Below are 576,716 nucleotides of genomic sequence, written 5' to 3' on the forward strand. Positions count from 1 at the left end.
ATTACTATCTGCTGGTATGTGTCTAGACACTAACGTGGAATATTGTAAGGTGTTTTATGATAAAAACCGTGTTAAGAATGTGGAAAAATCTAGTGGAAGCCATTGTCTCGATGAGAGTTAATCTGAGAATGCAAAGAGCATCTATACTTCTCTGCTAAAAGAAGGAGAGATCTGACTCTCTTGCTCGCATGACAACCTCTGACGCTAAGTGCAGTCGTGTATAACTGGAGTTGTAAGCTTACCACTACTTACAGAAATACAGTATGTTTGCAGTGTTTCGTTCCCAACTGGGTAATACCTGTGCCCACCTCCAACTGTTGTAATAAAGGACATGTTTGACTTGAAATCCTCCAGCTGTCGAAATTCTTTTCGAAATATATTCCCTGAACTGCTGATTCTTTTAGCATCAGCTGTATTAGATGTATCTGTACTACCCACAACTGATGTTAAAAGTATTCTCAACTCAGCGAATATATTTCGAAAAACATTTCGGCAGCTGTTGGGTCGTCAAATAGGATGCACTGATAAGCCAGAACATTACGACCACTGAACTGCTATCGATATAAACCCGTCCAGCGTCGTCTGGCGAGGAATGACTGCTAGTCAGACACACGCACGGTGCATGTAGTACCAGTGACCGTGCCGTCCGTGTATGGAAGGGGGAAGGCGCGCAATCTATCTCAGTTTGATTGAGGGCAGGTTATGATGGCCCGGAGGCTCGGCACGAGCATTTCGGAAACTGCACGACTTCTCGGGTATTCGAGGAGTGCTGTGGTGAGTGTCTTCAACAGGTGGTGAAACCACATCCAGACGTCGTAGGGTTGGGCGGCCACCACCCGTTACAGATGTCGGACGTCGCAGGTTGGGCAGACTGGTAAAGCACGACAGGCAGTGAACTGTGGTGGAACTAACATCAGACTTTAATGCTGGACAGAGTACAAGTGTATCTGAACACACAGTGCACTGAACATACCCCACGCACATGTCAATGATAACACCATGGCATTGGTAACTAGGACTGAAACGGGCAAGTGGCTACAGCACTGAACATTGACGTAGTGGCAGAGCGTTGAATGATCTGATGAATCCCGGTACCTTCTTCATCCGTCGTCTTCCAAGGGAACAGCTCCTTGACACCTGTACTGCAGGACAGAGACAAGCTGGCTGTGACTCCATTATGCTCTATGGAACATTCGCGTGGGCATTCATGAGAGCTCGTGCAAGGTACCATGATGGCCAAAGAGTACCGTACACTGGTTGCAGATCACGCACACTCCTTCATGACAATGATATTTTCCGACAGCAGCAGCATTTTTCAACAAGATAATGCGCAATGTCACAAAGCCAGGACTGTGATGGAGTGATTCAAGCAAAACAGTGGCGAGGTCCAATTGATGTGCTGGCCCCCAACTCGCCAGATCTGAACCTGATCGAAGCCATCTGGGATACGTCTTAGGTTGTTTGCAGATGATGCTGTCGTTTATCGACTAGTAACGTCATCAGAAGATCAAAATAAATTGCAAAACGATTTAGAGAAGATATGCATGGTGCAAAAATTGGCAGTTGACCCTAAATGACGATAAGTTTGAGGTCATCCATATGGGTACTAATAAAATGCGTTGAACTTCGGGTATACGATAAATCAGACAAATCTAAAGGTCGTAAATTCAACTAAATACCTAGAAATTACAATTATGAAGATGTAAGGTGTCAGGCAAATCCAACACCTTCCATGAAAACCCTGACATGATAAGCAAATCCGGCAGTATGTCACATAGCTCCGAATAAATCCTGACATTAAATTAACCAAAGTAATACGATCAACGAGTGAGCAAATGGAATACCACAGACTAACACAAGAACGCCTAAATCCATGTCATACCTTCCCACCGTGAAACAGACGCAGTTCCGAGGGAAGAAACGAGAACAGAAGCCGAGAGCAGAACCGTGTTAAGCTTGAAGGCCCTACGATAAGGGACGGACACCCACACCGCCTGCCGACCACCAGGACCACCCCCCAGCCCATGTTAAAAGATAGAGCCCTCCAGAAGAACAGTATAGATCTTACGATAGCACTAAAAGGGCCACACCAGCTGCAAGTTTTAGCGTGAGACTTTTCGCGTCTCTGTTACGTTGCAAACGTTAAAAACATTGCCCCACCACGAAAAGTATAACGATTCTCATTGGATAGACAGAATTTTGTAGACGGAGCTTAAGGTTAACATTGAGACCCTGATTGGTCTGTTGAAAACACAGCCAGATAGCTTTTTTTAAACCAAATTAGGTAAATTGTAGTAAGGAGAAGTTAGGAGACAGTTGCTTCCGAGACGGCGAGGTGCGTGGAGCTGTGCCGTCCGTTACCCCCTGACGCTGCCTAACCAACGACAAGGTAATGAACGCACGTGATGCCGCATAACAGCGCACATAGCTTCTCTCAGAACTGCACAAGTCTCATCTGTAACACCCCCTTTTTGCATAATACTAGTGTCGATCGTCAATTAAAGCTCATTGTGTTCACATTTGCTACTTGAAGTAAAAATCTGAAACATGATGATTTTTCTATTATATAATTATTGACAAGCCACATCAGCCATTGTAATTTACGACAAGTTAGATAAGTAATTAAAGATAATTGAGGGTCACTGTAGACCATTTTGATAGTTTTCGCATTTATGAAACTTAACTTAAATCTAGATTATAGATGTGATATGGCATAGTCATCCTTCGATCCATTGTAGAACTTGGAAACCTATTCAGGGAATATTCGTTCACATTTTGTTGAGCGAAGTTGGTTTTTATCATCCTGTATTAAAATATTTCCTTTTATCGATAGTGCAATTTATAAACAATTTTTTGTGAGTAGAATAAAATTTCCAATGGTAAACTTAACTGCTTTTTCGACGTTATTTTACAAGCTAACTAAAAATAGGAAAGCCTTGAACCCCTTCCACTAAATTTAGTTAGTATTAAGATTCTTTTACAGAGAGCGCAGTGAAGCTGACGCTGAAATCATTAAGTATTTGATTATATCATCGCTAGTCTCACAGAACTCTTCTGAACTCTACATGTCATGTGTGGTCTGGCGTCTCCTTACCAGCAACAGGTCCCAGGTAAAACTAGTCAATTCCCTAAAAAACACGCTCAGAGCGTCGTTGCGAGAAAGTGGTAGGGAGACACGACTTAGAACGAACAGACACCACGCAGAATGTTAGAAACGGCTTAAATTGGAAAGAACACATAAAAAAAGTTGTGGGGAAGGCAAACCAAAGACTGCGTTTTATTAGCAGGACGCTTAGAAAATGTAACAGATCTACCAAAGAGACTGACTGCACTACGCTTGTCCGTCCTGTTTTAGAATACTGCTGCGTGGTGTGGGATCCTTACCAGGTAGGACTGACCGAGTACATCGAGAAAGTTCAAAGAAGGTAAACAAGTTTTGTATTATTTAGAAATAGAGAAGAGAGTGTCACTGAAATGATAGAGGACTGGGGGTGGACATGATTAAAACGAAAGCGTTTCTCGTTACGGCGGAATTTTCTCAAGAAATTTCAAACACCAACTTTCTCGCCGGCCGAAGTGGCCGAGCGGTTAAAGGCGCTGCAGTCTGGAACCGCAAGACCGCTACGGTCGCAGGTTCGAATCCTGCCTCGGGCATGGATGTTTGTGATGTCCTTAGGTTAGTTAGGTTTAACTAGTTCTAAGTTCTAGGGGACTAATGACCTCAGCAGTTGAGTCCCATAGTGCTCAGAGCCATTTGAACCATTTGAACCAACTTTCTCCTCCGATTGCGAAAATATTTTCTTGACGCCGACCTACACAGGGAGAAACGATCATCATGATAAAATATGGGGAATCAGAGCTCGCACGGAAAGATACAGATGTTCGTTTTTTCCGCGTGCTGCTAGAGATTACATTAGAGAATTATTGTGAAGGTGGTTCGGTGAACACACTGCCAGGCACTTAAATGTGATTTGCAGAGTATCCATGTAGATGTAGATGAAAAACGTTAGGCTTCTGAATCTCGTTAAAAGTGAATGTGATATCGAGTTATATTTAGCGAAGAGAGGAGGGGAGTATCGGACACTATCATTCTCCGTGGAATCGAACCCTAAATCCACATCTACAGTGATCAGCAAGAACATTATAACCGCCTACCTAATAGCCAGTATGATTACGGATAACAGCGGCAACGTGTCGTGGCATGGGATCAATGAGGCCTTGGTAGGTCGCTGGAAGGAGTTGGCACCGTATCTGTACACTCAAGTCATCTAATTCCAGTAAATTTCTGTGAGGGGCCGATGAGTTCTGATGCCATGTTCAATCCCATACCTCATGCGTTCCATATGGTTCAGATATGGCGAGCTGAACGGGGGGAGGGGAGGGGGGGCGGGGGGCAGTACATCGATTGGATCTCGTCACCGTGTTCCTCAAACCACTCCACCAAACTCCTGGCCTTGTGACATGGCGCTTTATCTTGCTGAAAACTGCCACTGCTGTCAGGAAACACGATCATCATGTAGGGCTGTACGTGGTCTGTAACCAGTGCCCTTGACCGTTATGGTGTCTTGCACGAGCTCCACTGGAACCATGGAATGTTCCCGAGAGCTTAATGGAGCCGCGGCCAGCTTTTCTGCGTCCCGCAGTACAAGTTCCAAAAAGTTGTTCCGCTGAATTCATCAGACCGTACAACGCTCTGCCATTGCACCAATGTCCAGTACTGATGGTCACGTGCCAATGTCAGTCGGAGTTGCTGATGTTATGGCGTTGACATTGGCACATGTGTGGGTCGTCGGCAGCGGAGGCCCATCATTAGGAGTGTTCGACGCACTGTGTGTTCAGAAACACTTGTACCCTGCCCAGCATTAAAATCTGATGTTAGTTCCAACTCGTTCGCCGCCTGTCCTGTTTTACCAGTCTGCCCAGCCTACGACATCCGACATCTGTAATGAGGGGTGGCCGCCCAGCATTACGATTTATTGATGTGGTTTCACCTTGGTTTTACCACGTGTTGAAGACACCGCAGCACTCCTCGAACACACGACAAGTCGTGGCGTTTCCGAAATGCTCGTGCCGAGCCTCCGGACCATCACAACCTGCCCTCGGTCAAACTCAGATAGCTCGCGCGCCTTCCCCATTCTATAAACGGGCAGCCCGCTCACTGATACTACAGTGTGTTAACTGTAAGACGGCAGAGTTGTGAGGTGAGTGCGGGGAGAGGAGGAAGCAAGCATTGGCTGGCGAGGGGTGAGGAGCCGTTGGGGGGGACAAGGCACGCCTATAAGTTGCAGTGCTGGCACTACAAATTGCGCGTCATGCTGATACGAAAGCAGACGAAAGGCTAGGAAGTAAAACTCGCTTTAAATGTTGTTCGTAAACGAAACCGAAATCGTCATCTACATTAAAATCTATATATATATATAAATGAATGTATGTATGTTCGTCTACTATGCGCTCACAAACCATTCATCCGATAATTCTGCAAGCATCGCTACATAATACTGGTTTCCTTCTAACCGTAGGCCTACCGGTAGGGGTTGTTGGCGACTCCCGAGATGGGCCAGCAACTGCCTCTTCACTCATTTTGATAATGTTTAGCACAACTGCACAATAAAAACACGCAGAAGAGTACAGCGCAAAACAATAACGAAGCAGACGACAATATCTACGTTGTACAACAGAGTGAGCTACGTAATGTTGGCAGCAGTCGAAACTGCGTGCCTACCGAAGCCTCCCGACGTTTACCGACTTCTACCGATTCAGGACTAGGGAGAGGTCTGCCATCTAAAAGTTTACACACTGTATATGCACCGTGCGTCTGTCTGCCTAGTAGTCATTCCTTGCTAGATGATGCTGCTGTCCCCTGGACAGGCTCACATCAATAGTAGGTCGGTAGTCATAACGTTCTGGCTGATCAGTGTATATCCCGCTAGGCGCCTGAATGTGTGTGCCTGAGAGTATTTCTGGTACCACTATGTAATCCCCCCTTTCCTGTTCCATTCATGAATGGCGCTTGGGAGGAATGCTTGTCGGTAAATTTCCAAATTAGCTGTATTTGAACATGCATGCCTAAACCAGTTTCCTTGGTGCTTCAGTGTATTAAGTTTGGTTTATAATGGAGTGAAAAGATTTGAGCATTAGGGAACAAGCTGTAGAGAACGTTCTTTTGGGTATTAATAGCACCAGAGTGTAAGCAAACAACATTCATTCATTTCCAGTTCCTGTTCAAAGGCAGTCATGTTGTTCAATCAGTTGTTAGTCTTCCATCAAATCATTGAAAGAAGTTTGTGCATTTCACCTCAGCACTTGTCTTGATGCAGACATTACACAACGTTAGCTACAGCAATCAGTTTTTGTGTGCATGCATATTGTCATATTATGGTATTTATGAGCATTTTGTGAATGATGATTAATCAGAGGAAAAGGTTTCGGTAATAATCGTAGCATATTGGCATGAGCTGCGCTGCATGCAATATGACATAGCAGTTAGCACAGCTGGTGGGTGTGATGCAGGTCATCACTTCCCAACCATCACCAGTTATTTTTTTTTTACAGTCGTATTGACCAACTAGGATTATGTTAACAACTTCAGTTCCTCTTCTTCCTTTGTTGTTGTTTCCTGTTTTTTCCAGTATTACCTCATTTTCTCCCCATGAAGTCTCTTCCTTTCTTCTATCCATGTTGTTCCCGATTTTCTATTTCTTCTGCTTTGAAAGCTTTCCAAATTTAGTATTTTATTTTTAAAACGGCTTCTTTCTGCTGTTTCTGATTCTTTGATGTTGTTTCTTTCTAGATTTTTCCTTACTTCTGTAATCCAGGCTATTGTCGATTTCTTCTTGCAGAAATATAGAAGTATTTGCTTTGTTAGTCTATGTCCATCCATTCAGTTGAGGTGTCCGAAAAAGGCTAATCTTCGTTTGGCCGTTACTTCAGATGTTTTCTCTCTATTTTTTTTTTTTTTGTAGATTTCATTACTACTTATTTTCCAACCATCTGCAGTTTTTATTGCACCAATTATTTTTCTAATAATCCTTCTTTCCAGTACCTCTAGTCTGTCCATCTTATAGTTCATCGTTAGGCATTCAGATCTATTTTCAAACCATATGCTCTTTCCATTTTGTTAATTCTTACATCCATTAAAGAGTTGTATAGCCTCTCACAGATATTTAAATTTATTTACTCGCTCTATTTTATCTATTTGTGTTTCTATGAATTTTGGTGCATTTTTTTTTATTTTTCATGAAATTTGTTTTCAGCTGAAATATTGAGACCAGTTCTATTTGCTATTTTATTGTTTGCTTGTTATTTAGTATTTATCATTTCTAGAAAGTTTTCAAAATTTCTTATGTTTGTAATGTTTGTGTAGTCTGGAATATTTGATGTTTGTGTAAGCAGCAGCACATTCTGTTCAAAAGTTCAGTTCGGCTCTGTCTGTACATTGGTGTTCGTAACAAATGTGCTTTCGGTGCTAAGTGTTGCACTTCATTGACAGCCCTACTTTCAGATTTTGACTTTATTGTGGTTTCTCGTTGTGGTCATTTCGCGAGACGTATGTGGGAGGAAGTAATATGTTGTTAGACTCTTCCTGGAACGTACTCTCTCAGACAGTAAACTTCTCCGTGATGCACAGCGCTTCTCTTGAAGCGCCTGTCACTGGAGATTGTCGAACATCTTCGTAACAGTCTGGCGTCGACTAAAAAACGGTCCCGTGACGACACGTGCTGCTCTCAATGCGAGATGCTTTTAATAGTTTCCACAATGAAACATTGCCTCAAAATATGGTAGAAAACCCAAAGAGATTCTGGTCGTATGTAAACTACACCACATGGCAAAAAATAGTCAATCGCGATAGTGATGGAAATGTGACCGATGATGGTGCCACTAGAGCGGAGTTACTAAATACAGCTTTTCGTAATTCCTTCACGAAAGAAGACGAAGTAAATATTCCAGAATTCGAAACCAGAACACCTGTTAGCATGAGTGACATAAAAGTAGATATCTTAGGTGTTGTGAAACGCCGGCCGGGGTGGCCGAGCGGTTCTAGGCGCTTCAGTCTGGAACCGTGCGACCGCTACGGTCGCAGGTTCGAATCCTGCCTCGGGCATGGATGTGTGTGATGTCCTTAGGTTAGTTAGGTTTAAGTAGTTCTAAGTTCTAGGGGACTGATGACCTCAGATGTTAAGTCCCATAGTGCTCAGGGCCATTTGAACCATTTCTTTATGCCCATGAAGTAATGAGTGCTGTCGACAAGGGGTCTCAGGTCGATTCCATATTCCTAGATTTCCAGAAGGCTTTTGATACCGTTCCTCACAAGCGACTATTAATCAAATTGCGTGCATGTGGAGTATCGTCTCAGTTGTGTGGCCGTATTCGTGATTTCCTCTCAGAGAGATCACAGTTCGTAGTGATAGACGGTAAATCATCGAGTACAACAAAAGTAATATCTGGCGTTCTGCAAGGTAGTGTCATAGGTCCTCTGCTGTTCCTGATTTACATAAATTATCTAGGTGATAGTCTGAGCAGCCCCCTTAGATTGTTTGCAGATGACAATGTAATTTACCGTCTAGTAAAATCATCAGACGATCAATTCAAATTACAAAATGATCTAGAGAGAATTTCTGTATGGTGCGAAAAGTGGCAATTGGCACTGAACAAAGAAAAGTGCGAGCTCATCCACATGGGTACTAAAAGAAATCCGATAAATTTTGGGTATACGATAAATCGCACAAATCTAAGGGCTGTCAATTCGACTAAATACCTAGGAATTACAATTACGAGCAACTTAAATTGGAAAGACCACATAGATAATATTGTGGGGAAGGCGAGACAAAGACTGCGCTTTGCTGTCAGAACACTTAGAAGATGCGACAAACCCCCAAGAGACAGCCAGCATTACACTTGTCCGTCCTCTGCTGGAATACTGCTGCGCAGTGTGGGATCGTTACCAGGTAGAATTGTCGGAGGACATCGAAAAAGTGCAAAGAAGGGCACCCCGTTTCGTGTTATCGCGCAATAGGGGTGAGAGTGTCGCTGATATGATACGCAAGTTGGAGTGGCAGTCACTGAAACAAGGCGGTTTTCTTTGCGGCGAGATCTGTTTACGAAATTTCAACCACCAACTTTTCTTCCAAATGCGAAAATATTTTTTTGACACCCACCTACGTAGAGAGAAATGATCATCATAATAAAATAAGAGAAATCAGAGCTCGAACGGAAAGATTTAGGCGTTCCTTCTTCCCACGCGCCATTTGAGAGTGGAATGGTAGAGAAATAGTATGAAAATGGTTCGATGATCCCTCTGCCAGGCACTTAAGTGAGAATTGCAGAGTAACCATGTAGATGTAGATTTCTACGTTAGATCTTCTCCATCTCTTCTATTAATCCAACGTGGTAAGAGTCCCAGACTATTCAGCTGCACTCAAGAATTGGCAGAACAAGTGTTTTGTGCTCCGCTTCTGTAGGGGATAAATTACATTTCCTTAAGATTCTGCCTATGATCTCAGTTTTGCTGTTATTTGTTTGATCTGGTCATTCCACTTAAGGTCGCTCCAGCTGGTTACTCCTTGATATTTTACGGTAATTACTGGTTCCACCAATTTGCCACCAATGGTGTAAAGTACAGTAGTGGATATCCTCTATGTGTGCACAATACGCTGCAATTATTTATGTTCAGGGTCAACTACCAAGATCCGCACCATTCATCAGTCTTCTGCAATTCTTCCTGCAGTTCGGTACAGTATTCTGACGTTGCTACCTTTTTGCAGACAACCGCATCATGTGCAAACAGCCGTATGGAGGTTCCGACGTTACCCTCTAGATTATTTACAAAAGTTGCAAACAATAATTGTTGTATCACACTTCCTTGGACCACTCCTGGAATTACCGTTACATGTGTCGATTTTGTTCCGCTGAGAGCGTCGTTTTGAGTTCTGTCTGCAAGGAAGTAGTGAATCCAGTCACATATCTAGTCCGATGCCAGGTATTTTTTTCTTTTATCAAATGATTTCCTAAAGACAAGGAACAACGTGAGCGCCGATGTCTATGGACGGTCAGAGCGAGCTGGTAGCACACCGCTCCTGGTTGTGCACTGAGTTCTCGCTGTACACGGTCTGATGACATCGCTCTCATGCGACAGGTCGAACCATTCCATTCTCTTTGGTGACAGGATCTATTGCTACCGTAAAGTGAGTCTTGTTCTCGGTGCATGACTGTGCAGATATCATCAATAGATGGCGCTGTTACGCCAATTCTTTGTGTAGAACACTGCAATGGCGATTAAACATAAATGCTGTAAATCGACTTCTCCTATTATGCTGTAAATACTTTTCTTGGACCTCCTGAAGTAGTTTGAGGATGTGAGAATGTCCTGAGTCTTTAGACTAGTAGTTTCGAAAAATTTGAAGTTGTTTGGCGCGTAACTGAATGAAAATTAAACAGTATGTAGCGGAGTACAGAGCAAACGCTGTAGCTAGAAGCTGCACATCGGCATTTGTTTAACGTCGCGCGTAGTCGTTTAGCCAGGCGGTGCGGGCACTCACGTTGAGCGAAGACGTTAACACTTCACGACACGTGCGCGATCCCGCTACACGGCAAACGGTAACGTATCCGTGCAGGCGTAGCAGAACCAAGCTCTCCGTCCGTACTGCAGAGGGCTCTGACGAAAGTGTTGTCTGGCTCCAGGATGTACCGATGACTGAGATGCTCAAAACCGGAACTTCAAGGAACCGGTATCTATGTCCTCACGAACCGAAATGAGTCGAATACACTTTCGAGAACTTGGACGAGTCGTTTTCCACAGTTATTCTTAGTAATCCCTTTGTGACCCTTTACGCAGTTTTTCAGCCTCCAATCACCACAATTAAATGACGGTTTATGTATCTAACTGTGTAAGAAGATGAACGATATCTCAGAACGTAACACACTGGAAAAATTATGTCTTGCATTTCAGTTCCTTATAGAAGATTCTAAAGAGCTATGTTCTTCTTGTAAAGAATTCTGTGTTGCTCTACAGAGCTCTATACAATTAGCCTTTGAGGTAAACATTGTTAGGTGTATTATCAATTGGCGTAGCGATCTCGGAAGCTGTGGATGAAACCAGTATCGGTTGCTGTCGATATAAGTAACAATTTTTATTTTTATACCCTTTTCTTTTTACGTTGTTGTTGTGGTCTTCAGTCCAAAGACTGGTTTGATGCAGCTCTCCATGCTACTCTGTCCTGTGGAAGCTTCTTCATCTCCCAGTACCTAGTGCGACCTACATCCTTCTGAATCTGCTTAGTGTATTCATCTCTTGGTCTCCCTCTACGATTTTTACCCTCCACGCTGCCGTTCAATACTAAATTGGTGATCCGTTGATGCCTCAGAACATGTCCTACCTACCGATCGCTTCTTGTAGTCAAGTTGTGCCACAAATTTCTCTTCTCTCCAGTTCTATTCAATACCTCCTCATTAGTTATGTGATCTACCCATCTAATCTTCAGCATTCATCTGTAGCACCACATTTCAAAAGCTTCTATTCTCTTCTTGTCTAAACTATTTATCGTCCACGTTTCACTTCCGTACATGGTTACACTCCATACAAATACTTTCAGAAAGGACTTCCTGACACTTAAATCTCTACTCGATGTTAACATATTTCTCTTCTTCAGATACGTTTTCTTTGCCATTGCTGGTCTACATTTTATATCCTCTCTACTTCGACCATCATCAATTATTTTGCTCCCCAAATAGCAAAACTTATTTACTACTTTAAGTGTCTCAAAAAATGGTTCAAATGGCTCTGAGCACTATGGGACTTAACTTCTGTGGTCATCAGTCCCCTAGAACTTAGAACTACTTAAACCTAACTAACCTAAGGACATCACACACATCCATGCCCGAAGCAGGATTCGAACCTGCGACCGTAGCAGTCGCGCCGTTCCGGACTGAGCGCCTTAACCGCGAGACCACCGCGGCCGGCTAAGTGTCTCATTTCCAAATCTAATTCCCTCAGCATCACCCGATTTAATTCGACTACATTCCATTATCGTCGTTTTGGTTTTGTTGATGTTCATCTTATATCCTCCTTTCAAGACACTGTCCATTCCGTTCAACTGCTCTTCCAGGTCCTTTGCTGTCTCTGATAGAAATACAATGTCATCGGCGAACCTCAAAGTTTTTATTTCTTCTCCATGGATTTTAATTCCTACTCCAAATTATATCAATACATATTTTGGGACGGCTCCGCCTCAGAGCCTTTAATTACGAGCCGCGCCAGGAAGAGATAGAAAAGATACAACAAAGAGTGACGCATTTCGTCACGGCATCGATTAGTCAGCGCGAGAGTGTTACAGAGCTCAAAAAGAGCAGACGCTACAAGAGAAGCGTTTTGCATTACAGAGAGGTTTACTGTTGAAATTTCAAGAGAATTCTTTCCGGGAAGAGTCAGACAACATATTAATTCCTCCCACATACATGTGTGAGAGAAAAATATTCTTGTATTTTGTGTAATGCTTGCTTTATTTCTCATTATTAAATTAAGCTGATGTGCGTAACATCTACATCTACATCTACGTGATTACTCTGCTACGTACAATAAAGTGCTTGGCAGAGGGTTCAATGAACCACCTTCAGGCTGTCTCTCTACCGTTCCACCCGCGAACGGCTCGCGGGAAATTCACTTAAATTTTTCTGTGCGAGCCCTGATTTCTCTTATTTTATCGTGATGATCATTTCCTCCTACGTAGGTGGGTGCCAACAGAATGTTTTCGCAATCGGAGGAGAAAACTGATGAGTGAAATTTCATGAGGAGATCCCGTCGCAACGAAAAACGCCTTTGTTTTAATGATTGCCACTCCAATTCACATATAATGTATGTGACACAATGTCCCCTATTTCGCGATAATACAAAACGAGCTGACCTTCTTTGTACTTTTTCGATGTCATGCGTCAGTCCCACCTGATGCGGATCCCACACCGCAAAGCAATTCTCCAGAATAGGGCGGACAAGCGTGGTATAAGCAGTCTCTTTAGTAGACCTGTTGCACCTTCTAAGTGTTCTGCCAATGAATCGCAGTCTTTGGCTTGCTCTACCCTCAATATTATCTATGTGATCGTTCCAATTTAAGTTATTTGTGATTGTAATCCCTAAGTATTTAGCTGAATTTACAGCCTTCAGGTTTGTGTGACTTCTCGCGTAATCGAAATTTAGATGATTTCTTTTAGTACTCATGTGAATAACTTCACACTTCTCTTTATTCAGGGTCAATTGCCACTTTTCGCACCATACAGATATCTTATCTAAATCATTTTGATCGTCTGATGACTTTACAAGACGGTAAATGACAGCATCATCTGCAAACAATCTAAGACTGCTACTCATATTGTCTCCTATGACGTTGATATAGATCAGGGGGGAACGCCGATATTACTTCTGTTTTACTCGATGACTTTCCGTCTATTACTACGAACTGTGGCCTTTCTGACAGGAAATCACGAATCCAGTCGCACAGCTGAAGCGATTCTCCGTAGGCACGCAGTTTGGTTAGAAGACGCTTGTAAGGAACGGTGTCGAAAGCCTTCTGGAAATCTAAAAATATGGAATCAATTTGACATCCCCTGTCGATAGCACTTATTATTTAATGAGTATAAAGAACTAGTTGTGTTTCACAAGAACGATATTTTCTGAATTCGTGCTGACTATGTGTCATTAAACGTTTTCTTCATTGTACTTCATAATGTTCGAATACAGTATACGAGGTGCGACAATAAAGTAATGAGACATGTGAAAAAAGTGTTGCTTACCATTTTAGTCAAGTTTAATGTTCTCTCCTTAAAAGTAGCTCCTTTCTGATTGCGCACACTTTTTACAGCGCTTTTGCCATTGATGGTAACATTTCTGGAACTCATCTTTTGTAATATCCTCCAAGACCCTCGCCACAGCTTTTTGGACATCTTGTGTTCCTTGAAAATGGTGTCCCTTGACCGGCGTTTTGACTCTTGGAAATAGAAAAAAGTCGCACGGAGCGATATCTGGTTAATAAGGTGGCTGTGGTAGTACTGAAATTTGTTTTGAGGTTAAAAATTGCTGTACTGACAGAGCAGTATGGGATGGCACATTATCGTGATGCAGAATCCAATTATCAGCAATGTTGGCATTGACATGAAGAACTCTTTTAAGAAGTCTTTCTAAAATTTCTTTGTAGTAATGTTGGTTAACTGTTTGTCCAGGAAGCACCCACACTTTATCTAAAATTCTCTTGGAATCAAAGAAGCACACAAGCATGCATTTCACTTTTGACTTTGACATGCGAGATTTTTTTGGTCTGGGTGATCCCTTTGAGCACCATTGCAAACTTTGGCGTTTTCTCTCTTCCGTTTGCTCTAACAGATCGGCTGCCACATTTTTCCGTGTTTCTCGCTGTTGTGGTGTGAGATTTTTGGGGACCATTTTTGCACAAATCTTTCTCATACCAAGATATTCAGTTATTATTAGACAAACCGTTTCTCAATTGATGTTCAATTCTTCTGCAATCATTTTCACGGATAATCTTCCATCAGATCGTAAGAGTTCACAAACCTTGGCCAACTTGACATCTGTCCGTGTGGTTGATGGTCGTCCACTGCGGCCTACATCTTCAGTATTCGTTCTGCCTTCATTTAACATTTAATGCCAACGAAAAACTTGAGCTCTTGACATAACCTCCTCTCCAAAATCCTTCTGAAGCTTACTATAAGTTGTCGTCGCGTTTTCACCCAATTTAACGCAAAAAGAAATGGCATACTGTTGTGCAATATTATGCGGTTCCATTTCCGTGACGAGAGACACAGACACGTGTCAACTTATTACAGCACAACTCGTGACTGAGCAGTTGCATTGATGTGCTGCTTGGACTAGAAGCAGCTTATAGACCAAGGTCAAAGATATTGTGCCTACGCAAGCCTGCAGGGTTGCCACATCTTACAAAGGAAATCAGTCTCATTACTTTATTGTCGCACCTTGTATGTTCCAAAACCCTACTGCAAATCGACGTTAGTGATATAGGCCTGTAATTCAGCAGATTACTCCTACTTTCCTTCTTGGGTATTGGTGTGACTTGAGCAATTTTCCAGTCTTTAGGTACAGATCTTTCTGTGAACGAGTGATTGTATATAATTGCTAAATACAGAGCTATTTTATCAGCATACTCTGAGAGGAATACAATCTGGAATACCAGTATACAATCTGGAATGCGCATTACCATAAACAGTTTTTATTTTTGATTGACCTCTTCCTGTTTTGCCTTTCAAGATATTTGCACAATCAGATTTCTGTATTATCAATTTTTGATCATTTCCTAGAAGGATTATATCCAATTATTTTAAAATACATTTTGATATATCATCTGCATTTTGACTTTATGGAATAAAGAAATCCCAATAACGCTCAACTATTTCTCCATTCAATATGTAAGGCAGAAAAAGAACGAATGGAGTGTGTCTCGAAACATCTGTTGTGCCATCTGCTGTGAGAGCTACAAAGGAACCTTTTCCATTGTCTATCCTTATCTCCTTTGAAGCAGGCAGCAAATCATCTCATTCTGAATGCTCTCAGAAACACCTTTGAAGACAGCAATGATTTCTAAATTATTCTTCAAATAAGAATCTAATTTAGATACAAAAACTACTAACCCTCCAAATATCCCTGGATATACAGAATCGTCTTTTTCATCATATCCACGTAAGGGAGTTTCAAAGTTTCCATGAAAGAAAATTGCAGTCTATTATTTTGGGCCAAATTCCACAGTTGTAACCTTTATATTTAGCTCATTGACTGAATGTCTGTATACCTCATTACGTTTCTCCTTAATGAAAACGGTTCCTAAAGGTGTCAGCGGAGCTACACGATCAATGCATGCCTTTGACGCCTCATGGTTTTCAGTTTTTCCTTTCATTTTATTCATATTTCTAATGTCATCTTTTGTCCACGTTACATCACCTCCAAACAGCAAACACTGAAAACAACACAATGCATTTTTACTTCACAGCCAGAAAGCCATCTTTTCCGTATGAACCCTTCAGAATTAAACCTACGAGAATATTTTTTATTGTTGACTACGCTTGGCTGAGAAATTATAATTTCAGGTGTTGAACGACCTCTTTTCTCAACTGTCTACATCTACATCTACGTGATTACTCTGCTATTCGCAATAAAGTGCCTGGCAGAGGGTTCAATGAACCACCTTCAAGCTGTCTCTCCGCCGTTCCACTCTCTAACAGCACGCGGGAAAAACGTGCACTTAAATTTTTCTGTGCGAGCCCTGATTTCTCTTATTTTATCGTGATGATCATTTCTCCCTATGTAGGTGGATGGCAAAAGAATGTTTTCGCAATCGGAGGAGAAAACTGGTGACTGAAATTTCATGAGGAGATCCTGTCGCAACGAAAAACGCCTTTGTTTTAATGATTGCCACTCCAATTCACATATCATGTATGTGACACTATCTCCCCTATTTCGCGATAATACGAAACGAGCTGCCCTTCTTTGTACTTTTTCGATGTCATCCGTCAGTCCCACCTGACGCGGATCCCACACCGCACAGCAATACTCCAGAATAGGGCGGACAAGCGTGGTGTTAGCAGTCTCTTTAGTAGACCTGTTGCTCCTTCTAAGTGTTCTGCCAATGAATCGCAGTCTTTGGTTTGCTCTACCCACAATATTATCAGTGTGATCGTTCCAATTTAGGTTATTTGTAATTGTAATCCCTAAGTATTTAGCTGAATTTACAGCCTTCATGTTTGTGTGACTTCTCGCGTAATCGAAATTTAGCGCATTCTTGGAACTTCCTCACTGAGAGACGGCTGTGAAAATTTGAGCTGTTAAATTTCACTTGCAGTCACAGAACAAAATTCGTGGGGATGAAAGGCCATAATTTCAGTTCTCTATAAAATAAAAAAAACCGAAGAAATGAATCAAATAGAATAGCTGGAAGCAGAATAATAATCTAATTCCATACTTTAATCATTTCAGAAAATGGTACACTGTTAGGAACAACACATGAAGACAAAAAAAAACTGCCTTCCACGACAGCTACAGATTGCAACCTTGCGCGCAGCTCCTTATGTGCGCATGCACATAACAGTCAAACACAACGCCACCGGGACTGAGGAAGGTTACACCGGGACTGGGAAAGGTTACGGTTCCATACCAAGATCCTTGTATTTTTTTTCATAAATTGAGCGATGGCTACTGACATTAAGCTTAAGGAGTGCATATTGTGCAAATGTAAAGAAATAATTACAGTAAAAAAGACTCATTATATCAAATATTATCGATAATATCAAACGGAGATAGGGGATGGTGCAGTTCCAAAGTGCCTCTACATGAACCGTCACTGCAAATAATACTAACGCAAGTAACACTCACCGGCAGATTCTACGTAAATCTATGCACACTGTTCTACCGTGCTACAGGGGAGAGTGATTCTTAGTTACATTAAATGTATTTGCAGTTGTGAATATAGACAGCCATCAGCTCTATAACTGAATGACGACGATGGAAATTTGTGCCTGGCCAGGAAATGAACACGGATTTTCTGCTCCTAGTGAGAGGTCGCCTTACCATTTTTTTAAAGTAATCTTACCTCCCTGACGCCCACAGGAAAAAAATGGGGTCAAAGTGTGCAGGCGTGGCCACCATGTCCCGTTCCCACCGCCCAGGAACCAAGAAAACTGTAAGGAACATAGAGTAGAGGTACAAAGAACAACAATGATTGATTTATTTATTTCCATTTTTTGTGTAAATTATTATTAATACCACCGACAATACCAGGAAACTGGCGTCGCGAGAAGGAGGGAGTGGCAAGTTGCTAGATTTGGTGAGACTGTAGATGCATAGCCTTTTGGAGAAGCACATTTTGATGTACAGAGAATAACTGGTTCTAAGAGAGGAAAATGCGAGGATAACTCCTCATCACAATAACATCCCAACTCTTAAGTGGATTAAGAAAGATACTGCGAAGGAAACTGGAGAAAAATTTTCTTTAGTTTGGATTGTAAACAACTGCACAGGAAGCGCCAAAAATCAAGGATATTTTTATCGCCATCAGAAAACAAGTAGTGTACTGTGTGTGCATAAATCCACTTCACGGAGTTCACCTCTTCTTGTGGGAAGTATCCCATGTCAGGGAAGAGGAGTAGGTATCTGATGAGGAGTTGTACGGGTAATTGGGGCCAGCATATGTCGCACCGAGAACCAGACACCTCTCGCTGATCCACACTCCAGGAGATGGTAGTTGGTGTCCAAAAACATCAGAGGTGATGCATCAAAGGCGTCACACAATGGGTTGTCTGTGAGGTGAATCCCATGAAGGCCTGACTGGCATACTTGTTTCCCATTGACAACAAAGTGGACATCAGTGTCAAGATAAGGCACACACACCGACTGCTAAACGGCATGCCAGTCGACGTGGGGATGCTTCCCCTCAACCACATTCGGTGAGCTGTGTTGCAGAAGAAAGCCATAGATGACCTTCGTGGCTGGCCGGGGTGGCCGAGCGGCTCTAGGCGCTACAGTTTGGAACCGCGAGACCGCTACGGTCGCAGGTTCGAATCCTGCCTCGGGCATGGATGTGTGTGATGTCCTTAGGTTAGTTAGGTTTAATTAGTTCTAAGTTCTAGGGGACTAATGACCTGAGAAGTTGAGTCCCATAGTGCTCAGAGCCATTTGAACCAAGTTCAGTCCCATAGTCCTCAGAGCCATTTGAACCATTTTGACCTTCGTGGATGTCAAGCACGTCGGCAGTATGTCAGTAGGGAAGAAGCTCAGTTTGAGAAAAAAGTGGCGGAAGTAAAGAAAGGCAGTGGGACCTCTGAAAGCTGGATAGGAGCTGAGAGAGAGTGTGGTGCAAGGACCTCCAGTAACAGGCTAGTAAGGCATGTAGGACAACGGCGCTACAGCGCCATGTGAGAGCAGACGACAAGGTCTATCGCTCTGTCAGGCACATGATAGAGACCTAATCCACCCCTGCACTGCAAGACTGTGAAGGTCTCGTACCTTGTCTTGAACAGCAAACCATGGTAAACATATGAAACCCATGCCGCAAGCATGCGGTAGGCCATGAACGGCACAATAGGAAATGTTTGTGTCACATGGGGGATACATGACACCAAATATACATTTACATATTGTGTCCACTGCTGAGGATCAAGGGTTCATAACTGATGGTGTAGGAGCCCAGCTCGTATTTGGGACAGTAGGCGCTGGCAGTTGAGGGCAATTGTGCACTGCAGATCACTTGCGAAATCAAGTCCTAAGCATCGGATAGTAGCAACTACACACAACAGAGCAGCTCTGTTCTCGGGAAGCCCCACACCTGTAGCCATCACTCTCGGTTTTTGGGCATTAAGGCAGCTACCAGAAGCTTTGCCATAGGGGGAACCCATGCCACTGACTCCCTGACCTCAGCACTCCTACGAAGAACAATAACAAGATTGTCTGCATACGCAGTGCAGCTGAATACATGGCCGCTGAAAGACATCCCAGATAGGCGCTGATTGGGGCTGCAGAGCAGGTGTTCCATGGTGCAACCATACAACAGTGACAGAGCAGGCAGCCTTGACACACTGAATAATGGATAAAGATGGGAGGAGTGAGATAGTCATTGTAGAGCACATGGGATGTAGCTCCACAAAGGAGACACATTAAGATGTCAATGGTAGTATCAGGGAATCCCACATTGCAGAGCACCCATTCCAGGTAGCCATGATAGACCCAATCAAATGCCTGGCTTAAGTCAAGAACTGGCAAAAGCCCAGGCATATGAAGAGTGTGAGCAAGAGCGATTATGTCCCAATAGTGACAGAGGACAGTGCAGAAGTTATTGGCACCTCCCAACGAAGCTTGATCAGGGAAAAACACGTACCGGGCCGTCCGTTTAAGCTATACAGTATACAGCCAGGTAAAGATCTTTGTGTTACTGTTGAGCAACATCAAGGGGTGGTAATCGCATATCTGTGAGTTACCGTGTGGTTTGTGGATGAGATTGAGGAGATCATTGAGGCAACTATCTCGGAACCGCAAAAGAAGTGACATAAAGTCCCAACAAATTTCCATCCACACTGGCGCAAATAGGGACGAAATGTCTGATAAAACTCCAGTGGGACACGGTCAGAGGCGACTTGTTCGTAGAACCAAACTGACTGGCACCATAGACTTTGTTCCCCATGACATCGGCAAGCAGATCCACCATTTCATCTCCAGGAACCAAGCCACAGGAGAGTCTGGAGACCATTGTAATGTTGGCAAGTTGGTGACATTGTTCAGAATTCAGCGTAACATAATGTGTATGAAGGGCAGACCCTATTTTGCGTTGGCTATCTAAGCGCCACCCAGCATCCCTCATAAGAACATTAATCACAGTCCTCCAATGGTGGCACAAATCTGCTGTCGCATGATACATGGATGGACACTCCTGCTTTAATCCAGTGTGTGCGCACCCCGACCATAATTTCTTCAAGACGAGGGCGAGAGAGAGGTGTGAGCTGTGCCTTGGCACTATTCACTATCTCCTGATGCTCTGGCGAATACAGCATCATAGTATACTCCCAGAGAATGGTGAAATAGAAATCCTGGGTTCATCGTTGCCATGCTGCGGCCTCCCTTCTGTAACCATTCAAGGCCTTGCAGAGGGCAGGCTTTGTGAAGAGTACTCACCATGATAGGGCAGACTGATATGTATCACGGCATTGACGAAAAGCTATCCACGTCGTCTTGATGAGCTGCCAGCAGTCAGATAAAGTAAGTTGAATCATGTTCAGTTTCCATGGTTCGCGAATGTGCCACGACCTTTGGCAACAGAGATTGATGCCACAGATATATGTGTCATGGTCAGTGAACGCAATGGGCCAGACTTCAGTTGACAATATCACGGGAGAGGTAAACATGATCGAGGTAGTGGAAGAATGGCTAGTGAAACGCATAAACCCCGGATGATCACAATGAACATGCTCCCAAGAATCCACAAGGTTGAAGTGCTGGAAAATTGTCACTAGCACCACACATGGAAAGTGACGTGGTAGTTGGTCTTTGTGTGCCTGGGTGGAGTTGAAATCGCCTCTCATGATCAATGCATCCTGCCGACCCAAGAAAAGAGGTGTGTCTGTCACGAAGAAGAAAGTGGAACACTGGTGGCAGCCACACAAACCAGATGGCGCATAGACATTGATGATCCTGACGCCACTAAGTGTGCTAGCCATACTTATGGTATCAGGGAGATAGGCAATCGTATCAATGAGGATACTGCAGTGTAGGAGGATCACCACCCCACTACCAGTGGGGGAAGTATGGGAGACGTGCTGTAAAACCATGGATGAAGGGCAACGTCAGCATCCACAGCATACAGCATGCCATTGAGTAAAGCCAGTTTGTGGGATATGTGAATGGTATTGACATTGACTGTGGCTGTGTGATAATTCTGAAAAGCTGCCATCGCGAAGAGGATGTTCGATTCGAACACGTGGGAAGCACGGGGAGCTCCCTGGTTGGCCCCTGTGGAAGGGCACATCACTGTGACAGGTAGGGAGCCAACCCCACCAAGAGGGGTCCATCTTCAGCATTGATGTCGTCCGCCCAGGAGACAGACGTCTCGCCGGACCACTTTAGTGGAACAATATCAGAGGTGCACCCACAGGTAGTATCAGACACTGAAAGGGAGGCAACTGCATCAGACGCAGGCGGGGGAAGGCTGGTGTCCTTAGGTGGATGCTGACTGGAGACGGAGGTGGAGAAAGATGTCACATTATCAGCTGCTAGGACATCAGAGGATAGCACATCATCAGTACAAGGTTGTCATCCTGTGCACACATACAATGCAGGCAGTCATCAGCCTGGGTACAGCGCCATCTCTTCCATTTCCTCTGCGACCATTGCTTCCTAACATTTTATTCCATATCAGATGGCACATTGCTATCGTCTGACATGTGGCCAGATGGCAGAAAAGGGGTAGGGATGGACAGCTTGCGTCTGTTGATAGCCATCATCTGTTGGTACTGCCTCCGGCAGCAGTGTAGGACAAACAGGTAAAACGTCTACTGTGTTGTCCAGAGCAATCGACGCCAGTGTCAACTGATTCAAAGTGGGCGCAGCAGGCAGCCCTGCCAAAGATGCATAAGATAGTGGTAACACAGTGGACGCTGCAGGAAGAGCGATGTCTCCAATCGGCCTCTGAACCAGTATATGTCGGAGACATTCAGAACAGACATGGTCTTCCTGGCCTGAACAAGTGTGTGGCTGCCCACCATACATTACCACAGCTCTGCAGCTGGTAATTACCAAGTAGGAAGGTACGTGACTCCTCAGTTCAATTTTTATCTGCCGGACGCCATTGAGGACACGGTATGTTTTGAATGTCTTCCACTTTTTAGCAATTGACTGATGTAAGATCTAAAGGTGGTCACGACAACTTCTGACGGGACCTCAAATGGGAGTTCGAAAACCCCAACCTCCTATATGGCCGTCAGAATATCGGAACTTGAGACTGTTAGCATGGCGCCACACAACCTTGGCGCACAACTCTTCATTCACCAGCTTTATGTACACATTGGATATAAGGATCGGAAGATGAATTCCGAGAACGTCTTGCGGCGGGAGATACATTTCGTCCTGTATAAACTGTTCAACCTCATATGCTTTGGGTCGAGCATGATCCAATGGAAACTTTAATTTAATCGTGGCTTGGCGATAGGAAAACGCCATGATGGTTGATGAATTCGGAAATGAAGACAAGCCGCAACGTGGAAGTATAAAAAACGCGTGGTCGCTTGCAAGCAGCTCAACAGGCGAGATGCAAACAAGGTGTGCATGTGTGTATGAATTCCTAAGGGACCAGACTGCCGAGGTCATCGGTCCCTTACACACTACTTAAACTACATTAAACTAACTTATGCCAAAAACAACACACACACACACACACCACACACACACACACACACACACATGCCCGAGGGAGGACTCGAACCTCCGGTGGGAGGGGCCGCGCAATACGTGACGTGGCGCCTCAAACCGCGTGGCCACTCCGCGCAGCAAACAAGGTGTGCTCGCCTCACCACTGCTGAAGGCCGACTGACCAGTAGACTACCCCATGATGTCTGTCAGCCAAAACCAATCTTCCATATGTCGCCAACAACGTATCTGCAATCTGCACTCGTATATTCATTATGTACATTCCCATGCAGGGGAGAAATTTTAACCCTGGAATAGTCAGGCAAAAAATAGTTTCAAGAATAGTCAGGCTGTGTCTGTGGCGCTCAATAAATAAAACACTTATAACAAGTGACAAACAGAATGCTTACATCAAATATAGAGTTTTTATTTCGTTCATGTAGTCCCAAATACTACAGTGACGTTATTTTAACTTTTTGAATTATACAATAATTGTAAAAACACTGAAAATATACTTCTTTTTGTAAGGAATGTAAGTAAACTGGAAATACAAGAAAATTTAATTGAGATATTAATATGAATGAGAATACGTCGTAGAAATAAAATGTTGAATTTTCATTCATCCTCTAAAATCATCATTTTTTTCAAAACAGTAGCTGCAAACCATTTTAGCATATTGCAGGCATAACCGCACCTCGCAAACTTTCCAAAAGTATTTAGTTTTGCTGTCCTTACATTTGTAACACCGTCCCCTTTTTCCTGGTTGTGGATCTTCAGCTATTCTGTGTTCTTGGGTGCTGGAAAGATTAGAGGCAAGCCTGCGTATTTCACGTGAGAGGTTTGCTGGGTTGCACACATTGTCAAATATGGTGTTATGAGAGACTTTCCTAGGGTTTTGAGGTATTCTCATCTAGCTGAAACGTGTTTGTTTGCTTTGAATACAATGTAGCCATTGAGAGTTGCAATGTTCAACAGCTTAAAAGTTGACAGAGGGGCCACTGTCTTGTCGCTCTAGCTATGGTATATTCACCACACATAGTATCTACACCATCCTTTGTTTTGTGTATTATACTTGGATTTTCTTTTCACTGCTGTCACTGTCCATTTCATTGTCATGATGCAATGACGAAGTAAGCAGTACTGATGTGTTTCGTTTTGGTACATATGGAAGTAAAGTGAAGTCTTCCTGAAATGCTTGTATAAAAACACAGTTAGAATTTCAGGCTTATTTTTTAACGTACCAACAACAGTGATATTCTTTCCTTGTAACACTTTTTTGAGGACTGGGTAAAAAGTAAACCAATTGTCTATTGTCAGATGTATGTAATGTATGTGATTTAAGAACTGTCTACTTGCGATCGTTTACGGTAAAACTGTCGGTCATCAGAGGACTTCCATCTCATGTGTGATTAAACGTGACACATTCCTCTAAACGAACTTTGATTTATGCGATGTACTCCTTCCCTCTGTCGCATCTTGGGTGTAAAATCGAGACTTCACCGTCATAAATAAGTTCGTGATAGGTGCTTGTGAGGTTCTGCAATCCTCGTGTATTCATTTACCTAACAGATGTGGTGTTTACAGAGTTAGTGGCTGAATGACTTGTAATTTTCACATGTCGGACGCTGCTGCTATGAGTTTATCTGTTCCTTGTAAGAGGTATCCACCGTTCATAACCATCATTTTATATAGGGCTGATGCAGGCATAGTATAATTTCTAAACCGTGATCGGATGTGAACAGTGGACGCTACACGTCTCCGGAAAGCTATATTGTGCTCGTATCACGCAGAGCAAATGTTTTACGGAAGGAGATTTTTCGTTTTACGGTTCGATAACATAGTTTATCGTAGAGAAACCAGGTAGGAGGATGTATGTTGTCATGCACTGGAAATATATTCCTTGCATTGGAATATTAACAGCGCTACATCCCATATGTCTGATAGGTCGGAAACGCATGCAATCTAACATTATCTCTGGAAATTTGTGGTAAGGTCTTATGGGACGAAACTGCTGAGGTCATCGGTCCCTAAGCTTACACACTACTTAATCTAACTTAAACTGACTTACGCTAAGGACGACACACACACCCATGCCCAAGGGAGGACTCAAACCTCCGACGGGGGGAGCCGCGTGAACCGTGGTGAGATGCTACAGACCGCGCGGCTACACCATGCAGTGATATAACATTATAGCCCACTTTAAGTGCAAAACGTTGTAGCCTTAGGAGTGCATGTGTTTATGTTCTCTCTTACCAATACTTTCCAGGTACTGATCCTAGACTCCATAATAATAGTTAAAAATTGGTAGCTTGGTTGATTTACACAAAAATGCTTCGAATTCTGTCCATCTGGAGCTCCATCACGCATAAAAATCATCCATTTCTTATTCTCCTTAACCGTCTGCTATTACATCACGACACTTTCAAATCTGTTACTATATATCAATAAGGAGCACTAACCTCCTCGACATGGGTGCATCCCGAGAAACCTCGTGCACTTGGATGGGTGAGCTTGAATGGGCAAGCTCCATTCATTCACGAGACGTGGAATGTAGTGGTCTTGTTCTTGTCGGTTGCGTATTAAATCGGTAACGGTGCTGCAGGTTGGGTTGGTCAATGACAGTGTGAGGGGGTCTTTCACTCTCTAATTTTACCCTAAGACAGCGAGAATGCTCTGTGACTCCCATACGCAGAGAGATAGATCGTAAATTAAGCACTATGCTCGAGGTGTTATAAGTATGTAGAGCGCTGTCTGATATACTTTGATGGTGTAAGTGTTCGAGAATTAACAATGAATGGATATACTGCACAGTCATCTATCTACGTTCGCAATGATACTCGCAATGTGGGGAAGGGGTGGTTTAGCTATAATACCGAAATTGGGAAACATGCTGTCACAAAGTTGGGTGGTGTTGAAATTACCGTAAATTGCTAAAATTGTTCACACTATCAACTGTGATGCTTATTATTAGAGTACATCGATGGTGTCTTTTCCATCCCATCCGTGCACTGGCACACTGTTGGTTACCGCATAATGACTGACTGATATCGCTTGAGAAAGAGTTTTGGTGGATGGGCAGCACCTTCTGGGGTGGATAGTATCGAAACAGTGATCACGTACATGACAGCAATATGATGAATCAGTCGAAAGGGAATGTAGAGACATCAGCTATTCAGTCACTATGACAGATGAGTTTAGATGTAGTTTGGAAACCTACGCCAACGCCCTAAAACTCTTCCAGTTTCCTTATGTTGTAACTCTCTCTTATTTAAAACCATCCAGTGTGTGCGGCGTGTTATGGTAGGTGCAGTAAAAACTTGATTTTCACCATGCGATGCCTAGTTTTAAGTGAGAGGCAATGGATCAGATCTTGTTAATGTCAGTTTAGAACCTGACACAGACCTCGAAGTCATGGCGGAAAAACAAAATGTATGGCAGTGTACAAAGCGTGTTACAGCAGAAAAAACAATTTTTCAAACAATGACACAGGGTCACATGGAGCGTCCCTTGCGATTTACAGTATATTCCGTGGGATGCAATCATCCTCCTACAGTACAGGTGATGAAACTATAAAGTGGCCTCTGCAGTGGATGAAAAGCTGTATATTTAATACGATCGTCCCACACTGGCAGCAGTAGCAGTAGTTTGACGGGTAAATCCAGTGATGGATAGGGTGCCCCATTAGGATTGCCAGGAGGAGTGTACCCTGTGCTATTCTGGGAAGCATTGTGACATCTCTCTCTTAGCGCTGGACCTCCGTCGAAGCTATCATCTCACCAGCACCGGTGCCTATGTGAGTTCCACATCGGATAAAGTTAGTGGAGCTTTTATAGTTCGTAATTTTTCCCTGTAGGGTGGTACAGAATAATGATGATAGCATGTTGGGCTGATAGATGTGAATGAACGCGGATCTGCTTCAGACTGTAGCATCTGTATCTGGTTTGGAGACACACCACAATGCGCGCATTTCCACCGAATGGTCAAAACACGGTCCTGTTGCACTAACTCAGGTCGTTCTGTTTCTACATGGGTTGGAGCAGGTGGTGGATATGGCTTTCTCCGACTCCTGCTCAGTTCCGACTTAAAATGGAACGATCACATGCACAAAGCTGCAGAAATGGGGACAGTTGCAAGATGCTTAGGGACTGACTAAAACCACGTTGGATTTTTACTGTAGCAGATAGGTTCGAGAAAGGTGACTCGTTTCGAGATATGAGAGTGCCAGAAATATGAGTCACTTGTCGCTGTGATCCAACGCAGCTATGTGGTTGAATGGGAGGGCTTGACTCCAAATCATAGACGTCATTTCTAGCGGATACCGTAACACTAGATGTCTGAAAAACTAGTGTACATTTCTTACCACCTCAATCAGCACACCATGTACTACTGTTTGTGATCTACTCAATGAGTCGTCGCCTATAACTCATTGGATATATCGCAGAACCACTGACATGGTATCAAGGCAGAATACATTACACATGCCCGCATCTCGTGGTCGTGGGGTAGCGTTCTCGTTTCCCACGCCCGGGTTCCCGGGTTCGATTCCCGGCGGGGTCAGGGATTTTCTCTGCCTCGTGATGGCTGGGTGGTGTGTGCTGTCCTTAGGTTAGTTAGGTTTAAGTAGTTCTAAGTTCTAGGGGACTTATGACCACAGCAGTTGAGTCCCATAGTGCTCAGAGCCATTTGAACCATTTTACATTACACATACTGTAGAAGTATCTAATGGCGTGAGGGAGTTGCAAATACCGGTTGCATGCCACTTTCCTTAGCTGACTCACTTTCAAAATTCAGTGGTTTTATCGCGAGGTTGCATTTTGGGCTACGTGTAATTGGACTGCTGGTCTGATAATATACACTCCAGCGATCACCGTCTCGGTATTTGTCTAGATGGAAGAACCACCTCATTCAGAATTAATGTTGTACCTAGATTTATAAAGCAAGTACAGCTTTTAACATCGATACTAGTGTGCACCTGTAGAAACAAGACCGCTTGTGACAGTAACATGCAGTAGTTGTGATTGGGTTTTCTAACATCTGGCCGATTACGCCTATCTTTCTAAGACGGAGTGGTACCACTTGCAAGAAGAACTTATGAGACATGTCCACCCATCGCTGATTTTGTCTCAGCATTATTTCGTATTGTAGGCAATCATTTATTGGTGAAGTGTTATACTTAGTAGTAGTAGTGGATGTGTGATAGTTTACAAATTTTTAACATACTGCAGCGTGTCAGCAACCGGATGTACAGAAAATACACAATTTTTTCAGCCTTCAGTTGCAAGGTAATTTTTACTCGTTTACCTATGTTTCGATTCCAGTAATGGAATCTTCTTCAGAACCTATAAATTAAATCACATACGGACATATATTACTCACTGAAATGCATCATCAGTCTAATGATTGAATAATAAAGAATCGTGATACTTACAAAAAAATAAATTATTTTGAGAGTCAAACACAGACCATGTCACAGATTAAAAATTAAAACAATAAAGACGCATAATCATAAGATTATGTCTGTCAAAATTAAAACCATTAAGGCGAGCGTAGACGGAGCTACGCCGGCCAGAAATAATGACCACACGCGAGCGGCACGGAAACTAGGCGTCGCGGGCAGTTCCGCGGCGAGGCTCGGCCGCGGCCAAGCGCATGCGCGTTTAAAGAGCATCTGCCGACAAAAAGCGGTGATGGAACACGAGGATCTACATTCGCTGAACATCTGGTCCAAAAGACGCATGCTCCCGAGCCTCTAAAAGACGCAGAGCTTTTGCATAATGAAATCAAGGGATGTAGGCTAGACACCCTCGAAGAATTGCAAATTTTTAAACATCTTAATATTGATAGAGACAACTTACTCAATGATCAGCTGCAACTAAAAAATAGAAGTTTTTCGAAGGATTTTAACCTTTACTCCAGTGGAGTTGACCCACAATCCGCTTCGAATGGCCGATGCTGTTTCCCTATATGCTTTGTTCCTTTATTATAGTGCGATTGTACATGTGTGTCTTTGTATTTCGTAATATGCTTGGTAATGACACATAGTGGCTAAGGCGTTTTTATGTTATAGACATTGTATGCTTAGCATGCATGGTTTCGACATTAATTTTTTAGCTACTGTAGCGGGGCTTCGCCCTCTTACTATAATATTTAAATGTAAAAAAAAAAAATTGTATACCTTGGCTTTGTAGTTTGTTCTCAGGTAAATTGTTTAATGTTGCTATACCAATAGATAGGTTTGTCCATTTGTATGACGGCTTTCAGTCACAATTTGTTTAAAAGTATAATTGCTCTAAGTAATTTTGAGACGTTTGTCTCTTGCGCCTGCGCTTGCGCATGCGCTTGGCCGCGGCCGAGCCTCGCCGCGGAACTGCTCGTGACGCCTAGTTTCGGTGCCGCTCACGTGTGGTCATTATTTCTGGCCGGCGTAGCTCCGTCTACGTTCGCCTTAATGGTTTTAATTTTGACAGACATAATCTTATGATTATGCGTCTTTATTGTTTTAATTTTTAATCTGTGACATGGTCTGTGTTTGACTCTCAAAATAATTTATTTTTTTGTAAGTATCACGATTCTTTATTATTCAATCATTAGACTGATGATGCATTTCAGTGAGTAATATATGTCCGTATGTGATTTAATTTATAGGTTCTGAAGAAGATTCCATTACTGGAATCGAAACCTAGGTAAACAAAAAATGGTTCAAATGGCTCTGAGCACTATGGGACTGAACTGCTGTGGTCATAAGTCCCCTAGAACTTAGAACTACTTAAACCTAAGTAACCTAAGGACATCACACACATCCATGCCCGAGGCAGGATTCGAACCTGCGACCGTAGCGGTCGTGCGGTTCCAGACTGTAGCGCCTTTAACCGCTCGGCCACTCCGGCCGGCTCCTAGGTAAACGAGTAAAAATTACCTTGCAACTGAAGGCTGAAAAAATTGTTTATTTTCTGATGTGTGATAGGTTCATCTTGAGCATCGGGCTTATAAAGAATGTGTTTGTGGTCAGACATGTGCAAAAAGAAAGATATGGATTTGACGTGGGATATTGTGATAGCAAAGGGAAGAGTATCTAAAGTGATAACGATGGTACACATGTTTTTATTTCCAGGGCCTCAGCCATCAGCAGGGTGTATTTCCGATACTTCGTTCATTGTCGAATGTCATTCAACTGAGACCGCATTTGTAACATTTAATTGTAAGTATAGCGATCAACTACATAGATATGACCGGTTTTGTAGGATGATTCCGTCTATATGTGGCCTGTGGTGGGAATGATTCACATTTCCAGCTAATGGCAGAGGCCGCCTGAATGGAGACAGTTGAATAGCAGACTAATTCTTAGTATGTGCTGGATAGCTTTCGTGATCAAATGGAAATCTGACAAGATTCAATATGGACATGGGTTTGCACTGGGCCATTATCACCCCCCCCCCCCCCCCCAATGTAAATTGCTCGGTTGACCATTTCTTCACATTTCCTGTCTTTATGTAGTTGACAGAATATCAAATGGTTCAAATGGCTCTGAGCACTATGCGACTTAACTTCTGAGGTCATTAGTCGCCTAGAACTTAGAACTAATTAAACCTAACTAACTTAAGGACGTCACACACATCCATGCCCGAGGTAGGATTCGAACCTGCGACCGTAGCGGTCGCCCGGTTCCAGACTGTAGCGCCTAGAGCCGCACGGCCACTCCGACCGGCCTGAGAGAATATCGATTGTGGTGTTTGCGTCTAGCAGGTGGAGGACATGTTTGCTGGTTCTCTAGATATGAGAAACACCTTAGTTGACTTTGAGAATTATATGGATGGTTTGGAATCTGTTACATCACCGACTTCGGTATTCATGGTCATGTTTGCTGGTTCTCTAGATATGAGAAACACCTTAGTTGACTTTGAGAATTACACGGATGGTTTGGAATCTGTTACATCACCGACTTCGGTATTCATGAATGGAAATATCTATATTTCCTGTATTTGTTTCGAGTTCTCACGTAAATGTCTTCGCAGATGGGATAACATTCTAGTTACTCAGTGGTCTAGAGCATGCTCCACCTAGCTTAAGTTTCGGGTTTGTTGAGAAATAATTCCCAGTCTGCTACTTCGGAATTATGTTGCATGAGCGATCGGTAGGACACTGCTGTGTACAAACCATTCGAAAATATATTTTTTCTTGTAATCCCAGAGTCTAGAGATGGGCGTGGAAAAAAGCAAGCAGGGAAGCAAGTCTGGACCAGAAACAGTAACGCATTTGTGTGGAGGAGGAACGAGCCTGAATTTGTAGAACAGTTGTGAGAGTGACTTCGGCCCGCTGAGGGCGCTCTGGTCACCTGTCGGGAGTGGATGACCGCCGACCTCGCAGGGAAATATCTAGTGCCGTGAGTGTACCTATGGTGCTGTCTGTCTTCGCGGTGTATGTAGGGATGATGTAAAACGGGCGATTTTTGTATGGCGTAGGGTACGAATTGTGTGTTTACTACATCGACACGGTACGCGGTGATATATTGCTGGGTTGGAGGTCAGATTCACGCTGTAATATTCACTCTTCTGTCCTCAGTGGGAGAGCAGTGTAATTGAGTAAGAGTCTTTCCATATTTGACAATATGTAGGGCACATTGCGAGGTTTAGTTGTCGGTGCAATATGGCGATCAGTGTAAAATAGCTTTTGCCGCTGAAAGTCTCGTCTGCAGAAAACAATGGCAAATGGTGCTCCCACTGGACCCCCATCACAGCTATGTGTGATCGTGCCAGCAACAGTAAATTTTCACATGCCTTCGGCAGTGGTGTGAGGGTAATGGCTCGTGCTAGCTTGCGTCCGGCGTTGATGCGCTCTGCAAATAGGTCTACACTCCCATCTGGTCACGTCAGCAATGGTGCCTAGGTGAACACATGTTTTGAGAGGAATTTCTCAGGTACCAAGTATGAAAGCGATGTTGCTGCCTCATGCTTGAGGGAGCTGAATAGGCACCTGTGCATGGCATGGCAGCTGGCAGCTGTGTCACTTCGTGGGGGCTGTCTGTGGCGGGTGGTGCCTGTGTGTGTCTGTTGCATTATTTTGCGAGTAGGTCTGTAGGCTGTGCTATGTGTTAATTGGATAGTTTACGAGTACTGAGTGTGTCTACAAATCAGTGTACCGCAATAATTAGGAGGAGTTTGCATGTCTATGCTGAAATTATTTTGGTAATTTAGGAGTTGTTTGGGTGTCTGCAGAGCGATATCTAGGAGGAGTTTACTGGTCTGTGGGCTGTGTTGCGTGACCCCCAGCATGTGAGGGCATGTGTTTTGTATCAGTGTGATAAATATACTATCTCTCAAAATCCTTCCCTAAATAAATTGTTGCAAAACAAATAAAGTACACTCCTTCCGTCATCAGATGATGTCATGGCCGCCATCTTGGATGACGTCATCACCGCCATCTGGGATAATGGTACTTTGGGGAAGAAACCGCCTTGTCCCAATATTAGCCGGCCGGAGTGGCCGTGGGGTTCTAGGCGCTACAGTCTGGAACCGAGCGACCGCTACGGTCGCAGGTTTGAATACTGCCTCGGGCATGGATGTGTGTGATGTCCTTAGGTTAGTTAGGTTTAATTAGTTCTAAGTTCTAGGCGACTGATGATCTCAGAAGTTAAGTCGCATAGTGCTCAGAGCCATTTGAACCCAATATTAATGCCTGCATGAATTACTGAATTCACAATCCATATTCACTGTCTTACGACTTTTGATATGATCGCGAAGGATCGTCAGAAACTGCATCGCTATAATCATTCACTTTATACATGTCATTTGGGTCCACTAGAGATTGTTTCAGACTATTATAATTCTCTCTAATCTCGGAAAGGCTTGACTCAGGTAAACCATTCGCTGCATTATTTTCGATATTGTTCACCATATTACTATAAAAATATTTTTAAACTTGAGTTTGGCCGGCTGGAGTGGCCGAGCGGTTCTAGGCGCTACAGTCTGGAACCGCGCGACCGCTACGGTCGCAGGTTCGAATCCTGCCTCGGGCAGGGATGTGTGTGATGTCCTTTGGTTAGTTAGGTTTAAGTAGTTCTAAGTTCTAGGGGACTGATGACCTCAGAAGTTAAGTCCCATAGTGCTCAGAGCCGTTTGAACCATTTGAAACTTGAGCTCGAGCTGCAACTAGGTGGCTGTGTGTGATTTTTAAATAGCACATCGTTTGTTGCACTCTTTCTTACAATTTTCTCTTTCTTTATTGCCTTATCGTTCTCAATTTTCCGATATTGAGAACCACTTAATCTTCTTCGATTGTCACACTTTTTAGTTAGTACTGAAATATAAATCACAATCTAAAAACTAAGCAACTGCACTCTTTACAGTTTCAAACTAAACTGAACTACCAACCAAGTGGCCATCTGCTAGAACGACAAGAGTTTTTTTTTTTTAAATCTGAAGAGGCATTATTGTTCCTAACGTAAACCACATCAAAAGGCATGACAAAGGATAAAGTGAATTATGGTCACATTGTCACGACGTAACGTCGTTACTAAAACAAAACCTGTCCTTTTCTCGTTAGCTGACCAAAGTGTTCATGAAATCTGACTGATTGTTACCACTGTTAATCATATCCATTTAATTCTGAGTTAAGTTGGCATTTCCTTTTCAAGACTTATGAATAAAATGTTAAATAAAAAAAAACAGACAGCTTAAGGCTCGTCCACAGAGGACGCGCTGCTCCTCATGGCGCAGACGAGTGTAGAGCTGTTCAGGACGGAGTAGAGTGTTTGTAGGTACGCAACAGTGTTTCAGTGTGCATGCACGCCCGTCCATAAAAATGGGAAACGAGTAACGCCGTTCAAACAGAGCTGCGCACGAACGAACTATTTCCTTCGGTGTTCCGACAGTGCGCGGAACGTGTGAGTTGTTGCAAAGAGCGACGCCGTTTGACGTCCTCACCGGCCACGCCCAACGCCGATTCAATGATGTGGAGTCGTCGTTGCCACGCCTCGCTACGCCGAGCCTCATTTCTTGGTTTTGCGCAGCGCAGATGGTGTGAACACAGTCACCCCTTAAAATACGCCTCCCTAGGCAGCCGCCCAGTCTGCCTACACCTAAATACGCCCCTGGGGAGACTACACAAATCAATCCCATTCAGGAATACTGTTACTGCACTGCACTGAGTGAAGCCACTTGTCACACATCCAGCCATTATCTTGCAAGGGTGGTATAAATATGTCTGATGGAATGGGACTAATCATGTTCAAGTCTAGAACAGTAATCTGCTGTAATGCATTGTTTGACTTACGTTGAAATTTCTGAAGTTCCTTAACACCTAGGCTACCTATTCCTGTTGCAGAGACAGCCAATTTAAGCCTCTGGGTTTATCCAGATATTGGAAGATCTGAGGCATTTGATACCCTTTATGCTGTAAAAAGCATCCCAGCCATTAATAGTAGAGACAATGAATCGACATTGTCGACTGCGTATTATACAAGTTATACTTGTTATATACAAGTTATACTTGTGACAGGCTCTTCAGTGTGATAGGCAGTCGGCAGCTCCAGCTGTTGAGCATTTTTACTTCCTAGCTCACTTACCAACTGCAAATAAGTACCCACTTAATAAATTGAAAATAGCTTCACTATATAAAAACAAGCTCTCTGGATTCAAATAGTTTAAATGGCTCTGAGCACTATGGGACTTAACATCTATGGTCATCAGTCCCCTAGAACTTAGAACTACTTAAACCTAATTAACCTAAGGACATCACACAACACCCAGCCATCACGAGGCAGAGAAAATCCCTGACCCCGCCGGGAACCGAACCCGGGAACCCGGGCGTGGGAAGCGAGAACGCTGCGGACAAGCTCTGTGGAGTTAATTTGTCTACTCACATAAGAACATAAGAGAACTAGTCTGCCTGCATAGTTGAATGGTTGGCATACGTGGCTGCAATACAGAGAAGCTGGGTTTCATACGTGGTTCTGGTGAGGATTTTTCCTTGGGGAAGGACTAGTATGCTCAGCATCATGATACCAAATGAGAAGCTATTTATTTGAGAAGTAGCGGCTCTGAGGTCTGGAATGTAATAAAAACGGCCAGAAGAGCGGTATGTTGACTACGTGCCCCCATACCACACCCGCATGGCAGAGGATGACACTGCGGCCAGTCAACATCCCTTGCTCCTCCAGACTCTAGACGAAGAGCTCGTTGTATAAGAGAAAAGGACAGGAAATGCTGGGGACGTATAATCTGTCTGTAAACTGAAAAGCAAACAGCACTCGTTGTGGGGTAAGTTGCCTTCCCAGACAAACGCTACAGTTGTAGTACAGACTAAGAACGAATTTCCCATCCAGCAGTACAGAACAGCGTACATAGATTTACGTAAATTCTATCCATATGCATTTCTTGCTTTCATATTATTAGTAACTCATACCTGTACTCCGTCTAGTGTTAACGCACTTTTTGGAAAATGATCACACTTAGTGCCGGCCGGTGTAGCCGAGCGGTTATAGGCGCTTCAGTCTGGGACCGCGCGACCGCTACGGTCGCAGGTTCGAATCCTGCCTCGGGCATGGATGTGTGTGATGTCCATAGGTTAGTTAGGTTTAAGCAGTTCTAAGTTCTAGGGGACTGATGACCTCAGATGTTAAGTCCCATAGTGCTCAGAGCCATTTGAACCATCACACATAGTGTGTCATAAGGCGAGCTGTGGAAGGTTTGGTATAACTTTGTGAAACAACCTGTAGTTGTGACGTAGTAAGGTAGACAGAGTGGGGAATCACCTGCTCGCCCTTCAGTTTAGAGATCTATGAATGAGGAAAATAAATGAACAGAACTTGGTGAATCATTCACCCATCTACTCCACTCCCCCTTTTCAGCCTGTTACATCCCCAGATCACAATGTGTCCCTTACATGTCTCTACTACACTTAGATGTGGTACACATATTTAAAATTTGTTCTTAACCCATTCCATCAGAAACAAACAATAATTTTATACCATTAAAACTCAATTTTTGTCAATCTTCGATTTTTATATTCTCTGCAACATGGAAACTGTTAGTCCTAAAGGACATTTTTTGTAGGAAATTTAAAGTTGTGTAATTTTCTACTCGGAAACGTTCTCGCTAGATGTTTCAGTTGTAGATCTATTCAAGAAAACGTAAAAAAGGTCTTTAAAACCGCATCCCCCCTCCACCACTCTCACACCACAGAGGTCCGGATTTTCTGTATGTTGTTCATGGATCTCCCTCTGCCAATATACAAACACCCACAACTACAGGAATTTTTTCCCCTAATATTCTGTTAGATGACCCACGAATTGTCATGCGTGGAGAGTGAAATAAAACGTCAGAACAACAGTAGATTTTGAGAGACACACACATGCCTTGCTCATACTCTGGCGTCAAGCAGTCAGGCCTGCAAGATGAGTGGTCTGCCAAGCGAGTGGATTCATTCTTATTTCTCGCAAAAACATCAATGACTGATCATGATCTCTAGTAACCACAGTTAAGCTACAAATTATTCTCCTGTTTGAACATTACGATACGGGAACGGATAACGCACATCTGACTACCAAACATTTACACAACTCTGATTGTTCACTACGCACTGGCAATACCACATTTTCTTTCTCACCCAACGGCTTTGATCAACACGTGGCCATCGCACTGAATATGAATGGCGCACACGTTATAAATTCTGGATATCATGACTACACACTATTCGAAGAACAAGGCCATCAATCCTTTTCTTTTCACTATCTTTTTTATTCAAATAAATTCTGTTATGATTCACAGATAACCTAAACACACCATTACATTTTATACTACAATTACACATGAGAAACTCCGCCCAGTGGGCATGGCTTTACATTGGTGACTATCTTATGGCCTCGTAATGATCTAACGCTACAGTGCACTTTCTGGATAGGATGGTGGATCTTTTGCTATATCTCACACTTCGACTCTCACACCCATCATCAGGAAAATTTCCTCCAGACCGAGCGGTACAAAAAGGAACATGCATAACCCACTGCCTCTGAACCTATCTTGCTACTCTCCCATGCAAACCACACATACTTAAATTACATGAAATACATCACACTGGCAGCAAAGAACACAACACAAACAATAGTCAGAACGTTAGAATCACATCACTTTCAGCTTTCCCATTTCAATTAATATTCATCCCAGTTTCACACGACACTGCCCCACTTCGTAACTTTTCTTTCCTACTACGAACTCTGGTGGATATCTGCACGTCTTCCTGTGCAATGCAAGCCAAGTGGCGTTGCTGGATAGAAGGCTGACTCACCTTGCTTCTCTCTCAGAGTATTAGAGTTTGATTCTAGCGTCACACGGAAACGTAACACGCAAAGTAATATTAAGAACTTCGTCACACACGCGGGTCCTCAACTGATACCATGGACGAGTACTTCTCCTTAGCCTTTGCCTCATACACAGATTGAGACTCACACAGTACTCATCACGTGGAAGTACTCGTCCCTAATTTCAAGTCCTACACACGCCATTTCTTAAATATTTCCAACTTATAGTACACACGCCAGTAATTCAGCTTAACTTTAGCACTCGGAAGTATTTCAACTTATTGCTACACGTGGTTTCATTGTGAGACGGATGACCTCGCTGTCTGGTTTCCACCCCCACACAACCCCCAACTGAATGCACTCTGGGATAAGCAAAGAGTAGGACAGTTATAAATGGAGAGGTAGAACTGACGTGTTATTGCCATCTAGGGGTCAAGAAGCCAACCAGCTGATCGATCCATATTCATGGTTCATGGCACAGGGATGCTTCTCTAGGAGAGGCAAAAAACAATAAAACTCGGCATCTACAATGATCCAGCATGGAGCTGCATTGTGCTTGCTGTCCAGCCGACTGCCTGTGTGCATTGACTCAAAAGGTTACATACTGATGCATTTGTCTTTGCATGACACTAGATTTGGAGTCCTCGCAGACAGAGTATATGAGATTACCAGAAAATAGCCCCTTGCATCCACCATTCTCCATCACTGTGATGGGCCATATCTGTACTGAGCGCCCACACAGATGCCAGGCTGTCTTCCCTGTGTGTGCTTGTACTCCACACATCTGCAGCAGCAGGATATCCTTTCCCCTTCGGCTGCCTCTGTCACTTGGACAGGTGGGCAGTGGTGGTCACCTTACTTATGAACCCCTAGCCAGCCAGGTGCAAGTGAGCCTCGCCAGAATGTGGGATGGCTCTCCACCTACTCAGCTGAGCTGCTCCTTGTCCTTGACTGCCAGCCGGTACCATTGCTTGTTGTAGGCGATTTCCAAAACTGGTTCCTGCAAGTTCTGCTGCACCCCTCAACTCACCATCTGCACTTTACTAATGTGAACCCTGTCAGTTGTCATTTCCAAAGCGTCAAACGACATAACAATTGTTGAAGAAGACTATAACAAAAATTATCAGTACAAAGACATATGGAAGTTTCCCTTAACTTTATAACTCCCACTAGTTAGTATAAAAAATTAAAAGAAGAAATTATACATTCTCTCTGATATACTACATTTAGAATTGTTATACTATGACACATAGGATAGACATATATTTATAAATTATTAACCGTATTATAATCTACCTATGCTATACAACTACTCAAGGGCTGTTCTAGCTTATGATTTATGTGCATACAGACTTATGGAAGTTACAGTTTTACAATTACCACCACCAAACAGAAAGAAGAAAAGAAACTACATGGATATGATTGCGCTTTCTAAAAGGGAAGTTGATTATTGTGTCCATAAGTAGGGCCTACTTATTCTAACATGTGGACTAATTACCGAAAATTTTAGGAAGCTGTGCCCATCACCAAATCTTCTATCTAACTACTACAGTCAAATCTAATAGCTAATACTGTGCTCAATCCAGCCTTCATCGCGATGAGGTCCCTGAGGGTTTCCTGCACACCATCCTGTGAACATTTTGAAACCAAACACAAAACATAATGCAACAGCATTAGACAGAGAAAAAAAAATACTGGTGGTACCTACAGTCTTGGAAGGACCACATCAGTCGATAAATTTTACTATTCTCACTGCGCGCACTGATGTGCTAGTGAGGTGTTGTGCCACTGGCCTTGAGGCAGTTGTCAAACGGGTTATGGACTCTGGATCTTCCTCTCGCTTCCGAACAACAATTACTGAAACACGGATATATAGAGTGGACCATTTGAATCCATAATGCAGAATAACTCGGAATGGAGATGAGACACAGGAAAATGTTTTACAAACAAGTTGTAGGTAGTACAGGGGGTCACGCATTGCTACTAATGGCCGTGACCTTGAAAGTGATTTTCAAGGTGATTTGGAGGTTAAAATGATTTTTTAATTGGAACCGTAATGTTTTATTTGATATTTGAAAAGTTGGCAAATTTTACATATAAAGCGATACATTATTCAAGACCATGGGTTTGATTAAGGTCAAATAAGCAAACATATTTCTAGTTCAAGTAGGAATTATCTCAGAACAGAGGAGGGCTACAGCAAACTACAATGTTAGATACAATCTGGAAGGGGCATCCCAAGGAATGACAGGCGAGGGGACTCATTCAACGACTTGTAAATCAATGGCCTACGTTTATTTATGTTTGATGTGTCTTTCAAATGGCAAAATAACATTTATACCTTCTGATGTATTATTCTTGCCAATAAACACGTTAACCAAAACTTAAGGGGCTCCAGAAAGGCTCAAAATCATGAAAAGTTCAATTTTTACTTTTTTTCGTTTTCTGAATCTGCAGACTATTACCTTTTAATATATATATAATTTATTCAATTCCGAAGACTGCAACTATTTTTAAATTTTTTTTGAAATGTGTTCTACATGGGCGTGACCCACTGTGGCGCTGTTAAACTGGTGTCAAATGGTGTTATTATTAACGTCCGTGTTCATCAGGTACATTTTAGTAATGTGAGATAAAGTATGTGTTGTGGCTAACCTGTGATGGTTCAATGTATATCGCTGGTGTGATTGTTGATTGTTTCATGTTCATTTACTCTGTCGTTATCTCGAAAATATTCGTAATTAATTCTGTTTCTTGAGTCTCTGTTTTGTTGAAGTATAATAATGAGTAAAAGTAAAGTTATTAGAAATCCTCTGAAGGCTTTTAAGAAAAGAAGAAATGTTGGAAAGCCAAAGGTATGTGTTATTACTGTAAACAATAAAGACGATAACCAAGTGAGTGAACCTAACCTCTCAAGTACTCCTGCCCATAGCAGTCAAAGTGGGAAAGAAAATACTTCACAGAAGAAGCTTGGTTCAATGAGTGAAAACTATGAATGTTTTATGGGCGAATCTGATGTGAATGAAATATTTGATATGTCGGTTCTCAAAGGAATTTTTTCAAACTGTGTAAGATGTATTCATTGTAGTGAAGTTGGTATGGAACTCTCCATAATAAAGCACGTAGGACTTGCTAGTGAAATACAACTGAAATGGGATAAGTGTTCATACATGACCACTTTTTGGAACAGTGTTGCAGTAACTGCAACTGAAGAAAATGGTAGCAAAATCTATGAACACAACAACGAGCGATGCTTGCTTTAGACAAGGAACGCCTTCGGGCTGCAGACAGGGCTGTAAAGAGTCTAGAAATACAAGCAAGAGTAAACAGGAGGAGGAACAAGAGGAAGCTGGAGGAGGAGTTTGCAGAGGATGAAGATAATCCATCCTATGGACCTGGAATGCACTAAAAAGTTAATCCAATCTTTGTCGCTCGATTCCCAAAACTTTTATTTTCTCATACTAATTACATGTTTTCTGAGGATCTTCCAAACATATTTGTTTCAAACTTTCAGTAAATGTTACACAGTACCTTCTGCATAATTTAACACAGCCTTTTTCCAATAAACTGTATATTTTTGAATATATAAATAAAAACTTGCAAAAAAATGTTGTGAATTTTCATTACAATTAAAAAAAAATCATCTTTAATAACTGAACTAAAATTTTGTAAAATCCCTGTGTTAAGTTGTAGCCCATATTCCAATAAATAATCTGTAAAAAGTTCAACTTCCTACCTCAAATACTTTGTGAGGAAAGATGTAATTTATAAGCGTTATTTTAACATTGCAAGTATAGGGCGTTCCGGAGCCCCTTAAAGCTCAAATCCATCTTCGCTCTTTCCACATACGACGTCACGAATAGGGGTTTCCATCAAAAAGAACTCAACCTTCGAACGACTTTAGATAATTAACTTTAACATCGTGTTCCTTCCAATTTGTATCTAACATTGTATTTTACTGACTCCCTACTCTGTTCAGAGATAATCCCTACTAGAACTAAAAATGTATTTGCTTATTTGACCTTCAGTGAACCATGTTATGAAGTTGAATAATGTATCATTTTATACATAAAATTTGCCACTTTTTTCAAATTTTGAATGAAATATTGGGGTTCCTATTTAAAAAGATGACTTTAACCTCCAAATCACCTTAAAAATTTTGTTCAAGGTCATGGCCATTAGTAGCAATGGGTGACGTGCTTTGCCAAATACAACATTTACCTAAAACATTTTGCTGTACCTCATCTCTGGCTCGTGTTATTCCACATTTTGGATTAAAATGGTCCATTACACAAAATATCACATCTTCCCTTATTCACGTAGTGCCTTTGGAGCGAATTTACAGCAACATCATGTTTTGCAGGTGCCTCTTACACAGTCGGCCGTTATTCATGGAATTGACGAAGAGTTGCAGCTCACACAGCCCCACACTGGCTCCCCCATTCCCATACTATCGAATACACACGTCCGAAGATGTGGCACTTTTGCGAATAATTCGTGACTTGAACGAGGATGGAACAATGCTACAGTCACATCGGCGCAGTGGCCCCTTATCATTATACTCTCTCGAAATAGACGCGAAACGCTACTCAGGTGTGGCCATATTCATATGAAATTCGAGCGAAATTTGATGCATCGCAACTAAGGCGTGCCCAAACATTCTCTAAAAATGGAGCAATGCAACTGTGGCGTGCCCAAACTCTCTCGAAACTCTCTCAAAAAATGGCGAACGCAACTGAGGCGTGCCCAAACTGTCTCGAAAGAACAAGCTCCTCCTCGACGTCATAAATGAATTAAAGCCGTCCAAGATTCGATACACAGTAAAACGAGTCTGTATCCCTCACACTCTGATACGAATGCAGCCCACGTAACAGCAGGCCATTTGATGTGAGTTATAAGCATGTCACACGACTTTCATGACCAAGTTGGTCATGAAAGTCATGAATAACGATATACTAAGGATGGTCGTTACTGTCGGTCATCCAGACAACAAAAAAATGCCAAATACTTAGCTAATAACAAGAAAAAAAATAACTGTAGTACTACCTATACTTTAATATTATATACATGCACTACCAAAATTAGTCAACCTCAATCCTAACAAATTTGATCTAGCAAAAATAAAGTTCTTATTCTATGACATGTTTATATGTGATGTCTGGTGGGAACCAACTGAGTTCCTCGTCCTCAGCGACTTGGCTCATGGATATGACTTGATCTGACAGCCAGAATGCATGTTTCGTATGCCTCTTCCTTACTCGTGTCACACTAATATTGCCTAGAGAAACGACCAAAACATCGACCCACGTCATGTCCATCGGACATGTTTCAGTCTCGCCTCCTATCCGAGTTCCGTCTGCTATAATCTTGTCCTTCAGCAATGCGCCATATTGGTAAGATGGAACTGTGAGTGCACCCGCTGTCGGTCCTGCACCATGTGCCCTGCAGGTCGATTCTTTGCGGTGAATCCGTGTGCATCGATCCTCCTGGCTCTGACACAATTCTATGTGCGGCTCCAGTCACCTTTGATCATAACGGTGCCCTTTCGCAACTCGCCTTCTAACTGGGCTATTCGATACTTCATCTCGTCTAGCCACTGCGAGATCCTGGTAACTGCATTCTGACCTAGCATTTCAAGTGATGACAACGGTACAGTGTTCACATTTGCATGCCTAGCTTGTTTGGCACGACTATTTGCCACGTTAGCTAATTTATTAGCGCTTGCCGCTTCTACACTGGCCAAGCCAGCCTGTTTCTACGCCCTTAACGCACTTGGCTTAGCTTTTATACTAATCTTGCCTACTCCCGTTACATAGTCATCGATCTTGTTCCCTTTTCTGCTCTGCCTCCTCTCTCTTTCCTCCATACTCCTCTCGCTTCCTTTGTAATTCCTTTGCTTCTTGTTCTCTCTACTGACTTTTCTCGTTTCTCATCTAGTTCATTCATTTCCTTCAGTATTTGAAGGACTAATTTTGGTTCCTTCTCGCACTTCATCATGATTATAGGCGACGAGACTCGTGCTTCACCTTATCCACTGACCTGACCTAGCTGGATTGACCTCTATTCACTTTCAAACATGCCATTTCAGGTTGGTACTACTGCATCAATAATCCTTTTATCATTTACTCCAGTTTCTTCTTGTTCTAGGTTGGATGTCTTGAACCTTTCATCTTTTGCTATTGATCCTGATGACGATGCCACTGCACTCGCCACGCTGCTGTCCTTCTGTGTCTTGTGTGACCCATCATGAGTGCCAAATGTGTTCTTACTCTCAACACCGACAGCAACCATATGTCATAAAGATATTCCATCTTCAACTTGAGCATTTTTACATGCATCGTTTTCTGAGATGCTATGCATACAGGTCCTGTATGCCCCATGCCCAATGGACCTATCTTGCACGGTTTGCTTTGTATCTTCCTGTTAAACAGTTTCATCCAATTCCTGGTCTGTCCCCTGGCCACACTGCCGTTCCTGCTATTTTTCTATGCATGGCTCTCCCTCTTCATCTGTATTGACTGACTCCATGTCCATAATAAGGCTCATTCTCTTCGAAATTGTGATGGCATGTCCCCGATGGTTGGTTCCCTTATGAAAGATACCAACGTCAGAAATGCTTAATATTGCACATTAATGTCTATGTCGCAATTTGACCCAGTCAAATATGACATGCCATCCATATGGATTCACCCCATCATTTATCATTAGTGCCAGAGCAGCCTGGATGTTTGCTCTAAGGAAAACTGCTGCCCATCAATGGACAATATGACTTCAAACACTGGTCTAATTTTGGCAACAGGAAAGAGACAGTAAAGAAAAAGAACGAGCATTGTATCTCATGTCTGCCCCACTTCATTCAGTGAAAGTTTACTTTGTTTGCTACTTTCTTCTCCTAGCAATCCACCTGCATTTGGCACAGTTCCATGCCGTGTCACCAGGGGGTTTTGCAGGCGACACAGACTGTGTTCGCTGCTTAATTGCGTGGGGCTCTGTGTCCCAGCGTTGTGAGCATCAAACAACATACAGACTCATGTCAACTTCATGTAAAATTAATCTAAACTGAGTTCAGACTATTCCATCCTTCTTGACTCCACAGTGACTTTGAGCATAGGATAACTCAACATCATTCTTACAAGTATGACACACTTACTAGATTACCCCTTGTTCACTACACTTGATTAAGATCGTTAACCCACCAATTTCAGGCATTCAATCAACAGTGCATACATACATACACTCCTGGAAATTGAAATAAGAACACCGTGAATTCATTGTCCCAGGAAGGGGAAACTTTATTGACACATTCCTGGGGTCAGATACATCACATGATCACACTGACAGAACCACAGGCACATAGACACAGGCAACAGAGCATGCACAATGTCGGCACTAGTACAGTGTATATCCACCTTTCGCAGCAATGCAGGCTGCTATTCTCCCATGGAGACGATCGTAGAGATGCTGGATGTAGTCCTGTGGAACGCCTTGCCATGCCATTTCCACCTGGCGCCTCAGTTGGACCAGCGTTCGTGCTGGACGTGCAGACCGCGTGAGACGACGCTTCATCCAGTCCCAAACATGCTCAATGGGGGACAGATCCGGAGATCTTGCTGGCCAGGGTAGTTGACTTACACCTTCTAGAGCACGTTGGGTGGCACAGGATACATGCGGACGTGCATTGTCCTGTTGGAACAGCAAGTTCCCTTGCCGGTCTAGGAATGGTAGAACGATGGGTTCGATGACGGTTTGGATGTACCGTGCACTATTCAGTGTCCCCTCGACGATCACCAGTGGTGTACGGCCAGTGTAGGAGATCGCTCCCCACACCATGATGCCGGGTGTTGGCCCTGTGTGCCTCGGTCGTATGTAGTCCTGATTGTGGCGCTCACCTGCACGGCGCCAAACACGCATACGACCATCATTGGCACCAAGGCAGAAGTGACTCTCATCGCTGAAGACGACACGTCTCCATTCGTCCCTCCATTCACGCCTGTCGCGACACCACTGGAGGCGGGCTGCACGATGTTGGGGCGTGAGCGGAAGACGGCCTAACGGTGTGCGGGACCGTAGCCCAGCTTCATGGAGACGGTTGCGAATGGTCCTCGCCGATACCCCAGGAGCAACAGCGTCCCTAATTTGCTGGGAAGTGGCGGTGCGGTCCCCTACTGCACTGCGTAGGATCCTACGGTCTTGCCGTGCATCCGTGCGTCGCTGCGGTCCGGTCCCAGGTCGACGGGCACGTGCACCTTCCGCCTACCACTGGCGACAACATCGATGTACTGTGGAGACCTCACGCCCCACGTGTTGAGCAATTCGGCGGTACGTCCACCCGGCCTCCCGCATGCCCACTATACGCCCTCGCTCAAAGTCTGTCAACTGCACATACGGTTCACGTCCACGCTGTCGCGGCATGCTACCAGTGTTAAAGACTGCGATGGAGCTCCGTATGCCACGGCAAACTGGCTGACACTGACGGCGGCGGTGCACAAATGCTGCGCAGCTAGCGCCATTCGACGGCCAACACCGCGGTTCCTGGTGTGTCCGCTGTGCCGTGCGTGTGATCATTGCTTGTACAGTCCTCTCGCAGTGTCCGGAGCAAGTATGGTGGGTCTGACACACCGGTGTCAATGTGTTCTTTTTTCCATTTCCAGGACTGTATACCACTCATCCAAAATCACCAATAATGCTAGTTTTGATACCATTTATCAGCCACTAGATAGGTCATGGTGCAGAAACCACAAAACAGTTACATCTACAACAGATAACATCAGATAAATCAGAATGAAAGAAACACATGAATTAATAAATTCACACTTGCAGACTATTCTACTGCAGAATAGAGAAAAATAAAAAATTGTAAAATTAGAACTCATTACTGAATGCCTTTCAGCGTCTTCCTTGTAAAGTTCTTATCCTGGCAGGGTCGCCATTTTATGAAAGAGTGCCTGGTGGCAAGACGAAACTAGTCTCCTCATTTGAATACAACCCGTATCTCAATGTTGTGAAGATACACACCACCCCTAGGAACTATCACTCTCCCTATTCAGTGCAAGGATGTCTGAATGCAAAAGAATCTATTTTGCCCTGTGTTTAATGACAATTCATGGATTGACCCCTTTACATAATTTCCAATGCATTGAATAATCTCCCACCCCCCCCCCCCCCCCCCCCCAAAAAAAAACTGATTAAGTGCAAGGTATTCAAATGTGCTTATATAATTACTGACAGTAAAGAAAAAGAACGAGCACTGTATGTCATGTATGTAAACGTTTCCGAGAGAAAAACGAGCAATCTTTGGTGTGACGTCATAAGTGCATGACTGTGTTTGAGATCGCTCTCTAAGTTTTTATATATTTTTAGGTTTCAGATACATATTTTAACGGTTTTTGTGTATAATATTTACTATATAAGTGACTTATTAGTGGTTTCTTCATTCACCTCTGCCTTTCTTGTGTTATGAGCTGATATTTGTGAGTGTTTCGTATCGAGCAACTTAACCTCTTCCCTGTGTTTACATTCTGCGCTGACCAGTTGCAACTGTAGCGGCGCATCGAAAGCTAAGTACTAAATAATTATTTGTGTATAGTGGTTTATTTAGGAAATTTAGTAGTCTTCAACCGGTGTTCTTGGTGTTTTCTGGTGAAATAATTTCAGAAGAACTTTTTGGGATCTGTTTTCAGTTTCGTTACTGTGTCATTAGACGTTTGATTTTCTTTCTGTGTAAGTCTTTTGTTATATTGTCATTTGTTGTTGATTAATACTGTTAATAATAGTAGTTACTTCTCTTGTAGAGTAAGTTTGTGATTATCGTAGTCAGTTTTTAACATCTTCTTATTGTACTAGATTAACTTAGATAAAGTAGTTTTCTTGTTTCAATAACTGTAAAATTTTACCATGAGTGAGAAGTGTGGGCTTTGCAATAGGTTCGTGAGTAATGGATTGCGGTGTGAGACTTGTTCGAAGTATTTTCAGTGGGGGGAATGCAGTGGTGAAGCCAGCGGGCATTCTCGTGAGATCCTCTCCTGGAACTGCATGTTATGTAGCAAGAGTAAGTTGATAGAGGAGCGTAAGATCTGTGCCCTTCAGGTGCAGCTGAAAAACGCAAAGGAGGAGGTAGATAAGATGAGGAGGGAGAAGGGGGTTGGGGAATGGGAGCTGGCTGTTGGCAAGAGATCTGCTAGGAGAAGGAGATTTTCAGATAGTTTTACTATTGGTGTTTGCAATAGATATGACCAACTGTCAGAGTCTAGTGGAGAGGAATCTCTAGTAGCTGTAGATGTAGGAAGTATGCAGCAGACCTCAGTAGTTACGGTGGCTAGGACAGTTGCAAAGTCGAAGAGAAAGAAGAAGGTTCTGCTGTTAGGTAGTTCTCATGGCAGAGGTGTAAGCCAGTAGTTGCAGGAAGTGTTGGGGAGTGAGTACCAGGTCACCAGCATTGTGAAGCCTAATGCAGGATTGGCTCAGGTGACTGTTAACATAGGGGAGCTATGTACGGATTTTACTAAAGAGGATCAGGTATTGATTGTGGGGGGGGGGGGCTGGTAATAGTATTGATAGGGATGGGGAGTATGACATAGATGGTGACCTGGAAAAGATAGCCACTCAGACTGGCAACACAAATGTGCAGTTCGTGGAACTGTTTCAGCGTCACGATCGGCCTCATCCTAATACAGCCATCAGGCATAATAACATCAGACTTGGGGGTGCACTGATGACAGAAGGCATGGGTCATATTTCAGTGGTGTTGGTGGAGTCTATCAGCAGGACGGGTTTCACTAGACATGGCCTGCACCTCAACAGGTATGGGAAGGGGAGGTTGGCAAAGCTTTTAGGTGACAGCATAGGTGGGGGTGGTGGGATCACTCATGGAAAAATTCCTGTAGTAGTGGGTGTTAGAGCTGCACCTTGTTTAGACTGAAGTCAGCTGATAAGTATTCCTGCTTAAGGGAAGTCTCTCTAATAAAGGAACCACTTTTGACAAAGCTTAGGTATCTCAGTAAAGAGGGAATTAGTATATTTCATTAAAATATACAAGGTATTAGAGATAAAGTAAGTGAACTGCTTATAGATGTTGACTCTGAAAGTATTGGTATGTCTGAACACTTCTTAAATAAGGACATAATTCAGAGGCTTCCTTAACCTGGATACAGGTTGGCTGGCAGCTTTTCCTAGGAGCTCTTTGCGGTGTGGGGGAGTAGCCATGTACGTGAAAAACGGCATCCCATTTGAGTCAATTGATGTTTCAAAGTACTGCACTGAAAAGGTGTTTGAATGTTGTGCAGGTGTGGAGCTAAACATCTAACTGTTGTTATTTATACAATCCCCAGACTCCGATTTCACAACATTTTTGCTAAAGCTAGAGGAGGGTCTTGGTTCACTTTATAGGAAATACAAAAAGTTAGTTATATGTGGTGACTTCAATATTAATTCATATAATCTTATGCAAACTGTATTCTTTCCAACGAGAGTGCCAGGGAACAGTAGAACAACCATAGACAACATTTTTGTTCATTCCTCACTACTAGAAGGGCATTCTGTTAGCAAAAAGGTGAATGGCCTTTCGGACCATGATGCACAAATTTTAACTCTAAAACATTTTTGTGTTGCAAAACATGTTTAATATAGTTATCAACTTTTTAGGAAAGCTGATCCAGTTGCTGTAGAGACCTTTGTGAACCTTATCAAGGAACAAGAGTGGGAAGATGTTTATAGTGCTGATACAGTAGACGATAAATATAATGCTTTCCTCAAGACTTTTGTCGTGCTCTTTGAAAGTGGCTTTCCGTTAGAACGTTCATAACAGGGTACTAGCACAAACAGGCAGCCTAGGTGGCTGACTAAAGGGATAAGAATATCTTGTAGAACAAAGTGGCAATTATATCAAAACATTAGAAACAGTCAAAATCTAAATGCAGCAGCCCATTACAAACAGTACTGTAAGGTGTTTAAAAATGTTATTAGAAAGGCTAGAAGTACATGGTATGCAGATAGAATAGCTAAGTCTCAGGATAAAATTAAAACCATATGGTCAGCTGTAAAGGAAGTGGCTGGTCTGCAGAGACAGGTCGAGGATATAGAATCAGTGCGTAGTGGGAATGTCCGTGTTACTGATAAGTCGCTTATATGTACAGTATTTAATAATTACTTTCTGAATATAGCGGGTGAACTAAATAGAAACCAAGTCCCAACAGGGAATCATATCGCGCTCTTAGAAAAAAGTGTTCCAAGACTGTTACCTGAAATGCTCCTCCATGATACTGACAAGAGGGAGATTGGGTTAATAATTAAATCAGTAAAGACCAAGAACTCTCCTGGATATGACGGGGTATCTAGCAGAATACTGAAGTATTTTTCTATGTATGTTAGCCCAGTACTTAGCCATATCTGTAACTTTTCCTTTACGAGTGGTCGGTTTCCTGACCGATTAAAGAACTCGGTAGTGAAGCCACTTTATAAAAAAGGGAACAGGGATAATGTTGACAATTTTAGACCTATTTCTATGCCATCGGTGTTTGCTAAAGTTATCGAGAAGGTTGTGTATTCAAGGTTACAGGAGCATTTAAATTGAGATAATTTGCTGTCAAATGTACAGTTTGGTTTTAGAAATGGTTTAACAACTGCAAATGCTGTATTCTCTTGTCTCTGTGAGGTTCAGGATGGATTAAATGAAAGGTTGCGAACGCTAGGTGTTTTATTTGATTTAACGAAGGCTTTTGACTGTGTTGACCACAAAATATTACTGCAGAAGTTGGAGCATTATGGAGTAAGGGGAGTAGCTTACAACTGGTTCGCCTCTTGCTTTAAGAACAGAAAGCAGAAAGTAATTCTCCGCAATGTTGAGAGTGGTAGTGATGTTCAGTCCCGATGGGGCACTGTTAAGTGGGGCGTTCACCAAGGGTCGGTGCTGGGGCCACTGCTGTTTCTTATTTATATACATGATATGCCTTCTAGTATTACAGGTGATTCAAAAATATTTCTGTTTGCTGATGACACCAGCTTGATAGTGAAGGATCTTGTATGTAATATTGAAAAAGTATCAAATAATGTAGTTTATGAAATAAGTTCGTGGCTTGTGGGAAATAATTTGATGCTAAATCACAGTAAGACTCAGTTTTTACAGTTTCTAACTCACAATTCAACAAGAACCGATATTTTGATCAGACAGAATGGGCGTATTATGAGCGAGACGGAACAGTTCAAGTTCCTAGGCGTTCGGATAGATAGTAAGTTGTTGTGGAAAGCCCACGTCCTGGATCTTTTTCAGAAACTAAATGCTGCTTTATTTACCATTAGAACAGTATCTGAAATAAGTGACAGTTCAACACGAAAAGTAGTCTACTTCGCATATTTTCATATGCTTATGTCGTATGGTATTATTTTTTGGGGTAATTCTTCTGATTCAAAAAGGGTATTTTTGGCTCAAAAACGGGCTGTTCGAGCAATATGTGATGTGAGTTCGAGAACCTCTTGTCGACCCCTATTCAATAGTCTGGGAATTCTGACATTGCCCTCACAGTATATATTTTTTTTAATGTCGTTTGTTGTTAGCAATATTAGCTTATTCCCAAGAGTTTGCAGCTTTCACTCTGTTAATACTAGGCAGAAATCAAATCTGCATGTGGAATGCACTTCCTTAACTCTTGTGCAGAAAGGAATGCAGTATTCTGCTGCATCCATTTTCAATAAGCTACCACAAGAACTCAAAAATCTTAGCAGTAGCCCAAACGCTTTTAAGTCTAAACTGAAGAGTTTCCTCATGGCTCACTCCTTCTATTCTGTCGAGGAGCTCCTGGAAGAGCTGAAAAATTAAGCAAATTCCAGTGTTACGTTGTTGATTTTCTTTATTTAAACTTACGACTTGTCGCCTGAATATGTTTCTTATATTTCATTTTATCTGTTTCTACTATCATGTTATAATTTCATGTATTGACTCGTTCCATGACCATGGAGCCTTCTCCTTAATTTGGTCCTACAGAACAATAAATAAATAAGCACTATAGTGGGATGTAGTATCACAATGAGATTTATTGATTTAAAGAACTAATAAATCCTATATTCAAATATTATGACAACATGTAGCTATGCAAGTACATAACAAGTACATCAAGTTTCCATGAATAATTGGTTGACGAAGTTGGAGTGGCAGTCTATGAAATGATTGTAGTTCCCTTTCATCTACCGAATGTGGGTTGATTATCCTAACATACAGATAATTTGCTAACTTGTGGTACTGTGATTGAGCAACAGGACTCATCTATAGACTACCATATGTAAATCAGTTCTGATATGGGAACTGTCCAGGCAGGCATGGTGCCGGCAGTGTCAAAATAACTGACTGAGCTCCTACTTTACCAAATATTGTGTTCAATTTGTGTGGAGTCAGCTATCAGCGATGGACTGCATTGCAGGTTGCAGTTGGGCTGCTGTCCACCCTGTACTGATAAGTCATGAAATCAAACATGAGTTATGCTGACCGGTGGTTACGATCAGAACCTACAAAAACTGTCTGGGCTAATGAGACAGTGAATACCGTTAACTCAATGGATCTCCCATCTGTACTTCATATCTTCTCTCTCCAGTTCGAGAAATTTGGTGCTCTACACAAATTCCCAAAAAATTAAGGTGCGCCTACCCTATCAACCTGCATGGCTGCCAGTAGTTGCCAGTTGCGGATCTTAGCACCAGTCACAAGTGTACAAATCACTGGGAACAACCCCTCGATAGCACCATGAAAAAACTGACTCCAATTGAGAGGTTTGCCACCAAAGCTAGGGGCACAGTGTTATCTCAGCAAGCATCAACATCTGTCCGGCAATCAGCTTGCTCTTTTAAAACCCACGTGGGAAGACCTCGACATGCAAAGAGGAAGCAAGATACAACATTAATATGCAACGATCTGCTATTCTAAGAAAGCGACAATACACACCCCGACTGTCCTGGCCAAGGTGCCATGGCGTCACACTGACACATGCTATGCAATTGTCATTGTCTTCCCTCCTAACCGACATAGCAAAGTACGAAGTGCATTCAATTTTAAGTATTTAAAACAGTTCTCATTCTCGCCGCTGGCGGTAAAATTCCATCTGTCGTACGCTGCTGCCATCTCTGGGACGTATTGACAATGAACGCGGCCTCATTTTAAAACAATGCGCATGTTTCTATCTCTTTCCAGTCCGGAGAAAAAAATCGGAGGCCTTAGAACTTGAATGCACCTCGTACTGTGCCTACATGAGGCGCTGGCCTGGCAGGCAGCCCACTGTCACCGAGCAATGATTCTAAGAACGCTTCAATACAAAGACCAACTGCTCTGGCCCAGGCACCATGGTGTCACACTGGCTGATTCCACGCAATCCTCATTGACCTGCTTCTGGCTGAGAGAAAGCCAAGTGCTCCTTTGAAAGAGAGCCCCCACTGACCACTCTTGTCACCTGGGCCCAACCTTCCTGGAACCCAGTGGACGCGGCCGCACACCACTCACCTATGTTGCGCACCTCTCCCACACAGAAGTAGTAGAACAAACTGTGTACGAACGCGTTTCTTTAGTGCGGGTTGCCTACATCAGGAGCAGGTATGCGCTCAGGGGTAAACCTATTCTTCTCCTTTGATTGACAGCTACTTAAGCTATTGTTCTCCTTTGATTGACATGTACTTAACCTATTGTTCTGCTAAAAGAATCCCTCCATTTGACTGACAGGCACTTAACCTATTGTTCCCCACCCCTTCCCACTCCCCTCTTCCCCCAGGAAACCTTACCCCTCACTGCTACAGGTATACCTTCAGGTCTGAGTTATTGGAATAGCCCCTCTCACTCTTATCAATTTGATTGACTACTTAATTAAATTGATCAATTAACTAACCTAACATCCTTCCCCCTCCCCTCCACTCCACTCCTCCAGAAAATGGCGAGAAAATAGGTCACTTGGGCTACCTCCACTAACCTAAGTCATCCGACCGCCACCTCTTCCTAGGAATTGACGGGAAAAGAACTCAGCCTGTGCTGGATGGGATGGATGTAAGAGAGGGAGGGAGATGTTGGCACAGGTTATTGGACCATTTTTTCTGCTGATCTGTCAGAATGCATCAGTCGCATTACGTAGCCTCCATTCGACTCATATTCAACCATGTGTCCTGTATTTGACTTAGAGCACTGTCTACTTGCAATCGTTAACAGCAAACCTCTCCATCATCAGAGGACTTCCATCTCATGGGTGATGAAATGTGACCACCCTGTTTCGACACATTCCTCTAAACGAATGAAGATTTATGCGATGTACTCCATTCCCTTGTCGCATCTTAGGTATAAAATCGAGACTTTAGTTTCCTAACTTGGATGATTCTAAGTTAGCGATAGGTGTTTGTGAGATACTGCAATCCCCATGTATACATCTGCTTGAGAGGTGTCCTGTTACAGGCAACATGAGATGTAATTTCACATGTCGGTCGCCGCTGCTATGCGTTTATCTGTTTCCTTGCAGGAGGTATTCTCTGTTACTAACGATCATCTCATATAGCACTGATGCGTGCATAGTATAATTTCTGAACCGTGGTTAGATGTGAACAGTGAACGCTATACGTCTCTGGAGAGCTACATTGTGCAAGTATCACACTGAGCCACTGTTTTAAGGAAGTAGTTTTCTCGTTTTACACTTTGTTACCTTAGTTTATCGTAGAGAAAACTGCAAGAAGGATGTGTGTCAAGCACTAGATATATTTCTTACATTGGTATATTAGCAGCGCTACATTCCACATGACTGATAGGTCGGAAACTCGAGAGATCTAACATTATAGCCTGTTTTAAGTGAAGAACTGTGTAGCCTTAGGAGTGCGGGCGTTTATGTTCTCTCTTACCAATACCCTCCTGGTACTGATCCCAGACACTAGAACAATACTTTAGAATTGGTAGCATAGTTGATTTACGTAAAATTCTTTGAAGGCCATCTATCTGGAGCTCCATCACGCATAAAAATCACCCATTTCTTGTTCTTCTTAACCATCTGCTATCACATCACAACACATTCAAATCTGTTACTATACACCGATAATGGGTGCCAGCCTCCTTGAAGTGGGCACGTCTGGAGATATTTTGTGCACTTGGACGGGCAAGGACTCGGCAAGCTCCATTCATTCACGAGACGCGGAATGTAGCGGCCTTTCTGATATTAAATTGGTAACCGTGCTGCAGAGCGGGTTGGTCAATCAAAGACAGTGCGAGGGGGTCTTTCAGTCTCTAATTTTATCCTAAGACTGCGAGAATGCTCTGTGGCTCCCATCTACATAGAGATAGGTCGTAAATTAAGCACTATGCTCGAAGTGTAGACCGCTGTCTGGTATACTTTGATGATGTACACTCCTGGAAATTGAAATAAGAACACCGTGAATTCATTGTCCCAGGAAGGGGAAACGCCGGCCGAAGTGGCCGTGCGGTTAAAGGCGCTGCAGTCTGGAACCGCAAGACCGCTACGGTCGCAGGTTCGAATCCTGCCTCGGGCATGGATGTTTGTGATGTCCTTAGGTTAGTTAGGTTTAACTAGTTCTAAGTTCTAGGGGACTAATGACCTCAGCAGTTGAGTCCCATAGTGCTCAGAGCCATTTGAACCATTTGAAGGGGAAACTTTATTGACACATTCCTGGGGTCAGATACATCACATGATCACACTGACAGAACCACAGGCACATAGACACAGGCAACAGAGCATGCACAATGTCGGCACTAGTACAGTGTATATCCACCTTTCGCAGCAATGCAGGCTGCTATTCTCCCATGGAGACGATCGTAGAGATGCTGGATGTAGTCCTGTGGAACGGCTTGCCATGCCATTTCCACCTGGCGCCTCAGTTGGACCTGCGTTTGTGCTGGACGTGCAGGCCGCGTGAGACGACGCTTCATCCAGTCCCAAACATGCTCAATGGGGGACAGATCCGGAGATCTTGCTGGCCAGGGTAGTTGACTTACGCCTTCTAGAGCACGTTGGGTGGCACGGGATACATGCGGACGTGCATTGTCCTGTTGGAACAGCAAGTTCCCTTGCCGGTCTAGGAATGGTAGAACGATGGGTTCGATGACGGTTTGGATGTACCGTGCACTATTCAGTGTCCCCTCGACGATCACCAGTGGTGTACGGCCAGTGTAGGAGATCGCTCCCCACACCATGATGCCAGGTGTTGGCCCTGTGTGCCTCGGTCATATGCAGTCCTGATTGTGGCGCTCACCTGCACGGCACCAAACACGCATACGACCATCATTGGCACCAAGGCAGAAGCGACTGTCATCGCTGAAGACGACACGTCTCCATTCGTCCCTCCATTCACGCCTGTCGCGACACCACTGGAGGCGGGCTGCACGATGTTGGGGCGTGAGCGGAAGACGGCCTAACGGTGTGCGGGACCGTAGCCCAGCTCCATGGAGACGGTTGCGAATAGTCCTCGCCGATACCCCAGGAGCAACAGTGTCCCTAATTTGCTGGGAAGTGGCGGTGCGGTCCCCTACGGCACTGCGTAGGATCCTACGGTCTTGGCGTGCATCCGTGCGTCGCTGCGGTGTGGTCCCAGGTCGACGGGCACGTGCACCTTCCGGCGACCACTGGCGACAACATCGATGTACTGTGGAGACCTCACGCCCCACGTGTTGAGCAATTCGGTGGTACGTCCACCCGGCCTCCCGCATGCCCACTATACACCCTCGCTCAAAGTCCGTCAACTGCACATACGGTTCAGGTCCACGCTGTCGCGGCATGCTACCAGTGTTAAAGACTGCGATGGAGCTCTGTATGCCACGGCAAACTGGCTGACACTGACGGCGGCGGTGCACAAATGCTGCGCAGCTAGCGCCATTCGACGGCCAACACCGCGGTTCCTGGTGTGTCCGCTGTGCCGTGCGTGTGATCATTGCTTGTACAGCCCTCTCGCAGTGTCCGGAGCAAGTATGGTGGGTCTGACACACCGGTGTCAATGTGTTCTTTTTTCCATTTCCAGGAGTGTATGTGTTCGAGAATTAACAATGAACGGACGTACTGCACAGTCATCTATCAACATTCGCAATGATATTTGCAAAGTAGAGAAGGGGCGGTTTAACTATGATACTGAAATTGGGAAACATGCTGTCACATCGTTGGTCGGTGTAGAAATTACTGTAAACTTGCTAAAATTGTTCACACTATCAACTGTGATGCTTATTATTACAATAGATCGACGGTGTCTTTTCCATCCCATCTGTTGACTGGCATGCTGTTGGTTACCACATAATGATTGACTGACATCGCTTGTTTGAGTTGGAGAAGAGTTTTGGTGGAGAGGCAACACCAGCTGGGGATGGCTAGCACCGAAACAGTGATCACGTACATGACTGCAATATGAGGAATCAGTCGAAATGGAACAGGTGACTTTCGGACTGCAGTTTGGAAACTCTCCACAATGCCACCAAACTCTTCCAGTGTGTGTGGTGTGTTATGGTAGCAGCAGTAACAACATGATTTACACTATGCGACGTCTGGTTTTCTGCAAGAGGCAATGGATCAGAACGTGTTAATGTCAGTTTAGAACCTGGCACAGAATTCAAAGTCGTGGCGAGAAAAAACAATGTATGGAAGTGTACAAAGAGTGTTACAGCAGAAAAACCAATGTCTCTTGCAACTATAGTCTGTGGGATATGATCATCCTACAGTACAGGTGATGAAACTGTAAACTGGCCTGTGCGGTTGATCAATACCTATATATTCAATAGGATCGGATCGTCATATGTGCTCGAGGCCGGTATTTGTTTTCGATGTATGGGAGGAGAGAGATGCAGTAAAAATCTTATTGAGTTCTGTATTGGATGAAGTTAGTGGAGCTGTTATAGTTCGTAATTTTTCTTTGTTGAGTGGTACAGAATAACCAAGATAGTATTTTGGGGTGATAGACATAAATGGGCCCCGAGGGATGCGGATCTGTAGTACTTAAATGTAGTTTGGGGATATACCACAGTGCAGTAGCAAAATCTTCGTCCTTCTCCCAGTTCCCGTTTCCATCGAATGGTCAAAACACAGTCCTGTCGCAGTAACTCAGCTTAGACTGTTTCTTCATGGGTTTCAGAAGGTGGTAGATCGAGCTTTCTCGAACTTCTACTCAGTTCTGGCTTACATTGGAATGATCACATGCGCAAGGCTGCAGGGATGGTAGTGCAGAGTCTGAGGGGCAGTTGCAAGATGCATAGGAACTACCTAAAACCACGTTGGAATTTTACTGTAGCAGATAGGTTCGCTAAAGGTGACTTGTTTCGAGATACTAGAGTGCGAGAAATATGATTCACTAATGGCTGTAATCATTAAAGGACATCCCCATAGGATCAAATGGTTGAATGGGAGGACTTGATTCCAAATCCCAGACAGTATTTCTACTGAAAGCGTAGCACTAGAGATCTGAAAAGCTAGTGTATATTTCTTATAATCAGAATCAGAACACCATGTACTACTGTTTGTGATCCTTCTCAATCAGCCATTGCCTATAACCCAGTCGACATATCACCAAACCTCTGACATGTCATCGAGACAGAACGCTTTACAAATACTGGAGAAATATCTAGTGGTGGTGACGTGAGAGAATTTCAAGTACCGGTTTCATACCACACTCCCTACCCGAATCACTTTCAAAATTCGGTAATTTTATAATGAGGGTGCACCGTCGGTGACGTGTAACCATACTGCTGGTCTGATAAAATACACTCCAGCCATCACCGTCTATATTCAGTGTCATGGTATTTGTCTGAAAAAACCATGTCATTCGTAGGTAGTGCCATAAGTGGATTTATAAAGCCGGTATAGCTTTTAACATGAATACTTGTGTGCACCTGTAAAACCAAGACCACTTGTGGTGGTAATATGGTTGAGTTTTTTTTTAACATATAGCGGTTTGTTAGACGATTACCCCTCTATTTCTATTACAAGAAAAACTTGTGAGACATGTCCGCCCATAGTTGATTTTCGGTCAGTATTATTTTGTATCGCTGGCAATCAGTTATTGATGAAGTATTACACTTAGTAGTAGGAGGTGCGTGATAGGTTCACCTTGAGCATAAGGCTTATAAAGTATGTGTGTGTTCCGACATATGCAAAGGAAATGACTATGTCCAGTCGCAAGGAAGATATGGATTTGACGTGGAATACTGTGACAGCAAAGGAAACAGTATCTCAAGTCATAAGAATCGTACAGATATTTCTATTTTCAGAGCTACAGCCATTAGCAGGGTGTATTTCCGATACTTTGCTCATTGTCGAATGTCGTTCAATTTAGACAGTGATCATAATATTTAATTGTAAGTACAGGGATAAAATATATATGAGTCTGGTTTTTTTTCCTAGTACAATTGTATCTATGCGTGCTTGGCGTGCAGCGCCGGTGACTTGTGGTGGGAATGATTCACGTTTCTGGCTAGCGGTAGGATTTGTCTGAATGGATAGGCCTGTTGGGATGTAGGAATGTAGCTGACTTAATCGTATCGTTCTCTAGACGGCGGAAAAGCAAATTAATACTTAGTGTGTGTTGGAGAGCTTTCGTGATCGCGTGGAAATTTGAGAAGATTCAATATGGACGTGTGTTTGCTCTGGACCGTTATTCCCTCCCGTATAAATTGTTCGGTTGACTGATTCTGCACCTTTCGTGCATTTATTTAGTTGAGGGAACATCGATTGTGGTGTGTGCATCTAGCAGTTGACTTTGTAAATTATAGGGATATTTGTAACCTGTTATATCACCGACATCGGTATTTCCGAGTGGAAATATCAGTTTCCTCTATTTTTTTGTCGAGTTCTCACGTAAAGGTCTTTGCAGACAGGATAAGTTTCTAGTTACTCAGTGGTTTACAGCACGCTCCACCTCACTAATGTTTCGGATTTGTTGAGAAATAATTCACAATCTATATCTTCAGAATCATGTTGCTCGAGCAATCGGTTAGGTTACTGCTATGTGCCTGATATCGAAAAGTACCACGTAAATGGTATAATATTCTGGCAAACCATGTGAAAATACATGTGTTCTTGTAATCCCCAGTATCTGGAGATGGGTGTAGAAAAGCAAGCAAGCAAGTAGGTCAGGACCAGAAACAGTAACGTCTTTGTGTCGAGGGGAACCGACCCAGCCTATGTACAATAGTTCTGAGAGTGACTTTGTTCCACTGAGGGCGATCTAGTCACACGTCAGGAGTGGATAACCACTCGACCTCGCGGGAAATATCTAGTACAGTGAGGAGTTTATACGATGCTGTCTGGCTTTGCGGTATATGTACAAGTGTCTGGCAGTCGATAGCTATACAGATGATGTAAAAGGGGCGACTTTGTATGGCGCAGGATACGAATTGTATGTTTATTACATCGACATGGTATGTGGTGATATATTGCCAGGTTGGAGATCGGTTTCACGCTCTAATATTCAACCTTCCGTCCTCAGTGGAAGAGCAGTGTAATTGAGTAAGAGTCTTTCTGCATTTGACTATCTGTATGACACTTTTGCAGAGTTTAGCTGTCAGTGCAATATGGCGATCTGTACAAAGTACTTTTGCCGCTGAAAGTCTCGTCTGCAGAATACAATGTCAGATGATGCTCCCACACTGGCAGCAGCAGCAGTTTGACAGGGAAATTCAATAAGGGCTAATCAGAATGCTCCATTCAATCACAAGTCGTCCTTCATGCTGGGGCATAGGAGCATCTACAAACTGATTCGAACAAGATGGAGGCTAGGTATTTATGGAAAGTTCTGAGAAAGCAAGTGTTCAAAGACAAGTTGAAGCAGACTATCCATCTCTGGCGGGGATGCCATCACTCATCCGCCACTGTGGCATTAGGAACTCTCCAGACCAGTAGCTGTAGGATGCCGAAAATCCCCGCCATTTTTCTCTTTTGTAGGACAGTGCTTCAAATTCTGTTTGTGTAATTGTTCTGATTTCTCCCCATGTGTGCTTAGACAGTGCTCTCTTTCCAAAAACCAAGAATGCTTTTATGACTAATGGTATTTTCGCAAGTGTGCACAGACGTGATGAAAGCTTTTAGCAGTGAGAATGTTTAACTTTTCTGAGACGTATATAGACAGCAGGATGAACATTTCATGGTGATGCGTCAGCCACACTGAGCACACATGCATGTCCCATTAGGATCGCTAGGGGGAAACATTCATTGTTATTCTGGGAAGCATTGGAACAGATTTCTATAGCGAGACCTGTGACGTCAGTATCCATGGGTAGAGAGGTTTTGCGCCAGCAGCCCATAGGGTGAGATGGCGGTCATTTAGATATATATGTGATGTCAGTATAACACTGCGAACCTTTTAGCTGCTAAGCAGACATCTCTCGTGGTGCTGGACCCGCACCGCAGCTATGCGTCATCACACCAGCAATGGTGCCTAGGTGAACAAGTGTTTCGCCAGGTATTTCTCGGATGTCATGTATGAAAGAGATGCCACCACCTCATCCATGTGAGACCCGAACTGACACCTGTGCATGGTTTCGCAGCTGATGGCCTTGTCGTCACTTTGTGGGGTCCGCTGGTGCATCCTGACTCTTGGGGACGTATGTGGTAGTGTCCTGTACGGTTCAGTGGACAGGGGATGGCGGAATGTGTTTTTTATTAGTGATCTTTCGTTTAAACTATATTCCATCGATTTCGCCGACCAGTAGGATGCAGCGAATTAAGAAAAACTACCCCATACATGTGAAGAATATCGATTTAATTAATTTACATAAATTTTTTATGTCAACAGGTGTTAGCAGTACAGTAGTTAAGGGGAGGGTGTGCATGAGTGGGTGCCATGGAGCAGAACAGTGGGTTAAGTGCAGAACACTAGGTTAATTTGCATAATTTTTATGTAAAACGCAGTACAATAGTTTAAGGGGTGGGTGACAAAGAAGAATGTGCCAGAAATGGCTTTTAGAAGCATGTGAAATTCGAAAAGTGTACCAGAGGACAAAACTAATTACTTAATTTGGTATCAAAGGCGGTAAAATAGTTTAATGAAATGAAGGTGATGTGGAAAACCACTTAGCAGAACAACAGGTTAAGTATCCAGAATGAGATTTTTCACTCTGCAGCGGAGTGTGCGCTGATATGAACTTCCTGGCAGATTAAAACTGTGTGCCGGACTGAGACTCGAACTCGGGACATTTGCCTTTTGCAGGCAAGTGCTCTACCATATGAGCTACCCAAGCACGACTCACGCCCCGTCCTCACAGCTTTATTTCTCCCAGTATCTCGTCTCCAACCTTCCAAACTTTACAGAAGCTCTCCTGCAAACCTTCCAGAACTAGCACTCCAGAAAGAAAGGACGTTATGATATCAGCGCACACTCTGCTGCAGAGTGAAAATCTCATTCTGGAAACATCCCTCAGGCTGTGGCTAAGCCATGTCTCCACAATATCCTTTCTTTCAGGAGTGCTAGTTCTGCAAGGTTCACAGGAGAGCTTCTGTAAAGTTTGGAAGGTAGGAGAAGAGATACTGGCAGAAGTAAAGCTGTGAGGACAGGGCGTGAGTAGCTCAGATGGTAGAGTACTTGCCTGCGAAAGGCAAAGGTCTCGAGTTCGAGACTCGATGCGGCACACAGTTTTAATCTGCCAGGAAGTTTCAATAGGTTAATTGCTGACAAAGGGCTGAACATTAGATTAAGACACCCAGAGTACAGTGCTGAACATTGGGTTAAGCAACATGTTTCCCTCAGTTGTTTGTGTCTCTGCATGCGGTAGCGTTCTCGCTTCCCACGCCCGGGTTCCTGGGTTCGATTCCCGGCAGGGTCAGGGATTTTCTCTGCCTCGTGATGACTGGGTGTTGTGCGCTGTCCTTAGGTTAGTTAGGTTTAAGTAGTTCTAAGTTCTAGGGGACTGATGACCATAGATGTTAAGTCCCATAGTGCTCAGAGCCATTTGAACCATTTTTTTGTCTCTGCACATCAGTGTGCTGCATTATTTACGAGTAGATTGCAGGTCTGTAGACTATTTACTGCGACTTCAAGAACATCAGGGTGTGTTTTGTATCAGTGTAATAAATATACTATATCAAATCCGTCACTAAATAAATTGTTCTTAAATAAATAAAGTACACTCCTTCCTCTCTCCAACAGCCCAGAACAGGGTGAGTAATTTTCTGACTATTTTTCCCCATCCAGACCGCCATCGTGGATTACTTCATAGGGGGGATGACAGCACCCTCTGGTGACAGTACTGTGTACTATGTCACTTGGACTGTGGACCTCGTGGTGGACACACTGGAAGGCGGTACTGCCTCTAATTGTTTAAATAGAGACTGCCCGCAAAATAAAGACTTATGTCCATCCTATACAGCACAAGCTGAGGCCTTTTCCCACCAATTCCTAGGAAGAGGTGGCGGTCGGATGACTTAGGTTAGTGGGGGTAGCCCAAATGACCTATTTTCCTTAGATTAGTGGAGTTAGCCATGGTGTGTTGCATTGTCCTGATGGAATTTGAACTTCCTGCCATTTTCTGGTGGAGGGGATGGGAAGGGGGAGGCGAGGGGGTTAGGGTAATTAATTGAGCAATTTAATTAAGGAGGCAATCAAATTGATAAGGTGAGAGGGGCTATTCCAATAACTCAGACTTGAAAGTGTACCTATAGTAGCGAGGGGTGAGGTTTCCTGAGGGGTGAGGGGAGTGGGAAGGGGTGGGGGAACAATAGGTTAAGTGCCTGTCAATCAAATGGAGGGATTATTTTAGCAGAATATTAGGTTAAGTACATGCCAATCAAAGGAGAACAATAGGTTAAGTACCTTTCAATGAAAGGCGAACAATAGGTTTTCCCCTGAGTGCATACCTGCCCCTGATGTAGGCAAACTGCACTAACGAACTGTGCTCATACATATTTTTCTCTACTACTCACAGAATGACCACCAATAGATCTTAGAAAAAGTAGCAAATGAAGCAAGACCCAACATCTGATTTTATTTGAGCAGAGAGTAATTTACGACATAGATACCCCATCACCTTCCTGTCTTCATCCCCCCCAGAAGGAAATTAATGAAAATAAATAAGAGAGGACAAGACAAAAGGATTTGGTTTCTGTCAATCTAATGGGAGGATGACAGGAAGAAGGCCAAAATACTAATTTTCGGTTTCTGAAATTGTTCTACCGAGGAAGTCATACTACACTCTCTCTTTTCAATCGGCACACCAATACCAAAATGACAGATACCGAGATAACTGACTCCATGACACAAAATAATTAAAATTGTCAACAGAGGAAAGGCGTCAGATATGACAGAGGTACTATACAATTCGAAATTAAATACAGTACTGACACGTGACAAAATTTGCTCCTCTACTAGCAGCAGTCTATTTTACGCCAAATAGAAATGACATGATCAAAATTATCTGAAAAATGCGCAGGTCATTGCCATTTTCAGGAAAGGTCGTCTAACAAATGTAAACAACTATAAGCCTATATCGCTGACTCCAGTCATGTGTAGAATTTTAAAACACGTGTTATGCTGACTTATTATGGTGACTTTTCGAAGACCGAAAATCTGCTTTGTGACAATCAACATTAATGCCACAAACAACGATCTTACAAATATCCAGCTTGTTCTGTTCGTCCATGAGACCCAGAACCGGTGTTCAAGTTCACGCCATGTTCCTTAACTTCTGGAAGGCGTTCAGTACCTACACTGTTGCCTAATGAACAAAATACGAGCGTGCAGAGCTTCGTGATTGGATTGAAGAGTTGCTGGAGAATAGAACGCACGTCTCTTAATGGAGACAAATCATCAGACGTACAAGAAGCTTCGGGCATACTCATGGGAGTGTTAAGTGGGTATTACACGATGATCCACCACGAACGATACTGGTCTAGCGCGACAGCCATCTAGTGGTAGAATAGGTGAAACTACGAAAATTAGCAGACAATTATCCTCGCACCAGGACAGAGAGCAGTTCTAAACTGCAGTCAGTCCTCGCATGTGCAGTGGGCAGCGATAACTCGCGCATACGCAGAAGGGTGCTTTCTGCTTGTTCGCTTATTGTTAGATCACTAGAGGCTAATTTCAGATTTTCGTGTTAGGGATTTTCCACTTTTTTTAGTAGGTAGGTTTCATAAATGCAGAAAAAACATTTTTGCAGTAGACTCTTTTACACTAACTGTTTGTGAAAGCATTTTTTCTATTGATTGCTTCGTATTCTAGAAATGAATTGGAGCAAACAGGCATTAAGCGTCTAAATTCAGGCATATGGCGAGGAAATATATATATATATATTCCAAACTTCGAAAAATAATGCATGTGCACCTTAAGTGTTGGTGCTTTAAAGTGTTGCGAATTGCAGTGTATATTATATTCACAACTACTTTTGAAATGGTGGGCTGTGCTATTTTGTGGCTAAAAGCCAGACTCTTAAAAGATTCCCCAGTAGCCAGGAAACCTAATGTTACAACCAGCCTTCAACTGTAACAGGGCATTTACTAGGATCTTATTAGTGATCTAGTCTGGTATGGTCACAAAATGTATAAAAATATGATTTATTCTTACTTTCGACAATGTGCGACAGCCTCTCTCATGACTGTCACTCTTGCTAACTCCATCTTCTATCATAGACAGCAGCTTCTCGAAACAGGCCATATCCATCCTCACGAAGCGCCGAAATTCACGCGGATCTTTGAGTCTTAATTCGTTCCTAAACTGTTAATATAATCCACTGCCTTTGTTTGTTCTTTTCAACCAAGGTCTAAGTCAACAACGTCTGTTTTTTTTTCCCCGTCGTTCTGTTCTAATCCGAAGATTTACTGTCACAGCCAGGGCACTAGTTCCAAAAAGAAGTGGGTCCACAGTGTGCAAAATGCTGTATAAGTACATATACCTACGTAACCAAGTGTCATAATATAAAACTAACTGTTGAGTCTGTACTTCAGAACAGTACATAAGAGAATAACAATTACTTAACAACTAGTGATAAAAAACAATTTCTTATTAACAAGGAATCTTGACTCACATAAATATTTTGAACGAATGACGTACCAATACGTCACATGATCCCCCTTGTGTTTCGCTTGGTATAACGAACGACTTTACAAGAGATCAGACGGTTCTGTTTGCATTTCGCGCGTTATCACTGTCTATTGCGCATGTGCGCCAGGTATATCCCTCGTGGATGGTGTAATAGGTCTACGTGAACCAGCCTGTAGTTACAGATATGCACGCTTGAGGCGTTGGTGCATAGGTGTACTGTTTAGGCGCATCGTGTAATAGGGGCTTTACAGGGCTATTACTGTCGATAACATTTGTGTAAATAACCTAGTCGATAACGTCAGTGGCTCCATGGGGCAGGTTGTGGTTATGCTGTTGTATACAGAGAGGACGTAACACTAGAAAATTGTAACAAAATACAGGGAGATGTGCAGAGAATGAACGTTTGGTGAAGGGATTGTCGGTTGACACTCAACATAACGAATTGCGCATAGATAAGCGGAAATAACGGGTATCCTTTGATTAGGCCTACACGATTGCTGAACAACCATTGGACACAGTCACATACTTTAAATATCTGGGAATATATGGAGAGATTTAAAGTGCAACGACAACATAAAACCAATCGTAGGAAAGACAAGAGTTCGCACAGATTCAGTGTAGAGAGCCTCACGAAGTGTAGCCAGTTCACAAAGGAAGTCGCTTATAAAACCCTCATCTGAGCGATGATTGATTATTGCTCCTCAGACTGGGGCCCTTAGAAAAAAATGGTTCAAATGGCTCTGAGCACTATGGGACTTAACATCTATGGTCATCAGTCCCCTAGAACTTAGAACTAATTAAACCTAACTAACCTAAGGACAGCACACAACACCCAGCCATCACGAGGCAGAGAAAATCCCTGACCCCGCCGGGAATCGAACCCGGGAACCCGCGCGTGGGAAGCGAGAACGCTACCGCACGACCACGAGATGCGGGCGGCCCTTAGAAGATAGGAGTTATAGAGGAAATAGATAAACTCTAAAGAAGAGCAGCAAACTGTGCTATGGGTTCGTTTATAAGTGTGAACTCATCATAGAGCCACTCATTAACTTCCTGCGGCAGACATTGCAAGAGACATGTTCGGTATCATAGCGTTAAAACAGCGAAAGCATACATTCCCAGAAAATTCATCCAAAATAAAGCTTCTTCCTATATAAACGCTTGTGGCAAAAAAGTGAAGTATCCAGAGGACATGGTCGGGGTCAATATTAGTTTGTGCGCGCGCGCGCGCGCACACACACACACACACACACACACACACACACACACACATCATTGGCAGGTATGAAAATGATTAGAGCTGCAATTCTCTGTGACTGGTATTAGTCGGCCATGATAGAGGTCACTACATTCAGCTAATCACGAGTTTATATCACGACATTTCACGAGGGTATCCAGAAACAGATGATAGTATACGCACAACTGTTTTGAACTTATTGACAGCGCCATGCATTTCCGTTAGCCACCACTACACTTTTTCACTGTGAAGTCATCACTTGTTTCCGCTAATGGCCAATAGTGCATTACTGGTTTTTGCTTTTAATATTGTTACCAGGCCTGGTAGAGCATGCATGGGGGCACGAACAGTGTCACATGTTGAGCAATGACTGCAAAGGACACGGAGACGCCACATACTCATTTGAGGCAGTATTATCAACACCTGATAGCGTTTCAAAGGGGCCTTCTTATGGGTCTCCACTTGGCCTTATGATGGAATCATGCAATACCCAGATTTGTGGGGCATTCAGATGGGACAGAGGCCCGATGTTGGACTGCATGGGAACGTGAGGGTAGGAATACTTAATGTCGAGTTTCCAGTCAACCACATCGACCTCAACAAGGTAAGGTCGCCATGTTGTGCACCTAGCGCATTATAACTCACCACTTCTGCACCTGCATTGGCTGTAGGCCTATTTTAGAGCAGTGCTGTGACTGCTACTGAATGGCGTCACATTGTTTTCAGTGATGAATCGCTGTTACGCATTATCCTGAATGATCATCATTGGCGATTATGCTTGTGACATAGGGAGGGGTCCCATTTTTACAATGTTTAGGAGAGGAACAGCACTGTCACTCCTGGCGTCACAGTGTTGAAAGGCATCGGGTATGACTTCAGGTCGTGGCTGTTGGTAATGGCATAATGGTATGTCACAGACATTCTACATCCTCATGTGACAGAATCATGGTGCCATTTTCCAATAAGATAATCCTTGTTCACACACGACATGTGTCTCTATGAACTAGCAGTGTAATGTTGAGGTACTCTCCAGCAAAACCCCAGATCCCTCCAATATAGAACATATGTGGAACCAGCTCAGTCATCAACACCATCCAAGTGGCAGTATCCATGATATCAAGGACCAGTTACAACAGCTGTGGACGATCCTACCTCAGGAGAGGATACAACAGCTTTGTAACACCCTTCCCAACCGAATCCGCATATGCATCCAGGACAGAGAGAGTGCAATGTCATACTTCGAAGTTCTCTGTAAACACTGAAAAAAGCATTATGCTCCATGAAGGAATTATCCAAATGGGATGGAAATCAATAGATGTAATGTACATGTACAGACAAACAAATGATTGCAATTTCAAAAACTTGAATGACTTATCCAACAAAAGAGCTTCACAAATTGAGCATGTCAATAACGCATTGGTCGCCTCTGGCCCTTATGCTGTTATTCGGTTTGGTGTTTATACAGCTGTTGGATGCCATCCTGGGGGATATTATGCCAAATTCTGTCCAAATAGCACATTAGATTCTCAAATTCCTGTGTTGGTTGGAGGGCCCTCCCCATAATGCTCTAAATGTTCTCACAAGAAAATGGTCCAACCCAAAATGTCGAATCATACACTGAAATTTTCCGCACAGGAAGAATACAAGGAAAGAAATGCACTCTCAGAATTTAAGTTACTAAGGTGCACATAAAGTATTACAAAAAAAGGAAAAAGGTATGTAAAGCTACTCATCTTTGATGCACAACCACTTAACAGTGGTTTGTACAGCCCTTCCTGCCTAGTGCACAAGTAGGCGAATAAGCTGACGCAACCATGGTGGGAGGACGTAGCGCTGCGTACAGCGAAGTCCAAAGTGCACACACACGAATTTTAAACAGTTAAACCATACAAAAAAATGCAATTCATTAATTTTTTGAGTAAATTGCAGTTCATATCGACAGCTAAACTGCTGCATATGTAACTGTTACACAAGTGACTAGCAGAGGAGAGAAAATCAAGGCGGTTCATGATGTTACATTACAGACAACTGCCATCAATTAGGACTTTAATTTGTTGGCATTAAATATATTATACAAATTCCTGTACCACAGATCTTCTGATAATTTTTGAATAATGTATATTTTACTAACAATTAAACAGTTCCTTGTTTATTCCCAGTAGTCATCACAAGCAGGCAAAGTGTCTATGGCATAATGAAAACAAACAATTTTCTTACACCAGGCACACCTGGTAAAAGAAAAATTAACGCACTCAGATACTTCACGGTAATTACAAAAGTGGAATGTAGTAAGGAATGATCACGGCTACTGATCTGCATATTGTGCTCCATTACGTAATCCAATTTGCAAAATGTGGTGAAGCAAACTGATAATGCAGAAATGGCTGAAGTTCAACAATATTGTTCTGCTGATAAACCTAAAATGACAAAGATCTAATGGAAGTTATTTTCTAGAAAATGCTTTAGACTGTCGAAAATTTCTTTTATTATGAGGCTGAATCCCACTATTAGTCGCAGGTGGAATTTGAAATATATTTACAGCCTTTTTGTCGTCCTAAACACAGAGGTATTGTTAGGTCCAGGCCAAGAGTCCAACAAGAGCAATGAATTATTTTCTGCAAGTGGTAAGAAGACGTTACAGATATAACACTGAAAATGATTTTCTGTCTTTTTTCCATATTTTGCTACGGAAGTTACAAGATTTTTGCAAGTAAATAGTCTTCTCTTTTTTAATTTTTGATATTAATATGGCTTCTCCTGAAGACAGATATAAATCTGCAGGAACAGTAAGCTACTGTTACTTATAACTGACACTGTTGTACATGAATATGCCTTAGCACTCATCGACTGCATGAGCTAATCTGTCTTCTTTTCAAGCGAAATGATAAAGTGCTTTTGCACAAAACGTGACTGACTGGCTTTATACATGACTTTCTTTTCCATGTAATTTCCTGAATCCATTTACCAATACTGGAAATGCCTGGAAGTCAATAATGTTCATCTCACTTGCAAATCTGAGCATCCAGTCTCATAGATCTCCCTCAGTAATGGTGCACTGACTCTAATGATCAGTTCTAAATCTTTTGAATAGTTTTTATTATACGCTTTTGTGAGTTTCAGTTTGGCACATATTTCATACTTCGAGTAAATCTTTCTTCCATTTACATAATTCATGTTCAGATTTTACAAAACTAAACAAGCCTTGTACAGTGCTTAGACATAAATGTTCCTCCTTCATTCAACTAAAAAAATTAATAGCCTTTTCGTTCTCACTGGGAACTGATACTGTACATGTTTTCTGTGGGCTTGGGAGGTACTCTGTTTTTGTTCTGGACTTTAATTAGCACAACAGTCATTGTTTAAACCACAGTTCACAGAATCAACCGAGTTATTTCCTGTTTGCACTGTTTCCACAATTTCTAATGAAATGCCAGCATAATCCGAAATTAGCTAACAAATAAAACATTTTCAGTAGAAGTTTAAGTTTCTTAGCCCGACAATAAATATATTTGACTTGGGATGACACGTTTTGAAAATTTTCTTTGCACATCAATTCAGTTTTTGGGGCAGGACATTTTGGTGTACAGTACATTACATACTTGCTTGCCAGTTGCTGTAAAAAGTAATGCACTGTTGTAACAGCGACTCGAACAGTCGTGGGGTTGAAGTGACGGAAACACGGCGGGACCCGTGGAGTGGCCCACGAACAACAACACAACAGGAGAGGACGGACACGACCAACAAAGGACCTTACAATAGCAACAAGGACGGAACAACAGAGTCAAGAAAACCAACACAAGACAACCACGTCCACTCGTAAAGAAAACACGAAAGTAAATACGCTGTCTAATGCGAGGCGATGTGTCCTGAGACGTGCGCAAGGTTAGACTGGCAGGCTGAGCAACAGGCGCTTTAGTACTCTATCAGGGATGCCGGATTGGCCACTCCAACCACGTGTTCCACTGTGGTGCCCTCACTCTAAATGCGGGCCAGGAGGCGTGAGCCGCCACAGCTTACGGCACGATGGTGCAGAGACCTCTATGGGTCTTTGATGTACATTACATCTGGCGGGGATTCAAATTTTGCGGCATGTGGTACCAGATCCCTCCCTCCTCAAACTTGCGCGTAGGGGCAGAAACGCCCCTGACGGTGCCGAGGCGGGCGGCAGTGGGAAGAGGAGCTGGGCTCATCGACCGTTATTGGCGGGGAGGAAGGGATGGTATCCATGACAGCCGATCTAGAGTCTACGGTGGAGGAGGGAGCCGCCGATCCACCTGGAGGCGGAGAGAGCCGGCAGCAGGCCCTCAGGGAGATGGCAACCAGGGGCAGGGATGATGACTCGAGGACCAGGTCCGTACCCGAAAGAGATAGGGACAGAGGCGGCGACGTAAGTCCCTTGGTGGCACGCGGGCAGAGCTGATTATGATGGTGGCGCTTCAAGCCTTTCGATGTCTACACCGACGTCACACGCTGCCCATGGGTCGCGACGACCGTGGCGGGTGTCCAACCTGCCTTGTGCCCATACTCGTGGGCCCACAAGGCCATGCCAGGGGCGTACCGCTGCGAGGGCCGGGAGGAGGATGGCATCATCAAATGGAGCAGGATCCGTGGCTCTCACCCATGAAGGAGCATTGCCGGACTGCGTCCATCAATGGGCGTAGTGCGATAGGTGTGGGCCGACGTGGTTGGAGATGTGTCGACCGCCTTAGTCAACTGTTGTTTAAAAGTGCCGACAAGCCTTTCCACCATGCCGTTGGAGGAAGGGTGGAAAGGTGGGCTACATATACGTTTGATATCGTTGGCCTGACAGAAGTCATGGAAGGAGGACACCATGAATTGGGGACCATTATTGAAGACCAATGTGTGTGGCAGACCCTCGATGGCAAGAACCTGGGTGAGGGCCATGAGTGTAGCCTCCATGGTGGTGGATGCCATTCGGACAACATATGGGTATTTGGAGTAGGCATCAACGATGAGTAACCACACGGACCCCACAAACAAGCCCGCAAAATCGATATGGATGCAATCCCAGGGTCGATGAGGGACAGGCCAGGGTACAAATGACTCAAGGGGACTCGCCTGGTGATGTGCACAGACAGTGCACCCACAGACCAGGCTCTCAATATCGCCATTGATGCCGGGCCAATATACATGCCGCCAAGCCAAAACTTTCATACGGGACATACCCCAGTGCCCGAGGTGTAACAAACGGAGCACCCGAAGCTGCAATGCTGGAGGGATGACCACCCAATTGGCATCTGACTCCGTGGCCAACAGAAGGACATCATTGATCACAGAGAGCCTGTGGGACAGGTGGCGCCAGGGGCTGAAATCAGACTGCATCTGACGAGTGACGTAGGAAGGAAACCCATGGACCATGAAGTTGAGAACCTGCCACAAGACAGGGTCACGGCAGGTAGCCACAGCAATGTGAGGAGCCATAAGAGGCAGACCGTCCAGCGCATCCCAGTGGGCGGAATCAATGTGGAAGCAGAGGACCTCCTGTTGGTCAAAGGCAGGATCGGGACACGCTGGGAGACGTGACAAAGCATCCGCATTAGCATGGTGGGCTTATACTGGATGGTGTAAGTGTAATTACGTAAAAACGATGCCCAGTGCTGGAGACGTTGAGCCGTCCGCTCTGGAAGGTGAGAGTGGGGTCCGAAAAGTGTAACCAAGGGTTTATGGTCCGTCAGGAGGGTGAACTTTGCCCCAAAGAGATAGGTGTGAAATTTTTGGACAGCAAACACGATCGCCATAGCCCAGGGGCGCCCGCAGGTTTTTGTCTCAGTAGGGGCAAAAAATTTTCACCATATATATATATACTCGTATATATATATTCCCAGATTTTATGTTTCTGAACCGTATTCTGCCAATAAATTGTTTTCTTACCACTAATAATTGTTTAAGCACTTAAAAACACTGCTCATGCAGTGAACGCAGTTGGATTTAAATTAACAGTCCGGAAAAAAACGGTTCACTACACTCAACTGTGTGAACCTGGTCAAATTCACTTACATTACTGTGAAAGCTTCTTTTATGCACTTAACAATAGTGTTCTGCAGCTGTGTAGTGTACTAATTAAGGATGATTCTTTCATGTGATACAGCTCTATTTTGGAATAGGCCTACACATTCTAATATGCTTACTGAATTACTGTTGTTCTCTGAAGAGCATTTGTCTCGTTTCATGGTAAGCCAGATTTTTCCCCTTATATGCAATTTAGAAATGCTGATGCACTTTTAGTGCCATGCCAGAGTTATGAACATAAAAAACTAACATTATAACTATAGTAAAACCTGTTTTTACATTAGCAGACTGTACATTTTGCCGCCATTTTCGTTTGGTCCTGTCCTAAGCTTTTTCTCTCTGAACTACTCGTTTTCCTGCTATTAAAAATCGACATTCGGAAGTAATTGAAGGATATCTTGTCATCCTTTCCTTCAAACAACGTTTAGAAATATCCATCCCTCCCTCTTCTTAAATTAATTGGCTGATGATCCCAAATTATTCGGTTTTTCCTTCTCCTTTTCATTAGTCGAGACAATAACAATACTTAGATTTTACTGTCTGTTCATTTCGAACGAAACTGTACGTTCAAAAACAATGAATAATTTATGTAACACATTAAAATTAAATGAATCGGTTTGATGATGGATGTACATTGCCTTTAATCTGCTGACTCGGGTGGTGGTGACGGTGATTTTACCGCCGTGTGTGTAATCACTGGACTTCTGACAATGGCGATGGTCCATTGACCTGGTGGAAAATATCCGCTGTGAGTGTAAACGGCCTTAAAGACCTGGTCAGAAAGAGCTCGGCCTGGCAGTCCAACCTTTGGTCTTGAACAGCAATGGCAATGGCAATGGCCAGGCCGCATCGTTGTTGTACAAGGTGCATTCAAGTTCTAAGACCTCCGATTTTTTTTCTAATTAACTACTCACCCGAAATCGATGAAACTGGCGTTACTTCTCGACGTAATCGCCCTGCAGACGTACACATTTTTCACAATGCTGACGCCATGATTCCACGGCAGCGGCGAAGGCTTCTTTAGGAGTCTGTTTTGACCACTGGAAAATCGCTGAGGCAATAGCAGCACGGCTGGTGAATGTGCGGCCACGGAGAGTGTCTTTCATTGTTGGAAAAAGCCAAAAGTCACTAGGAGCCAGGTCAGGTGAGTAGGGAGCATGAGGAATCACTTCAAAGTTGTTATCACGAAGAAACTGTTGCGTAACGTTAGCTCAATGTGCAGGTGTGTTGTCTTGATGAAACAGCACACGCGCAGCCCTTCCTGGACGTTTTTGTTGCAGTGCAGGAAGGAATTTGTTCTTCAAAACATTTTCGTAGGATGCACCTGTTACCATAGTGCCCTTTGGAACGCAATGGGTAAGGATTACACCCTCGCTGTCCCAGAACATGGACACCATCATTTTTTCAGCACTGGCGGTTACCCGAAATTTTTTTGGTGGCGGTGAATCTGTGTGCTTCCATTGAGCTGACTGGCGCTTTCTTTCTGGATTGAAAAATGGCATCCATGTCTCATCCATTGTCACAACCGACGAAAAGAAAGTCCCATTCATGCTGTCGTTGCACGTCAACATTGCTTGGCAACATGCCACACGGGCAGCCATGTGGTCGTCCGTCAGCATTCGTGGCACCCACCTGGATGACACTTTTCGCATTTTCAGGTCGTCATGCAGAATTGTGTGCACAGAACCCACAGAAATGCCAACTCTGGAGGCGATCTGTTCAACAGTCATTCGGCGATCCCCCAAAACAATTCTCTCCACGTTCTGAATCATGTCGTCAGACCGGCTTGTGCGAGCCCGAGGTTGTTTTGGTTTGTTGTCACACAATGTTCTGCCTTCTTTAAACTGTCACTCCCACGAATGCACTTTCGACACATCCATAACTCCATCACCACATGTCTCCTTCAACTGTCGATGAATTTCAATTGGTTTCACACCACGCAAATTCAGAAGACGAATGATTGCACGCTGTTCAAGTAAGGAAAACGTCGCCATTTTAAGTATTTAAAACAGTTCTCATTCTCGCCGCTGGCGGTAAAATTCCATCTGCCGTACGGCGCTGCCATCTCTGGGACGTATTGACAATGAACGCGGCCTCATTTTAAAAACAATGCGCATGTTTCTACCTCTTTCCAGTCCGGAGAAAAAAATTGGAGGCCTTAGAACTTTAATGCACCTCGTATATAGGTGTCAGTCACACAGAGCGCCACTCTGGCCGGCTCGCCGCACTGGCTGACGTCTAGTTTCAACACAGACAGATTCGCAGCAGCCCGGAGCGCCTGTTTGCATTTGCTGGCGCATTTGACAGCAACGGCGCGAGGCAGATCTTTGATACCACGCTACACGTGCAGGCTGTTAATGTGATGAGGATCCATCCATTTCCACAGTGTGACAGCCTTTGCCTGTGCGGCGTTCCTTGCCCCGGTCATTCGCCTTGCCTGACCCGCACAGGCAGACTGTGGCGTTGTGTCTGACCAGACCTTTAAGACGCTGAAAATCAGTTTTAATCTTTCCTGTATGTTTGGAAACTGGCACATCCGGGATGTATCATAGGAACGAAGACTAAAAACACAGGTGGCCCTTGTGACTCCTAAGGGATTGAGACCACTCATTTCTAAATCATTATCAAACTATCACAAATAAGCCATCATTGTCTCATTAATCATCAGTCACTTATTAGTTACCATCTCTCTACAATATGCCGTATCGATCAAATGCCTGGATGGTTAATGGCGTACCCTCGCTTGCAATACTGAAGTAAATGGCAACTGGCAAATGTTTCAAACTTGGTCCCAGTGTGGCGACTCCACATGGTCATAGAAAGGAGACAAATAAAACTGGAAGCGCATTTCCGTATAAAATTTGGCATCTCTTTAAAGTTTAGATTCGTGTGTTATGCTGCATTCTTAAAGGCAGACGCCCTAGTGTCAGCCACATCGGTTTTAGATGAATTCGCTGTTTCTCACACATTTGCTGTTAAGGTGTCTCATTTTAAGAGTTAATGTTGTGGGAATATTTTGAATTACTCTCGTAAATGCACATTTTGAGGCACAACGCCATGTCAGTAAGTGCACCACTTCTGAGAGATGTTAATAGGTGCTTAAAATAAATAATAACAATTTCAGATTGTTAAATAGGTAGAAATAAATTATTTTCTCTTTTTAAGTAAGAATAAATCGTTCATTTTTCCTGCCTTAACACATTTTCTTGCTATTTACACTTTTCTCTGTTAGTCCCCCGAAAAGTGAAAGAAACAGGGCTTTACTTTCTATTTTGTAAAGTAAAAACTAAATGTGCACAGTAATTTCCACAACCCATAACAGATTCATGTCTTAACAAATTTTGTGAACTTTGGTTGTAAGGATCATGTGACTGTTTTATTGCTACAAACATATTAATGTAGTTTGAAATACTGTTGTAAATTTAATATTAAGCACAAAAGAAGGCATACGATTGTGGAAATCGGTTCTGTTACTAATAATGTGCAAAACTTGACTACTCACATACCTGCATTACTTAAACAGAAATTGAATTCGTCTCAGGTCCTTCCCTTAACTGTCTACCACTTTTTCGATAAAGGTCTCCTCCTCTGATTTCATCTTATCACGATGAACTGACACCAAACACAAACAACTGAGTCGATTATCTGCCATGGTAGTTCTTAGCCACGTTTTCACGCGCCTGAGAGTGCTGCAAAGAAACATGACGTAGGCCTATACTAATTCATACAGTGTAACCTTCTTTAATTACTCTACTGTGATAATATTTCAAACAAGATTTAAAAATAATTAGAAGAAATGTTTCATCTGACTTAAGAAATTGCTTCAAAGTCTTTCTAATTAAGTAACTACAATCAGAAAAATGTTACTGTGGTAATTAAGTACCTGAACGATCTTTCTGCAGAGCAGGTGGTTGCCGGTAAGCTAAGGGCTATCTTCAAAGCCGAAGCTACGGCGGTCAAGAATTTGGCTTTGTCCAGTAGATCAGTCAGGCTTAATTCAGCAATATCTCCTTCAGTTACTTTATCGCGTTTCCACATACTGATCCATGTCCATGCTTCTTCAGTTAAGTTATCTAAAAGATCACCATAAAATCTTTTGATATTTTCAATAATCCTTTTCATATCTATGTCGCTGTGGGATTTCATTACCTTTGGGTGCAAGCAGAAAATCTCAAAAGATGCCTTGTTTTCTTCTGAAAACCGTTCTTGTGAGGACTGGACTAGGGAATCCAAATATGGAATAGAGAGAGATTTTCTGTAGTATTCAGTGACAGAAACTGATGGATGATTTGAACGATACATTTGTCGTACAACAACTTACAGTTGTCGAATGCCAGTGACATCTATTCCTAGTGCACTATAGTTGCTTTCAGCACTTTTCATAATCATTTCAAATTCGGCTTCCGCATTTTCTCTGTCATCCAATAACATTTTTACAATTCCTTGAATGTGTTCTGAAACTTCGAACAAGTTAATGTTTACTGATTGTAGGATATTGGTGACACGTTCTAGTTTGGCTGAATATTTTGCTATGACTTTTAATGTAACAATAAATGTTGGAGAAGTAAGTGTGCAGTAAAGTTGCCAGGCTTTCTACCTAGTTTCACGATCTCCTTCTTTATGTAAAATTGCTAATGCTTCAACAATTTCTAAAAACTTATCATTAAATTTCCTTATAGACTTATGCTTCTCAGACCAGCGTGTCTCACACAGTTTTTGAAGGTTCACAACTAGGCTTTTCCTTTGCGTGCTCCCCCGGAAAAAAGAAATTCCTTCTTTGATAGTACCAATGGCATTTCTGACCTCTGGTAAGGTGCTCAAATCATTCACAACTAAATTAAGTCTATGGCTAGCACAATGATAGAAGCGAGCCTTGGGATATTTCTCACAAGGGAACCTCCCCATCACACCCCACTCAGATTTAGTTATAAGTTGTCACAGTAGATAGGCCTTGAGAAACTGAACACAGATCAATTGAGAAAACAGGAAGAAGTTGTATGGAACTATGAAAAAATAAGCAAAATATACAAACTGAGTAGTTCATGGGAAGATAGGCAACATCAAGTACACTGACAACGTAGGAGTGTTGTGGTCTCGTGGTAACGTGAGCAATTGCGGAACAAAAAGTCCTAGGTTCAAATCTTCCATCGAGTGAAAAGTTTAATTTTTTATTTTCAATTTATGTGACAAACTCTTATGTTTTCATCACTTTTTTTGGAAGTGATTATCACATCCACAAGAAAACCTAAATCGGGCAAGGTAGAAGAATCTTTTTACCTATTCGCCAAGTGTACAAGTTAGGTGGGTCGACAACATATTCCTGTCATGTGACACACATGCCGTCACCAGTGTCGTATAGAATATATCAGATGTGTTTTCCTGTGGAGGAATCGGTTGACCTATGACCTTGCGATCAAATGTTTTCGGTTCCCATTGGAGGGGCACGTCCTTTCGTCTACTAATCGCACGGTTTTGCGATGCGGTCGCAAAACACAGACACTAAACTTATTACAGTGAACAGAGACGTCAATGAACGAACAGACAGAAAATAACTATGCAAAAATAAAGTAAAATTTTCACTCGAGGGAAGACTTGAACCAAGGACCGCTCGTTCAGCAGCTGCTCAGGCTACCCCGGGACCACGGCGCTCCTGAGCTCCCACTGTCCATGATGTTGTTTATGTGACCCATGGACTACTCAGTTTGTATATTTTGCTTATTTTTTCATAGTTCCACACAACTTCTTCCTGTTTTCTCAATTGATCTGTGTTCAGTTTATCAAGGCCTATCCACTGTGCCAACTTGTAACTAAATCTGAGGGGGGTGCGATGGGGAGGTTCCCTTGTCAGCAATTATCTTCTGTACTCCGCCAATTTTACCGGTCATCATACTGCATCCGTCATAGCCTTGTCCTACCATTTTATCTAGACTTAAACTACAGGCAGATAAAGTAGATATTATTGTGTTGGAGATATGTTTTGCATCTAACCTTGCTAATGGTGTAAATCCAAGGAAGTCTTCTCTGACAACATTAGTTGCAAGGTCAAAATAACGTGCAGAAAGAGAAAGTTGTTCTGTGCCTGCAATATCCATTGTTTTATCTGCCAAAACTGAAAATGATTCGCTGTTATTGATGGTATTAATCAAATCATTTCTTAGTACTTCGGCGCATACATCAATTTAATCATTTTGGGTTCTATGAGAAACATAGGTAGCATTTTTAGGCGCACCCTCAAAATGTTTCCGTAATCTTTCGTCACGTGACTGTACTCTAAATTGTAACAAATCATTAAATACAGCATTTGAATTTGTTTTTCCTCTTAGAGGTAAGTCATGTAATGCACAAAACAATACACAAGAAACAAGTGATTTTAACTTTGCACGATTAGTTTGTACTAATTTCGCAAGATTCTCGTTGGCGAGTTCTTCCACACTTTTAGTTTTGCTTGACACAACACCAATGAAATTATTTGACTTTTCTATTACATCTTTATGCCACTCGGAATTCATATGCGTTTTTGCACAGTCATGGAACTTTTTGAAATTTGTGAATGGGCGGCTTATGAATGCACCATGATGACTGTCATGCGTTATGCGTGGGCGGAAAAGCACACAAAACTTGCAGAGGGCACCTTTAACTGCTTTAGAATAAGACCAGCCACGGATATAATGACAGCCAGTCTGGTCGAAATGTTCTTTTTGAGCTGTCTATGTCATTCTTAAAATTATAACTTTTTTCAGGTTGCCATGGATTCAATAAAATCTTATATTTTAGGCAATTGTCAATATCCTTTTTTTCAATATAATTTCCGACATCGGGAATACTGACCAGGATACTACTACCCTTTTCATCAACGCACTTGAAGCCAGCAGAGGTACTGGCTTTGTCTTTATTTTCTCCATCAGCACAACTACTGGAATTTTTAATAGTGATGGTTGCGTTGGACTCACCCTTTTCCTGTGATACCTCATCATAGACAGTATCTTCTTCGACACCTCCACTTTCATTTGTAGTTTTCATTCGCTTATTAGGTACAAAAAAATTACGTATATCGGTCATTTTGCCACTGTATACACTGCGCTTTTACATTCACAACGCACAAACGTCTATGCAAACCACAATCGTGCAACACTATCCACTTACAAGTCACAATGAATTTACACAACCCTTAACGCGATGCGATGCCGAACCGAGCTGATTGGTTGGTTGGTTGGTTGGTTTGGGGAAAGAGACCAGACAGCGAGGTCATCGGTCTCATCGGATTAGGGAAGGACGGGGAAGGAAGTCGGCCGTGCCCTTTGAAAGGAACCATCCCGGCATTTGCCTGGAGCGATTTAGGGAAATCACGGAAAACCTAAATCAGGGTGGCCGGACGCGGGATTGAACCGTCGTCCTCCCGAATGCGAGTCCAGTGTCTAACCACTGCGCCACCTCGCTCGGTTGAACCGAGCTGAGCGATGACTAAAGAATAGAAGCTGAAATCGTATCACAGTGCTGGGACGGAGGGAGGCGTTTTGGTTCAACAATGCGACAGCGCGATGTCTATTAGACTGCAAGCCAGCGACTTTGAGCTTCGCGCGATCGTTTGGAGCGGTTTCTTGTGATGGATGTGGAAATATTTATGCGATGTGTCCCTATTAGAACATAGCAAGACTCGTCTAGAACGTTCCGGAAATGAAGGTAGCTCACGCCACACCCTGCTAGATCACGTTCGTTGACAGTAGTTCCAATGACGAATATTGTCTACTTCTACAGACAAGTAGCGATATTAGTGGCCACACAGTACCCTCGAACACTTCTTCAGCAAACGAAAAGGAACATAATACAATACGCTAATTTAAATTAGCGTCTGACAATTGTTAACCATAATTTGAAATTTGAAAGAATAAAATTTTGCCGAGTGTGTTTTGTTGTGCAACTGTATTGTGTTGCCAGTTGAGGTTTATGAAGAGGTTTGTACCTAGTGAGGTGGGAACAGAGAGGGTGACATTTTAGTACCCTATAAGTCAACATTTTCGAGATGGAACTTTCACCATTCTTAATGGGACCACGTGCACATGTAGTAGTTTGTCGATCGGCAGATTTGCTTTATTTTATTATAGCTTATTAGTAATGCCCAGAGTTTGTTAACATGTAAACGGTCTTTCCTTATCAGATATGCATTGTTTACAGTTACTAAAATCTCGAATATTCCGGCTATAGGTATCTATCTTTAATTTTGTATTTTTCGTCATATAGATACTGTATCGTAGATTATTTTTCAAGGAAGATATCATGTTTTTACGTTTGTGTTTAGCGTCCCTTTATGACACAACTGATTCTTTTAATATGTAAAGAACGAACAATGGGCGTGCCTTCAGGAAAAACGCGTAAATGTTGCTCAAGAATGCGTTTGTAAAAGTTAACAATAAACTGCTGGTTCATCTGATTATTCCCATTGTTACCTCACTTGCTGCTGTTAATTTCTACCACGTGTGGGTGTAGAAATAAAAATAAAGATACTTCGTATGCAATAGCTGTAAGACGGATATATAACAATTTTGCACATCTTCAACGAACGAGATTTCGTAAAGAAAAACACACCATTTTTAAATTTATCAACATTTTTTAATTTTAGTGCGATTCTCCTTAAAAGTTTTTCATTGCTCTAGTTCATCCTGTAATTCTGTTTACATATGTTTTATATCATTTTATCGATTGTTCCGGTTATTTTAGTGGTAATTTTACAGGTATTTTAAATCATATATAACTGAGCCCTTAATTTACAGGTATTTTTTATATTCGTAAACTCCAGCACGCCAGCAGCCTGGAGCCGATCAAGTTCCTGCTTGACCGCTGGCCCTAACGCCACCGGAAGAGGCCGGGCCCGGAAAAAGAGAGGCTGTGCATCCGGCCGTAGGGTGATGTGCGACTGAAAGCCAGAAGCACATCAGAGATCCGGTGAAAACAACGACGCAAAAGCGGAGCACAGATCGACCAAGTCCTGAAAGGGAACAGCCGCGGAAACGACCTTAACTTCGTCGGAAATTGAAAAGCCAAACAGCTGAAACGCATCCCGGCCAAATATATTTGCAGCCGATGGATGGTCGACGACAAAGTGGGTAAGGAGCTGAGGAACACGCTTGTACGTCGCCTGGACACCGAACTGTCCACGAAGGGGAATGGAACCGTCTCCATAGGCGACCAAACGGCGAGAGGGAGGCGACAACGCAGGAGAGCCCAGCCAGGTATATGTCGCCATATTAATCAGGGAGACGGTGGCCCCAGTGTCGACCTGAAAACTGACATCCTCAGTGAAAATGCGGTGCGTGAGGAAAAGCTTCCGCACTGACGGGTCGTCCTGTGGGACGACCGATTGCAAAGCATGGACGGTATCTTGAGGCCCAGGAGGGGCAGGACTGGAGCGAGTCGAGCGACTACGACAAATGGATTGGATGTGGCCCTCCTTGTTACACAGCGTGCACATTTTCCAGCGGTGGAGCCAATCAGCCCGCAAATGTGCAGTAAAGCACTGTGGGCAAGATGGAAGTGTGCCACGCGACCGGCGACGAGGGGTGACCGAAGGCGCCGATGCCATAGAGATGTCGGACAACGAGGAGTCCCGACGGCGCTGGCTTCTGTCGGCCGGGCCACGTCAACGTCGCAACGGTGGAACCCGCCGTGACACCGCGATCGCCGCCACCTACGGTCGCGCCGTAAGATGCTCGTTAGCCGCTTGAGCAATTTCAAAGGAGTGGGCAATGCAGAGAATCTCTTCCAAGGAGGGGTTGCCGAGTTTCAACGCTGCAGGACTGACCTCAGGATCGGGAGCCAGCTGAACCACCACATACCGGATCAGGGAGTTTGCATACGAAGTCTTACATTGCTGACTGGTGCACGAAAAATCACACCGACGGATGAGACCCTGCAAGTCCATGACCCAGGAACGATACGATTGACCAGGCTGTTTATGGTACTGGTGGAACTCCAGCTGAGAGGCGAACACATGGTAACGTTAGGAATAATAGTTCGTCAGCAAAAGGCAGATCTCCTGGAAAGAGAGAGCCACAGGATCGGGCAACGGTGCCAATTTGCGGAGAAGAAAGAACATGTCCGGGGAGGCCCAAGACAAAGACTGCTGCAAGGAGTCGTCCGTGACTTGAAAAGCCGTGAAATGTTGTTTCAGCCGATGTAAGTAGGTTTCCCAGTCCTCATTAGCATAATTAAAGGGTGGAAATGATGGCAGATATGGGAAAGCATTGGACACACGAGGACTCTTAAGCTGTTGTGGTAACGTGTCCCGGGCATCGACTTTGTCTGTTAGCAACTGCAGTGACTTTTGTAAGATGTCTAACTGGAGCTGCTGCTGCTGCACGAGCTGCTGCTGCCGCTCTAGCAGACAGACCAACTTCGCTTCCATACCAACAATGACCACTGTTTACATCGTCGCCAAAATGTAACAGCAACCGGAACAGTCACAGGGTTGAAGTGACAGAAACGCGGCGGGACCCGCGAACAACAACACAATGGGAGAGGACAGACACGACCAAAGAAGGGCATTACAACAACAACACGGACGGAACAACAGAGTAAAGAAAACCAAACAAGACAACCATGTCCACTCGTAAAGGAAACACGAAAGTAAATACGCTGTCTAATGTGAGGCAACATGTCCTGAGACATACGCAAGGTTAGACTGGCAGGCTGAGTGACAGCCAGGCGCTTAAGTACTATATTGGGGACGCCGCTATTGGCCACTGCAACCACGTGTTCCACTGTGGCGCCCTCACTCTAAATGCGGGCCAGGAGGCGTGCGCCACCACAGCTTACGGCACGATGGTGCAGAGACCTCTATGGGTCTTCGACGTCCATGACGTCTGGCGGGGATTCAAATTCCGCAGCGCGCGGTACCAGATGCACCATCTTCAACTAGTCATGAACTGTAAAGAGTGGTACACTCCACCATGGACATATCACAGACAAATGTGTAGCCTTTTTATAGGTAGCACCAAAAATCAATGAAGCAAGCAGTTGTTTGTTATGAAACATTAGTAGTTTAGTATCAAATAACCCATACACTTTTCACGTTCAAGGCCTCAAACCAGCTAAAATATTTATTTTCAACCATTGGGTCCTTATCTCAAAATACTCAGCTTAGTATCCTCTTCATGGGTACAATTTTTCCCTGCAGATTTGGGACAACCTAGGCAGTGCAGCTGCCTCCAATGATCATCAAATCAGGAAGCAAACTCCATTTTCCTACAGGGTCATACAAATTCAGAAGTGTGCAACATGTGATAGGTTATCTGTCTTCACTCAAAGAGATTGTGCACCACATTGTCTATTGAAACCCAAAGCCACAGATTGGGTAAAAGTTTACTGTACAGCCGTGTTTTAACATTGGCACATTGCCTTGTGTTTTACGATCTTGCATCATCTCACATGCATTTACAAAGTCAGCCTCAGGTGGTACCTGATGAAGGTAGAGTCACATTTTCAAAAATATTGTGCATTAATGACACTGATATCTGGCAGAATATCAGACATCTCAAGATGTCAAAATCAGTTTGTTCTGGATAAGATGGCATCTTTCAATTGCAGGGATACCACTACCAATACTGGAACAACAATTATTGTTCTTGTACCCATTTTTTTATAGTCAGAAATTAAGTCTGTTTGCTAATAACACGAGAACCATAATCAAATCCATAAAAAATAAACTCACTGAGAGAAAAGTAAACAAAAATTTCATTAAAACAACAGATAGTGTTTCTGTAAATGGACTCTCAATCAGCATATGAAAAACACAGTTCATCCAATTCTATAAAATGCACAACGTAACAAAAAGGAGTGTGTTTGCTGAGGTAGTGCAGCAAATGTTAAGACAAGTTTATTTTGCATACTTACATTCATTAATATAACACAAAATAGTAATATGGAGCAAATGATGTAAAAAAGACTTGGTCCATAAAACTGTATATTAAGATTATGTGTGGTGTAAATCCTAAGGCTTATTAAAGATAAATGTTACTTCAACAAGGTAGGACCATTATCATTTCACAATATATTTATTCCATTGTAACCCTTTTCATTCACAAACATTTAGAATAGTTCAGATCCATCCATTTGTACTTAACTGAATGGTTGGACAACAGCCGATTAGTATGTTAAAAATGTCGAGACCATAGGCAACGGTAATTTCACCTCCTATTTATTGGCAACCAGTTTCAGAATTATAATACATCATCATCAGGCCCTCTATACCAGATAGCAGCTGAATTTACTTATAAGTGGTGTTGTGTGCAATTGTCGTGAGAGCAAGGGTTAGTGCAAAGGCTGGTTATTTTCAAATGTGGCATACATATAGTTGTCATTGAGGAAATTCTGCCACTATATGGTACAGAGGATCTGCTGATGGTCTGTCATAATGCTGAAACTGGTAACCAATAAACTGGGGATGAAATTACAGCTGACGTGTTCTTGACATGTTTAACATTCAGAATAGTAGTGTTCCCAAATACACTATGAATGAAAATGATTCCACTAATCAGATGTAACCTTGGATTGGTATACAAGCAAACTAGCACAGCATACAGGCAGACAAGACTAGCCATTATCTTTGATTCACCATATTTATAACATCTGCCACCACCCGTTGACTTATTAAGATTATAACAACAAATGAGTTCCTGGTATACACAAAGGTACCTCATTTTATATTTGCACCATACGTTAGGTAAGACTGTTTCAAGACATGCATCATCATTAGTTCTTTCAATGGTATAAGTCTCTGTACCAAGTTCCCTGAAAACACCTAGCACCGAATCACGTTATTCATGTTCCCACACCTGCTACAAATTTTCAAAACCGTCATCTCTTCAAATGAGTTTATTTTCTTGATGAATTATACTATGACAGGAAAGACAAATTGTTTTCATATAACACTTAAAATTTTATTTCAGTAGATGGTTACTATGAAATACAGTTCCAGTTTCATTTAGATAAAGTTTATATAAATTCACAAGGAAATACACACTATATTTAATCAAATTGTGTAAAATAAAGTTGATCCACTGAAATTATATGTAATTAACTGAAATACCTTATCATAACATGAAGAGCTACATAATTTCATGTTTAACAGGGAAAATCAACTAAAAGAAACTGCAAAATTCCACTCAAACCATCAATTATAACATACGATTTCAATGGTGTACAGTAACTCTCATAAAGACGACTTAGTCTGACAGCAATATTTCTTAGACAATAATTTATAACAGTAATATAGTCATGAACAGTTCTGCTCATTCAAATAACTCAGCTATGTACAACATAACATGATAAATAGACTTAGTATTTATGAACTCCATGTACTTCAGTATGACAGTTTTAAGTACATCTAGCAGTTTCTACAAGTGATACAACAATTTTGAAGAATATAAATTAAAATGGAAGTTAAGACACACAAAAATTGATTAATAACCACAGGTGACCGCAGAGTCAGTGTTTGACAGAAGGTCTGGAATGATTACAAAGTACAAAAAGAGGTTTAAAGAAATTTTCTACAAGTACTTGTTCCTGTCATCTGTAACTGGCAAGTTTACTTAGACTTTAACATAATAAGGAAATATATTTAATGATTAAGATACTTTCTCTGTCACTAATTAGTGCTTGTTGTTTACTAGAAAGGGCAAAAAGCAAACAAATGTCTTAAATACGGCAAGATAATAACAGAGAAAGGCAATGTATCTGTATGTAAAGTTAAAATAATTTTGTTGTTCACAACAGTAGTCATAAAATGTAAGTCGATCTATGATTATGAACAATGGCTTTCAGAAATTGCAAGAGTTGTAAGTATACTTAACAACACTGTTACTCCACTATAACAATTTATAGAGAGAGATGCAGTCTATATTATGAAATACAAGGAATTTTCCTATAGACAGTAGTATCTTCAACATTAAATCCTATTTTTTCTTGTGAGATGTATGAAGAAATTTTAATGGCATCAGTGTTGAAGTTTTCACTGCAGCACTCACACCCTTAAGCAGTTCCATATATACTCTGACACAGGTACATGTATAACAAAGAACTAAGATATTTACAAATCTGTATTACAAAGTATTTTGCACCTTTTGACTGCATTGTTCCTTACAAATATGGACTTTAGTAAGTCACTCAAAAATAGTCTACTCTTAAATCAAACTGGTATTAAAATTCATTGTGTACAAAAAATATCAAACTGATCAGTTGCAGTACTATTACCCAGATGATCATTTTATTTGCAGTGAGTGAATTATGATATACAAATACTGTGGAGTAATTATACAAACAGCACATCATTTTATGCTAATTACAAAATAATTTGTACAAGATATGTATTCAATAAACATTAATATTTTGATAAATTTGCTTTGGCACATTTTGTTACCTAAAAATTCACATATGTGTTTGAAATATCTGCAAATTGTTATATAACAGTCTTTCCAGTAGGACACTCTGAGTGCCTTTATGTTGTGTAGCATAACTTCAATCCCGTTTAAAAACAATATTTTGCATGAACTACAAGATTTTTAAGATAATGGGGCAATAAAGTGAAACAAATTTCCACCAGACCATAAATAACATGATATGTCATCGGTGTACGGGAACAGCTGCCACACATTCTCTACAAGCAATTATTAAGAAATTGAGTAAATTATTATAAAACTTCCTGCTGGCATAAATACAATAATTACTAATGCATGGAGGTAATTTTACCGCAGAATAAGCACAAAAATATATTTCCATGTGGCTTCTTTTCTGTAATGAACTATAAGGAAACGATTCTGAATTTGAATCTAGACTGCAAGTTTCACTATGAAGTGAAATGCATTATTCGAAAAAGCAAAATAAATCTATTTGCAGTAAGTCCTGTTAAGAGTGTCTAATGACTTCAAAAGGAGCATTTGATCCAGAGTATGCTTTTTACAAACATTAATTAACATGCAGAAAATTTCAGTACAACACATGACAGTAGCATATTTTGATTTTAGGTGTTTACAACCTATACTGGCAGAATGACTGTATTTAAAAGTAAATTCACCAAATACAAAGCTTATTTTAGCTATGTGCATCCTATTTTTCCAACAAAATTAGCAGATGCTAGAAAATATCCTGAATATATTATTAAAATAATGAGAAAGTGCAAACAATAAACATTTTTCACAATGATAAAATGTAACAGACAATTTCTAGAATGTGCTCCATGGTTATAAACCCTTGGCTGCATGACATTTATAATTTATGCACTTCTAATACTGGTGATAGAGGATTTGTCGGGTACAGCTGCCAAAAGAATGAATATTACATAGCATAGTCCAGATTCCAGACTCCATTCTGCAAGCATTATTTACCTAGATAACAGAACCAGTTGTTTCAGTCTTGAAACACTTAAGTGCATAATCACTGCATTTTGCCCATATTTTTATCAGCGAATGAAGGAAGTTCTTTGACATTCCATTTACTATAAAAATTCAAATCACAGTTTCTAAACTCTACATATGGCTTTATGGGCTAGGCACTTGTAAAAATAACAATGCAAAGAGAATTTATCCAACATGATCAGTAACAAACCAGACTTTGTGATGGGAGTTGTTTGCTTTTTTTCAATAACAGTTATGGTGAAATTTTGATTTCCATTCTACTGTATAAATGGAATGTGAAATTCAAGATTTGCTCAGAATGAATACAGACACATGTGTCAAAAATAATCTGGTTTTATAAGCACGTACTATAATTTGTGCTATTTGACCACATGATTGTGTGAGAGCACTGTACAACTCATAGTCCCATTGTTCAATTCTCAAACTACTATTCTTTTGAGAACTTCATTTTTACAACTATACCCACCCACAGGAAGGACTTTCAGACATAGTTTAGTGCATAGCATTCTATGTTACAAGAAGGGAGGTGAGCTGGACCAAGACTGAATTCATGTTGTAGATTAATGGCCATAGGTCCTGTGTTCCAATGGCCACCTTTAGTGCGGTTCTTAGGCAGTTTCCTACCATTATTTAAGCAAATGCAAGTCTGGTTAACAGTCTCCATCTCAGAAAACATGATACACAAACAGATCATATATGATAACACACTAAACAAAGGTCACATAAGGTGTAGATGGTGCACATGACCTTCCTCCCTTATTTTGAATGAAATGATCCACAGTGGCTGTAAAATACTTTTATTTAGAGTCACGACCAGTTTTACATCAAGTGAAGATGCTTCCTCAGGTGATAAGAGATTCTAATTAGCAACTTATAGCAGAACGGCAACTGCCTTAGACTCACTCCCCAGCATTCACATCAAGAGTGGCTCTAAGACAGTTACCTTTCCGCTATGAGTTGCTAAATAGAATATCTAGCACCTGAGGATGTGTCTTCACTTGAGCCAAAAGTATTTTGCACCCACTGTGGATCATTACACTCAGAATGTGGAGATATGGCTGCATCTCCCAGAAATTTAAAATAACTTCCTCCCTTAGCTTGGTTATTTGACAACTGTCTGGGTATCCGCCCATAAAATTTACCGACAAATCATGAAATGGCAGACTGTACTACAAGCAAAGCACATGGTGCTGGTGGAGCAGTTAGGAAGAAGTACATAATCCACTAATGGAATCATGCCATGGTGCGTACACACACACACACACACACACACACACACACACACACATACACACACACAGAGAGAGAGGGGTGAAGCAAGGGGAAGGGGGGAGGGAAGGAGGGGGGTTTGAGGGGGGGAGAGAGGGAGGGGGGAGAGAGAGAGAGAGAGAGAGAGAGAGAGAGAGAGAGAGAGAGAGAGAGAGAGAGAGTTACTGTGCGGTGTGACAAAATTACCTCCATTTCAGTATTGAAACTGATTGTAAAGTTACTATTTCAACCAGAATGTCCTTTCATAAACATAATGCAAGACAATAAACACATCTATTATTTACAAAGATTACACACGCTGCTGATATATTAGAGAGGCTTTAACACACACATTATAAAACTGTTACGAAACTGAAATAGGATGACAATATCGTGTAACTGCCAGAATATCAAATGGTACAATGCAAATAGCACTGCCATTCATTTAGAAATAACCACCAATCGTTCATCTATTTGCTTGAAACTATACCGTTTTATGTTTCTCAGTACTGAGACATTTAGCTAATAGTGTGGGCTGTTACTACATGTAGCATAGTATATTATTTCCTAGAAAATAATGTTGTTGAACAGAATGACATGAACTCCGTTATACTTATTGTAGTATTCCACAGATGTATCATATACAATGACAAAAATTATGGTATGTGTCAATCATAAAATTTTTCTTTGTGTCAAGATGGGACGGTGTAGATGTCACTTGGGAAGTTATGGGTCTTATTATGCTGTTGAAATACTAACTCTTACAAAGTAATGATCAACTTTTTGTACACATTACAGCTACAGACTATTTATTTTTATCACAGTCAGTGAAACATTGTCATTGATTAACCTTTTAATAATAACTTACTGACAATGGTTAACTCACTAGATACTAATGGATGGTAACAGTCAGATGGTCGGAAGCCGCAACTCTGCTTCAAATCTTCAGAAAGAGTGTACACAAATGTGTCAGAAAAGTCCAGCAAGAATAACTATTCTTTAACAACAGTGAATGAGAACATTATATGACAGTTAAAATGTTTAAAGTTATACCTCTTCATACATTTTAATTCTATCAACAGTTCTTCATATTTATTAAAAACCTATAAACTCCAACAATAACAATTTGATTACTCCAATAATAAGAATTTGATTAAGTCCAAAGTTCTGTGCAGAGTTACATGTGTTTCTTAAATAACTGTGAGGACAAAATTTATTATGTTGTATTTTTTACAACAATAAAAAAAGGATAAAGATCACTAGCAAGAAGGAAAAAAAGCCCTGATTGAAATGCCATTGTGAAAATACCACACAAAATTAATATAATGAGTAACTTCTGTTAGGTACTGAATGTTCAACTGTACTGCTTAAACTGATATTTTATCTTATGTAGTTACAATTACAAATCCAAGAAACATGTCAAGCTTAAGCATATGTACTTTTCCAACAGTAATAACCCTATTTACTTAAACTGAAATGGAAAGCCAAAATGTGAAAATGAATATCTAAAACTATTGAAAAAATCACTCTGAGACTACTTTTTACTTTAATTTCATTTCCAATTAGATAAATTTGCAGTATGCATATACTGCTAATTATTTCACAGATTTTCATTTTCATAGAAGAGTATCAGATTCAGAATATCATACAATATCAAAAATGCAATTATTAATTCGTTTACCTTCAATGTTTAGTGTTTGGTGGTTAAGAGCCTAGGCCGATTATTAGACTACATGATGGTAGGACACTGAACAACTTACAGCAAAATAGAAGTTTCTTTTATAATATAGCATTTTGTTTTAAAATTCATATCCATAATACATTCAAAACTTACACAAGTGCCACTGTAGTTCATGTCTCAACAAATTTAGAGGTATCATATAATAATGGAATTTCATTTATATGTAGTCAATGAACTGTTAAGGGTAACTGAAAGGAAGTACTAAACACTTAAGATACTTAAAATCAACACATTGGTGGGAGAAATATTTCATACATACTTAAAGATCTAAGTTGAAAAATTTATGACCATTATGTTACTCTCCCATGACACTCACCTCTAAAAACATACTGAGAGCATGCTAATCATGAGTACTTCTGATATATGATATTATAATTCTTCTTTGTTAAACTATGCAAGTGTAAACAAATGCTTTGTAGCCATAATCAGGTAATGAACATGACGGCTATCAGTCTCAAATAAATACACTATCAAAACCCTTTTTTTAAACACAATCCCAGTACATAGAGTAAAGCCTACACTGTCTGACAAATGAAGATATGGCAGTGCACACTGACATTATAAAGGAAATGGGAACAGCAAAAAATATAACCTCCAAGATTATTTTCTATTTTGAGGTTAAAACAAATGGAAGAGCCACGACACTATTTGGTGGGATATCCACTTATGTAATTGTAAAGAAATGAAGAACCAGTAAGGTGAAGAAACTGATCAGGAAAGTGGCAAGAACATTGTGACTGATGATTGAGTGAGTTGACAGAAAAGGATGTTGCACTGCATGATTTATGGTCACCCAAACTAAACAATGATGCAAAAGTGAAGATGCAGATATAGAAACATCAAGGATAAATAAAAATTAACTGTAGTACTGCCTAATTATAAGGTAATAGCACATATGTAGACCAGTTACGTAAATGTGAAATATCAGAAATATATCCCATACCAATACCACGTTAACAGATATGAAAACTGCCAAAAATGAAACTACAAGTAGTGGAAGAAGTAGACGTAACCTCTCATTATATAGTTGAGGTGAGGTGTTGAGCTGTCTAAATCATTGCTAACCCCCCCCCCCCCCCCCCCCCACACACACACACAGCCAGATGGTTACACATTGCTGATTCTGTAGCCCACCTGAGGTGAAAGGTTTTGTCAGGTAGAGTAAGAGGAACAAAGAGGGCAGAGGGGGGATTGGTGAAGGGAAAGGCCACAATTTCTCACCCACAGTGGGCTGCAATGCTCAGACAGCGTAGAAGTGTATGCGTGGGTGCATGTGCGCAGGTGTGTGTGTGTTTATATTCAGTAAGTTTCCCTCCCTCTCTCTCTCTCTCTCTAAAACACACACAGACAACACACATGCAGCACCAGATGGCTACAGAGCCCAGGTGAAGTGAGAACTACAAGGGGAGGGAAGGAGGGGGTGGAGAGAAGGGACACAATACATCATCAGGGTGGGCTTGCTTAAGAGCCTGTTTACCAATCAATGTCTTAAATTACGCAATGAGTGGTTACCTTTACTCCTTTCATAGTTTGTATTCCCCCTAGAACTATAAAATATTGTAAAGCTCAAACTACTATATTTAATCACAAGATGACCATATACAAGACTAAGATGCACAGAGAAAATCCTGGTAAAATTTATTTCTGAATAACAACATGTAAAACACATTTCTGATTACTGGTGCCAGTTTCATTGTTCCTGCATAAACAATCTGATGGATGGGACTTGATATGTGCACATTACAGACTAGGATTACAAATGGATGAATAGCCAGCATTCGAAAAGATAAAACCACAGGAGCTGAGATGAAATAATAATTTTAGAATGTTGTACTGAGCTTCATCAATCAGTACTGAGTGAATTTTAGGAGTGGGGATTGTGTACAAAGTTATCTGCTAGTGGAAGTAACCTAGTCAACAAATAATGCTCTAGTCTACAGTAAAATGTTTTTGAGTATAGTACTTACATAACTTGGAAAAAAGGGGACTTTCAATAATTTCCTCTTTCAACTTTTAGATGAAGTTCTATTCGAATAATGTATGCACACACTGATGATAAGTTTCCAATGAGTGTCTCATTTGCAGTACATTTTATTATAGGTGTTGGCAACTGGCAACATATTCAGCAACTATATAACACAGTAATCACTTGCATCTATTAACATCAGAGATAATCCAGTACAGAACAAAAATATGGCTTGGCTTGACTCCTGACACAAGTTAATCAAAATGAATGGACAACTTCCTTACGGCGTGTGCTTGCAAACACCTCCCATATCTCAGCAGGTGAGTGAGAGATCTCTTAACACATGTGCCAACAACAATTTTTTCAGTAATTTTCACTTTCAATGACCAACAAAAGTACGCTTTTGTTTAACTTAGCATTTCACAAAGACAGCTTCCCAATGGACATTTGATCTCATGTGGTTTGGAGCTCTTTTTAACTGTTATCTTACGGGTATCTTCAAATTTGAGTGATAAAGAAGGAATACATTGGAAAATGTAGATCATTTCCCTTTACAGTATTAACTTAAGAGTCATTTCTAGTATACTTTATGTTACATACAGCAGAACATAGCCAACATTTTAGTTTTAATGTCACATGTATACATTTCTGAAATGGTGAAAACATATTCACAAGAGTGGATCCATGTTTGGGAAGGATATAATAGAAAATAGAAATAGAAAAAAAGTCATACTTAAATAATGGCCTACTTATTCCATATAAGACATAGAAATATATCATAGCATAATCAGATATAAAAGGCTTAGAGTACCTGGCAAAATGGAAACAGTAAAGAGAGGTTCATTTGATTCAGAGGTTTTTTTTCCATTTGCAGTTATGTACAAGTCAGCACTAACACAAGGAACCAAAGAAACAACTGAGAATTATCAACAGCACACCTTAACAAAATGAAAATTCATGTCCACGCCCTTTATAACTGTGTGGCATCCACACTGTCTGTTCACTTCATTCACTAATATGAGTGTTTGCACACAACAGTAATATATCGAGCAAACTATCCAAGATACTAGGTAAAATACATCAACCATGCATTAAGATAATTAGAAATTTTAACATACACAAAAACGTGTTCATTTTTTCATTTGATAGTTATCAGTCATAGAATCAGCAGCTTAATTTTCAGCAGCTGTGGAACTTATGGACACTGTCCATCTACACATCAATCAACACACTTCCACACAGTTTTTGTTCCTAATGTTGCTACACACTTCCACACAATTCAGGTAATGGAATACTACAAATAGCAAACATATCCTCTCATATAATAAGCCATCCACACACAGACATTAAATATTGACCTGATGCAAAATCATTAAATGCTTTTGTTTTTTGTAAAATCATTAAATGCACCAAAGTAATACAAGCAAACATTAAATAGACCATACACGCATTCAATGCCTCAAAATTCTTGGTTTAAGAGATTCAATCTTTATATATATTCAACATTTTTACTCACAATCTTCAGTAGTTCCTAGTTTTTACTCACATTTACTCTACGCTCTATATTTTACACAAACTGATTACAACACACAAATGATTACAATACACAAATGATTACAACACACATATGTGTGTTTGTTGAATTATCTTTTTACTGCTGAGAAGAAGTTCATCTACATGAAATACTTGACACAGTATTTTAAATGAGTCACAGAATCCATCCTGATGGATGATATACTACCAAATAATACACAGTAGCCTGAAAACAGGTGGATAGTGCAAACCACCTTCTACCTCTATAATTTCTGCCTACCGTCCATATTCTGCAGCAATCCTAGTTAATGGAATGGAAAACAAACTGCCACCATTCATCAGAACTGGTTAAAGGAAAAAATCCTTTGAGAAAAATCAGCTGTCTCATGTAAAGTTATGGTTGTATGCATTTGGGAGTTCACGAACATAATTTTTTGGGAAGAAGCCAACCTGGAAACAAAGTGATTTTAATAAATTTTACATCTCATTTCATGGTTAATAGAAAACACATATGTAGGTTTAAAACTACAGTAGTGACAAGCAGAAAGCTATATAGGTCAAATACCATCTTTTGCGACTATAATTTATATTTTAATATTTGCAAAATTGGTTATATTCCCTCATTTTTGTAATAGTGAGGTAGTTTCAAAAATGTGGTTCAGTAGCTGTAACTGGTGAGGTAAGCTGATTTTCAAGTGGGGGAAAAGACAAAGACCCATTTTAGTCAAACACTTTGCATTTTGAACTTTAGGATGGATGACAGCTGTACTTTTATTCACTGAAGATACCACTGAAAACAAAAAAAATATTTAACAACCCTAGGAGCAGTGAACAATTTAAACTGATGTATTTGTTTTTTCTTGCTGGCTACATGCAATGAAAATGGACAGAATTAATATAATTTACTAATTTGAATACAATTTCTTTGGTTTGGTCCATAATCACAGAACATACAAATTATGTTTCCCCTTCAGTACATTACTTTCAGTGTAAATCACTGCTGGAAATTATTAATCTATTTAATTTGGAATTGATGTTGTGCAAGTAAAGTGCAACTGTAAAGTTTGGAAAGTGTTCTGAAAACTGGCAGTGCAGTGATATACTGTAAGGCAGGAGGACAAAACAAATTTTTTAACAGAACTTAAAAAACTGTTTGACCAATGTCACCTGAAAGAAAATCTCACCTAATAACTACAAAATAGGCAGCAGTGGGGATGAAGTGGGTGGCATTTTTGTATCACATCTGCTCTGGTGATAAATTTCTCCAGACAGAATTCTATCAGACACTGAATTACATGCATATTGAAGAATTTTATGTACATGTAAGTATATATAAATATTATCTGCCTGGATCTTTTGAACACATGCCTTATATGATAAGTCAAGACCAAACTAGTCTTCCTAAAAGCTTAAAAAAGAAATTATTAGTATGCAGATTGTATGAAGAATGGGTTTGCAAACAAATTGTCCTAAATATTGACCAACTCTCCCGTATCTCACTGTGCCATTCATTCTTTTTCAGGCATATCCATTCCAAACCTTTCCCTTAAATGATTCTCAATTTGTGACTATTTGCTGTCACTATTGTTCAATGTTAAATGCCTTATTTCGATATATTGATATGCCTACATTTTTAAAGTTAACATTCACTTTATCTTTCCTTATGAATTTCGCACTGTTAATTCATGATGCATAATTTTAAGGAAATGTGGTATGTGTATATTAACTTTGCCATGATTCCACTTCACAATTGACAGCTTTTATCAAAGGTAGTGTTTCTATCATATGTCCCAGCTTTTTGCATGAATCATGAAATCGTAAAAGTTCAAATCTAAAACAAAAGTCAATAGTTAAGTGCATCACGAAAATGTAGCTGTCTGCTGATCAAATACAATCTAGTCTTTCATCCTATCAGAATTTCAGAATTATGATTTTTAAAAGGAGTTATGGTGTCATTCTTTTAGCATTCCCAATATTTAAATATGGAAAAAAATAAGTTTTCTATATGCTCATCATTCTTCTGTATTTTAAATACTGAGATATAGTGAGTATAGTAAAAATCCAGGGGCGGATATTACTCAGAGGCAGAGAGAGACGAATCAGCCATTATAAATGACAGTATTTCTTTCAGCGAGGAAAGGAAATCATAAGCAATAGCTCACATATTTTTATTACTACTTTTTAAGTATGAGTAAAAAAAATTGTGCAATTAGTTAAAAAAAACAAAGAGTTCAAAACTCAATTTCCACAAAATTTTAGAGAACCTGACTTTTTTCTACAACTTCTTTTGAAATACGAAAAAACAAAAAAAGGATGACTACTGTTTAATGTAACATCAATGATAAAATCATTATTGATAGAGTACCTGCTTGGATGCGGTTGTAAGCTGGCCCTAGCATTTCAAGGAACCACCTCAGGATTCCCTTACAGCAATTTTTGAGGGACCACAAAGAAACCTAATGTAGTAATTATAAACTCAAAATCTCCAAAACTTGACTCTCATATTTAACAGTTCTGTCTAGCACCTCCTTTTTTGTTTATTATCAAGTCTTTAAAACATCAAAATCAAATGGATATGATCATATGTACAACATGGTGCTAAAAGTTGTGGGTCTACAGCATTGAATGTTCTAAGTGATCCAGTGCCATTAATCTGGGGAAATTTTCCTCAAGGCTTTACTGTAAGGAGAGTGATATGTGAAAAACTGCAAACTATACCGTGCCTGTAGATATTTTCCATCATAACCGGATGAGTGGATGCAATCAAAAGTGAAAGTAAGGTAATGGCATGTCATCTTACATTGGACTATACACAGAGGACCCTGTTGGTTTCCAAACTGATGTTCAGGGTAATGGAGGTTTTATTTTATTGAAGGGAATATAAGCTGGAACAATCATGTTGTGGATCACCTAAAGTGATTAAGTTCAGCTACTTCTGTTAAATTTAATGAATGCATCAACATATTTTTAATCACTGACTTTCTATGATGTAGTAAGTTGGATAATTCTACAGTGAAACTAAAAATATGTCCTCCTCAAAGAAAGTAATTAGTATTATATGTGGTGTTCAAACATAAACAATTTGTAGGTATCTTTTTCAACACCTGTCTTTAAGAATGACACCGTTCACACCATAATCTTAATTATGAATACTGAATAGCTCAATAAATGATCAATTATGTACCTTATCGTGGACTTTTCCTTTCCACCATCCACGAAAATCTCCTTCCTTACTTAATACTATAACCTGGCAGCCACGTTTCAATGGCAGCTGATTCTGTTCAGTTGGATTGTAATCATATTCAGCTACAGCAATTATCCGGCGATAAGGCCACATTAAGCATACATCTAATCTGTAAATAAAACAAAATATTTCAAAATTTCAATGGCACGTTAGGTTTCTTTCCTCCACAGAATTAACACTCACTCTCACGGTAATTTGATTATAGTTCTCATAATAATATGACACACAAATTATTTAAAATAAATAATATCTCCCTCTTGTCTCTTACACACACACACACACACACACACACACACACACACACACACACGGAGGTAACTGCCTTGTTCAGGTCAGTAGAATAAAAGACATCCCGAACATGCCTTATACAGTGACTTTTGGCATAACGTAATGCACAAATTTCTGTAACATCAAAGCAACATAATTATAGATTCAAACAAATGAGGAAAGCAGCTATAGTCCTTAAAAAAAAATGATTAATCAGGCAGGAGGAATAGATAGGAAGAAAATGAAGGTGGACCAATTTAATTATAATGTCTCTTTGCTAGTGTAGCGAACAGTGAGATCGTTAAAGGTGGAACATTCTCTCAGTCAGAGAAAGACTTGAAAATGAATTGATCAAGTTCTTGTTAAAGGGATTTTCTGGTATTTAGCTGAAGGAAAGTGATAAAAGATGGGAACTTTACTTCAGCATCACTTTTGTGTCATTTACATAAACAAGTGTCTATTTCCCACACATTTGTGGAATTTACAGGTTTAAAACAGCCTTCCCCCCCCCCCCCCCCCCCCCCAGCCATATTATTCACGTTATTCAGTTACAGAATGGGATTCTACTGCTGTTGGACCAACTTTCAAGAAAAAGAGGGGGGAGCTATTTACATTTGGTCATTAGTCATACATTTAACTCAGTACTGCATTAGCAGCATTCTGAATGTTGTCTAATTAAAACTGGAAATACAGTTCCTCACAACTATAACAGTTTACTGTGGACCTACAGGAAGTATTCCCAAGTGCCTTTTCTTGCAAAACTTTGTAAAAACAAAAGTCAGATTACTGAAGGCATCTGATAGCACATTTTTTTTCTAAGCAACTTATAACAGCAATCACATACTTCAGAAGATGCATGACACAGAGCTGTATTAACCTCTCTATACTATTACCACCGATTACAGTGATACAGCATCTTGTTGTTGTGAAACGACTGATGTTACTCACATTTAATAACAATTACTGACATGGAATACCCCATTTTCTTAATAACTGTATCTTTAACAAGATAGTAAGTGTTCTAACACAGAATAAGCAGTGACTCATTAAACAGCAATTGATAACTGATCGTTATGAAGTGAGCAGATAAAACAGATATTTGTTTAATCATGCCACAATAATATGCAAATATTATTACTTCAATGTTAACTGAATAAATTGTGCTTGTTTGGTGACACTATAATTTCCAAACAGACAGGACAGTGGACAAAATGTTATTCAAGTTTAGAGTACGCCCAGGGCTAAGAGAAGCTGACAGTCATTACTAAGATGTGATCATCTTGTCAACATGTCAACACGTTCATACAGAGTCAAGCTTCGTCTGATGGTAATGTATAAGACAATGAGCAAAGGCTAAAGTGTAGGCTCAAATTATGTTCTGCAGCTATGTCAGGTCTTATAGTATTTCTGAATTTACAGTGATAAAGGGAAGTTATGTTACCACTAGTGTTCAAACTTGTAAGACTGTGATACTTTTTATGTGACCTGAACAAAATGCATTCATATTATTCATCATCATCATTTCCTTGGGCCTTCAAAGCGAGGTCAGCCTTGTTACTATGGATTGGGTGATGTTAGTGTTAGAGGGTGGCCAGATTCCCTTCCTGTCGCCACCCCGGTACCCCCCAGGATGGAACTAGTGTACCCCACCTGTTTATGTCTAGTGTAAGCGATGAAAGAGTGTGAATGTTTCCAAATGTTTGTGAGTTGCGTAACTGAGGTGGGACAAGGGAACCAGCCTGGTATTTACCTAGTGGGATGTGAAAAACCACCTAAAAACCACATCAAAGCTGGCCACCACACCATCCCTCATCAGTAATCTGCCGGGCGGATTCGATCCAGGGCTGTCATGCCTACCCGAGTCCATGAAGCAGCACATTAGCGCCCTCGGTTAACCTGGTGGGTCTGAACAAAATGCATTATATGATCAAATTCACTATGGAGCAAAGGAATAATAGGACCATTCCCTTTTTGGATGTATCTGTCAAAAGTGATGGGAGTTACGAGATCAGTTACAATATTTTTAGGAAGCCAGCCACTTCTGATGTTGTTATACATGAATCATCAAACACCCCATTGCAATTAAAAAAAGCAGCATTCAGGGTGTACTCCACAGATTGTGTAGTGTCCCATTATCCCGTGAAGCTCATGATTGGGAATTCAAAATAATACAGTTTACAGCATATTCAAATGGATATGACACTGACTTTTGAGAAGCGTAATACTGCTCATGCCCCACTGACCTTTAGAGCTTTGACCCTTCTTACTCTGGCAAGTAGCAAATCATATGCTGATGATAAATTCCATAGGATACCTTTCTGTGGTTCTGTTTCCAGCAGAATCAGCAAATGTTTGATTTCTAAAGATATAACTCTGGCTTTTTTCATCCTAAAGAATAATGGCCAAGAATTTAAACATAGGGAAACTGCAATATGGCATAAATTTATGTCATCAGCAATATACAATATCACCTCTGACAAATGTAATGCTAAATATATAGCTCAGACGAGAAGAAACTTTTGAACCCGCTTTAGACAGAACATCAATGATTCCAACTCAAAATTGGCACTGAGTGCACGTTTGCACCAAACTGATCATCTTATCACTGACATTCGAAAGAATATGCAGGTTGAGATTTAGGAACTTATATCTACTGTGCTCTAAAAAGGTTCCCTGGTCCCACCCTGAATCCAAATACAGATCTGTGACCAAGGGTCTTTTGGCAAATTCTGACCACCTATAACCCACTATTTTATTATCATAGGTCATTAGCTTCCCATATTAAGTTCTTGCATCTTTTCACTAATATTGTATTATATTTTATGAAAGAGGGCGCATGTAATACCATCCATGTTTATTAATATGTTATATTTAACTGTCCACTTTCAGATTTTCATAAATGGGACTCTACCCTGCTATATATTTTTTAAGTAGTTTAGTACAAGTTCAGCTACCCCCAACCCTTCATGCCTTATGTAGTGATGGTTTTGATTCTATTGCCTCTTACACCACCTGCAAACATCTTCCATATGGTGGAGTGGTCAGTACTGCTTTGCCTGCTGCTGCTCAAATACCTTCCTGCTCATGGCACAGTAAGGTTCTACTTGTTCATTGGATTCATGCAGTGGAAATGTCTAGGTATGTTATTAGTCTACAGCTTTCTTTGTCCCACATGGTCTTTTTTCAGGTTTTGTGTCTATAGGCTCTATGCTAGCCTCAGCATTTTAACTATGGTGTACCGCTTTTGGCACATTTATAATTAAATGAGAATGGCAGGGAGTGGCTCTAAGGCAATTACCTTTCCACTATAAGTTGTTAAACAGACACACTGTGAGTACTTTTGAAGTATTTTCTGTATTCCTGTATTCTTCAGACCATTGTTAAGAATTCCTTGTAATTTTTTTCTTTATTAATTTTTGTACAATCACCTAAGGATGCATTTTCAATTGATGCAAAATTAGTTGTGGCTTCCAAAAAAAGTATTTTACAGTCACTGTGGACCATTTCATTCACAATATGGAAATTTGGGTGTGGTTGTTCACAATTTAAAATAACATCTTGAAAACTATTTTGAAATTTTTAAAAATTTTCATTACTTGAGATGCAGTGATCAAAAGATCATTATCTCTCTTTTAACTAATTGCTAAATGTGAATAAGTTTTCTTTGCCAAAGCTCCTTCTCATAAGGGCTTTGGTAGATGAAATGTTCAAGTCTACCTGTTGCAGTTCAATGAACAATGCACAATGATCTGAGACATCTAAGCCCACACAAAATTTACACACATCTTTACATACAAAATTAGTTAAAGCATTATCAATACAAATTATTTTGCGGAGACAATGATTTACAGCTTTTAAGAAATCTTTAAAACTTGTGACTGCAGACAGCTGTACTACTCCAAAATTTATTACACAACTGATTTCAGTCATTAACAGACCATCTTCTGGTATATTTTGAATCATAATCAGATGTGGAACAGCTCGTAACCATCATAAATCATTATGGCATAAGATAATCTCTCCAGTTCATTAAAAAACAATTCTAATGTACCAGGAGGTGATGTCCTACTTTTGTATGATATTGTAGAATACTTATATTCTTAAAACTTGTAACTGTGGCCTTTTGTATGGACATATCTTTCACTGAGCATTTGTACCTGTCAGCTCACAATGAATAACGCAATAATCATGTTTTTATAACAGTAGATGACAAGTGGTATATCAAATCTTCCCGGTGGATTAAAGAGGTATGCTGCACTTGGACTTTAACACACAACCTTGCCTTTCACAAGTAATGCTGTTACAAACTGAGCTGTCAAGGCACAGCTCATAAACTGGCCTCAGAACTTAAATTCTGCTAGTACCTGCTAGCTCCCTCTTCTTCAAACAGCTGTACTGCAGTCACTACAGCATACCAACTAAGCTAGGTGAATTAGTCACACAGGTGGAAGTTGCAGTTAAAAATAACCACCTTATTCTTTATCTTCCCATGCTTGGGTAGGTACTAACACGAATAACTTCTTGCCACTTACTAGTAAGCTTCAGTTCCATTGCTTTTTGTAGCCTGGATACACATGAACACAAAGAAATAGGTGGATTTTGGTGGAACAGCGATAATCTTCAGGAACTGCACATGGTATACATGAAATTACTATCACTGCATCTAAAGATCACTTTCAATCTCTCAGCTGTATTCTTGAGATTGCGTAGTAGTGCCATCTCAGCATTAGCTGACTGGCCCAAACAACAAGCTAGGGCTCGGCAAACATCCAAAAAGTATACTTGTCTCGAGGCCCAACCGCAAGAAGCGAACAAACCATGCCGATGCACCGTGTTTAATCTCACAGATAGGATCCTGGACGACACAGTGGCTTCGAACTATGCACCAACATTTGGGATATTTCCAATCCGAGATGTGATAGCTGGGGTAAAATAGGCAATTTTGAAACTTCTCAGCGATTTGCAAAAAGAGATTAGGAGGGACACCTGCCAAATTTTAGCCCGAGCCCCACTAAAAAAATTTAATATCACTTCAACAGAAAAGAAGGCCCTGCGAGACTTGAGAGCATACAAAGACCTCATTATTTTATCTGCCACATGGGGAATGTCACCATCCTTCTCTCATGAGCTGAATACAACATTGAGATAGAAGCACTGCTTGATGATCCTACTTATCGCAAATCTGAAGGGCAAGATACAGAGAAAAACATCAGACTTTCTCATGAAGAGTTCTATTCCAACTAACGTCATTAAGGTGCTGCACGAACAGGCTATAGTTCCACCAAGACTGTATGGTCTACCAAAGATACATAACAATGTGTCTCCTCCTTGTCCAATAGCCAGTGTTGCAACATCTCATAGGTAAATGTGACTATCACATCCTGAGTTCAGAGGACTTCATAGGATGTCTGAAGATGCTTACAAAAAACAACTGTTGGATATTTTGGTTAGCTTTGACATTGTATCTTTATCGACTAATGTACCTCTGCAGGACTCGTTAAAGCTTATCAGCTGCAAGTTTGGGAAAGGCATTGTGGCATTGGTTAAACATGTGCATACCTCAACTTATTTCTTATTCAATAACCAATATTTTGAACAGGTGAATGGTGTTGCCATGGGAAGTACTCTGTCTCCTATGGTGGCCAACTATTTTATGGAAGACTTTGAGGAAAAAGCACTGCTTCTGGCAAGTCTTCGACCTTCCTGCTTCTGGTGGCATGTAGATGATACATCAACAGTGTGGCTCTACTGAACAGAGATACTACCTATGTTTCTCCAGTATCTGAATCCACTCCATCAGAATGTACAGTTCACCATGGAAATGGAGGAAGATGGCATCTTACCAATCCCAGATATCATGATTAGAAGAAAAGCTGATGGTACACTGGGACATAGTGTCTAACACAAATCAACTCACACAAGAGTTATACTTGAAGTCCAAAAGTTGTCTTCATCCTGCAATATGCGGTAGTATCTTATGCTCTTTGGTATGTAGAGCACATGTGGTCTCAAATACTGACAGATTGCCTGGTGACCTACAACACCTAAGAGTGGTGTTCTGACATATCAGTTATTCTGATAGACAGATATGCCATTTACTCCATTCCAAGTTCAGAGCAAGGATGTAAATGAAGCTGCGAAGGCACCCACTGCAATGGTGTTCTTGCCACATTTTGGTGGCATGTCTTCAAGAATAGGAAGAATTATCAAGAGGCATGACATCAAGTGAGGAATTTGTTACATTCAGTCAAAGACGATCTTGGTCTTAGGAAATGTGGCATATATAAGATACCATGCCACTGTGGGAAATCTTATACGGGGCAGACGTCGAATGGTGCAAGAATGTTTATACATCGTCATACGTGCCTGGAGAAACCTGATAAATCAGTGGTAGGAGAGCATTTCCTGGACATGGGGCATTGTATGCTTTACCAGAAGACTGAAGTTTTACCCTCAGCATCATCTCTCTGGGATCGTGTTCTTAAAGAGACCATACATTTACATATGGCGGACAATTTTATCAACAGGGATGTAGGTTTTCAATTGAGCGGTACCTGGAATCCATCATTGGCTGCAGTTACATTAAAAACAGGAGAAACAAGAACATCCAATTCATCACTCAATGCAGCACACTGCTGAAATTTAATTCGACTTTTAACCACAGCAGCATTGGGCAGGACAGTCTATGCCCACAGTACATGTGTGAAGGCTTTTCTGTGGCTCCTGGCAGGGAGCACTATGGCTTTCCTCCAACTGTGAGCCACTTCCCGCACATGTGTTGCCTGCTCCTGGCCCGATAAATTCTTCCGCACTATGGAGCAGTAGATAGTGCCTTGCCTGCTGCCTCACAACAACCTTCCTCCGTGTGGTATGTCAGGCTCTTTTTGTTTAATGGATTCACATACTGGAGTGGTCTAGATGTGTTACTTCTCTACAGCTTTTTTTGTCCCACATGACCTTTATTTAGTTTTACTTCTACAGGCCCCATGTTATCACCTGCATCTTAACTTTAGCATACCTCTTTTAGGGTGCTATATGTTTATAACTAGACGTGAATGATGGGGAGTGGTTCTAAGGCAGTTACCTTTCTGCTATGAGTTGTTAAATAGAATTTATGTGAGTACTTTTCAAGTACTGTTATACAATATTATACTTCAGTATCCTTGTATTCTTCGGACATTGTTAAGAATTCTTTGTAAAAAATTTTTTTCTTAACTGATTTTTGTGCAGATCATCTGAGTAGGCATCTTCAACTGATGCAAAACTGGTCGTTACTTTGAATAAAAGTATTTTACAGCCACTGCGGATCATTTAATTCAAAAAGTTTTCTGGATGTCATTAATGAAACATTTCCACCTAGAACCTCAGGTAATAAGATGACAAATTAAAGTGTATCACCCAAGGCATAACAATTTCCAGTGTAAGGAACAGGTGGCTGCATAGATAACTAAAATATAATCCAGATTTAATTGAATATGTTAGATTTTAGTGTAACAGATTATCCCAATGAATAAACCCACTTGGCCTTGATGAAAATTCTGAAAACCTTACAAAATTTTCAAAAGTTTCCGTAAAGTGCTAAGAAAATGCAATCTTAGAATTAAAAAACAAAAATTCAGAAAGGGGGATTGAAATACTCACTAAAGTTATTAAAGCAGTACACAACATAATTTCACACCCACTAGCTAAAGTAGTTAACGTTTTGAAGAGTATTGTTTTCCAGAGGTACTGAAATATGCTGAAGTTTATTCACTTTTCAAAAAAGGACCAAGGGAGGTCATGGGAAATTATCATCCTATTGTCAGTTCTTCCACTTATATATAAAATACCTGAAGATGTTGCTGTTACCCAAACCCACAGCTTCATTGCAAAATATTCCACTATCCTAAACAGTCACTTTAGTTTTCAGCATGGAAGAACCACCATACATGCAGCAAACAGTTTTGTGGAAAAAATGAGCACATTATTAAACAAAATTAATAAGGTGGTATGAAGTCTCTGTGCCCTCAGTCCTCAAAAAGGCTTCTGTAAACCATGCCTTGTTTATTTACCAACTTGAAAAGTATGGCATTAGGGGCAGTGCCCTACAATGGCTAAAATGCCACTTATGACACAGAAAACAAAAAGTTAGCATTGTTTTAAATTCTGGCTGGAAAATATCATATCATAGGGTGTCCCACTAGATTCCATAGCAAGTCCAGTTGTATTTCTAGTGTATGTGAATCAGCAAAAATATCGGCTCCCTGTCAGTTCTGTTTGCAGACAATACTGAATTTCTGTGTTAACTGAAAAAATTCCTGAATGATTGATCAGTAACCTTCATATCTTAGAAACAAGGATTCAGCTAAATGGTTGAATCTAAAGATTTCTATGACTCTCGAGAAGCAATTCCAAACCGAACAGTAAAGTGACCAAATTAAGATCCCAAACCACAGACATTGCCGAGTTGGGGAGGGTTGCATGCCTCAATGATACAGATACCTGTACCGTAGATGTAACCACGAAGAGAGAAAAGGGGGGGGGGGGGGGGTGGTAATCTGTGTAGATCCAGACTAACTCGTTGAGAGACACAGCAGCCTTTTCAGTAGTTGTACAGTAGCCTTTTCAGTAGTTGTAGGGGCAACAGTTTGGATGACTGATTGATCTGGCCTTGTAACATTAGCAAACATGGCCTTGTTGGCCTGGTACTATGAATGGCTAAAAGCTAAGTGAGACCACAGCCATTATTTTTTCCCTGAGGGCATGTACCTCTGCTTTATGGCTTAATGATGATGACATTCTCTTGGGTAAAATATTTTGGAGGTAAAACAGTCCTCCATTTGGATCTCCACGCAGAGACTACTCAGGACAATGTCATCATCAGACAAAACTAAACTAACATTCTATGGGTCAGAGGGTGGAATGTTAGATCCCTTAATTGGGTAGGTAGGCTACAGAATTTAAAAATGTAAATGGTAGATTGAAATTAGATACAGTGGGAATAAATGAAGTGAAGTGGCACAGAGGACAGGACTTTTCGGCAGGTCAGTACAGGGTTATCAATACAAAAATCAAATAGGAGTGATGCAGGAATAGGCCTAATAATGAATAAAGGAGTATGCCTAATAATGAACAAGAGAAAAGGAATATGGGTAAGTTACTATGAATAACATAATGAACACATTATCATACCAAGGACATATATGAAGCTAACATCCATCACAATAGTGCAAGTTTACGGTGGCAACTAGCTCTGCTGATAATGAAGAGAATAAAAGAATTTATGATGAGATACAGCAAATTATTCAGATAGTTAAAAGAGGTGAAAATTTAATTGTGATGAGTGACTGGAACTCAATAGTAGGAAAAGGAAGGAGAGGAAAAATTGCAAGAGAAAACGGACCGAGGGGAAAGAATGAAAGAGGAAACTGTCTAGTAGAATTCTGCATAGAGTATAATTTAATCATCACTGACACTTGGTTTAAGAATCATGAAAGAAGACTTTATACATGAAAAAGACCTGGGGATACTGAAAGGTTTCAGCCTGATTACACTGTCATTTTGTCACCACATTCATGTCCAAATCGAAAAGCAGGGTCATCAATAAAGTACAACAATTTGTACTGAAAGCAGTTTATTATGAACACCAGCATACAGACAGAGCAAAACTGAACTGTCGGGTGAGACTGCTGCTATTTACACTGACAATGAATACTCCAGCATACACAAACTTAAGTTGCTGAAGACCTGTAGCATGCCACCTAGCGACACTAATTGCTATACCAAACTGGATGCAGCGCAACTCATGGCCTTGCTCTCTCTCCTGGAGACACAGGAACCTGTTGTTTCAAAAGTTCTCATTGGAGCTGACTGCAGCACCATGGACCTAGATCTTGCCAATGCTAGTGGACCCACATGTTCTGGTCAGGCCTGGCACATCTTCTTCTCTGTGATGAGTATTGTAGGCAGCCACTCCCATCAAAGCTTTGTGACTAATGAGCAGTTCTGTTTTTTCCCTTGAATGAGAAATCTCATCATTGATCTGTACCTCAGGACTGTAGAGGGGCTTCATTATGAAGACATGGACAACGTCTATGTGCTTTTGTCTTCTTGATAAAGGGTGATAATCCTTGACTTCATATGTTACATTCAACAAGCAAAAAAGGATATGATACAGCCCAAAGTACCACTTCAGTAATTTTTCTGATAGCCTCAATTTCTGCATAGGAGTAAAGATCCATCAAAAGTCTCCAGGGCTGATCTCACTGGCTAGTGCTTAGCATTATAGTGCTCTTGGTCTTTGCAATGGGCATCCTAGGTCCGTATGCGAACCAGCCCCTTCAGTCCTAGTCATGAGGTGTTTCATACAGACAGCCTGGGTACAGTCTAGTTGATATGAGAACTGTGTATCCAGTGTTATTTTGAACTCATGACCATAGAACAGACAGAACGGTGTGAAGCATTAGTGGCTTGCTTCATAGAGTTATATGTGAAAATCAAAACCGGTAGTGTTGGATCTGTACCTCTGCGTCCAACATCAATGTAGATCGAGACTGTATCTGCTAATGTCTTATTAAAGCATTCTGTGAGGTCATTCATTTTTGGGTGGTAGGCTGTCGTCATCCTGTGTGTCGATGATGTGAAATTACCTCTGATACTTGTCTTGACTGGAAAACCTTTCCATGATCATAGACCATTAGATGGGGTGCACCATGTTACCATTATCTCTTCTTTAAAGAACTTTGGGATTTCCAGAGCTTTGACAGTTGGCCCAACTTTGATGACAGCACAGCAGGTGAGGTAGTCAGTGCAGACTGTTATCAACTGATTCTTATTTGCTGACTTCAGGAATCCACAAGAGGTTGATTCCAACTCTGTGGAATGGCACTGTTGCAGGTGGAATTGGTACTGGAGCCTGTGAGGTAACTGCAGCACATGCTTCTGTCACTGTTGTTCCTATCAGTGGCTCATATTGTGTTTAACAGATTGGCAGATACCTGGGCAGTGGTACCTGTGATACCTCTGATTCCATCAAGAGTCTTCATGAATCTCATGACTAGATGTCCTAGTGTTATGGAAAGCTTCAGGGTGGCTGGCCGTATATGAACAGGGATGACAAGCAACCATTTCTGACCCATCAGATCACAGTTCCTCTTTTCCAAAGTTTCGTTTATTATCTGGAATTCTCTTTTGGTCAGTTCCTCCTCCTTTGAGGCTACTATGATTTTCAGCAATGCTGGATTTTCCTTTTGTTCACCAGCAATGTCATTTAATGCAATGATGGCTGAGATTTCATCCACACTGTCGTGTTTCACAAGGGATCCCTTGAAAGGCAATCAGTGTCCCTGTGTTTTTCTATACCACTGTGACGTACTCCCAAAGCCTCAGTGCCCATCTCACCAATCAATCTGACAAACACTTCAGGCTTAGTCAGCCAGCATTGAGAATGGTGGTCTGTTACAACAGTGAATAATTTGCCAAATAAATACATTTGGAACTTATTGATGGTCCAAACAACTGCAAGGCACTTTTTCTCAGTTGGAAGCATAGCTGTCACCTTTCCACCACCTTCCTGAATTTATTCTAGAACTGCAGTTGCATTAGCACTGGTGTACGCTCCTGTTTTGGCTTTCTCATAATACAATGCTGGGACTGGGAATGATGTTAGTACCTCCTTAAGGAAAAGGAATGGCCTTTCTTGCACCTTGTTCCAGAAAATTTGAAATCTACTTGCAGCAGTTCTTGCACGGGACTTGCCTTGCTATGGAAGTCCTTTATGAATCACCAGTAGTAAGAGCATATTCCAAGAAAATTTCTCACATCACAAATGTGCCAAGGAGTCAGAAAATACGTGACTGCTCTTATTTTCTCAGTATTGAAATTGACTCTATAGCCATTCACTAGGTGCCTCATGATGGTTATGAACTACAGACTGAAACGGAAGAAACTGCCAAACAGTGCGAAATTAAGGAGATAGGATCTGGATAAACTGAAGGAACCAGACGCAGAGAATTTCAGTCACCATTAGGCAATGATTAAATGAAAGCTGGGAAAGGAATACAGTAAACAATGAATGGTAGCTCTGAAAGATGAAATAGTAAAGCCAGCACAGGATGAAACAGATAAAAAGATACAGCTTAGAAGAAATCCAAGGATAACATAGGAGACGTTTAATTTAATTGGTGAAAGCAGAAAATATAAATATGCAGCAAATGAAGCTGGAGAAAGGAAATACAGACGTCTAAAAAATGAGACTGACAGAAAGTACAAAATGGCTAAGCACAAATGCCTAGAAGGACATATGCAAGTCTGTAGAAACATACATCAGTAGGGCTAAGATAGATGCCAGCTATAGAAAAATTTAAGAGACTTTTCGAGAAAAGACACAAAACTGTATGAATATCAAGAGCTCAGAAGGCAAGCCAGTATGAAGCAATGAAGGGAAAGTTAAAATGTGGATGAATATACAAAGCGTCTATATAAGCAAAACAAACTTGAGCACAATTTTATACAAAGATATGAAGAAGAAGAAGAAGAAGATGATGATGAGATGGGAGATAAGAGAAGATATGATACTTTGAGAAGAATTTGAAGCCGCACTGAAAGACTTAAGGGGGAAACAAGGCTCCTGGAATAGTTAACATTCCCTCAGAATTATTGAAATCCTTGGGAGAACCAAATATGACAAAATTATTCCAGCTGGTGTGCAAGATATATAAAACAGGGGAAATACCTTCAGCCTAAAAGGAGAACGTAACAATTTCTTTCTTAAAGTAGACACACGTGAGTATCACTGAATACTAAATTTAGTAAGTCATGCTTGCAAAATACCGACATAATTATTTACAAAAGAATGGAAAAACTGAATAGCAGCCATCCTCAGGGAACATCAATATGGGTTCCGCAGAAATGCAGAGCCCCACAAAACAAAAAGATTTAGAGTAAACCTTTGACAACACTGACTGGAATATTCCCGTTGAAACACTGAAAGACCTAAGTTTAAAAAAGGCTACTGGGATAGTCGAGATTCTCTCAGAATTAAAAATACAGGGAGCAAAAGGCTTTTTACAAACTGTACCAAAACCAGACTGCAGTTATCAGAGTTTAAGGGCATGAAAAGGAAACTGTATTTGAGAAGGGCGTGAGATAGGGCTGTAACATAACACTGATGTTATTCAGTCTGTGCACTGAGGAAGTAGTAAAGGAAAAAACCAAGAAGACAATTTGGAAGGGAATTAAATTTCACCGAGAAGAAATAAAAGGTTAAAGTTCTGCTAATGATACAGTAATTCTGTCATACACAATGAAGAATTTGGATGAACAGTTGAATGAGATCAATAGTATCTTGAAAATAGATTATAAGATGAATAACAACAAAAGTAAAACAACAGTTATGGACTGTAATCGAATTAAATCTGACGATGCTAAGTGAAATTGATTATGAAATGAGAAACTAAAAGTTGTAGATGAGTTTTGCCATTTGGGCAGTAAAGTAACCGATGAGATTCACGATAGGAGAAAGGGCAGCATTAGTCATAAATTTTTAACCTGTTTACTGCAGACAGATTTCAGCTACTTTGTAATTATCTTCAGTGCATTATATCCATGTCATGGTGACTCATCGTAAATACAGTAAGTAAAAATGACACAGCACGAAGGAATTATCCTAATGAGACGTAAATCATTACAAGTGATGTACATATACAGACAAACAAATGATTATAATTTCACAAAAAAAAAAAAAAAAAAATGGATGATTCATTGAAGTGAAAGAGCTTCAGAAACTGAGCAAGGCAGTAACATGCTGGTCCACCTCTGACCCTTAAGCAAGCAGTTATTTGGCTTGGCACTGATTGACGGAGTTGTTGGATGTCCTACTGAGGGATTGTGCCAAATTCTGTCCACCAGGCACTTTAGATGATCAAAACACCCAGCTGGCTGGAAGGCCCTGCCCATAATGCTCCAAATGTTCTCCACTGTGGAGAACATTATGGGCAGGGCCCTCCAACCAGTTACGGATTTTGATGATGTAACGCACACCATTTTTTTTTGTCTTAGAGTGTATGACAGAACATGGTACCACCTGGCATTACGGGTAACAAACAACTATTTGTTACATGATAAGCCAAAAAATCATGACCACTGCCCACAAGGTCATATGCTGCCTGGTGGTGCTCAGTGCATTTGACGCAGCAGGAGAAGTATATGAGCAGAGCAGAGATGAATGGCGAAACATTCTAGCAATGATAAGTGGCACAAATGCGGAAATCTGCCAACTTCAGGCACTCTGACAAAAGCCGGATTGTTGTAGCCCAATGCCTAGGAGCAAGCATCTCGAAACTGGCAAATCTGGTCAGCTGCTCATGTGCTACTGTTGCGAGCATCTCTGGAAAGTGGTTGTAGGATGCTGAAACCATGAGAAGGTGACAAGAAGTTGGATGTCCATACCTCATCACAGAACATAGTGATTGGATGCTTGTCCACTCTTTAAAGCAGTACAGACTGCAATCTGTGTCAGGTCTGGCAACAGAATACAGTGCTGGTGCAGGCACAAGTGTTTTGGTGCACACCACTCAGCACACAGTGTTGAACATGGTGTTCTGCAACAGAGAACTCTTGTGAGTTCCTAAGCTGATCTAACAACATTGTAAATTATGATTACAGTGGTCACACGATCATCGAGATCGTACCACGGATCAATGGAATCGTGTTGGCTGGTCATATGAATGCCATTTAGGTTGAGGGTCCAGATATGCCGTCATCCAGGCGATTGGCTGCTAGAAACATGCAGTGCGCCACAGAAGCAGGCCAGTGGGATCAGCATTATGTGATGGATGACATTCACCCGGGCTTCCATGGGACCTGCAGTAGTAACCAAACGCACCACGACAGCTGTGGACTATGTGAATATTATTAGAGACCACCTGTAACCCCTTAGGCTTGATAGTCGTCCTCAACAGCAGTGGCATCTTCCAGCATAATAACTGTCCACGTCACAAGGCCAAAATCATGCTGCAATGGTTTGAGGAGCATCATAGTGCACTCATGTTGATGTCTTGGCCATGAAATTTGGCTTATCCGATAAAACTCAACTGGGACTCTATCATGCCCACAAACCATCCGCTTGTAAATTACGGGAAGTGTGTGACCTGTGCATAGGCATCTGGTGCCACAAACCTCTGGAAACCTATCAAGTATCTGTCGAATCTATGGTATGCACAATCAGTGTTAACTGGTTCCAGACACACTTTTAAGTAGGTGGTCATAATGTTTTGGCTCATCAGTGAGTATGAGCTATTATATTTATAGTGAGTAATCATGACTTGGATATAATGCACTGAAGATAGCTACACAGTAGTCGATATCAAATTGCAATAAAAAGATTACAAATTTATGACCAATGCTGCCCTTCTTCCAATTGTGAATCTCCTGAATACGGACATGAAGCACATTGTTCCTGATGGTAGCTGAGGTAGGGAGGACATAAAATGTAGACTTGGCAAAAGAAAGAAAAGCACTTCTGAAAATGGGGGATTTGTTAATATAGACTGATTGTTATAAAAGAAGTATACCCAGAAGGACAAGAAAGATTGTGATAATTGTTGGCAGGAAGGTAAATGGTGTTACTACGAAATTATTACACTTTAAACTTTGAAGGAACAACATTTATTACATCACATGGCCACAAAATGTATATATTAGTATGATTTTGGGTCTTAGAGCATCCACAGCTGCAAGGCACACTCGAGTGTTGGCATCAATATGAGGACAAGCGTTGTCCTGCTGAAATAGGTCATGGGTTGGGGTGTTCACGAATGGCAGAGCCACTGCTGGCAGGAACTCCTCCATGTGCTGTGCAGCTGTCATGGAGCCAATTAAGAACACTAATGATGAATGGGCACCATAGGATATTACTCCCCAAACTATCACACCAGGATGGCAGGACGTGTGATGGGAGACCACAAACTACTACTCACAGCACACTTCACTGCAGCTCCAGACCAGGACCCAGTGGTTGTTACCTTCTAGGCAGAAGTGGGACTTGTCACTGAATATGACTCGCTACCAGTCTGCTGGGCCCCATGTCAGTCACTGCCAACATCGTCCAGTACGCCTTAGATAAGTTCGTACCGACTAAGGTCCAAAGCGAGGGGAAAGATCCACCGTGGTATAACAATCATGTACGAAAGGTACTACGGAAACAAAGAAAGCTTCATCATAGGTTTAAGAGTAGTCGAATCATAGCTGATAAGGAAAAGCTGAACGAAGCGAAAAAGAGCGTAAAGAGAGCAATGAGAGAAGCATTCAACGAATTCGAACATAAAACATTGGCAAACAATCTAAACAAGAACCCTAAAAAGTTTTGGTCATATGTAAAATCGGTAAGCGGATCTAAATCCCCTATTCAGTCACTCGTTGACCACGATGGCACCGAAACAGAGGACGACCGAAGAAAGGCAGAAATACTGAATTCAGTGTTCCGAAACTGTTTCACTGCGGAAAATCGTAACACGGTCCCTGACTTCAGCCGTCGCACGGACGCCAAAATGGAAAATATTGAAATAAACGATATCGGAATTGAAAAACAACTGCTATCACTTAGTAGCGGAAAAGCATCCGGACCAGACGAGATACCCTTAAGATTCTACAGTGATTATGCTAAAGAACTTGCCCCCTTTCTATCAGCAATTTATCGTAGGTCGCTGGAAGAACGTAAAGTACCTAGCGACTGGAAGAAAGCGCAGGTCGTTCCCATTTTCAAGAAGGGTCATAAATCAGATGCGAATAATTATAGGCCTATTTCGCTTACGTCAATCTGTTGTAGAATAATGGAACATGTTTTGTGTTCTCGTATTATGACGTTCTTAGATAATACAAATCTCCTTCATCATAACCAACATGGATTCCGCAAACAGAGATCATGTGAAACTCAGCTCGCCCTATTTGCCCAAGAAATTCACAGTGCCGTAGACACTGGCGAGCAGATTGATGCCGTATTCCTGGACTTCAGGAAGGCATTTGATACGGTTCCGCACTTACGTTTAGTGAAAAAAATACGAGCTTACGGAATATCGGACCAGGTTTGTGATTGGATTCAGGATTTCCTAGAAGAAAGAACACAACATGTCATTCTTAACGGTTCAAAATCTGCAGATGTAGAGGTAATTTCGGGAGTACCGCAGGGAAGCGTGATAGGACCTTTATTGTTTACAATATACATAAATGACTTAGTTGACAACATCGGTAGCTCCGTGAGGCTATTTGCAGATGACACGGTTGTCTACAAGAAAGTAGCAACATCAGAAGACTCGTACGTACTCCAGGAGGACCTGCAGAGGATTAATGCATGGTGCGACAGCTGGCAGCTTTCCCTAAACGTAGATAAATGTAATATAATGCGCATACATAGGGGCAGAAATCCATTCCAGTACGATTATGCCATAGGTGGTAAATCATTGGAAGCGGTAACGACCGTAAAATACTTAGGAGTTACTATCCGGAGCGATCTGAAGTGGAATGATCACATAAAACAAATAGTGGGAAAAGCAGGCGCCAGGTTGAGATTCATAGGAAGAATTCTAAGAAAATGTGACTCATCGACGAAAGAAGTAGCTTACAAAACGCTTGTTCGTCCGATTCTTGAGTATTGCTCATCAGTATGGGACCCTTACCAGGTTGGATTAATAGAAGAGATAGACATGATCCAGCGAAAAGCAGCGCGATTCGTCATGGGGACATTTAGTCAGCGCGAGAGCGTTACGGAGATGCTGAACAAGCTCCAGTGGCGGACACTTCAAGAAAGGCGTTACGCAATACGGAGAGGTTTATTATCGAAATTACGAGAGAGCACATTCCGGGAAGAGATGGGCAACATATTACTACCGCCCACATATATCTCGCGTAATGATCACAACGAAAAGATCCGAGAAATTAGAGCAAATACGGAGACTTACAAGCAGTCGTTCTTCCCACGCGCAATTCGTGAATGGAACAGGGAAGGGGGGATCAGATAGTGGTACAATAAGTACCCTCCGCCACACACCGTAAGGTGGCTCGCGGAGTATAGATGTAGATGTAGATCTGGCATAACAGTGTGCAAGTGTGAGCGGAAGGCCTCATTTGGCGTGCAGCAAGTCCTGCATCATGCAACTGCCTACCAATGGTACTAACACTTATGAGATTTTGCACAGAAGGCAGGACAGCCCACTTAATGACCTCTATCATTACTATCTAATCACTTTACACATGGCAGAAAATCCGTCAGTCCTCCCTCCTTGTGGTGTATGTCGAATGTCCAGACCCTCCATGTTGTGCATGCATGCCTTCCTGTATTCGTACGCTATAACAATGGGAGATGGTGGTGTCTGTACAACCAGTGTCGCACACAATATGACAATATGACCATCCAGCCTCCTGCAGCCCCATGATGTGGCCCCCTCAATGAACATGTTTATCTGGGCAACCTGCTGTCGAACTTGTCGCTTTGGCATAGTGCGCATTCAGCTGATGCTCTAGTGATGCTATGCATTGCTGTACTGGCCAGAAGAACCATTTGGGGCACACTTATATCAACAAAAGGACACAGCGTTACAGCTACACCCCTGCCTCATGAGTGTGTGGCTGACTGTACAAACTAAATCACTGATATAGCTGATGGTGTGCAACATACCCACCCAGTTTGCAGTGGATCAGTCAGGTCCTCCTGAGTGCAGCTCTTTTTAGGCCAATCAACGTATAATACCAATTTAAGTGTTAGAAAGTCTTTTCTGCAGGTAACTGTCTCGAGAGAAGCCTCATATGGAATTGAAACATGGATGATAAGTAGTTTGGACAAGAAGAGTATAGAAGCATTTGAAATGCAATGCTAAAACGCTGAAGATTAGATGGTTAGATCAAATAATGAGGACACATCTCGAAGCATCAAGGAGCAGTAAATTGGTATAGACGGCCGTGGGTCGAGTAAAAAATGTTGAGGGAGACCATGGCCTGAATGCAGTAAGCAGGTTCAAATATATGTAGGTTGCAGAAGTTATGCAGAGATGAAGAGGGCAGCACAAGACAGACCAGCATGGAGAGCTGCATTGAACTAGTCTATGTACTGAGGACCATGACAACAACACAGTAAATTGAACTGGCAGGCACACATTGAGCACCTAGCTAACAAGCTAAACAACTTTGCATTCGCAGCATAAATACTTTCAACTGCATCTGACTTGGACACATGAAAAGTAGCACATACGAGTTACTTTGGTCTATTATTAGGTATGGTATTGTTTCTTGAGTACACTCGGCTAACACAGAGCAGAAACCAAAGATACAAAACAAAATGATTTGGAATATGTGCACTGTACACCATGAAGTATGTCATCACCCATTATTTAGAAAATTTCAAATATTATGTCTCAAATCCTATATACTGTTGAGATTATTATCTTTTTGTGTAAAACTAAAACTAAACTCCATCTGAACAGGCCTCGGAAGGCCCAACGGTACTGACCGACCGCCGTGTCATCCTCTGCCGACAGGCATCACTGGATGCAGATATGGAGGAGCATGTGGTCAGCACACCACTCTCCCGGCTGTTGTCAGTTTTCGTGACTGCAGCCGCTACTTCTTGATCAAGTAGCTCCTCAATTTGCCTCACAAGGGCTGAGTGTCAAATTGTTCCAGAATACTAAGTACCATTCAGCAGTGGCTGTACTACACACAACAAAAGGAAAAGATCAATGATGCCTGTGTTGGATACTGCACCCGAACAGCCATTTTGAGGGGGGGAGGAGAGGGGGGGGGGGAGGGGGGAATGCAGAATCTGTCACAAAAGTGGGCTCTCAGTGCTCCAAAACTGCAAGTGTCTTTTTTTAAACAAAACCATTCAAATGAAAACGAGCCTCACCTGTGAAGCACATGGAACCCCTTACATCACTGTGACATATGGCGCACAAACTCTTTTGTTTATTGAACAGCATGCACAGGTGTGGGTTAGTGACATTGGGTATTCTACAGATATGTGTCTAGGGTGTTTTCCAGGATTCAGTATGTACTGGGTGATGTTACTTGAAATTCAGCTGCAGCTCATCAGGCGGACCTCCTTGGAACACATTGAACTAACAGAACCAAAGAAGGGACCACTTGTTGCAACTGTCCGTCATTCAATGCTTCCAAGTTACTTCAGTTAAAAATTAGGAAGTTCTTTGTAAAATTCTATGAATCTAGTAAGTGATTTTAAGCTTTTTTTGTGGGTGGAGGAATGCTCATTCATACGAAACTTTAGCTAATCCATGCACAGCCCTCAGTGGCCATCCTTCTGTTTTGTTACAACTGAACTTCCAAAGGATGGCTGAATGTGGAAACAAAAATGTACATATTAAATAGTATAATGGAAATTAAAATGGTCTATGCATATCTAAAAAACTTATAAGAGACAATAATAGAAAATGTCCATACTATTTATGGCAGCAGGAACGTGTCAATAATCAGCCAATTAATAGGCAGCTTTAAGAGATCTTAATTTGCAAGATAACAGTGCATTGACATAAGAAACTGCCCCTCCAGGTATGAAAATGTTACATGCTCGGCGAGCCAGCAGACGATTTGGAAGAAACAGTCCTCCATTCCACGTACATAATAGCTTTGTGAATGAGCCATGCTCTAGTATTTTACTGTATCACAATCATTACTGTAATTTGGTTGGCTACTTATTTCCCACATGAATAACAAAGTTTTATGCTCCTTACATCTTGCAATTTTAAAGCTTCACGTGGTTTTGATATAACTATGTTTTCACTTATGAGACTCTCTGTTAAACTTTTAGATTAAGCATACTTATGTAGCAATGTCTCTGCCCAAACATGTATTTTTTGTATAAGTTATTTCTAAATATCTTTAATAATACAGTTGTGCTACTAAGTTTGTTGGCATGTATCCCATTTGATTTTAATACACTGAACACACCATGTGCATTTTCACTTTAATAATTACGTGTTGTATGCTGGCATAGTGACGAGACTCGTGCAATGGTTGTGTTTTTTCCATTTTACATATAGACTTCACACCTGAAAGAGTCAGCCATTATGTCATTTGACTAACATCACATGAAATTTATATCATTAAATTTTTGGTGTAAATTTGTATTGTAAATTTTTACACTACTGGCCATTAAAATTGCTACACCAAGAAGAAATTCAGATGATGAACGGCTATTCATTGGACAAATATATTACACTAGAACTGACATGCGATTATATTTTCATGCAATTTTGGTGCATAGATCCTGAGAAATCAGTACCCACAACAACCACCTCTGGCCATAATAACGGCCTTGATATGCCTGGGCATTAAGTCAAACAGAGCTTGGATTGCGTGTACAGGAACAGCTGCCCATGTAGCTTCAACACGATACCACAGTTCATCAAGAGTAGTGACTGGTGTATTGTGACGAGCCAGTTGCTCGGCCACCATTGACCAGACAGTTTCAATTGGTGAGAGATCTGGAGAATGTGCTGGCCAGCGCAGCAGTCGAACATTATCTGTATCCAGAAAGGCCCGTACAGGATCAGCAACATGCTGTCGTGAATTATCCTGCTGAAATGTAGGGTTTCGCAGGAATCGAATGAAGGGTAGAGCCACGGGTCGTGACACATCTGAAATGTAATGTCCACTGTTCATAGTGCCGTCAATGCGAACAAGAGGTGACCGAGACGTGTAACCAATGGCACCCCATACCATCACACTGGGTGATACGCCAGTATGGTGATAACAAATACACGCTTCCAATGTGCGTCCACCGCGATGTCGCCAAACACGGATGCGACCATCATGATGCTGTAAACAGAACCTGGATTCATCCGAAAAAATGACGTTTTGCCGTTCGTGCACCCAGGTTTGTCGTTGAGTACACCATTGCAGGCGCTCCTGTCTGTGATGCAGCGTCAAGGGTAATTGCAGCCACAGTCTCTTAGCTGATAGTCCATGCTGCTGCAAACATCATCGAACTGTTCGTGCAGATGGTTGTAGTCTTGCAGACGTCCCCATCTGTTGACTCAGGGATTGAGACATGGCTGCATGATCCGTTATACAGCCATGCGGATACGATGCCTGTCATCTTGACTGCTAGTGATACAAGGCCGTTGGCATCCAGCACGGCATTCCGTATTACCCTCCTGAACCCACTGATTCCATATTTTGCTAACGGTCATTGGATGTTGACCAACGCGAGCAGCAATGTCGCGATACAATAAACTGCAATCGCGATAGGCTACAATCTGACCTTTATCAAAGTCGGAAACATGACGGTACGCATTTCTCCTCCTTACACGAGGCATCACAACGTTTCACCAGGCAACGCCTGTCAACTGCTGTTTGTGTATGAGAAATCGATTGGAAACTTTCCTTATGTCAGCACCTTGTAGGTGTCGCCACCGGCGCCAACATTGTGTGAATGCTCTGAAAAGCTAATCATTTGCATATCAGAGCATCCTCTTCCTGTCGGTTAAATTTCGTGTCTGTAGCACATCATCTTCATGGTGTAGCCATTTTAATGGCCAGTAGTGTAGCTTCAGGTGCCAAAGACTGTGCTCATGTGTGTGAGAGTTGTGTTTGCGTGAATGTATGCACGTATGTTGTCTATTTTCGATGAAGACCTTATTGGCTGAAAGCTCGCTTTCCAAGTGTCTTTTTGTTGTGCCTGTCCGCAACTCAGCAGCTATGCTATGGTGAGTAGCAACTATCCTTTTCATAATATTGTTACATTCCATTCTGGATTTTCCATTGTTTGATGTTAAATATTGATGTACATACCAATTGTGTGAAACTCTTTATTATGGATGCCCATCACATGTTGCTTCTCCCGTATTTATGTGGGGAATATATCATGCTACACACGTAACAACCTTTACTTATTGTTTCTTCTTGAAGCTGCTATAGTTTTGATATTGTTTTTACCACCAGGTAGTTTGATAATGCCGGGGAAGGGTGGGGGGGGGTCAAAGCTAGCTAATTAGTAAATCATGAAATGAAGTGTTTATTTCAAAATAAACCAATAGCCTAAATAAAGTGTTTAATTCAAAATAAACCAATACCCTAAATAGGGCAATAGCTTCAATCAAGAAATTTACAGTGGCAGTGGACCTATAAATACAAAAGACTAAACCATCAAAATTTTTGTTTGATCCTGTGATATACCTTATCCTTTTTATAATTACAGTACTTCATAATTTGCATCCTTGCTGCTAAAATCTACTTTAATGATTTATTTCCAATTCTGGTCACTAACTAGTCCTTCAATATGAATTACCTTGTTGAAGCATCTTTAATATGTAGTATCTCATATGGTAATAATTTCAGAGAAAGGTCTCAAGATATATGCTAACAGTAAATAAATAAATAAATGTAAAATACAAACTAGAATTCTATATTTGTCAAACATTATAAGATAGTGAATATCATAAACAGAGAAAACAAAATAACCTAAGAAATTTTGCATTTATGTGTATTCTCACCCTGAAAAATTTTCCACAAGGCTGGAAGTTTCATAGCATGTTATTAATTCAACAATGCTCTTAAAAAACCTTGACTCTGATAGATAATACTGTTTTCCATTCTCTGTAATTTTCTCATATACCTTCATGTGTTTCACTTTATCATCTGTTCTGTAACAGCAAAAGAAGGTAAAATAAACAAAATGTAACATGTATACAGTTTTTCCAGTGAATTTATGCAACACTGGAATTTTTAAATTAGTAAATATTAAACCTGATATACTAGCAACAAAAAAAACCTTAATTTTAAGTCATCAGTTTACAAAGTCCTCACAATGTGCTACTCTAAAATCATGACAATATAATTATATTTTATTATTTATGTATGTATTTATTTATTTATTTCAGATGTCAATAATGGGGTATTCAGGCCCTCTCTTACATCTAACCAGACGTGCTTTATCAGTTACATTACAATATGCACAGTACATGGCAATATATAATAATAATAATAATAATAATAATAATAGATATACTAATCATATCAGTCTAATTAACATTGAGTTAAGTAATTTCCTAATTGTGTTCTTGCTGAATGTGACTAATGGCATCTAAAATAAATGTACAGAAGTAGTACATAAGGGCTCAAATCTGGAGTAGTAGTTTACTGGTCTGCAGAAGAGTGAGAAATAATAGGGTAAGGTTGGCAGTTGACACAGGGGAAAAACAACAACAACAACAACAACAACAACAACAAACAGAAAGGGATGAGAAAATCATGGATAGTGTTGACAGTATGAAAAAAAAAAAAAGTTTGCTGTTGCAGAGAAGAAAAACTGCTGCTATACTTCAGAAGGGAAGCTATGCCGCTGACAACAACTGAAGCTTTAACCTCCTCTTGAATGCAGAGTGGTTAGGATTAAAATCAAGGTTAATGGAAAGTTCATTCCAGTGTCATTTGGCTGAAATTGAAAAGGAGTAGGATAACGACTTTTGTGTTATGCCTAAGTACATTCACATGCTGGACTTAACAGATATTGTTCTGCAGTTGCAATCCTGACAGGTACTTGATTTGAAAAGAGATGTATTCAGGGAACCAGTGACTAAGAAACCAATGGACATGTATCATATTCAAAAATTCATGGCTAGCTCAAGTCATTCAGGATTTACTTGTGCTACCTGGAACTACACTGCACAACACAATTAAAGGATCACTTTTGTGAAACCATGTAACTGTCTCCCATTGTGATAGATAAGCTTGAAATTTGGCTCAAGTGTGCCTACAACTATCCTTTGTAGCAAAGCAAAAGCGTGGTATCCCACATCACCACCCTCAGACTTTGTGACACTTCAGACAGCAAAGGCCAGAGTTCAGAAGTTCATGTGAGGTGTAAGTTAGGTCAATGATCTCAGACTGGTACAAATTTCACCACAATTCTGCCCAATGCCACCATGGACATGTCACACAAGGGAAAGCTAATTACATCCCCTGTTACTCTCATTTCACCCCCTCCTTTCGACTCCTCTGCAATGGAAGCAGAACTGTGATGCCTAGTGTTGAAATCATAATAGTTTTCTTGTGTGTTGCCAAGGAAAACATTTCTGACACACCTCCACTCACAATTAACACGAAAAGGTCTCAGGGGATGACATAAAGGGCATAAATGAAAACACCTCTTTTCTTGGGGGTTGATTCCCACACATTCTGTTGTCAAAAACGACAGTTCACAATGTGATAGGTAGTGGGATGACGTTCTTGACAACTTTTGACACTGCTAACACGCCATAAACGATTCAGCCCTTCTCTAGGGACATTGTGAGCCAGCAATGCCACTGAACATGATTGCACCATCTGGAGTGCAGTGCAATTGCAGTTCTTGCTCTGGTGTACATGGTGGAAAAACTAGGGACTGTTTGAAACAATTCGAGAAAATTTTAATGCGATGCACAGCAGCTAAGGGTGCTTACACTTTTTCAGTTCACCTGTTTCGTGCCCTCCTGTGGCATGAGCCCAGAGAGATGCAACATTATCACAAGCACGAATAAAACAGTGAAGGGTCTCTCTAAGAACCCCTAGTTCATCAGCAACACATTCAGTGCCACCCACTTGCCTTTGTTGTGCACTTTAGAAACATATCTGTACACAGACAACTTGTGATGAGGTCCTAGGCACTTAGGTGTTTGCAAACAGGCAACACCTTGGACCCCCCGCACCACCCCTAATTTTGCATGCCTACATGCCTACTAACAGGTGCATGAGCAGCAGCATAGCCCTCCAGGAGGAACGTAGGACTATTGTCATGATTTGTCTTTGCACACGTACATTTTTAAGGTGTTCAAAATAGGTAAGCAGGTGGCACCAATAGCGTTGCTGAACTGGGTGGTCTCAGAGGTACCCTTTACCATTTTATTCACGCATGTCTCAAAGTTGCGTACCCCTCCCCCTACCGGAGGGTGTGAAATTGGAGTGTTGAAAAAGCATAAACATTCTTTGCTGCTTCGTAATGCATTCAAATTTCAATGAATGGTTTTGAACAGGTGTTCCTAGTGGTTTACCCTGTGCATCTGAGTAAAATTTCGATTGTACTGCACTCCAAATGGGTGTGATCAGATTTAATGGGGGTTACAGGCCTCTAATGTCCTTAGAGAAGATTTGAATCATTTGTGGGGTGTCAGCAGTGTCAAAGGTTGTCAAGAACACCATCCTATTGCTCACTGCACTGCAGACTGTCTTTTTGATTCCCACCTCACATCACTACCTTATCCTTTGACCATTACTTTTGACCCTTGAGAATCAATGCCTCACAGAAAGGGATGGTTTCAGTGACACTCTTCATGTCACCGTAAGTGGCCCTTTTGAGTCGATTCTGAGGTGTGGTGCATGTGTTTTCCCCAGCTACCTATAAAAAAAAACCATGTGATTTCAATGCTGGGCCTCGCTGTTCTGATCTCCACTCTAAAGGTGTCAAAAGAAGGGGTGAAATGTGGGTAAGAGGGGGGTGCAATGACCATCCCACTGCGTAACACATCCCCAGTGGCATGCCAGATTCCCACATTTCACACATTGTGCTTCCTTTTTCTGCAGTTTCCTGTGTATTTCATGACGTTCACATGTTGGATTTTGCTTGAATCATCTATGTGCAGCTCACTACATATATTCTGCAGAGGGATCTCTAAACAACTCATTTGTAGGGCATCATGGTTGACCTGTTTCAAGTTTCTGTATGTTATTAAGTGAGGTTTTTTTATCTGCAGCACATCAGGAATACCAAACCATGGGATGAGACGTTAGGCTGCTCTATCTGTCCAAAATTACCCAGACATCTATAAGCGGACATTAATATTGGTGTGTCCAGCTGTCCACCCCTCACTTTTACAATGGCTTAAACTCTGCTGAGGACACCTTCAGTGAAGTGTCTGAATATCTGTGGAGGAATAGTAGCCCATTCATTCACAAGGGTCAAAAGAAGAGGTAGTGATGTTGGATGACGAGTTTTAGAGCAAAGTCGGCATTCTAACTAATCACAAAAGTATTCCATTGGGTTCAGGAAGAGATGCTGGAGAGGTCAGTCCATTTCACCACTGCCTCACTGCTTTGTGACAGGGCACATTGTTATGCTGATACGGACAATCATCGTCTCTGAACTGTTCCTTTCCTGTACACAGTACACAATGCTGTAAAATGTGTTCATATCCTTATGCATTTAGTGTTTTCTTAAGTGCAATAAGGGGACAACATCTCAACCATGAAAAGCACCCAATACCATAACACCACCACCTCTGTACTTCACCGTTAGCATGGCACATGATGACAGGTAACGTTTTCCGTACATTCACCAAACACCCAAACCCTTCCATCTGATTGCCACAGTGTATAGCATGATCCATCACTCCAAATCATTCATCTCCAGTCATTCACTGTCCAGTGGTGTTCCTCTTTACACCATATCCACTGTCGCTTAGCACTGATTACAGAAATGTGTTGCTTATAAGAAGCTGCTCAACCATTATAGCCTATTATTTTTAACTCTTTACAAACAGTCATTGTGCTTCCTGGACTGCTGGTACGACTATGAAACTCATGAGTGATTCCTTCTGCTGATTTCAGGCAATTATTAACAATCAACCTCCGCAATGCTCAACAGTCCCAGTCTGTTGGTACATGAGGTCTCCCTGGTTTTGGTTTAACTGTGATTGTTCCTTTGTGTTTCCACTTCACAATCATGTCACCAACAGTTGACTTCGGGAGCTTTAGAAGGGTTGACATGAATTTGTTCCTCAGGTGACACGTTTGAAGTCACTGAGCTCTCCTGACCAACCCATTAGCTGTTACTGCTTCTCTACCGACAATACACAACTCCCTGCCTCCTTCATGAGAATAAATAGCTAGTTGTGTTTCACAAGACTGACATTTTCTGAATCCACACCGACTATTTTCTTCGTAGTAATTCATAATGTTTGAACACAGTAAATGTTCAAAAATCCTATTGCAAACTGAGATTAGTGATATGGATCTGTAATTCAGTAAATTACTCCTATTTCCTTTCTCAGGTATTATTTCAATTGTCCTCTTCATTGCTATTATACCTATTAGAGCATGGCTTGAGAAGGGTTCGATCCAGAGATATAACACTCATATCATCAGAATGAAACATACTCCTTAAATTCTTTACAGAGCAAGATTTCAGCTGAAGGTGTACAATTTTGCATCGTATAACAACCACATGTTAGTGTCAAGACAGGAGGGCTGAAAAGGCCAAATAGCTACCGTATGTAAATTAAACACTATCAATAATAAGGGAAATGTCATAGTAGTTATGAAAAGAAAAATTAAACCATCAAGTAAGCAATAACATGCACATGAGTGCATTTGTGGATGATATGTGGGAAAGAAGACTATAAACAACCCTCTGTATAAGCTAGAATTTCTGTAATTCGACTGCCATGGTCATTATGCAAGACATATGTAGGGGAAAGTGATGTTTCTTTAAAATGAGCTCTCACAACTGTCAGTAAAGCTCTGTATGATTTACAATTCCTTTCTTGTAGAACCTCCAACATATATTTGTTAACTATTTCTGCGACCTCTCATACCAAGTAAATGAAGTAAATGAATCTGTGGAATCATCTATGTGCAGCTCACTACTTATATTCTGCAATGGGATCTCTATAAACAGCTCTTCTGTAGGGCATCATGGTTGACCTGTTTCAAGTTTCTGCATGTTCTTTACATTTTCTCTTCGTTTTTCGTTAATTGAACTTGGTATGAAATCCAGATCATCAAACAATACTAAAAATTTGTTAAATGATGGCTTTGTAAGTGATATCTTTTGTGCACAAAATACATTTCCTTAGGATTCTTTACAAAATCTTAAATTTGACACTTGCCTTCCTCACTCTTGTGTCACACAGTGATTAAGATTCCTCATCAATCTGCAGTATCGTTATGAAGTGTGAGATGGTACGGCTAGCAACAGTTCTGCACGGTTCGATAGAACCAGGTACAATGAGCTCATATTTCGGCTGAGTTCAGTGAGGAACTGTAGTTGGATACTAGCTGCAGTACCTCAGACTCAATATCAATACTGCAGCTTGGACAGGAATCTGAATCACTGTCAGAACAAAATACACTCCCTCATTTAACTGGCACATAGGGTTGAAAGTTGCCAGGCTTTTGCCTGGCCTGCTGAATAAGGGGTGAGGGAGAGGTGCTGGGATCCCAATCAATAGCTTTGGTCTTTTATCCGACAGAGATTCAGGTGCCTCACTTACGCAGTAGCAATTTGGAGTCTGAGATACTGCAGCTGGCAACCAACCACAGTTCTCTGCATATCAGCAGGTGGTGTAAGCTAAGGGTACAATAGGCATGACCTATGGAGGAGCTGTGTGCTTAAATGTGTGTGTGCGGTCAAATAGGGCAAAATGCTTGTTATTACTTACAGCCTTCCTATAAACCATTTGATACAGTGTTCAACTATTGCCTGTTTTATGGTTTCTTCTCTTTCAGTTTTCACTCTGGACTGATCTTGTATGCTTACAACGGCCTTGCTGTGTTTTGGACTCTGGTGCTAGTCAGCCATTCACTATGTGAATTACGTCATTACCAACCATTCGAAACTGCCACCTGTTCCACCAATAACTGCAAAATTGTGTGCTGAGTAGCACTGAACGCTGGGTAGCATAGTAAAGTAACGATAAGAACGTTAATCATTGTGTAATCATGGGTCCTGTGTTTTTGAAGTTGTAGCAACACTAGTTTGAGTAACAATAATACCAGCAGTAGCAGCTGCTACTGTTGCTTCTGCAAACATAACTGCAACAGAAGCTTGTCCATCTGTTATAACAACAACAACAACAACAACAGCTACCAGCATTGTGAGCAGCTAGCAGCGGCAACAGCTGCATCACCAAGGCATTCACTTGCTTCAATGAAACAAGTGAGAATTGGGAGATTTACCGGCACTGCCCTGTTTTTCTACTGCAAGGTAAGTCCGACATCTGACCCTAACAGTCAGAGCACACTTTTACTATCTTGTAGTAGGAAATGGTACAAAATGGTTCAGAAACTATGGCCACTTTCTGATCCTGGTAGTTTGAGCTTCTTCACAATTTGTGGTTTGTTGACAGATTACTAATGTCACCAAACCCACATCGTAGCAGATAGGCTGAAATTAAATAAATTCCTTAAGCAAAGTTAGCAAATATATACAGCTTGGGCTGCAGGCTTACTGGGTTTAGCACATACGTGTGATTATTTGTGCAAAAGTGTATCATGCATCATATCCTGATTCTTTAATCTGTAACAATATTGTTTATCTAGCTATGGACAGATATATCAACAGAAGGTTTCAGAGTCATCTGATCTAACACTGGGTGAAGTACTTAAAGCCAATAAATCTCATGACGTTACTACTTCAATAAAAGCTTTGTTTGCTGATAGTGTTGGTATAGAATATGTTCCTTGTAGAAAGAAATGATCAACACCGTAAAATAACAGAATCACAGCTCGCACATCTGTCCAGTAGTCCAGTGGTGCACTGTACTACAGTTAATAAGGTAGTTAGTGAGTCACCCTCTTCATTATTGGTAGATGCAAACAAATAGAAAAAAATCTTAGTTCACCATCATTTCATCCTAAAGTGAGTGACAGCTGACAAGTATTTCCACATCATCACCAATGACCACCAGAGGAGCCAGCCTGAATAAATCATACCCACACTGCTGCACCAGACTGTGGCAAGCCTCAGCACTTTGCAAGTGTTTGGCACGTCCAGAAATAAACTGTGTGAGCTGCTGCATCACTGTACCCTATTTGGCTGGTACCACTGTCGCTGTGTGGACCACTGCTGCAATCCTCAGTTAAGTCTAAGCATCACTGTCACAGTGGTTGATTTTCAGCTTGACTCCCATGTCCTTGATACATCTGGAGACATACTGGCTCACTGGTTCTACACTGCTGCACAGTGCAGAGTGGTGACGTCAACAACCATTTGATCCTGGTGCAGGAATCTGATTCTAGTAATTAATATATCTTTTGACATGTTTAGATATGACAGACTGCCATTCGGGTTACAAGCATTCCTGCAACTTTCTATAGATATCTAGAACAATTAATTCAAGGATTCCCAAATTTTGCAAACTTTTTGGATGAGATAACTGTAACAGGGTCTACAGGGAGCAACACTTTCAAAAGTTTGAGGTGTTATTTGAGCATCAAAAAGCCTGCGCATTGCATTGTCAGTGCAACAACTGCCAGTTTTTTGAACTGAGCACTAAATACTCTGGTCATACATGAAGCAAAAAGGGCTAACATCCATACAGTATCACAAACAAGCCATAAACAAGCTGCCTGTTGTCTGGTCAGAAATGTCCCATGAAGCATTCTTGAAATTAAAGTGTCTTTGAGCAGCTCCCTGTTTAGCTACATTTACTATGGACAAACGCCTTATTCTGGCAGCAGATGCTTTCAATTTTGGTATCTGTGCTGTTATATCATGTAAGTACATCTAAATCTACATGATTACTCTGCAATTCACAATTAAGTGCCAGGAATAGGGTTCATCGACCCACCTTCAAGCTATTTCTCTACTGTTCCACTCTCGAATGGTGTGTGGGAAAAACAAACACTTAAATCTTTCTGTGCGAGCTCCGATTTCTCTTATTTTACTATGATGATCACTTCTCCCTACGTACGTGGGTGCCAACGGAATATTTTTGCAATTGGAGTAGAAAGTTGGTGATTGAAATTCCAGGAGAAGATCCTGCAGCAACAAACACAGTCTTTGTTTTAATGACTGCCACCCCAATTCACGTATCGTATCCATGGCACTCTCTCCCCTGTTTCAGGATAATACAAAATAAGTTGCCCTTCTTTGAACTTTTTCGATGTCCTCTGTCAGTCCCGCCTGATATGGATCCCACACCGCACAGCAATACTCTAGAAGAGGGCAGACAAGCATGTTGTAAGCAGTCTCTTAAGTAGAACTGTTGTTTCCAAATGTTCTGCAAATAAATCACAGTCTTTGTTTTGCTTTACCCACAGTATTACCTATGTGTTCATTCCAATTTAAATTATTCTTAATTGTTGTCCCTAAGTATGTACGTGAATTTACAGCCTTTAGATTTGTGTGATTTACCGTGTAATCAAAATTTAGTTGATTCCTTTTAGTATTCATGTTCACACTTTTCATTATTCAGAGTCAATTACCACTTTTTGCACCACACAGATACTGTGTCTACATCATTTTGCAATTGGTTTTGATCATCTGATGACTTTACAAAACGAAACAATCTAAGAGGGCTGCTTAGATTGTCTCCTACATTCTTTATGCAGATCAGGAATGGCAGAGGGCCTCTAACACTTCCATGGGGAACAGCAGACATTACTTCTGTTTTACTCAATGACTTTCTCTCAATTACTACAAACTGTGGCCTTTCTGCCACTAAATCATGAATCCAGTCACGCAACTCAAGCGATACTCGATAGGCACACAATTTGATTAGAAGAGTCTTGTGAGGAATGGTGTTGAGAGCCTTCTGAAAATCTGAAATTATGGAATCAATTTGACATCCCCTGTCAATAGCACTCATTACTTCATGAGAATAAATAGCTAGTTGTGTTTCACAAGTATGACATTTTCTGAATCCATGCGGACCATTTGTCAATGAATTATTTTCTTTGCAGTAATTAATACTGTTTGAACACAGTATATGTTATAAAATCCTACTGCAAACTGACATTAGTGATATGGATTTGTATTTCAGTAAATTACTCCTATTTCCTTTCTCAGATATTGGCGTGACTTGTGCAACTTTCCAGTCTTCAGGTACAAACCTTTCAAACAGTGAGAGGTTGTATATGATTGCTTATTATGGAGCTCTTGTATCAGCATGCTCTGAAAGGAACCTGACTGGTATACAATCTGAAATGTATGCTGACAGTATGCAGCAGCCAACTGAATTTGCCTCAGAAACATTGACCACAGCCCAACAAAATTATTCACAAATCGAGGAAGAAGTATTGTGGATTCATTATGGGATTAAAAAGTTTCACATTTTTCTGTACGAAATGACATTTCACTAAATCACATATCATAAGACCCTGATATCACTGATTGATCCACATTCCAAGTTCCCAGACGGGATAGCACAGCAGCTGCAATAATGGGAACAACATATCAATACAGACGATTTTTCCCACCTCACATGTGGATTGGATGAAGAATTTGACGGGCAGGAAGTGGCGTGTTTCACATTAGATGCAAATCCACACTAAGTAGCAGTAGAAGGCAACCATGATCTGCTCCTTTGTAAGGTTTTGTCAGCTGCACAAAGCTGGCCAGAGCCTCTTCCAGAACTTGGCATTCTGAACATTATTTCAATTGTGGTGTTGCTTCAACATAACACATATTCTCCTATGCTTAGCTATCAACGTGTCTGAATGCTTGTTGTGATCCAGTCTACACTCCACCCCTGTACGCTTAAGCTACTGCAAATTTCATATTGGAATACATGTAGGAGTCATTTTTTTTGGCACAGCATCGCTGCTGCCATTGAGCATACATTCCAGAACTATTATGCCTGGACTCACAAGCAACCAGCTCCAGTACAGTGTTGCAACACCTAGCCCTGCCTTGAACACCCTTGGCAAAGAGTTCACTGAACTGTTCCAAGGAGCAATGTGTTTGCTCATTGTTGATGTCCTCTCTACCTTCCTGTATGTTGCATGGAAGGCTACTACAACAATGCCGCCAGTCAACCACATCTTGTGTACTATTTTTGCCACAGTTCAGTGCATGTGTGTTTCAGTCAGTCTATAAATGCAACTGTACTGAGTATCTAACTGCCACTTTGTTACACACAGTGTCAAACTCAAGACACGAAGAGGCTGGTCAAAAGATTCTAAACACAAATGTGCAAAATTAAGGTGATAACTATTTCCAACAAAGTACTCACCAGTTTTCTTGCCTATGTCGATCCGTCCTGCCAACAGGGGCAGCCTGGTCAAAATGTTACACAGGCATAGGTCTCGTACTTTGATATGCAGCACCCAATCCAGTGAGCCCAGTGCCCTTGCACTGGCACATATTTTTGAATGGAATGTGGCATGGACACAAGATGCTGTCATTGACAATAATGTGAGACAGATGTTTGAAATCATAGCCGGTTGTGAAAAGATTATCTGGGATCAAAACCAGCAATGGCTCCAAGGCAGTTCATTCCCCAACCCCCTCCCTGCAGCTGCTTTGGGCAAATCAAAGCAACACCAGCTGTAGCAAGTTCGTCCCTCAGCCCACCTTTCACCTTCAGTATACTCTCTGACCTGCTTACAATGATCTAAGGAGGCTTGACAATGACCAGTGATGAGAGCCAATGGCACCCCTTTTCTGGCGCCTCCTACCTTTACCTATGAACCCTCTCAAAAATCACTTATTGTGGCAGAGAAGCAGAGAGATGTCCCTGGAGGGGTGGATCCGATTCTATGCTCCTTATGTTATTTGGCACCCACTCCCCACAGGCAAGCCCAACAGCACAACAGGGATGTATAATTGGACGGTGCAAAATAAGTGTGTGTGTGTGTGGGGGGGGGGGGGGGGGGGGGGGCGTAGGTGCGTTAGCAGCACTCAACATTGAGTTATCTATCAGCACCCATATGAAGAGTGATTAACCACATTGTTTTCAATGTGCAGAAAATGCAATAAAAGAAATAAAAAGCAAATTGAGATAAAATCATACTCACTCCCTCCGAATCTCCCCCATGACCACCCACTCAATCACACTAGATCACATGATGGAAAGCAATGCCACAAATGGGGAGATGTATGGAAACTGACAATTTCAACACAATGAAGACTAGAGGAAGACTAAAAGACATTCACAGCACTACGTGGCTGGCTGATCGCTTACCAAAAACATGGATGAGCCAGTCATCTTAGAAACACATTAAAAATGGCACCCAAAAATTTTAGGAAACAAGTCATAAAATTTCAAAAGTTGGGTCATATTCATCTGACAAGTAGCTAAAATAGATGGCAAATCAATCGGTAAATGAGCTGCCGCCCATTGGGCCGAAAACAAAACACGTCTAGTAAAATGTTTCGCTCTGTGATCTGTATGCCACAAGCACCACGTAGGGCTGTAGCCTATGTGAAGGCGAGTAAGGGGGACCTCATCCCACATGCGTGGATGATAGGAGGTATGCCACAGCCACACTGTGGACTTAATTAGATGCAGCTTATTATTTGTCACTTCCAGCCACTCTTCTTCCCATCAACACATGACTGCACCTCAAGGCTGAGGTGAGACCGTGCAGGGGGATGGCACACAGAACTAACTGAGGATCACGACATGCCTCCTTGATTGCTACATCCAACCTTTCATTCCCCACAATACCCATGTACCGTGGCACCCAGCAGAAAGATGCCTCCTTTGCCAGCCTTTGTAGTTCGAGGAGGACGTGTTGTATATTTTGGACTACTTTATCTGCTGGGTACAAGCATTACAGAGAGTGAAGAGCAATCAAGGAAAAGGAAAGTACAAGGAATTTAGTGTTTGAAACATGTCTCATCTGCATCAGTGCTTGCAATAATTATGCGACAAAGACAGTGTCACCTTGAGGCAATACAATCTTGAGGACATGATCATCTAAAACAACAGAGCAATCAATGGAGTCCCCCTGTTTAGACCCATCTGTAAATACAGCTACACAGTTGGGTGCTCAGTTAAAACGTAAAATAATATGTTACACACACATATAGGAGTGCAATCTCACCCGTACTGCACTAAATCTAAAATCACTCTGGGCCTCTGCAGTAACCAGGGAGACAGTCTGTTAAAAACCTAAATTTGAGTCTGTATGTGCCCCACAGCAAGGGACTACAGCACACATTTCTCATGGATCCCAAGCGGCCTCATTGCCCATGGACAGTTACAGAGGCACTCCACAGCTGGATGAGCAATGGTATGGGCTGTGAGGGAAGTAAAAGTAGCCTGGAACATACACGCCTGATGAAAATGAGGAGTTGCCGTCGGAAATGAAGTGACGGTTCACCAGCTTCAGCACAGTGGCTGGGTATGAGGCTAGTGCTGAAAGCACCCGTGGTCAAGTTTATCACCTCATGGTGTACAGTGTCAGTGATGTTTAGGTACGAAAATCTCGCTGATCCATACACTGTGCACCCATAGTTCAGTCACACACAAACCCTATCAAACTGGAGCAGATGTGCGGTGTCTGCTCCCCAAGACTCGTGGCTAAGTCACTTCAACACACAGGTCAGACAGAACATTATGACCACCAATCTATTATCAATATAATCCCGTGCATGTGATAGCAGCATTACCTGGTGAGGAATGATTGCTACTCACAAACGCAAATGGTGCTTCCTGTAACAGCGAGCGTGCTGTCCGTGTGCAGAATGGGGAAGGCACACAATCTATCTGAGTTTGACCAAGGACCGATTGTGATGGCCCAGAAGCTCGGCACAAGCATTTCAGAAACTGCATGACTTGTTGGGCATTTGAAGAGTGCCGTTATCTATGCTAAAAGTGGACACATTGGCTGCTATGTAGGTGGTTGTAATATTCTGGCTGATCAGTGTACGTTCAGTGCCTTTTGGGCCCATCCCTTTAGGTGTGGCAACCATGACAGTTTGTAGTAAAAAATGAGGAACATAAACTTCACAGAGACTTTAAAATGGAGAATGGTGTCCCACATTTGCAATTCAAGTAAATTGAAATTATGACAAGAACGATTAAAATGAACATGCACATGCCCCCCCCCCCCCCCCCCCCACACACACACACACTACTCTCTGCAGAAAATATAAAACCAGTCTTGCAATCCATCTGGGATGTGTTTGAATGTGGCACCAGAGCTCATCACCCCCTTCCCCGGAATTTATGGGAATTGGGAGACTAATGTGTGCAGTATTGTATGATCACAAAGATTGGTAAGTTCAACTTTTTTCTTTCTTTCTTTCGTTCGTTCTTTCAAGATTCTTTCATATGCCTTATTTTAAGTTTTCTCTGTTGGTTCAAAAATAGTGTTATGGCATTGGTGAGCTTGGCACATATGAGGGATACTGAAGGCGTCCAATTTCTGTCCACTGAGGTCTAACATGAATATGCGACTGGGGGAAGCATGCAGAAAAATATGAAGGGTATATCTAACAATGAAAACTCCAGGTTGGAATATCAACAATATTAGGCAAATGACCACTGCTCACCAAAAAGATAACCTGCTGAGGTGGAGACAGGCACATCGAAAAGACTAACACATTATAGCTCTTGGACAAAGCCTTTTTCTCAAAAAAGAAAGACACACACACACACACACACACACACACACACACACACACACACACGCACACAAACCACTATCATTGGCAGCTCTGACTGGAACATGGCTGTTATATGAATCGCAATCTGGAGTGAGGGAGGGAAGAGGGAGAGAGCGCACGGTACGGGTGCAGAGGAGGGGGGAGAGAAAAGTGCTGTCTGGTGGAGTGTGCAGGGGCTAGATGGTGGCCTGATGAGACTGTAGGGGAACAAATGGGGAGTGGAAAAGGAGATGAGCAGGGAAGGTGTAAGGACAGGATGGGGGGGGGGGGGGGGATGGCAGAGGGCAGCACACAATGTGGGTGAGGGGAAGTGAAAAGGGAGGAGGTTATGGGACAGAGGGGTTGGAAACTGTTGGGTGGAGGGTGCGGGACGGTAGGTAACCGTAGGTTAAGGCCGGGATGATTTTAGGAGTGGACAAAGTGTTGTAAGGATAACTGCATCTACGCAGTTCAGAAAAGCTGATGGTGGAGGAGAGGATCCGGATGGCCCAGGTTGTAAAGCACCCATTGAAATCATGCATGTTATGTTCCCCTGCATGCTGAGCCACAGGGTGGCCATGTTTGTTCTTGGCCACAGTTTGGTGGTGGCCGTTCATCCTGTGGACACCTGGTTGGTAGTGTGTCAACCTGTAATAACAACAAGTGTACAAGGGATACATGTTAAGTATTTACTGGGCAGTGGTAGTGATTTGAATGATATTTCACAGGCATTTTTTGAATCTATTAAGAACACAGAGGGTATAGTGGTGATGCATGTGCATGGAACAAAAATTATCTTGATTTAAACAAATAATTCGGCCTAACTCTTGCAGTAGAAGAAATTCTTAAAAAGATGCAATTTTCAATGTATTCAGCTAATTGATTGAAGTAAGATTTAATTGTAATCTCTGTAAATTTAATTTCAAACAATATGTAGTCTCAGAACCAATTATTGTGACGATATATCAGGGCCCGAATTTTGGTCACGAGACAGTCCACAGCCGAGTTTCAGACGAGGAACCTGTGTTGCTTAGAACGACAACAATGTATCAAGTTAACAGTGAAATATGTGTTACACCAACAGGCCTTGTGTTAAAGCAATGATAGTGACTGCTCAATTTATTTGAAGGACTGTGAACTACGTGGTTATGTTTTTACTGCTCATAGATGTTCAACAGAAAACTACTGTAGCAGTACATGGAGGTTTGCCTGAAAACTATTAATGAGGCTTATGAAAAGTTTAAACAATAGTGCACTGGCCATACATATATAACTGTGTATTATTGGGGGGTTGTGCAAAGTGAAAGTAAACTACAATGAAACGCAAATGTGTAACTGTCGGCTATAGTATTTACAGTAGTCAGTGTCCAAATCAAAAACCCCACTTTTCAGACAGTGTAGTGACACAGTACGTAGACCCCAAGGACAACAAATGAAGAAATAAATAAAGCAGGCAGAACCGCTACAACTGCAGTGAAATTTGTTTTAGAACATCAGTTCTTACCAGTCAAAAATACAGAAAATTAACTAAAAATTAAAACAATGAAGAATTCCCAGAATTCCAAAAAACCAGCCACTGCCAAACTGTGGCCAACAGTAGAGTAGACAACTATGGGGCATAACATTCAGCTGAATGTAACATGTTTGATTTCAATGGGTGCTTCACAACCTGGGCCATCTGCATCCTCCCCTCCACCACCAGCTTTTCTGAACCGGGCAGATGGGAGTTATCCTTACAACACATTCTCTGCTCACAAAATTATTTCTGTTTCTACCTTTGGTAACCTACTGTCCCTTTACCCTCCACCCAACAGTTTCTGCTACTATGTCCCATCACCTATTCCCTTTTCATGTACCCTCATCCTCACTGCGTGCTGCACTCTGCCAATACATCCAACTATCCTTTCCCGGATCCTCTCTTTTTTCCACTCCCCCTATTTTTCTCCACACTTCATCTCCCAACATTGCGTCTGGCAGTCTCGTCAGGCCACTATCTGTCACTGCAGGTCCCACCAGACAGCACCTCTCTCTCCCCCCATTCATACCCTACTACCATTCCCCCTTCCCTGCCCCACTCCAGGCTGCTATTCACATTACAGTCACATTCCTGTCGGAGCTGCCAGTGGTAGCGGTCTTGTGTGCATGAGGTGGGCTTGCCTGTGTGAAATTATTGGTATATCTGAACACTTCTTAAATAAGGAGATAATTCAGAGGCTTCCTTTACTAGGATACAGGTTGGCTGGCAGCTTTTCTAGGAGCTCTTTGCGGTGTGGGGGAGTAGCCATGTATGTGAAAAACGGCATCCCATTTGACTCAATTGATGTTTCAAAGTACTGCACTGAAAAGGTGTTTGAATGTTGTGCAGGTGTGGTTAAATTTAATGGAGCTAAACTTCTAACTGTTGTTATTTATAGATCCCCAGACTCTGACTTCACAACATTTTTGCTAAAGCTAGAGCAGGTTCTTGGTTCACTTTATAGGAAATACAAAAAGTTAGTTATATGTGGTGACTTCAACATTGATTGTATAAGTGATTGTGCTAGGAAAAGGATGCTGGTAGACCTCCTTAATTCATATAATCTTATGCAAACTGTATTCTTTCCAACGAGAGTGCCAGGGAACAGTAGAACAACCATATACAACATTTTTTTTCATTCCTCATTACTAGAAGGGCATTCTGTTAGCAAAAAGGTGAATGGCCTTTCAGATCATGATGCACAAATTTTAACTCTAAAAGATTTTTGTGCTGCAACACATGTTAAATATAGTTATCAACTGTTTAGGAAAGCTGATCCAGTTGCTGTAGAGACCTTTGTAAACCTTATCAAGGAACAAGAGTGGCAAGATGTTTATAGCACCGATACAGTAGATGATAAATACACTCCTGGAAATGGAAAAAAGAACACATTGACACCGGTGTGTCAGATCCACCATACTTGCTCCGGACACTGCGAGAGGGCTGTACAAGCAATGATCACACGCACGGCACAGCGGACACACCAGGAACCGTGGTGTTGGCCATCGAATGGCGCTAGCTGCGCAGCATTTGTGCACCGCCGCCGTCAGTGTCAGCCAGTTTGCCGTGGCATACGGAGCTCCATCGCAGTCTTTAACACTGGTAGCATGCCGCGACAGCGTGGACGTGAACCGTATGTGCAGTTGACGGACTTTGAGCGAGGGCGTATAGTGCGCATGCGGGAGGCCGGGTGGACGTACCGCCGAATTGCTCAACACGTGGGGCGTGAGGTCTCCACAGTACATCGATGTTGTCGCCAGTGGTCGGCGGAAGGTGCACGTGCCCGTCGACCTGGGACCGGACCGCAGCGACGCACGGATGCACGCCAAGACCGTAGGATCCTACGCAGTGCCGTAGGGGACCGCACCGCCACTTCCCAGAAAATTAGGGACACTGTTGCTCCTGGGGTATCAGCGAGGACCATTCGCAACCGTCTCCATGAAGCTGGGCTACAGTCCCGCACACCGTTAGGCCGTCTTCCGCTCACGCCCCAACATCGTGCAGCCCGCCTCCAGTGGTGTCGCGACAGGCGTGAATGGAGGGACAAATGGAGACGTGTCGTCTTCAGCGATGAGAGTCGCTTCTGCCTTGGTGCCAATGATGGTAGTATGCGTGTTTGGTGCCGTGCAGGTGAGCGCCACAATCAGGACTGCATACGACCGAGGCACACAGGGCCAACACCCGGCATCATGGTGTGGGGAGCAATCTCCTACACTGGCCGTACACCACTGGTGATCGTCGAGGGGACACTGAATAGTGCACGGTACATCCAAACCGTCATCGAACCCATCGTTCTACCATTCCTAGACTGGCAAGGGAACTTGCTGTTCCAACAGGACAATGCATGTCCGCATGTATCCCGTGCCACCCAACGTGCTCTAGAAGGTGTAAGTCAACTACCCTGGCCAGCAAGATCTCCGGATCTGTCCCCCATTGAGCATGTTTGGGACTGGATGAAGCGTCGTCTCACGCGGTCTGCACGTCCAGCACGAACGCTGGTCCAACTGAGGTGCGAGGTGGAAATGGCATGGCAAGCCGTTCCACAGGACTACATCCAGCATCTCTATGATCGTCTCCATGGGAGAATAGCAGCCTGCATTGCTGCGAAAGGTGGATATACACTGTACTAGTGCCGACATTGTGCATGCTCTGTTGCCTGTGTCTATGTGTCTGTGGTTCTGTCAGTGTGATCATGTGATGTATCTGACCCCAGGAATGTATCAATAAAGTTTCCCCTTCCTGGGACAATGAATTCACGGTGTTCTTATTTCAATTTCCAGGAGTGTATAATGCTTTTCTCAAGACTTTTCTCGTGCGCTTTGAAAGTTGCTTTCCGTTAGAACGTTCAAAACAGGGTACTAGCACAAACAGGCAGCCTGGGTGGCTGACTAGAGGGATAAGAATATCTTGTAGAACAAAGTGGCAATTATATCAAAACATTAGAAACAGGCAAAATCTAAATGCAGCAGCCCATTACAAACAGTATTGTAAGGTGCATAAAAATGTTATTAGGAAGGCAAAAAGTATGTGGTATGCAGATAGAATAGCTAAGTCTCAGGATAAAATTAAAACCATATGGTCAGTCGTAAAGCAAGTGGCTGGTCTGCAGAGACAGGTCGAGGATATAGAATCAGTGCGTAGTGGGAATGTCCGAGTTACTGATAAGTCACATATATGTACAGTATTTAATAATCACTTTCTGAATATAGCAGGTGAACTAAATAGAAATCTAGTCCCGACAGGGAATCACATCGCGCTCTTAGAAAAAAGTGTTCCGAGACTGTTACCTGAAATGCTCCTCCATGATACTGACAAGAAGGAGATTGAGTTAATAATTAAATCACTAAAGACCAAGAACTCTCATGGATATGACAGGGTATCTAGCAGAATACTGAAGTACTGTTCTACGTATATTAGCCCAGTACTTGGCCATATCTGTAACTTTTCCTTTACGAGTGATTGGTTTCCTGACCGATTAAAGTACTCGGTAGTGAAGCCACTTTATAAAACGGGAGACAGGGATAATGTTGACAATTTTAGACCTATTTCTATGCCATCGGTGTTTGCTAAAGTTATCGAGAAGGTTGTATATACAAGGTTACTGGAGCATTTAAATTCACATAATTTGCTGTCAAATGTACAGTTTGGTTTTAGAAATGGTTTAACAACTGAAAATGCTATATTCTCTTTCCTCTGTCAGGTAGATGGATTAAATAAAAGGTTGCGAACGCTAGGTGTTTTCTTTGATTTAACAAAGGATTTTGACTGTGTTGACCACAAAATATTACTGCAGAAGTTGGACCATTAAAGGAGCAAGGGGAGTAGCTTACAATTGGTTCGCCTCTTACTTTAAGAACAGAAACCAGAAGGTAATTCTCTGCAATATTGAGAGTGGTAGTGATGTTCAGTCTCAATGGGGCACTGTTAAGTGGGGCGTTCCCCATGGATCAGTGCTGGGGCCACTGCTGTTTCTTATTTATATAAATGATATGCCTTCTAGTATTACACGTGATTCAAAAATATTTCTGTTTGCTGATGACACCAGCTTGGTAGTGAAGGATCTTGTGTGTAATATTGAAACAGTATCAAATAATGTAGTTCATGAAATAAGTTCGTGGCTTGTGGGAAATAATTTGATGCTAAATCACAGCAAGACTCAGTTTTTACAGTTTCTAACTCACCATTCAACAAGAACCGATATTTTGATCAGACAGAATGGGCATATTATAAGCGAGACGGAACAGTTCAAGTTCCTAGGCGTTCGGATAGATAGTAAGCTGTTGTGGAAAGCCCACGTCCAGGATCTTCTTCAGAAACTAAATGCTGCTTTATTTACCATTAGAACAGTATCTGAAATAAGTGACAGTTCAACATGAAAAGTAGTCTACTTTGCATATTTTCATACACTTATGTCATATGGGATTATTTTTTGGGGTAATTCTTCTGATTCAAAAAGGGTATTTTTGGCTCAAAAACGGGCTGTTCGAGCTATATGTGGTGTAAGTTCGAGAACCTCTTGTCGACCCCTATTCGATAGTCTGGGAATTCTGACATTGCCATCACAGTATATATTTTCTTTAATGTCGTTTGCTGTTAGCAATATTAAGCCTATTCCCAAGAGTTAGCAGCTTTCACTCAGTTAATACTAGGCAGAAATCAAATCTGCATGTGGACTGCACTTCCTTGACTCTTGTGCAGAAAGGAGTGCAATATTCTGCTGCATCCATTTTCAATAAGCTACCACAAGAACTCAAAAATCTTAGCAGTAGCTCAAACGCTTTTAAGTCTAAACTGAAGAGTTTCCTCATAGCTCACTCCTATTCTGTCGAGGAGCTCCTGGAAGAGCTAAAAAATTAAGCAAATTCCAGTGTTACATTGTTGATTTTCTTTATTTAAACTTAAGACTTATCGCCTGAATATGTTTTTTATATTTAATTTTATCTGTTTCTACTATCGTGTTATAATTCCATGTATTGACTCGTTCCATGACCATGGAGACTTCTCCTTAATTTGGTCCCACGGAACAATAAATAAATAAATAAATGTGTGTGTGTGTGTTTTCTTTGCTGAAAAGGTCTTTGGCCAAAAGCTATAATGTGTAATGGTCTTTTTGTTGTGCCTGACTGCAATTAAATGGGTCATCTTTATGGTGAGTAGCAATCTATACTTTTCTTAATATTGTTGAAGGGGATATCTTTCATACTTGTCCTTCCAGCCACCACTTTTGTTACTCCCTTCGACTTTAATCGATATGGCAGATTTCACTTTCATTTACATCTACATGGATACTCTGCAAATCACATTTAAAAGCCTGGCAGAGCATTCATCAAACCACCTTCACAATTCTCTATTATTCAAATCTTGTACAGCGCGCGGAAAGAATGAACACATATACCTTTGCGTACGAGCTCTGATTTCCCTTATTTTATCTTGGTGATCGTTCCTCCCTACGTAAGTTAGTGTCAACAAAATATTTTCGCATTCGGAGGAGAAAGTTGGTGATTGGAATTTCGTGAGAAGATTCCGTCGCAACGAAAAACGCCTTTCTTTTAATGATGTCCAGCCCAAATCCTGTATCATTTCTGTGACACTCCCATATTTCACGATAATAAAAAACACGCTGCCTTTCTTTGAACTTTTTTGATGTACTCCATCAGTCCTATTTGGTAAGGATCCCACATCGTGCAGCAGTATTCTAAAAGAGGATGGACAAGCATAGTGTAGGTAGTCTCCTTAGTAGGTCTGTTACATTTTCTAAGTGTCCAGCCAATAAAACGAAGTCTTTGGTTAGCCTTCCCCACAACATTTTCTATGCGTTCCTTCCAATTTAAGTTGTTCATAACTGTAATACCTAGGTATTTAGTTGAATTTATGGCTTTTAGATTAGACTGATTTATCGTGTAACCAAAGTTTAACAAGTTCCTTTTAGCACTCATGTGGATGACCTCACACTTTTCATTATTTAAGGTCAACTGCCACTTTTTGCACCATTCAGATGTCTTTTCTAAATCGTTTTGCAGTTTGTTTTGGTCTTCTGATGACTTTATTAGTCGATAAATGACAGCGTCATCTGCAAACAACCAAAGACAGCTACTCAGATTGTCTCCAAAATCATTAATATAGGAAAGGAACAGCAAAGGCCTATAACACTACCTTGGGGAATGCCAGAAATCACTTCTGTCTTATTTGATGACTTTCTGTCAGTTACTATGAACTGTGACCTCTCTGACAGGAAATCACAAATCCAGTCGCATAACTGAGACGATATTCCATAAGTACGCAATTTCACGATGAGCCGGTTGTGTGGTACAGTGTCAAAAGCCTTCTGGAAATCCAGAAATACGGAATCGATCTGAAATCCCTTGTCAATAGCACTCAACACTTCATGTGGATAAAGAGCTAGCCTTTACAGACTGTAGCAGAACTGTATCCCTGGCTCTAATGATGAGCACATCTAGTCTTATAGAAACACTGGCTTCTAAACTCCATCCGTGTTCTGCTATTTTAATAACCATTTGAAGTGGGAAATGAAGCTATGCCATATTGAAGGAGGCTCCAGAAAACATCACCACAAAACACAGACCAATAAATCTTTAGTCATTTTATCAGAGAAATTTCAAAACTGTAAATCAGACTGTCACTCTCTGTCTCTTTCACTATCAGAAGTCTACAATTCATTCCGTTAATGATGCCACACACCTACTGTGCCTTAATGCTATCTGCGTAGCTAATATTAGTTATTACTTTTGCTGGTTTTGGCAAGGAAGAAAGCACTGTATTAGAGGTGACACAACAGACATAGATATTGATGTCTGAGACATTAGTACCCACATATAACCTCCTTGTCATTGTTGAGAGTGGCTGGCACATTTTAAAGAGTGAAAATAATGTCTTTCCTATTAATTACTTCCCACTGAAGCTTCTTTGTTTGTCAGTAAGATGCAGAAATGATTAGCAATTCACACAAATTGGAAGCTCGGACGGAAGTATTACAGGCATGGAAAGGGACTACACAGAGACTCTTATGATACCTCTGACAACAAATATATGAACGTCAGTTAAATCCTTCTTCTGAAACAAAACCATGTCTGTTACCAGATGGCAATTCACTTACTTCAGACTCAATGCATATACAGTGTCATTTGTCCTTGATGACAGCTGTGGCCTGATACGCAACAAATATGTTCCATCCACTTCTTGCGCCAACAGTGCAGTTGCACGTTCTCGACCCATTTCACCAACAAACCTAGAGATGATAATTAAAATATTCACAAACCTATTGAAATTTAACATAATATGTAACAGGTTCACCAGTGATTAACATTCTCATGAGACTACACACAAACAATAAAGTCATCATGTAGTAATGTAATATGTTACATGTTATAAAGAGACTGGGCTGATGCAAAGCTGTTTGAATGTGAAAGATGCTCATAGTCAAGTTCACAGGTATGCTAGTGCTGTTATTAATTGTGCAATGAGAGACATACATTCCCAAAGTAAGAAGAAAATCAACCTCCATCTCTAAAAATTAGCTCTCAAGGAAAATGAAAATTTAATTTCATGCATCATATTAGATGATTCAGGAAAGCCTGCAATTGAGTCAGTCATGATTTAAATAATGATAACTGCATCATTTACTTTTTTTATGCTTAGCATGGTGCATTTTGAGAACTTATTCGAGAATAAGCATAAAAAAAATAAATAATTGCTGCAGTTTTCATTATTTAAATCGTGAAAATGATAACATTTTCATACTTGGCCATTATTAATAAAACAATAACTATCAAAAGTACAGACTCAATGTGTAGATGGTGCAATAACTGCAATGAACTTCATGCTAGTCGCAATATGCATAATTAAGGCGAACAGTTACAATGCAGTATACCTCTCATTGGAATATTGTCTATCTGGCACACATCTTATAAATAACTTTTTATAAAATTTTATAATGGAGACCTCAAATGATAAAACTACGTAACTGATGTGATAAGCACATCTTCATATGACGAAAAGATAACTAGCAAAAGTGCCACATGGATAAAAATAAAGCAACGCAGCAGTAAGTTCTTGCTGCAGAGCACATAACCTTCAGGTTGCCAGGCATACAAAGATAGAACTGTTCCCTTTGAAACTAGGTTTAAAAATAGGGCGCACTACACACCAATAATTGGTTAATACAAATTCTCTCTTTCCTGAGACACTGCCAAGAAAAGGTTTCTCTTTTCTTTTCAGTTATCAGCAAGTTTTCATCTCCATCCATTACTGTTGTAGGAAACAGAGGGCCTTGATCAGCAGAGCTCTTCTCACTCTTCTGTTATGATCTGCATTACTGGCACAAACATTCATTGCAATGTGTTATGTTACAACGTTTAAGCACAAATGTTAATAGTGTGTGAGTATTGGTGAGAGTATTCCATTGTTTATTTGCTGCAAACCCTTGACAAGAAGATACCTGGTAGAATTATGCCCTTACAAGGTTAGTCACAGGTGGGAAATCATACTTGCATCCTAAAAACATCTGGCATAATAAGAATCAAAGTATGTATATTGAATTTCATGGAACATGTTCTTTGACTGAATACTGGCAGATCTCGTCCACAGTCACTCATAAGTTTTGCAGCCACCTTCCATTAAACTATAGACAGAAAGTTATGAATTTTGATTAATAAGATTATAAGCTTTTTCCTTGAGAGCTTGAACATAGATTTCCGAAGCACAATGAGTTTGAAACACAGTGTATTTACTATAATATTTAGAGGCAGACAGAGCATGCAGATTACATTTTTAAGTGTTCTGTTCACCAACATATGTGGCATTGGTGAGCAAGGTCCTTGACCAGAATGAGTTTTGAAAAAAAAGGAATACTTAAACCAACAACACACAAGAAAAAGAAGATCAACAAACTACAAGCTACAACATGCTGCTATCTAATGATGTAAACAATTACTGTCAGCATTTGAAGTACCCATAAAATTATAAACTGTACTTACAAAATAATTAATTACACAACAAAAAAGGAAGTTAGCAATAACCTAGAATGTAGAGATAAATTACAAGTGCCTCACTAAGAGAAAATCTACATCATTAATCTAGCACTACTCTGGATTTGATTTCAGGGTTCACCTGTAAAAACAACTGGGTACCACCTCAAAGTACTTACTCATTCCGCATACAAGGAAAAAAGTAAAGCAAGCAATTAAGTGTTTCCCAATACAAGAAAAATAAATGAGACAAGCAAAATGAACACTATTGTTAAATGTGGTATTCTTGCTTCTGAGAAAGAGGGAAATAATTATATTCTTCCACAAAAAACATGATAATTTAATGCTCCTCTCTCATGGTGTAATCACCAATAATATAATTTTTGACAAAACGGATCACACACGACTTCTCTTTATATTTACTGCTTAACAAGAGTATCAAACTCTATCAGATATTGCACATTTTGTCCTGTTGGATAACTTTACAATGAAGGCATTTTTTTCTAAACTGCCTTGCATATATCAGGCAAACACTGGATTACACATGAAGCACAAGCTCAGATTGAATAATGATGAGAAGGAAATCAGCCATGTCCTTTTCAAAGGAACCATGCTGGCCCTTGCCTGAAGTGGTGTACGGAAACCAAGGAAAACCTAAATGGTCATATGAAAATCTGAACTGTCATTCATCCAAATTTGAGTCCAATGTTTTACCACTGTGCCACCTCGTTAAGTATCCTTTGCTAAGAGATTTTGCATAATTCAGCGAAATATTATGCCTCTTTTAATCTATAACACCATTTCTTGCTTGCTGATTAATTTTGCAAACATTGTCTTAAGGCTATCTCAGCAACAAAATAACTGACAAGCAAATAAGATTTTCTGTAATGAAAATATGGGATAACCAAGATTGTGTTAAGTTTAACTGTTATGGGATACAACAGGTTACTGGATATAAAACTGTAGAATATTTTAGCTCAAAAGAATGATCTCCCTCTAATGGAATGAACATTGGGTCTCAATATTTTAATTTTTGTATTTGGAGCATTACAGCTAAATACCATCCATTTACTTTGTTTTTAACTTCTTCAATAAATTTGTTGACTTGCACTAGAATATGTTTAAAGACAAATTTAACAATATGTAAGCTCTGACTCGCATAAAGAACTATCGCATTTGATTATTCAGTGAAGCTACTAAAATTAATAATGAAAACAGTTTTAAAAACATGAAACCCACTTAAGAATTGATACAATGGAAAAACAACCAAAGTTGCAAATTTCAGTTTTATCTACTTGATGGCTAGTTTTGGGTTAAGATCCATTTTCAAATCATCCTACAGGACACGACACCAAAATTACAATCATGTTCAATACAGCCGTTACCCAACTATTAAGTGCACGTAAAAAATACAGAATGTATCATTTCAAGGAACACATACCAGATGGTCAAAATGGTATTTCACAAAATATAAGAACCATGTGAAGATAACAAACACGTAAGTATAACAATGTGCAAATGAGCAGTTACAGAGCATACAGCAGTCTACTCGTCCCTCTGCTGTAAGGAAACCCTGGGAAGGGGGCGCCCTATCAGGATATAGGAAATAACTGTTTTATTTATTACAATATTCTCCAACCATCAAAAATATAATGATTAATACAATAATAGTACAAGTCTGCAACAAAATTAATATTTCCAAAATTTTTACCAAAAACAGTTCAATTGCTGAAACATTGAAGATTATAAGCATTGATTTCAGTACGCACTATTGTCTGTGGTGCCTATTGGTTGCTACTGGTTGGATATTAAGATTTCTGTTGTTGCTGTACCTTTACGCTGCATATGTTGTATGATGTGTATGGCAGATTATGAAGCCTGTTTTACAAGTTAATTATGTGGTCTTCCCCATAAATTACTTTAAAAACAGTTTAGGTTCTTTTTTGTTAGTATATACTATCTACAGGATTACTCTTCAGTAACATATATGTATGATTTCTTTTGTGAATCCGTTAGGTTATGGTAGCTCTTATTTACTTGATTATAAAAATGACAAATAGTCATTTTTGGTCTAATTTTAATAATTTCATTTTACATTCTTGCCAAGTTTTCCCACTTGACCCCTCTTTGTACTCCTTCATCTTTATGCTTCAATCCCCATCTCCCCCATCCCTCACTTTTCCCAGTCCTCCATTCTCTGCCCACCTATCTCTCTCCTACCCATCCCCCTCCCTCTACCTCTTCCAACCCTACCCCACCCTCACATACCCACAAGTGTGGTTATGCATTGACTGCCACGGGATGGTCAATACCATTCAGCTACAACCTTTCACGTAAACTGTGTACCTGGGTACCTTCCTTGCTGTCTGGTTAAATGATTACATGTGATTTTAGGGCCATTAGAGGCCCTAATTTTTGGTGCTTTGTGAAATAAAATTTTGCAATTTAATGTGTGTTTTCACCTGAAAATGTCAAGAAATTGTTTTATCTTCATATAGATGGTGGGCAATGAAAACCTCATATATCCATTTTGTTAAATTTTATGGGAGAAGCAAAAAGAGTTTCTTGAAAGATAATATAAAGTGATACAGAAAAAGTTCTACATGTGTAACTATATGGTAGATGCCTAGTTATTGACAGCCTACAGAAATCCATGCACTTTCAAATCTCTATGAATATGAGTTACTGATTACTGGAATTACGAGGTTGTTATGGACAGGTGGAGTTACGAGGTTTTCATTGCCTACCATCGATATAATTGTGCAAGGTTTGTTATGATAAAGTTTTTATGCTTGTAAAGGTTTGGAAGCGATGAAGATTTTTTAATGTCACATTATTTGTTTTCTTTCAATACTAATGTTGTGGTTCACATTTAATGATTTTTACAGACCACCATGGCATACAACTTTGTCATATGCATCATACATGCTGCTGCTGTGCTTCACTGTTATGTGATTTGCAGTATTTTACTGTTTTTGGTAAAAATTTTAAAAGTATTGATTTTATTGTTGACTTGTACTGTTATCATATTAATTGTTGTATTTTTGATGATTGGAGAGTATTGTAATAAATAAAAAAGATATTTCCTATATCCTGATAGTGTCCCCCCTTCCCGAGGTTTTGTTACAGTAGTGAGAGAAGACAGTCAGTTATCTGTATGCTCTGTAACTGCTCATTTGCACTTTGTTATACTTACATGTCTGTTATCTTGGCATGGTTCTTATATTTTGTGGGAAGTACCACTTTGACTATCTGTTACATATTTCTTGAAACGATATGTTCTGTATTATTTTGTGTGTGCTTAATAATTTGCTATTAGCTGTATTGGACATGACTGTAATTTTGGTGTTCTGTCCTGTAGGATGATTTGAAAGTGGGTCCCAACCCGAAACTTGTCATCAAGTAAATAAAAGTTAAATTTGCAACTTTGGGTGTTTTCTGTTGCACTGGTTAACAAAAGCTGCTGTTCTGCAATTAGTTCAGCATACTGGAAGTTCATACTAAAGAATCAATTGTGTATTGGTGTCACCATTACAGTGACATCTCTATAACAAAAACCAACAGAGGATAGCAATCCACTTGTGTTTAGGTACAATTTTCATGTGTGACAATTTCAGTTTGCTGACAGAATCTGGCACAAACAGCATTCCACTGCCCTCTTACAGTCATGGCCATTCACACCAACAAAATATTATGGAACTTAAGCAAAATTCTTTGGCATAAAAAGCAGAAGAAAGGCGACTATGAGTAACATGTCATTCAGTGGCCTCAAAAGGATGAATAACAAATCTTATCAGTAATTATCCTGGCATGCTGCTTGTTATGAAAATTGTGAGTAGTGACTGTACCAAGCAAATTAGTTTAATTTACTGTCAGGTTCATTTCAAAGGTCAGCACTGTTGAATGTACGTTCGATTCAGTGGCACACTGGTCACAATAACCATCACAGGCAACATGTTTACAAGATTTATGTGCTCTGCACTGTTAGTGAAGTGACAAAGGTCAACAAAATAAAAAAAGAACATTCTATAATATTTTAGGCATAGTGATGGTAAAATATGGACCAAACATACAGGACTATGTCAAAGTTCAATTTCTGCTTTCATATTCTCAAACTGGAACTGATTATGTTTGACATTGTTTAACATATCCATATTGAAATGCAGCTGTGGTGAGCGTACCAGAGGTATTCCTCCAGCTTTCTGTGGTCATTCCAACACACAGTTTCTCCATTAGGAAGAGGCGGGATAGTCCTTGAGACAGGTGGTCTCGGAGGAAAGTCAGGTGGTTGGCTCCTCACACCACATCGACCAGAGAATGGTATGCATGATTTGTGAATTGCTATTTGACATTTCTCGCATCTGTAACCCTGTAAATTTGATTTAGAAACACCTGTTGATGTTTTGACAGTACAATAAGAAATACAACTGCTTGTCCACAGAACATTAACAGATGTACGGAGAGGAAAAAAATAAATGTACCGAAAGGCACATAATGCACAACAAACCATAACTTAAACTCAGGTACACATATAAAAATAGCTTTGTTATTCACTATTTTTCTTTATAATGTATTAAACACTGTGGTAAAGTAACAGTCATCTTTAAAGCACTCTATATGGCACATTACTGTGAAATGAGTAAATCTTGCATTCAAGTATGATGATAAGTTTGAAAATAATGTTAAACGGCTGAGTATACTGGTAAGAAGTTCACTGCACATCAATGACATCTGCATGAATTTAAAAATATAACCAAATTATTTGAAATGAGTGTTATGCTTTGGTAATGAATTGTGGATATTGCAGCAGATGGAGTACTTAGATAACATGGAAAATGACAATGTGAAACTGTTTTTAAGTTTATTGTGCTGAGTAAATTCCTGAAATACCTGAGACAGTTTTCTTGTTGTTGAAAATGTTAATCTAGATTAACACACTGATGAACAGGCCTTCGCACATTTAGAAGTACACAGTACTTTCATTGTGAGTGACAGAAGTAATGTGCCTAATGACATTGAACAGACAGGGCAAGAAAACTGGTGGGTACCCTAAATAACACTAGAAAAAGTTAACGTATTGCAGGTAAAATAACAGTATTACACATTAGTTAATGAATACGTCTTAGTAGTACCATGTTAATTTTTTTCAGAAAAGTTCTTACAAAAAAATAAAGCATTGCTAGAATGTTTATTTTCTGTTTTAGTAATAACTGAGGATAAATATATATCATAAGAAATTACGGAATGAACCATAACATAACAGAAGGAAATAAACACTTGCACAGGTACTTGTAACCTGACTCACAATGTGATTACTCAGTGGTATGGAAGTTGGGAAAAATACATGGATTAAAAAAAACTCACAATTTGCAATAAATGCAAATACTGATGCCAATTCTGCTTTAAAAAACACGTTGAATTTCCTAATACATGCTATTTCGTAGTGAATTGTATTCAGATGAACAATTTTATTGGAGATCATCTGGAATATCTTATTTTCTGCAGACAAATACCCAAAATGTACTCAGTTTTTGGTAAATGGTACTGCAAATAATCTAGCGAAGCCAATTTATAAAGATATGTGCATAAAAACGTGTCTGCAAAATAAAAAGTGCGCAGGCACAATGACATGTCAGTGCGCTCAATGCTCTCATGTCATGTCAGTTTTGGGTGGCGGAATGGTCTGTATAAGACACACTAAATAATGCAACACAGGACTCAACTGTACGACCTAGCATCCTAGAACAAAGAGATGCACACGTTTGATTGTTAGCTAATGTTCACAAGCTGGTATAATATGGACACTTCAACAAGGCAGTTTTAGGTTGCTGGTGTTTTGAACTGTGGTTGCAGCATGTACTGGTAGAGGTTGGGCCTAAAGTACCTCATTTACAGCACTGCCAACAGCTTAAAGCAACTGTGTGGTAGTTGTTACTGAATGCACTGCATTGCACGCTGCTCATTGTTTTCTTTTCGTATTTAGAAATGAGTGAAGAACCTAATTCTAGACCATCATGGAGCTTGATTACGACCAGTGAAACACCAAAAAGGATAGGTGATCCCTATGAGCGTGTCGCAAGTTCTGGTTTAGCAGCGACACAGAATATGGTTGCAGATTGGCTGCCCTGAGAGACAATTTGTTTCCCTGCACTACTCCCATCCCTTCTGGTGGCCAAAATTCTAATTTGTTGATGCTCATGGTAAACTGCCAGTTTATGGTGCCCACATTCTGCACTATAATGTGACCAAAAACAAAACGTGTTAACGTATTTAGACCATGCTGAAGGTCTTCCCCCAACATGTGAATAGGGTTCTGTTTCTATGTTCAGTAATGCTAAGTATCTTGTCAGTTACATCTGAAGTGTTGTTAAAAGTTTACATAGGGTCAACAGAAGAAAGCAAGCACAGACCATTTCGGAAAAAAACCAATGAACTCTTTGCAAATGCAAACATCTAGTCAAAAAGCTGCCACATCAAAGCATTATGGCTTTGTCTTCAGGTATGTGGCATTACAAAATTTTAAATTTGCAGATGCTCATTTGTACTTTCTGCAGTGATGATGTTAGGACACAATACCAGACAGGTTACCAACCGTAAGCAAAAAGGTACGAATGAATATATGTGTGTGTGTGTGTGTGTGTGTGTGTGTGTGTGTGTGTGTGTGTTAATTGAGACTTCTGAAGGTGGGTGGGGCAGTGGGGGCGGGGTGGGGGGGGGGGAGGAGAAAAAGTGCTTTAAAATGGTTAAATGAGCAACAAGCCAAGGATACTGAATAAAGGAAGCCGTCAGCCAGAGTGAATGCATGGTGACACCAATCCAGGATCATACCATATATGACACATGGTGTAGTGTTCCCTTCTGTCTGTAAATAACAGCCAAAAAGTCATATCAAATAACTGCATCTACACTAATATTACTCAGCCAACTGTAAGTGGATAGTAAAGAGTACAACACACTGATTTTTTAATTGTATTCTCGCACAATTTACAAATGTATCATGAAGAAATGGGAGATCTGCTATCCACTCCTGTGCATGCCCTCAATCTTTTAATCTTATGATTCTTACATTACTGTAGGAAGCACTGTGTTCTCAGACTCCTCATGTAAGTCAGGTACACAAGATTTAGACATTTCACATAATATCTGCCATAAGAGTCTGTCAAACATATTTACAACACCTTTGTATTGATTAAAGATGTCAATAACAAACTGCATGGCTCCTTTCTGAAGTTTCCAAACACTAATGATTCTGACCTGTTATGACATACTCAGTCGATTCTGGATCGTGAGTCACTAGAGAATTTTGTGCACATTACCTACTATCAACACACTAAACTTTACAAAAATTGTCACATTGAATCACAATTTGCCCTTTGTCTTCCATACACCTTGATTTATGCAACAGCTTCAGCTTATGCCATTCTGGATAGTCATTCCAAGGTATTTCATGGGCATGAAAAACTCCTGGTTTCTTGTTGGTATGATAGCCAAGGGATTTTTAAACCACTTATGGACATTATACAGGGTGAAGCAAAATTTGCACACTCAGGCTTTCCAGTGCAACTCTTCATATTCCAGCGATAAAAAATATGTCTCTCACAAAATTTCATCCAGTGAGTACATCCGGCAAAAAAAGGACGTTAAAGAGTGGCAATCTGGCAACACTGTAACGACATGTATTGTAACTACCTCTATCAGCACATATTAGTCATGTTGTACAGTTGGTGCAGTGGATAGAGTTTCAGGTTAGCATGCGGCAGGTCAAGGGTTTGATTCTGGGTTGGGGCGCATTTTTTTAATTTGCTAATTTCATTCTGACATTTCATACTGTAATATACACCATTTCTTAGGTCACATGTATCCTAAATTTACAACATTTTGTAATGCTGAACATAACAATATGTGGTTAGGCAAATAAGAAACAGACAGTTGAAACAAATGACCTGACATAGGACACAGCAATTACAAAAATAATATCAATTTCGAGATGCTAAAGTTGATGGCACAGTACAATAACACAAACTACTTGTCATTTATACTACATGTAATACGAGCACTTAGATGTTGCACATTAGCAACCAGTGACAATAATAATGTCCATATAAATGACCGCATGACCTTCACAACAGAATAAGTTGCCCTCAGAACAACAGATGCTCAAAGCGACCTCCCTGCATGTCCAAACATTGTGCAACCCACCGGATCATACAGCTCTCGACCCTTCACAGAAAAGCTGTGTCCACAGTAACAAGAGCAGCATGAAGACACACTACCAATTGTTCCACATTCATCAGCAGAGTAGAGTACACACGCTCCTTCACGTGTCCCCACATGAAGAAATCCAGGGGATTTAGGTCAGGTGAATGTAGTGTCCATACAACTGGACCTCCACATCCAAACCATTTCCCTGGGAATGTTGTGACCAGATACCGTTGCACATTAATTCCGGAGTGTGGAAGTGCACCATCATGTTGGAACCATATCCTCTGCTGAACATGTAGTAGAACATCTTCCAGTGCATCAGGCAGATACCTTCAGGCAGTCTTACCACTTAGGCAACATGTAGGTGCCCAAATACCTGTTGCCCAATATTACGAACCAGATGTTGATACCAAAGTGAACTCGATATCCACAGTCACGAATGATGTGCGGGTTAACCTCACACCAATGGCGGGCATTGTGCATATTGAAGACACCCTCACGAAGTCATCATTGGCTTCCTGTAATTGTTGGAATCATGCACAGAATTGCATCCACTGATGGCGATCTGCAAGATGCAGGTGTTGTGTGGAAGTATAATGAAAGGGGTGCAGCCCACACTCGTGCAGCAAGTTAGCAACTGTGAGTTGCGAGACATGCAGCTGCCTTGCTATGCTATGTGTACTTCCCTGAAGTTCTTGGTGTATGACCTCCAGAACAGCTTCCTCAGTGGCTGGAGTATGGCGAGTCTGTGGACGACCTCTGTCACGCGATAGTGGAAGGAGAGAACCTGACTCCTGAAGGCGGAGCTCCAGATGACAAAACACATTTTTACCTGGATGGCATCGATGAGGATATGTAGCAGCATATTCACAAGTGGCAACACCAGCCAGGTTATCAGATGCACCAAGGACCAGAAGCATATCCACATATTCATCGTTTGTGTATGCCGTATGTCTGCACACAATGAGAAAATTCAATACCCGTGCACATGTACATTGGAGTCTGTCACGGGCGCATTACTTCACTCACAACTAGTCACTATCTGGTGGACAGTGCATACACTATAAACATGCCATCAGTCCTGCGTGCTGTTCCACCTAACACGCATTACCCCTCTGACAGATAGTGTTCTGCATGATTCATCCCGACACCGCTAATTGTGAAATGTTCAGTTTCAAATTGCACTGTTTTCCTAACAGTAATAGATGTGATGTTTCCACAGTCCCTTTGATAGAATAATAATAATAATAATAATAATAATACATAATAACGCATTGAGGTACATACTAAACAGCATGCGGTTACCTGATTCAATGTTGAAAGGCATAATTAGTGGGACCACGGTGATAATGCATACAAATAGTAACCGAGTTTGGACATTAGTCACAAAGCCCATTGCTAGTCCTACTGGTAACGTAAGGCCCTAACAAAATGTAATGGACGTGAATGAGGCAAGAATAATAGTTAATACTAATCTATGGGACCACTGAAGAAAGGTACAAAGAAAACAGGTTTCGCATCTAGTAGATGAAGTGGTGCAAATAAATTCACGCCCACGATGTGGAAAGGGCTTCTTTCACAGATGACCAATCTCCCATTTCTACGATTGCAGAATGTTAGTGCAAATGTTTTCTAGAGGACCCGCTGCAATCGCTGTTGATTATTATGATGTCAGATACTGTACGACCTGAACTACATTTACCAAATAAAAAACATATGCTTCAATCCAGAATCGAATCATCAACCCCCTGCATGCTAACCCAAAATTCTATCCACTGCACCAACTGTACAGCACGACTAACATGTGCTGACAGAGCCGGCCGTGGTGGCCGTGCAGTTTTAGGCGCTTCAGTCTGGAACCACGTGACCGCTACGGTCGCAGGTTCAAGTCCTGCCTCGGGCATGGATGTGTGTGATGTCCTTATGTTAGTTAGGTTTAAGTAGTTCTAAGTTCTAGAGGACTGATGACCTCAGATGTTAAGTCCCATAGTGCCCAGAGCCATTTTGCTGACAGATGTAGTTACCATACATGCGGTTACAGTGTTGCCAGATTGCCACTCTTTACTGTCCTTTTTTGTCGGATGTACTCGCCAGACAAAATTTTGTAAGAGACATTTTTTTATCGCTGGCATGTGAAGAGCCGCGCTGCGAAGGCCAAGTGCACGAATTTCGCTTCACCCTGTGGCACTGATCTTCACCTTCTCTCTCTCTCTCTCTCTCTCTCTCTCTCTCTCTCTCTCTCACTTTTTTACTGAGCTGGTGTTTATTCTCTTCACAACCTTCTACATTTTAACAACAATTTTCTAAGAATAGTACCATTTGAGAAACAACAACATGAGGTTGTTACAGAAATTACATGGCCAGGACAACTAATTTATATACAGCACAAATAGCAGTAGTTCCATCATACCTAACATGGTTGATTTTGCATGCTGTTCCAAGTCCTGTACATATTAATACTTAGTATGCAAAATCCTGCCTCAACATGTGAATTTATGTAATAAATTCTATTTTGTAGTGAAATATATCTGATGTCGTAGTTTATCAGAGGTAGTTCAAAACAGTTTTATTTTCTACTTATAAATAGTGAAAAAGTTACTAATTTTTAGTTACTGGTATTGGGCACCATCTGGTGAAGTCCTAAATTTTTAGTTACTGGTATTGGGCACCATCTGGTGAAGTCCTATTTGGAAAAAGAATGTGCGTAAAAAAAAAATAATAATAAAAAATAAAAAAATAAATAAAAAATTAGGGCTATACCTATACATGAACGAAATGCCTATCAGTGCACTTGTCAAATACAATCTGGTATCACGTCTAGAGGACGGTCATATGGTCTCTTTTTTAAGGTTCACAGCAGGTATGGCAACATACTGTCATGGGACCTAGCATCTTACAAGGGAACCTCCCCATCGCACCCCCCTCAGATTTAGTTATAAGATGGCACAGTGGATAGGCCTTGAAAAACTAAACACAGATCAATCGAGAAAACAGGAAGAAGCTGTGTGGAACTATGAAAAAAATAAGCAGAATATACAAACTGAGTAGTCCATGTGCAAGATAGGCAACATTAAGGGCAAAGTGAGCTCAGGAGCGCCGTGGTCCAGTGGTTAGCGTGAGCAGCTGCGGAACGAGAGATCCTTGGTTCAAGTCTTCCCTCGAGTAAAAAGTTTAATATTCTATTTTCAGACAATTATCAAAGTTCAGGCACTCACACATAATAAACTTCGCTCTCGAAAATTCCAAGACATGTTCAGATTTGCTTGGACATATGCAGGATTTGACGGTCTACAACCGGAAAAATTATAAAACGTTAAAAACATATGTTTTGACAGAGACAGGGAAAACTGTGCGACTGTGAAACTGTTGCATTCATTTGTTGCAGTTTATGTGACAAACTCATCCGTTTTAAGTTCGTTGATGATCGATTAACTCAGTTTTTTTATTACAGAGGGCAGCTAACCCTCTGGCCAAACACGCTGAGCTACCGTGCCGGCTTCTCATTTTGTTCGTTTTCGTTCATTGTATCTGCTCGGGGAGGATGTTGCAAGACACCGGTTTCAGTTCGTCATTGATCCATCAACTCAGTTTTTTTTATTACAGAGGGTAGCTAACCCTCTGACCGAACACGCTGAGCTACCGTGCCGGCTCACAAGACCACGGCGCTCCTGGGCTCACGATATTCTTGATGTTGCATATCTTACACATGCACTACTCAGTTTGTATATTTTGCTTATTTTTTTTCATAGTTCCACACAACTTCTTCCTGTTTTCTCGACTGATCTGTGTTTAGTTCTTCAAGGCCTATCCACTGTGCCAACTTATAACTAAATCTGAGGGGGGTGCAATGGGGAGGTTCCCTTGTTAGAACAAAGAAACGCTTATGTTTGTCTGCTATCCACTATTAGTATTCTGTGAAGTTTTTGACATGTCAATGCAGCATCTTTAGGTATGGTGTGTTTTGTACTATGGTTGTGTAAGATATTGGTAGAGGTTGAGCCTGAATTACCTTGTTTACGAAGATGCCAACCTCAGCAAGCAACTGAGTGGTAGCCATTATCAAATGATTTGTGCACTCAACCTTGTTTTTCATTGTGTGTAGCGTGTTATTTTCTTTTCTTATTTTGAAATGTGTGAACAAACTGGTCCTGGTCTGTCATGGGGTCAGCATATGACTCATACAATACCAGAGTGGATTGGTAATCCCCATGACCATGTATCAGTTCTGTTTTTGCAGAAACACAAGAGGTACAGGCTGGCTGATATGTGAGGAGGCATTAGGACTTGTTCCCCTGCATCACTCCTCTACTCTAGGCACGTTCGTTTACTGTCACAACCATCTGATATGTTGTAAAGTCCGGATTATAATGACCATGCTGAGAGTTTTTCTGTAAAGTGTGAATAGTTATTTAAAGTTTTATTTCTACTTCAAGTACCTTTTGGTTCTATCTGCAGCATTGTCAAGTAGGGGGCACACTGTCCACAAGAGGACTCTAAAATAATCAAGGCTTATATGCTGCAGCTTTGAAATCAGTGTTCTGCAGATTTTATAATTCCTGAACTAGGTAGGAATAGAAATATAATGTTGAGAAATTCCTTAAGACAGAGAAGCACACAGCAAGAAAATGCTGCCTCTTCACAACGGAAACAATAATTTGCTAAAAATCTAACTGGAACCAAAAGAAGAAAACAAGGACGGACTGTTTCAGTGGGGGGGAGGGGGGGGACTGTTAAAAGTTCTTGCAGACACAACTATTCCTCTCAAAAAATGATAGAGAATAAAAATGAATTGCTCCCTTTTATTATTATTGTTGTTATTTTATCGCCAATCACATTTTTTCCTATCAATTTTGTCCTCAGGAATATACCATCGCAATGCTAATTTTACCAAAAATATGTGCTGCATTTTCAGGTCCCTATATAATTATGTACAGGGTTCTACCTGCCGGACTATAAGAAGCACTTTTTTCTTCAAAATTCAGGAGTGTATTATACACGAAATTAATATAAAAATGTCCAGTGTTTGATTTAAAATTCCCACCAATCTTATAAAGGGCCATATATGCTGGGGGAACACATCTCTAACTGGCAACAATGGATTCAACTGGCAGCAGCAGTGCACCAGTGCGTCGAACGTGAGTTGCAGTGATTCACAAGCTTGCTAACACTTTCTCCTCCCACCCCACTATCACCAACCCAGAACACTGTCTATCCTATGATGCACCACTGAAAATTATGATGCCAGTGGACTTCAGTTGAAAGTGATTTGTGGGGCCACAATCAGAAGATGATATATTGAAAACAATGCCAAAACCTCCCAAATTGCGCCAGATGTTGTTGTTCATGTACATGACAAGTGCTGGATGGACGAGGCTGGTGTGAAATTATGGATTATCAGAGAGTGGGAGAGAAGGAAAGGTGCTTTATAGAGAAGAGTTCTCTTCTTGGGCTGGATCAGTTTAGTAGTAATTTGAAAAATTCTGTGAAACAGAAATTGAGACAAGGAAATAAAGAGCTTGCTGTTATTCTGCGAGGAGTAACTTCACAATTGCAATCTCTTCATGTCTCGATAAATAAACCATTTAAAGTGTATGTGAGAGATGAATGGAACAAATGGATGGCAAATGGAACCCAACATCAATTCATACTGAAGGGAGCTTTAAAACCACCTACAATCAAACAAGTATGTCAGCGGATAAAACTGTTGTGGTCTAGAGTGATAGAAGAAATTATTGTGAAATCTTTCAAGAAGTGCGACATAAGTACCGTCCTTGATGGCAGTGAAGACGACAACAATGATGATGGGGAGGAAGAGGGAGAAGAAAAAGGTTCAGATGGCGACTTTCTGGGATTTTAAGGGTGAATTTGGTTTTATAAACCAAGAAGTTTTTTTTTAGTCTGGCTTTGCAATCTCATAATAATAATAATAATAAAATGTTGTTTTTTAAAAAAAATTGCTTAAAAATTAAGGTCCATCTTATAGTCCATAAAACACAGCAGCAGCCATTAACCTTATGCTCAATCAAATATCATGGAAGATATTTAATAAAAACATGATTTGTTCATTAAATCTCATCTGGCTTGATCAGGAATATGACTGGGAATTTTTTTGTTCTGCAAGCATGTTTCCAAGGAGATCAACACAACTGACAATACTGAGAGGCCATTTGATTGACTAGTTGGTCTCACCGAGTGAAATGTCACATTGTTTACAGGATATGAAATTATTCAGAAACTTAATAATATTATGTGAAAAATGCTCCAGCACCAGAAGTTTAAGTTTGAAAAAATGCTGTTACGTGTAAAATCCAATACAGTGTCTTAAAACTAGAGAAATATACTCCACTAAATAAAAATGCACAGTAATATTTAATTTCAATGCCAATGACAAGTGAATGATACCATCCACATCATTACAATTCGTTGAAGGAAAGAGTAGAACAGTACAAGAAGATTTTTGCATATACCAAATACTGAAGGAGTACACTGGGACACTGGAATTCATTACCAAATGAAATGTTCTATAAAGCATATAATTTTGTTCTAAATACTGTATTAACTTGTCACATTCTTATCAAATGCAACTACTCAATATGCAGAAATACTGGTAATAGAGTTTCAAATAATGACAAGTATCCACGGAACTTATGAGCAATCTAAACTGACAAGAAACCTGGGGAAAAAAAGGGTTGTGTTTATCCCATGAGAAATTGTTAAATCCCATAAACTAGTTCTACAACAGAAAGAAAATATTGTGCACTTACCCCCACACCATCCATTTACACATAATGAAAATGGAATAATAGAAGGAATAGTATGAATGTTAAGAGAGACTGGTTTCGGTATGTAGTGGGCTTGTAAATTTTTGTCAGTTTTTCAATATCTATGCTATTCTTTTCTTACACCTTCCAACATTAGTCTTTTTCTTAAATTTGGAGCACCATTAAATAAAATGCATCAGTACACAAACTGCAACAATTCACTGGCTATTTAGTTATTGCAGCAATACACACATTATTTTGCTGTCTCAGCTGTGTGTTTTGTAATGAGAAATAGAAACATAAAGGCTTGTGCCACACATTATACACATCACAATATAATCAGCAGTAAATTTTAGGCAGTTTGTGACATACAAACTATTGCATCAAACAAGTTTGATGGGGAGGTAAAATAACCTAATCAATGCATAATTGACACTTTTGTACACAAATCTTAGTTGGGCAAGATACTCCTTCACAATGGTGTGGTTGCACTTTCCTCTTATGCAGTGGGGTGGAGTTGGGATACAACCTACAGTCAAAAGAGTAAAATGAATTTATTATGTAATTAACTTTTGAATCCAAGGTGTAGGAACACATCATGCAGTACATTAAACAAGATGACTTACTTCTATGATAGCTGGCCACACAGCATGAGAAAAGAATGTGATTATTCTCACAGTGTGTACCATAAGATTTGGAAACAAACATATTTAGCAGCTAATGGTAAAAAAGGTTTTAATGCATTATACATTGGTTTATCATACATAAAATACAGCATGCAGAAAGGCTTTTGAGAGTTAATATTATGAGAATTTATTTGCCTTACATCTTATTGATTCTACTTATATTTAAGAGGAACTAATTAGGTATAAGAAATTTAGTTTTTTCAAGAATTGCGGGGAAAGTCAAGCTTTATTGCAACACCATGAAAAACAATTCTTCTACTTACCTGAAAAATCATTCCTTTCAAAAATTTACTACAATGATTGCACGATGATGGTCGATCAAATGAGTGCATTAGAAATTTATGGTCTGTGCTTTTGCAAACGCTTGGTTCAATATTATCCCTGAAACAAGCCAGATGCAAAGAACTGCTGTGAAGATAAGGAATATGGTGGATCATCATATTTTCAATAAAATTTACAGCAAAAAACCAATGAAAATAATATCTGTCATGGTCTGTTACTTGTAGCAATTTTCTGTTTAGACAAAACTTGGTCAGAAGGTTATATTAACAAATGTCTGCCCATATGCAACTGAATAACACAAATTTTGTTTTTCCAGACACGAGCACCTTAATTTATTTAGGTATCTTTAGTGGCCTGAAACACACTTAAATTCTGGTTTAAATAGAGCTTTTACTTAAATTATTGTTTTAAAGATGTTATATTGAGAGGATTTCCTTCCCAATACTCTCAAGCTGATTTGGGTGTTAATTTTGACAAGCGGTCCACTAATTTCAGTCAGGATATGAATACAGTAAAAGAATTTGAAACATTTATCTGGAACCTATAAAAAGCCGGTGAACAACAAATCACACTCAGAGTCCCACATGCAGTCCACATGATTACACCACCATTAACAATGTTTGAAACACACAATAATCCACCATCAAAACAAACAATACTCACTGAAGTATGCAAGCAATATAGTAACTAAGGACAAGTGACACAGAACAACCCTCAGTTAAGAAAGATATGATTTGGCATGCAACAGGTTATTAGCTGGGCCCCATGGGAGTATCTGTTGGGAAGGCGTGGCCTTATGTGCACTACTGATATCTATTACCTTTGTAGTTTGTCTGAAGAAGATTTCAGATTTTAAACAAAGAGCACTTTTGCCGCTGTACTTGCAAGCACAGATGTGGCAACTGTACTTGCAGTCCGCCCTGGTACCTGCGTAGTCAGCATGACGGAATGTAATGCCAAGGGGCCCAGGTTAGATTCCTGGCTGGGTCTGAGATCGTTTCTGCTCAAGGACTGGGTGTTGTGTTGTCCTAATCATCATCACCTCATTCTCATCGACATGCAAATAGCCGAAGTGGCGTCAACTCAAAAGACTTGCACCAGGTGAACGATCTACCCGACGGGAGGCCCTAGCCACACGACATTTCATTTCAACTGTACTTGTAAGCACAGATGTTGCAGCTAGCACTACATTCCTGGGAAGTGTCCACACACAGACCTTCTTTGCTGGTATCCTAACAACTGAATCTGATGACATTAATGATAGTAGTTGTATTGCCACCCATCCATCCACGCATCCACCCACCCACCCATTCACACGTTGTGCTTCAGGGGACACATTAAAATCGAGAATCTTCGGAGATATGGAACACATCAAGATATACATAAAGAAAAGGAAGCGACTCTTAGAAACTTATTATGTGCACTGGTTGATTGGTTGGTTTGGGGAAGGAGACCAGACAGCGTGGTCATCGGTCTCATCGGATTAGGGAAGGATGGGGAAGGAAGTCGGCCGTGCCCTTTCAGAGGAACCTATGTGCACTGTGCTAACAATAAATGTAATGCAGTAAATTAACAGGAAAGCCATAACTTTGGAAGAAAAAAAGAGTTTACTATTTCCTGAGTCGAGTTAAATAGCTGATGTTGATCTCCTAATGATAGGTTAATATTTACTTATATAAAATAGCTACCTCTGTATGCAACAATTGAGGTTTATTTACAATACTTACTAGTTATTCAATCTACACAAGGAGAAATCAGTAAAGATAACCAAGGAGAAATCTGGAAATTGAATTAAAGTTAAGGGAGAAGATATAAAAACTTATCATTTTCCAGTAACTGTAACTCTGGCAGGGATGAGAAAAGATCTGGAAGATATCTGAATGTAATAGATAGTTTCCTGAAAACAAGTTATGAGATGAATATCAACAACTGTAAAACAAAGGTGAAGTAGTGTTGTTGAATTAAATCAGATGATGCTGGCGGAATTAGATAAGGTAAAGGTGTTGCTGTTTGGACAGTAAAATAATTTATTATGTCAGGTGCAAAGAGGATCTAAAATGCACAATGACAACAGTAAGGAAAGCTTTTCTGAAGAGAAAAGTAAGTTAACATTATTTAAGTGTCAGAAAGTCTTTTCTGAAAGTACTTGTCTGGAGTGTAGTCTTATTTGGATTTGAAAAAAGGATGATATATATAACACAGGCAGGAAAAGTACTGAAACTTTTAAAATGTGGGCCTTCAGAAGAACAGTGAATATAAGATGGGTAAACAGGATAAACACTGAGGAGGTACTGAATCAAGTCAGTGACAAAAGGCTTTTATGACACAACTTCACTAAAAGAAGGGGTGACTTGACAGGAACATGCTGAGGCATCAAGGAACAACTGATTTCGTATTGGAGGGAGGTGTGGGGACAGTAAAAGTTGTAGAGGAAGGCTAAGCCTCGACTGTAGTAAGCAGGTTCAAATGGATGAAGGCTGCTGTAGTTAGAGATGAAGCGACTTGTGCAGGGTACACTAGTATGGAGAGGTGCCCCAAACCAGTCTTCAGACTGATGACCACCACCACCACCACCACAACAACAACAACAACAAAAACAAAATGAAATACTTGTCAAGCAGCTTTATTATGAAAGTTGCCACTCACCACATAGCTAACAGAAATTTTCAACCCTTGAACCTAGATAATCAGAAAGTTTGAACAAGGCATGGATAATGACTAATGAGGAATGTTTTAGCTTATTTTATTATTTTCTTTTGAACTGATGGGGATTCTCAATTTCTTGCTTTATGTTGGTTGGCAGCTAGTTGAATAGCTTTGCACTAGAGTACATAACATTTTTTAATGAATTACGTCTAGATCATTTCACACATTACTAATTTTGGTTCACTGACTTTCAACAGATCATCTTGATGTTAAACATATGATACAGTATATTTCATTACAGTGATGAGACACAGTGTCTCTGGTGTTTGACATCAAGATGATATGTTGGTGGCCAATGAGCTGAAACTAATAATATGTACCTTAAAATAAAAGTATTTGTGATCTAAATTGAACTAATTAATAAAAGTACCAAAATGATCACTGTTTCTTACACAGAAAGTTATTTTTCTTTCTTGTATTGTGACTATGCAAATCACAGATCAGCTGAACCTAATTTTTATTACCAATAATGAAAATCGGAGCTAATGTATTCAAAAGTGTGCACAAGAATTCATTATGGAGTCTTCTGTAAGGTGTGCAATTAATCTGCTTTCTTCTGTTATGCTCCAGTTAATGGAATCCACCTTACCACTTTGATGTACTATAATTTTTTCCCCCAAATTCACATGACACACACTACGACAGACAGAGATGTTCTTAGAGCACATGAAGCACAACTGAGGAGCCAGGAAGGAAGTCAATCCATAAGAGGCTTCATCACAATTTCCTTTTTCCTTACATGCCACTTTAATGTGGCTAAACTATAGGCATTTAAAGCACCAGATTGGGTCAACACATAAAATATCACTTTGAAGCACATGAACTAAATCTTAATGTGCTCAGGGGCCACTGGTGTACATATTACAAACCAGAATTAAATCAGTTGTTTTGATTGTCTTCTCACTTTCACTTCAATAATTAGCTCTCATTACTCTTCTAGCTTTTCAACAGCGTTCATTTGTATTATGTTTTCGCATGATACTTTACTAGAATTTAGGGTAGTGTGCATCTCTATCATAATCAGATTACTACAAACAGCTTAACTAAGCTTGTTGGGAAGTTGTGCTTTCTGTTAAATTTGGCAATTTGATAACCTCTCAGCACATTTCCCTGTAATAACTGTACCTCCAAGAGACCTCTGGATGTAGAAGTGTGAAAGCTCTCTGCATGATCAAACTTCTCTTCCAACTATTTTAAACACATTGTGGAAAGGTGTCAGTAAAGAACATTTTATTCTTGGCTTTCCATAAGGGCTAGTTGTCCATGATATTTTACAGGTTAAATGTTGACACAACCCATTGTTACGGAAATGGAAGCTGACTCAGAAAGAACCAAAGAAGTCCCAACTAGTTTAATGCAGCTGGTTGTGGCAAGTGCACAAGACGTCAAACACTAATGATTGCTTTGCTGTAACAGCCACACACCTGCTTGGCATGTAGCTTACATCAAGAATATGATTAGTTGCCTCGCAGAGGTGTCAGCCAGTTTGCTATACTCATGTTTAAGCCAAGATCACTGCATAATGCACAATGTTCCACTGTAGTGCCTAACAATGGTTATAGATATTGCAAAAACCCAGATTTATAAAGAATATGCAGTTACCTCCACCTTTCACAATATGCTTATTTCCATTATCAGCAGACAAGAAATGGAGGAACAGATGAGAAATATGTGGCAAACCTAATCTTGGTTAGGCTGGAAACTAACATCTGAAACACACATTCCAATCACCACCTTTTAGACACAGTTTCAGAAAGCAATTGCTCGGCTAACAATTCTGCATTACTATAATCCATTAGACATACAACAAAGATGCAGTGTTCAGTGGTAAAAGATATGCTGCATGGTGAAGGTCATGTATAGTACTGAAGGTCTTTTTCTGCATTATTCAATCATTCACATTACTGGCAAATCTGTGCATTCTGCATCTACAAGTGATATATTGTAAACCCTATTTTTGTTGGCCCAAGTCCTCCTTCAAGGATAATTTAAAGCTTTCATCTGTCAAAATTCAGCATGTGGAATGCTTCCATGCTTTCAGGGCTGACAAGCAAGCAATGAAGAGTAAAAATAATATCACAGACATTGATAAATATATTCCCCAGACCAAAGTTATCCTTACTTTAAACTGACCAGTTCCACATCAAAATGAACTATTGTGTGCATGGACAATGAAGCACAAGCAAATTACTAGTTAAAAAATATTCATTAAGTGTAAAGCCAGACTAAACATAATATATGTGAAAGAAGAATGTGTCAGGGAAAGTAATGAGGAAGAAGAATTGAAAAATATTCATGAAACAAGAAAAGAAGAGAAAATAGGGATTTGAAGCAATTAATGGAAAAGAGTGCTGAACACAGAGTTATTAAAGTCAACAGTGGAGGCAGAGGGAAGATAACATGAGAACAGAAATATGGAGATAATGCTGAAACATAGCAATGTACAGGGTGTATATAAAGCCTGGGAACACTTTCAATTATTGCACAAGAACCAAATATTGTACAGATATCATACATACGTCATTTTGAAAAGAATCCCTGAAAGTTGTGTTTTTTTTTCCATGTATACTGCCTCAGCGTAGTTTGGTAATTTGCCAACAGTCAGCGTTAGTCGCAAACACGGAGCTGCCGCATCGATGGATCAGCCGTGCTACAAAACGGGACAGCTGTTTCATGAAATGGCCTCCTCAATCACCAGATCTCACTCCGTGTGACTTTTTTCTGTGGGAACACATTAAAGATCTGGTGTATGTACCACCTCTACCACGTGATATAGCAGAGCTCTGAGAGAGAATATGGAAAGCAACTGACACAGTCAACAATGCCATGCTGGAACTGGTATGGTAAGAATTCGATTCCTGTATTGAAGTTTGCCAGGTCACTCATGGTTTGCATAAAAAATAAATAAATAAATAAATAAAAACTTTTCACAGTTTTTCTTCAAAATGCAATATGTATGACATCTGTACAATGTTTAGTTCTTGTGTAATAAATAATTGAAAGAGTTCCTGGACTTTATGTACACCCTGTATATGGGAGGATGTTTAAAAAGAAAACAAGCCGCAAGTGTTAACATGGCACAGTGGCTTTTAAAAAGCATGGAAGAGGAGCTGGCAGGCTGTGGGTTGGGGAGTTTACTACTTACACAATTAGAGGTGTGAAGTAAGTGTGCAGGGAACTGCTGTCATGCTCTAAACCATGCTTTGTAATAAAATGCTATGTGTCAAAGCTACGAACTAAAACGATTACATTCAGCTTAGCACTATCTTAATTGATGGAAATGGAAAGTTTTCTTTCTTTTTTAGGATACTACTGCTGTAGCTCTGGCATGTACACCACAGTTCAGATGTAAACACACAATTCAGGAAAGATCTCAAGGCAGGGTACAATGCTCATGTCAAAATAGGTAACCATTTGTAAAGCAGCACAACAGGCCATCCACATTTTCCGTATAGAGCTGCAGCAAGTATAAAATAGGTTATCAAGGTTAGTGAGATAGAAATGTATAAAAATATAAGGACTATAGCCAGAAAATGAAAATACATTTCCACTGCTGATACATCACAAAATGAATATGCTATAAATGGCCATTTAACTGCTTCATGAGTAAATAACCCTAAGTCTGAGATGTTCGATATAACACGCAGAAATATTCAAGTTATGGTTAGGGTAACAAAATGTTTCTATACAAATTTTTAAATATAAATTTTGTACTTACAATGCTTCCTCAATTGCTTTTATGCACTTCCTTTTAGCATCATCTGTGCGAGCGTACATAGTAAAGGCAGTATGTTCACCTTTTTTAACAAGAAACCACTGGTAATTCCACCTTGAATCTTTCCGTAGGATAGCACGGTTAATAGTGTTTTCAACTTTGTACTCACTTAAGTAAAGGTACTCCCTAAAAGCATAAAGGTCACCCTGAAACCAAGAAAATACTCTATCTAGAACATGCATCTTCAAACACTGAACTGAAAGACTGAGTTATTTCCTGAGGAACCAACATACTACTTGGACTAATCCTGAGAGGTTTTAATATGTCTTCAAAGCTAATCATTCCAAGATATTAAACTCATATTATACTACAGTAAATTATACTAAGAAACACAAGAAATTTTGAGCAGTGTAACTAGAACTAGAATATGTTAAATAAATAATGACTGAATCTTGATCATGAAATATGCATTATGCTTTTAAAAATTGGCTACATGGGAATAGAATTGCTGACTATATATATATACAATGAATATAAAAGGCAAACTGTAAACAAAGTCAACTAATAAAACTTTTCAACACTTTAGTTTTACATGGGCACATATGAAGTAATTGTGACATGAAGTTATCTATGCATGTCAAAGAATAAGATGATACAACTCAACAGACTGTTTTCAAGGCGATGAATACTAAGAGGAAAAGAATGAGGTTAGAATAGAATACAGAGGGACCAAACTCCGGATGAAAATGACACTACCCCAAGATTATAAGCTGGAGAGAATAAGTAGATGTACATAAATATTTCAGGCATCTCACTCCTCACTTCAACTCTACTGCCAACATGTAAGTCATTAAATTAAACACACTGAAATATGTACATTTTTAACTTCTTGTGGCATAACGAATAATCCATCAAATTTCACATTCACAGTTGCACAAATCCTACTGCTCCAACTGATACTTCATTACAACGTTATAATCTTCATGTCACTGTAGTTCATCAAATGATCCATATCTATACAATGTTCTGCCACAGCTAACTTCCCTGGCTGTAGTAAGCACATGTATCTTTTGTGTTGTACACATCTCTCACAAATGGAATCTATTGTCTGATATATAAATGACTTATCACAATTTCCACATTGAATCTGATGCAAACCTGCCTTACGAAGAAATGAATCATCCTTCACACAACCGAGTAAGGCTGCAATCCTTGCAGGAGGCTGGGAGATTGTACCAGTGCAATGTAGCTGTACAGGTGGTTTAAGCTCTCAGTGGTCTTCCTAAGCCAGTTCAAGCAAAATGTCAATGCGATTCCTTCAACACCACCACACCCAATCACCTGCCCTGTCCTCCTCTCATTAAACACATGTCTCTATCCAAATGTTTGTATGCAGGGCATCCCTACTAAGCATCATCAGATGCATTTTCTCTGGTTGTTTAGCAAATATTTGTAATTTCATTTTTGCAATATGTACACGACTCGGTGCCCCACTGCAGACTCCTAACTAAGGTACGAGCATATGGGATTGGTTCCCAAATATGTGAGTGGCTCGAAGACTTCTTAAGTAATAGAACCCAGTACGTTGTCCTCGATGGTGAGTGTTCATCGGAGGTGAGGGTATCATCTGGAGTGCCCCAGGGAAGTGTGGTAGGTCCGCTGTTGTTTTCTATCTACATAAATGATGTTTGGGATAGGGTGGATAGTAATGTGTGGCTGTTTGCTGATGATGCTGTGGTGTACGGGAAGGTGTCGTCATTGAGTGACTGTAGCAGGATACAAGATGACTTGGACATGATTTGTGATTGGTGTAAAGAATGGCAGCTGACTCTAAATATAGATAAATGTAAATTAATGCAGATGAATAGGAAAAAGAATCCCGTAATGTTTGAATACTCCATTAGTAGTGTAGCACTTGACAAAGTCACGTCGGTTAAATATTTGGGCGTAACATTGCAGAGCGATATGAAGTGGGACAAGCATGTAATGGCAGTTGTGGGGAAGGCAGATAGTCGTCTTTGGTTCATTGGTAGAATTTTGGGAAGATGTGGTTCATCTGTAAAGGAGACCACTTATAAAACACTAATATGACCTATTCTTGAGTACTGCTTGAGTGTTTGGGATTCCTATCAGGTTGGACTGAGGGAGGACATAGAAGCAATTCAGAGGCGGGCTGCTAGATTTGTTACTGGTAGGTTTGATCATCACGCGTGTGTTACAGAAACGCTTCAGGAACTCGGGTGGGAGTCTCTAGAGGAAAGGAGGCATTCTTTTCGTGAATCGCTAGCGAGGAAATTTAGAGAACCAGCATTTGAGGCTGACTGCAGTACAATTTTACTGCCGCCAACTTATATTTTGCGGAAATACCACAAAGATCAGATAAGAGAGATTAGGGCTAGTACAGAGGCATATAGGCAGTCATTTTTCCCTCGTTCTGTTTGGCAGTGGAACAGGGAGAGAAGATGCTAGTTGTGGTATGAGGTACCCTCCGCCACGCACCGTATGGTGGATTGCGGAGTATGTATGTAGATGTAGATGTAGATGTAGATGTTATTCCTGTTAGTCGTTTATTTCCATTCTGGTAGTCTGAATCTATGGTTTTTGTTTGTAATTATAACAATGCTGATCATTCGCAAACCCAATCAACCACATAACCAGACAGTGATTGGCATTCATCCATTCAGCATTTCTCTGCTCAGCTCGTATAGCCCCGTCCTGTTTGGTCTGTGGAAAGTTTATTTCTAGATGCAACTAGGATACTCCTGACAGAGACATCACGTATACTATGCATGCATTCGAAAATCAACTTATGATTCATTCAGAAATCAACTTAAAATGTGTTCAAAAATGTTCAAAAACCAACAGGGATGCGTTTCAAAATCGTATGAATAATCAATAGACCAATGTGTGCTGGATGCTGGGTACTTTGTGAAACAAGTTTTTTTTTCCTCAAGGATACGAGTTTGGCGCCCCCTTTTCCTGGTGGGATGTAGCTGCTTGCTGCGACTGCTTGCACAGCCAACAGACACATTCCTGTAGCCAGAAGCGGGAGAATCTACTACTCAAATGCGACTCAACTGTGCATGTGCATGGGCCCGCTCATAACTGCTAAAACAAATCAAATGTAAACAGTTGTGACTTCACACTCATCAGAGGCAATTCGTTGTTATAAAGCATTGCATAGTCTTCCTAAAGCCTTTGACACATTTTGCTGTTGGCAGACGCTTGCATGAACACTGTGTGCTGTTGTTGTATATAGCGCATTTCCTTTGCAATTTAAGTTATTTTCATTTTTTTCTCTCTCATTTATGTTTTATTGATGACGTATTATTCTGCAGTAGCAGGATACAGTAATATCCTTTGTTAGAGTATCGGTTTTTACCAGTCAAAGTTACAAAAATTTAACAGAAAACTAACTCAATGAAAAATTCCCAGAATTCTAAAAAATTCTTGGGTTTTTCCCAGTTTTCTCCCAGATGAAAAAGTTCGTGGGTTTTTCCTGAATCTCCTGGTTGTTCCGGGTCATATATACCCTGTTATAACATTCAAGCAATAAGGCTGAAGTTCTTATTAAAACTCACCCGTGTTGACTTAATTTGCTTGCACAGCAGTATTATTTTATCAAAGATGAAAACATATCTGAAACAAAAGAAGTTATGAATGATTTCAATTTAAGCACATAAAGAAACCACATTGAATTTCAGTATGTCAAATAATGAGAATTGCAAGTGCAATCTGTAAAAACTTTCTACGTCTATGCATTTCTTAAAAACTAATTTCTATTGGGAAATGAAGCTGAAACAATAAGGCTAAAATTTCTATGAAAAACTTTTGCATTTATTTGTGACAATGTGAAAATACTGACATTATAAGAGAATCCTTCTGTCCCAAAAATAGGCAGCAACCAAGTAAAACGGGGCATGCAGGAAGAATGTCTGCCAGATCATATATATGGTCAGAACATCCAGTAAATATAGCCTTATCCTAAAAATTATGAAAAGAAGATATAAGAGAATAACTTTCGAAAAAAGCAGCAAATAAGCTTACCTGCATTTCACTTTCTGGTCATCATGAGCCTTAATTCGCATTTCCCCATCATACAACAAGCGACCATAATCTTTCAACGACTTATTTTCTGGCAAGTTCAAGTCTGATATACTATCCTGTAAAAATTTGTAAAAATGCTGCTATACAACAAGACTGAGCCATTATAATAATTAATATCACTGATCTACTAAAATTATATTAATGAAAAATAGACTTGAAGATAGTTACTGGGCGGGGAGGCCATGTGACCCTATACTGGCTATCAGTGTGACAGTCAAATGAAACATGGGCAAAACGTGCAGTATCAGTCCATACAATTGCAGACTGAGCATCATGTCTGATGTGTGAAGTACTTCATCTCTATGGAAGTGCAAACAATGTGCTTTCTCATGGCACAACATCAAGGGTACATCCTGGTGCCATTAGTATCTCGATTCAGGGAAAGCAGCTGCCACAAGAGACAAATGATGTGGGTAACAATGACTTCAGGATAGGGGCCACTGTTGACTATTGTGGACTGGAACAGTGGAAAGACGGGCCAGGACAATACTGACAGATGAGCTCCAGGAAAAGCATCTTTTTGTAGGGTATAGAAGCTAGTTCCCCTGTTTGACACAGGGCACAGTAGTTAGCATTGGTTCTGTAGTTATTTTGCATCAGCTCTGTGTGTGTGTGTGTGTGTGTGTGTGTGTGTGTGTAAGTTTTCTTGGTTAAAGTTCTTATTGTCTTGTAGATACACCAAATATTGGAACAAATTGAGCCATAGACAGTTGAGTGCATTGTGTAAAACTTTTCTCATTAAATATGTGGGAGATATAGGAATGCAGAGTCTCACAGTAGTAACGTACAATAAAATGTTCTTGGGCTTCCAGTTGTGTCAAGTGGGCACAAGATACTTTCAGTTCCACAGTGTGATAATAGCAATATGTTTTCTAACCTACAGAATTTCCAGAGAGATTCACAGTGTGATGAGTGTAACCAGTACAATATAGAATAGTCATCCGAATTTTCATCTTACTGTGCATATGAAAATTGTGTTATCATTTTCTATTAAATATTTGTCAACAGTTGTGAACTAATAATTAATAGAACCATACATATTAAATGAAATACACGTTTTATATGGGAATGTCATTAAAAGTAAACCTACCTGTATATCTTGGACAATATTCAAGGTATCACTGTCCCTTTTAACTTCATTTATATACTGAGCTACATCAACCATAGCTTCCTTTGCTCTTTCCAGTCCTCTGTAATCTTCATGATTCTGTTTATACATAAAAATGTTTCAGCATGAAAAAAATCAAAAACGAATTTTCAGTACTAAAGGAAAAAAACATAACAAATAATCTATGTAATATTCAAAAAATGGCTTACAATTTGTGTTTCACTTATAAGTTTCTCCAGAAGTAAGGGATATTTCAAGATACGCTGCATTGGCACAGACAGTATATCTCGTAGTTTAAACTTCCCTTTGTTTGCTTCTTGCTCACATTTCTGTAAAACCAGAAAAACATTAAAGAAATTTCAGTCATTGCATACCTTAAAGTACATACAAGCTAAGATACTAGGTATTAAGGACAACAAGTAATAGATGAGCTATTACGATCCTGCCAGCCTGTAAACTAAGCTATGCAACCAAGCAGCATTTGCATTTAATCAGTTGACAACTGTGGGCCTACTCAGTCCAGTGGCCTGCGGGCACTCAAATATGAAGGAAGGCAAAATTGTGCTTCACAGAAGACAGATCACGGGTGTCTGGGATTCTCTGATCTCAGAGAGGTGCACAGCTGAAGATATGAAAATGATATTCGTCTAATGAGATACTTTTCTTTGTCCCTTCACTACAAAGAGGTTTATGCAAGTTTGGTTCCAGTCGTATAGGTGTCACAGTGTACACAGGTCTTGCTAATTCTATGGAATCAGGCACATTTATACATTAACAATTTTCATCTATGGTGTCCATTGAGACATCAACAACTTGCTTCCAGTCTAACAATCTTCTAGCAAACCAAGTGTACCCTCTAAACACAGCTTCTTCACTTTAGTATCATATACAAATTCCCACAATCTGTCATAATTAAACTTGAAAATTCTGGATCAGTATTAAAAACATCCTGGCTAGCAACCAGATTCCTTTTATTTGGTTTGTAGCACATGTGGAACAAAATGAAAACATTGCATGAAAAGTTCTGTCTTTCTGTGCACTACAGAAAATTTAACAAGCCACTAAAGTGCATTCAGCCAAGACAAAACACTTGTCTTTTCATCATTTTATACATTTTACCACTACATACTATTAAATATCTTTAACACACCAGCTGTTCACACATTATGCCATTACAATTATAATTAACAGATAAAGTCTTAGCAGCTTTACCTCAATGATGTGATAGAAATTCACTGCATCCACAATATTCTAAACTACACAGTTCTTTTATTCAACAAAGGTGGTGCAACCTACAACATACCTGATATTGAATCTGATCCAAACTTTCAGACAAACTATGTATTTAAAAAGATAAATTTATAAAATTTAATATGTCATGCTTAACCCTTGAACAGCTGCACCTGTGTAAAAAGTGCACCAACCACAAATACAATTGTTTTGCATGATTCCATTGTTGTTTCACTATTCCAAGTCTATACCTATTCCTTCACTATTGTTTCAGCTTACACAGTGAAAAATTGTGGTGTCACATGTCCAAGTGAGCAGCAGTAATATAAAATAAACATTGAGCTAGGTGAGAAAAAATTTACAATCTGTGCAAGAAAATGACCCAGATTACGAACTAGCACATGATCCCATGATGAGGTAGTTATCTATGAGTAATTAGTAATTGAATAAGTGGTTGGCTGGCATCTGATGCAACTGTGCTGTTTAATACTTTGAATGGGTCATTATTGTGATGTAACACCTGTGCATAAAGATATACTAAAAGTTTATTTCATTATTGATTAATTCAACAGTGTTTTAACTCGTGTAAATTTATTTTACTGTCGTTTAATTAAACTAAGATAACTGTGAGTGTGCTTATACATGTTTACCCTGGTAATATAAAGACAGCTACTCTTTATATGTGTACAAGGTATGGCACATGCCTGCTCGTGTTATGAAAAATGACGCACCCGCTCGAGGCTTAATTTAATAACTCCTTGACAAGCTTTTCGTTTGTTTTTTTGTAATGTATGACATGTCTAAGAGACTGTCTCTTCTACAAAATGATTATGTCTCGTAATAAATATGATAATGCTGTCAGTGATAACTACTGCCTAAGATATGCAAATCATGACTTCTTGTAATAATAAACCCCGTGGAGGCCCGGGAAAAGAATAGGCCTCCGGTATGTTCTGCCAGTCGTAAAAGGCGACGAAAAGAACAAACCACTAATAGGGCTAACCCCCCTTTTAGTGTGATTAGTTGGTTCAGGACAGAACTAATGGAGCCTCGGACAAGCGCTGTCATGGTCGGGGACGATGCTTGAACCCTATGCCCGTCCACAATGGTAACGACACTGCTAGCCACACGGAAAATGATTTAAATCTAAATAGAGGTGTTTTGCAGGACATGCTTCCTGCAACCACCCTAGAAGGTAAACAAAGACAGAGGATGAGATGGTCTGATGAAGTTAACCGACACCTCATGTTCTGTTATTACCAAGCAACAAACTTAGGAACCAACACAACTGGATACAGATCACAAGTATACACAACATTTATTACCAGATACCCAGAATTAAAATTTTCAACAGAACAACGACTAGCTGATCAGATCAATGTAATAATAAAAAATAACAGGATATCCCAGTCAGAATTAGAAAACATCAAACAACAAGTACAACAAATACTGGAACAAAATAATGTGCAGTCAGAAGAAGAAGAAGAAAATACAGTAATGGACTCAAACATCCCAGAGCAAACAGACCAAGAACAACACGCATCAATTAAACAATCAGAGGAAAACGAAATCTTAAGACAGCCACCAGAACAAGCACAAATAGAACACGAAGTGACACACATGTTAGATATAGAAGAAAACTTTCAGCTGACATATATAGAATACAAAGACACAAATACAGACATTAGACCATTCTTGCATAGGCCACCAAATAACACACAAGTCGAAACAACAATAACAACTGTCAACACAATCATACACAACAAAATAAATGAAAATACAACTATGGAAGAGTTACAACTACTGGTTTATATAGGAGCACTCACTACACTAAATATACGCACCAGGCAGAGATCAGAACCACCCAACACACCGAAGAAACCCACAAAACCAGCATGGCAACACAGGCTACAGATGAGAATAGAAAAACTTAGAAAAGACATCGGACAGCTAACACAATTGATAAGAAATGAAATATCAGACAAAAAACGAAAAAGGTTAGGTAAAATCTCACAATAAGAAGCAATAGAGCAATTAGATGAAAAGAAGCAAAAATTACGAGCATTGGCCAAATGACTTAGAAGATACAAAAAAAGTGAAAATAGAAGGAAACAAAACCAAACATTCAACACAAACCAAAAGAGATTTTACCAGACAGTAGATAACACACACATTAAAATAGACAATCCACCAAACATAACAGACATGGAACACTTCTGGAGCAACATATGGTCAAACCCGGTACAACATAACAGACATGCACAGTGGATACAAGCAGAAACAGACACATACAAGATGATACCACAAATGCCTGAAGCGGTAATTTTGCAACACGAAGTCACCCGAGCAATTAATTCTACGCACAATTGGAAAGCCCCTGGAAAAGATAAAATAGCAAATTTCTGGCTAAAGAAGTTCACCTTACACATTCACATCTAACCAAATTATTTAACAGTTACATTGCAGACCCATACACATTCCCTAATACACTTACACATGGAATAACTTATCTGAAACCTAAAGACCAAGCAGACACAGCAAACCCAGCTAAATATCATCCCATAACATGCCTACCAACAATATACAAAATATTAACTTCAGTCATTACACAGAAATTAATGACACACACAACACAGAACAAAATTATAAATGAAGAACAAAAAGACTGTTGCAAAGGAGCACGAGGATGTAAAGAGCAACTGATAGTAGATGCAGAAGTGACATATCAAGCTAAATCTAAACGAAGGTCGCTACACTACGCATACATTGATTACCAAAAAGCTTTTGATAGTGTACCCCATTCATGGTTACTACAAATATTGGAAATATACAAAGTAGATCCTAAATTGATACAGTTCCTAAACATAGTAATGAAAAATTAGAAAACCACACTTAATATCCAAACAAATTCAAATAATATCACATCACAGCCAATACAGATTAAGCATGGAATATACCAAGGAGACTCATTAAGTCCTTTCTGGTTCTGCCTTGCTCTGAACCCACTATCCAACATGTTAAATAATACAAATTATGGATATAATGTTACTGGAACATACCAACACAAAATCACACATTTGCTATACATGGATGATCTAAAACTACTGGCAGCAACAAATCAACAACTCAACCAAGTACTAAGGATAACAGAAGTATTCAGCAATGATATAAATATGGCTTTTGGAACAGACAAATGTAAGAAAAATAGCATAGTCAAGGGAAAACACACTAAACAGGAAGATTACATATTGGATAACCACAGCGACTGCATAGAAGCGATGGAAAAAACAGATGCCTATAAATATCTAGGATACAGACAAAAAATAGGAATAGATAATACAAATATTAAAGAACTACTAAAAGAAAAATATAGACAAAGACTAACAAAAATACTGAAAACAGAATTGACAGCAAGAAACAAGACAAAAGCTATAAATACTTATGCTATACCAATATTGACCTACACATTTGGAGTAGTGAAATGGAGTAACACAGACCTAGAAGCACTCAATACACTTACACGATCACAATGCCACAAATATAGAATACATCACATACATTCAGCAACAGAAAGATTCACATTAAGCAGAAAGGAAGGAGGAAGGGGATTTGTCGACATAAAAAACCTACATTATGGACAGGTAGACAATTTAAGAAAATTCTTTCTAGAGCGAGCAGAAACTAGCAAAATACACAAAGCAATCACTCATATAAATACATCGGCTACACCTCTGCAATTTCATAACCACTTCTACAACCCTTTAGATCACATAACATCAACAGATACGAAGAAAGTAAATTGGAAAAAGAAAACACTACATGGCAAGCACCCGTATCATCTAACACAGCCACACATCGATCAAGACGCATCTGACACATGGCTAACAAAAGGCAATATATACAGTGAGACGGAAGGATTCATGATTGCAATACAGGATCAAACAATAAACACCAGATATTACAGCAAGCATATTATTAAAGATCCCAATACTACAACAGATAAATGCAGACTTTGTAAACAACAAATAGAAACAGGAGATCACATAACAAGCGGATGTACAATACTAGCAAATACAGAATACCCCAGAAGACATGACAATGTAGCAAAAATAATACAACAACAACTTGCCATACAACATAAACTAATAAAACAACATGTTCCCACATACAAGTATGCACCACAAAATGTACTGGAGAATGATGAATACAAATTACACTGGAACAGAACCATTATAACAGATAAAACAACACCACATAACAAACCTGACATCATACTCACCAATAAAAAGAAGAAATCAACACAACTAATCGAAATATCAACACCAAATACAACAAATATACAGAAGAAAACAGGAGAAAAAATTGAAAAATACATCCAACTGGCTGAGGAACTCAAGGACATGTGGCATCAGGATAAAGTTGACATTATACCAATTATACTATCAACTACAGGAGTCATACCACACAATATACACCAGTACATCAACGCAATACAGCTACATCCAAACTTATATACACAACTACAGATATCTGTAATTATTGATACATGTTCAATTACCCGAAAGTTCCTAAATGCAATGTAAAATATACCGTACAGTTAAAAGGAAGTCACACTTGATCAAGGTCCACGTCACTTTCAATTTTTAACCAGACCTAAGGTCTGAGAAAGGAAAGAAGATAATAATAATAATAATAATAATAATAATAATAATAATAATAATAACAATAATATTTTGAAAAATTACATGGCATCATCAGAGTCCATTCTCTGCTCTTTTTTACATAATTCTGTGCTGACTTATATCTCTACTTCTTTTAACTTCATTTGTCAGTACGTCTGAAAGCTGTGCCCGTACTACATTTCAGCACACATTCCATATGCGTGATTGGAACCACATAAATTTTGCATTTGATGTGTGGGAATAACTGCATCATGTGTGACAATTAACTAAAAAAAAAAAGTCTTGTGGAGTGGCCTAACAGATTCTCCCATATGCTTTCCTGTACTTTCACTTATAAATGATCACTCCACAAATTTCTTTTTTCTACCACAAATATAAAGTGTGACATAGGCCCATCAAGTAAAAAGAGTATTTAGTTGGAATTAACAGTACACTCCCAACTCATAAACAAGGGAACTATAGCATTATATACTTACCAATCATGCATTTTTGTACTCTGCTGACAGATGCTTCACAGGGGCCATTCCATGCCAACAGATACAATTTTGGAAACAGTTCCCATGCAACCATCACAGATTTTGATGACATTTTGTGAAAAAGTTCACACACATTCTCGATCACCTTTGGTAAAGTTTAACTTCCACGAACATATACAAGGTGTGTCTAAAAAGTTTGGTGAATGGTGTCATATCTGAATGGCAACTTGGTGCATGTGTGCATGCATGCGCATGGGTCTTCAGAGACTTGAGGAGAATCGATACATGGCATGCACTGCAGGTCACTGGTTGTGTAAATATACTGCGACCAGTTCAACGTAGTCAGTGTGAGAGGAAGTGTCACAGTGCAATGAAGCAACGTGTAAACATCAAGTTCTGCTACAAATTGGGGAAGGCTGCAATGGAGATACATGGAATGCTGGTGCAGGTGTACGGAAGGGAAGCCGTGAGCAGAAAATGTGTTTACGAATGGTTTAACCACTTCTGTGAAGGAAAGGAAACAACTGAGGATGAGTCACATTCAAGTCAGGCATCGACAAGCAGAAGCCCAAAAAAGATCGAGAAAGTGTGACAATTGCTGGCACAAGATTGGCGACAAATGATTGATTGCGGAGGAATTGGACATTAGCAAGGAGACAGTGCACACCGTTGTCCGCGATCATTTGGTTAAGCGGAAGATCTGCTCTCGATTTGTACTGCACAAGCTCACAGACAAGCAAAAAGCAAAACAGATGGAAACTGGTGGTGATTTCATTTCCATGTGCGGCCAGGATCCATTGCTTCTGAACACCATTATCACAGGAGATGAGACCTGATGCTACCAGTTCAATATGGAATCAAAACGGCAATTGATGTCATGGTGTTCACAGTCTTCTCCTTTACAAAAAAAAGCAGCCTGCAAAAATCCAAGGTGAAAACACTGTTGATCGCCTTCTTCGACAACAGCAGCATCATCCACAAGGAATTTGTTCCTGCAGGTCAAACTAATAATGCTGCATTTTACCAGTCCATTTTGAACCAATTGCTACAGCATATCTGGCGGGTTCAACCAGAATTTCGCAGGACTGGAAAATGGATGCTGCTCCATGGTAATGCCCTGCACACTGCGTGATCCATGTGCACCAATTCATGGCCAAGAAGATGGTAACTGTTCTTGAACACCCTCCGTAATCCTCTGATCTGACACCTGCGGACTTCTTCCTCTTTCCTTACTTGGAGGCGGCCATGAAAGGTGACCATTGTGAGGACGTGAATGCCATCAAAGATCGTGTGACAGCCATTCTGTGATTGATCCCACAGAAGGCCTTTGCTGATAGTTTCCAGAAGGTCTATGAATGTTGTCAAAAGTGTGTTGTAGCTGGTGGTGACTATTTTGAAGGGCAATAAAGAACATTTGTTTGTATCTTTTCTTTTGTTTATTGTCTGATAGTATTCAGCGAGCTTTTTAGACACACTACGTAATACCTGCAGCACTATAATTATTTGTTTGACACCATAGTACAGTTTCCAACAGTGCACCACTGAGCTTTCGGAAACTTTGAGACATAATATTTATGGAAATATTTTCTTGGAAAAAAATAAATAAATAAATAAAACTATGCCCTCTTGAACAAATTTTTGTATTCTCTTAAGTGGAATAATAAAAAAAGCTTTCATGAGCAATTTGCATAGACAAATAGAAGCAAAGTCAGCCAAACAAATAGCATCTTAAAAAATGTGACATTTAGCTTTTCATATCTTCTGAAGTAATCATGGGATAAACCTGAAACTTTGCAAGTAATAACTTACCAACACAAGGTTTTACAATATAAGATTTGATTCTCCTATTGCTCTGCAATAGTTTACAAAATGAGAGTGAAGTTGACAATTTTTACAAAAGCTTTACAAGTGAGTATTTATGGCCCACTTTTACAAAAAGTATTTTCTGCAAACTCTTTTACACCATTTTCATTAAAAAAGACCAAGTTCTAAATCACCTAAAACCAAATTTTGTTTTGGAATGCAAGCATACAAGGCCCTCAAAAACAATGACAAGGTGGAGGTGCAATGAAAATACTATTCATCTGTCACTCAAGTATATATTTTTATTGTGGTTTAAAATTGTTTAGCAGTGCATGGGAAGGTAATGTGGGCTTGAGAGAGGAAAAACTCGGAAAAACTGCAAAAAATTAGTATTTTATTTTTTAAATATCTAAAGTGTGTAGCTCTACAAAATTCTTTTAATAAAAAATGAAAGGGCATAAATAATCAGTAAAAAGGATAGTATCTTATTCTTTGTGTCTCTAATAATCTAAGACATTCACATTTAAGAAATTTAATTTTTTGGGTTACATCCTGTCAAGTGTTTTAGCCAAACAATCTGTCCCATGTGTGGTATTCCATGATAAACACATTCACAATCAATATTGCAGGGTATTTAATTCTCTATAACGAAGTGCACCTTGTGATTTTTAGGTGAAATTGAGTCTGTTAAACAGCTATGGGTTTGAAAGTAAGTCTGTATTTCAACACTTTTACATAAATATAGTATCTCTAACTTTTTAACCGATTACTTTCAGGCAGGATACATTTTATAGAAAATATCTATGTCAACACATACTTTAATTATTGGGCATATTTCTGTTTGTTTCATTCTTGTGAGGCCTTGTTCAAACGATCTGCATTTTATTGTTGTTTTTGCTGCACAGGATGCGAGTTGTCTGGCTCAGTGTAGCTCTTATGTGATTCATAAGATCATGCAAGGTTTATAATCTGATCTATATTTGAAATAATACAAGTTTTGATTATTTTTTGCACAACTACATAAGTATATTTTTGTCATGTTTTATTCTGGTTTTATAAAATATGCATAATTTCATTCAGTTGCAGTTTTCTTGCAATTTGAGCCAATGATGTTTTAAACATAATACTTTTGTGATTGAACAGGAATGGACACAGAAGGGAACACCTTGCCTTCCTGCTCAACTGGGCAAAGAGCTGGATCATCAATGTGTTATGTAATTTTCTATGCAAAACAAAAACAAAGCTGCTCTGAAAATTTTTACTGACCTATATGTGAACATGACTTACTAGTCCAACACTCTGAAGAAAAGCTGGACAATATTTCCAAGTTTGTCTCCACCATGAAGCTCTGCTGCTGATTCAATAAGATACTGAAACAACAGATAAAGCTTGTGATCTGAAGAAGGAGGGGGTGGAGGAGAAGCAGCAGCAGCTTGTTCGTAACATAAAGCCATGTCAAAAAATTTGTCCACCTTGCAAGACTGTATAAAATGAGTATCTGGAGGCTCATCATTACATTCAGATAGGGACTTCACACCAAATGAATAGTTAAACACTAGCTTACCATCAATTGGTGTTTCATACCTGAAACGAACTGTAAGTACCAGAGCTAAGCATCAGTATGTGATGTGGAAAATTCGAAAGGTACAGTGTGTGACTGGAAATCAAACTGCAAATGCTACAGGTGTAAACCAGCAGACTGAACAAGCCAGTAAAAGTAAGCAATGTGGAAAAATAGTGCTGACTATGCACATATGTTGACTGAATGCAGGGCAAGATGCAGTAATTCAGTCATAAAGAACAGGAACAAATTTTAACTTTGGCACCTGTAAGTTGGACAATCAGATAAACAGCAAAACATTTTTTAGTATCAGAAAGAATGATGGAATGCGCTCAAAAGCTTAAGGCACAGAAGGGCATTCTAGTATTTCCAGAAAATTGACAAAGAAAACAATTACCAGCATAAGTCACAAGTGACAGTAAATTTTTTTGAAGATGATGAATTTAGTAGAGCATGCCCTGGAAAAAACAGTATGCCAGTTAGACTTCCAGACACAAAGACATGCATGCATAAAGGACTGTTGCTCTGTAATTTGTGGGAAATGTATGTTTGTTAAAGGAATCAAAGTGGCCGGAAGTGAAGTTACAACAATGTTGTAAATTCGGATCAAAATGGTATGTAACAGCTGGATCAGCTGAAATGTATGCAGTTTGTGTTTCTATAGTTAAGTTGAATTTTAAGCTTACACGTTGCACAGCAGATGTTAGTGAAATTATAAGGAGCTTCTCAGCAGGGCAGTCTGTAGTCTGGAATCTAAGGAAGGCATACCGCATCACTGTTAAAAGTGTCCAGTACCAGAAGCTGTCGCATCAGCAGTTGCCAGCTACTGCATACATCATGATCCACAGAAAATTAAAATAACAGTCACAGTCCCTTCTTGAACGAACTATCTCGATGATATTGTTGTCATGGATTGTACACCTGTTGAACAGTTGGCATATTTAGAGTATTTATTTAAAGTGCTCACTGAAGCTGACTTAAATTGGAACAAGAAAACGTTCTCCTTCTTCCAAGACAAACTTGAATATTTAGGACATGTTATAAACACAAAGTATATTCATCCTGCAAATTCGCACTTGTCTGCGATTAAAGACCTGTTCCATAACATTAAGGATTCTAAGCTGTCATGGGGAAGCTTCTGTATTATATTAAATCCATTGTAAATGCTGTACAAATTGCTGCTCTGCTAAACTGGTCACGCTGGAAAGGTATTCCCTTTATGGGGTCCCACGAATGTCAGGACACATTTCAGCAATTAAAGGAGGCATTATTAAGTCACTGTAATTTGATTCATTTTGATCCAGCTAAGCCTGTCGTGTTGGCTGTGGATGTGTCTTCTTACAGGACGGGAGCTGTGTTTTCTCACAGATGTGTTTCTTCTGACAGGCCCATTGCTTTTGCCTAAAAATCTCTCAAAAAAGTGTAGTGTAATTACAGTCCACTTGAAAAAGACGTGCTCACCATTATCTACAATGTTACCCAAGTTCCAAGCATTTGTTCAGTCAAAAGTTATGCTTGATTATTGATCATTGGCCTTTAAGGGCTTTGTTCAATCCATCCAAGCCTGCCCCACCACGGACAGTACAAAAATTGCAACACTGGGTTCTATTATTGTCTAATTATCAATACAAGTTTTTGTAAGGACCTCACTGCATAACATTTAAATGCTGACTTGTTGTCTCAGTTACCAGCCAGTATCAACACAGCATTTGCTTGGTTCTGAGGTATCATGTTATCAAACTGACACTCAAGATTTTGAAAGTCTTCAAAATTTTCCTCTTTTTTTTTGGGAAAATTGCTGGAGAAACTGCTTCTGATCCAGCTCTTTGTGTAGTTTTGCAATACACATGCTGTGGGTGACCGAGTAGTTTGAAAGAAATTTTCCCACACACTTGCATGTTACTACTTCTTACATTGTCACACTCTATCCATGGGGTGAGGCGTTCTGTAGCGGCACAGTGAAAATGATGATGCATGGGTTGTTATTCCTCATTCTTTCCAGTGGGGAGTTGTGTCTTTGTTGTACCACGGTCACTTGGGCATAGTTTGCACAAGCGAATATTAATCAAATTGCGTGCATATGGAGTATCGTCTCAGTTGAGTCACTGGATTCGTGATTTCCTCTCAGAGAGGTGACAGTTCGTAGTGGTAGACAGTAAATCATCGAGTAGAACAGGAGTGATATCTGGTGTTCCGCAAGGTAGTGTCATAGGCCCTCTGCCGTTCATGATTTACATAAATGATCTAGGTGATACTCTGAGCAGCCCCCTTATTGTTTGCAGATGATGCTGTAATGTACTGTCTAGTAAAATCATCAGACGATCAATTCCAATTACAAAATGATCTAGAGAGTATTTCTGTATGGTGCGAAAAGTGGCAATTGGCACTAAACAAAGAAAAGTGCGAGGTCATCCTCATCCACATGGGTACTAAAAGAAATTGGATAAATTTTGGGTATACGATAAATCGCACAAATCTAAGGGCTGTCAATTCAACTAAATACTTAGGTATTACAATTACGAACAACTTCAATTGGGAAGACCACATAGATAGTGTTTTGGGGAAGGTAAAACAAAGACTGCTCTTTGTTCGCAGAACACTTAGAAGATGCGACAAACCCACTAAAGAGACAGCCTACATTACACTAGTCCGTCCTCTGCTGGAATATTGCTGCGTGGTGTGGGATCCTTACTTGGTGGGATTGACGGAGGACATCGAAAAAGTGCAAAGAAGGGCAGCTCGTTTCGTGTTATCGCGCAATGGGAGTGAGAGTGTCACTGATATGATACGTTGAGTTGGGGTGGCAGTCACTGAAACAAAGCCGGTTTTCTTTGCGGCGAGATCTATTTACGAAATTTCAATCACCAACTTTCTCTTCCGAATGCAAAAATATTTTGTTGACACCCACCTACGTAGGGAGAAATGATCGTCATAATAAAATAAGAGAAATCAGAGCTCGAACGGAAAGACGTAGTATGAAAATGGTTCGATGAACCCTCTGCCAGGCACTTAAGTGTGAATTGCACAGTAACTATGTAGATGTAGAAGCAACACATTAAACATCATTCTACTTGGCATGGCATGGATGCCCAAAATCTGCTAACAATATCTTATTACAATATTTGTGTGGAGCATCAGTCCACTCTGCTGCAAAGCCATTTCCCTCTGGATGGTGGCAACACATACACACAGATTCCACATGTCTGTTCTGGAACACACAATGGTTTTAGTGACATTGGGAGCACGATGTCATCACACAAGATTGAGACATTCGTCTTACACCCTTAATGGTTCCTCTGGGCTGCACTGGCGTCACGAGAATCAGCTGTGGCGCTCTTATGTCAGTGGTTCTGCTGCAGAATTTCTGCCCACAGACACATCATGCTGCTGGGGTATGCCACAGACAGCTGTCATATTGCCCCTGGAGTTCCACCTGCTGTCCTCTTGACCACACCACCTGCCCCCCCCCCCCCCCCCCCCCCCGGTCGTTAAGTGTCACATGACCCAGCAATACAAGTCGATGGTGCAGAGGTTTGGGAGCAGAGGAATGTGGTATTGCCCGAAGAGTGAGGTCCCAAGTAAAAGCTAGTACCTCATGATGGAACCACAAGCTAAGGATAGTCACTGCCAGATGCAGCCATGAATGAGACACATCGACCAAGACACATTCCCAAGAGGTTCCGTAGGCCGCCGCTGCTGAAAGCCTACTTACGTCAGAATGCAGTGTCTCTTGCCCTGCTCTGTGATAGCTGACTTTCATAGCAGCTCTCCGTAGCTCTAATCCAGGCAGTGAGATAGTATTGTTAGTCAGAACTGTGTACCAAAGTTATAGTTGACTGAATGTGATATGTGACCGTCATTCTGTCTTGTTCAAAGTTATAAACAGTTATTGAGTTCTGTAAAAGTACCATAAATATAAAGGGTGATTATAATTAATGTTAAACTTTCAAAACGCTGTATAAATAACACCACTGTTCAGAATGATGTCAAATTGCAATGGAATATTACTGGAGACGGGGGAAAATGTATGGCAGAATAAAAAAAATAGTGTGAAAATTGATTAATAGATGGCACTGTATGTGTCACAATATGTAAATGAAAACACCTGTCATACGCACGACCCATTGAAGTTGGTATAAACACGCCGAGTACACAACTTTTCCTTCTTTCGTGTCTGCAACGTTCGCCATGACTGTCACAATGCAGGATTGCGCTCTGCTTGTAAAGCTGTATTAGAAGACTGATGACCATGCACACATCACTCCGCAGAAGTTCCAGACACTGAAGGGTTTGAAACAAGGTTTGGTCCAATGGCTGCCGTGGGTCTGGAGAAAATGATTCAGAAATTTGAAAAGATGGGTTCTTTTGGTGTGCAACCTGGTAGAGGGAGGAAATGAATTGATTTGGTGTCAGTGGAAGCAGTGGCCACAGCAATGCAGGAGGAGAAGAGTGGTGGTGTGCAAATGTGTAGTGCACGGAGAATTGCCCGAACATTGGCCCTACACGTGGCCACGCGCATAAAATAATATAAAACATCCTTCGATGTTATCTATTCAAAATTACCTATGTGCACTAGTTGCTTCCTGTTGGCCTGCCAGCAAGAGAGACCTTTGCTTTAGAATTTCTTGCTCACATGGAAGTGGACAATGATTTGCTGTGGAAGATTTTGTGGACAGATGAAGCCCACTTCCACCTGACAGGATATGTCAATTCACAGAATTGTCGAATAGGGGCAACCGAAAATCCACAAACAAATCAACCAGTACCACTTCATCCTGAAAAGGTCAGTGTGGTGCAGGTTTACAGCATCATTTATCATAGGGCCATATTTTTTCGAAGAGACAGGTGCTTCTGGTCCTGTTATCTGTACCACCACTGGTAAGCACTATGAGTGTCTTTTGCGCAAATATGTCATTCCAGCTCTCCAACAGTGTGGATGGGATCATTTTTATGCAAGTTGGTTCACCACCACACATTGCAAATCCAGTTAAGCAGCTGCTGAAGTGCCACTTCGGAAATGCTAGAATTATCAGCCGCCATTTCAGTACAGCCTTGCCGTCCCGATCACCTGATCTTAATCCGTGTGACTTCTGGCCGTGGGGCTATCTGAAAGATGTGTTCAGTGTGCCGATTACAAACTTAGCTGCACTGGAGGCATGCATTGTGCAACACATTCTGAACATGACCCCGGAAACACTTTGAACAGTTGTGGAACATGCTCTTCCTTGATTTCAACTTGTTGCACAAAACAGTGGACAGCATACTGAACATGTTTTGCACCAGTCACACGGAAATTAATAATCCGATTTTATTTTGATTCGTGCTTTTTATGTGGTTTCTGGTCTGATGACAGTTAAAAATCAATTTTTCCAATCCAATGTGGTATGACCTTGCCGTGGTGGATGGGCTTACGTAACTAACAGTATCATAATTGTACACCAATGCACACTGAGTAGTACAGTTTGTTTAACGTCAAACATACACCTTAGGCATTGTATGATTCATTTGGCATTTGTAGTTGACCACTATTAAATTATGATGCTACATTTTGTAACCATTTATTTTTCTTCTGCTAAATTTTTCCTCCCTTCTCCGATAATATTCTGTTACAATGTTGCGTCATTCTGACCAGTTATGTTATTTCTACAGTGGTTTGAAAGTTTAACTTTAATTATGATCACCCTATAAAATTGTCATTCATGTGGACATGGATTCTATCCAAGTATTCAATATTAAGGAGTTGTACTAAAGTGAACTACCATTCTTTATTTGTGTTGTAAGTCCTTCTTGGCCTCCTCCAGAAGTAAAACTATAATACTGTCATCTAGGCTTGCTGTGACATATATCAAACTTGTCATTCTATTATTTCACTTTAAAATAGAGAATAATAAGTGAGGACATTATTCTGAAGATAAATATATGTTGAAACACCATAATCTGCCATTATCAGAGCTGCTGAGATCATATGAAAGTCACATAAATTTATGAAATTATAAAATTTTATTTAAGTAGTCCAGGAGCATAACTTATTATTCAACACTTCAATATTTACAATTTGATTATGGAAATGTAGTTGGATTTGCAAAACCCAGTTTTATTTAATGTAAAATAACATAACATTAATATGTAAATAAAGATGCATACGCTTCCCATTCTGGAACATTACTGCCTAAAATTGTAATAATTTAAATTTATTATCAATTTTTTAGTTCTTTAATTTTTCTGTAACAGAAAACATACATTTTTATTCAAATTTATATTTCACTTAAAACGAGATGTAAACTAAAGTAACTGAAATGACGCAAGATGTTTCTAGAATGTTCTGATGTGTAATAAGAAAGTATACACAGTTGTCAAAAAAAGGTGAACTATACACAGTCTTTGTTCACACTTCCTTGTACACACTTCTTTGCAAGCATTTCTTTTTATCTTTGTAATGAGCTGACATTATTGTTCACAAAAGCTTTTTAAATTTTTAAGTAATCCCTCAATATTCATGGTTTCAAAACTTTAAAATTTCAGTACATGCATTTGCCAGTTAAGGTGCAACACGCGACTTAATTTGTTCTGATTTATGAGAAAACTTTAATCAAAGCATAAAGAACAATAAATCATGATTAAATGAGAACAAAGTTAAAACAGCCCAGCACCTCTGAACAACAAGACCATTCCACAGATATCAACAATTGGAAGATGACTATAACAATTGATTTTATATTCTGTATTGAGCACCTTCTTTCCAAATTAAAATATCAGGCCCCATACCAGCAATTATTTTTAAATGTGAAGGGAATGTTTCAAGCTCCATCAGTGACATCATATAAACTGCAGTATAATTCTCCTTGTGACATTCAATAGCAAACTGATGAAACCTCTAAAAAGTTCAAGTAGCTTAAGAGTAAAAATAAGTTTACGATCCTAAGAGATACCTCTTCTAGCTTTGGTATAGGACAGTTAATAAAATTTATTATCAGGCTTGGGATCTTGTGGAAAAAAATACCTTTATCAGGACTGGTTTGCTGTTTAATGAAACTCTTTGTCGGTCTTGAGATTCATCAGTATGTTTGTTTCACATTAGTCATGAACTACGCGAACACAAAATATTATTTATTTATTTATTTTATTTATTTATTGTCCTGTGGGACCAAATTAAGGAGAAGTCTCCATGGTCATGGAACGAGTCAATACATGAAATTATAACACGATATTAGAAACAGATAAAATGAAATATAAAAAAGCATATTCAGGTGACAAGTCGTAAGTTTAAATAAAGAAAATCAACAATGTAACACTGGAATTTGCTTAATTTTTTAGCTCTTCCAGGAGCTCCTCGACAGAATAGAAGGAGTGAGCCATGAGGAAACTCTTCAGTTTATACTTAAAAGAGTTTGGGCTACTGCTAATATTTTTAAGTTCTTGTGGTAGCTTATTGAAAATGGATGCAGCAGAATACTGTACTCTTTTCTGCACAAGAGTCAAGGAAGTGAATTCCACATGCAGATTGGATTTCTGCCTAGTATTAACTGAGTGATAGCTGCTAACTCTTGGGAATAGGCTAACATTGCTAATAACAAACGACATTAAAGAAAATATATACTGTGAGGGCAATGTCAGAATTCCCAGACTATCGAATAGGGGTCGACAAGAGGTTCTCGAACTTACACCACATATAGCTCGAACAGCCCGTTTTTGAGCCGAAAATGCCCTTTTTGAATCAGAAGAATTACCCCAAAAAATAATACCATACGACATAAGCGTATGAAAATATGCGAAGTAGACTACTTTTCGTGTTGAAGTGTCACTTATTTCAGATACTGTTCTAATGGTAAATAAAGCAGCATTTAGTTTCTGAACAAGATCCAGGACATGGGCTTTCCACAACAGCTTACTATCTATCAGAACACCTAGGAACTTGAACTGTTCCGTCTCGCTTATAATATGCCCATTCTGTCTGATCAAAATATCGGTTCTTGTTGAATGGTGAGTTAGAAACTGTAAAAACTGAGTCTTACTGCGATTTAGCATCAAATTATTTTCCACAAGCCACGAACTTATTTCATGAACTACATTATTTGATACTGTTTCAATATTACACACAAGATCCTTCACTACCAAGCTGGTGTCATCAGCAAACAGAAATATTTTTGAATCACGTGTAATACTAGAAGGCATATCATTTATATAAATAAGAAACAGCAGTGGCCCCAGCACTGATCCATGGGGAACGCCCCACTTAACAGTGCCCCATTGGGACTGAACATCACTACCACTCTCAATATTGCAGAGAATTACCTTCTGGTTTCTGTTCTTAAAGTAAGAGGTGAACCAATTGTAAGCTACTCCCCTTACTCCATAATGGTCCAACTTCTGCAGTAATATTTTGTGGTCAACATAGTCAAAAGCCTTTGTTAAATCAAAGAAAACACTTAGCATTCGCAACCTTTTATTTAATCCGTCCAAAACCTGACAGAGAAAAGAGAATATAGCATTTTCAGTTGTTAAACCATTTCTAAAACCTAACTGAACATTTGACAGCAAATATGAACTACTTTAAACACGAAACAAACTAGCACATCAAAATAAAAAAATAAAAATACACACTCAGAATTCCCATTAAGAAGATGACCTCTTTTCCACAAATTGTCAGGTAGATTGTTATGAACGTCACCAAAATTTATACAATGTTATTGAAGGCAGTTTACAGGCTGTGTGTTGCAACTGTTCTTCAACAATTTTACTAACATGATCTCCAGTACCTTAGTAGTGCATAGTTAAATTTTGAAGTTTATAATTAGTTTGATTCTTTAGTTATTACAGCAGCAAAACTGGCTGAAATATGTCATGATTAGTCATGACAAAATAGTACCAATAGATTTTCAAGCACAACTCAAGTTACTTGTTATTTATCAGGACTTTCAATATTACCTTCCCCAGAAAGCACTAACTAATCGCAAACATGAAGGTCGGATTTCAGTACCAGCAGAATAAGAGTGCATTTTTGCTACACCTCCACTTTGTTGCTGCTTTTCGAGATCTTATATGGCCTCATTTCAAAACAAAATCTACTTTTCTATTTCTTTTGGATCATGGTCTTTCAAATGAAAAAAGTTTAAAAGTACACTTTTCTTTGCAAAAGTAGGCTAAAGTACTCATTTTTGGCATTTTTTACAAAAATCATCAAATTGACCCTCAATCTGTAAACTAATGAAAATCAGAAGGTGAATGAAAGATCTTGTATTGGTAAGTTATTGCACACAAAATTTCAGATTTATCACAACTTACTTTTGGAGGTACAAAAAGCTATTTCCTTCAAATTATTCACATGAAAACTGCTCATAAAATCTCTTTTTTAAAATATTGTTTCACTTAAGGGAGCACAAAAAAGCTGTATGTGATGTCCCAGTTTTGTTCCTTCAAAGAAAGAAAATATTGCCAGAAATGTTATGCCTCAAAGTTGCCAAAAACTCGGGTTTGCACTCTTGAAAGCTGTGCTGTGGGCCAAACAAATGCCTGTATTTCTGCAAGTATTGAATTGGTAATCATACAACTTTCCCAATGTTTATTGGGAACATGTGCAAATGTTCACACAAAATTTCAGCAAAACCCTCTAAACTACTCAGTGCAGAATGACCCAACGTTTGGGACAACAAACAATGTTTCATACATGATGAAGAATGGCAGGTTGGGCCCTACGACAATACAATGGGGTATATAAGATTAAGTGCCCACAATGTGATGCCAGATACATGGGCCAAATAGGTCATCATGTATAAGGAGCATGGTGCAGTGAATAATTCAAAGTCAGCCATGTCTTTTCATCTAGCACTTAAGAACCATAGTTTATAGGTCATTAGCGATGATCTAGATATTCTGCACGTACAACCTAAAGGCCTGACACTTAACATCTTAGAAGAAATTGGGATTATGAAATGTAAAATTAATTACCCCAAAAAAGCACTTAATGAATAAACTGAGTTAAAGCAGAGCGACACCTTAATAACTACATCCAATGCTTTAAGGGTAATACAGCCTGGTAAAAATTGATTAGCGTTTTCCAAATATAGGGGGTCTTTATATCTTCTATTTCCTGTTACATCCTGTATTTTTTGATTTTGTTTATGCCAAGCTTTTTTGTCCATATAGCTTACACTGCAAGTCTTTACATTGTGGCTCTTTCTTGGTGTCATAAGGGTTTTTCCTATTGTATAATGATAACACTTTATGGTTACATTGTTTTCTACAGTTTTGTAATTAAATTAGTAGTTCTTATGGAGCGGGGGGATGTGTGGCACCACAGCACTTTTACCAGCTTCCTAATTTGAGGTTACTGTGTGTTTGATGGCTTCGATTGTTATCAATGGTTTTTATTATTTTGGTTCTATTTCAGACTTTATTGATTTGGTCAGTCCTGCTGTGAGCAATTTTCCTTAAAAATCTTTCATTTTCTATTGTTTATGTGATCAGGAGAACTCTAATTTAGCTGCTCCTCATTTAATTGCTGGTAGGCTACAAGTGCTTTATGGATTTCCTTTCATTTGCATTAGTTGTTCCACAACTTTGAAAATGTACAAAATAGTGACAATTTGGGACTATGCTCTCTACTGTGCTATTTGAATTCTCGAGTGACATCACACGTATTATATCAGTTTACTTTGGTTTGACCTTATTGGTTGGTTTGCAATGTATTCACATGCAGACGTGGCAATCTATAACTAGTGCCTCACTGGTGCAAGAGAGAAGTTAACTTTCACTGCAGTGGATGGTAGTTTGTTGTTCCTTAGAGCGGTTATTGGTGGGTACATTAATCCAAATCTTGCCTGTCGGATGGCATGATCAGTCCACTTGCTCACATTGTGGGTACATGATAACTCCTGCCAGCATTTCAATTGAAAGTTGTGTTTCGTATGGGTCTGATGGGTGTCTATGCAGTATTGGTGAGTCGCAAAATTTACTAAGGAGGTTACACTGTTTTCCTCACATGGCTGCAGGGGCACAGTCAATATAACTGTCTTTTTTTGAAGTTTCAGTGTTCAAAAGACCACCTACCTCTCTCCATGTGGATCCATGCGTGGCACACCCCAAAGCCTGGACCATTGAAAGTTTTATAATTGTGATTTGGGCTATGAGGCTATAAATACTTCGTATATTTTATTCCATTTAACGGTGGTTTCCACTTCATTAATTGGGGACCTTTGATCTTTTATGTAGGTCATACTCTGTATGGGGCTCTCCGGCAAATTCAGGATCGAAGAGGATATCCCATTGCATGCCATATACCAGGGTGCACTATTTAACATGTTTTAATCTATTTTAACCTCAGTTATGCATCCTTTGTGGATTCACATTTTAATGTATGTATAGGGTTTTTCCCCCCCTAAGAATCTGTATTGGTCCTGTTTAGCTTTGATTATCTGAACCATGTGGACTGGTATTATTATTGATTCATAATTTTGCAGATGCACCTCAAGATGGGGAACATGTCCTGAAACCGGGTTGTGCTTTCCTTTTTAGAAATAAATAATTTTTACACCTGAAGTGGATTTCATCATTGATGATTTGGAATTTTTCATAATGATTTGGAATTAGTCAACTGGTTTACAAAAACAATGCATTTTCTCTTTAAAAGTGTTGCTACATATTTACAATGTATATGAGTATTTTTGAATTATTATTTACACAATACAAATTATATATTTATATCAACAAATTGAGACACACACATGCATAATTTAAACTGTTTATAAAACAAATACACAACATACATTAAAAATTCTTCTATGGAGTAAGAAATGTCAACTAAAACAGAAACAAATGAACTGCAACATTATGAAATACTCACAATTACTTCCTGATCAATAGCATGATTGCGGTGACACAGATCTTGAATATGGTTCTGTGCTTTTGTTAAGTTAGCGCAGTATTCACCATATACAAGAAATTTCTCTCTCCAATTTAAAAACACATCACTGAGACGATTACTGGTGCCAGGAGTTATTGCTTTGCGTAACTGGCTGTGGAATCCAGCATGAATCTCAGCTAAATCCTGTCCAGCAAAAATACAATATAAAACATAGGCTATATATTGAATAAAGAACATTATGAGTTAAGGAAACAGAATTTACACTAGAAGATGATGAATAATTAATGAAATTTTGGAAATAGGCTGCACTAAATTTGCACAAATCATTCAAGATATATTAGACAACAAGTGGCAAAGAGAGAAAATCCATGAAAGATGTAAAAGTGCATTAATTCAGCAATTAATAAGATAGGTGACAAATCAGATACAAACAACTATAGCAAAACCTCCCAACTTTCCGTTGGTTATAAAATTCTAGGTAAGACTCTATATAATAGGTTAGGAAAACCAATAGACTATGTAACTGCAGAATATCTGAGAGGCTTTCAAAAATGGATATCACACTCTGGGGGGAGGGGGGGAAAAAAAGGAGAAATATTACAATTGCAATTGAGATTTACAAAAGCCAAATGAACAGTAATTGCATTTATGGACTTTGCAAAGGCATATGGTTCCATTAACAAATGAATAGGCAACACAAACTCTTGCAGACATGATGTCAAAAGTTAAAACATTTTGAACCATTTTAAATAACGGTAGGTGTCAGACAACAGGATAGTGTCTGCCCATGACTGTACAATTTAATTAGGGAAAAACTCATTGAAAAACCAAACTAAATATATAAATGAGAATGTTAATAAGAACCACTACATATATATTTCAGGTTTGTTTATTATGCTTTAACCAGTTTCATTCTAAATTAACACCTCATCAAATTCACAAACAGTCTTTGTAAATAATTTTTACAAATTTGCAAAAACATGCTTGTGTCATGACTCAAAGGTCTAATTGTCAGACAGTGCAGCATGCTATTATTTTTCCTGCACACACTAATGGCTGTGCTGGTGTCAGATGGTGAGTGCACTTGTGTTAAAGAATGTGCCTTTTAGAGTTATGTCTGGCAATTTCTGCTTTCCACATTTCTGCCACTTGCTGAGTACTAGTTACGGATACTGTCAGTGACTTTTTGTTGTCACATGAGGATTTTCATTTAGAATGCAACTACTTGTGGCATAATAAAGGGATATAAAATACAGCTGTGGCAGTTTTTATTAACAATCACATTATTCGGCTGTGAAGGTACCAAATGATTCAGATTAAAGTTATAAATACTAGCAGGAGTCTCCCAAACAAAACTGACTTTGACTGCCAACTGTTTTTAAATGAATTTGTAATCTTATCTAACAACAGACAAGAATAAGCACAGAGAAACTCCATGAAACAGTGGTAAAATTTAGACTTCATTTCGTAAATGACAAGATGCAGTAGAAGGGAGTGGGCATAACCACTTTAAACAATAAGGTTTCAATCCTAAAATCTGGGAACAGCTTCCAAGTGGACAAATTCAAGCAGTTATGAAGAATTATTGAAATGGCAGGGCTAAATTGGGAAGCAAACAAACCCATAAAGGGTCTGCAAACTCACCGATAGTAGATACAAATACAAAAAATTATATCACACAAAAGTTTCTGATTTAATACACTGATGTACATTGTTCAACATATTAGAATAATTCAAAATATGATGGAGAAGCAACAGAACTGATCAAACAAACATTAACTAACACAATAACAACAGTTAAATTCTTAGGCAAAAAGTGTAAATCTTTTGATATAAGAACAGGAGTTCAATGAAGACACAGACTATTGTCCTGATTGTTCAGTACTGGAAAAAGTAAACAGCACCTGGGAGAAAGAAGTTGAAGGAATGGCCAAGCAATTCTCTCCGACAATAGAAAATGAAGGATTCACACCCTTGAACAAACTTCATGAAATTGCAGCTAAAAGTGGACTGCAAATATCTAAAACGATAGCTCGTTACAGGGAACGTATTTCTAGGTACCCTGATGGACAAACTACAGTAACCAATTCAGAAAAATATCTTGAGTACCTAAATTCAATTACCTTCAGAAAAATCATCCAAACTTCAGGATTAAAATGTGAAAAGAAAGGGAGGGAGGGTGGTGGAGGCTATGTCCCAGATCACGAAACTAAAACATTACAACACAGTAATCAAACCCCAAGCATCATGTGCATAGGAAACCTGAATAATTGGTGGAAGATCACTAATTCATTAGACAAAAAAGTGGAAACAAAATCCTACGATTTTTTTTGGTTCAGTCTGCATATGTGGAATTCGAATAAAATTATACTAGCCTACTGAGAAAACTGATGAACTCTAAGGGAGACACAACTGAAACAACACGTTATTAGTATGAATGATGGCAGGCTGACCAAAAGAATTTTCCATCATGTTATGTCAATCAAAGTTAAGAACAATTGGCTACATGGAACTGAAAGAGAGCTTCAGGAACTTGGCATCATAGATGACACGGTGCAGGATAGAGGTGTATTGAAAATACTTGCCAAGAATCGTAAATTTGCAGACAAAATGAAAATTGGAACCAACACAATCTGGACAGAAGAGAAACTTCAGCAAGAAGATAAACAAGAAAACAAACATACTCTTTAGATTTCCATAACAATGAAACTATGATAACTGGTAGTCAATAAAAAAATTGATAGTGAGAAAAAAACTTTAGAAAACTGCAAATTCTGAAAGTAGGTGGTGACAACTATTTTATGGTTACATATATATGACTGAGAATATTCTAAATCTTGCATTATTAATGACTAATTGCAACAACTACCTAAAAAGAATGACTAAAGACTTGAAAGAAACTGGGATCTGTGGAGAAATGTTTCAATATAATAACAATACTACAGAACATAAATGCATATACAGTAAGCAATCCTCTGAACAAAAATAGACTAAAAAATACAAGATGAAACAAAGTGAAAATACTAATAGATATTACAAGAAAATGAAGAAGGGTGCTAAATAAATTTTGAACTGCCATTCAGTAGGATAAAACAAATTAAAAATAAATAAATATATCGTTATACAGGAATTTGGACCACGGTGCTCCTTAATATGAAACTCACTATAAATTATTGTAGCCTGCTTCTAGGTAATAGACTTTTCTGCATGAAAGGTTGTGGGGAGTGAATAATAACAGTTATTATGTAAGCTCAGCAATTGTGACTATGGAACTAAAGCACTTTCTCAAAGTTTTTTTTTTTAAAAAACAACCACACAACACGTTAGATTTCAATAGACTATAACTATACTATTACTCAAATTTCATACATATGGCTTACCTTTATGCTTCCAAATATTATTTTTGAATCATGACCTGTGAGAACACCACTCAGTGGTCTCATAAAACAACGCTGTACAGTGGCCAGAACTTCAACATAGTTCTTCTCTGTTTCTACTAACTCATTTATTATATAATCACGTTTCTCAAAACTGTGTGTGACAGTAGCAGGTATCTGTAAGGGGAGAGGGATATTGAATAACAACTTACATATATCAGATAACTAACCCTCACTCACTCTCTCTCTCTCTCTCTCTCTCTCTCTCTCTCTCTCTCTCTCTCTCTCTGATAATAAGTAAATTATTTTGTTTATTTCTTTTGTTATTATTATTACTAGTAGTATTATTAACTATTATTATACCGGAGTTTTCTCTTTCCTCCTTGTACAGTCCTGTAGCTTGGAACCAGTTTTCCTAAAGTTGAAGTATTATTTACTTCGTTGGTATATTCTTGTTCGACCAGGTCCATCTTCTTCATGCCTTTTTTTGATAACTGACAGGCAGGTGGTCAGAGGTCCGCATCTTCTCTTACCTGCTGCTATGGAAAGCATCTGGTCTGTGTAAGATGATGATGTACCCTCTCAGTCAGTGTTCTGTATGGCTACCTGACGAGTAACATCTGCATCAACTTTTATAATAATGATCATAGATATTTGAATCTGCTAATTCTTAGTAATTTAGTTCCTTTGAGTTTGATATCATCCTATTACCATCATTATCACCATCATCATCGTCAATGGGTAGGCTGGATGTATTGCTGACAAAGAGGCACAGCACTGATTCTATTTTAGTTTTACAGATACATATACTGGCACTCTCTTCTGCCTCTTTCCAAAGCTCCAGAGTCACATGAGCTTTCCAGTTGTGTTCCAATATCAACACCACATCATCAGCATATCAAAGATCCTGAAGTTGTGGAATTTTGAAGTCAGGCTGTCAGATAAATCACAACAGTGTTGAAAAGTACTGGGCTGAGAGTGCTGCCTTGATGAATCCCAACAATTACAATGAACCTCTCTGATTATCCAGCTAGGCTCCTGAAACACTTCTGGGCAAAGCTGTACATACAGTGAGTCCAAAAAGTATTTGCCTAGCTGTATATTTTTCAAAAAAGTAAGTCTGTGGCATGTGAAAAGAATTGAACACAAAATGTGGAAAGCCAATCCTGTGGAAAGTATCTTAGTAAGTTATTTTTACAGAAAGACCAGGAACAAAATGCATTTGTAGTGATAACAAGGTTTACAAAATAGAAAATCTCATACAAAAGCTACTTCATAAGTATTCATCCATTCATTTATTTTGACATTTAGGGCCTGAAAACATTGTTTAAATTACAAAAATTAATATTTCATGTGCTTTCCCTTTGCAGCTGTCTGGGCACAGACCTAACAAAGTTTGCTGTTACAGAGGATCAAATTTTGTCCCACTCTTCTGCAAGAGCTTGTTTTAAGTCTTTTGTATTAGAAATTTGCCTTTTCCTGATATTCACTTTCAGCACTTTCCAAAGGTATTAAATGAGTTTAACATGTGGGACCTGAGAGGGGTGTTGAGTTGTTTCATTGTATTGTACATATTTCTAGTCATATGCTTCAGATCATTGTCCTGCTGAAAGATATAACTTACTTGTAAACCTACTTTTTGGTACTAGCATTTCGATTTCCCTTCAAGATGGTGACAAACATTTTGTGATCTTTTATGATATTTTGTAATTCTCTATGAAACGCATTTTTCTGACAGCTGTACCCCCCATCACGGGACCCCCACCACGTTTCACTGTGGGCACTGCGGCAGCATTTCTGGTTTTTCTTTTCTTTTTTTTTTCCATCACACTATTTGCCTGCCATTCAAATAGCATATGTTATACTATGTTCATCAGAATATATAACTCTACTCCAGAAGTCTTCCTTCTTGAACCTACATTCCTGTACAAAATTGATGTTTCCTCAGATGATCCAAAAGATCTTGCGTGCTACCCAGCCACTACATCTGCATTCCTTACAGTTAATTCTCACTTTATTGGCACATAGCACCTTCCCTTGACTTTAGGCTCCCCAGTCAACTTAAGAGGACTGATTTTTGGATTTTTCTTGATTTCCCCCTTAAGACGATCCTCATATCTTCATCAATTGATGAATAAGTGTGTCCAGTCCATGGCAGCTTTCTCAATATTGTCATGTCACTGAATATTAAGAGTTAAGAAATCAGAATTTTTTATTAAAATTCATTAACAATGTGACAGAAAACCAAAGGAAGCAAGACAAGCATATTCGTTAGCTAATTAAGACTTAGTGCAAGAAGTCCTATATCTTACACAAGAGCATGCAGCAAGGAACTGACACAGCAGTTAATAACCTGTTAAGTGAATATAGAAAAATAAGTGCACACATGTGGTCATTATGAATCGAGCCTCATGTCAGAGCTCCAGGCTCGTTCCCTTTAAATACTCCAACATTCCAGCTCTTGTCATGTACTGATCATTGGGATCAATGGCATTCACAGTAATAGTACTCAATTCCAAGATTGCACACCGTAGTAAGCACTCGATTCCAATATTGTACACTGTAGTGAATCTATGTCCTAGATGCTCCAGCACGATTTATTAATTAGCCAATGATGTACTTGAGATGATGGTCTTCACCTGATGAACTTCATGCTGCTTGCTGCCCGCCTTCCATCTAGAAACTGACTGACTTCTGATTACACGATATTGCATGGTGCTGCTAGCACTGAACTTCAATACGGAAGTCAGCAATAGGATCTCTTTGGGTCCACATTCCTGTTCAACACTCAGGCACCTTTGGGGGTTGAAATATACCAGGCAGAAAGGAGGAGATCAACTGACCACACAACTACCGACACAGGTACATAACGCGTCATCATAGAATTTGGAGTGGGACCGAGGACACTCCAGTAGACAAAGATCACTTTGTGCTGGGCAACAGACACACCTACTTGCCAGCAACTTGCTGCAGTGCCAGGGTAACTAACATCTGCTCCTGGATGTTCAGCTGCTGACCTGACTGGACAGACGTTAACCAGAATCCTGTGGAATGGATACTAACTAGTAACAAGTAATGTAAGTGGAAACTGTAAACAGTGTACGCATCCACAACAGAATGACAAAGTAAACTCCTCAAGCTCAGACTCAAAACTTAGGTTGAGAAGTAACCCAGAAAACAATTACAGAGTAAGTTATTTAAATACAAGACAGGTTTAGACCCTCACTACCCTTACGGCTCATGTTACAAGCTGCACTGTCATGGCACTGCTCAAAACAACAACAATAGGTGGCAGATTGTGGTTGCGAATGGTTGACGCTAGTGTGCTGTGGATCAGCATTAAAGTTTCAGCCCTGGGTGCGAATTTTAGGCATATTTTGATGGTAGATGAACTCTTTATGAAGTAGCTCTTGTATGAAATTTTCTACTTTGTTAACCTTTTTATCACTATGAATCCATTTTGTTCTCTGTCTTTCAATCAAAATGATTTACTGAGGTACAGTCCACAGGACTGACTCTGCAGACTTTGTATTCACATCTTTTCATAAGCCACAGACTTACTTAAAAAACACACGTACGCCTAGACAAATACTCTTTGGACTCTCTGTACTTGCTATAATGTATGTTTGGGTACACTGTGTGCACTCCAAAACTGCTATATTAATTATCATGGCACATAATAAAAGGCTTTTTCTAGAACAATAAATACCGGCCACAGCATTTGTTTGTTGATATGCACATTTCTTGGGTAAAACCAAATTGTTTTTCAGTAATTGTTTACTAGTTTTATAAGCCACTTGTTCATGGCTTTTTCCTCAGTTTCTGAAGATGTATAAAGTATGTTCACAACTCTGTAGTTTTCACAATCATGCATGTCTCCTTTGTTTTTCAGGAAAGGTACCAGCATACTTATTTTCTATGCACAACATCATATTTCGAAACATTGTTGAAGAGTTGTGTGAGCCACCTGAAATCATCTAGTTGTGGGCACTGTCCGTGGCTCAGCAGGTATTTGGTCTGGACCAGCTACTTTACAGCTCTTCATTTTTGATGTACTGGAACATGCAGGAAATATCTACACTTATTTTATGTACACCGGACACACTATTTTACCTTATTTAAACAGTATCTACTCTGAATACATATTTTTGTCACTTCTGACCAACTGCCTTCACTTTGACATCAATTTTATTAATGTTTGAGTGGCTAATTGGTAATATGAAGGAATAGGTATACTTGTCAAAGCTGTATATGTGATGGAGTCATGAATGTTAATCAAATAAGTTTTAACCTTTGGGTCCAATGTAGTGATCCCAAATAATCACTAAACACTACACATGGTATATTCCTTTGAGCTTGCTTCAATAATGCTTCCATAGATACTGTATTCCATTATAATTTGAGATTCATTACTTTTGCAGAGAAACATGACTTGTTATTTGAATTCTGACTGAAGACAGTAATATCACATCTGCTGTGATGATAAAAAGGTAAGGACGAAAGCACAAATATTGAATTAATCACCACATACAATATTGTTGCTACAAGACAGTATAAATTCCTCTTTTATCTTCTTTACTTGAGTAAAGAAACAATACCTTGTTTAACAGGATTTTCATGGTGATGAAAACAAGGCTTCATTAGTTCAATAATCTTTATAAACATGACTGGAAATCTACTGGAAAAAATGTAAAAAAATCAATTTGATAAAAATATACTTAGACTGCATTTTAGTAACAGCAGAAATAATTGTATGAGAAAATTGGCTGGGATGTTACCAAGGCAACATGAAATGGTAATAACAAAAAAGACTGGTGCTAAAGTGAAAACTGTATGACAAGTAACAGACTATGTCTAACATAATATGAAAATATGCATTCACATTTTAGCTGAATACTCTATGACATACTCTGAAAATGGCAAGCATGCTAAGCAGTAAAAAGAGTTGCACAAATAAATTATGTTGTGAAGTCAACAACGCATGTTGCAGGCTGCAACAGATAAGTTTCATTAATATACTCACAGTACGTTGGAGAGTAATTTAATTACTTGGGCAACAGCAACATGAAGAGATTCTAACGACTTTTGAGCTATTACACTTAAAAATTCATTCTGAACAGTGACACAAAATCTACCAATATGTTCTTGCAATAGAAAGGATGAGTTGCTTAATGAGAATTCTGAGTAACTTGTTTCTCATTCTGAAAACTCTTTCACCTTCCAACAGGTTTCTATAGAAAACATTGGTTTCACACCTTGAGATTAATTTCCATTCACTTTAGCTGGGGTGGGGGGAACAACTTCCTGCAGCTAATGTACCTACTTACAGTTGTTTACAAATAAAAACAACAAAAGCCTAGATGTAAAAAAAATTGATAAAAATCCCAAGATAACTAAACATACTATTACAGCAACAAAATTAAGAACAGTTGCAAAACTATACATTGAAACAGGAAATTTCAGGACTAAGTATACACTTGCAATTCTTGATAATTAACAACAGACTTATTATTCTCTTTCTCAGTGTCCTATTGCTTTTCCTTACCAAACTTTTTCCCTCCAAATATTTTTCAAAAAGTTATCATGTCTAAATAAATATCCACACAATTTTGTTTTCCCTTTTTTGAACAGTAACTACAAGCCCCCCCCCCCCCCCCCCCCCGAAAATCTTCATAGCAGTTTTGAAGACAAGGTTAAATAAATACGGGTACAATGAACAACCTCATATGAATGCTTTTCTAATTCTACCTTCACACTGCTCTCCATCAATCTCTATACTCACAGTTTAGTTTTTGTATATGTTTAATATTCTTTTCCTCTATTTCCAGTTTGCATATCTTCAATATCATGAAGAGTCTTTTTGCCAGCTAACACTATGAAATGCATTGTCTAAATCAATAGAGGCTACACATAAATCTCTGTTTCTTCTAACTTCCAATGTAGTTAAGATCCAGAGTTCCGTAACTGCTTCTCTTAACCTATTTTTGGTTTAAAAATACAGTCTGTCCCTAATTAATGTTTCAGTTCCAAAGCACTGTAGAAAGAGAACCACTGAAAAAAAGGAAAAAAAAGAAAATTTGACCAAAAGATGGAGCTGTAAGTGTCAGCACATGCACACCAACAGATGTGTCACACACGGCTGTTCCTTAATTTGTGTCCCAGATGCCCAAAATGACTGCCTCCATGAAGGATTGTATGTTGCTCCTAAAGCTCTTTTACAAGAATGGTGACTGAATGAAACATCCTGCGTTGTTATAAATACAAAATCACACATGTTCAGGAGTTTCTTCCTGCTGACCTGCAAGCAAGACAAATGTTTGTTCTGGAATTTCTTGCTCACATGGAAGTGGATAATGAATGGCCATGGAACATTCTGTGGACAGACAAACTTCATTTCCACCTCCAAGGACATGCCAATACACAGAATTGCAGAATATGGGCAATGGAAAATCAGCACACACATTAACCGGTACCACTTTACATCAACCGGCACCACTTCATTCTGCAAATGTGACTTCATGATGCGGGTTGACAGCACCATTTATCGTACACCGTGTATTTTTTCGAAGAGACGAGTTCTGCAGGTCCTGTTACCTGTACCATCACTGGTAAACACTATGGGAAGAATCATTTTTATGCATGATGGCACTGCTTTGCACATTCCACAGCCAGTGAAGTGGTTCCTGCAGAAGCATTTTCGAAATGCTAGAATTATCAGCCGTTATTTATCTACAACCTGGCTGTCCAAATAACTTGATCTGTGTGATTTCTGCCTGTGAGGTTATCTGAAAGATGTGTTCAGTGACCCAATTGTGAATGTAGCTGAACTGAAGGCATGCATTGGGCAACACATTCTGAATGTGACCTCTGGAGACACTCCGACCTTTTGTGGAACTTGTTGTTTCTCGATTACAACATGTGACAGAAAATGGTGGACAGCATATTGAACGTGTCTTACACCAGTCTCACGACTATTAGAAACCAAAGTCATTTTCCTTTTAATGTCATTTTTCATTTTCATGTGGCTTTTAGCTCCACGACAACTGAAAACTGATATCATTTTGCTTCTTATGTAGTTTTTGCCCTCAGGACAGTTAAAAACCTATTATTCCCATCCGTTGTAGTATTACCTTGCTGTGGTGGATGGGCTTACCTAACTAATAGTGCTTCAACTGTTGATTGCTAAACTTTTGCAGTAACGCACATTGAACAGTACGAACTTTGTAATGTGTGCAACTGAAGCCATAGCCATTATATTGTGACTTACCTGTCATTTGTAGCCAACCCCATTTACATTAAGACGCTCACGGTGTCATCTATTGGTGAAACTTTTGTGTGCCTTTTTTTCCCCCATGTCAATTATGTACTGTTCAAATTTGATGTCATTCTAAGCAGTGGCTCTATTTCTAAAGTTTTTGAAACTGGAACTTTAATTATGGACATCCTGAATAACTCCTTAAAGTTCTGATTCCCTTTTACATGTTATCCTATTTTACATTATGAATGTATTTTTGCTGTATGTGAAATTGGGCTTTTAATTCAGTAAATGGAGCAGTCTGTTGAAGCCCTTTCTTTGTTAATGAGCAAAACCATCTGGGAGAGACCCATACTCATAACAGAAGTTTATAATTTTGAAAACTTAATCTTCCATTTTGTTTCTCTAGAAATCTGTCAGAGAGCAACTGACACTGAAGATGGACCTGGAGCTTCCATTTGTCTGTTATTCATCTGCATCCAGTAATAGGTTTCCTCACATACCTTTTACCACGCAAGATCTTGCCCTTTCTGCAAACTGTTATTTCTTGATCTGTTTTGTGGGCTTATTTAGTCATTACATTCTCATGTCTTTTCCTATACACTGGTGAGCCAAAACATTATGACCACCTGTTTAATTGCTCGATTGTCCGTCTTTGGAACAAAATACATAATTGTTTCTGCATATCATGGATCTGACAGTTCGTCGGTAGGTTTGTGGAGGTATGTGGCATTAGATGTCTATGCATAATTCATGTAAATAATGGGCTCCTGATTTGCGTACGCAGTGATGATTCCTGATAGCAAACCAGATGGGTTTCATAGGTCAATGGTCACTGAGACATCAACATGAGTTCACTATAATTTTCCTTGTAGCACAGTGGCTCCAAGACAGAGACAATTATATTGCTGTATGATGACATCATCGTCGGGGAAGACACTAAGCATGAAGGGTTGCAAGTGGTTTGCAGCTGTCAGAGTATGTTCGATTACTAACACAGGTCCCATGGAGGCGCAGGAGAATGTCTCCCATAGAATAATGCGACTCCCACCAGCCTGTGTCCATTACGTGCTGCACATTTTGAGCCACCATTCACTTTGATGACCATATTTGTGGAGATGACCACTGACCTAGTGTAGCAAAAATGTGATTCACCCGAAGAGCTAACACATTTCTATTGATCGCCAGTCGAATCACAATGGTCCCACGCCCACTGCATTCGTAACTGACAATGTTGTTGGGTCAACATGTGAACATGTATGGGAGGTCTGCTGCAGAGCTCCATATTCAACAATGTACAACAAAAGATTTACTCTGAAACACTTGTGTGTGTGCCGGCATTATGCTTTTTCGACAGAGATGTCACTGATCACTATCTATCCTACTTTACAGAGCAGACAAGAAGAATCGTGGACATATAACCACTTAGTGCCTAATGGTAGTTTCAATGTCCTTCTATCTCCTTCCGTAGATGCTCATGACAGTAGCACGTGACCATTCGGCCAGCTCTGCCATTTTTGAGACAATCATTCTCAGGCCCTGCATAATAATAATCTGTCCTTTATCAAAGTTGCTTATCTCAATAGCTTTCCCCATTTGCAACCAATATCTTCACTAGAGTGATCCCCCGTCCATGTCTGCACCACTTAACATACTATCACGTACCCACAATGCTACCAGGCAGCATCCAACATCACAGTGGGCAGTGGTCACAATGGTTTGGCTGATCAGTGTATACCCACATATATTATTCAACCATTGTTCTCTGGATCCTGTATTTTTACTATGTAACTTTTTAAATTATCATCATATATAGTCTTTATTATCCACTGTCATCACTCTTCCTACTCATCTCAATCTGATTACTCGTTTCTATCAGCTCATAAACTTTTCCGGGCTTACTTTGGCTTTGCTGCCTGTACAGGTAACTTTGAAAATAATGTAAAACACTTAAGTTATAGATTAAAAACATCTTTATGACACTATCATTCACTGCTGTAGTGAAAACGATAGTTTACAATATTGTAGGCCGTGAGTTGGATATTTGTTCAAGTTGCTCATCTAATACACATGAGGCAAAATGAAGGCTGTTGATGTGTTCATGATTTGAATCACAAAACACTGCACCAGTTACTTTTTTCCCATGCATAGCATGACACACTTCAAGAGTTTATTTCAAGTTTTACACGCGATTTCATGTATTTCCAAGTCTTGGAAGTTATCTTTTCTTATTTTTAAGATGTGAACAAATTTCTGTTGTTAGTAACAAAAGCTACTTTTACTTTATGTGACCTAAGTTCGTTTGCTATAACCACCCTCCCCCTTCCCAAAATAAGTGCAATAAAATACAGGGTGGCGCAGATGGATCGGGTGGTTTTAAAATACTTGTCAAACTGTCAATTGTAAAGGTATTGGATTGAAATAAAGTGCAAAACGTGTAGTTACAATGGAAGTTTATTAACAAAAAAATAGTAATGTTAGTTTTTAAAAATTACATCCATCAAATGCCCTCCTTCTCGAGCGACGCATTCTTGGAGTCGGTCCTTAACGTTCCGCATTGCCCGCTCAAGCACATCACCAGGAATTGATGTGATTTCGGTGTGAATTGCTGCCTTCAACTCCTGAATGGTCCGGGGTTTGTTCATGTAGACCCTTGCTTTTAAATAGCCCCATAAGAAAAAGTCACATACCGTGAGGTCCGGCGAGCGAGGGGGCCAATGGACATCTCCATTACGGGAAATCAAACGGCCAGGGAACAGAGCGTGTACAGCTTGCATTGATATCCTAGCGGTATGTGCAGTTGCCCCGTCTTGTTGGAACCACATATTGCCCATGTCGTAATTGTTCTCTTCAAGTTGTGGGAGAAGAAAATCTTCAATCATGTTCACATAACGCTGCGAATTAACAGTAACCGCCTGCTCCCTTTCATTTTCAAAAAAGTAAGGACCAATTATCCCTACCTTAGAAACCCCACACCAAACCGTCACTTTGTCACTATGGAGAGGCCGTTGGTGTAGATCTCTTGGGTTAGTGTCGGCCCAGTAACGGCAATTTTGCTTGTTTACGTATCCGTTAATGTGAAAGTGAGCCTCGTCAGACATCATGATAATCAGGTTTACATCTTCCAATAACTCCAACATCTGTTGGCTAAACTGAAGCCTTTGAAGATGGTCTGTTGGGAGAATCTTCTGTACCAACAGGATTTTATAGGGGTGGAATTTCAGTTCTTCGTTAAGAATCCTCTGAAGGCTCCGACGTGACATTCCAAGAGCTTGAGCACGACGTCTCGTTGATCGACGTGGGCTCGCAGTGACATCGCGTCTCACACGCTCCACGTTCTCAGGCGTTGTTATTGTTGGCGGTCTAGGCATCCATTTTGGAGCACATGAACCAGTAGTGCGGAAATCATGCACCCAACTCAATATCGTATCTCGCTTAGGAACACTACCGCGAGGTGGGATGTTGAAACGCCGGCGAAAGGCACGCGTCACAGCAACAATTGACTCGTTATTGCGTATGAACTCTTCCACTGCGAAAACACGATGCTCAACGGACCACGTAGCCATCGCGACTGACTGCCAGCCTGCAACTGAAACTTCCCGTCCCCCCCCACCACAGGACGAAGTCGCCGAACACCTGGCTCCCCCCCTCCAGACGTACAGTCCACTTCAAAACCACCCGATCCATCTGCGCCACCCTGTAGTATAAAACAGATATAAAGCATAGTCAATAACCTAAATAGTCAGTAGTGCTAGGATAGAAGTTATAAGTGACAACTTTATCCAAACAATGTAATCCACGTAAAATGGAACTCTTATGACTGAATCCAAACTCTTTGCGAAGCTATACTGTTGTAATATCTTTCAACCACATTTTGATTTCACACAAACAAGCAGTGTGAGTGATGGTCTGTGTGTGTTGATTTCCACACAATGAAGGTAGAAATACTATTTTCTAACATTAACACATAAAATTCACAATACTTGCATTTATGCTTTTCTAATTACACTAAAACTAGAACAAGATGACTGCATGCAGGACTTGAGAGGCAGAACAAAACACACACACACACACACACACACACACACACACACACTCTTGATAATGAGAAACACGTAACGCTATGCGTGAAAAAAATGCGGCATGTGCAGTGTTTTACCCACAGTTGCAGACTTTCTAAAAATAGCGATTTTGATGAATGAAATTAAATTGTCAGTGTGCTGTCATAGGTGATGAGGACACATTCAACCCAATGTAAGTCATTATGGGTAAAGAATAATAGGAGATGAAAATCAGTTCTCAGTAACTATGATCACTGAACAATGGAAAGCATTGTCAAAGATGACTGTGGAGACTTAAAAGCACATCTGAAGCCTGAACTGAATTAGTATACCAGAATCATTGTGCATATACATCTCACTTACATCCCACATACCTCTGACTTGGTAAGAAACTACCAAGTAATGTGTATGAGAGTAAAAAGGTGGAACCAGTTCCTCTCACATTGTTTCTAAAAATATGTAACACACGAGGAAGGTGCACGAAGAAGCTTATGCCTCTCACAGAATATTTTCTACCATTAGACATTCAGGTGGTTCTGTGGTGGTGTTGGCTAATGTTGCATGTTATTGTTTTTATAACTTCACAACAATTACAAACATAAGTCTTTTAAAAGTACATGATTACTTTACCACACTTTACCAAAATTCTTACAACACAAGAACATCAACCCTTGTTACTCTTATTCTTTATTAGTGCCTTAGACTATAAACAAATGAGAATGGAGCAGTTTGGTTGGGCGAAGCAAATTTTCTAGCATTTAAGTATAGTGAGCATGTCAAATCTGGGTAGAATGCATTGAATTGTTAATGTTCTTACAAGACTGCTAGCACCATCAAGTGCACACACATGGCTACCATCTCTGGTAGCATAATGTAATTATAATTTTTGCTGACCAATCACAAGCTCTCTGTGAGTTACAAACAGTCATCACAAGTCAGTTTTGGCTGACAAAGCCTTTCAACGGAGAGCTCAAGATTTTACCCAGATTTGAAGTGATAAGGAATGTGATTCAATTTCTCCAGGCATATTTTACATCAGCGCACCTGATGATGGCAACGTGGTCTATTGCCGAAATATTGTGTCCTATGCACACTCATACCAGGCTGTTCACCCGAGATTTATTTAGTGACAAGGAATGTTACATATATTTAAGAATGTTGAAGAATGTCAATTAAAAATCACCAGAACAGGACAACTGTTAGGATACCAAGAAATGGGGACAGAGATCTTCCAATGTGTTGATTTACTGCAATCAGATCAGAATACAACTATGTGGTAATGATATTAGTGCAGCCATGCACTGTCTTATATATTTTAGAAATATTACCAAAGTGATGCAATTGTATTCAAACAATTAGATGCATCATCAGCACATCAGTATAGATGTCTGTATTAAATATTTTACATTGGCACACCTGAGTAAAAACAACAGTGTGTTTAAATAATGGAAGAAAATATACGGTAGCAATTTTTAACATTACAGTGGATGTCAAAGAGAAAGACAAAAATAGGAAATCACAGATCAGCTGAAAGAATATGCACTACAGTAAATAAATACTCCCAGAGAATAGTACTGCATGGACAGAAAATAGTGGCAAAGCTTTATGATCTAACTTACTCTCTATTAATCTACTAATGAACTTAAGGCTACTGAGATTTGAAGGTGTGTCACTGTCTTGAAAGGTGGCAGTCGTGGGCTTGATTAGTGTGTGTGTGTGTGTGTGTGTGTGTGTGTGTGTGTGTGTGTGTGTGTGTGTGTGTGTGCCTACCAGTAACTATCCTAATTTTTGACTTTATTGTACCAATAAACACAAGCTGAACTGGCTAAATGCCAATGGAACAGAAAGCCAACAAATGGATGAATAGGCAAACAATTTCTCTCTCTCTCTCTCTCTCTCTCTCTCTCTCTCTCGCCCATACATATCATCTTCTGGGGCAATACACCTGCCGCAAAGAAAATCCTCACAGCACAAAAAAGAGCAATAAGAATCATTTGTGGTGTACCCCCACGAACCTCATGTCGAAATCTTTTTAAACGACTTGAAATACTGACAGCAACATCTCAGTACATATATTCACTGATGCGCTTCATAATAAATAACCCCACTCTGTATGAAACGAATTGCCTACATCATGAACATAACACCAGAAGAAAAGAGGATTTCCACTGTGAGTTAAAGAACTTGACACTTATTCAGAAAGGGGTAAAGTACGCTGGAAAGAAAATTTTCAATTCCCTACCCAACAGCATCAAAAGTATGAGTAGTACATCAGTATTTAAACGTAGCTTGAAAAATTATTTACTTGAGACCTCACTTTATTCACTAGAGGAATTCTTTCAGAGAAATAAGTAAAACCCAGATTGGAAAGATGTTGTTAAATTTGTTGACGCTGTAATAATGCCCTAATGTAAAAATTTCTGTTTTTCTCATTTCCATTTTTGGGTCACTTTTAAACCCAAAGTGGGAAGTTTTGATTACTGTTCAAGGTTAAAATTAATGCAATAATGACCTAAATATGAAACTGCTATCTTCACATTTATGTTGACTAGTTTTTAAGCTAATAAGTATGACTTTTGTGCACTGTTATTAATACTATAACAATGTTTTTATTCTATGTATTTTATTATTTATATTGACACGTTCCACATCTGAGTGACTTGCTCACATGTACAGATCTATGGAACAAGTATATAAATAAATAAAAATAAATAAAACACAGGTTTCTATATATTCAACACCATCTATCTTAAATTGGATTGGATTAATACATTTGTATGCCTGTATAAAATAAGGATTATTTAATTACCAATTTAAAAGTTAACTCAAGTTAAGCACAGTTTTTAGGACAGGAACAGCATTGCATATTTTTTAAAAAAGCAAGTTTTTTAGGTAAAGCAAATTCTCTCATCACCTGTGTCTGTGACTGACTGCTTATGGAGCAAAGATCGTGGTAGATATCTTCACTACGGATGTGCGAGTAGTAACTTCCATATTCCACTTCATCAGTGAAGCCTCGAATTGGTTCATCATCACTACAACACATGCATACACAAAACTACAGTTGATGGGGCATGCAGTTGCTATGGAATGATACATAAGACACTGAACTTCTCATGCAGGACTTTCTATTTTACTTATAACATAAAACAAGTGCAATTGGGCTAGAAAGTGTGGAACTTGTGTGGGTCATCTATGTAAACCACATAATAAATGGAACAACAAGCTCACTCTATTATTATATAAATTGTGCAAAGCTACCTACATACGGGAAAAGAAAGGATGGTTCAGCACTAAAAATACAAACTATTTTACCTACTAATTACTAAATGTGATACACAACCCAAGATTCAGATTCAAGAGACCTTTAATAGACACCACAATAAAGACAGGGCATCTGATAAAACTATGAGAACAGAAGAAAAATCAAATACTTTAACAACAATAAAGACATCCTATTTATCATTATGCTAATATGAAATTGTATTTCAGTTTCATGTCTCTTTACACATTTCTTGTGAGCTGATATATAATTACTCACTTACTTCTCCTACACTGGTGTGCCTCTCAATGACCGAATTATTGCCAAATTTTTAATAATGTTACAGTGCCAAAAGAAATCTTTATTTTTCAGATAGAATTAATAATGATATTATAGATGCAGTTAATGTCAATGAAACAAACTTAATTCAATCTATGCACCTTAATATAACAATGATGGCAGCAACATATACAAGGAGAGACTGAAAATATAATGACAATTAACCTGAAAACAACATATTATAACACAGCATCAAATACTGAATATCTCTGACTCCCCCCCCCCCCCTCCCCCACAAAAAAATCATTTTCTTACAGACTTAAAAATAGTTGGAATCTTTCAGTACAGGAGAAAGATTTTTTACAGTGCTATTGTGGTGACATTGGTAGTATTGTCATAACTTTGAAAATCATCTGCAGTAATTCCAATGAATTTTTGTGAAGCTATTTACAGCATTGGAATATCAGTTATGTAATGGGAATAAATGAATAATAAATTTGATGTGCATTGTCAACTTCTCATGAAGTAATGAATAGTCTTGCGACTCACTCTGAGGATGGCGGGACGATATGCAGCCGAAATATCAGTGGAAGAAATTTTATTTGCACAGCTGCATGTCCGACATTTAATGGACTATTCATTATGCTGTGAGAAGTTGAAAATGCACATCAAGTACCTCTTTGGAGAGGAGATGGTTTCATGGGTCCATAGTTTGGACAAATTACGACATCAGAGAGCAAGACTATTGAGCTCCTTGAGTTTCTTACTGAAGTGCCGGGACCACGGGGTTGTTCCAAAATTTGCCATGTCGGTTCACTTTGTCAAGAACGCTGCAGTAAATATAATTTTACATAGGGCTAGGTCTGCTATTGTTACAGAAAGAATTCTGTTTTACTTGTTGGAAGTTGGGCATTGATTCTAAACACCTGTATCATCTGCATTTGAAGAAGGCGGCTGTTTTATCTCCTGACTCATGGGACTGGATTGATGGCATGACATGGGCCAAGTATGACTAGGTTCACGAAGTGGCTACCAAAAGATAGATTGCCAACTACAACCAAAGGACAGATTGCCAACTACAGCCGATTAGACCAGCCTTCTCAGGTGGACTCTATTATTCGATGTCCTCTCATAAATTTGATGGTTAATGATCTGGACAAAGCTATGTTATCTGCCTTAATTAAAGGGCTAAATTTTGCCCCTACTCCAAAGACTTTGCTGACATCATCTTTTATCAGTGCCACTGAGGAAGCTGTCCAACCACTATCAGAGGATTCAGCTGAAGAAATCAGACGTGAAAGCTGCCGAGCAATTACGAAACATCGCCTCAAAGAAGTAATGTTTCCAAGGAAGAGAGATTTGCAATATGAAAGCTGCATGAGGATACTGTCACATTCGTCCTCTGTGCTAATAAAGGTAATGCTAACGTCCTTTTGCCTCAGGAAGTCTACAAGGAAGAGGTACGTGGTCTACTTAGTTCTAGTGCATACTGGAAGATTAACAAAGATCCTACCAACAAGGTGACAATAAGGACTGCTGACTTGCTGAACACTTCATCACTACCAAAGGATGTCATAAGAAGTTTAAAAGTGTGAGGTGCAGTACCACAGAGATTTTATGGGCTTCCTAAAATTCTCAAGATGAATAAGGATGAGCGTCTAGAGGATTTGTCTATGGGGCCTGCAACAAACGCTATTGGCTCACCAACGTATTTTTCTGCCAAATATTTAGCCACGGTGGAGCATATATGGCCATGCTTGGCACCTTGTCGTCACACTTGCGACTCAATGTGAGGATGGCCGCACGATACGCAGGCGAAATATCAGTGGAAGAAATTTTATTTGCATGGCTGCATGCCCAACATTTAATGAACAAATAATAAATTTGTGTCTAGTGAGGTGTGTTTGCAGCACCTTCACATGACTGGAAAATTTAAATTATGTGGATCAGTTTACTGAACCACATCATACATTATCAAATGTTTTCAGACAATATGAACAAAGTGTAACATTACTAAGCAATTTGATCACTAAAAAGAAAATTTAAATTCAAAATCCTAGATTATGGATACATCAACTAACAACCAACTTTGATATTTACTACAGTCTATGTTACAGGAAAACCAATTACAAGTACAATGTCTCAAAATTGCAAGCACTTGTGCTAAGTCGGCATTATAACTGAGATTCATTCTGAGATATTATGCCTATGCTTATTTTTTATTGTAATTACTGCCCAGAGTGTATGCTTCACCTGACTAACATAAATTTTTATGGAATCTGATTACTATGAAATGTGTCAGTGCTGAGGTTTTTTTGTGAAGTTGTTTTTTAAATCAATCCATACCAGCTACACCCACTTGGTTTAGTCCAACATTATTTTCTCTTCATTCCATATTAACTTTCCACCTCAAGCTCGCTCACTTTGTAACAACAGATGACCTGAAACCTGCAATGAGGTTATTGAAGACTTTTTCACTAATACAAATTTATCACTGTTACTGGTAATCTGATCAAAAAGTAAATTTATGACCCTTTAGCCAATAAGATATATTTTCAACCATTTGTTGTTTCACATGAACAAGCTCTGCTTCGCGAGATGTATGCAACTGCGGATTAAGCTTTAGACTTCTGTCATACTATAATACATTCAAATCAGGAATATGCTCTGAACATTATCTTATATTGCACAACAGATTTTCAGTCCTGAGTGGGTCAACTATTATAGGTAATGTAAAGTAAACTGTAAGAACATAATAGAAGTGGCACTCAAATTTTACTGAAAAGGTAGATCAGGGGACAATGTCCTGTGGACAAAGGATGGAACACAAGCTCAGTGCAAAGATGGGAGACGAAATTGTCCATGTCGTTTTTTAGGAGGACTATTCCAGCTTTACTTCAATTAATTTAGAGAAACCATGGAAAACCTTAATCAGGATGGCTAGATGGGGATGAGTCCTGCTCCACCCAAATGAAAGTAAGTGTAGCAAGTTAACTAATACAATTTACTGAAAGCACATGTCACATATTGAGCATGGCAGCCAAGCAGGAAATCCTTTCATTTTACGTCAAGTCAATCTTCTGAAGATATAGTATGTACTGGTATTTTAAAGTAGCACCGAAGTACACTATTGGCCATTAAAATTGCTACACCAAGAAGAAATGCAGATGATAAACGGGTATTCATTGGACAAATATATTATACTAGAACTGACATGTGGTTACATTTTCACGCAATTTCAGTGAATAGATCCTGAGAAATCAGTACCCAGAACAACCACCTCTGGCCATAATAACGGCCTTGGTATGCCTGGGCATTAAGTCAAACAGAGCTTGGATGGCGTGTACAGGTACAGCTGCCCATGCAGCTTCAACACGATACCACAGTTCATCAAAAGTGGTGACCGGAGTATTGTGACGAGCCAGTTGCTCGGCCACCATTGACCAGATGTTTTCAGTTGGTGAGAGATCTAGAGAATGTGCTGGCCAGGACAGCAGTCAAAAATTTTCTGTATCCAGAAAGGCCCATACAGGACCTACAACATGTGGTCGTGCATAATCCTGCTGAAATGTAGGGTTTCGCAGGGATCGAATGAAATGTAGAGCCACGGGTCTTAACACATCTGAACTGTAATGTCCACTGTTCAAAGTGCCATCAATGCGAACAAGAGGTGACTGAGAAGTGTAAACAATGGCACCTCATACCATCACGCCAGAATGGTGATGACGAATACACACTTCCAATGTGCGTTCACCGCAATGTCGCCAAACACGGATGCGACCATCATGATGCTGTAAACAGAACCTGGATTCATCCGAAAAAATGATGTTTTGTCATTCGTGCACCCAGGTTCATCATTGAGCACACCATCGCAGGCGCTCCTGTCTGTGATGCAGTGTCAAGGGTAACCACAGCCACGGTCTCCAAGCTGATAGTCCGTGCTGCTGCAAACGTTGTCGAACTGTTCGTGCAGATGGTTGTCTTGCAAACGTCTCCATCAATTGACTCAGGGATCGAGATGTGGCTGCACGGTCTGTTACAGCCATGCGGATAAGATGCCTGTCATCTCGACTGCTAGTGATAAGAGGCCGTTGGGATCCAGCACGCTGTTCTGTATTACCCTCCTGAACCCACCGATTCCATATTCTGCTAACAGTCATTGGATCTTGACCAACGCGAACAGCAATGTCGCGATACGATACACCGCAATCGCGACAGGCTACAATCCGACCTTTATCAAAGTCGGAAACGTGATGGTACGCATTTCTCCTCCTTACACGAGGCATCACAGCAAAGTTTCACCAGGCAATGCCGGTCAACTGCTGTTTGTGTATGAGAAATCGTTTGGTAACTTTCCTCATGTCAGCATGTTGTAGGTGTCGCCACCGGCACCAACCTTGTGTGAATGCTCTGGAAAGGTAATCATTTGCATATCACAGCATCTTCTTCCTTTAGGGTAAATTTCGCGTCTGTAGCACATCATCTTCATGGTGTAGTAATTTTAATGGCCAGTAGTCTATATTTATGATGCTGAATCTACACGTTATGTTATTAGTTCTAATATATATGCAAAATCTCATTCCCTCCCACCACCACCAGACACTTGATATCCATTACTAAAGGCCTCCACTAGACTTTTTATGGTCCTCAGCAAAACAAACTCTGTAGCTCATGCACATTTTCTAATGTCATCCACCAAACTTCCTTTCATCACAATCTTGGTTTTTTCTTATATCTAGGAAGCTAGAAAAATTCTTCTTGATCCCTCTATCAACCCCTCATCTGGCTACGTTCCTGACCATCTAAATTTCATTTTAATTATGTCTTCCACTCCAATCTCTTCCCTTATCTGTTTGCATGTTTTACTATCTTTCCTAGTAATTCTGAGCCCCTCCCCAAAAATTTCGTACTGTATTACCCTGTTCTTGAATGGTTTTCAGGTTGAAAGTTAATGTCTCATGGCCAAGTCAAACCTGGTAGCACACACGGACTTGGAACTTTTCTTTTCAAAAGACACATTGCAAACTCAGTTTAAAAAATTCATTTAATTTACCAAAAGCACTCCAGCCATTATTACTCTTCTGTTTATTTACTTATTTATTGATGCCCATCTCATCCTTTCCACATGCCCTGAATACAAAAAATTATCGATTGGTTCTATGACTTCACTGTTAATTTGTATCCATGAGGATATTATGACTGGTCTCACCAATTTTCCTGTTACAACAGACTAAAACCATCTGTTACTGTAGTTCACCATAATGAATCATGTCATTTAATAATAATGAGCTCCAAAGTTATGAAAATAAAAAGTACAAAAGGACTGCGTCCACAAGAAGACATACCACTGACAAAGGATATGTAAACAACAATTAATTAATTATATACAGAAAAAGTTAGAAAAATAAAGGTAAGAAAAGTTTTGGAAGATTTTAAGGAAAAGGAAATAGTTTAGAACCCAGAAAACCAAGATGTAGAGGGTACTGACAGAATTTTAACAATGGCAGAGGAGTTCAATACCCGCACTGCATTCTTCAGTAAATAATATAAACAATTATCTTGATAGACTAACTGTCATAATGAGGAAATCTCAAATAAATGAAACTAGTAATGTGTATGATCTCTGGAAATGCTGAACTTTGAGCATACAGTATCAGCGTGTAGCTTAATGAGATGGTGAATGAATCATGCATGGCACTGTACCATTTTTCAAGCATTAGGGTAATCTTGATAAAGAAGAACTAAGTTTAAAAAAATTCTTCTTTATGATATTTAAAAGGGTGTTTATATGTATCAAATATTAGTGGGTAGCTTTAGTGAAGAATAATTATTATTACATTAATACAAGACATGCTTAGGCAGCAGACAGGAAGAAAAATTGCATGACTTTCTGACAAAGGTCTGTCCGAAAGTTAAGCAATTTTTCGTTTTTTCTATGTGCCTGTATGCTGCCCAGCACATCTTACTGTTGGTGATTTACCCTCAAACAAATGGTACATTCCATCCTGGATATTCTATCAATGCAGAACAATAATTATATATGATACCAGAGACAGTGAAAAGAGAATTAAAATTTTAAATATCATAATAAAGAAAATGAAAATTGTAAGCAGAATTACATGTAAATATAGAAATGTATTTTCAACAATGGTACCAGCAGCTTAGCATGCGTTCCAGACAAGCTAAAAGATCAAACGATCATGCAAATAGGGTAAGTTTCTTTATTTGTACCTCTGGAGGTGAAGAAGAGATTGTTACATAGCAAAGATCCTCATAGATTGCTTCTTCTTTGTCTTCAAAATAAGTACATTTTATTGTGAATTGCATCCAGCTGCGGTCACTGCTTTCCCCACTAATATTACTAACTGTTGGTATGACAGAGGCATTGCTGTAAGTATGAAATATGTGCCTAATAGGAAATTGGTCCTTATCATTTCACACAGGTTATTCATAACGGAACGGAAATGTCAAAAGTCATTTATCTTTGGAAACAGGCCTCATTATGTAGCATACAAAAACAACACCTACTGTTCCCTCTCATTCCAACCCCAACTGTCCCTCACGCTACACCATTCCATAATGCTTCCTGGAATCATAAAAGAGCATGCAGCTGGAAAGTTAGACACAATTAACCACTGAATACTGAGTGATAAAATGAAAATAAGAAGGAATCACTCTTAGGAAGATACTTGTTGGGCATACATTTGAAAATGCTCTGTATCATAACAAACTGTGTACAAGGAAGAACATTTGCCTACTGAATGCAGTTTTTATATTCTGAATCTGAAAGCAAAACTGAAGGCTGCAGAGTATATATATTCTGCCAGTCATATTGCAAAAGTAGATCATGTAGCTGTACTGCAATGGTAGATCAAACAAGTAGTAGAGCTTGAGCGTTCTGATGTAAGGGTGCCTTATCTAGGAATTAAAGAAAAGAAGAGTGAAACAAAAGGTTTGAGAATAGTGGGAAAAAAATGAATGGGGGAGCACTGGGACACCACAGTCATTTTTATAAATTATTTGTTTCTCTCTCTTATCGTATTTACTGCCGTCTCATAAAACTTTATTTCCTGATTTTTCTATTTAGAATCTGAAAACAGTGCCACTGATTTTGACAGCTTAAGTTTTGGAATCAACATTTCTTTGTCATTATTTTTTCCTATAATCATTAACATGTAGTTAGTAAAGCTATTTCATTTAGTGTCATCTTCTACAACATTCTGCAGATCTGCACCAGTTTGACACACATCACTGAAGACCTCACTCAAATGGGAAATTAACCTCCAACCTTCCTTTCCTATTTCCATGTTTGAACAATAAATTTGAACATGGCGAACACTGATTCAGGTATATTTTGCACAATGTAACCTAGTAAACTGTTGTGAGTCATGCAATGGGCAATGAACATTCACAATACTTGACAGTGTAAAATTAAGGCAAGAAAATTGTAAAAATTGCAGTCATGGTTGTGGATGGTTCAACATTTCAAAATCCGCCTGATGCAGTCTACGTAAGAAGGCTAGCATAAGTTAGTATGATGAGTTTTGTATCTCTTGGGACATGATGAAAATACTGCTGAAGCAAAACAATTGGTACTCTAACTCATGATGCAAACATAGGTCTTGTTTTTTATATAATTACATAAAAATAGCATTTAACACAAATTTAATACCTATTTCAAGATAGTGACATGATCCTGATTTCTCTCTGTTACACATTTCTCCAACCACCTTCTGCAGGAATACGAGTTGAGTGATAAATTATCTTACTATAATTTAAATTGACTGCATCATATGACTACCCATATTACATTCATGTTTATGTCAATACAGGCTTTAAAAATATATTTTTAAATTCTGAAATGAACAAATCTATATTCTGAATTTTATTACACTGTTTGCAACTCGTGCAAAATATTTTCTACCATTTGTTTAATTGTCTATTCTCTAAATATTGACACTTTTGAATAAACATCGAATATGTTTCTAATAATTTAAAACTGCAATTCACTGATACTTTGGACTGACACTGTACATTCACACTGCTATATGTTAAGTCTGATATTAAACTGCTGGTTCAAAGCGTATTGTAACACAGCGACCTTTATTTAACCATTTATTTGCATGTGCTTAATTCTTCACTAAAAAATGTAAGTGACTGGGTATGGAGACACATTGCTGACTGCTAGATAGACCTCAGAATATATGTGGTAGCTGATATATTTAAGGGGGGAAGGACGTCAAACAGGTCGTCTTGGAGCAGGAGAACCACAGGACATTTTAATTTCCACTGTCTATACTTTTACGAATTAATTCATAAAATTTTGTCAGCATGACCAGGAAGGATTCAGGTTACACAATCTATGTAGTAGTGGAAGTTCAAAAATATAAGCAAATAGTTTACTTTTTTACATTTGTATTTCACCTTTTTTCACTTACCATTGGCTGCATTTGTTGCTATAAGTACACTTTTCTTCATAAGTAAGAGAGAGATTCTTCGATGAACTTAGCACAGCATACAAACCATACTTACAGGTGTATCAAACTCTAGAAATTATTTAATTTATGAAAAAATGAATGTGCTGTTATATTTTAAACTTCATGTTTAGAAAAAACTCAAATTTTATAGATAATTATCTCAATTTTTACGACAGTTTTTAATACATTTGGAAAATTCTAGAGTTTCATACACCTCTAAGTATGGTTTGTATGCTGTGCAAAATTCATTGAAGAAATTCCCTTACTTATGAAGAAAAGTGTACATATAGCAACAAATGCAGCCAATGGTAAGTGAAAAAAGGTGAAATAAAAATGTAAAAAAAATAAACTATTTGCTTATATTTTTGAACTTCCACCACTATAAGTGTAAATCCTGAATCCTTTCTGGTCATTCTGATAAAGTTTTATGAATTTATTTTAAAAAGTACAAACAGTGGAAATTAAAATGTCCTGTGGTATCTCTCCTGCAGCAAGTCGTACCGTTTGACATCCTACCCCCCTTAAGGAAATTTGGACTTCACATAAATTGTTCCAAGTTATCTGTACATATTGATCAGCTGGAAATGGCCACAGAGGTTGAAATCAGCTGACTTGAGTCAAACATCTACACCTTTGTCTATTAATTACAGTATACAGGTAAAATTATATGACTTAATAATTTAACTGAAAACGATTAGTTGTATACTTCAGACAGAAATATCTTCCACGTGAATGAAGATAGAAACTTGAGGTGCATTTTGACTTACACATTAAAACTAAAGTTTACGTTGGGATTAGTTGTAAGTTGCCAATTCATGTTGTTACAAATACAACGTCTGTTCACAGTGATGAGTGTATAAATCGTACTCAGTGTAGCGAATGGTTCATATGGTTTAAAAATGGCCAGATGGGAGTCAAAGATGATGCTCATTCAGGATGCCCTTCGACATTTGCAGACGACAGATGCTCATTCACGATGCCCTTCAACGTTTACAGACGACACTCATGTCAGGAACTTCTATGAAATTGTGCGTGCCAATTGCAGACTGACTGCCTAAAATATTGTAGAAGAATGAAGCATTTCAGTTGGATCAAGTAATGAAATCTTGACACTGTGTCTCGGAATGCATAGTGTTGCCGCCAAGTTGGTACCACGGCTCATGAGTCAAGACCAGAATGACCTTTGCCTGGCAATCTGAGAAGAGTTTTTGGATTGTGTAGATGAAAATGAGATGTTCCTTAAGAGAATCATAATTGGTGATGAGACGTGGTTCTATTGGTATGATGTTGAGATGTTGAAGGGATGAAAATTTGTAATGATAGACGAGGTATAAGAAAATTCGTATATGGCACTTTGCGCGATAAAGCAAAAATCGTACCAAGACTGCTTCCGGAAGGGGAAATGGCATTGGTAGGGGTGTATCACCTGTGGAGGAGAGTATTTCAAATGAGACCATGCAGAATAAGTAAAAAGTGTATAAAAATTCTGTGGACACAGCTCCTGAATTTTTTGAACCGACCTCATAGGGGCCTCCCTAGTGCAACTAGCTCGCTCCCCCACTTATTCATTACCCACTGTGTCGAGATGGTGGTAAGAGAGCAACAAAATGAGGTTTGCATACTCAGCTCTCAACAAATCCAATTTGGTTAGAACTGTGTCGCATGATTTTCACAGAGGGTATGACGCTGTGCCTCCTGTAGCATAAAAGGTCTATGGATCTTGCGTTGCAACATTGGCCTCCAGTGTCATTTGATATCATGGTAAGTGATTTTTAATTTTTTATTAAATTTTTGGTGGAGATATGTAAAACTCTTTGTCTACATGCCTCCTTTGCAACAACTCATGGTGAAGTTTGATGCCACATGGCAACCGCTATGCAATGGCAATCAGATGTGGAGTATTAATTTGCAGAAAATACCCACAATCTTTGTATGCCTCATCAAAGGAGACCTGTAAAGTGTACAAATAAAGAAAAATAATCACCAAGAACAAGTAAACGTAAAACACACACACACACACACACACACACACACACACACACAGACGACAACAAATGTGAATTCAGGACTGCAGATGACAGCAAAGTTATGGGATACGTTTGGATTGCCTGTATGTTTGTGATGTGTCTGACGGAGGGCACACTGAACATTTGTGAAAAGTGAATGCAGTTTTACAGTAATTTTGAAAATAACATATTTGTAGTACTATGTGTAAGTTAAAAGTTATTCCAAATTTCTGTCCTCATCCACATGTGAAATAGGGTGAATCTTTTTAAAACACTCTGTGTTTATGTTATATATGCTTAAAGATGAGAAAAACGGCAACTGATGCAGAAGTCAGCACTATCTGGTATGGATGCGGAGAATGATCACAACTGATGCCATGGCAACAACCTGATTCATCACAATGCTCAATAGAAGCACTGCACTATCTCATGGCAACATGCCCACAAAATAAAATAGCATGGGTAGTAATTCCATTAGGAAGATAAAAAAATTACATCTTAACACTTTTTAGTTTTCAGTGTATCCAACAGTAAGAAGTTGTTGATGCATTTCCAATGACAAAAGAAACGTCAAAACTTGGAAAAACAGAACTTATGCATGTTACTGAACGTTTTTGTAAAATACTTAATGAGTATTCACATGTAACTGGATGCAGTTCTGAATAACAGTCGTCTAGAAGTTTGTGCTTGCTATAACATAAATGAATATTTATATGGGTCATATTAACAGTACAAAATATGAGAATGTTCGAGACAAATTTTAAGCGTATTCATGCAAGACATACTGAAGACTGCTGGGAAATCGGAACCTGCTACTGCAAAATGTGAACAGTTATCTTTTCTTCATCCAGAGTGTAAGGAAATTTTAATTTATCACTCTCTCAGCAAATTTAAGAGCCAGATAAAAGAGCATAAGTAGTAGCACCCGAAGTGTACAGAGACCAATTTTTCAAAATCATTAATCACAGTTACAATATAATTCCACACAATTAACTTTGTTTCGAAGTGAGTATTTTAAAACAATATTGGTTTTCTAACACTAAACATTTTGTGTAAGTGCATATATTTGCAGAATACGAGTAAATACATTTACCTAAAACTCTGTCGAACTGCATTTGTCAGAGCCACTTATGAGGAGGCATATATCCCACATTTTTGTCCGTTGGGCCACTCAGAAGTGGCAGTTAAATAAGAGAAACATTGCAAAGAATCTAAACCTGAAGTTACATTTAAAACATACTATAACTGCAAGGAAGAAACATTCTTTCAATGACAAGGCCATTAGAGATGGAGGATTAGCTTGGGTAAGGAAAGGAAATTGGTTATGTCAATATAAAGTAAACCATCCTAACACCTGCTTTAAGTGATTTAGGGAAATCATAAAAATCAAAATTTGGTTAGTTGTGCTGCTTCCAGAATTCAAGTCCAATATCTTACCACTGCACCACCTTGTTTGGTACTATTAATGTAGCCACATCATAATGTTTTCTGGTAACTTTCTATTTTATATGTACAGTATGGTCAACTCAAGAAGACAGTTTATTACATGTAGCATGCACAGATTTATGCAATATAAAACCAATGGAAGAGAAAATGGACAAGATGGACAACATTAATAAAAACGACAGCATCATTTTTCCTTGTTTTTCTTCTCAATTCAGTATTGATACTGCACAATCACAACTTCATTCCTGAAATATACTGCGGTAAATTTATTATTGTGGCAAGATATCAGTATCACCATTTTCTGAGTACAAAGAGCAAACACTGTTATAGAGTGATTCATTTTTGATCTGGATGTTCTGCTAACATAGAAACTTTCACAACATCAATCCTTGTTGTTTTAAATTTCAAAAGGAACCATTTTTTGTAGATTAATACAATTTGAACACAATTTAAGTGTAGAAAAATATAAAGAAAGTATGTGTATGTATTTTTGTTTATTACAAATAGTTATGAACAAATGTGCCTGAAATTTAAAATGAATACTAAATCTTAATTGGGTTACTAAATAAAATAATAGGCAAATACATTGGAGAAAATCATAGATATGACTCTTTCATAAAATAGGGAAAAGGCATCTACTCACCTACAGCAGATCGAGGTATGGAGCACAGTAACATATACCAGAAAATGGCATTCACACTAGGTTTTGAGCACTAGCTCTTTTTCCATCAATAATGCACACATTCACTTAACAACCACACAGACACTTGGTGTGACCACAGGGTGTCTGTGTTGTTGTGTGCATGAATGCATGTACTATTGCTGGAGAAAGAGCTAGCACTCAAAAGCTGGTGTGAATGTTGTTTTCTGTTACGCATTACTGTGCTCCGCTCATTGATTCACTATAAATGAGTGACTGCCTTTTTCTTATTTTATGTACTGCTCCACCCAGGAATTTACATTATTGTTACAGGAACAACTTCGAATTTCATTTGAAACTCCTCTCTTTCTGTAAACCTTGTAATAACAAACTTTTCATTGGTGGCACTGCCACCTCATGAATCTTTATTTATCTGTTAGATGTTTAAGGAGGAAAACTTGGCATATACACAAAATGGCTTCAAAGCCTGCAACTGATTTTTGCTGGAGACAACTGCACACTTTCAGATGAACAAGATGAACAGTTTCATCCACATCTTCATTCCATCAACATCCACATCCATATCCATAATCTCCTCCTCCTTCTCCCTCATCTCCCCCTTTTTTCATTCAATACATATGGACTCTGGCCCAGTCTTTTCTTCAGTAAACTCAGGAATAACGCAAATGCAGTTTACTGTTGGATACATAGTCATTATGTATTTCAGATCCAAATATTCTAGGTGCTTCTTGACATGTTCAGCTTTGTGTAACTCAGCTTGTTAGAATCAACTTGCTGAATTGATAGTAGCTGGGCTACATGGGGTTATTTCAGTTCCAGTTGAGGTGGATGCTCATTCACCTTTTACTTTATTACTCCGGCTCTTTCAGTCTATATTTTCCCCCATGAATGGTATGCCACTATAATAAATCCTTACTGTATCAATGGTTTATTTTCATAAATTTTCTTTCACATAGTATTATGCAGACATTGGGGGACAATGACTGCTCACATTTGTGAAATTCTGTAAGTCACACGTGTCTTCAAAGCAAATATCTAAATCTAAGAAGCAGAGGCAGCCAGATAATCTCAAAGATCTCCTGGCTAAAATGAATTTGTCACAAGACATGGAGTCGCACATTTCTTCTCAGGAACCTGCAGCTATGTACTCCAGACCTCTCATTAAGAATTGTCAAATCAATATTGAAGGCATAAGTACATCAAAATATCAAGTCTTACAGAAGATATTATCAAAATATAACTTCAATGTCGTTGCTGTTCAGGAAATGCATGCTGAAAATGAAGATCAAATGAACCAGAGAGGAAAAATTCCTGGCTTTTACTTTCTAGGAGCAATGTACCTTCATGCTTATGGAGTGGCAACATATGTACAATTGTCAGTCAAGAATGCACATCTATGCTCTGTATCTGATGTCAATGACATCTATGAAGTTACAATAAAATTTGGGGAATTAACAGTAATTAATGTATACAAAACCTCCAGCTATGTCCTGGCCTCCACAGGTCATCCCAGTATTACAAAATGGTTCAAATGGCTCTGAGCACTATGGGACTTAACATCTATGGTCATCAGTCCCCTAGAACTTAGAACTACTTAAACCTAACTAACCTAAGGACATCACACAACACCCAGCCATCACGAGGCAGAGAAAATCCCTGACCCCGCCGGGAATCGAACCCGGGAACCCGGGCGTGAGAAGCGAGAACGCTACCGCACGACCATGAGATGCGGGCTCCCAGTATTACAGAACCCTTCCATGTATCTCAGAGATTTTAAATCGCCATACTCAGTGGAAGTATAAGGAAGAAAAGGATGAAAATGGTCACACTGTTGTAAATTGGCAGAAAAAAAAAGCTTATATTTGGTGTCTGATGCAGAAGATAAAGGAACACTTGTATCAGCAGCTTGAAGACAGGAGTATAATCTCGAACTATGCTTTGTAACAACTAATGCAAATAAATTACCTCTCCAAAGTTCATGATTCATATTACAAAATTTCCCACACAGCCAACATGGTCCAATCTTGACTGAAGTATGGACAAGTATTCCACCCCATCATTCTTTCCACAACCTAGATGGAACTTTAGAAAACCAAAGAGGGACATATTTGCTAAAAATATGGACAAATGTCTTGGTATGATTCCCCAAAAGCAAAAAACTGAGATGCTTGATGGAGCTATGATAAGTGCAACAATGAAGGCAATCCCTAGATGCTAACAGGAGCAATATATTCCATGATGGAATGATGAAACCAATGAGAAACAATAAGATGAACTTCTAAAAAGTGGTGACCCAGAAATAGTGGATAACATACTTCATACCCTTGATACAGCCATATGTACTAGGTGGTGAGAGACAGCTGTTGTCACTCAGTTTTCAAACGTCAAGTAGACAAGCATAGTCATTAATAATGAAGTTGGGTGGAAACAAAATTGAAGTAAGGGACAACACTCATATCAGCTAATAGGATTGCATCATACTTACTGTCCACATCATGAGTACCAAGGGATAAAGCTCATACAAGATATATTAGATGCAAACTTACTTTGCTCTCAAGAAGAACACTAATGAGCAATCTGAATTCTCAAGAACTTCATCTGAATCTGAAATTTCTGCTGCTTTTAAAACATTAACACATGTAAAGGCAGTGGGAAATGATGGGGAATTCATCCACAATTTCTTCTGCGTATTGAGAACTATGTGAAAAGGTGGCTGGATTTAACTAGCCTCAGGCAATTTGTACTAGAATTGCATCCAAACGTGCCATGGAAGATGTGCAGACACTCTCCACAAGTGGGGCAAATCTTCATTACCATCGTGTTACTGTGGAGCAGAACAACAGACAATTGCTCATGTTGCATCAAATATGTCCCACATGTACCTCAAAGAGTCCTTTTGAAGATTTCCTGATGGCAACGAGTGCTGTGATACAATACATAAAAGACCTTGATAGCTGTAGGTAGCTGTTGTCATTTGTGTTACTTTATGCTGGAGAGCTGTGTTTAAATGCTGACATGTAACAGTTTTGTAATCTTTGTATGTGTATTCCAATATGATAAATAATTAATGTGAAAATCACTAATACTTCATTAACAGTTGATGTTGTCAAGCCTATTCTGGTAAATGACAGTTAATAAACGGATGAGTGTTTTGTTGTCTGGTTAATACCTGTAACTTTTTCAATTAACAAGATACTGAACCAACTATTTTGTAAAAAGTGAAACAAAAGACTTCTAATGCCATTCTGTTCCACCTACACACACACTCTCTCTGTTATTAGTGTTTGCACTGAAATATATTGCACAGCTAGAAACATGTGAGGAAGCACAGTATGGGCAGTTCATGTCCCGTTATTTGATATTCATCAAGGTAATGGAAGTGAAACTCAGCTGTACCAGCAGTCTTTGCCCTCAATTTCAGTTTTACACTTGGCTGCCTCCTTTTACAGGCAAGTATGGTGGCACTGTTTTACAACATGGGCCTGTATACGGGACAGCAGTTCAAATCCCTGTCCAGCCATCACAGCTCAGTTCCAAGTCCAGCCATCCAGATTTAGGTTTTCTGTGATTTTTGTAAATCATTTCAGGTGAATGCCAGGATGGTCTCCTTGAAAGAGCATGGACAAATTCCATCATATCTTTCTACAATATGAGCTCATGCTCCATCTCTAATGACCTCACTGTCAACCCTAATATTCCTTCCACCATTTTTTGGCTATTTTTGTAAAACATTTCACTCAAACATTAACAACCATAATATCAGCACATTTCTTTTGAGATGGCAAGACAATATGACACTCTGAATACATTAGAAAAACTAAATTGAAAGCACCAAAATCTACACGACTTCTGGACAACTCTGTCAAAAGAGCTTCATTGTGAGTTTAGTCCTACACATTTTGTCCTACCAATAATTCTTGGAATATCAACCACAATATTATGCGAGAAATGAAGATATTAATTTGTGATGTTTCAGAACGTTTAATGGTAATGTAACATTTCTGTGAGCCTCAGTAAAGTACTCCTAATTCAATGAAATTACAGTTGATGGTAGAATTCATGTGTTTTATCAATATAATTTAAAAACACTTACTTTTAATACAGTCATACTATAAATACTTACTTAGTTTGTAAATGTTTGTAAATATCTTCTTGGGAGACACTGCGGTTTCGATGTATTGAGAATCCACTTTAAAAAAAAGGAAAAAATATATATATAGTTAATGAATATATAAAGAGTGTAATAAATCTATTATTCACTATCTGTTTTTAAAAAAGACATGATACTTACATAATGTTTTTCCTTTGGACTTTAGGACAATTAGATAATTTTGACAAAGTATTCAGCACTTGGTAAAAGTCAGTGAGGTCGAATAACTGGGACGGCTCAAATAAATCGTTTTCCTTCAAACCAAAACAGTCCTGACAAGTCTGCAGGAAAGTTTTAATGTTTCGAAGGCACAAAAACTGAAACACATAGGCAATAGAATTGTTTTACAAAAAAATTCTGAAATAGGCCAGAGTACAAATCAGGACATGTTGTACACAGTTTTACATAGAGGTCATAAATCATTTTTTAAATTAAACACTGGGTGATTCCATGTGAAACTGACACTGAGATTTTTAAAATTTTTATTTTTAATTAAACCTGTCATAGTTTTCTGAATCTATGAAAGTTAAAATTTACTGACATGCAAAAATTATCAAAATTGTGAAATTATTTGAGGAAGTATAGTCAAACAAAGTCGACACTTCTGTAGATCAGGATGGAAGACAAAAAGTTTGCTTTTTCTATTGGTAGCTATTTAAGTTGCACCCATTGATATTGTTTCAGTTGTTAAGTTTCAAGAGCAGAATCTTATCTTTCGGACAAACTTCAGTTTTTAAAGAAAGATATCAAGTACATAGCTAATTTACAAGAAAGAGCTATGCATTTAGTGTCTTACCATGACAAAAAAACATGAAAACGTTTACTCCATAATTCTACAAATATAGCAATTCCACTGATTTTTGGTTAGGAGTGAGAAACCCCAATAAAAACATCTAGTGACCCTTGAAGGAAGGTTTAATATGTAAATGGCCATGTATAAATATTGAATGTAACTGTGTCCCACCCATGACATTTTTTTGGGTTGTTATTGAAATCTAAGCCATTTAATACTACTTCTCATTTTTTAAAAATTTGATATAATAAGTGCCTTAATGGTTTACACTAACACTGACCTATTATTTATTAAGAAAATAGGGAAAACAATGTCAGCAGAGCAAATGAGAAAATTTCAAGAAAAATTGCACAAAGATACCAGAAAATACAACACCCATAAAGAAAAAGAAAGAACAGAATGGAAAAAAATGGGGAAACATGAAAATAAAGGCATCTTCCGGTGGAAAATGTTTAACTGAATATCAATAAGAAAGAAAAACAAAGTATAGGCTCAAACTAAAACTCTGAAACACATATGCAATGAAGATGAGTTGGGAACCTGTGCTTCCCAGGTAGGATCAAACAAACCTCTTCCGTCTTTTCACTAAGCTGTAGCTCAGATAAAGAAAGTGCTTTGTTCTAGCTCCTCAAAAAAGTCAACAGTCATAAAAACAAGCTTATATTGGAAAACTTGCCTGAATACGTAGCAAGCAGATTTTCTTAGGACACAAGAAAACTTCATGTTGTAAACTTACAGATGATCATCTGCTCAAAATACAAAACTTAGCACTGATAAAATCAGCAGGCAGTTATCTTGTATGAAGGACGTCAAGTCCAACGTACACACAGCAACTGCGAAAAAGCGTTAGCGTGCAGAAACATTACCTGAATATGACAGTAAAGGAAGATATTTTCTCTCCTTTTTAAGCAAGAATATCAAGATACTCAAACCAAGTTTTGAAACTTACACTCAGAGTACACTCTCTCATCTATATAGATTCTGAGATGAGTGATGAACAACATATTTTGAAGACCTGAAGATATATAATTTCTAGGAAGTTGTAGGGTGAGAGACAGCTGTTGAAAATCTCACACAAAGAACATTTATTTTATTCGAATTTCAAACTGAAAGAAAAAATTCAGCCAAATACAGATATGCTGTAACTGCACAGAGGGCTCTTGCAGAAAACTGAGAAATACAGATGAAGTGTATGAGATCTGAAGTGAGCTCGGTGATGGCGTTCAAAGTTGATGAGAAGGACGTAGCCTACATCAAGTTTGATCATATTCCTGCTGTTCTCTCAAATCTGTATAGTTTTTTAAGTGATGGATTTTTAAAATTAAAATAATTAGATAATCAGGACTAGAAAGTAATATTGTAACAAAATTTATCTTATTTACAGGCAACAAAACTTTCCTACAAGGTTATTTAAATAGGAAGTGAGGTTTAAATGTGTTAATTACTGATTCATCTATAAATTAATATATTAAAATTCATTTTAACTTACAGAAACAGTATATATTTTGCATGAGTCCCACTGATGACAGCTCCCTGTCCCATCCAAGACGGTCTTAGATTGGAATATTTATAATTAAATATTAATAATGTTAGATTTATTGATATGTCATCATGTAGAAATGGTTATACTAGTGCGAATTCAATGTTTTGCAAAGAAAATAAGTGCTTTACTCTCAGAGTTCCTGTAAAATGTTGGTTGGCAGCCAATGCAATGACCATTTGCTGTCCCATCCATGCAAGGTTTTAAAGATGATCAGTAAATCACTTTGTAAGCATCTGATCTTCAGATATCAAGGGGAAGTAAAACTACTATTCATATAATCATCAATCAACCTTTAATTTATTTCTATTTATACTTTTTGTTGTATTAGCTTTTGACTGTCAAAAACATAGAGCAACTGCTGCACTCATGACAATGAATGGAAACGTGCCCCCCCCCCCCCTCCCTCGTTTAGCAAACTCTGAGACACAGATAAGATATGTCTGCATATTCTTTAGTACTGGCGCAGCTTATATGCAAGATACGTAATTGGCAAATGATGAAGAGAGAGCAAACAAAAACTTACACAGAAAGAAAAGGGGTAAAACAGCTATTATCAATGTATAGCGTTAAAATGGTTAACACATACGAGTCGGATGACAATTCTTCATGAAGCTTACCTTTTTTACAGTTATACAGAAACATTCCAAAGGTCAAACATACTAACACTTTAACTATTCTTGTGCATTTGAGTGTAAATATTTTCACATATCTGACATTTGGAAATGACTGTCAGTGGAAATTGATAGAGTAAATGTTACTACACAAAACATGGATAAAATTGTACACCACACCTGGCATCAATACATACATCACTACAGAGCATAACCTAACTATATAAAAATTTCTGTTTGAAAAAAAAATCATCCATCACCTTTTTGTGAAAAGTATTCCACTTAATAAATGATGACTTCCATGTTGCATTGTAGTATGTGGCCTTTATGACCTGTCTATGCTTCATGATTTGGCAGCTTTCAAAAGAAGTTACCAAGTAACAAGGTCTGCTACAAATTTAGGCACAATAAATAATTTAGGAATGAAGGTAACAACTCACCAAATAGTTGAGTCATTCGGTGGTTGACAGCCATATAAAAATAATAAAAGACAGAAAAATCCCCCCCCCCCCCACACACACACATATATAGTTACACTGTGCTGGCTTACTGCACAATTCTGCAGGTAGAATGGGGTGATGGGTTGTGGGGAGCAGTGTGGACCAGGGGGAAGGTGGGAACTGAAGGGAGAGTTGAGGGATGGAGCCAGTGTACAGGATAAGAATGCAGGAGGGAGAGGCACCAGGAATGTGGTACACAAGTACTGGCACTGGTGAGTTTGTGCAGTGCACAATGATATTCTGTCACCTCCTGACATTGTGCACTACACAAACTCACTGGTGTCGGTGCCCATGCTTTGCATTCCTATCCTGCGGACTTGCTGCCTTTCCCTCCCACATTCCTACTTTGTACACCAGTTGTCGCCATCCTATCTACGGCCTACCTACAGAACTGCAGTCCTCACTGTGTGTATTTTTGTTTTGGACGGGGTGGGGGTGGGGGTGGGGGGGTGCAGGTAGCGGAGTGCAGTGTGCTCCATCCTGACTACCTTGAAAAAGGATTCATTAGTAAGCTGATGAAATTTTTCAACTTGTTTATGCACCTGTCGATGACTCAGTACCTCTACCATTTGATGAACTATTACCTTTATTCCTAAATTATTTACATTCTACCAGAACATTCAATACCATATCTATCAGCACTCTAGGTAGTCTGTAAGGGAGCCGAAAATAGACAGGTCTAAATTTTTGGAGGAAATCCTGAAAATCTAACAAACAGGGTTTTATGTACATTTACTTTGATAGCAGTTTTGTTTCTGACCAGACTAACAAATTCACACATGAACCAGTCACCTGTAGGCCTTCTCGACAATGACACAAGATCAGCAATACTAGCCAGAACATCTGTGATGACTCACTGCACTACAACGGATAAGCTTCTGTTCTGCCCTATACTAAAAATCACATTTAATTTAAACAAGATGAGATAAAAATAAGAGAGAACATAAGTGTGACAAGATCATATTCTACACTGCCTCCAGTCCCATCCTCTCATGCTAGACCTACCACATCATGCACTGTTCTTTAGAGAGAACATAAGTGTGACAAGATCACATTCTACACTGCCTCCAGTCCCATCCTCTCATGCTAGACCTACCACATCACGCACTGTTCTTTGAGTGACAAACCAGAAATATGCAGTGCAGACAGTGATGTTTATATACAGGGTATCCAGAAAAGCACTCCCTGATTTCAAAATTAAATATCTCGAAAACAAAGATCGATAAGAGGAATGCAGTAAACGGTATGTTTATTGTGAAAGCTGTAAGAAGTTTATACAGCAGTTTGAAATAATAGCTACAAAAGTTGCTAACAGATGGCGCTGTAATCACCATACGTAATGCCTAGTATAAGTAGTGATCCGAAGCCCGGATTGATCAGTTCCACTATTGAAACGTGAAAGGAGGTTAGTGTACCGAAGGAAGAGATTAAAATCATGTACTCCAATTAACAACGTGTTTTTCTGGTGCTACAGTACCACAGGTTAGAAGGGAGTCCTACGGCAACAAGGCGAAGTTTTCAAGCACGATTTAATGTTCCAAAAGGACCCGATGCGAAAACCATTCGTACGCTCTTCGCAAAATTTCAACAAACAGGCAGCGTAACTGATGGTCTAGTGGGGCATGTTCGCCGCAAGCAAACTGCAGTTACGCCTGAAAATATCGCCACAGTTTCTGTAATTATTCAGCAAAATCCAATGTCATCCATCCGTAGAATTGCATCTGAGACTGGTTTGAAGCGTTCTAGCATGCAGAAAATACTGAGAAAGAGCCTACACATGTTTCCATTCAAAATTCACACACACCAGGCCATACCCGTACCAGCTGTGCAACAAAGGGTTGCCTTTGCTAATCAGATGTTCACAATGATTGATAGTGAAGGATCTGATGTTGGCTGCATCTGGTTTACAGATGAAGCACACTTCCACCTGAATAGATACGTGAATAAGCAGAACTGGTGATTTTGGGGTTCCGAAAAGCCATATTGGTGTGAAGCGAAACCCCTGTATTCTCCTAAAGTTACTGTGTGGGCTGCAGTATGCAGCAGAGGCATTATTGGCCCTTTTTTCATTCGAGAAACGGTCACTGGTGTACGTTACGTTGCAATTTTGGAACAATTTGTCACCACACAGCAAGGGTTAGAGGATCGACCAGGTACTGAATGGTTTATGCAAGATGGAGCCCGACCACATTGGACTGAACAAGTGTTTCGCTTTCTTGAGGAATACTTCGGGAATCGACTCATTGCTTTGGAATATCCCAAATTTACTGGTGCAGGCATGGATTGACCTCCATATTCACCGGATTTGACTCCCTGTGACTTTTTTTTGTGGGGCACAGTGAAAGACATGGTCTACCCGAAGCATCCCGCCACGCTGGACGAGCTTGAATCGGCCATCTCTGTGGCATGTGAATCCATTTCGGTTGAGACACTACGAAATGTGATGGCGAATTTCATTCTTCATTTGCGCCACCTCTGTAGTGCCAATGGTGAACATTTTCAAACCATTGTGATGGGATTGTTTGCAAAGATTGTTTTCATATGATTATTTCACTTATGTATGCTGACATGAGCTGTACAGCGAACAGCACCATCTGTTAGCAGCTTTTGTAACTATTATTTCAAACTGCTGTATAAACTTCTTACAGCTTTCACAATAAACATTCCGTTTACTGCATTCCTCTATCGATCTTTGTTTTCGAGATATTTAATTTTGAAATCGGGGAGCCCTTTTCTGGACACCCTGTAGCAGCACCACCTAACAGTGTAACAATGACATAAGCATGATGAGCTGTTGCATCCCCCATAAATGCCAGTTTTGCTGCTAGCCACATGAGAGTTGCCACAATCAGTACTGCCATCCCAAGCACCAATTCTTCCTCCACAGATCACATGCCTGCCAATTATCATGGAATTATTCTTCTGCTGGGCAAGTGTAAAGGACATCACGCAGCTCAGCAGAGCCAGTACACATTGGGAGTCGCTCCGGATCAAGTGCCGGCCCATTCTGCTGGTCCCTCAACCAGAGCTCATTTCGTTCCAGCATAGTTGTTCACTCCAAGCCCCGTCCAAGTCTTCACTCTGTGTCTTGTCTGGGTTCTCCACACCAGCTGTTGATGCCTTTGCTCCAAGCCATGTCCGAGTCTTTCCTCCACATCCTGTTCGAGTTTCGCCGTGCTGAGCCCAACGTCGACTGCACCTCAGGCCCATCAGTGTGCAACTCACCACTGCTGCCAGATTACGTCGTTTGCTTCTGCAGCCCCTCCTACAGAGCTCATCTCTCCACATTGCCCACACCAGCCACACTACCTCCAAATATCTACGAGCTTTCGCCTCGCCAGGACCTCTCTCCTGGACTGATCCTAAGTTGTATCGCTCTCTACCAGTATGGCTGCACTGAAGTCATCCTAATCAAATCTCTCCCTGTGCAGCATCGGTGACTCTTGGTGGACTGGGACCAAGTAATGGTCATTCAAGTCTGAGTGACTATTTTTGCTCTATTCCACATTTTTGAGTGTAAATAAAGTTCATTTTTCTTGCTACTTGGGGCAAGTTAATTGGCATGGCACTCTCAACCATGACACAAAAAGATCAGAAAAATATTTTTCATTTGTAGTAGTATTCATCAGTACAAAAGAACAGATTATAGTGTTAAACATATCAGTTCAGTACATAAAATAGCAGGTACACACAATATTTCAGAAGGAAGTGTGCAGGAAGTAATTTAATCCTTTATTCTATCTGGAAAGGATTAATATTTATATGGTAAACTATTCTGAGAGATTTATACTTTACAGAGCTGTGACAACTCAATTGTCCTGAGGCAGCACAGTATGATGCCCTATCGTCAACTGTCTGCTGGGAGTGTCACCATTGTCAGTGATTATATTCTGTACACCAATGTCATTCATTCCAGAGGAGAGGAATAATGTCATCAATACGCACTAATCAATAAAGAATTAGAGTAACCAAGTAAATATTAGCAAAAAGTAAGAGCAAAACTAAAAGGCTGTTATCTCACATATGAAATGAATATGAAATTATGGCTATCTTGTTTCTTTGTTTTCTTTTCCTTTTCAAATCTTAGGTCTCCTATATGTTGAACTTAGCATAATCAAGGCGTCTTCTCTGCCAGCGGACATACAGAGAAACCTGCGCAACACAGAAGCCCTACCACCTCGGCTGTATGGATTACTCAAGATCCATAAGAACAACGTTCCACTGAGACCAATCGTTAGCGCTCCTGGCTCAGCAACGTATAAACTGGCAAAACACTTGGCCTCTCTGCTCCAGCCACACGTGGGGAAGACACCGACACATACATTAAGGACTCAGGACATTTCATTGAGAAGCTGATGGAACTGAAACTTGCACCAAACGACATACTGGTCAGCTTTGACGTTGTTTCGTTATTTACGAAAGTGCCACTCAGTGACGCTCTGGAGCACATCGGTTCCATGTTCCCGCAAGACATCAAAAAGCTCTTCCATGCATGTCTCACCACGAGCTATTTCACGTGGAATGGTGATTTCTACGAACAGCTGGAAGGCTGTCCTCTCAGTCCGGTGGTGGCCAACTTCTTCATGGAACAATTCGAAGCACAGGCACTGGACTCGGCGACTTGCAAACCTAAGGTGTGGTACACGTACGTCGATGATACTTTCGTGGTGTGGAGCCATGGTGAAGAACAGCTCGGTGACTTCCTAAGGCACTTGAACAGCCTCCATGCCAACATAACATTTACCATGGAAGTAGAAAAAGACAAGAAACTGCCATTTCTAGATGTGCTGGTCACAAGGGACGGCGAAAACCTGGGACACAGCGTGTATTGAAAACCGACACACAGACCGATACCTGCACAAACTGTCAAACCACCACCCAAGCCAGAAAAGAGGCATGATTAGTACGCTCGTAACGAGAGCAGGATGAATATGTGAGCCGCAACACCTCAAACGAGAAATGCAACACCTGGAAACTGTTCTGAGGAGCAATGGGTACTCCACAAATTACATTAGAAGTGTAACAGAGCCAAACACTCGGCGAAGTAAGGAACCAGAAAAAGAAATGTCGGGTACGGCCTTTCTGCCATACATTCCCAGAGTGACGGACAGAATCGGCCGTATATTGCGCAAACATGGCGTAAAGACGATTTTCAAACCGACAAGGAAGATCAAAGAGTGTCTTAGATCGGCGAAGGAGAAAAGAGACCAACTTGCAATGTCGGGAATATACCGTATACCATGCACATGCGGAAAAGTTTATGTCGGAATGACTGGACGATCCATTAACACCAGGATCAAAGAGCATAAGCGACATTGCAGGTTGGGGCAGGTGGAGAAATCGGCCGTGGCAGAGCACGCACTGAATGAGACCGACCACGTAATAAAATTCGCCGACACGGAAGTTCTGGCTGTAGAGAAGCACTATCACACGCGCTTGTTTAGAGAAGCTGTAGAAATACAAAAACACGCGAACAGTTTCAACAAGAAAGAGGAAAGCCTTAAGGTAAACGGATCCTGGCTTCCCGTACTGCAGCGGACGACCGTCGCAGGTAGCAAGAGAAGAACCGCACCGGAAATTACCGCGGAGAAGCCCTCGGACGTTGGCGCGCCAGGTACATATTAGTCTGCGGCCGCGAGCTCGGCTCCAGTTCACCACCGGCAATGGAGGGTGAAGCTTTGACAATGCCAGCCACTCGTGCTGGCGAAACGTCAGAAAAATCATTACATGAACGTCGGCCGAAGAACTCGAGACAGAAGCAAATAGGCAGTTTGTCAACAAGTGGCCACGAAAGCCTTAACAATTTTGTAAGGCGTACCGTATTACCCTCCTGAGCCCACCGATTCAATATTCTGCTAACAGTCATTGGATCTCGACCAACGCGAACAGCAATGTCGCGATACGATAAACCGCAATCGCGATAGGCTACAATCCGGCTTTTATCAAAGTCGGAAACGTGACGGTACGCATTTCTCCTACTTACACGAGGCATCACAACAACGTTTCACCGGGCAACGCCGGTCAACTGCTGTTTGTGTATGAGAAATCGGTTGGAAACTTTCCTCATGTCAGCACGTTGTAGGTGTCGCCACCGGCGTCAACTTGTCTGAATGCTCTGAAAAGGCAATCATTTGCATTTCACAGCATCTTCTTCCTGTCGGTTAAATTTCGCGTCTGTAGCACGTCATCTTCGTGGTGTGGCAATTTTAATGGCCAGCAGTGTACTTAGTAACTCGCCCACTAAGACGCCACGGTCAAGTGATGATGAAGTTTGGTTTGTGGAACGCTCAACTGCGCGGTCATCAGCGCCCGTACAAGGTCCCAATTTTTTCACAGTCCGATCGAGTCACTGTCACGAATGAAGATGGCGAAATGATGAGAACAACACAAGCACCCCGTCTCCGGGCAGAGAAAAACCCCAACCCGGCCGGGAATCGAACCCGGGACCCCGTGATCCAGAGGCAGCAACGCTAGCCACAAGACAACGATCTGTGGACCCACGGCCAAGTGATTCACATTCTACCTACAATATGCCGTCACCACATCTATTGTCCACTAAATGAACTAGAGCTGTCGGGCTATTTATAACAGTGTGGAATTCCGGCATACGGGCACAGAGCTAGAATACCGGGCCCCGGCTCTATGACATCAGAATCTTGCTAAGACTTATTAAGCTATCTATAGATGTGTGGAATTCTGGATCTCTTACTATGACGTAAGAATTCGAGATGGGTAACATGGAACACAATATGGTGATCGAACATGACGACAAGGGTGTACTGGGACAGGTTCTATGTTGTCACAATCAGAGTTCTGGAATACTGGTCCTGTCTATCTGACGTTAAGAGACGGAGGTTTGTGCAGGTCTAGGTGTCTGTTGGACAAAGTATGTCCTACTCGACATATTTTCTCAAACTACTACAAGTTTTACAACTTTGCTTCCGCCGTTTTTCCCCCAACATTTGAGGCTTTAATGAAACAAATTGGCTACACATGTATCATTCAAAGTATTTTCCATCGCTGGCCACTACTTGCTCCCGTCTTTCGGGCAGTGTACGAATCCCGCGTCGAAAAAATTGTTTATCTTTTGAAGAGATCCACGAATCGATCCAATTTGTGCCTTCTTCATGAGATCGGAAGTGTTGGTCAGCCAGGCCATGCGCCATTGACCTAAACAGGTGATAGTCAGAGGGAGCAATGTATGGAGAATACGGCGGCTGGGGTAGGACTTCCCATTTTAACATTTCCAAGTACGTTTTGACCTCTTTTTGCAACGTGGGGTCGGGCGTTGTCGTGCTGCAAAATCACTTTATCTTGCCTCTCGCTGTATTGCGGCCTTTTGTCTTTCAATGTTCTGCTCAAACGCATTAATTGCGTTCGATAACGAGCACCTGTGATGGTTTCACTTGGTTTTAACACCTCATAGTACACGACGCCGAGCTGGTCCCACCAAAAGCAGAGCATGATCTTGGAGCCGTGAATATACGTGGATGCGTGGCCGGGATATCCCCATGATGGTTCAAATGGCTGAGCACTAAGGGACATAACATCTGAGGTCATCAGTCCCCGAGAACTTAGAACTACTTAAACCTAACTAACTTAAGGACATCACACACATCCATGCCCGAGGCAGGATTCGAACCTGCGACCGCAGCAGTCGCGCGGTTCCGGACTGAAACGCCTTATCCCCATGATTTTTTGCGTTTAGGGTTATAGTAATGAACACATTTTTCGTCCCCGGTCACAATACGATGCAGAAATCCCTTCCGTTTTTGCCTCTGAAGCAACTGATCACAAACACACACATGCCGTTCAACGTCTCTTGGTTTCAGCTCACACGGGAACCAAGTTCCTTCTTTCTGAATCATTCCCATAACCTTGAGACGTTTTGAAATTGCTTGCTGTGTCACTCCCTCTAATCGTGCCAATTCTTCTTGAGTTTGACGCGATTCTTCACTCAGCAATGTCTCCAATTCTGCATCTTCTAAAACATTCTCTCTTCCACCTCTATGCCAGTCTACGACGTTAAAATAACCTTTCTTGAAGCGTTGAAACCACTCGCGACACGTTTTTTTAACTAATAGCGTCCTTACCATACGTACTTAAGAGCATTCGATGGGACTCAGCCGCTGTTTTCTTCATGTTAAAACAAAACAGTAACACCTCCCGCAAATGACGAGAATTAGGCTCGTAAACTGACATTTTCAATCAAGAACAACTTATGAAGCAGACACAAATCGACTGATGTTTTGAATGATGTTATGTTGGCCGAGTTCCAAGCTAACTGACTGACGTCTGCGATCTGTTTTTCGACCGCTACTTACCGTTGTCGCCACCTATCGGCGAACGGCGGAAGCAAAGTTGTAAACCTTTTATTCACTCAGAGGTCACTCTATAGCGCATCTCCTAACTCTCAGTTTGAACCTCTCCGTTAGCGGCTTTATTTAAACGAACACTTGGGGGAGGGGACGACGACGACCCCCGTGTCGCCACCCGACTTAATCCGCTAAGTTCAAGTCCAAATTGCATGCTGCGTAGTAGGAACACTCGTGTCTTTATTAAAACAATCACTACACAAACTTCCGCGCGCATTGCGAACCTTAAGCCGTCGGCACACGGACCGTGCTGTCGAAGGTTAACGTTTAGCGTGCCAAGTTCGACGTGCTGCTGAACGCTCAGGAACGATGCGACTTGTGCATACGGTACGTGGGCCCCAACGTGATATACGCGATCGCAACGCACTCCAGCGGCAGTTGAGTAATGTTTCTAGTTCGCAAATCACACTGTTTACTCAACGGGCGCGCGTAAAATTCCCACGTTAGCTCTATTAAAACGCACATTTCCTCCATTGTCCACGAAAAGAAAAGTGCAATGTCCAATCAATACGGACACAGGCTTATAAAAGTTCCTTTACAAACAGTGCGTTACAAATTTGGAATACTTCTCCGCATAAGATAAACATTATTTCATCATTCCCACATTTTAGTACAACCCCAAGGTCAGTATACTTGATCACTGTTCCTACCCAGTAGCAGAATCTTTGCAACATGTGAATTACGAAGCGTAAAAGAAAAAGGAGCGAAATATCTTTGTACAAGTGGCGCAAACTGTCCTGTAGATTAAGCCAATCGAACAAAGTCACCCCACAAAAAAAGGTAAACTTATATTTACGTAACATCAAATATTATATTTTATACTTATATTAAATTAATAATAAAGTATCAGAACCTAATAAAAACGCGAATATTAGGAAAAAAATTTGGAAGTGTCAAGACGCGAACCACCGCCCCCAACAAACAATGTCGTTCAGGACAGTGACGCTACTCATTATGCTAAATCAACAACACACCTTCTCCATCAAATCACATTGTGTTACCTCTTGCTGAAAACCTTAATCGTCGATATGTTACTAACTGAAATGTAATTATAACAAATTGTACCAAGAACAATGCGTTTTGGGTAGATCTTCAGTGTGTTGCTGCCTTCAAATAGCCTCATAATACGCAAGTTACAATAATTTTTTTGCCACGAATACGATGCTTCTCATTATTTTATTGGAACGAATCACACAGTTAACAACGGGTTCTGCAGTGATTCTCAATTTACTGGTGCTCAGAAACGGCATATATGCATATAGGCTTGAAATGAATGCCAATATGGCGCCTCACTACTCTGTACTGAAGGGAGACGGCGTGCTTGCGACGTAGGTGGCGTTGTGCCATCTCATTGGTCAACGCTCAGACGCAGGCTCAGAATATCTGGCATGCCAGATATTGCTCTGCACGTTCGGAAAGACTCCCGAGCGTGCTATTCCCGGTATTACGTCAGAAACTCGGCACGCTCAACGCTCGGATACACGGTCCGTGTGCCGACGGCTTTAGCGTCGCTGTACCGCCGTCACTCAGCAAATGCGCCAGGCAGCGATGGCCCGCTGCTGCCACTACCATCACACCACGGACCGCGCTGTTTGACACGCCGAGACTGTAAAACTGTTGTCAAACTCTGACGCCCGAGCTCTGTAGCGCGCACGGTGCATCGCTATGTCGAGCCCGCTTTCCCCTACGAGTCTACAGCTGCAGGCGTCACATTGTACAGTAAGGAATGTCCTCAGACATCCCTCGCCTCACGTCTTATACAAGTCCCGCCACAATCGGCTTTCTCTATAAGACGATACATCTTTCATACGCATTCCTAAAACAACACGATTTTACTCTTAACACACCCTAATTTTAGGCAAGGGCTGCATCCTGTTGTGTAAGAGGAAGGGAATGGAATGGTTCTGACATTTCAAAGCAGTAGTAGTCTACATGGTCCTGCAGACTACCTGCTCAGAACTCGCCGTTTAAAAAAATAGTTCAAATGGCTCTGAGCACTATGGGACTCAACTTCTGAGGTCATTAGTCCCCTAGAACTTAGAACTACTTAAACCTAACTAACGTAAGGACATCACACACATCCATGCCCGAGGCAGGATTCGAACCTGCGACAGTAGCGATCTCGCTCGCCGTTTAAGGTATAATGTTGAGACATACAAATTTAAAGTTAGTAGAAGCAGTATGCTGTGACCATACACATCCGAGGCGGCAATATGACGGAATTCTACACTGTTATAAATCATTCGAGAGATCCGAGCGGGGTTGTGATCTCATGCTAGTATCTCAAGTCTTGAATTCTGACGTCATAGAGCTCCGCCATAATGCCCCCAGTCCCCATGTTCGACTGTCATCCTGTATTCTGATGTCACAGAGCCTGTCCCCGCATCCCAAGTCTAGGATTCCACCGTCATAGAGCTAGTATTCCAGGTCAGCTATCTTGCATCGCCACCTTCAGTTCTGATGTCATAGATACAGTGGAAACATCTGATGTCATCAAACCATGGAGTAACGATACTTTGGCGAGGTCATTAGGTGAGACGTGAATCGCTCACTGCACAGTATTGTTATTGTTGACGTATATTTTCACTGTCCTTGGATGGTTCTTACACAGTAATCCTGTAACACTATCAGTTCTTGAGAGTTGAACATTGCAGTTATTTATGCTGAATTCTGATCCTGCCCTATTCTACACTACACTTAACACACACACGCACACACACGCATCGGGATGTTCTGTAAAGGAAGTTGCTAGTACGATCAATGTCACAACGCATGACAAACAGATATTGAACGATATCGTAACATCATATTAGGATCATAACATTCATGTACAGTCCTGACGGATGTGTAGTGGTTCGACGCGGAATTTACTTCTTTCGGTTAAATTTTCATCGATTTAAGCATAGAGTTGGCCGATTTGGCTCGGATGTGTGCTGTATGAGCGACGGACGTCTGTGTTGCATCGTGTTCTTGCTTCCTGCGTCGATATTATTGGTCAGTTTGTAATCATGTCCAATGTGAGGTAGCTCTGCAGACGTCAATTGTGCCAATTTAACATCTAATCATTTCCAATAACGTTTCGCAAAAACAACGCCTGCACACACGTCCAAAGAACTATTTCGATCTCTAGCCGATGTGAGGTGGGGCGTTGATGTGTACTATAAAAGGAGTAGCATAGAAGACGCTAGTATGATCAATCCTAGACTCTGATCTTTAAAAATGCACCGGCGAGGGCTATACTCCTACATTATATTGAACCTCCCCTTTTTTCAGTACAATTTGAAGCAAATCTGCAATGCTCGCATTCTCAAGTTTCCCTGGCTTTCAACTTAGGAGGTCACATTGGTTTTATGGTTGCAGCACCATCACCTCTTCGGAAACCGATAAATTGTTTGTGTTAGACATAATCGATGTTGTATTTGATGTACAAAGTAGTAGTTTCACTCTCTTAAAGTATGCGAGCATTGTGTTTGGAGATCTGTACAACAGGAATTTGCTAGGTGAATGTATGTCAGCTGCTGGAAAAAGATTTCCTCGTATTATAGTGCGCGCTGATTGTGGCGTGGCACACAGCCGCCATCGTGTAGTAGGCGAGCATATGGTTGCGTTCAAACTGCAGATCAGGGCGTCAGAGACTCCAATTCCGTCTCCTGCAGGAGAAAGCGGGCGATCGCGGCTGCAGACGACAGCAGCCGGTCTTTGGAGTCGTGGCACGGCATGCTTTTTTGCTTATGTAAAAACTGTGTGACGTCATATAGAACGCGGCGAGCTCCGAGAGGGCAGTCTGCAGCACCATGTAGGCTACTCTTGTTATGAAATGTCAGAACTATTCCATCAATTTCCTCTAACACAACAGGATGTAGTCCTTTCCTAAAGTTAGGGTATGTTTAAGCGTAAAATCGTGTAGTTTTATGAATACGTCTGAAAGATTTCGTCTTCTAAAGCACGCCAATTGCGGCGGGACTCGTATCTGGCGTGAGGCGAGGGATGTCTGAGGGTATTCTTTACTGTCCAATGTGGCGCCTGCAGCTCTAGATATGTAGGTAAAAGCAGGCTCGACATAATGATGCATCGTGCGCGCTACAGGATTCGAACGTCACAGTTTGACAACAGTGTGAGTACAGCTTCGGAGTGTCACGCAGCGCGGCCTCTGGCGGTGATGGTAGTGGCGACAGCGGGCCACAACCGCCAGGCTCATTGACTGGGTGACGGCGGTACAGCGACGCCAAACTAGGCGATGCGAGCGCAAGAGACCCTCCCTTGTGTCGTGTTTGTTTTAATAAGGACGCGAGAGTTCCCACTACATAGCATACAGTTTGAAGCTTAGCTTAGGGACATACAGGGTGTTTCAAAAATGACCGGTATATTTGAAACGGCAATAAAAACTAAACGAGCAGCGATAGAAATACAACGTTTGTTGCAATATGCTTGGGACAACAGTACATTTTCAGGCGGACAAACTTTCGAAATTACAGTAGTTACAATTTTCAACAACAGATGGCGCTGCAAGTGATGTGAAAGATATAGAAGACAACGCAGTCTGTGGGTGCGCCATTCTGTACGTCGTCTTTCTGCTTTAAGCGTGTGCTGTTCACAACGTGCAAGTGTGCTGTAGACAACATGGTTCATTCCTTAGAACAGAGGATTTTTCTGGTGTTGGAATTCCACCGCCTAGAACACAATGTTGTTGCAACAAGACGAAGTTTTCAACGGAGGTTTAATGTAACCAAAGGACCGAAAAGCGATACAATAAAGGATCTGTTTGAAAAATTTCAACGGACTGGGAACGTGACGGATGAACGTGCTGGAAAGGTAGGGCGACCGCGTACGGCAACCACAGAGGGCAACGCGCAGCTAGTGCAGCAGGTGATCCAACAGCGGCCTTGGGTTTCCGTTCGCCGTGTTGCAGCTGTGGTCCATAATGACGCCAACGTCCACGTATCGTCTCATGCGCCAGAGTTTACACCTCTATCCATACAAAATTCAAACGTGGCAACCCCTCAGCGCCGCTACCATTGCTGCACGAGAGACATTCGCTAACGATATAGTGCACAGGATTGATGACGGCGATATGCATGTGGGCAGCATTTGGTTTACTGACGAAGCTTATTTTTACCTGGACGGCTTCGTCAATAAACAGAACTGGCTCATATGGGGAACCGAAAAGCCCCATGTTGCAGTCCCATCGTCCCTGCATCCTCAAAAAGTACTGGTCTAGGCCGCCATTTCTTCCAAAGGAATCACTGGCCCATTTTTCAGATCCGAAACGATTACTGCATCACGCTTTCTGGACATTCTTCGTGAATTTGTGGCGGTACAAACTGCCTTAGACGACACTGCGAACACCTCGTGGTTTATGCAAGATGGTGCCCGGCCACATCGCACGGCTGACGTCTTTAATTTCCTGAATGAATATTTCGATGATCGTGTGATTGCTTTGGGCTATCCGAAACATACAGGAGGCGGCGTGGATTGGCCTCCCTATTCGCCAGACATGAACCCCTGTGACTTCTTTCTGTGGGGACACTTGAAAGACCAGGTGTACCGCCAGAATCCAGAAACAATTGAACAGCTGAAGCAGTACATCTCATCTGCATGTGAAGCCATTCCGCCAGACACGTTGTCAAAGGTTTCGGGTAATTTCATTCAGAGACTACGCCATATTATTGCTACGCATGGTGGATATGTGGAAAATATCGTACTATAGAGTTTCCCAGACCGCAGCGCCATCTGTTGTTGAAAATTGTAACTACTGTAATTTCGAAAGTTTGTCTGCCTGAAAATGTACTGTTGTCCCAAGCATATTGCAACAAACGGTGTATTTCTATCACTGCTCGTTTAGTTTTTATTGCCGTTTCAAATATACCGGTCATTTTTGAAACACCCTGTAAGTCTGGGTGGCGACATGAGGGTCCTTTCCCTTCCACGGTGCGTGTTTAAATAAAGTTGCTAGTAAGCAGATCAAATTTAAAGAGTTAGGAGAAGCAGTATACAGTGACCATACACCTCTGAGTGAATATTACCTTGTAAAAACATATCAAGTACGACTTTCTTTGTCCAGCAGACAGGTTTGGACATGCAGAAACATCCTTTGTCTCACACGTCGTGGATCCAGTATTCCAGAACTTGGAATCTGATGACATAGAACCTGTCCAAGGATCTCAAGTCTGGCCAGTATGCCAAATTATACACCATTATAAACAGGCTGACAGGTCTGAGGTGGATTGTGACACCACAGAGCTGGTTCCAGTATACATACACCAGTCGTCCTGTTCGATCACCATATTGTATTCCAGGTCAGTCACCTTGAACTCTGGCGTTATTGTTAGTCTGGTGCTGCTAGCATTCCAAGTCTCGGATTGTGAGTTTGTAGAGCCAGAGCCAGTATTACATGTCAGCCAGCTTTACAATGCACCATCTGGCATTTCCCTCCAACTATTATTTAGGACAACAGCTCTACTTCCGTAAGAAGCGCACTGGTGCAGTTGGTCTATTTTTTTGAAAATCACGCCAAAATTTGAATTTCCCACTATTTTATACATAGGGCAATTGGTCTTTGTCTGATGGAGGAGGGATATGGGTGGGGAAATAGCTCGACTTATCGATTACATCGTCAATGATGTCATCACTGAAACACACTGTACTTCAATGACTTGTATATCTACTCTCATCTATTAATCTTAGAGCTTTTGAAATCCACAATTCCTTTGCGGTACAACCTGCATCATTTCTACTGTAAAAGCTATGCACCTTTCTGCCAACACACTGATGTGTTGATTTTAGGTTATAAGTAAAAACACTGTTTCACAACTGAAAACGGATGATGCAAGTGATGATATACTGCACTTCAACTTGGTGAATCTACTGAGGTCATCGTTATTGCACAGTTAGACATTTTGTAATGCCCCTTTCACAATAAAAGAGGAACTAGTAAAAGTCATTTAACTTAAGGGGTGCACTATAGGCCGAAACATGTTTTCGAAGACAAAAACATTTAACTTCTGAGAAAACTCATACGTGTAAAATGATGAGTCTGGCAAAGATGGTACCCCAAGTATAATTGGAGATAAGAATGGACCTGTAGCACTGAGCCACCAAGACAATGTTTTGGCCAGTTCCTTTCACATCACTGCATCATTCAACGCCAGTCTCTGTGTGGAAAGTTTCTCAAAACAAACAGAATTATGACGCTAGTGGTTAAAACTGTAAACAAAGTGAGGGCATAGCTTGTAGAGCTGCCAGGCTTGGCCAGCTGCAAGGAGCTGATGGGCTTGGCTGTAAGCGATGGTGTAGGTGTCAACTCAGGAGCTCACATGCAGGTTAGCTTCTGTAGAAGTTGTTGTTTTGTTGCATGTGCTGTAGCAGCAGCAGCAGCAGGAGCAGCATCGATACAGTCACAGGTGGTGAGGCCATACTGAATGAGACACATGATGCGATGAGAGAAAATAATAAAATCAGCAACCGACCAAAGGACTGCACAGAGGTCAGCTACACTAGGTGAGCACGCAAAGTACAAAAAAGCCTAACAGTCAATGGTGGGATGAAATCCACTCCTCATTCCCAAGTTTTACATTGTGGCTGAGACAGCCACACCAATTAATATGCCCCAGGTAGAATGAATAATGAACTTTATTCACACTGGGAGAGTTCTTACTAGGGTGACATTGGTGCATCCTTATCGGTGGAGAGCAGTAGTGCTCGGTGGTGGCCCAAGAAAATGGTCCTGGCTAGGTGGAAGCTCATAGCCGGTCAGAGGCATTTGTTCAAAACACTGACTACTCCAAGGCAGGTGCAAGGACTTGAAAGAAACAATTTCTTTCAGTAAAGCTTGAGTTTTGGGGAAAAAAAAACAACAACATTACTTAGATGAGGTGTTGTCAAACACTTCCCTTGTTTGAATAATAAGCTGAAAAATCACTCCTCATTGCAACCAAACAGTGACAATAATGCTGAAATTATTATTGCACTTTGGGTAAAGTTTCAGGTACATCATTAGGATTTAAAAAATTGTACTTCTGGCGCACTTTACTGCATCGCTTTCTTGAACGTCAATGTAGAAGAATTTCGGACTTGCATTATAAACCACTTTCAAGAAGACAGCCTAGGAGCAGGAATGGAACTTAAATAGCAACAAACCCAAAGTGTTGCTAAAGTCTGTGCTCTCTATTTCTAAATGTACCTGCAACCTTCTGTAAAAAAAAAGTATGTGGTACTAGACTACTAAAAGTGAAAGTGTTGTTCATTTCTACCTGTGTTGTAAGACCTCTTTTACTAACATGAATGTGATTAAAATCAAAAACATAAACAGGATTACAGATGGACACCTGAACAATTCCATTAAAGTGGTGGTGATTAACTACAGCCCCAACGTACAGCAGATAGTGATACAAAGTGACTACCATCCTTCTCACTGAAATACGAAAATAAAATATGTTTGTTCCTTGCTCCATGAGTTTTTATACTCGTATTTTGTAATGTAAGAAAGCATGCTAGAAATTGATTTTAAAAGATTTAATTCGATTCATCTGTAGGAGTACTAGGCAGTAATTCTTTCTGTGTGGTGACCCATGGCATTTTACCTTCACACTGGCCACAACATGTCCCAAATTGCATGAAATGAGAATATGACTGCTTTATATAGTCAATAACCATTTAAGTTTCAGAACAGTCACTGGAGCATTTTACATGAACGAAACAATGGTTTCAGCCATAGTAGCTCACTGCGTAGTTTTGAATCAGCCTTAAGCAATTTAGGAGAATTCATCATTACAGAAAAAAGTATTCATTTCACAGGAGCATGTAATCAGAATAATAGCTGGAGCCCACCCAAGATCATCTTACATACATTTATTTAACGAACTAAGGGTATTTACAACAGCTTCACAATATAGATATTCACTTATGAAATTTGTAATTATAACTCATCCCAATCCAAAAGTAATAGCGACAACACTAAGGAAAAGGCTCATCTTCACTATTCTGGATTAAATCTAACTTTGGCATAGAAAGAGGGGCACAATGCTGCCACAAAAGTCTTTGGTCCCTTACCCAATAGCATCAAAAGTCTGACAGATAGCCAACCAGCATTTAAAAACAAATTAAAAGAACTTCTGAATGACAACTCCTTCCACTCAATAGATGAATTTTTAATTAGTAATTTTAGATTTATTAAGAAATTGAATTATGTCAAGGAAAGCAACTTTCTGTTAAACTCTTAAGTTCCACATCATTACAAAGTGTTGTATTCATGACCCATGGAACAATTATCAATTAATCTAATGTAGAGGAACCATGGACAATCTAAATCTTGTTGACTGTACAGGCATTCACACTGCTGTCTTCCTGAATGTATGCCACATATGGTATAAGTGACAAAGCAACTGATATAAAATTGTACGGGTAAACAGGCAGCAACACATGAAAACAAACCACAATGGCTAGTACAGACAAATGTTTATTCTAATTTTGAACTAATAAGGGCATTTGACGATCACCAATTCTAGAATTTGATAGGTGGTACTCAAAGACGTGTAGGACTAAAATGGGTGCCTATTGCTAAAGAACATAATAATGCATACTTTCCTTAGTTGAATCTGAATATTTGTATTAAATAACAGGCCAAAGTATAACTCAATGACAAAACTACTGTTAACACTGTGGTCAAGGTCTCCATTTCTATCGCTACAAAGTGATGTTTTTTATAAGCATAATAAATCAGCAGTAATTTCCCCTTTATCCTTTTTGCATTGAGAGCAAAAGCTGTTCCTTTTTACTTGAGAGGTGTATTATATCTTTATGGCATCTATTAAAGGAGTGCCCATTCACATCCTTGCTCGTATGCACCAGTAGGTTTGCTATTTTTGTCTCTAAAGTGCCTTTAGTTGGTCTGCAGCCCCAACTTTGTGAGACATTTACCACAAGAAAAGCAATGTGAAAATAACTGACATTTAATGAATAGTCCTCTGGTTGCAGGGAGCACTTTTGGCAATTAGACACGCAAATAGTTTCTCACCAGTCAGAGTCACAAGCTGACCGTGATGTCTGTAACGTCACTATGTGTAGAGAGACCTATAATTACACCCATATGTAACCGTCAAATTTTCTGAATTACACACCCAAAATTTGTATTAGCATACTCCACAGGATTCTACATCCAGGTTTATGGTATGTATCAAGATGAAATGGGAGATATAATACTGCGTGAAGAGTTTGACAGACCACTGAAAGACCTGAGTAGAAACAAGGCACCTGGAGTAGACAACATTCCATTAGAACTACTGACGGCCTTGGGAGAGCCAGTTATGACAAAACTCTACCATCTGGTGAGCAAGATGTATGAGACAGGCGAAATACCCTCAGACTTCAAGAAGAATATAATAATTCCAATTCCAAAGGAGGCAGGTGTTGACAGATGTGAAAATTACCGAACTATCAGTTTAATAAGTCACGGCTGCAAAATACTAACGCGAATTCTTTACAGACGAATGGAAAAACTAGTAGAAGCCGACCTCGGGGAAGATCAGTTTGGATTCCGTAGAAACGTTGGAACACGTGAGGCAATATTGACCCTACGACTTATCTTAGAAGCTAGATTAAGGAAAGGCAAACCTACGTTTCTAGCATTTGTAGACTTAGAGAAAGCTTTTGACAATGTTGACTGGAATACTCTCTTTCAAATTCTGAAGGTGGCAGGGGTAAAATACAGGGAGTGAAAGGCTATTTACAATTTGTACAGAAACCAGATGGCAGTTATAAGAGCCGAAGGACATGAAAGGGAAGCAGTGGTTGGGAAGGGAGTGAGATAGGGTTGTAGCCTCTCCCTGATGTTATTCAATCTGTATATTGAGCAAGCAATAAAGAAAACAAAAGAAAAATTTGGAGTAGGTATTAAAATCCATGGAGAAGAAATAAAAACTTTGAGGTTTGCCGATGACATTGTAATTCTGTCACAGACAGCAAAGGACTTGGAAGAGCAGTTGAACGGAATGGATAGTGTCTTGGCAGGAGGATACAAGATAAGCATCAACAAAAGCAAAACGAGGATAATGGAATGTAGTCGAATGAAGATGGGTGATGGTGATTAGGAAACGAGACACTTAAAGTAGTGAAGGAGTTTTGCTATTTGGGGAGCAAAATAACTAATAATGGTTGCAGTAGAGAGGACATAAAATGTAGACTGGCAATGGCAAGGAAAGCGTTTCTGAAGAGAAATTTGTTAACATCGGGTACAGATTTGTGTGTCAGGAAGTCGTTTCTGAAAGTATTTGTACGGAGTGTAGCCATGTATGGAAGTGAAACATGGACGATAAATAGTTTAGACAAGAAGAGAATAGAAGCTTTTGAAATGTGGTGCTACAGAAGAATGCTGAAGATTAGATAGGTAGATCGCATAACTAATGAGGAGGTATTGAATAGGATTGGGGAGAAGAGAAGTTTGTGGCACAACTTGACTAGAAGAAGGGATCGGTTGGTAGGACATGTTCTGAGGCATCAAGGGATCACCAATTTAATATTGGAGGGCAGTGTGGAGGGTAAAAATTGTAGAGGGAGACCAAGAGATGAATACACCAAGCAAATTCAGAAGGATGTAGGTTGCAGTAGGTACTGGGAGATGAAGAAGCTTGCACAGGATAGAGTAGCATGGAGAGCTGCATCAAACCAGTCTCAGGACTGAAGACCACAACAACAACAACAACATCAAAAATTAATTTGTACATATGGTTACATTCTGATCATTTCCAAGTTTTTTCCTCAAAAAGAAAAAAGATATACAGAATTTGCGAGTTAGTAAGTGCTATCCACCACCTTTTACACATCACACTAATAGAAATTCTTCTATGGAATAGAAAGAATTGTTAATTAGAAACTCCCTCAGTTTGTTTTCAAATTTTACTTTGCTATTATATCACTGGGTAAGTGATCAAATTTTTTTTGTTACAGCATTGTGCACCTCCTTTTGTGCAAAGAACAACTTTAATGTGGAGTAATGAATATCTTTTTTCCTTCTGGTATTGTAATTATGTACATCATTGTTCCTTTTGAAATGTGACTGTAGTGGATTATTTGCAACAAACTTCATGAGGGAATAAATATACCATGAAGCAGTAGCCTGAATGCCCAACCCCTTTAACAGATGTCTATAAGAGGACTGTGGGTGAATATCACATATTATTTTTACAGTGTGATTTTGCACAATGAAACTTTCTTGTTTAACAATGAGTTACCTCAGAACATTATTCAATATGACATTATTGACCGAAAATATGCAAAATACGTCAACTTACTGATTTGTACCCTCCCAAGTTTTGCACTGATTATAAGTGCAAATGTGGCTGAATTAAGTTGTTTTAGCAATTCCAAAATTTCATTTTCCAGTTTAAATTCTCATCAATGTGGACACCTAAGACTTTTAAAGTCTCCACCCTATTTATAATTTCCTTGCCATCTATTACACTTATCACTGATGTAGTATCCCTGGATGTGCAGAACTGAAAATGCTGTGTCCAAAAAACTGAGGGGGAGAACATTTGCAGAAAACCAATCAATGGTATTTTTAAGGACATTGTTTATCATTTCTTCTGTTTCTCTATGTATGCTTGGACTGATTAGAATGCTAGTGTCAACTGTAAAAAGAAATAATTCTGCTTGTTGTGTATTATATGGAAGATCATTTACATAGATGAGAAACCATACTGGACCTTTGACTGAGCCTTGGGGGCCCCCATGCGTGGTTTCTCCCCCATCAGAATTATGTCCCAAGACTAAGAACAACTTTCTGCATTTTTTAGTTAGATATGACATTATCCATTGGTTGGCTACACCACCAATCCCATAAGACTTCAATTCATCTAGGAGAATACTGTATTCACACAGTCAAATGTCTTAGATCAGATGCAGAAAATACCAACTGGTACTATTTCATTACTTAATGCTTATAAAATCTGGTGAGTGAACATAAAAATGGCGTTCTGAATAGAGAAACCTTTTTGAAACGCAAACTTTGATTTGCTGAGGATGTTTTTGTTGCTATTCTACAATACATTACATTCTGAAAAATTTTGAGAAAGGACATCAGCAATGAACAGGTCACTAGGTATCAGAACAAGTAAAAATCCTGTATTCATTGTGTTCTACAAAAATGATGGCATTATATTAAGCAAAGCTATTGAAGGCAGACACATGAACACCATGACAGAAATTCGTAACACTCATAAGAGAACCGTATAGCACATAGTTAGGGTCGACAGAAGCGTCCGATCCAACGCGTCGGCTTTGACCCGTGACTTAAGGGTGTTGTCGTGTGTGACGTCATGACGGCGCCGAGTTTGGTTTGAGTGTGGCTGTCTCCATTCTGTTTTATCTTATTTTATTTACTTTTCTGATCTGTTCGTTCTATCTCATGAGATTTTTTAAAATTTAAAAACACTTATTACTTATTTTAAGTATCTGTTTCCTCGAATTTCTGTTTTAGTTTATTATATTTATCTTTCTGATCTGTTCGTTCTATCCCGTGAGATTTTTAAAAAAAAAAAAAGACAAAAAACACTAATCAGCTACTGAAGCATCTTTATCTTCTATGGGTTGCAGGGGTAATGACCCCTGGGGAGGTGGGTGGGTATTCATGCATGGCTGTCTCACTTACACGTTGTAGCTATGCAAGGCGTCTAAATTTGTTTATATTTAGTTTGCCCCCCACCCAAAACACCGCATTTCCCGCGCTTGTCCCGTTAGTGTCATTAGGCTTCTTGTGGAAAGTGTGTGTGTTTGTTTTTGTTTCCGCCATATTTGTGACGTCATGGGTCAAAGCAGATGGGTGGGATCGGACGCTTCCGTATTTCCCATAGTTAAATGAGAGAAAGAGAGAACAACCAACTCGCACCCAATATAGTATCACCATTCATATGCATGGCCATACCGTGACTGATAATTAACAAGTTGACATTTTTAATGATCATTTACCCAAGGCAGCACACAAAATGTGGTCCAATAGTGCACCTAGACAAGCACAGAGGTACACTGGACATAATACTATAAACAATTAGAAATAGAACCAAAGTCATTTTCTGAAACTAAGATCAGATATTGATTAAATCTGAACAGTTGTCAAAAACAAAAATGATGTGGTGCGGATGGAATTTTGAACAGAGTTTCTGAAGAGCTGTTTTAACTTAATAAATCATGCCACTGACAGACTTAGAACTTTTAGGTGCTGCAATCTGTATTTCTTTGCTGTTATTGCAAAATAAACATTCTTGTGATTTTGGTACACCTTCTGTTTCTTTTTACAGAGTCAGTATCTTTCATAGCTTTTTTTTTCTTCTACTGCACTTTAAACTCTCTTACAATAGCTTTAGTTCATCCTATTTTCCAGACCCATTGTTGAATGTTTGAGTTTTGGCCTGAATGAATTTCTCATGAAAGACATGTATCCAAAACATTGTACAGCTTTAAAAATAGTAAAAGAAACAGATTTGCGTCACTGAACCTCTAATGGGCTGTTACATGAAAGAGTTATTCTGAAGATTTGCGTTATCGAATTGGAAATAAATGCTCTTCACAATCAACAATGATCTTCAAAAATTGGCATTCTTTCTCTGACAGACTTGCATGTTTCTTCTGCTCTCTATTTGGTAAAATATTGTTAAGTGCCCTGAGTTACTTTCCACTTGTCCTCAAACTAAGTGACACCACACTACAGGCGCTCTGAATAGCTCTTGAAATTAGGACGAAATTTTAGTGTCTTCATATGACAGCATGCATGCATACATACACACATACTGGGGATCTTCAACCTCATTGATCACCCTGTTTGGCATCTGTGACCCTAAAAGCTTTTCTAGTTTCTCCTTGTCGTCCTCCTCTCATCTAAATCATTTGCCCGTAAAGAGGCAAAAGGTATTTGTGAGTATTATTAACTTTCTAGCAATTTATTTTCATTGGAAAAATTATTGTTTACACATCAGCTGTTGATCTAACAGAACTGAAACTGGTACCATAACACTTTCTGCCAAATCGCTTTGGTGCTTGACATGTTGTGATGAAAGAAATAGAATTTGATAAATGCAAACCACTATTATCACTTCATCATCAGTAACAGCCCAAAACAAATTTACAAAAAATATTACAAAAGAAAACTGATGAAATATTCATTAAAACTGTTAATAAATCAATTAAATAAAAAATACATGCTAAGCTCTACTTTTTATGTGAGTAAAATTCAGAACTCACAAAAATTCCTCGAAAGAAAACTATGTATGTCAATTCTGACAATGGTCACCGCGCTGACTGTTTTCAGGATGTCCACCTTGTGACCTCTCAACAAGCAGGTGCAGTTTGAGGTTTAGTGGGTCACAAACAGCAGTAAGTATAGACTATGCAGCTTGTGGTGCTCATCTGCAGGTTTAATTATTCTTTTCTTTCCAGCAAAGATCCCAAACTTTAAATGGGTGTCATGAGAATAGATGGTATTGTTAAATGGCTTAGCACTGGCAGTATTCAAGATGACAGATAAGTTGTAAGGTGCAACATTTGCACATCTTAGTTGTTATTGATAAAAAACACCCACAGAATCATGTTCAGCAGCATATGGAAAGCACAGAACATGTCAAGAATAAGGAACTACAACATGGTAACAGTACTGTGAGAGCAGTTTACTGGAGAAACACTGGCATTTTCAAGATCAAAAAGTAGGTGATTTTTTTATGAAACAGTGGCAGCATTTCTAGCATGTTGTATCATATCTAGGCAAATATGTAGTCTGTTTCCAATGAGTGTATTTTAAAAGAGTTATATTTTCACCTCTATATGACAAAAAAGTATCACAAATCAGATAAACATTAGTTGATGACGCCAGTATATTTCATTCTAGATGAAATTACTGACAGAGAGAAAAGATCAATGTGTATGGATATTTTAGTCAGTAGGACCTCTGCATGGAGATCAAGTTGCTTTTGTTAACTTTTTACCTTGAGAAAACTGACAATGCTACCATAATGAAAAGTTTCAACAATGCAAGTTGGAGTTGTGACCTCAAAGAGAAAAATATAAAGAATAGCTAGCACTCACACAGAAAGCTAGTATTTCCAATTGCAAGTCCATGTTCTGCAACTTAAAATGAGAAAGCTGTTTTGTGCACACTACTCATCGAGTTTTTGAGAAATAAAATTACTAATACTCATATACGAATCAATTTCATATCTTGCCTTAAGGAATTGTGAAAAAAGCTCCTGCCAGTACGAAGATATATATTCTAACTGCCTTTACCATATTTCCTCATTATTAGTAGATGGGGTACATTGTTAAATGTTGCAGCATTTACATACAATAAATTTCAAGTATTATGCAGATCTTTACATATTTTCTCCGATTATATCAAAGGTTAAAAAATTATTGTGTAAAGAAGAACTGTGAGATGAACTTTATATCATACATGACCCCTCCTCCTGACAATAACCATGACACATTTGGAGGAACACACGGTGCACTATTCTGGCATACGGGAGGATGCGTTTGAAGGAGTCAAAGAACAGAAGTGGGACCAAAACTGATGTGGTGCTGAACAGGACTACTGATTATCATTTTAAAACAAAATATGCACATCTTGTGTCTGTTGATGTAGAATGCCCCTTTCTGTTTACAAATAGGTAGGTCACTGAGTGCAAAAAGTGGGACATTTGTGATTTAATGATTTGCATTTGCATATTTTAATAAATGTTCACATTTGAAATTGGTACTTTCTTTACCGTATTTTTCACCTTAAATATCATGCCTTTTTGCAAACAGCTTTTCACATTTAGTAGTAAAGATCCTAGGTCTAATCATTAGTGACACATTTAATCTCATTACTGGCACATGGAATTTTGTAAAGACATACAGTATGAGTTACACAACTGTTAAACCTCTTTATGGGAAAGTTGGGCTACCAAAACATATTGTTTTAGAGCTTACTTTCAGCTACATCAATAATTATTGATTATTCTAACACTCAGTACTTAACACTAAGGTTGTGCAGTGTCGACATCAAAGATTACACCACACAAAAGGCTGACACTGTGAAAATTGCAAATAATGAAAGCAGCAATTGAAAGTGGTGATTCATGGAAACAGACAGACATCACATTGTATGTAGGGTTACAACCTTCTAAAGCAAAATAGCATTCCATTATGACCTTCTAGATGTTATAATCATCAGGACACTTTCTGAGGTTTTATCATATTTATATTGTACACAGTAAAATAATGTAAAAACATTTCTTATTAGCATAGTTATTTTACCTAAACCACAGGAAAATCTTATACTAGTAAAAGACACTACAATTACACATTTTTTGATTTATAACTTCAAATTGTATTAATTTTTGTGTTTATCAGTAATCCATGTTCCCTACTTTTGAAAGGTATTCTTACTCATTAATATGCAAGATCCAGAAATTAAACACTATACCTTTGAACGCTTAAAGGACACACTATCCAGCTGTGGCAAGAAAAAATGGATTGAAGAAGACACAGTTGCGATATTGCCCCCCAAAAATATCATAAAATTTGCAAGTATAAAATTTTGGCCAACTTTGCGGGTCTAGTGCAGCAGGGAATACAACCCGTCGGCTTTGGACAAGGACGTCACAAGCCGCCAGAGAGCAGTTTACCATTTTCGCTTTTGCTGTTATGTTTCAGTTTAGTTTTTTTACTGATTGCTTAATAAAGTGGATCTGTTTATTCTATCTCGTGAGATTTTTTTTTTTAAAGTCAAAAAACACTTATCAGTCACTGAAGGGAGCTACAACACTAAGAAGAATCGCTTCTCGATTGGCCACTTGTGACGTCATTGTCCAAAGCCGACGGGTTGTATCCCCTGCTGCACTAGTCCCAACTTTGCAGATGCATATCTTTTCATTTGGGCATCCAGAACTAATTAAATTTGATTGATATATAGACATCATAGGTAGGAATAGCCATCTGAAGTTTTGGCACGATTGGCTCATATGAAAAGTAGCAGTGTTCAGTCAAACCATGGCTCTCAGAATAGTGCAACGAATTCTTTAGCCACTTTAGAGGCTTGTATCTATATTTAGGTATGGCTAAATCCCTAATCTTTGCCACGCTGTGATTCAGCATAAAAAGTTGTCTACGTATATTAAAAATGACCAAATGTTTGCTAAACGTTTAAAAAAGCCTAGCAACGTTGACACATTTTCACCTTCATACAGGGTGTGGAGGTGAGTAGCCTCTCTTTAAAATCCCTTAAGAACTCAACCACTGAGGATACTGGTCTGAAATTTGGTATATAACATTCAAAGACCATGTAGAATTTTCACACCAAATTTCATTAGATTTGGAGATGGTGAAGTCGGAACACTTTTTAATATTGGTCCCTTTGCTGTGGAATGACCCATTAGTAATTATTGGTCTATTTCCTAACAGTGATTGCTTTATTCAATAAGGTAATATACTTATCAGCCAAATCACATAGAGGTAAAAAATGAAATTTCTGTAGCACACTATATACAGTTTAGTATATGAAATTATTACTCAAAAGAGGATGTAATTCATAGCTCCATTACACAAATCATACCTATGAAAATTTTATAACATAGAAACATACACTGAACAATATTTTCTACCAGGGAATTGAACTGAAACAATATGAACATAATAAATGTTATAATGTAGAAATACAAATAGAACATTAATTCTTACAACAAAATGGAATTGAAACAATAATAATGCAATAAATGTTATAATGCAGAAATATACACAGTACCCTATTTTCTACCAGAGAATGGAATTCAAACAATAGGAATAAACAGCGTATCAAGTATGTTTTCTTCAACTTGTTTATAAGTATGCATGCATAAAAAAACGCATTGCATAAACACATGAACATTTTGTTATCTTAACATGTTGTTTAGAATATGGGTAGGTGCATGAAGTAATTGACGTTTTAACTTGTTTCGTTCTCTGTATTAAGATGATATGACAAATGCAACTGTGTAAGCGGTTTGTGGGCGAATAAAGTAACTTATAAATGATAAGCTGTAAACAATAGGCAGATTACCCATGGACTAAAGGAACCAAAATACAATTTCTACCATTTTTAATGGTAAACACTGGGCACTTAGTATATATTTGAAACAATTGTTGAGGCACTGAATGACTGTTAAAACTGCTTGGCTCGGTAACAAAAAGTTGGCTTCTCTCTTGTTCTGATGATCATAAGATTCTATAAGCAGACGTAGAAGATCCGGGGCCCGATGAAATACTTCCTTACCAATATGACAGTGAAGCTTAAGAAATGTGACGCATTGAGGAATATAAATGTCTATGGATGATGAAACGTTTCGGGTCGCAATACAGCGAAGAATACTACAGTGAAAGTCCTGCATGTACTGTATTTACGCAATGCCTTATATATGTATTTTCCGTTATGCTTATTAACATAATATTGTTGTTTCAAAACAAAACATGCTAATCTCACCTGTGCCATCTGAGGCTTCCGGTTAACATCTTTAATATCAATGCATCCTGGCTCCAGTGTATTGAGCAAATTACACAGAAGGACACCATCCCTAAGTGTGTATGCTAAATCGTGTACAGAAGCGTCTAACCAATTCGTTTTGTGATCAGGTCTTAAGACATCGCACCTCACCAACCACTTTGAACACTCTTTCCACGGCTCGTTAGATGTCTGTACTGCCATTTTCTACACTCAATTTATTGTATGGCACTACAATTGTTTTCACATTGCTTATTGCCTCCTATAGCCGATATATTTTGCATATAAACACAACTAACAACACATTACATGACATTTCCACCCCAAGCAAAGATAACACAGTAGACAGTATACGCGCTGCTAAACATATACATAAACATTACCACTAGTAAAGGGGGCGACTTACTTTGCAAATAACATGTTTATATTTTATTCAGCTATATGGCTACTATCCTATTTTATTTCGAAGTTTAATCACACGTTCACTTTCTTCGATTTTAATATGGTACATATTGCCTTCAGTGGTGATCGATATAGTTAAGTGGTGATGTCACTCTCTGACGTTATCTCTCACTTGAGTGGAGAAGTGTCGAGTGTGGTTTGTGTTAATGTGATTCGAACCTGGAAATAAGTGAAATTATTTGGGATATCTGGTGTCTGGTATGTACGTTTCGCATATTTATATATATTGTGGGTGTATACTTATTAAAATTGTAGGGAAATGAGTAATTCCAATATTATTAGTGTATAGATGCTCACTAACTGCCACACCCATGGGTAAAAGGGCGTATTGTACCTAACAGTGCCATGAAAAATTAGTTAATAATAAAGTTTTATGCAATAGTTCTTTATATCATACAGCATAAAAGCCGTTTTCAGGCGTAAATATGAGTGATTCGCTGCAGAATTTCAACTAGCTTTAACCAGTAAATGAGTTAATTTCCGCAAAATTGTTTGTTGTTAACTATGTACTTTTCAGTTTATTGGTACAGTATACAGAAGTTCGTAGTTCTCAGTAATGAAGAGTTTAGAATAATAGTAGTTATGCAGTTCGCACGGTCCATGTAAAATCTATAACAGCCCATCCTAATATGTATTTATTCTGTGGCAAGCGCATCCGCATGTATCGACTTGCATAAAAACAGCAATGCAGTAGTCTTACGGCTGCACCACACCCACCTCGCCAATCAATGCTCCGTGCTTGGTCACATGACAGGCATTGGGGTTCCTTTTAAAACAGAAGTTTGAAGTTTGGTAGCCACCAGAAAGGGTTGTTGGTAGCATTGTAGAGGTGAGCAAATTTTCATGTGTTTTCGACATACTTCACAAGATTAACTCCTTACATTTCATATTGGGGTCCTAGCTAAGTGACATTTCCGCTATTTCTACGATTTGTGGGGTAATATACCAAAATTGTACTTGGCGGATAACATTTACTTCTAAACTAGTTTATCATCTTAACCTTGTTACACATATTGCCATCTTTGCGTTAATGCTAGTTAAATATTTATGTAGAAGATATTTAATTATTTTCTATGTGTTTAGTGTGAACAAATAAATGAATAAGGCAAAGGAGAAAAGAAACAGTTCTACATTTCGCTATTCGTTCATCCACTCCTGCATAATGGTAAAGCCCACCGTTGTTGAGAACCTTCAAAATATCACTCAAAGTGTGATTCTATATTTGATACCCATTTGCTCACACTGTTTCCGTTTTCACATTTTGAGGAGATGGTCAGTCATGTGCAACTTTGTGTACGTGAAACAAATGATTGCATTGTAGTTTTCATTTAAAATTTCATTTTGAACTGCCTCAATGATATGATGGGTGATCTTGATACGACGACCAAAACTGTGGCAGTCAAGTAAACCTTTGTGTTAATGACAAGTGTACTAATAAGATTTTTTTCTCGAACAAATATTAATTTACAATTGTAAAAGGTTTTGTGTCACATGTGTAACAATGACAGGCAGTGCCACATGTTAGATTTTGATACACATGAACAGGCTATGGATGAGTAACTGTAGTATATAAAGGGAATGATGAATATTGAAACTAAACAATTGCTTTAATTAACATTCCTTTGTATATAATGCTGTCAGAAGTGTAAGCAGCTTCAACATGAATTTTTTTTCTTTGTGCACGTCTACTATATGTAAGCTAATGTTATAGTCTTTTGCTTGAATACATAGTGGTCACATATTGGCCAAAATTGAAGGTCATTCCCCCCCCCCCCCCCATAAGCAATCAGTTTGTCTGTTCTGTTGGTTTTCATTGATTGTCAAGTGAAGGGGTGTGGTCAATAAAGGAGTAAGATTGATTGTCATTCTGATTTCTACTGAACCTCGACTAATACTGTTGTGTGCGTGATCCATATTCATGTCTGATAGTAAATGGCACTAAGTGATGCAAAAAAAGCAAATGTAACAGTGATAAGACTCCAATTCAGTCTGTCTGTCTGGAGAAAATAATGTGGGTGCTTTGTATGATTTTATCCTAATATTATGTACCAACATACACAAAATATTTCCTGAAAAGAGTACGAACAGGTGAAATGTAGCCTTTTTGAGCCTGTTATAGGTCTTGTTGTGGGTAACGTACTAGAAAATAGTATTATGTTGGTGACACTCATTTGGATACGTGTTATTAACTTAGTATTATCATTCAGATCAGAAGTGTGGAATGCTGTTAAGGTGATTTAGTACTTTTTGAAAACTAATAAAGAGACTCAATGTGTCATGAGGATTTGTTAACTGCTGTAGAAGACACACGTGGAGGGGAAGGTGACACCACCCCTCCCCCCCCCCCCCCTACCCTTTCTACTATGATCTGCTGTAACCAACAGATACACTACATTTGACTAGTCAACCAGTATGGCTTTACTGATTAGTGTACCACAAGGACTCGATGTTGTACAAGGATAGCAGTTTCAGGAGAGTGCCCGTACCAACAAGTACGAAGTGCTGTCTAAGACTGACAGTTAATTTGAGACAGTGTGACACACTTCTCCTGTTGGGATGCCTTCAAAACCCTTTTCCAGGTTATAGTAAATACAGAGGGAGCTATTAATGTTTTGTGGTTTGACTATGAGAAATAATGACTAACTCCTAGAGAAACAGTATCAAGTGATAGGAGGGACAAATATGTGAGTATACCCAGGAAACTCACCGTGTGATGAAAAGCCCATCTCAGCAGCAGTTGAACACGTCTACATAGAAGTATTGTGTAATATTATTTAACCTGATTGGTTTGAATGGGGCTGTGACAATTACATTATTCAGTCATCCATATTTTAACTGCAAAAGTACTGAGACTCCAGTGGAAAGATGAGAATTTTGGGCAAGAATGTTTTTGTTATTAATGCCTTTAAATATTAAAACTTTAAGGTATCAGTCTACAGTGTGAAAATACGGGGTTTCATCACAAGCTTACATCTACAGAACGCTTAGAGAGAGAGAGAGAGAGAGAGAGAGAGAGAAATTCATCTGCTTTGCCAGTTTGCATCCAAACTGTCACTTTTTATACAACAGCTAGACCATGGCCTTCAGATAAATTTGTCCAACCATCATTTAAAAACACAAGTTTGCCTCTATGACATATTTGATGTTTGTTATAGGTCAGCCTTTCACCACAATATTTTCAAAAGTTCTTGTTGTTGCCCAATTGTTGGCCATAGCAACTTGCAGCCACAATACTTGTTTATTGCACTTGACATCTCTGGTCAAAGCAAAATTCCGTATCACAGATTTCAGTATACCCCATTCGTACAACTAATGTTAAATTGTGGCCCATGTCAGAACAAATAATTCCAAAAGTAAAAATTGCTGTGTTGCTAATGGTGTTATGATGAAGCATACGGTCTGCATCAGTTTTCTAGAACTGACCAAAGACTTCTGGTTCTGAGTCAAGTGAAAGGCTGGAGACAGAAACAGTTATGGAACAACCTAGGACTTCATAAATTTGTGACATAGGGCAATAAGTTTGACTTTGTCTAAATGTCTAAGGCTGACTACCACTGCAATTGAATGTGTGTGGAGTCTACCCAGTGATGTTTTTCATCAAGTGACTGTGCATTCAATAGGGATAAATTAAGATGTGAATAGTTCCAAATTATTTGTATTGATCTCTCTCTCCCCACCCCCCGTCCAGTGCTTTCAACGGGTGAAAATGTTAAGACATAAGTGATTAACTATGGAAGCATTTACAGAAAGTTTGAACCAATTTTAGTAAGCAATCCAGCTTCTGTAATAACGAGAAAGTTAACTAAAATCAGAAATTCATAGTTGGGAGATATACAGGACTAACCTAAATATTTATCAAAGACACAGTGTATAAGGAATGGGAGGTGATTTATTTGTAGCAGTAAACATTAATTTCATACCAACATAGTTGAATCTCTGTGCAGAGCCACCTAGACAGGGTTAACTAGCAAGCATAGGCTAAAGGTTGTGTAATTGACTCCTACTGTTCACCAGATTCATCTGCAGCAACAACTGCAAACTTTATAGAATACCTGAGTTTGCTATTATGTATTGGAGGAAGTAGTAAAAAATTCTGAGCAAACTATAACCTTTGACCATTGTTTGGAATTAACAAAGCAACTATTTCTCAGCTTTACATGACCATTGTGGAAATTATAACATTGTATAATAGTGCATATTTAAACTACCAAAGTATTGTTGGAATACAGGCTTTTGGTTGGGGATGCTCTTATTAGTAATACATTCAAACTTATTAAAAAGTTGAAAATTCCAAAATGCAGTGAGAAAACAGAGTTTCAGAGGGAATGCATGATGTATAAAAAGACATGGATAATTGCTATTACACATTTGTTGGTGCCATCAGCTCACAACTGAGTCATCACCAGGAAATCTAACTTAGAACTCAGCCAGTGCTACTGTTCAGTCTGTCACCACAACCTTCGTAAATAAAGTACTCTGTGATGTTATTTTTCAAAACAGAAAGGCAGTATTATGAACTTCAACAATACCTTGTTTGCCAGCAGTGCCATAGTTTATTTCAGCCACCCAGCTATGGATTTAGAAGGTAAGTTTTATAACTAATGTGTGGGATAAATTTTTTTGCAAAACTGTCCCAATAACTTCATTTAGAAGTTACTTAAAATAGCAAGTTAATCAATCTGCCTCTGATTTTAGATTTGTTGGTGATAAAACAGGCATACTGTAATCGGTAATAAGAGTGTAGTTTGTAACAGCAACAAGCTACAGAGGGCCACAAAAGCAGAATAATCAGTGTTTTCAGTAAAATAGATTAGGAAGTCATTCCCAGGCAACAGCTATAATAATTTAATTTAGGCAGCAATAGGATCAAATTAAACAGTAATTATGAGTATACCAAGCAGAAAAATTAAAGATGGTACTATCTCAAGAACTTTAAGAAGTTAATGTGGAAAGACCGTCGTTAGCAGGAAAATTGGCGGACAGCACACAGTGATAACTTCTTTGTTTTATGTATAGTAAACTTACGGAAAATATTAAATATGTCATAGCGAATATTGCTCACCAACAAATTCCCCTGCGGAGATGTTACAAATCTAGAGAAAATAACAATTTGGTGTATGTTACACCTACAATATGCAGCAATATAAGAGGTTAAAGAGATCCTTTTAACGATGTGTTGTGGAAATAGCTCGATAATGGCCATAAAGCCGAAATAACATCTTAATAAGTTGTCTTCACCATACATAAATGCCCTTGCAAGACATTTATAATGCTGCAGGCTCAGAAAAATTTAAAATAACTCCTTTATTTTCCCTAGTGTTTATTCCATATAGCATGGGTCAGCTTTTCAGTATTTGGCATGTTTTATTATTTAATATCTGCTGAGATGCAGTTCCTAGCGACAGAATTGCAAAGGTAACCTAAAAGGGGGAAGCTGCAGTTGCCATCGGTCTGTGAATTTGTGAATTGTCTATTAACATATTTTAACTGGTGGTGTAATATATTCTCTGAGGCAGAGGGACCAGCCTAAATGAACGTGAGAAAAACACGTAAACACCATACTCAAACTGGCTGTTGTATCAGCCTGTTGTCATTAAATGTGCCACCCAGGTTTGATCCACATCCCTATCTCAAAAGCTAGCACATTGTGCATTAGGATGTATTAACAGGTCACACACAGTGGTAATGCAGAGGCCAAAATGGGCAATAAGAAAATGAAAACCAAAATGTTGAATTTTCTCTTAGCCTTTTCACAATTGAAAACAGATAGGGTACTTCCACTTATTTGCCAAATTGCTGCAGTATGAACAGTGTAGATATAAGTAATTGTTAACTATGATTTACTCCGGATCCTATAAGCTGGAAGCTGTTACCACCAGTTGAAGGTCACTGGTAATGTACTGTGCATTGAAACTTGCTTTACTGTCATTCTGCTGTGGTCAGTGCACTACCATTGGCATTATTTTTTCTTTAATGGTGGTTGCGGTAACTAATGTGTAGCATAGCCTGAGGACTAGGTTAGACAGGATGGGAGAGTTTTGTTGTGTGTTGGTGAAGGTAATGAATGTTTCATGACAATTGTTGATTGCACATCCCATGGGTACATGTATGTCCCCAAAGAAAACCCCCTTTTCCCCTTCTGTGGTCTGATATTTTTAATAAGTTTGAAAAATGTGTTTTGACAAATATTTATTCAGTGACCAAGCTAGGTGGCATAGTATTTTAATATGCTGGACTTCCATCTTGCTGGATGATCAGGATTCAAATCCTTGCATTCTGTCCAGATTTACTTTTTCCATAATTCCCCTAAGTTACATATGACAAATGCCAGCAGGAGTCCTTTGAGATTAACATGGTTAATTCCCTTCCATATCCTCCTCCATTTTATGCTTGTGCTCTGTTTCCAGTGACTTAATTGTGAATGGGATGTTAAATCTTTGTGCCATTGTGTTTTATTCTATAGACATTGCCAATATGCTGTGTAAACTAGTACTATCTGTTGCAGAATAACCCTTGGTAATTGTGCAGTTTTGCTGGATTGCCACCTAAAAGTGCTGTTATAGGACTTATCCTTAAAATGAACAGTCAGAAGCTTCTTTTTAAGTTCAAAATTGAAAGTTTCCCTATCTTTAATCATGTTTCTAGGATTCTGCTGGGGATGACGATGGTCTCGTACAGTCTCTAATGACGTCTACACACAGGTAGTTAGTACAGACGTATGTGGATTGTAATAGTTCTTATTTCTTTGAAAAGTAAAATTTTAACAGTACAGTGTAAGTGAACATATGTTGCTTCACACACAGTTATGTAGAAAAAGTCACAAAGCTGTTGTTAGTCACAAACATTGTTCAAATGATCGAATATAAGTTTTGATGGTCTCTTGCTCATTATTATATATAAAAAAAGTTCTCTCAGCTTGGTTTACACGAACGGAAATGCTATTCAAAAAAGTCATGAGGCTGGTCTAAAGAATAGACTAGCTACACCAGCGGAAGGCTATGAGCAAAATGAATATAATGACAGAAACCTAAAAGCAGACCAACTGAACAGAATGAGAGAGAGCTCAGACTTGAGCAAGAGTGAAAAGTAAAAGCAAATTGACTGAAATTGTTTTGTTGAAGCTATAGCAGTAATGTGAGGATCAGTGAGCTATCCTGCAGACTTTAAACAATATTTTAGTTATGTCACATGTAGTATAATCAGTTTGTGTGGTTTGGACGTTGTACTTTCCCGACACAGTAAACTGTCTCATCAGTCAGGAGTGAGTGAATATAGAAACAAGATTTTTGTTCGTTTCAAAGTTGAATTGTTTTTCAGCAGTGTGCTGCTTCAGTTAATGTACAGTGGATACAAAACTTAAAGTGCAAAGTGTGTACTTTGTGCCATAGATTGGTGTGTTTGGGAGTTAGTGTTTACAGCAGACAGAGGAAGATCAAAGAACAATATAGAAGAATTTGTTCCTTTTAGGTACAGTACTATAGTATAATAAGTTTAGCACATCATTTATGTTGCTGATCAAAGAATAATAAGGAAAATGAGGGTTGTGTTACTTGACAGTTATATAAGCTTGGCTTTAAGAAAGATAAAGGACTCGGAGGGGCAGTTCAGACAATCTACTTGATGATGGAAGAAAATATTCAACAATGTAAAACGATTTATGGTGTTTGAAATGATCACAAAAATAGAAACGGACTATTGGGAAAAATGGGTGGTATACAAGATATAGAAGAAACAAGAGGGAACAATAAATATGTAGACCCAGAGACACATGTTCGCAGTAAGAAGAGTGTAAGACTACACTGAAGTTTCTCTGTTGCACTATTTAGCCTGTGTATTGAAGAAACAATGTAGGTATAAAAAGTTTTTGAAAAGGACTAAAATACTCAGCAAGAAATGATATTAGTATTATTCAGTGTCTGTATTCCTACCCTGTGCAGAAAGGAAAATGAGGTACAGATCATGTTGAATGGAATGAGCAGTCTAGTGAGCACAGTGTGTTAAAAGTAAACAAACGAAAGAAGAAAAATTTAGTAGCAGTACAAACGAGATTAGTCACAAGCTTAATATTGGAAATAGGAACAACTTTATAGACAAAATGTACTTCTGCTACCTTAGAAACAAGAAATGTATGATAGGTGAAGCAGGGAGACCAGAAGCAAACTAGCATAATCAAAGAAATGTACAGGGTGTTTGTTTTAACTTGGAAAGATCAAATATCTCAAAAGTATGCATTGTACGATAAAGGTTCTATACGAAAAGTTAATATATTCAAAGGGGACATGCATCTGTGCTAAAACTGCCTTCACCCCAAATTTTCATTTTTGAACACCCCCCCCCCATTTTTCTTGGAGATTGGGATTCTACATCAAAATATGCCTATGGTTTATCCGAACCATTTTTTCCCTTCGAGATAGGTGGTGCTGTGGTCGACGAATTTTGTTTTTTCCTTTGCAATTGATTTTGGCAAGTCCTCACACCATCACCATATTGGATTTCGGTGAGTCCCCTCGAATCGCCCATCAGAACTGGAACAGGCCACTACTCGCCTAACGACGGAATACAATCCACAATCCTTGTAAGGAAAAATGTTCATTATAGTGACAGGCATACCCGTCACAGATAGGTACCGTGTGAACACTCATGCCCTTGTAAGCAGTGTTGCCAATACGTGGTATGGCTCCCATTTTGCACGACATTTTTACAAATACTTTTCAGGAAGGGAAAAAGGGATTACTAAATGATATTAAATTTTCTGTTCTGGTGGACGAGAGTACGGACATATCACATAGTTAACATATGTGCGTTTTAGTGAGATGTGTGTCTCCAGTTGACAGATATGTGAAAACACAACTTCTGGAATTGATCCCTTTGTATGCCAAAGGGTGCTCGACAGAAAACCTATTCGTAGCTCTGGAGAGCATGTTGAAAGAGAAGGATATTCCAATTATAAATGTAATTGGCGTGGCTTGTGACAATACGTCTCTTACGGTGGGAAGTTATAATTGTGCCATAACAAGACTTAGGAATATTGGACGAAATCTGATTGTTCTCAACTGTATATGCCATTCATCTGCTTTAATTGCATGCAAGGCATGTAAAAAGCTTCCTAGATCCTGTGAAGAGTTAATAAGGTGTGTGGCAAGCCAAATACCTGGCAGTGCAAAGAGCTGTGCTATTTTACAAGAATTTCAAGAGTCAAACGTACAAAGGTGCTTAAATATCAGGTGCACCATAGCTTGTTTTACATGCATGTACTGTTTGCTGGAAAATTGGGATTTTTTATTATTATTGCTTCCAGTTAACAACTATTGAAGATAAATTAAAGTCTGCCGAAATGATTCGTCGCGAATTAGAAAATTCGTATATTAAAGTTTACATGTTGTTTCTAAGGTATGATTTGGTTTACTTCAACAGTTTTGACACCCCTTTCCAATCAAGGAAAATATTAATTCACATGCTTTCAGAAGATTCTTTGCGTCTGATTCAAAACATTGCTCAGAATTTCCTAACCTCGGCATCCTCACTGAAATGCACAAGATTAATACACTTCAACCATGCTATTATATCCCCTATTAGGAACAGTGTATCTTGGCCCAGGATGTGAACAGTTATTATGAATTCCCCCTAGAGAATGTGAAAAGGGAATCTAACTAAGACTCAAATGCTTTGATTTCCATATTGCAGCAACCAAAGAAATTAAGAAACTGATATCTGTACATGATTAATTTTTTGGAAACTTAAGTCATAGAGCCAAATACTGCATTAGCAGCTTACGGAAGGTCCCAGATAAAGGATGTATCATGTGTTGCTTCAAAGTTTGGAGAATTTGATATAAATACGTTCGCAGTTGAAAGACTTTCAGCATCAGCTGTGTTTTCAAAATGTCAGTAAACTTGCTAAGATGGTTCTTTCACTTTCACACTCTAATGCTGAAGCTGAAAGAATATTTACTATTGTAAGGGACGCAAAAAGAAGAAAATGGAAGAGAATTGGTGATGAGAATTTAAATTCCATACGTGTTCTGAGAACCTCATTTCTAGCAAACAGAATAGACTGCACAACTTATGAAGTGGAACAAAAAAAATCTCAATCTTCACAATAAGAAAAACTTGTATTAAGTGAAAGTTTAAGTGTGCACTGGGGACTAAAAGAGGGAGGAGCATGCGTTTGGGGAGTAGATTATATTAGTACTTGTTCCATAGATCATGAATACGACACTTCGTAATGATGTGGAACATGTCAGGTTAATAAAAGGTGTCTATACAAGATATTACATTACACAAAATATTACAGGACACTTTTTTTTTTTGAAAAGTACCCACTTACTATATCGAAAAATTCATCTAATGAGGAGGAGTTGACATTAAGAAATTCTTTCAATTTCCTTTTAAATGCTATATGGCTATCTGTCAGACTTTTGATGCTATTAGGTAAGTGACCAAAGACTTTTGTGGCAGCATAATTTACCCCCTTCTGAGCCAAAGTTAGATTTAACCTTGAGTAGTGAAGATCCTTTCTACATGAGGAAAGCTGTATGTACTGAAAGATGCAGCAAGCACTTTCATAACATAAACCCTGATTTTATATTATGTATTGCAAGGATGCAAGTAAATATTTTTGTGTGTCCATTCTTGCGTCAGGTCTGGGGGACGACAGTTGATGGTTGGATAGACGACCAGTTGTCAGCCACTGATACATTGACTGTATGGAATCGTGAGAACCCCTTCAGCCCCAACTAAGACCTGAAGATGTTACATTGATGTGCCGAAACTGGTAGCTACACAATAAATGACAATATAAGGACTGCTGTAGGTGTTTCATTTTCTTAAGATTGGAAATTATTGTAGCTATGCACCCTAAACTCTACTACTAGTTCGAAGTCCATGATTTCTTTTGTTATACCCATTCTCTCCCCCTCTCCCTCCCTCCTCCCCCTCCCAACTAGGCGTCACATGTTTTGCTTTACCGTGAGGCACTTTATACAGAAAAGGGACATATTGAATACCCGGTTGGGACTTGTGTCAGAGGTTGGCATCAATGCTATACGCTTTGTTGATAGTTCATGATCTCTTAAAACTATACTGTCGTGTTGTAAAACAGTTTAGTGCCGAAGGAAGAGAGACGCCATAAAAAATGTTAATGAAATCGTAGTAATAGCTGCGTTTGCTCGCAATACACATGCTAGTATCCGAGAAATATTTCATCAATCAGGAATTGTTCACACAGGTGTTTGGGCGACCCTAAAATGTCACAAATACCATGCCTGCCGTATCTCCATGCATCAAGAACTTCGTGTAAATTATCTTTAGAATCGAATTGGCAACTAGGCAGTCGTGCAATTGCAAAGAAACACGCAGTTCTTTTGTCGAGTAATATTCTTCGACAGGTCAACGTTTACGAACCATGCATTATCGGAGAGTGGAAAACACGCACTGGACACGTGAAATTGATAATCAGCGTACTTTGTCTGTTAAAGTTTGGTGCTATATCATAGGCGACTGACTAATCGGTCTCTTATTTTTGGAAGGCACATTGAAAGGAGAAAGAGGTCGTAACTTATTGCAAGACAAGCTACCGATTCTTTTTGAAGATGTGCCCCGTAAGGTGCGGCAGAATATGTGGTTGAAACATGATGGTTGTCTGGTACATTACTCCGCAGTAGCCCAAGAATAATTAAATCGCAATTTCAGTGGTTTCATGATCAGTAGAGGCAGTCCGATAAACTGGCCTGCTAGGTCAGCCGACCTTACCTTGCCGAAGTTTTTCTTCTGGGGTTATCTTAAAGACAAAGTGATTGCAGAAGTACCAACTACTCGACAAGGCATGATAGGACATATCAGAAATGCTTACGCAAACATAACGCCAGACATGCTCTTAAGTTCTGTACAAGAACTCAAAGCTCTAATTAATAAATGTATCGAAATGGAAGGCATCATTTTGAGCATTTGTTGTGAATTACGATAACTGTGAGAGCAAGCACCCCGATGGTGAGAGGCAAGGAGACTCACGTAAATCAAGCACCCCGATGGAAACAGAAAACTGTTATGTCCACGTTGTTGTTCCTGCATCATGCTAAAAGTAATTTATTAACCAGAAATTTCAGTGTCTTAACTGTAAAAGTTTTACTGTACAATGACATTTGCAAAGCTACATTTTTAACAAAAATGTTTACATTGCTATCGCAAATATAATGTTGAATCAAATAGGTCAGTTCTTAATTTCAGAAACCGGAAAAAAATGAATTTTGTCGACTACAGCGTCACCTGTCACCAATGGAAAACAATCTCTTTCGTAAACCGTAGGTATTTTTTGGCGAAGAATCAGAATCTGCAATAAAAATGAAAGATCCAATTTGAAAATAAGTTGGGGAAGAGGAAAAGGCATTTTAGCACAAATATCCCCTTCGAAAATGTTAACTTTTCATCTAGGACATTTTTTCGTACCATGCGTATTTTTTAGAAATCTTTAATTCAGGGTTATACAAATACTCCGCGGGCCTTAGTTTGAGAAAGAAATATGTGAGAATGTACAAATGGACAGTCGTTCGATGCGTTTCAGCTGTTTTTTGAAGAATTAACAAGGGGAGGCCACGACGTTGTGATAAGAGTTATTTCAAACTTTGTACACCTTTAGTAGGCCATTAAAACAACATAATGTGCAAGCAGTAAGATGCACTACTCTGGCAATTCTGAGAAAATCGCAAAAGAAGTTTTACGCGTCTATTATGTAACTGATGTATCTGTTTGAAGATACCGGCCGACGTAAGTCACTGGGGACAAGTGACTAGTGTTCGCGCGTTGCAAGAGGCGTCGTAGATGAGGCGACGATTCGAATCCCGCCAATATTTGTTTTTTAATCTGTATTTTTTCATCACTGGTAAAATATAATTTATGACATTTTGAGAGGTAATATATTTCATTTTCATGAAGTTGTAGTGAATGTGACGTGTTATTTGACTACCTGCTATTTGTAATCAGATTTTCAAGGACGAGGGACAGGCTTTTAAAGCATAAGTCAAAGCTCGATTAATAATAATGCGAAAGACGTTTCTCACAACCTGTAATATAGTAAGTCACAATGTGCCAGATCAAAAGAGTAATCTACAATTTACTCGTCGGATGTGCTCTCGACATCACACGTTGTAGCATGGTATGTCATACAGACATGGAAGACAAAAATTGAAATTTCTTGTAAATACTTCATGCAAACACAGCTGGTTTTATTCATTATATTGCCTCTCAAACGTCACAAATTGAATAAGATGACCAGTCTTGCAAAAATAGAGCAACAATTAAGTCTGAAAGAGTCGAACCGTCGCCTCATAAGCGTTCGTCTTACGAAGTTCGAAAGCTAATCACCTCTACCACCAGGAATTCTAACGTCTGGCACCTATGCACAGACACATAATCCACATAACGGACGCGTAAAACTTCTCTTGCAATTTTTTTGGAATTGCCAGAGTAGTACACCTTACTACTTGCACATGATGTGCTTTCAATGGCCTACTAAAGATGAACAAAGTTTGAAGTAAATCTGTGACCCCCACGTCGTGGCCTCCCCTTATAAGCATTAACAAAGTTCAATTAATATTGCGTATGTGTTGCAGTTTTCGACGAACTTCATTGTCGGTCGAAGAACTTCATGATGCCTTCGGAAGACCTGTATTGAATCTGAATGAAGAAAACACATTTGTTGTGGCAATGTGATCTTTGTGTGTTTGTAATCTTGTCCCATTGCACAACCAAAGTAATTAATTCCTTTGTATCGATTTCGACATCCACTTTCCCACAAAAGCATCGTACGAGATTGCTGAGAAAAGTAATGAGACTGAATTTTAATCTACGAAAGTTTATTTCAAACAATATTGTCCTCAGAGTTTCCCTTCGGCAGCTATACACGAGCGGGATCGTTGTATCAGGGCAGAAATGATTCAGCTGGTCGGGCCTTTAACATGTCGATCACATTCTTTTGAGTATTCTCTCCAGAGTCCCAAAATGACGTCCTGTTAAGGATTTGTCAGTGTCGGTAAAAGAAAGTCACAAGAACTCAGATCAGATGAATATGGGGACTGTGGAACAGGAATGCCTTTTGAGGTCAAAAATTCCACAATGGAAGTGGGCGTTGTCGTGATGCAGCTTCCACTTGTCTGCGATATCCGGTCTCACTCGATTCACCCTTTTCCATAACCTTTCGAGGACATTTTTGTAAAACAATTGCTTGATAGTTTGTCCTGGAGGAACAAATTCTTTATGCACAATACTCCAACTGTTAAAAAAACCATTGTTTTGATTTTTGACTAGCTCATTCACGCATTTTTCAGACGAGGAGATGTTTCAGTGTGACACTTCTCACTTTGCCGCTTTGTCTCAGGATGGTACTCAGAATTCGAGAATTCGTCACCAGTGATCACACGACTGAACCATTAGTGGTCGTTGACAATCCTCTCAAGAACATCAACACACACGTTTCTTCACTTGTCCTTCTGCTCAGTTGTGTTTTTCGGCACCATTTTGCACAAACCTTTCGCATGTGCAAAACTTTGGTCAGAACTTGATATACGGTGAAAGTGTTCAACAGGGCACCCATCATCCTTATTGTTAAACGTCAGTCTGATCCCGTAAGAGCACGCACACGTCCGACTTTTTCGCCGGTTTTTGAAGTTGGTCTTTCTCAGCAAGGTTCCTCTTCAACTTGTTCTTGGCCTTTCAGAAATGTTTCGTGCCAGTGAAAAACTTGTGCTCTTTATAAGGAAAATTCCCATAGCCCTGTTTCTACTTTTCGAAGGCCGCACTCGCGGATTCTCTAAGTTTAACACAAAACTTGATGACGTAGCATTGCTCCAAATTCCGCTGTTCCATTTTCGTAACACACAATGAAATCACAACTTCGCTGATGGCGCTTTCAATAATCGCGTGATCACGATACGGACCTGAAGCTCGGACTGAGCATCTGGAAGGGATGAACACACCGGTCTAAACAAGTAGAGTTAGTAGTAGTACGTTGTTCGACAACTGTGATCGCCGTCTCGTTTTCGCAGCATTTTCTGAGGGTCGTTTCACATTTGTCCGGCTGCCGGGTAGGCACTTGGCACATACACACGGCTGCTGAATAAACGGCACGCTAGCTTTACCCAACAGTAAGTAACTGACAGGCAGTGGTGACTAGGGCAGTCGAGAAAATATCGATTAGTATCAATTCACTAGATATAACTCTATCAGAACGGCAATATCTATTGCCTATATTTTTATTTTTTTAACGATTTTTGGAAAATATATGAAGTTCTTTTGAAATTGTAGTAGGACCTAATTTTACTTTCACTATGTGAAAGAGTCTTACTACATTTTGAGCTTTCTCCACGTCCAATCTTTCTCTTTGATTGTGTGTAGCAAGTGTGTGGCACAAGAGAACAGCGAATCCACTGGGGATGGCGGTGTGAATGGAATATTTCCGATGTGAAGAAACAGCACACCAGATGCGTTAAAAAACAATTTGAGTCAACTAGGGCGCTATTTCTTCACACCACGGTTCTTCAAATACTGTTGCTGAAAATGATGAACAAAAATCTAAATGACAGAATTGGTTGTTGCTGTGGTCGGAGACGTGTGAGGGGAAAATACTGGCGTAATTGGTGCTCGGCGCTACCACAGAAACTGCAGCGTTTAACTTCAACACGCAATTTTGACACAACTGCTAGATCGCCGGCGTTTGCAGAAATGAGAAACAGAAGTCGACATGAAGTGTTTTGGAAAATCCGATACGTGACGAAACAATGATGGACCAATCAGACGCCTCTCGTTGTGCCACTTACCTGCAGTTGCCATTGTTAGCTAAGTGTTTATCGCCAAGCGTGAACGTGCATCGTTTGCCTTTCAATTTTTGCGCAAAAGGGGACAGGCAGGCTGCTAGGTTGTTGATTTACAGAATATCTAATTATAAATCAATACTGAAACATACAGCCGGTTTTAGAGCTGTATGTGTACAATGTGCAGCGGGTATTTTTATAAGTAGGTACTTAGATATTTTCTCCGGTGATATATCGATAGTTTTTTCTATTTATCGAGAGCCGAAAACTGTTTAAGTATCGAAATATCGGATTCCCATATTTTTAAAAACACCAACAGCCCTAGTAGCGACAGCTGCATCTCAGACGTTCGCACTTGTGCACATATTCCTAAAGTGTGTCGTTCAACTAAGCGTATGGATCGCAATAAATTATAGTGTGGCTGATGTTTTATAGGCGCTTCACGAAAAGTAGTAGTAAGATGCAGTTGGTTCATCCTGTCAACATGAGAAGAGGCGATGGATCTTCATTATACTTTTTGAGAACTTCAGAGTGGACGATGATAAATTTTTCGACTAATTTAATAGTAGTATGCAAACGTTTGACGATCTACATGTAAGATTAAAGGATTCACTCCAGTGCTGCAACACATTCTTCACAGAATGCATCCAACTTAAAATCAGGAGAGTAAAAAGTGAAACATTTTTTCTTAATTTTTAGTTCTGCTTGAAAGGACTTCAATAATATGTATTTGAAATATACTTAAGAACTAAAGACATGTATTAAAACACAATATTGTAATAGGCAAAAGTATCAAATACAGAATTAAGTTTAAGAAGAAAACTTTAAATATTTCGTTTGCAAAGGGAATGGACCAAGTGATATGGTTTTGGAGTGGTATGAGACGGCAGGTGATGTGGAAAACGCCCCTGTGAAGTCTTGGTAATGGGCTTGCAGAGTATGGGCTGGCGCCCGTGTACTGAATGGTATCAAAGAGATGCGCTAGGATAAAAAGCCACACTTGCTTTTACTGATGCTTTTTGCATTTTGTAATTTCAGAAAAAAATTGTAACACACTCTGTTGAAATTCCACCACTTTGTCTTCCAAACCGTCTTGGCACAGAATTAGCCCACTGACGAACAGTGTATGGCGATCTAGCTTTTGGTTCAGTCCCTAATTAGTTCTGTCCTCATAAAAACTTTCTGTCCCACAAAAAGATCGATTATGTACTAACGTAGTTAGTACTGCCAGGTATATTTCAACCACATACAAAAATAGCACGAACAAGTGTAACTTACACGAAAGAACACACAAGTAGCTAGGCTGCAGTCACAGTGGCTCCGATATCGGTGGATTCCACCGATGTCCTACATCGACCAGGAGGTCATCTGGTGCCTTAGCCCGGCCAGCCTCCATGTCACCGTGGCACACCAACAACCGTTTTTCAGCGTTGGTCTCCACAGACAAACCGCACAAGCAAGCTGATGTTTCTGTGGACCCCATGGAGCAGGATCCTCATGCTTCTGTGTCCTGTAGTAGCACCTCCAATGGGCTGTTCGCTGTCTTCAGTCCCACAAAGGATTTATGGCTGTTTTTAGCACCGCAGCATCCCCCTGTACTCTATTTTCAGGAAACGAAATTGTGCCCTCAGGACCGCTTTGATCTTTTACATTTCTTCCTGGTCCTTTCAGAGAGGTGCCCTCTTGGCTGACCTACTTAACCTCTTCTGCCGTAACACTAGAGCACCCACTTTCCTTTCTGACTCCTTGCACACCTATTCCCATTTGGACCTCTCCTCGTGCACTGCCCAGCTTGCCCCTTGTCTTGAGTGGTCCGTTCTTTGTGACACCTACTCGAGTGACTATTTCCCGTGTGCTATCCATTTGCTGACTCCTACCCCACCCGCGTGCATGCCTAAATGGCAGAAAGGCTGACTGGCTGCTTTACTTCTCCCTGGCAACCTTCGAAAAACGAGATTTCCCAAGCTGTGATGACTAGGTGGAATATCTCGCAAACCTTATGTTTACTGGTGCAGAATGTTCAATCCCCCGCACTTCCTCTTTACCACGATATGTCCCAGCCCTTGATGGACAAAGGTATGTTGTGATGCAATTCGCACACGTAGAAGTGCTCTCCACTACACATTTTTAACTGCCACCCTGTGCAGGCAAACTGCATTCATTATAGACAGATGTGTGCAAATTGTCGTTGCGTTCTTGGAGATAACAAAAGAGTTAGCTGGATTTCATTCACTAGTTCTTTTAACATTTCGACACATTCCTTTGTCGTGTGGGTCAACCTCTAACAGCTCTCTGGAACCAAGATCCTTTCCCCAGTTTCCGGCCTGGCAGTAGCTGATGATGTTATAGTGGACCCTCTAACACCTTGGGCTGCCATTTTGCAAAAGTTTCAAACTCTTCCCACTATCATCCTGCCTTCCTCCATCGGAAACGATTGGTGGCGGCTCGAGCGATACCCTTCTCTTCTCTGAATCGTGAGTGCTACAATGCTGCCTTTACTATGAGGAGCTAGATCATGCTCTCGGTTCATCCTAGTCCTCCGTCCCAGGGCCAGACGCCATCTACATTCAGATGTTGCAGCACCTTTCTCTTGCGGGCAGGCATTTTCTGCTTAACACATACAACCACACCTGGGAAGAGGGCACATTTCCTGATGCTGGCGTGAAGCCACCGTCATACCCATACCTAAGTGTGGTAAGGACAAAAACCTTCCTTCTAGCTACCTCCCCATCTCTCTCACCAGCTGTGTTTGCAAGGTGATGGAACACATGATTCATGCTAGTGTGGTGGCTTGCGTCTCGCCATTTACTAACGAATGTGCAGTGCGGATTTAGAGTGCGGCGTTCTGCAGTTGACCATATCATTACTTGTCCACCCATGTCATGAGTGGTTTTCTGTGGAAATCCCAGATGTGGTCTTTTTCGATTTGGAGAAGGCCTAAGACACCTGCTGGAGAACTGGTATATTCTGTACTCTTTATACGTGGGGCTTCCATGGGTGCCTGCCCTGATTTCTTCGGGGATATTTACAAGACAGAGTTTTCAACGTGCATGTGGATTCTGCCTTGTCAGACACCTTTATCCAGGAAAATGGTGTGCCGTAGGGTTCTGTCCTGAGTGTCGTCCTGTTCACTATCACCATTAACCCTATAATGGCCTGTCTCCCACATGGCATCTCTGGCTCCCTTCTTGTTGACGATTTTCTCATCTATTGCAGTTCTCCATGGGCATGTCTCACTGAGCAGTGTCTTCAGTGCTGTATTGATTGTCTTTACTCCTGGAGCGTCGACAATGGCTTTCGCTTTTCCACGGACAAAACCATCTGTATGAATTTCTGGTGGCACAAATGGTTTCTCCCACCATGTCTTCATCTTGGGCCTGCTGCCGTTTTGTTAATTGAAACTACGAAATTTCTGGACCTCATGCTCGATAGGAAACACTCTTGGTCCTCCCATGTATCTCACCTGGCAGCCTGTTGTATGCAGTCCCTCAGTGTTACTTCCTGGGGTGCTGATCGAACCACCCTCCTCCGTTTGTACCGGTCCCTTGTCCGTTCGAAACTCGACTATGGGTGCTTTATGTGTCTGCACGCCCATCCCTCTTACGCTCTCTCAACACTGTCTACCATTGTGGAATCCATTTGACCACAGGTGCCTTTTACACAGCCCGGTTGAGAGTCTGTATGCTGAAGCTGCTGAACTACCATTGCCTTCCCTCCGTGACTTTCACCTTAGCAGGTATGTGTGCCATTTGTCTGCCATGCGTGGCCACCCCTCCTATGCCTCCTCCTCTGATGATTCCTTTGATCGTGAGTATGGGTCTTCTTCCTCTTCTTGGTTACCTCATGGAGTCCAGTTTCGGCACTTTTCACGGTGGTTTAACTTCACACTACTTGCAACTTTTCCGGTGGGTGTGAACCCTTCACAACCTTGGCCTTCATTTGCTTCCTAAGGAAACTACTCCAGCCTCGGTCTATCGCCTTCAGTTTTACAACCTTTTCATGGAACTTCGCAATAGTATCTTTGTATACACTGATGGCTCTCTGACTGCCCGTGGGGTCAGGTGTGCCTTCGTCATTGGCACCCATGTCTTTCGATATCGGCTTCCGGCACACTCCTTAGTATTTACGCCCGAGCTCTGCGCTCTGTATCAGGCCAGAGAGTACATCTGGCGACACAGATGTTTTTTACTTTTTATCCGTCATAGCAATATGGCGAAGGCCATATAATTTTTAGTTTTCGATCTCTGTTTCTGTATGGTGCCTTTTTCCACATGCCTGTTTTAGCTATCTTCTCTTCTGTCAATGGGACTGATGTATAGTTGTTTAACTTCTCTCTGTGTTTGTGTTCTATAGTTCTGACTTGGGCACGTATGACCCTAGTTTTTTTTTTTTTTTTTTTTTTTTTTTTTTTTTTTTTTTTTTTTTTTTTTTTTGCACCCTAAAACAAAACAAACAGAACAGATTCAGCTCTGAGGTTGTGAAATCGCCCAGTGTCATGGTAGCATCGCTTTCCCCTCGTCCAGCTATGCAACAAGCCATCAAACTCTTGCCTCATGGGGCAAAGTCACCAGCTACACAACTGGCAGGGGGGAAATAACAGCAGGAATGCTCCTGTGAAGATTTCCTACGTTTCTCCAGCCAACGAACACGTGAGTCTTTGCCTGCAAATGGGAAAGGCTCAGAGAAGTCCAACAAAGGTAAATGGTCTTCTCCTTCACTGACTAAAAGATCCTTTCCAATGGTGTCGCCACATGATACGTTTACCGTGCCGGCCTCCATGTTGTGAGTGTGCACCGCAAATCATTTCTCTGTGTTGGACTTCGCAGGTTGACAGCACAAAGCCGATGCTTCTGTGGACCTCGTGGAACAGGATCCTCCTGCCTCTGGCCTGTAGCAGTGAATCTTCGCAGGCTGGCTGTCAGCAGCTGCTGAGGTGACGCCCCTTCATTTTTTTCCTCATCATGGCTCTCCTCCAATGGAACGTTCACGGGCTTCGATCCAACAAAGAGGACTTACGGTCGTTTTTAGAATTGCTGCGTCCACTTGTACTCTACCTTCAAGAAACGAAATTGCATCCTCACAAACCACTTTGAGCTTTCATATTTCTTCCCGGTCCATTATTTTGCCCTTCTCCTGCCCCCCTCCCCCTCCTCCCCCCGAGGTTGGCATTACAGCTCATGGGGGAGTAATGCTGCTCATCCAAGATGATGTTCGTAGTGAGCCCATCTCCCTGGCTACTAGTCTTCAAGCTGTTGCAATTCATATTTTCCTTCCTAATTTGAGCTTTTCCCTTTGTACTATTTATATCCCTGTGTCATTCTATGTCACGAGGACAGACTTCCCCCGGCTTACTGAGCATCTACCTCACCCATTTCTGCTGCTCGGTGACTAATCTGAGTCATCCCTTTGGTGTTCTCCTAAAACCTGTCAGAGAGGTGCCCCCTTGGCTGACCTTCTTAATCAGCTTAACCTCTTCTGCCACCTTGCACACCTATTCCCATTTGGACCTATCCTTCTGCACTGCCCAGCGTGCCCATTGTCTCCAGATTGCTCATTGTCTCAAGTGGTCCGTTCTTTCTGACACCTATCCGAGCGACCATTTCCCATGTGCTATCCATTTGCTGACTCCTACCCCATGTGCGTGCACACCCAAATGGCAGCTTACTAGGGCCAACTGGTGGCTTTACTCCTCCCTGGCAACCTTTGAAGAACAAGATTTCCCCAGTTGTGGTGACCAGCTGGAATATCTTACAAAAGTTATCCTTACGGCTGCAGAACATTCCATTCCTCACACTTCATCTTCACCACACCGTGTCCCAGTCCCTTGGTGGACTGAGGCATGCTGTGACGAGCTGTCCGCATTTTTAACCATCATCCTGTGATGGCAAACTGCATTCATTATAAACAGATGATTGCACAGTGTTACAAAAAGGTAGCTGGATTTCATTCACTAGCTCTCTTTTGTGCCACACCTTATTTTCTGTTTTAGGAATAGCACTCCAATGAATAATGAGCGCTGTTCCTTTTGTTAACACTTTGACTATAATGGATAGGGAGTGGACAGCTGTGGGGAGATGGTGTCCATTACATGCAGAGCCTCGGCTAACACTCATTGGCCTCACCTACATACTGACCTGTTTATTTCTCCCGCCTTCTGTTATTATTGTTGGTCTAGCTGCTGTCCATTATGTTTTTATCCTTTTCATATTTACTATTATGAATCTCCTGGCTAGAAATCATTCTTTACTCTGTAACTCTTCACCCTTAATCGGCTTGGCAGGGGTCAGATGCACATGGGTTTTCCCTCCCCAGAGGTGAGCCCAGGGAGTCACCTTGTCTGCTCTGACGTGTGTAACAACCCAACGTACATACTTTTACTTCTCTTTAAATTATTTCTCAGTTCTGCCATCAACATTGTTTTCAGAGTCTTAATTTTACCACTCCTACATATTTTCTAATTCGATCAAATTTCAAACTAACTCAAGATGCACACACTCTTGACTGAGGCACTGATCTCACTGTTCCGTAAAAAAAAGTGGTATGAAAAAAGGTTTTCGGCCAGTTGTGTAACATTTTGTCGCAGATGGGTTGAAAAATAAGAGAATTGCCATTAGGAATGCTCTGACTCATAACTCTGTTAATACCCTTGTTCACCAGAAAATGATTCTTGATCTCTACAATGGGAATGTTACTGAGGTGATCCAAAGTTACTGAAAACTTGAAGAAATTTGATATAGTGCTCAAGATGAGTCAGAATTTTTCAGTTTCTTCGCACTTCAGTGTTACAGAGGAGTATGCTTCTACTCAGAACACAGAGTGCAATGTAAAGTGAAACAGTTCTTTGCGTTCCACCTGTCTTGGATGTTGCAATGATGGCATAATTTCGTCTCCCGGAGCTACACTGTCAGTTCAGCTTTATTCTGCTAGACAAACTGTTTCAAGGACAGTTCTCGAAAATGATTGGAGGGAACTTTGCTGTTCAGATTGCTTGTGAAGATGTCAAAGGAACCTTTGAGGTAATGTTTCCTGGAAGTGTTTCTTCTGAGTTTGCCCTTGAAAGACAGACAAGATTTTTAGTATGTGGTGCTTTTACCTGCATATTTTAAAATGTAGTTGCTGCTGGATGATATTGGAGAAGCAACTTCCTTTCTTTATTTTTATGAAACTGAATGCAGCTGATTCTTAATAACTGATTGTGACATGACATCTACAGACTTTCTTCATTGGTAAAGCCACTGCTAGTGATATTTACTCAGAGTTAAATGAAGCCTTGGATAATGCCAAACTTTCTCAGTCAAAGTTAACAAAACAATTAAGATTCTCAGGTCCTGTTAGGAATAAAAAATTTGAATAATGGTGGCACATGCAACATACTCATAGAGTATGTATTCCAACAAGAAAATTTTGAAAAAATGAAGTCCCATATGAAAACTTCAGGCCATCAGTTCAAGACGTTGACCTGTATGGCTAAAATTAGAACGAGCTGGAGACACACTTCCAGAACAACGGTCAGCTGTTCAATAATATTTTCATTAGCTTATACCCCAGCACAAACACAAGTTGATAAGTTCTTTGAAATACAATATTGTTAAACGCATAAAAGACAAAACTACCAAATTAGAAATTATATTTGCCTGTGCAAGTGTTCGTACATGTTCAGGGTTTACTGTCCTAACAGTGGAAGTGGTGAACGAGTATTTGATATCGATAGCGCTCGTGATGTGCAACAGCAGCTTGCGTGACTAGCCACTTGTGCTGTAGCGTATGACGTTTATAAGGAAAATTCCAGAATGGCCAAATATGAATGGCATTGCGCACTAACCACATGACCAACCACACCCAGGGCAGCTTCATCGAACCTTCTAGCTGGAAAAATAGGACTTGCCTTCACGATTGGGGAGAGAACAGTACAAGCAGTGAGCAGATAATTTGGTCTCCATGACATCATCGGAGCAGGATTTAGTTTATTTCGCTAGCCTTGGCCAAAGTAGGATGCACGTCGGACTTGGGAGTTAGTTCATTGTAGATGGAACTTGTAACTATGGAAGTGCGCCTGGGGTACTTCCAAGCAATGAATTCACACCAGTAGTTCAACACTTATACACTGTTTCACGAGTAGTCCTACTGAGTTCCATACTCTGCAGCACTCAAAGGCTCCTTCTCAGCTGAGGTTGGGGTTACAGCAGGTGGTCCCACCATCAGTTAACCTCTTTGTTTCATCATTCAAAGTGAGGTCTTCTGTCGCTTATCTAACTGTTGTCCTCACTCCCTCTCAGGACTTGACAAAGGATCATACAAAAACATAGCAAAATTAGCTGCAATTCTTCCTATTTAGTACAGTGAACGTGTGCTAATTGATTAATAGAAACTATTGACACTAGAACAACAAAAATCGGGTAGTGACAAGAGCCCAGTGGATTTTTACAGTAGTCAGTCTTTCGAGAAGACTTAGACCTCTCAGTGGTAGCACACTGGACTCACATTCGGAAGGACGACGGTTCAATCCCGCGTCCGGCCATCCTGATTTAGGTTTTCCGTGATTTCCCTAAATCACTCCAGGCAAATGCCGGGATGGTTCCTCTGAAAGGGCACGGCCGACTTCCTTCCCCATCCTTCCCTAATCCGAAAAGACCGATGACCACGCTGTCTGGTCTCCTTCCCCAAACCAACCAACCAACCAACCAACTTAGACCTCTGGAGAAAAGAAATAACCTATTGATATGAAAATTATGAAGGCTGCACTTACATGCTTATATGGCAGTGCACATATAGAAAGGAGATTCTCATTGTTGGGAACATCCTGAATGAAGACACTGCAAATATATGTGAGAGAACATGTTATAACGTCAAGTTGAACAAATATATTTGTAGGATGACCATACATGTAAGCCACAGAGAACGTAAACAAGGTAAGACGAGTGTACACTGAAGTCAAATCAGCACTGAGTCCAAGTCCAGCGGCCGCTGGCTGGCTGGCCGCTTAGGTGGCGCGGCTGCTGCATCGCTGGCAGGCAGCGCCGCATGTAGAGGACGCGCGTAACTGCGCGGCGGCACTTGGAAAGATCGGCGAGTCACAACACTTCCCCCCCCCCCCCCCCCCTTTGAATTTTTTGAACTGGTCTTGATAGAGGTGGCCTGTAGATTGCTAACGTCCATAGGTGTTGTTTGACTGGGCGTAAAGCCTCGAGAAGGAGGCTTCCTGTACGGACGGAAGTGGCCCCGATGATAACGGGTCGAGATTACAGGAGACGTAGGGGTCGAATCCGCTGGGGCCCCGTGCGCCAATCTGCCCGTTGCGGCAAGTCCGGTTGTTATAACAGGAGACATGGGCGATGTGTCGGCGTCCGTAGGAGGAGGAGACGAGACGAGTAGAGTTGCTCAGACAGATGGTCATCCGGTTTTTGCATGGGCACGTCTCCTGGTGGCGTCCGTTCTTGTGCTGGCACCGAGATGATGGTGAGAGGGCTGCGTTGTGAGTAATGAGAGATACCAAGATCCCGAGCGTCAGGTAGAGCCGAAGGTGGTGTAGCGGCATTCGGAACAGGCGTTGCCGGCACACGAGGCCGAAGCTGGTCAGAATGACACACTGCAACACCCGTGTCCGTCTGGATTTCATACAGGCGTCGGCCACGGTGTCTGAAGATGCGGCCAGGACTCCATTTTGGCCGCCTGCCATATCCCCGTACCCATACAAGGTCGCCGGCGGTGAACCGGCCAAGCGAAGTCACCCGCGGCCGTGAGGTGGAAGGCCTGAGAAGAAGTAGCGTGCAGGGCTGTCGGCCATGTAAGAGCTCAGCCGGGCTGTGGTCGCCCATGGGGGTGAAATGGTAAGAAGCCAGAAATTGGAGAAGCGCATCATCAGCAGCAGAAGTCAGGAGTTTCCTCATCTGAGCATTAAATGTGCGGACCAGTCGTTCAGCCTCACCGTTTGACTGTGGATGGAACGGAAGGGCCGTGACATGCATGACGCCGTGACGGGCACAAAAATCCGCAAATTCGGAAGAGGCAAATTGCGGACCATTATCAGTAACAAGAGTAGAGGGAACGCCTTCCAAAGAGAGAATGCGAGCTAGAGCATTTGTGGTTGCCGCGGTGGTAGGCGACGTGCAACGGACAATGAAAGGAAAGTTAGAGTAGGCGTCAATTACGAGCAGCCAATAAGTACCTAAAACAGATCCCGTGAAGTCAGCATGAATACACTCCCAGGGCTTCTCAGGCGAAGGCCACGGTGACAAAGATGACTCCGGGGCGGCGGCCTGTGACGCACAAGGGCCGCAGGCAGCGACCGTGTGTGCGATTTCAGAGTCGATGCCGGACCAGTACACATGACGGCGCACCAGAGATTTTGTGCGAGAGACACCCCAGTGCCCTTGGTGAAAGAGGCGCTAGACCATCGCACGCTAAGACGCAGGTACCACAACACGCGGCGAAGCATTGTTGGTGGAAAGGAAGATAACACCATCCCTAGCCGTGAGGCGGTAGCGCAAAGCGTAGTAGTTCCGCAACGGATCAGAAGTCTTAGCGGACGGACGATCTGGCCAACCCTTCTGAATACAGCGTAAAACCCGGGAGAGGGTAGGATCGGAACCCGTAGCAGCCGCCAGTCGGTCCCTGGTGATGGGGAACCCGTCCACAACCCGCTGCTCGGCAACATCCAGGTGGAAACACAAAAGTTCGTGTTCGTCCCTATCGAATGCCAGATCAGGACCCATGGGAAGGCGAGACAGTGCATCAGCATTCGCATGTTGAGCCGTCTGCCGGAAATGAATCACATAATTAAAAAGAGACAGAGCCCAACTGAAGTGAAGATACGTCTGAGAATTAATGATAATGGCTGCAGAACCAGTATCCACCTGCATGAGAACATCCCGACCAAGGATTTGGGCAGTGAGGAATAACTTCCCTGAAAGGGAAGAAGTGCCATTGACAGACAACACAGAAGCAGTCAGCGTCACGTTCATGAACGTCAGGTATGCGGTAAGATTTGCAAACTGATGACATGACCTTTTTGCATTTGTAACACACGGCCCAACGTTGTGGACAATCTTCTCGTGAATGTTGCGTAAAACACCGCGGACATGAAGGAAGTTGCCTTGGATTTTGCTGCAGTTGCTTAGAGGTTTGTTTACGGTTAGGCCGAGGCTGCGCACGGGAGCCTACTGCGGCCACGTCGGCCGGCGGGGACACGCCGCACGCTTCGTCAATAGCGCACAGAGGTTGTACTTCCCAGACGTCGCCCCACGCCTCTGTTTGCGCCCCAGCGGCGCGAGAAATTTCAAAAGACAGAGCGATGCATAGGACTTGCCAACTGAAGGGCACGTTGTCTAACTTCTTTGTCGGGCGCCGACCGGATAATAGCATCCCGTACCATGTAATCGGCGTGGATTCTTCGTGAACTTCAGTAACAAATTGACACTTTCTACTGAGGCCGTGAAGTTCAGCAGCCCAAGCGCGATAGGATTGATTCAGTTGTTTTTGACAACGATAAAAGGCAACACGAGAGGCTACCACATGCGTTTGCTTTTGAAAATAGACAGAAGTGAGCACATTTCAGCAAAGTACCAAGACGCAGGATCTTTCAAAGGAGCCAATTGCGACAACAACCGATACATTTTGAGGTGAAATCCATGAAAGGAACAAAGACTTGCATGTTTGTTCGTCCGCGACATGAAATGCCTAGAAGTGCTGTCGAAGACGTTTTTCGTAATCAGACCATTCTTTCGCCGTCTCGTCGTGAGGAGGAAAAGGAGGTATAGACAACGACGAGAGACGCCCCGCATTTGATGCCGCGACGAAATCACGAATCGCAGAAGTGAGAAGCGTTTGCTGTTCAAGGAGACCTTGCAATAGTTGCTCTAAAGTAGCCATGAAAACCAGTGTGTCAGCGACGAAAAAGAAAAATCCACGACCTCGTCGCTAATTGTTATGTCAAGTTGAACAAATATATTTGTAGGACGACACAATACATGTTAGCCACAGAGCACGTAAACAAGGTAAGACGAGTGTACACTGAAGTCAAATCAGCACTGAGTCCAAGTCTAGCGGCCGCTGGCTGGTTGGCCGCTTAGGTGGCGCGGCTGCTGCATGGCTGGCAGACAGCGCCGCATGTAGAGGACGCGCGTAACTGCGCGGCGGCACTTTGAAAGATCGGCGAGTCACAACAGACCATAAGATGATCATTTGACTGTAAAAGATGCTGCAGTGAATATGGTTGAGGGGAAGGCTCACTTTGTAATCATCACTCAGTATCTTGATTTGGCATGCACAGCTCATGTTGCATAGAAGTGGTACTGTGAAGGTGCGAGAAGAGTGGCTGAGGAGAAACTGAAGAAACAAGAGGAACAGGAAACAGAAAAATTGTTGAAAGTATGAAGAGTAAGTTTGGAAAACAAAAAGTAAATATTGAACACAATTAACAGACATTAAAGAAAATGAAAGAGGAAGAAACTCATTACTGGATCATGGAAACAAATGCTTAAAAGAAGCTGTAAATAAAGAGAAGTCAGTGGGAATTTGTGTGGCCCAAGCAATGTTAGTGTGTGCTACAAAAGTTAGGGAACAAGTGAAAAAAATTAAAGGCACAGGAAACAGTTCAGTGAAAAATCGATGTTATAATTTTTTTTCAAATAAGCAAAAACAAAGTGAGACTAAATGATCTAATTTTGCAAAAGAAGCTAGATGATTTTCCACATTACATTTAAAAATTGAAATGTAAAACATATTTTTTTGTATTACTCTGAAAGTGCTACTGTACAGATGCACTTTAAAGCTTTTTCTAGAAGTATTTGTGCTGGTTGGGAGCATGAGCATATTATAATAAAGTGCAGTGGTTTACCTGTTTATTATTATTATGTAATTTTGTTATAGTTTTATGTGTTAATTACAATTAAAACAATAAGTAAGAGTTTGGGAATGGGTTGGACGCCAGATTATAATAAAATAAAAAAAATTAAAAAAGCTTTTGGCCCTTCTTTCTTTATGGGAAATTTGAGTCCATATTTAGCCTGTTTTTTAAGTCCAAATCAGTAGTCAGTTTTTGGAATTAAAATGGTCAGTAAGTCAGTAATTTTAGTCTTAGATTTGATTTCCACCCCTGGACTTCTATGTTGAAAGCATGAATAGTACAACTTTTGAAGCATGAAATGTTGAGTACTGTTGCATCACCAACACTCAAAGATTCTCAAAATGATCAGGTTTTTTTCTGGAAAGCACATTTCTGTGGATTTAGATGATTGTAAGAATTGAAATACTATTCTAATATTAAGAGAACATAATTAAAAGCCACAACTACTCTTGATATCAGTCTAATAAAAAATGATCCAGAGAATAAACTTATTTCAGTGCTTATAGAAAGCAAGAGACATTCAGTGGTTCTGTAGCGAGTGCTATAATGGCCAAAATCCATAAACTTACAGTGTGTTCTGTAATTACAAATACATTTAGAGCCCACTGCTAAACAGAAGATGCTCCCTTACGGGGAGCTATTCTGGACCAGATGTTTGCAAACTAAATGGTCATACAGTTTTCCATCACTTCCACAGACGTTCAAATGTAGTGTGAAGTCCCATCTGTGACCACAGTCTCTCTCTGAGAAAAGTGACAAAATAAAAATCTGCAGCTTTGTGTTAGAGGCCATTATTATATAGAATTAGTCTTTCCTAATAAAAAATTTTAAATTTTCTGCAGGAACCTTGCTACAGCCATACATGGAAACCAAGTTGCCACTCCTAAGGGTGGCTGATGGGAGGCCCCGTAAAGGCATTTTCAATTTACAATCCCTCCCATCCGATGCCGCACCGATTCTCAACTTAGTTTGCGCAAATATAATGTTTTATAGCTGAATATTATTTCTCGTACAGTAAAGAAACTTTAATATGTATTGGTTCCAATTCTAGGTGAACTGTAAATAGTTACTAATTAGTAATGTGGCAACTCAACAAATTTCATTAGTGATCTGTAGTACTAATAAGGAGAAACACACACACACACACACACACACACACACACACACACACACACACACACACACACACACACACACAAAAATCGGTTCAAGGAATTTTGGAATTTCGAATCAAATAAAAACTGTAGGGAAGTTTAATAATGCAGTAAGTAACCCACCAGTAACTACAAATTTAATCTGTCGCCATTGTAGTGCTGTGCTCGTGACTCTGTAAGACGTCTGTGTAGGGGTAAAATGTCAGTGTAGGTTCTATGGCAGACGTTCACAGCTGCATGGTTCAATAAATCCCCCTCCCACTCGTCTGCTGCGTCCTGCTTGACCTACTCTCCCGCGCATGTGCAAGTTCAACATGCCTCTGGAAAATTTGGGAATGCTGCTTTGCGCATATAAGGAAACTGTAGTTTTGACTTCTGGAGTTAGTACTATGTTCCAGCAATCATTTGCACGATAAATCGTAATAATTTGGACTGAGTCATTGTACATTCACATTCCAAATTAATTTGTAAATATGGCTACATGCTGAAAATTTATTTATTTTTAAATTAAATCAAAGTTGTTTGTAATTCCTATCCACCACCTTTTACACATTACAATAACAGAAATTTTTCTGCAGAATAGGAGTTGTCAAGGAGAAACTTCTTGAATTTGTTTTCAAAGTTTGCTCTACCTGTTATACATTTTATATCACTGGGTAAGTTATCAGAAATTGTAGTTACATCATTGTGCACCCATTTTTGTGGTTAAAAACAACATTAATGTGGAATAATGAATGTCATTTTCCGTCTGGTATCATAATTATGTATACCATTGTTCCTTTTGAACTGCAGTGGATTATTTACAATAAACTTCATGAAGAAATAAACATACTGTGAAACACTAGTCAGAATTCCCAACTCCTTAGACATCTAAAGAGATGTGTCGAAAATGATCGTGGATGAACGTACATATTAGTCTTACAGTATGATTTTGAACAATGAAGGTTTGATTTTAATGATGAGTTCCTCAGAACATTATTCCATATGACATTATCAACTGAAAGTGTGCAAATGTGTCAACTTACCAATTTCTCTCCCCCAAGATTTGCAATGGTACCAAATGCAAACGTGGCTGGGCTGAATAGTTTCAGGATGAGGACAATGGCAGTGACAAATGAAGAAAGCTTGAAAATTATCATCAGTTATTATGGATTGAAAACAGATAATTGTATTTTGGCAGTGGCCTCCATCCTTCAGTATGCTGTTGGCAATAGTAGATTCCTGAGTTGAGCTTTCAAATTATTAAATAAACTGCTAATGCTGCCTGTTATTTGTTAGGTATATGGAGTGGTGTGAGTTTTGCAGTAATGTAAAATAGAATTTATTTGTGGCAGATAGAGGGAAAGACAAATGCCAGACTGTGATTAATGAAACTGGTTCTGCATGCAGGTGACTGTGGAGGAGTTAACTTACAAGATAGTTGTTGAGAACAGGACCCATGTCAGGTCAAGCTTAAACTGACTGAAGAAACTGGAAATGTCTCATACTAGAACTGGGTGATACATAGTGGGTTGATTTGGTTAGCCGAGGAGTGCTACAGGACTGTAAGCTGCAGTGGTATACCTTGTGTTGTGCGTCACATGGAAAGTTGCTTCTAAAGATTGGAGCACATGTATTTGCAACAAGATCTAGAAATACATATGGATAAAATTTGGGTAATTGGAGTATCTACAGAAACACAGTTGCAATTTTCACTATAGCCAATATATTTGTTTTGAGAAAATCAGGAACTGTATTGATGTTTAAAATGATTCTCATGTATTGTTTAGTCTCAGGCATATTTTCCACTGAAACTGAACAATAAATGAACGTTTGCAGTTGTTCTTACACATGAATGGAATGGGCAAGTAACACTGGTCTTGAGTACTTTCCGCCGTACATACTGCACTAGCACACACGGTAAAGTAATGATTTCAAAGTTTGTGTTATGTAGTTTCATCCCATGTAGGCTTTCACGGCCGGCGTCTTCATCAGTAAACACTTCCGGGCTACAGATCGACCACGGCAACTTAGCCCGGAAGTGTTTACTGATGATGTTATGTAGTTTGTTTTTGAAAAATGTTGAGAGCTGTATGTCTGATGGTGTGTTTTAGCAGATCAAACAATACAGTGCGAATCTGAAGGGTCATCAGAGGAGACATAAATTGTGGCAAAAAATCAGGAAAAGGACTGAAGAAATGGCCGCAAAATAAATATGCCCACGTATACCATAGATATCTATGATCTAAGAAACTGCCTCACAGAAACTGTGATGTTACAGAAGTCGCCATTTCAGCAGAGGGTGTTAGGAATGTCTAGGACCAATTGCAAATACAGTGGTGGAAAAAACAACCATAACACCAAGGAGGAGCTGTGCGACGTAAACCAAAGTTGGTAGATGTGTTTCTACGTCTGAAATCTGATGTCATTTCAGATTTCATGCCAGTCGGATAAGAGTGGTGCTAGAGAATGTACGGTCGCAAGAAAGCAGCCACTGTAATTGATTGCTGGCAGCAGTGGTCTGGGAAGGTATGGTCGCAAGAACAACAGGCTCCAGACGGCCAGGTGGAACTACCGAGAGGGAAGACAATCGTGTTCAGCGTATGACTCTGGCTCATCGTACTATATCTGCAAGCAGCAGTTGGCACCACAATGACAACAAACTGCTACAAATCAGTTAATTCAAGGACAGCTCTGAGACACACACATTATAGCATGCATTCCACCGTCCACAAACTGTCGTCATTTGTGACTTCAGTGGTGGCAGGGTGGAGGTCTGTTGTGTTTACTTATGAAAGGTGGTTCTGCCTCGTTGCCAGTATGGCCATGTGTTGGTTAAGAGGAGGTTACAGAGGGCCTGTGACCAATCTGTCTACGTGGTAGACACGTTGGACGTACAACTAGAGTTACGGCCTGGGTGCGATGTCATTTGGCAGCAGGAGCACTATCGTGGTTATCCTACGCACCCTCACAGCGTATTTGTACGTCTTTCTGGTGACTGACATATGATGCTGCCATTTGTGAACAGCATTTCAGGGCTGTTTTCCAAAATGGTAATGATCGCCCACATACTGATGATGTGACACGATATGCGCTGCAGTGTGTAGACTTGTTGGCTTGGCCTGCTTGATGACCAGATCTGTCTCCAATCGAGCACATACGGGACATCATCATCAGGGTGTATACGACCCGGGCATTTTTTCATCCGGGGGAAAACCGGGAAAAATCCGGGAATTTTTTAGAATTCCGGGAATTTTTCGTTGTTTCAGTTTTCAGTTAATTTTTTTAAATTTTGACTGGTAAGAACAGTTTCTCTAACAAAGGATATTACTGTATCCCGCTACTGCAGAATAATACTGCAGCATTAAACGTGAACGAGAGGGAAAACGAAAATAAAACTTAAATTACAAGGGAAATGCGCCATGTATAGCAACAAAGCAGTGTTTATACAATCGTCTGCCAACAGCAAAATATGTCAAAGACTTTAGGAAGACTGTGCAATGCCTCCGACGAGCGTGACGTCACAACTGGTACATTTACCCGTAAAAATTTTACTGGAGCGCTCAAGCTGCCAGATTCATGCATGCGCAGGAGGCCCAAATCTAGGGGAAGGGGGGCAAATTCATATTTTTTAGGAAAAAACCTTGTTTCACAAAGCGACTAGCATCCAGCGCACGTTAGTCTATCGATTAGTCATATGACTTTGAAACGCATACCGGTCGGTTTTTGAACATTTTTAACACATTCTAAGTTGATTTCTGAATGAATCTTAAGTTGATTTGTGAATGCGTGTATAGTGTACATGATGTCTTTGTCAGGGAAATCCTCGTCGCATGTAGAAACAAACTTTCCTACAGACAAAAGGGGCTATACGAGCTGAGCGGAGTAAGGCCGAACGGATGAATGTCAACCGCTGTCTGATTGTGTCGTTGATTGGGTTTTCGAATGATGGGCGTTGTTATAATTATTAGCGAAATCCATAGATTCAGACTACAGGAGTGGAAATAAACGAATAACATGTAAGAAAGATTACTTATTACCTTCTCCGTGTATCCAAGAAAATGAAGTTTTGACAGAAAATTTTTGGACATGTCGCTTTACTAGTAAGAACCAGTTGTACAGTCCCCGGCTAGCAGCCGCTTTAAGTTCTATTCTGGAAGAAGCGCGGAAAATGCGTTGTACGAACATGTAACAACGCCTGACCGGACAATAATCGCGGAATAACTAAACCGGTGATTCTGGTAGAGTTAGTGAACTTGCTTTGACATTGGCAGGAGTAGTTACAGAATTAGTGAGAACAAGACTGTTTGTTAGAACGAGGAAGGAAAAGAAAAGGGGACGTCACACAAATTATGGAACAATATAACTATTCCAAGTTTGTATAAAAATTTCGTACTACTACTTTTCTATCTCATGCTTGAGAAACTGGAGCGTATGAATGAAGTGTGAAACTATTTCCTAACGTAAAGCTTTTTGCTTGTAGTAGGCGTAATATGCATTTGATATTGGTACTTTGTGAATTACATTCTGTCGTTACAAAAAAGACCGTTTGTGCCAAAACAGTCTCGTTTATTTTGTGTGTATTACAATTGTCGCAGTATTAAAAAGGTCTATTTTGTTTTATCTAGCAGACAGTGACAAAATAGACGTAATCAGATCCGGAAACCACACCAGTCTTGGGTCCTATTTGTATTAACAGCTTTTTCAGTATTAGACGACGACATTTCGACTTTTCATGTAGCAAAACGTTTGACGAACTTTGATGAGGTAATAGATTCTTTCGGAGAAAGGAAAGCACGCCATGTAATGCTGTTCCAAGATTAGAGAGGAAAAAAAAAAAAATCTCGGAACTAAGGATTGAAGAAATGTGTATTGTCTCTCTGTCTCATGTTTTTACTGGGTTTTGTATCCTATATTTAATTTTATATCACACAAAGCAGCAAGTTGTTAGCTGATAGGGAACAAAGTGTGCAAATTTTCTGCTGTGTGAGGAGACGAGGCACTGCACTTTGGCACACTTACGACCAAATTGTTATTTTGTTGTTTGTTTACTTTTCCTCGAACACATGTTTTATGCATCACACTCTTCAGAAAGATGTTCGCTACAAAATGAACATATTTTTGAAAATGCGATTTTTTAAATTTTTGACGTCCTATCTCCGACGCTATAGGGAATGGCGGGGTATTGCCCCGGTTCGGAAATATTAGAGATCCGCGGCTGATGCGCAGAGCAGGCTGACAATGAGTTACAGTGGAAAAGTAGGTAGTCTCCACGTGACTCGTGTTTACATTTAGTGATTTTGCTGTTTCCTCTTCGTTTACTGCTCTCGCGTCAAATGAAAACAAAACAGATTTCTGTGGCCGGGAGGTGAATTAAAATACATTACATAATTACGGAAGGCTAAAATGTGTTGTTAGTTGCAGGTTTTATTTTATTTACACCTCTCTGACAGTCAAGCATTAATTGCCTTGCAGAACACTGAAGTTATTTTTGTCGGTTTGCCAAGGAAATTTTCTTTTATTAATCTTTTCCGCTGAGGCAGACAATATATTTGAAACGAAGTGTTTAATTCCACACACTGTTCACTGCATTTCAAGTGCTCGTTTCCAACTTCTAGCACATTTGCTATTATGCCATAATAAAGAACCAAACATGAGAACACAGTACTGGTACTCCAAGAAAATTTACATCCCAAAAACCACATTGAAAAGCCTAATATCAGGTCGTGGCCTACTTCAGTGGGAATCTGGACATACGAATGTGCACATTTTAGTATGGATCACAAAATTCCGATCCTCTTGGATTATCCTCTGATGCCTTGTTTCTTTTATGACATAATGTAAGATCTTTTAATGTTTTACACGTGCGAACATACGGGCTCCCTACGACATCGTAGCTGCGCAAGCGCGGTGAAACCTGTCATCTGGCGCTCTCTGGCAACTGCTGAAATGAACGTATTTCTAACAGGTCGCGGAAAAATATTCCGAATGGTGGTTTGAAAAGGATTACCATCAAAGTACCATTCTGACAGTTACACCGGAACTATATGCGGTAATGTACGATGAATTTCTTAAACCACAGAGCGTTTGACTCTCATTTAAAGATGAACTCTTTGATGACGAGCCATTTAGATGAATTTCGAGCCCAGAAGATCAGACATTTGTCGTTATTAAAAATTTTACTGGCACCTTTGTGTGATATATCTTATTGTAATACGCTCATAAAAGACCAAAATTGTATGTGAAAGCTTAGCTTCTCTTGCAGCGTATTAATCTTATAGACCAATATTATATGTGAAAGCTTTGCGTTTCGTGTAGCAACACAATGTATATTAATTTAAACCGTTAACTTTTTCTGTTCGTGTGTTCGCGCTACTTAACAGTGGTGTTGCTATTGGTTGACTGCATCACGTGTCCTAAGCTCTGAAACCCCCTGTGATCGGCAGGTAAGATCACGTGACACGAGCTATGAGTGAGTGGCTTCCCCTTGGAAAGTAAAATGCGGTGTTTGGTGAAATACGAATTTATACTTTGGTAATACGGAAAAATGCAGCGTACATATTGCTGCAAATCTAAGATCCTTCCAAAACGCATTTTTTTTTCTGTGTTTAGTTTTCTAAAGCGCCGGGAAATTTTACGCCCGTGTATAAAACCATAATCATTCAAAGGAATTATGTTATACAGTACCGAGAGAAAATATACTGTCAGTTAACACGGAAAACGTATGTCTTCACCCGGAAGAAAATGTATTTTTACCGGGAAATCCGGGAATTTTTTTTTCCTTGTCCGCGTATACACCCTGATCATACAACTTTAGCGTCATCAACAGCCAGCATTAGCCATCCCTGTATCGACCGACAAAGTGCAACAGGCATGGAACACATCCCACAGACTGACATCTTTCTGTGCAACATTGTGAATACACATTTGCATGCATCCAACCTACTGGCGGTTACACCGGTTATTAATGTACCAGAATTTAACACTTGGAATGGCATTTCTAACACTTCCATTAACCTGTGATCTACCAGTGTTATCACTTAAATATGTTAACTAGACAAATATATTCTCGAAATTTTGTTACTCTACATAATTTTTTGACCTTGCGATTTTTTCCCGTAATACCTTTGAATATTACAAATGAAAGTTTCCCACGGGATATGTAGGAACAACACCATTGTTGCAAAGGGAAAGGGGGGGGGGTATGATTTCTTAAAGGATCGTGGCTGCAATATGACTTCGTACCAGCTGATTGAAATATCCGGAAATGGGGATTAAAACAGTGAGATGAAGTTCAGTTACTTGAAATATCACAGAATTCTTTCAGAAACTGTAATGTAATGAATGTGTTACGACATTCATATTGTAGCACAAACCTTAATTTGTCACGACTATTAAACTTCCTGGTGAATAAAACTGTAAAGCCTCTATAGTGTTGAATTTATGAACTGTCACTGGCTTTTCACTTTGCAAACTACTACGTTTTACTGAAGAAAGTCCTTAACTATTGCATTGATAGCACTCCCCTTCTTTGGGTAGCCTAATCTTTTTATTGTACATTGTTGCTGTTGGCGTGGGCTTCTCTTACTCCCGTGTAGTGCTGTTGGATTACTTTCAGTGATATGAAGTGGAAACTAATATCTGCATTGTCTGATCATGGTGATAGAGATTCATTGATCACGAAAACATGGTAATGGCAAGGGGAAATACCCCCCCCCCTCCCTCCCCCCCCCGAAGTTCATAACAAAAAAAGTGTTTTACTTCATCTGAACACAATCTCTGCAGGCGGTGGGAAAACGGGCGGTCTCTCCATCTGTGTAGTAGTTGTTGGTTGCAGACCAATTTAAATTTGGCACTTTCCGTACTCTGTATGAAAGCCTGACAATATGTCACAAAGCATGTTAATTCTTTAATGTCAAAAGAAACATTTGAGAAGCTGTTTAAAATTTTGTGTTTTCATGTGTAATATGAAAACACAAATATGTGGAGTAGCATACTCCGCCGGCCGGAGTGACCGTGCGGTTCTATGCGCTACAGTCTGGAGCCGGGCGACCGCTGCGGTCGCAGGTTCGAATCCTGCCTCGGGCATGGATGTGTGTGATGTCCTTAGGTTAGTTAGGTTTAATTAGTTCTAAGTTCTAGGGGACTGATGACCTCAGAAGTTAAGTCCCATAGTGCTCAGAGCCATTTGATCCATTTTGAGTAGCATACTCCCCTCGTAAAATGCTAGCAGTGACACTGAGATGAGTACAGAAAGTAAATTTACTTGCTGGTGTAAGTCCGTTTGCTGTGCAAAAATTATTTTCCAGTAACATAAGCGGAATGTATTTGAAATAACTTGCAATTCTGTTTTCTTTTAAGATAGCCTCCATAAATGAAAATGATTTTTTTATACGAAAATGACAAAAAAACAGTTCAGGATTTCTTTGGAAATTCAGAAGTCTTTGAACCATTAGACCCAGTGGGATTAATAAGTTTCATGACTTCATATAGAAAATCTGCGGTATTTTCATCAGATATGTCTACATTTGCAGCAGTTCACTTTAAAAATGACATAATTCTGAATTGCCGTGTTCAGTTGAAGAGTCATTGATAGTATGATTTTACTATGCACGTAAGTTATTTTATCCCAACAGACTGGTCGTTTTCCACCAACTCAATTAATACTTCATGATCAATAATGAGTTCAGCACTCATCGCGAAAATGCACTAGTACGAACAACAGCTCAGGCCCAACTGATGACTAACGGCAAATTCACTGGCTCGTGGTCATGCACACGCATTCAAACATGTCTCCTGACAGTACACCTTCGCACAGACAAACCCTCCTACGAGACAGTGTATCACTACCAACCACATAAATTAAACCTGCTGGTGGACAGAGAGAAGTCTTGTTGTAGACAGGTGCCCTTATTGTGCCCAATTTGCAGGAGACTGCTTAATTGTGAGTCACCAGTTCACAGTTAGAGAGACCTTGAAGCAGTATTATTATCAAAGCTTATGTTTCGAGGTGGCAGAAGATGGCCACAGCTAGAAACACAAAGCAGCTTGTTATTTTTGCCTATCAAAGATACAAAACCGACTGGTTAAATGCAATTGTAAGGGTATTAGCTGGTTTGTTTCATTTGCCAGGTAGCACCGGTGATATGCGACCAGCAAGGTTCTCATAAATATCCCCTCAGTTATGGGAAACATATTTTTGCAAACTGTACTTTCGTCTTGTTGTTACTTAGACCAGGCAAGGTGACCTTTGATGATCTGCGGCCCCGATTCACATAATGCTTCCTGTAGCTCGCGGGCCGCCTCATCACGACGCGGCACCGATGCTCCTATTCAGAACTGTAGCATCTGTGGCGCAGTTCCAGGTGGGACTCATCGCTGAAGACAGTTCTATCCTATTTAGTGAGATAGCAGGCCAAAAACGTGTCAGGAGATTCCCTGTACTCGCGATGGGATACCAAATTGACTGTCATGCACCAAACAACCCAACAGTGATGGTGTAGGGTGCCGTTTCATTTCATAGCTGGACCCCCATTGGTTGTCATCCGTGGCACCCATGTAGCGCAGCTGTACGTAGATGACATTCTGCGCCCCATTTTGTTGCCCTTCATAGCAAGCCGTCACAGGCTTACATTTCAGCAAGAGAATACCCACCCATACACGGCGAGACTTTCTACTGCTTGTCTTTGTGCTTGGCAAACCCTACCTTGGCCAACAGGGTCTCTGGGTCTCCCCAGTTGAGAACGGGCTCATTATGGGCATGACCCCCCCAACCAGCTTGGGATTTTGACAATCCCTTAGGTATATCCTTTACGAATTTCAACTGAATTGAGCATGGTTTAGCTAGGAGCTTCTTCCAGATTTTTTTCTCTTGGCAATAAATGAACTTACAGTTAAATAAATACAAATTTTAGCCAATTAATAAAGACTGGAATGTGATTAATTTTTGCTGTTTCATGCCAAATGCTACTACTTACTCATTGATTTCTAATAAAACACAAATTATTGTGCTAAAATTATTGTTTGACTAATTTTTGGTGTTGCTGCTAGACGGATTCTGCTAATGATCAGTGGTTGCGTGGTAATGCATTAGCTGGAGGGGAGCGCGGGGGTGGGGGTTAATTTTAGAAACCAATCTGGACTGTCATTTTCCTCTGTGTACTGCACTACATCAGTAGTAGGATAATATCAGAATCTTTCCTATAACTGTATCTCAAACATGTAATTCCATTGCACGTGTGTTTTTACTGCCATCATCAGTTGATACCTGCTTTTTGCTGTTGCCCCTGTCTCTGTAACACACACTGAGCAAGGTTATATTCAGAACAATTGTATATTGTCTGTTGAATTTGGTAGTGTGCAGTTTTCATGCACTGCCATGGGTAACATTATCTTTTTTGTTTGTGCTTTTCAGAGGCCGAACCGAAAAAATGGATCAGATAACACCTAAAGAAGTCAAAATATTGGAAACAGCTGAAGATATTCAGGAACGCCGTGAGCAGGTGTTACACCGATACAGCGACTTCAAACAAGAAGCGAGATCCAAACGAGAAAAGCTCGAAGATTCCCGTCGTTTTCAGGTAACTTATTATATTTATAATGTCCTAAAAACAATGTATTGGGAGAGCATCTGTTTTCATTAATTGCCAATATTTTTCAGTATTTCAAACGGGATGCCGATGAACTCGAATCTTGGATCAATGAAAAACTCCAAGCAGCATCAGATGAAAGTTACAAAGACCCAACAAATTTACAGGTATTGCTTAATTTATTGTAAGTAATGTTGAATTTATTATTACTGCATCTATAATACACCAGAACCCACAATTTTGTTCTATTTTTGCCAGGCAAAGATTCAGAAACATCAAGCCTTTGAAGCTGAAGTGGCAGCACACAGCAACGCCATTGTTTCGTTGGATAATACAGGAATGGAAATGATCAATCAGGGGCATTTTGCCTCAGACATTATTCGAAGGCGACTTGGTAAGTTATTTTTCAAAATATTGACCCTTTATTTTTATAGCAAATACAAAATTTCATTTTTACATGCTAAAGGAGGAAATAACAGTAGTAAAAAAAGTATTGTTACTGAAATTGTATCATTGTTAGTTTTTGGAATCTTAAATACAATAAATCTCAGCTTGCCTTCCAGTTATGAGAAAATGTGAAGTTAGTTGGAGGAATAAATAGTGTAAACTCATACAAAAAGACACAGGGGAAAAGTAATCATGAAGATAGAGGCTCCCCAGTATATACCAAAAGTTACGTTCTTTTTTTTTTTTAATGGAATATATATATTGGACATTTTTTGTTTAAAGATGAGCTGCATCGTCTTTGGGAACTTCTTCTGTCCAAACTTGCTGAGAAGGGTATGAAGCTGCAACAAGCTTTGGTGCTTGTCCAGTTCCTACGTCAGTGTGATGAAGTCATGTTTTGGATAAATGATAAGGTACTGTTATGTTGTTGAATTTAGCTTTTTGTTGTTGTCATACTGATCATTTTGAACTTGGGGCAAGAGTTTGGCAATTTTGTGATTAATTTGAAGCATTTCCATGTAAAATGCACATTACGGCGGTGATGAATGAAGGAGTGATGATTGTCTATTTTCTCCATTCTTACTAGGAAACATTTGTGACGACTGATGAGTTTGGCCATGATTTAGAACACGTTGAGGTCTTGCAGCGAAAGTTTGATGAATTTCAGAAGGATATGGCTTCACAAGAATATCGTGTCACTGAAGTTAACGAACTAGCTGACAAGTTAATTATGGAAGGACACCCAGAGAGAGACACTATCAGTCAACGGAAAGAGGTATTGCTTTCTAACAACTCTGTTACTTTGTTAACACATGTTTTTCCGACTATAGACTGTAAATAAATCATCATCTATGGGCAGAAGTATTTTCTGATGACAGTTTTAAATTTTTGTGCTGATTCAGTGAATTGTAGCGGATCGTATGTCCGAAATACATTTGTATATAAATTCACACCCACACTGAAAGGCCTATGCTTGATACAGCTCATGTTTTTTAACCAAAACACGAACAACATGTTGAGCCATGATCATATTGGTGGAGGACTTAACACATGAGGAATGCTCACTGAACCACTGGGACAAATTCAATTTTTCATTTTTTGGATGATGATAACAAGGAATATACTCATGAAAGACTAGTTACAGATCACACATTTGTTTTCTTCTCTTCATTATAATGTCTGATTTTTTGCAGGGACTTAATGAAGCTTGGATGCATCTTAAGCAGCTGGCTTTAATGCGCCAAGAAAAACTATTTGGTGCTCATGAAATTCAGCGTTTCAATAGGGATGCTGATGAAACTGTTGCATGGATTTCAGAAAAGGATGTTGTCTTGTCCTCTGATGACTATGGGCGTGACTTGGCTAGTGTTCAGACACTGCAGGTTGGTTTAGTTTCTCACTCTGCGCTGACACCTTCATTATTTGTATTGTGGTAACTATCTTTATGTAAAGTATTTCTTCCCTCCTGTTTCAGAGAAAACATGAGGGTGTCGAACGAGATCTGGCTGCACTTGAAGATAAAGTTTCTACTCTTGGGCAGGAAGCAGATCGCTTATGTGGTATTCATGCAGATCATGCTGACCAGATTCAGGCAAAAAGAGCTGAAATTGTTGCTTATTGGGAAAGCCTTACAAGAAAAGCTGAGGTAGATTTTGCATAATAATAGTGTAGTATTTAAAGCAATTACAAATACAGTAACTGCAATGAGATCATTTTTCCCCCTTTTTCTCTGTTAATTCTCATGACTGACTATCTAGTTCATAAATCACATATGACTTCTGGATACATGAGATATACATTAAATATTTTTGTTACAGTCACCAAAAACAGAACATTCCTGGAATATTCAAACCGATTAGATATTAATTACAGAAATGCCAGTGTGTGTTGAAAGATAGTTGTGAGAAAACTTCTCTTAAGCTCAGTCTTGCGCCACTTTAAGATATATTGATGTACTGGATGAGAACTACTCCAGCAGAAGTACTCTCAATGTATTAAATTTCTTTGTAACTCATATGGTTTTATATTTGGTGGAAATAGCGAAAATACTATTAAACACATTGTTTCATTGTTGTATAGTCACTTAGCATTGGCCATTGTTGGACACAGAAGCTATTCCCATTTAAAAAAGAATAAAAGAGGTTATTTGTTAAGTAGTTTTTATCCACTTTTACATTTTCGTAGTCATTTTGATTACTTTGAAATTAACCATTGTTCCCTGCCCAATTATAATATCTTAAAAGGAAATAAAAATTTGAGACATACACAATGTGATCAAAAGTATCCGGACACTTAGCTGAAAATGGCTCAATAGTTCGTGGCGCCCTCCAGCAGTAATTCTGGAATTCAATATGGGGTTGGCACACCGTTAGCCTTGATGACAGCTACCACTCTCACTGGCATACATTCAGTCAAGTGCTGGAAGGTTTCTTGGGGAATTGCAACCCATTCTTAACAGAGTGCTGTACCGAGGAGAGGCATCAATGTCGGTTGGTGAAGCCTGGTATGAAGTTGGTATTCCAAAACAGCCCTAAGGTGTTACGTAGGATTCGTGTCGGGACTCTGTGCAGGCCATTCTATTACAGGGCTACTACTGTTGTACAACCACTTTGCCACAGGCCGTGTATTATGAACAGGTGCTCGGTCGTGTTGAAAGATGTAATCACCATGCCTGAAATGCTCTTCAACAGTGGGAAGCAAGAAGGTGTTTAAAACATCAGTGTAGGCCTCTGCTGTGGTAGTATCATGCAAAACAACAAGGGGTGCAAGCCCCCTCCATGAAAAACATGACCACACCATAACAACACTGCCTCTGAATTTTACTGTTGGCACTGTACACGCTGGCAGATGACATTCACCAGGCGTTCGCCTTACCCACACCCTGCCATCGGATTGCCACATTGTGTATTGCGATTAGTCAGCCCACACGACATTTTTCCACTGCTCAACCGTCCAAATGTTTATGCTCCATACACCAAGCGAGGTGTAGTTTGGCATTTACAGGCGTGATGTGCAGCTTATGAGCAGCTGCTCAACCGTGAAATCCAAATTTCCTCACTGCCCACCTAACTTTCATAGTACTTGCAATGAATCCTGATGCAGTTTGCAATTCCTGTGTGATGGCCTGGATAGGTGTCTGCCTATTACACATTAGGACCCTCTTAAAGTGTCGGCAGTCTGTTAGTCAACAGATGAGTTCGGCCCGTACAATTTTGTGCTGTACGTGTCCCTTCACGTTTCCATTTCACTATCACATCGGAAACAGTGGACCTAGAGAAGTTTAGGAGTGTGGAAATCTCGCATACAGACGTGTGACACAAGTGACACCCAATCACCTGACTACGTTCGAAGTCTGTGAGTTCCGCAGAACACCCCATTCTGCTCTCTCACGATGTATAATGACTACTGAGGTCGCTGATATGGAGTACCTGGCAGTAGGTGGCAGCACAATGCACCTAATATGGAAAATATATGTTTTTGGGGGTGTCCAGATACTTTTGATCACATAGTGTGGCTATGCTCGACATTCAAGAGATATCATATTCATAGAACAGAAGAAAAAAGTTTTTGTGCAAGCTCTTTATATAATTAGTATTGCTGTTTCTTCTTGTTGCTGATATGCTGTTTTATGTAAATTGTAAATTAAATGTTTCATCAGCATGTTTTTATTGCCAACCGAATATTCTGCACATACAACAAAATTTCCTTTTCATGAGAAGGTTTTGACTAACAATAATAACTCCACATGCTCTTCTTATGTAGAAGAATGCTGTTTCTATTTTCAATGGGGTTTGCTGCAATTTTTTTCAATTATGGTGAATACTTCAATTGAATAACTGGTCAAGAAGAAACAAATGTATTTGAGCTTGACTAAAAAACTGATCATAAAGGACAAAATAGTATAAAACTGTAACATTTATTCTGAAACTTTGCCACATGATTACCTACTTCACTTACCTGCCTCCTTACAGGAACGTCGCCAAAAGTTGGATGAATCATACTACTTGCATCGTTTTCTGGCAGACTTCAGAGACTTAATTTCATGGATTAATGACATGAAAGCAATAATATCTGCAGATGAGTTAGCCAAAGATGTAGCAGGTGCTGAAGCACTGTTGGAAAGACACCAAGAACATAAGGTTGTTATACTGCTTAAACAATGAAAAGAAATGTTTCACGTAATGTTTTAGTGGATTGTTTTAATTAAATATGAAACATTCTTATTAATTAATGAGCTGACCATTTCTATCCATAGGGTGAAATTGATGCAAGGGAAGACAGTTTCCGAGCAACAGCAGAAGCTGGGCAGCTACTATTAAAACATGGTCATTATGCCTCTGAGGAAGTAAAAGATAAGCTTGGTGTTCTGAGTTCAGAGAAAGCATCATTGTTGTCTATGTGGGAAGAACGTCGCATTCTTTATGAGCAGTGCATGGATTTACAACTTTTCTATCGTGACACAGAACAGGCAGATACTTGGATGGCCAAACAAGAGGTATGGCAACATATTTTTTACATATAGATCGTCATATATATTCTGGAAGCCGCTGTATGATCTGTGGTGGAAGGTACATTGTACCATTACTAGGCCTCCTACTATGATAGGAAGTAAATGATAAGTGACAATTTTGTGCTGAATTATAAATAATAATTGCTGCTGAGTGTTCCCTTCTCACCATTTGCTTGGTCCATTTTCTACTGTCGTGCTCAGTTTCACAGCTATAAAACTAAATTAGTTTTTTAAGACTTAAAGGTAGGTAGTTTTAAGTAAAATAACATTATGTGCCTTCCACCAGCTGTGATCTTAGTTTTTTAGTTGCTGCAGGTAGCCTGCTGCACTAATAACATGTCACAATTGATAGTTTATGCACAAAGTCACACTAAGTTTAACTGTATTGACGGAGAAATTATTTTTGAATATATGTCAATAGATACAGTTCGATCATTTTTTGCCTGCATTCATATGCTTGATGTGGGGTATATTTGCAGCTTCACACTCTGCAGGATACACATTTTACGGGCACACACTGCTGGTTGAGATGAGGTTTTTCAGTTTCTCAAATTAAGATAAAACAGAAAACAATCTTGTAACTGTTAACAGATTAGGTATGCAAATACAGTGTAAGAAATTGTTTCCATTCTTAGTAACAATGGCATATTGAGTATATTGTTCAGTTGACACTGTAACAAACAGTTGTACTATCAGTGATGAGTGCAATGTGTGTAAGTAGTGTGGGTCATAGCAATTTTAAAGTAAAAACTTAAAGTGCTATTAGGCTTTCGCGGAATCTGGCACAATCCCAGTTTGATAGTGACACATTTCCGACAAAAAGAAATGAAATAATAAACCAATATAATGTTTTATATTAGCCGCTTTTGTTGACTGTCAAATGATAAAATAAATTAATACAAGCTTCAGATCACTATCAGAGTAGTTGTTTGTGCAGAAGGCTGAGAATTGAGTCACTTTCCCATGATTTTGAATACTCAGTGCCAGCAGAACAAAAGGATTAGTTCAGAGATAAGTGAGTGTCTTAAAGTTTCAGAAAATTTATTAATTAATAAGAATGGAAAAAATCCGTTCTTCAGATTTGTGAGTAAATCAATTGTTGTGTGCTTACACCAACTGTAAAAGCATGCCTCTTACGAAAGATAGGAGATATATTAAGTTGATGTGTGTCAGCATAGTAATTGATATGGCCGTCGTTATTTAGGTTTTCCGTGATTTCCCTAAATCGCTGGGATGTTTCCTTTGAAAGGGCATGGCCCACTTCCTTCCCTATCCTTCGCTAATCCGATGGGACTGATGGTTTCGCTTTTTGGTCCCCTCCCCCAAATCGACCATCCATGAAAGAAGGTACTGGAGTCACACCAAAGCTTCATGGTGCAGTTAAGAGCCATAAATAAAGATTGCAAGAGATGTTTTGTGTGTTCAGGTCAAACATGTTGTAAATTGATTGTGTCCATAATTTCAGTTCAGTCTAAATATGTTATGGTTATTCCGTTTCAGGCATTTTTGGCTAATGAAGACCTTGGTGATTCCTTAGACTCTGTTGAGGCACTTATTAAAAAGCATGAAGATTTTGAGAAATCTTTGGCAGCACAAGAGGAGAAAATAAAAGCACTTGATGAATTTGCCACAAAATTAATAGAGGGCCAGCATTATGCTGCTGATGATGTTGCACAACGTAGAGCAATGGTAAATAGTATATAACAGAATAATAATTTCATTCACAAGAGACAAGAGAGGAATTCTAATGTTAATGATTTGTTGCAGCTTTTAGAACGCCGTTCAGCTCTGCTAGAGAAATCAGCCCAGCGTAGAGCAATTCTCGAAGACTCAAATCGCTTCCAACAGTTTGAAAGGGACTGTGATGAAACTAAAGGTTGGATCAATGAGAAACTAAAGTTTGCCACTGATGATAGCTATCTTGTAAGTGGACAGTTACAATAAGAGTAAAAACTTTTTAATTAACACGGACTTTTGGCTACATATTTTTAACTTTATATTTCCAATCCTTTTATAGGATCCCACAAATCTGAATGGAAAAGTGCAGAAACATCAAAACTTTGAACAAGAACTTAATGCCAATAAGTCACGAATGGATGAGATTGCTTCCACTGGACAGGAATTGATTGAAGCAAATCACTATGCATCAGGTTTGTAGTCATTATCCATAGCCAATTACATGAGGCATATCTATTACAAAATAGTGTGTTATTATTATTATTATTATTATTTTATTATTATTATTATTATTACAGATAGAATCCAGTCACGCATGGATGAAATCTTGCAGTTGTGGGAGACACTAGTTTCAGAAACAGAGAAGAAAGGTTCAAAATTACAAGAGGCTTCTCAACAGCAGCAGTTCAATAGAACGGTTGAGGATGTAGAATTGTGGTTGTCAGAAATTGAGGGTCAACTGATGAGCGAAGACTATGGCAAGGTACACATGAACTTGAACCAAAATCTTAAAGTACAGTTGATCGTAATGTGGAAATATGTACAGAATTACTATGCAATGATTTCAAAACATGTTATAATTGCTTCCACATTTTTCTTGTTAAATCGGACGCTTCCCTTTTTGAGTGTCATTCTATTGAACCTATCCAACTGCCTACTCTGACCAGTTCATATTTCACTTTTATATATCAGTTCAATTTTAGTGTTCTGTTGGCAAAATTAATTAGTTTCTCTAGTTCTGAATTGTTTCAAAATATTGAAGTCGCAGTTCCCTGAAATATTCACTATTCTCATACTACTGTTCAGACTTCAGTCATGATACAAAGGAAGTGTTAAGCAGAGGAAAAGCGCATAAAATGTGTAAAAAAAACTTTTCATTGACTTAATTGCCTAGGAAGTTTGAGTTGTGACCTCATAAGGAATAGCCAGACTTTGTGACCCAAAATTTCAATATGCTATTTCAGGCACCATTGGACGGACAGTAACTACTACAAAATTGTTTAGGCTGGTATGTTTATATTTTAGAAAAATGGAGTGTAAGGGTCAGACACAGGTTCCATTTCAGGCCACAGAAGTTGTTTGAGAACTTGAAAACAAAGAAATTTTATTTTGTTTATCAAACCAACATTGAAAATTTTTTTCCACCCCCCTTCCTCCCCGAACATTTAGTGAGTTCAATCAGTTAAAGATATACTTTGGTGGGGAAAGCCATTGCAGGTCAAGTGGTAAAAGATCTGCATTCTGTTCCCAAGGGTTTGGGTAACAGTAACTGCATAGTTTCCCATTCTCTGATGGGAGAATGAAAATTCCAGGAATCTTTGGTATATTGTTTTGTTAAATAATTAATTTTATTATGAATTAGGAAATAAAGAACACTGAAGCTTGTTGAATTGATGGTTCTTGGGATTTGGTCTCTTGTTAATTGGAGTGGGTCATTTAGCATAACATTTTTATTCTCCGTTCATTATTGTTATTTGAAAGGAAGTTTTCCTTATGTTTCATTAGTAGTGAAAAGTTTATTTCCCCCACCCAACAATAGCTCTCTTCTTCTTCACACCAATGCCTCTTCATATTAGCAGTAACTCAGTTACCTTTTATTTATTTTTTACCCAACATCAAAAATCATAATATTAAATGCTCTCACTAGAAATGTTACTCTCTTAAATGGTTTTACAAATATCACTTACTCATTGGTGCCTTTTCTTTAGAAGGTTTAATCTTGAACCACACTTCATATGTAATTTGCAAGGGAGGAATAAAAATGTACATTGATGGTTTGACTTAACTGATTTATGAGGCCATTGATAGTGGCTGTTTATTCCTCCTCTTACTCAACCCTCTGGTGTACGCATTCACTGGAGGTCTAATTAGGTGTATAACACCTGGGACCACCCAGCGGTCCAGGAAAATCGTGGGAATTTTTTTTTTTTTTCCATCTGGGAAAATGGAAATTTTTTGAGAATTCCAGAAATTTTTCATTATTTCAGTTTTCAGTTAAATTTTTGTAATTTTTACTATTAAGAACTGATGCTCTAACAAAGAATTTTACTTTAGCCCGGTACTGCAGAATAATGGTGCAGCAATAAAACATAACCCAGAGAATAACATCAAAATAAAACTTTAGTTGCAAAGAAAATGTGCCATTAACAATATAAAATCACAGAGTGCACACAAGCGTCTGCCAACAGCAAAATGTCACACTTTGGGGTAAAGAGCATGCAGTATTTCGTAACAACAAACTGTTTTTTATGAGCATGACATCACAAATATTTACTATAACAGGGCACAGAAAAATATTGTGAATTGTGGTTTCGGAATCTCTACTTTGAAAGTAAATTTCATATTACACAAGATGAATCATGTTATGCCTGGAATGTGTGATGAATTTATTAAATCACGGAGTATTTGACACTCGTTCAAAATTTAACACTTTGAGCACCAGCCAATTAGAAAAATTTCAGGCCGAGAAGACCAGCCGTTTATGTCATTATTAAAAATATTACTGGCAGATTTTTATTTGGTATATCTTGAACAAAGTTTCAAGGTTAGTTTCTCGTATTGATTCTAGTTCTTTCATAGATTTCAAATTATTGCAATAATGATGGCAAAAAGTATAATTATGCTTAAAAAAAGGTATGGAGTGAGTTCTTGAGCAATTTCACAGTAATAGATTTTCTATGGAAAACTCTAAATTCTTGATGGAACATGTGTTCAGCCAGTTAACTCGTGAAATGTTCAGTGCACAGCAGTGAAAGTAATCATCATGCTTGTCAGAAATATTCAGCTACTGCAATTTAAGATGTATTTGTAGTATCCTGCCTAACCACACCATCTGAAAAACAGCAATAATTTTTTGACGACTGATATCACACGTATCAAAAAAAGTTTTGCGTCACCCCGGTTCCCAGAACTCCTGAAGATAGATGTTGACTGTGGATATTGTATCACAGACTCAGTCCCTTTGTTCAGAGATGTCACTAAACCTGCCCAAAGATGTAAACAACCATGCATGAGCAGCACCTATTAGACAGAGGGTGTCCAACAGCTGATCAGTTCTAGTCATTCCAACAGGAAGGAGGTACACGGCTCATGTTGTCTATAGTTAACCATGCCTAGATGGTCAATACTGCAGTTGATCGCGTCCGCATTGTTACTTTGTGCCAGGAAGGTCTCTCAACAAGGGAAGTGTCCAGGCATTTTGGGGTGAAGCAAAGCGATGTTGTCCGGACACGGAGAAGATACAGAGAGAGACAGGAACTGTTGATGGCATGCCTCGCTCAGGCTGCCCAAGAGCTACTACTGCAGTGGATGACCCCTACATACAGATTATGGCTCGGAGGAACTGTGACATCAATTTTTGAGCAATTGAATGGGGTGTGTGTGTGTGTGTGTGTGTGTGTGTGTGTGTGTAAACATACCATGTTGGAAATGTGGTGCTCTGGATCAAAGAAATGTATACGTTTGTCTGCTAGCTAAAGTTGGTAACAACTGGCAAGCAAAATTGTTCATCTTATTTAAATTTGTATAGATTCAGCTATTTCCATCAGCAACCATTCCAAGACATGTCTTGGAATGAGTGATTAGAGGTAATTTCAGTTCTACTTCTACTTGAAGCGCCTTGTAAGCTCTATCTGTAATGTTGTCAAGTTTGGATTGCACAGCTATGAATGCACAGGGAATATCTCTATAAAATGCTAATCAGGGCTTTAATGCTAATTTTTTGAAACCGGTGATCTACAGATTTGCTATCAATAAATTGCTTGGAAAAAGAAAGATAATATCAAGGAACACCTTGAATCACAAAAGCACGTCTCGACACAATCAGTTGTCATTTGTTGAAACTTTAAATACAACCAAAAGACAAAAATAAGCCAAAACCAATTTACAAAAAGAACTTTTGAATTTTTTCCAAAAAGCAGCATTCCTCGGGGTTGTTTTATTTTGGAGAGTAAAAACTCTTTTATTGTTTTATCTCTAACCAGATTTTTTATTGTCCCTTTACTGTTTATAAAATGAATGTTTATACACTTATTGCAGATAAAGGCCACACCAACAAACTTGTTAGACATTAATTTCTCAAAAAATGTGCATTAATTTTGCCAAAAATAGCTGCTACATTTGTAAGTCATCACTCATTTACCACAAAACTACTATGGCAGAAGATAAGATCAGAAAAGTTGTAGAGTAATTAACGTATGTACTCTACCACAGATATTTGTTGTTAGTGTTGCCAAAAAGTCTCCAAAAAGAGATTTGTGGTTTATGTGCTTCAGTGATGGTGTGTCAGTAAAATACTATTATTGCTAGCGGTAAATTACTCTATATACAATAATTTCAAAACTTCAATTGCTTTTAAGGATCTGACAAGTGTGCAGAATCTTCAGAAGAAGCATGCATTGTTGGAAGCAGATGTTGCTTCACATCAAGATCGTATTGAAGGCATTCGTGTTGCTGCAGCACAGTTTGTGGAAAGAGGACATTTTGATGCCGACAATATAAAAGCTAAGGAGGTAATGTACCTTATTTATCTTGTTTCCTCTTTTGTATCTGTTATATCTCTCCAACTGTTTAAACATCAAAATGATACCTGTAAATAATACTGGTTTTACAGCTTGTTAAGAAAAGAAACACTGTGCAGTATGTTTCTCAGTTATTGAGAACATATATAAACAGCAACTTGCAACAAATGGGAGTTGATTAATTGGTATGCTTTGGAGGGAATAACTATGGGTGATACGTAAACATGACATGGTTGACTGGTAGAGTGCGCAGAAAATTATTTGGACCCTGCTGTGCTGATTGTGCTGAATATGAGGGGTCAATGGTAGTGGTTGGGACAGCGCAGTAGGGGACGTGTGGCTTTACACCTGAAACCTTCATATAAGTGCATCTCTAACATTTCTATCTGTTATTGCCATTTTAAAATTTGCTTCTTTTGTCAAAATACAGTGGACTGCACACAGTTTCATCTCATTAATTTGCTAATGCAGTTGCAATTGTGACAGAATCCTGAAACAGTCCATTATCAAGCCAGTGTTTAAAGGCAAGCCTGGTCAATAGTGTATGAAAAGCTCTTGCTCAGTATAAAAATAAATGTGTGATCCCTTCACATATGTTGTTACAAATTCATACCAATTTTCATTTTAGCTATCGTTGGCTTGTAAAATAATATTTCATACAAAAAAATCTGTAGTTACTAGTGTATTGCAGTAGATAAGAAACTTTCACACATTAACTATATGGCAAAATACTCTTCGCTTTCCCTGCTATTTTTTGCTAAAAACTAGTTCCACTATCTTAAACCTTTTATGGTATATGAGGGATGTTTTGAATATTTCCCTTTCACTCATGTGTGCATATGATTGGAAGTGAGTGCACTATGTCCAGTCCATTGGAGATACAGATCTTGTCTCAAATGTAAGGAAACATTCAGTATGTTGGCTATATTTTGTATGCACTTACGTGGTGTCCAGAACAGGGGAGGTGGACTTGCCATTGCTGAGGAGCAGCATGCATTTCTGTACAGGGGCCAAGATATCTTGCGTGAACTTTATTTTTCATGTTACATTGACTATGTTGGTGATGATAGATCACTATTCACCAAAAAGAGACAGACATCGAGTAACAATCAGTCACGTAGAAGAGATGGAAAATTCCTCAACCTTTGGAAAAAGTCTTTATACTCACTCTCTCACTATTATGTGGCATCGTTATGACCTGGCTGGGCTAGTAGTAACCTTTACTGGGCCTGAATTATTGGGAAATGAAATGGGTGTGGTGTCAGGAGATGGGGAAATGATACGGGATGGTGTTGGGCCACTGTTAACAATTCACTTAATGTTTACACCTTTGCAGCAGCACCCCAAGCATTCATGTTTGGAACTGCAAACTGATGCACATCACCTGATTACATTATACACATGGGATATTCATGCTGCAAAAAATTAAAACAGGAAGTAAGTCAGTGTTCATTCATATAAAAGGTTTCTGAGAGGTCTTTGTCCCTATTTAAGGAATCGTTGTTCTCCTGTGTTCTTATCATGGAAATATGTTATTACGGTACTGAATTATGGGTGCAACTGTTCATTTTATATCATAACACTTGCTTGCAAATGCATATTTTTGTCTAACTTATTGTTTGGACAGCATTTTTCACATGGAAGATGCAGTTAATTTTGCAGCTGCTGCCCTAACAGTGGCTGAAACCATTAAAGAGAAGGGCAGAATGTCAAAGATGATGACAAAAATGCAGATGTAGTTGGCTTCATCCTAGGTTGGGAAGAAAGGGTGAAGGCAGGGTTGTATAATCCCCATTGATGGAGGAGTTGTGGCCTGAAGATTGCCTGCAGTTTTGGAACTTCATGGATGTGGCTTGTTTTGGGAAGATGCTGTTGATGATACAGGAAGGAATTTGCTCAAGTGACACCTTAGTGCAGGAGGCAATTTTATAGTAAGAAATGAACCATTTGTTTACACACATGATGATCACTCTCTCACACAAGTTTCTTGTTGCTTGCATGCTGAAAGGAACCAAAAGATGCTATCAAATCAAACATGAACTTCTGTTAATGAAGATGTACATATACAAATAAAAAAAATCACATATTTAAAGTTATATTCATAATTATTCAGAAATGAATGACTGATGAGGTACCTTATTATGATACAATGGGTTGTGAGGATCATTGTTTCCAGATTGAATTTTTATTATGCAGCAGTGTGTGTGCTGATTTGAAACTTCCTGCCAGATTAGTACTGTGTGCTGGACCAGTACTCAAATCTTGGACTTTGCCTTCCACAGGCAGGTGTTCTTACAATTCCCCCCTGCCTGTAGCCAAGCTAGGTCTCTGCAGGATCCTTTTGTACAGAAGTTCTAGTTACAGAAGTTCTCCTGCAAAACTTGTAGGTAAGTTTGGAAGCTAGGAGATGGAGGCACTGGCAGAAGGAAAACTGTGAGGACAGGTTGTGAGTTGTGCGTGGGTAGCTCAGTTGGTAGATCACTTGCCTGAGGAGGCAAAGGTCTCAGGCCTGAGTCCTGGTCCAGCACACAATTTTAATCTAATAGGAAATTTGAAATCAGCACACACTCCACTGCAGAGTGAAAATTCATTCTGAATAGTTACAATGTATTTAGTCTGGTTTTTATTGCACGTTATTAATGGAGCTGGCAGTTGCTGTAATTGCAGGCAGGCAGCACAATCTCTTGGGAAAGAAAGCATGATGTGGAGGAAAGCTTATAACGTAGTCAGTAATATTATGTAGTGGCTAATGACAGAAAACACTGACAACTTTAGAATTGTTACTGTAGTGGCTAGGAGTTTGAACATTGTAAGTAGGATAAATGTATCTGTGAATAACATGAAAACAGTATGTGATAGTCTCATGGGAGCTAAAAACTTTTGTCAGTTTACTGGAATGAGGTCATAAACATCTTACTGTTATTACAGAGGTATGCAAAATCTTAAATGTTTATTTTTTGTTCTATTTTTTGTCTTATGGATAACAGTATTAAATCTTCTTTTCACAACACCAGTCAAGTTTTTGAAGCTTGGTTTACGTCCTCACACAAGAAGTGGGCAAGCATTTGGAGGAGTATTGCCACATGGGATGTTTCACAGTATTTATAGGACAGCTTTGTTTCTTGATATACAAGGTTCCTGAAATATATTAATTAAAATTAATACTTATTACCTAGATGTTATTCTTCACCAGCTTCCAAAGAATTACCTAGATGTTATTCTTCACCAGCTTCAAAATAGTCCCATTGGGAGTGAATACATATATCATAATGTTTTTGCCAAATTTTAAATGCATTCTGGAAGTCTATTTGTTAGGGTTTTTTTTTATCTTCTGTGATTCCATGTAAATCTGCTCCAGTGTATCAAGTCTCTGCCCTTTCAACTTGATTTTTGTCTTAGGAAAGAGGAAGGAGGCTTTATTTTGCTGAGATGCAGAAAGCCTTTTCAATGATGACAGTTTCTTCTTACTTTGAGGATCATAGCCGTAAACACAACCTTTTCACCAATTAGATGAAAGTTTGGATTTTCTTGAAGCAATTAAGTTCCATGCAGGGTTCCATGTGATGTTGCTTCTGATCATAATGGATGGTGTATACGATCTTACATAATCAGCTCTCTCATTTCCTAAACATTTTATGATGTGCTGTTAGTTGATCAGTGGATATCATCTTGTACATTAATAACTTATCTTTGTCTGCATCGAGTAACTGTAAAGTTGTATCGTTTGTACACGATACAAGTGTAAGTATTAGTGATTTGGGTCAGGAACTGAATAAACAACAAATTAAGTTCTGAAGAGCAATTCTTAGTTCTCGGATGATAGACTGATTCTTAATTGCAGTAAGACATAACACATCTGCTTTGTTAAACACAATTCTTATTGTTCTGATATTAAAGTTTCTTACAATTATGGCACAGTTAGTGACACAGATCTACATCACTATCAGTAGTTACATATTCATGACCTGCAGTAGCTGAATGTAGTTACCATTACAGTTTTATAACTATCCACTATCATCATCACTGACACACTGAAACTTATTTACTTCACATTTTTCGTTCTTTTATATCTTAAGGGGTAATAGTTCATACTGACTTCAAACAGGAAAAAGATTTATAATCTAAAAAAGGAGCCATTCAGGCAGTACATTGTGTTGATTCATAAAGTTCTTGTAGGTTCTGTTTAACACGCTAAAAATTCCTACACTAACATTGCATCCCGTTCACTTGCTTAAGTCATTTGTGATTGGCAGCATATATTCAATGAATGCAAGTCAAGGGCGCGGTCTCTGTTTCCGGTACATCTTCAATTGATCAGAAGAACTCTGATGCTCTATAACATACGTCTTGTATAAGCTTCCAGAACTGGGGGTTGTTGATGACAAACTACAGATTTTCCAACTCAAGTTAAGATTTTTCTTCTGGTAAACTCCTTTTATTCCCTGCAGGATTGCTATTTGTCAGCTTAATTGTGCAGTGGGACATTATCATTCATATGTGAGTAGTCCCTGATAGTGGTGTTGCAATTACATGTCTTTAAAATGCACAATGAATTATAAAAGCTTGACCACGTATAGAAGGAACAGGACTTCTTACCTGATCGAACCATCTGTGACTTACGAAAATGATGGAGCTCTCAAATCATTCCAGGTGAATGTCAATTTCTCCTAATTGACTGTGATTGACACCTTACCCATTATTAAATCTTCTAAAATGAAGTAAATTTTTATACTAAATAAAACAAAGTTCACTTGAGAAAATTGTTAAAATTACAGCATGACTAAAAGGCTGGCCAGTGCTTATCTTTAGGTGAAGCAACTTCCTGCTGCAGATAGAATCACACAAAACAGAAATTAATACTTCTAGGTTTCTAAAATATACATTCCTCCTCTTCCTGGCGGGTAAGAGGGATTGCATGAAGAAATTTGGAAAGGAGAGGCAATTCATTCAGATTGTAGGTTGTGAGGACGACACACCTGTTGTGAGATGGAAGTGTTGTAGAGATGAAGGAAAGCAAGATACTTCATTCTTTCCTTTCCTCCTCCCCACAATGGGTGATCTGCTCTCAGCCAAGGGTGTGAGTGACATGACTCCCCTTCCCCAATTCCCCTTTCCCACCATCCTCAACCAATCTCTTTTTCTATTTTGAAAAAGGAAGTATAGCTCTGAGAGAGATGAGTAATATTTTTATTTTAAATTCTTATAGATGGAAAGAAATCCCAACACAAGAAATAATTAATGTACAGTGAGGAGATTTTGAGAATACATTTGTCTAGGTAACATATTTAAGTGATTAACTGCAACATCACAGGTTAATGTAAGTATGAGAAAAGCTATTGTAAATTTGAAATGTTGGTGCATTAATAAAAATCAGAATGTTGAATGCAAGCATGCAAACATTCATGCATTGTGTTGTAAAAGTGCCAGATGTCAGTTTGTGTGATGGAGTTCCTTGCCTATTGTGCTTGGTCGGTCAATACGGAAATGGTTAATACTGGTTGTGGATGACGGTAGAGTTGTCATATATGCTCGATTGGAGACAGATCTGGTGATGGAGCAGGTGAAGCCAACGTATCAGCACTCTTTAGAGCATAATAAGTTAAAACAGCGGTATGTGGAAAAGCATGATCCTGCAGGAAAACGTCCCATGAAACTCTGTTCATGAATGGCAGTACGAGAGTTGAATCACCAGGCTGATGTACAAATTTGCTGTCAGGATACGTGGTATGACCACAAGTGCACTCTTGCTGTCATACGAAATCGCACTCTAGGTCATAACTCCAGGTGTAGGTCCAGTGTGTCTAGGCCACAGACAGCTTGGTTGCTGGAGATCACCTGTCGTCCTCATTACAAACACATGGCCATCACTGGTGCCGAGGCAGAACTGTCGTTCATCAGAAAACACAACAGACCTTCAATCTATCCTCCAATGACCTCTGACTTGACACTGTGGAGCCTACTGCTGCTTGAATTGCTGCTGCAGATACAGCGTGGTGCTCCACAGCCATATGTCAAGCCCAATGATCTTCCCTCTCGGTAGTGCCACATGGCCGTCAGGAGCCTGTTCTTCTTGCAACCGTACCTTCCCCGACCACTGCTGCCAGCAATCATTTGCAGTGACTTCTTTCCTGCTGAGTCTTTCTGCAAGATCGGCAAAAGGACCATCCAGCTTCACATAGCCTTATTACATGACCTCGCTCAAACTCGGTGAGATGTTGATAGTGGTGTCTTTGTCACGTTAAAGACATTATTGACTAACAGCAACTCACTATGTCCAGTCTCAAAGGTAACTAACACTCATGACTGTTACAGCACATATTTAAAGCAAACCTAATTTGCAGCCTCATTGTGAGTGGTGCTACTAGCGCAGATACACACACATGTCTACAAACTTTTGTTTATCTTTCACAACTCCTCCTTGATGTTCAAATTTTGTTTTTGTTCGTGTATTTATTTTTGTAGTTGTTGTCAGTGTTGTTGTCATTCTGGCATTTCACTACTCTGTGTTCAGTTATTCTGTTTTGATTTGTTCCAGTAAATTATGTGTATGTTATGATCTGTTATATGATAGTGTGTCACTGACACAGATATCCCATTTAATAAAAATAGATTGGATGAAAAACATTTTTGTGGTATTTATTAACATTCATCTATGAAATGGGTGCTAATTGTCAATCAGAATTTGTTTCTCGCCTTATTTTAGATGTTTGTCAGTACTTGTCATTCATTTTGAAAACAAAAGTTTCTATCACTGCACAATTTGCACATAGTGTTAAACCAAAGTTAACGGATAAAAGTCTAGCTGTAAGAAAGGCATTAGAGATTCAGTTTGTGTATATTAAAACACTAAAAGTTGTGCTTACTACTTCTCTAGTTGCATTGGTACCATTTTGTGCCATGCCAGTTCTCATTTCTTGGTTGCATTTTAATACAGCTGTGTTTAAGTTTTTGTGATATTTGTCAGTTTTGTGATTATTTACCTGCTTCTATTATTTGTTGTTTTCAATTGTACACCAGTTGCCTTCTTTCTATTTTGTATTTACAGTTCTTGCTGTTCCATGTTGTTATGGAGAGCTAAAACAATTGTGTTGATGTGCCACTTCTATCACAGTCCTTAGGTTGATGCATTTGAAATCTTTATAAATTTATGTTGCTTTTGCTGGAAAATGGTGGTCATACTTGTTGATGTTGATTGTGTTTCTGCTGCTGATACTTGTTTTAGAAAAGTTTTCAAAATCCTCTGTGGAAGTTATAACATATGCTGTATTGTGATATTCAATAAATACACAGTATATCACACTGATACATTTTGTAGTTTTCTTGTGTGCTGTGTAAGATTCAATGATAATGTTTATGCATTACAGCTTGCACTTACTGAACGATACTCTGCATTGCAACGTCCAATGAACATCCGCAAGCAACGCCTGCTTGATTCACTGCAAGTGCAGCAACTTTTCCGTGATATCGAAGATGAGGAAGCATGGATAAGAGAGAAGGAACCAGTAGCTGCATCTACAAACAGAGGTTAACAGTTTTTAGTATATTTTGTGACTGTCACTTAGTTTTGAAAAGGACTTCCTAAGTTTTTAAATATGTGCAGTAGTTTTGCAGAACCCTGTTTCTGTAATGAAAGTTAAGAGTGTACATAAAATGTTATTGTAACTGAAGTATTACAGGTGGTGCATTATAGTAGCTGTATTAGTGTGGAATGCCCTCCCTCTGAAATTAAATGTGTGTATGGCATTATTTAACAGGTACTGGCTAATTACTAGGACTATTGCTGCTTGTTCAACAACAACTACTACTACCACAAACACCACCCCAACTGTTGCAACAGTTCACTCGCAGCAATACCAGTTGCACTGCATATGGCAAAATTAGGTCTTAAATAAGGATTGAGAGCACAGAAAAATTATTTTAAAAAAAAACCTTCTGTGGAACAAAGTGCATATCTGAATAAAATCTTTATGATTATAATGATGCAGGCTATGAATATCAAAAGTGTTTTGCTCTAGTTGACACTTGCTGTTGAAGCTAATGCAAATTGTACATTGGGCATGATGTGTGTGTTAACACTCTGATATAAGGTGGTTTCACAAAATAATAAAAAAATTAAAGTAGTTTTCATTTTTGGCATGTTGTATACACTATAATTGTCACATTTTCATGTTTCATTTCAGTTCAGTCAAATTCAACAGAGATCACATGTGCATGTGGTACTGAGTTATACTCAGTGTCAGTTAATGGCAATATTTCCTTCCCTCCCTCTCGCTGTGCCGAGAAAGTATGTATAAAGTAGGCAACTCATCGGATTTAGTTAATGTCAAGAAAGGATTTCCTATATGATTCTCAAATGACCAGAGAATACTATTGCTGATCCAGAGAATCTTCAGAAGGCTTCATCATAATTTCAGAAAAGTTTTATCTATCTTTAATGAAGTATGTGTGTAATTTCCTCATACCTTCTAACTCTACCTTTTCATTGATCCTCCCCACTCTTCCCTCATGGAAGAATTTACAAAGTAGGAAAATTAGTTGTTTCAGTCTTCAGTTCAGCATGTGCCACGCATTTTTCACTACCTTCTCCTGGCTATAACTAGCAGTGTCCTTCTTTGCATCGTAATTGTTATTTGTCGAGCTTGTATAATGAGAAATGAGTCTTTAATTGTTAAACATGGAAGAGCAGTGGCTATATGAATTTTTCTCTCTTAATTGTTGAAATATATACCTGTATTTAGAACAGACTTACTTTTTTAAAAATTAGTATTGACAATAAAATTTCTTCACAATACTTTATCTCTCTCTTCCACCATTGATCCAGAAACCAGTGTACATTTTTCAACTCAGTATAGATTAAAGTTTGGAAACATCGGTGTTCATCTACATCTACATGGTTACTCTGCAATTCACACTTAAGTGCCTGGCAGAGGGTTTATCAAACCATTATCATACTACTACTCTACCATCCCACTCTCGAATGGCGTGTGGGGGAAAAAGGAACACCTAAATCTTTCTGTTCAACCTCTGATTTTTCTTATTTTATCATGATGATCATTTCTCCCTACATAGGTGGGTGCCAACAAAATATTTTCGCATTCGGAAGAGAAAGTTGGTGATTGAAATTTCATAAATAGATCTTGCCACAAAGAAAATCGCCTTTGTTTCAGTGACTCCCACCCCAACTTGCGTATCATCTGAGTGTTCTGACAACAAAGCACAGTCTTCGTTCCACCTTCCCCATAATATTATCTATGTGGTCTTTCCAATTTAAGTTGCTCATAATTGTAATTCCTAGGTATTTAGTGGAATTGACAGCCCTTAGATTTGTGCGATTTATCATATACCCAACATTTATCAGATTTCTTTTAGTACCCATGTGGATGACCTCGCACTTTTCTTTGTTTAGTGCCAATTGCCACTTTTCACACCGTACAGAAATTCTCTCTAACTCATTTTGTAATTGGAATTTATCGTCTGATGATTTTACTAGACAGTAAATTACAGCATCATCTGCAAACAATCTGAGGGGGCTCTCAGATTATCACCTAGATCATTTATGTAAATCAGGAACGGCAGAGGGCCTATGACACTACCTTGCAGAACGCCAGATATCACTTCTGTTACTCGATGATTTACCGTCTATCACTACGAACTGGGACCTCTCTGAGAGGAAATCACGAATCCAGTCACACAACTGGGACGATACTCCTTATGCGTGCAATTTGATTAATAGTTGAGTCAAATTGTAATAAGTTATATATTAGGCCATGGGAGGATGATAACAGGTATTACATTGGTAAAAAAGTTATCTGCTACATATGGTATCTGTCAGGTTTCTGATAAATCTTATTTCTCTTAACTGATTACTGCAATTGAATGTCTCATTTTACAACACACAACTCTACTTGTATTTACTGTTACTTGTGGTTATCGGTCTTATACTTGTTCAAACTATTGTTTTCAACCTTACAAATGTTAATGCAAAAAGATATTTGAATGATACACACAAGACAGTATTAATACTCACCTCATTGCATTCATACTGTCGCAGAAGAAGCTGAGTAGCACTGTGGTGTAGTGGTTGTGACACTAAACTGTTGCATGGAGGGTCATGAGTTTAAAATAACCTAGACTGTACAATTTTAATTTCTATATTCGGTTTTAGGACATTCTAGAAGTATCGACAAATGTCAAGAAATCATTGTACTGGAATGTTCTGTAGCTGTATATATACTGCATGTGTTCTGGCCGAAGGCGGTTCGCTCCACGCTCTTGTATGTGCAAGTATTGAACTAACCTTCGTTAAGCAAAGTTAGTGTTTGTCATTCAGCTAATTACACCTTCTTCTATGTGACAATATCAACTATGCCTTTTTATGTTAACAAATCACAGAGACTATATATATATTTTATTTTATTATTTTTATTTTATTTATTTATTTATTTTTTTTTTATTTTTTTTTTAGGGCGTGATCTTATTGGTGTGCAGAATCTTATCAAGAAACATCAGGCTGTCTTAGCAGAAATTAATAATCATGAAAATCGTATAACTGCTGTGTATCAGTCAGGTCAGCAAATGCTGGATGAGGGACACTTTGCAAGTGATGAAATAAAACAGAGGGTTGCGACGCTAAATGATCACTGGACACAACTAAAAGATAAAGCTCTGCAGGTAAAGCAGACAGTTTATATTTGACTGTACTATACATGGACATTTCTAAAACATGAATAGAAAAATTCTTCTATGTTCCGAAATAGAATTGCCATTAATTTGCAAATATCTATTTGCTTAATTTTCAGAGGAAACAAGATCTGGAAGATTCACTTCAAGCACATCAGTACTTTGCAGATGCAAATGAAGCAGAATCATGGATGAAAGAGAAGGAACCAATTGTGTGTAATACTGACTATGGAAAGGATGAAGATTCGAGTGAGGCTCTTCTCAAAAAGCACGAGGCACTTGTTTCTGATTTGGAAGCTTTTGGAAACACAATTTTAAGTCTCCGTGAGCAAGCACAATCGTGCAGGGTCTGTATTAGCTGAAGTATATTTCTACAAGTTCATAGGCATATCTTTATGTTGCATTTCAATGCTTGTCAGCTGTCTTTTGAAATGGCAAAATGACTTGTTAAACAAAACATATACTGTAAAGTTGTATCTTAATAGGCTTCAAATCAAATTCATAAAATCTAAATTGCTTTCAGTTTTGTTCATTTACAAAAATGCATTATGGATGTGCCTGTTGATTTCATAATTAATTTGTATGATTAGCATCTAGCATATTTTATATAACCTTTTAAAGTAGATGTTATAGTTCACTGACATTTTACAACATGCATCAAAATGAACATAACTGTAGTATCATTCATTACTGAATTTTATTGTGCTTAACCACCTGAGTCCAGTATACAGTATCAAGTATATGTCCAAAGAATCTCAATATAAGGTACAAAATTCAATGTTCTAACCAAAGATTCAACTTACAGAAACACTTTCACATGAACAATAAACTTCAAAATGAACCACACTAGCTGCAAGAGAAATTTGTTTATGCAGCATATTTAACACCTTCTGGTTTAGTTCTAAATCATTCATACACTGTGTAACTGACAGTGGATACATTTGATGATCTGAGAGAATGTAACAAGATTCCAAAAAGAATGCAATATAAATCCCAGCACATTTTTGGTACCTTGTCATGATATTCATAGCTACTTCTATTCGGAAGTTTCTTTGCATGTGATTCAAAATTAACCCGTATAAAAAACAGACTTACGAATTAGTCACATAGATCCAGTGAAGTTGTCACTTGTAATTCCTAATCTCATGTTTTGATAGTTATGTAATATTTTGATTTTTCTTAGTCTGCCAACATAACTGAAGTGAACAAATTTTGATTACAGCAACAAGAAACACCTGTAATTGATGTCTCTGGGAAAGAATGTGTTATGGCACTGTATGATTATACAGAAAAATCACCCCGTGAGGTTTCCATGAAGAAGGGTGATGTTCTCACTCTTCTGAATTCAAACAACAAGGTTTGTTTATTCCTTTTTAGTTATCGATTTTCTGACAAATGTTTTAAGGCATTAAACCAGTTGATATGACAGCAATGATTCACAAGTACCAACATGTCCTTAAATTTGAGAGTTGTTTTTATATGTTAGTACATGACATGACAAACATGGGCCGAAGAATTGTGAATGAGTATAAAATTGTTAATATGTCTCCTGTGTCTGGAAAGAGGACACAAACGATATGAGTGATCAAAGTACTGACTGTTTTAAAAGTAGTGCATTTTCTCCAGAAATCGTGTTAAGTTTGTTTTGTAGGAATTTAAGGTACCAGTCTTTTCCCCACTGCATTCACAATAAATGGTGCATGTGAAGGAGGACTGTTAGTAAACCTCTATATAAACTTGAATCTCTGATTTTACTTCACGGTCTTTTAAGATATACAAGGTGTGAAAAAAAGTAATGGGAATGTTTGTTTTCCTTAAAGAATCTTTATTTATTGATAATCAACTACTACTTTGTCTCCTTCAGAGTAATTCCCCTCAGATATAAAGCACTTGTGCCAGGGCTTTTTCCAATCTTGGAAGCACTTTTTGAACTCATTTTTCATTATTGTGATCAGCACCTTTAGTGATTTGTTTTTATTTCATCAGTAGTGGCAAAACAGTGTGCTCCCATGGTTCTGTTCAGCCTCGGGAATAGAATAGGGGCCCAAATCCAGCGAATACAGTGGATGAAGCAAGATAAAGGTTTTACTTTTTGGCCAAAAAATCATGAATAAGCATTGAGGTGCGAGTGGGAACATGATCATGATGCAATTTCCGCAAGTGATATTGTGCCACAGTTCTGGTTGTTTTCTTTGGATTGCTTCACGCAAATGGCATGTAACTTCCAGGTAGCATTTCTTAATGACCATATGACCGGGACTCGTAATGCACTATCCCATTCTAATCAAAGAAAACAGTGAGAAGAAGCTTCACATGTGATTGAACTGACCGAATTATTTTCAGTCTTGGCTCTTCAGGCAGTTTCCATTGGACGATTGGGCACTGGTTTTGATATCCTACCTGAATACCCACATTTTGTCACCTGTTACAACCTTCGTTAGACGTTCTGGGTCGTTCTTAACTTCATTCAGCAATTTGAATGATATCCACGCAATGTCGTTTTTGGTTGAAATTCGACAATTTTTGAACGCACTCTGCTATTACATTTTTTGTGCCTAAAACATATGAAAAAATTGCTTGACATGAGCCAGAGGATATGCCAATATCAGCAGCAACATCTCTGAAGTTGATTTGGCGATTTTTCCAGAACGATTTTCTTTGCTGCTTCGATATTGTCATCAGTAACTGATGTGCTGGGGAGTCCAGGTTGGTCGTTGTCTTAAACGTCTTCTTGACCACTCGTAAGCCCTTGTCTTACTCATAGTAGAATCACTAAAAGCCACAGTCAAAATTTCAAATGTGGTGCTGCACTTTATTTCATTTTTGAAGCCAAATTTACTGCAAATTCTTGGATCCATTATTCTCAGACGAAAAAATTCAGAGAGCACTCAGAAACACATCTAACCTTTTTGACTGTCAGTGGTAAATTAAATGTCAAAACAGCTGAAAATGGAAAATTATATCAGAAACATGTGCACAAAAAAAAAATTTAAGAGTTGGATGTATAAACACTGTGAAGTTAAAAAAATTCCAGTTACTTTATGATCACACCTCATGTTTAGAAAGTAGAAAAATATTCATTGGCTCTACTGCAAACATACTCTCTCATACGTTTCACAGTAAACACACTGTGATGCACAATATGTCTCTCGTAGCATCTGCTGTTGGCGTCAGATGAGCTTCTCTATGTTGCTTTTGCACTTTCTAAACAAACCCATGACAAAATCTGCTACTCTGACTTCTCTCTTTCCTGTATCGATCTTTCCTGGTAGGGGTCCCACATTGAAAAGCACTGCTCATGTCGTTGGACTATACAGCCTGAGGATTCTTCCAGTGTGTCAGTCTGTCTGGCACCTTCTGTGTGTACAGTGATTAGTTTCATGTGCGATTAGTTTTATGTGGTTTTTCCTCTTTAAATCACTCCATAAACAGTTCCTTGGTACTTAATTTTAGACGATAGAATTTAGTTTTCCACCCTTCCCTCTGTTGTTCTCGGTCGCTGTGTCTGTATCATCACTGAGTACCTTAATGTAAAACCAAAATTTATTAGTAATTTTTTATAGGATTGGTAGATAGAAGTTTCGTTTCTAATTCATTGAACATTCCACATATCTTTCTCCTTTGCTTTGTTCAGTTTTCATTTGTCTAAAGGATTTTAACTGTGTTTAAGTATCTGTTGATTAGGAGGCTCTATTTGATGTTGGAGCAGCTTCCAGATAGGTCTTTTCCGTCCCTCACATCTTTATTCTACACATAATCTGCCTAAGGCATAGTGTACTCTAGAATTTGATCAATTTATACTCAGTTTTCGAGCTTGGAGATTAGAAATACCTTCTTCCCTTTCTTAACATTCCTACTAGCACCCACACTCAATGATGCTATAATGGCCTTAGAATCACAATTTCCCTGTTCTACATTAACTGAATTGAAAAGTTGTGGTTTGTTTGTAATCGGCAGATTTAAGTCGTACCCTCACAGATCGATTCTCGAAATAACTACTAATGGTAAGTTTCGGATGAAGCATTTAGGACAGTATAACCCAAATCCCTGTCTCCACCATCCGCCTTAATTGCCGAGTCTCATAGCCTGTAAATACTAAGTTGAAATCTTCCCAGTCCTCACACATGATTAGGAAATTTACATTCAACTTCTGTTAAAATGATTACCATAGAAAATGAAAAGCTCCTTTTATTGAAACATTAAAAAAAATCTTTCTCACTGTTGTTGTTCTTCTAGCTCCTTTTTTTCTGAATTATGTATGAAATAGTGGAAGAGTTTTGTAACACGATACATGTTCTTAAAAGTAATTTAAGTATGCGGAATTATTCTCATGGTAATGTGTATATACAATTTCATACTTTAACGTTGTGATGTATAAAGGGTGGTCCATTGATATTGACCAGGCCAAATATCTCACGAAATAAGCATCGAATGAGAAAACTACAAAGAACGAAACTTGTCTAGCTTGAAGGAGGAAACCAGATGTGCTATAGTTGACCTGCTAGATGGCACTGTCATAGGTCAAATAGATATCAGATGCATTTCCTAAGTAGGAACCCCCATTTTTTATTACATATTCGTGTAGTACGTAAAGAAATATGAATGTTTTAGTTGGACCACTATCTTCGCTTTGTGGTAGATGGTGCTGTAATAGTCACAAACATATGGCTCACAATTTTAGACGAACAGTTGGTAACAGGTAGGTTTTTTTAAATTAAAATACAGAGCATAGGTACGTTTGAACATTTTATTTCGGTTGTTCCAATGTGATACATGTACCTTTGTGAACTTATCATTTCTGAGAACGCATGCTGTACAGCGTAATTACCTGTAAATACCACATTAATGCAATAAATGCTCAAAATGATGTCTGTCAACCTCAATGCATTTGGCAATATGTGTAATGACATTCCTCTCAGCAGTGAGTAGTTTGCCTTCCGTAATGTTCGCACATGCATTGACAATGCGCTGACGCATGTTGTCAGGTGTTGTCGGTGGATCACGATAGCAAATCTCCTTCAACTTTCCCCGCAGAAAGAAATCCAGGGATGTCAGATCTGGTGAACGTGTGGACCATGGTATGGTGCTTTGATGACCAATCCACCTGTCATGAAATATGCTGTTCAGTACCGCTTCAACCGCACGCAAGCTATGTGCCACACATCCATCATGTTGGAAGTACATCACCAGTCTGTCATGCAGTGAAACATCTTGTAGTAACATTGGTAGAACATTACGTAGGAAATCAGCATACATTGCACCATTTAGATTGCCATCGATAAAATGGGGGACAATTATCCTTCCTCCCATAATGCCCACCAAGGTCGCTGATTTTCCACTTATCACAGCCATTGTGGATTTTCCATTGCCCAATAGTGCATATTACGCTGGTTTACGTTACTGCTGTTTGTGAATGACGCTTCGTCGCTAAATAGGACACGTGCAAAAAATCTGTCATCGTCCCGTAATTTCTCTTGTGCCCAGTGGCAGAACTGTACACGACATTCAAAGTCGTCACCATGCAATTCCTGGTGCATAGAAATATGGTACAGGTGCTATCGATGTTAATGTAACATTATCAACACCGACGTTTTTGAGATTCCCGATTCTTGCGCAATTTGTCTGCTACTGATGTGTGGATTAGCCGCGACAGCAGCTAAAACACCTACTTGGGCATCATCATTTCTTGCAGGTCGTGGTTGATGTTTCACATGTGGCTGAACACTTTCTGTTTCCTTAAATAACTTAACTATCCGGCGAACGGTCAGGACACTTGGATGATGTCTTCCAGGATACCGAGCAGCACACATAGCACATGCCCGTTGGCTATTTTGATCACAATAGCCATACATCAACACGATATCGACCTTTTCTGCAATTGGTAAACGATCCATTTTAACATGGGTAATGTATCACGAAGCAAATACTGTCCGCACTGGCAGAACGTTACGTGATACCACGAGCTTATACGTTGACTATTACAGCGCCATCTATCACAAAGCCATAAAAGTGGTCCAACTAAAACATTCATATTTCTTTATGTACTACACGAATATGTAATAAAAGATGGGGGTTCCTATTTAAAAAAACGCAGCTGATATCCGTTTGACCTATGGCAGTGCCATCTAGCGGGCCAACCATAGTGCCATCTGGTTTCCCCCTTCAAGCTAGACGAGTTTTGTTCTTTGTAGTTTTTTCATTTTATGCTTATTTCGTGAGATATTGGCCCAGTCACTATTGACCACCCTGTATATTGTTTTTAGGTAAAGGTTTAAATCTGCAGGTAGCTGCTTAGTGTAAAATCAGCTAATTGCCTAATGTTGTGTTTGGACATAAGAAAAAATTACAAACACAATTTATTGGCATAGTCTTCCATTTAATGAAAAAGGGGGGGAGGGGGGGGGGGAGAGAGAGTGGGGGGGGGGGGGATGTAAAAGTGAGTTGTGATGTATTGTTTTACTTTATTCCTATAGTTCTGCTTATTTTAAATTTGTGATATAAAAGTTTTTTCTTTTTGTGCACATTGCAGGATTGGTGGAAAGTTGAAGTTAATGATCGTCAAGGATTTGTTCCAGCTGCATATGTTAAGAAGATTGAAGCAGGATTATCTGCCTCTCAGCAGAACCTTGCAGACAAGAATTCAATAGCAGCAAGACAAAATCAGATTGAAGCTCAGTATGATCAGTTACTGAGTTTGGCTAGGGAACGCCAAAATAAACTCAATGAGACTGTAAAGGCTTATGTGCTGGTTCGTGAAGCAGCAGAACTTGCAACTTGGATAAAAGACAAGGTAAGAGTTTTTGAATTTCGTTCATAAACACTAATGTAAACACCAGGTGTCTTGTAAAAAGTGTTTGACATTAACAAAATTTTGTTGTTGTTGTATAAAATATGGTCCAGTTAATTCCTCTAAAGATAAACAATAACGGATATTTACTGTGCTAATACAGTGAAACCCCACTTTTTACACTTTTCAAGGGACTTCAAAACATGGTGTAAAACATGGGAAAATGTAAAATGTGGGAAATAACGTTTCAAGCTGTAAAAATTACGTATAGGATACCCCCTTGCACTTTATGTATGATATATGTACATAACAGACATCAAAAGACTCGTCAGGGACTTTATTATCTAATAAAGGTTTATTATGGAATAAAAACTGCTGATGTGCCTGTAATTGATAACTGTCTGGGAAGTGGAAACATTTGACTTAATTTCAAACATAAAAATCGATGTTTTTGGAAAGCCTGCAGATGTCATTGATTATTTAAATAATGAAATACTGCACTAGTTATGTATTTTTTTATGCTTAGCACAACGTGTTTTGAGAATTTTTTCTCATTGTCAAGTGCAAATATGTAAATAAGTATTTTGTATGGTGTTTGAATATGTGTTATTCTGCATCTCTTGCACTGTACTCGTCTTTTCGAGATTGTTAGGTACTGTGCCTCATCAGTTACGTAGAAAACCACACGCACATGCAAACAATCACTCACATTGTTTGTTTGTGTAACATAAAAAAAATACATACATATATACTGCACGTGACAATGAGAATAAATTCTCAAAACACGTTTTGCTCAGCATGAACACAATACGTAACTGCCACTGTGTTTACACTAAAAACATTTGAACAATGCTAAGTGAATGATAGTGTCAGCTAGCACTTCATGTGGCCATTCACTGAAACACGCTAAATATGTTTCGACAAAGATGTCATGATGATCACAACAATCACGAAATGCCATTTGCGCAGTGGAGACAGTTTGGAAATGGTTGTGATTGGTCATGATATTTACATTCGAACAAACCTAGTTACTCCCATCAGCCACCACACAAAGTGGAGCTTGGCAGCGGCAAAAGATACGGCACGAATTGTTACAACTTTTACTCATTCACCTATTCAAATGTGCTGAGTAGTGTGTGCTGGCGTCGAGAAACTTAACCACTTAATATTTGTAAACATTACTGGATGGCTAACATTACGCCAGCATCATATTTTCTCCACAAACATTTTTTCGTAATGCGTAAATCGCGGGAGGGGGGGGGGGGGGGGGGGGAGGCAGAACATTTTCATGAACTTGTACAATATCCGAGAGATTCCCCAAAAATTACATGTTTCTGTGCTGTGTCCTGACGTCTGCTGTGTGGACCAGCCCCCTCCCCACCCCTCCCACAGAGGTTACTACAATCGGGATGGCTTATCTGGATATGTTGCAAGAACATGTTTTTCTCCAGAATGAGATTTTCACTCTGTAGCAGAGTGTGCGCTGATACGAAACTTCCTGGCAGATTAAAATTGTGTGCCAGACGGAGACTTGAACTCGGGAACTTCGCCTTTCGCGGGCAAGTGCTCTGCCATCTGAGCTACCAAAGCATGACTCATGTCCCGTCCTCACAGCTTTGTTTCTCTGTTTTTCTCCAATTTGAAAGTCAACCTGAAAACTTTATTTGGTAGGAGGATGGATCCCCACCCCATTGGTATCTCTTTGTACGAGAATGGTTGAATATCGGAAGTCCCAGACGATTGGATAGGTTAGAATGGTCGACATGACAGAGCTCTTCCCTGCTGGCCTCCATGTCCACATGACATCTTGCCATGCAGTTTTTCTTTGGGGCTTTATAAAAGACCATGCATACATTCCACCACTGCCTAATGATTTGCCAGAGTCAAAACACAGAATTGAAGTGGCTATTGCTATCATTACTCTGGACTCGTTAACCAAATTGTGTAAAGAATTGGATTTTAGGTTGGCTGTGTGTTGTTGGATGCGCGTTGTATAACTAAAGGTGCATATCTTGAACATTTGTAAGAGAAAGTAGGTCAGTTTACCTTCAATTTGATGTGCGATGTGTTGAAAATAGCCTAAACTAAACTGCTTAGGACAGTCTTTTATGGACACCCGGTTTATTCCTCGTGATTTGTTAATTGCTTCCTGGTTTAATTCATTGATAAAATTTAATTTGGTCTTAAGGTATTGTATTAAACACAGTCAAAATATGTAGTTGAATCTAGTAACGTTTATTTGAAAACTATTTTGCCCAAATTCTGAATAAAAATTTTATGCATTTTTTTATAGTTGACATATCTAACATTATTAAAGTAATCTTCTTCATAAAAATAAACTGTCATTTAATATTATTGCATTTAAAGTTATACTGATTTAAAGCAATCTGTTTACATAGTTCTTTTCATTTTCAGGAAAGTTATGCTGAAGTAGCTGATGTTGGAGAAGACCTGGAACAAGTTGAGGTTATGCAAAAGAAGTTTGATGATTTCCAAGCTGATCTAAAAGCAAATGAAGTCAGACTTGCAGAAATGAATGAAATAGCAATGCAGCTCATGAGTCTCGGGCAGACAGAAGCTGCCTTGAAAATACAGACACAGATAGAGGTAAGTTTTTTGTCTTTCTCTTCACATTGTTCTTCGCCTTGATGGTCTTCTTCCTCTGAAACAAATTTTTATGGAGGCTTCAGAAAAACAATTTATGTTTCAGGATTTGAATCAGAAGTGGACGTCACTGCAGCAGCTAACATCAGAGAGGGCCACACAGTTAGGGTCTGCACACGAAGTTCAGCGTTTCCACAGAGATGTTGATGAGACAAAAGACTGGATTCAAGAAAAAGATGAAGCTCTAAACAATGAAGACTTGGGAAAAGATCTGAGAAGTGTGCAAGCTCTACAGAGGAAGCACGAAGGTCTTGAGAGGGATTTGGCTGCACTGGGAGACAAGGTTATAATTGTTATATGAGTAATAGTAATTTCATAGTATGGTCTCTACACACACCATTTAATGCGATGTAGGACTCAGTAGTGAGATCTATGTTTGTCTGCTAGTTATAGCCTCAGTATGACTCAAAATCTTACACTTCAGACTGACAAAGAACTTCTGGATAACCTGGAACAACTTCGAGCCTAATTTATATCATATACGTAATGTTTTCTCTGAGAAGGTCAAATTTGTGGTATACATGTATATATGATGATAAATCTTACACTTACCACCCATGTGATTTTTATTTATTTACTTTTTTCCCTATGTTTAAACCCATGCCATCCTGCTGTAATTTTGAACTTATCTTTGAAAATTATGGAAGGTTAATGTATGAAAATAGACTGTGCACCCCCCCCCCCCCCCCCCCCCCCCCTTTTCCCCTGTCCCCGTTCTTGTCCACTCTTGCCAAAGTTGGATTCATTAATTGCCTAGAACTCCATTATCCATGTTCACGAAGCTATTGTGCTCTCAAGAAGAAAGAAAGAAATGTACAGGAACACTGTACAGTCCACTAGTTGCCTGTTAGTGGAATTGAGAAGTTGCAAGAAGGTTAATTACTACAGTGTTGTTTTGAAAACCTGTGGTTTCATTTTTAAACTTTATGGTGTTTATATTGCCTCTGTTGTGATCATTTGAGGTGGTCCTGTGTATTGAGATCAGAAGTAAATTTAAAGGGAGTAATATGTCACCAGGAGTATTAAACTATTGCTAAATTTTCTGTACCATTTGTGTTCTTGCATTGCAGATCAGGCAGCTTGATGAAACCGCAAACAGGCTTATGCAAACTCATCCAGAAACAGCTGATCAGACGTATGCCAAACAGAAAGAGATCAATGAAGAGTGGACTCAACTCACAGCAAAGGCTAATAGCCGCAAAGAGAAGTTGTTGGATTCATATGATCTCCAACGTTTCTTGAGTGACTATCGTGATTTGATGTCGTGGATCAATAGTATGATGGGCCTTGTTTCCAGTGATGAACTCGCAAATGATGTCACAGGAGCTGAAGCTTTATTAGAAAGACATCAGGTAACAACACTGTTATACACTGTAGCTGTAGTGGAAACTTCACCTGTAACTTTATGATCTGTTAATCCTGAGAAGTGATGTAGAATCATTGTGATGAGCATTAACAGATTGTGTATTTGAAGACCACTAGTTTCAGGACTTCTAATACACAGTGAAACACATTTTGTAAGTTTTGTACGGCCTCGGAAACTGTGCAACTAGTTAATCAAGACTCCACTGTGAGGAAGAGGAAGTATTGACAGTAGTGATTTCTCCTCCCTCAGTACGCCCGTCTGTATCTCTGTTTATCTTTTAGAAGCATCACTGGGCTTTACCTGTCAGCCTTCTTGCATGGCTGAATTATGTTTGAGAGTGATGGTTTTTGTTTATCTGGATGACTGTTTTTGTGTGTGACTGTTTGTCTGTAATTGGTTGTACCGTGAATTGTCTAGGTAATGTGGAAATTGGTCTTTTATCTGAAGCGTCGAGGTGTTGTGTACGTAACTAATGTATAAGATGATGGGTCGAAGTGCTAGCTTTCTCATAGAGATTTTCTTACTTTCTTTTGATGTCTGTATTTTTATCTTTCAGATATTGCACCAGTTGGTGATAGTGCTAAGTGTTCTTGTAGCAGTGTAGTGAATGTAAAGAAAGACATTTTTCCACCAGGCCATGTATAAAATTTATTATTTATCACACTACCAGTTCAGGCATTGTCTATTGTCATGTGTGTGTTGAGAACATAACAAACGCCATAGCAAATTACAGCTAAACACAATCATGTAACTAATTGGAATATCATTACACAAAGATAAAATTTGCCTCTAGTAACATATGTGGCTACATCATCGTTATTAATTTGAAAGTAGAGTGCCATGCATAATTGTGCAAAGAACAGTTGTTAAACATTCTCACCTAAAATATGAATTTGCATGACATGAAAATGCTTATGAGAACAAAAAGGTTACCATGTTATTCAAATGTCACAGCTAGCTAGAAGCACTAATAAAAAAAAATCTTGCAACATTTCTTACTAAACACACTGTTTACACACACTCAACAAGCTGTGATCTGTGCAGTGTGCAGGGGAAATTTTGACCTGTCAGCCAGAGAATAAAAATACGAGAATTTTATAACTATCGATATGATTTCAAAAATCTCTCTCTCTCTTTCACTGAGGCTGGTATTACACTATCGTATTTTTTTTTTTTTTTTTTTTTTTGTCAAAGTTGATACGTCAAATATTTATGTCAAAGAAATTTGATAGTGTATAGGAAACTTCATCAAATCTTGCCTTTCGTCAAAGAAATATGATCAAATTTAGTGTCTCACATGATGTTTGATCATAAAAGTTGTTAACCTTCTATTTGCTACAATGTGAATCGTAACTGCATGGAGCACTGGTAAACTTGCACCTATTTGGGGGGAGGGGGGTGTGGGGGGGGGGGCAGTGCATACTTGTTGTAATCATGTGCTGATGGGCAGGTGAGATATGCTGCAGGTGACTTAAAATCCACAACCACAGCTACCTCTACGTCTAGAAGCTTCCAAGCAGCTTTTCAGAAAGACAGAAGAGGAGGGACACTCTAAAATAAAATCAATTCTTAGCTATCCATTCTACTTTATCTATTTTTGAACTTCAGATGCCACAAGTTACAGAAGTGCTTCATCTGTTTTGTACTTTTTATTACTTTTGCAGTTGGAACACTAATTCTGTTAAATTATTCAAAATAAAAACAGTTCTTAATGTCCGTATAGAATACTAAACATTTATTTACCTTCAGATGTTCCTCCTACAGTGCTTCATAAATCACTTCATACATTTCTAGAATTATTTCGGTTAATGTCCACTGTGGTATTAGAGCACTGTATTGTTAGCTAGAGTAATTCCCTCCTGTAGTAATAAATGAAATTGTAGTGACTCTGTCTTCTGCACATACAGCATTTCTCAAGTGAGTATTTTGCTTTGTAATATGAGGATCCACTTTACTTAGCAAACACTGAAATGCCCTCTGCTTGACGTCCTCCGCTTTCCGCTCTTCTAACAAATTTTGCTGAATGCTTTATTATCTTGACGTAAAACCTACGGCTTCAACCAAATATGTTCCCTTTGTTTTATCGCCACTTCTCTCCCACATGCACATACAGTGCAATTGTGGTACAAGCAGCTGCAGTGCATAATAAGAAATTGTTGTCCGCCATATTAAACTTCGATGAAAAATGAGACGACACTGTAGTACCCTCTTTTTAGCACCACTTTAAAGATCTTTCTCAAAGAAATTTTATGAATATTTGATTCATATTTCTTTGTCAAAGAATTATATAGTGTAATACCGGCCCAACAGTTATGTGAAAAACATGGTATATTAATACATTAGTGTCCCATATAAACATTATTACACAATTTTTCAAACAGTGGAAGATTCAGGCTGGAATGTAACAATACTAGAAAAAGGGAAATTGCTACTTCACCATATAGTGGAGATGCTGAGTCACAGATAGGCACAATAAAAACACTGTCACAAATAAAGCTTTTGGCCCATAAGGCCTTCGCACTGCGAGCAGCAGCACCAGTACACCGATGGGAGTGGTGACTGGGTGGGGGGTAAGGAGGAAGGTGGGACAGGGAGGGGGAGGGGGAGGGATAGTAGGGTAGGGGGTGGCAGACAGTGCAGTGTTGCTGGGGAGAACACAGGGAAGAGGTGGAGAGAGGCTAGGGCAGCTATGTGCAGTCAGGAGGTTCAACAGAGGGTGGAGGGAGAAAACTTTACCCTACCCCTCCAAAACTCCTGGCCCACCCACAGCACAATCCAGTACCTGAACAGACCTGAAACACTGTCATGAACCTTTCCTTAGCCCCACAGAAATAGCTGTCCTTTCCAAAGGCCTGATCTTTTGCCCCACTCCGAAATTCAGTCATGCAGGACTTGTTATAGACCTTGCCTCCTTCTCCCGGTGGTCCCTACAGTGGAAACACTTTTTCGCCACCAACCCTACCAATCAGACTCAACCAAAGACCAATGTTGAACCCTACCTAACTCAGTTCACTCCTCCATCCAACCATGATCCACCCCACTGTCCCCAAATCATCACCTGTTAACTTTCCAGAATTTCTTAACCTCGAACCTTGCCTCATCATCATTCCCCAAATCCGTCAACATGCGAACTAACCTTACATCCACAGAAAGAACTGCAATCCACCATCTAAAAACTGGTCCCTATCCTAGAATCCTACCTGCAGACAAAGGCTCCTCCACTGTTGTTTTGAACCGCAAGGATTGCCTGGTGGAAGGACTCTCCAGCTGTCATATAAATCCACATGCAAACCTTGCCACAGTGACTCCATTCCAGAAATCCAGCAGGATCTCCAGTCACTCATTAAATCCTTAGGCTCATCCCAGAACCTCTCCTCAGATTCCATATTTCTACTCACACATGCACTCCCCTCACTCCCACCTTCTGCATGCTTCCAGAAGTCCATAAACCCCACCAACCAGGACACCCAATTGTGGCCAGTTACTGTGCCCCCACTGAAAGAATCCTGCTCTTGTTGACTGACCACCTTCACCTATTACCCGTAACCTACCCCTCCTATATAAGATACCAACCATTTCCTCCACCAACTCTCCTAAGTTCCTGTCCCCTTTACCACATGGTGCACTGCTCGTCACTATTGATGCCACCTCCCTTTACACTAACATCCCTAATGCCCATGGCCTGACTGCTATTGAACACTACCTTTCCCAACGCCTGATGGATTCCAAACCTTCCCACAGTGGTATTCCGCTTTCCACTGAACCTACACAATATACTCATCCATCCCTACACAACCCCCTGCTCCCAACCCCTTAACTCATGGTTCATACCCCTGTAATATACCTAGATGCAAGACCTGCTCCATACCTCCTCCTCCTCTGCTACTACCACCACCACCACCTCTGGTCACAAACATCACCTATCCCATCAAGGGCAGGGCTACCTGTGAAACCAGTCTTGATCTAGCTAAGCTGCAACCACTGTGCTGCTTTCTATGTGGCCACGACAACCAACAAACTGTCTCTCTGCATGAATGGCCACCGACAAACTGTGGCCAAGGAACAAGTGGACCACTCGGTTGCTGAGCACACTGCCAAACCATGATATCCGTCATTTCAGTGACTGCTTCACAGCCTGTGTCATATGGATCCTTCCCACCATCACCAACTTTCCTGAATGCTCACCCATACAGCTTCCCTGTGCCCATTCGAGCACTATACAGCCCTCATTCCACCATTGCACCCAGTCTTTTTATTTCCCTTCTTCTCCGCTGTCCCCCACTCCCCACCTCTCCCCTGCCCACCATCTAACCTCCTGACTGCACGTAGCTGCCCTATCCTCTCTCCACCTCGTCCCTGCATGCTCTCCACCTCGTCCCTGCATGTTCTCTAGCAGCACTGCACTGGCCACCACCCCTACCCTACTTTCCCTCCCCCTCCCCACCACAGCCTCCTCCTTAACCCCACCCAGTTGCCACTCCCATCATGCACTGGTGCTGCTGCTTGCCGTGTGGCTACAGTTGTGTGTGTGTGTGTGTGTGTGTGTGGGGGGGGGGGGGGGGGGGGGGAGGGGGAGAGAGAGAGAGAGAGAGAGAGAGAGAGAGAGAGAGAGAGAGAGAGAGAGAGAGAGAGAATCTGTTTTTGAAGAAGGCATTAGGGGCCGAAAGCTTTATTTGTGACATTCGTTTTGTTTGTGCTATTTGCGACTCAGTATCTCCGCTATATGGTGAATGGCAACATTCCTTCTCATTACAAAATCTTTAGTACATATGTCGAGACATATTTCATGGACTGAGCAAAAATTATTTAATTGTGTGTATTGTGATGTGATGGATAAAAAAAAATTTATACACAGTCTGGTGATAAAATGTTGTTCTTCAAATTTACTTAGGCTGTGGGGCCCACACAGAAGAAAGTGATGGTAACTGTAAAATATTATTTCAAGCAGTTTAGTGACATCTGTAAATTCAGTGGCCAGGTGTGGAGCTCAAATGAGAGATTTATTATGCATCTGATTTCCGCAGCAAAAGTCACATTTGTACATTGAAATATAAAAAGAAGTTCCCACAGTGTAGGCTTATTCTGAATTTTGATATTCCGTTGGTATGTTAGGTCTATAGTCTGATTAAAATTACTTGATAGTAGACATATCATGCATTGTAGCTGGTTTTGTTGAATTGGAGCGCTCAGTGTGAAGCTCAAGCCATTCACGAACCACACCAAAAAACTCTCTCTCTCTCTCTCTCCTCTCTCTCTCTCCTCTCTCTCTCTCTCTCTCTCGTGCGCACATGCACACACAAAACAATCATAATGAAATACACGTTTCATACACAGCACTAACTAAACACTACTGTACTGGCTCCTTCCACACAAGAAGTTATTCAGCATCATATATACAGTTATTATAATCATAGAGATTGGCTTACATAAGATAAGCTTCACGTGACATTGTGTTGAGTTGAATTTTTAAGGCTTTCAGTCTTTGTGACTCAGACGCCAGAGTCCTGAGTATAACCGCCTTTTGCAGTTCATAGCATAGTCGTTAGCGCATAAACGTCACATATAAAAGGTCGAAGGTTCGAATCTCGCCAAATGCAGGGAACTTTTTATTTTTCTAAATCTCATCAAAAGACTTTATCATTTTTTTTTATGCGGCTAACTGGTTTAATTGCCCCCCCCCCCCCCCCCCCCACCAATACTTTGCCATTTCATTTTCATCATAGTTGTGACTTCTTTTATTTGTTCTTATTTTTCTTCCTTTCGTTCTTTTTTATTTGGGATCTGCTTATGTCGCCTATAATCTGCAACCAAGGTCCAACCAAGACTGTTCATAAATTGGTAACACAGGATCCTGTGTTGCCAGTGTGAGGATAGTTTCGAATAACCAATGACAGAGAGAAATTACAGTTTGTTTTTACCGCTAAAACATGAGTTTTGCTGCAGAAGATGGCTATGCAAACATAAACATAATTATATTTTTTATGTTGCTCATGCTCATAGAGGTTATCCTTAAATGCTGTTAACAAAGTGATCGTGATTTCAGTTCTTCTGCAGATTGTTGATTGTTGTTTTCTTGGATACATTGCACATCACCAGGTTGTGGTAAGGTTATGACAGTAGTATTCAGTACTTCAAAACCCATTGCCTCGCGCAGTTCAGTCATTGGTCACATACTATCAGCTGTCGACAGAGCATCTCCCATTTCTGTCATCCATCACAGTGGCTGCTTCCAACAATGCTGCATGTTATGCATTAACACCATTTTTGGTGTGGCCCGTAGTGTTTGTGTCACCCCTAATGGTAGCTGGCAGTGAATCTGGAAGCACTGTAGTGGCAAGTGACAGACGTCAACTGACAAGTAATTTTAATCATACCGTAGTGTGCTGTATGATCATTTGTGAATTCAAAGTATAGCATAGTATAATGATGAAACATTTCTGGACACCTCTATGTAATACAGATTCAACCATTAGACATCATGAGAGGTTGGCCTGCTAGTATAAGAGGAGGTAGAATGTATTGTGTTGTCAGTAGAGAAGCAGTAACAGTGGTCAGGAGAGCTCAGTGACTTTGAATGTGGGCCAATCATTGGATGTCACTTGAGTAACAGATCCATAAGGGGCATTTAAACCATTCTAAAGCTGCCAAAGTCAACTGTGATGTGACTGAAGTGGAAACATGAAGCAACACGACACAGCCAAACCAAGGTCAAGCAGACCTTGTGTACTGACTGACAGGGACCGTCGACCATTGATGGCTCCAAAAAATTGCATGTAATGATCAAAATGTTATACCTTAGTTAAAAAAAGGGTTACCAGCACTCCAGCTAGCACAATGACTGCACATACAACAGTCTAGTAGCTCCTTATAAGCCACACATATCTGTAGTTGATGCTACATGAAACTTGAAGTGGTGTAAAGAGATACCACCAGTCAATGGATGACGAAATGAGTTACGTGAAGTGATGAATCATGTTATACCCTCTGGCAATCCAATGGAAAGGTTTGAGTTTGGTGAATGCATGGAGGACTTTACCTGTCATCATGTGTAGTGCCAACAGTGAATTATGGAGGTGGTGGTGTTATGACATGGCAGTGTTTTTCATGGTTAGGACGTGATTCCCTTACTGTGCTTGAGAAAACACTAAATGTGGAAGGATATAAACACATTTTACAGCGATATGTACTGTATAATGTAGCAGAACAGTTTGAAGACAATGACTGACTGTATCACTATGACAATGCACCCTGTCATAAAGTGGCACCTGTGAGACAATAGTTTGTGGAAAATAACATTCCTAAACTGGACTTGCTTGCCCAGAGTTCTGACTTCAACCCAGTGGATTACTTTTATGGTTTAGTGTATCAACTTTGCCCCAAACTTCAGTGGTCAACATCATTGCCATCTCTGGTTTCGGTTCTTGAGGAAGAATAGGCTGCCATTCCTCTACAGACATACAGACACGTTATTGATAGTGTCAGTAGAGTTCAGGCTATAATAAAAATGAAGGGGGGGGGGTACACTCCATATTAATGCCCACTAACAGGTGTCTGGAAAATTTTGATCAGATAGTGTATAAATTTAGTGCCAAAATAATTTTCACTATTTGCAAATTATAAACTTCAGGTAATTCATTTGGTATATGCATAAATGCTATTCAAAATGTTCCTTTTAAAAAGTCAAAATCAGCTCAGATTATGCTACAGCACACACACACGTATACTGATGAACATTTCATAGGGTTCAGTCGTCATGTGGTTCAGTCATCATGTGACTATAACTTTCACAAGACTCTTACCGCGTTGTTTATGCTGTGTTATAATTTGCTTTAAGAATTGTTACTCTGTACAGGCAGCTTGTACTACATGTAGAGACACCCATTCTGCATGAATAGCCATTTGAGTGAAGGATATTACGTAAACCTTTTAACTATTTGCAGTGTATAAGGGGGCTGTCAAATGAAAAACAGATAGAGGGGGGAAAAGTAACCTGTTTACTAGTTCAAAAGTAATCATCACAACTGTTAACACATTTATTGTATCATGAGATGAGGCAATCAGTGCCTTCATGGAGTGATTGTAGTTGCCTATGGAACCATGATTGTACCTAGGCTTGCATCTCTTCATCCAAAACAAATGAATGGCAACAAGTGTCTTACTTCAGGGCTCCAAAAATATGGAAACTGCATGGGGAGGGATCAGGACTGTATGGAGGATGTGTAAGGGATTCCCAGTGAAACTTCTGCAGCATAATCAAACAGGCACGCCAGCTCTGATACTCATGACGACCTACTGCTTGGACTAAGAGGGCCCATTGCTCATTAACTATCTGGAACATGACACCACAATTAATGCAGAATGGAGCATGGAACAATGTTGATGGATAATATCATTCCGTTGCAGTATAATGCACGCCCACATGTTGCCAAAGGTGTTTTGGTTTGTTCCACATGTCATCTTCACATAAGTTGTTAATGTAATATTTTTGTTTCATATCACATAGAAATTTGTGTTTTCATTTGCATATGTAAAGAAGTTTACAATGTTTATCAATTACCAACTGCTTTCATGGCAGATTTTCTTAAACTGAACTACTTACTGGTGAGTTTTTCTCACGTTTAACATACAATTGCTGCAGCTAAACAGTGCCTTATGTTTAACTTGTCAATACAAAATCTAGTCTTCTTTTGTGTTTATGTTGTGCTTTACCTAATGGAAAAAAATAGAAAGGAAAATTTTATAGTTTCATTCTTTCCATTCACTTTAATAGGTAGCACACTTTTTGTAGCTAAAACAATAAAATAGCTCTAGTTCTTTCTGGTTTCACTGAAAGCTTTTAAAGATCTCAGAAATTACCATAAGTGGAAATGAATAATATTTAGCGCTGAACTAAGATTGAGAAACTTATTTCTGTTGCAGTGATTTATCTATGTAATACTTACTTTAAAAATGCTAAACTTAGGATTATTCTAAAGGTCTCACTAAGAACCCAAGGGGAATGCCAAAGCCAACTTATGTTTGAGGGAGACTGGCAGGGGGAGGCGGGTGTGGGGGGAATAAACAGTACGTTGCTTGTGTGGAAAAATGTTCTCGTACCAGCCCAGGTTCACACTAAGAGAAATAAGTAAAAAGTTAATGTTGTGAACATTGTGATGTCAGATAGTTTGTTTTACCTTATCTTAATTACGTGAAATCATTTTTCAAAGGTCTGATATTTGCTTCGTTGTACAATTCTCTTCAACTTTTTATGACAACTTGATGCAGCAGGTATGACATATAGAGCAACATTTGGCAGACATAACAGACTCGGGCTTGACATGGGCCGAGCCACGTGCTGTTAGCATGAACTAAAAGAAAAAACTTCACCTTGGGGAGTTATTGCTTGTGTTATACTGTACTTTTCAGTGAGGCTTTGATATTGGAGGCAGTTAAAGTCTAAATTTTGAATGTTTATGAACTACAGACAAAATGAGCATATTACTGTGTAAAAATGGAAGCCTTTATGGAATTTATAATACAGGTCAAATTATAAGGCAATAGTGTCATCAGATGTCATGCTCACAGTAGAATGGGTTCACCTGTTTTTGATTTGCATTTTTAATTATGTCAAAGTACAACTTGATTCATTGATATTTAGCAGTAATACATGCTGTCTTTTTGATCCAACTGGTTGTCATTTATATGCACAACATAGAGGTGTAGCGACATCTTGACTGGATCTTACTATAAATAGTTTTATAAAAAAAATACATAACATACATAACACTGCAGTTGTGATTCTCTATTAAAGTTCTTGTTCATATTAGCAATGTATGGAGAGACTGTGAGAGAGAGAGAGAGAGAGAGAGAGAGAGAGAGAGAGAGAGAGAGAGAGAGCTATTTTGAACATTTTTCAGTCTGTTCAATTACTTATGGAGTGAGTAAGCAATGCCCTGTTTCAGCAAACTATTGCTATGTAAATGTAGTTTGCTTTTCAAATTGATTATCAATTGACTGTTAAAGCTATTTCCTTTTAATTTATGAACCCTTGTGTGACACTGTTTTTAACCAAATTGTTTTTGCAATTTCTTTAAAAGAAGGAAGAATTTTGAGCAGTGAAATGAAAATAGGAACAATAATACCCATTGATATTATCAGCAGAATGGGGAGGAGCTTCACAGCGTACTACTGCTGCGGTGATGATATTATTGCAGTATATAATACCTTTGACTTCGAATTTTTATTTAAATTTTTATGGCCATTATTAGCTGTAGGTGTCATATTGTTTACACAGAAACATTTCCAGTCTGTCACAGTTTTATATTGAGTATCTGTATTTCTCCTGCCACTGAAGAAGGGGGAAACAGTACAGGGACAACTGATGGTCACAGTGTTTCACCTCACTTATTTAGACAATAATGTGAACATCACTGTTTCACTTTATTATGAAAGTAGAAACAGATTATACATAAACATTTCATACAATGATAATTATGCATCATTTTAATCTCCTCTTCGTTGCTTGCTTGCCTGTATAATGCTACCTTCGTTTTGTCAACACAGTCAGTACAGTGGTATGTGTTGTTTTCCCCAAACCCTGTAACAGTCACTTGTAGTCAATTGTGGAAATACAAAAATCTCTTTTTAAATGTCAATTTTGTTTGTTCATTGTAGAATCATCGAGCGGAGATAGATGCCCGCTATGGGGTTGCTCAGGTATATTATTAGTCTGGATTGATCTGGCCCACTGACATTAACTTACATGCCTCTGTATAATAACAGCTAGTGTTTTGTTGTACAGACTGCATGAGTTAACAGTCTAGTAACTGAACTCTTCATTTCACTAAAACACTATATATTATGTGACAAACATGAATAATTGTTTAGTAATTGAAGCATGTTAGTGTTGTGTGGCAATTCCAGCTCTGTTCCAGAAATACCTAATCTGTTCTTCAGTTTTTGAAATAACAAATGCTTGAACTTCCGAATGAGACAGCACAGTATTTTGGGTGCACAGTTTAAAAGCAAAAGTTACTCTGGATGATTAAGGCTGAGTTTTTAATGTGTGCTTTTCAACCAGTGTGCCAAAGTATACAGAGATTTTATGTATATTAATGTGATTTTCAAGGTTAGTAGACTTTGTATAAATCCATTGATAATACATTTCATAACATTGCCTTTCCCGTCGTCTGAGGTAGCAAAATGATTATCACCATCTTGCAAATAACATAATTAATAGTTGTGGAACTTTAGTATGTTAAGTGCTCTTTCATTTTTCTTTTCATCTCAGGGAAACAGTGCCCATGACTCTGAAGTCCCAAAGAAATTGATACATTCAGCACTTATTTGTTATATTTCAAGGAACATGGTTCAGGGAGAAAAGATGGAGGAGGAATGTAATGCATATAATAAAACTGTTATATGTGGCATTCAATATTGCAAGAAGTAATTACACCGAGGTGACAGTTGTGGGATAGCGATATGCAACTATACAGATGCTGGGGTGTTGCATACACAAGGTATAAAGGGCAGTGCATTGGTGGATCTGTCATTTGTGCTCAGGTAATTTGTGTGAAAAAGTTTCTGACATTGATCATGGCCAAATGATGGGAATCAAGATTTTGAACATGAGATGGTATTTGGAGCTAGACACATTGCACATTCCAGTTCGTAAATTCTTCGGAAATTCAATATTCCCAGATCCATAGTGTCAAGAGTGTGCCAACAATACCAAATTTCAGGCATTACCTCTCATCATGGAGAATGCAGTGGCTGACAGCCTTAACTGGACAGAGAGCAACTGCTTTCATGTAGAGTTGTCATTGCTAAAAGACAAACACTGTATGAAATAACCGATGTAGGATGTGCGACGAATGTATCTGTGAGGAGAGTGCGGCGAAATTTCTGATGATAGTGCATTTGCTTGCAGCATGACACTGCCTGCAGTGCCTCTATTGGGCTCATGACCGTATCAGTTGGACTGTAGATGACTATAAAATCGTGGCCTGGTCAGATGAGTCCTGATTTCAGTTGGTAAGAGCTGATGGTAGGATTTGAGCATGGTGCAGACGCCACAAACCCATGGACCCACTTTGTCAACATGGCACTGTGCAAGATGGTGATGGCTCCATAATGACGTGGGCTGTTTTTACATGGAATGAATAGGGACCTCTGGTCCAACTGAACTGACCATTGACTGGAAATGGTTATGTTCGGCTACTTGGAGACCATTTTCAACCATTCATGGACTTCATGTCCCCAAACAATATTGAAATTTTTATGGATAACAATGTGGTATGTCACCAGGTCAAAATTGCTCATGATTGGTTTGAAGAAGATTCTGAACAGTTAGAGTGAACAATTTGGCCATCCAAATCACCTATCATGAGTCCCATTGAACACTTATAGGGCATAATCAGGAGGTCCGTATGTGCACAAAATCCTGCATCAGCAACAATTTTGCTCTTGTGGATGGCTGTGAAGGCAGCATACCTCATTGTTTCTGCAGGGGACTTCCAATGACTCGTTGAGTTCATGCCAAGTTGAGTTGCTGCACTACCCTGGGCAATAGGTTGTCTGACATGATGTTAAGTAGGTATCCCATGACTTTTGTCACCTCAGTGTAAAAGACAAGAGTACTTTTTTAAAGTTTGGTTGTTTATAGAAGCTTTTGTACTTTCCCTCAGTGACGTGTAAGTTCGCAGGAACACCAGCGACGTCCTGTGCAGAAAATGAGTTTAACTGTGTAAATGGGACTTTCACCTTTATACTTGCTTATGAAAATGTGTCTGTGCATGTGTGGAGATTGGGGCGGGGGGGGGGGGGGGAGGAAAGGACCTTAACGTGACTCTTTGTTTCTATCTTGAAAGTCATTGAAGTGCATATTCAGAGTTTCACCTGTTCCTTACATTCAGTACTTTTGTAAAGATATTGTGCCAACACGTTGAATGTATGGTGTTCTCTGGCGCTCTGTGCCAGATTATTCCTGTGTTGTGATGCCCTCCTGTCTTGTGTACTCTTTGTCTAGAAGAGGTATCTCAGCTATGGAGAGAATGAAGTAACACGGTAGTAACACACTGGAATCACATTCAGAACAATGGTGGTCCAAATCCACATTTGACTATAGAGATCTAAATTTTCCATAATTCCTTAGACGGCTTAAGATAAATGTTGGTTAGGTTTCGTTTAAATGACGCAGCTGATTTCTTCATCCGCCATGAATCTAAGCTTTTTTTCACTCCCCTCTCCTTCCCCCCCCCCCCTCCTTCCCTCCCCCCCCCCCTCTCTCTCTCTCTCTCTCTCTCTCTCTCTCTCTCTCTCTCCCTCCCTCCCCCTCTCCCCCCCCCTCCCCCCCTCTCTCCCCTTGGCCCCACTTCTCTCTCCCATTCCCCTCATGAGGTAACACTGCAAAAATTGCACCTATCCAAAATGCAAGTGATGAAAAATTCTGAACCTAGCATTTTTTTAAGTTCTGTTTTGTGAGAAGTGCCCCATTGGATATTCTGTAATACGACTATGAATCATATTGCTAAATGACACAGAGAAATTACATAACTTAATAGTTTTATCCATGTTACCACACATTGGGGTGTCAAAAAGCAAAGTAAATAAAATGTTTCCTCATGTTTATGAAGAAACCTGAATCTAACTGAAATTTGTAAAATCAAAAAAATGTTGAATAAGCTTTTGAGCGTTCCTATACAACTGCAGAAATCAGCTTGAAAGGATGGCAAGAATTAGCAACTGTGAACAATCTGATTGTCTGTTCCAGAGATCTGTTACAAGAGATTTGCAATTGTGAGACAGTATGTGCTCTTGAGTGCAAGTCATACAGTATCCCTATCTCATAAGAATAGTGGTTGTGTCTTTGTTAAACCAGCTGAATGCTGTAAAGTATAAAATCAAGAATATATGTAAATACAAGATCTTAAACTCCAAAGGTGTTTCATAAATATTGGAAATTGCTGCCATTGTGTTCTTGGCAAGCTTAACCTCTTTGCAGAAGGAATTGTTGAAAGTGATATTTTTCAGTTTCCCTTTCCATAATATCATATATGTATTCTCAATCACTGGTTGATGGTATCTCTTTGTCCCAAATTTGCACTTCCAAGTGCCTCCATAAAAAGAAATTGGGTGGATTAAAATCTGATGATCAAGCAGACTATGCTACATGGAGTCCACAACAAATCCATTGTGAAAGAAAGGACGTGCATTTGAAAAGAGCAAGGTCATCGAACAGTCCATATTTAGCTTTTCTGTGGTTTTCCAAAATCATTTAAAATGTGATGGTTTCTTTGTAAAGGAGGCAGTTAATTTGTTTCCTTGTCCTTGTCCAAAATGAACTTGTAAGTCTGTCTCTAATGGCCTTATCATTGATGGTATATTAAACTGAACCTTCTTTCCCTGTGTATATGATGAACGAGATAAACTTGTAATACCAGTAAATAAGCATCTCGGAAATATATGAATCATTGTCCTGTTGGTACTATATGTGGCACTATAAGATACCAGTCGATAATGTCACATTATATGGTGACACACTATGTTTTGGTGCCCTGGTATGTCAAAGCTGTGAAGTTTCACTTGTGCCCACTGGTACATGTTATGATAATTCACTATAACATCCCTTACTAAGTGAACTTCATTTGTGAAAAGGATTGTTCCTGAAAATTGCTGATCTTGCATTTCATAAAGTTTCAGAATTCCAACTGCTGTTGGTAGTACCCAACGACCAAAACTTTTGCATAATATGTGCATAAAAATGTTTTCTGTGTATAATTGGAACAACACAACTTTGTCATGTTAGAGACTAAGTGCTGAGAGACAGAATATTGATGCTTTGGTATTCTGCTAGAAGTTTTCAGAGGATAAGAATAATTTGTTGCTGTGTACGCTGGTCATGCCAGATGACTAAATCCTATAGTTCCAACAAATGCACCCTACCCGATCAGGTGGCTGTCAACAAAGTAAATTGTTTTTGCTGATGGGGAAGTACTTAATAGCAAATATTTCTCTCCCACCCAGAAGCCCTTAGGTGACATACGTGTTGGTGTATTATGCATTTGTCCAAATTACCACCATTTGTGAGCAGCTCTTGGCACAGCATTTAGCAAATGGAGTAAAAAGGAGGTTGTTGTTGAAAGGACACCCAAGGAGCATTCTTTTTCAGTGTTCACCACGTCTTTCCATATCTTCATATGACATGACAGTATATGTTAGTCACTTCCACCAGTGCCTGTTTCAGAAGGTTGTTTATGGTTTTATAAACTCTGTGATGAAATGGTTTTTGTGCGTAAGTCCCATGATCAGGCTGATGCAATTAAGGACATTAGTGTTTCGTCTATGGCTCCTGTTTAATCAATGTTAAGACAAGGAAAGTTGCTACTCACCATATAGCAAAGATGCTGAGTCACAGATTGTTATGCCTATCTGTGACTCAGCATCTCCGCTATATGGTGAGCAGCAACTTGCCTTCTCATAATATTGTTACATTCCGTCCTGGATTTTCCACTGTTTGAATGTTTAGTCAAAACATGTAGAGTAAGCCCAGGAGCAAAGCAACAAGTGAACATTTGAACATTTTCCCTCAGTTATGTCTCAGTTTTTATAAACATGTAGCTGAGGTAGCCCAGTGGGTAGAGCACTAAACTCTGGCCCTTGGAGGTCCCTGGTTTAAACTCAGGTAGGGGCACCTTGTTCCAGTACCTCCAGAACAATCCCGGGTCCACTCAGCCTGCTGTCAAAATGAGTATCAGAGATCTTTCCCAGGTGTACGGAATGACTGGGACAAGGTACCATGCTCTCGTAGTGCCATGTCAGATAGGACTACTGCACTCTACCAGCAGTAAGGGCAATAGTCTAGTTGTGGGCTTGTGCCAAAGGCTTCACTTTGTATGCACATATATGCAGGTGTTCCAATACTTTGCCTAATTTTCCAATAGAGCATGAACCTCCGCCAAACCCTATGTGGCTAATGAGTGATAAATGTAATTTGTGACAAAATTGCATGCACTTTTGAATCATTATTCTTACACTGGAGAACCATTTGGTATCTGTCAGTAAGAGAGACATTTTTTTATTTCATGGTAGATAAAGGAACTTGTGTTAATTCTCGTTGAAGGTTTTCATTATGCTAGTAAAAATTCTGTCCCGTATAAATAAAATTATGGGGCATGGGGGCTTTTGTATTTGAGTCTGTGAACACACAGAAGATAGCCCAATACAGTTTCACCACTTTTGCAAAGCATTGCATTCCAGTAGTGTGAAATGCCCGGTTTCAATTGTGAGAGTTCTATGTTATGCGTAATTAATTTTGATAGAAAAAGCTTATTGTGAGTAATTTCTCATTTTTCTAGTTGCCAAAATCATGGGTAGTGCAGTGGATGTTGAAGGAGCCTCTTGTCACCTTAAACAAGAACTGTATACAGTTAATGCTTATTTTCATGTGACTCTAAAAATGTTTGTGTGTTCTGTCTTTGAGACAAAATTAGATTAAAAAATTGGCTGGCTACAAACATTGCTGCCATGATCCTTTGTAGCTAGTTATACCTTGTTCTCATATGCGTATTCTTGGAGGGAAGGTGGCGCGGATGATTCCCTCTGACACCTGAAACAAAGCTACGGTATGAAGGCATGACCAGTTTCTTTCCTCAATCTTGCCAGAATTGACCTAGGGCACCGATTGTAACGAATTTTAGTTGTTTAAATGTAAAACCATAACAAAGAGTGTCTCATTGTTAATATCATTTGCCTTGTGATTTTAGAAATGCAAAATAAAGTTCTAAATTTCTATCCTCTATTTTTTATTTTATTTGGGTAATAATGTATTTAAAAGACTCAGTATCATCACTGCCCTTTCCTTGCTGAGTTAACTAATAAAATGTTGTACATGAGCTTTTATGGAATGTTTGTAACTTTGACTGGTCACAAGATTTTAGTTTTTATTCAACAAGTCTTTGCTAACACTGCCTGTGCCTGTTAATTCCAGTCATATTTATGTTTTAACTGTAAAAGATGTCATGCTGAACAAGCTGCTTTTCCTCCCTGTTTACAGTTAACAAGAGAAGCAAAGCAGTTATACACACACACACACACACACACACACACACACACACACACACATATACATATATATATCCATATAGCATAAATGCAAGTGTTCTGCTGATTTTATTCTGCTGTTTGATAGCCACTTTTTACATTTGGCTAAGAAAATCGGTTATTATGGTGATTTGTGCCCTTTAGTTATTTTTTATGGCTTATGCAGGTGTACCTCTTTATTTGTTTTGAGAAGTAATCTATAACACCTCCAAATCTAGCAATAAATAAATTGACCTGTAGTGTAGACATCTAGTATTGAGAGAAGCTAACTGCTTCAATAGCGGCAATGTGCTTCAGTCTCATTGGAAAGTCAGGCGATGGACTACTATAGAATGTGGTTGTAGTTTGTAGTATTCTGTTATGAGCTCATAGACAGATTAGTAAGTTGCAGTTGTTAACCTTAAGTTATTATGAGAGAATTATTTTAAAGTGCAAATCTTAACAGTTGTTTCTCTATTATTTTGATGTAGACACTTATTTTGTTTTAATATGTTGTTTGTTTGCAAACTGTTTCTTGAAATGTGCTAGCTTTGAATATGAAAATACAAAAATTAATTACCAGCTTTTATTAAAAACTGTATGTGGGGCCAGTTTATTTAGTTTAATTCATAACTGAAGGTTAGAGTGAATAATTAATTATTCAGTGAAGGAAAGCAAATTTGTATACTGAGATTAATCTTTTCCAGGAACATCGAACGGAAATAGATGCTCGTGCAGGGACATTCCAAGCTTTTGACTTATTTGGACAACAGCTTTTGCATTCTGGTCATTATGCAAGTGTTGAGATACAAGAAAAATTGGAAAGCATGGCAGAAGCCCGTCAAGAACTTGAAAAGTAAGTGCAGTTGTGAGATTTACAATAGTACTAACCAAGTTTTAAGGTTTGTTTACATGTGAGTGGTGGAAAAGGGAATACAATAAGTTGTTTACTATAAAGCTATTTAGGCATTAAATTAAAGAGAATTGGCCAGGTGTGAGTAGAACTCTGACTCTGAGGGCTCCATACAAAATTAATTGTGTATGTACACAGTTGATCCGGGAATCGAGGATGTTGATAATTTTTGCCTGTTTTCTATGTTCATACTGGAAGATATCAGTCCCGGGGAGTCAAAGACTTTCAAGAGTGTGTTAACTTCAAGTTTGAAGTCACATAACAAATGGTAAAAGAATTTCTTTTGTATGATATAAGAACAAATTAAAAAATTTCATTTTTCTTCTTTTTTTTCCTTCTTTTTTTCTTCTTTTACATATACAGTAAAACATTGCTTCTTGCCAAATTTCATGATTCTAGGCCAACAGGAAGTACTGTATATACTCGAACAATCTGTGAACCCTAATTTTGAGGGAGGGAAAATCTTTTTTGCGTTAATTTGTTTTATTTTTTTAAAAAAATTGCTCTGATGTAGTGATGTGTTCAAAATTACATATAATATAAATTGGTTTGAAGAAACACGTCATAATCTTCACATGCTGTTGTACAGGTTGATAAATTGTTAAAATGCAGCCAATTCAGCAGCATGCAGCTGGCTGGCCGGTGGGCCTGTCATCTGGCCCATTAGCCGGGCAGGCGGGAGGGGAACATTATTCCCGCCAGCTGGGACTCTAGGCCTACAAAAAAAAAAAAAAAAAAAAAAAAATGCGAATTACCATGTTGAGAATGTAATGTTAATATGTGCAATGAAATATTTTGGTCAATACATGTACTCCCTTACCTCCCTATTCATCATCACTTTCATCGTCACCACTATCAGGAGAATAATTGTCGTCACCATCCTCCCATAGTGTGTCGTCCTTCGTTCCATCCACTGAATTTGTGATACCACATTTTTTGAAGGATTTTTCCACCAGTGGCTGTGGAATGGAGTCCTATGCACTTTTCACTCACTCAAAAATGTGGGACAAATCCGACTGTTTGCTTTTCCACACAGTGTAAACTTGTGGTTTTCATCAGCCATGCATTATGTGTATCGCTGTTTAAGTGCAGCTTTGAATGACTGATTTATACACACATGTAGTGATTGCAGGATGGATGTTAAGCCTCCAGGGATAATGGCAAAGTCAATTTTCCTTTTTTGTAATTTGTCTCGCACTTCCGTAGTTGTATCTCCACAGAAGCTCTCCTGGACCAACATGTTACGTACATTCAGTAACATACCAGGATGATGTTGCCAAACATGCATCACCCAATCAATCCACCCTTTCGGATTTACTCTTGCTGATATGCCTTTCACTGATATTTTCAGAGTAGTTCTCCTTTTAAATATCACATAAGGTGGTAGCTTTCATCCATCGCCAGTTGCACACATCATCAACTGTACACCTTTGCTTCTCACTGCCACCAGTTCATATCATGATGCTGGATTCTCCTTTCTTGTTCACGGTGTTGTTGAGTGGCATCTCAAAATAAACTGGCATTTGATCCACATTACAAATGTGCGATAACATATAGGACTGTTTATGTCACAGATTTATGGTGTAACGATGAAACTGCCCTATTTTTTCCTCATAATCAGCTGGAAACAGTTGAGCGATGTTAGTTTCCCTCTGGAATCCTAATTCATTTCAGTTTTAAAATCTTAATAGCCAGCCCTGGCTAGATTTGAAACTGGTAAAACTAGTTCTTTGGCTAAAGCCAATGCTTTAAGTTAGCACATTTCACTCTTCACCGAGCATCCATATTGTCACTTCTCATCTACATAAGTGCAGAGCCTTTGAGGCCCAGGTACTTCGCTTTTTGGCCACAAAATGCCCTGCAATTATTGTTCGTTTCTTGAAGCCGTGTTTTGTTTTTTCGCCACTCACAAATATAGTTCTATCTCATGTCATACTTTCTTCTCACAGAACAGTTTCCAATGTTCTCGGCTGCTTCAAAAATTTTCAGTTTTTCTTTAGCAGTGCATGAGTGATAATGAGGACTTGTAGCCATAATTAACACGTTTGAAGGCATTAATACTTCACTTCTAATGTGCTATTGACGCATCAGACTGAGGCTGCAATAATGCCATAATGGGATCTATTGTTGGAGATGGAGCAGTACCAACCATATGTCGAATAATGTGCGCACCACAGTTTCTAGCCCTTAAGTTTGGGAAAAAACATGCATGGATTATACAAGTATATACGGTACTCTATAGGTTTTGATGAGGGAGTTTGTGAGTATCAAAATATGTGGCATTTATGTCTATATCTTATGACCACATTGACTTAGAAGCTTCACATTTTTTACTTCACCAATGGACTGCAGACCTTAATGTGTGGCATAAATTTCAACTCGATACATCTACCAGTTCCTCAGAAAAAGGGTTCCAAACTGTCAGATGGACAGACAGACAAGACAAGAATGTGCTTCTATAAGGGTTACATTTTTACCGATTGTGGTACGCGACCCTGAAAATGATATCAGTGTGAGCACCAGACTTTGAAGGCTACATAATGTATATTTTAAGCTGAAGCTAAGTGTATATACTAAGGAAAATACTGGTACTGCTAATCTGAATACATATCAACAGTGAAGTCGCCAAATTAATATGGGAATCAAAGTGGTAATGTTGTAAAAATTGAAACATTCAGAAGAACTGTAGCGCTATTATTTATTACCACTCACTTAATGTTTTGTAGTTTTAAGAGTTTTTGACTTGACTTTTAGTGACTTGTGCATAAGAATTCATGCCAACACAATCACAGTGAGGCTCGTGTAAGTGTTTGTAAATTGACATTCCTGGCAATTACAGTAACATCATGTAAAATAAGCAGATACAGTAGTTCAACAAGGCATGATTTCAAGGGGTCATAACTCTCTTAACAAACAGTTTCCCGAGGTATGTCTCTAAGATATTTTTTCATTATCTATTAGATTGTATTTTGAGCTTATTCTTCACTTAGTGTCAAATACTCATTGCAAGAAAATGTTCTAGAAATCGCCGAATGTAGATTTAATTGTAAAAAAGCAAGAATTTTGTTGTCACTAAGGTCTAGTTAGACTGAACAGTCTGGGGATGTCTAATGGCCAGGTAGTAAAATGATGAATAAGAAATGATAAATGTGTGCATGATGCAACTGAAACTGGGGATTTTGGCCTGAAGAGGAAGCTTGCCAGTGAAAACTGCAGGGCAGCCAGAGTCTTCTCAAGCTACTGCTAGCTTTTTCTTTTTTTCTTTGAGCTTTGATTAATATTTATTGAAATTTATTTTGGGAAGGCCAACTTCTGAGTAAATTACACAAATTTTGATGAAATACCAACAAATAAGTCATGTGATAGTTTAACACAGTATTGATGCATTTCAGGGCTTGGATTGCACGACGAATGCAACTTGATCAGTGTTTAGAGTTACAGCTGTTCTATAGAGATTGCGAACAGGCTGAAAACTGGATGTCAGCTAGGGAAGCATTTCTTGCTGCAGAAGAAGTTGATTCAAAGGGAGATAATGTCGAAGCTCTCATCAAAAAACATGAAGATTTTGACAAAGCCATAAATGCTCATGTAAGTATTTTGTTGGAGTAAGAACAGAAGTCATCATTCTTTAATCCTCATAGCCACTTACCGTCCACCCCCTTGTAAAAAGCGAAGTGGCACATTGCCTAAGACATGGGAGGACCAAGGTTCAAATATAAACCCAACCTTCCTGATTTGTGTCTTGTGTGATTTCGACGAATCACTTGTGGCAAATGCTGGTGTGATTCCTTAAACGAGAGGCATTTCTGATTTCTTGAACTTTCCTTTTCCAAGCTGAGGCTTATCCCCATTGTCAATAGGATGTTAATCTCTAATGGTCCTTCCTTCCTTCCTTCCTTCCTTGGTTACTTGTCCAATATAATAGTTTACTTTTAAAAACAAGACAGTGTATACTATTCTTAGGAGCCAGTGTTGCTGTTAGATCTTTGCTTTACTATTAATACCAACTCTGTCCACTTGATTAAAAGGCAATTTTCTCTTGACAAGTTCGAGGTAATTACTTCTTTACTCCTTTAGACAGCTAATTATTTCACAATTGCACTTAACGGGAATTGTCAAGTGACAAGGAAGTATTAGATTATACCCAAGAAAACATCTTTGTCTCTGTTTTATAAACAATGTAACTCTAGAAAATGGGCCTAGAATTTGAATCCTGCCCATTTAAAAATTATGGGCAAAGAAAGGAAGGATCACCAGTAACGAGAGGTGAAAGGGACAAAAGTTTGTGACTCCTAGATAAAAGTGTGTTTTCTTGTGTTAGCTAGTTAGTAAGTAACATTTTCTATGGAATATTTCCCATGATAGGTGGTTATGATGTGGAACGAGTCATTATATATTTGTACCGCAAATTAATTTGTGCATACGGTTACATTCTGAATATATATATATATATATATATATATATATATATAGAGAGAGAGAGAGAGAGAGAGAGAGAGAGAGAGAGAGAGAGAGAGACATTCCACGTGGGAAAATATATCTAAAAACACATCATCTGTGTGTGTGTGTGTGTGTGTGTGTGTGTGTGTGTGTGTGTGTGTCTATATATATATATATATATATATATATATATATATATATATATATATATATTATTAATAGAGGGAAACATTCCACATGGGAAAAATATACCTAAAAACAAAGATGATGTGACTTACCAAACGAAAGCGCTGGCACGTCGATAGACACACAAACATACACACAAAATTCAAGCTTTCGCAACAAACTGTTGCCTCATCAGGAAAGGGGGAAGGAGAGGGGAAGACGAAAGGAAGTGGGTTTTAAGGGAGAGGGTAAGGAGTCATTCCAATCCTGGGAGCGGAAAGACTTACCTTAGGGGGAAAAAAGGACAGGTATACACTCGCACACACGCACATATCCATCCACACTCCCGGGATTGGAATGACTCCTTACCCTCTCCCTTAAAACCCACTTCCTTTCGTCTTCCCCTCTCCTTCCCTCTTTCCTGATGAGGCAACAGTTTGTTGCGAAAGCTTGAATTTTGTGTGTATGTTTGTGTTTGTTTGTGTGTCTATCGACCTGCCAGCGCTTTTGTTCGGTAAGTCACCTCATCTTTGTTTATATATATATATATATATATCACACACACAGATGTGAGTAAGTAATTCCTACCTACCACCTTTTACACATTACAATAACAGGAATTCTTGCATGGAATAGGAGCTGTCAAGGAGAAACCTCCTCAGTTTGTTACCAAATTTTATTTTGCTGTCTGTCAGACATTTTATATCACTGGATAAATGATCAAAATTTTTTGTTGCAGCCTTCTGCACCCTTTTTGTGCTAATGACAACCTTAATGTGAAGTAATGAATGTCATTTTTCCTAGTGGTATTGTAATTAGACACCTCATTGTTCCTTGTGAACTGTAGTGGATTATTTACAACAAACTTCATGAGGGAATAAATATACTGTGAAGCAGTAGTCCGAATGCCCAATTCCTTAAACAGATGTCTACAAGATGATTGGTCAGTGTACATCACGAACTATTCTCACAGTACATGTGTCTGCAATGAAGACCTTCTTTCTTAAAGATGAGCTACCCCAGAACATTATTCCATATGACATTCATGTACAACTATCTGCATCTACATGGATACTCTGCAAATCACATTTAAGTGCCTGGCAGAGGGTTCATTGAACCACCTTCACAAGTCTCCATTGTTCCAATCTCGTATAGCGCGCGGAAAGAATGAACACCTATATCATTCTGTACGAGCTCTGATTTCCCTTATTTTATCTTGGTGATCGTTCCTCCCTATGTAGGTTGGTGTCAACAAAATATTTTCGCATTCAGAAGAGAAAGTTGGTGATTGGAATTTCGTGAGAAGATTCTGTCGCAGTAAAAAATGCCCTTCTTTTAATGATGTCCAGCCCAAATCCTGTATCGTTTCTGTGACACACTCTCCCATATTTTGCGATAACACAAAATGTGCTGCCTTTCTTTGAACTTATTCAATGTATTCCGTCAGTCCTATCTGGTAAGGATCCCACACTGTGCAGCAGTATTCTAAAAGAGGACGGACAAGTGTAGTGTAGGCAGTCTCCTTAGTAGGTCTGTTACATTTTCTAAGTGTCCTCCCAGTAAAATGCAGTCTTTGGTTAGCTTTCCCCCACAACATTTTCTGTGTGTTCCTTCCAATTTAAGTTGTTCGTAATTGTAATGCCTAGGTATTTAGTTGCATTTACAGCTTTTAGATTAGACTGATTTATCGTGTAGCCAAAGTTTGAGTTCCTTTTAGTACTCATGTGCCCGGCTTTTAGATTAGACTGATTTATCGTGTAGCCAAAGTTTGAGTTCCTTTTAGTACTCATATGGATGACCTCACACTCCTCGTTATGTAGGGTCAACTGCCACTTTTCGCACCATTCAGATGTCTTTTCTAAATTGTTTTGCAGTTTGTTTCGATCTTCTGATGACTTTATTAGTCGATAAACGACAGCGTCATCTGCAAACAGAGTATGAGTTAGCTGGATTACTGAAAGCCATTGCAAGTTTTCCTTCATTAGAAATCCAAAAGCAAATGGTGTGTGTAAAAAGTCAAGAAGATAGATGAAAAAGTGCTGCATGTGTGCTATTAACCCATTAACCACTATGCCACCTGGACACTGCATGCTGGTGAACAACAAAAGGGAAAAAAGTTCTAAAAATTAACTATCTACAACTAGAGAGAAAATAGTTACAATCAGAAAATTTAACTAAAGAGATCAGCCACAAGAAGTGACATGGGGAGTAAAAGAAGAAAATGTACAGATTTAGAAAGTGTTGAGAAAGAGAGGAGGAACCATGGGAAAGGAGGCGAAAGATAAAAAAGAATGGGAAAGCTATGAAGTTAGGAGTGAAAGTGCATATGTTTTGCAGGAGATGGGGAAGTTACCCACTCACATTATAACTGGGTCAGTGTCTTCAGTTTTATTTGTGTTGGGCAATAGGGCTGTAAGAAAAAAGGCAGGGATTGGACAAGAATTGAATGTTGAAGCAATCAGTGTGTGTTAAGCACAGGGACACGAGCCAAACATGTCGCACACACATTCTGTATGTGAAGTTCTGAAGTTTTGGAGTGATTATTGTGTAAAGAACTGTAACTTCACATTGCCAAAACAATTCTTATTTATTGATCCTTAAGATGAGAAACTTGATAGAATAGTTACCTCAGCATTGTACCTGTACCTTCTCATCACTCTTTGTTAATGTCTAATACTGAGATGGTCTATATTATTATTATTTTTATTATTATTCCAAATGAAGTGACACCGTGGTTAGCACACTGGACTCACATTCAGGAGGATGATGGTTCAAGCCTGTGCCTGGCCATCCTGATTTAGGTTTTCCACAATTTCCCTAAATTGCTTCAGGCAAATGCCAGGATGGTTCTATTGAAAGAGTACAGCTGATTTCTTTCCCTATACTTTCCTAATCCAGGCTTATGCACTGTCTCTAATGACCTTGTTATCGGTGAGATGTTAAACACTAATCTCCTCGTCTCTCCTTAGTTCACATTTTTTACTCTTCAGCAAAGTATAAACTGATTCATTCAATGCGTAATTAACGTCTGGGGGCTTTGAGTCCCATGTGTGTGTGGATATTGATTTTTGTTCCTTAGAACCTTGGTTCTCCTATTTTGGTTCTTGATTGACAAATCCTTGTCATTAAAACTACCCTCCAATTTTCTTTCCACCTTTCTCCTTATCTGTACAATTAGAAATAAAGGTTTTGGTTGCAAAAGTTTTGCTGTTTCGCTGTAATGGTCCTTTACCATGTGGTATGTTCTTTTGATGAACACAAAAATTGAAGAGTGGAAATGGAAACTATTCTAAGCGTCATTTTTCACAAAATGTGTTTTCAGTGCTGTTATGTTCTAGGTACACTGTTACATCTTCCTAGACTTGTTCCAAGTGTCAAATCATGAAGAAAATGTTTCAAATGTTCATTATTAGTTGGCACATTGTCTTTGGACCAAGCAGTGCTTCTCAATGGATTTCCAAATACTGTAGGACATGGTCTCCTCCATTTATTTTGGGATGGTTTGAAGAGTTAAAATGCAAGTTTCTGGTTAGTGGGCACAACTTTTTGAGCTGAGATGTTGCAGTTACAAAGAAATGCAAATAGATAAGCAAGGGCTTTGTTCCACGAGAGTTAAACAAGGTTGTTGGCTCAGTTGAAGTTGTGAATCCAGTCCATGTACTTCCAGTGCACACAACCAACTACTTTGATTTTAAAGATTTTGCTGAAACATAGCTGTCCATTCAGATGTGTAAGATCTCTAAATGCAGTACGACTCCTCCATCTCCAGTAGCTATATATAAATTCCTATTCAGAAACAGAAGAATGGGAAAATGTTAATGTATTCAAAAGAAGAAAGAATGTGGCATAACATACCATGCTTCATCTACAAAACAAAAGGCTGTTGATGATGCCATTTCTTCAACAACTGCACAGGTAGTTTTACTGTGAAACTTTTCTACATCTAATTACAAGAATGGAGTTGTGTAAGATGAAGTCAGTACTAAGTTTATTCCTTTATTTTAATTTTACTATTTTCTTGTATGAAATTTAATAGAACTGAGAAATGATACATTGCACCATGTCAAGAACAGTGACACCACTCAAAAATCCAGTAATTGAGAAAACTTGACTTGAAAAGGATTAATTTTATAAAACTTACATTAAAATAGTGTAAGTTTCCATTAAGTTTCAAATAAGTATTGTTGGCAGTAAGTTCCATTACATTTTTTGTGCATGGTGGCATACTTCACACACGTTTCAGTGACATAAACTAAAGATACTGTTTTTCAACTTGTCACTTTTCTTGCTGCGGTATGATATGTGAACAACAGTAGTTAATATACTGCTGCTATAGCTTTTTACTTGTGTTGTCACAAATAAAAATAGTGCTACTATGTTAATGACACTTCAAGCAAAAACTTTCATATTGGCGCTTAGAACCAGTCAGTTTCCTATTGTGACACTTAGAATGTTCCAAGTAAGTTGCCCCCCCCCCCCTTTTTTTCACTCTTCAATTTTATGAAATTTTGATCAAAATATTCAACTTGTGTTCTTGGTTTCCTCCTAGAGGAATATCAATAATCTTATATTTAAATGAAGTACAAATTTTTAATGTCATTAGTGCTACATGGGAGGTATGTACTTTCAGTACATAGTATTTATCTGACAGTGTCCTCCAAAGGATACTTTGTCTTTCTCAGAAAAATTTTGCATATTTGTGCTGGTGTGGAATTTTCCTACGAGAATGTCTACCCATGTTTCTGTCTTGGGGCAGTAGACAGGAGTCATGCTTTGATTGTGATCCAGAGTAATACATGTCATTTTTCTTTGGGTTGCAGGAAGAAAAGATTGCAGCACTTCAGACATTGGCTGACCAGTTAATTGGTGCTGATCATTACGCTTCTAAACAAATTGATGAGAAGCGCTGTCAGGTGCTTGACAGGTGGCGTCACTTGAAAGAAGCTTTGATTGAGAAACGCTCACGCTTAGGCGAATCACAGACTCTGCAACAGTTCAGGTATGGAAGTGATGCCTTACTAATAACTTATCATTTAAGGTACCTCCCCCACTCTGATCTCGTTTGTTACAAATTATAATTTTTGTGTTTAGCCGTGATGCAGATGAAATGGAGAACTGGATTGCAGAGAAGCTGCAACTAGCTACAGAAGAAAGTTACAAGGACCCTGCCAATATACAGTCAAAGCACCAGAAACACCAAGCTTTTGAAGCAGAACTTGCTGCTAATGCTGACAGAATCCAGAGTGTAATTGCCATGGGTCAGAATCTCATAGACAAGCATCAGTGTGCAGGATCTGAAGAAGCAGTTCAGGTATGTTTTTACATTTGTCCCTGAAGTTGATCAGGAGAGTAGAACCCATCTTATAAATTTCCAGGATCAGGGTGAATGGGAGTGTAATGCAGATTTTTAGTTTTTTGTATAGTCTTTTCTGTGTACTGAGTACCCATCATGAAGGTATACATCTGTGAAAATCTGATGCTGCATTTTACAATATTAATTTCATAATAATGTCATTCATTTAAGTTATCTTTCTGTGAGAAATTTTCTGTACCATTCTACATTCGTGTCCACCTTATCTGAATTGACACTTCATACTAGTTGACCTGCAACACCACACACATTCAAAAGCTGAAAAAGTGTGTTCAGTGCCTTGTTTTGTGCCTACACACTGTCCAGCATGTTGTAGGATGAATGGTTCCCTCTTTTTGTAAAAGTTTAGGTTGTATGATATAGTAGACAAGCTCAGCTATAAAATGGTTTTCATGTCCAGTTGCTTTCAAATTTAATGTTTGTTTTCATAAAAAGCTGTAATTTGGCTTTTCTAATAAAAGCAGACTTTTCCTCTTATTCAGTATGGTGCAGTGCTTTTAACAGATTTATAAATAGTACCAAAATTTTAAAGTGTGTAGGAGTAATTGTATATGTATGCTTACAGGCCAGGCTTGCATCTATAGCAGACCAGTGGGAGTACTTGACCCAGAAAACAACAGAGAAAACAGTGAAGCTGAAGGAAGCCAACAAACAGCGAACATATATTGCTGCTGTGAAAGATCTTGATTTCTGGTTAGGAGAAGTAGAATCACTTTTGACATCTGAGGACTCAGGAAAAGACCTTGCATCTGTGCAGAATCTGATAAAGAAGCACCAGCTTGTTGAGGCTGATATACAGGCACATGAAGATCGCATTAAAGGTGAGTGCAAAAAAGTTATGTTGATAGGTAAATTGTGAATTTTATTTCTTAGACTCATTGAACCCCCTTTGTTACAGACATGAATGCACAAGCTGATTCACTAATTGAGAGTGGTCAGTTTGATACAGCAAGTATTCAAGAGAAACGACAATCAATAAATGAACGCTATGAACGCATAAAGAATCTTGCAGCTCATCGTCAGGCTAGATTGAATGAAGCGAATACGCTCCATCAGTTCTTCAGGGATATCGCAGATGAAGAATCGTGGATAAAGTAAGTCATACTTACCTTTCCTTGAATGTTGCTTGAGGATGGTTTAGAACTTAGTAGTTGAGTATTGATTCCACTATTTGTACAGACCGGTGAAAAACATCAAAACTCGTAGTAAATTATGCGAAGGTTTACACACATTATTTTTTTCTGTGTTTTTGCTATACATTGTCCATTGATGTAGATAGCTACAGCAATAGCTCTAAAGTAACATAACAATATTACAGTATGAAGATTTGAAACGTTCACCAAGTTAAATGCAGAAAATATTATAATATTAATTTTCATTTTGTTGATTTGTTTTTTGATGGCATTGCTCCTGAGTTAGTTAAGTATATGTAGTAATATCTTGGACATTCCAATCACCTACACTCCCACTAGCTCAGCTGCATTTGACAGAACTGTAGGTTAAGCATGATGTAAATTGCGGAGTATCTTGAAAAAAGTGTTAGTCTACTCATGAAGATGGCTGAATGTTTGGCACCTGAAATATCGTGGCTGGACATCAGATGTCATCAGGCTGCAATCTCAAAAACTTGATGAAATAAGTGCTAATTGTTAGTATTCTTAACTTTTATGAAGAAACAATTCTTTTTTTAGCATACAGTGAAAATCTCTAGGAAGCAAATTTGCCCCCCCCCCCTCTCTCTCTCTCTCTCTCTCTCTCTCTCTCTCTCTCTCTCTCTCTCTCTCTCTCTCTCTCCCTGCCTCCCTTCCTCCCTCCCTCCTTCCTTCCTTCCTTCCTTCCTTCCTTCCTCCTGCCAGTGACAGGTTGTTACTCTGAAAATAGTACCATTTTACTGTATTGTACTTGAAAGTGTTTCTTCTCCATGTATATTGGGAAACAGTTGATGGTTGTATTTTATTCCCTTTTGCATTATTGCAAATTATGTTCATTGTGTTGTCCTGCATTTTTTCTGTTGAGTATCACACACAGTAGAATGAGACTGAAAGTTTCTTCTTGTCACTGGAAAAAAAATCAGTCTTTGAAACATGTGTAATGATGGGTAGCTACCAAACTACGCTGCTATTCATTATGAATATTGTACATTTAATGACAGTGAAATTGCTTTTATGCAAAAGTTGTGTTGTTTAAAGTTCTTTTCAATAATTTGTTTTGCTTTTATGTTTCCTTTCATTCCTTAAAAAATGTACCTGAATAATATTTTTGGAAATGTAGGAGAATATTCACCTGTACACAAGTTCTGCAGTGTGCCTACTCCTGAAGTCATTTTAATTCAAGTCTTATTTTTCTTAACTTGCTATTTATTTCCCTTGTCAATTATGTGTACAATATTTGGACATTGCAGTGCTTATTTCTGTTTACAGTACATTTGCGTATTCCTAAAGGCTTCAGGTTGTTTGTGCAGGGTTTTCTAGTTTTTCTTGGAATTAAAATTTGTTGACAAAAGGCTTTGATGCAAGCTAAACTGACTACTTTCAATTTATGTAAAGAGTACACAACATTTTGCATCAGTGAATATGTCTGTTTTGTTGTTAAACTTGGGTTTTATCCATAACAATGATTTTTATTGAAGAAGTGTATATGTGATAATGTTCTACTTAGACCTCACAGTGTTCAGACCACATAAGTACACTATAAATTTGATTTTAGCGCTTGTGGAGACTTGGATAATTCTCCAACATACTTTGCTCTTTTTGTGTTTATTCATTCTCAGATGTCAAGTTTGTTAAAATCCACAGGGGGTAATAGACTTAGAAACAAGACTTTCACGTATAATTTAGGAGTAAAGATAACAAATTCCAGTACAGTAGAGGCATTGAGTTGTCAGCAGCACAGAGCTTTTACTATTCACTGAGCTGTTTACCTTTACTCCAAAATTATTTACATCCTGCCAGAATTTTTCATTACCAGAATTATACATGTAAGTAATTAGTTTCATACGGATGATCGAAAATGTAAATTGCTTATAGATATTTACAATGGATCTTTTATACAATAGAAAATTTTGAAATCTTATGTTGCCTTGTTTGCAGAGAGAAGAAATTGCTTGTTGGATCTGATGACTATGGCCGCGATTTGACAGGTGTTCAGAACCTGAAAAAGAAGCACAAGAGATTGGAGACTGAACTTGCATCACATGAACCAGCCATTCAGGCCGTTCAGGAAGCTGGAGAGAAGTTAATGGATGTCTCAAATTTGGGTGTTCCAGAAATTGAACAGGTAGGGATATGCCAGTGCAAGCAATTTAACAGCCAAAAGTAGTCGTCATATGTCAGTGCTAAAGAGACAAAATGCTTAAGTTTCACATTTACATAAAAATGCTATCTGTAAAACAAAGAAAAGACGCACTGTAATTTTGTGAAATTCATTTAGTGAAGGATGGTACTTTGCATAGACGTAATGATGTCGCATATGCTGAAACAAGCTTGTTGTGAACTTACGTGCCGGCCTGGGTGGCCGAGCGGTTCTAGGCGCTACAGTCTGGAACCGCGTGACCGCTACGGTCACAGGTTCGAATCCTGCCTCGGGCATGGATGTGTGTGATGTCCTTAGGTTAGTTAGGTTTAAGTAGTTCTAAGGAATTTATCAAGAATATGTTGCTAAGCGAATAAATGAGGAAAACTGCAAGATAGATCAAATTTTAACAAATGAAGAAAGAATCAAAAGTATGCAGAATATTAGTGATGAAAGTCATGGAGATGACATAGGAAGAGAGAGAAAGATGATGTCTCACACTGCTGGACTTAAGCTGAAAGATATCTTCCTGGAGTACATTATGCAACAGCCAGATAATGCAGTACTGATTTAATGATTGTAAAGACGTTGTGTGCCAGCATCGCATATCATCATTGTGACAACTAAAAAGTCGGGATGTGTTTTGTAGAGATTGATACTACTGTATATGCAAACACTTGAGAACAAAGTTTTCTACGAAAATGAATGTACTTTGGCTTTAATATAGTATAGCCCCCATAATCTTAAACTAAATTTCAGACACTTTTAGTAATCTTATCACTTCCACTGATCCAGCACCCGTACGTGCAAGGAATGGCTGGATTAGCGAGAGTCTAGTGTATACAGGTAAAATTCTCTCCCGCTTTCAGCTGCATCAAGTGGCTTAAAATCCACAAGCTTGTGTCATGGAGGAGGAGATATGGTGGTTAGCTTTGATGTGGTGTCCTTATTCAGGTGCGTTCCCATCAAAGATCATGTAGATCTGCTCTCCCAGTTATTTGACGACAGTGTTGTGGATTTATTTAAACACACTCCAATGTCATTGTATTTTTTGTGTGGTGGACAATATTTTAACCAGGCAGACAGCATCATGATGGGAAGCCCATTAGTTCCATTTATAGCCAATCTGTTTGTGGAGCACTTTAAGGACATACCCTGGACATGGCTCCTACAATACATAGCTGCTTTTATCCTTATGTAGGCAACATGTTCACTGTGTGGTCTCATGGGTGTGAAAAGCTGGGAGAATTCTTGGAACATATTAACGACTTTCTTGACAACATCAAGTTCACATTGGAGGTAGAGATGGATGGTGTCTTAACATTCCTTGATGTTCTTGTCTGCCATAATGTAGATGGGTGTCTCAACCAGTGTTGACTGGAAACCCACCCATATAGACCTATACCTGCAAACTACCAGCTGCTGCCACCCTTCGCAGAACAGTTCTGTTCTGAGGGCCTTGAAGCATTGAGCAGAAGCTGTTTGACACTGAAAATCTACCAAACAAACTGAGCTACTCTCATAAAGTATTCATGGAAAACGGCTATCAGTGTCAGATTTCGCAAGCCATTTTTCCCAAGAAACTTAACAGTAGACCCCCCTCAGGAGTACATGAAGTAGCTTGCATTTTCGTCATTCTGTGGCTCAGTAGTAGGAAAGATAGCCAGCTCGTAAAAAGGCATAAAATCAATTCGGTCTTCAGGGCACCCGCAAAAGTCAACAGCTCGTGAGGTCTGTGAAAGACATGTAGGTCTTAGAACACTAAGAGTATGTAAAATACCATGTGGGTGTGGACAGTTTTTTGTTGGACAAACTTTGCATGCTATTGAACAGTGCTGTCTGCCTATGGTATCCTTAGAAATCAAGCCCTAGTAAATGGACCCCGTACTGCATTGGATGAGACATGTTATTGCATGGACCAATAGTTCTTGAGATAGTGTCATAAAAGAACCAGTCAAGACAGAAAGTTGTGACAACACCATTAGTAAAGATGGCAGCATGTAGCTAAGCACAGCTTGGAACTTGGCCATCAGAAGGTCGAAGCAGGTGCGGCAGGTCCACAGTGAAAGCATTGCGTCATATGGTGCTGGAGCAAGCACCAATGACATCACTGAAGGTAGCATGGCTATAATCTTAAAACTGTTGTCACTTGACAATGTCTGAGGAGCACTCAGCTCGTGGATTTTAAATCACTTGATGTGGCTGGAAGCCTGAGAGAATTTTCTTACTGAATTACCTAATCTCGTGTAGGAAACACGTTGGCATTCAAAACAGCTTCCAGTCATTTCAGAATGGATAAATACCAGTCCTGTTCAGTTTTCAAGGGAATCTTATACGATTCAAAGTAGTGAAAAGTTCAGGCAGTGTTGATGGAAGTGGATAGCGATCATGCGCTCTTGTCTCCGAAGTAAACTTCAAAGGTTCAAGAATATTGAGATCTGATGATTGGTGGCCAAGGGAAATAGAGCAATTCATCCTCATGCTCACAAAGCCAATCCTGGATGATGTGAGCTGTGTGAACAGGAGCATTGTCTTCTTCGAACACAGCATCAGCATTAGGAAACAAACATTGGAGCATGGGATTGGGCTGATCAGCCATAATGATAGTAATGCAACATTTTAGGGTAATTATGGGGCCCATGGAATACCATAATATGGCTGCCCAAATCATCACCTAACCCCCGCTGTGTTTCGCCCTTGGGATTTAAACTCTGCCAGAAGTTGGAAACTGTGTGAAACAGGACTCACCTGACGAAATTACTGTCTTCCATTGCACGATAGTCAGGTTTTATGGCTTTGCCACCACATTTTACTGTCACCGGCATTTGTATCACTGGTGTGTGGTTTTGGAATTCCAGCTCGCACTGAAATTCCTTATTTATAGAGCTGCTTTCATATTGTTTTGGTGCTAACAGGGTTTGCAAGTGCGACATTCAGTTCTGCAGTAACTTTTGCAACTGGCATCCCCTTATTTCTTGTCACAATCCTCTTCAGTGACAGTCTGTTAAGATCACTCAACAGACAATTTTGTCCATGTTGGGACTTAACAGATCGTGTTTTTCCACTTTCCCTGTAGTGGTATAAATCTTCTCTTGAATCGCGAAACACTTTCGGTTACCTTGGTTACGGAAGCACCCACTATATGAGCAGCTACAATTTGTCCACATTTGAATTCACTACACTCTGACATCATGCAGTTAACTACTACGCAGAACATTGATCTGACCACAACTTGGAAAATATTGAGGACATCTCACAGGTGCCGTTCATGGTCAAATAAAACAGTGTAATCTACAGCCTTGCCTAGCAGCTGCATTTACGTTCAGTGTTTCCATATTTTTGTCCAACTCATGTATATGTAAAATTTACTTTTTGTGAGACTGCTTAAAATCAGTTTCATAAATATACCACAAAAGATTTAATACTCAGAGGATATAATTTAGTTTTATGTTGTTTAGCAATGTGTTGTACATCAACAGCAAATAATTGTGATTTTCAGCGTCTCAAGCTCCTTAATCAGGCATGGGCAGAGCTTAAGCAGATGGCAGCTACTCGTGGTCAGAAGCTGGATGAGTCCCTTACATATCAGCAGTTTTTGGCAAAAGTGGAAGAAGAAGAAGCTTGGATAAGGTACTAGTTACTAAGATATCTGCTTGACACTCAATTAGTTTTATTTATATACTATTAAAGTGAATGAGAAAGCCAATGTTTCTTCCTCAGTCGATCAAAATACTAACTTCCGAAGAACAAACCACAAGCAGTCCCCATACTCATTACCAGTGCAGCTTAGTTTGATTTGGAAATTTAATGTCAACTGAATAAATTGGAAAAAAATATTTCTGACATAAAATTTATACTTATTTAATAAACTGAAAATTAAATATTCCAGTGAGAAGCAACAGCTCTTGGGAGTAGAAGATTATGGTGATACAATGGCTGCAGTTCAAGGCCTTCTAAAGAAACATGATGCTTTTGAAACAGACTTTGCTGCACATGGAGATCGTTGTGCAGATATCTGTGCTGCTGGTCAAAAGTTAATCGCAGACAACAATCATCACATGGAAAGCATTGCCCAGCGTTGTCAACAGCTACAGGTATATACTGTACAGCACATTTGCATTAGGAAAGTGTAATATAAATTGTTATCAACTGAAAGTGCTACATCTGTACTGTGGAGGCCACTTTTTGGTGCATGGTGGAGGATACTTAAACCCAGTAATAGTGACTTTCTGTTGGATTCTATTCATCTGTTCAGTTGAATGATCGTCTTAGTCGGTTCCTTCTCTTACCTTATTCTCATTGCCCCTTGCACAGAATTAACAAAAGATTCCATAGAATTGTCTTCCTTGAATCCCAGTCCTCTACATTTGTTCGACAGTATTTCACAAGAACATTGCCGTCTTTCTTCCATATTACCATTCAAGTTTCATGAGCATCTAAGTTACTCTTTTGTGCAGGCTGTACTGACCTGTTAAAACTTCACAGGATGTGTCTGAATTTATTTGGTATTTTATATCATGCCTACATGATAACTCTAATCATACATGAACATATTCAGCAATAGATCACATTTCTTGTATATGGTTTCTTCTATATATGCATTGTAACTACAAATTGTTCCATTCTTCTCACCTATTAACGATATCATGTTTGCCCATTTTAAAATACTCAGATACAATTGAGTCTTGTGTTTTGTTGTGGACATTATATCTTGCATTTACAGACAGCTGCCCTTCATTACAGTAAGTGGTGAGACTACATACTCTGTATGGAAAAGAAGATCAAAGGCAGCTGGCAGTGTTGTTGCCACCTTTCAAGTGTGGGGGTCAAACTACTGCTGTCTGTATTGCCTGAAAGCCAGAATCACATAGAGCTATGGCAACAATTGAGGCATTGCCATCATAACATAAATAAAATCTTTTATATGATTGGTTGTGATATGTGTGTGAAGCAGCTGTATAAAACCTACATCAACTATGAGGGATCTCCTGTTGCTGTTTGGATTATAGTTGTTTTGCTTTTCACTCTTGTAGAAATGATTTCCTCTAGAGTTTCCATCATGGAAGACTATTTAGTTTCATCACCAGCCTCGAGATGACTGGGTGTTTGTGTTGTCTTCATCATTTCACCATCATTCATAAATATGGCGAGATGGGCTGAGCAGAGGTTGGGAATTTGTACGGGAGCTGATAACCATGCAGTTGAGTGCCCCACAAACCAAACATTAACATCATATTTAGTTTCATTAATACAAAAAAATTTTCAAGTCAGTCCTATATTTGTGAGCAAAAGCAGTGGGAGCACATTTCAGTAAACAGTTGACAGTTTGATACAGCAGTCAACACATTTTTGGGATTGAATGAAAACAGAATCTATCTGTTGAGCTGCACATACAATTTGCAAGACACTTTGTGTGAAAAAAAGAGTTGTTGTTTTCGTAAGGACAGTTTTTCCTGAACCCATGTTGATTCAGTGTCATCTGTTTCCTTGAGGAATGTCGTACTGTTTCAGTTCGGGATATGCTTTAAGGACCGACAGAACATTTGTACATTGAGGTGGCTATACAAATGCATGGCAATATGAATTAGCAAAATAGTCATGATCTTTTGTTTGAGGCTCCTTCACAATTGTCAAATTTAACTTGCAAGGTGCTTTTTCAATTATATTAATTTTGTTTGCATCTTGTATTATGCAATCCCAGAAACTGTTTGCCTGTGTAGTAACGTAGATGCCATCAAATGTGGTTTTATGTACATGTTCACAATCACGTTTGCCAAGACTGATCTCTTGGCACGTTTGCCAAGACTGATCTCTTGGTGTACTGTAGGTGTAAACTCCTTTCTTGTTCCACCTGACATTGTTTGTTTGCCCAGTGCCATAGTAGCCATCCTAAAAGGCTGCATATGTACATAGGATGTTTAGACCATTGAACTGTCCTTCAGTCCTCAAGAGTTCTCATTTTTGCTGGGGGGGGGGGGGGGGGCTAGAAGAATGCTTTTCTGTTGTCTCTATTCAGAAACAAGTTACCCTAGTGCATTGAGTAAAAGCTATCCCAGATGCTGAAAATCTGTCCCAAGAACTGAGTCACCTACAATAATTACAAGACTATTAATGATACTTACCATTACTGAAAGCAATAGAAAACTGAGGCCAAATTTGTTTTCTTATCGGAAAAGGGATGATCTATAAAAGGTGTGAGCCAACTCTTGTGTACTTCAACATTTTGACTAACGTCACAGATCCTTTATTGGAGCAGTTCTTCTTTTATTTTTTAGATGAGTTACTATAGTGATACAGCCTGTCACCATCTCTCCTCACACAGAATTTGTCATTCTAACCTGTAAGATAGCCACCCAGTATTATCATCATCCAGTTTATGTTATTTCCTTTAAGAAAAGTTTGCATTACAATTACCATTGGGTGACATTTATCTATAAAATACTGCCGCAATTCCAAGTTTGTGAACTTCAGCACATTAGTGCTAAGCTGCGTCATTGATCAAATGACTGACTGTAGAAGAAGATGTAAAAAGTTAGACGTATTTCTGTGTTCTAATTACAATTTGTTTTTATGCTTCATTAATTTTAGTTTAAATACTTTAAATAAAGCTGTTTCTGCATTTGTAAGATAAGTGTTACAATAATGTCTTCTGCAGGTGAAATTAGATCACTTGGCCTCACTTGCTGCTCGTCGCAAGTTAAAGTTAATGGAAAATTCAGCATATTTACAATTCATGTGGAAAGCAGATGTTGTTGAATCATGGATTGCTGATAAGGAAACTCACGTTCGATCAGAAGAATTTGGTCGTGATCTTTCCACTGTGCAGACACTTCTGACAAAACAAGAGACATTTGATGCAGGTAAATAAAATTCTCATTAGTATTGTACCACTAAATGTGTGTGTTGTATTTCCTCATTTTAAGTGTCAGAGCAACAGCCATTCATAAGCCTCCTGAACTTGTCAGTTTCTGTGAAGGGTGTCACATTGTTAATTTCCTTTTCTGTTTAGAGTGTAGAAAATACTTCTCTAAATGTTTGTTACATTGTCATATTTTTCTCTTTATAAACTCAGTTCTCAAACAACTTCCACCAAAAAATTGATTCTTAAATGTTAAATACAAGGTCTGTTCAAAAAATTTTGGAACTTTGTCCACAAAATTTTTCTGCGCTTATCTTTTACTTATAGTGCATGGTCTCCTTTGAAATACTCTCCGCCACAGTTGATCCACCACTCCCAGTGCCATTTCCACTTCAGGAAGCAGTCTTGGTACGCCTCTTGCTGGATTGTGTAAAATGCCACCTGCAAATTTTCTTTTATCTCATATATCATTGAAAATCTTGGTCCTTACAATAGGGTTTTCAACTTTCAAAATAAGAAAAAGGTTGCATGGGCCCATGTCTGGAGAGTATGGAGGATGAGGTAGCACAGTGACTTCGTTTTTTGCGCAGTAGTCATGCACCAACAGGGATGAATGTGCAGGTGCATTAGTGCGATGCGAGAGCCACGAATTTCTTGCCACATTTCAGGCCATTTCCTTCTCACATTTTCCCACATGTCCCAATAGCATCATCAATTAACATTTGTTCTCACTTGCGTGGTCTGAAAACTCTTCACAGATTGCAAGGCAAAGGTCTTCCTGGACTTGACTCATGAGCTGTGGGACGAACTTGGCAGCAACACGATGCATTCCGAGATGCTATGTGAGGATTTCATGACAATCCAATTGTAGTGCTACAGTCTTCTGCAATCTCTTGGACAGTCTGTCTTCAATTAACATGCACAGTTTCGTTGACATTCCTGACATGAGCATCTGGCCATTTTCAAATTGTGTGAACCATTTCTAACATGGAGTTTGGCATAAGCCCTCATCACCATAGGCTTCCTGCATCATTTTGTGTGTGTCTGTAAAGGTTTACTTGACTTTCATGCAAAATTTAATGCAGATGGATAGTTCATGTAAATCCACAATCTTGAAATCTGCAAACTGTGTGACACAATGTCCTACTCAATACAGCAGTGAACAATAACTCACAGATATACAACAATTAAACTAGTGGCGATTACACGTTAAACACATACATGTGCAGGGATGCCAGCCGCATTTCGCTCCAACGCACCATTGACGCAAAATTATGAATGTTCCAGAATTTTTTTGAACAGACCTTGTACGATTGCTCAAACTAAATGTAAATTTGTGTCTCTAGATGTTGTCCACTTGAGACTATAAATACTAAGTTTGGGCGATATCTTATATACAGTCACAATGAGACATTTTCATCATGTTTCTGTCAATAGGTCTCCATGCATTTGAACATGAAGGTATCCAGAACATCACAAGTCTGAAAGAACAATTAGTTTCAGCTTCACACGATCAGACACCTGCGATTCTCAAGAGACATGCTGATGTAATAGCCAGGTCTGTGAATGTTAATAATATACCTTTTCATATGAAATAGATCATTAATGCATGCAGAAAAGCTAATAATACCAAAAAAAATTGTGGATTTTTGTAGATGGCAGAAGTTGCTGGCAGATTCAGATGCTCGTAAGCAGAAATTACTTCGAATGCAAGAACAGTTCAGACAGATTGAAGAACTGTATCTCACATTTGCAAAGAAGGCTTCAGCATTTAATTCTTGGTTTGAAAATGCAGAGGAAGATTTAACTGACCCAGTTCGCTGCAATTCTATTGAAGAAATCAGGGCATTGAGAGAGGCGCATCAACAATTTCAGGTAATAAAACTGTTGTAAAATGTTGCTAAGATCTTTCATGTATAATCAAAGTTTTCAGCTCAATCTAGTTTTGTTGTCAGTGTACTGTAGTTATCATTGACTTTCTGTCTCTTTCAGGCCTCCCTTTCATCAGCACAAGCTGATTTTGATGCCCTTGCGAAGTTGGATCAGCAGATAAAGAATTTTAATGTTGGGCCAAATCCATACACTTGGTTTACGATGGAAGCACTAGAAGATACATGGAGAAATCTACAGAAGATTATTAAGGTATTTTTGTACAAAATAAGACCTGCTTTGGTTATCTTCAGATCTACTGATTTTAGTGTTCACTTCCTAAATTTTGAAGTGTGCCAGATTCTTCTGAAATCCACTGATAAGTGACAATCTGTATCTGGTTAGTGAAAGATCTTTCCTGTTGGTAGTCAGAGGGTTTTGAGGCTCATTTCACAAGTACTGACACACACAACGCATTTATTTATAGTGTTATATAAGGGGCATATGAAACCTGGTCACTAGTGTAAGGTAATAGTAATAATTTTATTAACTCAAAAATGTAGTTTATACACAGTAAACATAGTCAAAAATAGTCGCCAAAACTGTTGGTACATTTATCCCATTGCGATACTAGCTGGTCGATTCCAACCTTGAAAAAGCTAGTAGGCTGTTGTCGGATACAGGCCTGGTCCCAGTAAAACACTTTGTCATCCATTGCAAATTGATGTCTGGGAACAGCTTGTTTTAGAGTTCCAAACACATGAAAGCCACATGGTGAAAGGTCTGGACTGTACAGTGGATGTTCCAGCATTTCCCACCGAAATTGCTGCAATGTCATCTTCACCGCATTGGCTGTGTGTGGACGGGCATTAATGCGCAGGATGATAATGCTATTGGACAACATGCCTTAGCGTTTCGACTTGATGGCTCATCTAAGGTTCTGTAAAGTGGCTTGATAATGCTAGGTATTGATGGTGGTTCCCCGTTCCAGGAACTCTACAAGCAGCGGGCCTTTGTGGTCAAAAAAGGACATCATGTCCTTACCAGAACTGGTGTGTACTGCTTTTGATTTCTCTGGACTTGGTGAAGTTGCATGTTTCCACTACTTGCTCTGGCAATTTCTTTCCAATTCAAAATGATGACACCATGTTTCGTCATGTGGGACAGTACCCGACAGAAAGCTGTATTCTTCCTCATGATAACATTGCAGATGATTCAAAGACAGTCATTCGAGTACTGCGCTGTTCGCTTTTCGGTGGTTAGTTGATCAGGAACCCATTGTGCACAGATTTTTCAAAAGTTATGGCATGTGGGGTGCCCATGTTAATACCCAGTAACCAATGGATCTCATCCCTGGTGATTCTGTGGTTGTCCAAGACTAAAGCATTCACTTCCGCAACCATTTCTGGTGTGATGACACGATGAGCCTGTCCAGGACGAGCATAGTCTTCCAGGAATCATTTGCTCCATTCCACGCCACTTGAACGACTCAGACTGTACTCAACGCACACAACCTTCATCTGTTGATACATTTCACGGCCTCCAACTCCCTCCGCCGCCAAAAATTGAATCACTCCTTGTTAGTGGACGATAATTTGTGTGACCACCTTCTCTTCGGCATGAAACCACACTGGTGATATGCAACATCAAACGGTGTACATACGTCAGTGCCTCTGCCAGCAGTTGGTGCTACCATACCTGCAGTTACGTGGTCCCACCTTATGTGTAAGACAAAGATGCACTGACCAGGTTTCATTTGAATGAACCTCATATAAATAGCAAGTAGATACAGGTATCGTGTCCATTCTGTTCGGTATTTTTCTGTTTGGTGGAGAATTAATTGCCTACACTAAGCTAAATGATCTGTGAACACACACACACACACACACACACACACACACACACACACACACACACACGGAGTGTAACTATTTACCACTGCTGTGTGGACTGATGCTTTTTTATTTTTAATGCAGGAACGAGATATTGAGCTCTCTAAAGAAGCACAGAGACAAGAGGAAAATGACAAATTGAGGAAGGAGTTCGCAAAACATGCCAATGCATTCCACCAATGGCTTACAGAGACCAGGTATTGTTTCCTAAACATTTTCAGTTCTGTTCATTTAATATACTATTTAAGAGTGCATTGAAAATAGTACTGTTTGTAAAAATTTGTCAATATTAAACCTATATGCTGTTGTGCATCAAGTGTTCACTGAGCATGAAAAACGGAATCATTCTGATAGTAAGTCATTCTGCACAGAATTACACCTTACAAATTTTCTGAATTATTGAGAAAACTATAATGTATGTCAGGTTCCTTCGTGGGCGACCCTCCGTAATACGAGGGTTGCCCAGGAAGTAATGCACCACATTTTTTTTTTCTTCAACAATTCTTTATTGAATATAATGAGAATTGCACACACGAGAGAATGGTGCTTTACCTACACATCTAATTTTTCCATGTAATCTCTGTCCTGTTCTGTGGCCTTCCTCCAGCCCGAAACAGAGGTGCGTATGTCCTATCAGTACCAATCCCTGTCCTGGTGGCGGAGCCAGTGATTCACTGTGTGACTACCTCCTCATTGTCCTCAAAATGTCTTCCACAAATTGCTTCCTTTAATGGCCCAAACAAGTGGAAGTCTGAGGGGGCTAGGTCAGGTGTGGTAGTCGTGGATGGTCTCCCCGACAACTATAAATCGTGGAGCTCTGCCAAACCACCTTCTGATGATACCACCCCCCATTCCCAGTGCCTAACTGTGCTTCTGTCAACAGCAGATGCTCCATAGACCGCACAAGAATATGTGAATATTCCCCACAGTTTTTTTCTCTGCAGTGAGAAATTCTATGATGGCACGTTGTAATGTACATCACCTACAGACACCAATTTGAAACTGTTCTGCAGCTACACTATCTGCTGGAAGTGACAGAAACTTGGTGTGCTTGCTCAGGAGACTTATACATACATATATACATAGATAACATTTCGCATTTGTAGCACAGTTTTCGGCTGAGAAAAAGGATGCAGTGCATTACTTTTTGGGCATACCTCGTGCCTAACAAGATCTGAAATTCAGGATGTAGGGCTTATTTTTCATCTGTTAATAAAATAATTGTTATAATTTTAAATCATTAATGTGCTCTTTTTCTCTGTTGCAAGATGATAAGTAGTTCGACTGATAAAAGTATGTTAGTTTACTGCATTATTTCTTGGTGGATAAAGGATTATTTCAGTCTTCTTTTCATAGTCCAGTCTTCAGTTACACGTGTACTGTTTGTCTGGGCTGATAAATATGTGGCCTATTGAAGAGGTTTTGGAGTTGCTGTTTAATATGAGTATCTGGTACATTGGGAGTGCAGTGAAGAGACTGAAATCCAAACTAACTATAGGGCACTTGGACATACATTGTGTGCACTCAAACATAAGCGTACAATCCCTTTGCAGTATTCAAGAATCAAATATTACTGTTCCATTGTAGACTTGTCACCACTTTAAGGAATTTTTTTAAGGTAACATTAAGTGATAGTGTAAAAAAAAAAAAATAAATAAATAAATAAATAAATAAAAAGAAAACACATTAATAAAGGTAACATTCCATAACAGCAAATAAAAGTTGCAAATCAAGTAACTGTATTGATTATGGTAATCTGAAAATACTTCTCTGTGTGTTTAATCTTATATTCTTTTGACTTTCTATGAAAATTGTTTCTAATAATTGATATATTTACAAATGAAATGACGTTTCCTGCCTTTTGATCGACAATGGATGAGCAGATACAGACTCCTTGGATGGGACGGGTGAATATGTTTGTCTCAAAGATAGTGAATGGTTGTACTACTAAAACATCAATTAACCCAGTGTCAGAACTAAATCTAATGTGTGTCCTCTCCTTCCATATTTGGAAATGAGAATAAAACATGTACCTCTAGGATCAACATTAAGTTAAGATTTCACTAGGTGTTTGCAAATACCAACTGATATACCACTACTTGGTGAAGATATGAATACATACATTTTTGTAAGTTCACTTTTGTGATGTAATGTGTGAAATTTCAGAACATCCATTTTTTTTATCATCAACTACTTCATTCAGCTGCTTTCTGTAAAAAGTAATCAGATTGCAATAGTATGAATGATATTGGCTAGATATTGGCTAGCTTTGCCATAATAGAGGTGCTGAGAAACAGTTGGAACACAACTGTTAAAAGCAAGCAGTTTGGTATATCACTGGTATGATCATTTGTGTTAGTGTGTGATTCAAATCTATTAATTCCTTAACGTTAGCCTTATCTGGTGAATTTAAATTTCTTGTGCCTGTTAATGTTGCAACAGTCTTGAGTATGAAGGTTGTAGACCATAAATCCTGCTTCTCTATGATACATGCCAAAACAATTTTCTAATGCTGTGTTTGTATTTATTGCATGCTTGATGGTGCGAAAAACCATTTGTCATGTAGAAATGAGTTAGCAAATGTGTTTGCTTTTTTAAAGCAGCATATCGACTCCAGGCATTAACCTTTTTGTCTCTTTGTTGTGTGAAGTACTATAAAGTTAATTTTATGGAATAGTTGGAGAATATGTTTGGTTTGTTATTAGACTTAGCAATATTTGCAGCATGTTGTATTACCTAAGGCAGTGTCAGCAGTTCTGTCAGAAATAACAGTTTGATACCTACATTATAAAACCTTGTGATTATTAAACTGGATACCTGACCACATGGGTGAAACAGGACATAGTCTTTCATAAATGGTACCTGGCACAGAAAACTGTCATGTGCATATACAGTGGCAGAGAAACCAAAAAAATTAGCAATGTCCTGCTTTACTTACATGTTAATTTCTCACAAAGGATGTCAATGCCTTTAAAATTATCAAGTGGTAAATGCCTCAGCACACATTTTTTTTTGTCAGAGATGAAAAGAAACGAGCTACATGCTGTTAATTTCATAGAACATCTCTTTCATTCTTGTTTTAAGATTCCTTTGCATAATATCTTCTCTCATATCTGAAACCATGTCCTTGGATATGTATGCCCATTCAGATTGCTTACCACCTTACATTAAATGGTGATGATTTTTGTTGGGTAACCGAAATTTTTTTCCTGTTGGAATACAACATTTTTGAATTGTTGCTGTTTAATGTGCTTTGGTTCTTGCACTAGCACTTTAAATTAGTATGTAAAGTTCTCTGATCCTGAAGGCTATTTGATAAAAGATTCACATTATTAATGTACTGTACATTGTTGTTTGAAATCCTCAAATAACAAATTTCCACAATTCATTCATGTACTGAAAATGAATCACTTTGCAAGGATTCTTAGGTTACTTTTATATTGGAATGGTATGTATGGTATGTTTCCCAATGACAGGTAACTGTAGAACAACTAATTTATTCAATTAAAGTTATTTGTTAATGTTTTGTGTTCTTTTATTGATGAGCTGCTTCGATTTCCAGAGCATCTATGATGGAAGGTTCTGGATCTCTAGAACAGCAGCTGGAGGCAACAAAGGTAAGAAACATGAGAATGAAACTATTGAATATTACGTGAATTTGAAGTGGTTTTTTTTCTGAGTGGAAGAAAGTAAAAATACTTTGAATTGCATGTGCTAGAATTATGTAATGATAATACAAAGGGCATTAGGAGAGTTTTGCATTGTGAGGTTCATAGTAGAGAAGTCATAATCTGCTTCTGTCTGTGTGTAGATATGTCTGTACATGCACTGTAACAAAGAGCTCCAGTTTTTTCCATCAGTTTTTCTGAAGATCTGTTGTTATGAAGATTTGTCATTGCTTAGTCTGGTACCTTTTTCTTTCATTATAATATTGTAGATGTTGATAAAAAGCTTAAACACACTTATTAAAGTATACACCGTAACTGAAATGCTTCATTGCATCAAAAATTTCAGAGGTGCTGCTCATTTTGTTTTAAAGTAAGAATCTTGTACTTGGTACTTCAGAGGTAGGAGTTAATGCTATGCAGTAATTTTATAGCAGATGTACACTGAAGAGCCAAAAAACTGGTACACCTGCCTAATATCATGTAGGGCCCCCGTGAGCACACAGAAGTGCTGCAGCATGATGTGACATGGACTCAACTACTGTCTGAAGTAGTGCTGGAGGAAATTGACACCATGAATCCTGCAGGGCTCTCCATAAATCCATGAGAGTACGAGGAGGTGGAGATCTCTTCCGAGTAGCATGTTGCAAGGCATCCCAGATATGCTCAATAATGCTCATGTCTGGAGAGTTTGGTGGCCAGTGGAAGTGTCTAAACTCGGAAGTGTGTTCCTGAAGCCACTCTGTAGCATTTGTGGACATGTGGGTGTCACATTGTCCTGCTGGAATTGCCCAAGTCCATCAGAATGCACAATGGACATGAATGGATGCAGGTGATCAGACAGGATGCTCATGTACTTGTCACCTGTCAGAGTCGTATCTAGACATATCAGGGGTCCCATATCACTCCAACTGCACACACCCCACACCATTATAGAGCCTCCGCCAGCTTAAACAGACCCCTGCTGACATGCAGGGTCCATGGATTCAAGAGGTTGTCTCCATCCACTCGATACAATTTGAAACGAGACTCGTCCAACCAGGCAACATGTTTCCAGTCATAAACAGTCCAATGTCAGTGTTGATGGCTCCAGGCGAGGCGTACAGTTTTGTGTCGTGCAGTCAAGGATATACAAGTGGGCCTTCAGCTCCAAAAGCTTATATCGATGATGATTCGTGGAATGGTTCACACACTGACACTTGCTGATGGCTCAGCATTTAAATCTGCAGCAGTTTGCGGAAGGGTTGCCCTTCTGTCACGATGAGTGATTCTCTTCAGTCGTCTTGGTCCCGTTCGTGCAGGATCTTTACCTGGCCGCAGTGATGTCAGAGATTTGATGTTTTACCGGATTATTGATATTCACAGTACACTCGTGAGATGACCATGCAGGAAAATCCCTCATTGATGCTGTGTCCCATCGCTCATGTGCTGACTATAACACCACTTTCAGACTCACTTAAATCTTGATAACCTGTCATTGCAGCAGCAGTAACCGATCTAAAAACTGCGCCAGACACTTTCTATCTTATACAAGTGTTGCTGACCGCAGCGTCATATTCTGCCTGTTTACACATCTCTGTATTCGAATATGCATGCCTATACCAGTTTCTTTGGCACTTCAGTGTATATTTCATGAAATAACCCATGTGCAGTCACGGACTTAAAGTAATGTAGTTTCATACTACCTCTCAGTTTGCTGCAAACTCTAAATAAAACAGTTTGTCAGTCATTTGCTTGCACTGGGTAAACGCAGCCACATTGCAATTTGAATATCAATTAATCAGTAAATCATTATGATTCATAATTATTTCATTTACTTTCCTTTTGCCTACACTGCAGTGCTTTTATTTATTTTTTCAGTTGTATAAAATATGTTTGTGGTGTGACTAAAGGAAATACTTAAAAAATTGAACTGAGAAACATATCTTCATATAAATGCCATTGTTGTTGACTGTAAATGTTTTCTTCATATTTTAAATTCTACAGAAATGAAATTATTCAGAGCAAAGAATGGTTAATTATTTGGGCAGTGTGAATTCATACTCATTTATCACTGAATTGTTTTCTTCTTATTGTTATCTGATCCTCTATGAGCTCAGGTTGTCAACCCTTGCACACTCTGAGAGATGGGGAAAAAAAAGTGCAAAAGACAAAGTAAAGAATGTAATTATGGCTCAAAATGGTTTACCATAAGCACGGTGGTAATTTAAGACAGAAACTGAAATAGTGAGGAAGAAAAACTGTTGACTATGCTGTGTGATTAATATGATTAAGAATGTGTGTATTGTGGTTGATTTCAGCGAAAAGCTGGAGAAGTCAGAGCACGACGATCTGATCTGAAACGAATAGAAGACTTGGGAGCAATTCTTGAAGAACATCTGATCCTGGATAATAGGTATACAGAGCACAGTACTGTTGGTCTTGCACAACAATGGGACCAGCTCGATCAGTTAGGCATGCGTATGCAGCATAATTTGGAACAACAAATTCAAGCACGTAACCAATCTGGAGTTAGTGAAGACGCACTCAAAGAATTTTCAATGATGTTCAAACACTTTGATAAAGATAAGAGTGGTCGCCTGAATCATCAAGAATTCAAATCCTGCCTCCGTGCTTTGGGTTATGATCTTCCAATGGTGGAAGAAGGTCAACCTGATCATGACTTTGATGCCATTCTTGGTAAGTAACTATTTGTGCTCGATGTTTTATGATTTATTTATATTCATAATGACGCAACTGTTGTCATTTAAAAATGTACTATGGTTACATGTGATATTGGTAACTGGGGTACTTTGTTTTTCTGTGAATTAAGAACATTTTTAATTGTTACAGATATTGTAGATCCTAACAGAGATGGTTATGTGTCACTGCAAGAATACATGGCCTTCATGATTAGTAAGGAGACTGAGAATGTACAGAGTTCAGAAGAAATTGAAAATGCATTTAGAGCTATCACAGCTGGAGATCGGCCATACGTCACTAAAGAAGAATTGTATGCTGTAAGTATTCTTGCTGCAATAGAATATAGGTGACTGTTACTTAAATGAAGACATGCAAGTACAGAAAATACTGGAAACACTAAGTAGATTTTTTGGTAATAAATAACTGCAGTGTCAATTTTGTTGTATGCCTCATTGGTGCTGTGCTTTGGCTCTGAAAAGACTTCCTGCAAAACAGGTTTTCATACCAGAGATAGTGTTCAGCAAAGTCTGAGATTCATGCATTCCTCAAGTCTTGACATTCATGCATTCCGTCATTTATCTGAAGAATGAACAGGAATAATGAGTCCTTAGCTAAACAAAATTGTGTTCTACTTTTATCATTATTTTAAAATCCGTTGAATTTAAGCCCCTGAATGTTCAGAGTATACTATTCCTTGGTAGTCCTTTTCTGTACGAAATGATCGTATTATAAAAATTTCTCCAGTTGAAATTATTTTGTTGTCAGATGGTGTTGTGTGCATATTTACATTTTGTTATGTTGTCTTAACAATATTTTCTGTTTCAGAATCTCACAAAAGAAATGGCAGACTACTGTGTTGCTCGAATGAAGCCTTATGTTGATCCCAAAACAGAAAGACCCATTCAAGGAGCCTTGGATTACATTGAATTCACGCGTACATTATTTCAGAACTGAAGCATAAGTATTTAATATAAATTATTTTCAAGGTATTAATTTTGCGAAGTACATACTCATGTTTTCCTTAGTACCTGCTTTTCACCGAAATTGGAAATCTGTTACTGATGTCATGTAATGTTCATCAGATAACAGTTTACTGCATTTGGTTATTGAACATAGAGACTATTTAAATAGCTTGCCTTTTATGTTACTTTTATACAAGTGTGTTAACATATTGGTTATACCTGAAGATAAATGCATTTAAGATGTTTTGCTTACAGTAGCAGTTGCACAATATTCTGCTATATGCTTTAGATAATGGAAAAATTAATGGTAGCTCTATTGTTATCCTGCAGAATTACTGTAAAAAAGAGTATGTAAAGAAAGCCACTGTGAAATTATATTTTATGATAGAGTATTAAGAATCTGTATTACATTAATTTTTTTCCTTCATTATAAGATTGATGTTGGAGCAGACTTCACAAACCACAGAGCCACATTTGTGATTCCCACTTTCAAAATCTCAAAAATGTAAAATTAGAAAATCTAGACTCTGTAAACATTTTTACAGTTTTTCACATTGTTATAATGTTCTATAAATCTAACAGAAACAGAGATCTATTTATTGATTTTATCCAATGGAAATATTTGTTTAGTGTGCCTGCATAAGATTTTATTTTTAGTTTGGCAGCTGTTTGTTGTAAACAATTAAAATCGTTAATAAAAGACAATTTTTAAAAATTGGCAATTTTTTGTGATTGTTTTGTGGTGCTGAGTGAAGTAGGAAACTCATGGAGTAGGAAATACAAGGGAGTAGAGGTGGAGGCAGATATGACAGGAGGGTTCATGTTAGAGGGGACACACATGTGAAGTAGCCATTTAAGTTTACTATATTGTGCTGAACAGCATGAAGTAGTTGTTAAGGTTGCAAGGTAAGCTATTATTTTTAAAGTTGTTATTTACATGTATGCTCAGTGATAAACATGTCCACTATACAGTGAGTGAGTGTCTTAATACAGTGCATTGTTTGTATCCCACACAGAATCATGTTGAATTGTCTACACTTGGGCTGGACTAACTAGTATTTGACATCATGCAAGAAATAACCCAGAAAATCTAACATCTGAAGTTAGAATTACAACTGTACATGGAATATCCTGAAATGGGCTGAAACCTTGGGAGAATGCAAGTGTTATAGCTACTTGAGGAAGTGAAAAATTCTAATCTATCAGCAAGAGGAAAATAATGTGAAAGATACAACAAGATATATCGGATGTTCACATATAGTCATCCTTAGTACCTATAAAAGCAGAAGTAGACATCGGGATCTGTGTTACCTCTCACAAGGAATGAGCAGTTCTTCTGGCCAAGTAAATGTCTCAGGGGATACTTTAGTTTTTCCATCAAACCTGGAAATGCTCAGTGGCAATGGAATGGTCAGGCTTGTCATGTCATAACTTGCTGTAATATTGTTGTTACTAGTAGTTGACACCACCTGAAATATCCAAGCCAAATAGCAGCTGCCAATATATGTTGGAAGGTACCTGCAAAAAAATTCCAAAAAAATGGTGCTTTCTTGCGTGGTGCCTGCGATTAAAACACAGATACCCCTGTATACCACAGTGCGTGACATGCCTGGAAAATTCCAGCTGGCAGCACAGAATTCTCTCAAGAGTCAAGACTGCAAAAATGGAAACTAATATTTGTTTTCTTTGTAGTACGTACTGGTAAACATCAATTTATTTGTTGGATAAATGTTGGGAATCGTACAATTTTGACGACACTTTACACTAAAAAAAATACGATGTACAATCAATCTCGCTGTGAAGGTCATGGAAACCCTATGAATGTTCTGCTGTTTGCTATGGAGATATACAACATATGCTAAATGAAACCATTGATAGAAACTGCATGAAAATTGTCATGTGCAAGGTAATGGTTAAACTTCCAGATGCACTTTCCAATAGTAGAAACATATGGCTAGGATCAACTGAAGCACTCAGTGTTACGGAATGCATATCCATGGCAGTCAAGAAACTATGGAAGAAGAATTGGTAAATGCTATTGCCACATTTAATTAACAATTAATTATCTCCAAAAGAAAAGTCAGAAATTAAAATTACACTGTTAGACGAAGATAAAGTGACAGTTTATTGGATAAACAAGGTCACCGTTACATATGCAAAGAATAAAAATGCTGATTCTAGTGACTCCTGCATATACATTGCAGATCAGCCAAATTTTGAAAGTGAAATGCAGGGTAAAAGAGTGCATTCATTCAAAGGTGAAAAACATACGAAGGTGAAGGTGGAGCACCTAAACACTAATATTGGGTTGGTGCACAAGTCCATACCATTTTCCATAAGTTAAATAAACACATCAGATACATGTAAAAGAGACTTTGGTCAGCAGTAATATATTCTCTTTCACTTTTACAACAGTCTTATAATGCTGGGGTACTTTCAGATTCCGTAACTGTAGAAATCACTTGATGTTGAAGTGAAGAATTAGTAGAGCCAGGTTTGGAGTGCATTTTCATCCAGAAAGGAAGTTCCTCGAAGGTTGTTAGATAGAGTGCAAAAAAGGTAAAAATCTGAGGGTTCAAGATCAGGTGAACAAGGCGGTTGCTGAATGACTTCTCAACGCAACTCCTGTATAGTGTTTGTTGTCAGTGTAACAGAATGTGGGCGGGTGTTGTTATGGAGTAGCATCACTCCACACAGTCTTCCTGATCATCGTTCTTGGATTGCATCTGCGAGACGTCACAGTTGTTGACAGTAAATGTCAGCAGTGATGGTTACTTGTTGGGGAAGCAATTCGTAGTACACCATACCATTGCTGTTCCTCCAGATGTGTAACATTAGTTTTTGTGGATGTGTCCAGATCTTTGTACTGGGAATTGCTGGTTTATTTGGACTCCTTTTCCTTCCCTTTCCTTTCGTTAGCATAAAGAAACCATTTCTCATTACCAGCAGTGATACAGGATAGGAATGGTTTGTGTTGTTAACGAGCCAATTTATGAGGGTTATTCGGAAAGTAAGGAACAATCGGTCGCGAAATGGAAACCACAGTGAAAATCCGATGTTTTGCACAGGTGTTGGGCAGTGCCTCTAGTATGCCCGTCTATCGCGTTACGTAATTCCTTTTTTTAGTACTGAGCACACAGGGAGCACATAAAGATACCTAGAACAATAGTGTCTTCTGCCAAGTAAGAGGGCCTGGTGATAAATTTCACCTGAAGCTATGCAGCCAACATTACATAACTGTCGTGCGCTTTCTTCTTAAAGACAATTCTCAGAAGCATTCTGCAGGGGCAATGAACATGCTCCTGCATCATTTTCAATTGGAAATGTTTGATTATCCACAATACAGCCCGTAATTGTCTCCCTCTGAGTTTAATCTCTGCTCACATGAACTACTGGCTATGAAGACAACATTTTGGCACAGACAACAAGCTGTAGGCCAGTGTAGAAAATTGGCGGAAAGCACTGGTGGCTGCCTTCTATAACAAGGGTATTGGAAAGTTGGTACAACGCTATGACAAACATCTAAGTCAGATTGGCTACTATGGAGATAAGTAGCTGGAAGTTGTAGCTAACTGTTGCAAATAACAGTTTTGATTTTCACTGTGGTTTCTATTATGTGACCTATCATTCCTTACTTTCCGAATAGCCCTCATACGACGAACAAGCAGAGATGCGCGTATGGCCACCTACCTATTTTTGAGATTTTTGGCTTTAGAGCATGTGCTACCTATACACCAGAGTTTTTAACCTTCCACACTGCATGCAAATTTTGCATGGTGGTGAAATGACCATAGCTCATCACATTTGCCAGTTCTGGAGTGCATTGACATGGATAATTTTGGATTCATGTATTTAACTGATCTTTATCAAACACCAAAGGTCTCCCTGAATGTGAATAGTTACTAATGTCTAAACAACCCTCCGTAACACTATGCCGTCCAGCGACACCACAGTGGTGTCGTGCGCGAAATAACGGTCAACGGCCGATGACACCACAGTGGTGTGGCCAGCGACAACACGGTGGTGTCGTGAGCATAGTATCGCGCAGTTGCAGGCGACAGCACTTAGTATCTTTTGTGTTCTGTTGGTGTTTTGTTTAGGTAACAATAAGTTACATACGTCAACAAGTGTTTTGTTTTTATAAGTACTTGTGCCCTTTCATCATGGCAGACGAAAGAGACGATACGATTATTTACGATGAATGCGCGGATATCTTGTCTGACGTTCCGGACGCCTTGGACGATTGGGAAGATGTCACTGAATATAAAAAAAAAAAAATGAAAGTGAAGCAGAGTCGTCGGAAGATAGTGAAATATGTCCAAGAAGAATTCGGCGAATGCTACGGTTGCCAGCTGATTCAGATGAATCAGAAGAAGCAGCCAGTGAACAGTGGTCAGACTTTGATTTACCGAGGACCAATAATAAATTTAAAGGATCTCCGGATCCAAACATATTTCTCAAAGATACACAGAGCGTCGAGGAGATCGTAGAATTATATATTGAGAACGATCTATTTGAATATATTAGCAACAAAACCAACAAGTACTACAGTCAAAATTGCTGGAGAAGGAAACTGGATGAAAAAAGTGCCAAATTTGTTGACGTTACGGGACCCAAACGTAGAAAATGGTTTGGGCCTTGCTATCGTTATGGGAATTGTATAATAAAAAAAAAAAGAGCAAGGATAGATTATTATTGGTCAACAAATCCATTGATAGACACACCAACATTTCGCACAACGATGCAGTCTTGGACATAAAAACTGACCGCCGGCCGGCCGCCACAGAGACGAAGTCCGAGTCGTTCACTTAAGGTGACTGCACAACCTGGCAACACTGTAAGATGCGGAAGTGACAGGATCAAGTGTTGTCTACTTCCGAGATGCTGTCCGATTGTGTGAGCCCGTGATCTAGCGGATCGCCGGCACGGTAGCTCAGCGTGTTCGGTCAGAGGGTTAGCTGCACTCTGTAATAAAAAAACTGAGTTAATCGATCAACAACGAACTTAAACGGATGTTTTACGACGTCCGCCCAGAGCAGATGCAACGAACTAAACGAGATTTAACAAAAAAAGTGGTAATCGTCGTGCATTCTAAACTAATGGTCGCCTGTTCGCGTCCAACTGTATGGTTTTTTTTAAACATTTCGACCCTCGTCTAAAGCTATGAGTTTGATTGAACATCGAGGAGAATTCGCTTCACACTCTACCCACCAGCAATAACAATAACAAGTACTTCCAGAAACAATTCCGCAGGACAGCTCGTGGCTGCAGCGGCTACCAGCCACCGGCCAGACGCCACCCGCCGTCTGAAATCCGGCGCCGCCCAGGTGAACGCGGCGCGACGCTGTCAGTGTATACATCAACTGCCATTTTCGAATTTGAAGTTCTAGTTATCATCTTACAGTTAAGCATTGGATTTTGCATACCTGAAAATCGTGAACTACTGTCAAGCATAGTAAAATTGAGTCGCAAGTGGAAAAAACGTCTAACATCTGCAATACAGTATTTACTTTGGGTATAATAGAGGGGTGAATGCAGAGGCGGCAGCTAGGAAGATTTGAACTGTGTGTGGAGCGAGTACTTTTGGGAAAAATACGCTAGAAAAAGCTATTCTTGTTTCAATAAAGATCGTTCTGGCATGAATGATTTTCCACATTAAGGAAGTCTCGACTACTGATATTTGTGATGGATTACCATTTAACCATCATGCGACATTTTCATTCAACAGGCAAAGTTCAGAAGTCCGGTGCAGGAGTACTGCATGCTCTAATTCGAAACAACAAAAATCAACAGAGTGACGATTATTGAACGTCATCAGTTCGCCCATTGAGCATTCCTATGCAGTACTGTTAGTGGTGATGAGTTATGATGCCTTTATCGTTAACTTCCTAAGATGAAAGACTGAGCCCCACCAAAAGACGTAAACTCGAGCAAAGGGTAGTGTGAACATATTTTACATCTGACAGCTCCAAAAATGTGTTTTGGGCTACGAATTCTGCTCCGAGGGGTTTGTGCATCAGTTGGAATTTGTTGCCAACAACTGAGACACGTTTCGGTCGCAGTGTAAGAAAATCGACCGACAAAACTACATCACCTGTGCTACTGCATGATAACGCACTCTGTTGATTTGAGAAACAAAAGTATCCAGGAGATTGATAGGAAAGTCTTCTCTCAGGCACTTGTATTGATAGGGAAGTCCTCTCTCAAGCACTTGTCCCTCTCATCATATACTCGTAAAATTTTACCTTTCCCGCTCTTGATCGATCAACCGTCAAGGCAATTCATTTCTAAACGAAAATACTCTTCAAACTACACTGGTTTAATGACATAGTTAGAACCAGTAGGTTTCTACATGCTTAGAATTTGTAAACTACTTTAGCATTGTCAGATTGTTTTAGATATCGTGAAAGAAAATTCTGCTGCTGATTAATTTCTCTTTGATGATTACTTTAGCGTTCAGTGAACTAATGGACAGAAACATCACGACGGCAGTCTATCTTAATAAACCATCTAGTATCTGTAAGACGATTGAGCCTTATTTTAACACGAATTAGTGGGACATTACCGACTTTTGACTTCGAAAAGATCTGTATTTACTTCATTTCCTGTACCATTCGCAAGTATTATGAAAATGTGGCAGTTCATAGATAAAATTATGTATTCACAACAACAAAAATATGTCGACAGAAAGCAGAACTGGCATTATGAATGTTACTGTACTGTAAGGTTTTCGCTCTGACACTAAGGGTTACTGAAAGTAGCAAGACGAATTTTGTTCGAGCGTTGTGTTACGATTCCCTTATTGAGTTTGTATCTGCCTGCTTGTAGCTCTGCTACAAAAGAATTAAAAACCTGGCTTTCAACGAGTCTGGAAAGGCGAACAAAGGCAGTGTATAACGATGAGGCAACTTAGGAGCTAGTGAACAGATGGGGTGTCTTTGACTTATGTATTGGCCCATTTCCCGCTGTGGAAGATAAATCGCAACATAGGAGACGAGAGTAGTTGCATTTTCCGTGTGGAACGACTTTCGTTGACTCAAAAGCATTAACTGATATCCTTATGTCACATTTCAGGAGAAAATAACATTATTCAATTGAAATGACATGATAATATCACGTGAATTTAGCAGGATAGTTCTGTGAAATCAAGGAAGTAACTCGTCGGTCACAGAGTTGCCAAACATATTCTGCGCTGTTGCCAAGTTTCAGTTATACTGCCAGGAAGGATACCAGCTGATGTGTTCTGTGAGTGACCTCGGAAGCAACTATAGCTTCGTCTCAAAATTGCGGGTGGCAAGGGCCGCAATATCCTCATTATATGTCAATGATTCTTATTCGCATTTCTGTAACTAGGTTTAGCCCCTAAAGTGTAATTATTTGTAATAAATCGATGCACTGAGTGCAAACTAAATGTCATAAATTAATAACTGGTACAATTATTAGTTTTATTGTCTTAACCGGACCGAAACCTTGAAAGAATATTCACCAGACGCGATTCACAATTTTGAAGTTTCTCCAGCGGTTGAGTTGGCAACATATCTTTGCTGTACAATATTGTTATTGAGATCACTGCCACTGGTACATCTGCCAGACGACAGGCATGGCCTGGCTTCTTGTTGTCAGCTTTTCTGACTGATATTCTGCCTTTCCTCGAACCTTGAAGAGTGATGGAGAATTCGAATATTCCATATGGGGAAAATTTGATGTTTCTGTTCTTTCAGCCCTAACATTAAAAAAACAGTTACAATAAGCGGCAGAAAAGCGCCTGTGAACCAACAATTAATAATGCAGTCATAATTAGTGGCCGGCCGGGTGGCCGAGCGGTTCTAGGCACTTCAATCTGGAACCACGCGACCGGTATGGTCTCAGGTTCGAATCCTGCCTCGGGCATGGGTGTGTGTGATGTCCTTAGGTTAGTTAGGTTTAAGTAGTTCTAACAAGGGGAGGCCGCCAATTGTGAAATTCAGATACGATTCATACTGCGCGTAATAAAAGCTCATGGCCAGAGGTGTAATGTGGCAAAGCGCCAAGATGCACTTCTCAGCCGTTGTCGAGAAAATCGACAGTTAAAAGAAACCGTTGCGGTGAAATACTCTACGATTAATGATTTTCTACAGCGTCATAGCGCAGCGGTAAGCGCTGGGGTTCGCAATCCGAAGGTCGCCGGATCGAATCTCGCGCCATGCAATATTTTTTTATTATTAGTTTTTTGCAATTCAAATATATGAATTACAAAAACAAATACTAAAAAAAAGTTGCATGGAGCGAGATTCGATCCGGCGACCTTCGGATTACGAACCCGAGCGCTTACCGCTGCACCACCACGCTGTAGAAAATTACTAATAGTAGAGAGTATTTCACCGCAACGGTTTCTTTTAACTGTCGATTTTCTCGACAACGGCTGAGAAGTGCATCTTGGTGCTTTGCCACATTACACCTCTGGCCATGAGCTTTTATTATGCGCAGTATGAATCGAATCTGAATTTCACAATTGGCGGCCTCCCCTTGTAAGTTCTAGAGGACTGATGACCTCAGAAGTTAACTCCCATAGTGCTCAGAGCCATTTGCACCCTAATTAGTGGACTCTGACATATTCCATCTATAACTGTGAAAAACTACTTTTTTCGTCTGCACAGGACCGCAGCATGGACTCAAGAGTTTCATAGGATTCCTATACTTAATTTCATTGTGATCGTTTTCAGTGACGGTATGGGAGGAGCAAAACCATCTGACTTGAAACATACTTTTCCAGTGGGATTTGAATCATTGGCTACAGTTGCAGTAGCACGTCCAGTGAGGTATCAAGAATGTGAGCAATCACTCATTGCAGTAGTATAGGCTAGAGCAGAAAGAAGCAGGTTTCCGACAAAATAAACGATTAGAGACACTGTCGCTGTCACTTATTAAAGAGGGATTGTTCAGAAAATCACAACTATATCTAATGAAATGAGTAGGTTGATGCAGCTCCAGTCCGGCACTATCACACATTTTCCGAATAGCACTTAGGATAAAAGTGTGTGTGTGTGTGTGTGTGTGTATGTGTGTGTGTGTGTGTGTGTGTGTGTGTGTGTGTGTGTGTGTGTCCTTTCGTACATTTCCGAAAGAACAGACACTAAGAATCGAAATAGACAGCCTTGTCACTCAATTGAATATCGAAGGACAGATGTCCAGGCTGTCATGGGCGTTAAAATAGAACAACGGCGTCAGATGAAAATTTGTGCCTGACCAGGTTCCAACCCGGATTCGTAGTGTCTTTTCTTTCGGACATGTCCGGAAGAACAGATACCACACACATATCCATATTCAGGGTGTTTCAGGAGGAATAATAGATATTTTAGCAGGTGGTAGTACAGACGAACTGCATAAAAAAATTCAAAATAAATGCGTCCAGTTTTTATTGAGTACAGAGATACAGCTGTTAGTACGTAAACCTAACAAACAAAAAGGCAAGGCAAATGAGGACGTTCGAAGTTGATTTTCAAAAATTCCCCTACCAACTTCAATGCACATTTGACTTCTCTTGATAACACCACGTGTAGCCCTTCAGAGGTCGTCTTTGCGTTATTTTAGGAGGGCTGCACTATTCATAATCCGAACGATCAAATCGGCTCTTGGGCTTACTTTTTCTTTGTAGACTTCGCCTTTAACCATCCATGCAGACAAAAATCCAGAGAGATAAGGATCGAGGACCTTGGTGGCCAAGAAAACTGCCCATATCTACTGATCCATCTTCCGGGAAATGTTAGGCTTGGATTATGTGTCACCTGACGACTAGAATGTACAGGAGCCCCGTCATGCTGGAGGAAGATACGCATTCTTGTAGCCAAAGGAACCTCTTCCAACAACGCTGGAAGCTCATTTTCAAGGAAGTGTAGACAACTGGGTCCTGTAAGGACCAAACGAAAATGCATTGGACCCAGCTACATGTCCTCAATAAAAATTGCACACATGTTATATGACATTTTTTCTGCAATTTGTCTATACTATGACCTCCTACAATATTTACTATTCCTCCTGAAACATCCTGTATAAAAAATGGTTCAAATGGCTCTGAGCACTATGGGACTCAACTTCTGAGGCCATCAGTCCCCTAGACTTAGAGCTACTTAAACCTAACTAACCTAAGGACATCACACAAATCCATGCCCGAGGCAGGATTCGAACCTGCGACCGTAGCAGCAGTGCAGTTCCAGACTGTAGCGCCTAGAACCGCTCGGCCACAACGGCCGGCCATCCTGTATAATTATTCAAGTCTCGACGGGTCATCGAAAGTTTTCAGTGCTAGACGCACGTCATGGTCCAAACCCTCGCGGGAATACAGTGTGGCCGCGAGCGAGAGGAATAATGGATGATAGGGGGGAGGGTGGGAGGTACCGCGCATGTGGTATGCGGCAAAGATGGGAATTCGCGTCTGACGAGGAACGTGTGTAGATAGGTGCTGCAGAGAGGTTGGCTGCTGTGTCCCGATAGTGCCCATCGTCGGTGGTTACAGTCCTCCATCCAGCATGGGTGTGTGTGTGTGTGTGTGTGTGTGTGTGTGTGTGTGTGTGTGTGTGTGTGTGTCGTCCATAGCGTAAGTTAGATGAAGTAGTGAGTGAGCTTAGGGACTGATGACCTAAGCAGCTAGGTCCCATAAGATCTTACGACAAATTTACAAAATTTTAAATCCAAAATACTGCATCTCGGTTCTTACAATAGTGCAATAGGTGTGCACTGGTTAGATGTAACTGAAGAGAGACTCCAGCTCGGATTGTGGTGAAGGGCGAATCCCAAGCGCATGGCTCAGAACATTTGGGAGCGGAAACTTAATGTCATCGGAGCCTTGTTGAAGAACCATGACATGCGATCGTTAGACCGGCTGCAGAAAGTTCAGTTTATATATCTTGTCGCAGCAGTCTTACCGATACCGCAGGTCACCGCACATAAAATACTAGCTGCAGCGTGTTGGTGTGCGTGGAAGCAAAATATCTTAAAAGTATCCTTCCAAACGGCGACTTTGAAGAGGCAAAACGGAAGACTTGGAACTAAAGACGTGCTTTTAAACTAATACATGCCACTAAGACAGGCATCACGAAACTTCTGTTCCTCTCGTTAGGTCTTGGGGATGGGGACGCTCCTGTTAATGTAGCACATATAGATGCCAGCCTAGATTACGTCCGAAAGTACTATGTCGATTGCAGCTAAGACTTCCACCAGCACAAGCTCACACTATGATTATGTTACCAGATATCGTCTTCACAACCCAATTCAGGTAAATTAACCTCCTAAAAACTGGATGAACGTCTGGAAAAATACAACAATAAAATTCTATCAACTGGAGTCAGTGCCGTATGGTACGACGTTGTAAACGAAACCATACCCACAGCGGAACGATTATGGAAAACGAAATTGAGACCATTTCCATACTGCGACAAATGTCGGCTTGTAGAAACTGTAGTGCACATGTTCTTATGTGAAAATAGAATCAGAATTTGGAACTGGAATAGGAAGAAATTAGCACTATCAACAGAACCGCAGAAAGTCATATACCGATAACTGAAGATTTACAACCCAACTGGAAATGTTACCCGTCCGCAAAGAATAACAGTTTTTCGTGGCTTCTGGGACAGTTTGTGTTTTACGTGTTAACAAACAAAACGTCTAACTTAGAAAAGTACATGTTTTATATTGCAGAATAATATTTTAAGCTGAAGAAGAATAACAAATATAAGGAATGGTTTCAAAATTTTTTGTCTATTGCTTTATGTGGGCCATAAGGAGGTGGACAGTTTTATTGATTAGAAGCAGAATACTATTCTTTCACTTTTTTTATTCCTGGAATCTTCTTTTACGTTGGTTCTAAAGTCAGAACTGTTCTAATTTGGCAAAACTCCTCCGGCTCCGAAATTTCTTTCATTTGTTGAAAAATATATGGCTTCCTTACACGCCTCATGTGCATCCAGTGCATAATAACTTAAATTGTGAATATGTTTCTGAATGAATGTTAGTTATGTATTTTTCCGTCACCCTTTTGACTGTTATAAGTTATGTTCTACAAGGAACGCACGCCATTCGAGGCGGCAACCTGTAATTTATTTTACCTTAATTACTGCTTCAATTTTCTTCTACAATGCCTCGGATCTTCGACCCCTGCCCTCTTTGCCTCCGCCTACCTGGTGCTGAAAGTCTTCTCAAACTTAAAAAATAAAAAAAAAAATAGTGCAATGGTCAGCACGTCTGTCTAGTAAGCAGGAGGTCCAGGTACGAAGCCCGGTCGGTCACAAATTTTCATCTGCCATCGTTGCTGTATTTCAACGCGCTGTGACAGTGTGGACGTCAGTCCTTCGATATTTAAGATGCAATTGTTTTTTGAGGCAATAGAGGTGATTTGTGAACATTTATCTTGCCATCAATGTAACGGGACTTCAACGGCATCCAACCCTCAGTCATTACTTTGTGATGGCGCTAACCCATGTCATATACATGCGAATCAGATTGTAACGCATATTTAGTCAAATAACGAATGGTCAGTATGCAAGTGTTTACGAACAGTAGAAGCAAGATTGCAGCGAACTGATCACTTAGCGAAATGCAACGTAGTGTACCTGTGTAATGAGTCATTCCAGCTGAATAGCTGAGGGTAGTATTTGTTAAGCAATTCACTGCAGAACTAATGTAATACCCGCACGATGATTTCTGTTGTCATACTGTATCATTAGCAGCTCGCGAATGGAGTACTATCTTTGTTAAACCGGATTACTCAAGCTGACGACAAATAAAGAGAAGCGATGACGCCACCACGCTATGTTGTTCAAATGTGTGTGAAATCTTATGGGACTTAACTGCTAAGGTCATCAGTCCCTACGCTTACACATTACTTAATCTAAATTATCCTAAGGACAAACATACACACCCATGCCCGAGGGAGGACTCGAACCTCCGCCGGGACCAGCTGCACAGTCCATGACTGCAGCGCCTTAGACTCACCACACTATCTTTACTTAAGTAGGTATTCAGCGCTAAATTATGTGCGCCACCATTAACGTTACTGTAAGCAGTTTGACAACACCACCACCACCACTACTGACAACCTCTACCATTATCATCACACAGTTGTAACTCGCAGTGATTACAAGTTGCTGATGTTTGTCAAGAATAGCGGAAAACGTCTCATGAATGTCAAGTTCCATTTGCATTACGCCTAGGACGGAGAGAATCCTAAAAAACAGTAGGAGGTCACCCAGCGAAGAGAAGAGTCCACGTTATCTCAAGTTCTTGCAGTTTGATATTAATGCGGTTCCCGATGGTTTCACACAAACGGGTTCTTTTGGCTATCGGAATACTCATATGGGAATTATCAAAGTGCAATTGCTAGAACGCTCAACTACCTTAATAGCACTTCATTCAGGATTGAATACGACTTGGAAAGTGGCGTTAATTTGACGTTTACGCCCATCTCCTGACGTCTTACTGAATGAAGTCTGAAGTGCACGCACAGTTATGTTGCCTGCCGCATGGATTCTGTGAAGTGTTGTGGCAGCTGGCAGTCATTGCTGAATACAGACATGTGAAAATATCCTCACTGCTCTAAGGAAACTCGTCTTTGATGCATTTTTCCCATACCGTATACAGCACAATAACATAAGGCTTGTTCTGCTGAAGAACTTGATGCCCACATATCCTTAAATAAGAATCTCCAAGCGGTAGTAATGCACGAAAGGAAACAGACTGTTGGACATAAGAATGGACAGCTCGCTGCTTTTTGCTTTTCCGATAGCGCCTACGATAAGAATCTGGTGTCATATTACGCTTCAGAACCCTAAACTGTTTATTTTTTTGTTTCATACTAAAACAAAAGCTATTACATGAGAAGAGGAAATGACATATGCTTCTCAGGAACTTAAGTTTTTCGTGTTTATTTTCTCACTTCATACTAAAACAAGGGCGTTGATATGAAAACAGACTACTGTGTGCATGAAAGCTGTGCAGTTAATTTTTGCGTCTTAGATAAATTTTTGTATCATCTTACATTACTTTGTAAGAAAGTTCCCTTTCTTTAGGGATTCAAATAGAGTGGACATTTCATCACTGTCATATTCTGATGACTAATGACATGATACCCCTTGCAATTTCTCCATGGCACCTGTGAGTAGAGTCTCACGTTTGTTACTATAAAAACATGCAGGCAGCGATGTCCGCTCACTGCAGTCAGAGCCAAGGTGATTTCTTTCTGTTTATGGCGAAGCGACTGCTGCAGTCTCCACGCTCAGCAAACGTAAACAAATCGCGGCGGCATTGGGCACTGCTAATCGCTGCACTTATCGCGAACCGCGACAAGAGCTCACTGTATCTCCTAACGATATTATGGAGTTAATACATTTTACTTACTTAACGTAATACGCAGGACGTGGGTTGGGTAAAAATTCAGTTTGTAACTTCCCATCGCATTAAAATACTTTAGTCATATTTGATGCAATATTTATTGTCGGTTGTCTCCCTAATGTTAATGGTATTGATTCAGATTGTGCGTGAATACGAAAACACACACACACACACACACAAACAAACAAACAAACAAACAGTCATTGATTCCAGTGAGGGTGACGAATACTGTGTGTTGAACAACACATGCACCAATCAATTCCTCAGTTGGCGTCGAATGGATGAGATTTTTCAGTTACCTTGCATTGCAAGAATTGTAAGGAGGAGACTGAAAGTAAATGGACTTGTATGCTAAAGAGCTACGACAAAGCAAAGATTGACCGATTATCAGATAAATGTCCACAAGGGTATTGTGGACGAGTATACTTTTACTAACCAACCAACCCATCATCATTACGTAAGATTTCTCGAAGGCGTAGGGGCATTGATTTCGATAGTGTAGCATGATAGTTTACTTCCCACCATACGTTTTCTATATTCGTCCAAAGGTCTCTTGCATGTGTAGGTCCACATGGCAATGACCTTGTTAACTCTGCCCACATATTCTCTATCTGGTTGATGTTTGGTGATCGTGTAACAAATGGCAACAGCTTTATCGTCTCTTGGCCCGGAAACCAATCTTGCAGTGCTCTGCCCCTGTAAATAAAATTTTATCTCGTTACTTCATATATTTATATTTAAATAACGTATTTGTAATAAGCACATTGTATTAGTATTTTCCATAGTGTTTAAGAATTCAGGCTCTGTCATAGATAAGTGATCTAGATTCAACAGTCCGATTAAGAATGTGGTTTACCCAGTCTATCATATGATGAGAGCCGTAGTCGGATATCCACATTAAGACTGACCGGCTGAATCCGATTAGAACGATCTGGTATCGAAATGAAATTGCAGAAATCGGATAATTTGAACTCTGTATTGCAACAATTCTGCGCGCATAATTCCTTTGATGGAGTAACATTTAGCAACTGCCTACGAAAATGTGAGAAATATGTCTACTAGCAGCAATGTCACGTAATTATAACCCATACTTATGTGATGGAAATATTGAATCGAACAATACACATCAATTTCAGTGGTGGGAAGATACACCATATCGGATTTGCTGATGACATAATGATAATGATAATAATAATAATAATAATAATCCTGTGTGGCGGATAGGCGAAAGCCTCCCACATATGGGTGGTACCGAGGAAATAAAATACTTGGGGTGAACCAAATACTAACACAATCCTGAACGGCTACTCAATCCGTTGAACCCAAAATCCAGACACGTCTGAGCGAAAATCGCCGCTACTCTGGTCACCGTCTGTTAGCTCAAATGGTTCAAATGGGTCTGAGCACTATGGGACTTAACATCTGAGGTCATCAGTCCCCTAGAACTTAGAACTACTTAAACCTAACTAACCTAAGGACATAACACACACCCATGCCCGAGGTAGGATTTGAACCTGGGACCGTAGTGGTCGCGCGGTTCCAGACTGAAGCGCCTAGAACCGATCGGCCACAGCGGCCGGCTTGTTAGCTCAATGAGCTCGGCTGAAAGTATTTGCTTCCAAAGGGTTCAACTCCCTCTGGTCCTGTCCGGTCCTGGTATCACCAATGAAACACAAGCAAACATGAACTGTGCAAGCAAAGTCAACTTTACCCCAGATGGTACACAATCCGCCCGTCGACAGGCGGCAGCTGTATTCTCGGATTCTGGGGAGTCCAGGCTAGCACGGCGGAGAATATCGGAGACCTCTGGTAAATTTCTCTACAAGCAGAAAACATGCATTTGAAAACTAAACATCCGTACATTGATCCAAACACGAAAACTAAATAATCTCACATAAGAAATCGACCGACAAACAATTCTCATCTTTGCTCTTCAAGAACCACGACTAACTGACAATGAAACCTTGCATTACGGAAACCATCGCATCTTCAAGAGCAAAACACAACAAAACGTAGCGAAATGAGCACCAATCTTTGGCATGGCATTTCTCGAACACAGATCTATCATCAACTCTGTCAAAGAAATCAAACCCATCAACAATCGACTTACGACTTATGACTATGCTCATTCAGAGCCCCAATTAAAAATATACACTCATCAATGCACATGCCCCCACTAACATCTAAAATAAGAAAAACACTGAAAATGTCGAAAAATTCTGGAACACACTCGAAAGAACTATGAGAAAAATTCACCAAGATGACGAGGAAATACTAATGGAAGACTTCAACTCTCTATTCGGGACAGAAAAAACCCATAGGAAAATCATTGGTACAAATTCAACACACCGAAACACTTACACCAACGGCACATGTCTCACTGACATTTGCCAACAATTCAACTTCAAAATGATGTCAACTCACTTTAGGAAAAAACCTGTTCTCAGATAACATGCTTGGCTACCAAGTGCAAGCTGCTATCGTTCGCCTTTCGAGACTCGCTGAAAGCCAGATTTTTAATTCTTTTGTAGCAGAGCTACAAGCAGGCAGATACAAACTCAATAAGGGAATCGTAAGACAACGCTCGAACAAAATTCGTCTTGCTACTTTCAGTAAACCTTAGTGTCAAAGCGAAAACCTTACGGTACTGCAAAATTCATAATGCCAGTTTTGTTTTCTGCCGACATATTTTTTGTTGTTGTGAATACATAATTTTATCTATGAACTGCCACATTTTCATAATACTTGCGAATGATCACGACATGAAGAAAATACAGACCTTTTCGAAGTCAAAAGTCGGTAATATCCTACTAATTCATGTTAAAATAGGCTCAATCGTCTTACAGATACTAGATGGTTTATTAAGATAGACTGTCCATTAGTTCACTGAACGCTAAAGTAATCATCAAAGAGAAATTAATCAGCAGCAGAATTTTCTTTCACGATATCTAAAACAATCTGACAATGCTAAAGTAGTTTACAAATTCTAAGCATGTAGAAACCTACTGGTTCTAATATGTCATTCAACCAGTGTAGTTTGAAGAGTATTTTCGTTTAGAAATGAATTGCCTTGACGGTTGATCGATCAAGAGCGGGAAAGGTAAAATTTTACGAGTATATGATGAGAGGGACAAGTGCTTGAGAGAGGACTTCCCTATCAATACAAGTGCCTGAGAGACGACTTTCCTATCAATCTCCTGGATACTTTTGTTTCTCAAAAAATGGTTCAAATGGCTCTGAGCACTATGGGACTTAACATCCATGGTCATCAGTCCCCTAGAACTTAGAACTACTTAAACCTAACTAACCTAAGGACATCACACAACACCCAGCCATCACGAGGCAGAGAAAATCCCTGACCCCGCCGGGAATCGAACCCGGGAACCCGGGCGTGGAAAGCGAGAACGCTACCGCACGACCACGAGCTCAGTAGCACAGGTGATGTAGTTTTGTCGGTCGATTTTCTTACACTGCGACCGAAAGGTGTCTCAGCTGTTGGCAACAAATTCCAACTGTGATGCACAAACCCCTCGGAGCAGAATTCGTAGCCCAAAACACATTTTTGGAGCTGTCAGATGTAAAATATGTTCAGACTACCCTTTGCTCGAGTTTACGTCTTTTGGTGGGGCTCAGTCTTTCATCTTAGGAAGTTAACGATAAGGGCATCATAACTCGTCACCACTAACAGTACTGCATAGGAATGCTCAATGGGCGACCTGATGACGTTCAATAATCGTCATTCCCTTGATTTTTGTTGTTTCGAATTAGAGCATGCAGTACTCCTGCACCGGACTTCTGAACTTTGCCTGTTGAATGAAAATGTCGCATGATGGTTAAATGGTAATCCATCACAAATATCAGTAGTCGAGACTTCCTTAATGTGGAAAATCATTCATGCCAGAACGATCTTTATTGAAACAAGAATAGCTTTTTCTAGCGTATTTTTCCCAAAAGCACTCGACCCACACACAGTTCAAATCTTTCTAGCTGCCGCCTCTGCATTCACCCCTCTGTTATACCAAAAGTAAATATTGTATTGCAGATGTTAGACGTTTTTTTTCCACTTGCGACTCAATTTTACTATGCTTGACAGTAGTTCACGATTTTCAGGTATGCAAAATCCAATGCTTAACTGTAAGATGATAACTAGAACTTCAAATTCGAAAATGGCAGTTGATGTATACACTGAAAGCGTCGCGCCGCGTTCACCTGGGCGGCGCCGGATTTCAGACGGCGGGTGGCGTCTGGCCGGTGGCCGGTAGCTGGTAGCCGCTGCAGCGCGAGGAAACGCCCGAGCGTAAGCTGTTCTGTTCGCGACGCAGCCACGAGCTCTCCTGCGGAATTGTTTCTGGAAGTACTTATTATTGTTATTGCTGATGGGTAGAATGTGAAGCGAATTATCCTCGATGTTCAATCAATCTCATAGGTTTAGACAAGGGCCGAAATGTTGTTAAAAAAAAAAAAAAAAACATTCAGTTGGACGCGAACAGGCGACGATTAGTTTAGAATGCAAAAGTCAATGTGTTTCAAGCTTGTGATCAACGGATAGGTGAAACACTCGCACAGGTATGGAGAGCTTCGAAAACTAAAACGATACGAATGATCTTCACAATACATAATTCCACTTTGACTGACACTCAAAGGAAACGTAGAAAAACCAATTACACAATAAAAAAACGTGAAAGTATATTAGACTACAACAAATACATGAAGAGTGTATCGGGTAGACCAATAGTTGAGTTATTACCCCATATACAGAAAAACTATAAAATAGTCAAGAAAGGTTTGCATGTGCCTCTTTAATTGTGCATTATTTAAAGCATTCCGTGCATGGCAATATTTCATTACAGACCACAAGAGTCTCCAATTTCACAATTTTTTTTATTGAAAATGTCCGATTCGTGGATAAAAACCATGTACCTGCTTCTGAGCAAAAACTTGGGGGTTGCCACTACGTCGCGCACGTCTCACTATGATCCGGCTGACAGACTTTCCGGTCACATAAAGCAACACCAGCTAATACTTATTTTCGAAACGAAAACGAAGGAACTGCCATGCATGTTCCAAAAACAAAAAAAGGAGAACAACAAACTTAATGTGCAAGTCTTGTGGAGTTGCATTACATCTTGGAGACTGTTTTGCTGCATATCATACGAAAGAGAAATACCAAGTGCCAAACACAATGCAAATAAACAAATATATGAAACAAACAAATTTTGTGTTTATTTATGTATGTAAATCTTCGAAATTTTGTGAAACTAAGGGAACTGGGTTGTGAACTTATGAGAATTAACGATGAGATTAGTGAAACTTAACAATTGATAATATCCTGATAATGTCAAGAACGGTCGGCGACAAGTCAATTAATCCGAATTAGCGCTGCCAGCGCCAAGCGAATACGTTTGTACGAGACGTGCGGACGGCAAAGTGTTAAAACAAGAAAACCTTCTTGTCATGCTCTGTACATTTGCATTATCCTTGCAGAGAGCGCAAATGTTTCTGGCTGTCACCCCTCTATTGAACTTAAACAGAAGAATATGTTGAAAATGTCCAGGTTACCCCACATGGCACTCCATTTCCTAGTGTTCACAGCTCCACTCAATATCTCCAAATGACAATATGTAAACTCAAATAGCAACAGTGAACTACTAGTAAAAAATGACAATTAATAAATAGACCCGTAGCAACTGGAATACCAACATGTGAAACAGAAATGCTATGAAATTATACACACACCTAATACATAACGCTACTTGTGATTTGTCTGGATGATTCATTGTTACCTGTCTTTAAGAAAAAGTTGCACTACATATGGATAGAGCAAAGTTATGCACAGAAAGTCTAAAAAAATGTGAAAGGAAAATTTTACATTTTTCATGCATCTTGGTTTTTCTTCCATTTCGTGAAAACAAATTCCTTCTCGATTCTTAGTTAAGTCATAAAAATTCTTAGTCAGCTGCATTTCGAACTCACTGACAAATGTGTGCAGATACTTCAGATTCGATTTGGTACGATAAATGTATTTCAACCCATAGACTGAGAATTTTTGTTTTGTGAGTGGAATGCATTTTGCAGAACATTAACACAGAATGTTTGCAGCTTGTGGTCTAGTGGCTAGCGTTGCTGCCTCTGGATCACGGGGTTCCAGGTTTGATTCCCGCCCGGGTTGGGGATTTTCTCTTCCCGGGGACTAGGTGTTTGTATTATCCTCATCATTTCATCAACATCATCATCATTAGTGACAGTGGCTTCTTCGGACCGTGTAAAAATTGGACTGTGAAAAATTGGGACTTCATACAGGCGCTGATAACCACGCATGCTCATCATTAACACAGAAGATTATGGCTGTATCATTGCAGTTGTAAGTCTACCAACATGTCAGTATTCTTAAGTTGCAATCACTGGTGCATTATTTCTTTTCCCTCTACTCACTTTCAAACCTAATTAGGTATGCAGAGCAGTCTTAAAAATATACTAATATTAGTCAGGACTTATTCCTAACTATCACCTACTTTTCCATAAAATCGTGTGTTTGATATTCAAAGGGCTGTCAATTGCTGTACTTACTTTATGCTCATGGAGCACAAAAAATGTGTGGAACATTGTGTCAGAAATAAAATTTTTGTAGACATATTGGAAAAATTAATGATTATGTGTACGTACTCCATACCAATTTGAAAAGGAAGTTATAGCTAAAACGAGTTGTACCCCTCTATGAATATTTAGTTACCTACTGATCGCTTTCAGTCTGGGAACTGTTGCTTGCATTGGTGTGACGAGAGAGACGCCTAGCCAGCACCACCTTGTTCCCAGATTGCATCGGCATAGCTTAGCAAGAGAGCTTGGAGCTGTACAATAGGCAGTTACAAATGTGAAGATTGTGTAAAAAGTCTCATATTTCATAATTTTTTTTACTGACCCTCCAGTTCATCTCAGCAACTAAAATTTTGCACACAGACTTTAAAAAAATTGACTTAGCGAGAAAAATTCAACAAAGGTTTGACGTGGCAAGTCTGACCATTCCCTTGTGAGGGCAGTCGTTGACGGTATGTGTGATGGTTTGTCTATCAACACCATAGTCACAAGCAGAAGAGGCTAAACAGTCCCATTGATAATGAGTAGTAACATCTCTGACACCACTACAGTTCCTGTTAAGTTTGATTTGGTTGGAGTGAAGAAAGTTATCGGCCAGCTTTGCACGGGGATCACAGATCTTATGGGTGTGCGGATTTGATTTGGGCTATCCTTGTCTCCACACTTCATCTGGCATACAAGCTGTTTCTCGTTTATTCTTGAGCCACATGCCAGGCAATGTTAAGAAATTTGCCTTTTTTGTAGCATTTTCCTGTGTTCTCCAATAGATTGGGTGAGAGCAGTTCTTCAGTATCATGGGCCATAATGTTGTAAGGTTGTTTTGCTGTGTCTCAGAAGAAAACCGAATTTTGCTCACTATGGATAAACACTGAACAGGAATGGAGAACAAAGAATTGGATATTACTCTTATTGTGTGGTGTAGATGGACATTGACGAGTCAAGTATGGGAGCTAATTGACCAGACAGCAGAATGATATTCATCTGTTGACTCTATTAATCCCAAAATAGTAGTTCTTAGGGACACGCATCTGCTCCCCATGAAGTTACATCTAGGCTTTTCGATGAGTTGTTGCGGTTTTTGAGCTTAGCAGCCAGTTCCAAAGTTCACTGTGGTAAGTTAAGGATCTGTTTGTGGTGCTTGGAAGTAGGACTGTATGGAAATAACCACAGTAGGAAAAAAAAGAGTAGCCAGTAGTAGGATTGTGTGAAAATGAGAAAACTGGACAAAAACAGTAATCCCCAGGAAATTTCAGGCTAATTAGCCATGGAGGTGTCTTCAATTTGGTGAGAAAGTGTGTCACGCATCCAGATGAAGCCACTATTTGATGTTTAGATCCTGTAGAGCTACCAAACTGTACGTATGTTGACTACATTTTCCTCTGTTCCAAATAGTCTCAGACATATTCTGTAGAATCAAGATTGGGGGATTTGGTGGGCCAGTCAGGTATGTCAGGGTGCCTGAGCGTTCATCAAGCAAAGAACGTACGTGTGCAGCCCTATTTACATGGCTGCTGTGGTCCTGGAAGATGTGTGTATTAACAGCATTCCCATTATAAATATGTAGAAAAAAGGACGATACATAGTCTCTGAAAATGTTGAAATAAACATTTGGTTCGTATTTACAGTATCCTGAATGATAGGGCCCAAGTCATGGTACAAAGAAACACCCTCCAAATAGCACAAATACATCTCTGGTCAGCACTACATCCTCCATGCAGTGTGGGTGAAACGCCTCCTTCGGTCATCAATTTGCAGTGCCTTTTATCATTTGAAAACTGGCAAATAGTTACTTGTCAGACCACAATACATACCTCCAGTCAACTACTGCGCAGTTTTTCAGTTGTTTGACCCACTGAACTGCAGCTTCACGTTCCACTGCAAACATTGCCCTTCTGCAAGATACTTGGCTCCAAATGTCCATGTTCACTTGGAAACTGGTTGAAATCAGTCTACATTCACAGACAGCAGCAATTCCTGTAGGGTTTGAAACTGATTCCCATGAAAAAGGTGTGGCACTGACCTCCAGTCCCTGTTGGTTATGATCATTTAATGACCACTGCTCTTATCCCATATTGGGTGTCTGCTAATGATACACAATTTCTTGTAGACGCATTGGACAGCCCACGCTGACACATCCAACAAATCAACCAACTTCATGGTTTGGTCATGGGCACCACCAAACATAATAGCTCTTTCCTGTCATTCTGTCATTTTTCCATGCCAAATTGTCCTACACACAACTATCTGGGAGAGGCACACCACTTCACTGTCATTACGTAAATCAACAGATGTCCAAATACAGCTATCATTATTACCTGTCAAAAGCAGATAAACACTGGTGAATAAGTGAGCATATAACAAGAGGTGGGGTATCTATACCTAGTCTCAGAACATGTACAGGTTGTATCATAATTAATGGTGAAAATGGATACAATTGAAAATCATGATATTAGAAACAAAAATGTCTCGGTAAAGATAAGTCTGCAAATGACCCGTGTGCAAAATAACTACAACTTTCTGGTTACCAGCCACCACAGACTTTATTCTGGGTAAATGTCATTCCAATTAGGAAAAGGTAACAATACCATACTGCATTAAGAAAAGTTGTTAGATATACTTTGGTAGAAGTGCAGATGTTTTCAGTGAATGCAACAACAGTTATATGACTACTAGTTAAAGGAAGAGCTCAAAGTGTTGTCCTTGCACTCAGATACAGGCATGTACCCTTTGCCAAAATGAGTTTTGAATCCTTTGCAACAGTACACTCCTGGATCATTTCAAAATTCTTTGGATGCTGATAACCGTGCAGTTGAGCGTCCCACAAACCAAGCACAAATCATCATCATCATCAAAACTGACTAGCACTGACAAGACTTTGCTCCAGTTCTTCGACTGTGTTAACCATCTTTAAGGTGGCCTAAACACAGAAATCGGGTGATCACACAGATCAGGTGATCTTGGAGCCGCTGTACATGTCCTCTGCACCCAATCCATCTTTGACCACACTGGCGTGTTAGATGTCATCTCACCATAGCAGTAAAATATGCTATTTCTCCATCATGTGTCTGACACATCCTCTGGTGTTGTCCTAAGGGAACATCCTCAAGCAATCCTGCAAGATGCTGCTTCAGAAACTGACGGTAATTCTGCCCATTGAGTTTTTCCGGTAACATGTAGTAAGCTAATCACCTAGTACCCCTAACTACACACTCATTGAGGAATGTTGCTGATATGGAGACATGCAGAGCATGTGGGTTCAAGCCTGGGTGACTCCAAATGTGATCATTATGATAATTAAACACACCATCACTAATGAACCCTGCCTCTTGCAGGATAATGCCTGCTGGGTAGGACATATACAGTTTGATGGGGCCATTATTATATTTTGATTAAAATAGCTTTGTGAGTGACATTTCTGTGAGTCATGTTGGAGGGCCGTTTTCCATTCGATGTAGGTCTTACCCGAGGACCACACACTCACTGTGTTGCTGATCTTGTAGGTACATACAGAGCTGTGTTAAATATAGCCGGCTGCATGTTGGCATCACTGCCCAGAAAGTGCAATCTGTGAATCACCGAGTTATTTTATTCAAGCTATGTGCTATAGGGGACATTCATATCTGCTATATGTGGACCCATGTGGTTTAGAGAACACACTACGGAAGTTCTAGACCATCTCAACAGTAATTCTAGTATCACACTGTTGTGGTCGATGTCTCCTGTAGTGTAAAAGCATTTTACAACAGCGTATCTGTCACTGTCACTATACCAGAATTTTGTGTAGGGCCTGTAGAAACGTGATGAAGTTGAGTTGATCTTCAGGTTGATAAAGAGTAGGTTTGTCATATACTACCTCTGCTTAACACCTACTCGGATCTAACAAGTTGTAACCTTATAAATATACAGTTAACTGTTTGATATACACCAAGTGATATGTTACTATGTTAAAATACTGGATTCACATTCAGGAGGGTGGCAGCGTAACTCCCGGCCATCCAGATTTAGGCTTACTACGGCTTCCCTAAATCACGTCAGACAAGTGTTCCTTTCAAAAGGAGATGGCTCATTTCCTTTCCTATTCTACCCCCGTCTATGCTAGCAGAGTCAGTCTCTCTCTCTCTCTCTCTCTCTCTCTCTCTCTCTCTCTCTCTCACCCCTCCCTCCCCCTCTCCCTCCCCCCTTTCCCTCCCTCTTCCACCTCTAACACTATGAACACAACATTATAACCTACACTAACTCATCTAAACCAAAAATATATGAAATACACTTATTACCTAGAGAAGAGTTGCCAACATTACAAGTAACAGGGAAAGTCATCAATTCACCACATGAAGAAGTTCAATGTTGCTTCAGGTGAAACAACTTTTCTCTTTATCAAAGCCAGATATGCCGATCTTTGCACTGTGGTGTCAGAGGGAGTCCCAAATGACTTTAACGCTGAATGAAGTTCTTATAGCTTTGGTGTTTGAGTGAAAAGCCTATTTCACAACAATCTTTTATAACTTGCCAATGCATAGAGCATAGTGCATTATTTGCTTCCCACATATTTTTACTGTGTTTCGTGGCGATCAGTTCAGCAGAACATTCTCAATATTACTTTCAGATAAACTGGGATTTTGAAGTGGCTGTTCCACTGTTAGACTGTTATGTATTTTTCCACTAGTGACAGGCGCAATATATGATAGGAGGTACTTGTATGGTAAGTGTGTGTCAGTGAGATTTACACCGTACTTTGCAAGTCACTGAATGGTGTCTGGCTGTGGGTACTTCTAGTACCTCTAACTGACCCTACCTTACCTGTTCCACTTTTAAATGGCGTGTGGGAAAAATGATTGTTGGTAATTCCCTGTATTAGCTCTAATTTCTCAAATTTTCTCATTGTTGTCATTTCACAAGATGTATGTGGGAGGAATTAATATGTTGTCTGACTCTTCCCGGAAAGAATTCTCTTGAAATATCAACAGTAAACCTCTCTGTGATGCAAAACGCTTCTCTTGTAGCGTTTGCCCTTTTTAAGCTCTGTAACACTCCCGCGCTGACTAAACGAGGCCGTGACGAAATGCGTCACTGTTTGTTGTATCTTTTCTCTCTCTTCCTGGCGCAGCTCTTAATTAAAGGCTCTGAGGCGGAGTCGTCCCAAAATATGTATTAATATAATTCGGAGTAGGAATTAAAATCCATGGAGAAGAAATAAAAACTTTGAGGTTCGCCGATGACATTGTAATTCTGTGAGAGACAGCAAAGGACCTGGAAGTGCAGTTGAACGGAATGGACAGTGTCTTGAAAGGAGAATATAAGACGAACATCAACAAAAGCAAAACAAGGATAATGGAATGTAGTGGAATTAAGTCGGGTGACGCTGAGGGAATTAGATTAGGAAATGAGACACTTAAAGTAGTAAACGACTTTTGCTATTTGGGGAGCAAAGTAACTGATGATGATCGAAGTAGAGAGGATATTAAATGTAGACTGGCAATGGCAAGGAAAGCGTTTCTGAAGAAGAGAAATTTGTTAACATCGAGTATAGATTTAAGTGTCAGGAAGTCCTTTCTGAAAGTATTTGTATGGAGTGTAGCCATGTATGCAAGTGAAACGTGGACGATAAATAGTTCAGACAAGAAGAGAATAGAAGCTATCGAAATGCGGTGGTACAGAAGAATGCTGAAGATTAGATGGGCTGATCACAAAACTAATGAGGAGGTATTGAATAGAATTGGGGAGAAGAGAAATTTGTGGCACAACTTGACTAGAAGAAGGGATCGGTTGGTAGGACATGTTCTGAGGCATCAAGGGATCACCAATTTAGTATTGGACGGCAGCGTGGAGGGTAAAAATCATAGGAGGAGACCAAGAGATGAATACACTAAGCAGATTCAGAAGGATGTAGGTTGCAGTAGGTACTGGGAGATGAAGAAGCTTGCACAGGATAGAGTAGCACGGAGAGCTGCATCAAACCAGTCTCTGGACTGAAGACCATAACAACAACAACAACAACATAAATTTCTGAACAAGTTACATCATCAGGAATACCTGCTTTATGGCCGACCCGTAGGCCAGTCTCGGATCTACGATATTTCCGAATTGGGGAAAAACTTTACAGTAACACAATAAATTGCAACAAGAAGAAGAAGAAGATACCACATCTGTCCTTTTTTTTTAGGTTTCCTAAGGACCCTGAAAGGCATATACCATCATGTTACTAAACTGTGTCGTCAGGATTTGCTTGCAACTACATGTGTATTAATGATTAACATTTCCGTTTTAGGATCGGAAAATGGCTAGTGAATAGCAGACGAGAAGATCTTATGAAAAAAGGCTCTGTTTACCTTTATTATAATGTTAAGCTTTGCTCGCTATACTTCGAACCAAACCAGTCCATGAATGCAGATAATAATAAACTCGTGTGGAATGCAGTACCTACACTATTTGACATCCCGAATAAGCTATCTCAACTGACGATGAAGAGGAAACTGCCACAAAGGTTCGATAATCCGTCTAAAGCTGTAAAACGGTCCTATGGCACAGAAGCAACCAGTTCAGCTCTCCATATTTCAGTGCCGTATTCATCTGAATCTCCATATTTCAGTGCCGTATTCATCTGGATCGTCAACACAGATCTGTTTTGACGATGAAGTGGTTAGATTAAGTACAGTTCTTCTTGTCTTTCAAAAGCGTGTGAAGTGTTAAGAATGGCCGGGGTGTGTGGCCGTGCGGTTCTAGGCGCTTCAGTCTGGAACCGCTATGGTCGCAGGTTCGAATCCTGCCTCGGGCATGGATGTGTGTGATGTCCTTAGGTTAGTTAGGTTTAATTAGTTCTAAGTTCTAGGCGACTGGTGACCTCAGAAGTTAAGTCGCATAGTGCTCAGAGTCATTTGAACCATTTTTTTGTTAAGAATGTGCAGACCGCAAGACTTTGTGCAAAACTATTACGGGACTTGGAAAGTGCCTATCATTCTACGTACAGACAGAAACAGAAACTGTATCAGAAGAATCGAGTGAAGAAGCACAAACAAATTTTGAAGACTACTGGATCTCCATATTTCAAAAATGATGTCCTTGACTTCTTGTTAAGTCAGATTAGAATGCTATTGAAGGACAAACGTGCTGCAAGATGGAAAGACGGAAAATAAGTTGTTTGCTCTAAATTTATTATATTACAGTACTCGGGCACAGGTTTGTCAGAATGTTTCATGCTTCCACAACTGCGTACATTACAGAGGGATGTGTAAGGCATACAAATAAAATGTGGGATAAGTGGCAATATATTGCCCTTTTTAAAGCAGAAAGTACATCATTTCTCCGATACTGATAAATTAGTGAATATGTCATTGGATGAAGTGTCTCTAATGGCAAATATAACATGGACAGCAATTATGATAGTGTTATTGACTTTGAGGACTTGGGGTTTACATGCACAGCATATTTCTCTCACTATTTGACGGTTACTTGTCCCACTTAAAATAATATAATAAGGTAACAGGCGACAATGACTAAAACACAGCAGGCCTAGGGAACGACAAATGAGGTGTCGATCCCTTTTGCTCGTAGAGGTACATGTCTATGCTTTGTACTTGTGAATCTGTGTGTTTATATGCTCTTGATATCAACGTGGTAAGCTGCATTTCTATCCAACATCGTAAGTGTTTCTTCACGAATGTGTTGTAGCTTGCCATCGGATTCCTGATTTTCATCCCTACTTGCGCTTACTTTAGGATCATTTTTAGAAACATCTGAGTCTTCTGTTATTACACAAACTCTTGGAGGCAAAAAAATAATTCAAATATTTAGTAAATCACGTAGGAAAGGGATGCAAAACAAACAATATGCTTACGACGCACCTGACGTTCTCTTTTCTCGCCGCTTGGAGCGCTAGTGTCGTCCGCCTGTCAAACGGTAACAACGTTTACAGCAACGAGTGTTGCGATTGTTGTGTTAGACTCTGATAAGTATTACCGTCAAGGGAGAGTGTCACGAACAATTAGTACAACAAAGCGCGCGAAATATGATACGTTACTTTAGTTTCCTTGTTTGCTAACGGTGTTCGCGATTAACGTGCGTTATTTTTGTGATTGTGTTTCGTTTTGTGAGGGTACTGTGCCTGAGTGAAGTAAGCTACACTATAATCCGTTCATCATAAGAATAAAACTGATGTTAACACTGCACTATGTATTCTTCCGCCTTTGCTGGAACCTCATTGGATTTCCGTTTCACGTGGGATTGCAGCCAAGTTTTCTCGAGTACTGTCAAGTACGATAATAAGGGTACGTTTTGTGCTGTACGTTACGCGCACATCGACTGGGCGGTAATACGGGACAACACCTTTACCGCCGCATTTAACTTAGACAGCACTGGCTGGTCAGCTGGTACAGCTAGCCTGCAGTGACGTGGCCAGCTGCAGTTCACACGTAAAAAGAGACGAGCAGAGGAGCAATACAGCTCCGAATGTCATTTAATTTTTTAATAGAATGAAATAATACACTGCAAATATCCCAGAATACGCTCCTTAGACGAAAACCGCAACACGTTATCGTTTTTAGCTAACGAACTATTGTAATTAAAAACAAGAATGATGAAAATTCCTCACTTAACCACAGGGTAATTTTTCTGCATAAGCTGTGTGTAACGTAAGAGAGTATTGAAGGATTTCACCATATAGTCAAATATTGAAGCCACTGAAGGTCCGGCAGAAAAACCTCCCCTTTAAGGAAAGCTAATAAAAACAAAACCAAATAAGGTAGAACAATTTTATTTATACTAAATAAAAGTACATATTATGCCATTTTAGAAAATACTCTTATGGTCTTACTTTTTAAATAAAACATCCCTTAAATGGCTTCCTGCACTGTCGACACACTGTTTGAGTCTTTCCCTGAAGTTATTCATTACTCTTTGAGTCATTTCAGGTGGAATAGCTTCAACCTCTTGTGTAATTGCTTCTTTCAGGGCTCGTAAAGATTGTGGACGTTGTTCATAATCTTTTGCTTTTAAATAGCCCCAAAGAAAGAAATCACAGGGCGTTAAGTCAGGCGATCGTGGGGGCCAGCCAATGTCTCCACGCAACGAGATCACATGTCCAGGAAACATTTCCTTCGCCAATGCCAGTGACTGCCGCGCTGTGTGGGCTGTAGCACCATCTTGCTGGAACCACACGTTCTCTATTTCACCAAAAAGCTCCCTTAGTTGCGGTTGGAGAAAGTCGCGGAGCATGGCACAATAGCGTTCACTGTTGACGGTTAAATTCCTGTCATTTTCTTCGAAAAAGTAAGGACCGATCACTCCGGAATTGTAAACAGCACACCATACTGTTACTTTAGGGCTATGAAGTGGTCGTTGGTGAAGTTCTTGGGGATTGTGTTCACACCAGTACCTGCAATTTTGGCTGTTCACTGTTCCGGCAAGGTGAAAGTGTGCGTCATCAGAAAAAATCACAATATCGTTGGGACGAATGTTCCGAAGAAGGTCTTGGCATAAACTTACACGGACACCACAGTCTCGTTCACTCAGTTCCTGCGTAGTTACAATTTTGTAAGGATGCATTTTAAGATCTCGATGCAAGATTCTTCTCACACTTCGATCAGATATCCGTAATGCTGCCGCATGCTTTTTAGCGGATCGTCGAGGAGATTGTTGAACTGAAGCTCTAACTGCATCAACATTTCCGGGGCCTGTTGCAGTCCGTGGTCGTCCAGGTGGTTTCCTTTTTAATGCGGAACCTGTCTCACGAAAGTTAGCAACCCAAGAATAAATTGTTTTCTTATCGGGAACAGGGTCCCGTCGTCCGAGCGCAAAGCGAACGCGAAAAGCACGTTGAGTATTAATAGGCGATTCGCCATTTTGAATAAAATCTTCCACTACGAAGGCACGATGTTCACCAGACCACGCCATGGCGTACACTGAAAACGGCACGTAGGCAGCTACTTAACGACGCGCCCCCCACCACTCTGCTCCTTCTACTGTCCGCTGCACGTTACTTTGTAATCGGGGAGTTTTTTATGCCGGACCCTGTAGTCAAGTCGTACGGCAATCTCTTAGCTCGTTCCTTATCCGAATACGAGAAATACACTTCAGTTCTGGAAGTGTCACCTGCTACGTTGATAACGAGCCTATCAAGAACAGAATCCACGAAGCCAACGCCTGTATTTTCTCTTTTTCTTTTATGACGAGCCGTTCTACATCCCGCCAGCGTTCGGCAGTGACGTGTGAAAAAGCTGCGTGCTTTAGTTCCACTACGTCTGGGAGCGTAATAGTCTTGTTACTTCTCGGGCCAAACTCCGCAGCTTGGCTCCAGATCAGTTCTGTTGGGTTCATGTTGTAATGGTACAGTAGCAAATGTAAAAATGCAGCATTTGTATGAAGTGCTCGATGCTGTGAAAATGATTATTTTTCATGTTTCTACGATACTTATCTACCTCTGTGGTGTAAAACGATGGACATAGTCCAAATAAAGAGGATTTGATTTTTCATTTTTGCCTTAAAAATTAAATTGTTATGTTTTGTTAATTTAAACAACTTTTATGAACAGACCATTATAAAACATCGATAATTAAGAATTTGTATATGAAATGAAAACAGGAATTTCGCGTCCAATACGTAATTAGAAACAAGAAGACGTCCATTATTTATAAAAAATGATGATGAGTTTTATAATTCCGAGATGCAGGTATTCCACACTGCACGAGAAAAAAAATGATACTGCAGATATTTAAACCAACACATGAATAACCGTATTTGGTACATACTTCATTGAGTTACCGACTACGCTACACATTTAATGTAGGTTTTATTATCAGCTGCATTATATAAAACACTGGGAAAAGTTCGGAGCCGATTATCTCCGTAAATTTATGAAAAACATCAAGAACAGCCTATTTCTCGGCACTTTTTAACTGTGTTCCACGCGCGTGTGTCACTTCGGAACAGAAATCAGCCTCAGCCATTTTCATACTGCGCATGAACAACGCGACAATCAGAGCCCAACGCTGCAGAGGCTGTGACTGTACACGATTTTTGAAACAAAAGCTACGTAGCTATACCGTGATTAAGAAAAACGTTGATGGCTGTTAATACGTTTGAGTATCTTAAAGTTTCGTTTAACGTAACTTAGTAATAAGATATCTAATACATAAGTAGGACCTACTTCCAAAAGCGTAACAACACCAGTGTACGTGTGCTACGGCTTCTGACCAATCATCATGTTTGTGTTTGCTTACATCGGGCTAATTCTAACGATGAACGGATTATATCTTCCGAGTAACCGCAGCGAATCACGAGTTCAAAAATAGCACAGTATGAATTCGGTGTGCAATTTATTAGGTAAAAATTTGGAACATGCCGATAGGATAAAAGTGAAGGAACTTGGGACGCCCAGACCAGACCTGAACATCAAACAAGAACAAACACAGTGCAAATCCAGGCAAGAGTATACATGACATTTTAATAGAACAATGTACAGTGCAGCTGAGGTTGTGAAGTGAAAAACGCGTTTTTCCCTTTTACCCGTCTGTGACAAACAGTGATAGGGCCCTGGACTGAGGATGATATCACAGACTTAAAAAATTTTCACATAAAGGCGAAAAAACACAGTTCTATGTGAAAAACATTTAAATGGTTTTATTGAATTTTCAATGTTAGGGAAAGTCGACATTATGTGCCACTAGACAGTGCTTACCGCCTTAACATAAAGACATACAATGAAAAGTCTCAAAAAACCGGTATACCTTGAGTAAACTGATATGTTGCATTAAATTTTGCGGCAAATTCGGGCTGGCCTTAAGGGACCATGGCGAAACAGAAAATTCCAAGAACCCAGGAATTTTTCGAGGACTAGTTGATCTGATGGTAGAACCTGACGGCGTCTTGAAGCAGCACATCGAAAAATCGGCAAACCGGGTTTCCTTAGGCCTCTGCAAAACAATTCAGAATGAACTGTTGGAATCAATTTACAAGGTATGCCTAAATCTGGTAAGACACCGGCCTGGCCGCAGTGGATACACCGGTTCCCGTGAGATCAACGAAGTTAAGCGCTGTCGGGCGTGGCCGGCACTTGGACGGGTAACCCTCCAGGCCGCCATGCGCTGTTGCCATTTGTCGGGCTGCATTCAGCCTCGTGATGCCAATTGCGGAGCTACTCGACCGAATAGTAGCGGCTCCAGTCGAAGAAAACCATCATGACGACCGGGAGAGCGGTGTGCTGACCACACGCCCTTCCTATCCTTCCTGTCCGCATTCTCACCTGGGGATGACACGGCGGTGGGATGGTCCAGAAGACGGAGTACTAATCTGATAAGGAATGAACTATCGAAGACAAATTCCTTGCTGTCGAAGTTGACGGAACCACTGACCGTGCAAATTTGTCACAACTGCTAGTAATAATTCGATATGAGCTGCTGGGGAAAATTAACGAAAGATTTATTTCCTTTGTACGAGCAACAAGTCACACTGCAGAAGATGCAACTGCACCTGTTCTCAGCGAACTAGAGAAGATGAACATAATGAAACACCTGAGATACTGATAGCTCAGTGTTACGACGGTGCTCCTGTTACGAGTGGTCACAAAAGTGGAGCTCAAATCAGGATTAAAGAGGTGTATAAAATGTTCACTTTATTCACTGCACGCAAATCAGCCAAATTTACTTGTTGAACGGTGTGTGACATGCAATGAGCAAGTGCGGATCTTCTTCAGCAACTTGGAAGGAATTTGTACCTTATTTTTCCAGCCTGCTAAACACACAGCCGTCTACATCTACATCTACATGACTACTCTGCAATTCACATTTAAGTGCTTGGCAGAGGGTTCATCGAACCACAATCATACTATCTCTCTACCATTCCACTCCCGAACAGCGCGCGGGAAAAACGAACACCTAAACCTTTCTGTTCGAACTCTGATTTCTCTTATTTTATTTTGATGATCATTCCTACCTATGTAGGTTGGGTTCTACAAAATATTTTCGCATTCGGAAGGGAAAGTTGGTGACTGAAATTTCGTAAATAGATCTCGCCGCGATGAAAAACGTCTTTGCTTTAATGACTTCCATCCCAACTCGCGTATCATATCTGCCACACTCTCTCACCTATTACGTGATAATACAAAACGAGCTGCCCTTTTTTGCACCCTTTCGATGTCCTCCGTCAGTCACACCTGGTAAGGATCCCACACCGCGCAGCAATATTCTAACAGAGGACGAACGAGTGTAGTGTAAGCTGTCTCTTTAGTGGACTTGTTGCATCTTCTAAGTGTCCTGCCAATGAAACGTAACCTTTGGCTCGCCTTCCCCACAATATTATCTATGTGGTCTTTCGAACTGAAGTTGTTCGTAATTTTAACACCCAGGAACTTAGTTGAATTGACAGCCTTGAGAATTGTACTATTTATCGAGTAATTGAATTCCAACGGATTTCTTTTGGAACCCATGTGGATCACCTCACACTTTTCGTTATTTTGCGTCAACTGCCACCTGCCACACCATACAGCAATCTTTTCTAAATCTCTTTGCAACTGATACTGGTCTTCGGATGACCGTACTAGACGGTAAATTACAGCATCATCTGCGAACAACCTAGAAGAACTGCTCAGATTGTCACCCAGGTCATTTATATAGATCAGGAACAGCAGAGGTCCCAGGACGCTTCCCTGGGGAACACCTGATATCGCTTCAGTTTTACTCGATGATTTGCCGTCTATTACTACGAACTGCGACCTTCCTGACAGGAAATCACGAATCCAGTCGCACAACTGAGACGATACCCCATAGGCCCGCAGCTTGATTAGAAGTCGCTTGTGAGGAACGGTGTCAAAAACTTTCCGGAAATCTAGAAATACGGAATCAACTTGAGATCCCCTGTCGATAGCGGACATTGCTTCGTGCGAATAAAGAGCTAGATGCGTTGCACAAGAACGATGTTTTCTGAAACCATGCTGATTACGTATCAATAGATCGTTCCCTTCGAGGTGATTCATAATGTTTGAATACAGTATATGCTCCTTGATGAGATAGTGAAGGAACTTATTCCTGCTTATCCTCAGTCCATCAGAAGGAATTTCAAATCGCGAAATGTAACAACTATACACAAATACAAAAAGGAAATTGTTGAGTGCATAGAGAGAGTCATTGATGGTGATCGTAATGATTACAGGGCAATAAGCAAGGCTATGGAGCCCAAGGCTTCTGGCTACTTTTTTCTTTTTGATAAAGTCATGCCTCATTGTGACATTCCCTTGTACAAACTCCATCAAAGGAATATTGATGCAATGAAAACTGTTGAAAACGTATCTTAGTTTGCAGCTTCTGTCCAGCATGTTAGGGCCTCAATGGACACTGACAATTACTGGGAACAGGAAGAGCCAATTGCAAAAGGGGGTCGTTTCACTGAATCAAGAATGGCGTGTGTACGAGACGTCTGTGACTTCATCATGACTCAGATCAGTGATCGATTCAGTTTTAATGATCACTTGTCAGTTGCACAACTCTTTGAATCGTCATTGTTTTCCAAACGTAAAACTGGTTTCCCAGAAAAAGAACTGGATGTAGCCGTCAATTTGTTTAAAGTACAATGTTTAGAGTGTGTGTGTGAACTCCTAAAGGACAAAACTGCTGAGGTAATCGATTCCTAGACTTAACACACTACTTAAACTAAATTATGCTAAGAGCAACACACACGACCATACCCGAGGGAGGACTCGAACCTCCGGCGGTAGCCGTGACATGGCGCCTCTAACCGAGCGGCTACAGTGTTTAGACTTACAATATGAACTGAATGTGCCCTACAGCTGAAATTATGTTACGAAAGCGTCATGTGCTTTGACTTTGTTGAACTTTTTTTATGAACACAATTTGGCAAAAGCGTTTCCTGAAAGTGTTAAACATCTGCAAATAATAGTAACCTTTCCAATGACAACAGGAGAGGCAGAACGCTGTTTCCATACATTAGGCGAGTGAAAACGTTTATGCGCAATATTATGAATGAGGACAGATTTTGTGCACTTGCGATGTGTTATCTGGAAAAAGAGCTACTGAATCAGCCAAATTTCAATGAAATGGTCATAGAACATTTTGCGGTGCAGAAGGGGAGACGAGCTGATTTCGTCTACAAACAAATGAATTTAGGTAAGCAAAAGTGCGTTAATAGATGATAAGAAGCAATTCATTTGTTGACACTATCAGTTTAGTTTACGAAATTAAAAGGTAGTGGCATGTTTAGTCATTGATGTCACATTTTCCAAAACGCATCCTCATTCATATTACGGCTTCATGCCCTAAATATCAAATTTGCTGATACTTTGGCAGAAGAAACCGTACTAAAAGCTACGCCGTTGGGAGAGATCTTTGATTCGCTGGATCACTTAAAATTCATAAATTCGTAATACACAAATATAAATAGTACGACAAAAACAGTATGTAAATTAACGCGGTGGCTGGTCATGTCAGCCAGTCACAGCACAAGACCTGTGATGGAAACATCACTGTTTCGTCATGCGAACTCAAACGCCGCGGTCTGAGCATATTAAACGCCCAAAGCTTGGAAATAGAAACACCAGAAACATTAAAAGTGCAGCGAAGATAACTTACATCGCCAGCACGGTAGCTCAGCGTGTTCAGTCAGAGAGCTGGTTGGCCTCTGTCACAAAAAAAAAATTGAGTGGAAGGACCAACAAACGAACTTGAACGGATGTCAGGTGACGTCCACAACGACCAAACACAGCGATCAACGACGAACAAAATGTAAGTCAGCGCGACAGAATGTCAATCCTAAAGGCCCGGGTTCGATTGCCGGCTGGGTCGGAGATTTTTCTCCGCTCAGGGACTGGGTGTTGTGTTGATCTAATCATCATCATTTCATCCCCATCGACGCGCAAGTCGCCGAAGTGGCGTCAAATCGAAAGACTTACACCAAGCGAACGGTCTATCCGACGGGAGGCCCTAGTCACCCGACATTTATTTATTTACCTTGGAGTTAGCTTTCGATGTTATTTAGCAGTTGTCTATGAAAGTGAAAGAAGATACAGTACATAACCGTGTGGCTACAGTATGATATTGCCTCCCCCCTCCCCCCCCCCCCCTTTCCCGAAATCTTGATTGTGGTGATATGCAGTTCTGTAACATTGCCCGAGTCTATGTCAGTTCCGATCGATTAATGTCGCAGCCTTCCCCAATATGGAAACCACGAGAAGCGCCTGATCTCTTCTATGTGTCCTAACTGATACGGGCCCCAGCTTAATACAATACTCGAATACTGTAGCACTCGAGAGATGGCAGTGAACAATTGTGCATACATATCTGCAACCCACTTCTTTCTAACAAGAGGTATAGTTTCAAACAATAGCGAGTTACTGGGCGGGGAGACAGCACGGAGAGAAAAGTAGGTGGAAAAGAATTTCCACCTTACTCAGTGGCACGATTCTCACTTCGTAGGCCCATCGATCGTCGCTATGGTAGGTGTAAGGAAGCACATTTAGTGTTTTATGTCTCGTCGACAGCTAAGGTGATTACAAAAGGAGCATTTCTCGGTTTTTTTAGTATTGGAGGGGAAGGAATGGGCGTGGCTATTCCGAGGACTCATCCCGCCATTCGCCTAAAGTGAACCGCGAAAACACGGAAAAGTTTCGTGAAAGGGCAGAATAGGAATGTTTATTTTCAAATGTGGTACATATTATTAATTGAAAATAAAATTAAATTAAGCATATTGTAACAATGTTAAATCTCAGATTGGCAATGGCCAGCTACTGCACGAGCGTTACCAACTTTTGCCGGCAAATAGGCCTACTGATTTCAACCATAGTTTGTAAAAGTTCTCTTCGCAGTTTCGCCCCCTATTCTGATCGCCACTAAGTCGATAGAAGTCGGAAGTTGTCGTGGCGTTTGTGTTCTGTCTGAGGTCCCTGCCAACCTTAGCAATCAACTGAATAAGTACAAGTGTTAGAACAGGGTTAATTTAATTTCGTCCTCATTACGACAAATAAGTACCACATCTGAATGTGAACGTATTTATGATACGCTGTCAAGAAATATTGTTACTTCCACGCTACGTCAGAAAACTCTGTTCTTTTTTCACCCTTCGATAAACACCAGTTTCGTCTCCATAAAAAGTGCAGATCTGAGAACTGGCCAATTTAAGAAAAAAATTTCTAGAATAAACATTTTAGAACATTAAAATGTGTTTTCAGAAGGTCAAAGGAAGTGTCGAAAAACCTATTTGGTTAGTAAATGTCTATAATATTTCTGCCTTTGCAACCATCATATTCGGCTACATGAAGCTCTTTGTAGAACAGCTGAGAAGGCATCTGTGGCAAGATGACGTAATGTGGTGTGAGGTACCGATGACAGATGGTTCGTCGGTACGGGTATCGTCTGAAAGACCGCCTAAATTGAGGTCCTTCTCCGCCATCGGCTGCTGCGTTCGGAAGTTGCGCACCAAAATGGTAATCTTCTATTATTAAAATTTGAAAAATTAAACATCTTATTTACTTGAATTTCAAATTAAAGCATCTCTTAATAGCGTGCCATCATTCCATTATTTCACAAGTATTAGTAACCAGCAGAATAATAAACAACTGCAAAACGAAAAGGCAGACGAAGCAATTTGGCGAACTTCGGATCGAGCCTAACTTGGATGGCGGGCGAAGTGGTTCGGCTGTAAGATCAGAGTTGGTTCGGCAGTGTCGGAGGACAGACATGTTGTCTGTCGTGGTCGGTGTTAGTTAAGGCTTTATTAGCAATGTAGACATGTTGTCTGTCGTGGACGGTGTTAGTTAGGAATTTATTAGCAATGTGTGGTTATTTGGACATATAGTCGAGAACAGTGTGACACTAGTTACGGAAATATGCAGTTCATTAACTTGTTGAAGAATAGAAATCATTTGTGACTCTAAAAAAACAGGAATGCAATCGTGCAGTTTCTCGTGTTCTGCCAATAAAAAGCGAGTGGCATCCCGCATGAACAAACTGATTCCAAATTTAATCATTTCTAAAACAATAATTCCTTGCAAAGAGTTTCTTACAGCCTCAAGATGATGGATTAACGACCTACGCGTTGTTTTCTGTGCAGCGGACAACAACTGTAGAAGACTGCAGGTTGGTGAACACTTATTAGAACTTAAGCATTCCACTCAGGTGGTGGAAGCAAATAGGCAGCTCGCGTGTACTGCATGGAGTATAAATAACTAGTAAGCGTTCGAATGCGCAGAACGAGAAATCTGTCCACAATATCTCCTGCTGCTCAAGTCGCGTGTTGGGACGGAGCATGTTAGTCCGCATAGCGCTTAGGCCAGTATTACACCACGGTCTAATATATACAGTCGCGACACTTACTGCTGTGAAAGCTGTTACCATTTGACAGTTCAAATGACACTAGCGCCCCTAGCGGCCAGAAAGCTCGCCCTCCTCTGACGGCAGATGCGACGTAAAAATAATGTTTGTTTTTTATTCATTTTGTTCGTAATTTACAAAATAATTAGTATAGAACAGCGAGAGACATATATGATCGTGAAATATAAGTAAACAGAGCACGAACTATTGAATGAAGTGACATAAGATGCACCATATTCTTGAAGAAATAATTAAGAAGTAGCATACAATCGCACTTATTCCACTGAAAGTAAGAGAATATACACTGTGTATCCCACATATGAAGTATATAGATGCTCTTCCTTATGTAAAAAATGAAGCGACACATCACTTTTCATTACGTTCTGCTTTACAGAAAGCCTGCTTACAAAAATACAATTTCCATCTTATTCTTTGTGGTATCAGGTTATCTCAAGAAAAAGCATGACTGTTTTAAAACTTTATTATATCCCATTGATATATTTAACGAAAATAAAATTAAATGAATCAGTCAGTCCTAACACTTTAGCAACCCAAATGAGCCAGCTTCATCATTTTTTTATTTCTTCTCTTGCTCCTACAGACTAAGTCTTGATTCCTGAATTTAATAATGTAAAAGAGCCTCACTTTCACAAACAGTCTTATTAACAGCAACTTGGTTTCAGCACAGGACCCAGGTGGAAAATTCGGAACGTCCATCAACATGTTCACAAAGAAAGCACCACAATTACTTATGTGAGCATATTCATCAAAAGTAGAAGTCATCTTAGTCTCACAATGAGTTAAAAATTCTTTGACATCTTCTGTACAAGTAAATAGGTTTCCAAAGTTGCCATCGTAACTTTTAAAATGACAATAAACTTTGTCATTTGCGTCTAAGTCTTGGCTGCCATCTACAAGTACTGTCCTACATTTATAACAGTCGTGAATTGTAAGCAGTTTCTTTAATACATAACCAAACACGTATCTCATGCTGTTTGCCTCTCCGAGGTCTGTTTCGACTTTCACATTTGGTAGTCTGATCACTGAACTCGTATCGCTGATGTCCAACAGTGGTGAAACAAGTAATTTGGGCGCTGCTTTCATATCCACTATTGTCTGACCCCACTTGATCCCCTCACAATTGGAGGTAGCTACACTGTGTGTGTTCATTAATTTGCTTAAAGCACAATTATTGAATGCAGCACAAAACTGTCGTGGTGATGGGTTGCTACAAAAACCACCTTTATGCCTTATCACTGAGAAAAAGTTTTCCATTGGATCTTGATTAATTTTGCGTGTTAACAAATATAACTTGGTTCCATCCAAAACACCATCAACAAACATGTTCAAAGCGCTTATGTTACCCAGAAGTCCTTTAACACACTTAATCCTAGATGAAAAATCTTTCCCATCAACATCTACAAATTTCCATGACTGTATCCATGGCTTCAGTGTCTTTAATATTTCCAAATGTCTTGAGGCACTTGTAACGCAGTTCCTTAAGGATACAGGCCCTTTAATACTATATGCATTAAATATGTCCAAAATATCGTTTACTTTTTGGCAAAAATCTGCAGTAGTAGTAGCAGATGATGATATGGTGCCACAAGTAACAAGTGTCTCAATGCCTGCTGCTACTGTATGACTCAACACACGTACTGCAGTGCTTACCTTCATTTTTGGAAATGCTGGCAGTTGGACAGCTCTTTTAGTGAGCTTGGGGGCCAACTTGTACTTCCTTTCACAATCACTTGAGTACAACTGACAAATGTCCTTCCATGAAGCAGTGCCAATCCATCCTTCATCTGTTGTGTGGTTAATGTTATATCTGAATAAATTATTACGTATGCTTTTTATCAAGTGTGGGGTATCATAAAAAAGTAGATCTTACTACCTTCGTGTACTAAGCATGGATTAACTGGTATGATACCCAGTCTGTGCCTCCACTCCACAAAATTCTAGCCTTAGTCAGTCACACATGTTTTTACAACCAAACCAATCTCTGTGAGTTTTTGACAACTTCAAAAAATGTGCGTGTCAGATGGGTGGCTCCTACTGGTCCTTGGGAGAAATAATATACTAATGGCTGTTTAAAATTTGAGAAGATGCCGTTAATCATTACAACTAATGCAGTATTGGCAACCACAGATGTATGTATGAAACCCATGCCTTCAAATCCAATAACACGATACCTAGAGCTGTCATATATCTCGTCCATAAACAAATTAACAATTATATCAGTTTCTGGTAACTGCTGCACTTTCTGCTTTAAAAGATGAAATATGTTATTATTTATTCCACAATTTAACTGTATATCTTCCACATACCTTTGTAAGGTAAGTACTGATGGAAGGTTAAAACAGTGTGATAAAAAACTGTATGCCTGAGTACTATAATACGACAAATTAAGTGCGAATAATTTAGTTTCATCTTTCCATCTCGCACCACGTTTTCCATTCAATGGTATACTGATTTGGCTTATTAATAAATCGAGAGCATCTTTTTTCGAGTACTTGGAGCCAATACTTTTTAAAATGAGCTTGTCCTTTTGTACTTGTGTCCTGTGACGTTGTGGGTGCAGTTTATTCTTACGATGGGCACTTTCCTTGTCACGTAGTAATTTTGTACGAAGTCTAATGATTTGCACGTTTTTACATTTCACACGATTTTCCAACACGCGAATAATTTCACGTAATCTAAGCATTTCATCTTCAAATGATGTCTGTGTTGCAGATTCCGTTGTTAGTGATTTTATGTGTGTCTCTCGTGTAGTACCACTTGTGGTAGCTGTTTCTTCTGTGTCAGGAGACAGTTTTATTGTTTTTGCAGTAACACTCTCACGTTTGTATGGCAATTTTCTCATCATCGTCACTAGTTGTGGCTTATTCGGCACGTCAAATAACGTAGGAACTGCATTCCACACCAACGTCTTCTTTTCCGCGCTCATGAACTGGTCTGACTCGAAATGTAGCGCACAAAACTTCACGTTATTGTGCAAATAAAGGACATCATTTTGCAGCAGGTCCTGTCTTCTACTGTTTATTAACCATTTCTTGCTTCTAAAAAAGAAAAGCAAATTCAGTAATTCAATACAGTTTAGAAAAAAATCGTAAATGAAGAGCGCTCTAATGTGATGTTTCATACCTCTCAGGGTCCTTAGGAAACCTGAAGAATGACAAATGTGGTGTCTTCTTCCTATTATTACTGCAAATGATTGCGCTACATACGCTACCTTTCGTAAAAACCGTCTTAAAAATGAATATAAACTATACTGTTTACATTTACTAAATACCGTATTCAGCAGCGTAGCTTCTCCACCGCTTGGAGCGCTGTTGTCGCGGTGTATAACAAACCTCAGCGAGAGTGTCGCGACTGTATATATTAGACTGTGATTACACTACCATATTTCTTCGACAACGAGTTGATCAAAGATATGATCAAATATTCGTCAAATTTGTTTGACAAAGATATTTGACGTGGTGCTAAAAAGGGGTATTACACTGTATTAATATTTTTCGTAAAAGTTCAAGATGGCTGGAAACAACAACTTGTTATTACGCGCAGCAGTTGCATGTACCACAATTGGACTATGTGCGCATGTGAAGAGAAGTGGGGAAAAAAAAAGAAACATACCATGGTGAAGCCGTGGGTTTTACGATGAGACGATAAAAGCATCCAACAAAATTTGTTACGTGAGCTTCTAGTAGACGACGTCAAGTCATACATAAATTACCTGAGAATGGATGAGCATACATTTCAGTATTTGCTCAGTGAAGTGTCTCGTTGTATCACAAAGCACAATACTCACTTAAGAACTGCTATATCTGCAGAAGACAGGCTCACAGTAACACTCCGATTTCTTGCCACAAGAGAGAGTTACTCTAGCTTACAGTGCAGCACTCAAATACCACGGCGCACATTAACTATAATAATACTTGAAACATGTGAAGCAATTTATAAAGTACTAAAGGACCAATATCTGACAGTAAATAAATGTTCAATACACTTTGTGTGCATTAAGGGGACATTCTACATGAAATTCGTTGAAATTTGACATTTTCTGTTTTCTACTCCATAATGTACTTTGGACTTTCCTGAACATTTTGGTATATAATACATTAAAATCAGACAATTGCGAGACCTTTAAATGATATTTTGAATGCTGATGTGTGACTGTCAAATTTTGCGGCTACACATATACTGCCACAGTTGTTGAGCAGTCATGTCTTGGGAACTACACAGTCTATAAAGCTGTGGATTGCTTTGTTTCGTGCCTGCTGCTACGTCTTAGAAATTGGCATTACACATAAACAAATCAGTCCTTTGTTTCTGATACTAGTTTTCACTGAAAGTAGTCTGATTATCGGCTATTTTTGTAGTAAGCTAACTTCTATTGCTTTTTATACGCAAATAAAACGACTAAGCGTAAAAGTAACTTCAAGAAATGCAAATTTGCGGGTAACAGATATGTGAGACATGCATTTTGTTCTGAAGTCCTTGAAAACTTGTGTGCTAGTAGTGAAGGGAACCACAATAATGTTTCTGAAGTGACCACACCCCTAGTGCAACGAAAAGGAAAGTAACTTTAGAAACAGGTGACAGTGGTAGGCCTAAAAGTAATGATATTATGGACAATGTCCTTACTGATCTGCAAATCCTTGCACAAGTTCTTTCTGAAACTGTCTCGTGCAGTCTTTGTGGTGATGAAGTTAAACATTATGAGGATATTAGAGCTAGAATAAGTGTTGAGTCTAAATTAATTGTTAAATGTCAGAAGTGTAAACACCTTCTAGGTATGCGAAATATGTAACAGCAGTTGGGGACTCTGTAAATGCTGTGGCTGGAGATTCAGTGGTTGCTGCTACATCAGAAGCTGCTGAACAAAATGAGGGTGACACAGACATCAGCATTGCTGTGGCTGGATCCTGGCAAAAGCGTGAGTTTAGTTCTAAAAATGGTTTTACATCTACAACAAGTATTGACAGTGGAAAAGTTTTGCATTTTGAAGTTCTCAGTAAGTACTGCCAAGGTTGTACAGTGAACCAGAAGAACAGATTACTTCATAAGCAGCAGCATGTAAAAAATTATGATGGCACAAGTGGATGAATGGAGGTAAAAGGAGCAGTTAACATTTTCCAGCATTCGCAGAACGAGAGACGTGTCAGGTATATGAATTACTTAGGTGATGGAGAGAGGAAGGCTTTCATTGCAGTACAAAACAGTAAGCCATATGATGTTCCTATACAAAAACTTGAGTGTGTAGAACATGTCAAGAAAAGGATGGGAACATGTCTGCGTAACCTAAAAACCAAGCTGGGTAACACAAAACTGTCTGATGGAAAGACAAAAAAATGTGCTGGAAGACTAATGGACAAACTGATGAATTACAGGAATATTATGGGAAGGCCATTAGAGGTAACTGTGACAATTTAGAAAAGATGAAAAGAGCTGTGTGGAGCACTTTCTTTCATCAAATATCAACTGGTGAAAAGCCATGTCATGCTTTGTGTCCACCTCCACCAAACATCTGGTGTAAATATAGGCAAGCTGAATTTTTTGGTACCCTGCATGAATTTACACACAAACATTCTCTTCCTTTGGCAGTAATGGAGGCAATCAAACCTATTTACTTAGTTTTGACAAATCCTGAGATACTAAAGAAGTGTTTACATGGGAAGACCCAGAATGTGAATGAGTCCTTCAATAATGTTGTGTGGTGCTGTGTGCCTAAAACCGCATTTGTTGGCCTTATGACTCTAAATTTAACAGTGTCTGATGCTGTAAAAACTTTTAATGGTGGGAACTATGAGAGACTTAAGGTTCTGGAGAAGTTAGGGGTAAAATTTGGACAGAACACAGCTAAAGGACTATGGGAACTGGATGAGCTTCGTGTACGTGAAGCAGAGTTAGCTGCTCAGCAAATGACAAAAGAAGCCAGAAAGAAAAGGGGAAGGCAAGCACTGGGCTGTTGTGACACTGAAGAAGACACAGACAATGGGCCACGGCAATTCTAGTGCATAAAAGATGCAGAAATGTAAGTCTGTATAAGAATTTGTAATAAAAAAGTTTTAAACCTCAATATCTCTGAACTACATTTTTTTTGCAATAAATGATCCATTTTTTAAAAAAGTACTGATGGTGGAGACATGAAATTTTTACAGCATGCCAAGTGTGGCATTCAACACATATGGAACTAGAATAATTAAGCTATCCTGAGTTGTTTTGTCTTTATGTTCATTTATTTACAAAATTCTGTCAAAAAATCGGGTGTTTGAAAAGATAACATGCGCCGCAATAATAATTCTAGTTCAGTGTATCAAGATACGTGCATTCAATAATTACAGAAAATAGGGAGTTGGTGTCTTTCTAAAGTTTCCAAGATAATGGGGTCACAATATTCGATAATTTAACTTTGGGGGCATAGGACATACAATGTCCTCTTAAGAACTATTTTTATTGTAGATCAAAATAATAATTACATTTTGTGTCTCACAACTACAAAATTAATAGAAATGTCTAAAGCTGATGAGACACTTTACAATGTGAGGCGCCCAGAGTACAAAAATAGATTAAGAAGCCTGGAGAGCTCAGAAAATATACATAATTTTCTTTTTTATGTCGTCAACCATGCATCCGGCTGTATCTCACAGCTAATAACCTCCGCAATTTTTTTTGTAGCTTTCCAGTCTTCTTAATCTATTTTTGTACTCAGCGTGGCCCACTGTGGCCCACGTTGTAAAGCGCCTTATCAGCTTCAAACATTTCTCTTAATTTTGTAGTTGTCAGCACACACGAATTAAACTTTGCAGCCATGTTTAAAAACACACTACTGGTAACAGAACGCTGCAGCGATGCTAGCGCTCCAAGTGGTAACATTTGACATTGCAGTGAACAGAAGACAAGCGACTTTTCTGATCAAATCTACAGTGAGGCCCTAGATTTGATCATATTTGTTTGACGAAAGGCGAGATTTGACAAAGTTCCCTATTACATCATCAAATTTCTTTGACATATCAATTTTTACAAAGAAATATCATAGTGTAATACCGGTCTTAGCGTATTTTGAGCGTTATTACTTCGCTTGAACAGATAGATCATCTTCAGAAGTATTCTGAAACTTTGTATATGCGTTTTGTAGACATCTTAACAATTTTACACCTGGAACTGAAATAGTTTTAAATCTGTGAAGAGCAAGGGTATTGTGGTTTTTCGCCACAGTATCATAACTCAGATCCACTTTCCTTACGTTTGTTTTTCAGGTGTGGGAAAAGAAGTGACCTTTTTAGGTTTCCTGTTGCACTTATTCATATTGTCGAATCTTTGCTCCAATTAATTACGTTACAGTCACATTGTATGGGCGCCGAATCTAGCAATTCTCTCGTAAGCACATGGGAAAAAAAGTTGCAGAAATTTGCTCTAAAACACATTATAATACAGCGTCTCGATATTTTTAAACGTATAAAGGCCCTCACATTAATATGTTAGAGATTTGTTGTACGTACCTATGAAAAGTAACTGGTCCTCCTTTCACGTGCTTCTCTTTACATCCGTAGCACCAACAATACTACACCATGGCTGTTATTACTACCAAAGTGTGTAGAAAAGTATGTAAAAACAGGTGAATACTTGTAATATTAAAGTTTCACTGTTAACACAAATCGCAGACAAGCAGCGACATCACATTACCACCTGACTAGCCCAGTTTGATGTTGAGAACATGCGCAGTAGGCTATGCTCACTCCATAGAAGCCGAGTTTGGTGTTGAGAACATGCGCAAAAGGATATGCTAACTCCATAGATATTTATACTGTATGGTATATTGCAATCTTAGTAAAAATGAGATCAGTGTCACGTCATCTGTGGTAACACAGAAGAGGTATGAAGGTGATAAATATTTTTGAGGGGAGAGGTTTATCATAGGCACATATATCACTCTCTCACACACTCTGTTTTTCAACTTGCCGTACATGGCATCCCTGGTGGGGATAATCTTTGAAGTCGAAGTGCTTGGGAATTATGAGGCTAGATTTTATTTGCGAGAAATGTGAACTGTAAGCAACCAGCGAATTGTGTAAGGACAGTGATTCGTGTGAACTGTAGATGACCAGAGAACTGCAGAAGAACTGTGACAAATAGTCTTTAAACTGTGTTTGAACTGGTTTCGAACTTTAGCTCAACCATAACAGCTGATGCCACGAAATCAAATTTTCCTACTACAATGAAAGTATTACCGGTAACTGATGAATGGGAAGTACGAAAGTGCCACGAGAATAAAGGTTAACGTTGTGTGCCTGGTCCATGGGATTACGTTATTAATCATCACTTCAAAGATTCTTCATGCTGCGAGACGACGCAGCGTGCAGAGCAGTATGAGGCAGTCAGACAACAGGTAGGTGGGGGCAAGTAGCTGCCGGTGCAGTTTACACTACACGGCGCATTGGAAGTTGACAGTTTCAGCGTACCACGACGGCGGAGTTGCAGCCAGCTACGAGAATCAGCATTATGTCGAGGAAGAAAAGTAGTGTAAGTGTTGCGCTTGCGTATAGCAGTCTACGATTTGAAACTGGAACATTAGTATTAGCATATGTGGAGAAAAAGAAATAAGATTTGCTCTGAGAAGTAGAGGAGTTCAGTCTCACAGTAGTAGTGACGAACTGATGGGACAGACAGAAATAAACGGTGGTGAAGTCAGATATGGGTTTAGTGATATGTCGAATGTAGTCACAAATAACCAAAGTGAAAATGTCAATTGAAACTTTATTGATGAACCCAAAATACCAAATTCAATAATCAAAATAATCGTATTGAGAATTCTCAAATAGCCAAGAATGATTTCACTGAAAATGTAGAGTTAACCAATAATGAGGGCAGTGGAAACGTTGATTTAGTGGCAAACAATGATAATGTAAACCCAGGATTTGCAGTACCTAGACGAAACGGATTTGAATGACGAGGTCAGAGAGAATGACTCTGACATTGACATTACGAATGAGCCAATAGTTGAATTACATACATTAAGTCATGTTACAGCATCAGCTGATAGTTTACCAACTCAGAATGATGATCAGGATCTGAGGTCTCTGTTAAAATTAATTCAGCAAGAACAAAAAGAGAAATCAAGAAAAACACAAAATAAAATAGAGAACGAATTAAGAAAAATACAAGAGAAAATAGATACTGGGCATAATAAAATGGAAGAAATAGATACGGAATTAAAAGAAGTCAGTGTAGGAATAGCTCAGATTATCGCTAAGTTCGATGCTTTGGAGCAAAATGATTCAAATCTTGAAGCTAAAACTGAGGGATGCAGGAAGAAAATAGATTATGAAACACAGGAATGGGGTAAAAAATTACACATTTGTAAGTCAGAAATAAATCAAAAGGTCGACCATGAAATCGCAACGTTAAATAACAATCTGCAGGATCAAACTGGGATAATAGAAACAACACTTAATGAAATGAGTAATGTAAGACAAGAACACAGCAATGTTAGTGAAGCAAGTAATGATAACAAACATGACGAGGATATACTTAGTCGTAATACTTCACATGCAGAATCCTCTTGTAAAGGCAACACAAGTGCGATTCAGGGTAAATTGAGAGAAATAGAGCAAAAAGCACATCCTGAGACGCAATACAAAACAGAAAATAACGTTGAACAAAAAGTCGAAATTTATTGTGAACCTGAAAGAAAGAAAAGTATTATTCACGTAAGTGACGTAAAAAAATCACGTTAATGCATCTAAATTCCATCATTTCTCTAGTAAGGAAAATATACGCCCAGTAGCCTTCATTAAGCAGTTTGAGGGCATCATTCCAGAAAACATGACCGAACAACAAAAAATCGACTTCGTGGCCAGTAGGTTAGAAGGAGAAGTAAAATCATGCGAGGGACAGGGGTCAGTAAAACACGTAAAAGATATAAAGTATTTGTTCAAGTATTTTTTAATCAGGACTGGTTTGTAGCACACAAAACAGAGCAAGAGGTGAAGTATTTGTGGACAGAAGGTCCGATGGTGAAAAAGCCATTATACCACAAATTGATATGAGTAAGGAACTAGAAGGTGCCGCACTGAAGTACAGTGGCGTCAAGATAGTAAAAATCATAGACTTGACAGCCAGCTTGTCAGAGGCCACTAGCAAAAAATGCTCAAATTTATCCTGCTTTTGTCTATGAGAGACAAAGCTATCAGTTCAGTTCTAAAAAGCAGCATATGGTAGTAGATTACGTGGTTGAATTTGAGGAAGTTGTGAACGAAGTGTCTCATTATACGATGTAAATATCGCCACAACAATTATTACATGAAATGCGATCAGTGACTTGAACAAATACTGTGAATGCTAACATCAGGGGGCAATAACGTTCTTTGTATTGCCAGGTAACTGACGATTACCAGGTGCCCGAGTTAACTGACAGCACACATCATTTTTTTTCCTGCAGTTAGTTCTTCCCCTTCTTTCATTCAGAACTTTTACCTGTCTTCTTGAACATTCTTCACTATCAAGGTTTTGATGAGAAAATTTAGTTACACCGAATGCGACAACAAAGAAACAAGCTATGGCAAAAGCAAAGTAACCCTGCAGAATAAAAATCTGCATGGCATGGGTGCAAAACAGATTTGACGCCATATATGTGGACAGGCAACAATGGAGAAAGTATAGGATTGCAGATACACCAACATGAGAACACAGTATATAGTTACAACAAGACACCAGTACCATATTAATGCACATAACGAAAATATGTTATAAATTATGTAGTGGAACAATTTTTTTATACTTACAACAACGATAAACAAAACTTTTGTTTAAAAATACTTTAAGAATAGAAAAGCAAGACAAGGGCCATTAAACATAACACAGATGAAATAACACATAAAAATAAGATGAAGGCAGCAGAAGAAGTGGACGACGCTAAACAAGGTAAGTGAATGTGACAACGCACAGTAGAAGCATTTCCGGTGGCAAAAATAATGGAAGTAATTAAATGTTGTCTTGAGATGATGTACAGGTTGTGTCGAAATAGACATAACGTTACTCTTTAGTATGAATTGAAACGGTGAAGTGGTTTCTGCTGTAATGAATTATGATGCGTTGATAGGCTAGGTGCCGGCCGAGTGGCTGTGCGGTTCTAGGCGCTACAGTCTGGAACCGAGCGAGCGCTACGGTCGCAGGTTCGAATCCTGCCTCGGGCATGGATGTGTGTGATGTCCTTAGGGTAGTTACGTTTAATTAGTTCTAAGTTCTAGGCGTCTGATGACCTCAGAAGTTAAGTCGCATAGTGGTCAGAGCCATTTGAACCATTTGATAGGCTAGGTATAGTCCTGCCAAAGAAGTTTATAGTAAATGGAGAGATATGGTTATTAGACAACAGAAAAGTCGGCCAAATATTGATGCCAAGATAAAAGAGGTAAATAGAGAATTAAAGTTTAGGCTACAGAAGAGTCGGCTCATTATGTACATAGAGAGAAAAGGTGAAGTATTGTTACTAGATGAAAGGTAAGTTGGCCAATCGTTGATTAAGAGTGATAGAGGAAAGGCAAAAGGCGACGTGTAAGTCGACCGTTAAGTAGTATGTGTGGGCGAAGTGGTTTCCGCCCACTATTTTATGAAGTACAAGGGAGTAGGTATGTTGTTGACATAAGATACTACATTGACATGGAAATCTCATAAAAGGTATAAACATACTAAATAAGGTCTAAACAGAAGGCCACGTAATTTTTAGTACACAGAGTAACGACACACACTGGTTTTAAATATGAAAGGACGGTAGAATAAATGTGTAGCTAAGAATAATTAGCCCGTACATAGTACAAAGTCACACAATGTTCATATATGAAAATACACAGTCAAAAACACTGTCATTATATGAATAGAGTTCCACTAGTACTTTATGTAGCACTCATATACATATAGCAGTGACACTCACTCATTTATAGAAGGAATGATACCTCATAATGTGGAATGAAGCAAGATTTGATAAATGAGTGTTTGTGCATTATGTTCAAAGCAAAATTCTAAAATATTCTCTCGATGTATCTGTGAATCGCAATTCTGAGCCTTCGTGCATAAGATATACAGAGCATAGCAGGTGACGCCGGCTAATAGCGTGACTCATAACGGACCTGGGTTGGTAATAACTAATGGTACAAGCAAGCACAGAGCTCTTCAAGAGTGCGACTGGCAATGCCCCAGCTCTATGTAGCTGTGACCAAAACAAAAGCATTGATGAATCACTGTCGTGGTACGATGTAAACATTGGCTGTGTTTATAAACACACAAAATCAAAACAAAACATTTTGTATTATGAATTTATATTATAATAGTGTATGAGAACATGTTTATTTAAAGATTTGTTTAAAATTATTAGGAAACTAATTTAAGGCATTTTGAATTGTTTCGTGGAATTGTACTGGAGCTGTATGCTGAAGTTAGAGATGGGGGAATGGTCTGACAGTGCGACCCACTGTCCAACAGCGCCTTTTTTTTTTTCTTTATTGTGATTTCATTCCCCTGTCCCATAGGCGCAATCCTCCGTTCTTCGGCCAAAAGACATTACAGTTATTAAAAAAGATGAAACGGAACATATAAAAAGGAGAACATAAGAACATAATAAAGGGGGAGACAATTGGGGTTAAAATATGCTGACACGGAGATGTCCATAGTGACACAGTTAGAAAAAGGTCCACATCGAGACAAAAACGCATTGGGCGATGTGCGAAGCTCATAAAATACATCGGAGGCCCAAACACAAGATAAAAGTAGGCCACAGTATGAAAAGTCCACACCAGAATGACAGAACTTGAAAAAAAAAAAAAACACTGCTCTAGATGGAGCACACATGACAAAGATTAAAACTGCCAGGAGGGACCTGTCGAGGGAGGGGAGGCCTCAGAGAAGGGAAGAGAAGGGAAAGGAGGGGGAAGTGGGATAGGGGGTCTGGAGAGGGCGGGATGAAAAAATGGAGTCGGGTGGCGAACCAAGGGGTAGGAGATGGGCAGAGTGGGAGAGGGAAAGCAAGCCAGGAGGAAGCGCAGAGATGTGATAGGGGTTAACTGGAAACGTAGGGGGCGTAGGAGGGAGGAAAAACCGTCCAAGGCAAGCCGAAATCATCTTTCGTACTTCCGAATAACGCTCGTGTTTTATTGGGCTGGCAAAATACATTTTTAACTCGGTGTTTCTTTAACATGCGTCCGATTTTCTCCGGTAGTACGCCAGTGTACGGAATAAATGCAGTGACTACTTCTTCCTCCGTGACCTCTTCCGTCTCCAAAGGTTGTACTGTAGTGTTGGGGCGGAGAGCGCGTCTAATCTGCAATTCCGAGTACCCGTTCTTTCGGAATAAGATTCTGAGATGTTCCAGCTCCTGGGACAGACTCTCTACGTCTGAGATGCTGCGCGACCTGTGTACCAGTGTTTTTAGAACCCCATTTCTCTGAGAAGGGTGGTGACAGCTGCCTGCATGCAAATACAGATCAGAGTGCGTTTTCTTCCTGTACACACTGTGACTCAACGTGCCATCAGCTCTTCTCTTGACCATGATGTCCTGGAAAGGTAATCTTCCTTCTGCTTCGGTCTCCATTGTGAATCGGATGTTGGGATGTATGGAGTACAGATGTGTAAGGAAGTTCAGGAGCTTGTCCCTGCCATGGGGGCTAGATGACGACCGTGTCATCCACGTTACGAAAAAAAAAAAACAAACAAGTAGGTTTCCATGTGGATGACGCCAATGCTTCCTCCTCAAAGTACTCCATATACAAATTCGCGACCACAGGTGAGAGTGGGCTGCCCATTGTGACTCTTTCAGTTTGTTCATAGTATTCTCCATTAAACAGAAAATACGTGGAGGTCAGGACATGCTTGAAAAGGTCGGTGGTCTTCTCGTCAAATTTCTGCCCAATAAGTTCGACCGACTCTCGCAGAGGCACCCTGGTGAATAACGAAACAACGTCAAAGCGCACCAGGATATTTCAGTCTTGCAGCGTGAATCTGTCGAGACGTTTTACAAAATCCATAGAATTACGGTTGTGATGAGGGCATTCTCCTGCATAAGGGCTTAGTATTTCCGCGAGGTATTTTGCCAGTAGGTATGTAGGTGCCATGATACTGCTCACAATCGGGCGTAACGGCACCCTCTCTTTGTGGACTCCATAAAGGCTTGGCGGTGCAGGTCCTTGAGGTGACAATTTCTTGGCGACCCCCTCTTGTAAATCTGCGTGCTTGAGAAGAGCCCTTGACTTGTTCTCCATCTTCTTTGTGGAGTCAGCGTTGATTTTCCTGTAGGCGTCGTCATCTAGCAGACGCTGCATCTACTCAACAGTAGCATTGCCTTTGTCAGCCGGTAAGACAATAATCTCAGGGCACTCTCTCAGCTACCGATTGGCTGTCCTCTCCGTGCTGGTAATGTTCTATTTCGTAGGTTTAGTTCTCGTCGGAGCATGACCGGACCTCCACGTATTTTCTGTTTAATGGAGAATACTATGAACAAACGGATGAAGTCGCAATGGGCAGCCCACTCTCACTTGTGGTCGCGAATTTGTACACTACTGGCCATTAAAATAGCTACACCACGAAGATGATGTGCTACAGACGCGAAATTTGACCGACAAGAAGAAGATGCTGTGATATGCAAATGATTAGCTTTTCAGAGCATTCACACAAGGTTGGTGCCGGTGGCGACACCTACAACGTGCTGACATGAGGAAAGTTTCCAACCAATTTCTCATACACAAACAGCAGTTGACCGGCGTTGCCTGGTGAAACGTTGTTGTGATGCCTCGTGTAAGGAAGAGAAATGCGTACCATCACGTTTCCGACTTTGATAAAGGTCGGATGGTAGCCTATCGCGATTGCGGTTTATCGTATCGCGACATTGCTGCTCGCGTTGGTCGAGATCCAATGACTGTTAACATAATATGGAATCGGTGGGTTCAGGACGGTAATACGGAACGCCGTGCTGGATCAAAAATGGTTCAAATGGCTCTGAGCACTATGCGACTTAACTTCTGAGGTCATCAGTCACCTAGAACTTAGCACTAATTAAATCTAACTAACCTAAGGACATCACACACACATCCATGCCCGAGGCGGGATTAGAACCTGCAACCGTAGCGGTCGCTCGGTTCCAGACTGTAGCGCCTAGAACGGCACGGTCACTCCGGCCGGCGTGCTGGGTCCCAACGGCCTCGTATCACTAGCAGTCGAGATGACAGGCATCTTACCATCATAAAAATAGCTGTAACGCATCGTGCAGCCACGTCTTGATCCATGAGTCAACAGATGGGGACGTTTGCAAGACAACAACCATCTGAACGAACAGTTCGAGAACGTTAGCAACAGCATGGACTATCAGCTCGGAGACCATGGCTGCGGTTACCCTTGACGCTGCATCACAGACAGGAGCGCCTGCGATGGTGTACTCAACGACGATCCTGGGTGCACGAATGGCAAAACGTCATTTTTTCGGATGAATCCAGGTTCTGTTTACAGCATCATGATGGTCGCATCCGTGTTTGCGACATCGCGGTGAACGCACATTGGAAACGTGTATTCGTCATCGCCATATTGGCGTATCACCCGGCGTGATGGTACGGGGTACCATTGGTTACTCGTCTCGGTCACCTCTTGTTCACATTGACGGCACTTTGAACAGTGGACGTTACATTTCAGATGTGTTACGACCCGTGGCTCTACCCTTCATTCGATCCCTGCGAAACCCTACATTTCAGCAGGATAATGCACGACCACATGTTTCAGGTCCTGTACGGGCCTTTCTGGACACAGAAAATGTTCGACTGCTGCTCCGGCCAGCACGTTCTCCAGATCTCTCACAAACTGAAAAGGTCTGGTCAATGGTGGCCGAGCAACTGGCTCGTCACAATACGCCAGTCACTACTCTTGATGAACTGTGGTATCGTGTTGAAGCTGCATGGGCAGCTGTACCTGTACACGCCATCCAAGCTCTGTTTGACTCAATGCCCAGGCGTATCAAGGCCGTTATTACGGCCAGAGGTGGTTGTTCTGGGTAGTGATTTCTCAGGATCTGTCCGCATCTCGTGGTCGTGCGGTAGCGTTCTCGCTTCCCACGCCCGGGTTCCTGGGTTCGATTCCCGGCGGGGTCAGGGATTTTCCCTGCCTCGTGATGACTGGGTGTTGTGTGATGTCCTTAGGTTAGTTAGGTTTAAGTAGTTCTAAGTTCTAGGGGACTGATGACCATAGATGTTAAGTCCCATAGTGCTCAGAGCCATTTGAACCATTTTCTCAGGATCTATGCACCCAAATTGCGTGAAATTGTAATCACATGTCAGTTCTAGTATAATATATTTGTCCAATGAATACCCGTTTATCATCTGCATTTCTTCTTGGTGTAGAAATTTTAATGGCCAGTAGTGTATATGGAGTACTTTGAGAAGGAAGCCTTTGCGTCATCCACATGGAAATCTTCATGTTTTTTTCCGCTACATGGATGACACTTTCGTCATCTGGTCCCATGGTAGGAACAAGCTCCTGAACTTACTTATACATCTGAACTCCATACATCCCAACATCCAATTCACAATGGAGACCGAAGTAGAAGGAAGATTGCCTTTTGCGGACGTCATGGTCAGGAGAAGAGTTGATGACACGTTGGGTCATGGTGTGTTCAGGAAGAAAACGCCCACTGATACGTAATAGATTGCAGAGAGCTGTCACCACCCTTCTCAGAGAAATGGGGTTCTAAAAACACTGGTACACAGGGCGCGCAGCATCTCAGACGCAGAGGGTCTGTCCCATCAGCTGGAACACCTCAGAACCTTATTCCGAAAGAACGGGTACTCGGAATTGCAGATTAGACGCGCTCTCCGCCCTACCAGTACAGTACAACCTTTGAAGATGGAAGAGGTCACGGAGGAAGAAGTAGGCACTGCATTTATTCCGTACACTGACGCACTGCGGGGAAAATTTGAAGCATATTAAAGAAACACCAAGTTAAAACTGTCTTTTGTCCGCCCAATAAAACACTAGCGTTACGGGAAAGTGTGAAAGATGATCTCGGCTTGCGGAAGGCCGGCGTATGCCATACTCCCTGCCAGTGAGGGAAGACTTACATTGGACAGACAGTGCGCACCATCGAAGATCGTTGCCACGAACATCAAAGGCACATACGACTGAAGTATCCTAACAAGTCGGCGGTCGCAGAGAACTGTTTGTCTGAAAAACACGAGTTGGATTACGAGTGAACCAAGATCTTGGCCCAGACTTCTAAATACTGGGACAGCGTTGTCAGAGAGGCCATCGAAATTCGCACCAGGGACGAACTCATCAACCGAGACTGTCGTTATAATCTTAGCAAGGCATGGGAACCAGCACTGAGTATAATTAAAGAAGACACTCACAATGAAAATGATCTTTCGAGCTGGGCGGATGTAGGAACTACACCGACGCTGCCACATACTAAGGCGGCCGCCCGCCCTCAGGAGCTCCACACAGAAGAAGAGAATGATGACCAACCGAGCCGTGCAAGCGACCGGCGTCGTCGCAAACAAAGCAGACCAAGAAATGCAAACCAGGGACTTTGTCAACTGGCACGACAACCTAGTCAACTCTGAGGTGCTAGACAAGACAGCTCCGAACGCGCGGATCGAGACGACGCGTATCAACGCAACTGGCTCGAAGTCTGGAGAAGAAAACAGGCAGAACAAAGTGAATTCCAAAGACAGCTCGAAAGGAGGAGAGAAGAACAACAAGAACTACGCCAATGCCAGTCCTGTCACTACCACAGAAGATAGGCCCGCCACGAAGCGCAAGAAGACAGCAGGAACAGCGTCGAAGCGCTGAGAAGAAAACAAAACAACATAGCGCTCCCTCAGCGAAGCACTACGAGAAAAAAAAGGTGTCAACACCGGCAGCTCTGACTGGGTTTTGCAGGTTTTCCTCAGGCTGTAAAGTGAATACCGGAGCTGTCTTCCAAACTTCCTGCAAAAAAAATCCCATTAGGGAGATATAAGCCCCCTTTACCCCTTCCAGAAAAAGAAATAAATAGAGGAATGAAATGAGAAAAAAAAAATCATCAGGAGCTCAGTTCGTCAGCGTACCTGACGATGGCGACATGTCTGATCGCCGAAATATTGTGTTCGTTGGACACTATGAACCAGCAGTACACCCTCGGACTCTTCGACCGACATTTTTCATGTTTGTTAACGTTCCTGTCAAACTTATTTTTCTACGTATTGTTTTAGAGGGTTGTTAAAATTTCATCCTGATGAAGACATCCGTAGAGGTGTCGAAACTTAGATCAATGTATTAAAAAAAATTGCAACCGGTCGGCTGTGTTATTTCTCCATTGAAAATCATACTCAACGAAAAGAACTCACAAAGTTGCACTTAGTAGTTCAGCCAATGCAATCAAGAGAGATTCATCTCGCTAGGAAGTAATCACACACGCAGTTCCCCAAGGCTCAGCCTTAGGTTAGCTATTGTTCCTCGTGTATCGAAACGATCTTCTGTCTAATATACAATAAGCGGATTTAATTCTTTTTGCAGATTATACTAGTATTGTAATCAATTCTTGCATAGATACAGCAACAGAAGAAATGGGAAATAATGTTCTCAACAGTATAATTGACCGAGTTTCTGCTAATGGTCTAATTATCAATATTATAAACTGAATTCCGTCCGAACAGTCTTAGGAAGACCCAACGGTACCGACTGGCCGCCGTGTCATCCTCAGCCCACAGGCGTCACTGGAGGAAGATATGGAGGAGCTTGTGATCAGCACACCACATTCCCGGCCTTATGTCAGTTTACAAGACCGGAGCTGCTACTTCTCAATCAAGTAGCTCCTCAGTTTGCCTCACAATGGCTGAGTGCACCCCGCTTGCCAACAGCGCTCGGCTGACTGGATGGTCACCGATCCAAGTGCTAGCCCAGCCCGACAGCGCTCAACTTCGGTGATCTGACGGGAATCGGTGTTACCTCTGCGGCAAGGCCGTTGGCATCAATATTATAAAGACACAACAGATTCATGCGACTTCAGTCCTTCTCGGCGTATTCCACTGATGAATTCTTCTCGGGTTATCAGTCAAGTGGTGGCGTCGTCTTGTCGCAGCGTTTCAATGAGTTTCGTACTCATCATCTTCGCCAGAAGATAATGGGTACGAAACTCATTGAAATGTTGCGACTAGACGACGCCACCACTCGGCTGATAACCCGAGAAGAATTCATCACTACAGATTCAGTTCTGAACATCTAGGGGTACTACACCAATGGCAAGTGTAACACATGATGATGGAATAATAAATAGGCTGGAAACTTCAAAATTCTTAGGTGTCCATATCGATGAGAATTCAAACTGGGAAAAACGTATTTTGGAACTCCTGATACAACTTAGTTCAGCCACATTTACACTTACAATTAGATTCACTGCCGATCTTGGGAAGAGACAAATTAGTTAAGTCGACATATTTTGCATATTTTCATTCAACAATGCCATATGGAATGATGTTCTGGCGTAACTAATCTTTAAGAAAGAAAGTCTTCATTACTCAAAAAGGTACTGTAAGAATAATATGTAGTGCTCATCCACAATAATCTTGTAGACATCTTTTTAAGGATTTGGGCATTCTAACTACTGCTTCACAGTATATTTATTCCCTCATGAAGTTTTTTGTAACTTGTTCACTGTATTTCAAAAGGAACAATGACGTATGTAATTACACTAGAAGGAAAAATGACATTCGTTACTCCAAATTGTCTTTAGCATAAGAAGGCGTGCACAATGCTGCAACTAAATATTTTATTCACTTACACAGTGATATAAAATATCTGATGGACACAAAGTAAAATTTGAAAGCAAACCAAAAAGTTTCTCCTTGACTACTGCTTCCATTCTGTAGAAAAAATTCTGTTACTATAATGTGTAAAGGGTGGTGGGTAGGAATTACTAACTCACATCTGTATATCGAATACTACCCGCCAGGTTTTCCTGAGAGCGCTCATGCGCTGCTTCCTGGTGTAATATCCACGACACTGTGTTCTAGCCACAAGATGTTAAAATGAACTAAGTGTACAAACTTCAACTAATATTATCGATACTACGTATAAAAGAACTGTATCGTGTAAAAATGACGATAATTATTTCATTATTTCTGTAATAATTTAATTTCTGTGTGAATTAAAACTATTATCACAGAACTACATTCATAGACAACGAGAATTATAATCTTTTTTTGTTATCTGTTATAATTGTGGTTCAGTTGTTCTTCCTGTGCTAACCGCTGAACTGTTCGGACGTGAGACGTGTGAGGTCTGTAAAGAGAAAACCTGTAACTATATTGTTAATTATCATTTGAAAAATAGAGTCGCTATTGTCTAGACGTGGATTTGCATTTATTTCAATTGTAATCCAATCTAATTAATGTTTTTAAGTGTTAATTTTCAGCTCCGCAATTAGGAGCGCAGCCATTAGCGCTAGTAACTTACAGCGGAGTTTACTAGTAGCTGGTATAAAAAATATGTAACATTTTTCATTGAGAATAATTTTAAATGCTGAAGAATAGAGAACAAAAGGCTTAAAGACCTTTATATGAGTATATTAACTTGCTATAAAAGGAACCGAGAATAACATTAGACAAATTGACTATCTGGCAGATTAAAACGGTGTGCCGGACCGAGACTCGAACTCGGAATTAAAGCTGTGAGGAGTGGCTGGGAGTCGTGCTTGGGTGGCTCAGTTGGTAGAGCACCTGCCCGCGAAAGGCGAAGGTCCCGAGTTCGAGTCTCGGTCCGGCACACTGTTTTAATCTGCCAGGAAGTTTCATATCAGCGCACACTCCGCTGTAGAGTGAAAATTTCAAATTGACTATCGTCTGTCTACAGCCATCTTAGCAAAAATATCTCCGGTTCAGTTTTGACTCGAGAATTTTAACAAACATAAATGTTGTTAGATATAATGAATGGAAATAAATGTGCACCGGTGGTACCGAATCTACTTTAAAAGATAGAATTCAACTCAGATTGAATCTTTAAAAATAGTGCTCACAGCTCGTTACGTAATATCAATTTCTTATTTGCTGATGTATGAAGCCTAATTATTTCGGGCGATTTACGTGAAATATTTAATAGGAGACGAACGGCAGTGTTGTGCGCTGTAATAATTTAATTTCTGTGTGAATTAAAACTATTATCACAGAACTACATTCATAGACAACGAGAATTATAATCTTTTTTTGTTATCTGTTATAATTGTGGTTCAGTTGTTCTTCCTGTGCTAACCGCTGAACTGTTCGGACGTGAGACGTGTGAGGTCTGTAAAGAGAAAACCTGTAACTACAGGGTGTTTCAAAAATGACCGGTATATTTGAAACGGCAATAAAAACTAAACGAGCAGCGATAGAAATACACCGTTTGTTGCAATATGCTTCGGACAACAGTACATTTTCAGGCAGGCAAACTTTCGAAATTACAGTAGTTACAATTTTCAACAACAAATGGCGCTGCGGTCTGGGAAACTCTATAGTACGATGTTTTCCACATATCCACCATGCGTAGCAATAATATGGCGTAGTCTCTGAGTGAAATTACCCGAAACCTTTGACAACGCGTCTGGCGGAATGGCTTCACATGCAGATGAGATGTACTGCTTCAGCTGTTCAATTGTTTCTGGATTCTGGCGGTACACCTGGTCTTTCAAGTGTCCCCACAGAAAGAAGTCACAGGGGTTCATGTCTGGCGAATAGGGAGGCCTATCCACGCCGCCTCCTGTATGTTTCGGATAGCCCAAAGCAATCACACGATCATCGAAATATTCATTCAGGAAATTAAAGACGTCGGCCGTGCGATGTGGCCGGGCACCATCTTGCATAAACCACGAGGTGTTCGCAGTGTCGTCTAAGGCAGTTTGTACCGCCACAAATTCACGAAGAATGTCCAGATAGCGTGATGCAGTAATCGTTTCGGATCTGAAAAATGGGCCAATGATTCCTTTGGAAGAAATGGCGGCCCAGACCAGTACTTTTTGAGGATGCAGGGACGATGGGACTGCAACATGGGGCTTTTCGGTTCCCCATATGCGCCAGTTCTGTTTATTGACGAAGCCGTCCAGGTAAAAATAAGCTTCGTCAGTAAACCAAAATGGCTCTGAGCACTATGGGACTCAACATCTTAGGTCATAAGTCCCCTAGAACTTAGAACTACTTAAACCTAACTAACCTAAGGACATCACATACACCCATGCCCGAGGCAGGATTCGAACCTGCGACCGTAGCAGCCCCGCGGTTCCGGACTGCAGCGCCAGAACCGCTAGACAACCGCGGCCGGCTCGTCAGTAAACCAAATGCTGCCCACATGCATATCGCCGTCATCAATCCTGTGCACTATATCGTTAGCGAATGTCTGTCGTGCAGCAATAGTAGCGGCGCTGAGGGGTTGCCGCGTTTGAATTTTGTATGGATAGAGGTGTTAACTCTGGCGCATGAGACGATACGTGGACGTTGGCGTCATTTGGACCGCAGCTGCAACACGGCGAACGGAAACCCGAGGCCGCTGTTGGATCACCTGCTGCACTAGCTGCGCGTTGCCCTCTGTGGTTGCCGTACGCGGTCGCCCTACCTTTCCAGCACGTTCATCTGTCACGTTCCCAGTCCGTTGAAATTTTTCAAACAGATCCTTTATTGTATCGCTTTTCGGTCCTTTGGTTACATTAAACCTCCGTTGAAAACTTCGTCTTGTTGCAACAACACTGTGTTCTAGGCGGTGGAATTCCAACACCAGAAAAATCCTCTGTTCTAAGGAATAAACCATGTTGTCTACAGCACACTTGCATGTTGCGAACAGCACACGCTTACAGCAGAAAGACGACGTACAGAATGGCGCACCCACAGACTGCGTTGTCTTCTATATCTTTCACATCACTTGCAGCGCCATCTGTTGTTGAAAATTGTAACTACTGTAATTTCGAAAGTTTGTCCGCCTGAAAATGTACTGTTGTCCCAAGCATATTTCAACAAACAGTGTATTTCTATTGCTGCTCGTTTAGTTTTTATTGCCGTTTCAAATATACCGGTCATTTTTGAAACACCCTGTATATTGTTAATTATCATTTGAAAAATAGAATCGCTGTTGTCTAGACGTGGATTTGTATTTATTTCAATTGTAATCCAATCTAATTAATGTTTTTAAGCGTTAATTTTCAGCTCCGCAATTAGGAGCGCAGCCATTAGCGCTAGTAACTTACAGCGGAGTTTACTAGCAGCTGCATGTTGTTGTGGTCTTCAGTCCTGAGACTGGTTTGATGCAGCTCTCCATGCTAATCTATCCTGTGCAAGCTTCTTCATCTCCCAGTACCTACTGCAGCCTACATCCTTCTGAATCTGCTTAGTGTATTCATCACTAGGTCTCCCTCTACGATTTTTACCCTCTACTCGGCCCTACAACACTAAATTGGTGATCCATTGATGCCTCAGAACAGGTCCTACCAACCGATCCCTTCTTGTAGTCAAGTTGTGCCACAAACTCCTCTTTTCCCCAATCCTATTTAGTACCTCCTCATTAGTTCTGTGATCTACCCATCTAATCTTCAGCATTCTTCTGTAGCACCACATTTCGAAAGCTTCTATTCTCTTCTCGTCCAAACTATTTATCGTCCATGTTTCATTTCCATACATGGCTGCACTCCATACAAATACTTTCAGAAAGGACTTCCTGACACTTAAATCTATACTTGATGTTAACAAATTTCTCTTCTTCAGAAACGCTTTCCTTGCCATTGCCAGTCTACATTTTATATCCTCTCTACTTCGACCATCATCAGTTATTTTGCTCCCCAAATAGCAAAACTCCTTTACTACTTTAAGTGTCTCATTTCCCAATCTAATTCTCTCAGCATCACCCGACTTAGTTCGACTACATTCCATTATCCTCGTTTTGCTTTCGTTGATGTTCATCTTATACCCTCTTTTCAAGACACTGTACATTACGTTCAACTGTTCTTCCAAGTCCTTTGCTGGCTCTGACAGAATTACAATGTCATCGGTGAACCTCAAAGTTTTTATTTCTTCTCCATGGATTTTAATACCTACTCCGAACTTTTCTTTTGTTTCCTTCACTGCTTGCTGAATATACAGATTGTATAACATCGGGGAGAGGCTACAACCCTGTCTCACTCCCTTCCCAACCACTGCTTCCCTTTCATGTCCCTCGGCTCTTATAACTGCCATCTGCTTTCTGTACAAATTGTAAATAGCCTTTAGCTCCCGGTATTTTACACCTGCCACCTTCAGAATTCGAAAGAGAGTATTCCAGTCAACATTGTCAAAAGCTTTCTCTAAGTCTACAAATGCTAGAAACGTAGGATTCCCTTTTCTTAATCTAGCTTCTAAAATAAGTCGTAGGGTCAGTATTGCCTCACGTGTTCCCATATTTCTACGGAATCCAAACTGATCTTCCCCCAGGTCGGCTTCTACCAGTTTTTCCATTCGTCTGTAAAGAATTCGCGTTAGTATTTTGCAGCCATGACTTATTAAACTGATAGTTCGGTAATTTTCACATCTGTCAACTCCTGCTTTCTTTAGGATTGGAATTATTATATTCTTCTTGAAGTCTAAGGGTATTTCGCCTGTCTATACATTTTGTTCACCAGATGGTAGAGTTTTGTCAGGACTGGCTCTCCCAAGGCTGTCAGTAGTTCTAATGGAATGTTGTCTACTCCCGGGGCCTTGTTTCGACTTAGGTCTTTCAGTGCTCTATCAAACTCTCACGCAGTATGATATCTCCCATTTCATCTTCATCTACATCCTCTTCCATTTTTATAACATTGCCCTCAAGTACATCGCCCTTGTATAGACCCTCTATATACTCCTTCCACCTTTCTGCCTTCCCTTCTTTGCTTAGAACTGGGTTTCCATCTGAGCTCTTGATATTCATACAAGTGGTTCTCTTTTCTCCAAAGGTCTCTTTAATTTTGCTGTAGGCAGTATCTATCTTACCCCTAGTGGGATAAGCCTCTACATACTTACATTTGTCCTCTAGACATGCCTGCTTAGCCATTTTGCACTTCCTGTCAATCTCATTTTTGAGACGTTTGTATTCCTTTTTGCCTGCTTCATTTACTGCATTTTTATATTTTCTCCTTTCGTCAATGAAATTCAATATTTCTTCTGTCACCTAAGGATTTCTACTAGCCCTCGTCTTTTTACCTACTTGATCCTCTGCTACCTTCACTACTTCATCCCTCAAAGCTACCCATTCTTCTTCTGCTGTATTTCTTTCCCCCATTCCTGTCAATTGTTCCCTTATGCTCTCCCTGAAACTCTGTACAACCTCTGGTTTAGTCAGTTTATCCAGGTCCCATCTCCTTAGATTCTCACCTTTTTGCAGTTTCTTCAGTTTTAATCTGCAGTTCATAACCAGTAGATTGTGGGCAGAGTCCATATCTGCCCCTGGAAATGTCTTACAGTTTAAAACCTGGTTCCTAAATCTCTGTTTTACCATTATATAATCTATCTGAAACTTGTCAGTATCTCCAGGCTTCTTCCATGTATACAACCTTCTTTTATGATTCTTGAACCAAGTGTTAGCTACGATTAAGTTGTGCTCTGTGCAAAATTCCACCAGGCGACTTCCTCTTTCATTTCTTAACCCCAATCCATATTCACCTACTACGTTTCCTTCTCTTCCTTTTCCTACTATCGAATTCCAGTCACCCATGACTATTAAATTTTCGTCTCCCTTCAATATCTGAATAATTTCTTTGATCTCATCATACATTTCTTCAATTTCTTCGTCATCTGCAGAGCTACTAGGCATATAGACTTGTACTACTGTCGTAGGCGTGGGCTTCATGTCTATCTTGGCCACAACAATGCGTTCGCTGTGCTGTTTGTAGTAGCTTAATCGCATTCCTATTGCTTTATTCATTATTAAACCTACTCCTGAATTACCCCTATTTCATTTTGTATTTATAACCCTGTATTCAGCTGACCAAAAGTCTTGTTCCTCCTGCCACCGAACTTCACTAATTCCCACTATATCCAACTTTAACCTATCCATTTCCCTTTTTAAATTTTCTAACCTACCTGCCCGATTAAGGGCTCTGACATTCCACGCTCCGATCCGTAGAGCGCCAGTTTTCTTTCTCCTGATAACGACGTCCTCCTGAGTAGTCCCCGCCCGGAGATCCGAATGGGGGACTATTTTACCTCCGGAATATTTTACCCAAGAGGACGCCATCATCATTTAATCATACAGTAAAGCTGCATGCCCTCGGGAAAAAATTACGGCCGTAGTTTCCCCTTGCTTTCAGCCGTTCGCAGTACCATCACAGCAAGGCCGTTTTGGTTAGTGTTACAAGGCCAGATCAGTCAATCATCCAGACTGTTGCACCTGCAACTACTGAAAAGGCTGCTGCCCCTCTTCAGGAACCATACGTTTGTCTGGCCTCTCAACAGATACCCCTCCGTTGTGGTTGCACCTACGGTACGGCTATCTGTATCGCTGAGGCACTCAAGCCTCCCCACCAACGGCAAGGTCTATGGTTCATGGGGGGAGGAGCAGCTGGTATAAAAAATATGAAACATTTTTCATTGACAATAATTTTAAATGCTAAAGAATAGAGAACAAAAGGCTTAAAGACCTTTATCTGAATATATTTACTTGGTATAAAAAGAATCGAGAGTAACAATACACAAACTGACTATCGTGTCTGCCGCCATCTTAGCAAAAATATCTCCGCGGCAGTTTTGACAGGTTCCTTAAGAAAATACTTCGAAAAATATATTAATATGACACGGTGCTGGGATGAACCAGTAACCACACGGGACTTGTTACGTGTATTGAAGGCTAGCTTGCCGATACATGTCAAAGAAAAATTGCTCAATCCCACAGCTACCGATTTGAAGGAATTTTTATCTGTGATCGATTCCCCAGATTAGTTCAAGAAGACGCCAGAAAGAATTCTGACGCGACAAGTGATACCAACAGTCCTAATGGAAAAGCTTCCTGGAATGGAAACAGTGGAAATAGGGGTGAAGGTACTCCCAAGAAAAATAAAAACAAGACTTATAATAATTGGAAATGTAATAATAGTAGAAATTCCAACAGCCAAAATTCTGACTATTTCAATAATAGCAATAAGAAGTCAAATGACTACCAGCATCCGAATGGTAATCAGAGGCAGTATAATAAAGAAAATGCTAATAATAACAACAACAATACTAATCGTAAAAGACGAAATGGCAGTGGATCAGACACTCCGTACAAGGATAAACCTAAAAACATGCGAGGTGACAATGAGTATTGCGACAACCAGGGCCAAGTCATTGGCAGCCGCAACAAAATTCTATGAATCCAGGTCAGCCAATAAATTATATACAGGCTGTACCCATGAAAAATAATCAGTATCCACAATGGTGGGACCCAAGTAGGCCACCTCCGACTGTAGACTCACAAAATGTGAAAATAGTGGAGGTACCCTCGGAACCAAAGCAGAATATACAGAAGCCAACAGACTAGTCTCGGTCCCTATAGGCCTTCGCCAGGTGACCGAGACCAAGAATGAAGGCGATAGGTCAATAAAACAGAAAATAAGTATGATTCGCTATCAGGATGGTAAGAGGATCGATGATGAACTCTGTCAAGAATCTGCTGTCCCTGATAGGCAAGAAAAAGAGAATATTCAAGCAAGTGTCACTGGAACCATCAATGGTGTAACAACTATTATTCTCCTCGACACAGGTGCGAGTGTATCAGTAATGAATACACAATTCTTCAAGAAGGTAACGCAAATAAAAAGACTGCCGATTTTGCCTGTTACGAATTTTAAGGTTATAGGAGCACTGGGGAAAAGGCACAGATTATAAAGCACCAGACACAGGTTGAAGTTTCCTTTGGAAATGATAGCGTTTTATGCACGTTACTATTAATGGAAAACTTGTCAATAAAGGTGTTACTGGTTCTTGAGTTTTTACGGGACAGAGAAGCTGTAATTGATCTCGCCCGTGGAACATGTATACGTAAGTGCCAACAGCGACCAATAACATTGAAGCTGAATCAGGAGTTCGGTGCGAACCTTCCGCTGATAAGAGAAGTGAATCTATATGTCAGCAAACAGAAATTGTTAGTGTTAGAATATGAGCACCCACGAAAGTGTCACAATAACCGATGTAATGATGCACCCAGTAACGTGAGTGACATAGCTGCAACAATCGAGGAAAAGGTGAAAGAGGCAACTTGCATAGACGCTTCAGAGGCTGGACAATTAACAAAATTATTATCCAGATACCATGAAGTATTCAGTGAAAGACCAGGTATCATAAAAGATTATCTTTATGATATCAAGGTGTATCCACATAAGACCTATTGCAGAGCTTCATACTCGGTCCCCTGGACAAAGAAAAAAGAAGTAATGAAAGAAATCCGAAAAATGCTGGACTGGGGAATTATTGAAACATCAAATTCATCATATAGCGGTCCTTGGCAACTACTTTACGAAGGACCATATAAAATAACTTCTACTCCACATGATGGATGCTATATACTAGAAGATGTCAATACAGGAAAGAGAAAAGGACTGTATTGTCATAGAGACATTAAAAAGTATTTACAATAGGAATCCAATTTAAATGTCTGTGTAAACAGAATAATATGTTCAGTGCAAGTGCACTATGGCACAACTATAAATATGTAAATAGTACTAATAGTAAAATTTTTAGCATGAGTAATGTCATGAAGTTATGTGTATATTAGTCTGTAAGCTTTCATGCCAGTTATTACATTATAATATTCATGAAACATTATGTCAAAAAGGGAGAATCTTAATGATAAGCATTCTTACTCTGAAAAAGTCATTAACTTCACACAAGTTCTTTGTCAAATACTATTTTATTAAACATAAAATTTTTTATCTTTTCTACGTAGGATAGAGAAATGCTCAATATAAAAAAATGTGTATTCTTAGATAATGTATTTGTTCATGTATGATTGTGAACGTGTAAAAACTATTTCCATGAACCTGATGCATGTTGACGCACACACGTAGGGGGTGTCAATTGTGTGTGAGTTGCGTGTCTGTCAAGAACCGCGTTCACTATTAGTGAAACGTGTTCCAAATATGTACCGATTTGTGTGCAAAGTTTTGTATACGTGGTTATATTTTCCGTATGCTCTATGAGCATCTCTCTGTTAGGTGAACAGAACTTGGACATCTGTCCCACAATATGGTAATGTTCCTAATGATAACATGTATGAATGACTACAAAGATACACTAATAAATGAATGACATGAAAAGGGAAATGTACTGATATCTACACATTTCAATAATGATCTTATGGTCAAAACAATGTAGCAGATTTTAAAGTCATATTGTCTCATATTTTATGTGAGAGTCTATGATTTTTGTTATCTTGATGTCATAATACGAACTGATGTTTCAATGTACAAGACCTCACTAACTTGTAAAGTGTCATTTGCATATAAGATTATCTGTCGAGTACTTTGAGTAATACTGGCAGCAATCAGCACAGTGAAGAGTGTTTCACAAGAACTAAAAAAGTATAGTGGACGCGTGAAAAACTGTGTTCTTTTTTGTAAATAATGATAAACAGTGATTAGAATTGTGATCATAGAACACATGAACGATCATAGAGTGTTAAATGTTAGCAGCAATGACATGGACCTTGAAAACCTGTTAACAGCATTTATGACAACGTGGAATTGAAGACCTAATATCAAAGTGTTATAAGTCGTCTTCGCGTGCCGAATATTATGTGACACACTGTACAGCCAGCCGCGCGGCAACGATATAATGCAACGCTGGCTATGCGGCGCCTCGCGGATATGTTTACATACCGCAGGAAATAAACAGAGCGCACGATGGACACCTGTATGAATAACGGTGCAGTGTCGTATATGTGCATACTGTGTTAAACCTAATTGTGACTCACTACATTTAAATGAACAGTTTAAAGATACAAGACATCCTCTAAAAACAACTATTTCCATGCGTGTGAATGAAAGTGAAATTGAGACCAAAAAACTTCTTCCACAGGATGAATAGAATAATTATCTTGTCACTGATACCCATATTTCGATATTTCATGTTCCCGTCTTGTACGAGAGGGACGTGGAAAGAAAGAACCAAGACCTGCTGCAGTACCACTTCCAGACAGCAGCAGATCCAGATCGGGATGCAGCCGACAGCAGCCGACGCTCCATCCACGCGGCCGGGAGCGATCCAGCAGCTGTGTCTACCTGCCTGCGAACTTTTGACCTTGATGAAACACCACCATAAAAGACATTCTGAAGGTGGCAGGGGTAAAATACAGGGAGCGAAAGAATATTTACAATTTGTACAGAAACCAGATGGCAGTTATAAGAGTCGAGGGACATGAAAGGGAAGCAGTGGTTGGGAAGGGAGTGAGACAGGGTTGTAGCCTCTCCCCGATGTTATACAATCTGTATATTGAGCAAGCAGTGAAGGAAACAAAAGAAAAATTCGGAGTAGGTATTAAAATCCATGGAGAAGAAATAAAAACTTTGAGGTTCACCGAAGACATTGTAATTCTGTCAGAGACAGCAAAGGACTTAGAAGAGCAGTTGAACGGAATGGACAGTGTCTTGAAAGGAGGATATAAGATGAACATTAACAAAAGCAAAACGAGGATAATGGAATATAGTCGAATTAAGTCGGGTGATGCTGAGGGAATTAGATTAGGAAATGAGACATTTAAAGTAGTAAAGGAGTTTTGCTATTTGGGAAGCAAAATAACTGATGATGGTCGAAGTAGAGAGGATACAAAACGTAGACTGGCAATGGCAAGGAAAGCGTTTCTGAAGAAGAGAAATTTGTTAACATCGAGTATAGATTTAAGAGTCAGGAAGTCTTTTCTGAAAGTATTTGTATGGAGTGTAGCCATGTATGGAAGTGAAACATGGACGATAACTAGTTTGGACTAGAAGAGAATACAAGCTATCGAAATGTAATGCTACAGAAGAATGCTGAAGATTAGATGGGTAGATCATATAACTAATTAGGAGGTATTGAATAGAATTGGGGAAAAGAGGAGTTTGTGGCACAACTTGACTAGAAGAAGAAATCGATTGGTAGGACATGTTCTGAGGCATCAAGGGATCACCAATTTAGTATTGGAGGGAAGCGGGGAGGGTAAAAATCGTAGAGGGAGACCAAGAGATGAATACACTAAACAGATTCAGAAGGATGTAGGTTGCAGTAGGTACTGGGAGATGAAGAAGCTTGCACAGGATAGAGTAGCGTGGAGAGCTGCATCAAACCAGTCCCAGGACTGAAGACCGCAACAACAACAACAATGCAACTAACAAAAGTATAAAATTTGCAGTTTCAACATATTATATGTTATCTTCATCTCAATCCTGACAATTAAGAGTAGGTAACTGTATTTTCTTGAAGCCCCTTGAACGGTTTTATTCCCGGTTTTCCGAGTCCAGTGAAACGAAATGGGGGGGGGGGATAAGTTAATCCGGGAAGTATCCGCCGATTTTTCCGAGACTATACAGTTACTGAAGCCATTTCAATACTCAACTCAACACTATTTGTGTCATGTATTAACAATATTGTGTCTGAACATTTGCATCATGAGAACAATGAACCTACGTGGATATGGTGGTCTGATAAAAAAATTATATATACACTCCTGGAAATGGAAAAAAGAACACATTCACACCGGTGTGTCAGACCCATCATACTTGCTCCGGACACTGGGAGAGGGCTGTACAAGCAATGATCACACGCAGGGCACAGCGGACACACCAGGAACCGCGGTGTTGGCCGTCGAATGGCGCTAGCTGCGCAGCATTTGTGCACCGCCGCCGTCAGTGTCAGCCAGTTTGCCGTGGCATATGGAGCTCCATCGCAGTCTTTAACACTGGTAGCATGCCGCGACAGCGTGGACGTGAACCGTATGTGCAGTTGACGGACTTTGAGCGAGGGCGTATAGTGGGCATGCGGGAGGCCGGGTGGACGTACCGCCGAATTGCTCAACACGTGGGGCGTGAGGTCTCCACAGTACATCGATGTTGTCGCCAGTGGTCGGCGGAAGGTGCACGTGCCCGTCGACCTGGGACCGGACCGCAGCGACGCACGGATGCACGCCAAGACCGTAGGATCCTACGCAGTGCCGTAGGGGACCGCACCGCCACTTCCCAGCAAATTAGGGACACTGTTGCTCCTGGGGTGTCGGCGAGGACCATTCGCAACCGTCTCCATGAAGCTGGGCTACGGTCCCGCACACCGTTAGGCCGTCTTCTGCTCACGCCCCAACATCGTGCAGCCCGCCTCCAGTGGTGTCGCGACAGGCGTGAATGGAGGGACGAATGAAGACGTGTCGTCTTCAGCGATGAGAGTCGCTTCTGCCTTGGTGCCAATGATGGTCGCATACGTGTTTGGCGCCGTGCAGGTGAGCGCCACAATCAGGACTGCATACGACCGAGGCACACAGGGCCAACACCCGGCATCATGGTGTGGGGAGCGATCTCCTACACTGGCCGTACACCACTGGTGATCGTCGAGGGGACACTGAATAGTGCACGGTACATCCAAACCGTCATCGAACCCATCGTTCTACCATCCCTAGACCGGCAAGGGAACTTGCTGTTCCAACAGGACAATGTACGTCCGCATGTATCCCGTGCCACCCAACGTGCTCTAGAAGGTGTAAGTCAACTACCCTGGCCAGCAAGATCTCCGGATCTGTCCCCCATTGAGCATGTTTGGGACTGGATGAAGCGTCGTCTCACGCGGTCTGCACGTTCAGCACGAACGCTGGTCCAACTGAGGCGCCAGGTGGAAATGGCGTGGCAAGCCGTTCCACAGGACTACATCCAGCATCTCTACCATCGTCTCCATGGGAGAATATCAGCCTGCATTGCTGCGAAAGGTGGATATACACTGTACTAGTGCCGACATTGTGCATGCTCTGTTGCCTGTGTCTATGTGCCTGTGGTTCTGTCAGTGTGATCATGTGATGTATCTGACCCCAGGAATGTGTCAATAAAGTTTCCCCTTCCTGGGACAATGAATTCACGGTGTTCTTATTTCAATTCCCAGGAGTGTATATATACAAACTATTTTTTTTTCTCAGCCAAAGGGGCAATGTAATATCCACGACACTATGTTCTAGCCACAAGATGTTAAAATGAACTAAGTGTACAAACTTCAACAAATATTATCGATACTACGTATAAAAAAGACTGTATCGTGTAAAAATGACGATAATTATTTCATTATTTCTGTAATAATTTAATTTCTGTGTGAATTAAAACTATTATCAGAGAACTACATTCATAGACAACGAGAATTATAATCTTTTTTTGTTATCTGTTATAATTGTGGTTCAGTTGTTCTTCCTGTGCTAACCGCTGAACTGTTCGGACGTGAGACGTGTGAGGTCTGTAAAGAGAAAACCTGTAACTATATTGTTAATTATCATTTGAAAAATAGAGTCGCTATTGTCTAGACGTGGATTTGCATTTATTTCAATTGTAATCCAATCTAATTAATGTTTTTAAGTGTTAATTTTCAGCTCCGCAATTAGGAGCGCAGCCATTAGCGCTAGTAACTTACAGCGGAGTTTACTAGTAGCTGGTATAAAAAATATGTAACATTTTTCATTGAGAATAATTTTAAATGCTGAAGAATAGAGAACAAAAGGCTTAAAGACCTTTATATGAGTATATTAACTTGCTATAAAAGGAACCGAGAATAACATTAGACAAATTGACTATCTGGCAGATTAAAACGGTGTGCCGGACCGAGACTCGAACTCGCAATTAAAGCTGTGAGGAGTGGCTGGGAGTCGTGCTTGGGTGGCTCAGTTGGTAGAGCACCTGCCCGCGAAAGGCGAAGGTCCCGAGTTCGAGTCTCGGTCCGGCACACTGTTTTAATCTGCCAGGAAGTTTCATATCAGCGCACACTCCGCTGTAGAGTGAAAATTTCAAATTGACTATCGTCTGTCTACAGCCATCTTAGCAAAAATATCTCCGGTTCAGTTTTGACTCGAGAATTTTAACAAACATAAATGTTGTTAGATATAATGAATGGAAATAAATGTGCACCGGTGGTACCGAATCTACTTTAAAAGATAGAATTCAACTCAGATTGAATCTTTAAAAATAGTGCTCACAGCTCGTTACGTAATATCAATTTCTTATTTGCTGATGTATGAAGCCTAATTATTTCGGGCGATTTACGTGAAATATTTAATAGGAGACGAACGGCAGTGTTGTGCGCGGGTAGTATTTTGTGACTAAATATTCCTTTTGCTAGAGAAAAGTGCTTCCATCTTAAGTAACAGTTGTGTAAAACCTGATAAATGATATGCAATTTGGTGCCACTCACGCGACTTTACAGACAACATTTCTACACAACGTCAAGTGGAGATTTCTTTAGCAGAGTGACAAATATTAGCCGGAATAATCATTTTTGAGATCAAACGAATTGTTACGCAGACAATCTACCTGAAATATCATTTATAAGTAATTAAAGTCACGAAATACTATAAACCGGTTCCGCCACACTGGACTCGGCTAGGTGGACGTCGGCTGGTGTGCCAGCCAGTCTGCATGTGGTTTTTAGCCGGTTTTCCACATTCCACCAGGTGACTACCGGGCTGGTCCCCACATTCCGTCTCAGTTACACTACTCGCAGACATCTGAACAATTTCGCACTGTTCCATGGATTAAACTAGACACAGGCCGCTGGGATACACCAATTCCATCCCAGGGGGTATGGGGTGGTGGCAGGAAGGGCATCTGGTCACCCCTTAAAATTAACCTTGCCAAATCCGATCCTAACCGTGGTGACCCTGCGCAACTGTGGGCCAAGGCACCAGCAAAAGAAGAAGAAGAAGATCTGTATATTGAATAATAATAGTACAAAAAACAAAACAAAAAGAATTTATAAATTTTCAGCGTTTAGCCATATTTACAGATTAATTTGTGATGTGAATGTGAAATGACTCGTTCCACATGATTACAGTCTATATCAAGAATGATCCATGGAACAGGAAACTAACTAATTGATCTCTGACAATACTTAGGCGCTGCTTGAAGGTTCGACTGAGAGCATTAAAAACGTGTTAGGCCATGAGTCTTTTATAAACATCGCAGCAGAAGCAGGCATGGCGTTATGATTTCTTCACTGTCTGGAGTGTTCACTACATATAATTTTACACACTACAATAAATCTAATTTTATCTCCGGCAAGAGAAATCGCAATGACCTTTAAAGTATGCACCACCCAGTTTGGGTGATAGGTAGGCTCATCATATTTTTTTGTTCCAATTCAGGACATATTACCATATTTTCTTGGGTCCAACCCAAGACGTATTTATGAAATTACTTGAAGTCTTAACATTTTACTGAAACATAAAACTTTATTTACTCACTTGTGTTTCACTATAAATGACTGAAGTATCCCACAAAAATCGGAACAAATTTTATTTCACTCCTGGTTGAGTTATCCATCGTTACTGGCACATTATTAATGTTTTCCAAAGAACTCAACCGTTATCAAATATAAATGGCGAAATAACGTTAACAATAATCACTTCGGTTTTGATTCTAGTAGATGAAAATATTGAGTCATGTAACTTTTTAACCAGTTGAAACTGAGTTGCTGTCTAGCAGTCTGATATGAAAACGTAGTCTCTTTAGCAGCACATTCCAGATCACAGTTCCCATTTTCGGCTTTAAAAATGTCCCTTGTGTTTGGTGAAGCAGTAGCATTAACGTCACTCCTACGTTTATCTGTTTTCACTTGGTCTTTAATATCATCCTTTCCCATACCTGCAACAGAAAATTCACCAGTGTATACTGGGCAATAAATATGATCAATGTTACTATCATTATACAGTTTCAAAAATTTGTATTTCTGTTGCAGTTTAACATTAGGCAAACAATTTTCTTTTGCACATAGCTAAAAGATGTCACAGCAAAAAAATAGAGATAAAATTGTAAAAACGTGTAGACGATTTACTTTAAACATGCAAACAACATAAACACATTGCTCCTGTTGTGTTGTCAAATAAGTAATAGCAAACGTAAAGTTGTGTTGGAACTGGTACCCACGGCGTCAGTGAATGCTCAGAGATCGGCGGAGAGAGGAACAGTCGAAAGAGGATGTGGAAAAACGCAATAGGACTATGATTTTAAAAAAATCCCCACCAGTCGTAAAATTTTCAAAGCCTGGACATACTTGCTTATATCCCCGGACATTACCCCGGACAGCACTAAAAAAACCAGGACAGTTCGGGATGAACCTGGACGTGTGGTATACGCCTAGTTCCACGATGCCCAGACATGATTTTTTTACTGTCATGAGGTGGCTCCTCTTTTCTTAAATTTAAATACACGAACTGCTTTATGTGGTAACTTTGAGTGCTGAGTCCAAAGGGATAGATTCCCAGTTTCAGCCACTGTGAAGAGTTGCTTCGCCTTGTCAAATACCTAAATCTCGTTGGCGCATGTGACAAATTCTCTCTGTAACAAACAACTTTTTTTTTACTTAGTCTCCAACATAATAGATAGGCTGCCTGTTGAAGCCAGCAGCAAAATTAATAAATATCTAATTTTGCCGCCACTATCATTTCTGATCACGTGGCTTGCCATGATGAAGACGGTCCATACTGAAAAAGTATGGAAATAAAAAAAAAAGTTTATTTCTTTTTGAACATCTCTTAGGTATCAAAAACTTATTCAGTATTACAACCACCAGCATGTTTAATTCTATTTTGTAACATTAGTCGATATTCAAAGGTTGGCTTACTGTGGGTGATTAAATAACGACGATGAATTGCGGCCGTTTCTGCATGATATGAAATACTTTGATGCGCCTTGTTAATTTCCGCCAGAATACACAGGAAAACCACAATGATCTGGAAGTGGTGTACGAAACAGATTGACAAATAAGCACGAAAGAAATTACAGTGCAATGTACTCTCAAATATTACAGTCAACTACAGAATTGATTGTGGTATAACATTATCAACAACTCCTTCCAATATCTGCATGGTTTTTAAAATAACCAGTTGCTTAACCTAGAAACACTAATCATTTTGAGTTTTTGTGGGAAAACACGAGTCGTTTAATTTTCACCACCATCCATGCACAAAGTTCATCGGTCAATTGTTTATACACTTCAGTATGTAACGAATCAGTTTTCTTTCATAACACTAATTCGCTGCTGAACCACTCGGATAACATGTTAAACCATACAATCAATAAACTATCTGACAGCAATGAAAACAGGCATTTTGATTTTTTAAATGAAATGCCTGAAGCTGCCGGTGTTAAATAGTGTTTTATGGCCTCGAGGAACGCTTCTTTTATCAGTTTCTTCTGAGAGATTAGTCTTTTTACAGAAGATTTTCCAGAAAGTTTTAAAATAAAAACCTTCTAATTTCTGTACTTACCTGACGAAAAACGTGTTGGATTGATGCTGTTTTCAATGATCTCTGGTATATGATGTGTACTGTAGATCTGGTCATGCTTCCGTAACGAGTTCAAGGCTCGTGTCACAAGGCGGGGAAAAATGGCATGTTCATAGTTTATGATTTGATATATCACCCAGCCACACGCCTACTTACCAACAGACTTATCTCTTTCATGATAACGTTGGTTATGACCTTTTCCATATACTTCAACAATTGCTGGTTAGTGGCAATTCGTTACAGTATATTACATTAGAGTCACAGTGTGGTTCATTAAAACTGTTTCATTAAATAAGTGGCACGTTGTGAAACTGTGATTGATAGATTGCACTGATGTAATTTTATATTCTTGTTTTATTAGTCATTATTAGTTTATGGAACAACTTAAATACTTATGGGACTGACCTCCGGTAAGTGGTTTATGTTTTCCTAGTATATGACAACACGTAAATAAATATTTTATCTTCAGTTTATACTCATCAGTGTATGACTATAATTGTTTTGTTCCAGACGTTTCATGGGCACTGACATTAGCATTACATTGTGACTATACAGGGTGATCCATTGACCGTGACCGGGCCAAATATCTCACGAAATAAGCGTCAAACGCAAAAACTACAAAGAACGAAACTTGTCTAGCTTGAAGCGGGAAACCAGATGGCTCTATGGTTGGCCCGCTAGATGGCGCTGCCATAGGTCAAACAGATATCAACTGCGTTTTCTAAAATAGGAACCCCCATATTTTATTACATATTCGTGCAGTACGTAAAGAAATATGAATGTTTCAGTTGGACCGCTTTTTTCGCTTGCCTTTGCTTTAATGGTGGCTTAAGACCGTCATAGGCGGATAAACAATGTACTACGGAGTTTCATGAAAGACAGCTGAAATGAGTGTAAAGTATCAATTACTGTTGCACTATGTCTATTTTTACCTGTTGTTATCACTGCAGGATGTTATAGCAAGCACAAACACGATTTATGGAACATAGTACATTATAGAGGAACACGTAAGTTACAATGAAGTACAGATTTTGTATAGCACTGAGCACACTGACTGAACAACTGTAATACAGGTTACAGAATAGTCCGAACACTTGTATGTGATCACTTGAATAATACTGTTTCTTTGGCGGGTCACCAGAGCGCGCCAAGGGGCCGACCCAGGTGGCGTCCATAAGCGGGCCTCTGAACTATATGGACGCGCGATCTCTGAAATTGCACACGTCATGAGTGAAGGTACATCACTCCTCCCTTCTATGGGGTGGGAAAACCACATGCATACATAGAAACGTTAGGTACAGAAAAAAGCATGCTAGAAGAAAAATGTGGTATAGAGAAAAAGAACTGGTACCGAAAAAACACTGGTACTGAAAAAGCACAGGTACCAAAAACGCACTGGTACCATGAAAAAAAAAGCACTGGTCCACAAGGTACTGAGATTACGAGTGACGGAAAACACCAATAATGGCTCTGACATCCAGTTCTTCTCTCGTTGACGGCAGCTGCCGCAGCATGTGACAAGGAGTCACTGGCAAGTCAAGCGGTAAAGGGAGTAAGCTGGCACGCCGTTCTCCCTGTCGTGTGAGGGTGTAGGGCAGGACCGGGGACAGCATCTCCATAGCAACGTCCTCGTCGAGGTCGGTGGTCGGCACCGGAGGCGTCAGCGGAGCGATCGAAAATGACGGCCGCACAGGACCTGATAGGTGTCATATGAGTATTAATCAAGTGTTCAATAATGTCATTCTTTGCTCTCGCGCTGTTACATGTGGGCGAGCAGCGATGTTGTTTGCTGTATCGCAGGGTTAGGTTGTCATCTTTGGTGTGCGCTAGGCGCAGTAGCAGATAGTGGTTAGCTGTGGCGAAGTGAGGAAGCAGTTGTAATGTTATGTTTCAAATGTAAAGTCTCAATTTATCGATGTGTTTAATTAAGACAATTATTTAATGGTAATAGATCTGAGAAGGAGAAAGTGTAATGGAAACTTCTATTTACTCGAAGAGGAATTATAAGCTAACTGTTTTGAAGTCACTCTTTTATTATTGAAGCGCCATTTTTCACCTACCTTTCTCTTACAATTTTTAACTGATCATGATTTTTTCAAAAGTATTGTATGTTAACCGGGGACCTAGAAACGACGGAGAGGCTCCGTCCCCGCCGCAGCTGCAGTGGTCCACAACCCCACAACGACTACCGCAGCAGTCCACATCACCCCTCCGCCGCCCCACACCGAATCCAGGGTTATTGTGCTGTTCGGCCCCCGGTGCCCCCCCCCCCCCCCCCCTCCCGACCACCCAGGGAACGTCTCACACCAGACGAGTGTAACCCCTATGTTTGCGTGGTAGAGTAATGTCGATGTACGCGTACGTGGAGAACTTGTTTGCGCAGCAATCGCCGACATCGTGTAGCTGAGGCGGAATAAGGGGAACCAGCCCGCATTCGCCGAGGCAGATGGAAAACCGCCTAAAAACCATCCACAGACTGGCCGGCTCACCGGACCTCGACCCAAGTCCGCCGGGCGGATCGTGCCGGGGACAAGGCGCTCCTTCCCACTCCGGAAAGCCGTGCGTTAGACCGCTCAGCTTTTTTCAAAAGTAGAAATGGAACCAAGTGTGTTCCGAAAATACTTTTCATTCTGTTCAAAATTCTTGCAGTCAGATTATTCATTTTGCCAGTATTAAAGGCTTGCCTTCTCATTACGATTGTTCAGTTTTTTACTACGATTCGTTATTACTTCTGCACAGCTCTTATTATTCAAAACAGAGTACGTCAACCATATTTTTATTATTTAAAGAGAACTTTCACTTGGCGATACCTTTGTACAATACGGGCGACGTAGGAATAGTTTGAGAAACAGTCAGGAATTGTATACTGCTCCGTCTTAGTTATTATTATAATTTGGCGCAACGTGAATTTGTCTTCTAACACTATACATCTCTTTTAAGATTTGACATCTGTTGTTCTCGACGTTTTCTTTTACATTTGTGATTTGTCTTTATATTTTTTATATTACCATGCCACCTGGTACGTTTGTCAGTAAAGCACGCTCTACTATGAATTCGCAAAAATCTAACTTGCAAAATGCAACCGACAGCAACAATACCTCTGCTGATCATTCTGTTGCTTCTAATACTAACCACATTTCTGACGTAATAATGGAAGACGCTGGGTCTTTGCACTCAGATGGTCAACGCACGAGCACTGTAGACACTCTTGATCCTGACATGACTCCGTATTCTGATAATAATGTTTGTGGTGATACTGATATTTTATTTTCTGGCTACAGTAATTGCACACAGATGATTATGGAAGATTCACTGCATTTGACAAAATCCGACACCCAGCCTCGACACAACTTTTCCGACAATTCTGTTACGCAACAGCGTTCTCTGACAACCAACAGTTCACATTCTTTTTCTCAGTCAGTTTTAGAGCACGTGTTGCAAGCTATTAGGACATTATTTGACGAAAACAATAAACGTTTTGAGGAACAATCCACTCGTTTTGCTGAGGAACTTAAAGAAAACAACAAGACACTTACGAAACATTTTGATGATCAATTCACTCGTTTTGACGAACTTAAAAACATTAACGAGTCCCTTACAAAGTAATTTCAAGAAGTTAATGACAAATGTTCTAAAAATCATGAATCTCTTACAGAACGTTTAGATGCACATGCTACTCATTTGGAAGAGCTTAATCACAAATGCGAAGAGCATAAAAACCCTTTAGATGCGTTACGTGGCAATCAGAAAGCACTCTCTGACGAGTTAAAAGACAGCCACAAAACTTTAACAAACCGTATAAACAATATTTCAGCCGCGGTTACCAATGTCACATCTCGTTTAAGCGCACTAACTATAGCTCATGTCAACTTTAACCAGCGTGTTTCAGACAGAGAAGTAGCCGTTGATGAAAAACTTAATATCGTTTCTGAAACTCAGCGGCAGGACAAAGCCCTGTTTATTGCTAAAATTAGGAAGTACTCAGTGAAGTTCTTGCTACTCTGCAAAGGAAAACGTCTAGTCATGCTGTACAGCTACAGGCATTTAAAGCTGATACTACTAAAATCCACTACCAATAAGAGAATCTCAAAGCGGAATATGATGAACTCGCCGACACAGTAGCGCACTTAAAATTAAACCATGACCATCAGTGCGAATCCACACAGCCGGTACACTTCACTGACACTGAAGAATATCAATCACTCGAAAAATTTCGACAGCGACAAATCTATATTAATCGCCAAATCAAACAGAAACTTAATAAAATTAATGCTCGCCTTTCTGATTATCAGAGCGATTCCATTTCTCAGGACTGCTCACATAATTTTGCCACGCATTGTACCGATCAGAATACAGACAGAACATTCTCCGCAACCTCAGCTTACTAAACCGGCCAGAGAAAGAGACTTTTTACAGTCACATGGCAACACTGGCACCTTTTTCAACTGATAGCATTCCTTTGATAATTTTAGAGCCGATGGATTCGACTTCAAGCATTTTTTATCTGTCAGGAAATTCAAAGTGTTTCGTAATGGTCCTAGTTGTCTACATCCCTTGGACTGCAATCAGCAATTCACCTATTCTTTGCCGCTAAACTGACCTGTCTGTCATAAATTCGAATTTATTTGCAGCTTTTTCGACGGGGAATCGTCAACGAGAGTGCGACCTATTGCACGGCAATGTTTTTCGGTCGAGGAATTCCAAAGCGCCTTCCTCGCAGCGTACTGGTCTGAGACGACACAGCTCGAAGAAAAGATACACCTAATCTTCGAATGCGTGGCATTGGAGAGTAAAAGATACAGAATCTTCCGGATAACTAGACCTGAAGAAATTGTGTCTAAGAAAAAACTGGTAGAGGGACTCCTTGCACTATTTAAGGTCTGGTTGGCTTTACTAGATATACGGTGAGCGATTCCGCACAATAAACTAAGTTTCGGCGCGGGCAGTGGCGGGTCAGACCTAAGCTGTTTTAGCTTCCCTGTTAAAATCAATCAGTCAATCAAAAGACAGATTACTTAATTTACCAAATTTCAACAACTCCAGTTTTGAGACGTTAAAGCGATACTTTGAATACATGGTACAACAAAACCAGCAATTAATTGAGACGTTTAGCCCGTCAGGTTTGATTCCCCTCTGCATTTCAAAACTTCCAGCAAATCTGAATAGTGCGTTAAGAGCCGGTCAACAAACATCTAACATACATGCGTTTCGTGACGTTTTACAATTACTTGACATTGATCAGTCATTTTCTTAACTGAATAATAATAATAACTTTTCTAACAACACTCGTAATTTTCACTACAATCACAGCGGTTTTCATTCTTGCACATTTTTCAGTCGCAATAAGGGTAACTATTTTTGGAACGCAAGGCGTAATAGGAATTTTGACAACAACCAGAATTTTAATGGTAATAGCAACGGCATTTTCTGCAGAACCAAGGTTTTTCTAATGACTACCAACAGCAGAATCACAGTTTTCAACAGTCTAGTCAGCAATATGCTAATCAGGACAACACATAAGTCAGCCTTTGCCGCAACAGCTGTCATAGCAGCACTCATTTTCGCTGAACGATTCTGACAATAATTTTGTACACAGGAACAATTTCCTTAGCAACAGACAGCAGCCGTACCAGCAAAACTTCTATGGCAGTGCCCAGCATTTTCAAGGTCACAATGGGAATAAACAGGATAAACAGGGAAATAGAAATTTTATTCATAATTACAGGAATTAAGGGTACTTTAATAACAACGAGTCTTTATTCTTAAACGAACCAGATTCACATTTTAATCAGCGACAACGCAATCAAAACCATTCAGAACCCCAGCGTACTGTTCAAATAATTGAAGTCGCATCTGACAACGTACGGAACAGTACAGACGCTACGAAACAATGACCAGCGGATCAGGCGTCAGATGATGCCGACGCCGAGCCAGCACAAGGTACATCGCATTCTGCAGATATTATAGAGCATATGATCCACTTAAAAGTCGTCAGGGATTTACCGTTACGTGAATCTGACCTGCCTCTGAAACATTTTATCATCCTGTTGTTACCATTCAAGTTGGCAAAAACATATTAAAAGCAGTCCTGGATTCTGGTTCACCTGTTACTGTCATGAGTGGTCCAGCATTCAATCGGTGCAATTCTGATGATTCTTATCCGATGTTCCCTCCCAATAAAATCAAAATGAATGGTACTGTACCTGGTAAAAGTGTTGAAGTCAAAGAATTTCACGAATAGGACACAGTCACACAGCTTTACAGACAACACACTTACACTGTGATCTGGATTACTGCCTGACTGGTATCACTACAGCCTATTTGTCTTTCTTATCTTATTACGTTGGCCTTGCACTTATATTTGGATTTACAATGCTGATACTCAGGGGAATTTTTACCATTTAACTGATGCTATCCATAGCCTGTTGCTTTCGCACATATTTTGTCTACTGTCAGAAGCAATATTTGCTCACAGCTACAATTTCCTTTTCTCAGGATATATTGTCATTGCAAGTGTTTTGTGTACAATAATGGATGTTTTGCACTTTCGGCTATGAAGTGTTTTGAGTGCGGTAGACAACTGATGTTGACAGAACAGGGAATTTTATTTTGGTGTACTTCAGATAAGTTATGTTATGAAGTTTATTGCATATTTGTGTATTCGATGAAGAAGATTACTGATGATTTATGTAGGTTACGTATATGATGTATTATGTGACGAGATGATGATAATGATGACGATGAATAACACTGAGGTAATGGTTAGGGTTCAGGGACCCTATTTTTGTTGAATTGATTTTATTTCACATGATGATATTTCGGGTTTATAAGCATAAAAGATGAGTTTGGATCAGTCATGGCAGGTTGACAATAGTAATTGCTTTACAGCTATTTGCTACTACACTAAAGTTTATTTTGTATGATATACAGTTTGCACTTTTTTGAGACTTTTATGCAACCCTGGATATAATTGGAAATTTTTTTCTTTTCTCTATGAGAGCAACACAACAGGCTACAGCCCTGCTACATATTACAGGAATGTACATTTCTGGTCTAATTACTACTATATACCATTTTTTCTCTTGACTAATAATAATCTACTGTATTATCTTGACTATTTGTTCTTGTGGAAGCTATGATTTACTCATGTGTACTGAATGAATTAGGAAACACATATAGCTTTACAGACAACTTACTCACACAAATGATACTATTACACCTAATTTGTGTCTTATCATTTTCCATACTCGTGCTTTGTCTTTTCAAGAATGTCGTATGTAGGTCATACTATGCTTAATTTGTCTTATATTTAGGGGTAGATTGTAGAGTGCTTGCAATTTGTTCATTACCTATATATATTTGTATTATAGAGTAAGGCTTATATTTACTTTGATGTTTATGGTGAACCTTTGTCTTGAATTTTGTTTTACCTGTAGCACATTTTAATCCTATGTACTTAACCCAACTTTTGCATGTAAATGTTTCATTTTTGCCAACGTCTTACCATAATTTTATTAAGGAGTGACAGATCTGTATACTTCATTAGCTTAGTACAGTCAGATTGGTACCTACAGAAGTAAATGGTAAGCGTTCAGGTAATGGTAATGTGGCTGACACCTTGGCAAACCATGTAGCGTGTTTTTGTACCTGATGAATATTCAAAGTTTGTGCTAATCCATTTTTAACAGGTCTTCCCAGGTTGAGAATAGGTCAGGCTCTGCCTTAATCAGAAAATGGTACGATGTTTATGATATTCTGTACGTATTTCTAATATTTCGATCAGTCTTTATGATGTTTTTCTTTTGAAGGTATTATATTAAGGAGATATTTTGTGTAGATGATGATGATATTTTCTTGGGATTTCATGATGATATTTTTTTTCTTGGTGTATAAGGTGTGAGATTAGGGTTTCTTTTAAGTGATTTGCTGCTTTGCTAGACTTGATTTCTTTTTCTCTATGGTGATTTGTGCTTGGATACCTAAATTCTTGTTGCAAGATGATTACTCTTTTTCTGCTATGTGATAATATTTATCTTGTCAAGTCTGACATATATTCACTATCTTGGCCAAATTCTTCTTGTTGCACGACGAATGGTTTTAAATTATTTCTTTTCACAGGTACTTTAGGCTTAGTGCACTATACAAACTTCCCTTTATCTCCTCATGTCCTATTTGTTCCCGTAGTCAGTCCCATGTATGTTCGCTCTGCAGAGGTAGTTAGCCTAGATATTACCGAGCGAGGTGGCGCAGTGGTTAGCACACTGGACTCGCATTCGGGAGGACGTCGGCTCAATACCGCGTCCGGCCATCCTGATTTAGGTTTTTCGTGATTTCCCTAGATAACTTCAGAAAAATTCCGGGATGGTTCCTTTGCAAGGGCACGGGCGATTTCCTTCCCCATCGTTCCCTAATCTGAACTTGTGCTCCGTCTCTAATGACCTCGTTGTCGACGGGACGTTAAACACTTATCTTCTCCTCCTCTCTCCTCCTCGTAGATATTAACATTCATATATCTTATGTTGACGTAGAGATGTCCTTTCAATCATATGGAAAATATTTTCATAAACTATTTTACAGAACAGTGTTACTCATGTGACCGAATTTCACATACTTTGCTTTCGATATCACACTGAATGAAATGGGATGCTCCCATGTCATTTGTATGTACCATGACATGTTGGACTTCGTAAATACTTTTGAAAAACTTATTATTTTCTTACCTTTAACCCATTTGTTTAGTATTAAGAAGTACTGTATTCTGGGACGCTTAGTCTTTAAGGTAATATCTTTCTCATATTGTTTCTCGGTGTAATATGTATTCTTGTTTCCCATTGTATTTTATTGTCTGGACACATCCCCTTGTTTTATATTCAGTATTGTACTATACTTACACTTTGCACAGATATTGCAATAATTTCAAATTTGGAGCAGCTGTTGACTCTCATAATTGTGCTTATCAGAGACTTTACATTTTTTACATTAGGTTTGTGATTAGCCAGTACTGCACTCAAGGTTATACATACTGTGGATGTTCTCGTGGAGACATGTCTGTAATGAGTGGTTAGGTTCTTGCTACAGTGTGGGTGGACTATTTTTTTAGCACATTCTGAGCTTGCTACCTTCTCATTACTGCCATTACCAAACTTTTCTAATGTCGGTGCCAGTGGGACTGCAATATTGACTTGCACTGCAGTGGTCAATTATACCAAATATTTTTGATGTCAATGCCAGTGGGACTGTAAGATTGTCGTGCACTGGTCAATTATACGATATATTTCCGATGACTGCGTCATTGGGACTGCAAGATTGTCTCATTGTACTTTTCTAATAAAATATATAAGGTCTGTAGGACTCCAAGGTTTTCCGACGCAGTTATGGTTGGCAGTTAATTACAAGTTTTGCTGCTGAGAGGACATCTTTTGTGCCATTTAGTTCACGTGTGTGTTGCAGCCCATTGCGGTGATAAACACTTTCTTTGTACTTAGGACACTACTATGTGCAGTACGTATATGTATGCTATCGCTTCTATTTTTCTCTCTGTACTAACAGTCTACACATCTAATGCAGTGTGTACTACTTTGAGAGTACCCTAATATTCAACAAATACTGTAGTTGTAACAAAATGTTCATGTACAGCAATAATTTGTTCTAATTTTCTATAATGTATATGTTTATTATTGCCTGTGTACTCGTTTGTTGTATCTTTTAACTTTAGTACTCGCTTTTCTACATATTTTTATCAGAATATTGTTTTTGTTAAGTAAAATTTCCCAGTCTCAGCAATGTCAGTGACGTCACCTCGCCTGTGTAATTTTGTTCCGCCGGACCGAGGGTAATGATAGGTGTCATTTGAGTATTAATCGATTGTACCATAATGTCATATCTTTTCTCTCGAGCTGTTACATGTTAGGGAGCAGCGATGTTGCTGGCTGTGTCGCAGGGTTAGGTTATCAGCTTTGGTGTGCGCGTAGGCGCAGTAGCAGATTGTGGTTAGCTGTGGCGAAGTGAGGAAGCAGTTGTAATGTTATGTTTTAAATGTAAAGTCTCAATTAATCAATGTGTTTAATCAAGATTATTATGCAATGGTAACTGATCTGAGAAGGAGGAAGTGTAATGATATCTTTTATTTATGTGAAGAGGATATATAAGGTAATTTTTTTGAAGTCGCTCTTTTATTGTTGCAGCTCTATTTTTCACCTACCTTTCTCTTACAATTTTTAATTGACAATGGTTTTTTTAAAAAGTAGAAAAGGAACCAAGTGTGTCCCAAAAATACTTCCATTTGCAACTAACAGAGAAGTCACTGCACATCACGGGTGTCTCTGTGTAGATATAGTAATTTGTAGCTTCAGCATAGCGGCGCGCAAGACAGAGCCGTACTGCAACATGTTATCCAGATTTGCGGAGGGCCAACTTGTCTCATTCAGAGACGGTTTGATTTTTCTGCGTTGTGTATCAGTTTTAGTTCTGGGATCTGGGATCAGTTATGCAAAACTAATTATCTAGGTTTTACGTCAACGTTCATTATTCAGCCAGTTTATACCTCGTGTAAGGAGGAGAAATGCGTAACAGCACGTTTCCGACTTTGATAAAGGTCGGATTGCAGCCTATCGCGATTGCGGTTTTTCGTATCGCGACACTGCTGCTCGCGTTGGTCGAGATCCAATGACTGTTAGCAGAATATGGAATCGGTGGGTTCAGGAGGGTAAAACGGATCGCCGGGCTGGATCCCAACGGCCTCATATGACTAGCAGTCGAGATGATAGGCATCTTATATGCATCGCTGTAACGGATCGTGCAGCCACGTCTCGATCCCTGCGTCATCAGATGGGGACGTTTGCAAGACAACAACCATCTGCACGAACAGTTCGACGACGTTTGCAGTAGCATGGACTATCACCTCGGAGACCATGTCTGCGGTTACCCTTGACGCTGCATCACAGACAGGAGAGCTTGCGATGGTGTACTCAACGACGAACCTGGGTTAACGAATGGCAAAACGTCGTTTTTTTCGGATGAATCCAGGTTCTGTTTACACTATCATGATGGTCGCATTCGTGTTTGGCGACATCGCGGTGAATGCACATTGGAAACGTGTATTCGTCATCGCCACACTGGCGTATCAAACGGCGTGATGGTATGGGGTGCCATTGGTTACACGTCTCGGTCACCTCTTGTTCGCATTGACGGCACTTTGAACAGTGGACGTTACATTTCAGATGTGTTACGACCCGTGGCTCTACCCTTCATTCGATCCCTGCGAAACCCTACATTTCAGCAGGATAATGCACGACAGCATGTTGCAGGTCCTGTAAGGGCCTCTCTGGATACAGAAAATGTTCGACTGCTGCCTGGCCAGCACATTCGCCAGATCTCTCGTCAATTGAAAACGTCTGGTCAATGGTGGCCGAGCAACTGGATCGTCACAATACGCTAGTCACTACTCTTGATGAACTGTATTATCGTGTTGAAGCTGCATGGGCAGCTGTACCTGTACACGCCATCCAAGCTCTGTTTGATTCAATGCCCAGGCGTATCAAGGCCGTTATTACGGCCAAAGGTGATTGTGCTGGGTAGTGATTTCTCAGGATCTATGCACCCAAATTGCGTGAAAATGTAATCACATGTCAGTTCTAGTATAATATATTTGTCCAATGAATACCCGTTTATCATCTGCATTTCTTCTTGGTGTACCAGTTTTAATGGCCAGTAGTGTATAACAAAAAATGGCTCTGAGCACTATGCGACTTAACTTCTGAGGTCATCAGTCGCCTAGAACTTAGAACTAATTAAACCTAACTAACCTAAGGACATCACACACATCCATGCCCGAGGCAGGATTCGAACCTGTGACCGTAGCGGTCGCCCGGTTCCAGACTGCAGCGCCTAGAACCGCACGGTCACTCCGGCCGGCAGTGTATTACAATTCGTTATTACTTCTACAAAGCTCTTATTATTCAAAATAGGGTACCTCAGTTATATTATAGTTATTTAAAGAGAACTTTCAGACCCAGCATCGGAGGTGGCAGCGGCTGTAGTGTCAGGTGCTGCGGGGACTGCACTGACGAAGACAGTTGAGTAGAGGGGACGGAGGCAGCAATCGCAGGCAGCGATCTGCCCGGCAGGGACCACGGCTGCGGTTCACACTGGACCATCTGCGACACAGGAACAGACCTCAGTGGCAGTGGGGGCAGGGGAAGAAACAGACCCCGCCATGCACGGCCGTGTCTGGTCGAACTGACGGGACGTCCGCCCACCAGGAGTGCGCATGATGCACAGGCGACACTTGATGATGGCAAGAACTCAGTTCGGCTGGCGGCCGAAACCATGAGCCCAGATAGGTGCACTCGGCCAGAACCGTCACGGAGCTGGTGACGCTGGTGGACGCGATGTCAGATGCAGCAGGTGAAGGAGGGTCCATGATTGGCGCCCATGTATCTGCTCCACCGGGCTCTTGTCCCCCACCCGAGTAAAACGGTACAAACTCAAAGAATGGTCTGGAGCAGCTTCAGGGGGCCTGCCAGACACATACATCCGCATCCGCATTTTAAACACCCGAACTGTGTGTTCGGCCTCACCATTAGACTGAAAATGAATCAGGGGAGCTGTAAGATGGCGAAAACCACTAGCCTGACTAAAAGATTCAAATTCTCGAGAGACAAACTGGAGGCCTCATCCAACTAGAGCTGGAGGTACGCTTCCGACAAATCAATCTTGGTAAAGTAGGGACCGCGTGATGATTGCAAAAACCTTAGACAGGACCGACATAATGGCTGTCGTGGACGTGGACGGACAACATGCCACGCAGGGAAACTTGGAATAGGCGTCCACTACAATGGCCAATAATAATTTAGGAGGGGCCCAGCGAAATCGGCGTATAGACGCTCCCACAGGCGCTGTGGCCATGGCCAGCGGTAAAAGACGCCCATGCTGCTGCCTGTTGCTGAACTCATTGAGTGGTGCAAGCGGCGAGAAGCCGTGTAATGTCCCCATCTATGCCCAGCCAATACACACGCTGGCGGGTCAAAGCATTCGTGCGAGAGGACCCCAGTGACCGACATGCAAAAGCCGGAGTACATTACGGCATAAGGAAGCGGGAATCACAACCTGGGGAACAGGATCCTCCTTAGCTAACAAGAGAACCATGTTAAACACAGAAAAGGCGGTACTGGAGGGAGAAGTAATTACACGAGGGATCCGATGCATGGCCGAGGGGCTTTTCCGGCCAACCGAGCTGTACAAAAGAGAGGATCTAACTAACGTACAGGATACCAGGCGACGCCCGATACTATGGTGGCGCTAATGATGGGAAAACCATCGACGACGTTCAGGTTCTCAATATCTAACTAGAAACAAAACAAATCGTCCTGATCTAACGCCGAGTCCGGCCTGATCGGAAGGCGAGATAAGACATCAGCGTTGGCACGTTGCGCCGTCAGCGGGTAATGCATCTGATAATGTTAACGAGGGTGGAAGAGAACCCGCCGCGACAAACGATGCGCTGCCTTGTCCGGCACGGAAGCCGAAGGGTTATGAGGGCAAACGGAATCGTTTAAGTCTTATTTTCACTCTGAGAATATCGCTGCTGAGCTAGTCTTAGAAGCAGGAGCAATGGGTCGCTCAGACCAGACTGCGTATTTGTGCGCTAACACCACGCCAAGACCGTGCTGAGAGCCATATCTAGCCAACACGAGACACTGGCCTGGCTGGAAAGTGGTCAGACACAGGGCAAATTGAAGCTTAGATTTAAGCAAGGCAAACGCTCGGTCACAAGCTGGGGACCAGAAAAAAGGCACTTTTTTACGCAAAAGTGTGAGCAAGTGCTGGGCAACATTCGTCTGGCAACATCTTCATCTACATCTACATCTACATGATGACTCTGCAATTCACATTTAAGTGCTTGGCAGAGGGTTCATCGGACCACAATCATACTATCTCTCTACCATTCCACTCCCGAACAGCGCGCGGAAAAAACGAACACCTAAACCTTTCTGTTCGAGCTCTGATTTCTCTTATTTTATTTTGATGATCATTCCTACCTATGTAGGTTGGGCTCAACAAAATATTTTCGCATTCGGAAGAGAAAGTTGGTGACTGAAGTTTCGTAAATAGATCTCGCCGCGACGAAAAACGTCTTTGCCTTAATGACTTCCATCCCAACTCGCGTATCATATCTGCCACACTCTCTCACCTATTACGTGATAATACAAAACGAGCTGCCCTTTTTTGCACCCTTTCAATGTCCTCCGTCAATCCCACTAGGTAAGGATCCCACACCGCGCAGCAATATTCTAACAGAGGACGAACGAGTGTAGTGTAAGCTGTCTCTTTAGTGGACTTGTTACATCTTCTAAGTGTCCTGCCAATGAAACGCAACCTTTGGCTCGCCTTCCCCACAATATTATCTATGTGGTCTTTCCAACTGAAGTTGTTCGTAATTTTAACACCCAGGTACTTAGTTGAATTGACAGCCTTGAGAATTGTACTATTTACCGAGTAATCGAATTCCAACGGATTTCTTTTGAAACTCATGTGGAACATACGGTAATATGCAATTTTACCTAGAAACGCTGGAAGAACCCGAAACAACGATAGCTGTTCTAAAGACGGCTGGAAAATTGCCGGCGCGCTAGCGAGGCCGAAAGGTGTTCTGACAACGAGCAGGCGCCTAGTGTCCTCATACAACGGGAGCTGAAGGTACGCTTCCGACAAATCAATCTTGGAAAAGTAGGGACCGCCTGATAACAAGTCGTCAGGGCGGCGCAATGGGTGTGTGTCTATCACAGACTATGCATTAATCGTGACAATGAAGTCGCCGCAGAGGTGAAGCTTACCCGTCAGCTCCTTAATGACGACCAGTGGTGTGGCCTATTCAGTGGAAGAAATAGGCCGAATGACACTGAGCGACGCCAGACGGTCTAATTCGACCTTGACAGAGTCGCGCACCGCGAGAGGCACCTGCCGTGCCCGAAAAAACGAAGGCGGGTGGACTCTTTCAATGTAATGTGGGCCTGGCCCGCCCGGTTAGCCGAGCGCTCTAACGCACGGCTTTCCGGAGAGAGAAGGAGCGCCTGGTCCCTGGGGCACGAATCCGCCCGGCGAACTTGTGTCGAGGTCCGGTGAACCGGCCAGTCTGTGGATGGGTTTTAGGCGGTTTTCCATTTGCCTCGGCGAATACGGGCTGGTTCCCCTTATTCCGCCTCAGGTACACTGTATCGGCGATCGCGGTACACAAGTTCTCCACGTACGCGTACACCACCATTAATCTACCACGCAAACATAGTAGGGGCTACATTCGTCTGGTGTGAGACGTTACCTGGGCAGGGCGGGGGGGGGGGGGGGGGGGGGGTTCCACCGGGGGCCGAACCGCACAATGACCACGGGTTCGGTGTGGGGCGGCGGAGGGGTGAAGTGGACTGCTGTAGTCGTCGTGGGGTTGTGGACCACTGCGGCTGCGGCGGTGACGGGGCCTCTCCGTCGTTTATAGGTCCCCGGTTTACATACAACATACATACAATACAATGTGGGCCTGAAAACCGGTAGCATAACCGAGCACAGGAGAAAATGGCTCTGAGCACTATGGGACTTAACTTCTGAGGTCATCAGTCCCCTAGAACTTAGAACTACTTAAACCTAACTAACCTAAGGACATCACTCACATCCATGCCCGAGGCAGGATTCGAACCTGCGACCGTAACGGTCGCGCGGTTCCAGACTGTAGCGCCTAGAACCGCTCGGCCTCTCCGGCCGGCCCCAAGAGGAAACAGAGACGTAAACTCAGAGCAGAGGGGCTCCAGTTATTGATACGGAACTTGATCTGACATTAAATTAGTTCATCGGAAATGGAGAAACCGGGAGCGTTAAACACATGTAACCCGAAAAGATCTGCGGTATAGGAATGAGAGTGGGAGAACGAAGGTGAGTGGGTGAGGGGGCCATCAACAGATTTTTAAGAGACAGGAGCGGAGAACTGACCTAGGATCGGTTTCTGTTGTTTGTTGTCGCTAACCAACCTCCGTGAAACCTGTGTGAGGGGAGGGGAGCCCTAAAAGTTCACGTACGTTTGTGTGTTTACTAAAGTCACTAAGCTTCTGTGTCCACTTCTAGTTTTGGCGGTTTATTAAACGCAGGTCAAGAAACAATATGTTCCGGGAGACAGTCATTCTAGAGATACAGTTATGTCCAACGTCCCTACTGTGTCTCCCACATTTCAAGAGCATTTATAGATGGCTGAAATTTGGTCTGTCCTTCGTCACTTATTGCAAACAGCCCAACGCTTAGGGCACGGAGCACGCTCGTGATGGACGAAGCAGTGGCGGCAAGACGGAAGGGAGGCACGCGGACTGTTACTGCTGTGGCCGAAGGCTGTACTGCTGTAACAGCCTCCCCGTCATGCCGAACACGCGTACCAAATAAAATGCATTCTTCCACAGTAATAGGTTGAGAGAAGCTTGCAAATTTCTTGAAATGATAAGCTGGCCGGTTCTTGCAAAGGCGCAAGTTGGCACAACAACTGATAAATGCGACGCGAAAGCGAGGAAAGAAAGTAAGCCCCACACAGGTACATCGCCCATGTGAAAATCCTAAAAACGTTGGCACGTGCCTCGTAGGAGTCCCAATCTTCAGCCCATTCGTAACATGCCGGGAAGGGCAACGGTTGCACTGACGGGAGAGTAACTGCCCCGAACACGCAGATGCCACCTGATTGAGAGCGTTGCTGCGAGGTTGCTGTTGCTCCGCGAAAGGTTGCTGCTTGGCTGGGATGGAGTATTTCATACATCGAGATGTTTGTCGGATGACTTAGCACTGACACTAACACCCAGACAAAATGTAGCCCTCGCTCGTCGCCAAGTTTTCTATAGCAAGAACAAACCCGATTTATGGAACATAGTACTTCATAGAGCAACACGTAAGAGATATGGAAGTACAGGTTGCGTAGCAATGAACACACTGATTGGACAACAGTAATACAGGTTACAGAATAGGCCGAGTACTCGTTTGCGATCGCTTAAATAATACTGTTTCCTTGGCGGCTCACCAGATCACGCTAGGGGGCCGACCCACGTTGGCTTTATAAGCGGGGCAGTGAATTGCATCTCCGAAACCCTCACGCCCGAGATGTCAGAGGGCGAGCAGTGGGGCGACTTAGTGCGCTGTACCCGCTGCTCGATCCTTCGTCCACACAACCTCCACGCCCGGTCTCACCATGTACCTGGCCCTAGTACGGCCGGTTCATCTACATCTACATTTATACTCCGCAAGCCACCCAACGGTGTGTGGCGGAGGGCACTTTACGTGCCACTGTCATTACCTCCGTTTCATGTTCCAGTCGCGTATGGTTCGCGGGAAGAACGACTGCCGGAAAGCCTCCGTGCGAGCTCGAATCTCTCTAATTTCACATTCGTGATCTCCTCGGGAGGTATACGTAGGGGGAAGCAATATATTCGATACCTCATCCAGAAACGCACCCTCTCGAAACCTGGACAGCGAGCTACACCACGATGCAGAGCGCCTTTCTTGCAGAGTCTGCCACTTGAGTTTCCTAAACATCTCCGTAACGAGAATGAGATTTTCACTCTGCAGCGGAGTGTGCGCTGATTTGAAACTTCCTGGCAGATTAAAACTGTGTGCCGGACCGAGACTAGAACTCGGGACCTTTGCCTGCGAAAGGCAAAGGTCTCGAGTTCGAGTCTCGGTCCGGCACACAATTTTAATCTGCCAGGAAGTTTCATCTCCGTAACGCTATCACGCTTACCAAATAACCATGTAACGAAACGCGCCGCTCTTCTTTGGATCTTATCTATCTCCTCCGTCAACCCGACCTGGTACGGGTCCCAGACTGATGAGCAATACTCAAGTATAGGTCGAACGAGTGTTTTCTAAGCCACCTCCTTTGTTGATGGACTACATTTTCTAAGGACTCTACCAATGAATCTCAACCTGGTACCCGCCTTACCAACAATTAATTTTGTATGATCATTTCACTTCAAATCGTTCCGCACGCACACTCCCAGATAGTTTACAGAAGTAACTGCTACCAGTGTTTGTTCCGCTATCATATAATCATACAATAAAGGATCTTTCTTTCTATGTATCCGCAATACAGTGCATTTGTCTATGTTAAGGGTCAGTTGCCACTCCCTGCACCAAGTGCCTATCCGCTGCAGATCTTCCTGCATTTCGCTGCAATTTTCTAATGCTGCAACTTCTCTGTGTACTACAGCATCATCCGCGAAAAGCCGCATGGAACTTCCGACACTATCTACTAGGTCATTTATATATATTGTGAAAAGTAATGGTCCCATAACACTCCCCTGTGGCACGCCAGAGGTTACTTTAACGCCTGTAGACGTCTCTCCATTGAGAACAACATGCTGTGTTCTGTTTGCTAAAAACTCTTCAATCCAGCCACACAGCTGGTCTGATATTCCGTAGGCTCTCACTTTGTTTATCAGGCGACAGAGCGAAACTGTATCGAACGCCTTCCGGAAGTCAAGGAAAATTGCATCTGCCTGGGAGCCTGTATCTAATATTTTCTGGGTCTCATGAACAAATAAAGCGAGTTGGGTCTCACACGTTGCTGTTTCCGGTTCTCGAATATGCGGACGTGGTGTGGGGTAACGCAGCAGCGACGCAAATAGCGACGCTCCAGCGCGTCCAAAATATGGTGCTGCGAATTGCCCTACACAAGCCGCCTCGCTATCCAACGAGCTGCTCCACGAGGGAGCCGGCATCCCTTTACTGCGGGATCGCTTCCGGCAAATCGCCAGGGTGTTCTACAATAACGCAGAACACTCTTGCAGCCGCTAAATTAGTAGGTTGGGCCAACAGGTCCATCACAGGCCGACTACACGTTGGCCAGACGTACTGCGGGAGTAGTTCTCTCCCGCAGTACCGATGCCGCCACACAGAGCGTCTTTAAAGTCAGAGACGCTTACCGAGGTCAGCTTGTACAGATAGGCCCCATAGACAAAATTTAGGTCAACGCAGGAACCGCAACTAAGCTGCTTACACTGCCCATACACCTGGCATATGTCGTCAGTGTTCTTCAGTGAGCGAGCGAGCATTTCTGAAACCGCGCGCGTCATGAGTCATCAGGGGAAGAGACCAATATTGGACAACAGTGCCTTTGACCAGTACTTTTAGTACAATCACTATTATCCACTAAGTACTATTAGTACTTTAAATACCTGATCAAGTTTAGAAAAGTTCTGTTGTGGGCCTTTAGACTGTCAGAACTAAAGTAATTTAACTGCAGTACTGATTTATGACTGTGGACTGGAATTTTATTCCACTAATTTGTGTACATAAACTTCTCCTATCCTTATATTATGCCCACAGTAATTTGATTCTGTCTGTCAGCCTTTTAGGCGCATCTGTTCAATTTCTGTGAATTCAAAATGATGTTTTGTTACATATAATGCAGCTGTAGAACTACGTTTGATTTTTATATACCTTTAGTTACATGAGAAGTTCATCTTTCTTACGTATCATGCTTGTTATTTTTTCACGAAAAAGTCCAAATTTATTTCAATAAGATGTTTCACAAGTTAAGCATGAGAATAGTTTTATTTGAGTGAAGTTTGAATTATAATTTGTGCACAACAACACAGAAATGTGTGTCAAGTTTTCTGAATAATGTATCTGTCAATATACACTCCTGGAAATTGAAATAAGAACACCGTGAATTCATTGTCCCAGGAAGGGGAAACTTTATTGACACATTCCTGGGGTCAGATACATCACATGATCACACTGACAGAACCACAGGCACATAGACACAGGCAACAGAGCATGCACAATGTCGGCACTAGTACAGTGTATATCCACCTTTCGCAGCAATGCAGGCTGCTATTCTCCCATGGAGACGATCGTAGAGATGCTGGATGTAGTCCTGTGGAACGGCTTGCCATGCCATTTCCACCTGGCGCCTCAGTTGGACCAGCGTTCGTGCTGGACGTGCAGACCGCGTGAGACGACGCTTCATCCAGTCCCAAACATGCTCAATGGGGGACAGATCCGGAGATCTTGCTGGCCAGGGTAGTTGACTTACACCTTCTAGAGCACGTTGGGTGGCACGGGATACATGCGGACGTGCATTGTCCTGTTGGAACAGCAAGTTCCCTTGCCGGTCTAGGAATGGTAGAACGATGGGTTCGATGACGGTTTGGATGTACCGTGCACTATTCAGTGTCCCCTCGACGATCACCAGTGGTGTACGGCCAGTGTAGGAGATCGCTCCCCACACCATGATTCCGGGTGTTGGCCCTGTGTGCCTCGGTCGTATGCAGTCCTGATTGTGGCGCTCACCTGCACGGCGCCAAACACGCATACGACCATCATTGGCACCAAGGCAGAAGCGACTCTCATCGCTGAAGACGACACGTCTCCATTCGTCCTTCCATTCACGCCTGTCGCGACACCACTGGAGGCGGGCTGCACGATGTTGGGGCGTGAGCGGAAGACGGCCTAACGGTGTGCGGGACCGTAGCCCAGCTTCATGGAGACGGTTGCGAATGGTCCTCGCCGATACCCCAGAAGCAACAGTGTCCCTATTTTGCTGGGAAGTGGCGGTGCGGTCCCCTACGGCACTGCGTAGGATCCTACGGTCTTGGCGTGCATCCGTGCGTCGCTGCGGTCCGGTCCCAGGTCGACGGGCACGTGCACCTTCCGCCGACCACTGGCGACAACATCGATGTACTGTGGAGACCTCACGCCCCACGTGTTGAGCAATTCGGCGGTACGTCCACCCGGCCTCCCGCATGCCCACTATACGCCCTCGCTCAAAGTCCGTCAACTGCACATACGGTTCACGTCCACGCTGTCGCGGCATGCTACCAGTGTTAAAGACTGCGATGGAGCTCCGTATGCCACGGCAAACTGGCTGACACTGACGGCGGCGGTGCACAAATGCTGCGCAGCTAGCGCCATTCGACGGCCAACACCGCGGTTCCTGGTGTGTCCGCTGTGCCGTGCGTGTGATCATTGCTTGTACAGCCCTCTCGCAGTGTCCGGAGCAAGTATGGTGGGTCTGACACACCGGTGTCAATGTGTTCTTTTTTCCATTTCCAGGAGTGTATACATTATGTGCTGATAGCTTAGTGTGACAGCACTGGTGGTTTTGCAGTGTACCTATGTTAAGTAAACATGTTCTGGTATCAGTTTGTGTTCTGGAAGAGTTTTAAGGAATTATGTAGTTATTTATTGATTCTGCTGTAGCCTTCTGGATATTAGTGATAAAATAAACTTCTTGCATGATGTTGGATGTATGTTGAGTGATTTTACTATATTTGTGTTTCTAGTGTTAAAGAAAGAAAGTATTTTGTTTTCATTTTAATTATGTTCTAATATAAGGAAACAGCTTTGTTTCTACAGTGAGATAACTATCTCTGTATCTTGTATTGCATTCCTGTGGGTGTTAATCTATCTGATTTGTTTCTAATGGTTTACCGATTTATACTGACATACAAATTCTCTGAGCTGAAAAAAATATTTTCATTCACTCTGTGCTTCGAAAATGTTTAGTATTCGTCATCATTCCCACCAGATTTGTGAGATTCCATGATTTTTTTTCCAAAGAGCTACAGGATCATTTTGGACAATTATTATACAAATATGTAACAATCATTTAGGTTATTTATACAAATACAGCTATTTCCGAAATAATTTGGAACTTAAATTACCTTTGAAACTTGTTTTAAACAAATCAGTGTTTCACACATTAAGCAATGTAGGAAGAAACATTAAGAGATAAGTACGTTATGATAAAAGTAATAGCACTTCAACGGAATTTTCAATCAACGGTATAAAGGTCACATAAATTTTTCGTGTTGAAAGTTCCTACGGGCCTGAAAAATCAGGCAAATAATAGATCTTTGTCGTGTTTCTTGATTTAATGAACATTGTCTCAAGAGATGCAACATTCCGTCGAGTACTATGGGTTTCACGTGCAGTAAGCACATTTTGAAGTTGATTCAAATAAAGTGCCCAATAGGATGGAAAACAAAATTTATCCCCTCAATAATAATCAGATCCAGATTATTATTAAAGATTGGTGCTGCACTCTTTCATTTCTGATTTCCAGAAGTCATAGGCGCTTCAAGCTGAAATAACTGTTTAACATTAATAACATGACAAAAAATTGCCCCAATAATGGTACTATCATATTGTATTCAGCTAAGAACCTTTATTTGAACCATTATCATTTTAAGAATTATTATTGGGGCAATAGGAGGTTTAAATCAAACATCTTTACGACAACTTCTAGCATACTCTTCAATTAGACATTTAGGGTGAATAATCAGATCCTTAACAGTCAGAGAAAACATCGGGGAACTATACTTTATTATTTATTCATTACTAAGACTAATCATAGCCTTATTATTAAAGCAAATAAATTTATTCTTTATAAATCAGATTTATTCCGCTAAAAACATCTCTACTATCTCTAGGTGGTTTACAACCATTTCTTGGATTCCTACCAAAATGAATTGTAATATAATCATTAATAGAAAACAACATAACAACCATTATAACAACTGGAGACGAAAATATACTAGAATAGCCCGGAAAACAAATTCTTATATTCTGTATGAGCCCTGTTGCTTGATTTCACGCATTTGTTGAAGGGGATTGATCTTTTGCTACAAAAGAAAGACAAATCCCTGAGGCGAGAGACAAACGAATTTTAAATTAGTTTGTCTCAGGCCTGCAGATGCGTATTTGCAATAACCCGGAAAACAAATTCTTATATTCTGTATGAGCCCTGTTGCTTGCTTTCACGCATTTGTTGCAGGGGATTGATCTTTTGCTACAAAAAAAAAAAAAAAAAAAAAAAAAAAAAAAAATAAAAATCAAAAAAAAAAAAATCCCTGAGGCGAGAGACAAACTAATTTTAAATTAGTTTGTCTCAGGCCTGCAGATGCGTATTTGCAAATAAATTGTCAAAATTATTTTACATGCTCGCAAATCGTAGAGTAGTTTTGTTCAGTTGTTTTACGTAATGGTATAAATTTGATTAACTTAATTACGAGGCTATTTAGGAGAAGAAAGCACGGAAAAACGATGCAGTTTCAGATCTGAAACTCTTGACGTCCGTAATAGCTACAGCGTGCGTCACAGCACGTTTCCGATACCAACTTGATCGTCAAGGTGTGACGACACCAAGCCGTGCGCAGGCCTGTAGTCCAGGTGGTTTTGGAGACTCACGCGCCAAAGCAAAAAGCGAGCGCCAAGCAGCATCCTTCTAATACAATGAGGCTTCCCCGTTAGCGACGCTAACTTGCTGGATCAATGAGGCGTTATACTCTGATCAAAATTACTTAGTGACTGACGTTCCAACGAGACGAGTGGTGAAGGCCAGCTGCCATCCAGTCGTAGTTCTTTCTCGAGCGCCACGTGCTCGCTGTGTTGGTTGTTTTGTAGGTAAGCGCCTTGTGGAGCGTGGCTGGCTTCACGCCGGCAACACTGCAATCTGTCAATCACAAAGTAATTGTAATCGGAGTGCAGGATACATTCGATCTGTCCGGGACAGGATTGATATCTGTACCTTTCCATCCCATCAATCAATATTTCCAAGCTCCACTGTAATTTTTTTGGTATTTTTTAAAACTCAGCCTTACGCAGAACACAATGTATTTCTTTTTATGTAGGAAATATAAGACAAGTCTGCCAATTTAACGAAAAGGAGGAGAAGAAAAAACAAAGTTGCCCAAATATAATGTAAATATACCAGTATCGAAATCTAAGCACGAATTGAAGTTGCTCTAATTTTCACATTAATCGTCTGATGTCAGTATCTTAAAAGACCACATACGTCGCATTCATCCACCCCACCAATTTACAAGTTTTACAAAGTTTGTTTGCACATGACGTAAATTGCTTAAGAAAAATCATGATATCTTAAACGTTATTTACGAGGGTGTGCTGAAAAGTAATGCTGCCAGATTTGTAATGTGAAAACATTTAAACCTTTTTTAAATAAAACAAATATTATTCACACTCTACGTCTTTATTCTTCATGTCTACGTGTTTCTTTCTCAACGTACTCACCCTGTATACGAACACATTTCTCGCAATGAGAGGCCAGTTTGTTGACACCGTCACTGGAATGTTTGACTTTCTCGTTGAAGCCACAACCTCACCTCTGCTTACACCGTTTCCTCAGTATCAAAGTGAAGTCCTCGTAGGTGTTCTGCAGGTTTTGGAAACTGATGAAAATCGTATGGGGCCAAGTCGGTACTGAATGAAGAGTAATAGATGAGAGCGCAGCCAAGGCGTCGGATTGTTGCAGAGCTCGTGTGTGTGGTCTGGCATTGTCATGCTGAAGGAGGGGGTGCTCCGTGTGTGGACGATCTCTTCGAATTTGAAACTCGATTACAGCACGGTGTTTATCATGCACCAGCATAGTTACGTTACACATCGGCTTGTTACACGCTATAATTCGTAGTCCTCTAACGGCAGAGGACTGCAGATTTGTAGTCATGAAGTATATAGATGTAGAATGTTAATAAATTTTTTTTTTACTTGTAAAACCTTAACAGCTGTCTCACAAAAAATTCGAAGGTGTTACTTTCCAGCATGCCCTCTTAGTTTCAGCCCATTTCCAAATCTCTTGGATTATTGTTTATAAACCTGCGTGAAAATAGCACATTAAACACATATATCAAAATTCCAGGAGACCTTAGTGAAAATCGCAGAGCTTGCAAAAGTTTCACGTTAATAGATTTTTTTTTCTATGCAGAGACGTTAGTCTGTTGCTCAGGGCTGTTTCTGTCACTAGGCAAGACAAGGCGGCTGTTTAAGGGGACAAGATTTTAAGGTCTGCAAAGGGCGGAAAGAATTAATTTCAAATCAAACAACGAAGTAACAGCAAATGAGGAGGAATAATGAAGAAGAGGAAAAATTAAAACACCAAATTGTTTTCAAAAGCATACAGAACAGTTCCTTAATAATTGTTTACTTACTTTGACGAAAGAAAACACACTGCCTCTACACACATGAAAACAAAAACAACAGTTACTGAGTCGCTACTGAGTACGAAAGGGAAACAAACATGTCCTTGGTTAGTCTCTGTCGAACGCTGGAGCGGGACACGTGCGCTGGCTTAGAATCATGTTGAGACTTTTGAGACTTGATACCATACCTCCTTCAGTCCCTCTTTTTGTTTTTGTCTCTGCCGGCCATTTGTCAAGCTTCAGTTGTATTGAGTAGTTCTGTTGAAGTTTTTAGTCCTACCATTATTTCCTGTCGATAATCGATAATGTATTCACAAGCTATGTTCTGCACTTCTCTTTGAACACACCTAAAAGAAATAAAAGGTAAGTGCCGTTCATCATACCCATGCACAAAAATGAGTTGGTGTCTGTCTGTAAACCTGTCTCTGAGTGTCTAAGACTCGGAGCACTAGAAAAGAACTACATTGTCTTTTTTCAAACAAATTTGATGTATACGCTAATAATAGCCAGGAAGAGAGTGTCATGAGTTGTTTATCGATGGGACATAATTATAGAAACCGTGTGCCCTGTGCTTGCAAGCCGTTGTCTCAGTATAGTTTACACATTAGTGCATACTGCAATCTCTATGTTGCGTATTACACTTTTCTGGCAGTTGCATTTACGCAAGTAACGTGTGAAAGAACATTTTCTGGGTTAAATGATGTAGAGACTAAATTTCGTGCTTTGTTAGGACAAGAACTCTTGGAAACATTAGTAATCCTGAACATTGAAACAGATGTTATTAATAACTTTGATGTTGTGTTTCGTGATAAAGCTGTAAATGTACCTGCCGCATCATACGAAAATTTGACGAAGATGTTGGTTGATTATTCAGTTTCAATAAAAATGACCAGGTGCGATGACAAGGTAGAAACAACTTCTATATAGTTTATAATTTAATGATTAAATTACAATTCACATTACAGTTTTAAATGAACTATTACTTGCCTTAAAAAAAGAATACCACAATATACAGGGTGAGTCACCTAACGTTACCGCTGGATATATTTCGTAAACCACATCAAATACTAACGAACCGATTCCACAGACCGAACGTGAGGAGAGGGGTTAGTGTAATTGTTTAATACAAACCATACAAAAATGCACGGAAGTATGTTTTTTAACACAAACCTACGTTTTTTTAAATGGAACCACGTTAGTTTTGTTAGCACATCTGAACATATAAACAAATACGTTATCAGTGACGTTTGTTGCATTGTAAAATGTTAATTACATCCGGAGATATTGTAACCTGAAGTTGACGCTTGAAACCTCCGACGTTCAGTTGCGTGTTGTAACAAACACGGGCCACGGTCGGAGAGCAGCATCTGTAGGGACATGTTTACGATGACGACCGTGTTTACGAGTGTGGCTGTAGTGCACTGTTGTATTTTGGTCTAGCTGTCGCAGTGTCCGCATCTAGCGCTTGCTGCTATTGTTATTCTGCATTGGTCTCCGCACGCAGACCAACTGTAGTACACCGTGTTGCCAGACGTCTGTGATAGTGTAGTGTTGTAGGAACTGAGACCATGGTGTATTCGAACTCTGAAAAGGCGGAGATGATACTCATCTATGGCGAGTGTCGACGAAATGCAGCTGAAGCCTGCAGGGTGTATGCAGAACGATACCCGGACAGAGAGCATCCAACGTGCCGCACATTGCAAAACATCTACCGCCAACTGTATGCAACAGGTATGGTCGTAGCACGCAAACGGGTCCGTAACAGGCCCGTCACAGGAGAAGCGGGTACAGTTGGTGTGTTAGCTGCTGTTGCCATGAACCCACACATGAGTACACGGGACATTGCGAGAGCCAATGGAATGAGTCAAAGTAGTGTCATGCGCATACTGCATCGTCACCGTTTTCCCCCGTTTCATGTGTCGCTACATCAGCAACTACATGGTGATGACTTTAATCATCGACTGCAATTCTGTCAATGGGCATTAACAGAGAATGCGTTGCAGTTCTACCTGTTTACCGATGAAGCGGGTTTCACAAACCACGGGGCAGTGAATCTACGGAACATGCATTACTGGTCCGTGGACAATCCTCGCTGGCTCCGACAGGTAGAGCGACAGCGACCGTGGATTGTAAATGTATGGTGCGGAATCATTGGCGACCACCTCATTGGTCCTCACTTCATTGCAGAGGCCCAAATAGCTGCAACATACATCGCGTTTCTACAGAATGATCTGCCAACGTTGCTCGAAAATGTCCCACTGGAAACGCGTCGACGTATGTGGTATCAGCATGATGGTGCATCTGCACATTCCGCAATTAACATTAGGCTGACCCTTGACAGGATGTTCGACGGGCGTTTCATAGGACGTGGAGGACGCATAAATTGGCCAGCCCGTTCTCCTGATCTTACACCTCTGAACTTCTTTCTGTGGGGTACGTTAAAGGAGAATGTGTACCGTGATGTGCCTACAACCCCAGAGGATATGAAACAACGTATTGTGGCAGCCTGCGGCGACATTACACCAGATGTACTGCGGCGTGTACGACATTCATTACGCCAGAGATTGCAATTGTGTGCAGCAAATGATGGCCACCACATTGAACATCTATTGGTCTGACATGTCGGGACACACTCTATTCCACTCCGTAATTGAAAACGGCAACCACGTGTGTACATGTACCTCACCCCTCATGGTAATGTACATGTGCGTCAGTGAAAAAGACCAATAAAAAGGTGTTAGCATGTGGACGTAATGTGCTGTTCCAGTCTCTTCTGTACCTAAGGTCCATCACCGTTCCTTTTGGATCCCTACGTAATTCGGTGCTCTCCGATACACACGATCGAACAGCGGAGGAGTGGTACTCAAGCGTCAACTTTAGGTTACAATATCTCCGGATGTAATTAACATTTTACAATGCAACAAACGGCACTGATTACGTATTTGTTTATATGTTCAGATGTGCTAACAAAACTAACGGGGTTCCACTTAAAAAAACGTAGGTTTGTGTTAAAAAACATACTTCCGTGCATTTTTTAATGGTTTGTAGTAACCAATTACACTAGCACCTCTCCTCACGTTCGGTCTGTGGAATCGATTCGTCAGTATTTGATGTGGTTTACGAAATATATCCAGCGGTAGTGTTAGGTGACTCACCCTGTATAAGTGCTCTTTTCTGCGTCAGCCCCGGGATTTAATTGCGTGGTTTCTTCATCGAAAAATTAATATTTTAAAACGCCCCTAAACATTAGAAATCCGTATTGAAATAAAAAAAGATTAAACGTTTAATAGTAGGTGGTGATGATGGAGTGAGGGGGGGATATCGGGAAGACAGATGGTAGTACGAAAGAGGAGGCGTCATTTTTCAGTTCTCGCATAGGGAAGCAAAACGCCTAGCAACGGGCCTGCTGTTGTCTTCTAGTCAACCTTATTTAGTGCAACAGTTGAAAATTAAAGACAAACTATAGACAAAATCTGAAAATTTGAAATTTTTTTAAAGCTCAGTATTGCTGCAATGAAGTACAAGAAGAAACACCAATAATTTCGTGCGTTTAGCAGTGCATGTTTCTTCAGTGAAAACTTTACCGACAAGGAGACACTACGAGATTGTTTTGGGGCCGCACACATGCAAACAATTCACTGTTTGTGAGCTGCATATTCGACTTCCTTGTACACCGCTCGGCACTGTGCCGTGATGTGTTATTACAGAGCCGAGACAGCACAGTGCTCCACCCAGCTGATCGATGACGTCGGCATCGCCCGGCTACGAGGCAGCCGACAGCTGGCACGGAGCCACCCCTTCTTATTGATTTGCTTGTGGACTGCCTGCAGCTACTATCACTGTTGCAGGCGATCGCCGCGCTCTGCTTGGCTGCCTGTCCACTGAAATTTCTTCTTCTGCTTCACCTTCATATGCTGCTACTTGGTATAGTCGGGAAAATTTGGTATCCTGTCTACTGTCGTTTACTCAAAACATTTCTCCCTTTTTCTCTTGCTCTGAACTGAGATTTGCTTTGTTTAGCAGCACCTTCGCTTTCATCTGAAGAAGGAAAGCAAGGAAGATTTGAGTGTTCCGTTCATGACGAGATCGTTAGAGAGCTTACATGAGGTCGGATATTGGGAGAATAGCGAACAAAATCACCCGTGTTTTTTGCAAAAGAACTCACTGCCGGTATTTGCCTGAAATGATTTCGGGAAGCCACGGAAATCATAAATCTGGATAGCTAGACGGAGATTTGACCCACTGTCCTTCCAAACACGAGACCAGTACCGCAGAATACAATGTTAGAAACTGTACCAAAATCCCATAAAATTTTGCTCGTGCATAGAAGCTATCACTACCACCAAATGTGTTCACTTGTGGAAAAGTCAAGGTTAGATATACAAAATAGCAAAACAAAATACGAAATGTTGAATCCTGCCTCGAAATGTTTCTTCACAAAGGGAAATCTAGGAATTTTGCCGTCATTCAATAGCCGTACTTCTGATAAGATGAGTGACATAGTAATCGGTATTGGCATCTTAAATATTTAATTTTATTAAGGTTGATTGACAGGTGTCCCTGTCAAGTTTTCTACAGAAGTGTGTCAGTTTGTCTCCACTCGCGCCATGATTAGATGTCGATTTTCTAAGTAGAAAATAATGGAAATAAGGGAAAAGGTGACAGGTCGCTCACATCTACAGACAACGTAAACTGCTAATCCACAGAACTAACATCCCGCGTCACTCTCATCTTTTTTAGCAGAATCTTGTAACATATCATTAGTTCAAAACTAATAACCTACCTGGAATGAATCGAATTTTTCTGTGGAAATCAACAAGGATTCTGGTTGCATCAGTCATACGAAGTCCGTCTTACAAACTTCATACACGAATGTGCTCGGTGCTATGGGTAGAGGTGACCAAGTTGATTTCTTGTTTCTACACTTTCGAAAAGCTTTTGATTCAGTACAACATACGGGCATTCTAAAGAACATATGCTCCTACGACATATGTAACCAAGTTTGTGATTGGATCAAAAACTTATTGAAAAGCAGACCACAGCTCGTTATCCCGAATAAAGAGTCACCTTCAGATCTGAAGTAATAATTGTTGTGCCGCAGCAGATTGTAATAGAAGCGTTACTCTTCATGTTACGTGTTAATGATTTATTGGACAGTATTACATGTAGTCTTATGCTTTCACAGATGTTTTATTTATCTACTAGTGAATCCTGTGCAATAAAATGTGTTGTAATATCCATTTACATCTCGACAAAAAAAAAAAAAAATCAGCCTGGTGCAAAAACTGGCAACTACCTCTTAAAGTAGAACGAAACTAGTAAACGTGGCAGAATTTCACTACAGTATTAAATATTCACAACTAGAATCAGTCAAGTCATATAAATACACGGAAATAAAATTGTGCAATGAATAGAAGTAGAATGACCAAATACGCTCAGTTGTATGTACCAGACTACCATTCATTGATACATACACATTCTGAAGGCTAGGCGGCCGCTGTGACCGAGCTGTTCTAGGTGCTTCAGTCCGGAACCGCGCTGCTGCTACGGTCGCAGGTTCGAATCCTGCCTCGGGCATAGATGTGTGTGATGTCCTTAGGATAGTTAGGTTTAAGTAGTTCTAAGTCTAGGGGACTGATGGCCTCAGATGTTAAGTCCCACTGTGCTTAGAGCCATTTTTTCTGAAGACTAATGCCTTGTCTATACAACCACGTTGTTCTGTCATTGGCTGTTCGTTTCAGTTCCACGTAATCGTTACACCCTACCCTCTTCTCGATTTGTTTCTGATATGTCAGCATAGGTCATACTCTTCCTTTTTTTCCCAGCAATTTTCTGTTCAAGACAATTAATGACGAAAGTATTGTGTCTGATGACATGTCCAGTCAATTTTATTTTTCTCTCTTCCATTTCATTAAATAATTTTCTTTATTCGTTGACTTCCATGAAGACTTCCAGGTTGGTTTTTCTTTCCAGCTAGCTCGTTGTTGTCATTTTTCATCATATCCACATTTCAGCGGCTTCGAGTCGACTCCTTTCCAGAGTCCAGATTTCACTTACAAAGAACAGTGTACTCTATACAAATGATTTTGCAAAGGATTTTCTGATATCTACATTCGCCTGTATGCTGATTAAAACCTTTTTCTTAGCTATAACTGCCTCTTTTGCCAATTCACTCCCATTAAGCATCTATTGTCATCTGTGATTATACACTCCTGGAAATTGAAATAAGAACACCGTGAATTCATTGTCCCAGGAAGGGGAAACTTTATTGACACATTCCTGGGGTCAGATACATCACATGATCACACTGACAGAACCACAGGCACATAGACACAGGCAACAGAGCATGCACAATGTCGGCACTAGTACAGTGTATATCCACCTTTCGCAGCAATGCAGGCTGCTATTCTCCCATGGAGACGATCGTAGAGATGCTGGATGTAGTCCTGTGGAACGGCTTGCCATGCCATTTCCACCTGGCGCCTCAGTTGGACCAGCGTTCGTGCTGGACGTGCAGACCGCGTGAGACGACGCTTCATCCAGTCCCAAACATGCTCAATGGGGGACAGATCCGGAGATCTTGCTGGCCAGGGTAGTTGACTTACACCTTCTAGAGCACGTTGGGTGGCACGGGATACATGCGGACGTGCATTGTCCTGTTGGAACAGCAAGTTCCCTTGCCGGTCTAGGAATGGTAGAACGATGGGTTCGATGACGGTTTGGATGTACCGTGCACTATTCAGTGTCCCCTCGACGATCACCAGTGGTGTACGGCCAGTGTAGGAGATCGCTCCCCACACCATGATTCCGGGTGTTGGCCCTGTGTGCCTCGGTCGTATGCAGTCCTGATTGTGGCGCTCACCTGCACGGCGCCAAACACGCATACGACCATCATTGGCACCAAGGCAGAAGCGACTCTCATCGCTGAAGACGACACGTCTCCATTCGTCCCTCCATTCACGCCTGTCGCGACACCACTGGAGGCGGGCTGCACGATGTTGGGGCGTGAGCGGAAGACGGCCTAACGGTGTGCGGGACCGTAGCCCAGCTTCATGGAGACGGTTGCGAATGGTGGTCGCCGATACCCCAGGAGCAACAGTGTCCCTAATTTGCTGGGAAGTGGCGGTGCGGTCCCCTACGGCACTGCGTAGGATCCTACGGTCTTGGCGTGCATCCGTGCGTCGCTGCGGTCCGGTCCCAGGTCGACGGGCACGTGCACCTTCCGCCGACCACTGGCGACAACATCGATGTACTGTGGAGACCTCACGCCCCACGCGTTGAGCAATTCGGCGGTACGTCCACCCGGCCTCCTGCATGCCCACTATACGCCCTCGCTCAAAGTCCGTCAACTGCACATACGGTTCACGTCCACGCTGTCGCGGCATGCTACCAGTGTTAAAGACTGCGATGGAGCTCCGTATGCCACGGCAAACTGGCTGACACTGACGGCGGCGGTGCACAAATGCTGCGCAGCTAGCGCCATTCGACGGCCAACACCGCGGTTCCTGGTGTGTCCGCTGTGCCGTGCGTGTGATCATTGCTTGTACAGCCCTCTCGCAGTGTCCGGAGCAAGTATGGTGGGTCTGACACACCGGTGTCAATGTGTTCTTTTTTCCATTTCCAGGAGTGTACTACCGAAAAAACGAAATTACTTCACCTGACCAATTCTGACAGCATACATTTTAGTATTGTTTTAGTTTCTTCCACATTTTCCCGTGCTATCATTACTTTCGTTTTCCCTTTTTTCACTTTTGATTTTCCTGGTTTAAGCGTGTGGGATAGGAATTAAAACATTCCATTCATTTGTTTTTAGAGTCTGCAACTACTACGATGACATCAGCAAATCTGATACAACGTGTCCTTTCACTATCGACTTTTACTCGTATACTTTTTTCTTCGCCTTCATGGCCCGAATAGTCTCCTCAATGAACACATTAAATAAATACGGAACTAGGGGACATTCCTGTCTAACTTCTTTTCTAATCCTGCCCTCTTTCTCTATCTTACAGCTGATTAATCATTCTTCTATACTTCCATTCCAGTCCTGTTTGCTTCATAGTTCTAAAGAGTAGCTACCAGTGCAAATTGGTAGGTTGTTCGAAAGCTGACTAGGAGAGAAATTGCAAATCACTTGTGCAGACCATAATTGAATATAACTCAAGTACATGGAAACCATATCAGCTCGGACAGATAGGGGACACGGTGCATGTACAAAGAAGGGCAGATCGAACGCTCACCAACTTGTTTACCTGGCGACTGGCAGACAGTCGAAGAAAGACGTCGCAAATCTCATGCGAACCTGTTCAATAAATTCCAAGAACCGACTTTTATGAGAGAAACCAGGAATATTCTTCAGGCCCTTGACGGTAAACCTATAGAGATCGATCTGATAAAAGTGGGTAACCATAGTTTGCACATAAGCGTTATTCTTTACACTCTCCATCTGTGAATGGGATGGGGAAATAGATGGTAAAGTAAAATGTACACTCACGGACTAGATCTACATCTACATCTACATCCATACTCCGCAAGCCACCTGAGGGTGTGTGGCGGAGGGTACCTTGAGTACCTCTATCGGTTCTCCCTTCTATACCAGTCTCGTATTGTTCGTGGAAAGAAGGATTGTCGGTATGCCTCTGTGTGGGATCTAATCTCTCTGATTTTATCCTCATGGTCTCTTCGCGAGATATACGTAGGAGGGAGCAATATACTGCTTGACTCCCCGGTGAAGGTATGTTCTCGAAACTTCAACAAAAGCCCGTACCGAGCTACTGAGCGTCTCTCCTGCAGAGTCTTCTACTGGAGTTTATCTATCATCTCCATAACGCTTTCGCGATTACTAAACGATCCTGTAACGAAGCGCTCTGCTCTCCGTTGGATCTTCTCTATCTCTTCTATCAACCCTATCTGGTACGGATCCCACACTGCTGAGCAGTATTCAAGCAGTGGGCAAACAAGCGTACTGTAACCTACTTCCTTTGTTTTCGGATTGCATTTCCTTAGGATTCTTCCAATGAATCTCAGTCTGGCATCTGCTTTACCGACGATCAAGTTTATATGATCATTCCATTTTAAATCACTCCTAATGCGTACTCCCAGATAATTTATGGAATTATATGCTTCCAGTTGCTGACCTGCTGTATTGTAGCTAAATGATAAGGGAGCTTTCTTTCTATGTATTCGCAGCACATTACACTTGTCTACATTGAGATTCAATGGCAATTCCCTGCACCATGCGTCAATTCGCTGCAGATCCTCTTGCATTTCAGTACAATTTTCCATTGTTACAGCCTCTCGATATACCACAGAATCATCCGCAAAAAGCCTCAGTGAACTTCCGATGTCATCCACAAGGTCATTTATGTATATTGTGAATAGCAACGGTCCTACGACATTCCCCTGCGGCACACCTGAAATCACTCTTACTTCGGAAGAGTTGTCTCAATTGAGAATGACATGCTGCGTTCTGTTATCTAGAAACTCCTCAATCCAATCACACAATTGGTCTGATAGTCCATTTGCTCTTATTTTGTTCATTAAACGACTGTGGGGAACTGTATCGAACGCCTTGCGGAAGTCAAGAAACACGGCATCTACCTGGGAACCCGCGTCTATGGCCCTCTGAGTCTCGTGGACGATATGGAGACTCTCGACACTTCGCTCAGAGCTTTAGCTTGGCGTGCTGTCTTTGTAGCACTGCCCTGTTCCTTTCCGTTCTACAGTGTCCCCAAAGTAATAAATTCTCTTTGCTTCGTCATTGCACAAGCAGATTTAGATGATAGATGAAACATTATGACACAAAATGAAGCTGAAGTGTGACAAATAAACTCCTCGTGTGGCCATCACCAGGGTCGGCCACGACGTGCCAGACTGCTCGCGAGCACGATGTGCGGGCCGCGTGTGGGCCAAGGCTCGCCGTATCGGCTTTGCTTGATGCTTCTCGGAAGTTCTCGGTACAGCGCGATATTTCATTCAGCACTGCGGGGCGGCGTTTTTTGGTCAGCACGAAATGCTTCAGCTCGACAGAGTAGTGGTGTCAGCGCTGATTACCCTTCGCTGTATGTTCAGGCTATAAAAGAAGAGAGTGAGCTAGGGTCACCATTTCGATACATCACACGACATTGAGAGCTCTTGGAGCTTGTCTATAGTTAGCCTGGTAGTCTGAACACGCCATCTTGTCGGAAACAGAGGTTGGCGTTCTCCACACCCATCATTGCCCACAGGTTAGTGTCAGAAACGTTTTTAGTGAGACAAAGTAGGTTCTGGAACAAATTTACACGCTTGTCCAACTATTGTACATCGAGAGCCAATTAACAAACAAGTACAGGCCGGGCCAAATCGATGTCAATGTTTCCTCCAGAAACAGCAGTCATCTTACTACCTCTTACACTACATCTACATCTACATCTACATCTACATTGATACTCCGCAAGCCACCCAACGGTGTGTGGCGGAGGGCACTTTACGTGCCACTGTCATTACCTCCCTTTCCTGTTCCAGTCGCGTATGGTTCGCGGGAAGAACGACTGTCTGAAAGCCTCCGTGCGCGCTCTAATCTCTCTAATTTTACATTCGTGATCTCCTCGGGAAGTATAAGTAGGGGGAAGCAATATATTCGATACCTCATCCAGAAACGCACCCTCTCGAAACCTGGCGAGCAAGCTACACCGCGATGCAGAGCGCCTCTCTTGCAGAGTCTGCCACTTGAGTTTATTAAACATCTCCGTAACGCTATCACGGTTACCAAATAACCCAGTGACGAAACGCGCCGCTCTTCTTTGGATCTTCTCTATCTCCTCCGTCAACCCGACCTGGTACGGATCCCACACTGATGAGCAATACTCAAGTATAGGTCGAACGAGTGTTTTGTAAGCCACCTCCTTTGTTGATGGACTACATTTTCTAAGCACTCTCCCAATGAATCTCAACCTGGTACCCGCCTTACCAACAATTAGTTTTATATGATCATTCCACTTCAAATCGTTCCGTACGCATACTCCCAGATATTTTACAGAAGTAACTGCTACCAGTGTTTGTTCCGCTATCATATAATCATACAATAAAGGATCCTTCTTTCTATGTATTCGCAATACATTACATTTGTCTATGTTAAGGGTCAGTTGCCACTCCCTGCACCAAGTGCCTATCCGCTGCAGATCTTCCTGTATTTCGCTACAATTTTCTAATGCAGCAACTTCTCTGTATACTACAGCATCATCCGCGAAAAGCCGCATGGAACTTCCGACACTATCTACTAAGTCATTTATATATATTGTGAAAAGCAATGGTCCCATAACACTCCCCTGTGGCACGCCAGAGGTTACTTTAACGTCTGTAGACGTCTCTCCATTGATAACAACATGCTGTGTTCTGTTTGCTAAAAACTCTTCAATCCAGCCACACAGCTGGTCTGATATTCCGTAGGCTCTTACTTTGTTTATCAGGCGACAGTGCGGAACTGTATCGAACGCCTTCCGGAAGTCAAGAAAAATAGCATCTACCTGGGAGCCTGTATCTAATATTTTCTGGGTCTCATGAACAAATAAGGCGAGTTGGGTCTCACACGATCGCTGTTTCCGGAATCCATGTTGATTCCTACATAGTAGATTCTGGGTTTCCAGAAATGACATGATACGTGAGCAAAAAAACATGTTCTAAAATTCTACAAGAGATCGACGTAAGAGATATAGGTCTATAGTTTTGCGCATCTGCTCGACGACCCTTCTTGAAGACTGGGACTATCTGTGCTCTTTTCCAATCATTTGGAACCCTCCGTTCCTCTAGAGACTTGCGGTACACGGCTGTTAGAAGGGGGGCAAGTTCTTTCGCGTACTCTGTGTAGAATCGAATTGGTATCCCGTCAGGTCCAGTGGACTTTCCTCTATTGAGTGATTCCAGTTGCTTTTCTATTCCTTGGACACTTATTTCGATGTCAGCCATTTTTTCGTTTGTGCGAGGATTTAGAGAAGGAACTGCAGTGCGGTCTTCCTCTGTGAAACAGCTTTGGAAAAAGGTGTTTAGTATTTCAGCTTTACGCGTGTCATCCTCTGTTTCAATGCCATCATCATCCCGTAGTGTCTGGATATGCTGTTTCGAGCCACTTACTGATTTAACGTAAGACCAGAACTTCCTAGGATTTTCTGTCAAGTCGGTACATAGAATTTTACTTTCGAATTCAATGAACGCTTCACGCATAGCCCTCCTTACGCTAACTTTGACATCGTTTAGCTTCTGTTTGTCTGAGAGGTTTTGGCTGCGTTTAAACTTGGAGTGGAGCTCTCTTTGCTTTCGCAGTAGTTTCCTAACTTTGTTGTTGTACCACGGTGGGTTTTTCCCGTCCCTCACAGTTTTACTCGGCACGTACCTGTCTAAAACGCATTTTACGATTGCCTTGAACTTTTTCCATAAACACTCAACATTGTCAGTGTCGGAACAGAAATTTTCGTTTTGATCTGTTAGGTAGTCTGAAATCTGCCTTCTATTACTCTTGCTAAACAGATAAACCTTCCTCCCTTTTTTTATATTCCTATTAACTTCCATATTCAGGGATGCTGCAACGGCCTTATGATCACTGATTCCCTGTTCTGTACATACAGATTCGAAAAGTTCGGGTCTGTTTGTTATCAGTAGGTCCAATATGTTATCTCCACGAGTCGGTTCTCTGTTTAATTGCTCGAGGTAATTTTCGGATAGTGCACTCAGTATAATGTCACTCGATGCTCTGTCCCTACCACCCGTCCTAAACATCTGAGTGTCCCAGTCTATATCTGGTAAATTGAAATCTCCACCTAAGACTATAACATGCTGAGAAAATTTATGTGAAATGTATTCCAAATTTTCTCTCAGTTGTTCTGCCACTAATGCTGCTGAGTCGGGAGGTCGGTAAAAGGAGCCAATTATTAACCTAGTTCGGTTGTTTAGTGTAACCTCCACCCATAATAATTCACAGGAACTATCCACTTCTACTTCACTACAGGATAAACTACTACTAACAGCGATGAACACTCCACCACCGGTTGCATGCAATCTATCCTTTCTAAACACCGTCTGTACCTTTGTAAAAATTTCGGCAGAATTTATCTCTGGCTTAAGCCAGCTTTCTGTACCTATAACGATTTCAGCTTCGGTGCTTTCTATCAGCGCTTGAAGTTCCGGTACTTTACCAACGCAGCTTCGACAGTTGACAATTAGAATACCGATTGCTGCTTGTTCCCCGCATGTCCTGACTTTGCCCCGCACCCGTTGAGGCTGTTGCCCTTTCTGTACTTGCCCAAGGCCATCTAACCTAAAAAACCGCCCAGCCCACGCCACACAACCCCTGCTACCCGTGTAGCCGCTTGTTGCGTGTAGTGGACTCCTGACCTATCCAGCGGAACCCGAAACCCCACCACCCTATGGCGCAAGTCGAGGAATCTGCAGCCCACACGGTCGCAGAACCGTCTCAGCCTCTGATTCAGACCCTCCACTCGGCTCTGTACCAAAGGTCCGCAGTCAGTCCTGTCGACGATGCTGCAGATGGTGAGCTCTGCTTTCATCCCGCTAGCGAGACTGGCAGTCTTCACCAAATCAGATAGCCGCCGGAAGCCAGAGAGGATTTCCTCCGATCCATAGCGACACACATCATTGGTGCCGACATGAGCGACCACCTGCAGATGGGTGCACCCTGTACCCTTCATGGCATCCGGAAGGACCCTTTCCACATCTGGAATGACTCCCCCCGGTATGCACACGGAGTGCACATTGGTTTTCTTCCCCTCTCTTGCTGCCATTTCCCTAAGGGGCCCCATTACGCGCCTGACGTTGGAGCTCCCAACTACCAGTAAGCCCACCCTCTGCGACTGCCCGGATCTTGCAGACTGAGGGGCAACCTCTGGAACAGGACAAGCAGCCATGTCAGGCCGAAGATCAGTATCAGCCTGAGACAGAGCCTGAAACCGGTTCGTCAGACAAACTGGAGAGGCTTTCCGTTCAGCCCTCCGGAATGTCTTTCGCCCCCTGCCACACCTTGAAACGACCTCCCACTCTACCACAGGTGAGGGATCAGCCTCAATGCGGGCAGTATCCCGGGCAACCACAGTCGTAGTCCGATCAGGGGATGCGTGGGACGAGCTGGCCGTCCCCGACAAACCCCCATCCCGACCCCCACAGTGATGCCCATTGGCAACAGCCTCAAGCTGTGTGACCGAAGCCAACACTGCCTGAAGCTGGGAGCGAAGGGATGCCAACTCAGCCTGCATCCGAACACAGCAGTTGCAGTCCCTATCCATGCTAAAAACTGTTTTGCTAAGAACGTCTGAACTAATCTACAGAGAGCGCAAACAAATCGACAAAATTTAAACGGTTATTAAAATACAAGATTGCCTAGTAAATGCAGTAATGCTGCTACTTGCGCACTGCTGACACTGCTCGGCGGCGGAAGGAGACTAAGCGAAATTACACTACTCAGGTACTAAAACACGATGCTACACTCTCAAATACTATAATACGCCCGAAATTTATGAATTAAACAATGCAAGAACCAAAAACACGCAAAGAAATTAAGAATTAAACTATGTAACAAATGAGTGAGCTAGGAGTATACGACTTGCTGCTCAGCTGCTTATCCAACGGCGGCAGGGAGCACACTGACTGCGACCAACCGACACTGGCCGTTCAAAACAAAACAGTAGACAAACGACTACGCGAATTTACACTATTCAGGTACTAAAACGCGATGCTACAACTCTCAAATACTATAACACGCCCGAAATTTATGAATTACACAATGCAAGTACCAAAAACACGCAAAGAAATTAAGAATTAAACTATGTAACAAATGAGTGAGCTAGGAGTATACGACTTGCTGCTCAGCTGCTTATCCAACGGCGGCAGGGAGCACACTGACTGCGACCAACCGACACTGGCCGTTCAAAACAAAACAGTAGACAAACGACTACGCGAATTTACACTATTCAGGTACTAAAACGCGATGCTACAACTCTCAAATACTATAATACGCCCGAAATTTATGAATTACACAATGCAAGTACCAAAAACACGCAAAGAAATTAAGAATTAAACTATGTAACAAATGAGTGAGCTAGGAGTATACGACTTGCTGCTCAGCTGCTTATCCAACGGCGGCAGGGAGCACACTGACTGCGACCAACCGACACTGGCCGTTCAAAACAAAACAGTAGACAAACGACTACGCGAATTTACACTATTCAGGTACTAAAACGCGATGCTACAACTCTCAAATACTATAATACGCTCGAAATTTATGAATTAAACAATGCAAGTACCAAAAACACGCAAAGAAATTAAGAATTAAACTATGTAACAAATGAGTGAGCTAGGAGTATACGACTTGCTGCTCAGCTGCTTATCCAACGGCGGCAGGGAGCACACGATCCGAATTGTGGCACCGTAGTCTCTAGGTGACGTACCGTCGGGATTTGTCGTCACTCACCTTCTACACCGTCACTTCATAGTAAGTGGATCACACTTCCCTTAAAAATCAATACAAATGAATTTGAACCTGTAATATCCTTCTGCCTTAGCTCATCGACTTGTCCCTTCTTAGTGCTTGGGTTGTTTTCCTTAAGATTCCAGCAAATTGGTGTGACCTGTGCAACTTTCCAGTCTTCGGGTACGGATCTTTCGTCGAGCGAACGGTTGTATACGATTGCTAGGTATGAAGTTACTGTATCAGCAGACTCTGAAACGAACCTAACTGGTATACAACCTGGACCAGAAGACTTACTTTTATTAAGTGATTTAAGTTGGTTCACTACTCGGAGGATATCTACATCTACGTTACTTATGTTGGCAGCTGTTCTTGATTCGAATTTTGGAATATTTACTTCGTCTTCTTTGGTGAAGGAATTTCGGAAGACTGTGTTCAGTAACTGCTTTGGCAGCACTGTCTTCGATAGTATCTCCATCGCTATAGCGTAGAGAAGACATTGATTGTGTCTTGCCACAAGTGTTCTTCAAATACGACCAAAATCTCTTTGGATATCGAGACAAAGTTTCGTTGTGGAAACTATTGTAAGCATCTCGCATTGAAGTACGCTCTAAATTTCGAGCTTATGTAAAAGATTGCCAGTCTTGGAGATTTTGCGTCCGTTTAAGTTTTTCATGCTTTTTTCATTGCTTCTGCAACAATATTCTGACCCGTTTTGTGTACCAAGGAGGATCAGCTCCGTCGTTTGTTAATTTATTTGGTATAATTCTCTCAATTGCTGCCGATACAATTTCTTAGAATTCAAGAAGGAGTGGAGATTGTCTCTCAGGAAGGCGTCAAGTGAATTTTTATCTGCTTTTTTAAACAGGTGTATTATTCGTTTATTTTTGGAGGATTTAGGGGCTACAATATTCGTTCTCTCTACGAAAACCCTATGTTCATTATGAAACATCCCTTTAGAAAAATTAAGAATGACAGTGCCGGTAAACCTCTACGTTATTTGATTTTCAAATAGCTGAGCAAAACTGAACGTTCTCAGACATTTCTCTTTACTTATTCTGATCAACACTAAACTGACACACAATATTTTTAGCGCAACGCAATCTGACTTTCAATAATCCCTACAAAAGAATGGCCCTGACTAACAATAACCTATATCGTTCATGAATCACTTACCTCAGAAAAATCTTCGTTACTCGAACTACTGCAATAAAGCGAGTGCCAATGCTGCCAGCTAAATAAAAGATTCTAACTACTGAAGGCACTAACTACCGATAGGAGTAGTTAGCAAATGAAAGATTTTGATGGAGAACAAACAATGTATTTACCTTAATTGTGTTCAAAAGTCATATATATATATACACTCCTGGAAATTGAAATAAGAACACCGTGAATTCATTGTCCCAGGAAGGGGAAACTTTATTGACACATTCCTGGGGTCAGATACATCACATGATCACACTGACAGAACCACAGGCACATAGACACAGGCAACAGAGCACGCACAATGTCGGCACTAGTACAGTGTATATCCACCTTTCGCAGCAATGCAGGCTGCTATTCTCCCATGGAGACGATCGTAGAGATGCTGGATGTAGTCCTGTGGAACGGCTTGCCATGCCATTTCCACCTGGCGCCTCAGTTGGACCAGCATTCGTGCTGGACGTGCAGACCGCGTGAGACGACGCTTCATCCAGTCCCAAACATGCTCAATGGGGGACAGATCCGGAGATCTTGCTGGCCAGGGTAGTTGACTTACACCTTCTAGAGCACGTTGGGTGGCACGGGATACATGCGGACGTGCATTGTCCTGCTGGAACAGCAAGTTCCCTTGCCGGTCTAGGAATGGTAGAACGATGGGTTCGATGACGGTTTGGATGTACCGTGCACTATTCAGTGTCCCCTCGACGATCACCAGTGGTGTACGGCCAGTGTAGGAGATCGCTCCCCACACCATGATTCCGGGTGTTGGCCCTGTGTGCCTCGGTCGTATGCAGTCCTGATTGTGGCGCTCACCTGCACGGCGCCAAACACGCATACGACCATCATTGGCACCAAGGCAGAAGCGACTCTCATCGCTGAAGACGACACGTCTCCATTCGTCCCTCCATTCACGCCTGTCGCGACACCACTGGAGGCGGGCTGCACGATGTTGGGGCGTGAGCGGAAGACGGCCTAACGGTGTGCGGGACCGTAGCCCAGCTTCATGGAGACGGTTGCGAATGGTCCTCGCCGATACCCCAGGAGCAACAGTGTCCCTAATTTGCTGGGAAGTGGCGGTGCGGTCCCCTACGGCACTGCGTAGGATCCTACGGTCTTGGCGTGCATCCGTGCGTCGCTGCGGTCCGGTCCCAGGTCGACGGGCACGTGCACCTTCCGCCGACCACTGGCGACAACATCGATGTACTGTGGAGACCTCACGCCCCACGTGTTGAGCAATTCGGCGGTACGTGCACCCGGCCTCCCGCATGCCCACTATACGCCCTCGCTCAAAGTCCGTCAACTGCACATACGGTTCACGTCCACGCTGTCGCGGCATGCTACCAGTGTTAAAGACTGCGATGGAGCTCCGTATGCCACGTCAAACTGGCTGACACTGACGGCGGCGGTGCACAAATGCTGCGCAGCTAGCGCCATTCGACGGCCAACACCGCGGTTCCTGGTGTGTCCGCTGTGCCGTGCGTGTGATCATTGCTTGTACAGCCCTCTCGCAGTGTCCGGAGCAAGTATGGTGGGTCTGACACACCGGTGTCAATGTGTTCTTTTTTTCATTTCCAGGAGTATATATATATATATATATATATATATATATATATATATATATATATATTAATGACATCCAGTCTTACAAATTTCCTTTTTCTGAAGGACACACGTCCAGATCGTCCGCTCTCAAAACTCTGCCATCTCTCCCCCCACATGCACCACTGCTGGCGGCTCACCTCCAACTGCACAACGCTACGCGCTGTTCAAATCCAGTTGCCCAACACTACAATAGTGAATATTCCAACAATGTCAACCAGCCACAGACTGCACACAGCACAGTCAGTGATTTTCATACAGAGCGCTACGTGGCGTTGCCAACATAAAAACCTAAACAGCCTACTTACAGTTAGTCCCTGTATCCGTTTCGATGCCCGTTATTAGCTCAGGATGATTTGTTGCTAACAAGGGAACCTCCCCATCGCACTCCCATCAGATTTAGTTATAAGTTAGCACAATGGATAGGCCTTGAAAAACTGAACACAGATCAATCGAGAAAACAGGAAGAAGCTGTGTGGAAATATGAAAAAAATAAGCAAAATATACAAACTGCGTCCATGCGCAAGATAGGCAACATCAAGGACAACGTGAGTTCAAGAGCGCCGTGGTCCAGCGGTTAGCGTGAGCAGCTGCGGAACCAGAGGTCTTTGGTTCAAATCTTCCCTCGAGTGAAAAGTTTATTTCCGCAAAGTTATGATCTGTCCGTTCGTTCATTGACGTCTCTGTTCACTGTAATAAGTTTAGAGCCTGTGTTTTGCGACCGCACCGCAAAACCGCGTGATTAGTAGACGAAAGGACGTGCCTCTCCAATGGGAACCGAAAACATTTGATCGCAAGGTCATAGGTCAACCGATTCCTCCACAGGAAAACACGTCTGATATATTCTATACGACACTGGTGACGGCATGTGCGTCACATGACAGGAATATGTTGTCGACCCACCTAACTTGTACACTTGGCGAATGGGTAAAAAGATTCTTCTACCTTGCCCGATTTAGGTTTTCTTGTGGATGTGATAATCACTCCCAAAAAAGTGATGAAAACATAAGAGTTTGTCACATAAACTGCAACAAATGAATGCAACAGTTTCACAGTCGCACAGTTTTCTCTGTGCTCTGTCAAAACATATGTTTTTAACGTTTTCAAATTTTTTCGTGTGTAGACCGTCAAATCCTGCATATGTCCAAGCAAATCTGAACATGTCCTGGAATTTTGGAGAGCGAAGTTGATTATGTGTCCCCATACTACGGTGCAGTTACCTCGCATCGGACGGACGGACGGATAATAATTGTCTGAAAATAAAAAAAATTGAGCTTTTCAATTGAGGGAAGACTTGAACCAAGGACCTCTCATTCCGCAGCTGCTCACGCCAACCACGGGACCACTGCACTCATGAGCTCACGCTCTTCTTGATGTTGCCTATCTTGCGCATGGACTACTCAGTTTGTACATTTCGCTTATTTTTTTCATAGTTCCACACAACTTCTTCCTGTTTTCTCGATTGATCTGTGTTCAGATTTTCAAGGCCTATCCACTGTGCCAACTTATAACTAAATCTGAGAGGGGTGCGATGGGGAGGTTCCCTTGTAAGAGGTCAAGTGTGTTTTCACAAGCGCTTACTATTCGCGTGGGCTCATGAACTAACAGCTCGAAATAATTTTCAGAGTATGCGTTTAGCACAATTTCAGATGATGTTTTATGCGTGCCTCCGGAATTAAACACGTATTTTCGCCAACATATAGAGGGTAAATTAAAGCCACTACCAACTATAATTGTTTCAGTCGGGTACGTGTTTGAAATCAAACTCAAGTTTTCTTGAACCTTTCAGCAATTGGGAGGTCGGTAAAAGGATCCAATTATTATTTTATTCCGGTTGCCAAAATGACCTCTGCCCATACTAACTCACAAGAACTATCTACTTCAATTTCACGACAAGCTAAATTACGAGCGTTGCCCAGAAAGTAATGCACCGCATTTTTTTCTTCAATAATTCTTTATTGAACATAATGAGAATTACACACACGAAAGAAACGTGTTTTATCTAGACACCCAATTTTTCCACGTAATCTCCATCCAATTCTATGGCCTTCCTCCAGTGCGAAACAAGGGCGTGTGTGCCCTGTCGGTACGAACCCTTGTCATGGTGGCGGGGCCAGCGCTTCACTGTGTGAACCACCTCCTCCTCATCGTCCTCAAAATGTCTTCTCGAGTCGTAATGCGTCTGTCGTCGCGAATGACAACATCAGATCGCTGTAACATGTCAGACGTGACAGCCGTGGATGGTCTCCCCGACCGCTGCAAATCGTGGAGCTCCGCCGAACCGCCTTGGTTCAAATGGCTCTGAGCACTATGGGACTCAACTGCTGTGGTCATTAGTCCCCTAGAACTTAGAACTAGTTAAACCTAACTAACCTAAGGACATCACAAACATCCATGCCCGAGGCAGGATTCGAACCTGCGACCGTAGCGGTCTTGCGGTTCCAGACTGCAGCGCCTTTAACCGCACGGCCACTTCGGCCGGCCGAACCGCCTTCTGATGACCTCACCCTCCGTGCCCCGGGGACTAATTGTACTTCTTTCGACAGCAGATGCTCCGTAGACTTTGCACAAGCGTTTGTGAATGTTCCCCACAATTTCTTTCTCTGCACTGAGAAATTCAATGAAGGCACGTTGCTTATAACGTGCATCAACTACAGACGCCATTTTGAAACTGTCCTGGAGGTGCCGCGTGGTCTGGGCGCCTTGTCACGGTCCGTGCGGCTCCCCCCATCGGAGGCTCGAGTCCTCCGTCGGGCATGGGTGTGTGTGTTGTCCTTAGTGTTAAGTTAGTTTAAGTTAGCGTAAGTAGTGCGTAAGCAGTTTGGTCCCATAAGACCTTACCACAAATTTCCAAATTTGTCCTGGAGATACGCTATCTGTCGGAAGTGACGGAAACTTGGCACGCTCACTCAGGAGACTTCAAATAATCCATATGTAACGTTTCGCATTCATAGCATTGTTTTTGGCAGAGAAAAAAATGCGGTGCATTATTTTCTGGGCAACCTTCGTACTTCTAACAGCAGCAAATACGCCACCGCCTACTGTGCTTAGCCCATGCTTTCGGAACACAGTTAGGTTCTTCGCAAAAATTTCGGCTGAACTTATCTCCTACTTTAGCCAGCTTTCAGTGCCTGTAACGATCTGAGCACCAGCCCTTTGTATTAGCACTTGGAGCTCTGGTACTTTCCCAACACAGCTACGATAATTTACAACTATTATACCAATGGTTCCTGTATCTACGTTTTTCCTGCGCTCGGCCTGCACCCTTTGCGGCTGAAGCCCTTTTTGTGTTTTCCCAAGACCCTCTAACCTAAAAATCCTCCCAGTCCACGCCACACAGCCCTTCTACGAGTGCAGCCGCCTCCTGCATGTAGTGGACTCCTGACCTATTCAGAGGAACCCGAAACCCAACCACCCAATGGCGCCAGCCAAGAAATCTGCAGCCTGCACGGTCGCAGATTCGTCTGAGCCTCTGATTCAGACCCTCCACTCGGCTCTGTACCAGAGGTCCGCACTCGGCCTGTCGACTATGCTGCACATGAGCAGTGGGGATGTAGGCTTTTTCATACGGCCAGCTGCTACCGCATTCCACACTCTTCTTTGTGGCATACTGACCTCCTGTTGGTGGACGAGAGGGCACTTGCCATCCGCTCATTGCCTGCCTTTGGGCGATGGCGGTTGCATAGTCCAGGCAGCGGTCTTCACGGACACAAAAGACCATAATGTCCCCTGACCAAACCGAGATAAATGACGAGCACAACTCGTTTGTTTGTCCAAAATGTAACCGCGCCATTTCCAGAGCACAGCTACCTAGGGCGACCACACACACACACACTGGACCATCCACCACACCACCATCACAAGTGCCCACTGCTCTATTGAAAATATTCATGTCTTTTCTTTCTTTTCGCTCTATTTCCTATTGAGGGCATAGTAGCATCCGTCAAAACCACTACTACTACTACTAATAAGCATGACTGACATGGGAAGTGTGATTGACAACACGTACGGTTCCGACTTAAAGAGACATCTAAAATTCATTAAATTCTGACGAGGCAGAACAGCAGTCTCCTGTCTTCGTTCTAGTTGGTTTATAAACAACTCTAGCAGTGGATATACACCGACGATGCCTGTGTAGGACATCAGAATGGTGTAGAAGGAAGAAGATCATCATTTTAAAGTTGGTTACTCTAAAGATTTGGGTAGGAAACATGAAGGGTGGCTGTATGTCTGACGTTGGACAAATATATCCTGCATTAGAGTATTAAGAGCATTACATTCCGCATAGCTAATATTTCGGAAACCACATGGCTTTAATAAAATAGCATTTTTAGATGCAGAACCGTATAGCCATAGGAGTGTGTGTTTATGCTTTACGATCATTTCTCTCATGCCGGTACCTTCCTGGTACTGACTCCAGACACTGGAATAATAGTTCAGAACTGACAGCACAGTTGATTTATGTGAAATGTTTCAAACTCCATCCGTCTGGAGCTCCATCACATATAAACAACATTTTCGTTCTCAACCATTTGTTGTATCACTGCAACACTCTCATGTATGTTATATATGGATAGGGGGCATTATTTTCCTCGACATGCACACATCTGGAGAGATCTTTTGCAGTTCGATGGGTGCTGTGGGTAAGTTTGGTGTAGAATAGTCTTCCCTGAACAGCAGTTACTGTCACTGCTCGCTCTTTTCCTTCATGCAATGTGGGATGTAATGGGTATAAGACCCACATACTTCTGGTTATATGCAGATTAAATCGGCGACCATGTTGCAGGGAGGATTGGTCAAGGACAATGTGGGGGGATCTGTCAATCTCTGGCTTTATGCTATGAATGCGAGAAAAGTCTGTGACTCCTATCCACACAGGGATAGATGACCAGTTGTAACCATAAATTCTGCACCGTGATTGGTGTGCTGGAAATGTAAAGATAACCTAACTGCATTGGTATAAGACTTTATCTGGTATACTGTGGTGTATATGATCAAATGGATGTACTGCAAAGTACTCTATCTGCATTCATAATCTAGGGTATGGTACTTGCAAAGTTGATGATGTGTGATTTAGCGATGATACAAAAATTGGGAAGCATTCTGCTGTGTCATTGGCTGGTGTTGTAATTATAGAAGAACTGGTAAAATTGCTTAAATTGATCATGTTATCAACTGTGGTGTATATTACACTACACCATCCCATATCAATGATGTCTTTCCCATCCCATCCATCCACTGGTACACATTTGATTATCACATAATGATTGACTGACCCCACATGATGGAGATGGAGATAGCCTTGATGGAACACTGGACATCTGCTACATGTCACTGTGAAGCATGGGACTAAATGTAGAGGTCATCATCTTCAGACAGCTGTTTGGAAGTGTTCCTCATAGCTACAGACTAGTACTATTTCCATATGTTGTGATGCCCTCCACATCTTTTTTCACCAATAAGATAAAAATACCTCTTTTTATTTCTAGTTCATTACGTGCATAGTAAACAGCACCTTCTGGCAATGATCAACATTGGAGCAATAATCATGTCCATGACTGCAAAATTAGGAAACAATGCTCTTTCAAAATGGAACACCGAGACATCTGCTACCCTGTCGCTGTGGAAGATGAGATTAACTTATAGGTCATCACCTTTGGATAGCTGTTTGGAAATGTTCTACAATGCCACAGACTTATCCAGTTTCCCTATGTTGCAATGTCTTCCACATTTTTGTCAATGAGAAACATCACCTGTGTGTTTTATTTCTACCATCTTATGTGGGAGCTGCATAGTTTACTCCAGGCGGTGTTCACCTTTCTGTGGGAGCAGTTGCTGAAAACTTGTTAATGTCGGTTTAGCACCTGATACAGATCTTGACGTCATGGTAGAAAAACAAAGTGTACAGTGATGTACAAAGTTGTATTCATACACTGCTCGGATGTATTACAGCTGAATAACAATGTATTAAACTGCTTATGAAAGAACAACACAGACCCCTCTCTTGTGATTTTATCGCTTTGTATATGCAATATGCTCCATGTCAACACGCAGGTGGTATTTGTTTTTCGACATATGAGAAGAGAGAGATGTGGTAAAATCTTATAGGAGGTTCGATTACAAAGAGTGGTATGACTTATTAAAGTTTGGATGCAGATAGATCATAGTTTTTTACCTACTTTAAATGTTACAAAATAACGATGAGGAGTGCTCTCGAATGTACTAAATTATTGTGTAGATGCTGCTTGTTATGGGTATTTCATATGTCTGAAATGAATGTAATGATCTCATGCACGACGCTTTGTAATTTTAACATGTGGAATGTTCTCAATCAATACCGATTTTTCTTATAAAAGTAATAGGAATCGAATATATCTATTCTCATGGATCCATGACTGTTTTTATTATTATCAACATGATTGTATATTTAAAAATAAGTGTTACCGTAAGTCCTGTGTTATTTCATGGTTCATAACCTCAATTTATAAAGTAGACACCACTTGAATTATAGACCATTGTGGGACGTAGAAATGATAGTGTTTTTCCCAACATGTGAGTAAATTGCATGAAACATGCTGCTCTGTGATGATGAAATTACTTACGAACCTGGAACACAGTGGTCTGCTGCTATTGCAAATGATTGTCTGCTGGATGACAGAAACTTTACATACAGATCGTTGTAAACGTGTTATGGAAAAAAAGTGAGATGTCATCACACATACAATATTTGGTTTCGTTGTATCGGAGGATTTTATAGGGTTCTCCACTAGGTGATGTTATTGGATTCTGTTACAAGATATGCTCTCACGATTTGTTCCGTAAACGCCAGTGCAATATAACATCTCATTGGTAAAGAGGGACTTGCCATAGTGTACAAAAAATAAAAAACAGAGCAAGTTCAACTCATCTGTAGCGTATTTGGTCATGAGTGACTGGGTACATTCACGTACAGTGCTTTACTATATCGTCTGACTAATGTGCTGTTCTATTTTGTACATAAGAATAACACTCACGAAGGACTATCTCGCTCTTTTGAATGGACATCAAGCACACAAAATAGCGGAATTGGGATGATGATGTGGCACTGTCATGGATTTTTAAGAGTATAAAAAGAGGAGTGATAGGGGCAAAATGATGCCTTGGTTTGTTGTTATTGCTGGAGAATCTAGACAATATTAGTAGTAAATGCCGGTAATATAACTTGCATCGAAGATGTTATCCTCTTTTGCAGGATGAATTTAAATGTACCTATATCTCCTACACAATCGTTTTGCAAAGAGTTTTTCGATATTTACAAGGATGTAGCACTGTCGAAAATTATATACAGTGGTTTAAATCGAGGCTTCGTGATTGGTAATAAACATGTGTAGTCTCTTTATGTATGTGCGTAGAGCTGTCACCTGTGGACAGTTGCGGTTTGAATGAATAACTTGCTAACTGTTCGTCTATAAATTAAGCTGCCGGGGATGTGGACTCTGTGGGTATGGAGAAAGGAAACTCTCACGTTCCAAGTTGCAAGTGCAGTCAACACGCTTCAACTAACGAATAGCTTATTACTAGGAAAAAATATATACCTAAAATCTGTAGTTTTTAGATGTCTTGACAGTATTGTGGTAATGTATCAGAGTTGAAGGGTGTAAACAAAACTTGCGAAGCTCATCTGGTAAGCAATAAGGGCATATAATTATGGGAAAAATATCAGAGCAGCAGCAGAAATCAACTCTGTACACATGTCAACTCCCTGTTGCTGATCCCCATACAGTAGAGTGGAAGTCAGATGAACGTGTAGAACTATGCCAGACTTGGAGTTTCCATCAAGTTCATTGCTACATGAGTCTGCAGACAAGCTCTCTGATGTGTTGTAGCAGTACACGGATTTATTTCCAGACACTGAGTTTCTAACCCGGACCATTCATTGAGCCTCATCTAGGTATGAGATGAGTGTTACTATACTTTTCATGATCCTCCATGATACAAAATGATTGCATGTAGATCATCATGAAGAGGGGAATTCTTAGGATTTTTTTAGTAAGCTGGTGTATAGGACACGCAAATATCTTTGTATAAAATCAGACAACGCATGGGTATGCCAGCAATATGACCATACGCGTACGGAAAATTATCAAAAAATATAGAAAAATGAAATCGAAGAAACCCCGATGTAATTGTGACAAATTCATGGGAAATACGTAAAATTGAGGGAAATACGACGAAATATGTAAAATCGTGAAGAACTGGTAAATTTACGTAAACTGACTGAGAATGCACAAAATTAGAGAAAAAGTACCATAAATTGCAGGGAATTGAGGTGGGGTAGGGGTACCCAGACACTAAAGGCCGAGAAAAGCTAAAAAATTATTGTGTGTCTGCATTCAGTTTTAACTATGTGAGTTTTTGTAACACATACTTCAACAAAGGCGATATAAACAGACGCAGAGGCTCCGTATTAAATCAGGTAAAACATATGTATACCAATCCAGAACTGTATTTTCACACATGCAGTCGAATATAGATATTAAGGAATTAAGGTTGGTCCTCACAAGCAATATTATTCCTTAAGTATTATGGAGAAAAATCAATGCGTTTATCTGACTTAAGCCATTCCGTAGAATGTTCTGTAGGAGAGTTGTCTAATGCCACGTATATCAGCTTTAACAGTGTTAGTGTGTCCTCTAGAGACATGGTGTTTGGACGAAATTGCTGTATTATCCTACACATGAGCAAAAACTACCTAACATCAGAACAGGACTTTTGTGTGCAAGAGGAATGCTACCAGAGTCGTGGTGATACTACCGTAAACAGCAATGAGACTTTAAATCTCCTTTGGCTACTGATCGTAGGGCTTATTCCCTTGTAAGAAGTTGCAGGTTCTTCGTGTGCATTTTCGTCCAGCAGGGCGTGGGTGGTAACTCAATGTATCAGCAGTCGAAAATATTCATGTCTTTTCTTATTCATCGCTCTGTTTCCTTGTGAGGCATAGCAGCATCTGTCAAAACCGCTACTACTACGAGTGATATGGGAAGTGCGACTGAGGATAGTACATTTCCAACTTAAAAAGACTTATAAAATCAATTAGTTTCCTAAGGGGCAGGACAACAGTCTACTGACTTTGTTCTAGTTGGTTTATCAGCAGCTCGAGTGGTGGATACACACCAGTGATGCCTTCACTATGAAATGCAGTGAGTTGCAGTAGATCATCCCATATCGACGGTGTCTTTCGCATCTCATTCGTCCACTGGTACGCTGTTGATTGGCAGCTGGCGGAACACTGGATATCTGCTACTTGTCACTTTAGAGCAAGGGATTAAATTTAGAGGTCATCGTCTTCAGACAGTTGTTTGAAAGTGTTTCTCACAACTGCAGACTCGTCCTATTGCCCTCCACACCTTTTTTTCACCGATAAGTTAACAGTATCTCTTTTATTTTTAGTTACTTATTTACATAGTGAACAGCACCTTCCAGCGATGATCAACACCAGAGCAGTAATCATGTGCATGAATGCAAAATGAGGAAACAGTGGTCTTCAAAATGGAAACTGAGACCCTGTCACTGTGGGAGAAGAGATTAACTGTAAAGGTCATAACCTTTGGACAGCTGTTTGGAAACGCTCTACAATGCTGCAGACGCATCCAGTTTCCATATGTTGCAATGTCTTCTACATTTTTGTCAATGAGAAACATCGCCTTTCTACCATCTTGTGTGTTATGGGAGCTGCACAGTTTACACATACGATGTTCAGCTTTCTGTGAGAGCCAGATGATGAAAAGATGTTAATGTCGGTTTAGCACCTGACGCAAATCTCGAAGTTATGGCAGAAAAACAAAGTGTATGGCGATGTACAAAGCAGTAGACACGGCTTGGTTGTGTTACAGCTGAAAAACAATGTATTAAACTGCTTATGAAATAACAACTCAGGGCCCCTCGCTTGTGATTGATAGTTTGTTGGATGTGGTCTTCCTCCAGTACAGGCAACCAAACTTTACACAGATCTGTGGAAGCGAATTCGTCTACTGGCCACGTGCCCCAATGGGGCAACAGATGTGTATGGTTGCGGGGGTTGTGTTGTTTTTTGATTATTCTAGAATGGAGAACAGTGTGAGATGAAATGACAAGTTTAATGTCGCATTATTTCCCACCAAATTACAGCTTTTCACACAGCTTTCAACTAGTCAACATAAAAACAGCGCAATGGGTAACGCATCTTGCCAAAATCAAAAAGTGAAATACGTTTATACACAACAATGTTAAATATTAACTCTCTGAAAGAACATTAATCTTAAGCACAATATTATGAAAGTTTAATTGGAAGTTTCTTTACATTAATCCTAAGCACAATAATATGAAAGTTTAATTGGACGTTTCTTTACAAAATTGCTCCTACACATACGCTATGATGTTGGTCAGTACTACGAAAATCGCCCGATTCCGGGTCAAAGTTCGGTACTATTTAGGATGACACTCAAGTCTACGGTGGATAGTTAGTCAAGTGACAAATTTGAGCGCAAGATTACCCAAGGCCGCTCGAGTTTACAATGGACGCAAGCTGGTAAACCAACAAAGTTTACGCCTCTACACGCGGTACTTACCTTAAGCTGCGACGTGCTGCTGTCTGCAAGGCCACTCTCTCCCACTGAAATTCCTGCAAATCTTATCTGGCCTTTGCTGAACTTTCCAGTAGAAACATTCCCTATGTTTCTCGTTATGCGAGAAAACACGTACTCAGCCCTAGTCTTATTATGTGGTGATATACACGCACATGGTTGGAGCAGCGTGCATATTATAGTGCCCTCTCAGTTCTCGCAAGAACAATGAACTAATTTGGCTCGTTCATTTCTCCACAGTTGGAGCTAAACGTTGCTACAGCTAATATTGGAGTGCAGCCGCAGTGAACGCAGTGTCCACACCAATTTCTTCTCTGCGTCGTACGGAGCGTTAAGTGTTCCGTTCTGCACTTGACGCCAGTTCAGAGAAGAGTCCTCCTTACAAAATTTCACTCTTGTCCTCTCATGGCGGAACTGCCTCCCTCCACTTGGGTTCCTTTTTCATGTCACGGCTTTTTTCGACCCATAGGAGTGTTCCTTTCATTTTGTAGAAACACCCTCTACCAATCGCAACGTCCCTTCGATCAAACTGCGTTGAAACTTCAGTAGTTTTCTTCTTCCTAGTGAGTTTCCGCCAACTGAACGTTTTGTGCCCGTTTTAGACACCTAAAGTACATTGACCTTTCCGTGTGTTGCACTCGCTGGACGAAAATGCGTCACTTGCTTTTGTTCGTCTCCCATTGGAATTTGGAAACACAGTTTTCTAAAGCTTCTTCTCTGCCCTTGTACCGCTTCAGGCGGCCTTCCAGCTTGAATCACTTGGCCCAGGGTCGCTGTCCTCTTTCCTGCCACCCCTTTAAGTGGTCGCTGGCGTAACTCCTGCAACGCGGTTTCGCTACACCATTGTGGAGATGGCTTTTCAAAACTAAAAGCGACTCAACTCGCATTCCTTGTTCTACCTTCCGCTCAAAGACATGCATTGTATAGTAATGGTGTGTTAATTACCATCGATTGACTGCAGGCCCTTTTTGAATGTTCTCATAACTGTCGATTTACGTTAGGTGTCATCTTCACCTTCACATTGCGATTTGTAAAGGTCTCAAAAGGTCTCATGTAAGGTATTAATCTGACCATTTATTCGCCACCTTACACATGTATATGTAATATGTTCGATGTCAACATGTAGACAATATTTGTTTTTCGATATATGACAAGACAGAGAGAGACGTGATAAAATCTTATAGGAGGTTGTATTACAAAGAGTGGTATGACTTGTTAAAGTTTGGATGCAGATAGTTAGCAGTTTTCACCTACTCGGGATGTTAGAAAACAATGATGAGGAGTGCCCTCAATGTACTAAATGACTGTATAGATGCTGATTTTTATCGGTATTTCATACGTCTGAAATGAATGTAATGACCTAGTGCATGACTGTTTGTAGTTTGAACATGCGGAATGCTTTCAATCTACACCGATTTTGCTTATAAAACTAACAGAAATCGTCTGTATCTATTTTCACGGAATCATACACTGTTTTTATTATTAACATCTTGATTACTTGTTTAAAGCCGGTCGGAGTGGCCGTGCAGTTCTAGGCGCTTCAGTCTGGAACCGAACGGCTGCTACGGTCGCAGGTTCGAATCCTGCCTCGGGCATGGATGTTTGTGATGTCCTTAGGTTAGTTAGGCTTAATTAGTTCTAAGTTCTAGGCGACTGATGACCTCAGAAGTTAAGTCGCATAGTGCTCAGAGCCATTTGAACTAACTTGTTTAAAATAGGTGTTACCGCAAGTTCTGTGTTATTTCACACTTCATGATCTCTATTTATAAAGTAGACACCACCTGAATTATAGCTCATTGTGGAACCTAGAAATGAGAGTGTATTTCCCGACATGTGAGTCGATTGCATGAAACATTCTGTTCTGTAATGATCACACAGGAATCTGCTGCTATTGCGAATGATTGTCTTCTGGATCACAGAAACTTCACATACAGGTCGCTACAGGCGAGGTATGAAAAAAGAAACTGTCAGACGTCATCAAGCATACAGTATTTGGTTTTGACATATCGGAGGAATCTCACTATGTTCTCTACTAGGTGATGGAGGTTCTGTTACAAGACATGCTCCCACGATTTGTGTCCTAAATGACAGTGCGATATAGCATCACACTGGTAAAATGGGACCTGCCATAGTGTACAAAACAACATCGTCCTCTTGAATTATAGCTTGTTGTTGTCGAACATAAATGATTGTGTTTTTCCGATATGTGAGCGAATGGCGTAAAAGGCTGTATTCTGTAATGTTATTTCTCATGTCTGAAATGTTTCTGATACACACGTGCACGACAGTTTATTTATGGACACTCATTTGAACGCGGGGGATGCTGTCAGGGCATGTAATTTGTCCCTCAAGCTGAAAGAAATTGCTTAACATAGATGTCTCTTCTTCAGAGTCTAAATTCTCGCATTTTCTTTACTCTGGTGACACTTTTGAAATAATGAGGACATTCTGCAGTGATCGGTAGTTTTCACAACAAAATTGTCCGCCCCCCGGTAGCTGAGTGGTTTAGCCGGCACGATAGCTCAGCGTGTTCGGTCAGAGAGCTGGTTGACCTCTGTAATAAAAAACTGAGTGAAAGGATCAACAAACGAACTTCAACGGATGACATGTGACGTCCGCAACGACCAAACACAACGAAAAAAATGGAAAAAAAAGAGTGGTCAGCGCGACAGAATGTCAACCCTAAGGGCCAGGGTTCGATTCCCGGCTGGATCGGAGATTTTCTCCGCTCGGGGACTGGGTGTTGTGTTGCCCTAATCATCATCATTTCATCCACATCGACGCGAAAAATAGTGGAAGTTTTTTTTTCGTTTTTACGCGGGATGGAGATGTACGAGTATAGAAGATGTGTACCCCGACCTCTGTAGTTTGGTCTTCTGTAATCGGCGGCAGTGCTGTAGTTTTTTTTTTTTTTACTTTGTTGGATGTCACAAAATAATGGGAGGCGGCGGGGAGAGAGAGATGTGAATTGTACGCTGCTGCCGATCGTAAAGACTAAACTGATATTGCTCATAAAACTCAAAGAAGATGGACTGCACTAATTTTCGTGAAAGAGGACATTTATTATCTTCGCGATTTTGCTTTCGTTTTTAACAGATGCTTGCTTATAGGAGGTGCATTGACGTTAAATACAACTGTTACAGTGAAGTGTTTTCACACTCAGAACGGTGGGCGCTTGCAGGGGCAGTCTGGGGGATGGTCTAGTGTGTGTGTGTGTGTGTGTGTGTGTGTGTGTGTGTGTGTGTGCAGGTAGCGGGGGGGGGGGGGGGGAGGGGGGGTGCGCCCTAGACAGCTGTGCGCTGGCCAGGCTGCAGTTACATGTTAGACAAACAAGCAAGTTGCGGCCGTCATTTATTTCGCTTTGGTCAGTGGGCGTTACGGTCTTTGGTGTTTGCGAAGAGCCACTGCCTAGACTGTGCAACCGCCGTCGTCCCAAGGCGAGTGGCCGCTCATCCGCCGACAGGAGTCCGGTATGCCGCAAAGAAGAGCACAGCGTGCGGTAGCCGTTGGACATCTGAGAAAAGCCTGTATCCCCATCATAGGTGAAGGGAGAGAGGTAGATGGAGGGCCTCTGATTTCGTCAGTTCGTGACCGTACATCGAGAAGAACGTACGTTCAACTGCCGCCACTTTCTTCTGGTGGAATATTTTGGGATGACGATTTTCCCTAGTCCCCCGTACATAGTTGCATTACGACCCATTGATTACGAATGATGATTTTTCTTCTCATGAGAATTTCAATGTGTAATTAGAACATTGAAGCGCTTTCCATCAGTTGTGGTACCATATATTAGCTACAATTACCTGGGCTGCACGGTGATTGTCGAGCAATGCAAGGGGACGCATCTGTAACGATCTCTGACGTCAAACAACGATATATATAGTCCTCAGCTGTATGCTTACATCCAATACACTTATTAAACTCCTCTCTGTCCATCATCAGCATTTAGTCAGCTGAGCACAATTCCTGCCAAAAAATAAAAATAGTACCTTTCCCTCCATCCTTTTTCCTACCAGCTTATAGGGGAGGGATAGAGTTTGGGTGCATCTGCCACTGGTTTTGAGTGGTATTGTGAAATTTTTTCACAGCGATTTTAGGCAGTTTTTTGTAGCAGTATGCATACAGTTGCATACTTAGAACTGATATTTATGATTAATTACGTAATTAGGACCGATCTTTACTTCGGTTTTCCAACCTAAATAAATCAGGCGCACTAACCTAACCTTCCTCTCACTCATCTGGACAGTTTCTATGTGTTGGGGGTGGTGCACTTGGGCTTTCTGTCCAGAAGTATCAGGCTTTGAGTCCCAGAAAGGTTACTGCCATCTTTAATTTCGTGCCAACCCCCGGGTGTGGGGGTCGGGGGGCGGGATGTCAGCCCAGTCCTGGAACAAAGATATTCCTAAAAAAAATCGGAATTCCTGCCAAAATTCGAAATTTCTGCCAATAGGGTAGTTGGAGAAGGAGAGAGGGAGGGGAGGAGTACCCATGTGTCAGTTGGGGAAAACACATGACATATGGAGGAGTGGGGATGGGAGTTGGTGGGGTGTAGGTGTAGGTGGTGGTAATTAATTGATCAATTTAACTAATTTGCATATCACTTTGCTATCAAAATTAGGCCCAGTCCGCCCCTACTCTACTACTGTGGACTAAACCCTTATAGGTCTAAACTTGATACCAGCGCCTTTTAAACATTTCGTGAGCAAATAATAATCATAAATATTGAATTGGAGAAGTAAGGCAGTTGCACTTCTAGGGAGGAATAGCTTGTCACAACCATTTTTTGTACAAGACCATTGTGTGACCGAGTACTTGTCACATGCCAATAAGAGGTGGTTCAATTCTGCCATCACCATTGTGTCCTGATCACAGCGTCCAGACTCGATGATTTTCAACTGGTATAGGTGGACAGGGTAACATGTGTGTCCCAACCTCATCCAGATGAGAGAGATCACATGACGTCTACTAACCTTCACCGAGGTGAACCATGGCCAAGAAGAGACATTTGATTGTATGACCGCCAACTGGCCGCCCTTATGCTGTTGGGATATGATCCATTCACAGTTCCTGATGAGCAGCGTTCTTGACCGTCGAGTGGAAACCTGCCGTAGTGGGTTGATGTTGGTGGTACTGTCCTTCCGTAATGCTCCTCTTAGCGAGGTGGTCAACAGTTTCATTATGCAGAATATCTTCATACCCTTTTACCCAAAGTAAATTGACATCAATTCACAATGTCTGCGAGTCTGTTAAGGCTTCCACAACATCCTAGTCGTATCTATTAGTCTGTTTATCAAACAATGGATGTTGAATTTCTTTGACAGGTTTTGGGAGTTTGTGAGGATCAATACAAGTCAGAGAGTCTGTGTTCCATTATAAATGCCCAGTAACACAGCCAACCGCCTCGCTGCAGTGGTAACACCAGTTCCTGTCAGATCACTGAATTTAAGCATTGTCTGGCTTTGCTAGCACTTGAATGGGTGACCGTCAGTCTGCTGAGCGCTGTTGGCAAGCGGGGTGCACTCGGACCTTGTGAGGCAAATTGAGGAGCTACTTGCCTGAGAAGTGACTGCTTCAGTGACGAAAACTGACGACGGCCGGGAGAGCGATGTGCTGATGTCATGCCCCAACGTATCCATATCCAGTAGCGCCTGTTGTCTGAGGACGACACGGTGGTCTGTCAGTACCATTGGGTCTTCTGAGGCCTGTTCGGCTGGAGTTTGATTTAGAGAGAGATGGCCAGTAGCTCAGCCTTGTAGATAGATGATTTAGGTGGCAGTGCAAGCATGATGGGCTGAAGAAGGCGTGTCCCACACCTGCCACACTTTGAGCCATCCCTATAGATGCAAGCGTTTTGTGGCCAATGTCAGGTAAGGAGGTGTTGCAGCTCACGATTAATGTTCATCTCAATTCTGGAATCGAATGGCAAGTACGACACCAGGTTGAGGTTAAGAAAGTAGCAAACAGAGAGTGAAAGCAAGGAAGTTTCGACTTTTGTAGAACTAGTGGTAAAATATGTTGTCGTTGAGGCATGTTAACGCACGCGGTTATATGGGAAGCTTTAAGATACATAAAATAAATTTATAACAGTAAAAGAAAATGAGATTGTAAGGGAAGTGACATATGAGAGGATGTGGGTGGAGAACTGGGAAGGGTCAAGAGACTTCACGTAGTTGCTGGGAAGTGGGAAGGAATGGAAGATCTGGGGAAGGCTAAAATAGATAGGATATGAAGACCTCAGGTATGATTTAATTGTCTGGAAGGGCAAGGGGGTTAAAATTCTGTGTGAAATAATATGAAGTGCGTGGAAATGTAATGTAGGTGGGTTATAACGCACCAGTAGACCAGGGTTCTCAGGTATGAGGGACACAGTGGGTTTGTTATGTTTGTTATATAGTTAGGGGCATTTGGCTGTTGCCCAAGGCATAATTCTCTGGCAAATGTTTCACCTTTCGATGCTGGAGACATCTTCGGAAGGTTTAACGACTTAGAAAGCAGTTAAAGTCTCAAACAAGCTCAGCCACGCAAAGGTCGATTCGTGTCGTCATCAGGCCGCTTCTTAAGATCGGGAAGTCGTGCAGGCGTATGTTACGGAGCTTGTAGTACAGTAGAGTTGGCGCTGTAAGTTTTATTTAGCACTAAGGCCCACAAGTTGTCTGATTTCTGTCTTTTTTCTTTTCTGTTAAAGTTGTTTTTGTGCTTTTGAAATTCTGTGGGCTCTCTGTTCATCCGAGCATAGTAATGATTAAGTCCTGATAAAACCACAGTAAAAGAGAAACGAATTTGGTGGTGCCACTGCATGATTTGCTACTGCTAATTTACCTGTTTGCCCTAGACCACAAGTGTTCTTGTGCTCTTTAAGGCGGATGTCAGTGCTTCTTTACTATGGATACTTGAGGGTACGGGCAACGCTTTTTACAATATATTCTCATGCTATGGCTAGTGTCATCCGATGAGTAGTGCACGTTCGACGTCACTGAGCTGTCCTGACCGACCCATTCTGCTTTTACCGCTTCTCTAGTGACAATGCAATGGTCCCCGCCTCTCGTGACATCTAGTGGTCGGTTCTCCACTAGACAGAGGTGTCCAGCCACCTTTGATGAGACAGTGTACTCGACCATTCGCCGTTTATGCGGCTCAGCCACACTCACTATTACTGGCCGATCGTTGAACGTAGGAATTTCTATCCGGCGTGCTGCTATCGGTTCGCTCGCCAGCGGACCTGTCAAAACTCAGCCTACGAGGCCTCACTTTGCTCAGACGAAGTGACACAGCACCGCACTCCTCTCTCCGATCACGTCGTTCTGCCGTGTAGTGGTACGGAGAGCTGTTCTGACACACGCTTTCAGTACCCCGTCGTGTCCTCCGTATCTCTCTGTTTCTAAAGTAAGCTAAATCATAACGCAGCAACTTCCTCTTCATCCACAATGTGGCAGAGTGTTGCGCTACAGTAGCACACGACCTTCGTTCTGTGCTAATACTACAGGACCGCGCACCCGTCTTGCACCACACTGCGTAATGCCTTTCCTGTTGCGTATTTGAAGCACGATTATGGATTAACGTCCTGTAGCCAAGTACATTATTAAATATTCAGGCAAATTTTTCCAACGTCGGCCGCATTAGGGCATTGAAATTAATCAGTGATGCTAGTTGAACATTTGTGCTAGACCGAGACTCGAACCCGGATACTCCGCTTCTCTAGAACGGCTGCCTTAACCGCCTCGGCCATCCGGACGTGCTAACCCAAGTTCCCATCTCGTCATACGCCAATGCGACGTCCGTGTCTATTCACCTCTCGCTCCCAGTGTGATCTACACTCCCGTGAGAAAAAATGAAACCTGGTGTGCATCCGCACTGAAGGAATCATATTTCGCCGTCAAACATATAGAAATGTTACATTTTATGTAACACAGATTATTAGAGACGAAGAACTGGCTCGGATACGAGAAGAATGGGGAATGAAGTCGGCCGAGTTCTTTCCATAGGAAATTTGCCGGCATCCTCTATAACTCATACAGGAAAATCATGAAAACTAAAATCAGGGTGGTCGGACAGGGATTTGATCCCTACTCCTCCAGATCACGAGTGGAGTGTACTAATGAATGTACGAATTTAATAAATGCAAGGATGATGATTGAAATTAACCATAATCTTGTGAATGGCGGTCACCTTAAGTAATTGTGGGGTAACTAAAATAGTTTGTGTGGACTGCGATTTCAATCCAGTTTACTTTGCTAACTTCTTTAAGGTCGCTTGCACATTACACGATTGCGTCCGTACGGGGAAAAACCATACGGGTTTAAATCATGGTCGGTTGATTTTCACACTGAACGATTTTTAAATGTTAAACAAGAACATCAGTTGCCATCAAAGTGTGACCTGGTACAGTTCTTATTATGGATCGTGAACAAGTCATTGTGTTATGGATACTGTATCGACGTCGGAGAAGATGAAGGCGCGATCGCCTTCACTGGGTTCATCCAATTAATCTGAGACGTGGGGAAGTCGGGGTTTTCTACACATTATTTGCAGACTTGAGAAACGAAGACCGAAAATTTTTAAGCTACTTTCGTACGTCAGTTGGCTCCTTCGATGAATTGCACGGGAAACTGAAGAATGTTCTGCAACGCCAAAACACGCAACTCAGGAACTGTATACAGCCTATTGAAATGCTGGCTATGACTTTAAGGTAAGTTTTTAAATACAGCTTTGTTATTACTGGGGTTTGAACAAATATGCCATTGAAGCTAATGCTCTCAAAATCTGGGTTGAGTGCTGCACATACCTCTTCCCAGGCTTTTCTTGTTGCGTTTCTGTTCTTACAAATATCTAAAGTTTTGCCCCATAATACAGGTTTTGATTCAACTAGCGATATCAAAATATCAGCGACAATTCCTTCCATAATGTGAAAATAAGCCATCGCCACACACAAACTGCAAACACGGAAAATCGCAACCTGAAACCAAAATGAACGCGGAAGAAATAATACTGGGGACAGCTCCCGTATGAATGAAATCGTGTAGTGTGAAAGCGTGCACTTGGTCACGTGGGCCACTGAGCCGAGAGTACGGCACGGTGCCGTGCCGGTGCTGTGTGGCGGAAGTGGCACTGGACGGCTGCAACAAGACTAAAAAACGTGCCCGTGCTGTAACCGCACAATGTGAAAGGTCTCATGCTCTTCAACAGTCGACTAAGAAAATTTGCCCGTACTGTTTTTTCCCGTACGGGCGAAATCGTTAATGTACAAGCAGCCTTAGGCTGAATAACATTTTACTTTTCCTTATAAGCCATTACGGCCGTGTGAAGTTTCAGTAAGGCTACAGAACACTGATTTTCTATCTGCAAAAGAGACACTTCATACCATCTTCTGTTTCGCATTTGACAAATTATATTTTAGACATTTGCCAGGGTACACATCCGACTTCTGACACAAAATATCTGCCAAGCACAATTCTGATAGTGTTTGCTGCCAAGCCTCCTCTTGTAGTATTTTCCCCTGACAAATCTTCCGGGCCTGTGATTGTCATTGTGTCCTCAACAATATATCCGTCTCTGTCACGTACATAGTTGTGCAATACGATGCAAGCACTGACAATGAGCACTGTAAAATGTGACTGTGCATTGATAGGCCGATGGAATACGCGCCATTTATTACTAAGAATGCCAAATGCACAGTCCACATATCTTCCTGCTCTGCACAATCGATACTTAAATATTCTTTTCTCAACTGTTAAGTGTTTTCCTCCAAATAGTCTCAATAGGTGTTTGTGTAAGCCAAACGCTTCGTCTCCAACAAAGAAGTATAGTATTTTAGGATTCTCCGTCCCTGAAAGAGGTTGTTCTACAGGTAATGGTTGAGAACCACTTTCTATTGATCTCCTTGGACCTCTTAAATACTGATGAGTCACATTCTTTACCATAGCTCCCTACATCAACGTAAACAAATCTGTACTTTGCGTCTGCTACAACCATAAGTACAATAGAAAAGTAATCTTTGTAATTGTAATACATTGATCCCGAGTCAAACGGACAAGTCAGACTTACATGCTTACCGTCGACAGCGCCAAGACAGTGTGGGAAATGAGCGATACTTTCAAAGTCAGAAGCGATTGACATCCACGTATTGCAAGTTGGTGTTCTTCTCGCATTACTGACTAAATCGCTGCACATACTTCTTCAACAATTTTTCTAGCCATTGAAATTCCAACCATGTAGATACAGTGCAAATAAACGTACAGCCACTCGCCAAATATCTAAGAAAAAACTGAACATTAATTACCACATAACTTAACAATATTAAAAAAAGTTTTCATAAAATATACTGAGATAATACATTTTTATTTATGCAGGCAAGGAAGTAATCCGAAGGTGGACGAATCTCCGAGACTGTTTCGCAAAATCGAAAAAAGATGAGAAAGTTGCCAAACAAAGTGGATCTGGGGCCAAAAAACGTAAGAAATACCTGTTTTTAGACCAATTTCAATTTTTAAACAAGATCTACACCGAAAAGGATACAGCAGACAGCCTGGACCCAGAAATTGAGCCAGGAACACTTGACGAAGACAGGGAGCTTGAAGGTGCCGGTGCTACATCTCTGATTTCTATTAACGTAAACCCGCCATACAGACTTACCAGAGGAAGAAAACATAAGAAACCAGACGAGGTTGAGATGAAAATACTCAAAGCTCTGGAACCTAAAACGCCCTGCAGTAAGATGTCCTTCCTTCAGAGTTTAATGCCTCATTTGACGAACTGTTCTAACAGTGAATTCCTTCAATTTCAAATGGGAGTGTTAAATGTAATTGATAACATAAACAAAATGAAGTAAACAGTTCCTCATCCTCAACCAAGACACTCCTCTTCCATGCCATCTTATCCGCCATTCCAACAGTGTACGCCTCAGCCATCTGCAGTTATCCAACCGCAACCATTTTCAAACATTCAACAACTTCCATTTCCACCTCAACAATATGCAGGTCTAGTTTTTCCAGTCAGATTACAACTAGCGTAGAAGAACATTCCTTGTATCAGCATAGGCCTATATGTGGACTGCAAAATCATTCAAAGGAAACACACCATTCAACGCCCCTCCAAAAATGTACACAATCCAAACCAGAAACACAGACAACATCACATGACCTGCACGAAATTGTTCACAGTGACTCTCTACAAAGTGAAAATGTTGCAAGTCCGTCTATTTCTCCTTCAGGTAATTCCTCATATTCTGATCGGGCATGGATGTGTGTGATGTCCTTAAGTTAGTTAGGTTTAAGTAGTTCTAAGTTCTAGGGGACTGATGACCTCAGAAGTTAAGTCCCATAGTGCTCAGAGCCATTTGAACCTCATATTCTGATTTCTTCAATTGATATTATCAATTTGTTTTTGGAACGTCACAAATAATCTACCAAAACAATAAACACAATGAAATCCATAATTTGATCAGAAACCTACAATGTTGGTATTTTCCGAATTTCATATTTGTTCGAGGTGTTGGTAGTTAGTGTTTAACGTCCCGTCGACAACGAGGTCATTAGAGACGGAGCGCAAGCTCGGGTTAGGGAAGGATTAGGAAGGAAATCGGCCGTGCCCTTTCAAAGGAACCATCCCAGCATTTGCCTGAAACGATTTAGGGAAATCACGGAAAACCTAAATCAGGATGGCCGGAGACGGGATTGAACCGTCGTCCTCCCGAATGCGAGTCCAGTGTGATATTTGTTCGTAATTGTATCTATATTGATAACATAATCTCAGATCTAGCCTAATAAAAAAATCAATCATTTTACATGTGTTTTCTTGTTTTGCCTACTATTACAATATCAACTTACTACCGAGCGAGGTGGCGCAGTGGTTAGCACACTGGACTCGCATTCGGGAGGACGACGGTTCAATCCCGTCTCCGGCCATCCTGATTTAGGTTTTCCGTGATTTCCCTAAAATCGCTTCAGGAAAATGCCGGGATGGTTCCTTTGAAAGGGCACGGCCGATTTCCTTCCCCATCCTTCCCTCACTCGAGCATGCGCTCCGTCTCTAATGACCTCGTTGTCGACGGGACGTTAAACACTAATCTCCTCCATCTCCTCCTCAACTTACTGCATAACCATTTTTCCTGTTTGTATGGTTCTTTGGTAAATAGAAATATAATAAAAGAATTTATATATGGAATTTGAAAAAATACAGCAATAAGAGTTTATACATGTATTATTTAGCTTCAATGGCATATTTGTTCAAACACTAGTAATAACACAGCTGTATTTAAAAACTTACCTTAAAGTCATAGCCAGTATTTCAATAGGCCGTATACCGTTTCTGAACTGCGTGTTTTGGCGTTGCAGAACATTCTTCAGTTTCCCGTGCAATTCATCGAAGGAGCCAACTGACATACGAAAGAAGCTTAAAAATTTTCGGTCGTCGTTTCTCAAGTCTGCAAATAATGTGTAGAAAACCCCGACTTCCCCACGTCTCAGATTAATTGGATGAACCCAGTGAAGGCGATCGCGCCTTCATCTTCTCCGACGTCGATACAGTATCCATAACGCAATGACTTGTGCACGATCCATAATAAGAACTGTACCAGGTCACACTTTGAAGGGAACTGATGTTCTTGTTTTTTCCCCGTACGGGCGAAATCGTGTAATGTGCAAGCAGCCTTATGTACTTTCCACTAGTCTGAAGAGAGCCTTTATGCAACCACCAGCCACGCGGGGTGGTCGCCCGGTCTAGGGCGCCTTGTCGCGGTCCGTGCGGCGCACCCTGTCGGAGATTCGATCCTCCCTCGGGCATCGGTGTGTGTGTTGTCCGTAGCGTAAGTTAGTTTAAGTTATATTAAATAATGTGTAGGCTTAGGGACCGATTATCTCTGCAGTTTGGTCCCATAAGACCTTACCACAAATTTTCAATTTTCCTCTGCAACCACCACCCTCAACAACTAGCGCCGCTCATACTCGTGTAAGGCGTCCTTTTGGATACACTGTAAAACACCAAATAATGGCCTAACAGTGTCTCTTCAGTTGTACTGCGATTCTACCCTTCTCCTCTTTTCCTGTTTCTCATAGACATTTCTGTTTCACTTTCTGATAGCCAGTTTGAAACATCCTGTGTATTAAGTGACACCACTGCACTGAGGTGACAGAAGTTTTCGAATACCTCCTAATATCGTGTCGGATCTCCTTTTACCCGCGTAATGAACCATCTCGACGTGCCATTGAATCAAAAAGTCGTTGCGAGTTCCCTGCAGAAATATGGAGCCATGTTGCCCTTGTAGCCGTCCATAATTGCGAAAGTGTTGCCGGTGCAGTATTTTGTGCGCGGAATGACCTATAGATTACGTCCCATAAATGTTCGATCAGATTCATGTCGGGCGAACTGTGTGGCCAAATCACTCGCTCGAACTGTCCAGAATGTTCCACTTACGTGCGCGACGCTAGCGAACTTTTACTAATGAATAACAAGTTTTCTCGTAAATGAAAGAAGTTATTGTGATGTCCTTGTTCAATAATCTGCGCTCACAATGTGAAGGACGGTGGTCCAGATCCCTGTCCTGCCGCCCGGTATTAGCTTCCCCATGTGGTTTCCCTAAAGCGCTTAAGAAAATGCTGAGAAGCTTCCTTTGCAAATGACACGATCGATTTCTTGTCGTCGACAGGACGTTAAACCCTTACCCCTTCCTTCCTTTGTTGGTTGGTTGGTTTGTGGGGGTTGAAGGGACCAGACTACAAAGGCCATCGGTCCCCCTTCCTTTGTTCCTTGGCCAAAAATGTGTAACTTACCCGTAAAATCGGTCCTGATATCAATCGTGAAACGTTGTTATTGACTTTCTTGTGCCATGACATGGCATTGATTTTCACAGACTGCCATCAACCATCGAAACCTCTCAGTGACTGTGTCACCAGATCAGACGCAAGAAGATGGTGGAGTGCACGAACAGTTACCGTTTCACCCAGTCATCCACAAATACAGCATGTACACTGCGTGCCAGTAGCTACGGAACAAGTATTTCGCTTCCATCTACACATACATCTACATAAATTCTCTGCAAGCCACCGCAATATGTTTGGGAGAGGGTACGTTGTAACACTGCTAGACATTTCCTTTCCTGTTCCACTCGCAAATGGAGCGAGGGGAAAAGGGCTCTCTGTATGCCTCCGTACGAGCCCTAGTTTCTCTTACCTTATGTTAGTGGTCCTTACGCGAAACGTACGCATTGGCGGTAGTAATCTAGTTCTACAGTCAGCTTCAGATTGCAGTTCTCTAAATTTTCTCAGTAGCTTTCCTCGAAAAGAACGGTACCGAGCGAGTAGGCGCAGTGGTTACACACTGGACTCGCATTTGGGAGGACGACGGTTCAAACCCTCGTCCAGCCATCCTGATTTGGGTTTTCCGTGATTTCCCTAAATCGCTTCAGGCAAATGCTGGGATGGTTCCTTTGAAAGGGCACGTCCGATTTCCTTTCTCATACTTCCCTAATCCGAGCTTTTGTTCTGTCTCTAATGACCTCTCTACATATGAAGATGGTATCTGTTGTTTCGGACATGTCCGAAAGAACAGATACCATCTTCGAGTGTAATCCATGGAATAGTGCGAAAGTGTTCAGATGTCTGCGAGCCGTGCAACTGAGGCGGAACATGGGGACCAGCCCGGTATTCATCTAGCGGGATATGGAAAACCGCCTAAAAACCACATCCAGGCTGGCCGGCACATCGGCCCTCGTCGTTAATCCGCCGGGCGGATTCGATCCGGGGCCAGCGCGCCTCCCCGAGTCCGCGAAGCAGCGCGTTAGCGCTCTCGGCTACCCTGGCGGGTTAGGTGCCATCTTCATATATATATAGTTAAGGCTCACCGGCCATTTGACCATCTTCTTCTGTGCGGATGCACAAACAGTGCCCGAACTTTTACGGGAATCGGCAATAATGCCGCGAGTAATGAGTATAATGGGCAGGGGCACTATGAATATAGTGCGGGGCAATAAGTTGCGAATGTGGGTCTCACGGGAGGCGTGCCAGAGATAAGTCCCTGCAGTCGCACTATCCTCTGAGTCCTCGGTGGCTCAGATGGACAGAGCGTCTGCCATGTAAGCAGGAGATCCCGGGTTCGAGTCCCAGTCGGGACACACATTTTCAGCGGTCCCCGTTGACTTATATCAACGCCAGTATGCAACTAGGAGTATTCATTTCATTGTAATTTCATCCTAATGACCTCGTTGTCGACGGTCACTCGACACGGACACCTTCCCTTACATCACAGCATCAACAACAAACAGCGACAGATTGGTGCTCGCTCTGGCCATCAGATCATTCACGTATATAGAGAATAATAGCAGTCATATCACACTTCCCTGGGGCACTGCTCAAGATACCCTTATATCTGATGAACACTCGCCGTCGAAGACAATGTACTTGACCCTATTACTTCAGATACAGCGATTTATTTGCGTGGGGTTACCGGCAGACGACAATCAGTGCTAGTGGTTCGCATTCCAGTTCTATCGAGTCTGATTTGCCTTGGAAAATGCATTGTGGTCAATCCGTAGCTCGCTACCCCAGGAAACTATCCGACGAAGTTATATTAGTAACGCGATGTCGCTGATAATAGCGAATAATTTTGTTGGTGGGTGGATACAAAGCGTCATCTGAGCAACTATGTTCGCGGATTAAAGTAGCACCACGCTTAAACCGTCGGCACACGAGACAAGTTAGTTAACGATGTCATGGCGCGCTATGAGTTTTGTGACGTCACTTCCTGCTATTTCTCGTTGAGGAGCCATTTCATCACGTGAAACACAAAATACGTTTTGCGATATTTCGACAACGCGGCACGTAAAATAGAACCAATGGGAAGCAAAAACGCTCCCTACGCCACAAGCAGAAAGCAAGACACCGTACTACATTTGCCGTGTTCAATATAAGCTCATGTTCGCTAGGCTTTGTATTATATATTACACGCCATGAATCTATGCTGTTTCTAAGCACCAGCACACTGAATATTTCGGGAACGAATCGTAATTGATATGATCTGTTGTAATAAAATGACGGAAAATTTCGTACCGTTGCCTAAAGAATATTCGTATTTAGTTATTTTCGAGTTCTAACTCGTGTGTTATGAAAGTAAGCCGTTTTGAGGCAACGACCCATTGAAGATTCAAGAAAACGTGTCGTTCTTGTTAGGATTTGTTATAATTAAATAACGATAACGTTTCGGCGATTAAAGCTTTTAAAAGATTTTAACGCAAAGTAAGAGACAAATACATGCTGAGCTTGAGCATGGTGTAGTTGACTGAGGCGCCGCGGTCGGGAACCGAGGGTGGATCGAAAGAAGGTTCGCGTCCCGTTGTATTCACATTTTTTTCCACCTTCGCGTTTTCTAAAGTGTTGTGGGGGTTTCCTATGAAATTAATATAAATAATTTCTGTAATATTTGATCTTATGTAACAATAAGTGCGCTTGCTGTTGGGAGTGAGTTTGTTCGATTTGGTGAACTTTTACAAGCTGAGATCCTTCCTGAGACATGTTTTTCATTTTTGTTTATTACAGTTCACGGATATTGAAGTTTTTGTTTATGTACACCACAGACAGTGCAACACGACTAGCATATAGTCAAGAAAGTAAATGTGCCTTTTAATAGGGCTACTGGAGGAATTCTACGCGCGCCCGTTTCTATGAACAAACTACATGTTTTTCGAGCCAAATAAAGCCGACAACTGCCTCTGGAGAGCGCTGAGAGAGCAAAATCGCGTTAATCAGCTCATTCTGTGTGCCAGTCGCTGTGTCTCATGGCGTGGTATATCATGTCTGACGAGGGCTTTACGAGTAAATGGAATTAAAGGAAGGGAGAGTGGGAGCGTAAGCTCAGATTGGAAATGAGCAGGACAGCAAATCGCCTGTCTCCTTTTCCAAGAAAACATCCTAATTCTGAAAGTGGGTGGTTGCAGCTGGACCACGGAAACCCTAAATTTAGATGATTATACCTCAATTTGAACCACTGTCTTCCCAAATCCGAGTACAGTATCGTAACTACTGCGCCACCTCATTCTGTGAGTGTGATCTCATGACTAAAGACATTAACGTTACAGGATGAAAAGTTTTGTATTTGCATCATGAGAAATGTTCAGATATGGTCGCTACATAGTCGCCGGCCGGGGTGGCCGAGCGGTTCTAGGCGCTACAGTCTGGAACCTCGCGACCACTACGGTCGCAGGTTCGAATCCTGCCTCGGGTATGGATGTGTGTGATGTCCTTAGGTTAGTTAGGTTTAAGTAGTTCTAAGTTCTAGGGGACTGATGACCTCAGAAGTTAAGTCCCATAATGCTCAGAGCCATTTTTCGCTACATAGTACAAGTAGTGAAAAACAAACCATAGTCCATTACTCCTGGATGATTTGGTACATGTGCTGCACTAACATTTCCCGCAGAACAGTGGCACGAGAACTGAACATTGCCAGGCTGTTCGACTACACTTGAGAGCTGCATAATGCTTTTCACTGGTTCCTAATCTCAAGCGTGTTAGACTTGCGGTGTTGTATTGAACATCGTGGTTGTCACCAACAGCAGTGAGCCATGTTCATCTCATCACATGGCTGCTAGCTGAAATATCCCTAAATTCTATCTACAGTTGTAGTGAAGAGTATAATAAACCATAGTTATGCTCAGAAAGTACTGGGACGTGACGGTTACAGTGTACTTCGAGGTACGTATATTTCATTTCATTTCATTTCTTCACTGCATGGCTGGCCACATGACAGCAATAGAGGACGAATGAGTTTGAGTAATTCGTGCAGAGCTTCATTTTCAGTGGTCATAACGCCTGTTCCTATAGAAATACCAACCTCGCAGAGACACTGAAGAGAGAGGACATCATGTGAATGACGTGAATATTCTCCATATGTGAATCTCACGAGTATTGTGTAGACTGCTGTAGGTGCTGTGCTCCACAGAGTATACCTTCCACGACCTGTCAATTGTGTGTAGGAAATAATGTGAAAACAAGTCTTCACAACGTCTGCTTGGATTTGTAGAGACTGTCACCAGTCGGTGACAACCCTTTGCCCCATGTCATTTTCACCAATTGCTAGAGGCAAGTGATTAATGCAAATGTCGAGCCCCCACTCTCACCTGAGACCTAGTGTCATCCCGGTCTTTATCTTACATCCTTTGGGAATTGGGCGCAGGAACTTCAAAATCGCTTAGCAGCTGTGCCGTGGACAGAACTGCGAAGAGTCAATTATTGTCAGTATCTGTTGGCCCACCTGACGTACTTTATTTCTCTCCTGAGATTCATACCTAGTAGACATTCTCCTATCTATCACTTGGGTACGGGCCAATTAGGAGCTTAAGTAGTAGCAGCATATCGTAGAATCTGTGCCTTTCTGTCTGCTGCTACAATAGTCAACGTCCACCAGAGTTGACAACAAGTTACTGCCTATCGCAGTTGACTCGAGGTGGCAGTTTTCCTTGTTACGGTAGTACTTGTAAACCTCTGTTCTTGAACGACGTCGGCATGAAGAAAAAGGTGGATTAGGGTTTAATGAGCTTTCGCCGATGAGGTCAATAGAGAAAGAGTCCAAACTCAGACTGGCAAAGGATAGGGCTGGAAGATTCGCCGTTTCCTCTTTAAAGGAATCATTCTGTCATTTGTCTTGAGCAAATTAGGGAAACTGCAGCAAATCTAAATCTGACTGGCAGGATGGCCTAGGCGCCTGTGCGCATGGTTGACCTAGGTCTTAGGGCGGCAGTGAGTCGGTTACCAACCGAGGTGTGGTGCCTTGTAACGCGCGTACAGAAATCGGACGCTAGCGGGCAGACAGATACAATGAGCCATGATTCTAGCATGACAGATGTGGGCCCCGATCGAGTAGCAGTTCCAAGTAGTAACGGCCGTGGCCGAAAGGAGTTAGCATCTTAAGGACAATGAAATCTTAAACAATCAAAACAATGTATTCTGGAAATGTAGCTTTACCTTCTGCGACTATTATGTCTTCTATTAATTAATTGTGATCTAATATGTTTAGTTATTAGTGTGAATAAAGGTGTTAATGCAAAGTAATATAATAAATGAATAATTTTATGTCTATTACATGAGAATAAATTAGCCTGATAATTGTGTCTTTACAGAGATAGTGAATCATACTCTCAGGGAACATTTTTAAGGTGCAACTAGCCAGTCTGTGAGGTTGGGCAAACAAGAAGCATTTTACGATAATTCCCTTACTTAAAGAGAGAGTTATTTTGATATTTGTGGATTTTATAAAATTGTTCATTTAATAAATTGGTTACGAATTCAAGTAAACTGTGATTGGTGCAAAGCAATAGAGCGGGACTGCACTGTTTTACAGTGATACAGGGTTGGCTATAACGTTTCTCAGCCAATGAATGAGAGAAGATTCGTGGCAAATTTTGTGGGCTAATGAATTTATTTGTGAAGTCGAAAGTGCAGTTTGTAGTGAAGCCTTCATCATGTTCGGATGCGTGTTTAAGGAACTCTAAATGGAAGTGACAAGGAATTTTCAATTAAACTTGACCGTGGAGTGACGCAAAGTGATCGAGGACAAATGAGAAAGACGCGCACGCGAAACTCAGATCTTTATGTGTAAACTGTTACTGTTAAATTAACTAAAATCCGCGTGGGGCACTGTACAAGTCGCGACCGAGAACTGAACGTTCAAAGGGATCGATTTGTGAAATATCTGAGAAAGCATTCTGTCACAAATAATCCGTATTACAATCCTTCAGTTAAAATCATAAGCTGGTTATTATGAGTGGCTGATTGCGTATGATTGTCAAAACTGTAACTTAAGATTAGCACAGGCTTAGTGGTGTTTTGTATCAAACAAGCAACAATATACTAAAGCTTTACCCACAAACTACCATCTACTTAATAGTTGAGTTATTCTGATACTAGAAAATGTTTGTTGCACCCTCTAGATACGGATAGTGCGACAGCTTTCGCTACAACTTTTCGAATCGAAGTACGGTTTTCATTCTCTAACAGAAGAGGCGTGTGGACTGGACTGCAGACGAAGATAGAGCGAAAGATGAGTGGACATTTTATGTAAGCAGAATCATAATAACCACAGCGCTGCACCACTATCTAGCCGCTATCAAATGCATTGATATCGCGTGTCATACCCATCTTGCATTCAGGAGTGACGCCGACGGCCATTAAAAAAATCTAACCTCTTCCCCATCTCTTGACGCGCAGAACCATTCCATTCACCGAAAAGATGGGACTGCTCTCAAACCAGCAAACAGCTGTTTCTGTGAGAAATGATCGTCGTAGGGCACTATTTGCCGGCCGACCTCGTGTAGGGTTGGTGCAAGTCTTTCTACTTTAAGTCTCTTCGTGACTTGCGCGTCTATGCCGTGAAAATGACATGTAATGGTTAGGACGACATAAAAACACAGTCCACAACCGCAGAGAATCTCCGACCTAGTCGGGAATCGGACCTAGAACCCCATAACCTAGGAGCAGCGATGATGACCACTAGACCACGAGCTATTGACGAATGCCCATCTGCGTATGTGGTAGTCCTTCCAACTGCCAAGCGGAGTAGAAGCTGCTTCGTATCATCATACCCAACTTATGAGCGGCACAGTATCAGCACTTGCTAGCTTGTTTACACAGTACATAATTGTTAATTTTTACACTGGTTCGATTTGTACAACGGACTGCGAACAAGGCCACACCACTGCCTTTTTTCGACAAGCCTGATAAGAGAGTTATTAAAGTGTATGTACTTTTCTTTCGGTGAGCATTCTCTTGTTTATGAGCGTACCTTCTGTAATCCTCAGACGGCCGTGTAAGCAAGAAAAACACTGCTTCTTAATTCTCCTACGAATTGCTCCGGCAGGACATAAAACCCAGACTAAAACGAATAAAGGGATGCAGTCACAAAACGAAACATTTTCCCACCTACGTTTCTGCGAGGCTCTTGAGGTTATAAGCGTGTGCGGTCGCTGGCGCTTGTAGCGTCGTGGACAGGAACAACTTGAATCTTGCACTACGAGCAACAAGAGCGGCTGAAAGCGCTGACGCGGGCAGTTTAATTATTGTGCCCTGGGCGACCCGGCGCCGCGCAGCGGACAACGCTACCCTCTAGCGGTCACTGCTCCAACCCGCGCTGGACGTTGCCACGTGACCGCACCTGGATATCACTAAACAAATACTGGCTCGCCCACTCCGCCGCAGTTACGACTTATTAATTCCCTCTCGCATTCCCTTGCTGATCGACCAGCCAAATACGGTCGTCCAGCCGGTTCTCAGTCGTTAAAGGAAGTGATACGTCGTCGGCTGCGTTCTAACACTGTTCACAGACAACGTTGTACTAACGCAGGTGTTTCGATCTTGATCTCGGATTAAGCTATCTAAATCCTCGAACGTCATGCACTCTGACCCCCTTTCCGAATCCGAGTAACCTCTCTTACATGCATCCTGTAGCAGTTGATAAAGTATCCATATCTGCTCGAACACACGGAATGTCTTCATCAGTATTACGTTTTCCGCAAACTTTAAACCCAGTATTTTCTGAACGGTATAAAGTCCATTATGAAAGAAGAGAAATAAGGTCAAATTTTAAAATTTCAGCTATGGATGTACAGGTACTTAGAAAACCCGACGGAATTTAACGGAATAAAGTCTACAGAAAGCCCACCCCCACGGGTAGATATCTCCATAAAAATCCCAGTCACCACACCAAGCAGAAAACAGGAGTGATTAAATCATTAACACATTGGAAGACCGGAATAAAAGTATCTGTGAACCACGGTACTTGGAGGATGAGCTCCATCATTTAAGAAGTGCCTTCAGAATAAACAGCTACTGTAAGAAAGAGATTAATACCTGTACTACACCCTAAAAGGGAAAGTTTCCCTTCCATTTGTAAGAACTGTCACAGACTCCATCAACACAGTACTCAGAAAACACGGAATTGACACAGTCTTAAAACCAGCAAGAATGGTGCGTGAATATTTGAACTCTACAAAAGCTACGCCCGCCGTGTCACCGGCTGACATGCAGGGTCCATGAATTCATGAGGCTGTCTCCACAACCGTACACGTCCATCCGCTCGATACAATTTGAAACGAGACTCGTCCGATCAGGAAACATGTTTCCAGTCATCAACAGTCCAACGTCGGTGTTGACGGGCCCAGGCGAGGCGTAAAGCTTTTTGTCGTGCAGTCATCAAGGGTACACCAGTGGGCCTTCGGCTCTGAAAGCCCATATCGATGATGTTTCGTTGAATTGTTCTCACGCTGACACTTGTTGATGGACCAACACTGAAATGTGGAGGAATTTTAGGAAGGGTTGTACTTCTGTCACGTTGAACGATTCTCTCCAGTCGTCGTTGGTTCCGTTCTCGCTGGATCTTTTTCCGGTCGCAGCGATATCGGAGATTTAATGTTTTACCGGATTACTGATATTCACGATACACTCGTGAAATGGTCGTACGTGAAAATCCGCACTTCATCGCTACCTCGGAGATGCTGTTTCCCATCGCTCGTGCACCGACGATAACACCACCTTCAAACTTGCTTAAATCTTGATAACCTGCCATTGTAGTAGCAGTAACCGATCTAACAACTGCGCCAGACACTTGTTGTCTTATATAGGCGTTGCCGATTGCAGCGCCGTATTCTGCCTCTTTACGTATTTCTGTATTTGATTACGCATGTCTGTGCCAGTTTCTTTGGGGCTTCAGTGTATGATCACCTGCATATCACATCATGTCACCCATAGGCTTACAGCCGGCCGTTGTGGCCGAGCAGTTCTAGGTGCTTCAGTCCGGAACCGCGCGATTGCTACGGTCACAGGTTCGAATTCTGCCTCCGGCATGCATGTGTGTGATGTCCTTAGGTTAGTTAGGTTTAAGTAGTTCTAAGTTCTAGGGGACTGATGACCTTAGATGTTAAGTCCTATAGTGCTCAGTGCAATTTGAACCTACGCTTACACCAGATATATTTATGTTATGTGAGCACATGACTGAGAAACTGAGTAAAATCTCAGCTTACAAGAATAAGGTAGCAGGGCCGGTACTCGCCAGAAAATTGTTGACATCAGCGCTTTATTCAGGTGTGAGCAGGGTCAGCATCTGGTGTCACAATACAGCTTAGGCAATTGCAAGAGTTATATTCAAGACCACCCTCCTCCCCGCGTCCTACTCCTCTACTGCTCTCCACCCATCCATCCATCGCCTCTCCCTCCTCTCTTCCATTTCGTTCTCAGCCAATCGCACGTCAACGTCATCATGCTCTAAGCCAATTGCCGTGAGGTCCCATAGCTCTTGAGCAACTTGCTGTCAGCCAATACAAGTCAAGTCGCCCCCGTCTTATATTTTTATTATAAAAATCCAACTGTCTCTCATTCAAGGTCTGTACATCATGGTTAACGGACCACCGTGAAGTGCCGTCAGCAGGGACAAGCGTCTGAGTCTGGCCAGAACAAAAAGGAGAAGAAGATTGTTAGATTTGAAAATAACTATTTTTACATCAGTTATTAATAGTAATACTATTAATATTGCTATTATTCATTCATGAATATAATCCTTTATACTCACGCTTTGTTATTTATTTTTTCCAGCAGCGCAAAGTATCCTTTATCCGGTGGTAACAGGACTGCAGGATCAGGATGAAAGGGAATGGAGGTCGGAGGAGGCGATCGCCCTCTCCCTTCATCGAGAGGTGAAAGCGAATTAAAATCAAATGACATTTTTTTGGTAATTTGCACTAATTGGCACCAAAGCTGAGCACGCAAATTTAGAGAGCAGGTCAGCAGTCTTTTACTTCCGTATTCCCCAAACCACTGTACCCTGTTTCCCGATCTGCCGCAGAAGCGTGCGCTTCGCATCGCCCTTATGACACTAACAACATTATTATCATTCCTAATATTGTTAGACTGCTCGCCTAGAATATAGTAGCCCCCATCTCCTCCTTTTTCCCTTGTATACACTTTTATCCTTGTCACTTTTCGTTACTAATTGTGATACGCACTGTATACTAATGTTGCACTTGGGAGCTCCTCTCAGTTTGTCACCCCACGCGGCCGCTACTAAATGTGATACATCCTGTATAGAAATCTTAGCTGTGTCACTTCTTGCGACCCTCTCAGCATGGCGCCCCGTCGGTGGCATGTGTCGTTTGTGCCTAAAACTGGTCCTGTTTACAGTGTCGAGTTTTTCAGATGTTTGCGTGACCAAACGAGTTTACAAAATAATCTTTCTTCCCTAGAAAAAAAACCAGAAGACAACACTAGTGTTTTTTTGTACCTGTATTACTTAATTTCGGGACGTAGTTATTGATGGAATGAGTTCTCTTGAGCAAGTTATAGCATAACTTTCCTTGCATTTTTCCGGACTTCTATATGTCCGTGTATCGTTTAGTGTGACGTGTGTATATCATTTGTTTTGTATAGTCGCCGCAAATACAACTGCACATACTTATGTAAGTCTTCCTTGAATGTTTCCCTTTTTCTGATAATTTCCTTTTCTTCCACATGCGGAAATTTTCTGGCATTCCTGTGACCGGTTACCCGTATTTACACTCGAAAACTAGGTATGTTATGTCCATGTCACTGTATAGCAGAGCAAGTCTCCTTTTACATTCATATTAGTATTTCATCAGTAAATACCCGATTCTTTAAAGAAGCGAACTGTCATGTATAAAACAGATTCCTATATTGATTACTTTACAGATGGGTTAATGTGTTAAATATTTGACGTAAAGCATGTAAACGAGAAAAGATTTAGGAAAGGTTTGAAATGATGCTTGATGTTAGTTGTAAGTTTCAAGTACTGGATGAATAAAGGCCAGGTATTTGGGGGCCGTCAGTCACGCTGCCTCAAGGCAAACATACAGTTTCTGATCGTATTACTTGTCTTATTGTGTTAAACTTTTAACGTAAGATTATACCTCTTAATGAATAGATTATTATGACAGAATTTTAAAGTTTTAAATTCGGCCAATGATTACACGTAGTAGAGAAAATAAAATTTTGTTGCATCTGGAAGCCGTTATTTAGGCAACCTGCAAGGGCCACTGGGTTCCGGGATCGGGAATATTCACATCGTAATTTAGATCACTTTGATTAATTGCATTGTTCCATTCCATATACATAATTACCATTTTTACCATTGGCCTTGAGTAAACCGATTAACCACAGTTTTAATTAGAATTCAAAATGAAATTCTGTCCTGGTGCACTTTTTATTCTAAATAGGAAACTTAATAGTCAGTTTTTTTTTCAGAAAGCGTAATATTCTCACAATACGCACGGTATAGAGCTTAGTTTTTTAGCCTCTTCCGTAAGGAAACAAGTCTGAGTGCGTTCTCGGTCGTTAGTAGTAAACTCTAGGCGTTCATGGAGGTATTTAGCCGTCCTGCTGGGTGAGCTGCTAAGCGTTAATTTCTCCCAATAGCTACTTGGGCATGCTAACTGCGAAGTGTACGTGTATGCCTGTATGGCGAAAGGGTTAAACATATAACGTCCATGATTTTAATGCTACGTTTGCTTTTCCGGTTCCAGACCACATGAATATGTTGAGTATTCAGAGCCTCCAATGAACGACGCAATGCAGGTCGACAATGGTGAGACCATATGCTCTTCAACTCCGTTACCTACAGGACTGACTGCGGACCTTTGGTACAGAGCCGAGTGGAGGGTCTGAATCAGAGGCTGAGACGGTTCTGCGACCGTGTGGGCTGCAGATTCCTCGACTTGCGCCATAGGGTGGTGGGGTTTCGGGTTCCGCTGGATAGGTCAGGAGTCCACTACACGCAACAAGCGGCTACACGGGTAGCAGGGGTTGTGTGGCGTGGGCTGGGCGGTTTTTTAGGTTAGATGGCCTTGGGCAAGTACAGAATGGGCAACAGCCTCAACGGGTACGGGGCAAAGTCAGGACATGCGGGGACCAAGCAGCAATCGGTACTGTAATTGTCAACTGTCGAAGCTGCGTTGGTAAAGTACCGGAACTTCAAGCGCTGATAGAAAGCACCGAAGCTGAAATCGTTATAGGTACGGAAAGCTGGCTTAAGCCAGAGCGGAACAAACACTGGTAGCAGTTACTTCTGTAAAATATCTGGGAGTATGCGTACGGAACGATTTGAAGTGGAATGATCATATAAAACTAATTGTTGGTAAGGCGGGTACCAGGTTGAGATTCATTGGGAGAGTGCTTAGAAAATGTAGTCCATCAACAAAGGAGGTGGCTTACAAAACACTCGTTCGACCTATACTTGAGTATTGCTCATCAGTGTGGGATCCGTACCAGGTCGGGTTGACGGAGGAGATAGAGAAGATCCAAAGAAAAGCGGCGCGTTTCGTCACTGGGTTATTTGGTAACCGTGATAGCGTTACGGAGATGTTTAATAAACTCAAGTGGCAGACTCTGCAAGAGAGGCGCTCTGCATCGCGGTGTAGCTTGCTCGCCAGGTTTCGAGAGGGTGCGTTTCTGGATGAGGTATCGAATATATTGCTTCCCCCTACTTATACTTCCCGAGGAGATCACGAATGTAAAATTAGAGAGATTAGAGCGCGCACGGAGGCTTTCAGACAGTCGTTCTTCCCGCGAACCATACGCGACTGGAACAGGAAAGGGAGGTAATGACAGTGGCACGTAAAGTGCCCTCCGCCACACACCGTTGGGTGGCTTGTGGAGTATCGATGTAGATGTAGATTGTTTAGCTTCAAGCATTAATTATGAAAACTACATTGGTCTACATATTGGGACTAAACCCTCAGATAGAATACTTTCAAACATAATTCAGAATCACTGGGAACCTTCTGCTGAATGCAAATTTCCACGGTCTATAATTCATCGAGGAAGGGAAGGATGGAAAACAGTATTTGAAAAAAGAGCACTTAGATAAATACAAATCATTACAAATCATGGTTAGCTTTGTCACCATCAAAACAAGGCATATTTAGAGAATGAATGTCCTTTTTTTGCGTCTGGGATTAAGGGTGGTATGGTGGAGGAATGAAGCTAAACATGCTACTGACCATACGCCTGACAAAATTCTTTAAGTTGCAAGGGAAAGATGGTGACTTGGAGTACCACAGAAAAAACGCTGCAGCATCAGCAAGCTTTAGAACGTGGTAATGACTTTCTGGTTTCTTACAAAACTTCGAGAAATCTACTGAAAATCAAATGGAAACATATAGAATGAAAAGAGCAAAACAAAACCGAAGAAAGTTACTTTCTTTGCAAAAGGTTATACTTCTTGGGAGCTAGAGCAAGCCTTTTAGGTGGCATCGTTATGATGGCTCTGTTTTATCAAAAGAGGGCAGACTATCAAATAAAGGTGAATTTCGTGTCGAAAAATGTGTGAGCTATTGAATTATATGTACAATATGTGGTAAGAAATGTACATCTCTTAGTAAAACTAAACAAAATTACTTGATTGCTGTGGCAAAGAATTTATTTGGCAGATATTACATATAATCCAAGAACGCGGATTTTACAGATTAGGTTGATGAGACCACTGATATTAGTCGCAAAACTCATATAACCATTTTTCTGAGATATGCTTACCAAGATATGACCAGAAAAGATTTCGTAAGTTTTGTCAATCCGCGGGAGCTAGAAGAAAAATCAGTGGAAACAAACTCGCAAATTTCAGTGCAGATGTAAACTAAACGATGATTTCTCTTCACCTTCTTAAAGTGACAGTGATCAGCAGGAGTCTTTTGAAGATGACAAAGATGTCAGTATTTGTAACCAAGGAAAAGCAAATTAAGAGAATAAAGATCCCCGAGTGACTAGAGTAAAATAGGCAGGAAAGTGTTAAACCCTATGAGAAGTCTTAATCTCGTTCTTAATAAAAGCAGTGGTATTGCAAAAGACTGATGCTTTGTTATGATTTCCGTGGCTGTGGGAATAGCCACCACAATAAAGAAGGAAGACAATAACACTAAACGTGCCCCTGTCTTAATGATTCTTTAACTTACTATTTCTAAGTGATTTGACACGAAATTGGTGCGAAATTCAATTGGGATGTCAACATAGGAATCACACAGCCAAGCGGTTGCAAATTACTGCTAGGTACACTGACCTATGTTTCGACATCTCTAAGGATCTCTTCATCAGAATGAAATTTTGAGAAACCCTATAAATTAATAGACAGAACATTAAATATAACAAAACATTAACCAAGATGACAGTTGTCATGATGTACAAAGCTTAATTACGTAAAATTACATTGCGAGAAGGAAATGGTCAGAGTTTAGAGCAGATATGATCGTCAAAATATAAAATAAAACACCTGCAGCCTTTGGCACGTATTCCTAGCAAGGAACAACATCAGACTGATTGGACCAGTGGCTTACATTGCTGTCACGAAAACTATGCAAGTTACGCCGCCTATCGGGCGCGGACAGTGACTTGTGCACATTTGAAACATTAAAACAGAAATAACCGAAAAAACGACAGTTAATTATAAAAAAAATACAAAGGAAGAGAGCTTAATGTATTTTTGAAAATACACGGCACTCAAGGAGCTGAAGTATAACTAGGAACCATCTATTAGGTTTTACAGAAATTGCTATTACATATAAGGCCAGAGTACTATAGGAAATTTATGTAAACAGCTGTACAATCCGAAAAATTTCTGCATGAATGTAACTTTAGTAGTACACATCAGTAGGGGGACTAAGTATGTGCCACCCCACTCTCCATTGTTGCCAAATTTATTCAAGATGGCGGCGATGACGTCATCCAAGATGGCGGCATGTAGACTTGGCAACAGCGCATGACGTCATCCAAGATGACGGATTTTGGCGGGAGAATAGTCCAATTGTGCTATGTCCACTAACCTAACCTCAAGAAAAATTGGCGGAAAGTTTGAATTTTGGCGGGAAAATACACTCCTGGAAATTGAAATAAGAACACCGTGAATTCATTGTCCCAGGAAGGGGAAACTTTATTGACACATTCCTGGGGTCAGATACATCACATGATCACACTGACAGAACCACAGGCACATAGACACAGGCAACAGAGCATGCACAATGTCGGCACTAGTACAGTGTATATTCACCTTTCGCAGCAATGCAGGCTGCTATTCTCCCATGGAGACGATCGTAGAGATGCTGGATGTAGTCCTGTGGAACGGCTTGCCATGCCATTTCCACCTGGCGCCTCAGTTGGACCAGCGTTCGTGCTGGACGTGCAGACCGCGTGAGACGACGCTTCATCCAGTCCCAAACATGCTCAATGGGGGACAGATCCGGAGATCTTGCTGGCCAGGGTAGTTGACTTACACTTTCTAGAGCACGTTGGGTGGCACGGGACACATGCGGACGTGGATTGTCCTGTTGGAACAGCAAGTTCCCTTGCCGGTCTAGGAATGGTAGAACGATGGGTTCGATGACGGTTTGGATGTACCGTGCACTATTCAGTGTCCCCTCGACGATCACCAGTGGTGTACGGCCAGTGTAGGAGATCGCTCCCCACACCATGATGCCGGGTGTTGGCCCTGTGTGCCTCGGTCGTATGCAGTCCTGATTGTGGCGCTCACCTGCACGGCGCCAAACACGCATACGACCATCATTGGCACCAAAGCAGAAGCGACTCTCATCGCTGAAGACGACACGTCTCCATTCGTCCCTCCATTCACGCCTGTCGCGACACCACTGGAGGCGGGCTGCACGATGTTGGGGCGTGAGCGGAAGACGGCCTAACGGTGTGCGGGACCGTAGCCCAGCTTCATGGAGACGGTTGCGAATGGTCCTCGTCGATACCCCAGGAGCAACAGTGTCCCTAATTTGCTGGGAAGTGGCGGTGCGGTCCCCTACGGCACTGCGTAGGATCCTACGGTCTTGGCGTGCATCCGTGCGTCGCTGCGGTCCGGTCCCAGGTCGACGGGCACGTGCACCTTCCGCCGACCACTGGCGACAACATCGATGTACTGTGGAGACCTCACGCCCCACGTGTTGAGCAATTCGGCGGTACGTCCACCCAGCCTCCCGCATGCCCACTATACGCCCTCGCTCAAAGTCCGTCAACTGCACATACGGTTCACGTCCACGCTGTCGCGGCATGCTAGCAGTGTTAAAGACTGCGATGGAGCTCCGTATGCCACGGCAAACTGGCTGACACTGACGGCGGCGGTGCACAAATGCTGCGCAGCTAGCGCCATTCGACGGCCAACACCGCGGTTCCTGGTGTGTCCGCTGTGCCGTGCGTGTGATCATTGCTTGTACAGCCCTCTCGCAGTGTCCGGAGCAAGTATGGTGGGTCTGACACACCGGTGTCAATGTGTTCTTTTTTCCATTTCCAGGAGTGTAGTCCAATTGAGCGCTCGGAAGATGAACTTGGCTGGAGACTCTGGAATCTCCCTCCCCGCTGACCGCACGCGCATGCGGCCTGCCTTGGAGCGTGATCTAAGGCGCATAGGCGATATCAATTTCTCTGGTGATAGGTGCGAATGGGACTGTGTTGAGGTCATGTTTGGGGGAGGCCGAGCATAGACGTTTGGTTGGTTTGGCAGCTGGTGGTGTTTGGGCGCGTCTGTTGCACTATTTTGCGAGCATGTCTGTGCACTGTGCGGTGCTTTATTTGGAGAGTTTAAGAGTACAGAGCTCGTCTGCTGATATTGTGTACTGCATTATTTAAGAGCTGTTTGCTATTGCGTGGTGAAATTAGGAGTTGTTTACGTGATTGTGGCCTGTGTCAGATGACCACAGTTGGATCAGTGCGGGTGTTTTGTGACAAATATACTCCACGACTAAATAAAAGGGCTCCAAATAAATAGAGTGCAGCAATTCCTTACTTCCCCGAGCAGCACAGCACCGTCTGAGCTGTTTTCGCGCAAAAACGGCAATCTGCTCAGAATGTGAGTGAGTAGACAAATAACTGAACAAATTTATCTGTAGAGGTGTTACAGGTCTGGAATGGAATGAATATCTTGATGGGTGTGGTTGTGTTGCCAAGTGTAGTGCACTACTGGAGTTCAGAAACTGCCTTATGTCAGCCTTACATATCGAAACCTAGGAGAAGTAAAAGTTTGAAAAAGATATGTAGCAAATAAATAAAGTACACTCGTTCTTCCTTCCATCAGCCTATGCACTGAAAGTATTTCCGAAAATTAGCAGTTGTTTGGCTATTTGGAGGTAAATGTTTTGCAGTATTTACAAGCGGTTTGCATGTCTGTAGGCTGTGCTATGAGTTATTTTTAACTGTTTACAATTATCAAGCGTGTGTCTAGAACATTATAAATGAGTTATGTAGGAGGTCTGTATGATGTGGGACATGTTGGTGTGATAGATATACTCCATTCCTAAATAAAGTAAATTCGTTCCTCCATCCATGGACTTACTGCAGGGTGAGTCCGTTTTACCAGAAACGTGTAGGGAGAGGTTGAGTGCTGGTGCCTTAGTTTGAAACAATTTTCTTAGGTTGGTGGCGGAAGTGCAAGTGAGCTTTGTTTACTGGCAGATTTCTAACTTGGCGCTGGTTCCTAGGGGGAGGAGGTGGCGTTCTGGTCCTCGAAAAGTAGTTAATATTAGGGAGTTGAACATGTTTGCATACGTATATGAAATTGTAAATTCAATTATTTAATATAGCGGGGTGGTGAGAGTGAATTAGCGAGCGTTCTCGCGACGAGCAAACGCGCTGTTATACGGTCATGGTGGATTCCACTGTCGGTCACATTCTGGCGCCAAACGTATCCTATGTACGGCACGCGGTTGACAGGAAACATCGTGTCCACTGTTAAGTGATCGCGGGCGCGGCCCACCGTTTGTGGCGGGGGACCCTCAGGCGCCGCTCGCGTACCTGGCACGCTTGCCGTGGGGGTGTGCTTGACGTCAGGGGGCCAGGGAGTGGGCTCAGCCACCCGCACATACGTCAGCTGCGCTCTGGAGTTTCGCTGTGTGTGCATGGAGAAGTCAGTTGGGACACACCTGCATGACCGTTATGTCTGAAATAAAGAGTCATTTTCCAGGTATTTACAGAAGGCTATGTCCGTCGCGTGTGTGGTGGGTGTGTGACGTGAGCGGGGCGGCGGCGCAGCGATTGTACAGTTATTACACGCGCACGAGAGCGAGTCAATTAGTGGGCGTTCTAGTGCGGTCCAAAGGTGCAGTTATATAGTCATGGCGGATTCCACTGTGACGTCAAACTCAACAAGTTCCAGTGTGTCCAGCGAAAACATGTTTACGACGTGGGAGTGATCACTGGGCTCGTCCCCCGCCCCACGTGACAGGCGTAGCCAGTGTCTCCACGCGCTGGCCAGGGGGTGGCGAGGATTTGAACTAATTCAGTTGGAGCACGGGCATCGTGGTGACTGCACTGCGATATCAAAGATGTGTGTGCTGACTGTGTTGGCGAGCAAGTGATGACCATACTGCTTGAAATAAAGTCTTCAGTCCGTTCCTGCCCGGAAAATCAAAGGACGTGAATTACGTTACTATAAGTGCAGTTTATTATTTGATGCGATTATGATAGGCTACCAGTGAAAAAAAGATAATTGACGGAGAAAGCTCGTACATGTGATCCATTATGGTGTTGGGGATTTGAACTTGTGATAGATTTTTGTTACGGATGTAAGGAGAATGGGTTTCTCACCGAGGAAATCGGACATCTTGAATAAATAAGAAATGATGATAATACATAGAAGTACAGTTTTCGAGAGAATATCGTGTTGGAATTTGAATTTGGCGCAATTTTCTAGCGGAGGTAGGCCAATAATAATAAATGATAATGAATGATAATAAATGATAATGAATGTTAATAAATGATAATGAATAATAATAAACAAAAGTAAGGTTTTCCAGCCATTACCGTGTAAGAATTTAAATTTGAAGGGAATTTTCTAGTGGAGGCAGGTCAATAATAATAAATAATAATAAATGATAATAAATGATAATGAATGACAATGAATGATAATGAATGTTAATAAATGATAATGAATGATAATGGATGTTAATGAATGAAAATCAATAATAATAATAAAGACAAGTGCGGACTTTGCATGCATTATCCTGTTGGAATTCAAACTTCCCGCCATTTTTTTTCTTCTGGAGGCTTAGGTTAGTGGACGTAGCAGAACTGAACTATTTTCCCGCCAAAATTCAAACTTTCCGCCATTTTTTCTTGAGGTTAGGTTAGTGGACTTTTCTCCCGCCAAAATCCGCCGTCTTGGATGACGTCATGCGCTGTTGCCAAGTCTACATGCCGCCATCTTGGACGACGTCATCGCCACCATCTTGAATAAATTTTGCAACAATGGAGAGTGGGGTGGCACATACTTAGTCCCCCTACTACTCACATCTATGAGAGTAGGTTTATTAGCTTTTAATTTGCGCAGCGGTTTTTCTCATAAATGGTTTACAGAACGTGTGGTCATCATGTTAACAGGTACTTAGAAAATGCCTGTGAATGCAACACAAAAAATGGTTCAAATGGCTCTGAGCACTATGGGACTCAACTGCTGAGGTCATTAGTCCCCTAGAACTTAGAACTAGTTAAACCTAACTAACCTAAGGACATCACACACATCCATGCCCGAGACAGGATTCGAACCTGCGACGTAGCGGTCTCGCGGCTCCAGACTGCAGCGCCAGAACCGCGCGGCCACTTCGGCCGGCAATGCAACACATTTTTCGTTTAAAATACTTCCTACATTCTAATTTAAGTTTACAGTTTCAGCGTGGGAAACAGTCCACTACTGACGAGAATGTAAAAACTTGGTTAATATTCTCAAGTAATGTTATATTAAGAACCTGATTCCGAAATTAAGTAATATAGGTACAAGACACTTGATCACATAATATGTAAGGAGCCACTTAGCCTCTCACAAGTGTTCTGTTTTTGCATGAAGCATTCCCCACCACGAGCACCCCTTCTCTGCAGCCAATGCCGTGGAAATTCAGATTCCCACACCTTGAGCATTTATTTTTAAATTTATAATAATGTGATTGCGTGCTCATTATCATTTACTGTCCAGCATGAAGCGCCGTCGCCAACAGCAATAGCAGGGATCAGCTGGGAAGAAGATTGTCGGTATGTATTATGTCACTCCATCTCTAACTATTATTATTATTACTACTACTATTATTCTTAAATATGTATACTGCAATATACTTAGTTGTTATTGCGACAATCGTTACTGACGCACGGCAGCACCTGCAGTTCACATGACGTCCAGTGTGACAGGCAGAGCAGTTGCAACGAACGTCTGATCCAATGATGAACGAGAACACTCAGATGTTCCCACAGTCGCGGCACAAAGGATGTCTTCTCGATCTTTCGGACCTGGTGTCATCTGACTGTTATAGCATAACCACAGCAGCTAAGTCCCACAATAGTATTGTTACTCGCTAACACATACAATGTATCTGTTAGTGATTCTAATAGTGTCAATGTGGGTTTGGCACCTGAAAATAGACTCTGAAGTAGTTATAGAGATGGGAAATGCACAATGTGCCGGTGCTAAAGTGTAGTATTCATGATATAACTGAGACTACTATGCAGTGTGAAGGAATATACAGAATAGGAAGATGAAAGACGCGTTTGACGCATCTCACACTGTTACTGACATTTCATACGTTTGGTCGCAAGGTATCTATAGTAGACACGTATGGTGAGGCAATACAAGAATCAACCTCACTGGATACGAATCTTTATCCAAAACATCGAAAAGTTAAACTGAAAGATCTGTACAGGTACTGTACAGGTACATTAAATTGGTAAATTGTGTCATTGGCTTCCATATGTGAATTTTTGAGTATTTGCGCGATGACAGTGTAAATGTGAATCAAGTGTAGCAATGCGTCAGTGCCTGTATTCCCCCTGTACCAAAGTGTGTAAGTGTCGAGCTTGTAACTTTAAGATCAGTGGAGGCTGAATTTGCTGAAGGAATGCCCATGTATGTAATTGTACCTATAGGCCTCAATAAAATTCAGGTTGAATTCAAATACACAGAAAACAATTATTTGGATACTTCTGTAAAGCTGAACAAGTGAGTGTAAATAAAAAATGTTCTACAAAATTGTTCTTATTTACGTCCACCCTACAATAACTTTAATGGTGAAAGAATCAAATAATAACAACAAATATACAGCAAATTAACTCATGGTTTATTAGCAGAAACAAAACACTTTTTTTTCGAAAACAGAGATTGCATGCATAAATATAGAATGATTTTATTTGCATAGCGGCAAATGATTAGTTATACCATATTTACAGTAGCAGAGATACATTATACCAGGAAAAATACATCGTTTTCAAAAAGAGGTTGCGTCAATGCAGAATGATTATATTTACATAACAGCAACTGTCCAACTGTACAATATTTATTGCAGCAGAGATACATTGTATTAAGACAATTTTATGTATGTACAATATTTACAGTGTATGGAGACTAGCAGCAGCAGGTGAAGAACCACACACATACACACAAGCACAATATATATATATATATATATACAATATTTTTCTGCAAGCACACACTGTATACAGTTGTGTATATACCGCACATAGTAATACAGTCCACATATATACACACAACTATGACAAACAATTCATCTATTTTACACACACACACACACACACACACACACACACACACACACTCAAACAAAGAAAAATGTAAAATCAATCAAGTAAACAAGCGAACAGTGTGAGAATGGACGGGTTCTGATTCTATCCCGTACATGAAGCGTTTGTGTCATGACGCAACCGACTTTTAGTTGCAGTGCAGTGTGCAGTGGCCGAAACATTACTTGCTGCACCATTCGAAGAGACTCATCAGCAAACAGATAGTCATTATAGTCTTCAGTGCTTGTGAGGTTGCACAGCGCACACCCTAACCCCAACTCTGGTTGGCAGTTGCACCTACACGGTATGCATACATCATCGATCTGAGCCCCACGAACTCCACAGTCTGCGAGATATCCGCCCCATATTTAATTAGGCTGATAAAATTCTTTTTATGAGGTTTTATGCTGTAAGGATTATCAGCCACATGTCCAGACGTGTCGAATTCCTTTGGATTGCACTTAGTTGCTTCATATGGATCGCAACCTTTCACCGCATAGATGAAACTGTCTATATTCATATAAAGTAACTTGAACATAAGCCAAATTTGGTTTTGCAGACTTGTAGTGGAATCGGTATTTGTGGAGTTTGGGAAGGTCAGGAACACACATACCGATATACACAGGCTTCGTGAACTCCACTGAAACTTAGCCACCTCCACGGAGACTAGACCTTCACTGAAATATATGGCCTGCATCATAACGCCCATCCCAATGGTAAACTAAATTAATAGCGTGGTGGTTTCTAACATTCTTTTTGCTGAAAACAGAATTATTCATTAATTTACAAAAATGTTTTTCAAAATCACATGTCGCGAGAGACCTCTTTCGGTGTTTAATTCAATATACTCCTTTAACCAGGGACGCTGCTTGAAGGAGATGCTGCAGGTGATTCTAAGAAGTGGCATCCCCAACGTGAGACACTGCTAGAAGTTTCTGTAGTGTAGAATGTATCTCTGCTCATTCTCCAATATGGATATCAGCATCGGAACGGAACCTTTTCGCGGGACTATGCGCTCTGTACAAAGTGGCAAGTCACTGCGCTCGTCATGTAAATATGTGGGGCATTCCATGTATGCCTCTAGGACACATCCCCTTCCAGAATCAGCAGCCACATGGAGTATCTTATATTTCAATCTTGCGATTTCATCATCGGATAGCCATCAGAACCCTGCAAAGGACAGAGTTTGTTGCACGGCTTGTTCATAGAGATTTTTTATATCCAAGTAAAGGATAAAACTCAAGTCGTCAGATGCCCTGTACTCCTACTCAGTCGCAGGTTATTCGCTTTGGTGTACCTGTGGGCTCACTGACAAAATCTTCCCCAAACCCCACGTTTAAAAAAGAAGCATATCAACATTGGTCAACAGTTGAGGATGATACGTGTCTTTTTTTAGTATTACCTCCCACGAAAGCCCCATAGCGATGCAGTAGAAGTTAGGATCTAGAGTGTATGTGCCCAGGCATACACTCTGGAATTTGTCAAAAAATGTTCGCGGGCAAGTGCACATCTGTCTCCATGTGCAATTTAACTTCATCCTCTAAATCAGAGATGTCGAACTCCTGCCAAACATTCATTGCGTGCCGCATCCGTTGTGGCAGTACGTGTGAGTTCGCTGGTGAATGTGGTTTTATCAGGCAATGTGGTTTCCCGGTGTCTCTCCCTTGATTGCGAGAATTCATGTGGACAGACCCCCTTCTTCGTTACATGCTGAAACTGTGCATCGTCGGGAAACCAACTCAAGTGATACGCATATTCCCTCGATACATCATCTCAACAAGCTTCTGAAGAGGTAGCTGCGTCAATCGTAGCGATTTCGGGAAGTGTAGCGCGAAGGGGTTACATCAACAGGCGATTGAGCTCAACCTTGTACGCTGTCGAGGCTAGCAGGTGGCAGATCGAGCGCCGCCAAAGGTCACTGGCCAAACAGACTTGTCTCTTTGTGCAGCCTACATGATCGCAAATAGTCCCTCTAGTATCACTATGCATAATGGGCATTTAGGGCTGCGCAAAGCCGCTTCGAGGCATCTTATATCGAGCTCTGGGCCAGGCGTCAACTGCTCCTGCAGTTCCTCAAGCAGTCTTGATCGGAACCTTCACTACATACGGTGCCATGCCACAACAGCCACCACTGACTGACAGAGCCACCAGCACCTGCCTTCACCATTGCCGGGAGTTTTCCTCTGCAACGGAGACATCCAGGAGCTTGTTATCGGCTGTTGACCTTCACTATTTTATTTTGTTCTACTTCCGAGTGAACGTTAACTTCCTCTACTTCATTATTACAGCCTTCAGCCCAAGTTGAACTTTTATAAATTCAGTGCCAGTTATGAACTATCACGTATTTGTAGTGATTAACATTTCTCCAAAGGAGAAGTATTTTGGTTTATGTACTTTTGATCAAAATTGTTGTATGTTGTTTACCTAGGCTGTATTCTCACTGTGCTTCAACTGGCGTTGGCCTTAGTAAGTGTCGACAAGGAATTTTTCTATGAGCCAATACTCTGACGCCTGTTTTACAGCCGAGTTAGATTGTGTCAGTATGCATGTGACTACTGCGTCATGAAGACCCTGAAACTAATTTTTTGCTTCTCCATATCCTATCCTTCAGATGTCAGTGACCAGATGCTGCTGCTGCTCCTGAACATGCGACAGGCCGTACAAGCGATGGCAGACAAGATAGCGGCCATCATCACATCCAGCCCCAAACTGTCCAACCAGCCGTTCTGCATCGCCTCCCTAGTAAAAGGATTCAGAGGGGCGCCGCTGTCATTCCGTGTTTCACCCGAAGATAAGCTGTGGACGAGCTATTTCGCCAGACTGGAACAAAACATTCTGTCCCATGGTACCGCAAAAAAGACTTATTTACTAGAATATTTTGACTCGCAAATAGACGTTACGGTTGTCTGACGTATATACCATGACCAGTTTCAAGTCACCTAGCGACACATAATCAGATAGTATAGACTTTTATGATAGTTTGTAGCATTGTGGGGGTCGTTGTGTAGCTGTTGAAAGAAAAATAACGAAACAAGTAAGCACTGATTGTGGCGAGGCACCACCAATTATTTTGGAATTATTTACATTATAAGGTTGACTTGAAGGCATTACTTACATTTTATCAGTATCCAGGAGTTTAATCCTGGTGCACATATCACTCTTTAAAAAAATGTGTTTTCCAGTTATTACCTCATAAATACACAAACTTTCCCACAGCCAACAACCCGCCGGTGCTTTACAGGATATACACGAACCAAAGAGCGTGAATGAAGTTTATATTCTAAGATTTTCTGTAGGAGCAGAGTTTTCCTTTGGTCAACACTCGCAGTTTCGAAAATTTCACATTGATGGGAGTAAATATACGAGGGCGTTCTGGAAACTAATACCACCCAATTTTTTTATTCTGTTATCGATATCGGTTGCGGTATTGTATGTTATGCACGTTGCTCGGTCGAATTTCCTGTTCTGCTGAAGCAAATTGCAACCCTCTGCCGCTTGAGGGCTCCGAATAGCGTGTAACATGGCGGTGTGTAACGGAACTGTGTTTATACGTCATAAGCATGTGTATATTAGTTTCACCTCAAAAGATTATTCTCTTGTATTAAATTAATAGTAATGCATAAAAATGTGGTAGCAACCATATAGGAGTCAACTACTGCTTCTTCACCCCGTTCTGACACCTTTGAAAAGTAAAATAAACGTAATTGTTCCAAATTCAAAACGACTGTCGAATGATGTGTAAATGTCTCATCTTTAAGGAACTCTTGTGCTGATTCCAAGACTGGTCTTTGATTTTGCCACTTTCCATCTTTATTGGGAATTTAATATTATGATTAACATTTTATTAATATTGATTCACATGATACAGAAACATGATATTTTATTCTCTAGCATTAGATGCATGTGCGTTTGAAAACAGTCGTTTCATTGAATTTTGTTATTCCATCATAACTTCTTTGCGTGACAAAATTTTTGAATTATCCAAATGAGTAGATTCCTCATGAAACCATTTATCCAATTATGATCTTTAGTTGTTATACATCCTCACTTCATGGTAACAAATAAGCGGTGATGAATTTAACTGGATTCAACTTTCGAAATATGGATTTCTTACATGAACCCTAAAATACAAATTCAGAAGTATTTTATAGTATCCATGGAATCAGCACTACTGTGCTATTTTTATAAACATGTTTTATATATAGGTCAGTGTCGAAGAGTCTGTTGCTAAGTGTCGCGATCGACCTCGCTTCTACAATCGATTATGAAATTATATCCTATGATTGATCAACCAGGATGTATATGACAGGTTCACTTTCTTCTGACACTGGCTGAAATTTAGTCTAGCAGCCACTACACACGTCTTCTCTCGAAGATATAGACAGCAAACTACACCAGATGTCAGCTGACAAGCTAATAGGTTATACAAATAGTCATAATTTGAGAACCAGCTTGTAATTGTGATTTTTAGAACACAATAACAAACAAGACTTAACCTGAGTAACAGAAGAATTAGTATCCCTGGAATACAGCAGAAACCGTTGGAGATATTATAGCACTTCATATGCAAAAACGGTACGAAAGAGCAGTTGCGATCCTATTTTTGATAATTTATAGCTTAAATACCAGAATTAATCGGTCAATCAAATGTATTAATTGCAAAGTACCCCACTAAGCTCCCCGTCATATCTACCTCTATAGCGAGGTAGGTGCTAACGTAAAGATATTCATCATGGTTCTGGCAGTCAAACGATGTACTCTGTTCTAAACTCCCTTATAAACTTCTTGTACTTGTGATTCAATGACGAATATACCTTGTTGTTGTGTTCAGTAACAGAGAAAGGGCAGAGTTACCTTATCCTTACAAGAGAAGTTCACTATCAATAAAATAATTACAGTAAACCAACTTCGCCTGATAGTAGGCAAAATCCACAAGTGTGCAAGGGATAAATTATTTAATCATGTTAGTTGCGTGTGTATTAATTACACTTCCATGACATCTTCACCAGTTGCCACCCACCTAATCGGACCTCTCTACCACCACCATACTGTAATATGATTCCAGATTTCCTTCGTATATTCGTACGCTAGAGGCACAGGTGGAGAGAACGCTGGCGTAGACACCAGTGGTGTAGTTTCTATTGGTAGAACATCGTCCCGCTCTGCTATGCACTTCAGGAAGTCGTCCTGCTGAATCTGTAGTATTTCAAACAGTCTCTCAATTTGTTGATGCAGATTTTGGTGTTGCAGCACCAGCTGCTGCTGCCAAAGTTGAATAAAATCTGCGTCTGTGATATACTAATAACACACAGAGGCTTGAGTTCCTCGTCGCCACTTACGTGTCGTACCCTGACACAAACTTGGCAGATCACTGCTGCGTATTACATACCGTGTAAAAATCGGGATCGACGCTATTTCGCTGACTGAAAACATGGCAGAAAGCGAACGTTACGACTACAAATAACGTAGGCTCAAATCAGTACTAATAAATAAATCCAGAATCGTCTTAAAACAGGAACACAGACACAATTATAGAGCAAAGACCACGCCAATGAAAGAGATGTATCACTTGTATTCGGATATCCGCGTAATGGAGGCTTCCGTGCCGAGATAAGAAATGCCGATCCAGCCGCTAGGTCGCGTATTGATTTCGTGTAGGAGCATCGTCCATTCGTGTACGCTGTGTTTGCCACGACCGCTGGAGTTGCCGCCGCGTGAGAAACTACTTGATACATAAAAATGGTTCAAATGGCTCTGAGCACTATGGGACTTAACTTCTGAGGTCGTCAGTCCCCTAGAACTTAGAACTACCTAAACCTAACCAACCTAAGGACATCACACACATCCATGCCCGAGGCAGGATTTAAACCAGCGACCGTAGCGGTCACGCGGTTCCAGACTGTAGCACCTAGAACCGCACGGCCACATCGGCCGGCTACTTGTTGCAGAGATACTGTCGACGCCACTCTGTGGATCTGCTTTCAGATCACCGGAGCGCCAGGATTTTAGATTTCGTAATCCATTTTAAACCGTTCGTCTCACATAACTGGCTAGGTTAATTAGTTAAAAGAGTGGAGGAAGGCAAGTGCATACTATCTTCGATTTGGCCATTTCTGCAAAGCGCCGCGTTCTTCAAACTATTCGGGATGAGCATAGCTCTAGTTTACAATGAGAGATAGTTGCTAGGACCATGTCAGGTCATGATTTAATTGGATATTACTATAAGTTTTATCTCGTGGAACTTTCTCACAGATAGGGGGCTAACCTACGGAATGTTTGAGACTGTAAAATATTTCACATAGTTCCTCTAATTAAAGTCTTCTGGTATAATTTTTTGGGTTAACTATTCACTTAGGTAGGAGGTATTGATTGCACGATAGCTAACAGTGGGAAAATACGTAGCGCACACACACAGACATTTTGAAATAAAAAAACCAAGGTTAGGGTTTTTGCGTTCCGTCAACGACCAGGTCATTAGAGATGGCTCGCAAGCTCGGATTAGCGAAGGATGGGGAAGGAAGTCGGCCGTGCCCTTTCGAATGAAGCATCCCGACATTTGCCTTAAGCAATTTAGAAAAATGAAGGAAAACCTAAATGTGGTTGGTGGAAGGGGATTTGAACCGTCATCCTCCCGAACGCGATAATCCAACTCAATTTGAAATATCGAGTAGTTAGCTTTTGGGAACACTAGATGATAAAATGATACTCATTACTCATTACTTAAGTTGATAATGACTCAGAAAGGAGTTCAGTATGTGGCGACAAAAAACTATGATCATTAACCCAAAAATTTAAACTGTGCCACAGTTACCAAAGCAAATTTTGTATCTTTTCTTTGGAACAATTCTACCTATAGATCAGTATTTAATCGAAGGCTGGCACCATATGTGGAAAACAGACAATTAATTTGTTGTTAAATTCGTGTGTCGCTTGTAACAACATGAGTAACGTCAACGTTCATTTTCATTACATTTAATCCACTATGCTATTTAATACTCTCTAAATAGCTATCTGCAGTCTTATATTGGTACAAATAGTGCATATGTAGTCATTTCGATATAAATATTTTAAATTATCTATGGAACATGTAATCAGCTTTCTAGCTAATATCATACGGGTATTCATTAACGCATAGCATTAAACCTTATGGCCGTAATGCACTTTACTGGAGCACAACCGATATTATCAATACTTTGTCCATGGTGGACAGATGTCCCAATACGAGCTGTTACTATTTTTTAATACTATTTCTGGATGTGAAGATGGTTCTCCATCCAGTACAATGTACTGCGTTTTCCCTGTAAAGAAGTTTTCAGTCCTACTAAATGGCAAAATCAGTATTTATCTGTTCTATCTGACAAGTGTAAGGAGAGTGTGTGTGAATTTCTAAGGGACCAAATTGCTTAGGTCATCTGTCCCTAGACTTACACACTACTTAAACTAACTTATGCTAAGAACAACACACGCACCCACGCCCGAGGGAGGACTCGAACCTCCGGCGGGAGGGGCCGCGCAGTCCGTAACAAGGCGCCTCTATCCGAGCGGCCACTCCGCGCGGACCAAGTGTAAGGAGAATATGTTTTTGCGACCTCTACTGAAAAAGTTAGTTCCATTCCTGTAAGTGTGACGCAGAACCCCATAGTTCCTATTTTGTGACTGAGCTGTACTAGAGCGTGCAAAAATATCCAAACGACCTCAATTTCGGACAGTGCGATTTTCTTGCAGAGCGCGTAATGTACATTTCTTGCGGGTCCCCTAAACACTGTCATGTCAGTATATAGTATTGTTACCAAAGGAGACTACCGGGGAACACTGTTCCGTGTTAGATATAAACTAATACCACGATATTTCATACACCAGAAAATACGTTATTGGAGATGAGAAAGTCCTTAACGCTTGTTCAAAGAGGGATATTTCGAACATGCAACTAATCTGATCAGGATCAATTGAAGTATTAGAGACAGCTAATACCTGTAACTGTATTACATAATTCGTTTAGGACGCCTAGTCGAAACTAATTTTTAAGCGAGATTTGCAAGTATATACAGATTATCAAAAGTATTTGACAGTTCGCTGCACATGCCACACACCACTACAGAGCCTCCACCAGCTTGAACAGTCCCCTGCTGCAGGTCCATGGATTCATGAGGTTGTCTGCATACCCGTACACGTCCATCCAATCGCTACAATTTGAAACGACACTCGTCCGACCAGGCAACATGTTTCGAATCATCAGCAGCCCTATGTCGGTATTGACGAGCCAAGACGGGGAGTAAAGCTTTGTGTTGTGCAGTCATCAAGGGTACACGAGTGGCCTTCGGCTCCGAAAGCCCATATCGATGATGTTTCATTGAATGGTTCGCACGCTGACACTTGTTGATGGCCCAATATTGATATCTGCAGCAATTTGCGGAAGGGTTGCACTTCTGTCACGTTGAACGAATCTCTTCAGTCGTGTTTGTCCCATCCTTGCAGTATCTTTTTCCGGGTGCTGTGATGTCGGAGATTTGATGTTTTACCGAATTCCCGAATGCAAGGTACACTCGTGAAATGGTCGTACGGGAAAATTCCCATTTCATCGCTACCTCAGAGATGCTGTGTCCCGTCACTCGTGCAGCCGGCCGGGGTGGCCGAGCGGGTCTAGGCGCTACAGTCTGGAACCGTGAGACCGCTACGGTCGCAGGTTCGAATCCTGCCTCGGGCATGTATGTGTGTGATATCCTTAGGTTAGTTTGGTTTAAGTAGTTATAAGTTCTAGGGGACTGATGACCTCAGAAGTTAAGTCCCATAGTGCTCAGAGCCATTTGAACCATTTTGAACTGTCACTCATGCGCCGACTATAACGCCACGTTCAAACTCACTTAAATCTTGATAACCTGCTATTTTAGCAGCAGTAACCGACCTAACAACTGCACCAGACACGTGTTGTCTTATATAGGCGTCTCCGACCGCATTGCAGTATTCTGCCTGTTTACGTATCTCTGTATTTGAATACGGATGCCTATGCCAGTTTCTTTGGCGCTTCAGAGTAGAAACTTACATAGGCTATGACAAACCGGTAAAACCTTTGCTACGCTGCGGTCACCACTATGGACAGCGGCGATTGAAGCTCCTGCGAAACAGAAACTTTGCCAAACCAGCCACACTGTGTTACAATAGATACTGATGTACTTCATGCATCTATCGGTAAAGTGATTAGTGATGCAGTCATTGCGTTCCACAGTGCTGACGCACACCAAAATGTACCACCTGTCGGTGCACCTACAACAAGAGACCTGCAGCCCTTGCGGAAACGTCAACGGAGCTGCACCGAGGAGGAAGGACACAATGAGCAACGAGACAAAATGGAGAAAGTGTTGCATATCGACACCACCCTAGAAAGAATAATCATCCAACAACATGTAACTAGCACTGCTAACTCCTACACACCTACCGACAAAGGGCCTTTTATCTTGTTTGTTGAAAGTAAAGACAGAAACATAGGCCGACTCCACCCTGTGGCAATAGGTAAGCTTATTAGACGCGAGTGTGGGTAATTATTCAAGCACATAATCAATATTATGGTGAGGAATGTGAATCATTATTCAGACAAATAGTCAGTATTGCGGTAAATGTGAGTCATTATTTAGACATAATCGCGGGCCGGGGTGGCCGAGCGGTTCTAGGCACTACAGTCTGGAACCGGGCGACCGATACGGTCGCAGATTCGACTCCTGCCTCGGGCATGGATGTGTGTGATGTCCATAGGTTAGTTAGGTTTAAGTAGTTCGAAGTTCTAGGGGACTGATGACCTCAGAAGTTAAGTCCCATAGTGCTCAGAGCCATTTCTTTTTTCAGACAATCAGTATTACTGTGGGGGAAAATGTGAGTCATCATTGAGCCACATAATCAATACTGTGGTGGGGAATGTGAGTCGTAAGTCAGTCACATAATTAGTATTACGGCGGGGAATATAAGCCATTATTCACGCAAATAATCAATATTCCCAGTCCCATGAACCATGGACCTTGCCGGTGGTGGGGAGGCTTGCGTGCCTCAGCGATGCAGATAGCCGTACCGTAGGTGCAACCGCAACGGAGGGGTATCTGTTGAGAGGCCAGACAAACGTGTGGTTCCTGAAGAGGGGCAGCAGCCTTTTCAGTAGTTGCAACGGCAACTGTCTCGATGATTGCCTGATCTGGTCTTGTAACACTAACCAAAACGGCTTTCCTGTGCTGGTACTGCGAACGGCTGAAAGCAAGGAGAAACTACAGTCGTAGTTTTTCCCGAGGGCATGCAGCTTTACTGTATGGTTAAATGATGATGGCGTCCTCTTGGGTAAAATATTCCGGAGGTAAAATAGTTCCCCATTCGGATCTCCGGGCGGGAACTACTCAGGAGGACGTCGTTATCAGCAGGAGAAAGAAAACTAGCAATCTACGGTTCGGAGCGTGGAATGTCAGATTCCTTAATCGGGTAGATAGGTTAGAAAATTTAAAAAGGGAAATGGATAGGTTAAAGTTAGATATAGCGGGAATTAGTGAAGTTCGGTGGCAGGAGGAACAAGACTTCTGGTCAGGTGAATACAGGGATATAAATACAAAATCTAATAGGGGTAATGCTGGAGTAGGTTTAATAATGAATAAAAAAATAGAAGTGCGGGTAAGCTACTACAAACAGCATAATGAACGCATTATTGTGGCCAAGATAGACATGAAGGCCACGCCTACCACAGTAGTACAAGTTTATATGCCAACTAGCTCTGCAGATGACGAAGAGATTGATGAAATGTATGATGAGATAAAAGAAATTATTCAGATAGTGAAGGGAGACGAAAGTTTAGTAGTCATGGGTGACTGGAATTCGATAGTAGGAAAAGGAAGAGAAGGAAACGTAGTCGGTGAATATGGAATGGGGGTAAGAAATGAAAGAAGAAGCCGCATGGTAGAATTTTGCACAGAGCGTAACTTAATCATAGCTAACACTTAGTTCAAGAATCACGAAAGAAGGTTGTATACATGGAAGAGACCTGGAGAAAGTGGAAGGTTTCAGATAGATTATATAATGGTAAGACAGAGATTTAGGAACCACGTTTTATATTGTAAGAAATTTCCAATGGCAGATGTGGACTCTGACCACAATCTATTGGTTATGAACTGTAGACTAAAACTGAAGAAACTGCTAAAAGGTGGGAATTTAAGGAGATGTGAACTGGATAAACTGACAGAACAAGAGGTTGTACAGAGTTTCAGAGAGAGCACAAGGAAACGATTGACAGGAATGGGGGAAAGAAATACAGTAGAAGAAGAATGGGTGGCTTGGAGAGAAGAAATAGTGAAGGCAGCAGAGGATCAAGTAGGTAAAAAGACGATGGCTAGTAGAAATCCTTGGGTAACAGAAGAAATATTGAATTTAATTGATGAAAGGAGAAAATATAAAAATGCAGTATATGAAGCAGGCAAAAAGGAATACAAACGTCTCAAAAATGAGATCGATAGGAAGTGCAAAATGACTAAACAGGGATGGCTAGAGGACAAATGTAAGGTTGTAGAGGCTTATATCACTAGGGGTAAGATAGATACTGCCTACAGGAAAATTAGAGACCTTTGGAGAAAAGAGAACCACGTGTATGAATATCAAGAGCTCAGATGGAAACCCAGTTCTAAGCAAAGAAGGGAAAGCAGAAACATGGAAGGAGTATATAGAGGGTCTATACAAAGACGATGTACTTAAGGACAATATTATGGAAATGGAAGAGGATGTACACGAAGATGAAATGGGAGATACGATACTGCGTGAAGAGTTTGACGAGCACTGAAAGACCTGAGTCGAAACAAGGCCCCGGGAATAGACAACATTCTATTAGAACTATTGACAGCCTTGGTAGAGCCAGCCCTGACAAAACTCTACCATCTGGTGAGCAAGATGTATGAGACAGGCGAAATACCCTCAGAATTCAAGAAGAATATACTAATTCCAATCCCAAAGAAAGCAGGTGTTGACTGATGTAAAAATTACCGAACTATCAGCTTAATAAGTCACGGCTGCAAAATACTAACGCGAATTCTTTACAGACGAATGGAAAAACTGATAGAAGCCGATCTCGGGGAGATCAGTTTGGATTCCATAGAAATATTGGAACACGTGAGGCAATACTGACCCTACGACATACCTTAGAAGATAGATTAAGGAAAGGCAAACCTACGTTTCTAGCATTTGTAGATTTAGAGAAAGCTTTTGACAATGTTGACTGGAATACTCTCTTTCAAATTCTGAAGGTGGCAGGGGTAAAATACAGGGAGGCAAAGGCTATTTACAATTTGTACAAAAACCAGGTGGCAGTTATAAGAGTAGAGGAACATGAAAGGAAAGCAGTGGTTGGGAAGGGAGTGAGACAGGGTTGTAGCCTATCCCCCATGTTATTCAATCTGTATATTGAACAAGCAATAAAGGAATCAAAAGAAAGATTCGAAGTAGGTACTAAAATCCATGGAGAAAAAATAAAAACTTCGAGGTTTGCCGATGGCATTGTAATACTGTCACAGACAGCAAAGGACTTGGAAGAGCAGTTGAATGGAATGGACAGTGTCTTGAAAGGAGGATATAAGATGAACATCAACAATAGCTAAACGAGGACAATGGAATGTAGTCGAATTAAGTCGGGTGATGCTGAGGGAATTATATTAGGAAATGAAACACTTAAAGTAGTAAATGAATTTTCCTACTTGGGGAGCAAAATAACTGATGATGGTCAAAGTAGAGAGGACAGAAAATGTAGCCTGGCAATGGCAAGGAAAGCGTTTCTGAAGAAGAGAAATTTGTTAACATCGAGTATAGATTTAAGTGTCAGGAAGCCGTTTCTGAAAGTATTTGTATGGAGTGTGGCCATGTATGGAAATGAAAGGTGGACGGTTAATAATTTGGACAAGAAGAGAATAGAAGCTTTCGAAATGTGGCGCTACAGAAGAATGCTGAAGATTAGATGGGTAGATCACATTACCAATGAGGAGGTACTGAATAGAATTGGGGAGAAGAGAAATTTGTGGCACAGCTTGACTAGAAGAAGGGATCTGTTGGTAGGACATGTTCTGAGGCATCAAGGGATCATAAATTTAGTACTGGAGGGCAGCGTGGAGGGTAAAAATCGTAGAGGGAAACAAAGAGATGAACACACCAAGCTGATCCAGAAGGATGTAGGTTGCAGTAGGTACTGGGAGATGAAGAAGCTTGCACGGGATAGAGTAGCTTTATCAAACCAGTCTCTGGACTGAAGACCATAACAACAACAAAAATCAATGTTATGGCGGGGAATGTGAGTCATTATTCAAGCACATAGTCAATGCCGCGCGGAGTGGCCGCGCGGTTAGAGGCCCCATGTCACCGATTGCGCGGCCCCTCCGGCGGTCCGAGGCCTCCCTCGGGCATGGGTGTGTGTGTGTGTTCTTTGTTCTTAGCATAAGGCTAGGAACCGATGATTTCAGCAGTGTGGTCCCTTAGGAATTCACACATATTTGACCTTTTGACATAATCTATATTATGGGTGTAGGGAAAGCTGGGTGAAAATTGAAATTGTGTCAGATTAACTGCAAATACCTTATTTTAACACTTTTTCTTAGAGAAAGCAAATTTCGAGGCCTATATTTGGAAGTACTTCATTACCAAAAAAGGAATCATCAGCAGTGTTGAAATCTCCTTACAGAGGACGAATTGCTAACTGAAATGACTGTGCAGCTACAGCCATAAGACGATTTAGTAAAATTGTAAAACTGAAAGGGCAAAGAATAACAAAACAAAAATTGGTTCAAATGGCTCTGAACACTATGGGAGTTAACAGTTGAGGTCATCAGTCCCCTAGAACTTAGAATTACTTAATCCTAACTAACCTAAGGACATCACACACATCCATGCCCGAGGCAGGATTCGAACCTGCGACCGGAGTGGTCGCGCGGTTCCAGACTGAAGTGCGTAGAACCGCTCGGCCACCCCGGCCTGCAATAACATAACATCACCAGTTTGTGTTACGACATTTAGATCACAGTGGCTTCTACAGTTTGTTATATTCGTGGAGTTCGCTGTCCAGTGAACGTGTATGTACCCTCTGTCTTACAGTGCTAAAACCGTTTGGGATGTGAAATTGGCAACAAACAGTACAGAAGTAACACAAGATGTGCGTACTGCGAAGGTCCACACAGAAGTGATGCCTATGGGAGGACCAATCAACCAGACTGCGTACAAGTGATCACAGTGGCCTATCTCGTACCTGCCCAACGTATCTCAAACGCAAGGAAAGTAACAAAATTATGTCTGTCAATTATTATGTCTTCTGAGGGGCAGTAGCAGTGTTTGAAAACAGGCCTTAGCGAATGCAGTTACTTCTTCCCCAAACATTACGAAACAGGAGACACAATTTTCGCTCCTCCCAGCTCAACAGTGGCTCAATGCAGTTATCAGCACCGCCACCTACGATCCACAGCAATCACCCCATACCATGATGTCAATGCCGCAGAAGCTAGGAACCGTGGCTTCAGTGGATTCACCGCCGATACGTCCGCCACCTCCTCTCCTACAGCGTGCACAAATACGCCGTCAGCAACATTTAAATTCTATGGAACAAAGAGCGCCCTACGAAAACATGCTTCCCCGAGACCAACTGTACGATCCAGAAATCTGCTTCTTCTTGCACCAATGGGCTCCAACGCCTATCCACCAACTACCTCGTTAACAATATTTCAAGCATAATTATGGCTGTGATGAATGATATATCGTACCAGAAGACTACTAATGGGCACACTCCATTACTACAAATAGATTAGCTCCTGATGTCAATTCAGAATATATTGACTTTACTCTTTGGCCTATGAAACCATTCAGATAAATGCAAGATCGCTCAAGGCAAACAAAGACAGCCTTCAGCATTTTCTGCTCGAATCAAAGGTAGACGTTTGTGCCATTGCTGAAACACTGTTCAAAAAATTCGAACCATTTCAGATCCCAGACGACTCTGTCATTGGAGAAGTTAGACATGATGGCTACGGCGGTGCAGCGTTGTTGGTAAAACGTGATATCGACTTCTCTGTTGTCAATACTGACAATCAGCATGATGCATTGCAAATGGTGGATATCCGCCCGTGGATCAAGGACCTCAATCTGAATTTAGTCTCAGCATGCATGACAGACCTTCCAAACAACTGTCATCAACACTAACTGACTCCATTGGGGAACCCCTTCCGCTACTATGTGACTTTAACGGCCGCAATACGCTGTGCGGCTGCAGAAATGCTAACGCAATGGAAATACTAGTGGGTGTACTAGTTCAGGAAATCTTATAGTACTAAATGATGGCTCACCGACACGTGTAGTCAGACCCTATGAAGTTCCGACGGCTGCAGACTCAAGCATAACGTTCCCTTCATTGTTACGGAATAACGTGGGAAGTGCTACCTGACACTGTAGGTTCGGATCACTTGCCAACTGAAATTGTGATAAACGCACAACCTAGGGAGACTGTCAAACTCACAGTCAGCCGGAGATGGAACACAAACAAAACCAATGGAACCAATGGAGACACTAGTGGAAGAAAAACTGGAATTGATCATCGGAACTGGGAATCCCGAACGAGACTATAGTGTCTTGGTATCGCTTATCAGTGAAGCAGCTGAAGTCTCAATACCTCAAAAAAGCCATAAGCGAACTACTCATAGGCCATCACCCGTTGGTGGGATTCAGAATGTGACACACTCCCGAAAAAACGAAGGAAAGCATTAAGGAAATACAAAATTCTCTGTAGTGATACTAACTTTATTGCTCTTAAGAAAGCGCAAGCTGCAGACAACAAAATATTCAAGTAAAAAGAAAAATGGTCTTGGAAAAATTTCTGCACTGCTGTCTGCAAAGAAACACCTTTAACCAGGATCTGGAATATAATAAGAAACATAAAAGCGATCTGACGATGGACATCTGCACGCCTCCAACATCCGAAGACCTTTTAGAATCGCTCCTGTATTTGATAGCCCCACCTGACATAATGGACAAGGAAGGGTACTGTGCCTGATTGACTACCCAGTGCTACGACACACCCCACACAAAAGGATACTGTTGCTGCTCAAACTTTGCAACAGTGTATGGACTCAAAAGATCAAAATCGATTCACTGAAAATATGTCGTATTGCCCCTATCCCCAAATCGGGAAAAAGATGTGATAAGCCCGAATTGTATCGACCTATCGCCCTATTGCCGTGTTCGGCAAAGGTATTGGAAAGGATTATTAAGCGGAGCTTCGAATGGTGGAAAACTAGAAAATATTACCAACAAAACAGTGTGGGTTTCGAAAAGAACAAGGCAGAACTGAAAACCTACCATGGTTAGTTATTGACAGTTAGTTATTGGTCAGTCTTAGGGAAAAAATGGGAGAAACTTCAGATTTCAAAACCACTCGTGCGTAACATTGTAAGCTTCCTGAGGAATAGGAAAACAATCATTCTGCAACACGGAACTACACTGGGACCCAGAGAAACTAGCAGAGGGCTCCCGCAGGGATCCGTCTTGGCTCCCTTAATTTTTAGTTTCAACACTACAGACCTTTATGGTCTCTTTGCCAGTGAAATCCAAATATTACAACACGCAGACGACGTACGCATTTATTCTGAAGACAGTAATCTTCAGTTCTGTCATCTGAAAATGCGCAACGTGCTCATACTTCTGCATGAGTGGTGTACAGAAAGTGACTTCGAACTCTATGATTGAAAGTCTACTCTTACGATATTTACTGCTCATAGGTTTCCACTTCCCCAAACAACGCTACCGGAAGAACATACTTTTCCAGTTACGAAAACAACACAATATCTTGGGATGATTAACAATGATAAACTAAAACGAGCTCCTCACATCCGACATGTCATCACTAGATATGAAAAAGCCTGCAATCTCATGAGAGTTACGACAGGAGTTAGGTGGGTCTCTGACCTACGGACAGCGATGACTTTATACCGGTCCCTAGTAAAGATACACTTTGACTGTGGACACATGTGTTAAGGATCGGCATCGGACAACCCGCTCCAAAGAATCGACACTACGCAGTACAAAGCCTTGCCTATAGTTACTGGGGCGTTCGTGTCTAACCCAACCAACGCATCACTGGTTGAAGCGAATGAACAACCGTTAAAGTGGCGACGAATATTCCTCTGCAAGAAATTCCTCCTACGGCTGTATTCGACAAATACAAGCCCGGCGACGAAAAAATCCGTGAATTCACTCACATCCTACAGTGCATGTGGAAGGTACTGGATAAATAAGCATCTTCCATCCGTCGCAGCTGAATATATGGAGATGCAGATATTAAGGAACAAGGTGTGGAAACGTCTTCTTTCTATCGCGCTACAACGGGCCATATGAAAAGTCGACACACTCCCGATTGATGCCGGGACCAGTTCAAGGTTTCGAATGGGGGACTCAACTAACGCAACAGCAATGAAATTCCTGTCTCACTGCCAGAATGGGTGCGCGGGGTATACAGGCGGGTCCAAGTCTGGTGATGGCGCTGGCAGTGCCTGTTGGATATCACGAAGCAAACAAAGCCTATACAAAGTGGATCCACATTCCACTATTATGACCGGCGAGGTACAATAAGATACAAATATCTAGGAGCTTGACGATAGTTATAGGACGGCTGAAATTTAATCACTGGAAGTTCAACAAACCCCTTTATCGGCTCAACCTAAGCGCCAGTCCCCTATGTGTTTCCAGAGAGGAAGAAGATCCAAACCACAAAGTACAGCGATGTCCTCGGAACATGTATCAGATGAACATACTTGTAAGTAATGTTCGGTGTTTTTGTCATCAGCTCCCAAGGAGTCTTCAAAACTTGTTACCATCCTACGATATAGCAAAGTAAAAAATCCTGTACAAGTTCGTCAACAATGACAACTTAACGATAGAGCTCCCTGTGCTGTTAATCTAATGCTCTCGGTAATTAGAATGCCAGGGGAAGACCAAAGCACAATTAACTGACTATACTCCCACGTGCTACTCAGCAGGCTGTGGTACGCTCAGCCCGTAAATGTCTGTCATTGTGTACCTTCTGTATATATGTGTCTGAGTACTGGTGTATCTATATGTATGGCTGTAATACCCAAATCTGGGTGCTGTATACTGTTCTCTTGGTCTGTCTAGGTAGTACTTTTAGACCTGCACAAATATTCAATTCTCAGTCCGCAGCTTTTGAAACAGTTCTTACAGGACGTACCAAAGAACATTTTATTGCTAATTTAGGTACGCAGCCGTGAATATTGATTCAATCGGGAACGTGTGCAAGGTACTATTTGCAGACAATCCAGTGATGAGTGCTGCACGCCGCATGCTTCCCTATTGCCTCTATCAGTTCCTGGAAAGGGTCCCATACTGAGTAACAGTATTAAATCATCGTTCGAACAAGGGTTTTGTAAGCTATCTCCTTCGTAGATTACACTTTCTCAGGATTCTTTTAAGCAATCTCAGTTCAGCATCTGCCTTTCCTATTATTAGTTTTGTGTAATTGTTCCACTTTAAGTCACTCGTATGCATACTACCAGGCATTTAATGCAGTGCTGCACACTTCACTTTTTGAGATGACCACAGACAGAAATATTATCAGGACTGAGATTGTGTGATCTTCGAGGCCAAGCTGCAACCCATCCTTCTTGGACCATATCGGCTCGTTAGATGTCGTCTTACATTAGCAGCAAAATGTGCCAGTGCCGAGTCATGCATGTGCCACATTCCCCAACCATGGACCATAGGCGAAAACTGGAGTCCAGTTAGCTAATAACTGAGTGGAAAAGTTTGTTTCAAATACATTTTTACTAACTGGGACAATATATTATACTGAAGTGAGTGGCGGGTCGTAACCTCACATTCGAAATTATCAGGGCGTGCTGAAAAGTAATGCCTCCGAATTTTTTATTCTGTTCTCAATATTAGTTGAGATGTGACATGTCATACATATTATTCGATCGGCTTTGGTGCTTCGCTGACGCAAGTTTCAACCTTCTGGCACTAGAGGGCTCCGAATTGTAGTGTGTAAAGTGGCTGTTGTGTAACGTATCTATGTCATGACCCTCAGAAAACTGAAAGCACTGTTCGAAGAGTTCGTCCACACACGGCGCACCCTCTTCTTCGGCATGACAATTCCAGGTCATACAAAAGTGCTGCGAGATCTGCAATAGTCTGTGGCCTCGAATTCACTGTCGTCGATCGTCCTCCACTGTTGTTGTTGTTGTTGTGGTCTTCAGTCCTGAGACTGGTTTGACGCAGCACTCCATGCTACTCTATCCTGTGCAAGCTTTTTCATCTCCCAGTACCTACTACAACCTACATCCTTCTGAATCTGCTTAGTGTAGTCATCTCTTGGTCTTGAAGTCAAACATTCTGCAGTAACGGTATCAACAAAGTGGTCTTTCGTTGGGAGAAATGTGTTCGTCGTGAGGTTGACTATGTTAAGATATAAATGTGTCGATATAAAGAACAAAGATAAAGAACGTAAAAAAAGTGTTTTATTTAAAATGCTTTAATAGTTTTTACGTGAAAAATTCAGAGCCGTTACTTTTCAGCACGCCCTCGTATCTCGCAAAACGCCTCGTTTACGGGAACGTGTTTGCTTCTTTTTCTTATACTTTCACCGCGTCAGTTTTCACTTTAATTATGATACACTCTGTATTTGTGTATACCTGTTCGATGGCCCTTCTGGAAAATGTGGAGTTGAGCTGTGAATTCTTCCCATCACATGGAAGGTTTCGTTCCTCCAGCGACAGTACGACAGTCTGCTTCCAGAAGGGGAAAGATTTCTTTCGCATTCTCTATCTGTAATCATACAGATATCCTGTCAGGTCCAGTCGCCTTTTCTCTGTCAAGGTATCTTGAGTTGATTTTCTACCCCGGGCTCACACGTCTCTATATGTGCCAATTTGTTGTTCGTGCGACGATTGAAAGAACGACCTCCTCCGATGAAACGATTTTGGAAAACACGTCGCTATTTGAAACTTCCTGGCAGATTAAAGCTGTGAGCCGGATCGGGACTCGAACCTAGGACCCAGCGGTCTTCGCGTTCCTCTGTGGCTACAGCAGGGCGATGCCTGGAAACTGGTCTTGGGCCGCAGACCGGTCGCTGCCTGCAGCGTCACGTGGCACGCGCTTGCGTCTGACGCACTTGAGCCGCGGCTGCACCGCAGCCACCAGTAATTGCTGGCTAGACAGATTATTCTGTTCCCGAAAATCCCCCACGCTATCATCCGCTCGACCGTGTTCTCTAAACAGAGTTGGTGAAAACAGGAAGATTGCTGCTTCGAGTTATGATATGGTAGTTGAAAGGATTTGTGCGATCGTTCGCTAAATGGTTTTGTTTTCTGGAGGCGGCTAACAAGGGAGACATGCACCCAACTCTTTTTTCTCTAATAACACATAGGAAAAATGGACACCTAAACCTTTCCGTGCGACCTCTCATTTCTCTTATTTGGTTACGATAGCTGTAAGTGAGCAAAAGTGAGAAGAGTGGTGACTTTTTTGAAAGACCTCGCCTCAACGAGAAATGGCTTTGATTTAATGATTGCCATCCCAAATCGCGTAGCTTATTCGTGACACTCTCTCGCCCATTTCGCGAAAATACAAAACGAGCTGCTCTTCTTGGGACCTTCTCGATGTCTTCCGCCAGTCCTTATTGATAAGGATCCCATACGGCGCAGCAGTAGTCTAGCAGAGGACGGACAAACATAATGTAGTCAGTCTCGTTAGCAGATTTGTTGCATCTTCTAAGTGTTCTGCCAATAAATCGTAACCTTTGATTCGCCTTCCCCTCAACATTTACTGTGTGATGGTTCGAATGTAAGTTGTGCCTAATCATAATCCCTAGATGTTTAACTGATTCTACTACTTTAAATGAGCATTATTTATAGCGTAACCGAAATTTAACAGATCCTTTTTAATACTCATGTGGAGGACCTAACACTTTTTGTTGTTCAGAATCAATTGTCAGTTTTCGCACTAGGTAAATAGCTTGCTTAATCATCGTGTAGTTAGCACCCATCCTCAGATGACTTTATTAGACAGTAAACGACAGCATCATCTGCTAACAATCTAAGAGACCGCGCGGGATTAGCCGAGCGGTCTTAGGTACTGCAGTAATGTGCTGTGCGGCTGGTCCCGGCGGAGGTTCGAGTCCTCCCTCGGGCATAGGCGTGTGTGTTTGTCCTTAGGATAATTTAGATTAAGTAGTGTGTAAGCTTAGGGACTGATGACCTTAGCGGTTAAGTCCCATAAGATTTCACACTCATTTGAACAATCTAAGAGGGCTGTTCGCATCGTATTCGAAAACCTTTATAAAGATTAGAAGCAGCAGAGGGACTATATAACATTCCGTTGGGGAATGCAAGTTATCACTCCTGTTTCATTCGATGATCAGTTACTACGAAATGTGTGCTTCCTGACACGAAATCATGAATCCAGAATGAACATGCATTTATTAATAAATTAATGCTCATATTAAAAATTTATTGCAGTGATATTATTACACAAATAATTCTTCGTTGACAATGACAGGTTGACTATATTTGGAGTGGTATGAGAGTATTAGAGTTTGAAAACATAGTACTGACTAGCACGAAGCATATTTTATGAATGACTCATTCTGACATACACATTAGATTTTTAATAAGTATGGCAGAAAACACACTTCATTAAAACTGAAATGGAATGGCCGTTCAGAAATAACATTTGCGCAAGTCATGCCATACGCGAATGACTGTATCGGTAAACAGATGATTCTGTATTATAGCTCTATTATACATCGCCATGAATGTACTAGGTTTATTCTTCTTCTTTCATTTCACCCAACTTTGGGGTATGTTGAGTAAATCAATTTGTAATTCCTTTCTATTAGCCCAGTACTGTTTCATTCTTTCTGATCTTGCTTTCATTTCTCCTTCAGAGTTTAGGATCGCTCGTTTAGTTTTCGTTTTGACTTGAAACTTCTCTCTCTCCTCTTCGGTTATTCTTTTTTCTGAAGTTTTATCTATAAACATATTTTCTCTGATTTAGTATTTTCTTAAGTCCTTCTCCGTTTCCTTAAACCAATCTGGTAGGATTTTCTTGTTTTGGAAGTAATAAAAAAATTTTTTTTGTTAATCTATTTGGGTTCATTCTGAGAACGAATAAACAAAAAGAATTCTTCTTTTCCTCTATGCGTCTGAGAGTCTCGTTAAGTGTTTCATTTCTGATGTGGATTAATCTGTGGTTGTGGAAGCAGGGGTTGAGGAGTTTTCTTATTATCTTCCTGTCTTTGATCTACAGCTTTTCAACTGGGCGGTGATTGGTGATGGACAGTGCTTCGGCTGCATACGGGGCTACCTGTTGTATTACTGTGTTGTAATGTTTTGTTTTAGCATTTCGTGAGAGGGAATAACATTTTGTTATATATGGTTTTGGTGAGCTAGTAGGCCACTTCAACTTTAATTCTTCTAGATTCCTTTGCCCTTTTCTCGAGTGAATTCTATCTAATCCATTCTCCAAGATATTTCAATTTTTTGACGACCTCTGTTTTTTCCCAATTTAAAATGTTTCGGTGTTTTTTATGTTTGTCATTATCTTTGTCTTTTCGAAGGAGATTTTGAGACGTATTTTTCTACTGGTCTTTGTAGTTCGAGTATCTGTTCTTTGCCTTGTTCCCAGGTCTCGGTTAGTAGGACCACATTACAAAGGCTAGACAAATGAGTTTTATGCCTTTGTTTTAGGTCCCTAGTTGGATTCAAATATGGATCTCCGTATTCCACTCTCTGACTACTTTTTTTTTAGGGCACAGTTTAATAGCAGTGATGGAATCCATCTCCTTGTCGTTCACCAGTTATTTCAAAAGAGTCAGAGTTCTCCCTTGAATTTCAGTTTGGAGTATGTATTGATACAGGATTCTCTGACTAGGCTTGTGGTTTTAATACGCCACTATAGAGACGAAGGATTCCCGGTCTGTTGGGTCGTATGCCTTTTGAAAATCAATGATAGTGATAACATGTGATGTAGCTCTTGATCTATTATAGGCCATAAAGTTTTTGAGGTTTAAGAACTTCCTTTTCTGAAACCCGCTTGATATTCTCTAAGTTGATGGTATAATTGTGGTTCTGCTCTGTTTAGTAGGACTTTAGAGAATATTTTATATGTTACGCCTAGTAGTGAGATCCCTCTGTAGTTGTTAGGGTCTGCTTTGGACCCTTTCATGAGACGGGTGTGGGTGGATGAAAGGCATCTTCCATTCATCTGAGATGCCTTCATTTACCCAGATTTCTTTAGAGGTGTTTCGGAGAGAGTCTATGGTACTTTCGTTGACATTTTTCCAAAGTTAAACTGTGATTTGGTTTTCTCCCGAGGCTTTATAGTTTTTGAGATTTGAAATGACTGTCTGTAGTACCTTGGTAGTGGGTTGTTTAGAGTTGGGGTTGGTTATTGTTGAGGACCGTGAAGTCCATTTTTTCTGTGGGTTCATCACAGCTGATAAGGTTTCTGAAATATTCTGCCAATATTTTGGAGTTATCCCTTTTCTTGTAGTCAATATTTCCGTTTATTATTATTGTTAATATTATTATTGCTCCTTTCCAAAGAAACATGATTCCTTTTAATTATACAGTTGTTTGATATACGATTAGAAAAAAAAAGATAACGATATTCGAGCTCAATACAGGCAGACATATAATCTGCCGTCTTAGCCAGTTGCGCTAGGCTGCTGCTCGAGGGCTGACGTCCAGTGATGGGATTCAACAGGCTCGTGAAACTTTCAACCTTGATATCTCGGAAACGTTTGAGAAACGCATTGTACTAGACCAACATATTATACGAGTGTACAGGGTAACGCCTTTTCACACGGAAAGCCGTGAATCTAGATGCAGTGAGATGAACCAGTTCGCTTTACATTGAACCGTACTTGCTTCTTCACACGGGAGGCGCAAAGCTTCGTCTTCGGCTGACTGCATGTGTCGTGTTACTTGTCTACCGAAACGCCGCTACAGTGAGCCGCTTGCCAGCCGTCGTGTGCGTCACTGCTTATTGTTCTTCGCGCCCAATTTCTGTGTACCGGGTGGTTATAATTAAACTTTCGCAACTTGAGAGGGCCCCCATGAAAAACGAGTGTGGTAGGACAATGAAACTTTGGGGAAACACTTGTAAAGACATACGGAAGAGAAATAACGAATAAACGATTGAAAGAAAGACATTTTAATTTACATATGAGAGGGTAACATTTGCTAATAGCATATAATGTTTACGTTCCAGGTTACAAACGTTGCTCACGGTGACGACCATCTGAATCCACGATAATCTGGAACCACGCTACAGATACTATTTCACAATTGTTCGCAGCACTTTTCGAACGGTGGACCATGGAACGGTCAGCTGTCGTGACACATTTCGTGGACTGCTCGAAGATCGCATATTGCGACCAGCATTCTCAGTCGTGCCAACAGTGACTTTTTCAACAATTTGTGTCCCTACTGGCCGTCAGCTTCTCCCAGGATCATCTCCCATATTGCCAGTTAATTCGAATTTTCAAATTATGTTCTTGAACACCAGTCAGGAAAGAGGACTTCTCTGTATTTCTTTAATGTGTCGATAGTCGGGAATAGCCGCAGCACTATTACTGTTGTTTCGATAGAACAGTTTTCCAAGTAAAACTCTACTCACCTCGTCCGGACCCAAGTTGACTGTCTGCAGCTGTAATGCACAATGATGCTTGTGTTTCAAACCTGCATCGCTGTACTATTATCGGCGGCACACTAGTAACGACGCAAATCCTGCAGTGCACAGTTTGAACATAATTTCTACAAAGTTGGGTATCCATGTGGAAAATAGTTTTCCGTCTATACTGGTTCAAGTAGCGAAAGTTTAATTATAAACAGTCTGTATGTTGTTAAGCCAGCAACTCTGTTGTTTACGCTCATTGCCCACTGTTGATCACTACTGTTAAATATAATGTAGTCCTCTGTACGTGTATGAATATGGGGAAAACGGTGGCAATATGAGATGTGGTGACCTTCATTGCGGAAGCCTCTAGAGTTAACGAGTACTAGAGTTATAAAATTACAGTAGGCTACAATAAGTAAGCACAGACTACAGTAACTTTCGTAGTAGCATTAGTCAGTTAAGATCGTAACCGCGTTACCTGTAAGTTACGTGTGTTGCATTCATATCGGACGTTACGTCATTTCGAGCGCTTTGTCTGCGTATTCGAGCAATGTCGTGCTAGATTCCCCCAGAAACCGGAAGTGGTGAACTGTCTAGAAACTGAGTAAGGGTATATAAAGGGCTGTGTAGCCTGCAGAACTTTTTTGTTCTACATAGTTACCTTCCTGTCTGTAACTTAAAGGTTAACGATATTTATAACAAAATTGAAATTGTCAATGTTTATTTCCGGTTTTATTCGAAAATTGTTTATTAGTAACGTGAAGCACAGGGACCTTGTAGTAAAAATAAAAAATACAGTTAAGGTTTGTCATACAGCGCTAAAACACGCAATTTTCTGAAAAAGAACGTAAAAAAAACACAGATCAAAAGCATATCAAACATCGCTTCAATACTTCGTCGAGCCTGTATAAAACATGTTCCTGTTACTCACAAACAACTTTCACACTTATCAATAATAAAAAGAGACTCTTGCCTTTGATCATGATGAAGAACATACTATTGAGTACAAAATAACAACAGTAATTATCTAGATATTTTTATATTTTTACATGTGAACTGTACTTTCGTCAAAAGTAGTTGCCTTGCTTACATAAAAGTGCAGAAGTTACGTGATCAGTTGATTTTTATTACTTATAAAATGCAATTAATATTTTGTAGGAGTATAAAATACCCAATCGATTAACACTGAACAATGTGTGGTTCTAATTACATGCAAAACAAACAAACAAAACGCAGGAAGAAGTCGTCGGCTCCCAGTTTCCCTCTCACACATTCATTTATGTGTCTTTCCCTAACAATGGTATCAGCACTACCGGTATTCTTACCATTTGCTACGTCATTTATGTACTGTACCAAAACTACCGAACCGTAGTGAGCGCAAGTCTAGGGGTAGAAACTTGGTTGGAATAAAATATGTAGACTCTACAACACGGATTTCGTTATCTTGCCATCACAGGCCAAGTCCTTCAGCTAGCACATGATATCTGAATAACAGTGAGGGGGACTTCGGTTTCGTGTGCAGAAGATCGGCTTCATTGACACACTTCATCCAGATGCCCGGCCTCTCGTATGAAAGTGCTCTTATACGTAACACGCATTTCATTCCATGAGCGGTTCAAGATATCTAAATGGGGTTTTCGGCAAATGATAGTAATCGGAGAGTCACGTACGTTCGTTACCTGGTTAATAATATTCAGCTATTAAAGCAACCGAGATCTGAAGCAAGCATGGTTTCAAAACTTTCCAGCAGATCAAAGCTGTTTGTCGTACCGGGACTCGAAACCGGAACCTGAGGTGTAGAGTCGCATCTTAAGCAAATTATTGTTGGCCTATTTTCATGGTTCTCAGTTCTTTCGGAAAGGACACTCAGGACCTCTTCTCCTGCCCGATGGCGTCTGCTACACACATGCTTTAAATGACTGGACCTAGTGGTGCCCGTAGGCTTATAGCCAAGCCATATCGAGTAGGCAGTTGTCCAAGCGACTAGGATCTTTAACTGTGGCATCCTAGTACATATAATCCATCGTGTGATCTGTGGTTAAT

The 576,716-nt window shown here is 40.6% G+C and overlaps 2 protein-coding genes across 5 annotated transcripts; one reads left to right on the forward strand and one right to left on the reverse strand.

The window, feature by feature from the left end:
• Positions 1-94,410: 94,410 nt before the first annotated feature.
• Positions 94,411-261,376, reverse strand: LOC124555392 (protein vav). Its single transcript, XM_047129289.1, has 17 exons — positions 261,043-261,376; positions 229,888-230,063; positions 229,720-229,785; positions 212,380-212,500; positions 198,153-198,326; positions 194,752-194,955; positions 173,370-173,489; positions 173,143-173,259; positions 171,993-172,108; positions 171,527-171,584; positions 167,949-168,151; positions 161,506-161,623; positions 149,775-149,962; positions 143,724-143,855; positions 121,298-121,447; positions 97,494-97,662; positions 94,411-94,759 (listed from the first exon to the last, which is right to left on the reverse strand). Exons 1-17 carry the CDS (start codon positions 261,262-261,264, stop codon positions 94,694-94,696), a joined length of 2,400 nt encoding a protein of 799 aa, XP_046985245.1. The 5' UTR covers positions 261,265-261,376; the 3' UTR covers positions 94,411-94,693.
• Positions 261,377-261,628: 252 nt separating this feature from the next.
• Positions 261,629-384,702, forward strand: LOC124556717 (spectrin alpha chain). 4 transcript variants are annotated; one of them, XM_047130705.1, is made up of 43 exons: positions 261,629-261,720; positions 301,716-301,881; positions 301,962-302,057; positions 302,149-302,284; positions 302,620-302,750; positions 302,924-303,112; positions 303,531-303,719; positions 303,812-303,982; positions 306,309-306,476; positions 306,593-306,832; positions 308,348-308,536; positions 308,615-308,770; positions 308,865-308,997; positions 309,103-309,287; positions 313,162-313,314; positions 320,688-320,847; positions 323,789-323,994; positions 324,123-324,350; positions 325,226-325,360; positions 330,533-330,793; positions 333,206-333,397; positions 333,501-333,737; positions 334,525-334,806; positions 345,474-345,515; positions 352,586-352,734; positions 356,184-356,379; positions 362,217-362,395; positions 362,488-362,707; positions 363,333-363,588; positions 363,666-363,861; positions 365,857-366,043; positions 369,558-369,688; positions 369,948-370,152; positions 372,714-372,918; positions 374,355-374,475; positions 374,573-374,792; positions 374,910-375,059; positions 376,763-376,875; positions 378,562-378,585; positions 380,241-380,295; positions 382,644-383,022; positions 383,176-383,342; positions 383,851-384,702. In XM_047130705.1, exons 2-43 carry the CDS (start codon positions 301,732-301,734, stop codon positions 383,977-383,979), a joined length of 7,311 nt encoding a protein of 2,436 aa, XP_046986661.1. In that variant the 5' UTR covers positions 261,629-261,720; positions 301,716-301,731; the 3' UTR covers positions 383,980-384,702. The 4 variants fall into 4 exon arrangements, with proteins under 4 accessions (XP_046986661.1, XP_046986662.1, XP_046986663.1 ...); XM_047130706.1 differs by lacking the exon at positions 378,562-378,585; XM_047130707.1 differs by lacking the exon at positions 345,474-345,515.
• Positions 384,703-576,716: the final 192,014 nt, after the last annotated feature.

This window comes from Schistocerca americana, chromosome X, assembly GCF_021461395.2.
Source record: "Schistocerca americana isolate TAMUIC-IGC-003095 chromosome X, iqSchAmer2.1, whole genome shotgun sequence".
In the NCBI taxonomy this organism is placed as follows: Eukaryota; Metazoa; Arthropoda; class Insecta; order Orthoptera; family Acrididae; genus Schistocerca; species Schistocerca americana.

Bases quoted from the DNA above. Each gene is read 5' to 3' on its own strand.
- LOC124556717 (XM_047130705.1), top strand. From the start codon at position 301,732: ATGGATCAGATAACACCTAAAGAAGTCAAAATATTGGAAACAGCTGAA. The intron at 380,296-382,643 runs GTAAGAAACATG...GGTTGATTTCAG, and splicing joins AGCAGCTGGAGGCAACAAAG to CGAAAAGCTGGAGAAGTCAG. The intron at 383,023-383,175 runs GTAAGTAACTAT...TAATTGTTACAG, and splicing joins TGACTTTGATGCCATTCTTG to ATATTGTAGATCCTAACAGA.
- LOC124555392 (XM_047129289.1), bottom strand. From the start codon at position 261,264: ATGGCAGTACAGACATCTAACGAGCCGTGGAAAGAGTGTTCAAAGTGG. The intron at 173,260-173,369 runs GTAAGCCATTTT...ATGTATAAACAG, and splicing joins TTATAAGTGAAACACAAATT to AATCATGAAGATTACAGAGG. The intron at 161,624-167,948 runs GTAAGTACAAAA...GGCTTGTTTCAG, and splicing joins AAAGCAATTGAGGAAGCATT to GGATAATATTGAACCAAGCG.